The sequence below is a fragment of the Pan paniscus genome, chromosome 5 (assembly GCF_029289425.2).
Source record: "Pan paniscus chromosome 5, NHGRI_mPanPan1-v2.0_pri, whole genome shotgun sequence".
NCBI lineage: Eukaryota > Metazoa > Chordata > Mammalia > Primates > Hominidae > Pan > Pan paniscus.
In genome coordinates, this window is record NC_073254.2 from 75,105,251 (window position 1) to 75,681,966 (window position 576,716).

At 37.4% G+C, this 576,716-nt stretch overlaps 2 pseudogenes; one reads left to right on the forward strand and one right to left on the reverse strand.

Annotated features, from left to right (window-relative positions):
* Positions 1–38,846: 38,846 nt before the first annotated feature.
* LOC117978426 (DNA primase large subunit-like) lies at positions 38,847–320,139 on the forward strand (annotated as a pseudogene).
* A 172,526-nt stretch (positions 320,140–492,665) lies between these two features.
* On the reverse strand, positions 492,666–493,620 carry LOC117980816 (glyceraldehyde-3-phosphate dehydrogenase-like; annotated as a pseudogene).
* Positions 493,621–576,716: the final 83,096 nt, after the last annotated feature.

Genomic DNA, 576,716 nt, shown 5'->3' on the forward strand with positions numbered 1-576,716 from the left:
ACAGAGTTGAACCTTCCTTTCGATAGAGCAGTTTTGAAATAACTCTGTTTGTAGAATTTCCAAGTGGATATTTAGAGCGGTTAGAGACCTATGGTAGAAAAGGAAATATCTTCATAGAAAAACTAGACAGAAGAATTCTCAGAAACTACTTTGTGATGTGTGCATTCAGCTTACAGAGTTTAACCTTTCTTTAGATAGAGCAGTTTTGAAACCCTCTCTTTGTGGAATTTGTAAGAGTTTATTTAGAGCGCTTTGAGGCCTACGGTTTTAAAGGAAATATCTTCACATAAAAACTAGACTGAAGCATTGTCAGTAACTACTCTGTGATATTTGCATTTATCTCACAGATTTGAACATTCCTCTTTATAGAGCAGTTTTGAAACTATCTTTTTGTAGAATCTACAAGTGGATATTTGGACCTCGTTGGGGTCTTCTTTTGAAATGTGATTTCTTCATATAAAACTAGACAGAAGAATTCTCAGAAACTTCTTTGTGATGTGTGGTATCAACTCACAGAGTTGAACCTTCCTTTCAATAAAGCATTTTTGAAACTCTCTTTTTGTAGAATTTCCAAGTGTATATTTATCGCCGTTTGAGGCCTATGGTAGAAAAGGCAATATCTTCATAGGAAAACTAAACAGAATGGTTCTCAGAAACTACTTTGTGATGTGTGCGTTGAACTCACAGAGTTTAACCTTTCTTTTGATAGAGCAGTTTTGAAACACACTTTTTGTCGAATTTGCAAGTGTATATATAGAGCGCTTTGAGGCCTATGGTAGAAAAAGTAATATCTTCATAGAAAAACTAGACAGAATCATTCTCAGAAACCACTTTGTGATGTGTGCATTCAGCTTACAGAGTTTAACATTGTTTTGATGGAGCAGTTTTGAAACACTGTTTTTGTGGAATTTGCATGTGTATATTTAGAGCGCATTGAGTCCTATGGTAGAAAAGGAAATATCCTCACATAAAAACTAGACAGAAGAATTGTCAGAAACTGCTTTGTGATATTTGCATTCAAAACACAGAGCTGAACATTCCTCTTGATAGAGCAGTTTTGAGACACACTTTTTGTAGAATCTGCAAGAAGATATTTGGACCTCTTTGAGGCCTTCGTTGGAAACATGATTTCTTCATATAAAACTTGACTGAAGAATTCTCAGAAGCTTTTTTGTGATATGTGCATTCAACTCACAGAGTTGAACCTTCCTTTCCATAGAGCAGTTTTGAAACACTCTTTATGGTAGAAATTCCTAGGGCATATTTAGAGGTCTTAGAGGCCTATGGTAGAAAGGAAATATCTTCATTGAAAAACTAGATGGGATAATTCTCAGAAACTACTTTGTGATGTGTGCGCTCTACTCACAGAGTATAACCTTTCTTTTGAGAGAGCAGTTTTGAAACGCTCTTTTTGTAGAATTTGCAAGTATGCATTTAGAGGGCTTTGAGGCCTATGGTAGAAAAGGAAATATCTTCATATAAAAACCAGACAGAAGCGTTCTCAGAAACCACTTTGTGATGTTGGCATTCAACTCACAGAGTTCAACCTTCCCTTTGATAGAGTAGTTTTGAAACACTCTTTTTCTTGAATCTGCAAGTGGATATTTGGACATCTTTGAGGACTTCTTTTGCTATGGGAATTTCTTCACATAAAAACTAGACAGAAGGATTCTCAGAAATATTTGTGATGTGTGCGTTCATCTCTCAGGGTTCAACCTACCTTTTGATAGAGCAGTTCTGAAACAATCTTTTTGTAGGATTTCCAATTGCATATTTAGAGCGCTTTCAAACCCTATGATAGAAAAGGAAATATCTTCATATAAAAACTACACAGAATCATTCTCAGAAGCTTCATTGTTATGTGTGCGTTCAACTCACAGAGTTTAACCTTTCTTTTGATAGAGCAGTTTTGAAACACTCTTTTTGTAGAATTTGCAAGTGTATATTTAGAGCACTTTGAGGCCAATGGTAGAAAAGAAAATATCTTCGTATAAAAACTAGAGGGAAGCATTCTCAGAAACTACTTTGTGATATTTGCCTTGAATTCACAGAGTTTAACATTCCTCTAGATAGAGCTGTTTTGAAACACCCTTTTTGTAGAATCTGCAAGTGGATATTTGGACCTTTTGAGGCCTTCATTGGAAACGGGATTTATGCACATAAAGAAGACAGAATAATTATCAGAAACTACGTTGTGATGTGTGCATTCGACTCACAGAGTTTAAACTTTCCCTTGATAAAGCAGCTTTGAAACACACTTTTTCTGGAAATTGCAAGTGTACATTTAGAGTGCTATGAGGCCTATGGTAAAAAAGGAAATCTCTTTTCCTAAATACTAGAAAGAAGTATTTTCAGAATCTAATATGTGACGTTTGTATTCAACTCACAGAGATGAACATTCCTCTTGATAGAGCAGTTTTGAAACACCCTTTTTGTAGAATCTGCAAGTGGATATTTGGCCCTCTTTGAGGCCTTCGTTGTAAATGGGAATTCTTCATATAAACAAGACAGAAGAATTCTCGGAAACTACTTTGTGATGCGTCTGTTCAACTCACAGAGTTTAACCTTTCTTTTGATAGAGCAGTTTTGAAACACTCTTTTTGTAGAATTTGCAAGTATATATTTAGAGCACTTTGAGTCCTATGGTAGTAAAGGAAATATATTCACATAAAAACTAGAGAAAAGCATGCTCAGAAACTACTTCATGATGTATGCATTCACTCACAGAATTGAACATTACTCTTGATATTGTAGTTATGAAACACTCTTTTTGTAGAATCTGCAAGTGGATATTTGACCTCTTTGAGGTTTTTGTTGGAAAAGGGATTTCTTCATATAAAACGACAGAAGAATTCGCAGAAACTTCTTTGTGAAGTGTGCATTCGTCTCACAGAGTTGAACCTTCCTTTTGATAGAGCGGTTATGAGACACTCTTTTTGTAGAATTTCCTAGTGGATAATTAGAGCTTTTTGAGGCCTATTGTAGAAAAGGTAATATCTTCATAGAAAAACTAGAGAGAATCATTCTCAGAAACTACTTTTTGATGTGTGCGTTCAACTCACCGAGTTTAACCTTTCTTTTGATAGAGCAGTTTTGAAACAATCTTTTTGTAGAATTTGCTACTTTATATTTAGAGTACTTTGAGGCCAACGGTAGAAAAGGAAATATCTTCATATAAAAACTAGACGGAAGCACTCTCAGAAACTACTTTGTGATGTTTGCATTCAGCTCACAGAGTTTAACATTTCTTCTGATAGAACAGTTTAGAAACACTCCTTTTGTAGATTCTGTAAGTGGATATTTGGACCTCTTGCAGGCCTTCGTTGTAAACGGGATTTCTTCATATAAAACTAGAAAGAAGAATTCTCAGAAAATTCTTTGTAATATGTGCATTGAACTCACTGAGTTGAACATTCCTTTCGATACAGCAGTTTTGAAACACTCTTTCTGTAGTATTTCCCAGCGTACACTTAGAACGTTTGGAGGCCTATGGTAGAAAAGTAAATATCTTAATAGAAAAACTAGGCAGAATGATTCTCAGAAAGTAATTTGTGATGTGTGCGTTAAACTCGCAGAGTTTAACCTTTCTTTTGATAGAGCAGTTTTGAAACACTCTTTTTGCGGAATTTGCAAGTGTATATTTAGAGCGCTTGAGGTACGTTAGAAAAGGAAATATCTTCACATAAAAAATAGACAGAAGCATTGTCAGAAACTACTTTGTGATATTTGCATTCAACTCACAGAGTTGAGCATTCCTCTTGATAGAGCAGTTTTGAAACCCTCTTTTTGTAGAATCTGCAAGTGGATATTAGGACCTCTTTGTGGCCTTCATTTGAAACGTGACTTCTTCATATAAACAAGACAGAAGAATTCTCAGAAACTTACTTCTTTGTGATGTGTGCATTCAACTCACAGAGTTGAACCTTCTTTCCAATAGACCAGTTTTGAAACACTATTTTTGTAGAATTTGAAAGTGTGTATTTAGAGAGCTTTGAGGCCTATGGTAAAAGAGTAAATATCTTCACATAAAAACTAGATGGAAGGTTTCTCAGAAACTAATTTGTGATGTTTGCATTCAACTCACAGAGTTGAACATTCTTCTTGATAGAGCAGTTTTGATACCCTCTTTTTGTAGAATCTGCAAGTGGATATTCGGACCTCTTTGTGGCCTTCGTTTGAAACGTGATTTCTTCATATAAACAAGACAGAAGAATTCTCAGAAACTTCTTTGTGATGTGTGCATTCAGCTCACAGAGTTGAACCTTCTTCTTGATAGAGCAGTTTTGAAACACTCTTTTTGAAGAATTTGCAAGTGTATATTTAGAGCGCTTTGAGGCCTATGGTAGAAAGGGGAACATATTCACATAAAAACTAGACAGAAGCATTCTCAGAAACTAATTTTTGAAGTTTGCATTCAACTCACAGAGTTGAACATTCCTCTTGATAGAGTAGTTTTGAAACACTCTTTTTGTAGAATCTGCTAGTTGATATTTGGATCTCTTTGAGGCTTTCGTTGGAAGTGGGATTTCTTCATATAAAACTGTACAGAAGAATTCACAGGAACTCCTTTGTGAACTGTGCATTCATCTCACAGTGTTGCACCTTCCTTTTGATAGAGCAGTTTAGAAACACTCTTTTTGTAGAATTTCCAAGCGGATATTTAGAGCGCTTTTCAAAGCCTACAGTAGAAAAGGAAATATCTTCATATATAAAGTACACAGAATCATTCTCAGAAGCTACATTATGATGTGTGCATTCAACTCACAGAGTTTAACTTTTCTTTTGATAGAGCTGTTTTGAAACACTCTTTTTGTAGAATTTGCAAGTGTATATTTAGAGAGCTTTGAGGACAACAGTAGAAAAGAAAATATCTTCATATAAAAACTAGACGGAAGCATTTTCAGAAACTACTTTGTGATATTTGAACTCAACTCACAGAGTTGAACATTCCTCTTAATAGAGCAGTTTTGAAACACTCTTTTTGTAGGATTTCGTAGTGAATATTTAGAGCGCTTGGAGGCCTATGGTAGAAAAGGAAATATCTTCATAGAAAAACTAGAAAGAATCATTCGCAGAAACTACTTTTTGATGTGTGCGTTCAACTCTTAGAGTTTAACCTTTCTTTTGATAGAGCAGTTTTGAGATGCTCTTTTTGTAGAATTTGTAGGTGTGTATTTAGAGAGCTTTGAGGCCTATGGTAAAAAAGGAAATATCTTCACATAAAAACTAGGTGGAAGCATTCTCAGAAACTACTTTTTGATGTTTGCATTCAATCACAGAGTTGAACATTCCTCTTGATAGAGTACTTTTGAAACACTCTTTTAGTAGAATCTGCAAGTGGATACATTTACCTCTTTGAGGCCTTCGTTGGAAATGGGAATTCTTCATAGAAACAAGACAGAAGGATTCTCAGAAACTACTTTGTGATATGTGCATTCAACTCACAGAGTTTGAACTTTCTTTTGATAGAGCAGTTTTGAAACCCTGTTTTTGTAGAATTTGCAAGTGTATATTTACAGCTCTTTGACGCTTATGGTAGAAAAAGGAGTATATTCACCTAAAAACTAGACGGAAGCATTCTCAGAAACTACTTGTGATGTCATCATTCAACTCACAGAGTTTAATCTTTCTTATGATAGAGCAGTTTTGAGATGCTCTTTTTGTAGAATTTCCAAGTGGATAGTTAGAGCGCTTTTCAAAGCCTGTGGTAGCAAAGGAAATATCTTCATATAAAAAATACACATTATCATTCTCAGAAACTACTTTGTGATGTGTGCGTTCAACTCACAGAGTTTAACCTTCCTTTCAATTGAGTAGTTTTGAAACAGTCTTTGTGTAGAATTTGCAAGTGTATATTTAGAGCGCTTTGATGTCTATGGTAGAAAAGGAAATATATTCACATAAAAACTAGGCAGAAGCATTCTCAGAAACTACTCTGTGATGTTTGCACTCAACTCACAGAATTTAACCTTTTATTTGATAGAGCAGTTTTGAAACACTCTTTTTGTACAATTTGCATGTGTATATTGAGAGTGCTTTGAGGCCTATGTTTGAAAGGGAATATCTTCACATAAAAACTAGACAGTAGCATTTTCAGAAACTTCTTTGTGATGTCTGCACTCAACTCACAGAGTTGAACCTTCCTTTTGATAGAGCAGTTTTGAAACACTCTTTTTGTAGGAGTTGCAAGTGGATATTTAGATCGCTCTGAGTCCTATGGTAGAAAAGGAAATATCTTCATATAAAAACTAGACAGAATCATTCTCAGAAACTACTTTGTGATGTGTGCGTTCAACTCACAGAGTTTAACCTTTCTTTTGATAGAGCAGTTTTGAAACCCTCTATTTGTTAAGTCTGCAGTTAGATATTTGGAGCGCTTTTAGGCCTTCTTTGGAAATGGGAGTATCTTCACATAAAAAGTATACAGAAGTATTCTCAGAATCTTCTTTGTGATGTCTGCACTCAACTCAAAGAGTTGAAAGTTCCTTTTTGATAGAGCAGTTTTGAAACACTCTTTTTGTAGAATTTACAATTGGATATTTAGTACGCTTTGTGGCCTATCATGGAAAAGAAAATATGTTCATAGAAAACTACACAGAAGCATTCTCTGAAACAATTTTGTGATGTGTGTGTTCAACTCACAGGGTTTAACTTTTCTTTTGATACAGCAGCTTTGAAACACTCTTTTTGTGGAATTTGCAAGAGAATATTTAGAGCGCTTTGAGGCCTATGGTAGAAAAGGAAATATCTTCATAGAAAAACTAGACGGAAGCATTCTCAGAAACTACTTTGCGATGTTTGCATTCAACTCACAGAGTTCAACATTCCTCTTGATGGAGCAGTTTTGAAACACTCTTTTTGTAGAATCTGCAAGTGAATATTTGAACCTTTTTGAGGCATTCGTTGGAAACAGGATTTCTTCATATAAAATTAGACAGAAGAATTCTAAGAAACTTCTTTGTGATGTGTGCATTGAACTCACAGAGTTGAAACTTCTTTTCGATAGATCAGTTTTGAAACACTGTTTTTGTGGAATTTCCAAGTGTACTTTTAGAGCGCTTGGAGGCCTTTGGTAGAAAAGGAAATATATTCTCATAAAAACTAGACAGAAGCATTCTCAGAAACCACTTTGTGATGTTTGCATTCATCTCACAGAGTTGAACATTCCCTTCGATAGAGCAGTTTTGAAACACACTTTTTGTAGAATTTCCAAGTGGATATTTAGAGCTTTTTGAGGCCTATGGTAGAAAAGGGAATATCCTCATAGAAAAACTAGACACAATCATTCTCAGAAACTACTTTGTGATGTGTGCATTCAGCTTACAGAGTTTAACCTTTCTTTTGATAGAGCAGTTTTGAAACACTTTTTTTGTGGTATTTTCAAGTGTATATTAAGAGTGCTTTGAGGTCTACGGTAAAAAAGGATGTATCATCACAAAAAACTAGACAGAAGCATTGTCTGAAACTACTTTGTGATATTTGCATTCAACTCACCAAGTTGAACATTCCTCTTGATAGAGCAATTTTAAAACACTCTTTTTGTAGGATCTGCAGGTGGCTATTTAGACCTCTTTGTGGCCTTCGTTTGAAACGTGAATTCTTCATATAAAACTAGGCAGAAGAATTCTCAGAAACTTCTTTGTGATGTGTGCTTCCAACTCACAGAGTTGAAACTTCCTTTCGATAGAGCAGTTTTGAAACTCTCTTTTTGTAGCATTTCCAAGTGGATATTTAGCGCCATTTGAAACCTATGGTAGAAAAGGCAATATCTTAGTAGAAAAACAAGACAGAATGATTTTCAGAAACTCCTTTGTGATGTGTCCATTCAACTCACAGAGTTTAACCTTTCTTTTGATAGAGCAGTTTTGAAACACACTATTTGTAGTATCTGAAAGTGAATATTTGGACTTTTTTGATGCCTTCATTGAAAACGGGATTTCTTCATATGAAATTGACAGAAGAATTCTCAGAAACTTCTTTGTGATGTGTGCTTTCAACTCACAGAGTTGAACCTTCCTTTCGATAGAGCAGTTTTGAAAGACTCTTTTTGTAGAATTTCCAAGTGTATATTTAGAGCAGTTCGAGGCCTGTGGTAGAAAGGGAAATATCTTCATAGAAAATTAGACAGAATGATTCTGAGAAACTACTTTGTGATGTGGGCATTCAACTTACAGAGTTGAACCTTCCTTTCAATAGAGCAATGTTGAAATACTTTTTGTAGAATTTCCAAGTGGATATTTAAAGGAGTTCGAGGCCTATGGTAGAAAAGGAAATATCTTCATAGAAAATTAGACAGAATGATTCTGAGAAACTACTTTGTGATGTGGGCATTCAACTTACAGAGTTGAACCTTCCTTTCAATAGAGCAATGTTGAAATACTTTTTGTAGAATTTCCAAGTGGATATTTAAAGGAGTTCGAGGCCTATGGTAGAAAAGGAAATATCTTCATAGAAAAACTAGACAGAATCATTCTCAGAAACTGCTTTGTGATGTGTGCATTCAGCTAACGGAGTTTAACATTTCTTTTGATAGAGCAGTTTTGAAACACTCTTTTTGTGGAATTTGCAAGTGTATATTTAGAGCGCTTTGAGGCCTATGGTAGAAAACGGAATATCTTCACATAAAAACCAGACAGAAGCATTGTCAGAAACTACTTTGTGATATTTGCATTCAACTCGCAGAGTTGAACATTCCTCTTGATAGAGCAGTTTTGAAACGCTCTTTTTGTAGAATCTGCAAGTGGATACTTGAGCCTCTTTGTGGCCTTCGTTTGAAACGTGATTTCTTCACATAAAACTAGACAGAAGAATTCTCAGAAACTTCTTTGTGATATGTGCTTTCAACTAACAGAGTTGAACCTTCCTTTCGATAAAGAAGTTTTGAAACTCTGTTTTTGTAGAATTTCCAAGTGGATATTTAACGCCGTTTGAGGCCTGTTGTAGGAAAGATAATATCTTCATAGAAAAACTAGACAGAATTATTCTCAGAAACTACTTTGTGATGTGTGTGTTCAACTCACAGAGTTTAACCTTTCTTTTCATAGAGCAGTTTTGAAACACTCTTTTTGTAGAATCTGCAAGTTAATATTTGGACTTTTTTGAGGTCTTCATTAGAAACGGGATTTCTTCTTTGAAACTGGACAGAAGATTTCTCAGAAACTTCTTTGTGATGTGTGCATTCAGGTTACAGAGTTGAACCTTCCTTTCAATAGAGCAGTTTTGAATTACTGTTTTTGTAGAATTTCCAAGTGGATATTAAGAGCGATTCGAGGCCTATGGTAGAAAAGGAAGTATCTTCATAGAAAGACTAGACAGAATGATTCTCGGAAACTACTTTGTGATGTGTGCATTCAACTCGAAGAGTTTAACCTTTCTTTTGATAGAGCAGTTTTGAAACGCTCTTTTTGTAGAATTTGCAAATGTACATTTAGAGGGCTTTGAGGCCTGTGGTAGAAAAGGAAATATCTTCATATAAAAACTAGACAGACGCATTCTCAGAAACTACTTTGTGATGTTTGCATTAAACTCACAGAGTTGAACATTCCTCTTCATAGAGCAGTTTTGACAACACGTTTTTTGTAGAATCTGCAAGTGGTTATTTGGACCCCTTTTAGGCCTTCATTGGATACGGGATTTCTTCTTCGAAATCTAGACAGAAGAATTCTCAGAAACTTCTTTGTGATGTGTGCATTGAACTCACAGAGTTGAACCTTCCTTTCAATACATCAGTTTTGAAACAATCTTTTTGTAGAATTTGCAAGTGTAAATTCAGAGCGCTTGGAGGCCTATGGTAGAAAAGGAAATATATTCACATAAAAATTAGAATGAAGCATTCTCAGAAACTACTTTGTGATGTTTGCATTCTACTCACAGAGTTGAACAGTCCTCTTGATATCCTAGTTTTGAAAGGCTCTTTTTGTACAATCTGCAAGTGGATATTTGGACCTCTTAGAGGCTTTCGTTGGAAAGGCGATTTCTTCATATAAAACTAGACAGAAGAATTCGCAGAAACTTCTTTGAGAAGTGTGAATTCATCTCACAGAGTTGAACATTCCTTTCAAAAATGCTGTTTTGAAACATTCTTTTTGTAGAATTTCCAAGTGGATATTTAAAGCGTTTTGAGGACTATCATAGAAGAGGAAATATCTTCATAGAAAAACTAGACAGAATCATTCTCAGAATCTACTTTTTGATGTGTGCATTCAACTCAAAGATTTTAACGTTTCTGTTGATAGAGCAGTTTTGAAACACTCTTTTTGTACAATTTGAAAGTATATTTTAAGAGTGCTTTGAGGTCTATGGTAGGAAATGAAATATCTTCACATAAAAGCTAGACAGAATCATTTTCAGAAACTACTTTGTGATGTTTGCATTCAACTCACAGAGTTGAACATTCCTCTTGATAGAGCAGTATTGAAACACAATTTTTGAAGAATCAGCAAGTGAATACTTGGACCGCTTTGAGGCCTTCGTTGGAAATGGGATTTCTTCATCTAAACAAGACAGGAGAATTCTCAGATACTACTTTGTGATGTGTGCGTTCAACTGACACAGTTTAAACTTTCTGTTGATAAAGCAGCTTTGAAACACTCTTTTTGTGGAATTTGCAATTGTTTATTTAGTGCGCTTTGAGGCCTATGGTAAAAAAGGAAATATCTTCACATAAAAAGTAGATGGAGGCATTCTCAGAATCTAACTTGTGATGCTAGCATTCAACTCACAGAGTTGAACATTCCTCTTGATAGAGCAGTTTTGAAACTCTCTTTTTGTCAAATCTGCAAGTGGATAGTTGGACCTCTTTGAGGCCTTCGTTCGAAATGGGTGTTCTTCATATAAACATGAAAGAAGAATTGTCAGAAACTACTTTGTGATGTGTGCGTTCAACTCACAGAGTTTAGCATTCCTTTCGATAGAGCAGTTTTGAAACACTTTTTTTTGTAGAATTTGCAAGCGTATATTTAGAGCGCTTTGAGGCCTATGGTAGAAAAGGAAATATATTTACATAAAAACTAGACAGAAGCATTCTCAGAAACTACTTTGTGATGTTTGCATTCAACTCACAGAGTTTAGCCTTTCATTTGATAGAGCAGTTTTGAAACACTCTTTCTGTACAATTTGCATGTGTATATTTAGAATGCTTTGAGGCCTATGTTTGAAAGTAAATATCTTCACATAAAATCTAGACAGAAACATTCTCAGAAACTACTTTGTGATGTTTGCATTCAACTCACAGAGTTGAACATTCCTCTTGATAGAGCAGTTTTGAAACACTCTTTTTGTAGAATCTGCAAGTGGATATTTGGACCTCTTTGAGGCCTTCGTTGGCAATGGGATTTCTTCATATAAAACAAGACAGAAGAATTCTCAGAAACTTCTTTGTGATGTGTGCATTCAACTCACAGAGATGAAACTTCCTTTCAATAGAGCAGCTTTGAAACACTCTTTTTGTAGAATTTCCAAGTGGATATTTAGAGCACTTTGAGGCCTATGGTAGAAAATGAAATATCTTCATATAAAAACTAGACAGAGTCATTCTCAGAAACTACTTTGTGATGTGTGCATTCAACTCACAAAGTTTAACCTTTCTTTTGATAGAGCAGTTTTGAAACATGATTTTTGTAGAATTTGCAAGTGTGTATTTAGAGGGCTTTGATGCCAATGTAGAAAAGGAAATATCTTCCTATAAAACTAGACAGAAGCATTCTCAGAAACTGCTTTTTGATGTTTGCATTCAACTCACTAAGTTCAACATTCCTTTTGATAGAGCAGTTTTGAAACACTCTTTTTGTAGAATCTGCATGTGGATATTTGGACCTCTTTGAGGCCTTCGTTGGAAGCGGTAATTTCTTCACATAAAAACTAGACAGAAGAATTCTCAGAAACTTTTTGTGATATGTGCATTCAACTCACAGAGTTGAACCTTCCTTTTGATAGAGCAGTTTTGAAACACTCTTTTTGTAGAATTTCCAAGTGGATATTTAGAGCGCTCTGGAGCCTATGGTAGAAAAGGAAATATCTTCATATAAAAACTACACAGAATCATTCTCAGATACTACTTTGTGATGTGTCCGTTCAACTCACAGAGTTTAACCTTTCTTTTGATAGAGCAGTTTTCAAACGCTCTGTTTGTTAAGTCTGAAAGTGGATATTTGGAGCGCTACAAGGCCTTCTTTGGAAACCGGAATATCTTCACATAAAAAGTAGACAGAAGTATGCTCAAAAACTTCTTTGTGATGTCTGCACTCAACTCACAGAGTTGAACCTTCCTTTTGATACAGCAGTTTTGAAACACTCTTTTTGTAGAATTTGCAAGTGTATATTTAGAGCGCTTTGAGGCCTATGGTAGAAAAGGAAATATCTACACTTAAAAAGTAGACAGAAGCATTCTCGGAAACTACTTTGTGATGTTTGCATTCAACTCACAGAGTTGAACATTCCTCTTGATAGAGCAGTTTTGAAACACTCTTTTTGTAGAATCTGCAAGTGGATATTTGGACCTCTTTGTGGCCTTCGTTGGAAACGGGATTTCTTCATATAAAACTAGACAGAAGAATTCTCAGAAACTTCTTTGTGATGTGTGCATTCAACTCACATAGTTGAACCTTCCTTTCGATATAGCAGTTGTGGGAGAAAATTTTCACAACCTACTCATCTCAGAAAGGGCTAATATCCAGAATCTACAATTTACAAGAAAAAAACAAACAACCCCATCAAAAATGGGTGAAGGACATGAACAGACACTTCTCAAGACATTTATGCAGCCAAAAAACACATGAAAAAATGCTCACCATCACTGGCCATCAGAGAAATGCAAATCAAAACCACAATGAGATACCATCTCACACCAGTTAGAATGGCAATCATTAAAAAGTCAGGAAACAACAGGTGCTGCAGAAGATTTGGAGAAATAGGAACACTTTTACACTGTTGGTGGGACTGTAAACTAGTTCAACCATTGTGGAAGTCAGTGTGGCGATTCCTCAGGGATCTGGAACTAGAAATACCATTTGACCCAACTATCACATTACTGGGTATGTACCCAAAGGACTATAAATCATGCTGCTATAATGACACATGCACACGTATGTTTATTGTGGCATTATTCACAGTAGCAAAGACTTGGAAACAACCCAAATGTCCAACAATGATAGACTGGATTAAGTAAATGTGGCACATATACACCATGGAATACTATGCAGCCATAAAAAATGATGAGTTCACATCCTTTTTAGGGACATGGATGAAATTGGAAATCATCATTCTCAGTAAACTTTTGCAAAAACAAAAAACCAAACACTGCATATTCTTACTCATAGGTGGGAATTGAACAATGAGAACACTTGGACACAGGAAGGGGAACATCACACTCTGGGTACTTTTTTGGGGTGGGGGAAGGAGGGAGGGATAGCATTGGGAGATATACCTAATGCTAGATGACGAGTTTGTGAGTGCAGTGCACCAGCATGGCACATGTATACATATGTAACTAACCTGCACATTGTGCACATGTATCCTAAAACTTAAAGTATAATAATAAAAAAAAATGGTTTTGAGTCTTTTTGTTTTAAGAAACAGGAATTTATGGGAAATGTATGCAGTTTTAACAAGTGTGTTGGTGTTTAAAATTACTCTAGTTGCTTCTAGTCTGTTTGCCATATTTTATTTATTTATAAATTTATATCCTGTTTCACTTTGCTAATCATTTGAGGTGCATTATAATGAACCTGTACATTAAAGTAAGATGCATAAATTTGGATAAACTTGAAAGACTGGGTGAAGGGATGATTAATATCCATATTTATACATCCCAGTGTGGTGTTATACAGCTTCTAACGGGAGCAGTAACTTTGCCTTCTTGTGTGACTGTTTCAGTTTTTCTAGTTCAGTGATTCTCAGTGGGGGGATGGGATGGAGAGGTAGTCCTCCTAGGGTGTTTATCAGAACATGGGTGGAGTTTAGTATAGAGTATAGTAAACATTATGCCTTAGGTTTTTGAAATATAAACCATAGAATGTAAAGCTTGATCAAGTATTTGTGGTTGATGGGGATTCATGGAAGATAGAGTAACAAAGTATTGCAGAGGGCTTGACAGAGTAACCATTCCCATGATAGTCTTCAATCACTTTCCAGGCAGAGACCTTTTCCCATCTTTTTCATGGACTCTCCCATGGCATCTGATACCGGTAATTAAGGCACTTGAATTCAGGTGCTGTTGATTAGCTTGTCCCCATGTCTCTGTAAGCTCTTTCCATTTCATTGTAGGCTTTCCCAACTTTTACCATTTCATTAATAGGAACATGCACACTTTCATCACTTTGGTTAGAATATTTAGTTTGCATTTGAAAACTACTATACCTAGTCAGGTATCAATGATGCTTTTAGACTCATGACAAAGCAAGGTTTGGGGAAAAGTTACTAGCATTTGTTTCATGAGGTGGTGTCTGATGTGTGACCTGCTGCCTAAGTCAGGTGCTGCTGCATAAGTTGAGGTGGAAGGAAACAGAAGAGAGTGGGCAGCCACGGGGCCATCTTGTTTGTCACAGAAGCTGGATTGTTGGCACACATGTCTTTGAGTCAACCTGGACTTAAAGTGCTTGTGTGCTGTGTTTGTGAGCATTTCTCTGTCTTTTCAGTTTCCTCAATGCTGCAATTGCTTTTATGTTGATCTACTTCTGTAAAATAAATATATTTTTACCTTAGGAGGAGATGCAGTGTTATACCTGAGTTGTATTGTGTCCTTCGATGGAGAAATATGTACATAAAAAGGGATCATTAATTTCTGGTGTTCTATTACTGGCTTGGGCAGTGCATTGATACTTTTTTAGTCTATACTGGGTTTCTGGTGGATAGTAGATTCTGAATCCTTATCACGTAGAATGGGAAGCCTTAATATGAAGTGTTCAAAAAGGAAACACTGATATTTTTCATTCTTTGACCTATATGTAAATAAATTGGATTTTAAATCTGAAATTTCTAAGGCGTTTCAATGAGTAAATATTGCTGTCCATGGGGACTATTTTGCATCTCCCATTGCTGAGTTGATTGACTTAACCTTGGTCACATTAAAGGTGAATGGGTAAGGTTAAACAGATTCTATTAATGTTTCTTCAGTTGGCCAGTTAGGGAAAGGTCAGGCTTTGGCAGCTGTCAGCCTTACAGACAAAGGGTTTCTGTGCTTTTGCGGTCTAGAGTCTGACAGCAGCTTATAATTTACTTGGATGCTTTTTAAAACCTCCTTAAGACAGTCAAGAAATATTTCTTATTGGCTTTGCAATACCAGTGGGTCTAATGGTAGGATGCTTTTCAGTAGAGTACTACAGAATGGCAGGGACAGTGAAAATGAGCATTCTTAAAGATGTGGAAGAATATTCTGTGTGTCACAAATGGTGACTCTACCTCATATTAAAAAGACCTAGTGTTTAGTTGATATTTATGTTCAGGGAAGTGAGGGCTTTTAGGTGAAGGCAAGTGAAGTTGGTAACCTCATTGCCTCACTGAAAACAAGTACACGTAAAACTTTGAATTACTTCTGTTTATTTAAAAGTAGTTTTTCTCATCCTGAGCCTGACATTTAAAATTTGTTTCTCATCCCTTTTAGTTTAAAGCCTTAGTTTCTTTTATCTTAGAAATTATTTCATGTCATTCTTGGTTGGTAATTACTTTTCAGTGAGGATGAATTCAAGTTTAATTTGTCATTGGTTATTGAAAATGTCAGTTATGAATTTATTAGGAGCCTTTGGAGGCTTTTCTCCAGTTAACATTGGAACACTGAGTTTATGTTGATTTAATAGTTTTAGGTGTATTGAATTTTAAAATACTTTTGGTATTCTGTCTTTATTTCTGAGATACTGCAAGTTGGCCTTAAATAGTCATAGCTTTTTGATCATTTTGGCCCTTACTGTATTGTTTTTATTGTTTATTGGTATAGTTTGGGTTGTCATAGTTTGTTTCGAATGTGTATTCATTATCATGACCTACTCCATTTCTATTATGTAAAATATGAACATCCCATGCATTGATATACATGACTCTCTTTATACCTACCCTCTTGGGTCTCACGTTATTATAAGCCTATTAACAAGTTGCAAAGCAATTTTTGTGTGATGCCTGCAAAATAGAGAGCTGTGTGTACTTTTTTATATCTTTTGACACAGAATGAACTACAGCCAATAAGGAGTCTGGTGGAACAGCTGAGACAGGACACACAGATGTAACAGTAGAACGGGCTAGAGAACACATGTGTGTGATAAGCCTGGAAGATTTTCACAGGGCTTCTGGCAAGCCATTGACTATGACAGGAGTGAAAATGGAGCCCGAAGAAGAGTGAAGTGGGATGGTAAAACACACACTCTCAAACACTCTTAGTGGAAATTACCTAAAAAGAATTAGGAGGAATGGGATTAATAATCAGATGAAGAGTGTTAAAGAAAAAAATTATTCATGTCATTTGTTAAGGATAGTAAGGAAGACTTTATTCAAAGGGGCTACTATAATAGGTTTTTGTAGTAGGAGAGAGAGATAAGCTGAAGTTGGAATATGATAGGATAGGTGGGGATTTGGGGCAGGGGTCAGGGTGGATGGAAAATTATTAAGAGGTAGTAAAGTGACCTAAGGAATTTTGCTGAAGGCAGACCAGGATCATAAGATATTAAAGATGGTCAGACCAAGGGTGGGGGATTTTCCCTAAACTTACTTAGCAGGATTCTCACTGAAACTGAATTAGCAGGCCTTATCAAGAAGAGGTTTCAGGAGCTTGACAAGAGTTAGGTCAAGGAGAGAGCCTTGTCAAGTGTCAAACATAACTTCTGAATAGAGAAATAAATTGTTTTATGTTCCAAGGCTGTGAAGTAGGCAAGATTGACAGTCCCAGGCAGGGTACTCTCTGAGTGTTGAGTGAATGTTTAATGTCTAGAGAAAATACTAACTGAATTCAAAAGATTTATCTCAATTCTGTTTCATAAACACTAGACATCTTTAAGATGAGTATAGCAAAATTGAGTACTTATTTTTTTCAAGGTTAAATATTAGATAATAGGTATATGTTATACATCAAATGAGCTTTTCTATTGAGCCAGATTCGAGGGATTATGCTGCCTTGCAAACTTTTATTTGTTCTGTTTCTAGGGAAGTTTATGATTTAGAAAGAGCACTGTGTATTTCTGTTACAATTGAATACCTTTCAAAATGATTTAAATGAAGGCATTAACACAGGGCTTCCTTTTTAAAAGTAAACACTACAAGTATAATACTTTTGTTCTCATAGTGGTTTTTGGCATCAAATAATTATGGAAGCCAACCTGGTATTATTTTACGTATATTTATTGGGCAGTTACAGTAAAATATTGATACATTTTATATTTGGAGAATGGAGAAAAGTTTATTAAGTTTTCTAGTTAGTTGAGGCCTAACCATTTATGCATACAGTTGTAAAAATACACCATGGCAGATGGTCTTAGTGACAATATTTTAGAGTTCACAGAATTTGGGTTTTTCTAATCAACCTACAAAATTAGATTCTGCTCATGATAATATGGTTTAAGTCTAGAGACGCTATGGCTAAATGTGAAACTTCAAGCTGAATTACCCTTAAAGGCTAAAATTAACATATGCAGAAATTTTCAAAATGACTTGTGAAAGTCATTTCTCTTTTTTAAAGTTTTCATATAGCTTTCGAATATAGGACTCTTTGTATTCTTATTGTTGATGGCTTTCCATGCCTATAACTTTTGCCCTTGAAAAAAAAGTATGTCTTTAAATTAGCTGAAGTTTCCCCCACACAGAGCTATGTCCTATTTGTTTTATAATGATATATATCTATTTCAATTTTATTAATTTTTTTTTGAGACAGGGTTTCACTCCATTGCCCAGGCTTGAGTGCAGTGACGTGATCTTGGCTCACTGCAACCTTTGCCTCCTGAGTTCAAGAGTTTCTCTTGCCTCAGCCTCCCTAATAGCTGGAATTGCAGGCATGCGCCACCAGGCCCAGCTGATTTGCGTATTTTTTGTGTTTTTAGTAGAGACAGGGTTTTGTCATGTTGGCCAGGCTGGTCTCAAACTCCTGGCTTCAAGTGATTCATCCACCTCAGCCTCCCAAAGTTCTGGGTCTACAGGCGTGAGCCACCATGCCTGATATATATGTGTGTGTGTGTGTGTGTGTGTGTGTGTACATATGTACATATATATTTATATCCTCAAAGAATGAAATTAATTACACTAAATATAATTTCCAGTGTTAAATATTCTCTGTAGTTTAACATTTACATTATGGAATGTAGTTTCCAGAAAGGGGTTCTGATCCAGACACCAAGAGAGGGTTCTTGGATCTTGTGCAAGAAAGAATTTGGGGTGAGTCCATAGAGGAAAGTGAAAGCAAGTTTATTAAGAAAGTAAAGAAACAAAAGAATGGCTACTGCATAGGCAGAGTAGCCCCACGGGCTGCTGGTTGGCTATTTTTAAGGTTATTTCTTGATCATATGCTAAACAAGAGGTGGATTATTCTTGAGTTTTCTAGGGAAGGGATGGACAATTCCCAGAACTCTGGGTTTCTCCCCTTTTTAGACTATATAGGGTAATTTTTGGATGTTGCTATGGTATTTGTAAACTGTACTGGTGCTGGTGGGAGTATCTTTTAGCATGCTAATGGATTATAATTAGCATATAGTGAGCAGTAAGGATGACCAGAGGTCACTTTTGTGGCCATCTTGGTTTTGGTGGGTTTTGGCCGGCTTCTTTAATGCATCCTGTTTTATCAGCAGGGTCTTTAGGACCTGTTGTCTTGTCATAGCCAGTCTTGCCGACCCCTTATCTCATCCTGTGCCTGAGAATGCCTAACCTCCTGGGAATGCAGCCCATCAAGTGCAAGCCTCATTTGATCCAGCCTCTGTTCAAGATGGAGTTGCTCTCGCTCTACTAGAGTCTTTTGGCAGTGTTACTCATGTTTTCTGAAGGTGTTCTGAAAAAAGATACTGAGCTTTTAAATGTATACTTTTTTTTTTTGAGACAGAGTCTCACTCTGTCACCCAGGCTAGAGTCCAATGGCATGATCTCAGCTCACTGCAACCTCCTCCGCCTCCTGGGTTCAAATGATTCTCCTGCCTCAGCCTCCCGAGTAGCTGGGATTACAGGCGCCCACCACCATGCCTGGCTAATTTTTGTATTTTTGGTAGAGACGGGGTTTCACTATCTTGGCCAGGCTGGTCTTGAACTCCTGACCTTGTGATCCGCCTACCTCGGCCTCCCAAAGTGTTGGGATTACAGGCATGAGTCACCACGCCCAACCATGTATACATTTTTAAAAATTTCATAATCTTTATAATCTTTCCCTCTTTCCTCCAAGTTCCCTGAAAAGTTAATTCTTTTTGGCTGAAGTCTTGTGTCATGGTCTAGTTCAGAGTCTAGGTCAGATTGCCTTATCCTAGGTCTTTTGGATGAGAATAAGAACCAGGGATGTGGAGGGCAAATGGAGTTGTAAAGGTAATCATTTTGTGTTCTCAATCTTTGAGTGACTTAATCTGAGTTACAAAGGGAGGAGGAAGTAGTTGCTTAACAGATCCATTTGGCCCAGGCCCTGTGAATATATCCATTCTGCTACTCCCCACCCCTCTGAAGGCATACAAAGGACAACAGCACAGTTAATACCCCTATTCTGGACTTGTCTCCATTTATTCTCTACCTGCCTCTGTTTGTTTATCTCCATGACTTTCAAATACCTTGTGCTGTACTTCAGCTATTGATACCTGCCTCCTGTCTGGCTTTGTTTCCTGTTCATCTCTGGTCAAAGTGTGCTCTCCCCATTCCAGGAGAATCTTTCTGTTATCTTGGAGCTTAATAGCCAAATATATTCCAATTCCCTTTAGTTGGTCCAAGGAATAAGGCTTCTGTATGAATATTGGAAAACCCAGAGGACTGTTTCCAGACTTGCATGGGGTCCTTGTTTTCTAAAGGAGGAATATTTATTGATGACTGTATAAGTAGTGGACTTATTAAGGTTTAGATTTATCTGGTGATATAAGGAGACCGAGGAGAGATTATCACTAATAGCTAACATTTGTAATGTGTTTGTTAAGTGCCAGGCACTTTGGTAAATACTTCACTTGGGTAAAAAAATTTAACTTCTTCTTCTGTGGTAGAGACAGTTTTGCTCTGTCGCCTAGGCTGGAGTGCAGTGATGTGATCACAGCTCACTGCAGCCTTGAACTCTGGGGCTGAAGTGGTCCTTCCACCTCAGCCTCCCAAGTAGCTGGGAATACAGGCGCATGCCACCATGCCTGGCTAATTTTTTCTTTTTCTTTTTTTCTTTTATAGAAATAAGTTCTCACTGTGTTGCCTAGGCTGGTCTTGAACTACAGGCCTTAAGTGATCCTTGCAACTTGGCCTCCCATAGTGCTGGAATTACAGGTGTGAGTCACTGTGACCAGCCAGGTTTATGTAATTTAATCCTCACAACAGCTCCATGAGGAAACTGAAGCTCAGACAGGTTAAGTAAATTTCCTTAAAATTAGTCTTCTAAATATTTAGAGATGTATAAGTCACAAAGCATGTTACTAAATATATGAGTAGATTTCAAAGCTTAACTATTGAAATGAAGTGGAATAGATGCTGACATTTAAGGTGACAGGGCCCATCAAAAGTGCTATACAAACACAGGTGTGAGTTTAGAGATTTACATTAGTGTCAGAAATTAAAGCATTAACTATAATTTTACTGAGATGTTTCGTTTTAGCTGACAGTTGTTGGCAGGAATGGAAACCAAATATATTAAATATACCATTGGTAGCTTTCTCGGTATAATATTGCCATCTCTAGGGAAAACATTATATTCACCCAACTTAGTCGTTGAGGGGTTTGTTTCCTAGCCCGTAGTTTTTCTATGCCCTTTTTCTTTTTCTTCTCTGCTACCTTTTGTTTATCTTTTTAAAAACATTTTTCAGATCACATTGTATATTTTAGTTCATGTTGAACAATTGACTCATGTATAATATTCAAAGATCAGTGTAAATCAAAATCCAGGCAGTAGATACAAAATATATTTTTAAATTTTTAAATTAAATTTTATCAGGCAGTAGACTCTGTACTTGAAGTGGGAGTCATTATTTTAATAGGCCAGGAAAAGAAAAGTTATGGACTTGAGTTGGTTTTTTTTACTATCTCACAAGAGAGATGCCATAGAGGAAAGCCTACTGTTTCAAACTGGGCCTTTCACAAGGATGGCTTGTTGGTTCAGTCCAGTAGTTCTGGACTATAGGGGTTATAGTCACCCCTGCTAGATATATTGGCCATCTTTATGGTATTTTTGGTGTTTGTAAAAATGATTGGCAAGTACAACAGGTGTTTAGTAGACAGGAGATGGGGATGCTGGTGCATTTACAGTGCACTGAGTAGTTCTGTACAACCACAGATTTTCCTACATCCTTCCTGCCATTTTTTTTTTTTTTTTTTTTTTGAGACAGAGTCTCTCTCTGTTGCCAAGCTGAAGTGCAGTGGCGCGATCTCGGCTCACTGCAACCTCTGCCTCCCGGGTTCAAGATATTATCTCCCTCAGTCTCCCGAGTAGCTGGGACTATAGGCATGTGCCACCCCGCCCAGCTAATTTTTGTAGTTTTAGTAGAGACGGGGTTTCACCATTTTCGTCAGGATGGTCTTGATCTCTTGACCTGGTGATCCGCCTGCTTCGGCCTTCCAAAGTGCTGGGATTACAGACGTGAAACACCATACCTGGCCTCCTTCTTGACTTTTTATATTCATGTGAACAACAACAGAAACCTAGAAACCAAAAAACTAAACTGTTTCTAATTATCTGAATCTACAACTAAACACTGTTCTATAAATCAACACAAAATATTTTTCCCCCATGTTTTTGGTATACCCTCATTGTTCCTGGACTGCAACTAGCCTATGAGTTGAGGAAGATAATACTTTGTTTCGTTCTGAGTGTTTCTGAGTTCACTTTTTTGACAAAGAACATCACTGATGTGGTATTTGAAACACCAATGCACACACCGTGTCAGTTTGCATTGGTAGGTGGGTTATTCCTGATGTTTTTGCTGATGGGTATGGTATCTAACTACTTGATCATGTAGTCTAGGGCACTGTGTCTGATCAATTATGTATGCCACTATTTTTTGTTTTAAATTTTTAAATATTTTACATATATTTAGTTATGGAATTCTATTGATATTAAAAAATTGTGAATTTTATTTTTGGATAGTAATACAAGTATTGCAACATATTTTAAGTATTAAAATATTTAAAGAAGCATTGGGTCTGATCAGGTTGTTAACCACTAGTTCCACCCAAGGTGTGTTCCTTTGCTTTGCAGATTCTCAGGTATGATTCTGTTACATTCTTGCGTGTAGTATTATTAGCACTGACTGTAGCATATTTCTTATTTTTTTTTGTCTTTTTGGAAGATTTAAAGTAGTTTTGGCTTACAGTTCTACTTTTCTTTTTTAACACTTTTCTCTTTTTGAAAAAAAAGATATTGTTTGCCTCGCTAATACTAAAGTAGCTTTCACTGCAGTCACATTGTTTTCATAACTCAAGTTATATCTGGATATTTTCCTATTTTTTGTAAAAACAAAAAAAAATCTTCTTAAACCTTCAATATGACTTACTTTCGGTACCCTTAAGAACTTATTAGCAAAGTAGATGAAGGAAAGAGCCCAAAGCAAAAAAAATAATAATAACTTCTTCTTGGACCCCTTCATATACAGAGTTCAAAGCTCTTCATATCTTGTGAATGCAGAGCTTCCCAGAATCCCTGTGGAACAGGGCAAGCTAACCTCTCAGATAGGAAGGATTAAGACTGATTGTCTGTTTACAGATTTTTTGGTGGGGATATTCAGTTCTTTCTATTTCCCTTGGAGAGTTCTTCATAGAATATGTAGTGAAGGTGCCTTTTTTCTGAGCTTGTGCTGTTGATATAGTGAGGTTTCTGGTCTTTGGATCACTTTTGTATAGAATCCTAGAAATCATCCATTTATGACTATGATTTAAAATAGCCAGTCTTGAGGAATTCTAATCATAAAAAGAATTCTAATTTTCAAAATTAATTTTATTTGTTTATTTACATTTTGATGATGTTAGTGTAAAGAAAACCATAGAGAAATCTCACATATCATAAATCACTGAGAGAACTTTGCCTTTGGATTAAGGGACCACTGAAATTTAACTTGTCAATCTGCAAGCCTCGAAGATAAATAAACCTCAGGGGAGGCGTAGGAGGGGTGGTTTGGGATGAGATGAGTAGGTCGGGGTGATCTCTTTCCCTTGCTTCTTTGAGAAGGCTAAGTGCTGCTAGAGCTCTGTTCTGAGGACCAGCTGGTGATAAATGAGCTTCAGTTCCTTCTTTTTTCCAGCAACAGCAGCCTTAGTGCAATAGTTCCTCAGTGCCGCGTGGTTCTTTCTTCCCTTTCCAGCTTGAACACAGACATAGGCCCATCATCTCATTTTTTCTAACCATAGTATAACCTTTACTTTTGTGGACATTTCCTAGATGTCATATATTCTGTTTACTTAACATTATTTTAATGATACCATCTCCTTTTTTTATTTCAAGGTAATGTGCTCATGTATTTTCCACATTAATCTTGATTCTGGTTTTACATTTTTACTAAAAAGAAGTTTGTCATGGGAAAGAGTGGAAGATGAGACTAGCAAGATAGGAGGGCAGGAAGGAATTGTGGAAGGTTTTTGAGGATCAGGGTGACATGTTATAATCTAGTATGATGAAGAGAACTGCAACAGCTGAGTAAATAAAGGATTGGGGAATTGAGACCCAAGTTGAGACATAAGGTCACCAAGTAATTAATTATAGGCTGAGTATCCCTTATCTAAAATGCTTGGGATCAGATGTGTTTTGGATTTCTATTTTTTTTCAGATTTTGGAAAGTTTATCTTATACACTTACTGGTTGAGCATCTGAAAATCTGAAATGCTCCAGTGAGCATTTAATCTGAGTGTCATGTTGATGCTCAAAAAGTTGTAGATTTTGGAGCACTTTGGATTCTGTATTTTCAGGTTTGGGATGTTCAACCTGTCGAATGTTGAGACTTATGGTAGAGACCTCTTAGAAGGATATTGCCAGTGTTCAGGTTAATGATAAAGATAATTATTTGTTGAGCAAATAGTGAGTGACCAAATGAAAGACTGAATGAGGATGTGAACTATATTAGTAGCTGTGAGAATGAAAAGAAGTGGGCAGATGTGGTAGACATTATGGAAATAGCCTAAAGACTTGATGGCTAATGGAATGTGCAGTGAAGATGACTCCAAGCCATCTGGTATAGAGGACAAGAGTAGTGTAATGTTAGTAATGATAGTGAACATAAAAAAAAAGGAGTATGTTTTTGGGTTAGGATAGTATATTTGATGTGAAGATATTGCTTGTGAGTGCTATGGGCCAGTAGAGATAGACAGTGGGCAGTTCAAAATGTTAGGTTGAGTTCAGGAGATCGTTGTTGAAAGTATATAATCACAATATCACAGAAAATAGTATTTGCAATTGTGAAAACAAAGCTTGCTAAGGGAGAGAAGATGAATAAGATCTGGGAAAATTAATCTTATAGTAGATTTTTCATGACCCCATGCAAGTTACTGACCCTTTCAACGCCTCATTTTCTTCTACTATAAAATGAGGAAAATTATAGTATCTCCTTAATAGAATTGTTGTGAAATTGAATGGAATAACTATGTAAATTGCATAGAGCTTGGCAGGCATATAGTAAATACTCATTAAAAGTTAGCTATCTTATTGTTTATTGAAGGTTTAAAATTAAACAAGTGATCTTATTAGCAGTGATATTTTTATTTCTCAAGTTAAAACTGTTTGGTTTTTGTAGGTGTGGTTAGTTGTAATCTTGGAACTAATTTTTTGTGATAAATATGTAATTCACGTTTGAGTATTTTTATTTAAAGTGTTCACTTTTCTTTTCTTTTTTTGAGCCAGAGTCTCGCTCTGTTGCCCAGGCTGGAGTGCAATGGCATGATCTCGGCTCACGGCATCCTCCACCTCCCAGGTTTAAGCAATTCTCCTCCCTCAGCCTCTTAAGTAGCTGGGATTACAGGTGTTTGCCACCATGCCTGGCTAGCTTTTGTATTTTTAGTAGAGATGGGGTTTCACCATGTTGGCCAGGCTGGTCTCAAACTCCTGAGCTCGTGATCCATCTGCTTCGGCCTCCCAAAGTGCTGGGATCACAGGTGTGAGCCACCACGCCCGGCCTATTAAAGTGCCCACTTTTCTTGACATCCTCTAAGATGTAGACTTTACCCTTGGTTGAATATATAATGTTTTTCTTTGATTAGAGTGGGGTAAATGAAGGGTGATGATACTCACACTGAATCCTGAATTTGACACATTTCTTCCAATGAAAATGGGCTGCAAGGAACCCAGTTGTATGTGGCACCGTTTTTTAGTTTTTTTTTTCTCTGACACAGGATTACTGTGCTGTAGAAGTGTCATTTGGGGGAGCCAAAGCACTGTACTATAATATATATACCAGTCCATTCAGTGTAGAAGGGGAAAAAAAATAGTGTCATGAATTGAAGTTCATGCTATTCAGGTGTTTGTATGTTTCTTCCTTCTGCTTTAATAGTAAATGGTTAGAGGGATTTGTTAAATAGTAAATGAATAAAACTAAATGCAGAGCACATATATAGCTAGAATTTTAATTTTTTTACATTTGTATTTTAGTTCTATTGATATTTTAAAGGTAATGAGAAATTAGCATCTTCAGTTGGATATGTATCATATCCCTTCAAAGCTGTAATTGCTTTAAATTAGACTGTCAATTCCTTGTCTAATTGAGACCTGTGGTGAAATCCCCCCCCCCCAAAAAAAAAGCAGTCTTTGGATTTTTCCGGTCAGTGAACTGGCTAATATTTTCTGAGTTCCTGTAGATACAAAGCACTGTAAATTATATTTACAATATCACCACTTGAGTAAGTACTTAAAAAGACAATTTTGGAACTGTTTGGTTGATTAGTGTATATCAGAGCTATTGTTTGGTTTCTCTAGGTAGAGGTTGTTCAGGGATGTAATAGGATCTGCATACAAATAGATTGCAATTTGTGTTTAGAAAGGATAACTTACTTTTAAAATTCTGTCTCTCCTGATTTTCATTTAGTTTGCTGTATACCACTTAAAATGGATTAGAATTCATTTTCTTATTCCTGTTTAAAATAACCTTGGCCTGATTACTTTTCTTTTTATTTACCACTCCTCTTGAGACAGGTGTGTGCGCATGCACACATACATAAAAGAAGATCTACGGTTTTGGTGGTATTTATAGCAGGGAAAAGAGATGATTTATTTGAACTTTTTAGTAGATTACTATCGGTAGTCTTAGGAAAAGTCTATTTTGGAATTTCACTGCCTCTTTTTAATTTTTTTATTTTTTGGTGAGAGGTTGCTAGAGCAGAGGGGCTGTCTCCAAGACCATGTCTTCATCAGAAACTGGGGTTTAATAGATGTTAGAAATGGTATATATTTCTTCTACCATCTCTTAAGCTCTTCTGTTTATTACCTGACTTTTGTTTATCAAATTCCAGAGTTGCTTACTTTTGTTTTGTTAGCTAATAGGGGTGCTTCGGGTGGGTTAAGAGAAGAAATACTTTTTTCAAAAGTCACCATCATTCTGTGTGAGAGAGAATGTAATTCCTATAGAGAAAAGTAATTAGTTAGCTTGGTGTGTTGTAATGGCAGGTTTGCTATTTTTTTGTACTCTTTCTCTTTCTTCGTTTCACAAAGAAGGTTGACAAGCTACTTACCTTTCTATGAATGCTATTCTTTAAAACTATATAATTGAATGCCTAGAGAAATGAACCTTGGCTTCAGCAGTACTGAATGGCAAAAGTGGAAAGAAACTCATTTTTCCCTTCCTTCCTTCCCTACTTCTCTTTCTCCTTCCATGCTTTCCTTCCTTCTTTCCCTGTTTCTTAAAAAATGCGATTTGAATCTAGTTTGGGTAAAGTTGACCTGTGGGGAGTTGAAGGAGAAAACTGAAATTAAGTATTTTTCTTCTCTTATGAGTATTGTGTTAATTTGCTCCAAATGACGGAATTAGCCTAAATGTTAAGAAGTGCTAAGTTTCAGCAAATGAAGTTGAGCTTAATTTGTATTTCTTTATGTTTACTGTGTATGTGGTAAAATGAGATAATTAATAAAGGTTTAAAGGGATTCTAACTGATAAACTCACCGTTTCACCTTCTTAAACCTAAGAAGCATAATTTGCCTAAATTATGCAAAATGCTAATTAAAGGGTTTAATTTGCTAATCATATCCATTTGATTAGAGGCAGATGCTGATTATCTGCACAATTCTAAATGGACCTTTCAAAGATGGCTTTCATTATTTAAAATCAACTTGTCAAATTAAGGCATAAACTTAAGGAATAACAAATACCAGTAGTTAACTACATACTTCCAGTGTAACGCAGGGCAAGATGATTCACAAATGCTGTGCATCAAAGACTTGGTGTATTCAATGTCATTGTGAATTTCAGTAGTCCCAAAGTTTAAGAGTTGAACTTTGTTTGGCTTTTTTATTGAGCTTATTAGATTCTCTAGTCATACCTTTGTTGGTCCTTTGGGTCTTTGACTATTTTCCTGGCTCTTTTTTCTTCCTGCTGTGAGTCAGACAGCACAAAGAGCAGAGGCAGTCTTGTCCATGTGCATTCACACCATGCATAGAAATGGTCAGAACATATCGGGCCGGGCGCAGTGGCTCACGCGTGTAATCCCAGCACTTCGGGAGGCTGAGGTGGGCAGTTCACTTGAGGTCAGGAGTTTGAGACCAGCCTTAACAGCATGGTGAAATCCCGTCTCTACTAAAAATACAAAAATTAGCTAGATGTGGTGGCGGGCGCCTGCAATCCCAGCTACTTGGGAGGCTGAGGCAAGAGAATCACTTGAACTCGAGAGGCGGAGGTTGCAGTAAGCTGAGATTGCGCCACTGCACTCCAGCCTGGGTAACAGCGAGACTCTGTCTCAAAAAAATAAATAAATAAATAAATAAATAAATAAGAGGAAAAAAAAGAATATTTAACAGACAAGTATGCCACGCTCCCTTTATGGGTTACCAAATCTTCCTCTTACATATCTAAGAGATGTGGCAGGAAACAGACAACAGGTATGGGTCAGTGTTACTGCCGGGAAGGAGGGGGAACATCTCAGTTCAATAACTGAACAAGAATTTGGATCCAGGCACCCAGCCTTTGTATTCTCCCTGGCTTGTCTTTTTCTTAGAGTGAAGACAGAAAACTATTTATAGACTGGTCAAGTGTGTCTGTGGCTGATTTAGGGCAAAGACTAGGGAAACCAAGGCAGAAACTGCATTACTTTTTTCTTTTTTTTTGAGATGGGGTCTCATTCTATTGCCCAGGCTGGAGTGCAGTGGTGCGATCATGGCTTCACCTCCCCAGGCTCAGGTGATCCTTCCACCTCAGCCTCTTGAGTAGCTGGGACTACAGGTATGTGTCACCACGCGTGGCTAATTTTTGTACTTTTTTTTTCTGTAGAGATGGGTTTTGCCATGTTGCCTGGGCTGGTCTCAAACTCCTGGGTTCAAGTGATCTGCCTGCCTCGGCCTCCCAAAATGTTAGGATTGCAGGTATGAGCTACTGTGCCTGGCCAAAACTGCATTACTTCTAATCCAAGTTAGAAACAAATGGCCCAGTAACAGAAAATGTTTGGGGTTTTGCATTCGAGACCTAGGGTGTTAGGATAGGGCATCTGAGGTGTAGACATATGAATCCTGCTTTGACCTGCATCAAGATCAAGGGTAGTAGGATGAGAGCATGCTATCTAAGCGGGGATACACCAGAGAGGTCATATAGCTTGTGAGTGAAGAGCATAGGCTCTGGTGCTGTAACACCTGTAGTTGAATACTGGTGCTGCTATTTACTAGTTGTTTTTCTTCTCTGACTTGGTTTCCTCATCTGTAAAATAGAGTATATAATAGTATTACCTCATAACTTTGGGAGGCTTTAATAAGTTAGTACCTTTTATAAAGTACTTATTAACATTGCCTAGCATATAGTAAGTACACAACAAATATTAACTATTATTTATTATTATTTGTTACCATTCTAGCTTTTGTATGAGATTTGCAAATGATAATGTATAGGGAGAACACTGGATTTCATCCCCCAATACCCACTTGAGTTGTTTAACTGTGCTACAAATATATGTAGAGTAATAAGTTATAAGAACTTCAGTAGTATAAAGCTAATAGAACTTGAAATACTAGAGTCTTATTAAAATGAATAAACACAGATTTGAGTCCGAATCTTCTTTTCATGCAGTCTGAGGAGGTTAGGGATATGTGTAAATTGTTGCTAAACTGACAGCTATTGGAAGAACCTGAACATGAGCACTTTTTACATTTGAATTCAAAGGGTAAAAGGGGAGGTTCCTTTAAATTTAGTTATTTTTTAGGTTTTAGAGGATTAGATTTGTGATAGGATAAGGAATAATAGAGTGCTGTTGATTTTATCCTGGCTAAGATTAATAGTCTGTTTGCCACTTCTATGCCTAAATGTCTCTAGAATCTGTCCATCTCCTTTCAGTTTCATCGTCACGATTCTAGCTTGGGCTACCATGATTTCTTATCCAATCCATTCTTTTTTTTTTTTTTTTTTTGAGATGGAGTCTTGCTCTGTTGCCCAGGCTGGAGTGTAGTGGTGCAATCTCAGCTCACTGCAACCTTGGCCTCCTGGGTTCAAGTGATTCTCCTGCCTCAGCCTCCCAAGTAGCTGGGACTACAGGCGCACACCACCATGCCCAGCTCATTTTTGTAGCTTTAGTAGAGACAGGGTTTCACCATGATGGCCAAGCTGGTCTCGAACTCCTGACTTTGTGATCCCCCCACATTGGCCTCCCAAAGTGCTGGGATTACAGGAGTGAGCCACCGTGCCGGCCCATCCAATCCATTCTTTACCCTGAAGCAAGAGTGCAGATATTTACAGATGTCTATACTACAGCCCCTCCCCAACTCTTCAGCAATTTCCTATTAATATAATGTTAATCTTCAAAATTCGTAATAAGTTACCTCAAGCTCTGATCCCTGTTTACCTCCCTAGCCTGATCTCCTACCACTAATCTGTAAACTGTATGGACCAGCCATGTGAACTTCCTTTAGTTGTGAAAACACATTTTTTTCCCTTGACTTTGGATACTCTTCCCTACATTTCATCTAATTCTGACTCATCTGTCATGTATCAGCTTAAACAGTTTTCTTTCTGGGACATTTTCTTAAGTTTGGCATAGAAAACCATCCTCTGTGGCTTTTTTTTTTTTTTTTTTTTTTGAGACAGTTTCGCTCTTGTTGCCCAGGCTGGAGTGCACTGGTGCGATCTCGGCTCACTGAAACCTCTGCCTTCTGTGTGTTCAAGAGATTCTCCTCCCTCAGCCTCTTGAGTAGCTAGGATTACAGGTGCCTGCCACCACTCCTGGCTAATTTTTGTATTTTTAGTAGAGATGGGGTTTCACCATGTTGGTGAAGCTGGTATCGGATTCCTGACCTCGTGATCCACCCGCCTTGGCCTCCCAAAGTGCTGGGTTTGCAGGCATGAACCACCGCACCCGGCTTCCTCTGTCAGAGCACTTATACTTGAGGGTTATCACCCGCCTGTCTTGAAATGGGCTCTAAGTCTCCTGAAAGCAAAAAGGACCCTGAATATGGTGTTTATTACCTAACACAATGTCTAGCCTATAGGAGGCACTTAATATATGTTGGTTGAACAAAGGAGTAAATAAATGAAGTAGCTACCTACAGTTGTTCCCCAGAAGATACATTACTTAAGCACCGTAAAAACTGTTTGGCCTTTTGAATGTTTATTGTAAAGTTTAAATTCTCAGTCGTTTGTTCTTAGTTTGTGCTAACAGCTTCATAAAATGGGTGGATCAAGCAATAGTGTGCAGTTAGCGAACTGGGTCCACAAACTCAAGATTCAAATCACTTTTGGCTAATTGTGTACTTATGGACATCAGATTGCTCTTGCATTAAAATTTATTAGGCAGACTTTGAGTGGGAAAATAAAAATCTTGATTCGGTAGATGCTGGAGAACAGTAAAAAATAGAAAAATTTGCAGGTTGGTGAGATTTCCCAGATTCAGTGTGTGGTGTATCTCTAAAGTTCAAAATCCTTCAAGAAGGTTGCTGGTGTATGCTGGGTGTCAGAACAGGAGAGATGTTTTTAACACCTAGCACAGCTGCAAACTAGATGGTCTGGAATTTGCAAGTACATCTTTCAGTTTTATTTCATCTTGAAGCTTTCATGTGGGTTTAACAGTTATTCAATGTAATTGAAGTTAATGTAGCTAAAATTGCATATTATTTTTGAAGTGTTCAGAATGAAAATAATTTATGGTCTTTAAGAATGAGTATGCCGATATTTCATATTCTGTATTGGCAGTAAAGTAAAAATTAATTATTTTCACTATAAGTATTATATAAACAATAAAGATATTTAGGAGGGAGTATATATGCTTATAGGAAATAAATGTTTTGCCTCCCAGGAGATCATCTTAGGTGGTACAGTGGATTAAAAATGGCCTCAAATTATTTGATATTTTCTCATTGAGAAGTGGGATCTATGTCACCACCCCTTGAATCTCAGTGGGTTTAAAAAATTATGGTTAAATATACATAATCTTTACATTTTAAACTATTTTTAAGTGTACAGTTCTTTGTCATTAAGTGTATTCACATTGTTGTGCAACCATCCCCATTCATCTCCAGAACTTTTTCATCTTCTCCAGCTGAAACTCATTACCCTTTAAATACTAACTCCTCATTCTTCCCCTGCCCACCTCTTGATGTGAGTGGGTTTTGGCAAATAGAGTATGGATGGCAGCAGTGACAGAGTACCAGTGTCTGGGTACAGGCTTTAAGAAACTGGGGGCTTCCACTTTCTGTCTCTGGTACACAGTCTTCAGGAGCTCTGGGATGCCATTAAGAATTCTAAGTAGACTTGATGGAGAATCTGTTCTGAAACCTGGCAGTAACTAGTAATTGCCATGCTGGAGAGGCATGTTGACATTCCCACCTGAGCCCAGCCTTTTAAGCATCCCTGTCAAGGTGCCATACATGAGAGCAGAGCCATCTAAGAACCTCCAGATTAATCTGTTCACCAGCTCAGTACCTCTGGTGACTTCATTTGGTGCCACATGGAGTAGAGACATTGCCAGCAGCACCCTTTCTGAATACCTGACCATCAGAATTGAGAGCTGTAATACAATGGCTATTTTAAACTGTTAAGTTTTGGGATAGTTTGTTATGCAGTGATAGATAATTAGAACTGGTAGCTAGAGCTTCTGGCTTCTTGAGTTTGAGCTGAAAATAACAATCAGTGTATCCTAAATACCTCAAAACAATTGGAAAGACTATATAAAATGTAATGAAAGATGCTATTAACAATTAAATAATATGGATAATGAAATTCCAATAATTAGTTGAGTGGAGAAGACAACTCTGAGGAGCCCAGATTACTTAGAAGGGACAGAAATGGGAAAATTGTTGATAAATGCTTTTCACCTTTCAGAAATTTGATTGGTGAATCTGCTTAAAAGTTAGCTGAGAAGTTTGTGGCTTTTTCATTTTGAAGAAGAGATTTGCCAGGAGTCTGAGAATCCTTTAAATTCTTCCAAAGACAGCTTTATTATGTTTAGGACAGTGGAAAGTAATGTAATAAGGTATAAAGTATGAGATAATGAGGTTGATATTTTTATGTGGTGCTCTTAGCCCCTTAGAGTTTGCCAAAATTTAAAGCAGACCAAGTTTAATGAGTGTACTTCATAGTATAGATTGTGGACAGTCCTTTTTGCTTGCTAAATTCAGTTTAGCTCAGATGGTGAATACCAATATGTTCAGAGTACTGTGTAGGTGCTATGGGGGATTTAAAAACACCTTCTTAAGTAGAAAGAGGTATAAATAAATGAATGAAACAATCATAAGTTACTATAGACACCACATTATACAGGCTTCTTAATTTTTGTATGCCATTTCTAAATGGTTGCAGATTTTTCTCCTTTTATTTTCAGCATTTAATGCTTTATATTGGCTCTTGATATATGGAGTTTGGATTATGGAAGGTAAGGGGGAGATTTTAATTCATATGGAAATCTATGGAAATTATTTCTTACTGAAAAACTGAAAATAGATAAAATAAAAAAATACAATTTCGTAAGTGCAGGAAAGCCGGACAGTTGAGGCCTAATATACCCTTTTGTGTTGGCAGACAGATTTGCTGCTATTATGACACTTTGCTTAAGGAATGGGAGTATCGTGGATGAATATAAACCTATACACAGCTGTTTGTGTTTGCTGCACAGCTTTCTGGATACCTTAAGCTGTATCACTTTTGGATTGTAATGATTTTACTGGAGGCAAGAAACAAAGTGAACAAGATACAGCATCAAAATTCTCTTTTAAGTTTCCCAAGGCTGCTCTTATTTCTCTCTACAAAATAGAAATAATAATTTTGCCCTTTTTTTGATAACACTAGCAGTAGCAAGCAAAGTATAGATAAGAACAAGTGACATATTTTGAGTAAGTGATCAATGTCAGGATCTTTACAGAAAACAATAGGATGGATCTAAAATGAATGAACTGAGTGTTTTCTCTTTTTTTTTTTTGCAGTTTTGGGGGGCATCGAATGAAAATGGCCACATTTAGGTAGGGTAGGAGAACAGGCTTTGGAAGGAGCAGGTATTTTATTACAGTGTGAATAAAATAAATATTTAGAACATTACAAGAATGATGGCTGACACTGAGAGATTCATGTTAATGTTATAGGTTTCTCAAGGCTGATAGGAGCTCTTATCTTGTATTTCTAATGTAGAGGAATAGAAGGAAATCTATAGATGGATGGGGTGCAGAAGAATGGCCCTTTGGCAGTGTCGGTAGTGCTGCTTCCTGTCACACTCTAGTGTTACAGCACTTATAAACTGGATGTGCCTTCTGAGGATACTATCCTTTCTGAGTGCATCGTGGCCTCTTCCTATATTTGAATCCATGTTTTAAGTGCAGATGAAGTGCTTGGACACTGTGGCACTGTAAGTAGGATTAGAACTGTGACTTAGGATAGGGTATAACCAAGGGGAGGAAGCTTGGTGGACCTTGAAGTAAGATAAATGTGTGAGTAGCCTCTTTCTCCTTCTTGATTCAGGGCACATGGATGAGATGGTTGGGAAACACTTTTTAAGTCCCTGTCAATGTCAAGAAGTGGCTTGAAGGGGCTTTAATCTCTCAATCCCTTCCCCACCAAGGTACCCCAGATTAATGAACAATTGATAAAAAGTGTGCTTTCTATGCAAATGTATCTTTTAAGATAAGTTCCCTAGCAAAATCCCACTCCTAAGCACATCCTATGTAGAAATTCTGGAGCCACTGTTGTCCTTTATATTATTTTATAGCTAATATTTAATAAATGTTTTATGTGTGTCCAGCATTATGTTGTATGTTATGGAAGATTTGCATTAACATGTTTATAGTTGAAGAGAGCAGGAAAAGTCTGATTTCAGGAAACAGAACAAGGTAAAATAATCTGGTGTCAGAATATTTAATATGGTCTACCAGGGTTATAGGGGGAAAAAAAAAGTGGGCATTGCCATGGGCTGGATTAATATAGGAAGGCGTCATTGAGCTGACAGCTGTGAACAGCATCTTAAAAGATAAGGCAGAAAGGAGGTAGCAGAAATACTCCAATGGATGGAATATCATGTGCCAACTGCAACTTTAAATGTCTGAATAATTTTCTGAGGAACTAAAAATATTGAATTGGGTCAACAAATAGGACACCTTTGTCAAAGCCATAGAGCTGACTTCTAATATTTTCAGTTACAAATATATATATTTGAGCATCTTTTAGAATAAACACCTCCCTTCTCTTCACACCAGGTAAAAAAATAGCTGGTATTCTACCATCCATATGAATTTGAAATATATGATAGAAATATAAATTTAGTAACACCTGACTTATTAAAACTTAATTGCCAAAGATTTGATTTCCTATGGTCTATAAGAGAAAATTGCTACAAATCAATTTATTTTTTGGAATTTATTTTTCCTTACTCTTATTGCTTGAATAAACGTGGCTGCATCAGTGGTTCATGTTGACTCGAAGCAAGTTTCTCCCTTTCCTCTCCAGCTAAGGAAAGCCACATTTTTTTTTTGTACTATGCTACTGTTAGCTGCTTGACTTGGAAGACTTCGGTTATCATTATATCTTTCATGAATCAGAATCTGGCTGCCTCTCTTTCAATGATCTTGAAAATGTCCGAGATACTGCATGGTTTAGAAATGTAGAACCAAGTTAAGTTCAACAGTTTTCTACTGGGCTACATTGTAAAAATGGGAAAGGGAAATTACTTCCTTTTTTTTTTTTGGAAAACATTTGCCAGTTGGAGCCTCAAAGAAGATTGAGTTTGAGAGGCCTTTAATTGTGCACCAAAAGGTTATTGCAGAAGATAACATAAGGGAGATGTCATAAAGAAGAAAATTTGAAGCTCAGTAAGAGAAAGCTGTGTGAAAAAATAGGCATTCTGCCAATTAACTGGGTGCTTGAAATAAATAGTTTGGAATTAAAGAAATGGTTGCAAATTTCAAAGACTTGATCAGTTTAACTTAGCTCATAGGGAAACTGGGGTGGTGGTGGGTACAAATTTCACTTGTGAAAGCATACTTACTCTTATTCAAGTTTTGCTTATCATTCATTAAATATTTACTGTTTGTAAGGTTTAGTAATATAAGATCAGAAAGTTTGTTAATCTAATATTTAATGTTAAATTATTGAAATAAAATTTCAACTACATTTGGGTAAAAGTGAATTATGATCTTAGGAGTTCAGTCATGAACTATTGACCATCTCAGTAGTTAATATTTCCCAAACTGGGCAAAGTATGGGTGAGAGTGTGTAGAGGGGAGACCCAAGAAAACATAGAAATGGTCCATCACCCTTGGGTCTACTCATCTACTGAAGAACCATGACACAATTATATATGTAAGCAATTAGTAATAAAAAATCATATGTTTATAAGTATAAAGGAGACATACAAGAAAACATTAAATGTTCATGTTTCCATACATGTCTGTCTTCATCTTGCATTAGTTTCAAGTGAAATGTGTTTTTTATGTTTTATTACTATATACTATACCTTTTCATCCAAAGAAGAAATAAGAGATTGTCTCCTTTATTGGAAGACATTTTTGCTGGATGTAGAATTCTAGGTTGGCATGTACTTTCTTTTAGCACATTAAGATATATCACTCTGTTGTCTTCTGGCTTCTCCTCTTGCTGTGGGGAAATCAGCTGTTAGTCTAACTGTAGCTCATTTGAAGGTAAGATAGCCACCCTGCTCTTAGTCTCCTTTTAAGATATTCTATTTAATTTACTTTTGTTTGATTTAAATATTCTGTTTGTCTAGGAGTAGAATTCTTTTTATTTATCCTGCTTGAGTTTCACCAGCATTCTTGAATTTGTAGATTGGTGTCTTGTATTAATTCTGGAAAATTCTCAGCCATTATTGCTTTTAAACTTCCCTCTACCTGTTCTTTCTCCTCTCTGTCTGGTGTGTTAGTCAGCTGTATTTTAGGTCTTCTGAGTCATTCACTTTTCATCCTCAGGTTGTGTCTTCCTTCTTTTTGTTCTTTCTCTGCTGAGTTACAGATTATTTTTTCTGAACTATTTCCCAGTTTGTTATTTCTCTATTCTGTTTTGTCTGTTCTACTCCCATTGAATTTTAAATTTTGGCTACTGTAATTTATTTGTTTTTTTTTTCCACATCTGCTATGTTACTTTTTATGGATTCCTATTCCTTGCAGATATTTTAATATTTGCTTTTCTTTTTCAAATTTGTTGTAGGTTGCTTTTTAATCTGTCTGATAATTCTAAGAGTTAAAATCTGTGTGGTTTGTTCCTGCTATGGTTTGTGATTGTCTTTCTCCCATGTTGCCTTATTTCCTTGCGTGGTTGGTTATCTTTAACTGGTTATTACCCTCCCACAGCCTTTTTTCAGGACATTTTCAGGGTGAATGTGCTCTCCTCTGAGAGGTACTGTGTTTGCTTTTGCCAGGTTTCTGGGAGTATTACTTTAGGGGTATTATGTCAGGTATTAAGTCAAGGACACTTTTTAAACCGCATTTAGGATTGTGTCTCTGGCCCATCCACACCATATATACTTTGGGTGGCCACAGCTTCTCAAAAACTTCATTTTTCTACTTTTTTCTTTTCCTGCTTTGCTCAGTGACAAGTCAGCTTGCCCTTCATTCTTATGTGGTTAGGAGAGAGATGGTGGGTCAATTCTAGTTCACTCTTTCTCGGAAGATGTTATCGTTTGGGTCTCCAGTTTAATATAGGGAGGGCCTCTTGCAAGAGTCTTCTGCTTGGCAGGCCCTAATCCTTGTCTTTTGCTACCTTGCCCCTTGAGACTGAAGATCTGAAGTATGAGGAGATGGCATTTACTAATGTCCTCAGAGCAAAAATGGCGTTAGTTCTCCTGGGTTTGCCTCAAAATTTGGCCAGCAAGTTCCCTTTTAAACTAAATATTAGTTTAACAGCATTTTTAAAATGCTGCTAAGCTAATATTTTTAAGTGTTTTGTCCATCATTTTTGTTGTTTTCAGTGAGATGTAGATCTGAATAACTTAAGAAATCAGAAACTGATAATAGCACGGAGCCCATCTGCTGCTGTGCTGTTGGTGATGTTGCAAATTGTTCCCCTCTCCCCTTAACATATGCTGAGCATCAAGTCAAGACAGCTTACTGGGCTGGAGAGGTGATGGTCTAAAGAATTATAAAGATTTTTTAAAAATTTAAGTTAAAATAGCTTCTTAAATTATTATATCAAATTAATAGAGAAGTATTATTTCTTTAATTTGTTTAACTATTATTTCTTTAATTTGTTGTGCTCATCTGGAGAAACTGTCAGGAAAGATGATTTTTATTAAAGGCACTGCTGTTACATTCACTCAGGCATGATTCTGTCATAACTTCTTGGTATTTCCTTTCTATCTTTCTTAATTGCATGTTTTCCCTCTATCTCTGTCACAGTGCCAATTCTAGGACTGCCTTATTACTGCTTGTTGGTCTAGCAACTTCTTAACTGTTCTTTAATTATTAGCAGAATTGAACATTATTTTGTGTGTATGAATTTTTGTGCCTTTTCGTGAATTAATCTGTTTTTTATCTTTTGATGAATTTATTTTATTACATCCTATCATTAATAATTTTTAGTCTTTTGGGGTTTCACACAGAATATTTATTTTTCTCTTATTCTAAGCTTTTCTGTATTTCTTCAGTTTGAATATTGTCACTTTCCAGAGTTTGTATATTTCAGTCAGTAAACATTTCATCAGGTATTGTGGTAAGAACTGGGAATATAGGCTGTGTGTGGTAGCTCGCGCCTGTGATCCCAGCACTTTGGGAGGCCAAGGCAGGAGGATTGTTTGAGCTAAGGGGTTTGAGACCAGCCTGGGTAACATAATGAGACCCAGTCTCTACAGAAAATTAAAAATCAGCTGGGCATGGTGGCGCGTTAGCACGCCTGTAATCCCAGGCTATTTGGGAGGCTGAGGCCGTAGAATTGCTTGAGCTTGGGAGATCAAGGCTGTAGTGAGCTGTTCCAGCCTGAGCAACAGAGTGAGACCATATCTCAGAAAAAAAAAAAAAAAAAAAAAACTGAGAATGTAATCGTTATGACATATTTACCTGTGCCTAGGGAATATAATCGTTATGACATATTTACCCATGCTTAGGTTCATATGTTAGTGAGAGAGATATAAATGCTTCTAGTATTGTACATAAATAATATAAAAAAACTGTATCTTCAAGCAGACAGGTATGTACCAGCATGGATGTGGGAGTAACTATGCCTGAGGAAATCTGGTGCAACTTTGCAGAGGTAACGTGTTGGTTGCATAGAAATTTGCCAGTAGAAACACAGGGTATAGAAAGACATTTCAGATGTGGTAAATATGCGTTAAGTCATAGAAGTGAAAGAAAGACATGGTGCGCTATAGGAAGTGCAGATAGGTTGGTATAATTGGAGGGCAAAGTATTTTAGGGGAAGAAAATTGAAACTAGAAAGAGTTTAAAGGCCTGGGATAAAAAGGAACTTTGAGGGACACAAAGAGCCTGTGTAGTGGGGATAATGGAGTAAGTGAGCAGGAAAGACATGGAGATGTGGTTGGGGAAAATGTGTGAGGGTAGGGGTGATGCATTGCTTGTGAATTGTGCTGTGATCGTGGGAGTGGGCTGCAGAAGTGGAGTGTGAGTGGGTCAGAGGACGCCGGCAACTGTGTGAAACTAGTGTTGACTGGATAATCCATATGGGTGTAGCAGTCCATTTGGACAGTGGCAAGAAGGTGGATGTTATGATGTCGACAAGATTTGGATTTGGACCGTGCCTGTTCCAGTTTTAGTACTGAAAGTCCCACATCCTTAGAAACCTCTCATTCCTGGACAAACTGGGATGGTTGGTCACCATAATGAGGTGCCAGAAGGATATGATGAACTTGAGGCATTGAAACGTGGAGAGCAATAATCTGTAAGTGGGGAGCAGCTGGCTAGGGTGGAGGAAAAAGGAGGGAATAAGGTTATGTTAATTTACGCTAGCACGGTGTTCTCATGAGATAGCAAGGAGGTAGAGGTCTTGATTAAATTACCTATTTTTTTTCAAAAATATTTGTTTTCTTGTAGAAGAGAAGAAATATGCTTTAGTATAAGTAAATAATCTTTCCTTTTTAGTGTTAATTTTACTATATTCAAAATGTGCCTATGCTATTAAAAAAGAAACAGTAATGAAGTAACCAGAAAATTGATTTTTATATTGATTAGCTTGACAGTATTACTGAGACATCAACATACTAATTAGAATGTCAGGATATTAAATTATTCATTTTCTAACTTTCAATGTTTTGGATGATTATAAATGACAAAAAAATTTGTGAGTGAAGTACCATACTATCCTATCAATTTTTGTTAATTAATTCAACCACAGAGTGGTAATTATTTCCTTTTTTATTTTCTATTTTTGTCTCTTTGTTAAAGATTTTCCAATTGAAGTTTTTTCCTATTACATGGCTCTCCTTTATACATTTAAATGAAGAAAGTACGTTGTAAGAATTGGATTACAGATAGAAAAAAATGTTTAAAACTAACTTATTTTAGGTTGATAAATATTTGGGTTATTTATCACTGTGTCAGAAATACCTCCAAACCTAAAACAACAATTACAAAACCTAACATTAAAACTTAAAATCAAAACTTAATTCTAAAACTTAATACCCATCTTATTATATCTCACACTTTTGAGGGTTAGGGATTCAGATTGGGCTTACAGGGCAATTGTTCTGTTCCACATAATATTATATATGGGGTTTCTAGGTCTAGGATGTCTAAGACAGCTTTACTCACATGCTTGTGCATGTGTGAGGACTTCTAAAAGGCTGGACTCTGCTGGAAGCCTTTCCATGTGATCCCTCAAACGAGGTGGTTGGACTTCTTACTTCGTGATCTAGGACTCCAAGAGAACAAGGCAGAATCTGCCAGTCCTCTCAAAAAATAGGCCTGGGCCTGGCAGGGCATCACTCGTTCCTGTCAAAGTAGTCACAGGCCAGGCCAGATTCAAGGGGAGGGCAAATAGATCTTAGCTCTCAACAGAGAATGTGTCAAAGACTTTGCAGCCATCTTTAATCCCCATGTACTCCAGATTGATGATTACATCACAGTGCATTTGGGAAACAAATTGCCCTTTATAATCACAGTATTTGCTACCAATATAGAACCTATATTTATTTGAAATGATAATAACAGTATTAAAAAGTATGATATTTGCTTTCAGCATTTGATCTATTCACAAAGTTTTAATTTCTTTATAAATGAAATGATTCCTAATTGTTTTATTATATATATATATATATATATATATATATATATATATATATATATCTCATACGCTTATTTTAGAAAAGCGGATTCTTTTCCTGGGATATGCTGTTTAGACCAGTGATGTATGTCGAACCACTAATGGACCTTAAAAAAAAAATACACCTCAGGGCTTCAATCTGTAGGTCTGGGTGACACAAGGAATCTGTAATTTTAAAAAGCTTCACTGGCAAGTAATGTACATACTTACTTAATGAGCAGGGTCTAAGAGAGCTCTGTAGATTCAAATAGAAAACTATCCAAACTATTTATAAACGTGATTGAGTATTGTTGATTGGAAGCTTATAGAAGCTTAAATCTCTGAGAAGCCTTATTTATATCTTTACTTTTGAGGCCAGTGTACTAGACTAGTGGTTCCAACATGGCATCCCCGAGATGATCATTTGGGAATGTGGGAAAGAAATAAATAATACAACATATATTTTTAGTCTCATCCGTTCCACATTTTGGGGGTGGGTATGGCATGTTTTAAGTGCAGAATGTACAGTAATACATGCATATAATTTATAAATAAATATACATATATTGGAAGTATGTGCTGAAAAAACTTTATTGATGACAATGTGTGATGCAAAGATGAAGGTCACTATTCCAGTCAGTTTAGGTTATGCATTGGTAACGACCCCCAAACCTCAGTGACTTATAGAAAGGTTTGTTCCTTGTTCATATTCTATGTCTTCATGGGTCAGCTACAACCCTGCTGTGTGTCATTTTGTCCCTGGACTCAGGCGGATCGAGTAGGCTCTGTATACCGGAACTTCACCAGTTGCTGCGGCAAAAGGAGGAGATCCCTGGGTAAACTACATGCTCATAAAGCTTTTGCTTAGGAATAACACACATCACTTCCACTCACATTTCACTGGCCAAAGCAAGTCACTTGGCTACGCTTTAGTTCAGCAGGTAGGGGGTGTATAATTCTCCCTCAGTGAGGGACTCAGTACAGGGTGAATAGCGATACAGTCTACACAGACATCCATTACCCTTCTATTTACTGTGTAGAGTATTTGCCTCTCTAGAGCTGCTCCTTAATCTGCTTTCAGGATTTCAACAGAGTGAAATTGCCTCTCTCAGTTCCTGGTTTGATGAAGAATATAAAAAAGGAAAAGACACACAGCCAAAATCCTTAATTCTATTAGCAAGGCAGCATATAAAACAACATAATTTTGGAATATGGAAATGTAACTTTGCCAAAACAGTTAAAACCCAGTGTAATTTTTACTTGATAAAAAATTATACCATTATACCATGTGCTACCATTTGAAACATTCAGGTACTGACTGTTGAGTGGGTGGATATGAATAATAGGGATTGAGATGTGGGGAATTATGAGTAGTAGTGGCAAGAGCAGAACTTCAAAGCTAGAATGTTCAGAATCTCTATTGATTGAACATTAATCAGAGTGAAGGTTGAGCATCTCTAAAATAGTAATGTAAGTCACTCAAAAAATGTGTGTTTCATGTTGAGACATTTGTTTATACACCTCTTTTTAGGAGGATGTTTACTTTGTGAAGCATACTACACCTTGATTATAAGATGTTGCAGTGATAACCTAGCTGGCTTTTATCAGTTATTTTGAATTCCCCTATACACCAAGACCTGTGCTAGTTTAATGAAATGACAAGTTTATAGAAACTGCATTAGTTGCAGTAAACATTTCATTTTATTACTTGAGGAAAAAGCCTGAAATATAGAAACTAATCAAAATGTAAATTACAGGTAGTAACAAGTGTCTACCATGTACTAAGGGTGTGCTGTATGTTAGGCCTATTGTACACACTTCACGTACTTTATTTAATCCCAAGAAAAGCTACATGAGATAGGTATGATTTTCTTCATTTTATCCCTGAAGAAACTAAGGTGTAAAGAGGTTAACTAACCTGTTTAAGATTCAAAGACAGGTTTCTATGAATTTGAAAACTATTCTCTCTACTACTTTACTCTGCTTTTATAATTGTTCCACTCTATCTGTTTTTACTTGTATTCTTTGTTAGTAGAAGTAGGAAGCCATTTAATCTTGTCTTGCTCTTTCAGAGAATGAGTATTTTTTTTAGGTATGCAGCAGGTAATCTCATTTAGGAGAACCTAAATAAATGAAATATCCTTACATTTTGTCCAATAGTTTTTAAGGAGAAAGCAAGAGTAAAGAGAATATTCAGGATTATTTTAGGATTTCGAAATAATGAAGTTAATATCAGTTTATACTAATTATTTAATAGTAAAGTTTCAGACAGTCATCCTACATTTTTCAGTGAGAATTGTCTTGTATTTTCCATTTCCATTTTGGTTATAACTAAATAGATAAATGAAGATTTAGAATTTGTTTGACAAATGGATGTATTTTTTAATTCATCAAAGAAAACCAGAATATTTACTCATAGGCCATGAAACAGGAAGTGACATGAAATTTAGATCGAATGTGCATGATTTAGAGTGTGTTTGCTTACTTTGGGTGAAAAGTTTAGAAACACATTGAATTCCTTAGAATTCTATCTATAACTTTTTTTTTTTTTTTTTTTTGAGATGGAGTCTCACCCTGCCACACACGCTGGAGTGCAGTGGTGCGATCTCAGCTCACTGCAACCTTTGCCTGCCTCCTTGGTTCAAGCTATTTTTATGCCTCAGCCTCCTGAGTAGCTGGGATTACAGGCGTGGGCCACCATGCCCAGCTAATTTTTGTATTTTTAGTAAAGGTGGGGTTTCACTATGTCGGCCAGGCTGGGCTCAAACTCCTGACCTCAGGTGATCTGCCCACCTCAGCCTCCCAAAGTGCTGGGATTTCAGGCATGAGTCACTGCGCCCAGCCCAGAATTTTATCTATAACTTCTAATCTGAGCAAGACTAGATAGCTTTTATTCTTCTTTGGGTGGGGGTAGATTTCAATGAGAAGAAATATTGCATTAAACTCTAATTTTTATTTAAGTTCTTGAGGTTATTTTTTTTTTGTCAAAATTATATCTTGTATATTTCCAAGGCAGAAGACTATTTGGAGAAGTAAAGTCTCTTGTAGCTAAAGTATTCTGTTGTGTGGCAGTTGAACTGATGTGTGCTTCCCTGACATTTACTTGGTAAGTAGTTAATTGCTTACCAAGTTAGAAATAACTGTGGTATCAGTAATACAAATACTTGAATTTAGGGAAAGGTGAGATACTATATTATACTAGGTGAAGTATTAGTGGTACTTAGTTATTAATGTGGGATTTGTTTAGTTAGAACCTAAAACAATATTAGGACAAACGTGTATGTTCAAAGACTAGTTTCTTTATTGCTGGGTAAAAGGTGATTATAAAAGGATCATGACAGGTTAACACATTTGGCTTCAATTTCAGTTTTGCCAGATCTAGGCAGGATTTATTTGGGCAACAAACAATACATGTAATCAATTATAATTATTCTTATTAATGGTGGGGAACACATAGATGTATATTAAAATTTCATTTAATTTCAGATAAATGTTTACTGGGAAAATTTGAAATATATTTTTATATTTAGATTGGATGCTTACTTAAAAAGCAATGAAAGAGCATTGTGAAGACATGAAGATTTCTTCTCCTTTCACCCTATCTCCCCAATCAGTTTCTTCCTTCATTAATTGCTGTTTGAGAATTATAGCTTGGCTCTAAAACTTAAAATAGCTACTTCCTCTCAGATATTTTCTGCATTGTGTGTCTGGTTGCCTATTTGAGTTTCAGAGAATTTCCCTTATGGAATGCAAAGTGAAAGGTAAATAGTCAATTAAGTAGAGAAGTTACTGTCAACAGAGATATATGTAAACATAGCAAATACTAAAGCAAAATAATCTGGCTTTAGCTCTTAGGGAAATATTTGCTATTGCTAAACCTCTATTTACATACTCTACAATGAGTGTTGATTATCTGTAATTTGTGCTCTGGCCCTTTAAAATTTTTACCTATGAAACTTCTCAGGGCATCTAGTTGTATTACATTTTTAGTTTCTGTATCTTTATCTTGTCCATCACCAAAGAGGAATTGAGGTGAAAATTTCCAGTTGATGAATTTGTCTTCCATTGCTTTTAATGTTACATGTTTGTTTAGCTTTCCTGCAAAGTAGTATCTGTTTATTTGTTTGGAGACCACATGGCCTAGTGGACCTTAGCATTGGATAGACTTTGGTTGGAAATCCAGTTTGGTTTCTACTCATATTAATTAGCTATAAAACTAAGATAATATCCAGCTTATAGGGTTATTAGTAGGATTAAGTGAGATAGTATAAGTAAAATAGCATAGTAACTAGTAGATAGTACACATGGATTTCAGTCATCATCAACTTTTGAATAATCTACTAGATTGACACACCTAAACTTCATCCTCTGCTGTATTTCAACTTTCATATAATAAATGGTGAGTGAGGTATTAAGCCCAGCATCTGATGCGCTCCCTCCTCTCACCTCCCACCCTCCAAAAGGCCCAGTGTGTGTTTTTCTCCACCAAGTGTCCATGTGTTTTTATCATTCAGCTCCCACTTATAAATGAGAACATGTGGTATTTGGTTTTCTGTTGCTGTGTTAGTTTGTTAAGGATAATGGCCTCTAGCTCCATCCATGTCCCCGCAAAGGACATGAGCTCATTCCTTCTTAAGGCTGCATAGTATTCCGTGGTGTATATGTACCACATTTTCTTTATCCAGTCTATCATTAATGGGCATTTGGGTTGATTCCATGTCTTTGCTATTGTGAATAGTGCTGCAGTGAACATATGTGTGCATGTATCTTTATAATAAAATAATAAAATGATTTATATTCCTTTGGGTATATACCCGGTAATGGGATTGCTGGCTCCAATGGTATTTCTGCCTCTAGGTCTTTGAGGAATCCCCACACTGTCTTCCACAATGGTTGAACTAATTTACTCTTCCACCAGCAGTGTAAAAGCATTCCTTTTTCTCCACAACCTTGCCAGCATCTGTTGTTTTTTGATTTTTTAGTAGTAGCCATTCTGACTGGTGTGAGATGGTACCTCATTGTGGTTTTGATTTGCATTTGTCAAATGATCACTGACATTGAGTTTTTTTTTTTCATATGTTTGTTGGCTGCATGTATGTCTTCTTTTGAGAAGGGTCTGTTCGTGTCCTTTGCCCACTTTTTAATGTTTTTTTTTTCTTGTAAATTTGAGTTCCTTATAGATACTGGATATTAGACTTTTGTCAGATGTATAGATTGCAAAAATTTTCTCCCAATCTTTAGATTGTCTGTTTACTCTGTTGATAGTTTATTTTGCTGTGCAGAAGCTCTTTAATTTAATTGGATCCCATGTGTCAATTTTTGCTTTTGTTTCAATTGTTTTTGGTGTTTTCATCATGAAATCTTTGCCTGTGCTTATGTCCTGATTGGTAATGCCAATTCTGGGGTTTTCATAGTTTTAGGTTTTACATTTAAGTATTTAATCCATCTTGAGTTGATTTTTGTATATAGTATAAGGAAGGGGTCCAGTTTCAATTTTCTATGTATGGCTAGCCAGTTCTCACAGCACCATTTATTATATAGGGGAATCTTTCCCTGTTGCTTGTTTTTGTTAGGTTTGTTGATGATCAAGTGTTGTAGGCATGCAGTCTTACTTCTGGTTTCTCTAATCTGTTCCATTGGTCTATGTGCCCGTTTTTATACCAGTGCCATGCTCTTTTGGTTACTGTAGCCCTATAGTATAGTTCAAAATAGGGTAGTGTGATGCCACCAGCTTTGTTCTTTTTGCTTAGGGTTGTCTTGGTTATTTGGGCTCCTTTTTGGTTCCATATGAATTTTAAAATAGTTTTAAAAAAATTCTGTGAAGAATGTCAGTGGTAGTCTGATGGGATTAGCATTGAATCTATAAATTGCATCAGACAGTATGGACATTTTCGTGATACTGATTCTTTCTATCCATGAGCATGGAATATTTTTCCATTTGTTTGTGTTATCTCTGATTTCTTTGAACAGTGGTTTGTAGTTCTCCTTGAAGAGGTCCTTTACTTCCTTTGTTAGCTGTATTCCTAGGAATTTTATTCTTTTTGTGGCAATTGTAAATGGGATTGCCTTCTTGATTTGGCTGTTGGCTTGGCTATTGTTGGTGTATAGGAATGCTATTTATTTATTAATTAATTAATTTATTTATTTTTTGAGACAGAGTCTTGCTCTGTCGCCCAGGCTGGACTGCAGTGGCGCGATCTCAGCTCACTACAATATCCACCTCCCAGGTTCAAGGGATCTTCCTGCCTCAGCCCACTGAGTAGCTGGGATTACAGGTGTGGGCCACCATGTCCGGCTAATTTTTGTATTTTTAGCAGAGACGGGGTTTCACCGTGTTGGGCAGTCATGAACTCCTGACCTGAGGTGGTTCACCTGCCTCAGCCTCCCAAATTGCTGGTATTACAGGTATGAGCCACCTCACTCAGCTGGAATGCTAGTGATTTTTGCATGTTAGTTTACTATCTTGAGACTTTGCTGAAGTTGCTTATTAGCTTAAGAAGCTTTTGGGCTGAGACAATGGGGTTTTCTAGATATAGGATTATGTCATCTGTAAACAAAGATAGTTTGACTTTCTCTCCTCCTATTTGAATACTCTTTATTTTTTTCTCTTGCCTGATTGCCTTAGCAGGAACTTTCAAGACTATGTTGAATAGGGGTGGTGAGAAAGGGCAAACTTGTCTTGTGCGGGTTTTCAGGGGGAATGTTTCCAGCTTTTGCCCATTCAATATGATATTGGCTGTGGGTTTGTCATATATGGCTCTTATTATTTTGAGGTATGTTCCTTCAACACCCAGTTTATTGAGAGTTTTTAACATGAAGGGATGTTGAATTTTATTGAAGGCTTTTTCTGCATCTATTGAGATAATCATGTGGTTTTTATCTTTAGTTCTGTTTATGTGATGAATCACATTTATTGATTTGTGTATGTTGAACCAACCTTGCATCCTGGAGATGAAGCCAAGTTGATCGTGGTGGATAAGCTTTTTGATGTGCTGCTGGATTCGGTTTAGAAGTATTTTGTTGAGGATTTTTGCATCAGTGTTCATCAAGGATATTGGCCTGATGTTTTCTTTTTTTTGTTGTATCTCTGCCAGATTTTGGTATAAGGATGATGCTGACCCTTTCTCTGTTGCCCAGTCTAGAGGGTAGTGGTGTGATCATAGTTCACTGTAGCCTTAAACTCCTGGGCTCAAGAGATCTTCCCGCCTCAGCCTTTTTTTTTTTTTTTTTTTTGAATTAGCTGTGTGTAATGGTGTGTGTCTGTAGTCCTATCTCAGCTGGGACTACTAGGTACGCACCATCACACCCAGCTAATTAAAAAAAATTTTTTTTAGGTTGGGCATAATGGTTTATGCCTGTAATCTTAGCCTATTGGGAGGCCAAGGTGGGAGAATCACTTGATTCTAGGGATTTGAGACTAGCCTGGGTAACATAGTAAGACCGTGTCTCTATAAAAAATTTAAAAAATGGCCAGCCATGGTGGCTCACATCTGTAATTCTAACACTTTGAGAGGGCAAGGGAGTAGGATCCCTTGAGCCCAGGAGTTCGAGACCAGCCTGAGCAACATAGGGAGATCCCATCTCTATAAGAAAAAATATAATATTAAAAAAATTTAAGAATAATTAGCTGGGCATGGTGGTTTGTGCCTGTAGTCCCAATTACTCAGAAAGTTCAATTACTCAGTGAGCCGTGATCATACCATTGCATTCCAGCCTGGGTGAACAAACAAGACCCTGTTAGAGATGGGGGTTTCTCTTAGTCGCCCAGGCTAGTCTCAAACTCCTGGCCTCAAGCGATCCAACCACCTCAGCCTCCCAAGTAGCTGGGATTACAGATGCCAACTCCCATGCCTGACCATTTGTATATTTTAACCATTCTAATTGCCATGTAGTGGTATGTCATTGAGGTTTCCATTATGGTTTCAAACCCTGATGACTAAGGAGGTTGAGCATCTTTTAATACATTTTTTGGCTCTTTGAGTTTTCTCGCTTGTGCCTGTTAATGTCTTTTGCTAATGTTTCTATTGGATTGACTCTTTTTTTGTTGTTATTTCTGTTCTGGCTGTTCTTGGCCCTTTGCATGTTCATGTACATTTTAGAACCAGAACGTCCACACACAGAGGCATACACAAAAGCTATTATGATTTTGTTTGGGATTGTATTGAATCTATAGGTTAATTTGAAGAGATTTAAAACATTTACAATATTAAGTTTTCTGGTTGATGTTTAGGGTATCTCTGTTAATTAATTTTTCTCCAGTTTCTCTAAGATTTTATATTTTTGTTGGTGAAGGCCTTGCACATATTTTGTTAGATTTATTCCTAAATCCTTGATAGTTTTAATTCTGTTGTAAATTGTAGCTTAAAAAATTCCCTTACTGAATTTTGTTGCTGGCATATAGAAATACAATTAGTTTTTCTATATTTTTTTATTTCTATTTTTTATTTTTTGAGACCGAGTCTCACCTTGTCACCCAGGCTGGAGTGCAGTGGCACAATCTTGGCTCACCGCAACCTCCACCTTCCAGGTTCAAGCAATTCTTCTTCCCCACCCTCCTGAGTAGCTGGGATTACAGGCATGCACCACCATGCCCAGCTAATTTTTTTTTTTTTGGTATCTTTAGTAGAGATGGGGTTTCACCATGTTGGCCAGGGTGGTGTCAAACTCCTGACCTCATGATCCACCAGCCTCAGCCTCCTGAAGTGCTGGGATTACAGGTGTGAGTCACCGCACCCTGCCAGTTTTTCTATATTTGAATCCAGAAATCTGACTCAATTAGGCCAATAGTTTTAATAATTTATAGTGGATTCTTCTGGATTTTCTAAGTATACTAAATCATATAATCTGCAAATAGAGTTTCAGTTCTTCTTTTTCAATCTTGATACTTTTTTGTTCTTACCTATATTGTTTTTATTCATGGAGTCTCATTTCCTGGTGTGCTTTGTTACTGTTGTATGCTGGAGATTGTGTTTCGAAAGTTATTTGTGGACTATATTGAAGCTTAGGAGGATTATATCTTTCTAGAAGGGTTTTCATTTGTTGTTTTTTTTTTTTTTTTTTCATTGGCCTGGAGTCATTGCTGATCCAGGACAATTTTAATTTAAATCTGGGATCTGAGATCTCAGAACCACTAGATAAGTTGAAAATGGGTTGTAGATCCATATGAAGGCTGATAAGGTTCTGGTTCATGCTCAAGTAATTGTTCACAGCTACAGGAATTTCAGGGGTTTCTTCCTGACTCCATTGAGTTTTAAATTTCTGTGCCTAAATTTTTTTGTCTATTTCTAGAAATTTTTTTTCTTTTCCCTTTTTTTCCTTATATAGGCCTAATCATCTCTGAAATGTCATTTCTTACATTCATCTAAACGTGTGTTTGGAACCTGTTTAATAAAACACAGGTTTCATTTATTGATATAAAACAACACATCACAAAGGTTTTGTGCACGCTGCTTGATTTTAGGTCTTAGGGCTGGATGTTTGTATGTTCCTGTAAGGGCTCAATGGGCTCAGAAATGTCATTTCTTAGATTCTACAAACTGTGTGTTTGGAACCTTTTTAATGAAAACCCAGGTTCCATTCAGTGATGTAAAACAGCACATCAGAAAGCTTTTTCTTCTTCTTCTTCTTTTTTTTGTTTTTTTTGATAAGGGTTTGCTGTGTCACCCAGACTGGAGTGCAGTAATGTGATCATGGCTTACTGCAGCCTCTAACTCCTGGGCTCAAGCAATCCTCCCACCTTAGCCTCCCAAGTAGCTGAGATAACAAGTGTATACCACCATACCTGGCTAATGTTTTATTATTATTATTATTTTTTTTGTAGAGATGGGGTCTCACCGTGTTGCCCAGGCTGGGCTCAAACTCCTGGACTCAAGTGATACTGCCGCCTTGGCCTCCAAAAGTGCTGGGATTATAGACGTGAGCCACCGTGCCCAGCCTTTTGCTTTTAAAAAGAAAATCACTTTTTATAGTTTCCACTTCATACAGATTGTGCTTGTCTTTTATTTCTGTACACATGGTAGCATAGTTATTATCTGTAAACTTTGTGAATTCTTCTCTGTTGCTTTTGTTCGTGAAGTATAGTTTTATTCTGTACCTTGTTATAAAATACAACATGCTTGACATTGTATTTGGAAATTTATTTGTAGCAATACTTTGAGGTGTACTGTGAAGGTTCCTCCAGAGAGGATTTGAGTTTGCTTTTGCGAGGTGCCTGGGCATTTGAATCAGGTACCGCCTTAAAACAAGTTCAAGGCTTGGGATTCCCTGATATCCTACATCATTTGAGCAGGAAGGTCTCTCGTCAGATATCCCACTTTGTGTGGGCCTGACTTTGTGTATTAACTTTCTGTGCTGTAAAGATGTTTTTAAAATTTTATCAGTGTTTTGTTTTGTTTTCTCTAGGAGGTTGACCTAAATAATATAGCCTGTTTTACTGAAACAGCAAGTTCTACTGCAGTTTGTTTAACTAGATACATGTTGGACATTTAGTTTTTTTCTTTATTATTATAAATAACACTGTAATAAAGAAACGTTTTTATTGGTGTGCTTGTCCTGTTATTTACTTGTGATTAATCTGAAAATAAAATAGTTACAATCTGCGTTTTTAAAGGCTATTTGATATGTATTATCAAAGTATGGTACACAAAGATTGTCCTAACACTGTGTATTCTAAATCTTTTTAACTTTTACCATTTTGATAGATGGAAAATAGTACACATTATTATTTTAATTTAGCATTTATTATTTTTACTTATATAACTATTGGCTGTTCATGTTTTACTACTTTTGGGTTATGAAAGCTTACATACTGCCAACTAGGGGCTTACTGAGGCTAACTCACATATCAGATGATGTAAATATTTCCCTCAGTTTGTCACTTATATTTTATCTTCATTTACAAAAATATATATATGTTTTGGTATAGAAGTTTAACGCTTGTGCTAATCAGATCTATCAATATTTTATAAAGCCATAATCAGTCTGAGATAATAAATTTATAGTTGTTCCTAGAAAAACTAGTGTTTTAAATTTGGAATTGTCTTATGTGGCTAGAAAATTGAGAAATAGTCAAACCACTCTAACCTCAATTAGGATATTTTAATATATTAACATAACTCAAATTAGGATAATGCTAATTTTTAGTCTATGTTAACCTGAGTTTTTATGATAAGTTTTTTCCTTTTTCTCATTAAAATATTTTCTCTTTGTCTGCTACTGTTCTTTTGATGTATACCTTCAGAAATTGGCAGGGTTGAAATTTGGAAGAATATTCAATGTAGGTTTTTTTCTGTATTTTGCCTTCACTAATGATAGTGATTTAGATATCATGTTAGAAATGATTTGAGATATCAAGGTTTTAAAATTTTTAATAAAAGTAAACAGTATTCATTAAAACAGGAAATCATTTTATTGAAACTGAATGAGGACTTCAAATTTTTATAACAGCTTAAAATATGTTTCTTTAGATAAGTGATGAAGAGAAGACTCTTTGAGAACAGGAGATTGTTGCCTCATCACCAAGTTTAAGTGGACTTAAGTTGGGGTTCGAGTCCATTTATAAGGTATGTAAACATGTAAAATACTTCCTAGGTTTTGTAAAATATGTCGCATTGAGCGTTATATACATATTTAATTAATCCATTTTTATAGCCTCTCATCACCACAGCTACTCTGTCTACTGCACAGATACTGTCCTCTGCACAGATACTGTCCTCATTGCACTAATGGTGTGCCAATGTTCTCTCCTGGGCTGTCTCCTTCCACAGATGCATTCCCAACTCTGCTTGGGCTCTGACCTCCCATTACAGGCTGTTTTCCTAATGGAATACCTCCTTGCATTGTTTGGGTTCTTACACCCTGCACTGGGCCAGGAAACCCTCATCACCCATTTGGCCCAACACTCTGTTTGGATTGCTGCCTTGCGTGGAAGCCCCCCTTCGTTTCTCTTGGCCTCTGACATCGTGGTGTCTCGCCTCATGGTCTCTCTGTCATTCCACTGGGCTCTGACATTGTAAGCCTAAGTTTTTTCCTATGGGAATGCCCTCCTTAACCTACTCAGATTCCATCATCCTGTGCTTGGCCACCTCAGTTTCCCCTCCCCACTCAGTTCAGATAACTACTTCATATGAACCCTTCCAGAAGGGGAAGAGGGAAGAGTTTAAATTCATTTTACAATTTGATAACTGAAACCCCACAATTTCCTTTGAAAAGAATGTGCTAATTATTATGAGTGAGTGCCAGTAGTTTAAAATCCTGCCCCATTCTAGCTTCTTCATTTTGATTGTTGGGCCATCATTCAGTCAGCCTTTCAAGCTTAGAGTGTGGCGATCAATATTTATTTCTCTTACACCACACATTTCCAGTTACTCTGCCTTCACATCATCTTTTGCTTCTACTTGGGCATTTTTGTTTCCACTGTGACCACCTTAATAAGCTGGAATCATGAAATATTATGGCTAAAGAATCCCTAAGGGTCAGTTAGCCTATCTCTTCCTCCCCTCTCTCAGTTTTACAGATCTGGCTGCTGAGATTTAGAGGCATTCATTAAATTCACCAAATAAGTCTAGTCAGTATCAGAGCTTGGACTAGAACTCATGTTTCTTCCCTATATTATTGCAGTAAACCCTCTTACCTGCTCATCTAATATGTCCTATGTAAGCTACCTATTTGGTGCAGTATCACACAATTCTACCCTGTAGGGCTGTTTGACTTTCCGTGTGTGCCCATGAGGGCAGGGACTGTGTTGTAGTTGTAGAAATCGGTAAATTAATTGAAAGTTGTTAAAAAGCACATGATCTGTTTATAGTGTGAGATGTCGTTGGATATACAGAAAATTGTATGCATTTATATTTAATTCTTCCTTAAAACTTGAATGAATAGGCAATTTGGGAATCATTTTTCACCTAATTTTTTAACCTCATTTTTTTAAAAAAGAAAAATTCTATTGGAGAGTAAGAATGATTTTTACAGTTTACTAATATCATACTTTGCTCATCTCTTAGAATTTTAAGATTGTTCATAGGGTTTAAAAATCTAAGATTTTTAAAAATAAATTCTTGGGGCAAATACTTATTTTAATAGCAAAACTGAATGCTTATTATTTCCATTTCTTAGCACTGAGATTAGCTTTCTCAGTATATTTCTCTGGAGTGAGAATGGAAACATACATGAAGAAATTAGAATTTACTTACAAGTAATTTTCAGCTCTGAATATGTTGTTTACAAATTAGGATTCTCTCTGATGCAGAATACAATGTGGGATATGTGAGGTGAATGCAACATGTGTAGAAGTCTTGAGTTAAGAGTTTGAAATCCTGGGGATTATGTTTTGTAAATTCAGAGGTTAAGGAATAAAAGAAAGCATTCCAACTTGGCCTTTTAGTGTTACTATTTTTCAAAACATCAACTCTGAAACGAACATATTTTTGTACTGCCACTGTTTGCTAATGCTGTTGAGTTTTAAGGAGGATAAATTAATCATTTTGATATTCTTTTGGCTCTGCTAGGACTAATGAATTTCTTTGTTTATACTTTATACATATGAAGACTTAGGAGGATTTCTTAATGACAGGTGCTGACTTATTTTGCCTGTTTCACTCTTAATTCAGATCCCTTTTGCTGATGCTCTGGATTTGTTTCGAGGAAGGAAAGTCTATTTGGAAGGTGGCTTTGCTTACGTACCACTTAAGGACATTGTGGCAATCATCCTGAATGAATTTAGAGCCAAACTGTCCAAGGCTTTGGCAGTAAGTATTTTACTTCATTTCTGTATCTGACATATTCACACTTTCAGTTATATACTCCTGGTAGTTTTATTCTGTGTTTCTCTAGGAAATAAGTTAATTCAGTTTTCATAATGATATTCAGATTACTTATGATGTTGTACTATTAATCCCAAAACTCCTAGGTTTTTATTTGTTACTATCCATAGTTGGTTTTTAAGTTTTTTTTCTTGATCCTACTAATACCAATGCTGAGTGATTAATTTTGTGAGTAACCTCTGTGGGTTTCTTCATGGTCATGTCTTTTTTCCTTAGAAATAGACTTCGTATATGGCTCTTAACAATTAGTGTGGCCTGTGGTAGATATAACTCCTAGATTTCTGTTCTGAATTAGTATTTGGTATCAGTAGAAGACAATATAGAAGAAAATCTTAAGTACTAACACTGTGATATGCTAGTGCTGCAATAAGTAGCTCCGTACTGGGTGAATTTGGAGGTAGCTGTGTTGAACAAATGACATGATCAGTGATTTTTAAGTAGTTTGTTGGAAGTGTGACTCTTAAGTGGTGATATTTTAAAACTATACACATTTTTATATGTAAAACACGTATGTTACAGTTGTTGTCTCTTAATCTGAGTCAGTTTTTAATATTTTTTTTGTACCTAATGCAGAAGAAGACTTCAAAGGTTTGTGACATGGCTGTTTTAAACTGTACTGATTATAGTGTAAGCATATGCCAAGCTTTCCTTCTGAGTTAAAAATTGTAGTATTTTCTGATATAAATAAATTTTTATTGACTCTCTGGGGTTACCTAAATATGTATAATTTAGCTATGTCAGCACTTGGGAAGACTAAAATACTAACTCTGTGTTTATTAAATGAAGGAATTTATGAGAACACCTAGCATAACAGGTATTTAGTAACTGTTAATATTCTTTCTCCATTCCTAATCCCGTTATTTCTTTATCCTCATGAAAGGTGATGCTTTTAAATTTTTTCTTTACTTGTCTGTCACTACCCTAGATTATATTCTAGTTATAGCTAAGAATAGTGTCTTTCACCACTGTGGAAGACACTGATACTTGTCTACTGTTTGGCCATTGCTCTTTTATTATTCTTAGTTTTATTCACCCATATTCTCTCTGTTGACATTTCAGACCACATTTCTTTGTGTGAAATAGACAAATATTTTCCAGCATATTGGATAGTTTTAGCTGTCATCTATTAAATGCTGGTGGTAGACCCCAGTCTCCATGACAACCAAAAATATCACCATGCATTTCAGAAAACTTCTGGCATGTTAATGCTACTATTAATCTGATCACAGTCATTTCCTTCTTAACAAATTTTTAATTTATGCCTGTGACAATGTAATTGTGGCTAAAAAGTATGAGTTCTTTGGGGGCTTCTGAAAAAAGTTTTTCTTGCTAAAAAAAAGGCATGTGGGATGAAGTAGTCTTTTTTCCCCCCTCTGGATATTGTTGTAACTGAATGTGATGCCTGGAACAGCTACAGCCATCTAGAGATGAGGCAGGTAACTTCGGGACAACCCAATTTGCTGCATAGACATGTAGAAAGATGGAAAGAATCTGAGTCCTTGTTGTTGTCGTTGAGTTGCTGAATTAACCTATTCTGGAACCACCAAACTTTTTATTACATGGGATAATGAAGTTTTAATTTTTAAAGGCACTAACTTAGGTACTCATATTTGAGTGGAATTCTCTTTCTCTAGTAGCAGAAAGCATCCTGTTACCTAGATCAGTGTCTCCGTTAGTATTTTCTTTTCTAGTTGCAGGTAACAGCCTATGCTACATTAACCAATAAATAGAATCTGCTAGCTCATAAAGGTGAGAAGTCTAGATATAATATGGACTTCAGACATAGCTTGCCGAATGTTTCATCCCTTTCTCTGAATATGTCTTCACCCTTATGTGTATGCCTTATCCTCAGTCTGGCTTTCTGATGGTTGCAAAAATAGTTACCATGGGATCCGGCTTTATTTCTGTATAGCATACTATCTGAAAGAATTTCTTTGTCCCTGGGCAGAAGTTTGAAATCAAGGTGTCGGCATGGCCATGCTTCCTCTGAAGGTGCTGGGGAAAGATCTATTCCACATCTGTCTTCTGGCTTCTGGTAGTTCTTTGACTTGTGGCAACATAACTCCAGTCTTCACATGGCATTCACCCTGCATGTCCCAAATTCTACTTTTTCTAAGGATATCAGTCATATTGGGATATCATTTTTCTAAGGATATCAGTCACCTCTCAACTCCAATGTGACCTCATTTTAACTAAGTACATCTGCAACAATCCTATTTCTAAATAAGGTCACATTCTGAGGTACTGGGGGTTAGTACCTCAACATATGATTTTCTTGGGACAGAGTTTAACCCATGTCACATGTCTATCACTAAAGCAGCTATTGTGGTTTAAGGGATGGCCTAGCCTAAGATCATGTGTCTGCCCCTTTACATGGGGGATCATGGGAGCTGAGAGTCAGTGTGTTCCTGAAACCACAATATCCCAAACAAAAATGGATGATTGTTAGGAATGGGGAGAGGGGAGAATGAAGATGGGGAGGCAGACAACAATTGTCTACTACCTAGAAAAGACACTGAATATGAATTAAATGTACAAAGTTTTTCACTTTGTAATTTCTTTCAAGCCAAGCTGCCCAGTGCCCAAAAACCTAACTATGAAAATGAATCTGAAATTCTTTTACTTTTGGGTTTAAAGCTACTTCTGATTTTGTGTATTGCAAAGTTTAAATAAATTTTTAATAAGTTTTGACTGTTTGTTTTATAAATTTGCCTTGAAAGTAACTTTAAAAATGTAAAAAAGAAATTTACATTTGCCACACATTTTTATTTTAGATAAGTCAAGATATTCTATGTATATTTGTGATGTATCATCCCAATATTCCAGTGTAGAAAGAAGGATATGTGGCAGATTTTTGCAAAATTTTACAATTTTTTTCTACTTTCTGGGTAGAAACGAGGGGTCTATACTGAGAGAAAAGACAAAACTTGGGTTCCTAAGTTTGTAATAAATTCATTTCAGCCAACTGCACCTAAGCTTTCTACCTTGTTGATAAGAAATGAGTATTTATGAACTTTGAATTCCATTCTTCTTCACTTCTTTCTACTCATTCTTCCCCTTCCAAACATACTTTTTAAAAAATTAATACTTTAAAAAAATTTGAAATATCACAGACTTACAGAAAATTAAGTAGAAAATAGCAACTTTTTCTTTAAATCATTTGAGAATAAGTTCCCAGCCTGATGTCTTGGCACCCCCAATACTTGTTAGTGTTTATTTCCTTCAAACAGAACATTTTCCTGCATGACCACAATTCAACATCAAAATAAGAAAATTAATGTTGATAAGTTACTACCATCTAACCTCCAGACCCCATTCAAGTTTCACCAGTTGTCTCAATCACATCCCACAGGCAATTTTAATTCACATGTATTATTTAGTTGTCACGTCTCTTTAGTCTCCTTCAGTCTGCAATAGATTCTTAGTTTCTCTTAGATTTTCATGGACTTTGTTACTTTTGAAGATTATCAGCAGTTATTTTGTATCTCTCAGTTTGGGTTTATCTGATGTTTCTGCCTAGATTCAAGTTAGACATTTTAAGCAGTACTGTAACAGAAGTTATGCTATGTTCTTTTCATTGCATTCTATCAGATTACATGATTTTGATTCAGCCCAATTCTGATTGACTTTATCAAAATTTATCCATTCTATTGTTGATAGGCATTTCACTTTTGTTTTCTTTTTTTTTTTTTTTGGTTATCACAAATACTGCTGCTCTGAACATTGTAGCACATATTTTGGAAAACATATTTCTGTTGGTTATGTGTTTAGGAATGGAATTGTAGGGTATTGAGTATATCTGTGTACAGCTTTAATGGATTTAGATTTACTTTAAATGGATTTATTCTGGCTGAGTGGGGTGGCTCACACCTGTAACCCTAGTCCTTTGGGAGGATGAGGTGGGAGGATTGCTTGAGCTCAGGAGTTTGAGACCAGCCTGGGCAACATAGTGAGAATCCGTCTCTACTAAAAACAACAACAACAACAACAACAAACTAGCCAGTCGTGGTGGCATGCGCCCGTAGTCCCAGCTACTTGGGAGGCTGAGGTGGGGGGATCACTTGAGCCTGGGAGATCAAGGCTGCAATGAGCTATAATCATACCATTGCACCCCAGCTTGGGCGACAGAGTGATACCCTGCCTAAAAAAAAAAAAAAAAGAAAGAAAGAAAGAAAGAAAGAAAGAAAGAAAGAAAGAAAGAAAAGGATTTGTCCTGATTACAGGTGGGTTGTGGAGAGTCCTGGCCTTGGTGTCTTGGATTTAATAGAAGACAGACAGTGACTTGCTTTCTCCTGGGTGGTTCAGGGCCAAGCCTGGTTGAGAGGAGGTCCAGAGAACACTTTTTCTTATGTAGGAGAGTGGTGGGAGTTGTTGCCTGGGAGCCTGTCCTGACAGCTGTGGAAAGGAGCAGGAGGGAAGCGAAGGAGTTCATTTAGGGCTGTGGCGAAGTAGAAATCTAAACCTATTGCTATGGTCTCTTTATTACTGTCCTTTCCGTTGAGGAAGGTTTTGACCTTGGAGTATGTAATTGAAAACTTTCAGCTTTATAAATGGAAATATTCTTGTAGGATAAGAAAAAGTACCCTAAAGTATATTTTTTGAAAGGTATTTTGATGAGTGGTAGAGGATGAAATAAATGGTTCTGGGGGAAGTTGTAAATTGATGAGAGTTTTACCCCAGGTGACAACTGAAAGCTTATTCTTAACCTACGACCATATGACTTTTATAATATAACTATCTAGCTTTTGAACATGGTTTAGGACTGATAAAAAATTGACATTACTTTTTCCTTTGATAGGAACTCTGTGGCCCTACTTCCTCTCAGAACCTTCCCTTAAGTCCCAAGATTGTGCTAAGTATATCTCCTTTGTGTTCCCACAGAATTCTGCACACGACCAAATTACGGTGAAATTATTTTCATTATGTGTTTTCCTCCTCAATTAAAATGTAAGTTCTTTAAGAGTGAGGGATTTCTCTTAATTCAAATTTTTATCTGGTATAGCATGTGGCACATAGGGTTAGTGGTCAGTAAAATTTTATTGAACTGACAGATACCAAATAATGATATAAATTTGCTTTTGTTCACAGTTTACTGTTTATACATACTGTTAATCCCACTATAAGTCACTGAGAGAGAAAGGGGTTATAATGTGCATTATATGGATGAGGAAAATGCAGCACAGAGAGACCAAAGTAATTTGTCTAAGATTATGTTGGCTAATAATTGCTGGAGCCCTGACTTGATCTCAGGTTTTCTGATTGTAATTCTTAGGTTCTTTTGATGGTAACTGTGCCTTTGTCAGGAGTTGTATAACCAGGTGATTTAGGTCTTCAAACTCTGATAAAATATTCATAGGTAAGTATATTAAGGTCCAGTCACAGAGCAGGCACAAGGGGTGAATTTGGAGCTATGGTAGAATAGATTGATAACCAGTTAGGGAAAAGAATGAGGGAAAGATAGATTTTTTTTGCTTCATATGGCAATTTTAGAAGCCATAGCCTGTTCTTTTATTTAATGGTTTATTTTTAAATAACTTTTTATTTGTTCATCCATGCATAGGTTTGGGTACTAGAGATACTACTTAACAAATTAGATGAGATTTCTTCTCTTACAAAGCTTATATTCTAGTGGGAGACAGACAATTACTGAAGAAATAAACAGTAACAATATTGTAAATGACATGAAGGAGCCAGCTGAACAAATATAGAGGAAACTGCATTCCAGGCAGGAAAAGTCACTAATGCAAAGGCCCCCAAAGGGAGGAATCTTGGCCTGTTTTTTTAGAATCAAAAAGGCCAGTGTAGCTAGAGCATAGTGAGCTACGGTAGAGTGCCACCATGTGAGGCTGCAATGGCTAGGTGTAGACTCTGTGAGACTTTGAGGTAGAGTCCCAGGGTAAAGAGTTTGATTTTTTTTTTAGCCTAATGTAGTGGAAAGACATTGGATGATTTTGAATAAGTGAGTGATATGATCTGATTTATGTTTTAAATAGATGACTGTGGCTGCTGCTTGAAAGCCACTTTGGAGGATAAAAAAGGAATGGAAGCAGGAGGACTAGCCTGGAAGTTTTCACATTAATCTAGATAGCGGCTTGAAATGGATTGGTTGTGGTGATATGACTGAGAGAAGTCAGTGGATTTCAGTTAGTTTTTAAAGTATTATTGACATGGTGGATTGGTTGTGAGAGAAAGAGAAGAATCAGCATAATGATGATGATGATGAGAGCTTAAGCATAGTGAAAATTTAATATTTGCCAAGTGCTATTCTAAATTCTTTATATGAATTAATGCATTTAGTCTTTATGGTAACCCTATAAGGCAGGTACCATTATCACTCTCTGAGGCTTGTAGTATCTTTATACAGGTAGTGAGGAGCAGAAGCAGGATTTGAATCCATACGGTCTGGCATCAAGGTCTATGTTCTTGACCATTATATTACACTGCCTAGAATTTTGGCTTGAATAATTTATTAGGGGGTGATGCCTTTGCCAAGATGTAGAAGACTCTGAGAGAAATATGTAAAATAAAATAAAGAGTTATATTCTGACCTCGTTAAGTAGAAGGTGCTTATTGGTTACACAAATGGAGATGGCAAGTTTGAAGTTGGATTTGAGTGTCTAAATTTTTGGGGAGGAGAATGTGAAGCCATGAGACTCCAGGAAGAGTGTGGGATGTCAGTGGAGAAGAGAGGGGGCCCACAGCTGAGCTTGGTTTCCATACACTTCCACTTGATGTCATTAAGCAGAGAACATACTTCATTTGTTGTTAGAAAATGGGGCAGATCCTTAAATTGGAGCTGGATTTCTTTAAGGCAAAAATCTCTTTCTCCTCACACAGTGTGACTATTTATTTTTATTTTTATTTTTTATTTTTAGACAGGGTCTCTACTCTGTCACCCAGGCTGGAGTGCAGTGGTGCAATTACAACTCACCATGGCCTTGACCTCCCAGGCTCAAGCAGTCCTCCTGCCTTAGCTTCCTAAGTAGCTGGAGCCACAGGCCTGTGCCAACAGTGCCTGGCTAAGTTTTTATTAATAAAAGTTTATGTAGAGTTGGGGGTATCCCTATGTTGCCTGGGTTGGTCTAGAACTCCTGTGCTCAAGTGATCCTTCTACCTGAGCCTCCTAAAGTTCTGGAATTACAGGCATGAGTCCCCATGCCTGGCCTTAATTTCACTTTCTATTTGTGAGACTCATCTTTAGAAGGTACTGGTAAAACGTTAAAGAAACCAGACTTCCAAAAAATGTATTTATACACATCTCATTTAGATACAGAAAAAAGGACTGAGAAGTTCCCAGGAAGATAATTGACAGGCAGGTAAGTGGCTCTTACTTGGAGTCACAGAGAAAAGCAAGGATTTTCTTTTTTGAAAAGGATTTCCTTTTTCACATTTAGAAAGTACCAGTTGGGTCTGTGGCTCATTAAGTATTTGTTGGTTTGGAAAAATATGTTTTGTAGGTACTTGATCAGGTAATTTTTATTTCTAAAGAGTTTGGAATCCTCTTAAATCTTGTATCCTCTTTTTAAAAGTAGTGTTCAATTTTCTTCCTTAAACTGTGATTAAATATAATTAATTTTCTTGAATGGTTACTTAGTTGGGAATCATATAGGAGTTTTCTTACTATTTGTGTACAACTAGCTGATTTCTTGGGTTCTGGTTAACATGTCTTTTTAAATATACTGATCATTTAATGCCATTTTAAAGTGGGTCACTGTGAACTTGTCAGTGCTGCAGCAAATCCGTCAATATGCAAGTAGCATACCGCAATATGCAAGCAGCATATCGCGATATGCAAGCATAACATGCTTTCACCTCCACCATTATGTCAGGCACCAGTTCATTTGGTCTCCCTTGCTGCTGATCTGTGGGAAACAAAATGTTGCAGTTGAAAGCCATGAGACTATTAGGATGGTGCAAAAGTAATTGTGGTTTTTTTCTTTACTTTTAATGGCAAAGACTGCAATTACTTTTGCGCCAACCTAATAACAGAAAAAAAAATCATTTTTGGGGGGAAAATAAGCATATGCTCTTTCTAGTTTGACAGGTTTGTTGACTGAGGATGCTCAGCTGAACTTGATTGTTGTTCTATTTGTGAGATACTGGTTTGTTAACCTTTTTCTAAGATGCAGTTTACAATCTGTTGTCTATTCAACACATATTTCTCTTTTTTTAACTTTTAGGTTTGGGGGTACATGCGAAGGTTTGTTACATAGGTAAACTCATGTCATGGGGACTTGTTGTACAGATTATTTCATCACCCAGGTATTAAACTCAGTACCCAATAGTTACCTTTTCTGCTCCTCTCCTTCCTCCCAACCTCCACCCTCAGGTAGACCCCAGTGTCTGTTGTTCTTTTCTGTGTGTGCAAGAGTTCTCATCATTTAGCTCTCACGAAGTGAGAACATGTGGTATTAGGTTTTCTATTCTTGCGTTAGTTTGCTAGTTAGTAGCCTCCGGCTCCATCCATGTTCCCACAAAAGACATGATCTCATTCTTTTTTATGGCTACATAGTATTCCATAATGTATGTGTACCACACTTTCTTTATCTAGTCTGTCACTGAAGGACATTTAGGTTGATTCCATGTCTTTGCTATTGTGAATAGTGCTGCAATGAACATTGGTGTACATATGTCTTGATGGTAGAATGATTTATATTCCTCTGGGTATATACCCAGTAATGGGATTGCAGGGTTGAATGATAGTTCTGCTTTTAGCTCTTTGAGGAATCAGTATACTGCTTTCCACATTGGTTGAACTAATTTACACTCCCTCCAACAGTGTATAAGTGTTCCCTCCTCTTTGCAACTTCATCAGCATCTGTTATTTTTTGACTTCTTAGTAATAGCCATTCTGACTGGTATGAGATGGTATCTCATTGTGGTTTGGATTTGCATTTCTCTAATGATCATTGATATTGAACTTTTGTTCATATGCTTCTTGGCCACATGTATGTCCTCTTTAGAGAAGTGTCTGTTCATGTCCTTTGCCCACTTTTTAATGGGGTTGTTTATCTCTTGTATATTTACATTCCTTATAGATGTTGAATATTAGACCTTTGTCAGATGCATAGTTTGCAAGTATTTTCTTCCATTCTGTGGGTTGTCTGTGTACTCTGTTGATAATTTCTTTTGCTGTGCAGAAGCTGTTAAGTTTAATTAGATCCCATTTGCCAATTTTTGCTTTTGGTGTCTTTGTCATCAAAGTTTTGCCCATTCCTATGTCCAGATGGTATTGCCTAAGTTGTCTTCCATGGTTTTCATTGCTTTGGATTTTACATTTAAGCCTTTAATCCATTTTGAGTTGATTTTTATATATGGTATAAGGAAAAGTCCAGCTTCAATCTTCTGCATATGGCTAGCCAGTTATCCAGCACCATTTATTGAATAGGGAGTCCTTTCCCCATTGCTTGTTTTTGTCAGCTTTGTTGAAGATCATATGGTTGTAGGTGTGTGGGCTTATTGCTGGGCTCTCTATTCTGTTCCATTGGTCTATGTGCTTGTTTTTGTACCTGTACCATGCTGTTTTGGTTACTGTATCCTGTGCTGTAGTTTGAAATTGGTAGTGTGATGCCTCAAGTTTTGTTCTTTCTGCTTAGGATTGCCTTGGCTATTCGGGCTCTTTTTTAGTTTCATATGAACTTTAAAATAGTTTTTATTTATTTATTTTTGTAGTTCTGTGAAGAATGTCATTGATAGTTTGATAGGAATAGGACTGAATTATATAAACTGCTTTGGGCAGTATGACCATTTTAATGATACTGACTTTTCCTGTCCATGAGCATGGGATGTTTTTTCCATTTATTTGTGTATCTCTGATTTCTTTGAGCAGTATTTTGTAATTCTTATTACAGCAATCTTTCACCTCCCTGGTTAGCTGTATTCCTAGGTATTTTATTCTTTTTGTGGCAATTGTGAATGGGATTGCCTTGTTGATTTGGCTCTCAGCTTGGCTTTTGTTGGTGTATAGGAATGCTAGTGATTTTCGTTCATTGATTTTGTATCCTGAAACTGCTGAAGGTGTTTATCAGCTGAAGGAGCTTTTGGACTGAGACTGTGGAATTTTCTAGATATAAAATTACGTCATCTGCAAACAGGGATAGTTTGATTTCCTGTCTTCCTATTTGGATGCCTGCCCTTCATTTCTTTTTTTAAAATTAATAATAGCTGAATAGTAACTTTATTCTCCTTTATTCTTAGCATTTACATTATATTTATAGTTTATTAATCCATCTGATTCTAAAAAGTTTTGCAATAGCCAAAAATTCATCAAATATCAAAATTCTTTCCTAAATCCAAAACTAGTGAAAAATTAGGTCTCAAATAAAAAGGAACATAGAACTGATAAAGACAGTCATAGTTTTCATGGAATAGAAGGGCCACTAATAGCCTAGAGAGGGAGAAGGAAAATATTCATTTTTTTTTAGTGGATATCCAAATTTTTATTTATTTTTATTATTTTTAATTTTTTCATAAGTTATTAGGGTACGTACAGGTGGTATTTGGTTACATGAGTAAGTTCTTTAGTGTTGATTTGTGAGATTTTTGGTGTACCCATCACCCGAGCAGTATATGCTACACCATTATTTGTAGTCTTATTTTTTGTCCATTGTATCATTCTTATGCCTTACATCCTCATAGCATAGCTCCCACATATCAGTGAAAACTTATGATGTTTGGTTTTCCATTCCTGAGTTACTTCACTTAGAATAATAGTGTCTCATTCAGGTCACTGCAAATGCTGTTAATTATTGCTTTTTATGGTTGCATAGTATTCCTTATTTTATATATATATATGTATGTATATATATATATATGTATATATATATATATACACACACACACACACACCACAGTTTCTTTACCCACTCATAGATTGATGGGCATTTGGATTGGTTCCATGATTTTGCAATTGTCAGTTGTGCTGCTATAAACATGCATGTGCAAATACCTTTTTCGAATAATGACTTCTTTTCCTCTGGTAGATACCCAGTAGTGGTGTTGCTGGATCAAGTGGCAGTTCTTGATTCTTTTAGTTCTTTAAGGAATCTCCACACTGTTTTCCATAGTGGCTGTACTAGTTTACACTCCCATCAGCAGTGTAGAAGTGTTCCCTGTTCATCACATCCATGCCAACATCTACTGTTTTTTGATTTTGATTATGGCCATTCTTGCAAGAGTAAGGTGATACTGCAAAGTGGTTTTAATTTGCATTTCCCTGATCATTAGTGATGTTGAGCATTTTTTCATATGTTTGCTGGCCATTTGTATATCTTCTTCTGAGAATTGTCTGTTCATATCCTTAGCCCACTTTTTGATGGAATTGTTTTTTTTTTTTTTTTTCCTTACTGATTTGTTTGAGTTTGTTGTAGATTCTGGATACTAGTCCCTTGTCAGATATATAGATTGTGAAGATTTTCTCCCACTCTGTGGGTTGTCTGTTTACTCTACTGACTGTTCCTTTTGCCATGTGAAAGCTCTTTAGTTTAAGTAGGTCCCAGCTATTTATCTTTGTTGTTATTGCATTTGCGTTTCAGTTCTTGGTCATGAAATCCTTGCCTAAGCCAGTGTCTAAAAGGGTTTTCCCAATGTTATCTTCTAGAATTTTTATAGTTTCAGGTCTTAGGTTTAAGTCCTTAATCCATCATCAGTTGATTTTTGCATAAGGCGAGAGATGAGGGTCCAGTTTCATTCTCTTACATGTGGCTAGCCAATTATCCCCACACCATTTGTTGAAAAGGGTGTCTTTTCCCCACTTTATGTTTTTGATTGCTTTGTTGAAGATCAGCTGGCTGTAAGCATTTGGGTTTATTTCTGGATTCTCTATTCTGTTCCATTGGTTTGTGTGCCTGTTTTTATACCAGTACCATGCTGTTTTGGTGACTATGGCCTATAGTATAGTTTGAAATCAGGTAATGTGACGCCTCCAGATTTGTTCTTTTTGCTTAGCCTTGCTTTGGCTATGCGGGCTCTTTTTTGGTTCCGTATGAATTTTAGAATTGTTTTTTTCTAGTTCTGTGAAGAATGATGGTGGTATTTTGATGGGATTGCATTGAATTTGTAGATTGCTTTTGGCAGTATGGTCATTTTCACAATATTGATTTTACTCCTGCATTAGCATGGGATGTGTTTCCATTTGTTTGTGTTATCTATGATTTCTTTCAACAGTGTTTTGCGGTTTTCCTTGTAGAGGTCTTTTGACTCCTTGGTTAGGTATATTCCTAAGTATTTTATTTTATTTTTTTGCAGGTATTGTAAAAGGGATTGAGTTCTTGATTTGAATCTCTGCTTGGTTGCTGTTGGTGTATAGCAGAGCTACTGATTTGTGTTCATTAATCTTGTATCCGGAAACGTTGCTCCAATTCTTTTATCAGTTCTAGGAGCTTTCTGGAGGAGTCCTTAGGGTTTCCAAGGTAAACGATCATAACGCCAGCAAACAGCGACAGTTTGACTTCCTCTTTACCGATCTGGATGCCCTTTCTTTCTCTTGTCTGATTGCTCTGGCTAGGACTTCCAATACTATGTTGAAGAGGAGTGATGAGAGTGGGCATCCTTGTCTTGTTCCCATTCTCAGAGGGAATGCTTTGAACTTTACCCCATTCAGTATTATGTTGGCTGTGGGTTTGTCATAGATGGCTTTTATAACATTAAGGTATGTCCCTTGTATGCTGATTTTGTGGAGAGTTTTAATCATAAAGAGATGCTGAATTTTGTGGAATGCCTTTTCTGCATCTATTGAGATGATCATGTGATTTTTTGTTTTTAATTCTGTGTATGTGGTGTATCACATTTATTGACTTGCATATGTTAAACCATCCCTGCATCTGTGGTGTGAAACCCACTTGATCATGGTGATTATCTTTTTGATATGTTGTTGTATTCGGTTAGCTAGTATTTTGTTAAGGATTTTAGCAGCTATGTTCATCAAGGATATCAGTCTGTAGTTTTCTTTTTTGGTTATGTTGTTTCCTGGTTTTGGTATTAGGGCGATGCTGGTTTCATATAATGAATTAGGGAGGGTTCCTTCTTTCTCTATCCTGTAGAATAGTTTTAAAAGGATTGATACCAATTCTTCTTTGAATGTCTGGTAGAATTCTGCTGTGAATCCATCTGGTCCTGGACTTTTTGTTGTTGGTAATTTTTAAATTACCATTTCAATCTTGCTCCTTGTTATTGGTCTGTTCAGGGTATCTAATTCTTCCTGATTTAAGCTAGGAGGGTTGTATTTTTCCAGGAATTTATCCATCTCTTCTAGGTTTTCTAGTTTATGTGCATAAAGGTGTTCATAGTAGCCTAGAATGATCTTTTGTATTTCAGTGGTGTCAGTTGTAGTATCTCCTGTTTTGTTTCTTAGTTATGTTATTTGGATTTTCTCCCTTCTTTTCTTGGTTAATCTTGCTAATGGTCTATTAATTGTATTTATCTTTTGAAAGGACCAGCTTTTTGTTTCATTTATCTTTTGTATTGTTTTTCTTGTTTCAGTTTCATTTAGTTCTGCTCTGATCTTGGTTATTTCCTTTCTTCTGCTGGGTTTGGGTTTGGTTTGTTTTTGTTTCTCTAGTCCTTGAGGTGTGACCTTAGAATGTCAATTTGTGCTCTTACAGTCTTTTTGATGTAGGCATTTAGGGCTATGAACTTTCCTCTTAGCACTGCCTTTGCTGTATACCAGAGGTTTTGATAGGTTGTGTCTTTATTGTTATTCAGTTCAAATAATTTCTATCTTGATTTTGTTTTTGACCCAATGCTCATTCAGGAGCAGGTTATTTAACTTCTATGTATTTGCATGATTTTGAAGGTTCCTTTTGGAGTTGATTTCCAGTTATATTCCATTGTGGTCTGAGAAAGTGCTTGATATGATTTCAATTTTCTAAAATTTATTGAGGCTCGTTTCATGGCCTGTCATATAGTCTATCTTGGAGAAGGTTCTATGTGCTATTGAATAGAATGTGTATTCTGACGTTGTTGGATGAAATGTTCTGTAAATATCTGTTAAGTCCAATTGTTCCAAGGTATAGTTTAAATCCATTGTTTCTTTGTTGACTTTCTGTCTTGATGACCTGTCTAGTGCTGTCAGTGGAGTATTGAAGTCTCCCACTGTTTTGTCTTGCTGTCTATCTCATTTCTTATGTCTATTAGTAATTGTTTTATAAATTTGGGAGCTTGAGTATTAGGTGAATATATGTTTAGGATTGTGATATTTTCCTGTTGGACAAGGCCTTTTACCATTATATAATGTCCCTCTTTCTGTCTTTTAACTGCTATTGCTTTAAAGTTTGATTTGTTTGATACAGAAATAGCTACCCCTGCTCACTTTTGTTGTCCATTTGCATGAAATGCCTTATTCCACCCCTTACTTTAAGTTTACATGAGTCCTTATGTGTTAGGTGAGTCTCTTGAAGGCAGCAGATAATTGGTTGGTGAATTTTTATCCATTCTGCAATTCTGTATCTTTTGAGCGGAGCATTTAGGCCATTTACATTCAATGTTAGTATTGAGATGTGAGGTACCATTCCATTCATTGTGCTATTTGTTGCTTGTATATCTTGGTTTTTTGTTTTTGTTTTTTAAATTGTATTTTGTTTTGTAGGTCTTGTGAGATTTATGCTTTAAAATGGTTCTGTTTTGATGTGTTTCCAGGATTTATTTCAAGATTTAGAGCTCCTTTTAGCAGTTCTTGTAGTGGTGGCTTGATAATGGCGAATTCTCTCAGCATTTGTTTGTCTGAAAAAGATTATATCTTTCCTACATGTATGATGCTTAGTTTTTCTGGATATAAAATTCTTGGCTGATAATGGTTTTGTTTGAGGAGGCAGAAGACAGGGTCCCAATCCCTTCTAGCCTGTATGGTTTCTGTTGAGAAATCTGCTGTTAATCTGTTAGGTTTTCTTTTATAGGTTACCTGGTGCTTCTGTCTCACAGCTCTTAGGATTCTTTCCTTCATCCTATCTTTGGATAATCTGATGAAAATGTCCCTAGGTGAAGATCTTTTTGTGATGAATTTCCTGGGTATTCTTTGTGCTTCTTGTATTTGGATGTCTAGGTCTCTAGCATTGCCGGGAAAGTTTTCCTTTATTATTTCCCCAAATATGTTTCCCAAGCTTTTAGAATTGTCTTCTTTCTCAGGAACACCGATTATTCTTAGGTTTGCTTGTTTAACATAATCCCAGACTTCTTGGAGGCTTTGTTCATATTTTCATATTCTTTTTGCTTTGTCTTTGCTGATTGGGTTAATTCGAAGACCTTGTCTTCAAGCTCTGGTTTTCTTTCTTCTACTTGTTCAGTTCTATTGCTGAGACTTTCCAGAGCATTTCACATTTCTAAAAGTGTGTCCACAGTTTCGTGAATTTTTGATTGTTTTTTCTTTAAGCTATCTATTTCCTTGACTATTTCCCCCTTCACTTCTTGTATCTTTTTTTGGATTTCCTTGCACTGGGCTTCACCTTTCTTGGCCCCTCCCTGATTAGCTTAATAACTAACCTGAATTCTTTTTCAGGTGAATCAGGGATTTCTTCTGGTTTTGGATCCATTGCTGGTGAACTAGTTTGCAAAAAAATCAACTCCTGGGTTTGTTGATCTTTTGAATGGTTTTTCATGTCTTGAATTCCTTCAGTTCAGCTCTGATTTTGGTGATTTCTTGTCTTTTGCTTGCTTAGAGGCTGATTTGTTTAGGCTTCTCTAATTCTTTCAGTTGTGATATTAAGTTGCTAATTTGAGATCTTTCTAACTTTTTTTGTTTTTTTTGAGACGGAGTCTTACTCTGTTGCCAGGCTGTGAGATCTTTCTTTCTTTCTTTCTTTTTTTGAGACGGAGTCTTGCTCTGTTTCCAGGCTGGAGTGCAGTGGCGTGATCTTGGCTCACTGCAGCCTCTGCCTCCTGGGTTCAAGCGATTCTCCTACCTCAGCCTTCTGAGTTGCTGGGACTACAGGTGCACACCACCACACCCAGGTAATTTTTGTATTTTTAGTAGAGGTGGGGTTTCACCATGTTGGCCAGGATGGTCTCGATCTCTTGACCTCGTGATCTGCTTGCCTTGGCCTCCCAGAATGGTGGGATTACAGACATGAGCCACCATGCCTGGCCAATCTTTCTAACTTTTTATGTGGCTATTTAGTGCTATGAATTTCCCTCTTAACACTGCCTTAGCTGTATCCCAGAAATTCTAATATGTTGTATCTTTGCCCTCATTAGTTTAAAAGAACTTCTTAATTTCTGCCTTAATTTCATTTTTTACCCAAAAGTCATTCAGAAGCATGTTAATTTTCATGTAATCACATGGTTTTGAGTGATTTTCTTAGTCTTGACTTCTATTATTATTGCATGGTGGTCCGTGAGTGTGTTTGTTATGATTTATGTTATTTTGCATTTGCTGAGGATATTTTATGTCCAACTATGTGGTCGCTTTTAGAGCATTTGCTGTGTGGTGATGAGAAGAATGTATATTTTATTGGTTTTGGATGAAGAGTTCTGTAGAGGTCCATCAGATCCATTTGGTCCAGTGTTGAGTTCAGGTCCTAAATATCTTTGTTAATTTTCTGCCTCAATGATTTGTCTAATACTGTTGGTGGAATGTTGAAGTTTCACAGTATTATTTTGTGGGAATCTATGTCTCTTTGTAGGTCTCTAAGAACTTGCTCTATGAATCTGGGTGCTCCTGTGTTGAGTGCATATATATTTAGGATGGTTAGGTATTTTATTCAATTGAAGTCTTTACTGTTATTAAATGCCCTTCTTTGTCTTTTTTTTTATCTTTTGTTTTGTTTGAATTCTGTTTTGTCTGAAATTGGGATTGCAACCCCTGTTTTTTTCTGATTTCCATTTGCTTGGTAGATATTCCTCTATCCCTTTATTTATTTAATTATTTTTTATTTATTTATTTTATTATACTTTAGGTTCTAGGGTACATGTGTACAACATGCAGGTTTGTTACATATGTATACATGTGTCATGTTAGTGTGCTGCACCCATTAACTCATCATTTACATTAGGTATATCTCCTAGTGCTATCCCTCCTCTGTCCCCTGACCCCATGACAGGCCCCGGTGTGTGATATTCCCCACCCCGTGTCCAAGTGTTCTCATTGTTCAGTTCCCACCTATGAGTGAGAACATGCAGTGTTTTGTTTTCTATCCTTGCAATAGGTTGCTCAGAATGATGGTTTCTAGCTTCATCCATGTCCCTACGAAGGACATGAACTCTTCCTTTTTTATGGCTGCATAGTATTCCATGGTGTACATGTGCCACATTTTCTTAATCCAGTTTATCATTGTTGGACATTTGGCTTGGTTGCAAGTCTTTGCTATTGTGAATAGTGCCGCAGTAAACACACGTGTGCATGTGTCTTTATAGCAGCATGATTTATAATCCTTTGGATATATACCCAGTATGGGATTGCTGGGTCAAATGGTATTTCTAGTTCTAGATCCTTGAGGAATTGCCACACTGTCTTTCACAATGGTTGAACTAGTTTACAGTCCCACCAACAGTGTAAAATTGTTCTTATTTCTCCACATCCTCTCCAGCACCTGTTGTTTCCTGACTTTTTAATGATCACCATTCTAACTGGTGTGAGATGGTATCTCATTGTGGTTTTGATTTGCATTTCTCTGATGGCCAGTGATGATGAGCATTTTTTCATGTGTCTGTTGGCTGCATAAATGTCTTCTTTTGAGAAGTGTCTGTTCATATCCTTTGCCCACTTTTTGATGGGGTTGTTGGATTTTTTTTCTTGTAAATTTGCTTGAGTTCATTGTAGATTCTGGATATTAGCCCTTTGTCAGATGTGTGTTCCTTTATTTTGAGCCTATGGTTGTCATTACAAGATCCATTAAGAAATGGGTCTCTTGAAGACAGCATACCATTGGGTCTTGCTTTTTTATCCAGATTGCCACCTGTGCCTTTGAAGTGGGACATGTAGTCCATTTACATTAAATGTTTGTATTGATATGTGTACATTTGATCCTGTCATTGTATTGTTAGCTGGTTATTCTGCTGGCTTGTTTGTGTGGTTGCTTTATAGTGTCACTGATCTGTGTATTTCAGTGTCTTTTTGTATTAGCTGGTAGCAGTCTTTCCTTTCTATATATAATGCTCCTTTCAAGATCTCTTGTAAGGCAGATCTGGTGGTAATTAACTGCCTCAACATTTTCTTATCTGAAAAGGATCATATTTCTCCTTCACTTAGGAAGCTTAGTTTGGCTGGATATGAAATTCTTGATTGAAGTTTTCTTTAATGAATATTGAATATAGGCCCCTAATCTTTTCTGGATTGTAAGGTTTCACCTGAGTGGTCTGCTGTTAGCCTGATGGGGTTCCCTTTGTAGGTGACATGTCCTTTCTCTCTAGCTGCCTTTAACATACTTTCTTCCATTTTGACCTTTGAAAATCTGATGAATATGTGTCTTGGGGATGATCTTCTTATGTAGAATCTTGCAAGAGTTCTCTGTATTTCCTGAATTTAACTGTTGGCCTCTCTCACAAGATTAGGAAAGTTTTCATGGATGATATTCTGAAATATGTTTTCCAAGTTGTTTGCTTTTTCCCCTTCGCTTTCAGGGATAAAAGTGAATAATCCCATACTTCTTGGGGGTTTTGTTCATTCCATTTTATTCTTTTTGCTTTATTTTTGTCTGACTGTCTTATTTCAGAGAGCCAGTCTTTAAGTTCTGAGTTTCTTTCTTCAGCTTGGTTTATTCTGCTGTTAATACTTGTGATTGGATAGTGAAATTCTTGTATTGTGTTATTCAGCCCTGTCAGATGCGTTACGTTCTTTTTTATACTGGCTATTTCCTCCTTCAGCTCCTTTATCATTTTGTTGTGATTCTTAGTTTTCTTGGACTGGGTTTGAGTCTTGACGATCTTTATTCCTGTCCATATTTTGAACTTTATTTCCGTCATTTCAGCCAGCTCAGCCTGGTTAAGAACTCTTGTTGGAGGGCTGGTGTGGTTGTTTGGAGAACATGCATCACTCTGGTCATTTGAGTTATTGGAGTTCTTGCTTTGGTTCTTTCTCATCTTTGTATATGGCTGTTACTTTAACCTCAGTGTAGATCAAGTAGTCAGTAGTCTATTGAGAAGAAAATAGACTTCTTTTCTTGTGTTTTCACAGGGCCAAGCCCTTGTGCAGGGTCTTGATGTGAAGCTGACTTCTTGTCTTTAGTTTAAGAGGAGGGTATATTAGCAAGCTATTTCTGGTGTTGAAGCTTTGGGGTGTGACGCGGTAGGTGGCATTTAGGCATATTAATCAGCTGGTAGACTCTTGCTTGGTTTTGTGGCTCCCTTATATTTCCTCACAGTTGGAGCCATGTTCCCTCTTAATGTGTGGGGTCCTCTCCTCTTTGAGTGCTGGCTGTAGATTGCAGCTTGGCACTCCTGGGCCTGCCCAGTGCAGTTCTGGATGTGCTCAGTGTTTATGTTCCTTCCCCATATTGGAGACAGCAGAGAAAGGGACCTTAGTAGTGTTTGTGCCAAGGGTCTTTTGCTTGTCTCATGGGGGCTCCACTCCAGAGAGGTGCAGGTCTGCAATCACCCAGTGCAATCAGCCCAGGATGGAAGGCCTGTGCTGTGGCCCCAGCCAGGGGTTCTCTGTCTGGTGATGAGCACTGGGGGTGGGTAGGTGGAACCCATGGGAGATGGACTGGTCTCCTCCCCTTGGCTCAACTGCAGCTTGTTGGAGGTATGGATAAGGCATTGAGGGTCTTTGCTCCTTCATTAGTCTGAGGGTAGCAAGGGCAGTTCTGCTGCAGAGGCAGTGGCAGGGAGGCTTTCAGTTGCCCCTGGTTGCTCAGTCAAGGGCGTTGCAGAGCTGCTACTGGTTTGATATATCTGGCAGGGGGTGGCTGGAGGCCCAGGCCTGGAGGACCCGCCCAGTGAGGAGATAATATGGGAATGGGCACCTACGTAACAGGCTGGCCACTTTTCCATAGGGCTGCTGTGGTATCCTGGGGGCCCACTCCAGTCCCTAGTCACCTTGGATTTTCCAGTACCTGGAGGTATCAACAGTGAAGACTATGAAACAGCAAAGATGGTAGTCTGCTCCTTCCTCTGGGAGCTCCATGCCAGCAAGGTATGGACCTGTTGCTTGCCCAAACGCACCTGTAGTTGGTGGCTGGAGACCCCACATTTCTCTAATATATGTCAAGTTTACTGCATGGTGCCTAGGTCTGGGAAATGGGAAGTTGATGAGACATAACCCTGGTCCTCAAGAACCCTCTTTGTAGTGGGGGGAGCTAAGATGTCCATAAAGGACTCAATGACAAGGTGAAAGAGAGGAGTAGCCTGAGAGCTGTATTACCTAAGTTCAGAGAAGTTTGAGAAAAGATAGAGTTGATACTGGCTTTAAATGATTTGGGTAAATGGAGATGTGCAGCTTACAGAGAGTAGTAGATGTAAATGGTTAGGTGCTGGAAAGCATAACTATGGGGAATGGTGTTAGTGGTATGATTGGTATGGTTTAATGTCTATGAATAAGAATAGCAGAAGATCAAATTGTCAAAGTAAGTATTACTAAGCTTATGACTTTGAATTTTAGTGTGTGTGCTGGTGGTTTACAAACTTTTGATTGTGTCCCCTCAGTTAAAATATTACCCCTGTGCACAGATGTAGGCAATATAAAATGGGGGTTTTAAAAAGGAGAAAAATAGAAATACATATTAGTAATTTCTTCCCCCACCTCAGTAGTTCCTCTTGCACATATCTAGTTTAGAATCATTGTAAACTACTGGTGTTATTGTTGGAGATGTGTTTTAGCAATAGGGATATGAAACATCTTCATGTTTTTCTCCATATGTATATGTATGTACAGAAAAATTACACATTATATATACACACATAATTTTATTTTAGAAAAACAAAGCTATTGGCAATATTTACGGAATAGTATTGGATAAAAGTTATTTTCTTGTTTTAGTGAAATATTCTAGGTTTTTGATAGAACTTGTTTAATTCCTTACAGAAGTCAGTATTGTATATGAAAGTTTTTTGAAAATTCCAAAGTGCTATGTATATTAGGTGTTTATTTGAAGGGATAGTTCAGGTGAAGAATTTTTTTTTTTTTTTTTTTTTTTTTTGGAGATCCAGTCTCGCTCTGTTGCCCAGGCTGGAGTGCAGTGGCGCGAACTCGGCTCACTGCAAGCTCCGCCTTCCGGGTTCACACCATTCTCCTGCCTCAGCCTCCCTAGTAGCTGGGACTACAGGCGCCTGCCATCACGCCCGGCTAATTTTTTTTTTTGTATTTTTTAGTAGAGACGGGGTTTCACCATGTTAGCCAGGATGGTCTCAATCTCCTGACCTCATGGTGCGTCCGCCTTGGCCTCCCAAAATGCTGGAATTAAAGGTGTAAGCCACCGCGCCTGGCCCATGTGAAGAATATTTTAAGAAGTTTTGGATTCTCCTTTTATTTCTCTCTATAGTGCTTTGCGCAATTCTGTGTTTCATAATTATGGAAATTATTGGCAAGAATTTTAATGATTCTCTCATTTCAAGTTTTCTTTGTTTTCTAGTTGCCAGTAAATTTTATCATGTAGAAATAATTTTTAGAGCAGGAAAGCATTTTAGAGTTTGTGTAGTAATTATTTGTGTGCTATCTTGCCCTCTTCCTTGGCAAGTAGACTATAAAAAACTGTAAGCTTATAGATATTCTCTTAGTTTGGGCTGCTGTAACAAATTATCATAGACTGGGCAACATCAACAGCAGACTTTTGTCATCATTTTGGAGGCTGGTGGGGGCCTGCTTCCTGGTTTGCAGATGGCTGTCTTCTCATTGTATCTTCAAATGGTTGAGAGCAGAGAAAGAAGCAGCAAACTCTCATGACCTTATTACCTCCCAAAGGCCAATGGATATATTTGCTTTTTCTGTTATTCATGGTAGTGTTTAGCAAAGTGTTTTCTAAGAGGCTGTCTATAAAACTTACCAAGCAGGCCTCTTCATTTTGCCCATGAACGTCTAGCCTCAGAAAGGTTGAGCGGCCTGCAAGAACTCACGTTGCTCATTAGTGAAAGACCTGGGTCTTTTGCTATATGTCTCTCGAAACTCAAGTTCATTGCCTGTTCTACTATAGTTTGTTGCCTCTCCTGCTTTCTCTGATTTACCCTCAAGCAGGTGTGTCCATTGCATATTTTAAATACTTCAGCAGCTCCAGGGTACAGATTGTGTTATATTCAACTTAGTGATCTCTGATACCCAGCACAATGCCTTATGGAGTAGATGCTCAGGATCTGATGAATTACCTTGTGAGAGCTGCATGTTTGCATTCTCTTGATTTGTTGAGAAAACTAAAGTAACTTGGGGTTGCACCTCAGTGTACTGTTTATAAAAGCAAAGATTAAACTGTGTACCTGATAATATGTGTGAAGTGCTGTAAGTGCAGAATATTTCTGAAATCCCAATTGCAAATGTTTATGAACTCGGAAAACTCCTGAAGAACTGTTGCAGTTGGCTGCAGTAGTTCAAGCTGTTATTCATTGGACAGTTTTCCTCTGCAGTATGTAAGATGTGAATTTTATATTTTGCTTCAAAATTTATGATGCAGCATAAACCAGGTTTAAAGTCTAGCTACCTTACAAGGAGCAGCTTCATTCTTCATGGTTGAACTCTCCAGAGTAATGCTTGGGTTGCTATTTTTGTGGTCACCTTTGTGGATTTTTTTCTCTTTCCTCATTCATGGAAAAGACCAGACCCCCTATACTTTTTATAATAAACTCTAATTTTCCAGATCATTTATCATACTTAAGAATTATAATTACCCATTTTAAAAGCTTCAGCCTAGATTGGCTAGAAAATACTTAATATTTTTACACATTATTTATCCTTTTTTTTTTCACTGAGCTGTGTTGCTTTCATTGACACCTGAATGCACTGAAACACAGATTTTATCCCTATGCCTACTTGTGATGAGAGTATCAGCAGATTCAGTTGCTAGGAAACAGCTGAATACTGAAATAGTTTTTTTTTTGGTGGGGGGAGGGGTACTTGTAAATTCGGTTCTTTGACACTTCTACTCTCATACAGCAAAAATTTCTACAGTCACTACAAAGACAGATGCATCACCTGTTAGTTTTCCAATTTAGAAATTTTGCACAGGGGAGCTGGGCATATGTAAATGTTACAGGGTTGATAAATTGCTGAGAGTGTAATTTTTAACAGTGACTGGACATTGTAAAGTAATGATTATGTATATGCCTTTGAGTTTTAGTTTTCTCAAAATTTTCTGATTCATCATTAATGAGAGAAAGAGCAAGAACAAGAGAGAAACATATGCAAACACATACACATGACACATAGGAATTTAAACCAAAGTTTAATACTGTATTAATTAAACTAACTTTCTCATAGTAATAGGATTGGCCACATCCTATATTAAATCACCCAGCTCTGGATTTTTACCTGTGATGCTTAATAATTATGTGCCAGAGCAAGAATAAATATTAAAAAGAAGTGTGTGGTTTAACTTTCTTTTATAACTGATTGCCATTTATTTTTGTCATAGTAGTATAACCTTTAAGTAACTTTTCCTGAGTACCCACTATGTGCCAGGCAAAAACATGGGAGACATAGGTATGTTTAAGCTCTCAGGGTGCCTAGTATGTGTGAGAGGGGGCAGCCAACAGATTAAATTGAGAACACATATGATAAATTTAATTGTGTCTGGTACACAGTATATGCTTATTAAAAAATTAGAAACCCGCCTTCATCACCAGTACCACCATCATCATCATCACCCAGCAAGCCAATTCTTCAACTAAAATCAGTTCAGAGTAAGCAGGGAGACATATAAACAGTCATCATATGTGTGGTCAATAAAAAGAGAAGTCTGTACCAGGTAAAGAGGCAGCACAGAAAAGAGAGTGATGGACTTGTCTGGGGATTGCAGAGAGAGCTTCAGAGATGTCAGATCTGAGCTGGATTTTGCAAGGCTCTCTCTTAGATGTAAGCATTCCCTTGACCTTGTCTTTTTTAGGGAGTAGGGAGTGGGGAGTAAGACCACTACTTTTTTTTTCCTTCTTAATTTTTTTAAGTTCTCTCATCTCTTCCTTGTCCATACCCTTGCTGATAATGAGGCTTGACATCTATCTTCCTGCCTGCTCCATTCAGACAGATGAGTACCGTCCATGGTTTCTAATTCTGTACCTTCAATTTTCACTGCTTGTCTGTTTAATTGCACATATACATTTAGAAATTTGTCAAGGAGTACAGAATCCATCTTCTGATTTACATACATTGAGAGTCTTGTGTCTCAGAAATGAAAATCTTAATAAGGCTTTTCCATCTTTATCCGAGTGACAGAGAGAACCCTGTGAACTTAAGTAGGCAGTATATATACTAAAATTGGAGTGGTGCAGAAAATGTTACCCAACAAGTTCTAGGAGAGTAATGTGTAAGTTCAAATAAAAAATAAAAACAAAAAATGAAAATCGTCTGAGACTAGTTGATTGGAAATAACCAAGGAATGAGAGAATTGAGAATGACAGGCTTGGTTTCCCTTAAAATTTTAAAGGAGTACTAAGAGCAGAAGGAAATGTTTTATGAGACTCTTGCTGTTTTGTATAAAATCTTATTTTTTATAATTTTATATTTTTCATGCCTACATTTTAAAAGAGAAACCTAACATACAGTTATGAGACTTCAGAAATATCATGGAAAGTACTTATGCTCTGGTTGCGGTTGTCCCTTGTGGCACTATGATTTTGTTCATGTATAAGATTATATTTGTTGAGTTGCAAAACAGCCAGGTGAACAGTGTCATTGAGTTTACTAAATTGAGGTGTGAATAAGGTAATGATCTAGAAAACAGATAACTGAACCTGGAAAAAGATATAGAAGACAGATTACTTGCTTATAAATTGGAAACAAAAGAATGGTAAACAAGATTGGTAACCCGAATGTTATCTTCTTTAACTGTGTCATCAAAAACTCCACAGTTATAACATTGACTATTAAAGGCTAAAATAATGGAAAGACAATGAAATAATGTGCAATCTTTGAGGAAAAAATGAATATACCTTTTTGGATTTTGGCGGGGCAACTATAATCTCAAAGAAAGAGAATAACAATTTGCATTTATAGTCTTTTCTTCTAAGTAGCTTAAAGTTTTTTAAGTATATTTTCATTAATCCTTTGGACTATGTTTGAATTTTGTTCAAAATATTAAGAAGGAAATAATCTGTACTTCTTGCAGATGGCTGAAAAAATGACATACTGAAAGTCACAGATTTTTTTTTTCACTAAAATGGCTTCATTGTTTTATGTTTGCAGTGTGGGTTTTTTTTTTCTGTTTTGTTTTTTTGTGAAAGCAAGTTTATTAGGAAAGTAAAGGAATAAAGAATGGCTACTTTATAGGCTGAGCAGCCTCCACTGTTATTTTTTAGCACTTTGCCTAAGGAATTTATTTATCCTTCAAATATGTATCATTTGCATATTGCAGGTTAGGCCTGAGGGGGTACACAGTGGCACACCCACATAGGGTGAAGAGCAGGGAGAAAAAGAGAATTTGAAACTGTGTATTTTCTCCTTCAATTTCATGTGGTATCAAATCATTCTTTTGAGGTCAAGAGCCTCTGAACTGATTAGTTAAAGAATTGGCTTGCTGGGTGATGATGGTGGTGGTAGTGGTGGTGAAGGCAGGTTTCTAATTTTTTAATAAGCACATACTGTGTACCAGACACAATTAAATGTATTATATATGTTCTCAATTTAACCCTGTTGGCAATGTTATGAGATGGTTATTTGCATGAATTTTGCAGACGGGGAAACTTGGGAAGGCTGGGTAACTTATCCAAGGTCACAGAATTCTAAGCCAGTGTACCTGTATCTGTAATTTTTATGCTCGTGATCTTTAATGATGTTACTCTCCCCCTTTGTGGGAAGCAGGCACAAATATTCCTTTTTTTTTTTCCACTTTGGATATGTGTTGGTGAGCATAAATGTGCCAATCATTGTGATATGGCTTCGATGAGTGGAAGAACACCAGGGCTCTTGTCTCATGCCCAATTAGATAAGATGACATGGGTGCATGTGGAGTGGTTTTAAGGAGCAGAGAGTTTAATAGGCAAGACAGAAGGGAGAAGAAAGAAGGAAGAAGCGCCCCTTTACAGAGCCAGAGGGAGTGGGAGCTCCAAAGCTGAGAGAAGAGACCCCCAGTGTGGTGGAAACCTGCCAGGTATATGAAGAGGCTGGAGGAGACGGTGTCTGATTTGCATACGGCTCAGGTGATTGGTTTGACCAGGCATGTCATTCACATAGCCACCCACATAATAAATGCATAATAAATGCTATGAGAAAGTAGATTTGCGGGGGGAGTAAATTGACAAATCAGAAGATTTTATTGTACATTTGTACAATAAATAGCCTTTAGCATTTAATTTCCTCCCTCCACCCCTGGCCCTGGGCAAACACTCATCTGTTTCTGTCATGATAATTTTGTTTGTTTTAGAATTCCGTGTAAATTGAATCATACACTATGTATTCTTCTGCATTTGGCTTTTGTTGATCTGCATTGTGCTTTCAACATTCATCTATGTTGTTGTTGTTTTTAGAGGTAGGGTCTCACTCTGTCACCCAAACTGGAATGCTGTGGTGAAATCCTAGCTCATTGCAACCTTGATCTCCTGGCTCATGGGACCCTCCTGCCTCAGCCTCCCAAGTAGCTAGGATTATAGGTGCATACCAGTACACCTGGCTAATTTGTAAAATTTTTTGTAGAGACAGGGTCTCGCTGTGTTTCCCAGACTTGTCTCAAACTCCTCCCATCTCAGCCTCATCTATGTTGTTTCATGTATTGGTAATTCATTCTTCTATTCTTTTATTTTTTAATTTAAAACATTTTTTCCATTCTTTTTAATTGTTAGGTAGTATTCCATTGTATGAATATACCACAATTTGTTTATCTAGTCCCCAATTCAAATGTCCACTTGATGGACATTTAGATCGTTTCCAGTTCTTGGCTATTATGAATAAAACTGCTGTGAATATTTGGATAAATACTTTTTTTAAATTTTTTTCCAAGATGGAGTCTCGCTCTGTCGCCCAGGCTGGAGTGCACTGGCACGATCTCGGCTCACTGCAAGCTCCGCCTCTCAGGTTCACGCCATTCTTCTGCCTCGGCCTCCCAAGTAGCTGGGACTACAGGTGCCCACCACCGCACCGGCTAAATGTTTTGTATTTTTAGTAGAGGCAGGGTTTCACCGTGTTAGCCAGGATGGTCTCAATCTCCTGACCTCGTGATCGCCCTCCTTGGCCTCCCAAAGTGCTGGGATTACAGGTGTGAGCCACTGCTCCTGGCCTGGATAAATACTTTTAAGGAGGATTGCTGGGCTGACCAATAAATATGTTTAAAGTATGTTTAACTTTATGAGAAATTGCCAAACTATTTCCAAAGTGGATAGATATGTTCATCTCCAGTAGTGTATGTATTCCAGTTATTCTACCTTGCCAAAAGTTGATATTGTCAGTTTTAAATTTTAATCATTCTAGTGGATGTATGATGATATCTCATTGTGCTTTTAATTTCCATATCTTGAATATGTGTGTGTTGCAAATATTTTGTCCTAGTCTGTGGTTTGCCTTTTGTTTTAACAATATCTTTTGAAGATCAAAAGTTTTACAATTTGATTCAGTCTATTTTATCAGTTTCTTTCTTTTATGGTTTACTTTTATTAAGAAGTATTCAACTGACCCAAGAGCATGAAGAATTTTTCCTGTATTATCTTTTTGAAATTTTATAATTTTAGCTCTTGCATTTAACTCTATGACCCATTTTTTGGTTAGGTTTTAGACATGTTGATTTTTTTTTTCCTTGTTGGTTTCCAGTTGTTTTGGCACTGTTAGTAGAAAAGACTGGGCCAGGCCAGTGGCTCACGCCTGTAATCCCAGCACTTTGGGAGCCCCAGGTGGGCGGATCACATGAGGTCAGGAGTTTGAGACCAGCCTGGTCAACATGGTGAAACCCTGTCTAAAATACTAAAAAATACAAAAAATTAACCGGCTGTGGTGGCGGGTACCTGTAATCCCAGCTACTCAGGAGGCTGAGGCAGGAGAATTGCTTGAATCTGGGAGGCAGAGGTTGCAGTGAGCTGAGATTGCACTACTGCACTTCAGCACTCCAGCCTGGATGACAGAGTGAAATTCCACCTCAAAAAAAAAAAAAAAGAAAAAAAAAAAGAAAAGACTTTTCTTTTTCATTGGATTCCCCATTTTTCACCTTTTAAAGAATAATTTGATCATGGGTATGTTTCTGTACTTTTTTCTGTTCCATTGATATAAATGTCTCTCCTTGTAACAGTACCACTCTGTCTTGATTATTGTAGCTTTATAATAAGTTTTGAAATTAGGTAGAGTCAGTGTTTCAATTTTGATCTTTTTCCAAAAATTGTTTTGGCTCTTCTAGGTCTTGTAACTGTGCTAAACTTATTAATTTTAGTAGCCTCTTGGTAGATTATTTGGTATTTTCTACATAGATGTCTATGTTGTCTGTGAATATAGTTTTATTTTTTTCTTTCCAACTGTATGCCTTTTATTTATTTTTCTTGCCAATTACCCTGGCTGGGACCTCTGCTACAATGTTTAATAGAAGTGATGAGAGTGTGCATTCTTGTCTTGTTCCTGAACTTAAGGATAGATACATTTGGTCTGTCACTATTAAGTGTGATATTACCTATTGGTTTTTCATAGATGGCCTTTTATCAGGTTAAGGAAGCTCCTTTCTGTTTCTCGTTTGCTTTTTTTTTTGGTTATCAATGTGATATAGCTTGGATATTTGTCCCTGTCCAAATCTCATGTTGAAATATAATCCCCAAAGCTGGAGATGAGGCCTGGTGGGAAGTGTTTGGATCATGTGGGCAGATCTCTCATGGTTGGTGATGTCTTTATGGTAATGAATTGTCCTGAGATCTGGTCATTTAAAAGTGTGTGGCACCTATCCCCCCAACTCTCTCTCTCTTGCTCCTACTCTCACCATGTGAAGTACCTGCTCCTGCTTGACCTTCCTCCATCAGTAAAAGCTCCCTGAGGCCTCCCCAGATGCAGATGTCGCTATGCTTCTTGTATAGCCTGCAGAACTGTGATCCAATTAAACCTCTTTTCTTATAAATTACCCAATCTTGCCTAGGCCTAGTAGCTTACACCTATAATCCTTGCACTTTGGGAGGCTGAGGTAGGTGAATTGCTTGAGCCCAGGAGTTTGAGACTAGTCTGGGCAACATGGTGAAACCTTGTCTCTACAAAAAATATGATTAATGAATGTGGTGGTGCAGGCCAGTAGGCACAGCTACTTGGGAGGATCACCTGAGCCTGGAGACGTCGAGGTTGCAGTGAGCTGTGATTGCACCACTGCACTGCAGCCTGGGCCACAGAGTGAGGCCTTGACCATTTATTCATCTATTGGGTTGACAATATGGTTTAAATTTTTTAAAATCTGTGAATGTGTACTTGATTACATTGATTAAAACAATATTAAGTCAATTTTGCATTCCTGGGATAAACCTACTATGTCAAGGTATATTATCTTTTTTTTATATTACTGAATTTTTGCTTTACTGCCCATGAGGGATATTGATCTAGACTTTTCCTTTCATGTAAGGGCTATCTAATTTTGGTATCAGGTAATGCTGACCTTGTTAATGAGTTGGGAAGTATATTCCTTCTTAAGTAAGTATGCAATTTATATAGCAGCATAGTATGAATAATACAATTTAATAATGTAATATATACAGTTGTATAAATTGCCAACATTTTTTTCTTTTTTAAAGTTTTGTCTAAAATAGATCTTAACTAGGTTTGTTTTATAAGCTGGTTTAATATTTTATAATTAAAATATTTTTAATATTAAGATTTTTTGAGAACATGGGGAAAAAGCTCTGTGGTTTTAACAAATATATAAGTATGCTAATTTTAAAACACTAAGCCTTTTTGTAGAAAATTTGGAAAGTACAAGACTGCATGAAGACAAAATCAATATGTAGATTTTATTGTTGAGATAATATGGAATTTAACATTTGGAACTCATTTTCTTAACATTCACAAGCATTTTCTCAATATTTTAATTTTTATTAACAGCATGCTTACGACTGTGTAATCTATCACATGGATTTAGAATATTTGTCTATAATATAAGTATATTTATTTATCTAATTATTGATATTAGACTTTTACCCTGTTAGTAATTTTCTACAATCACATATAATGTTGTGATGAGCACTTCCTATGTAAGCCTCTGTTTTTATTTATGATTTGTTTCTTTAGGTAGATTTATAAATTAAATTATTGGGTCAGAGAGTCTAAATGTCTTGAAGCTCTTGATACATTTATGGAATGGCTTTTATCTATACTACTTCAGTTTGTACTTCTCCAAATGATATATGAGAAGGGTTGGTTCAACTCTTCAATTATTCAGGATTTTACAGTTAAATATCTTAGCTAACATGATGGGTAAAACTAGTAACTTATTGCATTAATTTTCATTTCTTTACTTACTTGGGAAAGAATTTTTTAATTTTCTTGAAAAGTTTTAGACAAGTCACTCAGAAGAGTTATGCAACAGAAATATTAAGAGGAAATAAATATATGGGAAAACAAGTTCCTGTAATAAAAGAAACAGAAATGGAAAAACAAAGGCATAAGGCTATATAAAATCTGTATGCCATGAAGAAAGAGAAAGTAGTTTTAGTTTGTATTAAGTGATTTCATTACCTTACTGGGAAATGGATAGAGTGATACAGAGTATAAGAACCATAGTCTTATCTTCTCCTTTCTTCGAAATGTACTAACACTTCATAAGCTTAATAAAAGAACCTCAATACTTGTAAGTTTGTTTTTTGTGGCTTCTATCATTGATGAAAGTTTCTAGGGAGTAGCTACCTGTTAACTAAAAATAGATATCTGGAGCATGGCAAAAGAGACCACTTCAGCCTTGCAACTATGATATTGATCCACTCAAAAGCAGTAATTTGAAAGAAGTGAAAGAAAATAGCGGTGAAGCTCAAACTATGTGAAGGTAGAAAATTTGGTCTTTACAGTAAATTTGATAGTTGTCTAACAGAAACTTAGGGGAGAAGGAAAAAATGGAGGGGAATAAATTTGAATCGAAGTGTATTTTGATGGATAAAAGAAAATGTGAATTTTTAAATATAAACTTGGTATATAACTTTTCCATAGTAGGTAAGTTTATTTATAACCTATTTGTTTCCCTAAAACATCTAAGGCAGCTTATAATAAAATCCATTGACCGAAATATGTATTCCAATATCAAATGGCAAATTCCAACAATACAAAAGCTGCAATTATGTTTGCACCAACCTAATAGTAAAAGAAATAGAAAATTAGAACTAATGGACAACTCATAACTCTTGAATGTCAGCATGGATCCTGTGCTTGGGCTTCACATTTGGTCATAAACATCCAGGGAGTAAAGATGAAAAGGAAGCTACTCATTTACATAGAAAGGAGGGGCTGTAGCAAATTCTGAAATATGAGACTTAAGAACTTAGTAACTTGCTGTATTAGTTAAAATTTTTACTGGAGGATATATGAATTAACATTAAAAAATCATCAAAGTGTCAAATATTCCAATATATTAATAGTGTTGTAAAACATTATAGTAGACGTGATTTGACCTCTCAACTGTGTATCCTGGGATTTATGTATTTATCTCATCTATGCAGTATTCAGTGAGAAGCTACTATACACTTAGCATTCTTACCAGGGCTTTGAAGAGTACAGATGCTTTAAGTAGTCCCACATTAAAATTTAAGTGTTAGACAAGAAGGCAAATGAACAGCAGGAAATGCTTAAATGTAAAGTTAGGGGTACTTGCTATGACTACATTGCTGTGGACTAGGCACAATACTTCATTTAGTTAAGTAGGAAATAAGCATTTGGTTAAGTGGGGAATAAGTCATGGTATAGGAAGAAGTTCTGTTGAGATCTGCTGTGGGAAGGATTGAGGTGCACCTGAGCTTTTTCTTTTGAATTCAGTTCAGAGCCCAAATAATATCATAATATAGAATGTTAAGAGATCCCTTTTGATATCTTCTTCAAAGGATGCACAAATGATACTTATTTGAAGAACATGAATATTTCTATGACAGTTGAGAAACATAGATCCATCTTGGTATCCCTAATGCTTACCATACTGCTTTGCATATTTTACTGGTTCTATAACTGTTTATTGAATGAACTACTTAAAAGAGAAAATGGGAGAGAGGTGTTCTCAATTTGTAAGGATAAATATTAAGTATAAAATAGAAACCTTTAAACCTGTAAAGAAAGGATTTAGTGATGAGAGTTGTTTATTTTTCTAACGTAATTATGGTGACAACTTGTTAGTATTGTTTTCACTGGAATCTTATTAATCTTAGGAAGTTTTATGTACTTACAAAATAATTCCATATATGAATCTTTTATTACTAACCTGGTAAAGAAACACAGATTTTGAACAGCTAGATGGTAGTAGCTGATGAAGCATTGCTTCTTAATTATCAGAGTTCTCTGATTGCCTTGTTTATTGCCTATCGGCCTGCTGGACTGTTATGTATTGGATATTTCTGACACAGCTAAAATTACTTTGCCTTTCTTTATGATATATAAATTGTATAGCCTTTATGCCTTTGTTCTTTTATTTCTGTTTCTTTTACCTCAGGAACTTATTTTCCCTTATATTTATTTCCCCTTAATACTTGTGTTGCATAACTTGTCTAAAAGTCTTGAAGAGACTGAAGAAGTATTTTTCAAGTAATTAAAGAAATGGAAATTAAAAGCAACTTGTTATTTGTAGAATATGTAAACAAATGTTTCTGAAGTGCTTTCTACATATGAGGTATAGACTAGAAGTGGTTTAAGGTAGGATTTTTGATGTAAGTGACTTATATACTCTTCTACTTGACATGAACAAATAAACAGATAATTTGTATAGCATTAAAAAAACACTCACTATCCAAGAGCTATGTCAGTTCAGAGAAGGATGGACTAGCTATAATTTGTTAAACACTAAAAGCAACACTAATTAATCTTTAAAACAAAGATAGATGTTTTATTTACTTATTCAGTCACCTTTTACTTGTTAAAGTAAGAAAAGGAATTACAGGCCTACATTGAAGATATTGCAGGTTCTGTTTGAGACTAATAGAGTGAATATTGCAATAAGGCATGCCATATAAATTTTTGTTTCCCAGTGCATATAAAACTTATGTTTACAATATACTGTAGTCTATTAAGAATGCAATAGCATCTTTTAAAAAACAGTGTACATACCTTAATTTAAAAGTGCTTTATTGCTAAAAAATGCTAATGATCGTCTATCTGAGTCTTCAGTGAGTTGTAATCTTTTTGCTGGTGGAGGGTCTTGCCTCAATGTTGATGTCCGCTGACTAATCAGAGTGGTGATTGCTGAAGGTTGGAGTGTCTGTGGCAATATCTTAAAATAAGACAACCATTCAGTGTGCTGCATTATTTCAAAAGAATGAGAGTCTGTCCTCTCAAAGCATTCTACTACTTGATAAACTAAGTTTATATAATAATCTAACTTCTTTGTTGTCATTTCAACAATGTTCATAGCATCTTCACCAGGAGTAGAGTCTATCTCAAGAAACCACTTTCTTTGCTCATCCATGGGAAGCAACTCCACATCCTTTAAAGTTTCATCACCAGATTGCAGCTGTTTAGTCCCATCTTCAGGCTCCACTTCTAATTCTAGTTCTCTTGTGATTTCCACCACATTTGCAGTGAACTTCCTCCATTGAAGACTTGAACCCCTCAAAGTCAACCATGAGAGTTGGAATCAACTTCTATATCCCTGTTAATGTTGGTATTTCCTCTCCCGTGAATCACAAGTGTTCTTAATGGCATCTAGATTGGTGAATCGTTTCAGAAAGTTTTCCACTTACTTTGCTCAGATCCATCAGAGGAATCACTATCTATAGTAGCTCTAGTCTTACAAAATGTATTTCTTAAATAATAAGATGAGAAAGTTAAAATATTCCTGATCCATGGGCAGCAGAATGGATATTGTGTTAGCAGATATGAAGACATTAATCTCCTTGTACATCTCTATCAGAGCTCTTCAGTGACCAGGTGCATTGCCAACAAGCAGTAATATTTTGAAAGGAAACTTGTTCTGAGCAGTGGGTCTCAACAGCAGGCTTAAAATATTCAGGAAACTATGCTGTAAACGTATGTGCTATTATTTAGACATTATTGTTCCATTTCTAGAGCACAAGCAGAGTGCATTTGGCCTAATTCTTAAGGGCCCTAGGATTTTCAGAATGGTAAATGAGCTTTGGCTTCCACTTACAGTCACCAGTTGCATTAGCCCCTAACAAGGGAGTGAGCCTGTCCTTTGAAGCTTTGAAGCCAGGCTTTGACTTCTGTCTAGCTATGAAAGTCCTATATGGCATCTTCTTCCAGTATTAGGCGGTTTCATCTACATTAAAAAGCTGTTGTTTAGTGTAGCCACCTAAACAACAGCTTTTTCATGATCTTAGCTAGATATTCTGGATAACTTGCTGCAGCTTCTGAAGCTCTTGCTGCTTCACCTTGCACTTTTATGTTATAGAGATGGCTGCTCTCCTTAAACCTCATGGACCCACCTCTGCTAGCCTCCAACTTTTCTTCCGCAGCTTCCCCACCTTTCTCAGCCTTTATAGAATTGAAGAGAGTTAGGGGCTTGCTCTGGATTAGGCTTAAGTTTAACGGAATGTTGTGGTCCATCCAGACCATTAAAACTTTCTTTATATTGGTAATAAGGCTGCTTCACTTCACTTTCTTCTTTTTTTCTTTTTTTTTTTTTTTTTTGAGACAGAGTCTTGCTCTGTCACTCAGGCTGGAGTGCAATGGCGCATTTTCAGCTCATTGCAGTCTCCGCCTCCCGGGTTCAAGCAATTCTCCTGCTTCAGCCTCCCGAGTAGCTGGGATTACAGGCATGCACCACCATACCCGGCTAATTTTTGTATTTTTAGCAGAGATGGGGTTTCACCATGTTGGTCGGGCTAGCCTCGAACTCCTGACCTCAGGTGATCCACCTGCCTCAGCCTCCCAAAGTGCTGGGATTACAGGCGTGAGCCAGCATGCCTGGCCTTCACTTTCATATCATTTATGTGTTAACTGGATTAGCACTTTGAATTTCCTTCAGGAACTTTTCCTTTGCATTTACGACTTTGCTCACTGTATGGCACATGAGGCCTAGCTTTCAACCTATCTCCATTTTTGATATACCTTTCTCACTAAGCTTAGTCACTTCTAGCATTTGATTTAAAGTGAGAGAGGTGAGAATCTTCCTTTCACGTCAATACTTAAAGGCCATTGTGAGTTACTAATTTCGATATTATTGTGTCTCAGAGAATAGGGAAGCTCTAAGGAGAGGAGAGAGACAAGGGAATGGCTGGTTGGTGAAATAGCCACAAGACACACAATATTTCCTGATGAAGCTCATCTTATAGGGGCATAGTTGATGGTGCCCCAAAACAATTACATTAGTAACATCAGAGATCACTGATCATAGATCACCATAACAGATATGATAATAATGAAAAAGTTTGAGTTATTGCAAGAATTACCAAAATGTGACACAGAAACATGAAGTGAGCACATGCTATTGGAAAAATGCAGCCCATTGTCTATCTCAATGCAGGGTTGCCACAGACCTTCAAATTGTGTTCAGTTTTAACACAATTTGAAGTGCAGTAAAGTGAAACATGGTGAAATGAGGTATGCTTGCATGCATTTCTCTTCTTTTGGCAAGTATGTGTGCAGCCATCTAGATCCTTGCTAATCAATTAGAGCACAAAGATTATAAATCATTATTTTAACAGGAATATATCCTAATTGCAAATATGTGAATACTTATAGCCAGAAGGTTGCTTTAACGCAGCTCTGAGGAAAATTGTATTGTAAAATAAATGCTTTAAAAAATGCCTCAACAAACAAGGGAGAATAGGAGGTACTTATAAATAAGAAGGCTTAAAAATGGCCATGTAAAAATGCTATGATAATAAGAGTAAATGGAGAAAATAAGCAGAGGACCACAAAATGTAGCGGAGATTTTAGGGAGGAAACGCAAATAGAACAAAGTTTATTTTGGTCAAAAGGAGGTTTTAAAAAAAGAATCCTAGAGCCGAATTAAAAAGATATAGGATGAATAAAGATTAAGCTTAGAAGTAGTGATGGGATAAGGTAATGTTTCCTATGTGTGTGTGTGTGTGTGTGTGTGTGTGTGTGTGTGTGTGTGTTTTTAATGGATTCTCACTCTGTTGCCAGGCTGGAGTGCAGTGGCATAATCTCGGCTCACTCCAACCTCTGCCTCCCAGGCTCAAGCGATTCTCCTGCCTCAGCCTTCCGAGTAGCTGGGGCTATAGGCGCATGCCACCACGCTCAGCTAATTTTTTTAATATATTTTTAGTAGAGATGGGGTTTCACCATGTTGGCCAGGATGGTCTTGATCTCTTGACCTCTTGATCCACCCTCCTCGGCCTCCCAAAGTGCTGGGATTACAAGCATGAACCACTGTGCCCGGCCTGTTTCTTATATTTTTATATTCTTATTAATTCATTAAATATTTCATGATTGCCTCCTCAGTCCACAGTCTGTATAGAGGGACTTAGGAAATAGTTTTCATGTTTTACTTTTGTCATGCCAGTCAGAAACTAGATTAATTATTTGCTTGCCAAACCTGATTATCTTTTGTATTGCTACTCACATTTCATTGTGTAAAAGGGGTGAGGCTGATGGACAAATTGTAGGTCTCCTTTCTTCTAGGAATGTACTTTAGAATACTGAGATTTAATTATTTTGGGGTATATTTTCCATAGTGCTTTCTGTATTTACTTTTACTTTATTGAGTTGTTCAGAGAATTAAGTATTTGATGTGAATTTTATATGCATGTGTGATTGTAGTGGTGATGGTACAAGGGGAACTTTGGTGTAGAAGAATTTGTTAGGATGCTCTTGCAATATTCATGTAAGAAGTTATGAAGACCCAGACTGGAATGGTGACAGTGAGGATAGGAGGGAGGGACGAGTGTGAGAGATGTGCCCTAGGATCTTGGTGGCCATTGATGGGGAATGACTGGTTCTGCAGAATGCGGTGGTTAGACTATGGGGAGTTGCCATCCATATCCTAGAATTCAAAGGGTATGTTGAACTTAGGCTTATTCTAGGTTGGTTTTGGTGTCCAATAGGGTTCACTTTGGTGTATGGGATACAGTGACAAAAGTTTCTTGTTATTTCCAATTTATAAAGCCTGTAATGGCATTGAGGAGGTTTTTGGTGGTCTGTACTGTGTGGAGGAGGAACCAGCTATGACAAAGGGAGGGAGTATTTACTGGTCTTAGGAACAAGGTGCGGTTTCCTAGGGCATAGTGGCTGGCATCATGCAGGCAGGGAATTTGGACTCCAGCCAAATACTCTGAGCTAGAGACTGGGTCCAGTTCCAGCAATTCTGTTAATATATATTTACCAAACTCTGGTATGATTTTGTATGAATTTATTATAGGATTGGAGATGAAAGCAGGAGGGAGGGGTAGTATGTAGTAGTGGTTGCATTCATATTTAACCCTCGGTTTTTGAAAAAAGTCTTACATTTGGGAATTTTTTTTTAATAAATAAAATGTCTTGCTAATGTAAGTGTTACTCCCACCAATATAGAAGACAGCACTCAAATTCTCATTCTCTTTTGTAACCAGATCATAAGCATATGACTTATACTTCGTTGATTACACTCACCTCTCACAGGACTTTGATTTGGAACTGAGGAAACAGAATAGGACTTTGATTTGGAACTGAGGAAACAGAATCTTCATCGAGCTTTTGTGTTTGGTGGTGGCAGTGGTGGATGTGAGCAGAGACTTTCTGCCTTTGGCAGTGGTGGATGTGAGCAGAGACTTTCTGCCTTTGGTGGCAGTGGTGTCTTTTTGGTGGTTGCTAGATTGATTTCCCACAGTGGGAGTGGTTTTCTTTAGTACTCTGTGGGATGCTAAACAGCAGTGATGGCCATTTTCTATTAATAATTAGTCCTGTTTTAGAACTAATTAGTTCCTCTTTTGAGCCTGGAAGCTTGACTTTAAGAATAATTTTTTGGCCAGGCACAGTGGCTTGCGCCTGTAATCCCAGCACTTTGGGAGACCAAGGCGGGCAGATCACGAGGTCAGGAGTTCGAGACCAATGTGACCAACATGGTGAAACCCTGTTTCTACTGAAAATACAAAAATTAGCTGGGTGTGGTGGTGTGCGCCTGTAATCCTAGCTACTCAGGAGGCTGAGGCAGGAGAATCCCTTGAACCCAGAAGGCGGAGGTTGCAGTGAGCTGAGATTGCACCATTGCACTCCAGCCTGGGTGACAGAGGGAGACTCCATCTCAAAAAAAAAAAAAGAATAACTTTTCATCTTCCCAACAATTCTGTGAGCTTCCTAGTAGCCTTTTAATAAACTCATTTTCTGCTAGTCAGCTTCTTCCATGTTCAACTAACAATCTTAGCTGGTCCTGGGTTGATTAGAAGATAAGCCAGCAAAATGAAGACAGAGGCTTTTTGATATCTGCCAGGATGGCTAAGAATTGATCCAACATCCATGGGGACTTGGTATCAGATTGTATTTTGGGGTGAATTGGAGGAGGAAGGAAAATAACTATGTTGATAGTAGGTCTGTTTGGATGTTGGAGAGTATGGAACAATGATTTTAGTTTTGGACATGTTTACTGTGAGATGCCATAGAAATATTCACTTGTGGAGATATCTGGCATGTAATTGGAAATGCAATTCTAGCATTCAGAAAAGAGATTGGGGATAGTAGTGACAGTTATTCAAGGTTGCATTGAAATTGGATTAGAATACTAAAGGTAACAGCATGAAATGGGGAGAAAGGAGAGGCTTTTCACAATTACAGGGCAGATGGTGGAAGGAGACAGTGAAGAAATCTGAAAATGAATCTTCTAGAAGGATGGAAGAGCACTCAGAGAAGCTCAAAGATGGTAGAGTTCCAAGGAGCAGATAGTCATGAGTATGAAGACTGAGAAGAGGCCATTGTATTTAGTGATTTTCAAGAAAGTCATAGAAAATACAACAAAACCTTACAGTGGTGAATAAAGGACTAAAGTAATATCTGGAACAAAAGAGATTAAATAAAATTTGAGTCAAATTTTATTAGACATATTTAGAGCCCAAATCACAAAATAAAGTTTGAAACCAGAGACACAACCCCTATCTTTTTCCTTAACAGATTTTTATCAGGCTAGTTGTTAAGTTTGTCTATTTGAGTAATGGCACTTATATACCAAATTCTTTTGTTTTAATGAAGCAACAGCTGTCTAGTATGCAAAACTTGGGAAAATATTTTGCTTTACAATTTTAGTGTTCATTAAGCATTATTATGTAATCTGTAAGAAAATGTTAGAGAATTTTAAATGTTTGTGACATCTGTGTTTTTATTGTGAATGTGAGAAGTTTTCTTTGGTAAGTATTACAATGATCATTGTTAACAGTTTGACCTTGCTTTACATTTTTGCCAGACTATTCAGTGATAGCTATTTGCATGCTGTCTTTCCTTTTATTTCAGCTTTCCTTCCCACTTCCTCTTATGTTGCCAAATGAGAAGCTTGACTATTGGTTGTTAGAGTCTCTGTCACTCAAGATTTTCATTTTTCTGTATTTTGAAGTACTGTCTTTGTATGCTTTTATTTTCTCCATTCAAAGAGCAGTCTCTTTACATTTGATATTCTGATAGAATTTATCTGCTGAAAATCAAAGTCTGTGCTCCTTGAATTCTGGCTTCAAAATAATCATCTAGAATAGATGTAAGATACTAGAACCAGATGAAAGATCCAAAGATGCCAGTCTTAATTTATAAGTTTATTATCTACAAGACTGGATCTTGACTGTACCAGTCTTAAAAATATATCTTGCATTATAATTTGAGCTATGACATTTCATCAAACATACAGTTTAAATTTATAGAACTCTTTTTTTGCATTAATTTACGTAGTCAAATAGAAGACATTAAATTCAAAAGTATTTCTTTTCTTTTCTTTTTTTTTTTTTTTTTGGAGATGGAGTCTCTCTCAGTCGCCCAGCCTGGAATGCAATGGTGTGATCTCGGCTCACTGCAACCTCTGCCTCCTGGATCAAGTAATTCTCCCACCTCAGCCTCCCAAGTAGCTGGGATTACAGACACCCACTTTTTGATTTTTTGTAAAGACAGAGTTTCACCATGTTGGCCGGGCTGGTCTTGAACTCCTGACCTCAGGTGATCCTCCCGCCTTGGCCTCCCAAAGTGCTGGGATTACAGGTGTGAGCCATCATGCCCAGCTGAAAATATTTCTTAAAGATTTATATTTTCTGTCATTATTTTATGCAGTGCTTTAAAATTAATTGCTATTAACTTTTAATTAACGGAATATGATGACCTGAGTATTATTACATATCACAGAACTTTAATGTAAAGATACATCAGTGAAATTTAGCATTTTACTTAGATACCAAGTTAACATACCAAAAATACCTTTAGACTAATTTTATTAAAACAAATGTATCAGAATTTCAGTGGCAATAATACTGTTTACATTTTTTTGATGGAATTCTTTTTTTTTTACATGGTATGGCTAGTATACAAATGATAGGGTTTTATGCTAAACAGGTTTTTTTTCCCACATGCAGCAGAACTCTGCTTACATTGTGACCTTTCAGAATAAATTGGCAAGCAGGTCAGATACCAAGAGCTAAGAAAGGATGGAAAAAAATGTAGTATTTTGCAGGTGAATTTTTTTTTTCTTTTTTTTTTTTTTTAATTATACTTTAAGTTTTAGGGTACATGTGCACATTGTGCAGGTTAGTTACATATGTATACATGTGCCATGCTGGTGCGCTGCACCCACTAACTCGTCATCTAGCATTAGGTATATCTCCCAATGCTATCCCTCCCACCTCCCCCCTCCCCACCACAGTCCCCAGAGTATGATATTCCCCTTCCTGTGTCCATGTGATCTCATTGTTCAATTCCCACCTATGAGTGAGAATATGCGGTGTTTGGTTTTTTGTTCTTGCGATAGTTTACTGAGAATGATGGTTTCCAATTTCATCCATGTCCCTACAAAGGATATGAACTCATCATTTTTTATGGCTGCATAGTATTCCATGGTGTATATGTGCCACATTTTCTTAATCCAGTCTATCATTGTTGGACATTTGGGTTGGTGAATTTTTGAGATGCCCCATTTACTTGAAATTTTAAATAATGGAGGTAAAAGACTTTAGTTGAAGTTTGAATGTCTCAGAATGATGAATAAGGAGATTGTCAGGTATTATATTTTCAGTGTTAGTGCAGAGTAATTCCTTGTAACACAAATGGCTTATTTTTGTAATATGTACACACAAGCTTAGCATGGTATGATAATAACACAACAAAAACCTAGTAGCCTTTGCTTTTTTTCACTTTGGAGTTGACTTTGTAGCCTATCGGAAAGTCTGTTTTCATTTCTTCATTACTATTATACCTTGGTGTTTTTCTAATAATTTATGGTAGTTTTTTCTTTAATCAGAGAAGTTCCAGATGTAGGAACATGTTTTCATAGACTTTTGCATGCTTTCACGTAGTTCCTTTAATTTTCCATTATTTTTCAAAGAAGCATATATATAATTTTCATTTGGGGCCAGTGTACTGTGGTTGACAATATATAAAATTAATCAGAGTCAAGCAGTTGAAGGTTAACAAGAAAGAAATCTAGAAGAACCCAGTGCAAAATATAAGACAACACAAACTTTACATTAGACCCTATTGCTCTGAATGGATTGGAGGGATGGCGACCTTGCCAGTTGGAGTGACGTGAGGGCAGTGGATGAGCTGTGGCAGTCAGGAAGCTTGGGAGCAGCAGAATTAGTGAAATGTTAGTAGTTGCTAGGTAATAGGGTTTATGTTGAAGATCGGAGACTAAGACGTGGTCATTGTTAAATTCCCGTGAGGAATTTATGGTGAAGTAGCCGACTAAACTTGGTATGTGCAAAGCCAAGGGAAGCTTCATGTTGCCTTAGTAAACATCTCTAATTGAATACTAAAGGATCCGGTGTTGCCTGGTGGGTATATCCCCTAGAGTAGTACTCACTGTGATTAAGGGTACGTTGTTTCAATAACTGATCCCTTGAGGCAGTGAATTGCCCAGTCAGTGCAGGAGTTTTAAGGGTCCAGGTCTAAAGGTGGAATTGCATCTCTTGGCTCTGTTTGAAGCTCCTTCTTGTGTGCCTGCACAGGAGTGTAGTGGGTACATACCTGTGAGCACATGTACCCTATTTCTTGGAATGACATTCTTGCTTTTAATTTTGGGCTGACTAGAAATTTTTGTCTGTGATGCCAGTGGTGGGTAGATAGGTAAGGATGGGCACAGTTTAGCCAGCCTGGATTGTGCAAAAGTACATTTATTTCAGGAAATTGTAAGAAAAACAAAACAGGGACCTAATTTAAACATCAGGCACTCCGAGAAAGTAGAGATTCTTTTTCTGTTTTTCACTGTTAGCTGTCTGGAGCTTAACTGAGAGATCAAGATAAGTTCAGTTCTTCTTTGTCACATCCACATCTTACAGTACTTGAAGCAATGTACTTTATTAACATAAAGATAGTAAATTTCTAGCCAAAGTAGAGGATTTAGGGAAAAGTTCTTTTAAATTTTATCCAGGGAGAGATTAAACAACATTGAGAGCCTGGGCAAACAAAAGCAACTAGATTTTAAATATTTAGTTAATTATATAAGAACAGATGGAAAAGATATGAGCAAGTGCCTGACTCCACAAGATAACATGAGTAAGTGCTAAAATAAAGGTATTTAAACTTGTCTAGTAGTTGGTAAACAGCATATCAAGAATGGAGATCTTTGCAACAGCTTCATAAAAAGACTTTATCAAATTTGGGAAACTCTTATATTAAGGAGATTGCCATTAAATCAAAGCAATGCCTTAAAAACATAATACTGGTCTGTAATTTAAGGAGGATCGTATTTATATAAGAAGAATACATTAAAAAGACATTGAGTTGGATAATTTAAATGGAAGAGATTAGGATGTGCATTTTTGACATCAGTTATTCCACCTGAAGCTAGAAATATTTTTTGATCAGCAAAGTCATTACAAATAAGTTATATTAGTCTTAATGTAATTTGCATAATTTGAGACAACTAAAATATATTAATTATTAAATGAACTAATAACGGTCACTTTAGAGCTTTTATATATATGCAAATAAATACTGTTCAACTAAAATAACTCAAGAAAAACCTTGCTAGTGTTCCCTTAAGTGTAGGATAGAGGAATACCAAATGAATGAATAAATGAATAAATACACATGTGTACACATGTATTTTATCTTGGTTAAATAGATAACTGTGAAATATTATACTTAGGAATAGCTTTGAATTTTCAAGTTTTTCTCGCTTAAAATACGTTCTGTGTCTATCTAGTTTTTATTATGCAATGTGTATTTAAATTATATTTTCATTTCTTTTCCTTTTTGAACAAATAATTAGGATTTATTTGATTTAGATTCTAAACACATTTTTTAATGGAATTATTATTATTATTATTATTATTATTATTGAGACGGAGTCTCGCTCTGTCGCCCAGGCTGTAGTGCAGTGGCACAATCTTGGTTCACTGCAACCTCCACCTCCTGGGTTCAGCCTCCCAAGTAACTGGGACTACAGGCGCACATCATGCCCAGCTAATTTTTGTATTTTTAGTAGAGATGCGGTTTCACCATGTTGGCCAGGAAGGTCTCGATCTCTTGACCTTGTGATCTGCCCACCTTGGCCTCCTAAAGTGCTAGGATTACAGGTGTGAGCCACCACACCCTGCCAATGGAATTATTTTAAATTATTCATAGTATGGTCTAATTTATAACAACATTAGATATTTGAAATGTTACTCAAAGATTAGAAATCTCCACCAAGCATAGGAAACATTTGGTCAACATAATTTTAATGGCCTTTTTAGAGACTGTAGTAATAATCCTCAGAAGCCAGAAATTATTAATAGTCTGAGTAATGATGAGAGTCATTCTAGGAATAGAATTAGAAGGTACTTACAGGAGGCCAGAGATCTGAGGGACAGAGGGTGGTGGAGACAATGGTAATCACACCTCTCAGATATAGTGTACCTTTTTATTAATTCATTTTTTTCTTAGTGGTCAGTTGAAGTATGGTAAAAATAGATGGAAACTCAGAATTTCAGGGTCTTTTACTCTTCTGTGTATGCCCAGAAGAGACCCTGAATGTAGACTTCAGAAGCATTATCAATTTCTATTTTAAAAGTTGAGTATATGTGGACAGCTAAAAACTCAGCATTTCTTTTCACATAAAGAAATATTTTAATTCAAATATGATAATTTAAGATGGAAAGTAACTCATGTCGTGTCTACTCATATATACTTTACATATAATAATCTGCACAGATTTTAAATACACAGGTCTCTAATATTTGGCAAAAGTATACACTCATCATGTAAGTATTACGTCAAATGAGATAAGGAACATTCCCACCTTCCCAAATATAACCTTGTGCTTTTTGTAATCATTCATCTCAAACTCTCCGTCCCAAGCAACCACTGAGTGATTTTGAATATTATAGATTAGTTTTGCCTATTTTAGAATTTTATGTAAGTAGACTCACATAGTATGTACTTTTTTGTGTCTGGTTTCTTTTCCTCAGCCAGATTTCTGTATGTGTCATTATTTTTTCTGTTTTATTTCGGATCAGTATTCAAGTGTTCAAGAATCCCAAAGTGAGGAAAAGATTTGAACAGACATTTTACAAAGGCAGATATACTAATGCCCTTAAGTGTGTGAAAAAGGATGCTCAGTATTGCTAGTCATTGAGGAAATGCAAATTAAAGCCACAGTGAGATACAGCAGTACACCCACTCAAATGGCTAAAATTTAAAAACTGGTAAAACCAGGTGGTGGGGACCAAGTTGTATTCTCATGCATTGCCGTTGAGGGGTGTACATAAGACTTGTTCATGATTATTCATAGCAGCTTTATTCATAATAGCCACAAATTAGAATCAAATGAAATGTTTCTCAACAGGTGATTAGATAAATACATTTTGATATAGTTTTGATTTTGTTCTTCTACCTGAGGTTTATCCTTGGCTAAAGTCGAAATGTGTAAAATTTTCCAAAATTTTGATAGGGAAAGATTACTGAAATAAATAGCCAGGTCTTTATTAAGCCAAAGCTATGATAGAATCCTATTTCATATAATTAATACATTAAAAAGCAGGAAATTTCTGCGTTGTGTTTGTGATCTAGAGTAAGCTAGTAGAATGTGATTGAAAACGTCCAGCTATATTTTCGGCTTGTGTGAAAACGGCTGCCAACTGAAATTTCTCCTCTTCTTTTTTAGAACGGAATTATCTAGAAAATGGAATGAACTTCTTTATCACCCTGGCAGAAATTGGCAAAAACTATAAAGCAGTTTGTTTTAATTCATCCTGTATTTTTTCAGTCTTAGTTTTCGTGTTACAGGTTTTCTTATTTTCCAGATTTCATAAGTATTTAATGAGATTTTGGGAATGGATTTGTTAAAAACTATTAGCCAAATTGTAATTTAAACCAAAAAACTTCTTTGGAATTGTATTTTAACTGGGTTATTCAATTCTTTTTTCTTTGAGACTTGTTGTTGCTCTGTTGCTCAGGCTGGAGTGCAGTGGCCCGATCTCAGCTCACTTCAACATCCGTCTCCTGGGTTCAAGCTATTCTTTTGCCTCAGCCTCCCTAGTAGCTGGGATTCCAGGCGTCCGCCACCAAGCCCAGCAAATTTTTGTATTTTAGTGAGGCCGGAGTTTCACCATGTTGGCCAGGCTGGTCTCGAACTCCTGACCTCAAGCAATCCAGCTACCTCGGCCTCCCAAAGTGCTGGGATTACAGGTGTGAGCCACCATGCCCAGCCTGGTTATTCAATTATTAACAGCATCACACAGCAAATTTTTATCAATGTCATTTGTATTATAGTGATAATTTTTTTTGGGGGAGATTGTTGTTTATTTATAAATGAGATTAAACTCTATGAATATGTTAAGGATGATGAATTAAGGGACCTGTCAGGAATACTTTCTGAGATGGCAGAAAATTGGTGAGATGAGAAGTCAGAATTCTTGAATCCTTTATGTATAGTTTGTATATTGTAATGCTGCTTTTCCTTGAAATAAGAATACTATAAATTTGAAATTTATTCTTATAAATGCAACTTAGAGGATTAACTGCAAGTTTCAAGCTATTTCAAATTAATTTAAATTTGCATGGAAAACTCACATGGTGATTATTTCCTAAGGGGACTCTAGGAATCCTGTGGCTACATTTAGACAGGAGAGAAGCTAGGTTAAAAACTGACTTAAAAAAAAAATTGCAGTAGAATTATGGCAGGCTTAATTTTAAACATTTAGAATTGACATTTTTTAATTTAAATACCCAAGGTTTATTTTTACCCTGGAAAGTGTTTTTTTTTTGTTTGTTTTTTAAATTTATACATACAAGAAATGTGTTAAACCTGTCATTGTCTTATTGCTGAAGTGTAATCATTTTTGAGGCAACTCTGCAGTAAATTGATTATGAATCAATATCAAGTTGTAAAGTTGTTTGCTTTTCCCCTCACCATCTTACTTCCTTGTTTCCAAAAGTAAATCAAGGGAGATTAAAACTAACAAACAGACATTAGTGTGAAATTGCTGTTAAGATCCAAGACTATATATTCAAGGTAGATTATTCAAATCCTCATGTAAATATACTTGAAGAAAGAAGTAATAAAACTATTGATAATCTTTGCCTAAAACCCTGTTTCACAAATATTTTTCAGCAGGGCTCCCTATTCAAGTTTTCTCAAACCATTGACAGCATACCTACAAGTACTGTGGTGTGGGACATGAGTGTTTGGGTTAGGGGACAACCTGATAATATAATTGTTTCTTTTGATGGGGAGTTATGAAGGGAGGGCATTGTGCTTGTTGCATAACCTCTAAATATGGTTCTCTAGGCTTCCCTAGAGATTCTATGAGCTATAAAGAGATATTTAAATACTTTTTATTTGGAAATGATTTTAGACTCACATTTACAAAAATAGTAGAGAGTTTCAATTGTACCTCCCATTGAGCTTTCCTTAATAATATCTTATATAACCATAGTATTAGTGTTAACTAAACTACAGACCTTATTCATATTTCACCAGTTTTAACATGCATTATTTGTATGTGTGTATGTATTCTATGAACCTTTACCACATGTATTGATACTTGTAATCACCACCACAATCAGGGTATAGAACTTTCTCATCATCCAAGAGAAACTTTTTCATGCTACTCCTTTATACCATCTCTGCAAACTTGGCAACCATAATCTGTTCTTCATCACTATAATTTTGCCATATTGAGAATGTTGTATAAATGGAATCATACTGTTGTTAAAGAAAAAACTTATTTAAACTCTTGTTAAAGACAGTAAGACCAGACTTAATTCACTACTCCATTGAGGTTTTGCCCTATGGGAGGGAGATTGGGCTCAACTCAGAATATAACAAGGACAAGTGGATATTTATAGCCAAGGAGCAGGGTGGGAGTCAGTGGATGGAAAATTACTAAGAGAAAACATCAAGGCTGGAGGGACTCTTGCTAGACCAACTCAACAGGATTCTTGCTGAAGACAGGCCAGGGTGATAAATTATTGAGAATGGGGGATTTTCAGTAAACGGACTTATTAGCAGGATTCTTGCTGACATTGGACTAAGTGGACCAAGGACAGAACCCAAGGTCAAGGCCCAGTCAGAAAGAGGACCCAGAGGAGCCTGACTCAAGTTTGATAAAGGAGTCTTTATCAGTCTTATGGGATGAATTGTGACCCCCCAACATTTATATGTTGAAGCCCTAACTTCCTGTACTTCAGAATGTGACTGCATTTGGAGATAGGGCCTTTAAAGAGACAATTAAGTTAAAACGAGGCTTTTAGGGTGGGCCCTAATACAATCTGATTGGCCCTAATACAGTCTGATTGTTGTCCCATAAAGGAAATTGGGAGACAGAGACAGGAGGGCTGTGAGAACAGAGGAAAGACCCTGTGAGGTTGTAGTGAGAAGGCAGCTGTCTTATTCTGGTTGGGCTGCTATAACAAAAATTCCATAAACTTCAGTGGCTTAATCCTGGCCATTTTAATAGGCATATCTAATAATGTTGGTATCTCATCACGGCTTCAATTTGCAATTCCCCAATGGCTAGTGTTGTTGAACATCTTTTCATTTGCTCATTTTCCAATCCCTGTATTCTCACTAGTTGAGTAAATTGTCTCTTATTTTAGTTCAGATGTAGAACATTGCCAGCCTAGAGTCAAGGCTAGGAAGTTGAAATTGGGGATGGGGGATAAAGGGCATTTGGTATTAGCAGAGAGGTGGGATACTTTAGGGACCGTGAATTGTTAGTTCAGTCACAATCAAATAGCCCTTTGAATTTAGTTCTGAAATTGGGGTCTGTCCTTGGGGTTGTGCTTTTTGTGTCATGTTAAGAAAAATCAGTGCTTGAGTGAGATATGTATTTTGCTAGAGACTGTTAAAATATATGAATGTTATTCTGAAGGGAATAGGTGAACTAATTGCTACCCCTTTACATAGTTGCTCATAGCATTAAGTAGCTAGTAAAAAACCAGAATCCAGAAGACATTGGATTATAGGCTGTCTATAAATAAGATATGGAAAACGAAAGTAATTTTGTATGAAATGTTAGCTTTGTATAGGAGTTTCTTTCTTTGTTTTGGTTTTGTTTTTTTTTTTTTTGAGATGGAGTCTCACTCTGTTGCCCAGGCTGGAGTGCAGTGGTGCAATCTCAGCTCACTGCAAACTCTACCTCCCAGGTTCAAGTGATTCTCCTGCCTCAGCCTCCCGAGTAGCTGGGACTACAGGTGCCCACCACCACGCCCAGTTATTTTTATATTTTTAATAGAGATGAGGTTTCACTATGTTGGCCAGGCTGGTCTCGAACTACTGACCTCAGGCAATCTGCCCACCTTGGCCTCCCAAAGTGCTGGGATTACAGGTGTGAGTCACTGTGCCCGGGCAGGAGTTTCTTAAATCTTGAAAAGCTACTGTTGATAGAAGCAAATGAGGCTAAAAGACCAAGAAAATAAATCTCTTAATATAAGTTGTGTAGATTCTTTGGATAATTTTTAAGTGTATCCTCTGTTGACTTCAGGCATTTACTTCAAATAATCTTATCTTAGTTTTAATGGGACTGATTGTAGAACATCAAAACAGAAAAGCTTTTGCATGTTTTTGAAGGTCTATTATCCTTTCATATCAGATTGCTTTTTCATATAGCATTCATAACTGGATTTTAGGTTATATAATTTTAGGGAGAGTTTAAGAGTGAACATGTGTACACACACACACCCACACACACAATCTTTGTTGTGTCCCTTTTCATTTTTCTTTGGGTTTGACATTTCTTCTCACCTGTTTTATTGCCTCTTTTTTTAATGTGTCCAAATAGAGATTTGTACTATTCTTAGGTTTCTGTTATATGTAGCACAATGGAAAGCACACTCAGAGAAGCATTGCCATTTCTCAGGTGGTCACATAGCCTAACTATCTGTCCCCAATTTAGATAACAACTGTGAACTACCTCAGTTCTGATTTCAGTGTCCTGACATGCTTTTAAAGAAAATTTGGAGTCTGGGCACAGTGGCTCACACCTGTAATCCCAACACATCAGGAGGCAAAGGTGGGAGGATCACTTGATCCCAGGAGTTTGAGACCAGCCTGGGCAATAAAGTGAGACCTCCATCTCTCCTACAAAAAAATTAAACAATTAGCCAGGCCAGGAGGTGCACCCAGCTACTTGGGGGGCTGAGGTAAGAGGATTGCCTTAGCCCAGGATTCGAGGCTACAGTGAGCAATGATAGTGTCACTGCATGCCAGCCTGGTTGACAGAGAAAGACCCTGCCTTTAAAAAAAAATGTGATTTGTTTTGTTTGAGCAGTTTATTTTTGAGAGATAAACCTAGGGATTGTAAGTCATCATGCACCTAATGTTACTTTCATAGAAAAGCTGCTAAATGTATGCTGATATTGTGGCCTAGGTCTAGTTTTCATAACTTCACTGTGTTTACCTTATCTCTCTTCCTTCACTAATGAAGATAACATTGTTTCATTCTTATGAGATTCCTGTGTATGTGTGTGTATGTTTTATTTCTGTATATATTTTGGACTTAATAAAATTGCATGGGTAGTTGTGGCTGAAAGGGAGTGAGACTGAAGCAGTCTTCTTAGATCACTGCAGCATTTGGGTCTAACGTAGGTATTTTAGGATATTAAAAACATTAATTTTCTTCCTTAATATGAATGTTTTCTAAGCCAAGTAATATGTTATCACCAATTTAGCCTTTTTACAAATGAGATGAATGAAATACTGGCATTTGAGGTTTCTTTTTGTTTGTGACTGAGGAGGAAGTAAGATTATAAATTTGCCAACAATTGGACTAAATGAAGTTGGAAATAAAGTGAGAAAACCTTCAATTTTTTTGGGGGGGTGGTGGGTAAGTTATATGATTGCTTTCATGAAAGGAATTTGTTTAGATTCTACTGAAAATGGCAAAGGAGGAAATTTCAAAACTTAGGATATGTATGTGGAAATACTAAGAATTGTATTCATATTTTTCTGTGAAGTCAGAAGACTGAAGGGCATTGAATGAGAAATCTGGGAGGCAGGAGTTCAGTTCTACTTGTTCTGTGACGGGCACTACTAAACCTAAAAAGAGTGGACACTTAATAGCTTCCTAGAAAATGTACAAAAAGAAAATCTGTTTGCCTTGATTATAGCCAATTAGCAAGTGAAGTGTTTGCACTTTAAAAAAGTCCTTAGTGTTATTATGGCATTAAAATAAAATTTTTATATTTTCCATTTTAATGTTAAGAATATGACAGTTAAAAATAGTTTTGAGAAGAATTTCTATAATTCACAGGTTTACATGATCATATGTTCAGATTTTTTCTTTTTAAGACCTTATATACCTCACAGGATGTTAAGCTTTTAAAAAGATTCCTGTAGAACATTGAAGAACTGAGTAGTCCTTTGTCATCTACATAGCAGGCAGTCAAATATTTGTTTCTTTGATTTGACAACCAAATTTTGCTGTAGTTCAGCTGTATTAGCAGAATGCCCAAAGGCTAGTCTAAGTCCATATCATAATCTAAAAAGGAACATTTACTAGAAGAAGTTAGGACTTTTAGTTCACAATACAAGTAATACAGCTTTTTCTAAATTCTACCATTAGTACTTGCAGGTACCTGCTAAATCAGGAGTTGACACACTAAAGCCATTCAAGCCAAATATAGCCAGCTGCTTATTTTGTAAATAAAATTTTATTGGAACACAGTCATGCCTATTCGTTATGTATTGTGTATGGTTTCAGTGGCAGTGTTAAATAGTTGTGACAGAGATCCTGTGGCCTTCACAGCTAAAACATTTACTATCACATTGCCAACCCCAGTGCTAAATGATGGCATGAAAAAATGTATATAAACCTTTGTTCTATTTATTTTATTATTATTATACTTTAAGTTTTAGGGTATACATGTGCCATGCTGGTGTGCTGCACCCATTAACGCGTCATTTAGTATTAGGTATATCTCCTAATGCTATCCCTCCCCCCTCCCCCCACCCCACAACAGTCCCCAGAGTGTGATGTTCCCCTTCCTGTGTTCTATTTTAAATAGTGTTGAAAGACTAGAACACTTTTAAAAAAATCAAACTATTGCTCTTACTGAAAGGAAGCAGAGCACATATTTTGTCCACTTTTGGAATCCTGAGGGGAGCAATTTGTTCCCTTGAGTATGAAGCAGAAGTTACTAAACAAACTTGACTTTAACTGCAGTTACATTATAACCTTAAAGAGCTGGCCAGAAGTTTCAATGGTTGAATAAAGGCGAAAAACTAGTGTCTTTACAGAAGTTAGCGGTTAAATTATTCAAGACATTCAAAACAGACATTTAAAACCATTTCTCTACATATTTTATTTTGTTTGGTTTACAGTGTGTAGCAACTTATTTCATTTGTTTTATGATATAAAAGTCATTCAAATTTCCTAAAGCTTGAATGAGGCCATTATGTGGCATATCTAGAAAGACTTGTGTTTGAATCCTGCTTTCTCCATTTAATAGTTATGTGGGACAAGCAACTTCTCTGTTCCCTGTTTTTTTTTTTTTTTTTTTTTTTTTTTTTTTTTTTGAGACAGAGTTTCTCTCTTGTTGCCCAGGCTGGAGTGCAGTGGCGCGATCTCAGCTCACGGCAACCTCTGCCTTCCAGGTTCAAGCGCTTCTCCTGCCTCAGCCTCCCTGGTAGCTGGGATTACAAGCGTGCGCCACCATGCCCAACTAATTTTGTATTTTTAATAGAGACGGGGTTTCTCCACGTTGGTCAGGCTGGGTCTTGAACTCCTGACCTCAGGTGATCTACCCGCCTCGGCCTCCTAAAGTGTTGGGATTACAGGTGTGAGCCACCATGCCCAGACTTCCTGAGTTTTTAATATGTAAAATGTACAAGGTCTACTTCATAGGGTGGTTGGGTTAACACATGTAAAACACTTAGAACAGTACCTTGCATGGTTATACTGATAACCATGTTATCAGTATGGTTTGCTTTTATAATGCTTTATTGAAACTCCTCCAGTCACAAGGTGGCAGCTTTTGTTGAAAGCCATGTAATTGATTAAAGCCTTAAAAAAAAAAACACAAGAATTTGCCCTGAAAAGCCCCAGTTTTTTTTCTGTAACACCAATAATTGACAAGTGATGCCATTCATGAGGTATCAGAATTGAAAACCAATCAAGGAGGTTACTTTTTTGAAGTAACATGGAAGTTACCCATAAAGTAAAATCAATTTTAATTATTGAGTAAAAGTTAATTGAAGCACATGTTTCTTTTAATCTCTTGATTTATTTTTTTTCTTTCTCTTGACTGCCTTCTGCCATTTAACTATCTTCCTCCACCAGCTTGGGTTTCTGAAAGTGTAGTGTATTTTTTAATATATCAGATTCCTGGGTCTCTGCTCTCTCTCTCTCTCTCTCTTTTTTTTTTCTTTTCTTTTCTTTTTTTTCTTGAGACAGCCTTGCTCTGTTCTCCAGGCTGGATGGCACAATCTTGGCTCACTACAACCTCTGCCTCCTGGGCTCAAGTGATCCTCCCACCCCAGCCTCTGAGTAGCTGGGACTACAGGCACATGCCACCATACTCAACTGATTTTTTTTTTTTTTTTTGTAGATATGGGGTCTTGCCATGTTGCCCAGGCTGGTCTTGAACTCCTAGCCTCAAGTGATCCACCCACCTCAGCCTCCCAAAGTGCTGGGATTATAGGCACTAGGTGGCATGCCTGGGCCCTCTACTCTGTTCTGAATAAAAAGTCTCTGGGGATGGACCCTAGGTGATTCATAGGCACACTGAAATCTGAGAACCAGGTACAGGAAATAAAATTATTTGAAACGCAAACCATTGAATTTTCTGACTTTTTCATTGCTTTTGGTAAGAGGCTGGACTGTGGAGGAGATGAAAACTTGACCAAAAATGGATTTCTGTGAGCACCACAGAATTTGGTGAGGTTTAGTAGGGACTCCGGAGGAATAACATTCGGGAAGGACAGGATGTCTGAACTGTATGACCAGTCCTGTCCTTTTTGCTGTTCTGTCCCTGATACTCTTTTTTTCATCCGGATGATTCCTTCCCCTTTTAACTCCCAGCCAAAACTGTGCTTACAGTGATCAGGCAACAGCCTGATCATTCCAAAGGAACTTTTAAAACTGAGGAGAAACAAATACTTAAAAGAAGAAACATCATAAAAGTATGGACTTCTGAAATATGGGCTTCTGCTCGTAAGATCCTGTTGAAGGGACTGAAGAATTTATTGAGCCTCAGTTCTCTTTCTGCTAGTACCTGATGAGCTGCTGTAACCTGCCTGGCTGAACTTTGCCCCCAGTCTTCATCTCATGGGTACCTTCTTATTTATTGCCACATTGAGGCCATCTATTGTCAAAGATAAACATAACATAACCAGACATTTGTTAAAGTGGTACAAACAGATTTTATTCAGTAAGTACTGATAGTACGGGAAAGAGCTGAGCTCATTCCAATGTGCACAGGTGGTTTGGGCATTTTAAAGGGTGTTTATTCTTTTAATGCACCAATGGGGTATATTATGTTTTTTGAGTGTAGTCACTGATCATTTTTAAATTTGGAATCCTCTACAGCTGTTGCTTGATTTGCCTTGTCAGCATTTGCCAAATTACATTCAGAGTCTAGGAAAATTATGCCATCCCCTTTTCGTTGATAAAATTAGTTCTACATTCAGCTTGCAAGTTTTAAATAATTTATTCTCCCATCTCCTCTTTTTGTTCTGTTAACCATCTTCTCTTTTCCTGTTTATCTCTTCCTTGGATTCATTCCCTCCTCTTGTATTTTAGAGTGAGGAGGCTAATATTAGATTTTAGGGATTTTGCCTAGTTTGCCAACAGTGGTATTGACTGGGTTGTAATTTTTAAAAACCACTGGGACAGCTTGGTTTTAGATGAAGAGGATTTGAGTGAGTAAAGGTATGAATAAACCACACCATATCTTATAAATCCTCATAAAGTCGCTAAGTCTCTTTCAGAACATAATGTGATTTGTCAGTTGTCACACTTTGTGAACTGCAGATGCCATCAATCATGAGAGAGAGAAATTCCTATTTAAATGTTTGATCATTTGTCTTCAGAAAATGTGATTTTCAACTATTTTAGAGTCACAAACCTTATAAGCAATAATGAACTGGACTCCCATTGGTAGTCCTGAACACTGGGGAGTGTTCATGAGTGAAATACAGACTGATTTAACTTAGTTTGGATGCTGCTTACCTAGCTCTGAAGGCTTTAAAAGTTGTGCATTAGGCTGGAATGTTGATATGCGAAGGATTTGTAAAGAAATATATTTCTAGTTGGTGCGTTTCATGTAAAGATTTAACCCTTTTTTGTTGTTGTGATAAACAGATTTATTTTCCTGAAAATGGACATTTTCTCTATAGATTATTTTCTTTTATTTAATTTAATTGCATATGTCCCGGGAGTCTCATGGGTATGTACACACTTAATAAATATTATTTTGTGGTTTGTTTTTGAAATTGGAACAAAGTGCTTACTACTTAAGATTCTCTCTTTCTTGTCACTGTAGTGTTAATAGAACATAATTACATACCTTATATAAAAACTTGGTGTATTAGTCCATTCTTGCATTGCTATAAGGAAATACTCGAGACTGGGTAATTTATAAAGAAAAGAGGTTTAATTGGCTCATGGTTCCACAGGCTGTACAGGAAGCATGGCAACATCTGCTTCTGGGGAGGCATCAGGGAGCTTTTACTCATGGCAGAAGGCAAAACAGGAGTAGGTGTCTTACATGGCAGGAGCAGGAGCAAGGAGAGGGGCAGGCACTGGACACTTAAACAACTAGATCTCAAGAAAACTCAGTCACTGTTACAAGAGCAGCGCCAAGGACATTGTGGTAAACCATTCATAAGAAATCCACTTGCATGACCCAGTGACCTCTCACCAGGTCTCACCTCCAACAATGGGGACTACAGTTTGGCATGAGAGTTGATAGGGACGCAGATCCAAATCATATCCCTAGGTATTCTATTTTGCTTAGAGACTATCATTATTTCTCCCTACCTTTATTCACTCATTCTTTGTCATCTTCCATTACTCTGTTTTCACCTGGTGGGCTCTCTATGTGCTCCTGCTCAAACTTTCTCTCCTACTCTTTACTTAGCACAGAGCTGAGGTGACAGAGGTAAAATCATAGAGTGACACAGGAACAAAAAGTTTTTCTGAGGAGGGAGTAAGACTTAGATTTCATTTTCAGTATAGAATTTTATGAGATAAAGTGATTGAGAGATTATCTGTACATTAACAACTAACAAAGATCCTTGGGAAGGATTTTTTTTTTTTTTTTAGACAGGGTTTTACTCTGTCATTCAGGCTGGAGTGCAAGGTGCGATCTTGGCTCACTGCAGCCTTGAACTCCTGGGCTTAAGCGTTCCTCCTACCTAGCCTCTCGAGTAGCTAGGACGAAAGGCAGGTAGCACCATGCCTGGCTAATTTTTGTATATTTGGTGGGGATGGGGTTTCACCATGTTGCCCAGGCTGGTTTTGAACTCAAGTGATCTGCCTGCCTTAGCTTCCCCAAATGCTGGAATTACAGGCATGAGCCACTCTGCCCGGACAGGAAAGATTTTAAAGTACATTCTTTCCCTGAATCCTACTCCATAGTTACATGGTTATTGGTCACTGAAAGAGGAAGTTAAATTTTTCCCAACAACATTTTAAAATTATGATTTAAAAAATCAGTTTTCAACTTTGAAACATTTTCTGTGTAGTCTTTTGTTTAAAAGAATCAACTAAAAATCCATTAGATATTTTTCTCAAATATCTAATTTGTTCTTTTAGATTTTTTTTAAAACCTCATGAATGTAAAATTCACTTTTTAATATTGTATCTGTGATGAGTTTTCTCTGCAACAATGTTCAGCTTTACAAATTCTGCTACTTTAAAACAAAACGTACTTCAAGGAATTGTTACTGTTTGTGGCTGGGTTTACATACTCTTGAATCTGAGGGACTGTTATGAAAGGAAATGAAAAGATGGAAAATTGTTGCTAAAAATAATATATAGGAAGCCCTTTACTGGCTCTTACATCTTCGATAAAGAGCTGATGGCTTCTGAAATGACCAGCTTTGATGAATGTGATTATACTTTAAAATTAAGGTATTTTAGAAATCATCTCAAATCTGAATATTGGTACATAAGAAGTTATATTACCTAAGCATTAAGGGAAATGGAATACATTTAAATACTCTTGGAAAGACTTAGTTTAAAAAGATCAATTTCTGAAACTTGGAGAATTTTATGGAGTCTATTTAAAGACAATGTTCATTTACGTGGGCAGAAAACCATACTATCTCCAGGGGGAGGCTGTTCCCCGTTTCTCTAGGTTTATTCCCCAAGTTTATGAATTGTGCATCTAGTTTTTGGCTTTTATTTTATATTATTTTATTTTTGTTTGGGGAAACAGAGTATCTCTCTTGTGCCCAGGCTGGAGTGCAGTAGTGTGATCTCGGCTCACTGCAACCTCCGCCTCCGGGGTTCAAGCGATTCTCCTGCCTCAGCCTCCTGAGTAGCTGCCATGTTGGCCAGGCTGGTCTGGAACTCCTAACCTCAAGTGATCTGCCCACCTTGGCCTCCCAAAGTGTTGGGATTACAGAGTGGGCCACCATGCCTGTCCTAGTGTTTGAGCTTTTTAAGGAAATGTTGCATCTTAGGATAGAAATCACTTAGTCACTATTGGGTTTTTGAGGGGTTCAGCAGTCATAACTTGGATTTAATACACTGTTTAGATGAAACTCTTTATTATTTAAAAACATTTTTAGTCATGGTCACTTTGGCTTTGGGTTTGTGGTTGAAGACTTTAGATATTTTGTCTTTTTGGTGGAATTGGCAGTATTGTATAGGAAAACTTAAGTATGCATTTTACCTTTTTTATTTAATTGAATCTAACCTTGGAAAACCTTTCTGTTTCTGAGAGTTCTCTGTATTCTGGCCAGTAGTTTGAATTATTTTACTACCTTTGCTCTGTGTTGAGAGGGTTGGACTGTCATGAGCTTTGAGTAGAGGTACTGTGTTTTTTTTTTTTTTTTTTTGAGACAGAGTCTTGCTCTGTTACCCAGGCTGGAGTGTAGTGGCACCATCACAGCTCACTGCAACCTTTGCCTTCTGGGTTCTAGCAATTCTCCTGCCTCAGCCTCCCGAGTAGCTGAGATTACAGGCACCTGCCACCATGCCCAGCTACTTTTTGTATTTTAGTAGAGATGAGGTTTTGCCATGTTGGTCAGGCTGGTCTCAAACTCCTGACCTCAAGCAATCCACCCTTCTTGGCCTCCCGAAGTGCTGTTATTACAGGCCTGAGCCACCGTGCCTGGCCGAGGTGTTCTTTTTTAATGTTAAACTTAGGTAAAATATGTTATTTCAGGTTATGTAAAATATGTTTAAAGCACATGCCCAAATTTTAATTTTCATGCATCAAAAACACTGAAATTGACATCCAGAATTTTTTGAAGCATTTTAATAAGGCTAATAATTAGATTATTAATTCAAAATTCAGGCTTACTTCCTGAATTAATTTGAAGTGGAAGACTTTGAAGTGGTTACTGCTCATTTAAAAATATTTTAAATTACATGTATATGCATATAAATAAATATTTTTTGTGTTTTTCTGTTGACTAGAGCAATATATGTTCTTTTTGGAAATTTCCGAAGATACAGAAAAGTACCAATAAGAAAATTAAAACTATTGAGAATCCCATCATGTAGAAGTAACCACCATTTACATTCTGGCAAATAAGCTGTTCATTACCTTTTCTAGCTCAAATTGTATTACATTTTATTTTTAGGAGGACCTTTTATTTTTTTATTTTCCTTTTTTCCCCCAGACACCAGTGTTACTTGCCAACAGGAAGACATTTTAAATCCACATTTTCTTTTTGTTTATTTATTTTTATTTTTTATTTCTTTTCAAGACAGAGTCTTGCTCTGTCACTTAGGCTGCAGTGCTATAGTGTGATCATAGCTCACTGTAACCTTGAGTTCCTGGGCTCAAGCATACATCCACATTTTCAACCAAGAATCCTGTAAACAGTCTTGATTATTTGTTGAGAGCAAGAGAGAAATATATTAAAAAGAATTAGAAGTTAATACCTGGTTTAGGATCATATTCCTCTCTAATTTCCTCTCTTGAGAAAGTAATTGTAGTTGTTTGTAGATAGCTGATTAACTTTGAAGCATATACATATATTCCTCTGTGCCCATGACTCAAGAGTTTTCTTTGGGTTTCAAGCTCTGCAGTATTCTCACTAACCCAGTCTTCATGAAATCTTTTGACTTTGAGGGAATACCTTTGACTTTTGACTGGCAGCACTGTGAACCATTCCATCAGCTAACAAGGTTTTACAGTAACTGTCTGTTGACCAAATTAAATTGCTTCCCAGGAGTCTTGTTTGTTCTCTGTGAAGCTGTCTCTGTCTAAATCTTTTCCCTATAGAAATTCCTACAGACAAATCTTGAAGTAAGACCTTTACGTTTGCCATTTAAACAGCAAAATTCAAACAATGCCCTGGTGCAAAATAAGTATAGCAGAACAGAAATTATGCTGATTTGGCATAAACAGTATCAGATCCTCTCATTGAACCATCATGAATGTCTGCATCTCTGACTTAGCAACTGTGAAAGCTATTGAATTATAGGTTACTATTTATTGCTTGCTGAAGTCAAATGCATTGTTTGTCATTTAATAAGAGTCAGTGACGTTGTGCTGATTGTAGCTAGATAGGTCCCATTGCTCATCAATGTATGAATGTGTATAGGTTGTTCACAACTCTGCATTCTTTCATTGTCAAGCATAATTTAAAGAGAAGCCCAATCAAGAAGATAACCCCCTTGCTAGCTGCCAGAGCTGTAGCTGTCTTGTCTATGACTTGTTCATTCTGCCAGACTTAATGGTTCAGACCTTTTTTCCCCCTAGCTTTTTCAAGCTTACCAGGGAAAATGTAATAAATTCAGTGGGAGGAAATGAGCCAGTACATTAACATTTTTCTTTTTTTTCTTTTTATTTGCTTTTTCATACTGAAAATAATGTTTTTTTTTTCCTAAGGGAGGCAGTAGCATGTGATAGTATGTAAATGGTTTTGGTTTTCATCAACTTTTTTTTTTAACTAAGCAGTTAAGGAACAGTGGTCACATAAATACACCTACCATTCTGTACAGACATGGTTTCTGCTTTTACAAGTGTTATATGGTATTTTCAAAAAGGCAAAATCACTTAAATCGGGAAATTAATGAAGAAATCACTAAGATATTATGACTGCCTCAAAGAACATTTGAAAAGTTAGGCATACACAAGCAGTTTGTCAAATAAATGTTTCTGGATTAGAAGGAAAATTGGTTAATGCCCAACTCAGCCATCATTCTTTGTAGACATCTATTCTACCAGACAGAAATTATTTGCATCTCAATTAGTTGGAAATCTGCAAGTTAACAGGCAATTCAGTAAGTCTGAGTCTTTAATCAAAGGTAAACTGTGTGGTGCATTGAGTACTTTTGCTTGGAGTGCCTTTTGCCTCCCCATATAATATTAAAAAGATGTACCCAGTTGTTTTTTATATTTCCAAAGTTTTGGAAATATTTTCTGATATAAGCAGGAAAAGAAAAAATAATAGGACATAATGTTTTCCTTTACTAACAAGAAACAAGAAAATGAAGAGGAACATATTAGGAAAAAGAATGGATTCGGCAAGAAAGTTTTACTTTGGTAATGTTTCATGTAAAAAACTAAATACATTTTACATTATTTCTATAATAAACAACTTCTTCCTTTTTCTCCTGGTCTGTAATTAGGTGCTTCTCCACCTAAGTGGAAAAGGTTAACTTGATTGAATTCATGTCTTAGGGCCTCTGTTTGTCCCACAACTGAGTGGGATGAACTCTTAGTAGAACTGTGATCTAGTTAGTTAACATTGTAGCAGATGACTTACTGAGTCATTTTCTATTTTGGTTCATTTGTGAGACACAGCTCATGGCACAGGGAAGGATATACAAAGTATTCGATGAATAATTAATGGAAATATGTGCTATAGGAATTTACAAGAAGAAGGGGACTGAGATGAAGATGCTAAAAATGTAAATAATTATGCAAAACAGCAGATGGTTAAGGGCCCAAAGGACTAGAGAATCATGGTCAGGAAGCATTTTTTTTCTCCAGGGAGGCAAACTTGCTGCAGCACCAATCCTCCTTTTGTCAGCTAATTTAATCCTGGTGGTATTTTTTTGGTTCTGTCATTGTTGTAGTAATTTTACTTGGTGGTGCCATTAAAAGTTAATTTAAATGGAATTTTTATTGTAAATTGGCAGTTTATAATTATACAAAGTCATGGGTCACAAAGTTATGTTATAATTTATGAATACAATGTGGAATAATGAAATCAAGCTAGTTAATATGTCTGTCACCTCATTGGAATTTACTCTTAGCAAGTTTTGAAATGTGCAATACCCTATTATTAAATATATTCATCATGCTGTGCAAGAGGACTCAAAGAAAGAAAAAAAATTTCTCTTAACTGAGATTTTGTACCCTTTGACCATCATCTCCTTATAACTCCCACTCCCCCAGCCTCTGTAACTACCTTCTATTCTCTGCTTCTGAGATGGATTATTTTAGATTCCCCATGTGAGAACAGATGACTTTTTTCACTTATCATAATGTTCTCTAATTCCATCCATATTGTTGCAGATGACAGAACATCCTTCTTTTTATAAGGCTGAATAGTACTCTATTGTGTATACATGCCATATTTTCTTTATCCTTTCTTCTGTTGATAGATACTTAGGTTGATTCCATAATTTAGCTATTGTGAATAGTGTTTCAGTGGACATGGGAGTGCAGATACCTCCTCAGCCTACTGATTTCAAATCTTTTGGGTAAGTACCCAGAAGTAAGATTGCTGGATTTTGCGGTAATTCTATTTTCAGTTTTTTGAGGAATCCTCATAACGTTTTCCATATTTGCTGTATTAGTTTACATTCCTACCAGCAGTTTACAAGGGTTCCCTTTTACTCCATGTCCTTGCCACCACTTAATCTTTCATCTTTTTGATAAAAGCCATTCTGGCAGGTATGAGATGGTATCTCATTGTGGTTTTGATTTTTCATTTTCCTAATAATTAGTGAAGTTGAACATTTTTTTAAAAATGTGTCTTTTGGCCATTTGCGTGTCTGCTCTTGACAAATGTCTATTCTGGTCCCTTGCCCATTTTTAAACTGGATTTTTTTTTGGTTTGTTTTCTTGCTAGTGAGTTGTTTGAGCTTCTTATGCATTTTGGATGTTAAACCCTTATCAGGCGTAACACTTGGAAATATTTTCTCCCAATTCATAGGTTGTCTCTGCATATTGTTGTTTCCTTGGCTGTGTAGAAGCTTTTCAGTTTGATGTAATCCCAGTTGTCTGTTTTGCATTTGTTGCCTGTGCTTTTGGGGTCAAATTAAAAAAAAAAGTGATTGCCTAGATCAATGTCATGTAGTTTTTCCCATATGTTGTCTTCTAGTAGTTTTAGAGTTGCTGGTCTTATGTTTAAGTCTTTAATTCATTTTGAGTTGATTTTTATATATGGTGTGAGATAAGGGTCCAAGTTCATTCTTCTGCATGTGGAAATCCAGTTTTCCCAGCACCATTTGTTGAATAGACCGTCCTTTCCCCATTGTTTATTTTTGGCACCTTTGTCTTAAATCAGTTGGCTGCACTTGTGCAGGTTTATTTCTGGGCTCTGTATTTGGCCACTTTTTATTGGCCAAAATTATTTATATACTTAAAAATTTGGGTGATTCAGACACCTCTCAAAGTATATATGTTGGTGGCTAGACATAATCCTGTGTAGTCTTATGGTAGGCAGCTACTTAAATATGTATTTCCTAAAAGAATCATTTGAGTAGAATAAAAATTATGGTATTATAGGCTGGGCGCGGTAGCTCATGTCTGTAATCCCAGCACTTTGGAAGGCCGAGGCGGGCGGATCACTAGGTCAAGAGTTCGAGACCAGCCTGACCAACATGCTGAAACCCCGTCTCTACTAAAAATATAAAAATTAGCTGCGTGTAGTGGCACACGCCTGTAATCCCAGCTACTTGGGAGGCTGGGGCAGGAGAATCGCTTGAACCTGGGAGGCAGAGGTTTCAGTGAGCCGAAATCGTACCACTGCATTCCAGCCTGGGTGACAGAGCGAGACTCCATCTCAAAAAAAAAAAAAAAAAAAATTATGGTATTATAATGTCTATGTTAAATTTGTTTCGTTACTTGTAGGAATGGCAAAGTTGTGAAAAAGCAGAAGAGTTCATAGATACATGTTTATTTTACAAGGGCATTTTATGTGTTTTAGCAGAAAGGTAAACATTTTGACTGATATATTTACCAAGGTTATAAGAAGGAAAAGCTAAAATTAATATTTCACAATTCTAATTGCTTTTGCTTGGCTCCTCTCTGCATAGTATGTATTCTGGTTTTTAAATATTTAAAATTTCATCTCCTCTGGTGTAAAGTGGAAATGAAATAATTTGGGGTGGCAGATTTTTGTTAATGATAGTCTCCTTGCTCCTTTTTAAAGCAGAGTAATGCTCATGTTGTATCTTTCTAGCATTAAGAAAAATTATTTGCTGAAATGACAATTTCTTAAGCAGTAACAACGTCTAGAGAGTGAACATTTATAACATGCTACTTTGTATTGTGTGATAGATATAATTGATAATTCTGCTTTTTCCCGTTGACTAATTTCTAACTGTCATGATATATGTCTTTCTGAAGTATTATTTTTGGTAGGTTCAGGCGGATTGCAGAAAGGCAGGTATCTTTGTTTGCCAACATTCTCGTATAATCATGGATTGTTAGAAGTGGAAGGGATTCAGAATGATTCTAGGGTAGCTCTTCATTTTCATAGTTGAAGAAACTGAGACCCTATCAGGGGACAGAGTTAGGAGAGGGGTGTGTGTGTGTGTATATGAGTACGTAAGAAAATCATGGGTTCCTACTGATATCTTCAGTTCTAACTTTGCATCTTGGAGTTGTTTGTAAATACCTCCTTTGGCAGTAACATAGCACCCATTATCCTCAATATATTTTATTTGCACAATCAAAAATAATTTTCTGTATGTAGACCTCCCAGTTACACTGCTATCTTCATTGTTTATCACCTCTAGGCCATCTTTGTTCCTCTGCCACTGCACCTGTTGCCCTGGGCCTGTGCACACCCCCAACCCTTTCTCACTGCCCTCTGTCCTTAGCTACCTCAGCCACTACGCTGATTCCCGCATACTGGAGACAAAAGGGAAGGCAAGATGAAAAGGGAAAGTTATACTTCTTTATTAATTCACATAGATTACCCTTGGCTCTGCCTGCCACATTTTCATGAGAATTTCTTTTATTTTTCAGATTCCTCTCTTTATAGTAGCCTGAGAATCTCTAGGTAGTTACTCATTCTTAGAATTGGTCCTGGTTACTATTTTCACAGAAGAGAAACATGAAAATCTGATTACCAAAGGGGTTGTGCTTCCTGCAGTTCAATGTAGTCTTCGTCCACTAGAGGGAAGAACATTGTTCTCCCAGCAGCCTGACACACCACAGTAATGTATGTATATGCTGCCATTGCTGGTTCAGCATTTATTTCTGATGGTGGAGTGAGGCTCAGCCATGGTCTTTCTAGTTCTATAGTTACAGCTTCTTCAGAATACACAGACACAGAAAGCCATTTCTTGGTAATTCACTCTGAGGAGTAAATACTTCCTCAGAGCCAGGGGATTGGTTGGGAGGAGTTTGCAGTTCTAGACAGCTAGATAGCATTGTTTCTGAAAAGACCTCTTGTAAAACTTTAGCATTCTGGCCCTTGAGCATAGAACAGTCCTTTCTGTTCTCAAATCTATTGTCTTAAGCCTTTTCCTACCTCAGGATGATGAGTAACTGTTTTTTTTTGTTTTTTGTTTTTTTTAGAAGTAGTAGAAAACTTGCCTCAGAATAGCTTAAATAAGAAAGGAAATGAATGTGCTCAGATAACTGGCAGAATTCACTGATAGCATGGGCATAGGCCTGGCACACGCCACTTCTATTTTTTTTTTTTTTTTTTGAGACAGAGTCTTGCTCTGTCACCCAGGCTGGAGTGTAGTGGCACCATCACGGCTCACTGCAACCTCTGCCTTCTGGGTTCAAGCAGTTCTCTTGCCTCAGCCGCCCCAGTAGCTGAGATTGCAGGCACCCACCACCATGCCCGGGGCTGCTTTCCTAGATACACAGAAAACAAGGTGGATAGGTGAGAAGCACTAGAAATATCCATTCAGTTATTAGTGGGGATTAGGTTCAGGGCTGTTGTTTAAGGAGCCCTTAAACTTTAAATTTCAACACAGGAATGGAGGTCCCTGTGTAAGGATTGGGAATGGGACCTAATAACTCCTCCCTCAAGGTGAGTTGTGAGTCAGCTGGCCATCTCCATCTCCCATGCATTACCTTGATGTACCTTCCAGTCCATCATCCGCTTGTGCACCAGGCTGCACCTACTGTTCCATGATGGAAGGGAAGGTAGAAGTTGGGCTGGAAGGAGATATTGGTCCAGATCTGGGTACATTTACCCTTTTGGTACCTCTTGGGAGCAAGAAAGTCCAGGCCCTGGAGACTTCCACTGACAACTCTTGGAGGCCCACCTCAACTGAAGCCTCACTTATAGCACTTTCATGAGATGCTGGTCAGGGAAGAGCTTCTGACTTGGCCCAGGCTAGTGGCAGTGCCACCAGGCAATTGCTTAAAATCTTCTTTCTGCCAAATTCTGTAATGTATTAAAGTATGTGATACATGAAAATTGAGAGTGGCTTTGGTTTTGCTGTAGGTCTGGATCTATTTACCTTTATTAAGCTCTGGAGACTGACATATGATATTTTTAGATGTATGAGTGCAGATTTATGGAGATATTGGTTCTGGATTTAGTATGAAATGCTAAACCTTGTCCCCATTGTTCTCAAGGAGATGATTACAGAAGTGACACACATATGAAACAATTGAAGAACAAAGTAACACCTCTGTGGCAATTATTATTAAAGTTATTAGAGATTCAGAGATCAGATCCTTCTGGTGCAAAGCTAAGAGATGGGTATTAAGCTATTCCTGAAGATGAGCCAAATATGGGTAGTTGGAGAGGAAAAGGAAGGCAGGCATTCCTGAGAGAATGAGCATGGGTAGGAAGGTGTGATGAATGAAATAAACAGTGGGAGATAATGATCACATTGATTTAATTGAAGCAGAATCTATTAGGAGCATAGAAATAAACGTGACTAGGGTAAGATACTGCAAGAGAAGGCTGTAGAAGTGAGGCAGAGTAAATTTGTATACTGGGAATATGGTATTTGTGGAACTATTAAAATCAAGCTTGTCAGCAATAGTTTCTTTAAGTATAGAAAGAAGTTATCTTTCATATGATTCATTCCAAATTGAAGAAATGTTAGAGAATTAGAAAAGCCTTCTACTTTCTCATTAAAATGACCAAAACCACAAAAACATGTATATATGCTTTGATAATTAATTGAAGGAAAAATCTTTATTTGGGATGCATAACCTTTTGTTTTTGGTATTATCCCAATAGAGAGAAAAATATTCCCAGGCTTCCAAGAGTAAATTTGAAGGTAGTTCATTTTGGAGTGTTTATGAGTATTTGCTTTATTTACTTCTGGAAAATGAAATAACCAAATCATCACTCAGTTTTTGAAAGTAAATTTGAAAGAATATAAAAATATTGCCTTCAAATGTGTAGCATGCACTTTCTCCAGTGCTGATCTCTATTTATTAAGACAATGTTATATAGAACATTTTCCAGAGAAATGTTATTAAGGCATGTTCCTGACAAGTGATTTTAATCAAAATGGATTAATTTAAAATGCAACCATTTTTATAAGATATTTTAATTTTCAAATCAGCAAGGATTTCACAGTAATGTAATGAAAATGGAATATTCCTTCAAAGTTTGTAGGTTTTTTGAGGCATCAACATAGTTTTTGAGGGTGAGAGTAGGATTGGCAGGGGGAGGCAGTTCAAAGGAATGCATTGTTAATGGAATAACCAAACTCTGTCGTACATTTTAAAGAGCTTTGTCCGGAGCCAATATGAGTGACCATGGCCCAGGGAAGCACAGTCTCAAGAGGTCCTAAGAAAGTGCACGCAGGGCAGTCAGATTATAGTTTGAGTTTTTACATTTTAGAGAGACAGGAGTTAATAAGCAAATTCATAAATTGATACATGGAGGTTATACATTGGTTTGGCCCAAAAGGTGGGATATCTTGAAGCAGGGACTTACAGGTCATAGGTGGGTTCAGAGATTTTTAAATTTGCAATCAGTTAAAGAGTAAAGCTTTGTCTAAAAATTTGGAGTTGGCAGAAAGGAATGTTTAAGATAAAGAAGTTGTTAACCATTACACTCAGTCAGCATGACTTATGGGGTGCATAACTTAGCCCTTGTCTGGTGTGACATTAGGTCCTATTTATAATTTGGTATCTTATTGCCACAAAGAGTCTGTTTTGTCAGTCTTATGATCTCTGTTTTAACATTAATGCTGGTCAGTTGTGCCTAAACCTCAAAGGAAGGGGATGTAAGGAGGTGTGTCTGACCTCCCTTCTCATCATGGCCAAGAACTCAGTTTTTTAGGTTTCTCTGGAGTCCTCTTGGCCAAGGGGGAGTCTGTTCAGACAGACGGGGAGCTTAGGATTTTTAACTTACAGCACTTTGCCTAACAACATTTGTGAGAATATAAGCTTGGGATTGTATGAAATTTTTTTTTAAACAATCTTTAAATCAAATTGAGGTTTATGTTTCATTTTGATCAGGGATTTAATTTGGAAAGTAAAAATAAAGGGTTGCTATACATGTAAATTTCTATCTAATAGATGACTATTTAGCCCTAGGTGCAGAATTTGAATCAAAGAATTATGATCAAATAATTTCTCATTAAATTGGCAAACATTTGCTAGGAAAAGTCCTTAAACAGTTCTCTTGAACAATTAAAATTACTTTATTGTTGTTCTTAGGCCTGACTCTAAACATGAGAAACTAAATCTTCTTGTAAGGAGAATAAAATGGCAAAATGTGTCAGGATTATTCAATTATTTTATGTAAATACATCCCATTTACTTTGAGGAGACTCATCATACCTTTCAAAATGAGATCAATCAACACCTTTCTTAGAGTTGATTTCATTGAGCTAATGAATAGGTATTTTTATTCTTGAAATATTGCATTTTTATTCTTCTTATTAATGGCCTTCCCTGTGTATGAATCAATAAATCATTTCACCGCTAGTAGCTCTAAGTGCTTTCAAGCATTTAAGTGCTTGTAATCACTAAGCAAAGGAGTACTATAGATTAAATGTGTTGTAAACTACACATGAAAGCAATGTCTTTTTTATTATCTGTAACTTTAATGGAAAGAAAATGTTAATTTACGGTAATGAAATAGACCTCCAAGTATGATCTGTGAATAGACCATTAGGTTAATTAAAATGAGGATATGTATCACTGTTGTGGTGGAACTACCATTGTGGAGAAGACAGATTCATTTAGTGCTTGAATAGTAAAGTAGACTGACTACACAAAGGAACAAGATTAATGACAAAGGTAACTCGGTTTTGTTTCATTTACTTTTGCCTGTCACATTACTTGTTATTCTAGAGAGCCTGTCACTTAAAGGTGAAAATTTATACAATCTTTAAAAAAACCAACTAAATATAAATTTTGTTACTTTATTATCTGTCATCCCAGGTGAATTAAACACCAAAACAAGATTTAAGTAATAGTAAGTTAATAGTAATGTATACAGATTTTATAACATAACACTCATAAAGCTAGCAACTTTATAGATTTATAAAAAGGCAGTTGAAATGACCACTGCAGCTTAATAGTTAATAGTTCTTTTTGGTGTCTAATACTCAGAAACCTGTTGGAAACTAATTTTGTGTAGTTTGATATCCACTGGCCAAATTACCATTTGAATTTACTAAGGAATTCATTGCTTCACTACTGTACCATAGTTTATAAAGGACTTTTTGAGTGCTCTTTGATTCTTGTCTCTGAAGAATCTTAGCATAATGCCAACATAGTGCCAACCATAATAGTTTTCCAGTTAAGTACTTCCTATTTCTATCTAAAAGGCTTGGCATGTGTTTAAACAAATATTAAGTTCAGTATGCTCTTGAGCTTCTCAGTTTCCCCTGTCATATGGCTAATTTAACGTGTCAGTATCTATTTGGGTTTTAGATTTAGAATTACTACATCTGGCCCGTTAGCCAAGCTAGCCATCATTGGTAGCTTTTTGTTTGCGATATGAAGCATGAATGCATGCAGTAAGTGATTTATAAAGCACGTGCTATCCCTAATGATTTATATGATCAATCAGTCAAATATTTGTTGAATTCTAGTTCTGAGTCCAGTATTGTAGTAGGTACTTAAGGCTTGCTTATACTATACTTTAGTATACTGTACTTTATACTTCATTCAGTTCATTACAGAATCTGCATATGTTTATAAAAGAATTATTTCTTTCCTTAGCTTTAAAAGTAAGAAAACTTTTTAGGAAGGTAAGACTCTCTTCCTCTTTTGTTTTAGCCTCTTGATTCTGGGAAATGTTTTCTTATCCTTGCCTTATTTCTCTATGTTCCTGAAATTTACCTTGATGATATTTAGTAGGAGCTATTTAATGAGTTTATGTGTATTTAATGTTTTTGATGATGCATGAATGTTACATTATAACTAAGTTTGGTATAGTAAAATTTTGTTTATTATTTTTTTAATTATTATTTTTTTGAGACAAAGTCTCACTCTGTTGCCCAGGCTGGAATGCAGTGGTGTGACCACGGCTCAATGCAGCCTCCTCCTCCTGGGTTCAAGCAATTCTCCTGCCTCAGCCTCCTGAGTAGCTGGGATTACAGATGCCCACCACCATGCTTGGCTAATTTTTGTACTTTTAGTAGAGATGAGATTTCACTGTGTTGGCCAGTCTGGTCTCGAAACCCTGACCTCAAGTGATCTACCACCTCAGCCTCTCAAAGTGCTGGGATTACAGGTGTGAGCCACCACATCTAGCCTGATATAGTAACATTGTAGTACTTATGTTAGGAAGTGAATCTTTATTCGATAATTGGATTCACCATAAAATTTTTCTGAAGAATTGACTTAGAACATTTCACAGGTCTCATTTTATCCCACTTTTTTCATTTAAGGCTCATTCCAGCATTTAAAGAAAAGGAAAGAATTGTAAAGATTCTTAATAGGTCCAGAAAGCTGTAGCACTGAAGGCAATGCTAGAGTATGAAAACTCTCATGAATTTATCCATAGGCCACGTGATCTCTTTTGATGTATCTGTTTTGTGTGTATGTGTGTCTGCTTTTTTCTAACTACATACTGGCTTGTTCATTTCCTTTCTTTTTTTTTTATTATACTTTAAGTTTTAGGGTACATGTGCACTACGTGCAGGTTAATTACATATGTATAGATGAGCCATGTTGGTGTGCTGAACCCAGTAACTCGTCATTTAACATTAGGTATATCTCCAAATGCTATCCCTCCCCCCTCCCCTCACCCCACAACAGGCCCTGGTGTGTGATGTTCCCCTTCCTGTGTCCATGTGTTCTCATTGTTCAATTCCCACCTATGAGTGAGAACATGCGGTGTTTGGTTTTTTGTCCTTGCAATAGTTTGCTGAGAATGACGGTTTCCAGCTTCATCCATGTCCCTACAAAGGACATGAACTCATCATTTTTTATGGCTGCATAGTATTCCCTAGCATATATGTGCCACATTTTCTTTATCAAGTCTATCATTGATGGACATTTGGGTTGGTTCCAAGTCTTTGCTATTGTGAATAGTGCCACAATAAACATACGTGTGCATGTGTCTTTATAGCAGCATGATTTATAATCCTTTGGGTATATACCCAGTAATGGGATGGCTGGGTCAAGTGGTATTTCTAGTTCTGGATCCCTGAGGAATCACCACACTGACTTCCACAATGGTTGAACTACTTTATAGTCCCACCAACAGTGGAAAAGTGTTCCTATTTCTCCACATCCTTTCCAGCATCTGTTGTCTCCTGACTTTTTAATGATCGCCATTCTAACTGGTGTGAGATGGTATCTCATTGTGGTTTTGATTTGCATTTCTCTGATGGCCAGTGATGATGAGCATTTTTTCATGTTTTTTGGCTGCATAAATGTCTTCTTTTGAGAAGTGTCTGTTCATATCCTTTGCCCACTTGTTGATGGGGTTGTTTGTTTTTTTCTTGTAAATTTGTTTGAGTTCATTGTAGATTCTGGATATTAGCCCTTTGTCAGATGAATAGATTGCAAAAATTTTCTCCCATTCTGTAGGTTGCCTGTTCACTCTGATGGTAGTTTCTTTTGCTGTGCAGAAGCTCTTTAGTTTAATTAGATCCCATTTGTCAATTTTGGCTTTTGTTGCCATTGCTTTTGGTGTTTTAGACATGAAGTCCTTGCCCTTGCCTATGTCCTGAATGGTATTGCCAAGTTTTCTTCTAGGGTTTTTATGGATTTAGATCTAACGTTTAAGTCTTTAATCCATCTTGAATTAATTTTAGTATAAGGTGTAAGGAAGGGATCCCATTTCAGCTTTCTACATACGGGTAGCCAGCTTTCCCAGCACCATTTATTAAATAGGGAATCCTTTCCCCATTTCTTGTTTTTATCAGGTTTGTCAAAGATCAGATGGTTGTAGATATGCGGCATTATTTCTGAGGGCTCTGTTCTGTTCCATTGGTCTATATCTCTGTTTTGATACCAACACCATGCTGTTTTGGTTACTGTAGCCTTGTAGTATAGTTTGAAGTCAGGTGGCGTGATGCCTCCAGCTTTGTTCTTTTGGCTTAGGATTGACTTTGCAATGTGGGCTCTCTTTTGGTTCCATATGAACTTTAAGGTAGTTTTTCCAATTCTGTGAAGAAAGTCATTGGTATCTTGATGGGGATGGCATTGAATCTATAAATTACCTTGGGCAGTATGGCCATTTTCACAATATTGATTCTTCCTACCCATGAGCATGGAATGTTCTTCCATTTGTTTGTATCCTCTTTTATTTCATTGAGTAGTGGTTTGTAGTTCTCCTTGAAGAGTTCCTTCACATCCCTTGTAAGTTGGATTCCTAGGTATGTTATTCTCTTTGAAGCAATTGTGAATGGGAGTTCACTCATGATTTGGCTCTCTGTTTGTCTGTTATTGGTGTATAAGAATGCTTGTGATTTTTGCATGTTGATTTTGTATCCTGAGACTTTGCTGAATTTGCCTATCAGCTTAAGGAGATTTTGGGCTGAGACAATGGGGTTTTCTAAATATACAATCATGTCATCTGCAAACAGGGACAATTTGACTTCCTCTTTTCGTAATTGAATACCCTTTATTTCTTTCTCCTGCCTAATTGCCCTGGCCAGAACTTCCAACACTATGTTGAATAGGAGTGGTGAGAGAGGGCATCCCTGTCTTGTACCAGTTTTCAAAGGGAATCTTTCCAGTTTTTGCCCATTCAGTATGATATTGGCTGTGGGTTTGTCATAGATAGCTCTTATTATTTTGAGATACGTCCCATCAATACCTAATTTCTTGAGAGTTTTTAGCATGAAGGGTTGTTGAATTTTGTCAAAGGCCTTTTCTGCATCTATTGAAATAATCATGTGGTTTTTGTCATTGGTTCTGTTTATATGCTGGATTATGTTTATTGATTTCATATTTTGAACCAGCCTTGCATCCCACGGATGAAGCCCACTCGATCATGGTGGATAAGCTTTTTGATGTGCTGCTGGATTTGGTTTGCCAGTATTTTTTTGAGGATTTTTGCATTGATGTTCATCAGGGATATCGGTCTAAAATTCTCTTTTTTTGTTGTTTCTCTGCTAGGCTTTGGTATCAGGATGATGCTGGCCTCATAAAATGAGTTAGGGAGGATTCCCTCTTTTTCTACTGATTGGAATAGTTTCATAAGGAATGGTACCAGCTCCTCCTTGTACCTCTGGTAGAATTCGGCTGTGAATCCATCTGGTTCTGGACTTTTTTTGGTTGGTAAGCTATTAATTATTGCCTCAATTTCAGATCCTGTTACTGGTCTATTCAGAGATTCAACTTCTTCCTGGTTTAGTCTTGGGAGAGTGTATGTGTCCGGGAATTTATTCATTTCTTCTAGATTTTCTAGTTTATTTGCGTAGAGGTGTTTATAGTATTCTCTGATGGTAGTTTGTATTTCTGTGGGATCGGTGGTGATATCCCCTTTATCATTTTTTATTGCATCTATTTGATTCTTCTCTCTTTTCTTCTTTATTAGTCTTGCTAGTGATCTATCAATTTTGTTGATCTTTTCAAAAAACCAGCTCCTGGATTCATTAATTTTTTGAAGGGTTTTCTGTGTCTCTATTTCCTTCAGTTCTGCTCTGATCTTAGTTATTTCTTGCCTTCTGTTAGCTTTTGAATGTGTTTACTCTTGCTTTTCTAGTTCTTTTAATTGTGATGTTAGGGTGTCCATTTTAGATCTTTCCTGCTTTCTCTTGTGGGCATTTAGTGCTATAAATTTCCCTCTACACACTGCTTTGAATGTGTCCCAGAGATTCTGGTATGTTGTGTCTTTGTTCTCGTTGGTTTCAAAGAACATCTTTATTTCTGCCTTCATTTCGTTATGTACCCAGTAGTCATTCAGGAGCAGGTTGTTCAGTTTCCCTGTAATTGAGCAGTTCTGAGTGAGTTTCTTAATCCTGAGTTCTAGTTTGATTGCACTGTGGTCTGAGAGACAGTTTGTCATAATTTCTGTTCTTTTACATTTGCTGAGGAGAGCTTTACTTCCAAGTATGTGGTCAATTTTGGAATAGGTGTGGTGTGGTGCTGAAAAAAATCTATATTCTGTTGATTTGGGGTGGAGAGTTCTGTAGATGTCTATTAGGTCCGCTTGGTGCAGAGCTGAGTTCAATTCCTGGGTATCCTTGTTGACTTTCTGTCTCGTTGATCTGTCTAATGTTCACAGTGGGGTGTTAAAGTCTCCCATTATTATTGTGTGGTAGTCGAAGTCTCTTTGTAGGTCTCTAACGACTTGCTTTATGATTCTGGGTGCTCCTGTATTGGGTGCATATATATTTAGGAGAGTTAGCTCTTCTTGTTGAATTGATCCCTTTACCATTATGTAATGGCCTGCTTTGTCTCTTTTGATCTTTGTTGGTTTAAAATCTGTTTTATCAGACTAGGACTGCAACCACTGCCTTTTTTTGTTTTCCATTTGCTGGATAGATCTTCCTCCATCCCTTTATTTTGAGCCTATATGTGTCTCTGCATGTGAGATGAGTTTCCTGAATACAGCACATTGATCGGTCTTGACTCTTTATTCAATTTGCCAGTCTGTTTCTTTTAATTGGAGCATTTAGCCCATTTACATTTATGGTTAATATTGTTATGTATGAATTTGATCCTGCCATTATGATGTTAGCTGGTTATTTTGCTTGTTAGTTGATGCAGTTTCTTCCTAGCCTGGATGGTCTTTACAATTTGGCATGTTTTTGCAGTGCTGGTACCGTTTGTTCCTTTCCATGTTTAGTGCTCTCTTCAGGAGCTCTTTTAGGGCAGGCCTGGTGGTAACAAAATCTCTCAGCATTTGCTTGTCTGTAAAGGATTTTATTTCTCCTTCCCGTATGAAGCTCAGTTTGGCTGGATATGAAATTCTGGGTTGAAAATTCTTTTCTTTAAGAATGTTGAATATTGGCCCCCACTCTCTTCTGGCTTGTAGAGTTTCTGCCGAGAGATCAGCTGTTAGTCTGATGGGCTTCCCTTTGTGGGTAACCCGACCTTTCTCTCTGGCTGTCCTTAACATTGTTTCCTTCATTTCAACTTTGGTGAATCTGACCATTATGTGTCTTGGAGTTGCTCTTCTCGCGGAGTATCTTTTTGGCATTCTCTGTGTTTCCTGAATTTGAATGTTGGCCTTCCTTGCTAGATTGGGGAAGTTCTCCTGGATAATATCCTGCAGAGTGTTTTCCACCTTGGTTCCATTCTCTCCATCACTTTCAGGTACACCAATCAGACGTAGACGTGGTCTTTTCACATAGTCCCATATTTCTTGGAGGCTTTGTTTGTTTCTTTTTATTCTTTTTTCTCTAAACTTCTCTTCTTGCTTCATTTCATTCATTTGATTTTCCATCACTGATACCCTTTCTTCCAGTTGATCGAATCGGCTACTGAGGCTTGTGCATTCATCACGTAGTTCTCGTGCTTTGGTTTTCACCTCCATCAGGTCCTTTAAGGACTTCTCTGCATTGGTTATTCTAGTTAGCCATTCGTCTAGTTTTTTTTCAAGGTTTTTAACTTCTTTGCCATGGGTTCGAACTTCCTCCTTCAGCTCGGAGTAGTTTGATCATCTGAAGCCTTCTTCTCTCAACTCGTCAAAGTCATTCTACATCCAGCTTTGTTCCGTTGCTGGTGAGGAGCTGCGTTCCTTTCGAGGAGGAGAGGCCCTCTGATTTTTAGAGTTTCCAGTTTTTCTGCTCTGTTTTTTCCCCATCTTTGTGGTTTTATCTACCTTTGGCCTTTGATGATGGTGACGTACAGATGGGGTTTTGGTGTGGATGTTCTTTCGTTTGTTAGTTTTCCTTCTAAGAGTCAGGACCCTCAGCTGCAGGTCTGTTGGAGTTTGCTGGAGGTCCACTCCAGACCCTGTTTGCCCGGGTATCAGCAGCGGAAGCTGCAGAACAGCAGATATTGGTGAGCAGTAAATGTTCCTGCCTGATTGTTCCTCTGGAAGTTTTGTCTCAGAGGAGTAGCCGGCTGTGTGAGGTGTCAGTCTGCCCCTACTGGGAGGTGCCTCCCAGTTAGGCTACTTGGGGGTCAGGGACCCACTTGAGGAGGCAGTCTGTCTGTTCTCAGATCACCAGCTGCGTGCTGGGAGAGCCACTGCTCTCTTCAAAGCTGTCAGACAGGGACATTTAAGTCTGCGGAGGATTCTGCTGCCTTTTGTTTGACAATGCCCTGCCTCCAGAGGTGGAGTCTGCAGAGGCAGGCAGGCCTCCTTGAGCTGTGGTGGGCTCCACCCAGTTGGAGTTCCTGGCTTCTTTTTTTACCTACTCAAGCCTCGGCAATGGAGGGCACCCCTTCCCCAGGCTCGCTGCTCCTTTGCAGTTTGATCTCAGACTGCTGTGCTAGCAATGAGGGAGGCTCTGTGGGTGTAGGACCCCCGAGCCAGGCGCAGGATTTAGTCTCCTGGTGTGCCGTTTGCTATGACCATTGTAAATGTGCAGTATTGGGGTGAGAGTGAACTGATTTTCCAGGTGCTGTCTGTCACCCCTTTCTTTGACTAGGAAAGGGAATTCCCTGACCCCTTCCGCTTCCCGGGGGAGGCAATGCCTGGCCCTGCCTTGGCTCACACACGGTGTGCTGCACCCACTGTCCTGCACCCACTTTCCGACACTCACCAGTGAGATGAACCCAGTACCTCAGTTGGAAATTCAGAAATCACCTGTCTTCTGCGTTCCTCATGCTGGGAGCTGTAGACTGGAGCTGTTCCTATTCGGCCATCTTCCTTGTTCATTTTCTTACTTTGCCTCTGTCTTTTTCTGTCTCATAGCTTCTGCTTACTCATATTTAGGTTGTGGCATATCATAAAGTGTCTTAGATTCATTCAGCCTTGGCATTTATCTTCCTTTGCTCGTTACACAGTTCTTTCGTTTTCTTAGTTCACATTCCTGAGAGAATCTGTTTGACTTGTGTATCAGTCAAAATAAGCTAACTTATGTTGAAATAATAGAAATGATCCACATTATTATTTCTTATTCATGCTACATGTGCATCATGGGTTGATTGGGGGCTCTGTTCCATATTGTCTTCATTCAGGATTTAGATTGCAGTCATAATTTGAAGCATTGCAGGAAAGAAACATCATGCATGTGTACAGCTTTCAATCAAAAGTTACATATCACCTTGGCTTGTATTTCATTGATCAAAGCAAGTTATCTGGCTACAGAGGACAATGAGATAAGGAAGTATAATTCTTCCATATGCCCTGGAAAAGAACTGTGATTATAGAGTGGGTGTGGTGACTCACGCCTGTAATCCCAGCACTTTGGGAGGCCAAGGTGGGCAGATCACCTGAGGTCAGGAGTTCGAGACCAGCCTGGCTAACGTGGTGAAACCCTGTCTCTACTAAAAATACAAAAAATTAGTCAGCCATGGTGGTGGGCACCTGTAATCCCAGCTACTCTGGAGGCTGAGGAAGGCGAATTCCTTGAACCGGGGAGGCAGAAGTTGCAGTGAGCCAAGGTTGCGCCATTGCATTCCAGCCTGGGCAACAAGAGTGAAACTCTGTCTCAAAAAAGACAAAGAAAAAAACAGAAACAAAACTGCAATTATTTGATGAAAACACTAGTGACTCTTACAATTAGCCCCCCTAGCTACTAGGCATTCACTTCATTTTTGTTTCCTACCCAGAATACACACTTTGTCTTCATAAAAAAATTGTATGGGAGGAATTATGTATATATACTCTTAGCCAGGTGACATCTGGTAACTTCCTCCTTTAGCTTGCATCCCAGAATGAGAAGACCTGTGAAGAGGACTTGCAGCGTTGAGCAGAGCTTTACTCAGCCCTTAACTTTTGTTTAGTATGAACAAAAAAATAACTATTTGGTGTGGTAAGTCACTGAGATTTTGGGATTGTTATTATCAGCAAGAGCTGACTTAACACAATGGGTTTTGGAGTAAGACCACCTGGGCTGAGTGTTAAGTCTGCTTGTTTTGTGATTTTGCATAAGTTTAAGTTCTCTGAGGCTGGGTTTCTTTATCTGTAAAATGATGTTACTAATGCCTATCTCACAGTTATGATGTGAGGATTAAAGTGGATGACTTTTGTAAAATGCTTAGGGCAGCACTCAACACATGAGAAGAATTCAATAAATGTCATTTCCCTTTCCTTTAATTTCCACCTTGCTGTCCCTGTTGGTAGAGTTATTCAAGTGCATGATTACTTGTTAAAAATCTCATAGAAAGGAATCAGCTGTGAGATTAGGAATTGAATAAAACGATCTTCTTAGGTGGACATTTTTAGCCCAAATTTAAGAATTTCTTTTTGAAGAGAATCTAAGATGCTTTTATAACTGATCTTTTTCACAAATGGTAGGTTCCTGTACAGTGATAAACTGGGTTTTTAAACTGAGCTAACTAGACCACACTACAACATACCTGGCTTATGAAATGGGAGGGCTGAAGTCTGTAGGGCTGCCCGGAAACTCAGGTAAGAGTTGAAGTTGTAATCTTGAGTCTGAAATTCATAGGGAAGGCCTCCATGCAGGAAACTTGGGCAGGATTTCTATATTACAATATTGAGGCAGAATTCCTTCTTCTTCAAAAACATGTTTTTGCTTTTAAGGCCTTCAGCTGATGGGATGAGAGCCAGCCATGTTATCCAGGGTACTTTCCCTTTACTTAAAGTCAGCTGATTGTAAATTGTTAATCATCTCTACAAAACCTTCACAGTGCCACCTCAATTAGTATTTGACCAACTAACTAGGCACCATCATGTAGCCAAGCTGACACATAAAAATTAAGCACCCCTAGGTGAAAAGGTACTGCCTGCAGCAGAAGAGGGTATGAGGGGCACAGAGCCCCCTCCTGGTCATGAAACATTGAGGTCATGCTTCACCTAGTCATGAAACATTAAAGGTTGTGGCAGCCTTGTTCTCCATGCTTTTTCAGTACATTTGATGTTGTATGGTGGGGGCAGGAGCATATAAGCCAGTGTGAATGGTTTTTGTTGCGGTCTCCATACAGACCAGGGGTCTATTTTTTTTTTTTCAAACTTGAAAGAAAAGTAGAACATTTTACTTACACTTAGAGCTACAAGTGGCTTGTTAGATATCAGAGAGTGTACTGAATTAGAAAAAAATGTTCTACTGTTGGCCAGTTGCCACCAACAGAAAAGTTAGGAACATGTTTAACTTGATAGAGTGCTTAATTTAGTGATAGTTTTTGGTGAGCTTTTGGAAAGCTTTACTAGGATTTAGGAATATGCCTGAGTCTCAGTAAGCTTCTCCTTAGAGAATTGAAGAGTCTCTGCAATTCCACAGAAGGCAGTACTTCCGAAAACCATCAAAAGGATATTATTCTGTAATGCTCGTAATTTCCGTCTTTAACCAGTTAAATATGATATCTACTGGATTTTAAATGACTGCCATTTTAAAGAATGTCTTTTAAGAGTTTACTGATTTAAGTCTTTTGATAGGCCTGTCTTATGGCTGTCATCCTGATTTAAAAAAAAAAAAGCTTTTCAATTGAACTTTCAGGTTGACCACTAGTTATAACTTCTAAAATCTCTATGGATTTGATTTACTGCAAAAGTAATATCATTAATTTTATAAGACTACTTCTAAGCTGTGTTTTCCTTGCTTTTGGATTTTCCCTATGACAAATGGAGAAGGACTGTTAACCAAGTTTTATTGGGGTAAGATCAATTTTATGAAGCCTGATGACTTCTTATTCTAAATTTTACCTGAGCCATGTTTGAGCTTAACTGAATGGCTCATAATATTGAGTGACTCTCTTGTCAGCTCTTTATTGATTAATGACACAGATAAGAAAGATGTACCTTGTCACAGGAGGATTAGAATCAAGGAAACTAGAAGTCTCTCATCTCATCTCAAGACAGATAAAAGTCTATATTTAAGGATGATACGATCCATGAAAGAGAAGGAAAAGTCAGGATTTAGTTAAGCAATGTGAAGATGAGAGGAGGGATAAGGAAAGAGAAAGCTCATGCAGAGATACTGTTTTGAAGATAACTCGTGGGGAAGAAATGGGCAGTCGTCTGGGCAGCCAGCAAAACCTATTCCATGAACTCTTGGTAAGTAAGTGGCTTTGATGACATAGTGGAAAGATGAGCACTGTTACTGGCTGTCTTGTTGTTTAGCTGTCAGAAAAGATTGTGCTGCTTCCTACATCTGCTCTCACATGCTCCTTCACCTGCTCTGTCTTACTGAGATGGATAAACCTTGTAGTTCAGGACTGTCAAGGGCACTGCAATTAGTACTTAATCATCCTCGCTCTGACAAGTTCTGGCAACAGAAGTTTCTGGCAGATGTGTAAGTGCATTTTCAGTGTTTCCTGAGTGTCTGAAGGCATAGCAGAGCCCTCCATACACTGTGCAACTTAATTCGATAGTGAATTCAATGCAAGTTTAGAACAGGAGAAATATTAGAAATAAAGATGGGCTGTTGTTTTTTGCAAGTCATGATCAACTTTGTTTAATTTTCAATGTATGTATCTTTAATAAGGTAATAGGAAATCCATGTTTCATCTTGAAACTCCAGAAAGGGTTTTTATATGTAAATGTTGCTGTACCTCAGATGCTGGTGTACTTCCGATACTTCTTCCCAGAATCGAATTAGCTAGTTCTGGAAGAGCATATAAATAATAGTAATCAAAGAATATACCTAGTAGCTAGAAAATAAGAAATGATCACTGAGAAATTAAAACATTGTGGATTTAAAATGTTGGTCTAACTTGAAAGACAGCTCTAGAGCAGTGGTTAAAAGCCCTGGCTCTGGGACCAGACTATGTGGAGTTAGATCCCTTTGCCTTTATTATTTAAGCACTCCAAACATTTCTTTTTCTGCAACCCAAGGGTAGTAACATACAGGCAAAAGGATTAAATGAGATATTAGGTTAAAAGATGACTGACACAGTTATCTGTCCAATGCATGTTGGTTGTCTTTATGATGGTGATGAAGATGAGACTTCCATTTTCCATGCTCAAGTAAGTCAAAATGAGTGCAGAAAGCTGGATAACATAGATTGTTTGTAACCATTTTGGCAAAAAAATCACAGGAGAGTGTGGTAAAAGATTAAAATAAAACCTAAGGAGGTATAAAAAGATGAAGGTATTAGAAATCCTATCTACAAAAATCGAGGAAATGGAGAAAAGTTAATTTGTGGACTTTCAGAATAATTTGTTAGCATTTTCAGTTTTATGCATTTGAATATGGTTTTGGATTTGCAAAACTATTGTCCTGAAACTTTTGAATTAATGTTGTAATTGTGTACTAGTGTTTTATCCTATTTCACAGAAGTCCCATGGACATTAGATAAATAAGATTAATTAGCCTCTTTGTTACCAGTTGTCAGAACTATAAAGAATCCTTTCACGTGTCTGGCCTAATCGTGATATTGGATTTGGTCAGGGGTTATGTAGGTGTTTGTTTTCTTAGTTTGGTTCTTTGTGATCTGGCTGTAACCTTAGTCTTAGGCTGCCATAGTAGAAGAGCTCTGTTGTAGGGAGTATTTCCTTTGTTGCTTAAGAGAACCCCACTTACCTGGAGCTGCTGTCTTGACCGTGTCTTCTTTTTCTGATATGGCTAATGTGCGAGAGTCACCCGGTTGCTGTAGAAGTTTTTATTTCTTCTATTATTTTTAACAAAACTCTGATGTTAGTTCTTCAGTTTTTATCTGATTCCTCTTGAAAGTAGAGTCTTTAACAAATACAAAAAAGGAAGCTTCCAGTTAATCAAGATTTAACTGCTTCGTAGAGAAGCTGAGAGCTGTTAAACAAATATAGTTGGACATCCCCTGCTATGTGCTGCTGTTTAGTTTCTGGTTCATTATGTCACATATTAGTATTGTTTATATCAGAGTAGGCTTGTGTTGAACAGTGAGAAGTGAGCTAGCTGTTTCAGGGTGTTAAGACAGTTTTGGCTTTTGGGCAGATTAAATAAATGGGATCTTCTAAGTGGCAGAGGGCTGGTGGGAAAAGCACTGGCTCGGAAATCTAGAACTGAGTTCTAGTTCTGGTTTTGTTGGTGACTACCAGCATGTGATATCCACAACTAGAAAATGAGGAGAGGCTGGGCATGGTGGCTCATGCCTATAATCCTAGTGCTTTGGGAGGCCAAGACAGGAGGATCGCTTGAGGCGAGGAGTTTGATACCAGTTTGGGCAACATGGTGACACCCCGGTCTCTAAAAAACATAAAAAATTAGCCAGGTGTGGTGGCATGCAGCTGTTGTCCTAGCTACTCAGGCGGCTGAGCTGGGAGGATCACTTGAGCTTAGGAGATGAAGGCTGCAGTGAGCTGTGATTATACTACTGCAGCCCAGCCTGGGTGACAGAGCGAGCCCCCATCTCTAAAACAAAACAAAACCAAGAAAATAAAGGATATTGGCTAGATAATATCTCTGGTTGTTTCTATCTTTAATTATTTATCCTGATTTGGTTCTATGATTCAAAAAGCCTTTTTTTAGGAGATGGAGGGAAGGAGAAATGCCACCAAATGCCTTTTAAAGCATCTTCAGAGATTTCAAACCCATCTGACCTTCTTTACATTAGGGCACTGAAAAACATGGGAGTACCAGGCATTAACAGTATCTCAAACCCACACAAGCTATATTCCTCACACAGAGGTTCCCTTCTTCAGATGGTGGTGGTACCATCCCGGGGTGGGTTAGCTGGCTGGTGAAAGAAATGTGGCCTACTCACTGGTCTTGAATCAGCATTCCTTGTGTGGTTTGGAAGTCTTTTTATGATCGAGTCCCTGCCTCTTCCTCTCCAGTTGTGCTGGCCTTCTTTTAGTTCCTGGAATGCTGAGTGCTTCCTCCTGACATAAGATCTTCTTTATCCTTGCTACTGTCTTTGCCAGGAATGCTCTTTGCACCTCCCTCAGTCTAATGCTGTTTGTTGTGGCACCTCTCTCAGTTAGCTAACTCCTACTCACTCTCCGGGTCTTCCATCAAAAGGGCCATTCCCCTGATCTGCCTGACTTGGTCACTTGTCCTTATTATGCACACTCTCAGTGCCATGTAATAATGTCACGTTTGTTTGTGTGGTTGATTAGTCTGTTCCTTCCCCGATATTCTGTAAGCTCCGAGAATGCAGATCACATGCTTTGCTGTCTTCTGTATTTCTCTTTTTCCTTTTCTTTTCCTCCCGAGACGGAGTCTTGCTCTGTCGCCCAGGCTGGAGGGCAATGGCGTGATCTCAGCTCACTCCAACCTCCGTCTCCCAGGTTCAAGTGATTCTCCCTCAGCCTCCCAAGTAGCTGGAATTACAGGCACGTGCCACCACACGTGTCTAATTTTTATGTTTTCAGTAGAGATAGGGTTTCACCATGTTGGCTAGGCTGTCTTGAACTCCTGATCTCATGATCTGCCCACCTCGACCCCCAATTGTGTTGAGATTACAGGCATGAGCCATCACGCCCGGCCTGCCTTTTGTATTTCTGGTGCCTAACTCAGTGACTGGAACCTAATAGGTACTCAGTGTAGATGTGTTGAATGAATAAATAAGCCAGCTACCAAAGCCTCTTGACTTGGAATAAATTATGATAACAATGATAACAACCACCACAATAACAGAAGATATTTATTATGTACTTCCTGTGTGCCAGGCACTATTCTCCTCCTCTTCATCATGATCATTCTTTCCAAAATCACCATTACCACCACTTTTTGAGTAGTTACTGTGCAGAGTATTTCATGTGTTATTACATTTAATCTTAACAGTATACTTTAAGGTAGGTACTATTACTATCCCTCTTTTTCAGATAAGGAAGTTGAGACTCAGAAATTTAATAAATGGCTTATTAACTCAGGAATTCTAGGTCCCTAGTATTCACATCCAACTATGTCTTTATAGTTGGGATTATTATAGGAAAAAGTCAGGGGCTTGCTGTAACGTTTGCTACTCTGATCATTGTAACACAGTGTAACTTCATGTAGGTCCACCACTACAGTAAGAGTGTAGTGGATATCTTGTCACTTATTAGATGCTACCCAGCATCTAATTTCCTCGGAAATTCCTATGTGTGGAAATCCCTTCTCCCTTCCATGAAGACAGAGCCTCCCTTCTATTAAGCTGAAAATGTCAGACACTTGCTTTCTCAGCTTTTCTTGTAGCTAGGGTATGGGCGTATGATGCATTTGCCCCAGTTTCTGAATCAGAAGCTAGTGACACAAAGAAGTTACCAGGGAGAGAATCCATTCTGCTGAAGTTAGGCCGGAGCAGCAGCTATACTGGGTTTCCAGACAGGACTGTCAGCCAATCTAGAGGTAGCATTCAGGGCCCAGAGTTAGTGGTACAGACTCTAGGGTTGTGGTTTCTTCACGGAACCTGTTTTAAGGCATGATTTTGGACTTTGTCCCAGATCTGGATTTCCAAAAGGCAGTATAAAGCATGGACTCTCGTGCTAGACTGACTGGGTTCATATCCCAGCTTTTATCTCGGCTCTGCCACTTACCAGTCTTGTAAGCTTGCTTGAGGTGGTTAGTTAACCTCTGTGTGCCTCAGGTCCCTCAAATGTAAGAAGGGGAAATAATAGCATGTACCTCATAGGCTTCTTTTGAAGATTAGGTGACTTATTTAAAGTAAAACTCTTAGGACAGAGTCCGGCATATTTATTGTAATGTACATTAGTGCTTTCTATCATTTTTTTCTTGATAATGATTATTTTTTTTTATTATTATACTTTAAGTTCTGGGATACATGTGCAGAACGTGCAGGTTTGTTACATAGGTATACACATGTCATGGTGGTTTGCTGCACCCATCAACCTGTCATCTACATTAGGTATTTCTTCTAATGCTATCCCTCCCCCAGCTCCCCACCCCCTGACAGGCCCCGGTGTGTGATGTTCCCCTCCCTGTGTCCATGTGTTCTCATTGTTCAGTTACCAATTATGAGTGAGAACATGAGGTGTTTGGTTTTCTGTTCCTGTGTTAGTTTGTTGAGGATGATGGTTTCCAGCTTCATCCATCTCCCTGCAAAGCACATGAACTCATCCTTTTCTATGGCTGCATAGTATTCCATGGTGTATATGTGCCACATTTTCTTTATCAAGTCTATCATTGATGGACATTTGGGTTGGTTCCAAGTCTTTGCTATTGTGAACAGTTCTGCAATAAACATACATGTGCATGTGTCTTTATAGTAGAATGATTTATAATCCTTTGGGTATATACCCAGTAATGGGATTGCTGGGTCAAATGGTATTTCTGGTTCTAGATCCATAAGGAATTGCCACACTGTCTTCGACAATGGTTGAACTAATTTACACTCCCACAAACAGTGTAAAAGCGTTCCTATTTCTCCACATCCTCTCCAGCATCTGTTGTTTCCTGACTTTTTAAGGATTGTCATTCTAACTGGTGTGAGATGGTATCCCATTGTGGTTTTGATTTGCATTTCTCTAATGACCAGTGCTGATGAGCTTTTTTCATATGTATGTTGGCTGCATAAATGCCTTCTTTTGAGAAGTGTCTGTTCATATCCTTTGCCCACTTTTTGATGGGATTGTTTTTTTCTTGTAAATTTGTTTAAGTTCTTTGTAGATTCTGGATATTAGCTGTTTGTCAGATTGATAGATTGCAAACATTTTCTCCCATTCTGTAGGTTGCCTGTTCACTCTGATGATAGTTTCTTTTGCTGTGCAGAAGCTCTTTAGTTTAATTAGATCCCATTTGTTGGCTGGGCGCGGTGGCTCACACCTGTAATCCCAGCACTTTGGCAGGCCGAGGTGGGCTGATCACCTCAGGTCGGGAGTTAAGAGACCAGCCTGACCAAATGGAGAAACCCTGTCTCTACCTAAAATACAAAATTAGCCAGGCATGGTGGCACATGCGTATAATCCCAGCTACTAGGAGAATTGCTTGAACCTGGGAAGCGGAGGTTGCAGTGAGCCAAGATTGTGCCATTGCACTCCAGCCTGGGCAACAAGAGTGAAACTCCATCTCAAAAAAAAAAAAGAAGAAGAAAAGATCCCATTTGTTAGTTTTGGCTTTTGTTGCCATTGCTTTTGTTTCAGTCATGAAGTCTTTGCCCATCATGCCTATGTCCTGAATGGTATTGCCTAGGTTTTCTTCTAGGGTTTTATGGTTTTAGGTCTTATGTTTAAGTCTTTAATCCATCTTGAGTTAATTTTTGTGAAAGGTGTAAGGAAGGGGTCCAGTTTCAGTTTTCTGCATATGGCTGGCTAGTTTTTTCAACACTATTTTTTAAATAGGGAATCTTTTCCCCATTGCTTGTTTTTGTCAGGTTTGTCAAAGCTACGATGTTTATAGATGTGTGGTGTTATTTGTGAGGCCTCTGTTTTGTTCCATTGGTCTATATATCTGTTTTGGTACTAATACCATGCTGTTTTGGTTACTGTAGCCTTATAGTATAGTTTGAAATCAGGTAGCATGATGCCTCCAGCTTTGTTCTTTTTGCTTAGAATCGTCTTGGCTGTACAGGCTCTTTTTTGGTTCCATGTGAAATTTAAAGTAGTTTTTTTCTAATTCTGTGAAGAACGTAAACAGTAGCTTGATGAGGATAGCATTGAATATATAAATTACTTTGGGCAGCATGGCCATTTTCATGATATTGATTCTTCATATTCATGAGCATGGAATGTTTTTCCATTTGTTTGTGTCCTCCTTGAGTTCCTTGGGCAGTGGTTTGTAGTTCTCCTTCAAGAGGTCCTTCACATTCCCTTGGAAGTTGTATTCCTAGGTATTTAATTCTCTTTGTAGCAGTTGTGAATGGAAGTTCACTCATGATTTGGCTGTTTGTCTGTCATTGGTATATAGGAATGCTTGTGATTTTTGCACATTGATTTTGTATCCTGAGACTTTGCTGAAGTTGCTCATCAGTTTAAGGAGATTTTGGGCTGAGATGATGATGGGGTTTTCTAAATATACAATTATGTCATCTGCAAACAGAGACAATTTGACTACCTCTCTTCCTATTTGAATACCCTTTATTTCTTTCTCTTGCCTGATTTCCCTAGCCAAAACTTCCAATACTATGTTGAATAGGAATGGTGAGAGAAGGCATCCTTGTCTTGTGCCGATTTTCAAAAGGAATGCTTACAGTTTTTGCCCATTCCGTATGATATTGGCTGTGGGTTTGTCATAAATAGCTCTTATTATTTTGCGATACGTTCCATCAATACCTAGTTTATTGAGAGTTTTTAGTATGAAGAAGTGTTGAATGTTATCAAAAGCCTTTTCTGCACCTATTGAGATAACTGTGTGGTTTTTGTCTTTGGTTCTGTTTATGTGATGGATTACGTTTATTGATTTTCATGTGTTGAACCAGCCTTGCATCCCAGGGATGAAGCCAAGTTTATTGTGCTGTATAAGGTTTTTGATGTGCTGCTGGATTCGGTTTGCCAGTATTTTATTGAAAATTTTTACATCGATGTTCATCAGGGATATTAACCTGAAATTTTCTTTTTTTGTTGTGTCTCTGCCAGGTTTTGGTATCAGAATGATGTTGGCCTCATAATATGGCCCACGGGTTTGGGGCCCCTGTTCTAAGTACTTACTATTTTTAGCAAATATTTTGTCTGATTAAATTTATTAGTTGGTGTATGTCACTGACAACTTAGAACCCTGACTAATATATACAGCCCATACTTAGTGAATAACTATGTGTGGGATATAGTATAATCATGGGTTTCCTTTTAGGAGGGGATTTATAGAACCATTTCTTCATGTATGTTCAGGGCCAAGGCTAATGTTATTTTTATTAAATGCCCAAGTCATTTGCTCTCTAGTTTATTTCAGGTTGATTTATTTCATCGAAGACCTTAGGCCTTGACTCCAGGCTTGTTGCAATTTTTGTTTGTAAGCCCTGAAACAGAGATTCTATTCTCCCTGAGGGAGAAATGGTTATGAAGAGAGCTTCTCATGTTAGGATGTAGTGGCTGGTGTCAGGCAGTGATTTCCTTATCATCACCGTTGTGATTATCTTGGCATACATATATTGCTGATAATTGATATTCTGTATGAAGAGCCTGTTTAACTCACTTCTCATCCCAAGTGAAGGGCCTGAGTTTCCCTCTGGAACTCTCTTTATGTTGCTGAGAAGCACAGTGCCTCCTGGCACATTAGCTTTCAGTCTGTGAAAGCAGATACTTTCAAATGGGAAAATGTCATGCAAGGTGAACTGTTGGTATTTTCACAGCAGGCAAATTCTTAGCACCCTCAGTATAAAAACACTAGTGAATCACATTTATGGTTTTGTAACCATTACAATGAGAACAGACAGTGACATTCAAATCTCGGAAAATTGAACCCTTGATATTGATTGTTAATGTGGAAAACTTGAAGAAGCAGGTAGAACACTGTGACCTTACGATGTGAATTCTCTAATCAGACCATACAGATCACTCAAATATTTGACTTATTGATTTTTGGAGAAACAAGCTATTTTGTATGCAAGATATGAAAATACTAGAAGTTTTCGCCCTTGATTCAGAATAAGCAATGAGAGTCAAGGTCTTATGCAGTAAATTTGAAGTTATGTTAAGTAGTATATACTTTCAATATTTTAACAGAAGGGATCATCAGTTTTCTCATACATGTAGCTACATATTTAAAACAGTATTATTTGCATTTATATTTTAATTTATGTTTTATCTCATATTAATTTATTAATACAGATGTAATGTTATTAACAACCAAGCATACTATTCTAAATATTTAAAAGATCTCCACCACACAGAATTATAAACTTCTGCTGCCCACAATTGAACATACTTCTTTTCTGCAGTCTCATCTCTGTAAACTTTGCTCATTTAAAAAACTACTCATTTAGAGCTTTATCTCCAATTTCTAGTACTTTGGAGGCTAAAAATGCAGTTGGCTGAGTTACCCTGACCTGTTAAAGCAGTCTTTCCATTTTAACTTAAGTTCACCTTAAGAAACATAGATTATCTTTGGACAAATGGTGTTGGATGAATTCTGCTTCCTAAAAGAATAATGTAAGTAGTATTTGAGTAAGTAAGTATTTGAGCATTGTGGCATTTTATCAGAACAATTTAAATTTTCCCCTAATCTCTTCAATCACATCTTACAAATATTTGAAAACAATTATTTCCTCACTCTGGATAACCCTGTTGTACTTGCAGCCTCTCCTCCTTGCGACCTTCTTTTCTCCTTGGTGCTGTGTTCTGCAGCTGGCTCTTCATTTAAATTCCACCACAAATTAGTTGGCTTGGGTTTTTAGTGTTCTGCTTTAAGTAAGAGGGGCCTCTCCCCTTCTCCTTCTCACCCTCTCCCCCTCTCCTTCTCACTCTCTCCCCCTCTCACCCTCTCTCCCTCTTCCTCTCTTTTTTTGGCAAAGAGTAATCTTTAGGCAGTCTTAGCTTCTCCCAAAGCTTAAGACTAGAGCATTGCTGCTTAGGTAGAATAATGTGTAGAGAGAACTCTCATGTTTCAGAATGACTTTGAGAAACCCCAAATACCAAAATTGTTTTAATCTTTAAATGACGTTGAGATTTTTATATCAAAAGTATTAAATAATTGTATGTAGCCTCTTGTTGGTAGATATTCTAATTTGGTAGGATTAAAACACATTGTCCTTTAAAAGCTTACTAGTTATAGCTAGTTATAGTTACAGCTTAGATCTTGTGTTTTTATTTTTGTGGTTCAAATAGTGCCTGAATTCTAGATCTGCATGAAAACCATGCTTTCTTCTCAGCGTTTGGCACATTAGTTGTCCCTCCCTGCCAACTACCTTCTCTACATATACACTTCAGAGGTTAAGTAAGAGGAAGCTAGAATGAATCCGAATAGTAGATTCTAAGGCACAATTACAGTATTAAAATCTCATTCATCTCTGCTTCAGTTTTGAAAGAGCATTGGTGGGAAATTATAATTATAGCAATAGCTGAGTTGGCTCCTTGTGACACAGATTTATAATGTTAGATATTAGGGATACTTTTTTTTTTTTTTTTCCATCCAAAGCCTAATTTTCCAAGTCCCTTGGAATTTTAGATCTTGCCTTTCTCCAGGGACCATCTGGTTTGGAAAAGGTACAAAGATTGTGAGCTGTGGTATGGGCATGTGGAAGAGATACTAGCACAAGGCACTAAACAAATAGAGGAGAGAGATGGCTAAGGCAGAAAGAGCAGGAGAGCCAAGGGGAGGGAGTTAATAAGGCAAGAACAATAAAAAAGGGTGGTTGGTGAAGAAGGTGTTGTGGTGAAAAGGAAGAGGAGATTGAGGAGAGAGAATGTAGAGAAGAATAAATGGTGATAAAAGGATGGAGGGAGAATGGATTCAAAGGCAGAAAAATTAGTAATAAAAGAGCAGTTAAAGGAGAGTAGGAGGTAGAGAGTAGAGGAGGGTGAGGAAAGGAAGGTTAGAAAGATGGTGAGGAAGGAAGAAAGAAATGGATTGACTCCATATCCAGTGTTCTGCTAACATTGGTGGTAGTCACTGCTGTTAGCTACATGGTCTGTTTATATTGAAGGTGAAATCACAGCAGTATAGGGCCGATCAAGTGGCATTTAATGCTTCACAGTTCCTGGAGGTGAATGGATGAACAATGAATGATTTGCATCTTTTTACTTTTGTAAAGAGTCATGAAGTTAAACGGAATTAAGTGAATCGTCAAATCACCTTTTCCTCTGAAAAAAATTAAGTATATGCTTTGGAAAGAGAATTTATTTGTGTAGCAATAACAGTTTATTAAATACATGAAAAGTTGAATTTTACATATTTCATTCAAGATAGGAGAAAAAAGAAAACTTAAGCTAAACTTTTAAAAGATGCAAGGTATTATAAAGCAGCTTTTGGTGACATTTATTGTGGAGCCCTTGTTTTGAGATATGCGTGTTTTTTTTTTTGGAGAACTGTTGTTGCTGACCGGGGAATATTTTAAAACTAGAAACAGGGCTTTCATTAACTTGGAGTTATTCAGAAGTCAGCTGCTATTTAGATGATTTTTGATGTAGGGTAGAGGGAGAGACCTCAAGGATATACCTGAAACTATGCACTTTGGCTGGGCGCAGTGGCTCACATTTGTAATCCCAGCACTTTGGGAGGCCAAGGTGGGCGGATCACCTGAGGTCAGAAGCTCAAGATCAGCCTGGCCGACACAGTGAAACCCCGTCTCTACTAAAAATACAAAAATTAGCTGGGCGTGGTGGTAGGCTCTTGTAATCCCAGCTACTCGGGAGGCTGAGGCAGGAGAATCGCTTGAACCCGGTAGGCGGAAGTTGCAGTGAACTGAGATAGCGTGTGTCAAAAAAAAAAAAAAAGAAAAAGAAAAAAGAAACTATGCAGTTTGTCAAAATGGGCAAACTGAGTCTCCTAAAGAGGGCCTTTCTGTGTAAAGTGAAGTTCTGCCTAGGATTGGTCCTTCCTGTGTAAGTGAAGGTCTGGTGTGGAGCACTTCAGTTATCACTTGATGGATTCCTAGCTGGCTACACTTGATACTTGTATCTTTAAATTTTTCTTGATTTGTATTTTTGTGTGGGGCAATTTTACCTAATATATTATTCCATTCAGAGAATAGAGGAATTTAATCAGCATGAAATCTTGGAATGTTCATATCTCAGAATAACTAATTAAATATATATTAGGCCATTGTGAAAGTTGGCCTTACTGGTCTATTAGATTGAATATAAAAAGGGACAGCTGAAGAAAAATTATTTTGCTTAAAATAAAAACATTCTTTTAAAAGTTTGCTTTGGAGAGCAGGAAGCAATTGTATTGTAAGTATGTGTAATTATCTGCATTCCTTTCCAACCTCTTTGGGATCAAGTTGGTTTTCTCCAGGAAAGGCAATTATATGCAGGAGGCCACTTTTTGTTGAATTAGTGTGTGTTGCATGTGGTGCATCCCACAAACCTGAAATCAGAGGTGCACTGCTATGATTTATAATACCCATTAATTACAGCTTTGTATTAAAGGCTTTTAGTTTTCTGCTTCAGTAAACCTAAATTCTCCCTTTGAAGAAGAATTGCTTACATTAGGTCTTATACTAACTAGTGAATCCTGTCTCATCAAGGGTACTTGATGCAGCAAGAACTTCTCAGTTGGCTTTAAATGGGCTTTGCTGAAGCTGTTTAACATTGTAGGGTGATGAGATAACTGGAAGAGATTCTGGTCTTGTGATGGGGAGGCGGCACACAACATGATTCAAAGCATTAATCAAAAAGTATTTATGCACCAGATGTTTATCATCCTTATAGCTCCATGCCAGACTTTGTACTGTATCTGAGGTACACACTTTCCAGCTAGCTCAGTGGTTCTTAACCCCAGCTGTTCTTTAGATTAACCTGGAAAACTTTTTTTTAAAAAGTGCTCTGTTTTCACCCCAGAAGAATTAAATACTAGGCATGGATGTTTGTAAAGAGCCCCTTGTTGAATCTAATATGCAGTCAAGACTGAAAACACAAGTCTATTCAGTCCTTCATCGTGGCTTTTTACTTGAAAAGTTAGATTTCCCCTTCCCTTTGTTTTCAGCTTCTTATTCCTTCCAGAAGTAAATAATGTGACCAAGCAAAACAAACGAACAAAACCGGGTTGCATTATTTTTTCCTGAGCTTCTGTGATAGTTTCATTCTGTATTTGGGGGACAAATATTTCCCTGGCAACCCTCTTAAGTTTTGTAACTTTACCTTCCACCACCCCTGCACCCTATCTGAAGAATATCTAGTCTAAGTCTAAGGTCTCTTTGCTAAACTTGAATAACTTTGCCAGAGACCTGCTTTTCAGTGGGGCTCTACTGTTTTTTTTTTTCTCTGTGAATATTTAAAATCACATTTCGACTTAGAAAAGTTTTGAAATTAGGATGATAGTGTTTTTCATTACATCTTTTCTTGTGCAAATTACTCATTAAACTTCATTTTGTTTAGATTTCACATGCTTGAGGAATTTGTAGATAATATCCATCCATTTTTTAAGGAAAGGAAGCATGATTAAGTATAGACTAATCTTCCAAAGCATCAGTTTGTCCATTTGAAAAATGTCTGTGTTTGCTATCTACTTTTTCTGCAATTCTGCTATCTTTTTTTTTTCTTTTTGAGACAGAGTCTCGCTCTGTCACCCAGGCTGGAGTGCAGTGGCGCCATCTTGGCTCACTGCAAGCTCCGCCTCCCGGGGTTCATGCCATTCTCCTGCCTCAGCCTCTGAGTAGCTGAGACTACAGGCACCTGCCACCATGCCCGGCTAATTTTTTGTTTTTTTTTTTAGTAGAGACAGGGTTTCACCTTGTTAGCCAGGATGGTCTCTATCTCCTGACCTCGTGATCTGCCCGCCTCAGCCTCCCAACGTGCTGGGATTACAGGCGTGAGCCACCGTGCCCAGCTTACTCTGCTATCTTTAAAAACATTTAAAATTTTTTTCATTTTTATGTGTACATAGTAGGTGTATACCTGCCATTTTAAATTTGAATATATTTGGAAATAATACTCTACTTGTGGCGGGTATTCCTAAATGATGTTGCAAGAAGTTAAGCAGGGAGAATACTACTACTGCTGCTGCTGCTGTTTGAATGTGGCCTCTCCCAAATCCAGGTGTTGCCAGTGTGAGACTATTAAGAGGTGGGGGCCTTTAAGAGGTGATTAAAGAGGTGTACTCAGTTTATGATCCCTATTTAATAGGTGAGAAGAAAGTGGAGGCTAGTGTGTGAGAGAGCCCAGGTTTGCCAGACACCAGAGCCAAGCTTTTAACCCATGCTGTTCAGCCTTTTCTCCTACCTCTGTGCACTTCAGTGCTGACACTGGCATAGAACTCCTGGTAGCATACTCTTTTTTTCCAGGGGAGCATATTGACTTGATTTGCTTTAGATTCTTTGTTTCTTTCCTCCCAATATTGAGCATTAGGCAATCGGCTGCTCTGGGCATCGTTTATTTGTATGCAGTGGACTAGGCACTGAGGAATGCAGGCATGCTTTGAGGCTCCGTCATGAAGGGAGAGCCAGAAGGGCCTATGGAGAACAATTAATATGTTTCCCCTCACAGATATAAATACAGTTTGATTGGTGACTGTATTTTCTTTTAGCCTCCTCCCTTCCTCCTCCTACAACATTTTTGTAATCAGCTTCGAAGTATAACTCACATATCATACAATTACTCATTTAAAGTATATAATTCAATGGTTTTTATGTATTCACAGAGATATGCAACCATCACTTCAATTTCAAAACATTTTCATCACCCCCAAAAGAAACCCTGTAACTATTAGCTTTCATCCCCAATCTACCCATCCTCCCAGACCTAGACAAACACTAATCTACTTTCCCACTCCATAGATTTGCGTATTTTGGACATTTCATATAAATGGAATCATATGTGGTCTGTTGTGACTGGTTTCTTTCAGGTAGCATGTTTTTAAGGTTCATCCATTTTGTAGCATATGTCAGTACTCTATTCTTTTTTACTGCTGAATGATATTTCATCGTGTGCATATACCAGAATAATGACTGTTTTCTAGCTTGTGCATTTCACTTGTCAAACTCCCAGCATTGTTTTGACTGCCACAGCCAACGTCCTGCCCCTCGCTAATACAGGACATAATAGGCCCAGAGCATGTCAAAGATTTTCCAAAGTTGCATAGCTAGACTATGGGTAAAATGGAACCATTCATTCTTTTGCACATTTATCACATTTTTATTGAGTGCCTAACATGTGCAAAACACTATGTTAGGTTTGATGATATATACAAACATAAAAGACACGGCATGTTTCCTTAAAGAACTTAGGATCCTCTAGGGATGTTGAAATATGAAACAATCTGTGTCTGTGCCCTAAGTGTGTCATGGGCAAAGTCAGGTTCAGAGGAAGGAGAGAATTGTTTCTGTTTGTGATTTGTGGCTACCAGTTTTCCTGACTCCTAGGTCAGTGTTGTTGTTGTGGTGGTTTTATTTGTGTTTTTTTAAAAAAAATCATTACCTTACCTCTCTGATGTCACTTTGGGTGTCCTAGATACACTCTATATTCCACAGGTTTGTTCCCATCCCCCTACCCCCTCATGAACTTAAATATTAAACGTAGGTCATTATTGGAATTATTGTAGTTTTAACTAATAAATAGTAAAATTTTATTGGAATCTTGAAGGTCATGGGTCATAATGGACTTAAAAATTTTAGTATCAGTACCCAGTTGTCCAGAATTTAGAATTGGTAAAATACATTCAGCTACCAAAATTGCGCAGTGATATCATCCTGTTTAATTCAGCTGGAATTTAAGTTAATGGCAGATTTAATGGATGGGACACTTTGTAGCTTCTGCAGACCCTGATAAGCTTTACGTAAATACCAAGTTGCAGGTACTTGAGTGAACTACAGTTCCACAAGAGAAATTCACTTTAGGATATTTTGAAATACCATTCATCTGCTTCAGTTAGATATTTTAGGTACCATGTCATTCTTCCCTATTTATTAATGTTATATAATATTATACCACGTGAAAAGTATTAACAACGTAACCATCATTGTATTTGCATTGTAGCATAATCAGCTGTGAAAGATGAATTTTCAGATGTATACTTATAGTACTCTTTGCTAAAAATTCTGTAGGCCACCCTGACTCATTGGTTATAATATTGTGTAGTATAAGTAATTTCATGATGTAATTATTTTTATATTTATTTATTTATTTTTGAGATGGAGTTCACTCTTGTTTCCCAGGCTGGAGTGCAATGGTGCGATCTCGGCTCACTGCAACCTCCGCCTTCCGGGTTCAAGTGGTTATCCTGCCTCAGCCTCCCAAGTAGCTGGGATTACAGGCATGAGCCACCATGCCCAGCCTCATTATGTGATTTAAAACTTTATAATAAACTGTAAGAAACCAAAAACAGATTTTACTCATGAATTTTATGAATGAGTTGGATTTTAAGAGATTTATTTATTGGGCCTCACTCTGTCACCAAGGCTGGATTGCAGTAGCATGACCACAGCTCACTCCAGCTTCAACCTCTTGGGCTTCATCGATCCTCCCACTGCAGCCTCCTGAATAGCTGGGACCCCAGGTGCTTGCCACCATGCCCGGCTGATTTTTAATTTTTGTTTTATAGAAACAGAGTCTCCTATGTTGCCCAGGCTGGTCTTGAACTCCTGGGCTCAAGCAGTCCTCCCACCTCAGCCTCCTAGATTTCTGGGATTATAGGCATGAGCTACTACTGTGCCTGGCCTAGTTTTATGAAATTTAATTCCTAGTTTTTGAAAATGATAAGTTATATATTGCTTACAAATACTACTTAATAGTTATAGTTTGGGGCATATGTATTCATTTAAAAGTAGTATAAAGGTATTTTTAGAATTAATAACGTCAAATATCATACAATATTATTCAGCAAAATTAAAATCCATAGAAGATAGCCTTTCTACCACTTTTCACAAGAAACCAGAATGCTTTCCATTTCTATAACATTTGTTGCTTAAAATATTTAAGTGAGCATTTATTTTTATGCCTTGTCGACACATAATTTTTTCATATTCACATATGTCTTAGCTAAATACTACTACTGTTAACAACACTACTCGTAATAGATATTTTAGTTAAATTGATATTTTAGTTGAAGACTATAGATTCTTTATTTAAGGGTAGACTGGTAGACAGGAGGTTATAGTAGTGAGAGTATTGGAGACCCTGGTAAGGAAAGACATATTTGTTTAAAACCAGATGATAACCTCTGTGAAGGATAAAGCAAAGTTTGTCTTTGTGATTATAAGCAATATTTTTAAAAAGTATTATAACCCCTATTTGTGTTGTAAGCTGTTTGCATCTTTTATAGCATAGTATTCCCTGTTCATAACGGATCATCTATGTCAGTGATATTGCACAATCATGCACTGCACTAAAATATAAATAAAAATAAATGAAACAACAATAGTAATAGCTAATGTTGATTGTTTTCTGTAAGTCTGATAACGTGTATGTTTAATACCCGTAATACTACGAGGTGTAGAGATTTCTCACTTTACAAATGAAGAAACTAAGGCACAGAAAGGTAAAGCAGTTTGTTAATGATCACTTAAACTTGACTAATCCCCTTATCTGTGTTCTTGACCTGCTATACTGCCTTTTAAAAAAATTACTCTATATTCCTTTTCTCAAACATGAAATACTGTATATTTTTTGTAACAAGTTGAACAAGTAAGAAAGAGGTACGTTGCCACTTAGACTATACATTACATTTTATTAGTTGTTGTTGCTGTTGTTGTTGTGTTTTTTTTTTTTTTTTTGAGAGAGAGTCTTGTTCTGTCATCCAGACTGGGGTGCTGGGGCATGGTAGCATGATCATAGTTCATTGCAGCCTCGAACTCCTGTGCTCAAGTCTTCCTCCTGCCTCTGCCTCCTGGGTAGCTGGGACTGCAGGCAAGAGTCAGAGTGCCTGGCTGCGTGTACATTTTTTGATACATACAAAAACACATATGAGTTTTTTAGAAATTAACATACTCTACTAAAATTATTTAATCTTGACTTTGTATGAAAGTACCTTCTTCTTAGTTGGAAATTTGCAAGTGATTTTAGGTTGGCCCGTGCACTAGAATTTATATTGACTTTGAATTAGACAGACATGGGTTTGAGTCTTGACCTGCCAGCATACTGTGTTCCCTTAGACAAGCTCTTTAACATCTCTGAGCCTAAGTTTCCTCATCTGTAAAGTAGTTATCATTTTTTCCAGGGTTCTGTTCTTGTCTTAAAGATGAAAGATAATAGATTAAACGATACTCTGGTTAAAGATTTATTACATTCGGCCGGGCGCGGTGGCTCACACCTATAATCCCAGCACTTTAGGAGCTCAAGGTGGGCGGATCACCTGAGGTCGGGAGTTCGAGATCAGCCTGACCAACATGGAGAAACTCCGTCTCTATTAAAAACACAAAATTAGCCAGGTGTAGTGGCGCATGCCTGTAATCCCAGCTTCTTGGGAGGCTGAGGCAGGAGAATTGCTTGAACCTGGGAGATGGAGGTTGCTGTAAGGCGAGATCGTGCCATTGCACTCCAGCCTAGGCAACAAGAACAAAACTCCACCTAAAAAAGGAAAAAAGGATTTATTACAGTCATTCCATATAATTTTGAGTCACTAAAAACGGAAAGAAACCCCATAAATTAAGAACAGATAATCAGAACTGATTTGTGTGTTGGTTGATAATTCTGAGCATTAACTGACTTGCTTATATAGTAATCCATTTGAAATTGGTTGATTGGCCATAATTACTTGGTTAATGTGTTGTAGACTACTAAAAAAAAGCATCAAAATTTAAAACAATTCTTTCAAGAATAACAGGAATAGGAAAAGTTACAGGTACACTGCTTTTATTCATAGCCCTTTTATGATTCATGTTGTTTTTCAGGTCTTAACTGAGTAGAGAGAGAACTAATTATTTTTTCTGTCTGAGTAGGCGATAGTTTCCAGCTGTTCTTTGCAGATTTTTAAAAGCTACGTTTTTAAGTGCAATTTAATGTTCTTATTACTGTATTACAGAGGGAAAAGATTTGCTCTCTCTTTCACAGCTGTATATATTGTCCCATACACATGTGGCCTTTAAAGAACATTCAAGTGCGCCACTGTCCTCATTATGGAGCTCAGATGGCTGAGGATATAGTGGATGAAGACCTGGCAACATTTTTAAGAGTGTGTATGTGTTATGGTTTTTTGGTGGTTGTTTATCTGTAAACTACTTTGCCTTTTGCAAATCCAGCTAATATATATTGCAAGGTCACCAGCTGCGTGGTAGGCAAGATGAAGTCTGAAGGGAAGCTAAAGCAAGTAACTATAGTATCAGGCAGAATACGATAATTTACATTACAGAGTAAGTAGTGTTCAGAGGAAAGGAGAGAGAATGTCTGGATGAAGAAAGCAAAGAAGGCAATTTGAAATGCAGCTGAGAAATGAGGAAGATTTATCAAGAGATGGGGATGGAGTATAAAGAGGTAGTTAGGCAGATGCTATAGGTAGAGAGAATCTTGTGGGCTGAGAGTTGGAGTCATAAATGCATGACATGTGTTTAGAGTATGGCAAAGATTCACTTGGAAGTAAGGAGAGGTGAAGAGTATGGAACAGTGTGAGGAGCTTGAAGTCTGAGTACATTTGTATTTAATTTAGTAAGCAGTGGAAAACTGTGACTTTTTAAATTTAGTTTTTCTTCTTCCTTTTTATTATTTGTAAGCTTTTTATCTTGAAACAGTTTTACATACACAGGAAGTTGAAAAAGAAATGTATAGAGGAGTCCAGTGTATCCCTCACCCAGTTCCCCCCAATGAAAACATCTTGCGTAACTTTAGGTGTAATAAAAAAAACTAGGAAATTAATGTTAGTACACAGAGATATTTAGTCTTCATCAGTTTCATATGCACTTGTGTGTACTTGTGTATGTGAGTAAGGAATTTTATCATATTTATGGATTCATGTAACCATCACTACAAGACTTCCCTTTATCTATACTCACTTTCTCCACTCCCCACCTCCTATGCTTGTCAGACACTAACTTATTCTCCATTTCTCTGATTTTCTTTTCTTTTTCCTTTTTGAGATGGAGTCTCACTCTGTCACCAGGCTGGAGTGCAATGGCGCGATCTCCGCTCACTGCAACCTCCGCCACCCAGGTTCAAGCAATTCTCCTTTCTCAGCCTCCCGAGTAGCTGCTACTGCAGACACATGTCACCACGCCCAGCTAGTTTTTGTATTTTTAGTATAGACAGGGTTTCACCATGTTGCCAGGACGGTCTCGATTTCCTGACCTTGTGATCTGCCTGGCTCAGCCTCCTGAAGTGCTGAGATGACAGGCGTGAGCCACCACACCCGGCCCATTTCTTTTATTTTCTTATTTCAAGAATATTATATAAGTGGAATTATATAACTTTTAGCTCTTTAAAAAATTTTGAAATAATCATAAGTTCATAGAAAGTTGCAAATGTAGTACAGAGAGGTCCTTCTCATATATCCTTCACTCAGTTTGCCTGAGTGATTACATCTTACATTAACTATATTATAATATCAAAACCAAGAAGTTTACACTGGTACAATATGTGTTTGTATAGTTCTATGCTGTCTTATCATGTGAAAATTTGTGTAGCCATCCCTGCAAGAAAGATACAGAACTATTTAATCATTACAAAGATTTTCCTCATTCTACCCTCTTATAGTCATAACACCCCATCCTTAATCCCTGGCAACCACTGATCTGTTTTCCATAAATTTTGTCACTCCAGAAATGTTATATATATATAGACTCATACAGTATGTACATTTTAAGATTGGCTGCTTTGTTGTTGTTGTTCAGGATAATGCCCTGGAGATCCATCCAAGTTGTTGCATATATCAATAGTTTGCTTCTTTTTAAATCACTGCATAGTATTAGTTTGTTTAACCATTTATCTGTTGAAGGGCATTGAATTATTTCTCATTTTTGGCTATTATAAATAAAGCTGCTATCAACATTTGTGTACAGGTTTTTGTGCGAACATAGGTTTTTGGGTTTTGTTTTTTTTTTTTTTTTCATTTCCTTGTGACAAACACCCAAGAGTATAAATGTTGGGTCATATGTTAATTACATATTTCATTTTTAAAGAAACTGCCAGATGATCCAGAGTGATTATACTATTTCACATTCCCACCAGCAATGTAAGAGTGACTCTGGTTTTGTATTCTTACTGGCATTTGGTGTCATCACTGTTTTATTTTTGCTCTTCTGATAGGTGTCTAGTAGTATCTCATTATGGTCTTGATTTGCCTTTTCCTAATGGCTAATGTTGTTGAACTTTCTTTTTCTATTACAGACTTTTTGTGTTAGAAACAGACATGATTCGGGATGATTTTTTCCTGGCTTCCATGAGGAGAGAAATAAGCGATAAGGAGGTTAGGTTAGAAGCTGTTGAACTAGTCTAGTTGGGAACTTCAGAAGGCTTCGTGGGTGGCCAGTGTTAGAATAGAAAGAATGATGGGTAAGTCTGCATGGCTGGGATGGGAAGGATTATGGAAAGAAAAAGTAAGATGAAAATTTGGGTATTGATGCCTGGTGACCAAAGGGTCAAGATATTGCTGACCAAAATAATTTGGATTTTTTTTTGTTGTAATTTAGGGGAAAATGATGAGTTTGGTTTGCAGTATGGTCATTTTGAGTGCAGATAGGTTATTTAAATTGAGTTTTTCAGAAAGAAGTTATAAATCTGAGTCTGTAGCTTAGAAAGGTTATGGCTAGAATTATTTGAAAATCAAATATAGAGGGATGATAATTTATGTTTTTCTTGGGGAAGAGCACTAGTAAGCAAAAGAAATATATAAATCAGAGATTCAGAAGAAAACCTGGTGGGGGGGGGGACCAATTTAATAGACATTGGTGGTCAGCACAGCGACATTCTATAGAAGACTGAGGAATATAAGCACAGAAGAAAGGTGCTGAGGGCAGTTTCAGTTCATTGGTATATGCAAAGGCCAAATCTTAAGGTATTAAGGTGTGTATATGTGAACAATACATTTAGGGATTTTTTGTTTTTTTAAACACAGGAGAAACGTTTATATAAAGAGAAAAGAGGAACCAGTAGTACCGTGAAAGATTGAAGATTCATGTGAGAGCAAATTATCTCAAAGCTACAGAGCAAAGATGCTTGATAAGAGAAGCAAGATGTGAGTGGCACATTAGGGATAGCATCAAGAGACAGGAGAAAGTATCAGCTTTGTCAAGGAGATTAAATATATATTTTATAGACTCAAGAGGGAAGGAAAAAGTCTACCAAACACAAAGATTTTTTTGAGGCGAGAAGCTGAGGACCAGCATCAGATGGTCTCCTTGATCCTCTTAGGAAAGTAGATTTTTTTGTTGTTGTTAAGATGGAATCTTGCTTTGTCGCCCAGGCTGGAGTGCAGTGGTGCCATCTCTGCTCACAGCAGCCTCCGCCTCCCGGGTTCAATCTATTCTTTTGCCTCAGCCTCCAGAGTAGCTGGGATTACAGGTGCGACACCACGCCCGGCTAATTTTTGTATTTTTAGTAGAGATGGGGATTCATCATGTTGGCCAGGCTGGTCTCGAACTCCTGACCTCAGGTGATCTACCAGCCTCGGCCTCCCAAAGTGCTGGGATTACAGGCATGAGCCACTGCGCCTGGATGATTTTTTTTTATAAGACATTTTGGATGATTCTAGATTATTTATTTCCAAAACTATGGCTTTGATTAAAGCCTCAGGATATGAGCACAATACAATCTTTCATTAAAATGTTCAAACAGCAGCAGCAGCAAGAAAGGAATGCCAACAGCATAAACAATATGTCTTATAGTCCTACCAGTGGTTGTTACAAAAGGGACACACACATATCTACCAATATATCTTGCCAGAAGGAACTTATCTTTAAAAGTATTATGGTGAACATGGAAACATACTAGTCATATAAGAGACATAGTTTATAAAAAACCCCACCGAAACCAAACTTTATGAGTCTTGGATAACCCAGAAGCTAGTATTTTTCAGTAATGAGGAGTAGAGGAAACGGTCACTGGGCAAGGCAATTGCTAATAATGAGTGTTAATTCAGTGTAGATTATGAAGTTCTGCAGGCCCGGGGAGCAAAAGAAGGAAAAGACACATGCAGCAGGAAGAGAATGGGAATAGTGAATGAAGAGGCCATTTCTTGTATTGCATATAGGGTTTTTGATTAGGAGAGGGAGTGGTTGTTAGTGTTGATCATCAATCACTACGACCTGGTATTTCAAATAACAAAAGTACCTTTGTTGTAAAGTGAAATATTTATTTTCTTTGAAATGTAAAGCTACATAACTTGCAATGAAATGTAAGCCAGTATTGGTCTAAACTAAACAAAACCATGAGAAGACAATTTAATTGTGATGTAGAAGCAGTAAAAAGGGTAAATAAAGTGGCCTGAGTTTGGTCCTAAAATGATTACGATATTAAATAGTTCTCATGCCATTAAAATATTACTAGGCCTTACTTCCTTTTATTCATTGATTTAATAATACCACATGCTATTTCATGTATTTATTTCTATGGGATTTTGGTTACTATTTATAGCTAAAATTTATTTACTTTATTCTGCTTATTCACAAATAGTATTTCGACCTGGCTTAAGCTTTATAGACCTAAAAGCTTTAGCACATGGAACACTAAAACAATGCTTTTCACTTGGATGATTGCATAAAGCCTTTTTATAACAGATTCTAAAGCCTGATGCAGGACAGTATTCACACAGATGTTGAAAGAGTAAGTAACAGAGATAGGGATTGTTGTAGGGATTATGCTGTTGTTAGCTGTTGTCGTCACTTTCTTTTTTCTTCCAGAGTATAGAATAAGAAGGCATAGACCTAAGTTTCAACTGAACTCAGTTTGCTTGGACTGAGAAGAAACTCACATGGTTTCTTGTTACACTCAGAATTTAAAAAAATCCCAACTCCTAACTGTGATCCAAAAGCATGCTCTGGTCCCTGTGTGTCTGCCTAATTTCATTTTTTAAAACTAGGATTTCTTTGTTCTTTTTTAGCCATACCATTTTGTTGCTGTTTCAGGGCCTTAAACTTGGCTTTTCCTTCACTATGGACCATTCCTTTCTGGTTTTTCTGTGACTCTCCAAATACAGGTGCTTTAGGCCCTTTACATTTGCTTTTTCTTCATCCTTCAGTGTTTTCCCCCTAGTTCTTTGCCCTTTTTTCAGGTCTGTTTCCTCAAGTGTCTCCTTCTCAGATAAATTTTTCCTGTCTAAAATAGCCTTTTGGTCCCAACCTTCCCTTATTACTCCCCACTCCCTTGCCAGATTGTTTTCATTATAGCAGTAAATTATATCTGACAGTCAATTTTTGTATTTGTTTCCACCATTAGAAGACAGGGACTTTGCCTTGTTCATGTCTCTGTCCTTAGCATCTAGAATAGTGACTGTCAGGGAGTAATCTAGTCAAAGTACTCAAATAAGTACTGTTGAATGGATGCAGGCTTGCCTAATTAAGTTGTAAGGACAAGTTACGATGAAGCCATTATTTCGGAAATATTTGAATATGGGTTAGTTAGGTGGGATGATAAGTAGAGGGATGAATATCCATGGTAGAGATTGAGATTCCATGAACATGTGACAGACTGGGAAATCATACTTTCACATCCTTCTGGCCACCGTGGTTAGTCTAGGGCAGCTTGACTCAAATTGAACTTAACCCAAATTGAGCTAGGCAGAGTACCTAGCTTTATTCTATGAGGCCCTGCCCTTGCCCTGTTTACCTTAACTCTTCCTTAGATCCTGTGAGCTGCTGCAACCTGGAATCCTTTTGATACTGCTGTTTTCCCCTCTTTGGGTAGTTAGAATTTAGTTTCTATTCTTTGTGCGTGTAAGAATTCTGCCTAATATCAAGGGGTAGAGATAGGTCATGTGAATTAGGTCGGAGTTAGATGTATGTTTGTAACTATTAACATTAGACCTGAGCAAGTATTGGTTTATGCAAAGGGCTGATATATGCAGTACTGCATTTTCTTGTCCTTTTAATTTTAGGTCTCTAAGACAGAGTAGAAGTTACGGAAAAAAAAATGTGTGTCTATATGTTAGGAGTTCTTAGGTTATAGGAAATCTGAGCACCTGTAGTAGTCCACATATCATTATCAATGGCTAGAGAATCTATCCACTTATCTGGTTGGCATTTAACAAGTGTGTACCATGTGTAGGACATTTTCCTTACATACAAAGGTTAATTAATTCATTTTACAGAGACACTTATTGAATGAAAACTCCATGCTGTGTTTTGCAGGGTCACAGTTAAACAAGCCCTGGCTTCCCCCTTAAAGGAGCTTACAGTCCAAGAGAGTGAGCATAACAAGCAAACAGATTTGTGCAAAGCGGCATAGGAGTGTGTGTTGCAGGGATGCCAAGAAGGGAGTCATCAGTTCTAAGGTTAAGATAGGAGAAATTTCTTGGAAGGTTCTTAAGAGATGGAAAAGTTAAATAGGTGTTTGGCAGAGAGAGGTATTGGGTGTTTGTGGAAGGAGAATTGGAATTCCAAAGAGTAAAGGTGTGGAAGTGCTGGACCAGTGGAGGAGATGTTGTTCAGAGTGTCTGGAGAGTATAGCCTAAAGGGAAGAAGTGTCAGGTGAGGAATGGGACAGAAGAGGAGGCTGAAAGAGGGAGAACAGGCTAAAGAGTTGGGACTGTATATGGAGGGTAGTAAGGAGTCATTTAACCCATTTATGCCTAGTGTTCCATTATTGGAAGGCTAAGCTTGTGTAGTAAGGAGTCATTTAACCCATTTATGCCTAGTGTTCCATTATTGAAACGCTAAGCTTGTGGGGGTTATTTATATCCTGCTCATGGTCATCAACAAGGTCTGATTTTTCACAAAACAATTTGCAACCTACGGCATGAATGGGTTAAGAGACTTATTCAAGGAAATAGTGGAACATATTTGTATTTTGGCAAGTTCCCTGCCATGACAAAGTAAAGAATGGGCTGGAGGCAGGAAGACCACGGAAAGCAGATAATCTGAAGCCTTATGTTCTTAGTCACAGATCCATCCTTAGGGAAAGTGAGGCCTTGCCTGAGCAGAGGCTCTAGATGGGCGGATTGAACTTCATGAGGATGCTGAGAACAGTGAACACATTCCTGATGTGTCCAGTATATATGGCATGTTCAACTCCCCCAACAGTTGTATCATCTTTATAGCTCAGCCAGTCATATTTCACATTAAATGGCAAACCTAGGCATCAGAAATGAGACCTTGGAAAACAGCTAGATAACTAGCATTGACATAGGAATTATTGTGTAACAACTTGGCTTGGTGAGATGGATGTCTGGGGAAAATGGATGAAAATTGAGTAGACACTCAATAAATATTTCTGTGGTTGGTTATTTATATAAAAGCCTTAATCTTTTTTCCCCTTACATAGAGTGTACATTTGATTTCTTCTAGTGTGAAGCATAAGGATTTGTTTTTCATATTCAGAAAATAAAGCAGTTGAGAAAATTGTGTGATGAATGGCAAAAGCATTTAATGTTTATTTTTGGTGACTTTTATGTAGCCCTTGAAGTTTTATAGTCATTGTTACATCAGGAAAACAATTTAAAAGATTACTAGTCAAGTTCTAACAATTCCCCTAGAAAGTTACAACAAAAATGACTTCTAATAAGCTTGTTTAATATTAAATTTAATTGGAATAAGCACTCGATTTTGAATCAGTGTCTTCAAGTTTACCACCTTCTATGACATATTCATGTTGTTAAAGATGGACAAGAAGATGGAAACTTCCATGTTGCCCAGGCTGGAGTGCAGTGGTGTGATCTTGGCTCACTGCAACCTGTGCCTCCCAGGTTCAAGCTATTCTCCTGCCTCAGGCTCCTGAGTAGCTGGGACTACAGGTGCATGCCACCATGCCTGGCTAATTTTTGTATTTTTAGTAGAGATGAGGTTTTACCATGTTGCCCAGGCTGGTCTCAAGCTCCTTGCCTCAAGTGATCCTCCCACCTTGGCTTCCCAAAGTGCTGGGATTACAGGCATGAGCCGCTGCCCCTGGCCTGATCAATGAAATTTGGATCCCAAAATTATTTTTATGGTACTACAAGCACTACATTTAGAAATAATTAGAAGCAAACACATTTAACTTGCAGAAGAAACATTTTACTAAAAACCATATGGTGATAAATAATTTTATTTTTTTTTAAAGAAGCAAATTGAACACATTGGGGATTGAAATAATTTGAGAATTCTGTAAATGTACTCTTAAAATAATTGTCTCTAGGGTAAGCATGTTAATTCTGAGTGAAGCTCAGTCAATTAATTTGAAATAGGAGAGGTGATAGTAGTGGTGATGGTGGGAGTTTTAGTAGTGTTTGTTACTAGCAGCAGCCACTAGCTTTCAGCACATAGTCCATTGTTTTATATAGTGAATATTTGTTGAATATATAGTTGAAGGCCTGTTTATATGTTCCCTTCATTTATTAATTTTAGTTAATACAGTAAAGTTTAGTTTACAGTAGCTGTGTAAAATTGGGACTAGTACCCTCATTTACAGATGAGAAAATTGAGGCACTAAGGAATGAATTAAAGGTCATATAGCTAGTAAGGGCTAGGATTTGAACTCAGGCATGTCTGACCTTCAACTCAGGCTTACATCATTTGTTACTATGTTCTTTCCATCTGACTTCTGAATTCCCCTTTCAGTTTTATTTATATTAAAATCCCTAGTACGTAATCTCTGACTACAATCAGAGCATGCATATATTGATTTTATATTGAAAGAGGTTGGAAAAGGAGAACCCCACTAGAATAAATGGCCAATAAGTTTTCTGGTGGTATTGGTTGGAATCCCAGCCAACCACATTTACCAGGATTATTGCCTTAGCAACAGCCTGCCTGCCTAATCTTTAATCTGCAAAGTAGTCTGCTTCAGGAGCAGTGTTCTTGGGAAAACTTTAATCTATACACCAGGGTTTCAAAGCTGGGCCTCTTTGGCAGTAGAAACTGTAATTAGTTCAAAAGTAGAATGTAGATTAAGTAGTCACTTGGAATTTTACTGAGAAATGATTCTGAGAATGTTTTTGTACTTACTGAGCAAGTGACACCTGTTACCACCTTCAGGGGAGGAGTCCCACTGTGTGGAGGACAGCAAGGAGCATAACAACACCTACTGTCAGGAGCAGCAGTCCCAGGATGTCAGCCCACCACATGGTTGCAACTGTTGGATTCCTGAAGAGATACATGACTCACACAGGCTGTGGATGGAACAATACTTTACTCACATAGAGAAGAGGTGGCAAAGTCAGCTTCAGTAGTGAGTTGGTTGCCATGTCTAGCGGGTCTCACCCTGCAGCCAAGGCAGGGAGGTTGTGGGTGTGCCCTCATCCCCTCATGCTACAGATGAACAACCCTGTTCTCTCCTTGCCAGATATAGCAGTGAGGTTGGCCAGGTACTATATGATGTACATGCTTAAACAGAACAAAGAAAGAAACCTCCAGCCCAGAACAGGGAAAGATAGTCCCTAAGAGATACGCGCAGCACAGCTTGTGAGAACTCTATCTCTTTATAAGGAAATGTAGGCCCAGGCACATCCTTATGTGGCTGTGCAAGGGGCCACAGGCTGCACATGAGTGGGCTTCCCAAGGGTCCTTAAGCTGTAACTGAAACGTCTCATGCTTAGGAGTATAACAGAGTTCTCTGTTTTAAGAATTATTCTTAATTATCGGTTATTAGTCTGGCAACTGGATTTGAGATTTGTTTGCATTTTTAAGAGTATGTGTGGTGTTTTAAAAGTGTTAGATTATTTAGGCCGGGTGCAGTGGCTTACGCCTGTAATCCCAGCACTTTGGGAGGCCAAGGCAGGCAGATCATGAGGTCAGGAGATCGAGACCATCCTGGCTAACATGGTCTTTACTAAAAACACAAAAAACTAGCTGGGCGTGGTGGCGGGTACCTGTAGTCTCAGCTACTCAGGAGGCTGAGGCAGGAGAATGGCGTGAACCCGGGAGGCGGAGCTTGTAGTGAGCCAAGATCGTGCCACTGCACTCCAGCCTGGGCGACAGAGTGAGACCGTCTCCAAAAAAAAAAAAAAAAAAAAAAGGGTTAGATTATTTACACTCAGTGTCATGAACTAATCCTTACAGGTAATTCTATTTTCTAATACTTTACCAGTTTCCTACACTGTAGCACAGGGAGCTGTTCCTTTGTTAACTTATTTGGGTTTCTGTCAAGATGGAGAGTTAATATAGGCTGTTGGCTCCTCCCAAAACTAACCATGGAGAAACTACAGAAGTAAGAGGAAAGCAGAGATCTGAGGAAATACCTAAAATAACTATGAAAAATTATAGGGGTGACTGAGGCTGTTGCAAATTGGTATGCCTGTGTATGTGGTTTCGTGTAGGGCGCAGGGTGTCCTGAGGCATCAATCAGGAGAAGCAAAATTGTTTTAAGTGTTTTTTTTTTTTTTTGTCTTTGAAGTTTGAGGTTTGATGTGACTTTCTCCAATTGCTTTGAGACAATGATTGCCCGCCCCTTGCCACAGAAATTGGTGTTAGTTGGGTTATTTCAGGGCAGCACTAAAGGCTGATGGGGTGAGGAGCTGATGAAAACGGGTACAAGCCAACCAGCTGCCCCAGGGCACTGACTCCTCCTGGAGCGCGCAGATTATACCCTACTGAGATTGCCTTCTTCCAGTGCTGCTTCTTTCTGGGACTTTAAAGGCTAATCCCTTTAAAAGAGTTACCCTTTAAAGGATTTACATTTTAAAGGAGTTTCCTGGTGGTAGGCAGCAAACTGGAGTGATCAAGAGAGATTTTTGTTGCCAGTGGCTCATCCCTTCCATCCTTCTCAAATTCACCAAGAGGGACAGTACTAGGACTTGTGTTTTGGCCATTTTTTTCATGTATGTTTCTAGACCTAGTAGCTCATAGCTTGTGTTGAATATGATCCCAGAAGCCAAAATAAGTATATGGAGAGTACAGCCACTATTGGAATTATGAGGAGATAACAAAAGGAATAGTATAGACTTAATGAAGCAGAATTATCGAACTGAGGGATCAATAATTAAAAATAAACATAATAAATGTATTCAGCAATAAAGGACAATAGTAGCAGTATTAACAAACAAGAAGTCATAAAAAGAACAAAGTAGGAATGCTAGATTGACAAATATAGGACCTGAAGTAAAGAGCTTAATCAGATAAATAGGATGGATATAGATAAAAGTGGATTGTTGAACTTGAATATCACGTTGAGGACCTCTGAAGGCAGAAGGAAAAGCAGAGATAGAAAATATATATTTTTTATTTTTGAAGAGACATCTCACTATGTTGCCCAGATTGGTCTCAAACTCCTGGGCTCAAGCGATCCTTTCACCTCGGCCTCCCAAAGTATTGGGATTACAGGTGTGAGTCAATGCACCTGGCTCAGCAGAGACAGAAAATATTGGAGAAAGCTAAGAAACATGGAGGGAGAGAGATAATAGTGCTAGCATTCAAATAATAGAATTCCCAGAAGGGAGAAAAGAATTTGAAGGAGAGAAAAATATTCAAATAAATAATGATGGTAAATTGTTCAGAATTAGGAAGAACAAAGACTTCAAATTCAAAGGGCTAAAAGAGTATCATGAAAGAAAGACAAGAAAAACCCATATCCTGGTAAACTGTAGTGTAGTGAAATTTAGGAATATCAAAACCAAAGAAATCTAAAATATTTTAGAATGATAGCATAGATTATCCATATGGAACATGAGTCAGACCAGATTATCTTTTCAGCCCCTATGTTCTCAGTTACTCTGCATATTTGAGGCGAGGGAAATCACCTATATAATGTATAATTCAAAACTTGCAAAATAAATTTATGAATTCATATTGCATTTGATAAAGTATTTCTCAACATAATAAGGGATATATTTTCTATATAACCTTCCTGATTGAAAAAGATACAGGGTGGCAGGTCATGATACATAACCTTGTAATTTTGTATAACTATTTGGGAGAAGTTACTAGCATTTTCATTAAAGAGATACATCTCTTTTTACTTTTGGGAGTGTGTACATGCTGTTTTCTTTGATCTCATATTGCAGTATGTATTTTTTAGAAACGTGCTTTTGCAGCCATAGATACAATGAAGTAGATGATTTTCTAACAATAACATATAACATAAATGATTTTTAATCACATTGATGCAGGATTTTTGCTCCTTTAGCTCAGCTAGTTTTGGCTTCTTGTCTCACCACCAGGAACATTTAGGCTCACAGGCACCAGAGATTGAGTGGAGTAGAATTTATTAAGCAAAAGGAAAGCTCTCAGCAAAGAGAGGGGTCCTGAATGCAGGTTGCTGGATGCCCCCTCACAGTTAAATACCAGGGCTTTTATTTAAAAGCTGATGAGGCTGGGTTCCTTATTTGTATAAGATGCCAATTCCTGGCAGCTCCACCCAGTCCTTCCGGTGTGCATGTGGCCCCTTAGTTTGAGCCGCTCCATATGGATTTATTTCCCCTACTGCCCATGTGTTAAGGAATGGAATTTTCTACTGCGGGCATGTTTAGGCAAGCCCCCTGTGTAAGTTCCCTTACCTGCACAAAACATCTGGTGTAAACACTTGTGGGGCGTGTCGGAGGTTGTCTGGGGACCCTTCCCTTACTGTCTGCCTAAAGCAAGATGGCTAACTCCTTTCAACATGTCCTCATGCTCCTAGATTTTAATTCATTTAAATATCATGTTATTATTGCTTGTGTACCGGACAGAAGTCTGTCCAATAGAAATGTGAAGCACATATGTAATTTAAAATTTTCTGATCTCACACCTGTAATCCCAGCACTTTGGGAGGCCGAGGCGGGCAGATCACCTGAGGTCAGGAGTTTGAGACCAGCCTGGCCAACATGGTGAAACCTTATCTCTACTAAAAATACAAAAATTAGCAGGGCATGGTGGTGGGTACCTGTAATCCCAGCTACTCAGGAGGCTGGGACAGGAGAATTGCTTGAACCCAGGAGGCAGAGGCTGCAGTGAGCCCAGATTGTGCCACTGCACTCCAGCCTGGGCGACAGAGGGAGAACTCTCTCTAAAAAAAAAAAAAAAAAAAGAAAATAAAAAAAAAAAGGATGAAGTTAATTTTAATTTACTTGATTTAACCCAATATATTGCAAATATTGTCATTTTGATATATAATTAGTATACAAAGTTATTGAGATATTTTACATTCTTTTCTCTATGCTAAGTCTTTGAAATTTTGTGTATATTTTATGGCATATCTCAATATGGACTAGCCACATTTCAAGAACTCAGTAGCCACATGTGGCTAGTAGCTACTGTATTGTCAGCACATCTTTAAAGCAAATAATTGTTCAATATTCTGAGAATTGTTGAGCAACTTAAGAACTGCCTTTAAGACTTCCATTTTATTAAGAATTTGTAGAACTGGATAGTTCTGTAGCAAGTGAAACTTGTATCTATTATAGCTTGTAATAAAAAGCATTAATACAGCAATACGTTATATGTTTGCTCTAGTTTTAAGGATAGAAATTACATCAAAGCACATAAATCTACAAAAAGTTCTGAGATTGATCGATTGATTTCTACAGCTTTATTTTCTTAAGTCCAGATAGTTCTGCCTGGATGCTTAACAAGCAGTTCAGACTTAACATGGACAAAACTGAATCTTAGTTTTTCTTCCAGATTTATTCTTGCTCCTATTAGTGAGTAGCATCTTCATTCTTGCCTTGCATAGGGGCCAAAAAATCATGTCTTGACCTGCAGCTAGAATGTTGGTGAAAAGTCACAGCCTACTGTTGTAAATGTCCTGTTTCCTTAAGTCCTTTGTTGCCCATATGTTTACTATATGTCTTTAACCAAAAATATTTACTGTACTTTTAGGTAATGTTAATGTAATTAAAAAAATCAGTGGCAACTTATGGCAAATACATATGTTTTTTGGTAGTTGACTTTAAAATTATGTGAACTCTTTGATAGTTCACATGAGAGCACTGTTGAAGCATCTTAGTAGGACAGATTTTAATTCATGCTGGCATTAATTTGATTAAATAAAATTGATGATTAAAAGCTGATTAAAATAAACTGAGGGGGAAATAAATCAGGCACAAATAGCAGAACAGGAAAATCAAGCTTTACATTTGGTGCTCTGTGCTTTGTCCAGAGGATCTTGTGACCATTCATTCAAAACATTTTACTAAAGAAAACAAAATTTAACTAAGACATGCAAGATGAAAATCTCTCCCTCCTCCTAGTTGTATAACTGTTGGTGGTTCTTTAATTGCAACAAAGTGCATTTTTATTTAAAGATTGTGGCTGCTTCAAAATAATACTATTTGGTGCTTCCTGTGTGTATTGAGACCTCTTGGAACTAACATTGCCTATGGGTTTTTGTTCCCTTTCCCTTTTCCTAGGATGTGTAATGAAACATGAAGACGTCAAATATAAAGGATGGCAATTGCTCAGACTTGTCCTTTGCTTGTCTGGTTATCCATCAAACACTATCAGTGTGATTGTGCCAGAAAGTATGAAATAATGTTATTGGAAAGCAGTCAGTCAACTGTATGTCAAGGTCACTTAAAAGTCTCAGCCAGCTGTTCTGATATCAAAGAGCATTTTACAAATATGATATATTAAAATGATTACTCTTAGGAAGTGTATCCCCAAACATGCTTACTTTACCCTGACTCTTGATTTTATGCCTTGGTACTTTGAGTAGAATAGGGCAGGTACAGATAATAGTATGTCACAGTGGTCTAGAATCTACACCTTTCCTGCTTGCAGTATGGTATTAGCTAGGGTCCATTCCATCACGAAAGTGGCAGCTCATCATTTTGGGCAGTCAGAAAAATAGGCAGTTGTTATAATAGCTACATTGTTTTTTAAAAAACTTATGCAAGCAGGTAAGGGTTTTTTCACTTTTAGACCAGCATCTTTTCTTTACCGTAGAATCTAATTATTGTCTCTAATCTAAAAGGAGATAGAAAAATGTAGTAACCTAAAGGAAACAAAGAATAAGAAAAATATCTACTTTTCGTAAGAATGGAATTTTGCATGTAATTTGATTTACTAGGTGACCTAAGTTAACAGGGAACTGATTTATATTTTTACTGGTATTAATACATTAAATTCAGGGGTTTCTGTGTTGTTAAAGGAATTCTGTGTCATTTGAAACTTCTATGAATTTAGAAATGAGAAGACATCAGTGATCTAGGTGGCTACTTGTGATGATTCCTAATTTTGTAAGGAAAATAAAAAGGAGATGGAAAAAGGATTTGGAACAACCCTGATGTGTTTGTTACAACATTTCAAAATATGTCTATTTCATTTTCCTTCCAACATCCTCAATAATGAGTTTTGTCTCTAAATTTGTGATGAATTAAACATTTGTGAAATGCATCCTATGTAATGTTGGATCAGAGGCTGAGTGAAATTTCCAATTGACATAAATGTGCTTATCACAGTGAAGACATTATACTTTTCTATTTTCATTTCATAATCAATGGTTTCTATTGATTTTTGTCTGTTAGCAATGGAAATTATTTACTTTTCTTCTTCTGTTTTGTTTTAAATATAATTAGGAAAGTTTTATAATTAATCACAAGGCTCTAGTTTTAATAGGTGAAACATGTTTATGTGTAACTGAAGTTAGTCACACAGTTTAAGAAGCTCATTTTAGAAGAGCTTAAAAATAAAAATCCTTTAGTAGAGCAACAAAATTGTGTAATAGTCTCATTTATTTTTAAAGAAAAACTGTAGTATTAGTTTATGAATAAAGAAAATAGCTTAAATTTAAACTAAACCGAATGAGTCCAAAAATAGTGCAGTATCTGATTATTTCAGTTAGATAAATAAACTTTGAGTGAGATGTAGAGGCACACTGGGCTGTTCCATATTTTAAAACATTTTCAACATCTACAAAGGCAAGATGTCTATCAAGGAAGACATCATTGTGCTCTAAGAGAGCAGAGAAAATTAAGTCACAGAGGCAAGGAAAAGTAGCTGAAGTACTAAGCAAATGAATACTTTCTGCAGCATCTGTTAACATAAACATTAGAGGTATGTTGTTAGCCATCTGAGGCTACCGTCTTTGAATTATACATTTGGATCAGTGGTTTGAGGTTCAGCTGTTGGGGAAATGGAAATCTCTATGCATTCTTGTTGATTACTTGCTCTTCAGTTCTTCAAGTGCATTTCCAAGGACTATGTTTTGTTACACAACAGATTATTGTCACTGAGGCATTAGTAATAATCTTGTCCACCTCCTACACTCCACTCCCCATTGCCTTGTTGTTTCATTTTGTTTTTGTTTTTGAGACAGGATCTTGCTTTGTCACCTAGGTTGGAGTGTAGTGGTACAGTCATAGCTAACTGCAGCCTTGATCTCCTGAGCTTAAGGAATCCTTCTACCTCAGCCTCTCGAGTAGCTGGGATTACAGGCACGTGCCACCACACTTGGCTGATTTTTTTATTTTTATTTTTAGTGGAGATGAAGTCTTTCTATATTCCCAGGCTGGTCTCAAACTCCTGAGCTGAAGCAGTCCTCTTGCCTGGGCCTCCCTAAGTGCTGGGATTACAGACTTGAGTCACTGTGCCCAGCCCACTCTCAATTGTTTATAGCCATTCCCAAATGTTAATGAAAGTCCAAATTGGGGGAAAAAGAGTTCCTGCAGAAAATGATAGTGTATATTTACATATACATGTCTTTTCTGTGTCTCTTCACTTTGGTAATTAATATAATTGTGGATCTTTGACATTGATTTTAGATTACTTAATAAAGAATGTATTTAAGTGTAGTGCAGAATAGATTATCTGTAATGTTTGCAAAAAGTGGTACACTGTTTAGTAATATTTAGGTAAAATGGTAAGATTGCCAGTGTAATGGGCAGGCTATATGTCTGGAAATAGGCTCAGCAGGAAGTTAAAGGAATCATGGTCTATACTGCTGACAGAAGATAAACAACATGCACTATGAAACCCACTATTCAGTCTGGGCCCTCTTTTAAACATTTACTAGAAGCCTGTAGATACGGTCGGTAACTCCAGTGTACATAATAGAATTTATGTGCATATTTAGGAATTTCTATGAGAAACTTCCACATAATAAGATTTTGTGCAAGATTCATGCTTACAATAAACAGTAAAGGAACAGTTTTGGTTCTGGAAAACCTAGATAAGCATTTATTTCCTTACATTAAATAAGAAATTGACAAACGTATGTTTAGGTAAATATGGTATAGATGTTTAGAAGACAAAAATGATGAATGAAAATACAATAATAATAAGGAATTTTAGAACTTCAGTTATTGCCTCACAAATTTAAGTGAATGAAAAATCTAGGAATTTAAATGGTTTTTAGAGTCTTTGCATAAAACGATTTTTGGCTAAAAAAAATGTCATCTCTGTATCTCTGAACGGTGGTAGTCACATGCAATGACAGTGAAAAGATCCAGAATTGTCTCAGCCAACTCCCAGCCTCAATTGTACCACCAAAGACTTACCTCACATGGGCTGTACGGAGTAAAAATGTAGTAATATGTTTTCTAAAGTAATAAAATGGCCAAATGTATGGGGCTAAATATACTAAGGAATAGATAAAACCATAGGATAACAATGGCACTGTGTTACTCAGTGGTAAAATAATTAAACATATTTATAGTAAAAGCAAGAACATGTTCTAGAGTCAAATGTAAATTTTGTATACACTTTTAAGATAACTATATGACATTAAAGGAAGTTGATGGTTAGGGCATAAAGGTCACCTGTTGTTCACCCTCCTTTAATGTTCCAGGTACATTTGGCTGAACAGTTTGAGAGGCCTTGAGGAGCCTCAGAGATAATATCCAAGGGAGAAAAGTCCGTGATCCATGTACATTTATCACTGCATATCTCTTAATACCTTTTTTCCCCTTGCTCAAGCGATTGTTTTACATTTCTAAGTGATGTAGAGCATCAGTAAGGTGCTTAGGTTAGCCTTTGAATAACAAGCTTCTTTTCACACCATAGGTTTCATGATCAAAAATCAGCACTGGGATGTCTGCTTGCACTATTCCCAGGTTTGCTTCCTCGGTTCTTCATATCATCCAGACCCCTGAACTGGAAATATCTTGTTAACTCTGCACTGTTTAATATTCTTTGGTAATTAAACTACTTGGGCATGTTTAGAGCTCAAATGGAATCTATGCGTTTTGCTTGACAAGGTCGTTGGTTGCTTTTTAGAGCTTACATATTGAAAATCATGTTTGCAGCCAGCTGATAGAGAAATTTCCGTGTGTCAAAGCATTGTTGTGATGAAACCACCTCTGTTGTGAAGATCACCTGAAATAATGTGTGTGAGAGCCCTGTGGAAACCAAAAAGTGCTGTGGGCATTTGAACACTAGACTGTTATGATTAGTGATGAACAGCATCTCAGCCTGCCAAGGGAGAACATGAAACTGGAGAACAAATTTGGTTCCAGGAGCAAGGGGAAATGTAATGTGGAATCTCACAGTTTGGGGTTTGTAATTGGGATCCGTTGCTATTATAAGAAAATGTAGTTCAAAAGACACAGGATTTTCTGTTGTTAAAATCAATGAAGTTAAAAGAGCAGCTGCTTGTAAAAGTTAATTTTATTTGACATCTGCCTTGGTCCCAGTAATAAAAGTGATAGTTCTGTTGAACAACCTGTTCTCTCTAAAGCTATATCTTTTTGTTGCTGTGAGGTCTGTTTAAATAAATTGTTGCCTTTTGATTTTTTAAAAAAATTTTCCTGATCTATAAATTGTTTATCTCTTAGAATACATACATAAGCATAACCTATGCATCTTTAATTTACTAGACAAGTGTTGGCATTCTAGATTTTGAATTGGCACTCTTGGGAGTTATAAAATGCAGTAGGAGCCATCTCAAATCTTGTATGAAATGAGGAAAATGCAAAGACATTTTGAACAATATTCCTTATTTATTTTCCATTAAAATAAACCTAAATTTGGTTCTTTGTCATTTTACATAATAAATAATATTTATCTCTTTGTCATTTGTAAATAATAAATGCCACTGCCCTAATACCACTGTAAGAGAGTACTATTCTGGTTCTCTGAATAGGCAATATTAAATGAAAACAAGGGACCTAAATTGCACTGATTACCTGTCTTGGATTTCTTGATGACAATTCAAGAGGAATTGTCATTCCTCTTGAGTTTTTGTAAGGAAGCTGAAGTGAGTGGTAGAGGGTAAAAACACCAGAGAACAAAATTGAGCAATATTTTCCAAGTGAGCATTGTTTTCCTGTCATTTTTATGTGTTTTAATTTTGCCAGTGTTGGGTGAACAGTTCAGAGAAGGGATTTATTATTTTAAAATGAAGCCACCCTCTTCTTCTTAATTTTCAACAGATTGAGCCACCTTTGCTTTTAAAATGTCTGTTGACTCTTTAAGAACCATTTACCATATTTGCTTACGTATTTACCTCCTTGTGTATTCTTGTTCCCTCCCTTCGTGCTCATCATTTGAAAAAGAAAATCATGAAAAATATATTCTTCCTACAGGCCCTTTTCAATCCTTTCAAACAATTCTACTTCAAAATAGCAATTGGCTAACAGCAGAATATCCTTTAGGGGGTTTTAAGAGCAACAGTCAGCTTCATAGCTGGAGGCAGAGGAACATTTTTTCACAAAGTGAAATTCATTTATTCTAGATGTACAACAAGAGTTATAGGAGCTACTGGTTATGCTTTCTAACTGATCTATAATTGCTTAAAATCAATGTTACACAACTTCAAGTCTATCGGCAAAATTTCTTGTTCCAGCTAAGAATGGCACATGCCTGACAGATATTTCTAATCTCCCATTCCTTATCCAGAGCAGACATTTCAATCTGTACTGTTTCCTTGATGTGGCTTGTAACTGATGGCATTTAGGACATACTTCTTGGCATTTGAGGGAACAACAGAAACAAGGAAGTCATTTTCACCTTCTCCTGGCTCCTTCTCTTCTGAAGCAGGCCATAAACCCTAGCCGACCTCCTCCTGAGGTAAGTTATAAAACCTTCATTAGAGATATGCCCTTCCCAAACCTGTCTTATCTCTGAAGACACAGGGACAAAGAGAATATTCTGAACAAACAGGACTTGCTAAGTTCCCCCCAGTTAATTACCATTAGACTATACCCTTTGGTCCTTCAGTCATACTTCTGCACAACTGTCCATAAAAAACACACGTTTCCCTGTTTCTTTGGGTCTTCATTTCTGAAGGCTCCCACATCACATAAAACTTAAATTTGTATGCTTTACTCTTGTTAATCTGTCTTTTGTTATAGGACTCTCAGTCATGAACCTAGTGATGGGAAAGAAAGATAATACTTTTTCTTCTCTACAGAATGAACCCTCAACATACTGCTCTAATGAGCTGCTAGTTAATGACAGTTGGACATCCCTGTTTTATGCATATAATATGGGAAGGTTTAGCCAGTTCTTGGCTTTATCTGCTACTTATTTGCTGATAACACTTAAATCTAAATGTAAATCTCTCCTGGTCTCTACATCCATATATATTTAGTTACCTCTTAGTTAGTTGAAAGCACCTCAAATTCAGCATGCCTAAAATGAAACACAATTTTCCTTCATTTCCCACCTTCCTCTTCTGTAGCCACTATCTTGCAGCTGATAGAACTATCTACCTACCTGCACGTCCTCTCCATCTTCCCCTTCTCTGACAGTCAGTTCTGTGGAGCATACCTTTACATATTTCTTATGTACATGTCTTCCTTTCTGTCGCTACTGCCTCTGCCATAATTTGGCTCTTCGTCTTGGATCCCTAGATCACTGCATGTGCCACCTTTTGACCTCTTTGCCTCTACTTTAGTTTGCCCTCCTCCAAGCCATTCCTCACCCTGCTAGAAAATAAGTCAGTTTTCACTCTCTGCCTCTCTTGAACTATTGCAAACACAAATATATGCAAAATAGTAGAACATTCGTGTATTTACCTCTAGGAATTAACCAGTGTCAACATATTGTCAACCTAAAATAATCAAAAGGGTCAGAGTCTAGTTGAAAGAAGGTTTACTCAAGCAAAAAGTTTGAACTAGCCACATGGGAAACACAGACTCCAAAGAATGGAAGGCAGTGTTCCAAAGTGTAAAAGCATAGGATTGCTTATATAGACAAAACGTAGGGAAGTTTAACCCAATTTCAACATCTTTCTATGTTAGGCTTAATGCATACTTACAATGATTTGGTTAGTTAAGGTGGTTTTTTTCTTTCTGGAAAGATATTTAACATTCCACATTGAAGATGTAACTGTCATGGAGTCTTGGGTGCCATCTGGTCTGAGTTAGGTAAGGACAATAAAGAAGGCCAGTTAATCTGTAACAAAGGTCAGTGATTGGAAGCAGGGAGGTTTGGTCTGTCCTAGTTATTTACAGAACCAATACAATGAAAAGAGAGATAAGCTAAAATCTAAGAAACAGAATTGCAAACATGTTAAGTGATTCAGTCTCCAGAGTTTTACTTCTTCCTCGGCATAAATTTAGAGGGTTGTATTTGCTTCAGAACTTTCTTGCATTGAATCCAAGGAAAGGATGAGAATATCTCTGATAAAACCAAAGCTTTCACTGTCCCTAGTCTCCTTTCCTCTTGCTTTTCCTAGGTGCAACCAAAATTGCTTCCTACCCTACTTGTTAAAAAGTGTTATTGAATAGAGAATGTAATTCTAACAATTACCTTTTCCATCCTGATCAAGTTTATTTTTAGCTATATTAAACAGATCTAATTTAAGAGGGAAGTCCAAAAAGAAAAAATATTTTCTGTTTGCTTTACTCTTGAAAAGATATGACAAGCATGCTTTATATCCAGATTTTTCCATATTTGAGTAGATTTACCTTATAATTACTATTGGATTTCAGTTTTTTTTTTTTTTTTTTTTTTTTTTTGGAGACAGAGTTTTGCTCTTGTCAGCCAGGCTGGACTACAGTGGTGTGATCTCTGCTCACTACAACCTCTGCCTCCCAGGTTCAAGCGATTATCCTGCCTCAGCCTCCTGAGTAGCTGGGATTACAGGCGCCCGCCACCACGCCGAGCTAGTTTTTGTATTTTTAGTAGAGATGGGGTTTCACCATGTTGTCCAGGCTGGTCTCAAACTCCTGACCTCAGGCGATCCACTCGCCTTGGCCTCCCAAATTTCTGGGAATACAGGCATGAGCCACCGTGCCTGGCTGGATTTCAGTGTTTTTAAAACTTTATGTCCTTTTTAGGTGGGGTGTTTTGAGACAGATATTTTGGACTCTCTTTCAAAATAACTAACCTACCAGGAACTACAAGTTATTTATTTAGCAATAATATCTTGAAAGGTGTTTAAACACACACTTTTATTTTAGCATTGTGATTTAAATAACAAAGGCTATTTCTTTACATTGGTCTGAGTCTTATTTGAACACAGTCATATTTACACTGTCTGTTCCTTAGTTACTTTATATAAATTTTTGAAGCAGTCTCCGTCTTGGCTGGTTAGGCTTTTTTGTTCTTTTAAATGGCTGTTCACTGTAAACGACTTTGAACTTTGTGTGTTTGAAATTTTTAATAATGTTGGGAAAATATATATTCAGCCAATATTTCTGCTTTATTTCTAACAATCAATTGGTGACCCAACCCCCTCCACCAAAAACCAGAGAGACATAGATTAGAAGGAAGGAAGTATGTCATGGTCACTCTTTTGGTAGTGACTGTTATAGTATATTTTAAGAAATAAAAGTAAAATTTTAAACCCCCCAGCCAAGGGAACCCTAGAGAAACCTTGGAAGTTGAGTTCCCAGCCATGATGGAATGGGAGGTTGGACATGCCTCATTATGCCCCATCCCTTGCTAACTGCCATTAGGCTAAACAGAAATGAGCCCTCAGGAAAGACTCATTCCATCCCTGATATCAACCAACCACCTGATGCTCACCCTTCCCTTTGCAGTTTCCACACAACAGTTTACCAACATTCCCTCCTGACAAGAGACTACTAACTACAGAGTGGTTCAGGCCAGTCTATGGAGGATGCGCAGTGAGGGTTTTCATATTCTCTGCTTCACCATCCGATGCCGGAAAGCTCCACCTTTGGATCATGCTAATGCCGCCATTTTTTTACACGTGACTCATGAAGGGACGTGAACCTTAATTGCATGTGTGCATGCTTCTCCTCTCATAAATATTCATGACTTCTCCTATAGCTTATTAAATATGTGTATTTGGCTACCCTGTTCAGCATAAATTCCTGTTTCCTTTGCTCCTCCCTCGAAGTGTCTGTTTCTGGCTTCTGAGCAGAGGCTACACTTTCTAGTCTATCAGAATGGCCATCGGGCAGGCTGCAACCCTTTATGAGAAATAAAGCTTCTCTTTCCAGATTTATGAATCTCATCATTTTTCAGCTGACAATCCATAATTTGAGTTTTGGACTGCTAGTTTTGGGCTACTTGTTTCTTTTGAACCAGGAGGTCACAGTTTCAACTACATTGCAGGGTAGTGCACTTGCCCTCATTTTAACAGAAGGACTTGGATATTCCATTTAGCTGGAAATGAAAAGAGAAATGCGTATGACTCCTCTACCTGATAGGACATGTTTACTAATGAAAACAGTTAGAAATACAAGACCAAAAGGATCAGTGTCTAGGGCAGACTTTTCTAAATTTATGCCTCTGTTGGAAATATTTCAGAGGGGTAAACCTTACATTCACTCTACAAAACTTAGTGAGTATATACTGCATGCCATACCGTGGGCTGTTCTAAGCAGTCAGGGGGAAGTGATGACAAGATAGAAGAGGTTCCTGCCCTGACAGAGCTTATATTCTTGTGATGAGAGAAAGACACAGTAAGAAAATTAATCACACAATTTCAGATAGTGATGAATGTTGTGAGGTACCTGAGTAATAGCTAGAATACCCTGCTGCTTTACGAAGGGTTAGGGAATACCTACTGCTTTACCAAACCTTTGTTGGGAAAGTATAGATTTAGTCAATATTTCTGCTTTATTTCTAACAATCATTTAGTGACCCAGCCCCCTCCACCAAAAATCAGAGAGACATAGATTAGAAGGAAGGAACTATGGCTGGGTGCAGTGGCTCACGTGTACGATCCCAGCACTTCGGGAGGCCAATGCGGGTGGATCACTTGAAGTCGGGAGTTCGAGACCAGCCTGGACAACATGGTGAAACCCCATCTCTATTAAAAATACAGAAATTAGCTGGGCATGGTGGCACACACCTGTAATCCTAGCTACTCAGGAGGCTGAGGCAGGAGAATTGCTTGAATGCGGGAGGCGGAGGTTGGAGGTTGCAATGGGCCGAGATCACACCACTGCACTCCATCCTGGGTGACAAAGCAAGGCTCTGTCTTAAAAAAAAAAAAGAAGGAACTATGTTGTGGTCAGTCTTTTGGTGGTGCGTGTTATAGTATATCTTGAGAAATAAAATTCTAAACCCTTGGTAAAGCATCAGTTACCCTTTACCAAAGGTTAGGGAAGGCCTCTGTGAGGAGGTGATATTTGAGCCAAATCCCAAATGATGTGAAGAAATTTTCCATGAAAAAATTTGGGAATCTTGAAGACTGAAAATCTGTGAGGTAAAGTGAATCTTGAAGAGTGCTGTCCTGTTTTGAGGGGTGAGGGACTCAAAGGAGACAGAAGTGCTCTGAGATTAGGTGAAGGCTTCTGGCCATGCCAGCAACTAGTTGCTTATGGCCTGAGGAACCTGCTTTCCTCATGCATAAAATGACAAAGTTGGACCAGGCACCTCCAGACTCTCTTTTGTCTCTTGTACTTTGAATGTATTTGACATTTATTGGAATTTTTCTTTATTTTTATGATTTACAAGGGTACAAGTGTAGTTTTGTTACATGGATATATTGTGTAGTGATGAAGTCTAGAGTAACCACCTGATTTATTGGCATTTAATGGAGGATTATTAGTTGGTAAAATGCATTACTTTTGTAACCAGATAGATGTCAAAGGACAAAATTTACCCAGTAATACTAATTTTTAAAATGAGGTTTATATGAGTTAGTGATCTGTTATACTTGTCTAAAAACAGTGGAAACTGTATTAGTTAATTCAGTGGGCTAATATAGTTTTAATAATGAAAGGGCATCTTAACTCACCCCTAACCTTTCAACAATAATGAGAAATAAGCTATAAGTTATGCCAAATTGTATGATGGTTTTCATGAAATAGCCCAAACTTAGACAACTCGTTTAGGCTTTGCAGATGCAAACTGTGATAGATCTTCCTTCTCTTTCATTCTTGGTGATTTATGTGTCCGGTACATTGTTGTGTTTTCTATAAAAAGAAAAAAAAATTAAAACATAGTTGGAAGCCAAAGTCGATTTAACCTGGATAGATATAGCTTTCTAGTTGTAGAGGAAATGCTAAAAATCTCATTGTGACAGTGTATTGCTTTCTTGGAAGGCTTGATAATTGTTACTTAGTTTAGTTTTGATTTATATTTAGTTTTGCTCAAAGCAGGAATTTGAAAAGCTTTATGAAACATAGACATATACTTTCATTTTTATCAATTAATGAAATTACATACTTGCTAAACTAAACATCTGTTGTGTTGCAAGTGCTAGGGATGCAGTTACCACTCACAGTCCAGTGGATGTAAGTAGTAACTACGTTAGCTCAGAGAAAAATTTCAGAAGAAATGGAGCCAACAGTTCCTTAAATGAAGTTTGTATTCTGTCAGCAAAAGGTTAGCAGATGGGTTTGCCACTTTAAAGAGCTTTGGAATAGCTTTATTACTTCATATCCTTAACATGAAGAGATGCATGCTCTTTTTGTAAATGCTAATTGTTTTAAAAGTTGAAAAGAAAACCTTTGGAAAACTCAGAAATCTTCCTTGAAATAATTTTACTCAGAGCATTGGCCTCTCCCTGGTTTAGGAATCATTCTTGCCAGAGATTCAATCTCGAAAGTAAATTGGAGGTGGGAAGGGGAGGATGGGAGAACTCAAATCATCGAGCACATGTGTTCCAGAAAACTGGAGCTATGGAAAATTTCTACCTGATGTGCTGTCATTGTGTTTTGTGGAATTGGCAGAAGCTGTATAGTCAGTCAATCATTCTGTGCCTATTGTTTCAGTAATGCCGCCTAAAAGGAAAATTTTAAGAAAATGTCTGATGAAAGACTGATGTAGTAACTTTACCCTGGGAGCCAGAGGGAATTACTAGATGATTTTAATTAGGGGTGTGGTTAATTTTCATTTTGAAAATTTCACTCTGACCTTGGTATAAATTAGGGAAGGGGCAAGAATGGCAGCAGAAACAACAGTGGAGATGTATTAATAGTTTAGGGAAAAGGAAATGAAGACTGAAATTAAGATGAAGGGGTAGATGTGAAAATCTTTCCTATATGGACTTAACAGATATCTAGAATATTTTGCTGTTACTGAGGTGTTTTTTGTTTGCCTCTATTAGAAAGCATACTATATAGATTGACAGAAGTGACTGAAAAAGCCCACTCTGTCTGCTCTGTTTTCAGAGAACTGACTTTTGAAATGTCTAGATAAATTATTTAAATCATTTTAGAACACAGCTTTGGTTCTGAGACATGAAATCTCTTGAACAATGAAAATGGCATTTTGTAACAGGATTTGACATTAACAGATAAAGGATGTATTAAAGTATTAAAGTGTTTTGTTTATAGAATTTGATAACCTTGATAACATCTTATATGTTACATATATGTTGCTTAGTATTTTTTTAATACTTAGTACTTAGTATTTTAATACTTAGTATTTTTCAGGGATACTGAAAGTCTGTTGATTGTGCTAAAACTGCAGCAGATTAATTGTCTCACTTTATTGTATTTTAAATTAGTAACTGTCGACATGTTGACTCTTGTACAAAATTGGGAAAGCTTCTCCATTATTATTAGAATATGGCACTTTGGTCAACTTTTTTTCAAAAATGTAAAAGATATTTTTAGATGATAGTTTTATTTGCATAATATAAAAATTAGATTTGATTAATTAAATGTTTTCCATTTTTAGGAAATTGTAATTAATGTATGAAAAAAATTAAAAAGAGAGGATACACTATATAAACCCAAAAGACATCTTTCAGTTTGTTGCTCGTCTTAAGGTTCTTTTCTGTGAATTGTTAAATGATTGATTAGTAAAATATGAGAACCATTTTGATCATAATTGAATCTTGAAGAGAATTATCTTTTATTTTTGTTTTGATGTTTTACCTCAAGCTATCTGATTACTTTGAATGAATGTCTTTAATTTCCTTGTGTCAAATTCTTATAAAAAGACATTCTCTTAAGAACAGAGAAGAAAATAGAGATACATAGATATATAATTAATATTATTGTAATAAAATAGATCATAAATTCACATTTTGATGATATGCTGTCAAGATGGTACACAGTATTGGCTCTGACTTCTTATTTCCTAGCTCAATTTGAGGTCATATTTCAATATTAAATACTTTGAGTTGCTTCTGTATACTTAAAAGATATCCTTGGTTCCTTATAGTCATGTGGCTGACAGAATAAAGTACATACACTTCTGTATGTAACCGGTTTCACAGTGGCTTAGCTATAAATCAGAATTTATCTTCCCAATTTATTCATCATCTTAGGACTCGGTGCTACAAGATTGGTTGTTATACAATTTTACATTTAGAAGTTTTTCCTTTTTTATTTACAAAGATAATAGTCTCATAAGTGAATGCTTTTTCATGACTCAGGACATTCCCTTTTACTCTCTGTTTTGCTCACCTTTTTCTTTACTTTTAAACTTAGTGACATACCCTATGTCCTTAGAACCGTGTAGCTAGCTTTGATCACGTAATGTGTCAGGTTTTTATATAATTTCTTGATTTGAAAAAAGAGAAATAGAACCTTATATTTTTAAGTATTGCCTCCCTATCTGCCCTTCAGCTCGTTTTACATTTAGTATTCAAATATGTTCGGTGTTCGGCCTTTGCTGTTTTTACTAATTTTCTTCCCTGTTTTTAGTTAACAGCCAGGTCCTTGCCTGCTGTGCAGTCTGATGAAAGACTTCAGCCTCTGCTCAATCACCTCAGGTAATCTAAAGGCACAGCCTTGTTATGCTCATAAATCCAAGTGCAGTAAAGTGAATAAAGTATATTAAAGTGGTGAAACCCCTTCAATTACTAAAACTTATTTTGTTTTCTTGCTTTCATTCCATTATTCAAATTGAAGTTCTTAATACCATGTACTTGTTACCCTTGACTTTAGGGCACTGTAGAAAGCTCTTTTAATTCAACAACAGTGTGCTGAACTGCTTGATAAGTTTAAGTTAAATGAGTAGAGATAACTAACTTTACAGAAAGATCTCAGATGAATGAGCTATTTACGTAAATACAAGGTTAAGGCATACTTTTATTGAGGATAGATGAGTTAGATGGAGTTTGTTTCTAAATACAAAAATAATATAGTCTCATTATTTAAAAAATAAAGTTAGAAAATACAGGAAAGGAAAAGGAAAAACCTATCATTACTACTCAGAAATAATATTTATCTTTTCTATGTTTTTAATTTTAATTTTAATTTTTTATTTTTTGAGATGGAATCTTGCTCTGTCGCCCAGGCTAGAGTGCAGTGGTGCGCTCTCCGCTCACTGCAACCTCCGCCTCCCAGATTCAAGCAATTCTTGTGCCTCAGCTTCCCAAGTAGCTAGGATTACAGGTGTGGGGCACCTCGCCTGTTTAATTTTTGTATTTTTAGTAGAGACAGGGTTTCGCCATATTGGCCAGACTGGTCTCGAACTCCTGACCTCAGGTGATCCACCTGCCTCAGCCTCCCAAAGTGCTGGGATTACAGGCATAAGCCACCGCACCCTGCCCTTTCTATGTTTTTGTTGTTGTTGTTGTCGTTGTTGTTTTTTACTTAGTGTTGAAATTATAGTTTATGTGACTATTTTTTCCATTTTTATAAATATTGTAATATTTTTTCCCTTAGTATTAAAATCTTTCTAAAAACATTATTGTTAGTGACTACATTATATTTTCTTGTATATCTGTACTATAGCATATTTATCTCCCTTTGGGAAGCTTTAGACCATTTCCAGTTTTTTATTCCTACTATAAAATAATGCTATATGTTAACCTTTATTTGTATTTTAGATCATTTTCTTAGGGTAGGTTTTCAGAATTGGAATTACTTTGTCAAAGGGTGTGAACCATTTTAAAGATTTAAGTGTATATGTATATTTCTTTTTCAAAATCTTATTCTACCTATACACTCATATTTGTATAAGACTGCCATGTAACTATACTCTGAACAAGATAGGGCAGTCAAAACAGTTGCTAATAGGTTAGATATAGAGATACTGTTGTGATCCTGTGCATTTTGTTGGTAATAATAATTCATTTTCCTTATTTTTGAGGTGGGATTAACTACCTGTATTCTTTGCTCACTTATTGATAGCATCTCCTGATCTTATTTGCTTTTACATACTTTAAAGGATAGTGACTCTTTGTTGTATTTGTTACATACTTTTTTTCTAAAATTCTAAAATTGTATTAGTCAACATACCTACATTTTCAGGTTTTATGTAGTCAAGCACCAATAGTGTTTTCCTTTATGGTTTTGAAAAATTCTTTTTAAAGTTCTCTTTCAGAAGTGTGGATAGATTTTTACTTTCACCAGAAAGTTTTAGTTTTAGTTTTCTTTTTCTTTCTTAGTATTTCTTTATTTTTCCTTTCTTTCTTCCTCCCCTCTCCACTTTCCTTGCCTTTTCTTCCTGCTCTCCAGTAACTGTTCCTTCCCAGACAGCTTTTTAACCTTTGTATAATTGTTTTGTTGGGTTACGAAGAAGTCGTAACCTTTGTGTAATTGTTTTGTTGGGTTGATCAAGTCTAATATTTCAGCAGGGACTGAATAGCATACATTTTTATGTATAACAACATTTATACATGATTGTTAAATTTACTAGAGCTCTGTGTTAGTGAGTTAAGAACCTCAGAAATTATTTTTGAGTCTCTTGCTTAATGCCCACCTGCCGCATTCAACTCTGTTGGCAATTTTATCTCTTAAGTATATCTCTGGCTATCATAGCATCTTGTCTGCTTGCTTTGCCCTTTCTGATATATTTCACATCATTGCCATATGTGTTTATATTATTCATTGGCTTAAGACCCATCTCTGCCTCTCCAATTTCATTCTGGAGGAAGTCCAAGCCTGGCATAAGAGGTCCTTCTGGAAGAGGCCTGGGCTGTCTGTCTCTTTGGACTCCTGTTTTAACACTGAGATCCTAGTTTCACCAAATGCCATGAAGTTCCTTTAACACAACATGCTTTTTGCTCACTCACCTCTACGGCGTTACAAATATTTTTCCTTCTGCCACTTCTATTTATGTAAATTTGTAGATATATAATATATATAATTTTAAAACATTTTAAATGTATTTAATATAATTTTAAGGTATTTTAAATGTATTTAATATAATTTTAAAACATTTTAAATATATAATATAAATATATATTTTAGAAATATATATTTGAAATATATTGTAGATGTATATAAATATGCAAATCTATTTATATTCTCCTCATGCTCCACTTTTATAACAACTTTTGCTTGTCTTTTAAAACTCATCTCAAACATTACCTCTTCTGATAAGTTTTCCCTGACCATTAATTAGTTCACCTCCGTAGTCTGAATTGGAAGTCTTTTATAGATATTTTCATAATATCCCATGCCTTCCTCTGTATTACAGAATTTGTGATATTGTTATTGTTTGTTTACTATTTGATTTCTCCATTATAGTATGCTTGAAAGCTTGTAAAGTGATGTTCATATTTGTATTTTCAATAGCAGAGACAGTATCTGGTGTGAGATAGGTATTATATGTTTTGTTGAATGAATGAATACAAGTTATATTAGTGAAATTTTCTTGTTTTTTCTGCATAAAGTTTTTATAATTTATAAATCATACTGTCAAAATTTTTTTCCTAGAAAACCACTGGTTCAAAAGGTAAAAACCTAAAGGGTAGAATCTAGCTTCTAGTTAATCTCACAGTTGATTCTGAGAGATAATGTTGGATTCTCCTTCCTCCATCTGAGTATGGTAATTGCCAGCTAGAATTTAGATTAACTGCTGACACATCTCTTTGAGTTCTTGAAAGTTGCACAAACTGTACATTCATTTAAGGGCTTTTATTCTCTGTGGATTTCACTCATGACTGGTTGCTAGGCAACCAGGACTAGATGCTACATGTAATGTGCACCCACTGCTGTTGCTTTATTATTATTATTAAACAAAACGGTTTCTCATTTTATTACCATGTCAGAGACATGTATATGTCGGGTGGCAGCTGATGTGCATAGTTTGACACTTCCTTTTCTACAAAGTAACCTTGTGATAACGCCTTTCAAGAATATTGAATTGTTGCTTTTGCTTGTCTAAATGTAATGTTTTTATTTTATCTTCCTTATGCTTAGTTCTAAATAGGAAATAATATTATTTGGTTTGAGAGATTTTAATAATAATTTTGTTAGAAAAAATTGATTTGCATGAACTGTGTAATTTAAATGTTACCTAGAGGTGGATGGAAATTAGGAGGTTGATACCGAGATCATTATTAGGTCTAATTTTGTTTATTGCCTCTAATGAGGAAAGAGGAATGATGAGTAGCATTTTAATTAAATTTGTCAATAAAACTAATTTGGGAGATAATACAAATACCTGTAAAAATTGAAGTAGCAATACAGAGAAATTCTCAAATCATTTTACAGGATTTAGAGACTCAAAGAGAATTAAGGTAACACTGCCAATCAAATAATCTAGAATATCGCTTAACAATATATATTATTTTGAGACTGCAGAAGTGATGTGTCCAAACTGTTTTAGTTGAATCCAATTCTCAAGTACAGAAAAACATCGTGCTTCAATATCTTATGGCAGTACAACTGTGTTTTTAATTCATTAGTATCGTCCATTCACTCATTAATTACTTAGTGCCCGTTATGTGCTTAGAATTTAAAGAAAACACACAATCTCTGTTTTCAGGGAGTTGGGTTTGATTTCATTTGAGAGATAGGCACTTGAACAAGTTATAAAATTTGTATCATTTTCTATCAGAATTAAATACAATGTACATAATTTTGTTAATTGAACTGTCTCCCTCGTGGAATTATCTCCTCAAGTAATCGGGCCATAACTTAATTGTTTTGGTTTCGGTGCATTCTAGCACAGTGGCTCACAGCGGGAGCTCAGATTGGAATGAAATTTATTCTTTTTTTGTTGTTTTATTCTTAGTCAGCTTTCTCAGGCTGAATGGACTGAACTGTAATCTCACTTGAGGGATAATATTGTCATTAACTAAGAAGGAGAATAAAGAAAGGAAGACAAGGCAATTAGGGAATGAATATGATTGCTTAGATGGTAATTTCAGTAGTTTCAGACATTTTAAGCTTGAGATACCTGTGGGGTCCTATGTGGGGGATGTTTAGTAAGCAGTTGAATACAGACCCACAGTTGAAGAGTGAGGTTTACATCAGGGAGACATTTGCTAATCATCACTGTGCAGGTCTTGGTTAAAATAAAGGGAATGGTTGAGATCACTCAGGAAGAGAGTATAGAGAGACAAGAAAAGGGTGAAGGGTTCTGAATTGAACCCACAGAATATCAGTGTTTAAATGACTTGTGATGGGCAGTGCGGGAGTTGGGATATGAGAAACTGGTAAAAATACCAGGGAGGAGCCTTGAACAAAAAAGGATAGTAGTATGATGGGTGCTAATGGTATGGATACAAGTCCAAGTCTTATGAGGATTTGAGGAATAAATAAGAAATGAGGCTGTGGAGATATAGGGAGTAGGCTACTCTTGGTAGAGCTTAATTCTGAGGACATGTAAGGAAGAAGGACTGCATCTGTGAGCTTCATGGTTGAAGAAAGTGTTTTATTTTTTCCTTAAGATTGGTAAGATGAGCATATTTACAGGTTAAGGCAGAAATGAGTAGTATGGGAGTAAGAGGGAATAATTGAAGGGACAATGTTTTAGGAGGGGTAGAAGGGGATAGGCCAGGAAATCAAACTGACTGGAGTTTAAAAAGTACTTTCCAATCTAGCTTTTTGGTGCATACTCAGAACAATCCAGTGTGGATGGTAGATAGTTATTTATCATAATCCCTATTTTACAGGTTGGTGATGGAGCCTCATGATGTTCTCATTAAGAAAACCTAATTTTTCTTTCTTTCTTTTTTTTTTTTTTTTTGAGACAAAGTCTCACTCTGTCGCCCAGGCTGGAGTGCAACGGCATGGTCTCAGCTTACTGCAACCTCCTCCTCCTGGGTTCAAGCGATTCTTCTGCCTCAGCTTCCTGAGTAGCTGGGACTACAGGCATGTGCCACCACATCCAACTAATTTTTTATTTTTAGTAGGGATGGGGTTTCATCATGTTGGCCAGACTGGTCTCTAACTCCAGACCTCAGGTGTTCTGCCTGCCTCGGCCTCCCAAAGTGTTGGGATTACAGGTGTGAGCCACTGTGCTCACCGTGCACCAGCCAAGAAAACCTGGTTTTTCTAATGAAAAATACTGCCTTTCCCTCTCCTCAAAAGAGATGAATTAATTATTTCATAAGACTATACCATTTTTCAAAATTGATACCAGAAACTTTTCTATTGGAAGAAATAAACTTACTTAGACTTACAATAATATAAAGTTTAGAGAGAATTTGTATAAATCATTATTTCTGCTTTCACCAAATTGCATATGATTAGATATGTAATCTAAGGAGCCTGCATCTCATTGTGGCTTTACTGTCATTCTCATGGTTATATATCACTGCATTTTCTAGGGTGAATTATATCGTTCACTGATTTGGTAGTTTGGAGATACATAAAGGTCTTGGAATATGTTTCCATGAATGTAGAAGTTTATTGTAAATAAGTATCTTTGCTATCCTAATGATGGTACCATGGGATAATATTTATAAAAATGGCATTAGGCTAGCAAGTGTGCATGATAAAGATGCTTATTTTTATTTATTATCTCACTTATAAATATGAAGTATAAATAGGTACAACTAGAGAGGAAAACTTGCAGCCCATATTATATATGTGATAACTTTTAGTTGTATGATTGAGAATTTTTCCCCCTTAAAAATAACACCTACAGTGTATGTATCTTCCTCCTTTATCCCTTGACTTCAAGATATGAAGTGCATTGGGGGACAGCATATTATAAGTTACTGTAATAGTTGCTATTATTGGCTGGACGCGGCGGCTTATGCCTGTAATCCCAGCACTTTGGGAGGCTGAGGCAGGCAGATCACTTGAGGCCAGGAGTTCGAGACCAGCCTGTCTCTACTAAAAATACAAAAATTAGCCCACTGTGGTGGCACGCACCTGTAATCCCAGCTGCTCAGGAGGCTGAGGCAGGAGAATCACTTGAACCTAGGAGGCAGAGGTTGTAGTGAGCCAGGATCGCGCCACTGCACTCCAGGCTGGGCAACAGAGCAAGATTCTGTCTCAAAAAAAAAAAATTGTTATTATTTAATGTTTTGTCATTAAAGAATAACTCATTTTTTAAATGTGTATTTGTCACACCACAATTTTGTGAGCATATTTCAGCCCAAGAATGAATTAGAAATCAAACAAAGATAAAGCAAGCTAAGACAAGTATTACTTATAGTAAATACTTGGACTGCATCATATGGATTAACTTTTAGTGCATACTGATTTTGTAAGCAGATGTTTATACAAACTGTTATTTTAAAATCATTTAAAGTAATAAAAGCATCTTCCTTCAGTTGGTATTATTACTACTTTTGTAAAATTCCTTTTCCGAAGGCAGTACATTTTGTTAATATGCACACATTTCTACTTATTTTTCTAAAGAATATGCTTTCACAAATTTTTTATCAGACATGTAATCTCTGTAAGAAAGCTTTTCTTACTGTCCAAAGTGGTACAGCTATCATTGTTTTCTTTTTGAATTAGTTCTCATTTTGAAATCAGAAAATTGTGTGGGCATTCATGTGTCTGTTGTGGTAAATATGAAAATAAACGCCAGAAAATGGTTTAGTAGATAGGGGCTTCATCAGTTGAGGGCTGAAATGAAAGCCTCATTAGCCTGGTCCACATGCTTCATTTGTTTGTTAGTTCTTTCTCATCACCCGTTTCCAGTCTCTGGCAGTACCTTGAACATTTATTTCCTTTTCTACATGCAGCAGCACAAGCTTTTAGTTCACTGATTATAGTGAAGGTTTTCCAGGTGCTGTGTAAGATATTAATAAATTAGAATATATTGTTTTCCATTGTCACCTTTGAATTACAATTTTTTCACATCTGTATGGAAAATGTTAATGCCTTCTTAGAGGTATACTTGTGAATAGTCAGCATTTTGTTAGAATCAGCCCGTTGTGTTAAGGGCACTATAATTGGTACTGATTATGTACAAAAGAACTAATAGATGTGGTCCCTTAACTCAAGATGCTTATATTTTTAAGGGGAAAGAGGACCAAAATTTATAAATAGTCCCCCCCTCCCCACCCACACACATACCCAAAGCTGCACTGGAATAGTTGCTGCAAGTTAAGTAGATAGTAAAGAGAGTGATAGGAAGTCTTATGAGAAGCAGTATCTGCATGTGGATTATGTTACAAATTTAATGTCATTTAATGTTTTTGGTAAAATGTATAGTCACAATATATAAAATCACCTCCCTCCCTAATGCAACCAACATAAGCTTCTTTTGTGAACTTGATGCATACTTTAATTATAAAGTGGTTAACTTTTAAAATTTTCACTTAATATGTTATAACTAGGTAATAAAGTAAAAAAATTGATTTTCATGACTCCAATTTTAAGTATCTGCATAATAGTCAATCAAGAATAGATATATCTACTTTTACTTAGCCATTGTCATTTTATCAGATATGTATAGCTTTTGGGATTGAATAAACCTGTGGCAAAAAATTATAGAATGTGAACAGTTTCTGTGTATTCAGCCAAAGTAACTGAGAAGAAATACTGTAGTAACTTTATGTAGAAGGAATTGCATCATAGATGTTTTCCAGCAGATCAGATGGAGATAAGAACAAAGAACAGCAGCCGCCTAGGTGGTGTATAGCTTTGAAAATACAGGGAAGTTCATTAGTCTAAAAATGCCATCTTGCCCAAGTGAGAAAGTGGCAGATTTCTTAACAAGTGAACGAGTGACTTGAAAAAGGTGGAATTGAGGAAGCCAAATGTTAAAGCTTATTAGCGTGTGTAGATTAGAGCCTTTATACCCATTTTTTCAAACAATCCCTTAGAATATTTAAAAATCACTCATGTCATATGTCTGTGTGCATAAGTACATTGCATATATATTCCCTGATATTTAGCAATGACACTAGCATTTTTATATAAAGAAAATAAAAAGTGACAAGTGTATTTGTTTTCTATTCCAACCTTAACAAATGCCACATATTTAGTGGATTAAAACAATGCCCATTTATTATCTCACAGTCTGTAGGTTAGAAATCGGACATGGGTCTTGCCAGGCTAAAATCAAGGTGTCAGCAAGGCTTATATTCCTTACTGGAGGCTCTGGGGAAGAATTTACTTCCAAGGTTATTTAAGTTGTTGGAGATCCTGTTTTTATGCTGGCTGTCAGTTGAAGCCTGGTCTTTCCTCCTAGAGGCTGCCCACATTCCTTCTCATGCTTTCCATGATTTCCTAGAGGCCTCTGAAGTCCTTGCCTGTGGGTCCCATCTCAGAGCCTTCCCATGCTTCAGATCTCTCTAACTTATGCTGCTGTGTCACACTGCCTCCAACCTGAGAAAGTTTTCTGCTTTTAAAGGCCCATGCGATTAGATCAGACTACAGGGATATCCAGGATAATCTTTTCATCTAAGATCCTTAACCTTAATTACATCTGCAGAGCCCCTTTTACCATGTAACCTAACACATTCAGAGGATCCAGGAATTAGAGCATATGTGGAGGGTCACTGATTTGGCCTCTTATAGTGAAGGTTTTCTTTTGAGGTGGGAGTATGGAGTGAAAACAGCTTTTTGTATCACTTTTCATCAATTTTACACGTAAGTCACCATTCTTAATTTATGTAGAATACTAACGTTTCCTGGAGTTTTGTAGTTAATTTACTTTACTAGTTTAATATATCTTAAAGTTGAAAAAAGGTATAAGAAATGAGTTCTTAACAGAAATATAAAAAGTTACTGATTTTCTTTTTAATGCTATTGAAGGAAGATAGAAAAATCTTTCTTGTCTTATCAACCAGCTACCTAGAACAAGGCAAATAAACACTGCTGTAAATAGTAGACTTTGTAAAGAGGTTACATATAGTGGCTGAGATGTACTGAGGTACTTTGTGTGAGAGCTGTTCAGTAATACATGCTCACACACCTTTTAGCATTCTAAGAGTTTGTTTTATTTATTGTTTATTGAACACATATTAAAGGAACTCTTACTGGTTGCCTCACATGATGTTAGGTTCTAGGGATACATTTATTTCTGCCTTTGTAGGACTGAATAGTTATCAGTAAAAAGAGAAGTTTAACTAAAGTAATTATAATAAATCATGATGACTCTTGGCATAGTGGAGGTATGTGATTATATGAGAGCACGTAGCATCCTGGAAATAATGAAACTTCGCTTGTCACAGTGGTCTTGTAGCTTATCTCCAACCAGACATTGTAGATTTCCCTTAGTCCTCTGACTCCAAAGTTTCTCAGGAATTTCTGGATTGTGGATACAGGATACTGGGAGCCTTGTATGTATGCAGTAAGTCAAGAACCAAGATACCACTGGAAAGTAAAATTTATGATTTCTTATGCTTTTTTAATAGTTTTAATATCTGCAGTTGTTAAATTTCCTATTCTTCACTCATTGGGTTTCTTTAAAACATTGATCACTCTCTGGTTAAGTTACAAAGGAAAATTAGTGATTTTACACTGTGTTAGTCATGAAACACTAACAGTGCAAAATATTAATGATGTTATGGGAAATAATATTCTTAAAAGGCCTGAGAAAGCATTGTGGCAGTATTGGTGATGTATTAGCAACAAAAAGCAACTTGTTGAATGCTATGTAATAGAACTTTCTGTGATGATGGAAGTGTTCTATACCTGTACTGTTTAATCCAGTAGCCAATAGCCACTTACAGCTATTGAGCATTTGAAACATGGCTAGTGCTACTAAAGAACTGAGTTTTAAATTTTATTTAATTTTAATTAATTAAAATTTTAATTTCAGCAACCAATTTTAGTTAATGGTATCTGTATTTGATAGTGTAGTTCCATATTGTATTGGAAATTTATTTAAATAATTACATATTTTTTAAAAATCATAGTAGTGGGGCTTAGAGTTTCAAATCTGAGGTAGCCCTGGAAAAGCTATATGTATGGAGCTGTTATAAGCAACTGTGGCCACTGAAGGTCATGAGGCTCCTAAGTCAGGGCAGCTCTCACATCTACTGGTGGGGATTTTGCCTCTGTACCTGAATGAGCTGTCCACCTGTGCAGGACTGTGTAAGGACTCCATGGAAGAGGAATACTTGAAGCTGCCCAGCTAGCAAGCTGTGATTCCTGTCCTGGATCTTTCCAAGTAAACTGATGCCACAAGGGGTCTATGGCATAGTCATGTGAGTCTAAATGTTTAGTTAACCTAAGAGCACCCCCTGGCATTCCAGAACCAATTAACCTTTATTTACTCAGAGTAAACACAAAACAAAATTAATAAATTGAGCTGAGGAAAGGCAGACTACCAAGACTCACCAAAAGTTTAATGCACTCTCAATTGTTTCTAATTACTATTTGGAAAGTAGTGCTAGAAAGGATAATACAAGATGAATTTTAAATGCCCACTTTTAGTAGCGGTATCTTGGTTCTTGACTTACTGCATACATACAATCTACCAGGAACAGTCATCAAATGTGTACAGTGGTGGAAACAAACAAAAATGTGTATAGCGGTGCATCTTCTCAGGTCTTATTGAGGTGTGTCCTTAATCATCCAATGTAAAGTCACCCTCACAAGTGCTTTATCATATTTTCTCACTATGTTATGTTTTCTTCTCAGCAACATCACTAGTTGGAATGATCGTTTTAATTTGTTTGCTTGTTCAGTATTTTTTTGCCTAGGGTATGAGCTCCATTAGATGAAGGAATTTGGCCATCTTGTGTACCACTGTCTCCCCATTACTTATAAGAATGGCATAATAGGACCTCAGTAAACACTTGAATGAATGAATAAATGAATGAATGGATGAGTGAATTATAGAAACTGTCAGGTTAAAAAATTTTACCTTTAATTCCGTTTTCCAAGCTGCTAAATATTGAGACTGAATGAGATGGTAATTTGGACAAAAAGCTGATGGATTTTCTGTTATTTCCAAAGGGTAACTATGATAAGAAATGCTTTTTGTCTTTGTAGAAATGTACTGCTGTTTTTATCTTTTGTTTTGGGACATAGGACTCTTCTTTATGCAATCAGGAACTAATCATGGAGGACAGAGAGTACTTTCTATTCCTCTGTGTGATCTCAGAAGTGCTCCCTCTTTTTCTTACCAATGACATTATCGGGGAACCTGCCCTGATATTCACGTAGGTTCTTTTCTATTTTCCTTAAGCGTCGGCCAGCTTGAGAAATAAAGGGACAGAGTACAAAAGAGAGAAATTTTAAAGCAGGGTGTCCGGGGGAGACATCACATGTCGGTAGGTTCCGTGATGCCCCACAAGCCGCAAAAACCAGCAAGTTTTTATTAGGGATTTTCAAAAGGGGAGGGAGTGTGCAAATAGGTGTGGGTCACAGACATTAAGTACTTTACAAGGTAATAGAATATCACAAGGCAAGTGGAGGCTGGGCGAGATCACAGGACCACAGGACCGAGGTGAAATTAAAATTGCTAATGAAGTTTTGGGCACCATTGTTATTGATAGCATCTTATCAGGAGACAGGGCTTTTAAGATCAACCGGTCTGACCAAAATTTATTAGGCGGGAATTTCCTCTTCCTAATAAGCCTGGGAGTGCTATGGGAGACTGGGGTCTATTTCACCCCTGCAGTCTTGACCATAAGAGATGACTACGCCCGGGGGGCCATTCATAGGCATTTATATCACAGTAGTGGAGCTGGTGAATACCACTCTTGGAGCTGAGGTGTGATGATCCATCTTCTGCTAACAATCAGTGCCACAGCATGAAAAGATTATTATTATTTTTCTTAACCAGCTAATCTTGCCATGAGACCCATAAATCCACTTTCATGTAATTTCTGCTTTTTGTTTTCAACTCTGAGTTTCAACACTCAAAAACAATTCCCTGTTGAGTACCTAAGTGCTCATATTGATATTCGTGGTACATTGAACAGGACTTAAATTTCTGTTGTTTCTACAAAGTCCAGGAGTAGGTCTGCCTTTCACTACAATTCACAGATCAGATGTGTGCAGATGCATCTGTTTCAGATTTATCCTTTTATATATCCATGGTATTTTTGCGCTGTACATTAGATGTTTGTGAGACAGTATTTGGGGGAAACTCTAGTTTAGTGTGGATATGATTAATTATGCCTTGCTGTCTTGGTCATTCCCCAACCCCTGCATTCTCCAAAATTAGATTGTTTTCATTGGATTTAAAATGGGATCATTTAAATTTGGTTGTGTAAATATGTGTTTTGTATGTTTTGAAAGTCTTAACCTTTCTCTTTTCAGCCTATAAATTATTGAAATTCTGTTAGCTTTATAATTTTCTGTTTACTGTGATTTTAAGCTATATTGGAAAACTAGCCATGCTGGCCTCTTATGTTTAATGAGCGAGATAATATGAGAGGGAAAATTTCCTCAGGTGCGACTGTGTTTTAATTAAGTTTTATGTAAGTTTATTGAACAAATGCAACCATTAAAAGATGCTTTTGGCTGGGCACGGTGGCTCATGCCTGTAATCCCAGCACTTTGGGAGGCTGAGGCGGGCTGATCACCTGAGATCAGGAGTTCAAGACCAACCTAACCAACATGGAGAAATCCCGTCTCTACTAAAAATACAAAATTAGCCAGGCATGGTGGCACATGCATGTAATCCCAGCTACTCGGGAGGCTGAGGCAGGAGAATCACTTGAACCGGGGAGGCAGAGGTTGTGGTGAGCCGAGATCGTACCATTGCACTCCAGCCTGGGCAACAAGAGAAAAACTCCGTCTCAAATTAAAAAAAAAAAAAAAAAAAAGATGCTTTTATATATTTTGTGTATCATGAATTCTCTTATAGCAGAATATATAATTTAAGACCATCACCTCAAAACAAAACAAAAACACCAGATTACTTTTGTGTAGGCAGAGTTTGTTATACACAATTGCAAAATTCTGTTTTCTTAGAAGGCACTATTATATGTACACTTAGGTGTTTAGAAACCTGGAGAAAACCTCAAATTTTCATGAAAACAGAAACTTAGCACTATATTATTACAAAGGAAATAGGACTTAAAGGGGTTTTTAAAATTATATTTTAATGGTCTTTGATTAAAGACCTATCTCAGGACCTGCCTAATTTCCTACCGAATTTCTCCCCCACCCCCTGCCCACCTGCCTTTGCTTGTGTTTTTTCTCTAACCTAACCTCTTCATCTATAAACTACTTTTTAGAAATTTTCTTGGCTTTGCTTCTCTTTTCTGCCCCTCCATCTGTTATGTGATAAGCCTTCAGATCCCAAGAAAAAGACTTTATTATTCCAAAATGCTACGCCCTTATCACATTCTTACTTTAAAACCCCTTCAACAACCTTAGCAAACTTTAATCACATACTTTTATGAACCTGGTCAAAATGTCAGAATGTTTTAATATATTCAACATTGTTAAACTACAAATGATAAAAATATTCAAACAACCAGGCCTTTGACTTTTTTTGTGATTATCACATCCTACTTCTAAACCTCCAAGCTTAAATTATTTTCCAACTACAATCTCTAATTCTTCCACTTTACTCCCTAGTTGCTCATTCCTACTGATTGTCATCTTCCTTTCACCCCAGACTTCTATTTCAGTTCCCCAAGATCACCTCCCCCTGTGGCTCTGCAGGCTTCTCTATTCAACCTAGACCTGTTGTCCGGTATTTCAACAACATTCTAATAACATTCTAGAATCCTGTAGTCTGTGTTTCTAAAGCATAGCTCTCTCTATTCAGTGCCATTGTATTGCTCAAAAATCTGTAATGCTCCACATTGCCTACCTTCTCCTCTCACCCTTCATTTAGAAGAGACCTCCGCTCTGCGGGCTTGAGGAACAATTGTTTTGAGCATTGTTGTGGCACTCATCACATTATCCTCCCTGGACTATGTCTGGATCCTTCACTGCTTGGACCCTTCCTTGGTCACAAAGGTGCTTAATAAGTGTATGCTGAGAGATAGGGGGGTTGTACAGGGATTCCTGAAGGTGTGTGTGTGGTGTTTTTTTATTTGTTTGTTTGTTTTAGTAATTAGAATCTTTTACATCCAGATAAGGACAACAACTGGGATGTGGAAAAAAAGTGTCTTATAGAGAGAGAATCTGACAATCTAGTGATATTAGAAAAGTAGTTTGTCCTGGGTTTTATGCATTTATATGGTTCTGTTTCAGTAGTGAAGGTGTTTATTTTGCTGTTACAGTGCAGCAATTGTTACATTTTAGCAAAAATACACTGTATCCTTTTACAATCCAATGTCTTCAGATAGATTTCTAATGTAATTGAATATTCACTGAACCACATCTTTATTGTTTTCACTACTTTTCTATAACTTGAGAAAAGTGATATTTCACCCTTAATGCCTTTCACCTGATACTTTAGCAAATAAATTATGCATAGGGAGTGTAAGTAAATCACTGCAATTCCTTATCCATTACCACACATATTTATGGATGAAAAAAATTGATGCATAGCTTGCCTTGTCTTTTTCCTTTTAAACTTGTGGAAAATTAGTGGCTAAACTGAGAATTAAGGAAATCAAATTCAGATTTTTCAAGATTCTCTGATTAATCAAACATTGGCCTTTATATTTGGCAAAATAGTCGTTAATGACATAATTTGAATTTTGTGACCCATTAAAATGTTCTTCGGTCTTTTATATTGAAAAAATGGTATTTGTGTTACATCTCACTGTATTCTTTTATGAAACATTAGGAGTAGGAAAGCTTTTATGCTTACTGAATCCCTTATTTAAAAAACTATGTTGGTGACAGTGAATGTCTCTCAAAATAAAGCTGTGAGTATTTTAAATGGACAGAAAACTGTTTTCTGCTGGGTTTGCATGTGTTTATAGATGTTGAAGCAATTAGAAATGTTTTTTGCATTTAAAAATGACTTTCTGTGTTTTCCCAATATAATTACTAAGACATGTTCCCTCATAAAATCGATCATTTTCAAATCATGAAAATAAGAATATATTTTGACAATTCATTAATATAGCAGCTTCATTTATTTGGCAGCAGTATGATAGAAAGCTGGTGCTGAGCTCTGAATGGAGAAGGGCGCGTCTCTTTCCCTGGCTACCTGTTAGGATTCTCCTTTAGAACCATCTTTTGGCACCTCCAGGTAAAAGCCAGTTTCATGAGCCAATGTGAATTGCTTTTAAGGGTTTTTTTATGTTATGGCAGCATTATTTGTTTTTCTTCTACCTTGATTTTTGAGCTTCTGTCAATGTTTCATTATTATGAGGAAAAAACCATTCACCTGGAAACATTGTAAAGATGAGTGAAGAAAATTTATTATCAAAACTTGTATTTTCATAATTTCTTTGTAAGTTTATTCCTGAATTACAGTTTTATTGTTTAGGCTAAATAGTTTTTATCTTGTGGAAAGTGAAATCTTGGCTTGGAAGCACTCAGTCACTCAGGCTAGAAACTGATCTGTTATTCTTGACTTTTCTACCTCCTTCATCAAAGCATATCCATTCTTTTCCAGAAAATTTCCTGAACCCATCTATTGCCTTCCTTTCTCCATCGTTACTACTTTACTCAGGCTCTCACCTTTCCTCACCTGGATGTAACATTGCCTACAGTATTCTTCCAGTTAGTTGCCAGTCCCTCCCCTTTCTAATTATTTCCCCACACTGCTTTGTTTCTCAAGTGTAAACTGGATTATGTCAGTTCTTGCCTCACATCTTTTCATGATTTTTCACTGCCTGCAGAGCATGGGATACAGGCTTCTCACCATCTGCCTTTCTTGTGTTGTATCTAACAATCCCCCTGCCCCCCAGCTATCCTTAACTAGTTCAAATAGGTTTAAGTAGCTGTGATGTTTATTATCACTTCCTCTAATGCAGACATAAGTAAGCCTTTCTGATTATAGATGAGTAGAGGAGAAATGTCATGTCATTCCTAATTCTGATACTTAACATCTTCATTTCTATCATATTCATCCCCACCCCCATGGGTTCCATACTTGCCCACACTAGGCTGGTGGCCTTCTTTCTATTACGTATATGTCTTTTTTATAGAGTTTTTATTTTTTATTTTTGAGACAGGGTCTCAATCCCTCATCCAGGCTGGACTGCAGTGATGTGATCATAAATCACTGCAACCTCAAACTCCTAGGCTCAAGCAATCCTCCCACCTCAGCCTCCTGAGTAGCTGAGACTACAGGTGTGTGCCACCACACCCAGCTAATTTTTTTTTTTTTTTTTTGTAGCAATGATGTCTTGCTATATGTTGCCCAGGCTGATCTCTAACTCCTGGGCTCAAGCGGTCCTCCTGCCTTGGCTTCCCAAAGTGCTGGGAATAGAGGCATGAGCCACTAGGACTGGCCAAAAATATTTTTAGAAGTTTGATGTCTACACAGTTTAAGTCTACTTATATTCTCTCTGTAGGCATTTATACCAATAAAGTCTTTGCATTCATCGTTGCTAGCATTCTCTTGCTTTTTTTCTTTTTTTCCTTGAAATTTAGCCCTTTTGTATATTCTAGTGAGGTGTGGAAGAACAAGCATTTTATACTGTCATTTAGGCAAATGTATATGTCCTCTTTATATGTCTTCTCTTTGTACTTAGTATAGCATGCATTAATCTGGGCTGAGAACAACTTCCTTGCGGCATAGTAATCATTTGGCTTCATTTACTCAATAACTATAATTCTGTTTGTACATCATTTTACCATTTATAGAGGCCTTTCATATTTGTTTATTTGATCTGAACCAATCCTGTTACATCATTGTAATCACCACCTTCAGCTGATAGACTAAGAAGCTGAGACTTATAAGGGTCAATGGCATGGCCTAGTACTTCCCAGCTGGGTGATGGCTCCTCTACAGGATCATGCTGTTGTCTCTCTTACAATCCTGTTATTTCTGTACTTACTGGTCAAGACTGCAATTGCTCTTTGTGCTGGAGTATGCTTTACTGATTTTAATTAGCACTTTGGATACATTATTTCATTTGATTTCCCCAGTATTTCTGTTAATTAGGCAGGGCTGGCATTATTAGTGCCATTTTACAAATAAGGATGATGCAAATCAGAATGGTTAAGTGACTTGTCCCAGTTTGCAGAACTGGGATTTAAAGAACAAAAAACCAGCCGGACGCAGTGGCTCACGCCTGTAATCCCAGCACTTTGGGAGGCTGAGGTGGGTGGACTACGAGGTCAGGAGGTCGACACCATCCTGGCTAACACGGTGAAACCCCGTCACTACTCAAAAATACAAAAATTAGCCGGGCGTGGTGGTGGGCGCCTGTATTCCCAGCTACTCGGGAGGCTGAGGCAGGAGAATGGCGTGAACCCGGGAGGCGGAGCTTGCAGTGAGCCGAGATCGCCCCACTGCACTCCAGCCTGGGCGACAGACAGAGCGAGACTCCGTCTCAAAAACAAACAAACAAACAAACAAAAAAAACCAAGAACGTGTCTTCATACTCCTAGCCTACTGCCATTCCCAATGCCCCATGCTGCCTCTTTGCTCTACTGTAAGACATGTTGGAAAAAGAAATAACATTTTTATTCCTGAGATTTCACTGAAACAATTATCTGCTTATGCTGTGTACTAAAGTCTAAAACATTAAAGTTAAATGGCAGCTATCAATTTAACTTTGCATGAGTTTTATATGCCATGGTGCTACTGAAATTAATGGAATGCACAGAATCCAATAACACATTGTCAGAAAGGTGTTACTCAAGGGAAAGATAATTCAAGGCAAGGGAAAATAATACAAGAGGAGATGTGTTTTAGGATATGGTCTCATAGGGGAAGAAGAAGAATTTTTTCTTCAAGCCCTATAGATTGGAAAGGACCCATGTAACAAAAGACAGATTAATAGGAGAAAAACAAACAAGTTTATTAACATTTTGTATCAGTTTTCTGTGCTTAGAATATCTGAAATTGGGTAATTTATAAAGGAAACAAATTTATTTCTTACAGTTATGGAGAATGGGAAGTTCAAGGTCCAGAGGGTGTACCTGGTGAGAGCTTTCTTGCTGGTAGGGACTCTCTGAAGAGTCTTGAGGTGGTATAGGGCATCGCATGGCGAGGGGGCTGAGTGTGTTAACATGCCAGCTCAAGTCTCTCTTCCTCATTTTGTAAAGCCGCAAGTTTCCTTCCCATGGCAACTCATTAATCTATTAATCCTCTATCCACTAATCCCACATCTCAATACTGCCACATTAGGGATTAAATTTAAACATGAGTTTTGGAAGGGACAGATATTCAAACCACAGCACATGTGTGTGCTATGGAAGACATATGCATGGAAAACATCCAGAAAGTAAGTAGTTCTCAAAAAAGGTGCTTTCAATTCAAGTTTACGTAGCAAATTCAACTAAGAGCAATACATTTCTAGAGAAGTGACATGGCAAAGGAAAAGGACTTTGAGTCTCTGGTGGCAGCAACTTGTGAGAAGGCAAATAAATGGCAGATAAAGACCAGTTGGTAAAGCTTGTTCATATAGTTTCCTCTGGTATCATCTCCACATAATAAGAATCTGAAGTTATCTTCACTGATCAACCTTTGTTCTCACTGGTAAAAGGTGGGCAGGATGACTTTTGTCTTTGTAAATCTGTGTTTTGCTTTTAGGCAGATAGAGGGAGGGCAGAGAGCTTTCCTGAATCTGCTTCTTCTTAAATTGCCTTCGCTCAATAATCCCTCATATTTTGGGGGTGGCATCTTCTGGTTTCCCTCAGTATTAGTCTACCCATTCTGCTCTCAGAGTAATTCTCAGGTCCTTCTTAGCCTGTAGAAGGAGAACTTGCAGGGAGGGGAAATCTGTACCTTTTTTTTTTCCTTTTTTTTGATACAAGGTCTTACTCTGTCACCCAGGGTGGAGCATGATCTCAGCTCATTGCATCCTACACCTCCTGGGCTCAAGCCATCCTACTGCTTCAGCCTCCTGAGTAGCTGGGACTACAGGCACACACTACCATGCCTGGCCAATTTTTGTCTTTTTTGTAGAGACAAGGTTTTGTCATGTTGTTGCTTAGGCTAGTCTTGAACGTCTGGGCTCAAGCCATCTGCCTGCCTCAGCCTCCCAAATTGCTGGGATGACAGGTGTGAGCCAGCTATATTGTGGTTTTGCTTCATAATCCATACCCATTGTTTAATCAGTAAAATTGATTGATTATGGAAACAACAGCCTATCTACAGACCATCTTGAGCGTATATGTGGTTCAGCAGGAAGAATCTGTAACTGAGCAGATAGAAAGTAGTATCTGGATTTTTTGTTTGTTTGTTTGTTTGTTTGAGACAGAGTCTCGCTCTATCACCTAGGCTCGAATGCTCAGGCATGATCATGGCTCACTACAGCCTTGATCTCCCTGGCTCAAGCAATCCTCTTACCTCAGCCTCCAGATAGCTAGGACTACAGGCATGCCACCATGCCCAGGTTTCTGTTTTTGTTTTTGTTTTTTTTTAATTTTTATTATTTGTAGAGACAGAGTCTTACTCTGTTGCCCCGGTGGAATTCTTTATGATCATAATGACTCTTCACTCCAGGGTTTCCCTTTAGTTGTGGTATTTGTATAATCTTTGGTTTGATTGTGAATTTCTATGTAATCTAGCATCTGTTTTTTGCTATGTCACACCTGCATGCACCTGAGTCTGTGTTCATGGAGTTGGGCATGAGTAGTGTGTTGTGTGAAGGAGGTGAAACATTACTGAGGTGGGTGGCTTAAGGTAGTATATACCAAGTTATGTTTCCTAATTTGAAGATAATCATGCAGGAAAATTTATTATAGGGAAGAGGATGATATGGTGCAGTGAAAAAATGGGGAATTAGGAATCAAAAGCTTTGAGTTCCCACTGCACTGCTGACTTGCTTTCTGATCCTAACAAGTTTCTAACTCCTCCAAGCCTCCATTCATCAAATGATTTACAGAAACGCTCTTTCAGGGGGTTGCAAGGATCTAATTAGAGGCTATTGAAGACTCTTGGTACACTGTAAAATGTTATTCAGATATTATTTATTTTAATAAACAGTGATTGCTTTATGTCAGGCTCTTTAACAAAAATTCTTACAATTCAGACCTCCTATCAACACTGCAAAGCAGGCATTATTATCGCCATTAGTCAATAAGGCACCTGGCATACAGAGAGTAACTAAGTAACTTGCTCACATGCTACTTTTAAGTGATGATTCCCAATTTAAGTTCCAGCTGCTTTTTTGCTATGTTGTCGTGCTGTTAATAAAGGATAAATGGTAGAGGTTTGAACTTTAACAACAACTTGGATTATGCTTCTAAAAAAATGGAAGTGGTGCTCTAGACTAGGAGTCAGGAGGTTCAGACTGTTACTATGTTTTTCTATTATTTTGGAGTAAGTTACTTAAATTAATTTCATTAAATATGTTTAAAACACTTGGCTATGTTTCTGCTAAGGTTTACATATAAAATGCTTTCTTATTTTAATCATTTTCAGAATTTAAAAAATTTCCTTCGAAGGGATCAAAAGTATTTTATGAATCTGTTTTAATATTTTTTTTCTTTTTTTAAAGTCATTCCTACACTAGCCAAGATTACAGTACCCAGGGAAATGTTGGGAAGATTTCTTTAGATCAGATTGATTTGGTAAGTAGAACATTCTTTTAAACTTAGAACTGTATCAATGGAGGGAACATAGATTTTCTTAAATCAAAGACTTTTGGGTGAGGAGATAGAATATTATTTCACTGCTTGCTGATTAATTTGAAAGAAAATCCCATGTCCTACTTAGATGATTTTTTAAAAATCATAGGAAAATCATTTAATCAGAAAATTATCTGTACTTTTATGAAAACAGAATTTAATCAACGATTCCAAACAGGAATTCTTTTAAATAGCTAAATGGAGTTTGTGTTTACATTTAAATACTGTATACATTTAATAAAGGGGAAATGGAAAGCACTAAGTGTATTAGTTTGTTAGGGCTGTCATGACAACAGAAATTTATTTTCTCACAGTCTAGAGGCGCGAAATCCAAGATCAAAGGGATAGTAGGTTTGATTTCTTCCAGGGCCTTTCTTGTCTCACAGATGGCTGCCTTCTCCTTGTGTTCTCCTGTGGTTTTCCCACTGCTTGCATACATCCCTGGTGTCTCTTCTTTTTGTAAGGACACTGAGTGTGTGAGACCAGGACCCCACCCCCATGGCCTCCTTTAATCTTAATGAGTTCTTTAAAGGCCCCATCTCTAAATATAGTCACATTTGGAGCTACTAGAGGTCAGGACTTGATATATGAATTTCAGGGGGAGAGGACAATTCATCATCTAGTGTAGGCTACGAGATTAATAGATAGCTTATTTTAGCATCATTTGACTTTGTGGTTCCATAGGGTAGCGTACTTTGCCATACTTGTAGAATTTCTCTTTAATACATAACAGCATTTGCACTCCATACACAAAGGGAAAATAAGCCAGCCATAAATAATCTTGGGTTAGACGACTACCAAATTATTCACAAGAAATTAAAAATACACAGGGATTTTAATGCTTGGAAACAAGAACTGTAATAAGACTAGTAGAGAAAGACCGTGAGTTTGGATCAGAATGAATAGGTCATCTTCCATTTGAAAAATTATAAAAAAGTACTTGCAGTTAATATGTCTAGAAATAACAATAGGGTTGCCTACTTTACACAGTTGATTTGTTGATTTGAAATTTGTTCTCAAAGATGTCCCATCTTTTAATTTTTTTATTAAACACTTATCTCTAACAGTCCCCTTTCTCACTTCCACTCATATAATTTGTGCTTATATAATGTGAATGGTTGGAGGTTAATTCTGTTCTTTGTTCTACCTAGATGTTTCCCCATTCACAAGCAAATGTGAATTTGGTTGGATACTGTTGGAGTTCATAGAAATATTAATTCATTTAATGGATATGTATTGAGCCCATCAGTTATGTAGCAGCCATTGTGCTGTGGATACAGAAGTGAGGAAAACAGAAAATGTCCCTGCCTTCATAGACCTTACATGAGGGAGAGGGACAACATAATAAATAATAAATAATAAATGAGCAATATAATGTTAAGTGCTATGATGATGATCTTGTCATGGGTCTGTGCCTGAGACCTCGTGGTGAGTAATACAGATGTATGTTTTTTTGGACTGCCTCCTAACTCTGTATCTATATTGTTTGATCTTCACAACAGCATGTCATTTGCATATCCCTTGGTATTTGCAACTCTTCTCCAAATTTTTTCTTTAGTTTTTTCTTCTAACAAATCTGGCTTTCTCAATGCTGTTTCCCCTGTGGGCCTCTTCAAGTAGAGACAACTTTCCCCCCGAGTTCGTATATAGGTATGCGGTGAGTGTCTTTCTTGGTCCACATTTCTCTGCCTTCCATTGTTACAGCTCCAGCTCCTTTAAAGCCCTTGTGATCTTATGATATCATCTGATACCTCCTTTGTTGCTATTCCACCCCCTCCACCCACACCTGTATTCGTTGATGATTTGAACACCTAGCTAATGGTTTTGTGTACTGGCGCTATTCTTGTTATTGTTCTTGGCCTCTGCAAGATCCAAGTTGATAATTTATCCCCTATCCTGGACTTATGATTCTTTTGTTTGCTTGTTTTCCATGATCATTTTTCTATCTGTATATAGCCAGACACTATCTTTTTAATTTTTATTATTTGGACTACTGCCCACACCTCTTAAGTATCCCTCCTGCTTCCATTCTTACTCTCATATAGTCTTTTCACTACATAACAGCCAGAGTTCTCTTTGTTTATTGAATCACATCAGTCTTCTGGTCAGAACCCTCCAGTGGGTTTTCATCATATGTAGACTTAAATCCAAACTCATGTTGTGGCCTCTGAAGCCATATGTGCTCATCATTTCTATTTTATCTTCTGCTCCATTCCAGCTCACTCACTTGCTCTGGTCACATGGATCTTATTCTCTCTTTTAGCACACCACATTTATTCCTTCTCAGGATCCTTATTTCACTAGAATCCAACTTACTTTGTCTTACTTGAAATGCCATCTCCTCAAAAAGGCTTCCCTGGCCACCCAAATGGAAGTACCTCTCCCCTAATCACACTTGATTTCATTTCTCTTATTTCATTTCCAGTGTTTTGGCATCAGATGTTATCTTTTTAATGTCTGTATTCATTGTCCGTCTCCTCCTATTAAAAATAAGCTCTTCGAGGACAGGGTTTTTGACTTCTTTGTTCACTACTGGTTCCCCAGGGCTGTACACATAGTAAGTGTTAAATAGATACTTGTTGGTTGAATGAATAAGAAGTAATCAAGGAATGTGCCAAAAGAAATAGAAATTGAGTTGGGTCTTGAATGATGACTTGGCTTTGGCTACATGGCATGTGCATGAGAAGGGTGCACCAGGCAGGGCTAGCAGAGTGAGAAAAATGAGAAGCTACAGAGCATGACTGCGTGGTCATGGGATAGTGAATAATCCAGTGGACTGGAGCCGAGGACTTATTTTGGTGTAGTAATAATATACTGGGCTTTCCCGGGCTCCCTGTCACAGTGCTTCTGTGGTGCTCAAGTTTTGCCCTTGTTGGAGCCCTCATTTTATCATTTATTTCATGTATTGACTACTATGTGTCACTTACATAGTAGTGAATATAATAATTGTGGTGTCTTTTTCCTTAACTGAATTAAAGGGGACAATTAGGTCCTAGCTTATTTTCCAGAACACTTAATAAATAATTGTTCTGTTATGTATAATTGAAAAATAGTTATTGGCCAGGCGCAGTGGGTCATGCCATCTGTAATCCTAGCACTTTGAGAGGCCAAGGTAGGAGGATCACCTGAGGTCAGGAGTTCGAGACCAGCCTGGCCAACATGGTGAAACCCTGTCTCTACTACAAATACCAAAATCAGCTGGGCATGTTGGCAGGCACCTGTAATCCCTGCTACTCAGGAGGCTGAAGAAGGAGAATCGCATGAACCTGGGAGGCAGAGGTTATAGTGAGCCAAGATGGCACTGCTGCACTCCAGCCTGGGCAACAGAGTGAGATTCCGTTTCAAAAAAAATAAAAAAAAGAAGAAAAAAAAGAAAAGTAGTTACCAGATATTGAGGAAACCTTGCATGTTCATACTAAGGATGTTGAATATTGATTGTATGGATTAGAACAATGTTTAGAAAAAAATCAGATATTAATATGAAGCAACAAAAATGGTCTCATGAAAAGGAGCTGAAAGGCTTTCTAGTTAGTTCTACCAAGGGAGGATATAGGTCTGAATGAACTAGACTGGGGATGGAAAAATTCAGAAGTTGTTACTGTAAAAGAATGAAGAGAAACTAGATGGTCACTAGAGGGAACAGCAAAGTCAAGCAAAGTGAGACCTGCTCTTTCTTATAGATGAAGTGAAATTGCTAAGGCATATGTGAGGGAGTAAGAATTTAAGTCTTGGGAGGATATTTAAGGAAGTCATAGAGAATGCAATTGAAACCGTAAGTGAAAAATTAAAGTAGGAAATGATATTTCATTTTTAGCACTAAGGCACTAACTACACTTTGTTCCTTTTAACTTGGTTTCTTTAACATATTTATTTGAATTTTCCTTATGAGAAGTTTCTCTTATTTTTGTGTTCTGCTTTGTATTTGAGTTATCTTAAAAGTTCATCTGCTATTCAGCAATTGTACTTTTATCTCAGGGAAATGAAATCTTATGTTCACATAAAAACCTCTTCAAGAATGCTCATAATAGCTTCATTTGAAATAGCCCAAACTGGAAACAACCCAAGTGTTCTTCAATGAGTGAATAAATAAATTATGATACATTCATACCATGGAAAACTAGTTAGTAATAAAGAAATGAGCTTATATACAACTTAGATGAATCTTGAGGGAATTCTGCTGAGTAAAAAATGACAATGTCAAAACAATACATATTATATGATTCTATTATACTCTTGAAATGACAAAATTATAGAGATGGAGAACCAGATCAGTGGTTGCCAAAGATTAGGGAGCTGAGGGAGGGGAGCAGGGTGCAAAAGTTAGATGGGGGTGGTTATAAAATCATGAGAGATCTTTGTGGTGACAGAACTTTTCTGCATCTTGACTGTGGTGGTGGATGTATGAACCTACATGTGACAAAACTATAAAATTTAATACGGAAGTAAGTGCATGAGTACAACTGAGGAAACCTGAATAAGACTAGTGGATTGTATCAATGTCAGTATCCTGTTTGTGATAATCTACTGTACTTGTACATGATTTTATCTTTGGGGAAATTTGGATATATGCTATCTCTTTGTATTATTTCTTGTAACTGTATGGGAGTCTATAGTTAACTTCAAAGAAAAAGTTTAATTAAATTAAAAAAACAGGTAAAATAAATTTTAATAGTATGTTATTTAATCCAAAGTATCTAAAATATTAACTTGTAACCAATAAAAAATGTTAATAAGAAACATCTTATACAGATAAGAGTCATCTGTAACCACAGTAATAAAGTAGCACTTTCTTATGGTGTTTGTTTTTTTATTCCAGTTAAATTGAATTAGCAACCATAACAAATATTACAGGGTACCTGATAAGTCTTCCACTTAACTTAAAACTCTACTGTTTTTTCTTGTAGCTTTCTACCAAATCCTTCCCACGTTGCATGCATCAGTTACATAAAGCCTTGCGGGAAAATCACCATCTTCGTCATGGAGGCCGAATGCAGTATGTCCTATTTCTGAAGGGCATTGGTTTAACTTTGGAACAGGCATTGCAGTTCTGGAAGCAAGAATTTATCAAAGGAAAGATGGATCCAGACAAGGTAATTTTGAAAAAAAAAATCAGAGTGGTACCTGATATTTTAATTTGGTCTGAAAATGAAACGGTCTATTTTTTTTTTTAAATATGCTCCCTGCAATGTAGTTGAAAATTCTAAAAGGATAAATGTGTTGACAATTCAGTTTAGATAAAAAGAAACTTGCATATTAATCTAATACAAAAGATTGGGAAAGGAATGTTTTCCTTTATAGGTATATTGCCAGTAGTAATTATAGGACTGAAATTGCTTTCAGAGTTATATATCTGTAGGAATATATGCACATAATGTTTTGAGCACTGGGAGATATGAACAAATAAAATGAAACAATTTAAAATATTTTCTATTATGTTATGCAGAATCTTTTATAAACTTTTGGTTTTTTTTTTTTCGAGACAGGGTTGCCCAGGCTGGGCTGGAGTGCAATGGTGCAATCATGGCTCACTGCAGCCTCGACCTTTGGGCTCAAGTGAACCTCCCACTTCATCCTTCCCAGTAGCTAGGGCCACAGGTGGACACCATTATGCCTGGCTAATTTTTTTCTTTTTTAAATTTTTTGTAGAGATGGAGTCTCACTATGTTGCCCAGGTTGGTCTCAAACTCTTGGGCTCAAGCCGTTCTCCTGCCTTGGCATGCTGAAGGGTTGTGATTAAAGCTGTGAGCCTGAGTCATCATACCTAGCCTATAGAACATTTTTAGATGGACAATAATTACTATAAACCTGAACAACTTTTTAAAAATCCTATCTGTAGTGCTTATATTCCCAATCCTATGCCTTATTTCTCTTTAATAGTGCCAGCTAATAACATTTTACTTGGAAATATGATTTCTTGCCCCTTCTATGCCATGACACTGTGGTATGAAGAACATTTTTTACTGTTTATTTCTTGATTTGCTGCCTCCTAAAAGTAAATTATAGAAGAAAGAATATTTACCAGGTACATTTTATAGTACTTTATTATGTTTTATGTTAGTTTGCAAGCATTGCCAAAATAAAATACCACAGACTGGCTGGCTTAAAAAAGAGAAGTTTATTTCCTCACACTTCCGGAGGCTGGAAGTCCAAGATCCAAGTATTGGCAGATTTGGTTTCTCCTGAGGCCTGTCTCCTCGGCTTACAGGTGGCCTTCTTCTTGCTTTGTGCTCACATGGCCTTTTCTCTGTGCATGTGCATCCCTGGTGTTTCTTCCTTTTCTTATAAATACACTAGTCTTACAGGATTAGGGCCCCACACTCATCTGACCTCATTTAACCTTAATTATCCCTTTAGAGGTCCTATCTCCAATTACAGTTGGATTTGGAGTTAGGGGTTCAACAAATGACTTTTAGGAGATCACAATTCAGCTCGTATCTGTAGCTATATACTTTATTAAAAAGCTTAGATTTTTAAAAATAACATTATAAAAAGCTGTTACAGTTTTTTCAGATTTGTTTTAAAAACTGTCTTCATCGACAATTATCCATAGAATCTTAATGAAGTCATTTAATAGGATTTTCTTTGAGCAGTTTTGGATAATATTTTTTATATTTCTTTTAAAGGTAATTTATTCTAATTATAGAAAATATGAAAAATACAGAAAAATTCACCTGTTATCCTCCAATTTGAAATAATTACTGTCAACATTGTAGCCTTTTACTCTAGTCTACAGAACTAAACACTGCTGATTTTCACCATTCTAAAAATTGTCATTATATTATGATTATTTTTCCATATTTTTGACCAATCTTTGAAAGTATCTTAATGAGTTACATAATATATCCTTTGAAAGTGATATAATTTGTTTAATCATTCTCCTATTGTTGGACATTTGGTTGTGTCTAATTTGACTCTGTTATATATGTTACTAATATAAATAACAGAGTCAAATAGCTAATATCCTGTGGACATAGATAATTGATTATAGTTTTGATTATATTCTCTGTGTGTGTGTGTGTGTGTGTGTGTGTGTATGCATTCACCAGGAAATAAAATTATAAGAAACTACACACAGCTGGGAAGGTTGGCTCACGCCTATAATCCTAGCACTTTGGGAGACCGAGGCAGGTGGGTCACCTGAGGTCAGGAGTTCAAGACCAGCCTGGCCAACATGGTGAAATACCGTCTCTACTAAAACTACAAAAATTAACTGGGCGTGGTGGCAGGTGCCTGTAATCCCAGCTACTAGGGTGGCTGAGTCAGGAGAATCACTTGAACCTGGGAGGTGGAGGTTGCAGTGAGCTGAGATCGCACCACTGCACTCCAGCCTGAGTGACAGAGCGAGACTCCATCTCAAGAAAAAAAAAAAAAAGGAAACTACACACAATTTTAAAGTTTTAATGCATGCTGTGAAATGACTGTTCAGAAAGGTTTTAAATTAGACCCTCTTCAAGCGATGTGAGAATTTTGCTCTGCCATTGACATCATTATGTATTATTAATTTAAAACAGTTTTTGATCTTTTTATTAGGAATTCGATGTCTTAAGTAGGTAGATGTATTAGGGTTCTCCACAGAAATGGAACTGTGTGTGTGTCTGTCTTTCTGTCACTTACACACACATGCACACGGACATACACACACTCTCTCACACACACACACAGAGCGAGAGAGAGAGAGAGAGTTGGGGGTTATGGAAGTTGACAAGTCTGAAGATCCGCAGTTGGCAAGTTGAAGACCTGGGAGAGCCAATGTTGTAGTTGTAGTCTGAATCCAAAAGCCTGAAAACCAGAAGAATGATAGTGTACAAGTTGATGCTTGAAATACACAAGTGTGAACTGCATGGGTCCACTTACATGTGGATTTTTTTCAATAAGTATATTGGAAAATTTTCTGGGGATATGCAACAATTTGAAAAAATTTGCAGATGAACCACATAGCCTAGAAATATCAAAAAAAGGAAGAAAAAATTAAGTATATATGAATGTATAAAATATATACTAGTCTTATTTACTAACATGAGATATACAGAAATCTATTGCAAAAAGTTAAAATTTATCAAAACACATGCACACAAATGTACAGACCGTACATGGTGCTATTCCCAGTAGAGAGAAATGTAAACAAATATAAAGATGCAGTATTATAACCTACATAAAATTAACGGTAGCACATTCTGTACTACTATAGTAATTTAATAGCCCCACCCTGTTGCTACTGTGGTGAGCCTATAAGTGTTGCAAGTATCTGCTTAAAACGCTCTGTGATGCTAATCATCTCAGCGTAAGCAGTTTGCACAGTAAATTGTATATTACAGTAAAGTGATCTCTCACAGTTCTCGGGTATTTTTCATCGTGTTCAGTGCAATATCATAAACCTTGAATAACACCATCGGGCTCATAGGAAGTGTCACTAGTAATGCTGGAAATGCTTCCCCAAACCAGAGAAAAGTAATGATATTATAAGAAAAAGTTGAATTGCTTGATATGTAATATAGATTGAGGTCTCCAGCTAAGGTTGACTGCCATTTCAGACAGATGGTTCATCTTGTAAATAGATAATGTAAACTTACGGTATCGATCAATGTAGTACAGTACTGTAAATGTATTTTCTTATGACTTTCTTTCTCTTTTTGTATTTTTAGTTGAGATGGGGTTTCACCATTTTGGCTAGGCTGGTCTTGAACTCCTGACCTCAGGTGATCTGCCTGCCTCAGCCTCCCAAAGTGCTGGGATTACAGGTGTGAGCCACTGTACCTGGCCTATTATGACTTTGTTAATTTTTTTTTCTCCAATTTACTTTATTGTGAGGTTACAGTGAATATATATAATACAGTGAATATATGTAATATTCAAAATATGTGTTAATCAGCTGTTTATGTTATTGGTAAGGCTTATGGTCAACAGTAGGGTTTTAGTTGTTAAGTATTTGGGGAATAAAAAGTTATACATGGATTTTTAACTGTATGGGGTGAGGGGTGGAGGTTGTTGCCTATAATCTCTGCGTTGTTCAAGGGTCAGCTTTAGTTCCAGCTCAAATGCCAACAGCTTCGAGACCCAGGAAGAGTCAATGTTTCAGTTTAAAAAATGAGGTCCCAGTTTAAGGAAGTCAGACAGAAGGAAATTCCCTCTTACTCACAGGAGGTCAGGCTTTTTGTTCTGTTTAGCCTTTCAACTGATTGGTTGAGAATTATTCACATTAGGTAGGGCAATCTGCTTTACTTTAACTACCAATTCAAATGTTAATCATATCCAGAAACACCCCCTCAGACACACCCACTGTAATGTTTGACCAAATGTCTGGGCATCTCATGGCCCAGTCAAGAGCTGGGTTTTTTTGTTTGTTTGTTTGTTTGTTTGTTTTTTGAGACAGAGTCTCGCTCTGTCACCCAGGCTGGAGTGCAGTGGCGCAGTCTTAGCTCACTGCAACCTCTGCCTCCCAGGGTTCAAGCAATTCTCCTGCCTCAGCCTCCCAAGTAGCTGGGATTACAGGCATGCATCACCATGCTCAGCTAATTTTGTATTTCTAGTAGAGACGGGGTTTCGCCATGTTGCTCAGGCTAGTCTCGAACTCCTGACCTCAGGTGATCCACCCGCCTTGGCTTGCCAAAGTGCTGGGATTACAAGTGTGAGCTACTGCCACCATGCCCGGCTGGTGAGTTGTGTTGTTTTGAAGTGAAAAGAGAGAAGTTGAGCTAGCATTTTAGCTTGGTTTGTGCTGTAAACTGAGAGAAGAAAAAGGAAAGTAGAGAGGGAAAACCAGCTGCACCAGCCTATATGGACACTTACCCTGAGTACTAAGTCTTTGGCTTGGACACTTGTTCATTGACCTGCCTTCTTTTATATACATCTGGAATAGCCTGTGGAGCAATATCATCAGTAGTCTTTTTTTTAACTTGTATGTTTAAATTTTTTTATTATGGAATTTTTATTTTGCAATGCAAACTTTTTTCAAAAATTCTTATAAAAGAAAATAAATAATTTTTTAGTTTTCTAGATAACATAGTCTATATTTTTATTAGCTTATTAATTACAGCAAATGTTATTTTGACTAAAGGATTGTAAGACACATTTCTGACTTTCTATGACTATTTAGTGTTCTGTTGTTACATAGTCCATATTGTAAATGTTCACGTTTTTCTCAACTATATAGTTTAAATGTTTTTTCAATGACACGTAATAAACTAAGGCATACTAAATTACAATATTCTCTAATTGAACCATTGTATCTATTTGTTAAGTGATACATACAATTAAAAATATTCTTAAGAGGTATAAAAATTGTTGGCTTAAAATACTGCTTATAGGATATTTTTTAAGGATGATTATAGAAGATGTTAAACATTTTTTATAGTGCTAATTAAAGGACTTGGGTGTTGAACCCAGCTCGAATGATTTGAAATAACAGCTTCTGTTTGGACATCTTATGTCCTAACAGTGTAAGAAAAATGATGTGGTAACAGTCAATTTCAACTGGAATTTTTCTGTACTATTGTTTCCCAAATGATCATAATGTCTGATTTCTTTCTCTTAATATTTGTGTCCTCATTGTGACTTATTTGAGATACATTGCTATGTGAGTCTGAGCAAATATTTTGGGTACTTAGCCAGTACTTTTGAGTCAGCAGAGACTGGTATAATATCTCCAGCAATTTTGAGCTCTAACTCTGCAGCTACAACTACCATTCCTAGATATACTGCCTGGAACCAAATATTTCTTTACCCTAACTTCTAACGCAGCTCTGTTCTTGAATTGACTGCCTGATCAGTATCTGTCTCTTCCTCCCATCTTTACTTACTTGTGCTTGTTGCAGGCATTTTTTTTTTAACACTTTGCTTTTAAAACTAATGTTATACTTAATGTTGGAGGGGAATGTGTTGTCTGTATTCTGAAATAATTTACACCTGTATTAGTGTTTGTAACTGTCATCCAAAGTATAAATATTAAAGTATTGTGTCTCTAGATACCTTTTATTAAGGTTAAGCAGTTTTTGTGTTATAATGCACATAATTTCTGTTATAAACATTTTTGAGTAGTAATAATGGATTGTGGAAGCAGCTTAAGGTTCTGATGCTCACTGTTATTTTTTTATTAGGAATTTGATGTTGTAAGAGTTAAAGAAGGAGGAAAGAAACACGAAAAGCAGCTCAACAGTCAAAGACAGGTTTATTTTGGAGAATAAACCTGAGTGGGGCTTCTGGCCGAGTTTGGTCAGTAATGCTGTCTCTTACAGACTGAGAGTATTTATTGGTGAGAGAGCTTGGAATGTTTCTGTGTGGGGGAGAAGTTTATGGCAGGGTTGGAATGTCTCTGGTCGGAGAGGAGATTATGTTGGGGCTGACATCTCTCCAGCTGCAGGGGAGGATATCTCGGGGCTGGCATGTCTCTGGTCAGGGAGGGGTTTGGCGTGTTTCTGGTCACAGATGTTATTTGTGGTTTATGGTCATGCTGACTTTAGCCATTAAGCTGATGCCCTTTGGATTTAGGCAGTTTTTGATCAACGTAAATTTTAAGATGACGGTGCTTGTCCAAGATGGCAATGCTCCTGCTCTGTCAGATGTATTAAGTCAGTCCTATATATGTAAAAATTAGCCATCTGTCTATAAAATGCTTATTCAGAGTTACTAGTTTGGATTATTTTTCTTGCCTTTTGAAACTATTTTCCGGCTAGCATATATATTCCAATAAATTATATTGGTTATTTGCTACCAGATTATGTTCTTTTAATTTTGGGTGCTTATGACTACCTTATATTTATTGCTTATTTATTCATTTATTATCTGTATCCTACAATTAGAATATAAACTATATAAAAGCAGGTATCTTGTCTTTCTTGTTGACTGCTGCATGTTCAGGCACCTAGAACAGTGCCTGACTCGTAGCAGGCACTCAATAAATGTTTATTGAATAAACTAATACATGGAAATTTCCATATTATTTACATAGAAATAAATTTTCATACATGTTCATAGATATTATTTATTTATATTTTTCTGAATACAAGGTAAATTCTACCAAATCTTTAAAGTTTGGCTTTCGATATGAGAAAAAATAATCTTTATCTGTTTTGGTTCTTTTTAGATAGAGCTGTTTCTAACAAGTTATAGAATTTAAGTCATTTTAGTTGCTTTTTTATTTCTAAGAGCAGTAGATCTCAGCATCAGCATCATTTGGGAATTTGTTAGAAATATAGATTCCCAGAATCAAATTTGTTGTCGTCCATGTATTTTTCTAAATCAAAATATGGATTGGTAGAATATACAAATATACAAATATTTAACATAGTATCATATTACGATTTTTATAAAAAGTACAGAGAAATATATTTGTGTGTATATGTATATACATAGATACATACACATGTACATATTCCATCTACTTGGCATAGATCATTCAGCCGATTTTTATTGTGTGTTTATCATGAACATGTACCATTCCGAACATACTGAAATAAAAGAAACAGCCCTTATTTATGAAGACTTTCCAAGACCTTATTTTATTTATTATAATTATTTTTTAGATGGAGTTTCGCTCTTGTTGCCCAGGCTGGAGTGCAGTGGCGTGATCTCAGCTCACCACAACCTCCACCTCCTGGGTTCAAGCTATTCTCCTGCCTCAGCCTCCCAAGTAGCTGGGATTACAGGCATGTGCCACCAGGCCCAGCTAATTTTTTTTTGTATTTTTAGTAGAGGTGGGGTTTCTTCATGTTGATCAGACTGGTCTTGAACTCCCGACCTCAGGTGATCTGCCCACCTCAGCCTCCTAAAATGCTGGGATTACATGCGTGAGCCACCATGCCTGGCCCCTCCAAGACCTTATTTATGAGAGTCTTCCAAGAGATTTATTTGGAAAAACCAGATAAATACAAATGTACAGACAGAGAAAGAAGGGAATTTCATGTTAAAGGGACAACATTTTAAAGGACCTTAAAGTGCAGTCCATCCTGTAGGTGGTAGGAACCTGAACTGTACCAGTGTAATTGTGGCAAGAGGGGAGTCTGGAGACATAGATTTTTTAGCCTAATTACTAAAGATAGATTGAATTAGTAGGCCAGTAGGAACTGGTCTTGTTGGGTAGGTAGGTGCCAACCAGGATCCTGTCAGCCAGGATAGGGTCAACTGGTAACTGGAATTTAGTCAAATATGTGTAGTTTCACAACTTTGAATATTTACTAAAATAATATAATGAATGTTGGATGCTATGCATGTTTACTGAAAAGCGGAAAATAGTATGAGTAAAGTTTCCACTTGGTTCAAATTAATTTCGCCTAACTTCGGATTTCTGATTATATAGGCCAACATTGATTTTTAAGAAACTATTTTGCTTTAGAGCAAATTTAAAAATTTTAATCTACTTGGTTATAGTTTAATTGAGAATGAAGGAATTGGAAACCAGTTCCAAAACACGTTGGTAAAAAGGAAAGTATTATTAAGGTGATGTGGAGTAAGAAAGTTATTAGAGTGGATCGTGTTAGAGACCAATCTTGAATTAAGATTTGGAGAAAGTGAATGACATGGATTAGTTGAGAAAGAACTGAGAGCAAGAATACACAGTGAACAAGGAATGAGGGGAAAGGACACAAAACATCGTTAACTCTTCCATTATTTTCTTTATTTTTATAATTATTTTAATAAAATAATTTTACAGTAATAATTCTTCCATTTATTACTCATTCACTTAGGCTTTTTATTACCTGTTTTTGGGATTGTTGTGGTTTTGACTGTTGTGATTTAAAATTCTCCATTTCCAGACTTTTTGTAATTTACCTTCTCAGTATATTTGAATACTGTTTTATTTAGATGCATATTATACTTGAGGATAGAGATTTTAGTATTAAAACATCAACCATTTCCAAGAGAACATTCCATTGTTGTATGATCTTATAGCAAACCAATTGCTTTTCACAGTATACCTTACTCCAAAAAACACTGGTTTCATAATGTAGGGTTTTTATTCTTAAATTGTTGAATATGAATATTGATATATGTAAAATGTTAAAATAAAGCTCTTTGAGTTAACCCTTGTCAGTGAAGGATGGAGAAATTTGAAAATTGCACTTAGGTTGCTGAATCAGATTTTTTGAATTTGTGAATGATTCACAAGAAGTATTTAAAGTTTTGAACGTCTTATTCCTTAAATAATTTCCCGTATTTCTGAAATAAATGCACCTATGCTTTATACAAATAAAATTTAATTAGTCAGAGTAAAGTTTTTCATGTTTTTCTTAGTTGTAATTATAATTTACAAGCCTGTCTACCTGAAAAAAGCATCACCCTGGGTGCAAGAGATATAAAATCAAACCTTTATTTATTTATTTTTTATTTTAAAAATTTCAACTTTTATTTTAGATATGGGGGTACATGTGCAGGTTTGTTACCTGAGTATATTTTGTGCTGTGACGTCATCTCCCAGGTAGTGAGCATAGTACCCAATAGGTAGTTTTTCAGTCCATCCTCCCTTCCGCCTCTAATAGTCCTCCGTGTCTATTGGTCCTATCTCTATGTCTGTGGGTGCTCAATGTTTAGCTCCCACTTATACGTCAGAGCATGCACAAACCTCTATTTAAAGTATGAATACCATGAAAATATTCTTTTACTTGGCACTTGGATATTAAATCACTTTGGCGACTAGCTTTGTTAAGTATTACATTGAACTGGATAATTCTTCTAATAAATTCAAAGCATGTGTCCTGTCAGATTGCTCATAGTGTTGTTATTCTGAATTGCTTTAAGCTGGTTTTATTGGATATTAGGTACAACATTGATAATGCACATTTTCTGTAGCTGTGGTTTCTGTCCTTGATGACAGCATGCTTAAGGTCTATTATATGTTGTTATAATTGGGTCAAGGAACATTTAGCACTGTTTAAAAAGCTTATCTTTTCTTCCAGAATCTAGCTTGCGTCAAGACTTAGAACCAACTTGCGTTGTTAAAAATTGACTACTGAAGGATTAAATATTTGGCTGGTGGGATGTGAGTATATGAAACATTTATTGTTAGGATTTTTTATTTCAGGGACAGGTAGATCTCAGCATCAGCATCATTTGGGAATTTGTTAGAAATGTGGAGTCTCAGAATCAAGTTCTGGGGTCAGGGCCCACAATTTGTGGTTTAACAAATCATCCAGATGAAATTGATGCACACTAAAGATTCAGAACTACTGTTTTAACTACTACCCTGTCATAGTCCATTTTCTAGTGCTTATCACAGAATATCTGAAAGTGGGTAATTTATAAAGAAGAGAAATTTATTTCTTCTAGTTATGACTGAGAAGTCCCAGGTCATGGGGCTGCATCTGTTGAGAGCCTCCTTACTTGTGGGGACTCTCTGAGGAGTGCCAAAGTTAAAGCAGGAGTGCCAAAAGTTAGAGCAGGAACCAGATTTCCTGGTCTTAGCATACAAGAAAATGGAGGCGATGGGAATAGACTGTGTGTTTCTAAAGTTTAAGAAGTCAGGAAGGAAAGAAATAGAGCATACTAGGTATAGAGGGTGACTGTGCCAAGCAAGGTTTTCAAGTTGGGGTGGGCAGGAGCAGTAAAACTCATGGAAATGGAGGATGTGCTGAGAATACTTGAGGAAACAAGGCCTGAGGAGATGGAAAGAGAATTTTAAACATTTATTTATTATGTGATTATTATAATATGAACCTCTGTTTCCTATGTGATGTTCCCTGAGTGTAGAATTTGTTTCTTTCTTACCGTGATATACCCAGCACTTGAGATGGTACTGACAGACTGTATATGCTCAGTAAAATTTGTTGAATGACTGAAAGAATTGCATTGGGAGTTTAGTTTATCTCACACCTGATGGATATATGAAAAATTATGAATTGGTAAAGGAGTGTTTAAAAGTAGAAAGAAGAGCTGTGGGAGCTCACATCCACTGCTCATCTTTCCAATAAAGTAGGCAGGGGAATTGCTTACCAGAAGGATTTGGTGTATTTAGGACTTAAAGAAAGTTGAAGAGTCTAGAATAATACCTTCCATAAGTGTGCTAAGTCATTAACTAAAAAAAAAAAAAAAAAGATTGCTAAGCTACAGAATGGTTACAGTTTGAGTTCCTAGCATATGCTAGGCACTATAACTAATATTCTACATACACAATTTTATGGAATCCTTAAAACAATCTTAGGAGATAAGTATTATTTATGTTGAGTTTACTAATGAAAAAACAGTACTAGGCTATAAATTTGTAACTGGCTAAGTCAGCACTATTATGTTGCTTTCTCTAGCAGTGTCTTATGGCCTTAGAGCAAAAGCAGAGATGGCATAAGGTAAAATTTATTCAGGTTTAGGAGTTAGCAAAGCAGGCATGCTGCTTTAAATTCTTCCTATGTTTTCTGTTTAATTTAATCTCACAGCACCACCATGAGGTAAATATTATCTTCATTCGATGGAGAGTTTAATGTGTTTTCCTCAGGCAGCAAAGGTGGTACATGATCAAACCTGGGTTAGACCCAGGTCTATTTTATTCCAAACCCTGAACTTCCCCCAGTACTCTCAGAAGGAAGACTAGACTTAGTGTTTAGGTTGACACTGATAATGATAACTATGTAAACTTTAGAGAACACAATTAACAATAGAGATTTTTCAGTTCTTGAGGACAATAGTAATGTCTGCTAAAATATTGCAAAGAATTAAGTATATATGTGAAATACTATGTAATCTATAATGTACTAAAGAAATTGAATAATTTTAAAATGTTGATAAAGGGGTTATTCTATATCATTCACATTTTCTCAATATATTTGTAAACCTGTTAACTTCCAGACACAAATATTAGTTTTCTAATTGCCTATGTCTTGGTTTTTCTTTCAAAGAAAAGCTTGTTTTGTTTGAATGTTCGTGTTAGTGAGATCCTAGGAAAGTAATTTGAATGTAATGAAAAAAATAGTTTCTTATGGCTCACGCCTGTAATCCCAGCACTTTGGGAGGCTGAGGCGGGCAGATGACCTGAGGTCGGGAGTTTGAGACCAGCCTGACCAACATGGAGAAACCCTGTCTCTACTAAAAAGACAAAATTAGCTAGGTATGGTGGTACATACCTGTAATCCCAGCTACTCGGGAGGCTGAGGCAGGAGAATTGCTTGAACCTGGGAGGCGGAGGTTGTGGTGAGCTGAGATCTCGCCGTTGCACTCTAGCCTGGGCAACAAGAGCGAAACTCCATGTCCCCCCTAAACCCCCGTCAAAAGAAAGTTTCTTGCAAAAATAGTCTAATCTTTCTTATTATTATTTTTGGGCAGCAATTTTAAAGGTAACCTTAACAGCTACCAAGTCATCTAAAACATATTTTTGAAGCTTTATTGCAGTGAAATTTGTTATATTCTCTCTTATAAATATTTTGGTGTATAATAAAGATATGTGTATGTTAAGGGTTTAATTCTTCTCTTGATGCTTTCCATAGCATGTGGAATACCAATTCTAGATTATACAGTATAATAATTAATATTAAACATTGACTTGCACAGGTTGGGCTTGCTTTCATGAATTGTCAAGAGGCTAGCTAGTCAAAATTCAAATTAAATTATGTATTGGGTTAAGTCTATCATTAGAATAAAACAGGTGTTATTATCCTTCTCCTAATACTATTCTGGCAAAAATTACCTTTAGTAAATTTAATTGCTCTTGATGTTGTACTCCAAATACTTTTTAATTCTTAAATTATGGAAATAAGATAAAAAAAAGAAGACTTCAACTCTGTCATTCATTTATAAATGTCATTTTGCCAGTGATACCTTATGGATTATGCTGATATATTAAAATGAGATTAAAAAAATAAAATGACATTTTATTCAACATTTTAAAAGGTGGGTCAAATTTTTGTTGCTAATATATGTGGTACTTTTAGGGGAAAATGACAATAAAATATGTATCTTCTTAAAAAGATGCCAGTTTAAGATATCAAGAGTATGTTTTAATTGGCCATGTCTCTGGACAAATTGGGTACGTATAAGCTCCAAAATGGGTCAGACTTCTGATACGAAGGATTTTTCTTTGGGAGATTTATTAATATTAGGAATCTCAGGGGCTTGAAGTGTGGGGAAAGTATACTCTTGGCTTTCTTTAACAACCTGTTGTGTGTTTGTCACCCATCTTTTGCCTGTAAATCTTTGTTGAATTTATTATTTTGTTTTTACTTAAAAAAATTACTTTGAACCATCTTTCCAGTTTGTTTACTTCTATGTAAAGTAGGATTTTATTTTATTTAAAAAATAACCAAACAGTTATTTTGCACCTGCCTGTGTGCATTACTGTTTATAGTAAGAGAGTATATAAGTTTAAACTGTTGTGGGGACCCAGAGAATGGTTGTGCTTTAATAGTGCGATTGTTGTTGTTGTATGCAGCTCAGTCAGAAAAGCAGGAATCCTAATCAGGAAAGGGCTAGAGGGATGTTTACTCAAGGGGAAATCTAGATGGTTACTGTTCTGTATTGATAAGAATGTCACCTGTTAAGTGAAGTCAGCCTTTTAATTGAGAATAAGTTCAGAGAAGGAGACACAAAACCTCAGATTTAAAAAATTTGAATGGTAAGGATGATACTGATTAGGCACCCTAAGAAGTAGATTGCTTTTCGACTTTGATCCCAGAATAAGCTTGTCATTTTCTTTTGTACTATCTTGGACATAACCTGCCTTTTCCTAGGGGACTGTTTAAAGAGTGTATTTTGTTCATCCATTCAACAAACATTGAGTGTCTACTATGTCCCCGGCAGTCTTCTAGCTACTAGAGGTATAGCAGCAGTGAACAATATAGAAAAAAAAATTAAAACTCTGGAGCTTACATTCTGGTTAAGGAGAGACAGTAAACAAGTAAGTGAATTATTGATATATTACTTTGTGATTACTGCTATGAAGAAATTTTTTCATGAAGAAGATAAGGAATGCTGTTTAGTGCCTGGATGTGGTTTTAAATAGGGTGGTCATGGAAGGCTTAAACAAAAACATGATGTTTTGCCACAACGTAAGTTTTATGTAAGAACTCTAGGCTTGGCATTTTTCTTTTCATATCTTAGTGGGATATGAATAGCAGGTCTGAGTGTTCACCATTTTACAATGAAGAAACTCGAGGCAAAGAGAACTGTCCAAGTGTACTCAGAATTAACAGACACTGGATCTTAAAACCTTTCGATATGATTTCAGTCTGTGGAGGTTTGAGCTGTAATGCAGCCAGATTTAGCTAAAAGTCAGTGGGTTCGGGGAAGACCAGCAGGAGGCAGTGGAGCACCAGCACAAGCTGAGGCCAACTCCCATTGGTGAGGCTTGGGCAAATGTAGCTTAAGTCAGGTGAGAAGCACTGGCTTGGTGGCCTGGGCTTACATGAGGCCTACACTAAGCTCACTGCGTCTCTGCTCTCCGTGAGGAAGGTGGTTTCAGACCCTTCATTTTGGAGGGGCTGTCATTTAAAACAAGGTACCAGGCTCTGTCTGTGACTCTAGGACTGAAAAGGCAGATTTCCTTGCTCTCAAGTCTTTGATCCCTGTAGCCTACCTACTAGGATTGAGTAAAGCAACACTGTCTTAATCATGCCTAGGCTCAAGGATCTTGTGATTTAGTCAAGTTCTTAGAGAGGGGAAAAGGATTTTCTACTAAAATCTCAAAAGAATTCCTATATTTTTATCCCCCACTGGAAAGATACACCAGAGGGAAATGAATGATGTCTACAATAAGGTGTGTGAGTCTTGGGCACAATTAATCTTTTTACCTACTATATGCTTTAGTTTGTCTCCACATCTTTGGACCTCAAGGCCTTTTATTTCAACCTCTCATTTCCTTTTCCTTTGCATTGGTTGAGACATTTTTTAAGCTCTCCAGTTGCATTCCTGTATGCCATCCTTACCCTTTGAATTTTCATGTAAGCCTCAAAAAAACAAATATTTCTACGTAGTTTCTCTCCACCTATCTTTTCTGCCCCTTCCTTTGGCAGTTTTTAGACTTTTTTTTGTACGAAGAAACCCCTTGTTTTCCGTAGGCTTTCAAAACAACACTGTGATGAACATTCATCTCAGATTTTCTCCACTGTAATATTTAAAAATTGCAAATAAATTGTATTTTATTCTATTAGATTTAGACAGTGTACTCAAAAACAAAATGTTTGTCAGAATGAGTAAATATGAAACAATACCATTGTCACTAGCTTAAATAGTGGTTAAGTGATATTGTTCAGTAAATCCATATGTAAGAATAAAGTCAGAATGGTAAAAGTTTGACATTTCACAGGAAATGTGTGGATTAAAGGGATTTTTATTTGTTTAAATATAGTCGCTTTGTAATTTAGATAGAATAATACTGTTAAACCAATTTGAAGACAAGGTGTGCTTTCTATGTTGATGTTTTTAGGTTATATTATAATTTGATGTCTCTTTACCAACAAAGGAAAGATATACATATATAGATTAATTCTCTTTGATATGAGTTTTATCACAATAATGCTTTTATTTCTACCGTTAGTTTTAAAAATACTTAAAATTGCCTCTTGAAAAATCTATATTTTAAAAAACATGAATCCAGGATATAGTCATTTTAATTAGTATATTTGAATATAATGTTCACTAATGAGAATGATCTCAAGGTAATTCAAGAAGAGATCATGAAGTCTTTGTTTTTCTAGGAAATTTCCAATTTTTTCTGTCTTTAAAGGTGGACTTATTTTTAAAGGTGGACTCTTTTTTTTGCCAACATTGCATGCACTTTCGTTGCCCTTCTTGTTTCCTGTTATGCTTGCTGTAACTCACTGTGTAAACCTTGAGGCTCCATTACTTGCTTTGAGGTTTGGTATCCTATTCTTTAGTGATATGGCGACTGCAGAAACACTGCAGTGTGGTCTTTAGAGTTTCAAGGGTGTCATAGTACTTAAGGCTACTTTTTGTCCTCCTTTTTTGCTTCCTTATTCCTTGCAAAGCTTTGCCTTGGCCACATGTGAGATCAAGCAGTATGTTTCCACAGTTTCTAAATTCTTACTCTAAGGAATTAGGGACAAGATGATTTCCCCAAATCATCCCTATCCCATGTATGGGCCTTCTAGGAATAGTAACATAAAAATCTGTCTTTATTAATAGGTCCTTTCTGACAAATCAACACTTAAACATTATTTTAACACAATTTTATGATGATGATTATCTGCTACAGTTTTATGTATTTTAATCATTAACTTATTGATTGTGCCTTGAGGCCTCTTACATAAAGGATGCAATTTGAATGATGCCTTGGTAAAACCATTTAATCTCTGTTTACAACTATATTATGTTTCATCCCAAACAGTAATGATGACTCCTTTCTATGGATAACATGGCACATATTGTTTACATGTAAATGTTGTTTTAAAAGCTATATTTTGTTAGACTTAGATTTTCACATTCAAGATCATTCCTAAAGCTTTATGTGATTTTTTAAAAGATAATTTTAATCTACCTATAGTGTGTATAAATTTATTACCTAGAGAAAAGGAAGAAATTATACTGTCTGATAGGGGAGAGAATTCTGAATAATTAAGGGGCAACTAGTTGGAATTAATTTTAGTACACTGGGGATGAACTAGATTTAGTTTAAGCCTCTGTTGACAAGATCTCTAGAATCCTTTCTGTTTATCACAGAAGGCCCAGCCCTGTGTTAATCCTTTCCTGAGCACCTTAGCCAGCAGTGACTAACACCTCTTTCAATCTTCACTAAATTTTAAGTGTCTAAATAGCAGGGATTCTATCTTAAAGTTTTTATATTCTCCCCACCCATCTCTTGCATAGGAAAGAATGCTCTGCACCTAGTCTTTTCTTAATATGTATTCGTTGGCCGAAAATGGACCTAAGTGTGTTAAGCCATTAGTTTTCTCTTTGAAAAATTGAAGGATATGCTACTTCATGGTTTTTTCCTTCATATTTAAATCTTGCTGTTGTCGTAAAGACAGACTTTTCATTTAAAAAGTATAATTGCTAAGGAATGTGTTTTCGTTCTTTCAGGGAACCCTTCCAGCCAGATCATTTGCTTTTCTGACTGTTGAGTATAGATAGGCTTGTCCTTAGAGAAAGCAGACTGTGAGTGCCACAGTGAATGCCTTGTATTATTTTCTCTTTACAAAGATAAACCAAAGTTCTAAAAGAGCACATTGTCTGCTTTATTTGTAGGGAAAGAATGTGTATCAAAAGGGGATATAATATTTTGTTGATAGAGACAAATGGACTAAAAAATAATGTTATTTTTCTTAGAAACATTTAACATTTTAAGTGGCTTTTTGAGAAGATGGCTGATTTAAAGTAAACTTGCTATCCTTTGGCATGGTTGAGCCATTTAAAATAATTTGTTAGAGTGGGGAATGCTAACCTTTATTAAGTCCTGCAGTATGTCTGGCGCTTTGTGTAAATATTGTATCTATTTATTTATTTGAGACAGAGTCTTGCTCTGTCACCCAGGCTGGAGTGCAGTGACATGATCTTGGCTCACTGCAAGCTCCACCTCCCAGGTATGAGTGATTCTCCTGCTTCAGCCTCCCAAGTACCTGGGACTATAGTTGTGCACCACCACATCTGGCTAATTTTTGTATTTTTAGTAGAGACAGAGTTTTACTATGTTGGCCAGGCTTGTCTGGAACTCCTGACCTCAAGTGATCCACCCGCCTCGGCCTCCCAAAGTGCTGGGATTATAGGTGTGAGCCACCGTGCCTGGCCTACTTTGTATAAATATTCTTATTTAAGCTTAGAAATTCACCATATAAAAATAGGTATAATTACCTGGATTTTGCAAAGAAACACCCTGAAGATCAGTGAGTTTACTGCTAGGTAGAAGCTCCGGGATTCACATGATTTTTCTGTTCATTGGATGGGCCATACCACAAACACTAGATAAGCTTTATGACATTGTCTTCTTCCTTTAGAAAAATGAAAAATAAAAACAAAATATTGAAAGGAACAGAGAACTAGACATTGCTGAACACCTGGCTAAACTAATTATTCTACTTGAGCCCTAACTTTAGCTACGGGGGATAGAAAAAGTCCATGATTCTCATTTTTGGAAAGAAATATAATTTTTTTGGACAAGAAGAGCTTTTATTTTCATATTTATTAAACTCTGTCTGTATGCTAATATTTTAAGGACTGTCAGTAATCAGGAACACAATGCCATCATTCACAATTGCCATAATAAGAATAACATACTTAGGAATACAGCTAACAAGAGAGGGGAATGAGCTCTACAATGAGAATTAGAAAATACTGCTCAAAGAAATCAGAGATGACACAAACAAATGGAAAAACATCCGATACTCACAGATAGGAAAAATCAATATCATTAAAATGGCCATTCTGCCCAAAGTAATTTATAGATTCAATGCTATTCCTATCCAACTACCAATGACATTCTTCACAGAACTAGAAAAACTATTTAAAAATTCGTATGGAACCAAAAAGGCCTTAGTAGCCAAAGCAATCCTAAGCAAAAAGAACAAAGCTGGAGGCATCATGTTATCTGACTTCAAACTATACTACAGGGCTACAGTAACCAAAACAACATGGTACTGGTACAAAAACAGACATAGACCAATGGAACAGAATAGAAAGCCCAGAAATAAGGCCGCACACCTACGACCATCTGATCTTCAACAAAGCCGACAAAAGCAATGGGGAAAGGACTGCCTATTCAACAAGTAGTGCTGGGATAACTGACTAGCCATATGTAGAAGATTGAAACTGGACCCTTTCCTTACACCATATAAAAAAATCAACTCAAGATGGATTAAAGACTTAAATGTTAAACCCAAAACGCTACAAACCCTGGAAGACAACCTAGACAGTACCATGCTGGACATTAGAAATGGACAGAGATTTCATGACAAAGATACCAGAAGCAATGGCAACAAAAGCAAATATTGGCAAATGGGATCTAATTAAACTTAAGAGCTTCTTCACAGCAAAAGAAACTATCAACAGAGTAAACAGACAACCTACCAAATGGGAGAAAATATTTGCCAACTGTGCATCTGACAAAGGTCTAATATCCAGCATCTATAAGGAACTTAAATTTAAAAGAAAAACAAAAAAAAGTCCATTAAAAAGTAGGCTAAGGACATGAACAGATACTTTTCTAAAGAAGACATACATGTGGCCAACAAGCATAGGAGAAAAAGCTTAGTATCACTGATCATTAGAGAAATGCAAATCAAAACCACAGTGAGATACCATCTCATACCAGTCAGAATGGCTATTATTAAAAAGTCAAAAAATAATAGATGCTGGTGAGGTTGTGGAGAAAAGGGAACACATACACTGTTGGTGGGAGTGTAAATTAGTTCAACCATTGTGGAAAGCAGTATGGCAATTCCTCAAAGAGCTAAATACAGAACTACCATTCGACCCAGCAATGCTATTACCGAGTATAAGAGGAATATAAATCATTCTACCATAAAGACATATGCACGCGAATGTTCATTGCAGCACTATTCACAATAGCAAAGACATGGAATCACCCTAAGTGTCCATCGGTGACAGATTGGGTAAAGACAATGTGGTACACATATACCATGGAATACTCTTCAGCCATAAAAAAGAACAAGATCTTGTCTTTTGCAGGAACATAGATGGAGCTGGAGGCCATTATCCTTAGCAAACTAATGCAGGAACAGGAAATCAAATGCTGCATGTTCTCATTTATAAGTGGGAGTTAAATGATGAGAACTCATGAGCATAGAGAAGGGAACAACAGACACTGGAGCTTCCTTGAGGGTGGAGGGTGGGAGGAAGGAGAGGAGCAGAAAAAAATAACTATTGGGTACTAAGCTTAGTACGTGGGTGATGAACTATCTATACACCAAACTGCTATGATGTGAGTTTACCTATATAACAAACCTGCACATATCCCCCAAACTTAATAGTTAAAAAAAAAAAAGAAAAAGATATGACTCTTGACCTCAGGGAACATAGTCTATACTAGACTGTTATAACTTGTATTTTAATATAACTATTGAATTGCCTTGTAAATAATAATAACCTCTTTGGAGACAGATACCACATTTTGTTAGGTTTAAATTCGAGTAAGTATTGGATATTTAGAAATATTTCACAAAACTTAATAAATAAATAGACATTAGTCTCCTGAGAGGGCAGTTCTCTTGTTTTGGAAGGCACTGTGGTGTGGCGGGGAGAATGTAGACTTTGGAATCAAACCAGAGCCCAGACCTATTTGCCAGTTATTTGCCATGTGACTTTGGTTAAGTCAGCCTCTCTGGACTTAGTTTTCTCATCTTTCAAATAAGGATAATGATGGGATTGAGATGAAGATTACATATGATAATAACCCTTAGTATTGTGCTTATTAGCACAGTGTCTGATACATAGCAAATGATCAATAAAATGCCCTCCCCTAAGTTCTTATTTAATATGATGTTGAAAATAGTAAGCATAGTAGGAGGACAAGCTCAAGAGTAAGATATATCTACCTAGGAGACTCAGAGAGGGCTTCATGGACAAATTGATATTTGAATTGAACCCTGAAGGATGGTATTATTTGGACATACAGAATTGGGATGCATGAATATTTTATGATCCATGAAGTATTCATATAAAGGTTGTTGGTAACATAATAAAGGACCTTTTAAACCATGGTTTGGCTAAACACATAGAACCATTACTCAAGTGGAGAGTCTTACACTGAACCTTTGTAAAAGCTGAGAGCATGTTATTAAGTTTCAGTTAAAGTATTCCTGCTGGATGCTGAGAAATTACAGGTTGGTTTTATTGCTGTCTTCTGATCTTTATCTTTCTTAATATATATATAGAAGTTAGAAAATATATATGGCGGTTCCTTGATACACGTGTTTTTATTTCTTTTAAAATGTCAGATGTCCAAAGCAAGTTGGTTGAGGGTGCTGAGCTCTTTTCAGGGGTTCGATTTTCTAATCAATGCCAAGATGCTAACTTTTAGGTAGTCATTAATGAGATACATTTTGGGGCTGGGCACAGTGGCTCACACCTATAATCTCAGCGCTATGGGTGGCCAAGGTGGGAAGATCATTTGAGCCCAGGAGCTCAAGACCAGCCTAGGCAACACAGCAAGACTCTGTCTCTCCAAAAAAATAAAAAAATTAGCTGGGTATGGTGATACACACCTGTAGTCTCAGCTATTTGGGAGGCTGAGATGGGATTGAGCCCAGGAGTTCAAGGTTACAGTGAGCCATGAGCATGCCACTTCACTCTAGCCTGGGAGATAGAGTGACACCCTGCATCTTAAAGAAAAAAAAAAAAAAGTTTTGGGCTTTGAGGTGATACAAAGATATAAGATTAGTGCCTCTCAAACTTTTTATGTTTGTCATACATTTTTTGAATATTTGAATTTTTGGTAGCATGCTTAAAGTGTCTAAGTTGAATCCATGGAAGTTATTATGGCAGAAATCACTTGGGTCACCCTTCAGCACTGTGTCATCATCCAAGCAGAACTGTTGACTGCCCTGACTTCAGTGTTTACCTATTCTAGTGAATTTTTGCAGTCTTTTTTTGGCTTTACCTTGTACTTCTTATCTGCAGCTAGTTATGCCTTTCTCAAAATTGTATCTAAGGGCCTACTCAGGTCAAGGTTCCATCTGACTGATTTCACAATAACCATCTTTCCTCATTTTCAGCAAAGATAAATTTACTTGCTGATTTAAAATAATTGAAGAATTGGTTTAGAATAGTACGTAGGATACTTGACGGCATAGATCCTAGACAACATAGATGTAGGTATTTAACATCGCTAAGGTGGAAGGGCATACCTAGAAGATATTGCAGGTTTTGCTCCAGACCACCACAATAAAATTTAAATAAAGGAAGTCACACAATTTGCTTTCCCAGTGCATATAAAACTCATATGTATACTACACTGCAGTCTATTAAGTGTGCATTATATCTAGAAAAACAATGTAGACACCTTTATTTAAAAATACATTTTTTGTTACTAAAAATGGTAATGATCATTTGAGCCTTTGGTGAGTTGTAATCTTTTTGCTGGTGGAGGGTCTTGCCTTGATGTTGATGGCTGCTGACTGATCAAGGTGGTAGTTGCTGAAGATTGGAGTGGCTCTTACAATTTCTTAAAATAAGACAGCCATGAAGTTTGCTGCATTGATTGACTTTTCCTTTCATAAAAGATTTCTTTGTGGCATGCAGTGCTGTTTGATAGCATTTTACCTGTAACAGAACTTCTTTCAGTATTGCAGTCTATCCTATCAACCCTGATGCTGTTTATAAGTTAAGTGTATATAATAATCTAAATCTTTTGTTGTCATTTCAACAGTGTTCACAGCATCTTCACCAGGAATAGTTTCCATCAGGGATAGAAACCACCTTCTTTGCTCATCCATGAGAAGCAACTCTTTATCCACTAAAAAGTTTTATCATGATGTTGCAGCAGTCAGCTCATCTTTAGGCTCCACTTCTAATTCTAGTTCTCTTGATATTTCCACTGCATCTGCAGTGACTTCCTTTCCTGAAGTCTTGAACCCCTCAAAGTCATCCGTGAAGGTTGGAAATCAACTTATTCCAAACTCCTGTTAATGTTGATATTTTGATCTCTTCCCAAGAGTCACAAATATTCTTAGTGACATTTAGAATGGTGAATTCTTTCCAGGTTTTCCATTTACTTTACCTAGATCCATCAGAGGAATCACAATCTATGGCAATGATATCCTAATTAAATATATTTTTAAAATAATAAGACTTGAAAGTCAATATTATTCCTTGATCCATGGGCAGCAGAATGGATGTTGTGTTAACAAGCATGAAAACATTAATCTCATCATACATCTCCATCAAAGCACTTGGGTGACTAGGTGCATTGTCATGAAGCAGTAATATTTTGTAAGGAATCCTTTTATCTGAGCACCAAGTCTCAATAGTGGACTTAACTGTTCAGTAAACTCTGCTATAAACAGATATGCTGTTACCCCCATTTTGTTGTTCTATTTAGAGGTCACAGGCAGAGTAGATTTAGCATAATTCGTAAGGGCCCTAGGATTTTCAGAATGCTAAATTGTCTTTTACTTTAAGCTACAAGTTGCTATAGCCCCTAACAAGAAAGTTAGGGGCTAATTTGAAGCCAGGCATTGACTTCTCCTTTCTAGCTATGAAAGTCCTAGATGACATCTTCTTCCAATATAAGGCTGTTTTATTCACATTGAAAATGTGTTGTTTAGTATAGCCACCTTTGTCATCTTAGCTAGTTCTTCTGGATAACTTGCTGCAGCTTCTCCATCAGCACTTGCCGCTTCACCTTGTACTTTTATATCATGGAGATAGCTTCTTTCCTTAAACCTCATAAACCCACCTGTGCTAGCATCAAAGTTTTTTTTTTTTTTTTTTTTTTGGTGGAGATGGAGTCCCGCTCTGTTGCCCATGCTGGAGTGCAGTGGCGTGATCTGGTCTCACTGGAACCTCTGCCTCCTGGGTGCAAACGATTCTCCTGCCTCAGCCTCCTGAGTAGCTGCGACTACAGGTGCACGCCACCACGCCCGGCTGATTTTTTGTATTTTAGTAGAGACGGGGTTTCACCGTTGTTGCCCAGGCTGGTCTCGAACTCCTGAGCTCAGGCAATCCGCCCTCCTTGGCCTCCCAAAGTGCTAGGATTACAGGCGTGAGCCACTCTGCCCAGCCAATTGCTTCAAACTTTTCTTCTATAGTTCCCTCACCTCTCTCAGCCTTCCCAGAATTGAAGAGAGTTATAGCCTTCCTCTGGATTGGGCTTTCACTTAGGGGAATGTTGTGGCTGGTTTAATCTTCCATCTAGACTACTCAATCTTTCTCCACATCAGCACTAAGCCTGTATTGCTTTTTTATCATTCACATGTTCACTGGAGTATCACTTTTAATTTCCTTGAAAAACTTTTTTTTGCATTCACAGCTTGGCTGTTTGGCACGAGAAGCTTAGCTTTTGGCCTATCTCACTTAACTTTCTCAAAGAGGCTAGCTGTCAGCCCATCTTTGCTTTGTACATGGCTTCCTCACTAGCCTAATAATTTCTAACTTTTTACTTAAAGTGAGAGATGTGCGAGTCTTTTTTACACTTGGTCAGAGTCCTTATTAATTGGCCTGATTTCAATATTTTTGTGTTTCTGGGAATAGAGAGGCCTGAGGAGAGGGAGAGAGACAGGGTTATGGCCAGTTGGTGGAGCAGTCAGAAGACACACAACATTTATCAACTAAGTTTGCTGTGTTAGGTGGGTGTGTTTGTGACACCCCAAAACAATTCCATTAGTAACATCAAAGATCACTAATCACAGATCACCAAAACAGACATAATAATAAAATATATAGAATGAGATACAATAATGAAAAAGTTTGAAAAATTAAGAGAATTACCAAAATGTGACACACAGACACGAAGTGAGCATATCCTGTTGGAAAAATGGCATGGATAGACATGCTCAATGCAGGGTTCCACAAAACTTTAATATGTGAAAAATGCACTATCTATGAAGCACAATGAAATGGGCACAATAAGATGAGGAATGTGGGTATTATATTCTTCTTAGATAGTTTAGCACTCCAGGAAACACCTTAGTTCTTTATATTTACACTCAGGTGATCTCATCCTTTTTTATGGCTTCATATAGATATCTATGCCAATAACTCCTAAGGGCATATTTTCAGCCTAACCAACTCCCTGAGCTCTAGACCCAGATATCCAAGTGCCTACTTATGATCTGTAGATGATCTATGTTCTAGATTATACAAACATCATAATACTTAGGAGGTATCTCAGACTTAAAGTGCTTAAAACTAAGCTGTTGGTATACCATTCTGCCCCAAACCAACTCCTCCTATCATCTTTCCAATCTCAGATAATGGCAATCTCATTGTTTTAGTTGCTCAGGTTAAAAACCTTGATGTATATAGTCTTTTATTTATTTATTTATTTTTATTATTATACTTTAAGTTTTAGGGTACATGTGCACATTGTGCAGGTTAGTTACATATGTATACATGTGCCATGCTGTTGCGCTGCACCCACTCACTCGTCATCTAGCATTAGGTATATCTCCCAATGCTATCCCTCCCCCTTCCCCCCACCCCACAACAGTCCCCAGAGTGTGATGTTCCCCTTCCTGTGTCCATGTGATCTCATTGTTCAGTTCCCACCTATGAGTGAGAATATGCGGTGTTTGGTTTTTTGTTCTTGCGATAGTTTACTGAGAATGATGATTTCCAATTTCATCCATGTCCCTAAAAAGGGCATGAACTCATCATTTTTTATGGCTGTATAGTATTCCATGGTGTATATGTGCCACATTTTCTTAATCCAGTCTATCCTTGTTGGACATTTGGGTTGGTTCCAAGTCTTTGCTATTGTGAATAATGCCACAATAAACATACGTGTGCATGTGTCCTTATAGCAGCATGATTTATAAACCTTTGGATATATACCCAGTAATGGGATGGCTGGGTCAAATGGTATTTCCAGTTCTAGATCCCTGAGGAATTGCCACACTGACTTCCACAATGGTTAAAATAGTTTACAGTCCCACCAACAGTGTAAAAGTGTTCCTATTTCTCCACATCCTCTCCAGCACCTGTTGTTTCCTGACTTTTTAATGATTGCCATTCTAACTGGTGTGAGATGGTATCTCATTGCAGTTTTGATTTGCATTTCTCTGATGGCCAGTGATGATGAACATTTTTTCATGTGTTTTTTGGCTGCATAAATGTCTTCTTTTGAGAAGTGTCTGTTCATGTTCTTTGCCCACTTTTTGATGGGGTTGTTTGTTTTTTTCTTGTAAATTTGTTGGAGTTCACTGTAGATTCTGGATATTAGCCCTTTGTCAGATGAGTAGGTTGTGAAAATTTTCTCCCATTTTGTAGGTTGCCTGTTCACTCTGATGGTAGTTTCTTTTGCTGTGCAGAAGCTCTTTAGTTTAATGAGATCCCATTTGTCAATTATGGCTTTTGTTGCCATTGCTTTTGGTGTTTTAGACGTGAAGTCCTTGCCCATGCCTATGTCCTGAACGGTACTGCCTAGGTTTTCTTCTAGGATTTTTATGGTTTTGGGTCTAACATTTAAGTCTTTAATCCATCTTGAATTGATTTTTGTATAAGGTGTAAGGAAGGGATCCAGTTTCAGCTTTCTACATATGGCTAGCCAGTTTTCCCAGCATCATTTATTAAATAGGGAATCCTTTCCCCATTGCTTGTTTTTCTCAGGTTTGTCAAAGATCAGATAGTTGTAGATATGTGGCGTTATTTCTGAGGGCTCTGTTCTGTTCCATTGATCTATATCTCTGTTTTGGTACCAGTACCATGCTGTTTTGATTACTGTAGCCTTGTAGTATAGTTTGAAGTCAGGTAGTGTGATGCCTCCAGCTTTGTTCTTTTGGCTTAGGATTGACTTGGTGATGTGGGCTCTTTTTTGGTTCCATATTAACTTTAAAGCAGTTTTTTCCAATTCTGTGAAGAAAGTCATTGGTAGCTTGATGGGGATGGCATTGAATCTATAAATTACCTTGGGCAGTATGGCCATTTTCACGATATTGATTCTTCCTACCCATGAGCATGGAATGTTCTTCCGTTTGTTTGTAACCTCTTTTATTTCGTTGAGCAGTGGATTGTAGTTCTCCTTGAAGAGGTCCTTCACATCCCTTGTAAGTTGGATTCCTAGATATTTTATTCTCTTTGAAGCAATTGTGAATGGGAGTTCACTCATGATTTGGCTGTCAGTTTGTCTGTTGTTGGTGTATAAGAATGCTTGTGATTTTTGTACGTTGATTTTGTATCCTGAGACTTTGCTGAAGTTGCTTATCAGCTTAAGGAGATTTTGGGCTGAGACAATGGGGTTTTCTAGATATACAATCATGTTGTCTGCAAACAGGGACAATTTGACTTCCTCTTTTCCTAATTGAATACCTTTTATTTCCTTCTCCTGCCTAATTGCCCTGGCCAGAACTTCCAACACTACGTTGAATAGGAGTGTTGAGAGAGGGCATCCCTGTCTTGTGCCAGTTTTCAAAGGGAATGCTTCCAGTTTTTGCCCATTCAGTATGATATTGGCTGTGGGTTTGTCATAGATAGCTCTTATTATTTTGAAATACGTCCCATCGATTCCTAATTTATTGAGAGTTTTTAGCATGAAGGGTTGTTGAATTTTGTCAAAGGCCTTTTCTGCATCTATTGAGATAATCATGTGGTTTTTGTCTTTGGCTCTGTTTATATGCTGGATTACATTTATTGATTTGTGTATATTGAACGAGCCTTGCATCCCAGGGATGAAGCCTACTTGATCATGGTGGATAAGCTTTTTGATGTGCTGCTGGATTCGTTTTGCCAGTATTTTATTAAGGATTTTTGCATCAATGTTCATCAAGGATATGGGTCTAAAATTCTTTTTTTGTTGTGTCTCTGCCCGGCTTTGGTATCAGAATGATGCTGGCCTCATAAAATGAGTTAGGGAGGATTCCCTCTTTTTCTATTGATTGGAATAGTTTCAGAAGGAATGGTACGAGTTCCTCCTTGTACCTCTGGTAGAATTTGACTGTGAATCCATCTGGTCCTGGACTCTTTTTGGTTGGTAAGCTATTGATTATTGCCACAATTTCAGAGCCTGTTATTGGTCTATTCAGAGATTCAACTTCTTCCTGGTTTAGTCTTGGGAGAGTGTATGTGTCCAGGAATTTATCCATTTCTTCTAGATTTTCTAGTTTATTTGCATAGAGGTGTTTGTAGTATTCTCTGATGGTAGTTTGTATTTCTGTGGGATCGGTGGTGATATCCCCTTTATCATTTTTTATTGCATCTATTTGATTCTTCTCTCTTTTTTTCTTTGTTAGTCTTGCTAGCAGTCTATCTATTTTGTTGATCCTTTCAAAAAACCAGTCCTGGATTCATTAAGTTTTTGAAGGGTTTTTTGGTGTCTCTATTTCCTTTAGTTCTGCTCTGATTTTAGTTATTTCTTGCCTTCTGCTAGCTTTTGAATGTGTTTGCTCTTGCTTTTCTAGTTCTTTTAATTGTGATGTTAGGGTGTCAATTTTGGATCTTTCCTGCTTTCTCTTGTGGGCACTTAGTGCTATAAATTTCCCTTTACACACTGCTTTGAATGTGTCCCAGAGATTCTGGTATGTTGTGTCTTTGTTCTCGTTGGTTTCAAAGAACATCTTTATTTCTGCCTTCATTTCGTTATGTACCCAGTAGTCATTCAGGAGCAGGTTGTTCAGTTTCCATGTAGTTGAGTGGTTTTGAGTGAGATTCTTAATCCTGAGTTCTAGTTTGATTGCACTGTGGTCTGAGAGATAGTTTGTTATAATTTCTGTTCTTTTACATTTGCTGAGGAGAGCTTTACTTCCAAGTATGTGGTCAATTTTGGAATAGGTGTGGTGTGGTGCTGAAAAAAGTGTATATTCTGTTGATTTGGGGTGAAGAGTTCTGTAGATGTCTATTAAGTCCGCTTGGTGCAGAGCTGAGTTCAATTCCTTGGTATCCTTTTTGACTTTCTCTCTCGTTGATCTGTCTAATGTTCACAGTGGGGTGTTAAAGTCTCCCATTATTAATGTGTGGGAGTCTAAGTCTCTTTGTAGGTCACTCAGGACTTGCTTTATGATTCTGGGTGCTCCTGTATTGGGTGCATATATATTTAGGATAGTTAGCTCTTCTTGTTGAATTGATCCCTTTACCATTATGTAATGGCCTTCTTTGTCTCTTTTGATCTTTGTTGGTTTAAAGTCTGTTTTATCAGAGACTAGGATTGCAACCCCTGCCTTTTTTTGTTTTCCATTTGCTTGGTAGATCTTCCTCCATCCTTTTATTTTGAGCCTATGTGTGTCTCTGCACGTGAGATGGGTTTCCTGAATACAGCACACTGATGGGTCTTGACTCTTTATCCAATTTGCCAGTCTGTGTCTTTTAATTGGAGCATTTAGTCCATTTACATTTAAAGTTAATATTGTTATGTGTGAATTTGATCCTGTCATTATGATGTTAGCTGGTTATTTTGCTCGTTAGTTGATGCAGTGTCTTCCTAGTCTTGATGGTCTTTACACTTTGGCATGATTTTGCAGCGGCTGGTAACGGTTGTTTCTTTCCATGTTTAGCACTTCATTCAGGAGCTCTTTTAGGGCAGGCCTGGTGGTGACAAAATCTCTCAGCATTTGCTTGTGTGTAAAGCATTTTATTTCTCCTTCACTTATGAAGCTTAGTTTGGCTGGATATGAAATTCTGGGTTGAAAATTCTTTTCTTTAAGAATGTTGAATATTGGCCCCCACTCTCTTCTGGCTTGTAGGGTTTCTGCCAAGAGATCCGCTGTTAGTCTGATGGGCTTCCCTTTGAGGGTAACCCGACCTTTGTCTATGGCTGCCCTTAACATTTTTTCCTTCATTTCAACTTTGGTGAATCTGACAATTATGTGTCTTGGAGTTGCTCTTCTCGAGGAGTATCTTTGTGGTGTTCTCTGTATTTCCTGAATCTGAACGTTGGCCTGCCCTTTCTAGATCGGGGAAGTTCTCCTGGATAATATCCTGCAGAGTGTTTTCCAACTTGGTTCCATTCTCCCCATCACTTTCAGGTACACCAATCAGACGTAGATTTGGTCTTTTCACATAGTCCCATATTTCTTGGAGGCTTTGCTCTTTTCTTTTTATTCTTTTTTCTCTAAACTTCCCTTCTTGCTTCATTTCATTCATTTCATCTTCCATTGCTGATACCCTTTCTTCCAGTTGATCACATCGGCTCCTGAGGCTTCTACATTCTTCACGTAGTTCTCGAGCCTTGGTCTTCAGCTCCATCAGCTCCTTTAAGCACTTCTCTGTATTGGTTATTCTAGTTATACATTCTTCTAAATTTTTTTCAAAGTTTTCAACTTCTTTGCCTTTGGTTTGAATGTCCTCCCGTCGCTCAGAGTAATTTGATCGTCTGAAGCCTTCTTCTCTCAGCTCGTCAAAGTCATTCTCCCTCCAGCTTTGTTCCATTGCTGGTGAGGAGCTGCGTTCGTTTGGAAGAGGAGAGGCACTCTGCTTTTTAGAGTTTCCAGTTTTTCTGTTCTGTTTTTTCCCCATCTTTGTGGTTTTATCTACTTTTGGTCTTTGATGATGGTGATGTACAGATGTGTTTTTGGTGTGGATGTCCTTTCTGTTTGTTAGTTTTCCTTCTAATAGACAGGACCCTCAGCTGCAGGTCTGTTGGAGTACCCTGCCATGTGAGGTGTCAGTGTGCCCCTGCTGGGGGGTGCCTCCCAATTAGGCTGCTCGGGGGTCAGGGGTCAGGGACCCACTTGAGGAGGCAGTCTGCCTGTTCTCAGATCTCCAGCTGCGTGCTGGGAGAACCACTGCTCTCTTCAAAGCTGTCAGAGAGGGACATTTAAGTCTGCAGAGGTTACTGCTGTCTCTTGTTTTGTCTGTGGCCTGTCCCCAGAGGTGGAGCCTACAGAGGCAGGCAGGCCTCCTTGAGCTGTGGTGGGCTCCACCCAGTTTGAGCTTCCTGGCTGCTTTGTTTACCTAAGCACGCCTGGGCAATGGTGGGCGCCCCTCCCCCAGCCTCACGGCCGCCTTGCAGTTTGATCTCAGACTGCTGTGTTAGCAATCAGCGAGACTCCGTGGGCATAGGACCCTCCGAGCCAGGTGCGGGATATAATCTCGTGGTGCGCCGTATTTTAAGCCCGTCGGAAAAGCGCAGTATTCGGGTGGGAGCGACCCGATTTTCCAGGTGCAGTCCATCACCCCTTTCTTTGACTAGGAAAGGGAACTCCCTGACCCCTTGCGCTTCCGGAGTGAGGCAATGCCTTGCCCTGCTTTGACTCGCCCAGGGTACACGCACCCACTGAACTGCGCCCACTATCTAGCACTCCCTAGTGAGATGAACCCGGTACCTCAGATGGAAATGCAGAAATCACCCGTTTTCTGCGTGGCTCATGCTGGGAGCTATAGACTGGAGCTGTTCCTATTCGGCCATCTTGCCTCCTCCCCGATGTATATAGTCTTTTACTCCTTTCTCTCATACCGATGCTCTCAGCAAATTGTTCTGTCTCAACCTTGAAAGTATATCATTATCCAGTTTGTACTGCCACAGTATTGGTCCACACCATCACCATCTCTTATCTAATTATTGCAATAGCTTCCTAATTCCTCTTCCAGCTTCTGTCTCAGAAGATTTGATCAGTGTCATTATAAGCAGAGAGTACAAGGGCCACTGTTTGGACCAATTTTTTTCAAAAAGGGGATTTAAAATTTCTTCAAGTCCTAGGACAGAATCTCTTAATGCCCTATAGAATTTCATGTCCCACGTCTTGAGAGAGGTGATTTTCTCCTCTATGTATAGTAAATTGACCATAATATTAAGAGCTTTCCAGTATAGCCTCTGTGAATATCTGATTTTGGGAATAGCCTTTTGATGGACACTTGCCCTATATATCCTAAATATGTTACTAATCTTAAAATAATGAGAATATAATGAAGTGTACTCACCACTGAAAGTCTACTGAACATAATCTTCTTTTTAATCATTTAGAATGAACTTCAGGATTTGGAACATGCTTCAGGCTGATCATTAGGAACATCAATTATCATTGTATAGTAGAGGAAGCACTGGTTAGTAGAGATTTCCAGTTGAGTTAGTGTCAGAAAAAGCAGCATTCTGTCTTCTAAAATTAAAAATAGTTTAATTCTTTCTGGTTATTTTCCCCTCTGAAATTTGGGGCATAAGGTTACCTACTGATATTGTGGTAGCAGTGATGGTTGACTGGATTTATATATTACTTAATGGCAGATTTTACTTTAAAAAGGGAAGTTCAGTCATTGAATTTTGCAAACACTTTATCTGACTTGTATATGCCTTAGCTTTTTTATTTATTTGGAGACAGACTCTTGCTTTGTCGCCCAGGTTGGAGTGCAGTGGTGCAATCTTCGCTCACTGCAACCTCCGCCTCCTGGGTTCAAGCAATTCTCCTGTCTCCAAGCAATTCTCCTGTGTCAGCCTCCCGAGTATCTGGGATTACAGGCACACGCCACCATGCCTGGCTAATTTTTGTATTTTTAGTAGAGACAGGGTTTTGCCATATTGGTCAAGCTGTTCTCAAACTCCTGCTCAGGTGATCCACCTTCCTCAGCCTCCCAAAGTGCTGGGATTATAGGCGTGAGCTGATGGGTACAGCCGGCCTTAGCTTTTTAAATTTTAAATGAATTTCCCAACTATGTAGACATGAAGTCCTTTCTGGTTTAGTGGCAAAATAAAAGATACTAATGAGAATGTCTTTGGGACATAATTATGTAGATTTAAAGGAGTGATGTAGTTTTAATTATGCCCTTTAGCTAGTGTACTTACATATTAAGCTCATTCATGTCTCCTTTTCCCTCCGAAACATTGCTTTTCTCAAGCCCTAAATTAGTAATCAGCTCATGGGCGTACCTGAAGGTTATGTAAGTTAAGTTGAAGACTGCCAAAGAATGTGTTTAAACTACTAATCCAAAACATACAGTTTATAGTTAGAAAAAAATGGCCCATGGGTTTACAGTGTTCTTCGCTGGATTGACATGGTGGAAATTCCAGCCTTGTATGTGTATGTGTTCCTTTCTCTTTCCCTCCCCAAATAAAAAACATCCTTTGGTTGGAATGCATTGAAACATGTAATATATTGTCTCCCTTTGGCTATTTTTATTAAACTCAGGGAACTTGAAGTGAAATAATAATAGTAATATGAAATTATAAGTTTTCTTTCTTTTTTTTACCTTTTTACTTTTTTGGTTTGTTTGTTTACTTTTATTATGGGCTTCTAGATTTAATAGAAAAGTAGCTACCTTGAAGCTATGAAGTGATTTATTCACTTTAGGGCAAAACTTATAAGGCTACCAGCCCCTATTTTGTGGGTGGTTTTGTTTTTATTTGTGAGAAGCTAGATAGGGAAAATCATTGGTAAATTTTAAAAAGAAAGGCTCTGAAAATGTTTTGAGGCTAAATTTTCTCTTAAATAATAGTAAAAATGTAGAATTTATAATAGGAGTCAGTAAACTTTCTTTAAAGGGCCAGATAGTAAATAAATTTTGCTTTATGAACCATGTGGTTTCTGTTGCACTTACTCTGCTGCTGCAGTATGAAAGCAACCATCAACAATATTTAAACAAATGGATGTAGCTGTGTTACTATCACAAAAACAGGCAGCTGTCTGGATTTGGCCTGTGGACTGGCCATAGTTGGCCATCTCCTAATTTAGAATGTGGATTCCTTAAATTTTTTTCTTTATTCCTTTTTCCAACTGACATTAAAACACACTGACATTAAAACACACTGATACGTGTTTTCGCTTTTATATACTTTTTCTCAATGATCATCATAATAGTTTATGAAACAAGTGGAGAAAATACTTTAAAAAAATTTAACATTGTCAAAAATTCCAAATGTATACAAATACAAATTCTCACATATCTGTCATCATACTAAACAGTTATCAGTCTTTTCCATATTTTATTTATTTATTTATCCCTTTTTATTATTTGTGTTTTAGCTATTTTTGAAGCAAGTTTCAGACTAAGTCATATGCCGCTCTCTCTATATAAAGATATTTTTTATGAGGAACTGGCTCATGTGATTATGAAGCCTGAGAAGTTCTATGATCTGCTGTCAGCAAGCTGGAGACTCGGGAAAGCCAGTGGTGTAGTTCAATCTGAGTCCAAAGGCCTGAGAACTGGGGGAGCCAGTAAGTCCCAGTCCAAGGATAGGAGAAGACCAGTGTCTCAGCTCATGTGGTCAGGCAGACAGGAGAATTCTCCCTTCACCTTTTGTTCTATTCAGGCTCTCAACAAATTTGGTGCTGCCCTCCTACATTGGGGAGAGCAGTCTTCTTTACAGAGCATACTGATTCGAATACCAGTCTCATCTGGAGACACCAAGACACACTCCAAAATAATGTTTAGCTAAATATCTGGGCATGCTGTGATTTAGTCAACTTGGCATGTGAAATTAACCATCACAGATACCTATACACAGCAGTATGCACCTCTAAAAAAAAATAGACACTTCTTACATAATTGTAGTGTTACTGTCTTATGACTTGGCAAAATTAGCAATAATTTTTGGTGACATCAGATATCCAGATCATATTCAGATTTCTCCAATTGCTTAAAAAATGTTTTGTTTTTGTTTTTACATCTGGTTTGTTTGAACTAGGATTTACATCAGGTCACATGTTAGATTTGGCTGTTGTCCATAAATCTTTTAGTAATCCCTTACCTCTCCTTTTCTCTCTCCTTTTTTGTTTTTGTTTTTTTTCAGCCCATTAACTTGAAGAAATGAGCCAGTTCTATATGTTTCACATTTTGGGTTTATTTGTTTGCTTTTTTTGTGGTGTCATTTAATTTGTTACTGTATAACCCATTTTTTTTTTCTGTAAATGGAATTAGCTCTAAAGACTTATGTAGATTCAGGCACAACCTTTTTGGCAAGAATCCTTCATAAGTGGTACTTTATTTTTCATATTGTGTCACATAGGAAGCATATTGGGTAGCAGTAGTTTGAACCCTCTGTTTTGTTAAGTTCTTCACCAAGTCTATATCTAATGGTTTGTCTATCGAATGATCTTTCCAAAATCACTTATATTATTTTTATTTCTAAAGTTATTAGCTGGAATTCTTCTGTAAGAACATTTCCAAATCATCTTAAGTGTTTGGCTTCCTCGGAAATAAATAAGGGAGATCATATTTTTATTCCATTCTGTACCTTAGTATTGAGTCTCAAAAAGGTTAAATGAATTGTCCAAACATATAAACTTTGTATCCTATATAGCTCAGAATCAAACCTAAGTTTTTCATACCAATTCTAATTATTTCAGATGCACTGCCAATGGGAGTCAGTCACTTGACATCATAACAGGTTCTTCTTTGTTGTTGTACGTATAGCTTTAAAAGTTAAGGGATGAGAAACAGGATGATTTAGGATAAGCCCCTTTCCTGTTTTATTTTCTGCATAAATTCAGGAAAGAATAGATAATTTCATCTGACAAACTACAGATATAGTTTTCAGAGCAATTAAGTGCTTGGAAATACAATTACTTGGATTCAAATTCTTGCTCTGCAACTTAGCAGCTGTAACCTGACTTTTGGCAGTTTCCTTAACCTTTCTGTGCTCCAGTTTCTTCATTTGTGAAAAGAGGATCCTAATAGTATCTGTCCTAAAGGGTTGTTGTGAGGACTAAATAGAGCTAATACAAAGAAAGTGCCTAGAACCGTGCCTTGTACATAGTAAGTACTCAATATCATTTTGCTTTTCAGAAATAAAACTGTCCCATGGCCATACCTTTACTTCTACCAGTCATCCAAACCAAACATTAGAAATATTGTAATTTTGATCAGCATGGGGATTAGAAAAAAAAGAAAAATATTGTAATAATCGTAAACTTGTAGATAGTGGTTGAGAAGATGTATAAAATCTGAATGTTTGTGTTTTAGATTTTTTGTGTTTGAATTTCTTGATGGCTTGACTTAAAATTTTTTTATTTTATGATGTAAAACCATTCTGTTTTTCACTTTTACTACAGTGTTCAATACATTACATGAGATATTTAATGCTTTTATAAGGTAAGCTTTGTGTTGGATTAGTTTGCCCAACTGTAGGCAAATGTAAGTGTTCTGAGCATGTTTAAAGTAAGCTGTGATTTTTGGTAGGCTGGGTGTATTAAAATTCATTTTTGACATGATATTTTCAACTTATGATGGGTTTATCAGGACATATCCCCACCATAAGTCGGGGAAGGTCTCCACTTTTCTTTAGAGTCTTAAAGCTCTTCCCCAAGTGCAGTAGGAAAAGCGATCATAAGTATTGCCTTATATTCACTAGGACATAAAATACGTGATTGTGTAGTATGTGAGAAAGCAAAATGCCCTTTGCCTTTTCCCCCCGTTTTTCATTAGCTACTTGCTAGAGTTATAGATAGTATCACTTGATTGAAATTGTGTTTATAATCACATCTTAGTCATGTTGGGGGAGATTTTTTATAGACATGTTTTAAAAGATCCTTTTAGCAGGCTATTTCTCATCATTTAAAGAGCAAGGGAAATCATATTTTTCCAGAAGTACTGCAGTGAAATCTGCCTGTAACTGTAATTCTGCATTATGTTTTCATAGTTGACATCTTAAAATGTGAACGAAGGTATGTATATGCATTTGGTTTGATTTTAGACTGTTTGTTTGTTCATAGGCATTTCTTCTCTGATTTGTTATACAATATTATGAAAAGCTTTTTGCTATATATTTCCTGAGCTGTCAAAAAGTATCTGACTTTTTGAGTATGACTGAAAAAAATACTTCAAAAGGACAATTGTGTTCAATAAATATATAGTCCATATTATTTAAAAATTTGCCCAGTATTTGAAAATGCTTTGTATTTGACCACATAAATCAGAGTGGGTATGCCCAGTCCAATTTTCTAGGTGGATAGGTAGGAAAATATGTTTTTCCCTGACCAATAATGTCATCTATTATGTCACCCAAATGCAATGAATAACTTGGTTTTGTTTTACTGTAAAGATCCTAAACCTTCTTTTATTGGTCTTTTCCCCTTTGTTTATGTGAGATTACATCACCTAATCTGAGGTAGGAAGAGCTGCCATCTGAAGAACTGCAGGTTTGCAGGCTTCTGTGTCAATATTTTATGGGGAAAACCCCTACTATTTATTATTTATTCCTTGAATCAGCTTTTCAGTATTACTTGTTCACTACGCCCCAGCATTTCTGTATTTGAGAATGAAACACCATTGTAGAACATTATGATAGACTAGAATAAAATTGGAAGCAGTAATCATGGCTTTTCTATTTAACAGTTTTGATTGTCAAAGGAAAATGTATAGAAAATTCTATTCTTACAAAGATATTAAGGGAATAATAAAAATGGTAAGCAACCATGTGGTTAAATGTGAAGATTGGAGAGCTATCTAAGACTTAAAGGGGGTGTGCCTGTCCAGGTACTTTGCTACAAATACATGCGTTTTCAACTATGCTGGTTAAAGCCTGAGCATTAGAAAGAAAATTGGATCTAAAGGCTGAAGGCCACAGGCCAGGCCCTTGCAACCTCTTTGGGAGCTCTGAAAAGCTTTTTACCCTCTCTGGGCCTCTGTTTTCCCCCCAACTAAAGGAAAGAAAGAGTGCCTGCTTTTTGGTGACGATCAAGACTTAAGTACGTTTTCTATAAGTGTAAGTTCTTTCTGAACTTCAGATTGCTATTGCACCAAAGTTAGGATGAGCTATATTGGTTATGAGGGAGTACAGTGATGATTATTTGGGTCTGTTAAGATTTAACTTGGTTCATTTCATCATTCTGGTCAAGATACTTACTTTTCCTAAGGTCTGTCTTATGCTCTCATTTTTATATGGGAATAATAATCTCTATTTTTTGTGGGTTCTTGTGAGGAGCAGGGATAATGTCTGTCAAGTGCCTGACACACTGCTGAGCACATATAGGCACTCTACGTTGTAGCTGTTGTTAATTTACTTTAAAAAAATTATTGATAGTTAACAAATACTATTTTATGCATGTTAATTTGAAAGGAAGTAAATGAGCCCTTTTGATAGTAGGAAAAGTTGCAGATATTAACAGTAAGTGGCATTTGTGAAGAGCATAATTTTCTAATAATTTTTTAAGTAATTGGATTAGTTAAAAATTGTTGCAAAATTAAGTAAACAATATTGATTTTTCTTAAAACCAAAACACTGATAACTACAAAAAGTAAGGAAATTCTAAGTCTAGATTTGCTTATGGTCTTTCTTTTCTCCCTGAATGCCATCATCTATGTTCATTACTCAGACTTTTTTGAAAATAGAATTTGAACATAAACTTGTAGAAGTATAATTAAATGAGAAAAATATATATTGAGGTTTATAATCTGCCTGTGAATTCTAAGGTGAATTCATCAACCTTCAGTTTTTATTTCAGTTCTTACCCTTTTATTTTATTTTCTTTTCTTTTTGAGATAGAGTCTTGCTCTGTTGCCAGGCTGGAGTGTAGTGGCGCGATCTTGGCTCACTACAACCTCTGCTTCCCAAGTTCAGGCTATTCTGCCTTAGCCTCCTGAGTAGCTGGGACTACAGGCACGTGCCACCACGCCCAGCTAATTTTTGTATTTTTAGTAGAGACAGGGTTTCACTATGTTAGCCAGGATGGTCTCGATCTCTTGACCTCATGATCCGCCCGCCTTGGCCTCCCAAAGTGCTGGGATTACAGGCATGAGCCACCACGCCCTGCCGCTTTGTTTAACTTTATTAGTTATTCTTGCCCATTATTTTCTTGTGGATGTGAACATGAATTGTATGTGCATCAGAAGCCATATTTTTAGTTCATTAACTCATGGCAGCTGCTGAGCCATGGTGAGATCTTTAAGAAAGGTAATAGAAACACTTGTCTAAGAAAATGGTAGGAATCTAAGTTAACTGATGTGAAAGAGCTGTGTATACGTCTCTTTATTGTGCTGTTTTATATAGGTCTATAATGAAAGCCAAATTCCTTTGTTTCGTCTTTTTGGTTTGATGCCTTGCCAGTATCATAGAGCAGGAAATGAATTTTATCATTTCTTTTGTGATCACCTAATTAGCAAATGTCTTTAATTTCCTTTTAGAATTCATGAACTTGATTATATTTTCCTATTCACTGTCAGTAATAATCTTGACTATCCCATTTCTCTATATGCTGCTGGCTTTCTCTTCATATCTATGAACAGCACTGTTTTTCTAACATTAAGATAATTTTTCTAATTGTGTTGTCAAATACTCAGGAAATGAACATTGAAAGAATGGATTCTTTTCTGGGGATTCTAATAAAAAAGTATCAAGTGGCTTTCCAGGATGTAAAGCAGCAATAATATAGGTAAAACAGTGCCTAGAACAGAGTAAGCCCTCAATAAATAGCTATTATTATGGTTAGAAAATAACTTTTATTTGCCAAACAGTAAATCACAAATTTTGAACTATGCATTCAAGATTATTGAATTTTGCAGTCACTATTTTATGGCTGATGGGAAGAGAAATTTCCACTGGTCATCAGTTTTTAGTGAGAGACTTCAAGAAAGTGTGTAAACTTTCTTCATCTTCAGGTTGTAAAGCTGAGGAGCATTTTTTTTATTAAAGTTACCATGAAATTGGTGTCATTCCTATAATTTTTTTGCCAGCAAGATATGCACAGGGGCAATTTACAGATAGAGTTTTATTGGAAAAGAAAATCTATTTGATTTACATAATGATAAAACAGTAAAGAATGCTGTGTTCCTCTAGTTCCCTCATATTGAGGTATCTAAAACCCAAATAAAAAATACATGAAAAGCATTTTCTCATCTTTTTTACCTTTTAATCATTTCCCTTTAGAACACCTGTCATTTCTGTCAAAAGATTTTGCATAAACTTATAATTTTATTGCATTATTATTTTGAGCTTTAAGACGGCAAATTAGAAATGGCATATCTTCTTTAAATTATTATCAAAGCAAAAGTTCCTACATATCAGTAAGGTAATGAATAAGAATTATGTTTTTTCCTCATGATCTCCCTATTGTACCTATTATTATACAGAACAAAAACAACAATGAAGGCTGGGCATGGTGGCTCACGCTTATAATCCCAGCACTTTGGGAGGCCAAGGTAGGCAGATTGCTTGAGGTCAGGAGTTCAAGACCAGCCTGGCCAACATGGTGAGACCCAGTCTCTACTAAAAATACAAAAAATTAGCCGGGCATGGTGGCGTAGCCTGTAATCCCAGCTACTTGGGAGGCTGAGGTGGGAGAATTGCTTCCACCTGGGAGGCGTAGGTTGCAGTGAGCCAAGATAGCGCCACTGCACTCCAGCCTGGGCAATAGAGCAAGAGTCCGTCTCAAAAAGAAACCAAACCAAAACAAAACAAAAAACAAAAAAACACAACAACAGTGAATACATTCCCTTCTTACGTAAGAAACACAAGTCAGGCTCACAAAACCAAAATTTATTTCTGAGGGTTCCAGCAAATTTGGCAAATTAGTCATTATTAACTGGGTCCATAGCCTCCAAAGACTTAAATTCATAACCCCTTTTCTAGTGGATGACAGAAAATGTGCAAGGCACCTGAATTGTTTCAGTTATCAAGGTGGAGGTGTCTTGATTCATGTAAAATCCGTGAGAGGAACCTCTAATCACTCCTAGTTCTGCCTCCATGTCAACCCCTGTGTGTGTTAAATACTTACCATCTTACTTTGCATTTGTTGAAATGTTTCTCTATATTTGTTTTATCGTTCATGAATATTTTGTATCTCCAACTACAATTTTTAAATCCTAGATTTTTTCTAAGTTATGCCTCTTATTTCCTGCCTGCTTCCTCAGTGTCCAGTATAGCACCCTACAGTCTATTTCTTTAAGGGAAGAAAAAGTTTAATTAATGAACAAGATGCTGTCAATGTAGTATAGCAAAAAGGAGAAGAAAATGCACATTAAAGCTCCCTTTTATTTTGCTTTGTTCAATCCCCAGTTGAATGGAATAGTGTTGAGCGGCAGCCAAAACCATGGAATTTGAGATTACTTGTTTCAATATTGAATGAAGCCTCAGCTCAGAGAGATGGGTTTTAGTGCATTTTTTTTTCCCTTAGTGGAATTAAGGTGACTTTCCTTTGCACGTTGTGTCACCTCAATTTAAGAACTAAACAGCTTGCGCTTGTTGGTTGGGTAACTTAATTTTGCAGGTTTGTGGGATATGATGTTTTCATAACGGAAGGGAAGAGAGATAATAATCCTCTGAACCTTTAAGGAATTGAGATTTAACAGTACATTATACATTTATATGCAATTTTGTGTGCATACCTGTGGAATTTAATTTATAGTTTTTCAAGATCCTCACTGTCAAGCACAGTGGGCGTAAGGTAGAGAGATTTAAGGGAATAGAGAGATGTCCGTGCCATCACGGTTCACTGTCCAGATTGGATGAATATAGCTAAGAAAGAGAGACCAAATCACGTGATGGGGGATACATCCATTGTTTAAACAAGCCAGAGCAGCACATTTTGTGAAAGGTGAATTGTTTGGTATTATAAGGTAAAACAAATTCTAGCCTTTTTACAAATCACCTAATGTAGCTGCTTGGGAAAGGGCTCTCATCTGCCACTACTTAAGTTTGAAAAGTAATGTTATGCTTTTCTTTATTTAGTTACTTATTTATTTACTTTTGTTAGAGATAGGTTTTTGCTCTGTCTCCCAGGATAGAATGCAGTGGCACAGTCATAGAGTAACCTCACTGTATGTGAGGTTAACCTCAAACTCTTGGGCTCAAGCAATCCTTCTGCCTTGGCCTCTCAAATTGCTGGGATTACATGCTTGAGCCACCGCACCTGGCCTATACTTTCATTTATTTAGAAGCAAGTTAATTTGTCAACTTGTCTTGGGGATTATTATTATTCAACAAATTACTCTTTAAGCTGCACATCAAAATAGTATTATTCCCGTAATTTTACATGTATTGTATTTCTCATTATTGTTCTGCTCATTTGTATGCTATATAGGACATCAGAGGCAGCTTTTGAGTTTTAAAGAAAGTTCATCTACATGTGAAGTGGCTAGTGGAGTTGTGATCCTAGAAGTTGTCCTATCAGAACACCATGCTCAGATTTGCATAGTCATCCTCAGCTTTTTTTATTACAGTCTATTTAAATGATTAAATTTGAATTAATATATATTAAAGTTCTTCAGGAATAGCATTTCTTTATAAAACAGAATAGAAAATAATTCTTATTTTATGCTCAGTTTATGACATGATAAACCAAAAAGAGAACTATGGAAATTGTATATAGCAGTATGGTAATTTAAAGATCACTCATATAAGCTTTTAAAGATTATATATATGTGTGTGTGTGTTTCAGGAGAAAAGTTGTTTCATGTGATAATCTATTCAGGTAAAGTATCCAGGTAAAATGATAAGCAATTGGATTTGTCTTTGGAAGTTTCTAAATGTGATATAGCATAGGAAAACAAATACGGGCAGAAAAATCCCTTAATGTAATTAAATAGCATAATAACATCCTTACACACATATATAGAGTTTCCGCGTAGTTGGTGGTAGAGACAAGTTGTAATGAATTAAGCCCAAAATTGAACTTCAGGACTTTTGAGTTTACCTATCTACTCTTCTGCTATGGCTTTGGAGAAATAATCTATTACTCAGAAACTTTAGCTATAAAATGATAACTGTAGTAGTGAGGCAAAAGAATAGGCTCTGAAGGCAGGGAACCTAAGGCCAATTCATGCAAACTTCCTGGAACTAAATTCTAGGACCTTCGTTTGCATAAGGTGCCTATTCACACCAGCCTCCGATTGGCCATGAGGCAAACCTGCACTGTGGCCTATGATTGGTCCATTTTAGGACCTTCATTTGCATAAATAAGGTGCCAATCCCACTTGTCTTTGATTGGCCATGGGCCAGTTCACTTTGGCCTCTAATTGGCATGAGCCAGCCCTTCATTTACATAGGGTGTAACCAATGGGAGACCTCTAGAGGGTACTTAAACCCCAGAAGACTTTGCTACCAAGGCTTTTGAGCCACTTTCTCGGGCCTCTGCCATTCTGTGGAGTGTACTTTCACTACTATTGCCTCCCACTTCAATAAGTCTACACTTTCCTTGCTTGTTTGTGTATGCTGTTCAGTTCTGTGTTCAGTGTGCCAAGGACCTGGACAACTCACGATCAGAACCTTCTACCCAGTAACAGTACTGAGAAAAATACTGTAAATTTATTTAAAAATCAACTAGTTATATAATTTGCAAGTGGCTACTTTTAATTTTCTAATAATTACCTATAGGAAATATTAGGAAAAGGTAATTTCTGTCATCATCACCACCAACAATATTTAGTGTGCCTGTAATGCACTAGCCAGGAAAGAGGGAGACTGAGACCGTTGGGGTCTGAAAAGGAGCAAGGACCAACTTCAGGATCTTCTACCCACTCTGCTGTACTCTTTTTCCAGTAAGGCAGGAATTCTTTTAGCTCAGATCCAGAGGAGAGACTGTGAAATGAAAAATTACAGGGTATCGTTTATTCAGTAAGTACTAGATAGAATCATATGAAGTTGCTGTTAATATAGATCAAAAATAGTACAATGTCATGGCAGTTTCATGTAGTCCCATCTAATATTTATAGAGCTCTCGGTATGTCCTGGGCATTGTTATGGGTGCTTAAAGGTATAGAACTTAACAAAATAGACAAAATCTCTGTTTTCCTGGAGTTTGCATTCTCAGAGAACCTCCAGCAAGACTGCTCTTCTTACCCTAGAGTCAGGTATACCCAACTACCTGCTCTGTGTCTCCCCTTGGATGCCAAATAGGCTCCTCAAACATAACATGGCCCAGACCAATCTCCTGGTGGATAAACAATACACTTAGATTTTCTTCCTGCCTTATAGATAGAAATCAGGGCTAGAAGGACCATGAACGACCTAGCCCAAGATCCATCTTTTTCTCTCTTTCTCACTGTCGAGTTAATAGAGCCAATAAATAAGATAGTAATTTCTATCACACTAAATGGTAATTTTTATCTGTTGAATTGTAAAATGTACCCAGACATGAAAAGGGAGGCTGGTAGACTGCTGAACACAACTATGATGTATTTGCTTTTTCTAATACATTGCGGCAAGCTATTCTGTATCCTTCACTACACATTGTAAATAGCTGAGAGGTGTTATGATTCAGTGAATGAGCTCTGGATAGGGAATCAGCAGACCTAGATTGGAGTTTTAGATTTGCTATTGAGGGACTCTGTTACTCAGCTAGCCATCAGCAAATATAAATAAGTTAACTATTCCTACATACTTAAATGATGTTGTGAAAATAAATGAGATAATTACCAAGTGGTTGGAAAATTTACTCTTGAGGGGTGATAATTGATATATAAAATATACGTAGTTTTAATATTCAGTTTAATTAATCTGTTTTTTTTCTTGATTAAGGTACTACAGACTTCAAAACTTTGATACGCTTTAAAGTGTATTAAATTGTCTGTTTTCGTTTGTTTGTTTGTTTTGAGACGGAGTTTTGCTTTTGTTGCCCAGGCTGTAGTGCAGTTGTGCGACCTAGACTCACTGCAACCTCCACCTCCTGGGTTCAAGCTATTCTCCTGCCTCAGCCTCCCAGATTGCTGGGATTACAAGCAAACGCCACCACCCCTAGCTAATTTTGTATTTTTAGTAGAGATGGGGTTTCACCATGTTGGCTAGGCTGGTCTCAAACTCCTGACCTCAGGTGATCCACCCACCTCAGCCTCCCAAAGTGCTGGGATTACAGGCGTGAGCCACCATGCCCAGACTAAATTGTCTGATTTAGTCTGTGCTCAGCTTGTTTTTCCCAACTGTTGTTTTAGGCATGTTCATGATAATATACCATTGATATTTTAATTTTTAAGTTAAATTCCTATAAATAAATATGATAAATTTGTTAGGATATTTAAAGCATCTTCTAACCTTTAAAAATATGTGCTTTTAAAAATTATTAGGTTGTAGAATTGGGAAAAAATGCAGTTTGTCTTATCTTTTTCTATTAGCATGTTTCCAGTGTACAGTTCATTCAAAGGGGGCATAGTGTGGCAAAACAAATTCAGTTTCTTAATGATAAATCACAGTGAAGTACAGAAGTAAACAGATAACCTGAAGCCAGACAATGAAGTTTACATAGCCCTTCCTTGGCAGAGCCATCTTTCCGCACTGCAGAGAACACAATCCATCAATAATTTAGTTCAGTTACATTTGGTTATGAGAAAGGAACCACTTTGTTTAGGGGCTTTAATTCTGATCCTTTATCGTCATTCACAAAATGAAGTAACCTATCATTACTGTGATGCCTGTAACGTATCACTAAAAGGGAAAAGGGGGAAGCATTTCTCTTCTGTCATGGACATTTTCTCAGATATTTCTATAGGGTTTGATATGCTGCTTCTTTGTATTAAATAATATTTATGTGGTGTTTATGTAGGTAAATGGTTTAATGTTGCAAATTGCAAGGAAAAAAAACACTAAGACATCTTAAAATTCCCCTCATCTGTTTTAGGTATCTTTGAACTATATAATAAAACATCTATGCCTATTGAAGTTAAATGACCTGTTACAAAATCATCTTTTTTATACTTCATATTGGGTAGCATAGCAGTATACTGTAATTTGTATAGTTTTATAAGACTTGCTGGATGTCATAGTAAATACAAATGACTTTATTTAAATATATAGTAATTTGCTTTTGACAGAAAACCATGTTTCCCCAAAAACTGCATATTTTAAGCAAATTAAAAATTGCCACTAGATTCTGAATATAGCCTCTGCTGCTTTTTTAGCATTGCTGCCACTTTAAAATTTTACTCTAGTTTTAGAAGAGATTACTTGTGTTTCTTGGGTGGGTACAGGCCTGTGCAGATCCTCATAAAATGGTAGAAAGAATGGAGACTTTGAACAAGTCATAACAAGGTTTCAGTCCTGACACATCTTACTGTGTGCATTTGAACATTTCACTTAATATTTCGAAGTCTCAATTTCCTAGGCTGTAAAATAGGGATATTCACACCACCTTTGCCTAGTTATTAGGAGAATCAAATGAGGTAATCTATGTTGTACTTTTCCATTGCCTGGTATATAATTTTTTTTTTTTTTTGAGACGGAGTGTCACTCTGTCGCCCAGGCTGGAGTGCAGTGGCACGATCTTGGCTCACTGCAACCTCCACCTCTGGGTTCAAGAGATTCTCCTGCCTCAGCCTCCCGAGTAGCTGGGATTACAGGCGCCCACCACCACGTCCAGCTAATTTTTGTGTTTTTAGTAGAGATGGGGTTTCACCATATTGGCCAGACTGGTCTCAAACTCCTGACCTCAGGTGATCCACCCGCCTCAGCCTCCCAAAGTGCTGGATTTACAGGCATGAGCCACTGCACCTGGCCATAAACTTTTTGTTTGTGAGAAAAGTTTAGATTAATGGAAAAGTTACAAAAACAGTACAAAGAGTTCCATATACTCTTCACTGAGCTTCTCCTAATATTAGCATCTTGCACAAATATTATTCAACTATCAGAATGAAGAAATTAACATTGGTACAATATTGTAACTAGAGACTTCATTCACATTTTATCAGTTTTCTCACTAATGTCCTTCTGCTGTTCCAAGATCCAGTTCAAGACTCCACATTGCATTTAGTTCTCATGTCTCCTTAATCTCTTCTAGTCTTTGACAATTTCTCAGTCTTTCTTTGTCTTTTCATGACCTTGATACTTTGGAAGGATACTGGTTACTTTGGGTTTGTCTGAAGTTTTCTCGTGATTAGATTGAGGTTATGCATTTTTGGCAGGACAGGCGTGATGTTCACTTCTCATCGTATCCCTCTAAGGGCATGTGATATCAACACTTATTACTTATTATTATTAATTATAACTTATTGCTGGTGATATTAACCTTGATCACTTGGTTAAAGTGGTATCTGCTGGGTTTCTCCACTGTAGAGTTACTATGTTCTCCTCAGAACATCTTGTGGGACATACTTTTAGACTATGTAAATATCCTGTTTCCCCACTGATTTTTGTCATCCCTCCATGGATCTTGCCTGCAAGTATCATCACTAAGGTGCTCTAAAGGTTATTTTCTATTTCCCCTATTCCATCTACATTTATTATTGGAATGTTTCTATAAGGAAAAACTGTCCTTTCTCCCTGTTTATTTATGTATTCCGTTATTTATGTTGGTGCACATTCATGGATATGTATTTCATTCTATGGGTTATAATCCAGTCTTTGTTGTTGATTTTGTTGTCCAAAATGTTCAGCTTTGGCCACTGGGAGCTCTTTCAGGTTGGTTCCTGTGCTTTCTTGACACCCCTCCTTCCTTCTTTTGAGCACATCCTCCCTAGCACCACAAGATGCTTCAGACTCATCTTGTATTTTCCCTGCCTCAGTCCTGAATCAACCACATCTCCAAAAAGTCTTGTAAATTCTCTTAAAAAAATAAATTAGCCATCTGTCAGCTAACATACGTTTTTTCTAATTCTTGATACAGTTTTTTTTTTTTTTGGGGGGGGGATACATTTCTCTCTTGATCTCCTTCAGAGGCAGCCCTTAGGGAATTTAGTCTCACCAAGTGTGAACTATTGGCTCCTGACCTTTAGAAAAGAAACAAACCCTCGCCTACAACAGGAGGCTTATAGATCCATGTTTTCTTTGTCCTTGAAATTGTACAGGAACAGTCTGGCTTGTCACAGTAAATTAAAACTTCATCTCATCACATTTGTCATTTCAAGGCACGGTATAGTCTTCTATTATTTATTGCTAGCTTTAAAAATTTTATGTAATTTTGTTCTTTTGGTTGTCTGTTATGTAGTAATGCTTAGATGACTAGAAGATAACATGTAATCTAATAAGTGAAACATCTCAGGATATTGTTGTGACTTTGTGAAAATAATTTAATCCTTCAGCAATTTAGTTTAAGAGCTATTCTGGAGCTAATTTGATAATTAACAGTGTAAGTAGAAGTGTGCTAAAGATCTTGGTTTTTTTTGTAAAGTTTGATTAATTTTGACATTGATAGAAAAAGGTATATTTTAATATGCTGTGAGTAACCACTAGAGGGTAGCCCTGGGTAACCAATTGCCCATTTGCTGCTTATTTAAGTTGTCCTGACACAGAAAGATTGAAAATAAAGGTGGGCATGGGGAGGGAGGGTGCAGATAAAAGCAAGGGGAATTTAAAAGAAACTTGGAGTGATAATGTTATACAAAATGCAGTACAAGGAGAAAAGTATTAAAATGGACAAAGTTATATTTTTATATGTGATAAAAGGTATAGTCTACTAATATAAGTCAATTCTAAACATTTATGCACCCAGAAACATATTGAAATATATCAATATATAAAAATATTTAAATGTTTATATAAAAATATTGTTTTTCTTAACATTTGTAGGATTAAGGAGTTATATTTTGCAGTCTTCTTGGTAGCTCTTCAAAACCCTAGACTTTGCCAGGTGCAGTGGCTCATGCCTGTAATCTCAGTGAGGCTCAAAGGCCTCATGCCTTTGAGAGGCCCAGGACAGAGGGTTGCTTGAGGCCAGGAATTTGAGACCTGCCCCGGCATCATAGCAAGATCTCCTGTTTACAAAAAATAAAATTAGTTAATTAATTGAAAGTTTAAAAACCTTAGACTTATTGCACATAATAGTTTTACTAGGTTATGAGTAGTGTAGGGGAGAAAAGATTTTTTCCTTACCCATCTTTAGGTTCATGGCTGAGGTCCTATAGCAAAAGACAGATTAATAAGAGAAATGCATACAAATTTATTTCATATGGGTTTTATATGACATGGGAACCTTCATAAGGATATGAAAACTCAAACAGGAAAAACGTTTTATGCTTAGTTTGATGACAAGTGGTCATAGGGAAGTATGATAAGATAAAAAGGATATAATCTAATAAACTGGGGAGAAGCTTGCAAGGCCTATTTTTCACATTCTTCTCTGTATCCCTGTGTCTTCAGCGATAAGGACATTTCTTTCCTCCAGGGCATCTCTGGAATGAAGTTCTTACTGAGAAGAGAGGTCAAAGAATTCTTTCTAGGTTTTATAACCTGCTTTAGGGGAGAAGGGTCGAGGGTATAATGAGAGTGATTTTTCTGGTTTTGCTATTTCCTGAAATGCCAAAGTGCCATATTTTGGGATAACATGTTTTGAACCCCATCTGTAGTATCTTTAGACATCTTTTTGATGATCAAGTTAGATTTTTAAAATTCTATCAAAATAGTCAATACTTGAAAATATTCACTGTTGAGTAAGGTGGCCAGATAATGAGTTCTAGAAAAACAACTATGAAAGAAAAAAAAAGAAAAGTGAGGTGAGGACAGAAAATAAATCTGGGAAAATAAGTAAATAGGGTGAAACTAATCTAGTAAAAGTGAAATAAATTTGCATTTAATTCCTCAAAACATTTTTAAAAATCATAATTCTTGTTTCTGTGAAGAAAAGGCAGCTTCTCTCTAGATTAGCTCTGATCAGCTAATTGTGCAGTCTCTGAATGCAGTATTGGATGATGTTTTCAGTTTTCTTGTTTCTGTGGAGTGAAAAGACCATTTATTCAAGCTGAGCCAACTATCTGGGACTAGCAAATTCAACATCACTCGGCGTACTCCTGTGGTTTTCTGGTGATACTTGTTTTATGTTGGCTCCTTTTCTGCTACTGAGGTAGAGACTAAATTGACCACCTTTTAAGGATTACTAAATCTAGTCTTTTAGGCTAGAAGTATGTGATTAGTAAATGTTTTACTTCCTAAGTGAAGGGTTGTCTGTGGTTTCTATCTCAAATTTTGGCAAATTATATTTGGAAGTTTAATAAATTTTCATTGCTGTTACATCAGTGGCATTCATATCAATGAATAAAGCAGATTTTTCTAAAACAAGGGTGAAAATTTTATCATTAATATATCGTTAATAGTAGGCACACCTGTCTGAACAGATAGCTGATGAAAATTATCTCCTGTAGAACTCCCCCTGACCATTTCCTCCAGGTTGAACTGTTGAAGGCCTCTATTTAAATAGTATGTTAAGTTATAGTATTTAGGGGCAGGAACTTACTTGCTAAATCTTTTTTTGGCACTGAAAGTTAACAGAGAAGTATGTCATAAGATTAGCTTTCAGTCCTCTGGTGGGGATGACCCTATGAACATACAGTCCAAAAAAGATTCCTAACAGTTCAGCCAAGTAAACATTCATTGAGCAGCTGCAATTTGCTAGGTTTTGTGCTACACACAGGGTTTAAAGAAGTGAACAAGAGGCGCATGAACTAGGCAACGCAGGGTCTAAGGCCTTCCAGACCAGCATCCCATGTAGCTGGGACTACAGGCATGGGTCAATATGCCTAGCTAATTTTTTAAATTTTTTGTCTCACTATGTTGCCCAGGCTGGTCTCAAACTCCTGGACTCAAGCAGTTCTCCTGCTCAGCCTCTCAAAGTGCTGGGATTAGAGGTGGGAGCCACCATGCCTGTTAGAAAGTTTTTTTTTCTAACTCACTTAGAAACTGCAACTTAGGGTTAGACCCTCTGTTCCTTGTTTTACTATCAAATAATGGCTGCACTAGGTAAGGTCTGAAGCCTGTTCCAGCTTTTAAATCCTAATTCTAACTGGTAAGAAAACTAAATTTGCTAAGGCTCCAGATCAAGTTGCTAGTTTAATAAGCAATGGCATGTTCTATATCCTTTCCTCTCCATTTGTATACTTTCTTTTCTCTGATTTTGTACTTCAGTTCCTTGTCGTGTCCTCAACTTGATAATTATAGGAAGTTGGAATGTGAAGAAAACTGGCCATTTGAAAGCATACTGAAACACTATTTAATATTTTTTAGTTCAGAATTTTAACTTCAAGTTTGCCATATTTTATTATTCTAAAGTTCTGTTAAATTAGAAACTGGATAAGTAATATGAGTGACTTGTTAGAGTTACTATTTCTTTAGAGAGTAGATAACTTTTCTCTGGTTTTCGTTGAAATCAGAAACATTTTGTTTAACCGTGGTTCAGTGCGACTTTCAGATGACCCTTGAAGCAACTGAGTGACAGTGGGGAAGCAGCCTGTAGTTGAATGGATAACTGATAGTTGGTTATATGTGTTTATTTCTTTTCTCCATTTATAATTTTATAATATTTTCTTCATTATTATTATTATTATACTTTAAGTTTTAGGGTACATGTGCACAATGTGCAGGTTAGTTACATATGTATACATGTGCCATGCTGGTGTGCTGCACCCATTAACTCATCATTTAGCATTAGGTATATCTCCTAATGCTATCCCTCCCCCCTCCCCCCACCCCACAACAGTCCCCAGAGTGTGATGTTCCCCTTCCTGTGTCCATGTGTTCTCATTGTTCAATTCCCACCTATGAGTGGTAACATGTGGTGTTTGGTTTTTTGTCCTTGTGATGGTTTACTGAGAATGATGATTTCCAATTTCATCCATGTCCCTACAAAGGACATGAACTCATCATTTTTTATGGCTGCATAGTATTCCATGGTGTATATGTGCCACATTTTCTTTTTATTATTATTATTATTATTATACTTTAAGTTTTAGGGTACATGTGCACAGTGTGCAGGTTTGTTACATATGTATACATGTGACATGCTGGTGCACTGTACCCACTAACTCGTCATCTAGCATTAGGTATATCTCCCAATGCTATCCCTCCCCCCTCCCCCCAGCCCACAACAGTCCCCAGAGTATGATGTTCCCCTTCCTGTGTCCATGTGTTCTCATTGTTCAATTCCCACCTATCAGTGAGAATATGCAGTTTCTTTTTTGTTCTTGTGATAGTTTACTGAGAATGATGGTTTCCAATTTCATCCATGTCCCCATAAAGGACATAAACTCATCATTTCTTAAGGCTGCATAGTATTCCATGGTGTATATGTGCCACATTTTCTTAATCCAGTCTATCATTGTTGGACATTTGGGTTGGTTCCAAGTCTTTGCTATTGTGAATAATGCCGCAATAAACATACGTGTGCATGTGTCTTTATAGCAGCAGGATTTATAGTGCTTTGGGTATATACCCAGTATTGGGATGGCTGGGTCAAATGGTATTTCTAGTTCTAGATCCCTGAGGAATTGCCACACTGACTTCTACAATGGTTGAACTAGTTTACAGTCCCACCAATATTATAATTTTATAATATTTTCTAGAATGTAGAAGACTAGGATTTTAATTTCAGGTTTCCCATTAAGTAACTGAAATAACTATCCACTTGACTTCTGGAAACCTTAGTTTCCTCATTTATAAAATACAAATATCTAATTTGCATACCTTACAGTTAGTGAAAAGTCCAGGAAGAATCATCTTGTTAAACACTAAAGATCTGTAGAAATGTAAGCTACTGTTGTTGAAACATCACTAAGTGTTACCCTGGTTTTTTTTGTTTTTGTTTTTGTTTTTGTTTTTGCTAATAACAGTAGTGCATTTGTACTCAATTCCCCATTATGAATTTAGAAATTTTATTTATTAAATATCTGACTGAATAGATATAGTTAGAATGATGCAAATCACAGAGCCCCAGGTGACAAATAGCCCTCAAGTGTTGTTTTCTGAGTCTATTTGGGTATAGTGAAAAAGATGAAACAAACCCACTAGCCAGCCTACCTCCAGTATTCCTGAACAGATAGCTCTCCATTTTCCTCTGATGATTATGGCAGAGCCTTTGATACACAGCTGACCTTTCTTTTGATCTATTGACATCACTGAAAGTGGTCTGCTTAATGAGTGGCCACATCCGTTTACATAAGGTTATTCTATTTAATACTTATTCTGTGGATTTTTGGCATTTCACTATTTCCTTTCCATTTTCTGAAAACAATGTGGTCAATGAAAATTTTAAAACTGTGTCTTGACCTTGCCCCACGGGAAATTTGAGAAAGAAATTCTGTATACTATGGAGTCCAGAACTGAAAATGTTCTCTATGACTTCAGGGGAAGAGATTAAGAAATGAAGATGAAGAACATATGTCCTGCTTTTTTGGATGGAACCTTCATAATAGGTGAAATTTTTACAATTTTTAACACCTTTTCAGGGGAACTCCCAGGAGTCTTCAGAGATATATTTGATTATAAAATGAACTATTTTATAAATTTCACCTTTCAAAAATGGCACAAACTAGTTTCTACAAATTTTATACACATAATTGTAGCATAAAATACATACTTACAGTTTAGTCTACAAAGAGACTGAGGTAACTTATAATTGCCTAACATAATTCAGCTAGTAGGTGGCAGAGTTAGAACCAAAATCTGTGTTATCTCTGTAACACTTTGCTGCTTCACAAGCCTGTGAAAAGTTCTCACCGATGAGAAATGAATTAACTCTTACAGAGCAGAAAAAGGAATATTTAATACACCATAGGAGGTAATTTGCTGAATTAGAGTAACAAAAGCAATGTTTTCCAGCTGTGTTACAGACTTCAAATTGCTTAACTGATTTTTTTAAGCTCCTATGAGGAGTTAGAGAGAGTAACTAGATGCAGGTTTTTCTAATGAAGAAGCTGGAGGCAAAACATAAGTAATTTAAGTAATATTAAACAACACACCGGGTCTCACCTACTCATGATAGCTTTTCCTAGTTAATAGTAAAACTGACAACCTTGGTAATGTTAGTAACTCTAAAGTATTGAGTGCTTACTATTTTTTAAAGAAAAGTGGAGCTGTACATTGCAGTAGTTAAAGTGGTAAAAACAGATTTTATTCAGGAACTACTGTAATAGGGGAAGAGAGACCTTAGTATAGAACAGGGTTCAATTCTGAATATAGCATAGACCAGTGGGGATTTATAGCCAAAGAGCAAGATGGCATTAATGGATGAAAAATTACAGAGATGAAAGAAACTTAAGGAGTGGGGAGATTGTGGTTAAGCCAACCTAAAATGATTCTTGCTCAAGACAGGCTGAGTGATGAGATACCAAGGCCGGTGTTGGAGAGTGCAGGGATGCGGAATTTGATTAGATACCGAGGGTGATCAAATATTGAAGGTGAACAGATAGTGAGGGTAGGGGGTTCTCTCTAAACTGATTGCAAGATTCTTACTACAACTGTGCTATGCAAAATTGAAACCAAAGGTCAAGGCCTGATTGAGAAGAGGATTCTGAGGATCCTGACTTAAGTTTGGCCAAGGAGGGCATCTTGTCAGTTGCTCCTTTTGTTCAAGGAAATAAAGCATTATTCTCTTCTCTCAGCAATCTAAGTCCATCTTGTGTTCAGTTCCTTTTCAGTAAAGATGTGCTGAACCATCTGTTGAGACTTCTTAATGTCTTGAGATCATGGGTAGAACTTATGCCCAGTTCTTGTAGCTGTTCTTTCTATCTAAGTCACCACCTGAGTAACCAAGATCACCTACAACAGAACCTATGATGTTCTGGATACCTCTTTTGCTCTCATAGTGAGAGTGAGGTCAACTGGAGGGAGTGGGTGATTGTTTTAGAGATAACTTTAAAAAATGAAAGAAATTGTGGGGAATCAAGTAGATGAAGGGATTAGTAAGATTAGAGAGGTAGTGAGATCCATTCCAGTTGGCTGGTAACAGCTAATAGGTTTGAGTTCCACAGACAGAATAAGAATCATTGAGTGCTAGCCTGGAGTCATAAGATAATTATCTGATGGCTGAAGGTGACCAAAGAATAAACATTTCGACGATTGAGAAAGGATTTTTTGGAGGTGGTCTGTGTGTGGTTGGGTTGGGTGAGAGAAATTAGGCTGAGAGGGGAATTGGGGACATTTCCATTCGTATGAGAGATGTCCAGGATCCTGTAGTGGCTTGGAGGCATTATGTTACATTTAATGACGGCTGGAGAAGTGTAATGACAAATGCTTGTTCCCAGAAAAGAATTGATGGTAAAATTATGATGGGAGTGGACATGACCCTTGCAAGGATAGACTGGAGTATATTCAGAGGTTTTTCTCACAATGGGTATTTGTCTGGTTTAAAATGGTGGAAGAAAAGAGAGGGAAGTTATAGCAAAATAGGAATTCTGATTTCTCACAGGAATCTTGGAAATGCCAGGTGTGCCCACAGGAAAGGAAGCACAGTACCCTCAGTCTGTGGCGTTATGGGAAGTGGTGACTAGTCCAGCCCAGGCTTGCCAAAGGCTCTGTGGATGAATAGTCTTGCTAACAGATAAGGAAAAGGCAGAGCTGGGGGAGAACAAGGAGCTCCTAAATTTAGGGACAGAAAAATGTAAGAGAAGACTAATCTCAGATGAGGAAAAGTCATAGTGAAGGCTGTGAACCTTAAAGGCAATCATCAGTCTATGAGAAATTAGGTATCCACATCCTACAATAGCCCACAAGATCCAAAAACCTCTGTTATTTTGTTTCAGGAAGAGGAAAATGATGAATAGTAGAAGCTCCGCCTGTGAAGATAATTTTACCTGCGGCTGAAATACCATGACCCAGATATTGAACACACAGAATAATTAAACTTTTCGTCTAGAAACTTTGTGGTCTTTTCTTGCCATTGCCTTAAAGTATTCAGTGTCCTAAAGGGAGTTGTCATAACTGAAAGTGCATAGAAAGAGGTGATTTACATATTGGATTACAGTGGAGTCTTCTGGGAATTTTAACTCCATCAAATAGGTTCATGAGAAATATGTAGGGCCTTAGTAAATCGTTGGGGCATAACAGTCCAGGTGTATTGTTTATTTTCCCAGGTGATGGCAAAGTAGTGAGATTCCTTATGAAGGGGAATATTATAAAAGGCAGAACACAGCGCAGAGCGGTGGCTCATGCCTGTAATTTCAGCACTTTGGGAGGCTGAGGCAGGCTGATCACAAGGTCAGGAGATTGAGACCATCTTGGCTAACATGGTGAAACCCCATCTCTACTAAAAATACAAAAAATCAGCTGGGTGTGGTGGCGGATGCCTGTAGTCACAGCTACTTGGGAGGCTGAGGTAGGAGAATGGCATGAACCCGGGAGGCAGAGCTTTCAGTGAGCTGAGATCAAGCCACTGTACTCCAGCCTGGGCAACAGAGTGAGACTCTGTCTCAAAAGAAAAAAAAAAAAAAGGCAGAACACAAATGAATCACCATGAAATATTGCATGTTGGAAGAGATAACAGACAGGATAGTGTTAGGATTAGGCACCAAGGGAAATCTTGATTTGACAGTGTAATTGATAGATCCTAGGAAGGAACTGATATCCTTTCCCACTTGACTTTTTAATAGCCAAATGGGAGTAATGCACGGATTAGAAGTGGGGACTCATGTCTAATAAGCCTCTCATTATCAGGGAGATCAACCGCTAGTCCTTGTGGTTTTAAACGATATTGGGGAATCCTGGGGAGAGGCTTGGAAGGATCTGTTTCTACCTTATATGGGTTCTGTATCGCATATACCTTAGATAATTTTAATAGTTTGCTTAAATCTGTATTTAAGTAGATAGGTTGAAGTGGGCAAAGGAACTCCCTGCTTGGGGGAAGTCAGACAAAACCATTAGGGGACATAGACATGAAGAGGAAGACTCAGGGGTGGGTAGAAGCAGTCCAGCAGGAATTTTTGTACCTCCATTCATGAGAAGATACTTTCCACACAAGTTTACTGGGGTAGTGGAGCTGAGTAGAAAATTATGTTGACCTTTACGAGGTCCCATAGAGATATGAGGATAAGCTGAGGGCAAAGCATCAAAACCCACCACTGGTAAAGTTTGGTGACTGTGGGGAAGGGGGCAGGAAGTGAGGTCATGTTGAGGGTAGAATGTGTTGTCCTGGTATCGATGAGAGACGTGGAGGCCCTTTAACTTGTAGCATTATTTCTTCATGCAAGTTTAGTAGTAGTTGAGGGCATTGGGACATTTGCTTCTCTGGAGGAAAATAGACAATTCTCTGGTGAGGAGGGGGACTTGGGTTTTTCCCTCCTCTTGAGCACTGGGCAATTCCAGGCCCAGTGTCTTTTTTCCTCACGATATCAGCACATTGTTGAGATCAATGGGAGCCTTCCATTGCGGAGCTTGCTGTGAGTTAAAAATTTCAGGTTTTTCCAGTTGTTTTAACTGCAGTGCCACAAGCTTACATTGTGTATTTTCCAATGTTTTTGAAATACTATTTTCATATTATTGGTCTAATGTCTGCAGCCTAGACATGTATACATTTTGTTAATTAATATTATTTTTCTGTAATGTGTCATAGAGGTCTGGCCTGAAACTATTTATAAAGATTGCATGGCCTGAGCAGAGGCTGTTTGGAAAGTCAGTTCCACCCCTGAATTCTCTTTCCATGTTGTCTTTAATTGATGGTGATAGCCACAGTTTCATCAGTTTGTTATTTACAATGTTAGATATGTGACCAATCAATTTTAATGGGAGAGATTTGATGGATGGCTTCTAGTAATTTCTTATTGTTATTTACAATGTTAGATATGTGACCAATCAATTTTAATGGGAGAGATTTGATGGATGGCTTCTAGTAATTTCTTACTTCCCTCGGGGTATCAGGGGTAGCCTGAGACCCTTGAGTGCACCCAAGGAAGGAACTGAGGTTCATCAGAAATAGTGGTCCATTTAGCTTTTTCAAAGCAAAGGGAGGCATTTCCAGGCCCAACCAACAGGCAGATAAGTTGATTTAAATCAGGGAATCCCAGAGAGTATGCACCTAGAATGATTCTAAATTGTTCAACAAACCTTTCCCTTTCTTTTCTGTGGTCAGGAAAGTATTTGGTGATAGGATGCAATTCAGGCCTAGACCAAGGTTTAAATGTTCTCTCTTCTATTAGCCTCACTTGGGAACAGGTACTGGCTGATCCTGGGCTTCATCTGAAGGAGATGGAGGCCAGTGAACCTTTTGGTTACAGGGAGGTGAGGGACTGGAGGAGGGGGCAGATGGTGGAAGAGAGTTTGGGAGAGGAGGCTATAAAGGAAAGCTGGGAGGGGAATATGGAGGTGCTGTTGAGAGCTCTAGGAACTTTACTGAGTCAGAAAAATTTTTCTACAGACAGTGTGAAAGAGCCTCAGTAGTTTGACTGAGATTTGAATTATTTAGCTGTTTTTTGGCTTCTTAATACCAAGTGAAATAAGCAGACCGCTGTGCATCCAAAAGCTTTGTTCCTTTTTGCCCTAGGGCTGTTTTTAGATGGACTAATTTAGGGATATACCAGGAGCCCCCACCATAGCTGAAGAGAGTTTTTGGTAAGGCTTTGCCAGTGAGAAAGCAAGCAGACAGTATTAGAACTATAGTGGCAAAGCAGGAGTTTGCTAAGGTGAGTTTTCAATTGAGAAGTTCCCATGGGAGAAACAGGATTAAACAGATAGAAGAGAGAGGCCTCATAAAGAGCAGGGAAAAAATTCCAGCCCAGGCATTGGGGAGTGGATCCCCACTGAAAACAAAGAGCCAGGAGAAGTCTTCATCCCAGGAGACAAAGATCCAGGAAGAATTTTCCAGCCAAGAGCCAGGCTCAGGAGTCAGGGAGTAAATGTCTTCTTGATGCAGTGAGCCCCAGAAAGAAAGACTTCTAGCTGAGTAGACGCCTTTCAAACAAAGAAGTCTGGGCCTCTAATCCAGCTTCAGACAATGTAATCAGAATCTTAATCAAAATCTGTCCTCACTGTGATTCGATGGACGTTTATCTGGAGCACTGGATATTGGAGTCACTCACCACCAGATACCCAAAAAGCAAGCAGACTGAAGACAAAGTCTTGGTGTGTGCTTAGAGATTGGTTATTGTGTCCAAGAGTCTAATGGTGGTTCAGATCCAGATCTGAATCATGGACCAAAAACTGTTAAAGAAAAATAAGAGATAATAGTTAAAATGGTAAAAACAGATTTTATTCAGGAAAAGCTGCAATAGAAGAAGGGATTCCAGTATAGAACTGGGCTTAATTCCATATAGAGAGCATGCGCAAGTGGGGATTCCTAATTCCAAATAGCATGGACAAGAGAGCAGGGATGGGGGTCGGTGGATGAAAAATTACTAAGAGGAAAGAAATGTCACGGGTAAAGGGATTCTGGTTAAACAGAACTAACAGGATCCTTGCTGCAGGTTGGCCAGGGTGATAAGATACCAAGGGTGGCAGTGAGGAATTTGATCAGATATTGAGGGTGATCTCAATATCTGGGGAGTTCTTTCACAACTGACTTGGTGAGATTCCTGTTACAACTGGGTGATGTAAAGAGGAACACAGAAATCCAAAGCTCTAGGCCTAGTTGAGATGAGGATTCAGAAGAGCCTGACTAAAGTTTGGTCAAGGAGAGCATTTTATCACGGTGTGCAGGACGCTATACCAAGTACTTTATGAAAATGAGCTAACTTAATCCCCAAGTCAACCCTATGTGATAGATATAACTCCTTTTTTACATAAAAGAGAATTGTTGCAAAGAAGTTAAGTAAACTGTTCAAGGTCACACAGCTAGCATGTAGTAGAGACAATACTTAAACTTGAGTATCTGACTTCAACCATTAGTATTTACTGCCTCCTGGACTCCTTGGGGCCTCCACATCTCCTTTGGTGTGTTGTTTGGTTAGAATATGTGTGATGTTCCAATGATCTCTAAGAGTTAAACTGTGTTTGAAGTTAAGAGTTAAAGGGAAGTATTTGGATCTATAGGTGACTGATTACAAATTTAGTTTAATAGATAGTAATTGAGTAATTTAGTCACATAAGAATTTAAAAGGGGGCACCATATATTAAATGCCTATAACATCACTCTGGTTATGAAAATTATACATTAGACTTTAAGGTAGTGACTCAAGACAACATAATCAATAGGTCAAAAAATTATCGCAAGAATGTGTGCTAAGAAAAGGCCATAAGATGGTTTCCTGCCCTTTTCCTCCTGGCAGGTTCACTTATATGTGTGACCCTGATGCTGAGCTTGAATTCTGTTAGTACTTATGATAACTAATCTTCATAGGACCTACTTCTAATGATTTTGGTATCCTAAATTCTGGGCACTGATGAGTAATAATGAGGTCACTTTGTAGTTTAGCAGACTCTCACTTTGTTTCTTTTAATATGTAAATTAGAGTTCCAAGTTCTTGAAGGTAAGAAACACCTGCCACTAAAAAGAAGGTTAAAATGTCCTCCTGAAGAAATGTTGTATCTGGCTGTTATTAAAAAGCAAAAAAATTAATGGATGATGGCGAGATCTTGGAGAAAAGGGAATCCTTACACACTACTGGCAAGAATGCAAATCAGTTCAGCCCCTGAGGAAATCCCCAGTTTGGAGATTTCTCAGACTAAAATAGAATTACCATTCCACCCAGGAATCCCATTACTATGTATATACCCAAAGGAAAATAAATTGTTCTACCAAAAAGACACCTGCACTTTTATGTTTATCACAGCACTCCTCACAATAGCAAAGATATGAAATCAACCCAGGTACCCATCAAAGGTGAATTAGATAAAGAAAATATGGCACATATACAACAAGGAATACTACACAGCCATAAAAAGAACAAAATCATGTCCTTTGCAGCAGCATGGATGCAGCTGGAGGTCATTAACCTAAGTGAATTAACACAGGAACAGAAAATCAAATACTGCATGTTCTCACTTATAAGTGGGAGCTAAACATTGGGTACGCATGGACATAAATATGGGAATAATAGACACTGAGGACCTAGAGCCAGGAGAGAGGGAAAAGAAGAAGGGTTGAAAAACTACCTATTGGGTACTTTGTTCACTACTTGGGTGATGGGATCATTAAAAGCCCTAACAGCTTCACACAATATAACGGTATAACAAACCTGCATGTGTAATAAATTTAAAAATTAAAAATTTTTAAATGCCATATCCTTATGCTGATTTCTGTGCACATATACATGGCTCTTTTGCCTCATTTAGGTCAAGAAGATGTTCCTTTTTGAATACAAATCTCTCTCTAAAGGATACTTTTTAACCATTCTCACTTTATTGTTCAAGCCGACCTTGCATAATGAAGTTTTTGTTGCTTTGAAAATAGGAGTAGTAGGCCAGGCGTGATGGCTCACGCCTGTAATCTCAGCACTTTGGGAGGCTGAGGTGGGTGGATCACCTGAGGTTAAGAGTTCGAGACCAGCCTGGCCAACATGCAACATGGTCTCTACTAAAAATACAAAAATTAGCTGGGCGTGGTGGAGGGCACTTGTAATCCCAGCTACTCAGGAGGCTGAGGCAGGAGAATGGCTTGAACCTGGGAGGCGGAGGTCTCAGTGAACCAAGATCACACCACTGCACTCCAGCTTGGGTGACAGAGTAAGACTCTGTCTCAAAAAAAAAAAGAAAAAAAGAAAAAAAAAAAAAGAAAATAGGAGTAATATTTAGTCTTGTGTTTTTTTCCTTGTAAGAAAGACTTTATTCTAAGGAAGACCATGCAATGCACCGTCCATGTCAGCAAAGAGATGTTTATACCATAGTGTTTGAATAGATTTGGGCATAAATACTTTAAAAAATATAATAAGGTCACTAGACCCTGGGTGGGCTCGGGATAGAAGACAAAGTTGTGAAAGAGGCTCTGAAAACAGGGTTGGAACTGGATAAAGGTGTGCCTGCTTTACAGTTTTTCTTGAGTTCATCATTTAACATAATGCCTCTGAAAGTAACTTACTGCAGTCTTTGATAGAAATGCATATTGGTGTATTGCCAGTGCCACATCTGGGATGTCTGGACTAACTTGGAAGGTTGCAAACTGCCACATACCCACCTTCAGATCTGTCTTGACTTTCTGGCCTTTCCCCACACTGAATGAATGGAGTGGGAGGGAAGAGCCTAGACAGAAACATATGTTTTCTATTTACTTCTTCCTACCTCTTTTTTTTGTTTTGTTTTTTGAGATGGAGTTTCGCTTTTGTCACCCAGGCTGGAGTGCAATGGTGCAATCTTGGCTCACTGCAACCTCTGCCTCCCGGGTTCAAGTGACTCTCCTGCCTTAGCCTCCTGAGTAGCTGGGATTACAGGCATGCACCACCACACCCAGCTAATTTTTGTATTATTAGTAGAGATGGGGTTTCACCATGTTGGCCAGGCTGGTCTCGAACTCCTGACCTCAAGTGATCCACCCGCCTCGGCCTCCCAAAGTACTGGCGTGAGCCACCGTGCCCGGCCTTCCTACCTCTTTTCATACCCAATGCTTAGAGGTTTTCCTTCGAGTCGTGGATATGAAGACCTAGAAAGTACTTGCTAAAAAATATCTCCAAGTAAATACAGTCTCTGTACAATATTTCTTGAATTTGTAAATTTGAAAACCATAGATGACAATTTGTTTGGTAAATACATGGATAGTTTGAAAGCTTAGTAAGATCCAAGTTTCATTTATTTTTATTTTTTTCTTGTTTCCAGTAGGCTTGGAAGGGTCCAAATTTTAGACATGTATACAAAGGCAGTAAATGAATTGGAAAGAAGAGGGAAGTTAATACTTTTAGCTTTTCTCTTTTAGAGAGATTAGCTTTCCATTATTTTAACAGAATAGCTTACCAAAATGTTCTTTCCCTATTTTGTGATGAACATAACTGAAATCTTGTATCTAATTAAATTCAATTCCTACCTAAAAGTTTTCACAAAAAAGATTATAGTTCATGTTTGTGACTAAAGAAACAAACAGAAGTTGTTTATAAAATGTTTGGTGGAAATTTTAATGTCCTTGTTTTCACCAGTGAAATTAATGATGACTTGAAAGTCTTTCTTCTTTCTTGAAAGTTTTCTTTTCTTTGAAATGCTATTTGTTTTTCTGGTTATTGGTTACTTGTGGACAGATAGCAGCTGTGAAGACATAAACTACTGATTGTTAAAAATTTCAGCATTCTCTTTTTAAAATAAATCGGCAAGCCAATTCTAAAATTTATATGGAAATGCAAGGACGTAGAATAGCCAAAATAATCTTGAAAATGAACAAAGTAGGACTCACCTTTGAAAGTTACTCTAAAGCTATTGTAATCAAGACTGTGTTATTGGCAAAAGGACAGACATATAGATCAGTGGGGTCCAGTTGGATCTGATCCAGTCAGATCCAGTTCCAAATACAGAACTACACATATGTGGTCAAATTTGATGAGGATGCTGAAGTGATTTATTGGGAAAAAGAAAGTGTCTTCAACATATGGTGTTCAGAAAGGTGGTTTTCCACATGCAGAATAAAAAAGAACTTTGATTCCTACCTTACACCACAGACAAAAATTAACTTGAGATGAATCAGGACCTAAACTTAAAAGCTAAAACATTACAATTTCTAAAGGACAACATAAAAATATCTTTGCAATTTATCTTAGGACACAGAGAGCACTACCATTAAAAAGTTGATAAATTGGACTTCATCAAAAATAAAAACACCTGCTCATCAGAAGATAACATCAAGTAGATAAGCCTTTGTTAAAATTACATTTGACAAAAGGCTTGTGTCCAGAATATATAAAGAATTATTCAATTATGGAATAATTAAAAGAAGGCAATCAACATTTTTAAATGGGCAAAAGATTTGAACAGACATTTCATAAAATAAGGAATATCACTGGTCAAAAAGCACATGAAAAAGTGCTCATGATCATTAGTCATCAGGGAAATGCAAAGTGAGATACCACTGGCTACCCACCAGAATGGCTAAAATTAGCAATATTGATCATAACAAATGTTGGGGGGAATGTGGAACTGTCAGTGATTGCTGGTGGGGTATAAAATAGTACAACTACTCTGGAAAATGGTTGGCAGCAATTCCACTTCTATGTATTTATCCCAGAGAAATGAAAATATATACCTACAAAAGTCATATGTAAGAATGTTCATGGCCACTTGATTGAGAATAGCCAAAAACTGTAAAAGCCCAGTGTGTATGGTAGGAAAAAACCAATTTTCTCCTACTGTACTCTCAACACAGAGAGTATAGCGACCAGATGTGTGGATTTTTCTCACACTGACCAATTCTCTGATGCTAGCCGGATAGCCTATATTCAATTCACTTCTGACACTAACTAGAGCTCGTGCAGATCTCTCATGGATTAAGAGCTCAGTCTCACAAGACTGTGCCCTACTTCATATACCAATTGCAAGCAGTAGGTTCCCAGGTCACCACAACTTCTGACCAGTTTGGCCACAAGTGGGAGGTTACCACAACCCCCTTCTCAGGTTCAGTAATGTGCTAGGCGCTCATAGAACTCAGGGAAACACTTATATTTATCAGTTTATTATAAAGGATGTTTTAAGGGATACAGGTGAACAGCCAAAGAAGTACTCTGGGTAAGATATGTAGGAAGCGGCATGGACCTTCCATGCCCTCTCTGGGTGTTCCACCCTCCTGTCATCTCCATGTCTTCAGCATCCCAGATGCTTTCTAAACTCTGTAGTTTAGGGATTTTTATGGAGGCTTCATCATATAGGCTGAGCATTTATTAACTCATTTTTCAGCCCCCTCCTTTTCCTGGAGGCTGGCATAGTGTGGCTGAAAGTTCCAGGCTTCTAATTATGGCTTGGTCTTTCTGGTGACCAGCCCCCATCTAGGAGCCCACCAAGAGTCACCTCATTAGAACAAAAGACATTCTTATCAATGCCCAGGAAGTTCCAAGGGATTAGCAACTCTGTTAGAAACTGGGGCCACAGACCAAATATTAGAACAAAAGATGCACCTAGCATCCCTCTTGCTCAGGAAATTACAAGAGTTTTGGGAACTCTCTGCGAGGAACCAGGGTCAGGGATCAAATACACATTTCTTATTGTATCACAATATCACATCCAGGTGTCCATCAGCAAGAGCCTAGACAAGCAATCTGGTATATCCATACAGTAAAACACTGCTCGGCAATAAAAAAGAACAAATTGCTGATACATGTAATGGCAAGGATAAATCTCAGAAGCATTAAAGGACATGAAAGAAGCCAGACACAAAATACTTTATACTGTATGATTCCATTGATATACAGTTATAGAATAGTTAAAACTAATCTGTGATAACAAAAATCGGATCAGTAGTTGCTTCTGGTTGTGGAGGGAGGGGAATGTTGACTGAGAAGAAGCAAGAGGGAATTCTACAGGTTGATAGAAATGTTCTATCTTCTGGCAGGGGTGTGGGTTATATAGGTATAGTCACTTACCCAAACTGATCAAACTATAGACTTAAGATATCTGCATTTCACTATATTTAAATTATAACCTCAAATTAAAAAATCTCACACAAAAAATAGCAAGGTATTTTCCTATCTCTTATTCCGACTCTCTTTCTTATTCTCTTAAAGTATTGGACAGCCCAGTCCCACTATACTGAGGCAACTTTTGAAAGAAAATAAAATTTATTACTTTTATTATCTTTTAATGTATCCACTATACTCTATATAGGGCATCATTTAAACTCTTTTTCAGTCTTTGTTGTTGTTGTTGCAGTGAAGAAGAAAAGCTATCCAGAAGAACAAAATAGCACAGCCGTGTAAACTTGCAATGACTTGGCAAGTTTTTGAAGTTATTTAATCCTGATAAGTTAAAATCCCTTGAACCATATTTATACATTCATCTTTCCAAACAGCTACCGCTTATTTGCTCTTTCATTCAAGTGAAGGTTATTGAGCACCTCCTATGAGTAGATGTTTTATCAGATACTGAGTAGGCATGCTACAATGAGTACGCAACCAAGTCCCTGCCCTTAACAGCATTCCTAGTTTAGAAGTGATAAATACAAAAATAAATTCCATTGCAACAAGAAAGGTACAGCACTGTACAAACTGCTGCTGGGCGTTCTTTTGAGGAAGCAACGTCTTCTGCCTTGGGTGCTTGGGAAGATTCCACAGAGGAAGTGACATTTGAGCCAGTTTGTATGAATAGTTAGAGTTGTGGATAGGAGTTGGAAGAAGGGGGACATTTTAAGAAGATGACTAGAAATGTAATTGAATAGTTTAGTGAGTCTTTTATCCTCCTTAAACCTTTAGGTAAAGGTTCTGTTAGTATCTACTGAAATAGAAGTCTTTTGCAGTAGCATAGTCAGTGTTTAAACTAGGATACCAAATATTTTTCATTTTTTCCCTCACCAATAGCAGCTAATATTTATTGAGAACAAAGGATGTGACAGGTACTCTGCTTAAAGTTTTAATTTAATTTAATATAATCTCCATAGCAATTTAATGCATTAATATTACTGTCCCTATAGATTAGGATAATTGAGGATTGAAGTAATATCCTTTATAAATGGACAAGCTGGGGATTCTTTCCCAGGTTTCTCTGCCTCCAAAGCCTGAGATCTTTAAAAAGCCTACTCTGTGTGTGTTGCTCTTAGTATGAGCCCAGAGAAAGCAAGCCAAGGGCAACTCTGAAGTGTCTTGCGGTCACTTAAAAGAGGGGGGATTTACCTGTTTTCCAAAATATAGCCTGCCCACCTTTTGTATTTAAGTTTCAGTTCATTGCCAATATGTATAATTATTTATAAACTCAAAATAATCTGTTTTATTTTTATTTCTATCTACATGATACTTTAATTTCATGTATGAAAAACTGCCAAGTAATCATTCTCTAAGCTTTCTACAGTATCCATTTTATAAGTTAAAGAATCATAGCAGTAAAAACTTTATAGCCATTTCACTCTAATTATTAGAGTGAGAAACTTGAAGATTTTGCCCTTTGAAAATGACTTGTTATTTGGGCAATCTGGCTTCTCACTATTTAACAAGTGTTGCTTAAAGTATCATGTAGGAACATTTGATGTGCTCCACAGCCACTCACAGCTTCTGATAATTCTGTTTGTGACAGCCTTGAGAGATCACCCAGTGGTAGTTTAAGATTGTGCTCCAGTATAAAAGTGGCAAGGTTTGTCTTTTAAACAAACATGTATTTTTTTCAGAGAAGAAGATAAATTTTTGATTAAATCAGTCATTTGCCATACTCTAAAATTTGTTTTAGAAACTTGGTTTTAGGTTTGTAGTTTTTGCCCAAATGACCACTTAACATGGGACACCCACCCTAACCCCTACCTCTTTCCCAGGAAAGTTAGATTTTTGTCCAAGATTCCACCAGTATTGACTATTTGCTCTTGCCAGATATCTTGTCAAAGGTACATTGTCTGCTTTTGGTTGACCAATGGGGTATGGGTTGTTATGCCAGATGAGTGTCACCTAGTAGTGGAATTAGAAAATCATCAACCAAGGGCCCGGCATAGTGGCTCACATCTGCAATCCCAGGGCTTTAGGAAGCCAAGGTGGAGGATTGCTTGAGCCCAGGAGTTTGAGACCAGCCTGGGCAACATAGCAAGACCTTGTCTGGTGACACACACCTGTAGTCCTAGTCACCCAGGAGGCTGAGGTGGGAAGATCACTTGAGCCCAGGAGTTCTATGAGCTGCTCTAGCACATTACTGAACCTGAGAAGGGGGTTGTGGTAACCTCCCACTTGTGGCCAAACTGGTCAGAAGTTGTGGTGACCTGGGAACCTACTGCTTGCAATTGGTATATGAAGTAGGGCACAGTCTTGTGTGACTGAACTCTTAATCCATGAGAGATCTGCACGAGCTCTAGTTAGTGTCAGAAGTGAATTGAATATAGCCCACATTCTTTCCATAATACCACACTTCCTTAGTAATAAGAAATAACAAGATATTTAAAAATAATAACTTCCATTTAAATCTTTTTAGGATATAACTTCTCTCTTTCAGACTCCGTTTTAAATGACACTTCATTTTGTGGTCCAAAATCAGAAGTAATCTCTTCTTCCTACATATTTCAATAGCATTTTACCTATACTTATACCTACACCTCTCTAGAAGATTTATCTTCATAACATATTTGATTTTTATAGCACTTTACTTCTTTTATGACACATTATCATGCTATTTTCTATTAATCACGCATTCACATAGGTGATTAGTTCCTCCAGGACCATAAACTCCTTGAGGTGAGACCTGTCTATTGGATCTTTGCACCCACCTCAGTACCAGCATGCATGAAAAAAAAAATGTGAAGTACTCCTTGGTCTACTATAGCATTAGGAAGGCTATCAACCCATTATTCTGCTCCATTAAATGTTTTCCAATGCCTGATGGTTAGTGACTTTTTAAATTTTATTTTTAATTTTTTTTAGAGTCAGAATATTGCTCTGTTGCCCTGACTGCAATGCCACGATCATAGCTCACTGCCTCAGGCTCCTGAGTAGGTGAGATGACAGGTGCATGCCACCACACAGCTAATATTTAATTTTTTTGTAGAGATGGGTTTTGGAATCAGACTTGTCTGTACATGTCTACCATTTAATAACTGTCATACATCACATTGCTTCATTCTTTGAACTTCAGTTTTCTCAAGTGTAGCATCATAGAGGAGTTGTGATTATCTAAATGATTAAATGGGATTACACTTTTAAAAGCTGCTACAAAATGCCTGAAACCTGGTCACTTTTCATAATATGCTGGTTCCTTTTGTTCTCCTGTCTGACCCAATTCAAAGTCCCTTCTGTCCCATTAGCTTGTTTTATGAACATGGAGGCAAGGATTCTGGGTAGGAGGCAGTTGTAGTACTTCATTCATTAAGCATTTGCTGACTACTTTGTATAGTGGAAATCCAGAGGAAGGGATTATTATTATTATTATTATTATTATTATTATTATTATTATATTTTGAGACTGGGTCTCACTATGTTGCCCAGGCTGAAGTACAGTGGCACAATCATGGCTCACTGCAGCCTCAACCCCCCAGCCCAAGTGATAATTTTGCCTCAGGCTCCTGAGTAGCTGAGACAACAGGTGCATGCCGCCACACCCAGCTAATATTTAATTTTTTTGTAGAGATGGGTCTCACTGTGTTGCCCAGGCTGGTCTTGAACTCCTGGGCTCAAGCGATCCTCTTGTCTAAGCCTCCTGAAGTGCTGGGATTACAGGCATGAGCCACTGCACCTGGCCTAGGATTAACTATTTTAATAGGCATTTAGGAAGTAGAATGGGTAGATATGGGAATTCAGGGAGAATTAGGGGAATGTGGATAGAAAAGAGGCTAAACTGATTTTCTTCTATAATCTTTGGAATCAAACGAAGAAGGGCAAATCGATTATTCTTCTCAGGAAAAGATTTTCTTTATCTTTAAACGTATAGGTAACATTAGCTGTCTTCTACCTGATAAATTTGTTTTCTGTAAGTTTTGTACCTTTTTTAAAAAAAGAAATTATTTGTATCATAAAGGACCTAAATAATATACATGGCATGAATGTACATCTGACCATGAATGCTGAATTTATTCTAGAAAATATCGCTTTGCACTCTTTGATTCTAGCTTGTGTTGCTGACCTCACTAGTATAATTATTGGCTGACTTTGTCTCTTTTTCCATTTCCTCCCAATCAGTTTGATAAAGGTTACTCTTAGAACATCCGTCACAGCTTTGGAAAGGAAGGCAAGAGGACAGACTATACACCTTTCAGTTGCCTGAAGATTATTCTATCCAATCCACCAAGCCAAGGGGATTATCATGGTAAGTGCCTCCACTGGATATGTTGGCCAAGTACAGAAATCCAAGAGCTCTGTTGGAAACACTGAAACAATGTTGTGGCTTTTTGCATTCCTGTCAGGACCTAGTTTGTAGCTTATGTCAGTCGTCACTGTCAAGCTAGAGCTCCATTACTCTTAGAACAATTTGTCTTATTACTGAACTAGGTCAGGCAAGAGAAATTCATTCAGCTGCACTTCAGTTTGTGCTGGATTAGGCTTTTCAGTTCTCACTTTCTTCCTTCCCGCTGTTCTCTGTCTCCCTCATCTTCTGCAGTGTTCTGCGAGTGTCTTAGAGGGCGATGTAAGTTTTACAAAGTTTTTGAAATTAGAATGTTCTAAGTTTGGAATAGTAGATTCATTAATTTTCCAAAGGCTAACTACTAAGGAAAAGTGTGAGGTTTTTTTCTTATCACCATCATCTGATTAACCAACAAAGATTAAGTGGGCAATTTAACATGTCGTGATATCTGCCATAACTATCAGTTTGCCTGAGTTATTTAAAAAGAAAAACAAAACATCTCATTTGTCTGGTACATCCAAGAATGAATTAATAGTTTATATCAGTAAATTTTCTGGATTATCAAAGCTTACTACAGTATGTGTCAAAACTTATTTTTGTTTTAGAATCTTCACCACTTTTTAAAAGACTGCACACTTTTGGACTGCTAAAGATCAAATAATCATAAACAATATTTTTAGAAAGACATTCTGTGTGACCAAATCACTAAAAAATGCCCATACATTCATTAGTTAATAGATGAGGAAGTGGCCAGCACTCGTTATATAGATAGACAGATAAGATAGATCTATATATAGACATAGATTTTTTTTTTTTTTGAGACAGAGTTTCATTCTTGTTGCCCAGTCTGGAGTGCAATGGCGCGATCTCGGCTCACTGCAGTCTTCACCTCCTAGGTTCAAGCAATTCTCCTGCCTCAGCCTCCTGTGTAGCTAGGATTACAGGCACCTGCCACCCTGCCTGGCTAATTTTTTGTATTTTTAGTAGAGACGAGGTTTCGCCTAGTTGGCCAGGCTGGCGGGCCTCAGGTGATCTGCTCGCCTTGGCCTCCCAAAGTGCTAGGATTACAGGCCTGAGCCACCACACCCAGCCTGGTAATAGATATTGAGTGGTTTTTATCACTTATTTCAGAGTCCCTTGAGGTGCTTTTTTAGAAATGCAGATTCTCAGGGTGCACCCTCAGTCATATAAAATCAGACTTTATTTGCAAGTACACTGGGTGAGTTTTATGTCTTCTAAAGTTTGAAAACCATGGGTCCAGGTACTTCTGTTGGGGAAGCCTGAAGCCTTTTTTAGCCTAGCAGCCATACCAGGCAGTCAACTTATGATTAAGCTTGTGGCCAAGTAAAACTCCCAGGGATTTGTCTGCAAATTTCCAGGTTCTAGCATTTGTCTCTTAATTAGTTGGTTTTCATTAGCTTAAATGCAAAACTTTATTTCTGTTAAGTTTATCTTGTTATCCCAGTGCTTTATGTTATTATTTTGTTTCTAAGTTCAACTTTGTCAGTCAAGAAATATTATACTTAGCACTCAATGAACTCATTATTTGTTGGAAACATTTACTTATTCCATTTTTAAAAAGTAATAAACTTAATTTTTTAGAGCTGTTTTAGCTTCACAGCAAAATCGTGTGGGAAGTTCATAGTTCCCATGTACCTCCACGCCCCAACACACGCACAACCTCCATTGCTGTCAGTATCCCACACCACACTGGTACATGTGTTACAACTGATGAAACTACATTGACAAATCCTTATCATCCAAAGCCCATAGTTTACAAGAGTTCATTGTGTATTTCGCATAACAGTACTTTATCAGATTTGTCTTTTGCAAATGTTTTCTCCCCATCTGTGCTTCTGTTCTTTTCTCTCTTTTTTCACCTTTTGGGATTTCATTTACACGTTATACCTTTTATAGTTGTCCCGTAGTTCTTAGATATTGTATTTAGTTTTGTTTTGTTTTTGTCTTTTTTCTCTTTGCTTTTTAGTTTCAGAAGTTTCTATTTGTCATATCCACAAGATCCAAGGATTTTCCCCAGTCATGTCCAGTCTACTGATGAACCCATTGAAGACATTCTTCATTTCTGTTACGGTGTTTTTGATCGCTAGCATTTCTTTTTTATTCTTAGAATTTTCATGTCTCTGCTAGCTGGTTATTCCAACACATTTATTGAATAGGGAGTCCTTTCTCCATTGCCTATTTTTATTGACTTTGTTGAAGGTCAGATAGTTTGTAGGTATGCTGTCTTATTTCTGATTCTCTATTCTGTTTCATTAGTCTATGTGTCGGTTTTTGTACCAGTACCATACTGTTTTGGTTACAATAGCCTTATAGTATAGTTTGGAGTTAGGTAGAGTGATGCCTCTGGCTTTGTTCCTTTTGCTTAGGATTGCTTTGGTCATTTAGGCTCTTTTTTAGTTCCCTATGAATTTTAGAATAGTTGTTTTCTTATTCTGTGAAAAATGACATTGGTAGTTTGATAGAAATAGCATTGAATCTGTACATTACTTAGGGTGGTATGGCCATTTACTTAGGGTGGTATGGCCATTTTAATGACATTGATTCTTCCAATCCATGAGCATGGAATGTTTTCCTGTTTGTGTTGTCTCTGATTTCTTTCAGCAGCGTTTTGTAGTTCTTCTTGTAGAGATCTTTCACTTCCTTGCTTAGATGTATTCCTAAATATTTTATTTATTTAATTTTTGGTGGCTACTCTAAAGAGAATTGTGTTTTTGATTTGGCTCTCAGCTTGAACATTGTTGGTATGTAGAAATGCTACTGATTTTTAAGGCTGGTTGTGGTGGATCATGCCTGTAATCCCAGCACTTTGGGAGGCCAACAGGGGTAGATCACTTAAGGTCAGGAGTTCAAGACCAGCCTGGCCAACATGGTGAAACCTCATTTCTACTAAAATTAAAAAGCAAAACAAAAATTAGCCAGGCATGGTGGCGTGCACCTGTAATCCCAGCTATTCAGGAGGCGGAGGTTGCAGTTGGCTGAGATGGCACCACTGCACCAGGTGACAGAGTGAGACTCTGTCTCAAAAAAAGAAATGCTACTGATTTTTGTATATCAATTTTGTATCCTGAAACTTTGCTGAAGTCATTGATTAATTCCGGGAGACTTTTTGGTGCATTCTTTAGGGTTTTCTAGGTATAGAATCATATCATCAGCAAAGAAAGATAGTTTGACTTCTTTTCCTATTTGGATGGCTTTTATTTCTTTCTTTTGCCTGATTGCTCTGGGTAAGACTCCCAGTAGTATTTTGAGTAAGAGTGGTGAGAATGGGCATCCTTGTCTTGTTCCCATTCTCAAGGGGAATGGTTTGAGCTTTGGCCCATTCAGTATGATGTTGGCTGTGGGTTTCTCTTAGATAGTTCTTATTATTTTGAGGTATATTCCTTTGGTATCTAGTTTTTTGAGGGTTTTTGTCATGAAGGAATATTGGATTTTTTTTTTTTTTTTTTGAGACGGAGTCTCTGTTTCCCAGGCTGGAATGCAGTGGTGCGATCTGGGCTCACTGCAAGCTCCGCCTCCTGGGTTCATGCCGTTCTCCTGCCTCAGCCTCCTGAGTAGCTGGGACTACAGGTGCCTGCCGCCATGCCCAGCTAATTTTTTGTATTTTTAGTAGAGACGGGGTTTCACCGTGTTAGCCAGGATGATCTTGATCTCCTTACCTCGTGATCCGCCTGCCTCGGCTTTCCAACGTGCTGGGATTACAGGCGTGAGCCACCGCGCTTGGCCAGGATATTGGATTTTATTGAAAGCTTTTTCTATTGAGATAATATGGTTTTTGTTTTTAATTCTGTTTATGTGGTGAATCACTTTTATTGATTTGCATATGTTGAGTCAGATTTGCATCCCAGAAATAAAGCCTATTTGATCATGGTGAATTAGCTTTTTGATGTGCTGCTGGATTCAGTTTGCTAGTATTTTGTTGAGGATTTTTGATTCTATGGTCATCAGAGATATTGGCCAGAAGTTTTCTTTTTTTCATTGTGTCTCGGCCAGATTTTGGTATCAGGGTGATGCTGGCTTCATAAATTGAGTTAATGGGGGGAGTCCCCCCTCCTCAGTTTTTTGGAATAGTTTTGGTAGGATTGGTACCAATTCTTTTTGTACATCTGGTAGAATTTGGCTGTGAGTCTACCTGGTCCAGGGCTTTTTCTGGTTGATAGGTTTTTTTATTCCAGATTCAATTTCAGACCTCATTATTGGTCTGTTCAGATTTTCACTTTCTTCCTGCTTCAGTCTCGGAAGGTTGTGTGTTTCCTGGAACTTAGTCATTTCCTCTAGATTTTCTAATTTGTGAAAAATGCACAATTATTAACTTACAAATCTATCATCTGTATGACTGAAAAAAAAAGACTTTTCTATATTAAATTTTTAATAAGCATTTTGACTTACCATTGCAGTTTATTAAAATATCTAAAATTTTCTAGATTTTGTCCTAAAACAGCTTTCGTATTTCAAATTCTTCTCTATTCTTATTTATGTGAATATTTCTAGTGGTCTTTCATTTTTTTCATGAAATAATATAGAGATGACACACATCCACCATAAGTTGTTTTTCTATGAAATAGTTTATTTTTTCATCTCATTTCCATCCATGATTCTTTTACTTTTTCATAGATTCTACGCTTTAGGAAATAGGCATATAATTTACATTTGAAAATTATGTTGAATTTTTTTCTTTCTCAGAGTTTGCATGTTTTTCATTTTGTTTATCTATCTTCCTTCTCTCATATGCCTTTTATATAATTTTTAGACTAGAATATAAGAAGATTGTATAAAGTTTTAAAATAAACTATTATGCAGCTATTTTGTGATTATTTGTGCTTGTTAGCAAGGAGTGTAATTAAAGCTGTTTTCCCTCTTCCTGTTGAATGGACATCTTAGCCTGAGAATGCTGCAATGTTTTATGTAACTCTTGAGCCTGGAGTGCCCTGATAACCATACAGCTAAGTAATCATTTAGATAAAAAGAGGAAAGCAGTTGCACCCATGGGCAATTACCTTTTTTTATTAATAAGCTGTTAGACAATTAAGGGGAGCTTAGATGGTCTCTCGAGTGTGGTATTGTACTAAGTTGTGGGTAAATAACCTTGTTTGTGTGCTGGCTTATTTTTTGTTGTCAGGGTGCCCATTCCGTCACAGTGATCCAGAGCTGCTGAAGCAAAAGTTGCAGTCATACAAGATCTCTCCTGGAGGGATAAGCCAGGTAGGTCATATTCTTCTCTCTGCATCTGCAGTAACGAGGCCTTAGACAGATCTCTCGGTTTTATTTAATGTTCTTGCAGTGATACTGTGTACTACTTGTCAGGCCTCACACCAGACATCTTATCTTCAAGATGAATTAAGTTAAAACCTTGACTTATCTGGTTTAGTCTCTTGGGAAATTCTAGTTCCTCTGTCTGCTAAGCTGCATTTTTATTTTTCCTAATCATAAAGGAAGCTGGAAACCTTCCCCCGCACCTCAGTTTGTTTTACTATCTCACTTGAGGACTACATCTTTAAAAATAAAATTTTTGAGCAATGCATGGAAGCTTATTAATGAAGCTGAAAATTAATGACAGCATATTTCATTTTGGGAAATTGTTTTCTGAGCAGATGATAATGTAGTACACACTGGCTGAATGTTCTGATAGGCATCAGTTATTGCTGTGTTTAATCTACACTTCTGATGGCAGATCAAAGAGTTTGTCAAAATACTTTGTCTTATGAACAATGGAAATGCTCAGATTGTAAAACCAAATGTTAAATAGTACATTTTTTAGTAAGTCTACCTTTAAAAAATTAATATTGTGACATAGCAAAGACTATTTTCTATAGTGTGCTTTCAAGTTGACTGGAATTTTGAAGGAATAGGGGAAGAGCTTCTGCTTCCTTAGCTTAAGAAGAACATTATATATTTTAGAGTTAGAACATCTAAATCATCATACATCTTTAAATTGTTATTTTTATTTAAAGAAAATTGTTACTCTAGACAACTTTATGGCTGCTTCTGTGTCCAAAGTTCAGATAACAAATCTTACATAGTTTTTTAGTACTTTGAGCAAAGCAGTGTTCAAGGTGCCATAGAGTATGCAAGGAAGAATCAGATATAAATCCTGCTCCCACAAAACCAGTGTCTGAAAAAAAAAACATAAACCAAGTGTCATGAGAGGTACACATAGACTGTCTTGGGTCTTCTGATGAGGGAAAGACTATAACCAGCTGAAGAGGTCAAGGAACCCTTTATGGAAGAGATGCCCTTTGAATTAGGCCTTGCATGAAGGTTGGGAATTAGGGAGAGAGAATGCACAAATGAAAGACTATAGGAGTATTAAGATTTCAAGCTTAGGATAATGGTGGCACCAATACATAAATACTAATAGGTAACTTAAAGGAAGTATAGTTGGTTTCGGTTTGAGTGACTTAATTTTAGTGGTTATAAACTGCTGCTAACATATTTGATAAGGAATCTAGAAATAAAGAATTACTGGCTTTTTTTTTAAGCAGTCATAAAGGATCACCTTTTTGAAAACAATACAAGTGTTAACATATTATGTCTGCATTTAAATGGTATTAATGTGGATTTAGGGCATTAGATAATTTAGGACTAGAAATCTGATGGTCTTTTCAGTTAGAATTGTAGCATAGGTAGAAAGCCATTCTCTTTTTTGGAGTCCTAGGATGTGACATGCCACGGTGCATAGGTAGGAAGTCAGTGGTAGAACCAAAAATTGAAGCCATGCTTTCTGACTCCTAAGATTTTTTTTTTCCCCTGAACTCCACTCTACTTTACAGCTTATTATAATGAGTTTTCTGGAGAGAGAGAAGAGGTAGGGAGTCAAAACCTGTTTTATGAAAATGTAATCTTGGCTAATCCTTCTCTTTGTCAAGCATTAAAAGGAGGTGGGATCAATGAAGACTGAACAGAAATGGGCAGAGAGGGAGAAAATACATTAAGGTAGTGAAGTATCACAAAAATCAAGGAGAAAATTTTGAGAAGAGAATAAGTTCCACAGAGTCCCTTGTAGCAGAGATTTCTTTTCATGGAGAGAACTAAGAAAAGGTGGTTGGATATGCTGAGAGGATTATTTGACTTTGACTTTGGTGAGGTGTCAGTAAAATGGTGGAAACCAAAAGCAAGATTATACTTGCTTAAAAAATTAATGAAAGACAGTAAATAACCTTTTCAAAAAATGTGTCAGGCCAGGTGCAGTGGCTTGTACCTGTAATGCTAGCACTTAGTAGGGAGGCTGAGGCAGGCAGACTGCTGAGCCCAGGCATTCAAGACCAGCCTGAGCAACATGGCAAAAACCTGTCTCTACAAAAAATTAGCAGGTGTGGTGGCATTCAACTGTAGCCTCAGCTACTCAGGAGGCAGAGGTGGAAGAATCACCTGAGCCCAAGAAGTTGAGCCTCCAGGGAGCCGTGATCATGCCACTGCACTCCAGCATTGGCAATGGATTGAGATCCTGTCTCAAGAAAAAAAAAAAAGTGCCAGTAAAGGGGATGCTAGAGTGATATTAGCTTAAGCATCATAGGATTGTTCATTTCTGGGTTTAAGACCTGAGCCTATCTGTAGAAAGAGGAGGAGAAGAAAGAACTGTCAGAGAGGGTGGGCTTGATGAAGATATAAAAGAAAGAAAATAACTCTCTAACCAAGCAGAATTAAGTTCTCTTTCCTTTATACCATGACTGGATTGCACATGCCTTTGCTCTTAACATTTGTTATACTTGATTGTAATTATTTGTTTACCTGTTCATCTTTCCCAATAGTTTGTGAGTTTCCTGAAAGGAGGACTGGATTTTTACTTAACTTTCTATCTCATGGTAATCCAATGAGTTACACTTGTTAGGTGCTTTAAAAATGTTGGAAGAGTGAATGGGCATATTTAGGTATGAGGTGGATCCTAGAGTATGCATGGTGGTATGCAGAGAGAGGCAAATAGGAACTCAAAGACACAAGTGAAAAAGTAACTTACTGGAGGAAGGACGATATGCACTTGAACCAAAGAATGGTGACGGAGAAAGGCATACCCCTCAGCAATGTGGGAACATAGAGGAAATAGCTAAGACACAGCAAAGGGAAGTTGATGGAGTGTATCAACTGGTCTTACTCTTCCTTGTAAATAAAGTAAGGTCATCAGCTGGAGAGTAAAGGGGTTATGAATGATATTCTGGTTATAGAAAAGGTTAGAAACTACCACCAACAAATGTGATAGGGAATCTAGAAGAAATTAGAGGCGTTTTTTAGCAGTCATAAAGAATCACCTTTAAAAAAATAATCTTAATATACTAACATTATCTCAAGAAAATTAATGTTTATAGTTAATAGTAATGACCATGTTTGTATACTCTTTGCTTTTGACTCCACTGTATTTCTCCATTTGCCCTTGATCCATAAGTATACTCCTTACTTAGCTGAAGCTGGTTAGTAATTTTCACATTACCCTTTAGACCTGCATTGTAACCTTTTATCTGAGATGAACACAGATGTATAGTGCATGCCAGCAAGCTGTAAATAATATCTTGCTTTTATTTGATGTCTTTATTGAGTGGATCTCACTAGAGTGAAGCAGCTGGTGGACTGTATTCTAAAGGGCAGAGAGTTAATGAATGAAAATTCCATGTAAAACATTTTGATAAGGTTGAATTTTGTAGGTTGGCCTAAGTGCAGATTAGATCTTGAAAACTCCAAGCGTACATTAAAATATTGAATGAGAGTTAAGAAAAACATCATTAAAATGTACGTAAGGTAGAACTCCATGTGGTTATTTTTATCTCAGAGAAAACTACTTGAAAAAGATACCTTCAACTATAGGAAATAGATTTTTTTTTTAATTTTTGGAGACAGAGTCTTGCTCTGTCTTCCAGGCTGGAGTGCAATGGTGCAATCTCGGCTCACTGCAACCTCCACCTCCCGGGTTCAAGCGATTCTCCCACCTCAGCATCCCAAGTAGCTGGGATTACAGGCACCCTCCATCATGTCCAGCTAATTTTTGTATTTTTGTAGAGATGGGGTTTCACCATGTTGGCCAGGCCAGTCTTAAACTCCTGACCTTGGGTGATCCGCCTGCCTCGGCCTCCCACTGTGCTGGGATTACAGGCGTGAGCCACCACGCCTGGCCAAGAAATAGATGTTTTAAGTAATCAAAATGTTGGTGATCAGAAAAGAGATCATTGTGACTCAGCTGGTGTTGCTGATTTTTTTTATAAAGCATACTTACAGGATCACATTTCATTTTCCTTTTTAATTAACCTTAATAGTGTTACAAAATCACTGAAAATTAATGAGCTTGGTATCCAGCCTAAGAAACAGCAATTAAACAACAGAATATGGCCAAAGAAAATGGGTACCCCTGCATTTATTCTCCTCTCCTCCCCGAAAAGAGAAATACACAGCAGTCAATTCACCAACACGATATAAAAATTATAAATATTTATGCCCCAAAAACATAGCTTCAAAATACATGAATTAATAATAGAGAACTGAAAAGACAACTAGACAAATCCACAGTTATATTTGGAGACTTCAGCACTCCTCTTAATAATTAACAGAAGAAGCAGGCAGAAAGTCAGGAAGGATATAGAAGCCTTGAACAATACTGTCAACCAACTTTACCTAATTAACATCTGTAGAACATGTTACCCAACAACAGGAGACATGAAATAGTAACCCAGGTAGATCATAGTCTAGGTCTTTGAAATCCATTACAAATGTAAATAATTTGAAATCCTATAAAGTAGGATTTAAAGCAGAGCAATAAAGCAAGAAAAACAAAAGATTAGAAAAGAAGAAAGAAAACCTTTTTCTATTCTCAAAGTGATTATCAATGTAAAAAATCTCAAAGAACCTAGCAAGATGCTACTGTAACTAGTAGGTGGAAGGATACTAACTCAATATACAAAAATCAATTCTATTTCTTACAGTGAACAATTGGAAATTAAACATTTCAAAAAGTATTAGTTTGCTGCAAACATAATTGTGGCTTTTACTGCAAATACTTTTGTAGCAACCTAATACCATATACAGCAGTACTAGAAATCCAAAATATACATAAGATCTTTATATGAAAGACTGATGAAAATGAAAAACAAACTGGAGACACATGTTTCCTGATTTCAAAACTTACTGAAAACTATTGTAATTAAGATGGTGTGGTATTAGGGAAATGATGAAGACAGATTAATTGGACAGAATAGAGTTCAGAAATAGACCCACATATATATGGGCAACTGATTTTTAAACAAAGGTGCCAGGGCAATTTAATAAGGAAATGGTAATGTAGAGTTCCAGACAACTCCAGAGTTCTAGAACAAGTAGATCTAGAACAATTGGATATCCAAATGCAAAAATCCTAGACATATACCTCCAAGCTTATATAAAAATTATTTAAAAATGGATTATAGAACTAAGTAACTGTAAAATGTGAAACTTACAAAAGAAAACAGAATATCTGCACGACCTTCGGTTTGGTGTGTTCCCTGAAAGAAAATAGTGATAAATTAGACTTTACCAAAATTAAAAATTTTGCTCTGCAAAAGACAGCTTTAAGAGAACAAGATAAGCCACAGACTGGAAGAAAATATTTGCAAATCATAAATTTCATAAAAGATGTGAATCCAAAAGATATAAAGAACTCTCAAAACTCAGTAATTAGAAAACAGTTTTTTAAACGGGCAAAACATTTGAGTAGACAGTTCACCAAAGAAAAAGTGTGAATGGCAAATATAAGCACATGAAAAAATATAGCTCATTAGTGAAATGAAATTTAAAACTACAATGAATACCATGATATGCCAAATAGAATTGGTCTAATTTAAAAAAATCTAGCAATACTAAGTGCTAGTGAGGATGCAGAGTGACTGAAGGTCTCATACAATAGTGGAGGAAATGCAAGTCATAGAGTCACTTTGAAAAGGAGTGTGGCAATTTCTTATAAAGTGAAGCTTACACATGCTATGTGACACAGTGATACCTGTAACTAGTATTTATAGAATTGAAATAAAAGCATAAGTCCACATAAAAATCTGTTCCTAAGTGTTTATAGTGTAGGCATTATTCATAATTGCCAAAAACTAGAAACAACCCAGATGTTCTTCAGTGTGTGATTGGATAAACAAATTGTGGTATAGTCATACAATGGAATATTACCTGGCAATAGAAAGGAATAAATTACTGGCATACCCATTAAGATGTAAGGTTCTCGAATACATTATACCAAGTGAAAGAAGTCAGACTCAAAAGCACTATAGTGTATAATTCTATTTGTATGATAAATCTGTAGGTACATAGTGATTGCTGGGAGCAGGAGAGGTGTTATAAAGGACAAGGGAAATATTTTTGGGTAATGGGAATGATCTGTGTTGATCGCAGGGTAATATCAAAACTGAATTTGTCAAATGTTGCAGAACTATGATAAAAGGAAATATATTTTATTTAAAAACTTTTACTTTTTTAGAAAAAACTTAGTCCCTGAGTAAAAAGGGGATATATTTTACTGTATGGAAATTATACCTTAATTTTTTTCTTTTTTTTTTTTTTTTTTTTTTAAATAAACAGGGCCTTGCTCTGTCACACAGGCTGGAGTGCAGTAGTGTGATCATATCTCATTGCAACCTCGAACTCCTGGGCCTAAGTGATCCTCTTGCCTCAGTCTCCTAAGTAGCTGGGGTTACAGGTGCACATCACCATGCCCAGCTAATTTTTTACTCTTTTGTAGAGATAGAGGTCTTGCTGTGTTGCCTAGGCTGGTCTTGAACTCATGGCTCAAGGAGTCCTGTCACCTTGGCCTCCCAAAGTGCTGAGATTATAGACATGAACCACTTAATTTCTTTTTTTTAATGGGGGGAGAAAGAAAGGGTAGATGGTAAGTAGCATAATGAGCCAAAATATTTACTTTTCATAGTAAAAATGCAGTGGATTAAGTTTATATCAGGAACTTAAAGTATAAACATATAACTTAGAGTGACATAGACAACATCCTATGTAATAAAAAATGGAAATGGTTAAAGTAATTGCCTCTTGGGAACTAACCAAGTAGTGGGAAGAAATGTGATATGAGAACTGTTAATTTTAATAATAAGCCATAATGTACTTCAGTTTTTTTCCTTACATACATTACTTTGATTAAAAGTTAGAAAGAAAGTATAATGTTATTAATGAAGTTTAAGTTAAATGGTCGTGTGCCTAATGGATAGATGGTAATAGCAGTAGTACTAGATGACTGCAAGGTCTTTGGGTATGAAATTCTAACCCTTATCCCTCTGAGCTCCCAGTACCTAGCATAGTATCTGATCCATGTTAGGAACTGTGAAGGATCTGAGATTTTACCCTACTTGCAAGCTAAGAACTTAGCTGCCACACTTTTATGGATTCTGGCAGAAGACATGACAATTCCAGCAATAGCAGTATGCCAGCCTTTTCTTGCATTCATTCCTTGAGCCCTACTTCCCACAGAGCAACATGAAGGCCAGGTACTACCTGCACATGCAGTGGCTTGTGTTGGAGGAGGGAAACCCTGAATTTAGGGAATCTGAACCTTTTATTATGGACAGTAAGTATGTATACTCTTTTTTTAATTTATTTTTAATTAATTAATTAATTTTTTGAGACAGAGTTTCACTCTTGTCACCCAGGCTAGAGTGCAATGGCGCGATCTCTGCTCACTGCAACCTCTGCCTCCTGGGTTCAAGCAATTCTCCTGCCATATGTCTGCTCTTTAATCCAGTGGAAGGAACCATTGTCTTCCAGGGCTGTTCATTATATCAGAGGTCCCCAACCCCTGGGCCACGGACTGGTACTTGTTCATGGCCTGTTAGTAACAGCAGGAGGTGGCCAGGGCAAGCAAGCATTACTGCCTGAGCTCCACCTCCTGTCAGATCAGTGGCCATGTTACATGGTACTGGTCCATGGCCTGTTAGGAACAGCAGGAGGTGAGCCAGGGCAAGCAAGCATTACTGCCTGAGCCCCACCTCCTGTCAGATCAGTGGCCATGTTAGATTCTCATAGGAGCTCGAACCCTATTGTGAACTGTGCATGTGAGGGATCTAGGTTGTGCCCTCCTTATGAGAATCGAACTAATAATGTCTGATGATCTGAGGTGGAACAGTTTCATCCTGAAACCACCTCTCCACCCTGGCCCATGGAAAAATTGTCTTCTACGAAACTGGTCCTTGGTTCCAAAAAGGTTGGAGACCATTGTGTTACATGAACATCTTTGAAAAAATGGTCTGAAGTAAAAGCCGTTGTTGCCTCTATTTGCAAAATGTTCAGAAATTTAAGACTATTGGAAAATTATTTCTCAGGAATACATAGCTGATGACCAGTGAATAATATATAGATATATAATCTATATTGGTCATTTCTTATTGGCACCTCAGCTTTTTCTCCTTAAAATATTGGTGTACGTTGGCTGGGTGTGGTGGCTCACACCTATAATCCCAGCACTTTGGGAGGCCGAGGCAGGCGGATCACAAGGTCAGGATATCGAGACCATCCTGGCTAACACGATGAAACCCCGTCTCTACTAATAATACAAAAAATTAGCCGGGCGTGCTAGCGGGCGCCTCTAGTCCCAGCTACTTGGGAGGCTGAGGCAGGAGAATGGTGTGAACCTGGGAGGTGGAGCTTGCAGTGAGCAGAGATCATGCCACTGCACTCCAGCCTGGGCAACAGAGCGAGACTCTGTCTCAAATATATATATATATATGTATGTGTGTGTGTGTGTGTGTGTGTGTGTACATTTTAATCTCAATACTTTCATTAATTTCTTTTCAAAATTGGCAGTGAGTTAAAAAATCCTTTCAATGTTTTGTTAGTTTGGGTATCGTATCTATCTATCAATAGTTTCTGCCTTAGTTAGATGTCTGAAGTTTCTAATTATTCTAAAAACACTTTTGTTTTTTAGCTTTTATTTTCCACTTCAGCTTTTCCTTTAAAAACCTGCAATTTTATGATAGAAATATTTATATTTTGAGATACAGAAATTTTAGAGCTGGGTGCGGTGGCTCATGCCTGAATCCCAGCATTTTGGGAAGCCAAGACCTATGGGTTGCTTGAGCCCAGGAGTTCGAGACCAGCCTGGGTAACTTGGCAAAACCCAGTCTCTACAAAAAAATACAAAAATTAGCCAGGCGTGGACGCATGCACCTGTAGTGTCAGCTATGCAGGAGGCTGAGGTGGGAGGATTGCTGGATTGCTTGAGCCCATGGGGACTGAGTGAGCCATGATCATGCCACTGCACTCCAGCCTGGGCCACAGAGTGAGACCCTGTCTCCAAAAAAAAAAAAAAAAAAAAAAATTGAGAATATGTGTTCAGAATATTGACAGTAAAATCTCTCATTGGCCTGAAATGGTTTGTTTCTCAGAAGAAGTTTTTTCTATTGTGGAAAGATGCACATGAAATTTTCAAATTGTACTTTGTTTCATGGGCTTATAATGGTGTGCTATGTCCTATTTTAATAGAAAAATTGGGGCTGGCCACAGTGGCTCACGCCTGTAATCCCAGCACTTTGGAAGGCCGAGGTGAGAGGATTGCTTGAAGCCAGGAGTTGGAGACCACCCTGGGCAACATAGGTAGACCCTGCCTTTAAAAAAGTAATAAAAATAACAGTTGTGGTGGTGCACACCTGTAGTTCTAGCTGTTTGGGAGGCTGAAGCAGGAAGCTCACTTGAGCCTAGTAATTGTTACAGTGAGCTATAATTGTGCCACTGTACTCCATCCTGGAAGACACAGCAAGACTCCATCTCTCCAAAAATTAACAAACAATAAATATATAAAGTTTATAGGAAAATTGTCTTTTTGTTATACTGAATCACTTGTGGCATATCTTTAATTCTCACAGAGCTTAATAAATAAACAATAATTGCTGCCTACAGACTAATCTAAAAGTGGTAGTTCATTGTAATATATGCCACAATGAAGGTAACATCTTTTATTGTAATCTCTGAATGCTATTACTCCTTAATAGTTTTTCTTTCTTATTATGTAGTAATGAGGGGTGTGCTTGATCTGTCTCTGGAAATAGAACAATTTGAAGCCACGGTAGTTTGTTTTATTTTTGGCCTGCTTATGCAAAGCATTGTGATGGAGGCTTTACACAAATAAACTGTATCTCATTTGATTCCCACCACTACATTATCCCTATTTTATAGAAGAGAAAGCTGAGGTTTGGAACAGGCAAGAAACTGCTCAGAACCATAGAACTAATATATGATAAGGCCAGAATTCACACCTATGCCTGACAGTGAAGCTGAAGTTTCTTACAATACATTGTTCTGATTCTCTGTAGTATTTTTCTATTTTAAATCCAGTTGAAATTCTTTTTGGTTTCTTCTTTCATGGAAAGCCATCACTGTGAAGTGAATGGTAATTCTTCTGTACATAAACTTAAGAAAATGTATAATGCATTGTTGAAACACTGACAAATGTGAAATAAAGATGAGAATAATTCAGAAAATGTAAATTATATATGGTAACAGATTTTCAAAAGATCTGATTGCTTTTTTTATTGAGGTGAAAGTCACATAACATACAAATAACTATTTTAAAATGTACAATTCAGTGCATTTAGTACATTCACAATATTTTACAACTATTTCTATCAAGTTCCAAACCTTTTCATCACCCCCAAAGAAAACCTTACACCTATTAAACAATCACCTCCTGCCGCCCCTAGAAACCAATAATCTGCTTTCTATCTCTATGGATTTACCTATTCTGGATATTTCATAAATGCTAGCATCATACACTGTCTGGCTTACTTCATATAGCATGTTTACAAGGTTCATTTGTGTTTTGTTCTTTTGAATGGCTGAATGATACTCCATTGTATGTCTGTACCACATTTTGTTTATCCATTCGTACTTTGATGGACACTGGGTTGTTTCCACCAACTGGGTGACTTTAAAAATTTATCTCACGGTTTTGGAAGCCAGCAGTTAAGGTGTTGGCAGGTTAGTTCCTTCTGAGAGCTGTGAGGGAGAATCTGTTCCCACATTTTTCCCAGATTCTGGTGGTTTGTTGGCAATCTTTGACTTGTAGATGCATCACTCCAAACTCTATCTTTATTTTCACATGGCTTCCTCCCTGTATGTCTTCTCACCATCTTTGCTCTGTGCATTCTTTGTCTAGTTTCCTCTTTTTAGGAGGACACCAGTAATATTGGATTAGGGCTTACCTTAATGACCTCATTTTGATTACCTCTGTAAATACCCTATTTCCAAATAAGATCACATTTTTCGGTAGTGGGAGTTAGGACTTCAACATATCTTTATTTGAGGGACACAATTCATTTCATAACACCATCCTTTTAAGTATGCAGTGATATCTCATTGTGGTTTTGATTTGCATTTTTCTAATGAATAATGATGTTGAGCATCTTTTTATATGCTTTTTGGCCATTTGTACATCTTCTTTGAAGAAATGTCTACCCAATTCCTTTGTCTATTTTTGAATTGGGTCGTCTTTTTGTTGAGTTTAAGAGTTCTTAATATAGTTTGGATACAAGACTCTTATCAGATAGATATATGATTTGCAAATATGTTCTCCTATTCTGTAGGTTTTCTTGTCAACAACTTCTTAATGTCTATTGGTGGACAAAAGATTTTAATTTTGATGAAGTTTGTTTTCTTTTGTTACTTGTGCTTTTAGTGTCATAATTATCTATAGTCAAATTCAAGGTTGTGAATATTGACATCTATGGCTTTGTATAAAAGTATTATAGCTCTAGCTTTTATATTTAGGTCATTGATCCCTTTTGAGTTAATTTTTGTAGATGGTATGATGTAGGGGTTTATCTTCATTCTTTTTCTTGTGAATATCCAGTTTTCTAACACTATTTCTTGAAGAGACAATTTCCCCATTGATGGTCTTGCACCCTTGTCAAAACTCAATTGGACATAGATGTATGGGATAATTTCTGGAATCTCAATTTCTACTGTATTGGTCTATATGTCTGTCCTTATGCCAGTCAGTACCACACTGTTTTGATTTCTGTACCTTGTATTGAGTTTTGAAATCAGGAAGCATGGAATCTTCCAATTTTGTTCTTTTTCAATATTATTTTGGCTATCTGGAGCTCCTTGCAATTCCATATGAATTTGAGGATCAACTTTTTTATTTCTGCAAAAACAGCCATTAGAACTTTGATACGGATTGCATTGAATCTGTAGATTGTGTATAAAGAGGGATCATGGCAGATGGGAGGCAGGACTAGATTGCAGCTCCTGACAGAGCAGCATGTGGAGGCTTAAATTGTGAATTTTAGCTCCAGATCGACTGCAAGAACAAACCAGCAATCCTGAGAGGACCCTCAGACTCTCTGAAGGAAGCAGACTGCTTCTGCAGGACCCGGGAGACACCCCAAATGGAGTGTCTCATGGAGTTCATTGCACCTTCTGCCGCCTCCAATGGAACAGGCACTGGTATCCGTGGTTGAGAGACCCATAGATGGTTCATATCACAGGACTGAGCAGAAACCCCCAGTACTAGCATGGTGCCAGGTAGACTCACTGGATGGTTAAACCCAGAAGAGAGACAACAATCATTGCAGTTCGCCTCACAGAAAGCCACAACCACAGGAAAAGGGGAGAGTACTACATCAAGGGAACACCCTGTGCGCTAGAATCTGAACAACAGCATTCAGCCCTAGACCTTCCCTCTGACAGAGCCTACCCAAATGTGATGGAACCAGAAAACCACCCCGGTAATATGACCAAACAAGGCTCATCAACACCCCCTAAAAATCATACTAGTTCACCAGCAATCGATCCAAACCAAGAAGAAATCCCTGATATAACTGAAAAGGAATTCAGTAGGTTAGTTATTAAGCTAATCAGGGAGAACCAGGGAAAGGCAAAGCCCAATGCAAGGAAATTCAAAAAGTGACACAGGAAGTGAAGAGAGAAAGATTCAATGAAATAGATAGCTAAAAGACAAAACAATACAAAATTCAGGAAACTTTGGATACACTTTTAGAAATGCAAAATGCTCTGGAAAATCTCAGCAATAGAATTGAACAAGTAGAAGAAAGAAATTCAGAGCTTGAAGACAAGGTGTTCGAATTAACCCAATCCAACAAAGACAAAGAAAAAAGAATAAGAAAATATGAACAAAGCCTCTAAGAAGTTTGGGATTATGTTAAACTACCAAACCTAAGAATAATCGGTATTCCTGTGGAAGAAGACAATTCTAAAAGCTTGGAAAACATATTTGGGGGAATAATTGAGGAAAACTTCCCCAGCCTTGCTAGAGACCTAGACATGCAAATATAAGAAGCACAGGGCCAGGTGCGGTGGCTCACACCTGTAATCCCAGCACTTTGGGAGCCTGAGGCAGGTGGATCATGAGGTCAGGAGATCGAGACCATTCTGGCTAACACAGTGAAACCCCATCTCTACTAAAAATGCAAAAAATTAGCTGGGCATGGTGGCACACAGCTGTAGTCCCAGCTACTTGGGAGGCTGAGGCAGGAGAATTGCTTGAACCTGGGAGGCTGAGGTTGCAGTGAGCCAAGATCATGCCACTGCACTCCAACTTGGGTGACAGAGTGAGACTCCATCTCAAAAAAAAGACAAAGAACACCCAAGAAATTCATTACAAAAGATCTTCGCCTAGGCACATTGTCATCAGGTTATCCAAAGTTAAGATGAAGGAACAAATCTTAAGAGCTGTGAGACAGAAGCACCAGGTAACCTATAAAGGAAAACCTAACAGATTAACAACAGATTTCTCAGCAGAAACCCTACAAGCTAGAAGGGATTAGGGCCCTATCTACAGCCTCCTCAAACAAAACAAACATCAGCCAAGAATTTTGTATCCAGTGAAACTAAGCACCACATATGAAGGAAAGATAACAGTCATTTTCAGACAAACAAATGCTGAGAGAATTCGCCATTACTAAGCCACCACTAGAAGAACTGCTAAAAGGAGCTCTAAATCTTCAAACAAATCCAGGAAACACATCAAAACAGAATATCTTTAAAGCATAAATCTCACAGGACCTGTAAAATAAAAATACAAGTTAAAAAACAAAAACAAAAAACCAAAGTATGCAGGCAACCAAGAGCATGACGAATGCAAAGGTACCTCACATTTCATTACTAACATTGAATGTAAATAGCCTAAATGCTCCACTTAAAAGGTATAGAACTGCAGAATGCATAAGAACTCATCAACCAACAATCTGCTGCCTTCAGGAGACTAACCTAACTCATAAGGACTCACATAAACTTAAAGTAAAGGTGTGGAAAAAGGCATTTCATGCAAATGGACACTGAAAGCAGGCAGGGGTAACTCTTCTTATATCAGATGAAACAAACTTTAAAGCAACAGCATTACAGGCAGGAGCTGCCATGCCAGGCATTTTGCTCATTGATTTCAATGATGTCATGTCTTTTTTGTCTCTCAGTTTCTCCATTAGTACCTTCTTTTGCATTAAATTTTTTTTTGGTAGTGTACTTAGTCAGCTTTGTGCTGCTATAACAGGATATCACAGACCAGCTAATTTATAAATGAAAGAAATTTATTTCTCACAGTTATAGAGGCTGAGAGGTCCAAGGTTGAGGAGCCTATCTCTGATCTGATGAAGACTTTCTTGTTCAGTCTTCACATTGCAGAAGGACAAGAGAACAAGCTAGCCAAATGCCACCTGAAGCTGCTGCTGCTTTTTTTCTTTATAAGGGCCTTAGTTCTATTAATGAGGAATGAGCCCTGATGGCCTCATCATGTCTTAAAGGTTCCACCTCTTAATACTAGCAGATTTGCAGCACCTGAACTTTGGAGGGGACACATTCAGACCACAGTACCATAGTACCATTTTTATTCCCATCACTTTTTTTTGATGTATTTTTTTCTCATTATTTGCTTAGTGGTTATCCTGGGGACTGTAACCTTTTATATGTATAACAATTTTTAATATCAACTTAGCATCTATTATATACAAAAACTCCACTTCTGTATAGCTCTGTCCCTCCCCCTTATATTGTTGTCACAAATTACATCTTCATACATTGTGTGCCCATTAACTTATAATTACTGTTTTATGCATCTGTCTTTTAAATCATTTGAGAAAAAAGAGTTACAAATCAAAAACACAATAATACTGGATTTTTAATACCTATATAGTTACCTTAGCTCATGTTCATTCTTTTTGAATGGCTTTGAGTTACTTTGTAGTGATCTTTTCTTTCTGCCTGAAGGATTTACTCTAGCATTTCTTGTTGGGCAGGTCTACTAACAACAGACTCCCTCAGCATTTGTTTATCTGGGAATGTCTTACTTTTTCCTTATGAATCTTGGTTGACAGTTTTTTTTCTTTCTTTCTTTTTTGAGATGGAGTCTCACTCTGTCGCCCAGGCTGGAGTGCAGTGGCACGATCTCGGCTCACTGAAACCTCTGCCTCCTGGGTTCAAGCAATTTTCCTGCCTAAGCCTCCCAAGTAGCTGGGATTACAGCCAGTTTGTGTTAGCTCCAGTATACCACTGGCTGTAGTAAAATGTACACCAAGTTTCACAGAGTTATAATAGTATCGAAAAAAAGCATTACAAAATATCTCAGTAATATTTTTATATTGATTACATTTTGAAATGACAATATTTTAGATATATTTCTTTGAATAAAATATATTACTGAAAGTAATTGCTTATTTTTACTGTTTTAATTGTGGTTATAGAAAATCTAAAATTACAGATATGTCATATTTCTGTTGAGAGCACGGCTTTAAGTATCGAGCACTTGAGAATGTTGAGTATTCGAGTGATTAGGTTCTGTTTCTACAGTGTATTTTAATGTTTGCTTTGCTGTACAGTTGTGTTAGACCTATTACAACCAGTACTTACTTTTACATGTTGGCCCATAAGTAAGTATACATAAGGCTATTCATTTTTCAAGATTTTGATTGAAATGATACATTATTTACAAATGTATTTCTGCACTAATGTTTTTAAAACTCTCTTTTTATTTCTCATTTTAGTTTTTTAAATAGAGGAAGGAAATGTGTTTTAGAATTTTCACTCAACTATTAATGATTTTTAAAACAAATCTAATTGGTGCTTCTAAGAAACTTAAGAGTGAATTAAAACCATGAAATATGAAAAAATGTATGCTCTTATTGCTTCTTGAGAGGTTGGTTAACCTCTGTTTTTCACAGTCAAAAATTCTCAAGAAGTTAGTGACTATATTAAATCTAAAACTGGCAAATGCCTTTTAATGAAGAAATCTTTCAAAAGGGACAGTTTAAAAGACTTAAAAGTAACTCTTTGTCAAGAAGATTTTATGACAAAGATAAATTTCAATGACTCTTTACTTAATGTTCCTAAAAATCTGAGCTACCTAAAAACTCCTATGATTTTCTTAGGTAAGGGGGACTTACCAGTGGATGATAGTATTCAGTCTGTCTATTACTTTATGGAAAGTAACTGCTTTTAAGGGCAGCTTTTGTATCTATTTCATCTTCAGGAGTATCTCTTCTGATTTTTGAGAACAGTAGTTTGATTGCTGCACTTAGCTTTGCTTTTCTTAGCGTTGTAGTTGAAAATGTGTAACGTTCTTGGTAAAAACTCAGAACTGCATTAAGGAAAAGATGGGAAGTTGAGCATTAGAATTGGTGTCACCAGGCCATGGTTGTACTTTTGGCTTTAATACTTGATTTCTGTGTATATCCTTCCTTTCTTATAGGCTGAAGATAAATGGTTGCTTGAAGATTTAATGTTCAAGGTGGTTCAAAGAAAAATCACTTTGAAAGTCAAGTAACATATGTCATTGTTAGCTAAGCCTATTAATTAAAACTTATATTCATTAAAATTGCATTCAAATGGAAAACATCCTTTCTTAAAATTTAATACTGTTTATATAGTTACACATCTTTCTATATTTATTATGTATTCATTACATGAAAAATTACTGATATCTATGGAAGAATTTTATTCAGTCACATATGATACTGTCACTTAGGATATTTTTGTAAAGTCAAACCTAACTACCTATAGTCATAAAACTGTTCTAACTTAGTTCTATTTCTTGATCAGTTTTATAGAGTATACTCCCAGAGGCATCCCGGCTTCTTTTGAAGACGTAAGCTTAAGGTACCCAGAAAGTTAAGTAAATTTATTTCATAAAGCAAGTAGTTTAGATTTTTAGACTGGGTAGCTTTAAGTCATTTCATTCTTCTTGGTGGTGTTTACCATCAATTTGCAATGTATTTCTTGTTAAAGTTTCTATCTCTGAATTTATATGATTATTTTTACTTCTTAATTCTTAAGTGACAGATTTTAACATTAGCTTCTGTTTTCAATAGCATATCCAGGAGATATGATACATCTTTTAATAAACAATCTAAGGTAATTATTAAATCAGTACATGATACATCTTTTAATAAGCATAATCTTCTAAAGTAATTATATAATCAGTATAAATATCTTTCATTATTTTCATAAAGATCATAGAGCATAGTGATTCTGAAGTGGCTTGCTTTTATATTAGGCCAAAAAATAGAATACTCAAAGCACAGTAATAATTAGTAACTGAACCACGGAACTGAGGTTTGACAATACGTTTCTCCGTATCTCTAAGCAGGCTTTACATGCGTCTTCTCGTTTGTCCTCCCTTCCCCCTCATTATCTTTCCTCTCTTCTTCTTTCTCTTTCCTTCCCTCCTTGCTTCCTAAGTTTACTTAGTTGTTAATGTTCCCTAAGAGCTTAAATCCTTTAATCCAAAATGTTGGTATTAATGTGCACTAAGAAAATCAGTATTTTGGGTAGCAGTTTAAATTGCTTCTCAACAATCCTTTTAGTGGTACCTAACTACAATAGAGTATGATAAGTGCTTTAATAATTAACTATTATAAAGTATGCTAAATGCTTTTATAAAAATATATTCAAAGTGCCGGAGGGGAAAGATCTTCTGTTGAAGAGGGAGCAGAAGAGAATGCTTCATATAAGAAGTGACATTTTAATTGGGTTTGAAATTTGAGTAGGAGTTTCCCCTGTGCCTGATGTAAGGCAGATTAGGCAAAAGGAGCAGCATTCATTCAACATCAACAAATAATAATTGCGTGAGGATTGTATTCCATTTACTGTTCAAGACATTGGGAATATAATGATGACTAAAACTAGTGAGACTTCTACCTTCATGGAGCTGATATTCCAGTGGGGAGACAGACTGTATTAGTCTGTTTTCATGCTGCTGATAAAGACATGCCCAAGACTTGGTACTTTATAAAGAAAAAAAGGTTTAATGGACTCACAGTTCCATGTGGCATAGGAGGCCTCACAATCATGGTGGAAGGTGAGAGGCATGTCTTATATAGCAGCAGACAAGAGAGACAATGAGATCCAAGTGAAAGGGGTTTCCCCTACAAAACCAATCAGATCTCGTGAGACTTACTCACTACCACGCGAACAGTATGGGGGAAACCGCCCACATGATTCAATTATCTCCCACCAGGTCCCTCCCATGACACGTGGGAATTATGGGAGCTACAGTTCAAGATGAGATTTGGGTCAGGATAGAGCCAAACCACATATCGCAGATAAACAAGTAAGTGTAGTGAAATAAAACTATGGCAGGATAAGAGAGAAGAATGAGACTTGTGGAGGTGACTCTATTAATTTAAATAAGGTTGTTTGGTGTGTTTTGAGAAACCCTAGTCCTGAGAGATCTATGAAAAATGGATTCTGGGGGCAAATTAGTTTGAGAAACGTTACCCTATTAAGTTCTGCTACAAAGAAACTTAGGTAATTGTGGATTAAAGCCAGTTAAACAAGTTATTAGACAAGAAAACCCCCGATCATCACTAGGATTTTGTGAGCTAAAGTTCCAAAGAGCACATTGCAGGAGAAGCTGGACCAGAGTATGAGGATCCAGTGGCCAGGTAGGACAGGGTAGGAGCCTTTGAATCATGATGAAAAGTTTGTGCCCCAGCCATGCCAGGATTAGATTTGGCTTTTAGAAAAGGTACTCTTGTGGCAATGTGGCAGCTATCTTGAGTGAAGAAAGTATAAATCAAGAAGCTTTCCAATAAAAAAGAGAATGATGAAGCCTTCAAAAATGGAGAGAAAAGGGTAGATTTTAATGACATTTGGAGGTAGAATTGACTCAGATAACTTTGTTTATAGATAATAAAGAGTCAGAAAAATTCTTGACATATAATGTTTTAAAGAAATGAAAGTACATCTTCAAGAGAGGGAAACTTGGCCCTGATCTGCCAGTCAGTGAAGGTCACAGCAAGGCAGCAGCAGGCTAAGCTGTGCTGAGTGTGTGAGAAATGGGAGCAAAGTCATATGTTCAAAAATGTGCAAGACTTGGCATCTCCACCACATTTTTCTTTCACCTTTGAAATATGGGAAGGTTAGAAATGGAGTGGAAAAATATCAGCCCAGTCTAGTTTTGAAAGATTGAGTTTTTTAGGAAGAAGCAAGCTTGTTATCACTTTTAAATAAGACAAAACATGACCTTGAATTAGATTAGCCACATATCTAATTGGTGAGTACAGCATATCTAGCTGTACAGCGCTCTGCTCACCAAAGCCAAAGATGGGCAGGTGGCTGCATTCTGCTGCCAGGTAATCATCTGAACCTCGCTGGCAGGCATTGAAGCAAAAGAGAGAGAGGAATTTGCAGCTGGCTGGAAATATTAAGAGTATTAGCAAGAGGGAGGAAGTGTGGCTCAAAGTTATAAAATGTTGTGTGTGTATAAAAAGAAGAGAGTTCTATTTTTGTATATGTATGTGTTATAAATAGACATACCTATAGCATTTCCCACCAGTGTTCTGTATCATCTATGTTCCATCACTGATTAAATCAGAAAAATATCACCTTATTTGCTTTTTGCTCCTCAACCGCAAAGAAGTCTTTGGTGAGGTGCTTTACTAGAATTGTCTTACAGAAAAAAAAATCAGTAATTCATCTTGAGGATGAAATAGTAGATGAAGTATAATTAATGCTTCTAGCAAACTTAGCAAATACAAATATGAACTTTTTGTGAAGATGAAAACTGCATTGCTTTTTTTTTTTTTTTTTTTAAGACAAGGTCTCATTCTGTCACCCAGGCTGGAGTGCAGTGGCATGGTCAGGACTCACTGCAGCCTCAACCTCCCTGACTCAAGCGAACCTCCCGCCTCAGCCCCCCAAGTAGCTGGGACTACAGGCATGTGCCACCATGCCTGGCTAATTTTTTGTATTTTTATTAGAGACAGGGTTTCTCCGTGTTGCCTAGGCTGGTCTTTAACTCCTGAACTTAAGCAATCCACCTGCCCTGGCCTCCCAAAGTGCTGGGATTACAGGTGTGAGCCACCACACCCAGCCTATTTTTAAAAACTGTAATATTCTCACTGGTGGACTTTATTCAACTGATAGAGAATAGTTAAAAATAAAGAGAGGCCAGGCATGGTGGCTCACACCTCTAATCCTAGCACTTTTGGAGACCAAGGCTGGTGGGTTGCTTGAGGCCAGGAGTTTAAGAACAGTCTGGCCAACATGGCAAAACCCCATCTCTATTAAAAATTCAAAAATTAGCTGGGTGTTATGGTGCGCATCTGTAATCCTGGCTACTTGAGAGCTGAGGCAGGAGAATCACTTGAACCCGGGAGGTGGAGGTTGTAGTGAGCCGAGATTGTGCCACTGCCCTCCAGCCTGGGTGACAGAGTGAGACTGTCTCAAAAAAAAAAAAAGTTTAAAAATATATAGAGTTTAAAAATACGAATTACCAAAATATTGTAGTTTGATGTCACTACTACTCACTTTTTCTTTCTTTCTTTTGTTTTTTTCTGAGATGGAGTCTTGCTCTGTCACCCAGGCTGGAGTGTAGGGTTGCAATCTTGGCTCACTGTAACCTCCACATCCCGGGTTCAAGCGATTCTCCTGCCTCAGCCTCCTGAGTAGCTGGGATTACAGACACGCACCACCACACCCAGCTAATTTTTGCATTTTTAGTAGACATGGGGTTTCCCCATGTTGGCCAGGCTGGTCTTGAACTCCTGACCTCATGATCCGCCTGCCTTGGACTCCCAAAGTGCTGGGATTATAGGCGTGAGCCACTGTGCCTGTCCACTACTCACTTTTTCTTAGCCTTTTGATTACTGATGAACTAGATTAGAACAGTAAGTGGATTGTTACACTTGACATTTTGTACTTTATCTGGAAATACTGGCATTAAAAACTAAGTCATACTGCCATTTGTATAATATTCTTAGACTTTATAAGAGTTTTTTCTTCAAATAAAAATTGTGTTTTTAAATGTCTTTGATATGACTGTTCAAAATGTTTGATATTTTTCTAAAACAGATTTAGGAAACTTCTGGCCCCAGCATCAGAATGGACCCTTGATTTGGTTTCCTCTGACCTTTGGAAAACTGTTCTTTGTTATTATTGCAATATGCAAGAGGACCTCATAAGGTGCTCTGGTTCTTTCAGAATGGAACATGAAAACTGGAGAGTTAGTGTCAGTGCTCGTTGAAACATCTTTTGTGAGCTGTGGGTTAGACTTTGATACTTACAAGCCATATAAATAGCAAGCCATGGACTCCATTTACTTATCCCATTTCTCTGGCTTTCCACATTTCTCTTCCTATTCCTGTTTTTTGTCTCTTCATTATATTTCTTCCTCTTGATGGGTTTCCACCTCTATGTAGTATGTGTTTTCCTGACCTATTCTATTTCTGACCCTCACTCTGGGCAGTCCTGGCCTGCCATCTTGGGAAGCTATCTTTTTAGGAGCCAAGACCAGCTTGTGAGGATGGAGGTCTGGGCTTTCAGAAGCTATGCTGCAGAAACAAACACAGGCAAAAAGTACTCTTGCCTAACAACATCTTCACTACTTTGTGGAGTATTTCAGTTTTTTCTTAATACGTTTTTTAAAATTTTTATTTTAGATTCAGGGGGGCACATGTGCTGGTTTATTATATGGGTATATTGCATGATGCTGAGGCTTGGGCTTCTAATGATCCCATTGCCCAAGTAGTGAACATAGTACCTGATAGGTAATTTTTCAAGTCTTGTCTCCTTCCCCCCAGTTTTAGAATCCCCAGTGTTTATTGTTGTCTTTTTTGTGACCATGTATAACCAATGTTTAGCTCCCATTTTAAGTGAGAACATGAGGTATTTGATTTTTTTTTCTGCATTAATTTGCTTAGGATAATGGCCTTCAGCTGCATCTGTGTTGCCATAAAGGACATGATTTTGTTCTTTTTTTTGTGGCTGCATAGTACTCCATGGTGTATAAGTATCTTGTGGAAATTTGACCCTAAATTATTCTGTTTCACGCAGTGTACCTTAGGCATCTGTTCTTGGATTTTGGTGTTCGCCAGGTTTGTAATTTTGATCCTATATCATAAGCTGAATTTTAGTGTCTTGGTCATACCTTAATGCTTCATTTCCTTCACCTGATTTTTAGTTTGTATTTCCTGCCTTGGAGTCATCCAACCCCCTCAGCAAGTTGTATTAGTATCAACATCAAAATAGAGTTACCTGCAGAATATCTTAATACAGTGCTTAGTGGTGATGTTCATATTGGAAAAATTTAACAAAACAAAGTGCAGAAGAAGTGTCAGGTTGCAGTCCATATACAAATTCTAGAACATCAGAATCACTTGGGAAGATTTTGATGTCAGCAAAGTGTGCATCTAAGAAGTCCTAACTCTAAGAGACATGAGGTATCATACTCCTGTTTCTACACAGAAAATATCTCTTTGTTAATCATATTGTTTAGTGGCTACTATGTGATATTTTGAGTATTTTACATTTATTTTATATGATAGGTTTGTTTTTCATATTGGCATTTTCCCGAGTTTTAGAACTAGTTATTTAGGAAATCAGTTGGCAGGGGAAGGGGTTGAGTGGTAGCTCATGCATTATTTTAAGACATTGGAGGACAGGTTCCTCTTGAGTATTTTCATGCAGAACATCTGATTTTAGAAATATTTTATAGCCATTAAGTGGGAAATGCTCCTGTCTCCAAATCTGACCACTTACCATCGCCACTGATATTGCCACCCTGGTCCATGGATCTACCATCTATTCCCTGAATTCCTGTAATGAGCTCCCTGTTTCTACCTCTCTCCTTTCCAATCTGTTCCCAGCACAGCAGGCAAAAATGAACCCTCTGTAAATGTCAGTTCACTTTAGTCCTGCACATAGAATATTGTATTAGCTCCCCATTTTACTCAGAGAAAAAGTCAAACTTCATTCCTTGGTCCATCTTTTCTTTTCCTATATCTCTGTATTATAGATCATAATCTGAAATGAAACTATATATTCATTAGTTGGATTTTTTGGAGTAATGTTTTATGTTTTCTACCTTAATTTTAAAAGCATGTAAGTTATCTTCCTTTAAAAGAAAGATTATTAATTTGTATGTGATTTTTAAAATTCTTTCTGCGGTTAATGGCCCTCACCCTCAGGAGACAGATACTCCAATTTTAATATATTTCCTCATTTCTGAAGTGAAGATAAAAGTATCTACCAATAATACTTGTTTACCTCAGAAACCTCTATTGCCTTTTTTTCTCATCATCTTTACTTATTTATAGAAACCTTCATCTATCTCAAATATGCTGGGACATGATTAAAGTTCTTTAAGCTATCCTGATCATAGTTTAATGACTTGTTTATAGAGTTGCAAGCAGATTTTAAATAAAAATTAATCCTAATAAAATAAAACAAAAATAAAAGTAAATTATTTTTGTTAAGGAAGAGCCCTCTCTGCGAGTGGGGTCAGGTCAGGGGAAGATTGTAGTGTGATTAATTTAAATTTAATTTTTTTATGGACCCTAAAAATTGAACCTAATATTTGCAATACATCTGTTTTTCTCACATTCTGTGGCTTTTATGTCAGTTTTCTTTAGTAAGTTTTTTACACGTGTGGATTACCCAACTAAAATTTTTATTAATATGATTTATTATTTCTTCATAGCATGTTTCCCAAACATATACATACTAGATTGTATGTATGTATGTATATCATGTTACATATTTACTTTTTATATGGTTGAGCTTTTTTATTTCTGTGAATCCATTTCTTCTTCAGGTAATTTATGGGATCATCTAAGGCTTAAATTTATGTTTGAAGTCTTCACTTCTCCAAAATTCTAATTCAGATATTAATATATTATTATAGATGTTTGTCAGTAATTATTTGCAAGTTTATCTCATCACAATTTGAAAATCTGTGTGAAAAGCATCAGACAACATGAACTCAGTGTTAGCGTTACTTGGAAAACTTGCAGAATAAATTTAAAAATGAAAAAAGTCTCATTTTAAGTTGATTTTTTATATTTTGCTCTAATAATTCAAGAACAGTAGACAGGCCAGATAGGCAGACTGGCAGAAACCTGGCCTCTGTGGTTGGGTGGCGTTTATACAGGTCTTTCATATATGATTTAATAAAAGGTGACACGAAATTCAGAAATGTAATCTATAAGACAGTCAGAAAAGCAATTTTTGAAGCACATTCTTGTCAGTATTGTATAATGCCTGTTCTGTAACTGTAATTTTTTTTTGTGTATCTCTCAAATGACATTAAGCTGTATTCAATAATGAGGATAGCAAGAATTTGAGACCCCATGTTCATTTCTTTTTGTGACAGGAAGATCAGCCTTTTAAAACATAAAAAAGGAATAGAAATTAACATTTCTCCAGAATTATGTTTCCATTCATTTGAGGTTATCTCTTAATTCCAGCATTTTACTGCATTTGATAAATAGGCCAAATATGTGTTTTATTTATTTGAGGGCTTGGGGGAGGCAATGAAACTTTACAAATTTCAACTGGCATTGCTGTCTGCTGATAAGGATGGGAGTTTGCACCGCTCTGAAGAGATTACATGAAGTAGAATTGGAAAGCAAATTGTATTTACAAAAGACAGGATGATGTTCCTAATAGGTGTTCAGAATAGGCTATTCACTCTCATATTCTGCTGAGCTTTGCTAGAAATAACTTCATTTCAAAAAGGACAAATCTGACTGAAGGTAAAAGCATTCCCTCTTCAGAGATACTTGTCCAAAAGGGTTTACATTAAATTTTCCTGATGGGCACACAGCAGTATTTTATGCTGTATCTGTATAAACCATTAATGTGGAAAATAAATATCTAAATAGTATACTTGATTGCTTCATGCACCAACCATTAGATTACTAGATTTCTATCTACAGTTTTCGGAGAGATGTTGCAATATGATGTTCTGACAATAACTGTCAAAGTCATCATACCAGGATCCATTTTCATCTTGCTGTTGAGGTAAAGTTACAAAAATGTACAGTTGGTAGGTCAGAAAGATCACTATCTCTTGTCATCTGTGGTTTAATGCTGACCTAAACCACTACTGTATAATGTCAGAATTATCACAGTGTCCAGGCTGCAGAAGTACAACATGCTACATGATTTATTGCATTTCCTGTCTGGAATGAAGATTATGAAAAGGCCAACAGCTGTGAGCTACAGTGGTTTAGAAGAAAACTTAATTTCTAATTTTTATTTGTCTTTTTCCTCATTCATTTTAGATTTTGGATTTAGTAAAGGGGACACATTACCAGGTAGCCTGTCAAAAATACTTTGAGATGATACACAATGTAAGTATTTTTTTTAACTTTATATCCTAATTATTTGTCTTTTGTTACTGTGTCACATTCAGGGATTTTAGTTGCAGCAATGGAAACCACTCTAGCTATTTTCAGCAGAAAAGGGGATTGCATGGTATTAAGTAACTTACAGCATTTATTGAACGACCAGACAACTAAGCTTGGATGCTGCAGAACCAGGAATATTTTGTAACTAGGAGAAGCTACATCATGAGAAAATCTTTACTACAGCTGTCACCCACCACTCCATATCTAGGGATGAGCCCAAGGGTCAATAAAGTTTTTCTGTAAAGAGCCAGAGTGTAAAAATTGTAGGCTTCATGGTCCATATGGTCTGCGTCACAGCTACTCAACTCTACTGTTGTAGTGCAAAAGCAGCTGTAGAAAATATGCAAATGAACAGGTATGACTGTTGATCCAATAGAACTCTATTGATAAAATTAGGTAGTAGACCCAGTTTGACCCATGGGCCTTGATTTGCCAACCTCTAGACTAGATCTGGAATCTTTGCCACAGCTGCCTAGAAGAACCAAGGCTTTTGCCATCTTCCATGCAGAAAATCTGATCCTTGTACTTGTGGCTGCCACCTGATGTTACTGTAATCCACTTCCCAAGTATCATACTTACCTGCATGGCAAAACCTAGATTGCATGTGGACCCCTAACTATACACGAGTCAGGGAAATGTGTTTGGTTTTTATCTTGCCAGCTTCCTTAGTACAAAAAAGCCTGCTTGATTATTAGAGTAAGAGTGAGATGACCCAATCTGGCACAGAATAGATTTTGAAGTGTGTAAAGCCAATGTCACAAACTCAGAGGCCTACAGAGATTGGGCATATAGCCCAAAAAAGTGAAGCTGCCTGAGATTAGTACCACAGAGTATAGCAGAATTATGGTGCACTAAACATGTTTGCCCTATTAGAGGCATTCACACTGACAAATTGTGAGGCCCTCTGCAGGCCAACAAAACACATCTCCAAGTCCAATTCAGTCCTCTGGCCCCTAGTTTGCATCCACTGATCCTGAGCCTGGATTTCTAACCTGGGAAAGACATCCAAGAACGGACTTTGGAGATCCTTGTACTTCTTGAAACATTTTGTCTCTAAGTACATATGTGTATTTTTCCATAGTCCATGTTATTTATTAAAGATCCATGACCCTCCCAAAAAGGAAGTTGCATTTGTTGAAATCATCATCAGCTACCATGCTAAAGTTTTACAATTATTTTTATGTTTTTTATTTGGTTGTTACAAAGTAGTTTTTCTATTATGGTTATATAATTGCAGAATTTCTTACTTGATAAAATATCTCATAGGAAAAAGATATTTTATAATATTACCAATAATAATTAAAATAATAATAGTAATACCAGCCAATATCTATGGAACCCTTAATGCAGCGGTCCCCAACCTTTTTGGCACCAGGGACCAGTTTCATGGAAGACAATTTTTCCATGGTTAAACCGGGGCTGGTGGGAGGGCACATTAGATAATCACGAGAAGCACGCAACCTAGATCCCTTGTATGCGGGGTTCACAATAGGGTTCACACCCCCATGAGAATCTAAGGCCACTGCTGATCTGACAGGAGGTGGAACTCAGGCAGTGATGCAAGTGATGGGGAGTGGCTGTAAATACAGATGAAGCTCCACTCACTCACCCACTGCTCACCTCCTGCTGTGAGGCCCAATTCCTAACGGGCCGCGGACTGGGTTGGGAACCCCTGCCTTAATGTATACCAGGCACAGCACTAAAATTTTTGAACGCATTAGCTCTTTTGATTGACATGACAGCAAGATACTATATGTATATTTCCCTGTCTATGAATAAAACTTAGAGAAGTTAAACAATCTGTGTGGGGTCACACTACTTATAGGGGATAGAACTTAGATTTAAATTCAAGCTGTCTAACTCATCTAAAGCTTGTTATCATAACTATGACTGTACTGTTCTATGATATTTGGTACTAAATTTGTGATAATGACAGCAGAGGTAATTGGCATTTTCCTGTTTATCTTCATAGCATGGTAAACAGGTAGGGACTCTAACTTGCCTTACATGCTGTAATTGATTAATGGAAGATCTGGAGCTAGAGCCCCAGTCTGTTGTGGGTCCTGTCCTCATTCTTCTATACCTAACTTTTGAAAGTATTATTCTTATTTAAAAGCTTTTTTTAAAACAAAACTCAAGGAGTAAACATCAAGAAAATAGCAACAACAAAATCTCATTAGTTTTATCACACTAGGAATCTCGCCAGATAAGCCATGTTTGGCAACACCAGGTTTATATGACTCACTCTCTCGGAGACTGCATTCTTTAATTTGGTTGCTCCGCTTGAGAGTTTTAATTTCCTATTGTTCTTTAATCATTTGTGGATGCTTTTAATTAAGAGGCCTCAGAATTTTCACAAGTGAGGTCTATTATCCAACCTCTTTTTATAAAAATAAGATATGAAAATTAGATTTAAACATTGAGTTTGTGGCATAATCACCAAAAAGTAAGGAGTGGTTTTTACTTCTCAAATCTGCTTTTGTAATATCTCTCCTATTGATTATTCCCTCAAGTATTGCCACTATTGCCAATTTTTAAAACTTGTTTTAGATTAATGAAGATTTTGGAAAGACATATATCTAAATCCCCTCACATATAAAAATAGTCTAACTTAAACCACACTTAAATCAACAAAATAAAAAGGCTGTTTGTATTCACTAGATCTCTCACTGTGGACTTTTAGATGTGAATATCCTCCTTCATTTATATTTTTTCTAATTTAATTTAAAAATAGAATCTATTTTTATTGTCAGGTTTCTGCCATCCTACCCCTCCCCCAAATAAAATCCTATGTTTATTTTCCCAAGGCCTCTGTGATCAAACTTACTTAAATGGAAGTTTTGAAAATAAACCAGTTAATTGATACCATTTGCAGCAGCACTATGATAGTTCCATATGGCTTTTTTGGTAATACCAGCTGCCTCATTATAAGCTGTCATTGCAAAACCTCTTGATTAAAACCCAAATATCCCATAGGTAAAACAATATTGCTTTCATTCCTTCAAAATCTACATTTGCAGTGGCAGAAATATGAGACCCATGTTTGTGTGAAGGTCATTGTGTGCAGAATGTGCTGATTCCAAGCAAATGTTTGAGAGAGATTTATTTAGTAGATGTTAAAAGCTGGCCTGCTTGAAACCTGTTTTCCTCTGTATTTTTAGGGTCAATGTTTAAAATAATTTTATACTGATAGTATATTCTTTACTTTCTGCATGTTCCATGTATAAATGAAAACACTAGGTCATGTGTAGATTAACCACAGAATTTTAATAGAAAATAATGTTTTCAGAGGTAGACCTCTTTGGACACTGAGTAACTGTGGGTACTTATTTTCCAAAGGGCTGAGCATAATTTTTCCCCACCATATAAATCTCTAGAGAAATCTTATTAAAACCTATCACATATTTTCCTGCAATCTTAAACAGGATATATGTGATACAATTAAACCCTTTTATAATAACTCAGGGTCATCATTATGAATATCAGTTAGAATGCTGGACTAGAAGCCACCATCATCTCACTTGGATCACTGCAATAGCTTCCTAACTCGTTTCCCAGCATCTACACATGCCCCATTCCAATTCTTTCTCCTCCACACAGCTGCTGGAGTGACCTTTAAAACAGAGAAATCTGGTCATTTCAGGAACCTGCTTTTTAAAACCTTCAATGGCTTCCTATTTCTCTTAAGATGAAATCTAAAATTTATAATGTATCCTCTAAAGGCCTCCACTCCACCCACCTTCCTCTAGACTCCTAAATTTGTTTCAGATCCTTTACAGGACTTTGGACCTGAAACACTAGGACCAAGCTAGTATGGTAGAATGCAAATGCTTCACAGAATTTTCCCATCTCAATACATAAAATAATGCACAAAACACAATTTTTTTAAATCATCAACCACAAAGAAAAACATCAGCAATAGTAACCAAAAAAGAAAACAGGCAAGGAAAGAAACAAAAGAGTCACAGTAGACAAAGTCATGAAAATGCTCACTTAATATTTCCAAACAGAGTAAAGGAAATAGCTGCTGACTTGAGAAGAAATAAGTGAAATGGAGGATTTAGATGTGGATACCTCTATTTCTCTATTCCTTTTCCTAATTTAATTTTAAAGTGAAGATTTCCATTCTGTTTAGTTTATACTCTTCCCCTTCCCCCCACATACAAAAAAAACCCCTAAGTTTATTTTCCTAAACAAGACAAAAGGAAACAGCCATATACACTTCCTTTAAAAATGAAAGTGAAAGAAACAGAACACAAAGAACTCATCCTAGAAGAAAATAGAATTCTATAAAAAGGAAACTTCATCATTTCATTTTGCTATCAAGCAACTTAGTAGATCACAAAGAGCTTCACAAAATGAGTTAAGGACAATTGCAGATCAAGAAAAAGGAGAAACAGCATCACAGAGCCATGGCACAAATCCTCACTTCAAGGCCCTTGGCACTGTTTTAGTGGTTAATAAAAAAAGATTAATTATCTCTGAAAAAAAGGCAGCAGCCCCAGTCAGGGGCTTATAGATAAAATCCCCATTTCCCTGGGATGGAGCACATGTGGGAAGGGGCAGCTGTGGGTGCAGCTTCAGCAGACTTAAACGTTCCTGCCTGCCAGCTCTAAAGAGAGCAGCAGATCTCCCAGCATAGCATTTGAGCTCTGTTAAGGGACTGCCTCCTCAAGTGGGTCCCTGACCACCATGTCTCCTGACTGGGAGACACCTCCCAGCAGGGGCCGACAGACACCTCATACAGGAGAGCTCCGGCTGGCATCTGGTGGGTGCCCCTCCGGGACGAAGCTTCCAGAGGAAGGAACAGGGCGCAATCTTTGCTGTTCTGCAGCCTCCACTGGTGATACATAGGCAAACAGGGTCTGGAGTGGACCTCCAACAAACTCCAGCAGACCTGCAGCAGAGGGGTCTAACTGTCAGAAGGAAAATTAACAAACAGAAAGGAATACCTTCAACATCAATAAAAAGGACATCTACTCAGAAACCCCATGCAAAGTTCACCAACATCAAAGACCAAAGGTAGATAAATCCACAAAGACTGGGAGAAACCAGCGCAAAAAGGCTGAAAATTCCAAAAACCAGAATATCTCTTCTCCTCCAAAGGATCACAACTCCTCACCAGCAAGGGAATAAAACTGGATGGAGAATGAGTTTGACAAATTGCCAGAAGTAGGCTTCAGAAGGTGGGTAATAACAAATTCCTCCGAGCTAAAGGAGCATGTTCTAACCCAATGCAAGGAAGCTAAGAACCATTGAAAAAAAGTTAGAGGAAATGCTAACTAGAATAACCAGTTTAGAGAACATAAATGACCTGATGGAACTGAATAACACTGCATGAGAACTTCATGAAGCATACACAAGTATCCATAGCCGAATTGATCAAGTGGAAGAACAGATATCAGAGATTGAAGATTAAGTTAATGAAATAAAGCAAGAAGACAAGATTAGAGAAAAAAGAATGAAAAGGAATGAACAAAGCCTCCAAGAAATATGGGACAATGTGAAAAGACCAAACCTAAGTTTGATTGGTGTACCTGAAAGTGACCGGGAGAATGGAACCAAGTTGGAAAACACTTCAGGATATAATCCAGGAGAACTTCCCCAACCTAGCAAGACAGGCCAACATTCAAATTCAGGAAATGCAGAGAACATCACAAAGATACTCCTCGAGAAGAACAACCCCGAGACACATAATTGTCAGATTCACCAAGGTTGAAATGAAGGAAAAAATGTTAAGGGCAGCCAGAGAGAAAGGTCAGGTTACCCACAAAGGGAAACCCATCAGACTAACAGCAGATCTCTTTGCAGAAACCCTACAAGCCAGAATAGAGTGGGAGCCAATATACAACATTCTTAAAGAAAAGAATTTTCAACCCAGAATTTCATGTGCAGCCAAACTAACCTTCATAAGCAAAGGAGAAATAAAATCCTTTACAGACAAGCAAATGCTGAGACATTTTGTCACCACTAGGCCTGCCTTACAAGAGCTCCTAATGGAGGCACTAAACATGGAAAGGAACAACTGGTACCAGCAACTGCAAAAACATATCAAATTCTAAAGACTATCGACACTATAAAGAAATTGCATCAACTAACGGGCAAAATAACTAGCTAGCATCATAAGGACAGGGTCAGATTGACACATAACAGTATTAACTTGAAATGTAAAGAGGCTAAATGCCCCAGTTAAAAGACACAGACTGGCAAATTGGATGAAGAGTCAAGACCCATCAGTGTGCTGTATTCAGGAGACCATCTCACAGGCAAAGACACACATAGGCTCAAAATAAAGGGATGGAGGAATATTTACCAAGCAAACAGGAAGCAAAAAAAAAAAAAAAAAAAAAAAAAGCAGGGATTGCAATCCTATTCTCTGATAAAACAGACTTAAAACCAACAAAGATCAAAAGAGAGAAGGGCATTACATAATGGTAAAGGGATCAATGCAAAAAGAAGAGCTAACTCTCCTAAATATATATACACCCAATACAGGAGTGCCCAGGTTCATAAAGCGAGTTCTTAGAGATGTACAAAGAGACGTACACTCAAGCACAATAATAGTGGGAGACTTTAACACCCCACTGTCAATATTAGATCAACGAGACAGAAGATTAACAAGGATATTCTGGACTTCAACTCAGCTCTGGGCCAAGTGGACCTAATAGACATCTACAGAACTCTCCACCCCAAATCAACAGAATATACATTCTTCTCAGCACCACATTGCACTTATTCTAAAATTGACCACATAATTAGAAGTAAAACACTCCTCAGCATATGCAAAAGAATGGAAATCTTAACAAACAGTCTCTCAGACCACAGTGCAATCAAATTAGAACTCAAGATTAAGAAACTCACTCAAAACCGCACAACTACATGGAAACTGAACAGTGTGCTCCTGAATTACTACAGGGTAAATAATAAAATTAAGGCAGAAATAAATAAGTTCTTGAAACCATTGAGAACAAAGACACAACGTACCAGAATCTCTGGGACATAGCTAAAGCAGTGTTTAGAGGGAAATATATAGCCCTAAATGCCCACAAGAGAAAGCAAGAAAGATCTAAAGTCGACACCCTAGCATCACAATTAAAAGAACTAGAGAAGCAAGAGCACACAAATTCAAAAGCTACCAGATGGCAAGAAATAACTAAGATCTGAGCAGAAATGAAGGAGATAGAGACACAGAAAAACCTTCAAAAAATCAATGAATCCAGAAGCTGGTTTTTTGAAAAGATCAAAAAAATAGACTGCTAGCCAGACTAACAAAGAAGAAAAGAGAGAAGAATCGAATAGATGCAATAAAAAATGATAAAGGCGATATCACCACTGATCCCACAGAAATACAAACTACATCAGAGAATACTCTAAACACCTCTACACAAATAAACTAGAAAGTTTAGAAGAAATGGATACATTTCTGGACACATACACCCTCCCAAGACTAAACCAGGAAGAAGTCAAATCCCTGAATAGACTAATAACAAGTTCTGAAATTGAGGCAGTAATAGCCTATCAACCAAAAAAAAGCCCAGAACCAGACAGATTCACAGACAAATTCCACCAGAGGTACAAAGCAGAGCTGGTACCATTCTTTCTGAAACGATTCTAAACAACAGAAAAAGAGGGAGTCCTCTCTAACTCATTTTATGAGGCCAGCATCATCCTGATTCTGAAACCTGGCAGAGACACAACAAAAAAAGAAAATTTCTGGCCAATATCCCTGGTGAACATCGATGCAAAAAATCCTCAATAAAATACTGGCAAACTGAATCCAGCAGCACATCAAAAAGCTTATCTACCATGATCAAGTCAGCTTCATCCCTGGGATGCAAGGCTGGTTCAACATACACAAATCAATAAACATAATCCAGTGCATAAACAGAACCAATGACAAAAACCACATGATTATCTCAATAGATACAGAAAAGGCCTTCAACAAAATTCAACATCCCTTCATGCTAAAAACTCTCAATAAACTAGGTATTGATGGCACATATCTCAAAATAGTAAGAGCTATTTTTTTTGACAAACCCACAGCCAATATCATACTGAATGGGCAAAAACTGGAAGCATTCCCTTTGAAAACCGGCACAAGACAAGGATGCCATCTCTCACCACTCCTATTCAACACAACATTGGAAGTTCTAGCCAGGGCAATCAGGCAAGAGAAAGAAACAAAAGGGTATTCAAATAGGAAGAGAGGGAGTCAAATTGTCTCTGTTTGCAGATGACATGATTCTACATTTAGAAAACCCCGTTATCTCAGCCCAAAAACTTCACAAGCTGATCAGCAACTTCAGCAAGTCTCAGGATACAAAATCTCTGTGCAAAATCACAAGCATTCCTATACACCACTTAATAGACAGAGACCCAAATCATGAGTGAACTTCCATTCACAACTGCTACAAAGAGAATAAAATACCTAGCAATACAACTTCCAAGGGATATGAAGGACCTCTTGAAGGAGAACTACAAACCACTGCTCAAGGAAATAAGAGAGGACACAAACAAATGGGAAAACATTCCATGCTCATGGATAGGAAGAATCAATATCGTGAAAATGGCTGTAATGCGCAAAGTAATTTACAGATTCAATGCTATGCCCATCAAGCTACCATTGACTTTCTACACAGAATTAGAAAAAAACTACTTTAAATTTCATATGGAACCAAAAAAGAGCCCACATAGCCAAGACAATCCTAAGCAAAAAAAAAAAAAAAAAAAAAAAAACAACGCTAGAGGCATCACGCTACCTAACTTCAAACTATGCTACAAGGCTACAGTAACCACAACAGCATGGTACTGGTACCAAAACAGATATATAGACCAATGGAACAGAACAGAGGCCCCAGAAATAATGCCACAGATCTATAACCTTCTGATTGTTGACAAACCTGACAAAAACAATCAATGGGGAAAAGATTCTCTATTTAATAAATAGTTTTGAGAAAACTGGCTAGCCATATGCAGAAAACTGAAACTGGACCCCTTCCTTACACCTTATACAAAAATTAACTCAAGTTGGATTAAAGACTTAAACGTAAGACCTAAAACCATAAAAACCCTAGAAGAAAACCTAGGCAAAACCAATCAGGACATAGGCATGGGCAAAGACTTCATGACTAAAACACCAAAAGCAACGGCAACAAAAGCCAAAATTGATAAATGAGATCTAATTAAACTAAAGAGCTTTTGCACAGCAAAAGAAACTATCATCAGAGTGAACAGGCAACCTACAGAATGGGAGAAAATTTTTGCAATCTATCCATCTGACAAAGGGCTAATATCCAGAATCTACAAAGAACTTAAACAAATTTAAAAGAAACAAACAATCCCATCAAAAAGTGGGCGAAGGATATGAACAGACACTTCGCAAAAGAAGACATTTATGTGGCCAACAAACATGAAAAAATGCTCATCATCACTGGTCATCAGAGAAATGCAAATCAAAACTGCAATGAGATACCATCTCATGCCAGTTAGAATGACAATCCTTAAAAAGTCAGGAAACAACAGATGCTGGAGAGGATGTGGAGAAATAGGAATGCTTTTCCACTGTTGGTGGGAGTGTAAATTAGTTCAACCATTGTGGAAGACAGTGTGGCAATTCCTCAAGGATCTAGAACCAGAAATATCATTTGACCCAGCAATCCCATTACTGGGTTGTACCCAAAGGATTATAAATCATGCTACTCTAAAGACACATGCACACGTATGTTTATTGTGGCACTATTCACAATAGCAAAGACTTGGAACCAACCCAAATGCCCACCAATGATAGACTGGGTAAAGAATATGTGGCACATATACACCATGGAATACTATGCAGCCATTAAAAAGGATGAGTTCATGTCCTTTGCAGGGACATGGAAGAAGCTGGAAACCATCATTCTCAGCAAACTAACACAAGAACAGAAACCAAACACTGCATGTTCTCACTCATAAGTGGGAGTTGAACAATGAGAACACATGGACACAGGGAGGGAAATATCACACACCAGGGCCTGTTTTGGGGGGGTGGGGTGCTAGGGGAGAGATGGCATTAGTAGAAGTCCCTAATGTAAATAACAGGTTGGTGGGTGCAGCAAACCACCATGGCATGTGTATACCTATGTAACCTGCATTTTCTGTACGTGGACTCCAGAACTTTAAGTATAATTTAAAAAATATTAATTAAAATGAGGATTCATTAATGATATGCACATACCTTAAATATTATATCTTAAAGTTAAGATATTTAAATGCCATTTATTAGTTAGGGCAGGGTCTTTTGAGTATCGTTTAGTGTTTGGAATTTGATTTTATCTTTCTTTTATAAACTATACCCATAATACAGCATCAGCAATTTCCAGTTTGTATTCCTTAAAGTAGAAAAGGAACTTGATATATGCAAAGCAATAGGATCTTTCTCCCTCTCCTTCTGTGACTCCCACCTTTTTTTTAAGTGACTTGCTTTTCTTGACTCTTTAAAAACATTTTATTTAGATTTCATAGAACAACTCTTTTTTTTACATTCATTTTTATTTACTTTTCCCATAGCAACCCTATGACCTAACACTGTTATCTCCATTTCATAGATGGAGAAACTCAGACTTTAAAAAGATTATCCTATTTTGTGCACATTGAAGTCTAATAAATGTATTGATAACTGACAACTTGAAGCGAGGTATAGAAAATGCCAAGATATTATTATAGCATAAGATACTAGGTTATTTTTGCATGAAATAATACAACTATGTTTTTATAATCTTTGTAGCCAAGTTTATCTCTAGAAATAAAATTTATAATGGAGATATCATTATCAGTATGATTTTGCATACAATCTCTTAAAACAGATTTCAGAGCAACTAATGATCTAGTCAGAAGGCCTGAATTTTAATTCAGACAAAACCAGTTACTAATTCTATGACCTTGAATAAACTGTCTATTCTCCTTAGGCCTCTGTACATGGAGGAGATTGAATTTAATGGATTCCCCAAGGTCTTTCTAATCTCTGATTTTCTGTTTACAAACTATTTTAGAAACTATAAAGCCTTCTGATTAAAATGTATTAGACAATAAACATACTTTTTGTGAAACACATTGCAAAATGCAAAATTATATTGGATTTCCCAGTTTTTAATGAGTTGGGTGAAAATTGAGTGTAATAAAAAAGTTCATAATAAAAAAATTCATAAATGATTCCATTGTTAATAAAAATTATAGATATAAAACATTTCAGAAACATTTTGAAATCAAGTAGCTAAGTTAAAAAAATAAAGCAAAGATAAAAATTTGTTCTTAATGATCTATAACTCTTAAAATCAGTCTGTATACTATCCATCTGTTACACACTGGAATTACTATAAAATTACCCTAACATATATTAACAACTAGCAAAAGAGAATCAGAGATTCCTAGGGTGCTTAAATAAGTATTACCAGAAAAGACTCATGTTTCTGTCTGTTGGTCTGTCCACCAGTAGGGTTCATTCTAGACCACAGCAGCAACCCCTTTTTCCCTGGCCAATTCATTTTAATCTACTATAAGATTATACATAGCTTTAATCACACCACGTCTCTTTTTAAGGGTTTTTGGTGACTCTGTTGCCTAGAGAATTAGGTCTTGACCACTTACCCTGATTTTCAAGGCTCTCTCAGGCTGGCCCCTGCCTGTCTTTCCAACCTCATTCCTTATTGTTTCCTTGTATGTGCCTTTCATAGTAGGCTATGTGAACTATTTAATATTTGCTTTCCCAGGACATTCCCTCTTTACCTTGCTCATGTGGTCCTGCTGCAAATATTGCCTTTCCCCTCATCATCCCAGCTTTTCACTCTCTCCATCTTTCCAGATGCAACTCAAATAGCACTCCTCTTACAAAGCCTTCCTTGATCTCCTTAGCCGAAATTTCTCTCTACTGTGGAGTGTAATAGGCCTTTATCTGTGACCCTCATCAGTTCTCCATTCTTGGTAGAGGTTCTTAAGTATATGACTTACTGGGTTGGAAATTTGAGTTAGTCAAATGTATTCCTGTATGCTGAATAGCGAATAGTTTATAACACAGTCTTTTATATAGTAAGGCTTTAATTAAATATGCAAAATTATCACTGGTATACACTATTTCTGGGTTCACTTCACCAAATATTTATTAGATACCTACAGTGTGCAAGTCACTTCAGTACGAAGGGTGAGACGTAAAACGATTAGTTAATACAAGACAGATGAACAAAAGAAATGGAATCACTTCTCAGTTTCCAAAAACTTGATAAATGAAAATACCACCCAAGAAACCAACAGTCACTCACTCAAGCAAAATGATATTTTTGTTGTCAACTCCAACTGCAGAAGGCGAGAAGGCAGGGATTTGAGACTGTGGAAAGTGAAACTGAATATAAGGAGAGATTACTAGAGTGCATAATTTGAAATGATACTCAATATTAAAGTTTAATGATAGTATTTGAGAAAAAATAACATAAGTTATGAACCAGGCATGTTTTTATTCGGTCATAGTGAAATTTACAAGAAGAGATTTTCTGTAAAAAGACCAAGGAAAGGCCAAGATTAGAATGAACAATTACATTGACTTAGGTTGCTTTTTCAGTTTATATCATACTAAATGAGTGCACATGCCAGACTTACAAGTCAGCTCTAAAACACAAGTGGTATCAGGGACCAGTATCAAAATGATCAAAAATGATTTTACGATCACTTAAAAACCCACAAATATTTATTGGCCTACAATGTGGTAGGCCTTTTGCTTGGAACCGGGGATACAATAATAAATCACACAGGTCCCTAACCTGTGCCTCACTAACATACAATGTCATTCACACACATACACACACACACACACACACACAGGTTTGTATTCCAAACGTATTTTTATAGTTTTCTAATTTTTTGTTTTGACGTAATTGTCAAGCAGAATTGGTAATGTTTTGGGTATTGCCAGAATTGAGGGCTTGGTGTAGATGGGAGGTGGCAGGTGGGAGTTGGGGGCTGGGGAGGTGAGAGAAAGGTATCTAGTATGCCCCAAGGATGAATGGTGGTACCAGTCACTGAGAGCAAAGGATGGGGAGAGGGGAAAGGATACGTTTCCTGTTGGGTTTGAGCTGCCTTTGAGCCATCTTAGATGTTGAGTAGGTGTTGGATATGGGACTGAAACTAGATAGGGAACTGGAGCCAAACACAGAGGCTCAGACTAGAAATATAAATGTGGGAGCCATTTAGGTTTGGGTAGTGGTTGAAGCTCTCTTTGAATGAAATGGTGTAAGTAGCTGATTAAGTGTTAGAATGCAAACAGCTAGAATCCATGTTTCAGGTATTAAGTTTTAAACAAGTACTAAAACAGCTTTTGAAACTCATATATTTATAGCTTTGCCATGTATTAATGCAATATAAATTTCATTCCTTTACAGGTGGATGATTGTGGCTTTTCTTTGAATCATCCTAATCAGTTCTTTTGTGAGAGCCAACGTATTCTAAATGGTGGTAAAGACATAAAGAAGGAACCTATCCAACCAGAAACTCCTCAACCCAAACCAAGTGTCCAGAAAACCAAGGATGCATCATCTGCTCTGGCCTCTTTAAATTCCTCTCTGGAAATGGATATGGAAGGACTAGAGGATTACTTTAGTGAAGATTCTTAGGCAGTTTTGTAACCCTTTTTCCTCAATAGCCTGTTTCCTGTTTTTAAGATTTTGCCTTTGTTGTTGAAAAGGGTTGCACTCTGTCACCAAGGCTTAGTGTAGTGACACAATTACAGCTGATTGCAGCCTTGACCTTCCCAGCTCAAGTGATCCTCCTACCTCAGCCTCCCAAGTAGTTGGGACCACAGGTGTGCACCCCATATCCAGCTATTTTTTTTCAATTTTTTTTGTAGAGGGGGGGTCTCCCTATGTTGCCTAGGCAGATCTCAGACTGCTGGGCTCAAGCGATCCTCACACCTCAGCCTCCCAGAGTGCTGGGATTACAGTTGTGAGCCACTGTGCCTGGCCTTTCTTTTTTTAACCTTTTTGTTTAACTTCTCTCTTCACTGCATCCCAATCCATCTACAGGCATGCACACTTATTAGGAAAGCAGGTTTGAGGTAACGAGACTTTCACTATATTTTGCTTTGACAGAAGGAAAGAGGAAGAGTTTCTATTAAAATCTGTCACTTGAGTGATGTCATTCAAGTCCTATTTTAGGCGATAAAAACACCTTTGGGGACTGGTTAAAGTCCCCCAGAAACTACAATAAAGAACAACTTTTGTTTTAACTCTTAATCACTTTGTAATTTTGACTCAATCCTTTTCTGGGCCATTTTTGTTAATAAATATCAAAGTGTACATGACAGTGTCTGCGTATAATTGGGAGAGTCTTATGTCGTAACAGATTGGATATTCAGTTTTAAAGTGGTAATTTGGATTATCCAACACACTGCTGATCACTAATGAAGATTTTAAACTTTTCTTTAACTTTTTTTAAGAGTTGACCTATTTGTGGTTATTCTACATCAGGCACCAGACTCTCCTGAGTGAACTGTGACTTGGGAATTAAAATAAAGTATAGCCAGTTATATTTATTAAGGAATAATAGGGATATTTTATTATGTAAAACAATGGCACGTCTTATCTGCTGCCATTACTCTGGGGACAGGTTCATGAAGATTAGACAATTACCAAGCAAGAAGACTGTACATATAAAATAAAGTGTTTATTTTACCCTCTAACTTCCATACCTTATTACTTCTGTAGTTGCTGTGAATTACCAAATAGATTTGGTAAATTAATTAACTTCAGCAATGAATAGTGATACTTATAGTAACCCCCTCATTTCAGTGCCAGCAATGGAATTTAATAAATGTTGTGGATGATTACAGACATACAAGATCAATGTCCTGTTCTCTCTGCCTGCGTTTGTCAAGGGAGTAAGGTGAAGTTGATGATCCCTGGCACGTATGCCTTGTGGAGCAGTGCCATTGTGGATACCCTCGTCTAAATAGTGATTTCCTCCCGGGGCTCTACTCACTCACCAATAGGATTTGGGGTGCTCAGGAAACCCTGTTTGAAACATAGTTCTTCCTCATCTATTACCTTGGAATATGTGAAAAGTATTAGTCTATTTCTGTCTTCTTTTCCTGGTAAAGAGGGATACTTTTATCCTTTTGAATCAGATACTAACTAAATTGAAAAGAGGACATTGTATTCAGAAAACTAGACTGTTAGCAGGACCGTATTTTTAATCGTGATAAACTGCATCACGATGAAAAGGATTAAACAGGATCAGATCATCAGAAACTAAAAATGTCAACTAATTGAGTTTTCATTTTAGGCTTCTGAGTCAAAGATTTCTTGGAATATTTAGCAACATATAATTAAAGGAGATACTATCTAAACTTTTACTTGTCTTGGTGAATTATTATTACCTAGTTCAGAAAATAGTATTATTCCACTACAAATTACCCCTATAAATCTCTGCCTTCTGAAACCATCTGCTACTCCCTTCATCATTTGCTGTTCTCAACAGGAATCTGATGATTGCCTACCACTTTATCCATGGACTGCAAAACCACAAGTCCTTTAAAAAAAATAAGAAGAAGAACAAGTGCTACCTGGAGCTGTTTTAACCACAGAATTAAGTTAGCTTTAGAAAGCCGAGCATAGAAATGTAGGTCTTCGTTGTGTTAAAAGGGAGATATTAGAAGCACTCTTGCCACTGTAGTTCAATGAGAAATTTTCTGATAGAATGTTTTGTATCTGGCAGCATTTTGCAAGGCTGTCTTTTTCTACTGCTTCATGTTCTCCTTCTTTTATGAAGCCTGTGCTCCCACCAGCTAAAAGGACAGAGTCATTAACGGCATGGTAGATGCAGCTTACTGGACTGTTTATTTTATACTGGCAGCCCCAGGAATTTGTGTCATCTTACTTGAATGTTTTATATGTGTCTAATTGAACTCCAAAATAACACTAGTTTAAATATTGGTTGTATTACAGGTTCAATTCAATTTATTCATAATAAGGTTTGATCTCCTGTCATGTATTATACAGAAGAATATATAAACATTCTGTGAAATCTATAGATTAGAGGATAGGGGATAGAGGTTTATAAAAGAAGATCAAAATTAATGCTTTTCTGGTGCTTTTTGGAGTTGGAAAAAGCAATTTATTTTTCACGCTTCACAGGTCTTGACAATTTTGATTTGTTTTCTTTGAGAGCAGACCTGTTTGAACTGGGTGATGTAAAGAACCCAAAAGAAAAAATCAAAAGCCAACAGCCTCTTTTCAAAACCGTAGCCAGTGAAAAAGATTATGAGTCTTCCAGATCTTTTAACTGTTAGTCTTTTATTATCTCTTCAAGGAAGAGAGGCTGTATGATTGTATCAAAGACAAAAGAAGAAACAGCAAAAGAAAGAAACTAGGTTGGAAATTTGTAGCTGGTTGAAGCAATGACATTGTTAGGAGAAATTCTGTCATATTTCTTTCAAGTTGTTTTTCCATAATGTTTTTCACTCTGTCCATACAGTAAAAATCTTAGTTGCCATGTGCATAAAAGAACACTAGGAAGGTTTTAAGTAAACTTTTTAGGACTGCTTATAATATTATAGAGTCATAAAAGTGAATAGTTATAGATTTCGAATGAGCTGGGAATGGAATAAAGCAATGGGAAAGATCTTTAATTCACATAGAATTTTAATAAGCTAAGGGATTTCTTCTCTCTCTAAAAGCATGCAGGGTGTTTTGCTTGTTACACTTTGCTGTCTTATTGATACTCAGGGTCTTTGCAAGCAAACTTCTGTAATTCTTTACAAAGGAGAGAAGAAAACTTCTGTGATTTAAGCTTGAAAGGCGAAATGAGACAACTCTAAAGTTCTGTTTCAGTTAGAGTCTACTCTTTGCAAATTTAATCAAGGTCTTCCATAGGCATCAGCTTGACATTAAATTTAAGTGCCCATTAAAGTGAGAGTTTGACAGCAGTTCTGAATGTGAAGCTCAGTCTGAGGACATCTTTACAGCTGGAAGGGGGAAAAAAAACATTGAGAAGCCTCAAACCACTGTGGTAATTAGATCCATTTGTTAACTTCTTTTTTAATGTTGGCAAAGGGAGGGAGAGAAAAGGTTGACAGAGGCTGGAATCAGGAAGGCAGTCCAGAGCTCCCTGTAGAAATCGGGTAAGTATGGGTCCCGTATTGCAGAGAATACTGGCAGATATTCCCTCTGACAAATGAGTGAGATGGGGAATTTATTTTATGAACTTCATTAGGTTTGTCTTCCTTTCAACACACAGAGCCATGGTGTGTGGAAGCTGCGTTTTGGATAGGTGTGCTGGTTTGGTCGTAAGGCCCTTTGGAAGACACAGAGCGTTATTTGGGAGTGGACCTCTGGTGGTACGTTGTTGGCCTGAAGAGTTAATGTTTCTCACAAGGGTATCTAACTTATATTCAGGTAATCACTTATTTACCCAAAGCATCTGGTATTTTCAGTATTGAATTCCTTTCTCACAGGTCGCGATTGCCCTAGTCTAAGGCTTCTCACCATAATTGGCATTGTAGGCAATTAGCTTCATGGAAATCATGTCACCGATAGGAAATTATCTTCCTACTTCACTGACCTGCCTGCCAAAAATGATACTAGTTCTTGTTATTGGTTTGCTTTCTATCCTGTAAGCTCTTTTTGTTCATTGCTTCATGACATTTTACTTTTTCCAGAATTATCACTGTAGAACCTTATCAGAGGCTAAAGAATATGTCTTTATATAAAGATCCTGCATTTCCCTTGAGCTTTCCATTGCAGTACTGTTTTTGAACATTGATGACAAGGTAGTGAAACACTGATAATAAATATATAATGGGTTTTTCAATTTAACCTTGCATTTCTAGGTATTCATTCACCACACTGAAACTATGAGGCTTTTTAAGGTTTTGTTTAGTTTTGCACTGAAAGCACAGGGAAAAATAAATTCAACAAATACTGCATTTAAGACTGACCATCTTGTGAACATTTCCCCGATTACTCCCACACATTTTTTTAAGAGATCTTACCTTCTATTTGAGTCATGGGATACCAAGGTCTTCATTACTAATTAAAAATGACATAGTGATACATACTTCTCTTTTCTCTTTCATTGGCAAGAATTAAACTGTGATTTAAACAATGCTCTATCACCCTTAACTCTTGGTTGTCCGTAGAGTTCCTGCCTGGTTCTCTTCTTACTTCTACTTCATGGGTCTCCCTGAGTGAACTCATTCACCCCTATGGTATTTTTTTCCATCCATATGCAAATAATCCCCAAATCTGTATCTCCAGCTGAGAATTCTCTGAGCACAGGTCCATCTATCCAGCTATCTCTTGGATCTCTTTTTAGGATATCCCACAAGTATCTCAAATTTAATTTGTTCAAAGATCCAACCTGTTCTCTCATCTATTTCTCACCTATTTTGTCAATACAGAAACCCTAAAGTTAACCTTGACTGTGATTTTCCACCTTCTCCATACATCCAAATCCAATTGATTCTATTTTAATACCAGTGTGTCTAAACCAGTAGATCTCAAATGGGGGTAATTTTGCCATGCAGGAGACATTTTTGGTGATCACGACTGGAGGAGGGTCTGCTCTTGGCATCTAGTGGATGGAGGCTGAGGATGCTACTAAACATCCTACAGTGCCCCTACAGTGCACAGGACAGCCCTTCACCACAAAGAAATATGTGGCCCGAAATGTGCAGAAACCCTGTTCTAAACAGTTTCCTCTCCTCCCTTCCTTCCTTGTACTACATTAGATTGCCCTCTCATCATTCTAAGCGAAGTGGTCTCAACTAACTATCCTAGTCTCCATTTGCCCACCCTGAACCCCATCCCATATCCTTCTTCAAAATCTAATCCAAATACTTTTCCCCTGGGTGTGTGTCTTGAACATGGCTCTCCATTACCTATATGAGGAAGTCCAACCACCTATTATTTTGTGCATGAGGCCCTCCATGACCTGGTTCTGTCTACCTCTCCAGTTCCATCTATTGCCATTCAGCTCCCTACTCTATAATCCAATCCAGTGATTTAGCCATTCTGCACAAACTTTCCCTGCACATTCAACTACACACTCCCTCTTTCCTCATATTACCCTCCCTGCCTGGAATGCCCTTCCATTCCCCACCATGCTAACTACTGTTTCTCCTCTAAGGCTCAGGTTAGGTACATTCCTTCAGCTTTCTCTGTTGACCCCAGTATAGATTCATTGTCCCTTTCAGTTCATCTAACATATGCCATGGATGTTATAGTTAATAGCTATATGACAGTACTTATACTTACAATCATCCATGTACTTATGTTTCCCTTATGTTTTATAGTACCCATTTACTTATGTTTCCCTTCATTACATTATAAAGTCCTTGAGGACAGAAACTGTATCACTTTCATATTTGAATCCCTAATAATTAGCATTGTCTCTAGTTCTTAGCATCGTGCATGACATTCTTGAGCACTCAGTAAACATGGGTAGAGTGCATGAATGGTTACTTGCTTATTAGGAATCTCAAATTCATTGTTTTTAAGACCTACAAACAAGAGGTGGAATGGATTCTGGGCCCCAGATTGGAGGCATCACTTACAATCAAAACTTGGGCAAGCTCTTTAATTTTCAATGCTTCATTTGCTTCATATGATGAGGGGATAATGATTACACCTACTTCAAGATGATTCTATTAGCTGCTATTACATCTACAACAGTCAGCATTCTGTCTGTCACATGGAAACACTTGTGTTGTTTGATAATCAACCCTTCCAACAAATGTTATACTACTACATGGATTCTCCCTATTTCAGGGGCATTCATTCTGAATATCCCTTACCTGGAATAATCCTCTTATATCCACTATAATGTGGTAGACTGTGGGAGCTAGGGGAACCCACCAAACAAAGTTTTAGCAAAAAGCACACACGTCAGTGGATCTATGACTGCCACAGCTTTGACACCTTTGTAGCCAGGCAGGGTAGATGGAGAATTGCCAACTATGAAACTGGAGGATTTCCTATGTATGGGATATACTGTGGTAAGAAAAGTTGCTTACAGGGTGTCACAGAGTACTGCTTGTTCTTAAAAAGGAAGAACTGAGGCAACTTGAGCTTTGGAATATAGAAATGTCAGTGGGTTTACATATGACTCCCAGTGAAAGTGATACCTGTGGGGTACCTAGTCTCCAAGCACTTAAAAAAGTACTTTTAGGTAGATCAAATCAGGTACCACCATGGCACTTCTGGAAGTGGATAAGAATAGTAATCATCTGCATTTTCCCTAAAAATGACTCTGAGAGGCCTGGCATGGTGGCTCATACCTGTTACCATCACTTCAGGAGGTCAAGGTGGGAAGATCACGTGAAGCCAAGAGCCTGAGACTAGCCCGGGCAACACAGTAAGACTGTCTCTACAAAAAATAAACTAGCCAGGTATGGTGGCACTCACCTATAGACCCAGCTGCTCAGGAGGCTGAGGCAGGAGGATCACTTGAACCTAGGAGTTTGAGGCTGCAGTGAGCTATATCTAGCCACTGTGCTCCAGACTAGGTGACAGAGTGAGACCCTGTCTCTAGGGGGGAAAAATAGACTAAATTCCCTGAGCTGGCTCACAGGTTCTCTGATCAAATCAGGCACGGTGACTTCTTGGCCTGTGCACTTCCTTCTTCATCATGGTTTTCTCACCAAGGGCCTTAGGACCAGCTCCCATGACTGAGCAGCCCAAACTGCAGGCCGCAACTAAACCAACTCATTTCTATTATGTGGCAAGTTAATTAATCCTCCTGCTTCAGTTTCTCTATCTGTAAAATTGGGATAATAGCATTACCTACATCACAGAATTTGTATGAGATGAAATGAGATAGCCAGTGTCAAATGCTTTGTGAACAGTCTGACACATGGTAAGCTCTAAATAATTGTTAGCTATTATTATACAAAAGTTCTACTAAATTTTGTTTGAAATACGGTTATCCAAATAAAGTTTGGAAACTATAATAAACTTTTGTGCATCAAAGGGTAAGAATTCTATGGAATACAAATTCTAAAACCCTTAGCCCTTCAGGTAAAAAAATAAACTACAGACTCTCAGAATTATAAAGAATTTCTACTACCAGGATTTCTCCTAACTGTGTTTTGCTTGGCATTATGGAATAATCTATGCAAAGTAGAGCCAGGATTCCTCAAGGATCTAGAACTAGAAATACCATTTGACCCAGCAATCCCATTACTGGGTATATACCCAAAGGATTATAAATCATGCTACTTTAAAGACACATGCACACATATGTTTATTGCAGCACTATTCACAATAGCAAAGACTTGGAACCAACGCAAATGCCCATCAATGATAGACTGGATTAAGATAATGTGGCACATATACACCATGGAATACTATGCAGCCATAAAAAAGGATGAGTTCATGTCCTTTGCAGGGACATGGATGAAGCTGGAAACCATCATTCTCAGCAAAATATTACAAGGACAGAAAATGAAACACCGCATGTTCTCACTCATAGGTGGAAATTGAATGATGAGAACACTTGGACACAGGGAAGGGAACATCAGACACTGGGGCCTTTTGGGGGGTAGGTGGCTGGGGGAGGGATAACATTAGGAGAAATACCTAATGTAAATGACGAGTTGATGGGTGCAGCAAACCAGCATGACACACGTATACCTATGTATCAAACCTACACGTTTTGCACATGTACCCTAGAACTTAAAGTATAATAAATATTTAAAAAAAAAAAAAAAAGAGTTTCCGGGACAAGTCCTCACCCTACAGTTGTTCACATTCAAAGCTTTTTAGAGAGGCTAAATATAATGCAGGGTGTGTCTCAAAAGAAAACACACAAGGGAATGGACTACCCTCAATTTCCTTCTCTAAACTGAGGACTTGTTTTTGAAGACTGAAAAAAAAAATTCCTCTTGCAATCTCAAATGGTAATATAATAATTTCAAAAGTTGCTCAGAAGCTGTTGGTTTTTGATAGTAAAATGAAAAGTTAAAATTATAAAATTGTAAGCATCAAAAATCAATCAGCATCTTTCTTATTTGAACCTTGATATGAAATTATATAGGTATTCATTTTACTTGTCCCTTCCTTCTTTTGCTTTAAATGCAAAAATGACAGAAAATTCTTACTCAGCTAAAGATTATTTTTATATTCCAGCTTCTCTTGTGTTGCTTCTTGCACCCATATTAGGAAACAAAGTCTTGAAGTTCTTTGTAATGTTATATGTTACTTCAATTAAGTATGTATAAATGTCATTTTTTAATTTTTAAACTACAAAACAAGATAAATTTTTTGAATTGCTAGTCACTTAGACTTATTTTTACAATTTGCCTCTTTATTCAGTCATATTGTCTGTCATTTCCTTTCTTTTATATTTGGTAAAAATTTTCATAGACAAAAATTTTCCCATTATGATCTAATGATTTTTAAATTTTCCACATTCCTAGAATTCTGATTAAACAATCTCAAGGCATTTTTCAATTCGAAGCTCAAATCAAGCATAATTCAGGTTCATGAACATATGGAGATAATGATGGCTTAGAAAATTTGCCATGACCAAACTGCTGCTTTTGCTGCCTTGAAGTTCTGTGGCTATTTGCTTTGTAAATTTCTCCCCACTGTGGTTTCAGATACCTTGGGGAAAATAGACTCCTGGGCATACGAGGAGGACAGGATGGTAGTGGGAATGTAGAAGGATAAAGGTTCTACTCTATTGCTCTGGTTCTACACCCTTCAATTATATTACAGGGGGTCAACACTGAGGTGGCACTTCTAACTCTCAGAACTTTGTTAAGAACATCTCTACCTCCTAATGGTCTTTTTGTTGATTCCTTTGTTTGTTTTACTAATAATGTATTGTATTTTAACTATTATAGCTTTTATACCATTTAAATTGTTTTTCTGATAATTTTACCCCAATTTACATCTGTCCTACTATGTAAGTGTCATACTTTGATGTGCTTCCTTTTTTCATATAATATACTTTTTAATTGAAGATAAAATATATACAGAAAAGTGCAGGAAACATTAATGTACAAACTTTTACAAATTGAACTCGCCCTATAACAATGCAGATTAAGAAACTGAATCTCAACAGCACTCCCCAAGGCCCCCCTCATACGAGCTTCTAGTCACTAGCCCCTTTCTCTTCAAAGGTAATCACCTATTCTAACCTTTAACACCACAGGTGCCCTGCTCTGTCCAGGTCTGAGAGTTACCAAAGGCTAAAGTCACCTTCAGGAGTATGGCCATCCTTGGTGAATTGACACCTATAGCTGTGCTCCATTGCAGCTGTTCCCATGCCAAATCTGGGCTCTGCACAGGCTGGAGTGCTGTCTGTTTCAACTCTCTGGGTAGTTCTCTCTGCCAGCTCAGATGTCCATGGGGGTGTGGGGTCTCCTGCAGCTTAGGATTCTGGAGGTTGATGGTGAGAGTGGGCCACTCCATGTCTACTTCACTCACTGCTTCCCTAGGGGCTGCTCAGGGCCAAGAACAAGTCCTGAGGCTCAGCAACCCCATGCAGGGTTCCCAACTTCCTTCCCTTTCTCTTTAAAATTTTTTTGTTTTGTTTTGTTTTATTTTTTTCTGAGACGGAGTTTCACTCTTGTTGCCCAGGCTGGAGTGCAATGGTATGATCTTGGCTCATTGCAACCTCCATCTCCTGGGTTCAAGCGATTCTCCTGCCTCGGCCTCCTGAATAGATGGATTACAGGCATGCCCCACTAATCCTCCCTCCCCTTTCACTCTGCGGTCTGTGTCCTCTTTCTGTTCACTCTCAATGCCCTCTTTCCAAAGAGTGTGCCAGTTTACTTGATGGTCTTGTTGGGAGACCAAAATGGGCTCTCTTGGTGGGAGAAGCTTTTCTTGGCTGTGTCTAGTCAGCTGTCTTGGCTCTTACCCCTTTCTTGTCTTCTTAAAGTCTACTTTGTCAGATATTTATACAGCTACATGTTTGTTTTGTATTGTATTTTAACTATTATATTAATATGTATTTTAATTATTTTATTATACGTATTTTAATTATTATAGCTTTTATACCATTTTGGTTGTTTCTGTGGGATATATTTTTCTGCAATTTTATTTTTAAACTTTCTATATCATTATACTTAAAGTCATCTCCTCTAAGCAGCATATAGTTTAGGCTTTGCTTTTGTATACAATCTGGTAATCTTTGTCTTTATTTGCACATTGGTTCCGTTTACATCTAATGTAATCACTGATATATTTGGTTTTAAATCTACCACTTACGTTTTGTTTTCTATTTGTTTCATCTGTTCTATGGTGTTCCTTTTCTCTCCTTTCTGGATTTCTTTAAAAAATTTTGTTTTGCTCTTACATTTGCTTGTTAATTATATAATATTTTACTATTCTTTTACTGTTTAACCTAGAATATATAACAGGAATCCTTAACTTATTAAAATCTAATATAAATTAGTACTTATGTTTACTATTTCAAGATAATGCAAGCACCTTTATTTCCATTTATCTTTCTCCTGCCTTATATGTTAACATTTAATTATATATTTTAAACCCTTAATTCTCTGTATTTTAAGCAATACATTATTATTGTTTTATACAGTTATTGTTTATTTAGCTCTATCTACATATTTATTTACCCTTTTCATTACTCTTTATTCTTTCCTGAATTTTCATCTGGAATTATTTTCCTTCTCACTGAATAACTCCTTTTAGTATTTTCTTTAGTATGGGTAAGCTGATGACAAATTCTCTTAGTTCTTGTTCGGTAATTTCTTTATTTAACATTCCCTTTTGAAGGATATTTTTACAATATATAAAATTCTAGGTTTGAATCCAAGTATACATTAATAGATAAATAGTTTAAAAATTTTATTTATGTATATACAATAGAATCTCGTTCAACCTTTAAACAGAAGAAAATTGACACACGTTGCAACACAGATGAATTTTGAGGACATTGTGCTAAGTGAAATATACCAGTCACAAAAAGACAAATAGTACATGATTACACTTATATGAGATATCTAAGGCAGTGAAATACATAGAAACAGAAAGTAGAATGGTGATTGCCAGGTCACTGGGGGGAGGAGAAAGAAGAAAAGGGGTTGTTTAATTATATGTACCGAATGTTATATTCACCCCAAATCCATGTTAACACCCTAATTCCCATTGTGCTGGTAGTTGGAAGTGGGACTTTTGGGAGGTAGTTAGGTCACAAAGGTAGAGCTCTCATGAGTAGTACCAGTGTGCCCTTTATAAGAGGAGACATAAGAAAGATGATCTCTCTCTCTCACCACCATGTGAGGATGCAGCAAGAAGGCAGCTATTTGCAAACCAAGAGGACTCACACCAGACACCAAATCTGCTGGCACTCTAATCTTGGTCTTCTTAACCTCCAGAACTGTGAGAAATACATGTTTGTAGTTTAAGCCACCCAGTCTATGATATCTTGCTATTGCAGCCTGAATTAAAACAAATAGGGGTAGAGTTTCTGTTTTGCAACACAAACAAGTTCTAGAGATTGGTTGCACAATAATGTAAATATATTTAATACTGCCTAACTTTACTCCTAAAGTGGTTAAAATGGTAAATTTTATGTTATGTGTATCTTCTCACAACTTTTTTTAAAGTCTAGGTTTGCAGTTGTTTTCTGTACCACTTTAAACAGTATTTTTTTTTGTCTTTTGGTTTCCATTGTTTCTGTTGAGAAGTTAGCTGTCAGTCCTAAAATTGCTCCTTTGTAGGTAATACATCTTTTGTTTCACACTGCTTTTATGTTGTTCTCTTTGTCTTTAGTTTTCAAGTTTATTATATATATAGGGTATTTTTTTCTAGTTCTGTAGGTGATGTGTGATACTTCTGAAATCTGGAATTTGATGTCTTCAGTTTTAGAAGATTTCCTGCCATTGTCTCTTCAAATATTGCTTCTTCTCTTTCATTTCTAGAGACTATCTTTTTACTTTCTGTTTTTTAGTTCATATATTTTTATTGAGGGATAATTCTCCATGACATTTCTATATATTTTGTAGATATTTTCAAGGATGTTTGTATAGCAAACCAAGATAGAAGTAGTGTTTCCTTGTAGGGTGGAGGGTACTTTGTTTCATCAGCATCATAAAGATAATGTCCTCCTCTGAGACAAAGATTGGTCAGGTTTGCTAGAAGTCCTGCATAAGATTGGGGATTTCCTAAGCGTGAGATTCCTCAGCAGTGACACAGATCTATTATGTCCACAGACTCTACTTAGACTCACCTCTGTATCACTCCCATGGGACTGGGGATGGGGAGTGGGTTACAGGGGAACTAAAGCGTTGAGTAGTATCTTTGTCTCTGAAACAGCAGTCTGATGCTTTCTTTCAGCATCTGTGAAATTGTGACAGCCTAACTTAGCTTGCAAGTAGGCTAAAATCTCAGAACTCTCAGAGTTCATGACAATTTTCTACTGAGCTATATTTTAGTTCACTAATGCTCTCTTTATTGTTGTGTCTAATCCACTGTTAAATATATTGAGATTTTAAATTCTCTTACTGTATTTTTTTAGTTCTAGAATATCCATTTGATTCTTTTTTGTAGCTTCTAGTTCTCTGTTAGAATTCTGAATCTAATTCTTGATTTTTTAAAAAACGTAACTTTCACAGGTATTTTTAAGCCCCAGTTTGTTAACTCCAGTGTCTGGATTGCCTGTGAATTTATTTATGTTGTTTGATTTTTTTTGATGGGCTTATCTCTACATTTGCCTTATAATTTTTGATTGAATGTTGGAATAGTGTTTGAAAAATTATAGAAATAATTTGAGGATGTGAATGATATTATCTTCTTTCAGAAATAATTTACTTCTGTTTCTGTAAGGCAGTTAGGCAGTAGCATACCACTCCAATCCAATCAGGAGTTGGAGTGACTTGAGGCATGGTTTTAGTCTTTATGAGAGCTGGTCTATTTTTCACTTTGCACATCTTCCTGATTGTAGTTTTTCAGGAGTCCCAGCCAGAAGCCTTGAGTTTTTATCAAGGCTAGTATTCCTTGGAAATCCCAGGACTCCAATTTTTATCTTCCCCAACTCCATGAATCTGCTGTAAGGTGTGCTCACTTTTCAGCCTTCCAGGCTGCAGTTTAGGCTAGAAGCAGACTACTGCAATTCGAATAGGGATGGATGTTATTTAAGACTAGGTTTCAGCCTTTGTGACGACAAAGACTATATATAGCTTTTGAGGGGTCCAAAATGAAAGCTCAGGGTATTAAGGAGGACTCATCTTGCTAGGCCTTGAAAGATTGACAAAATTCTTCCAGTTTATCTAAGACTTTCCCAATTGTAGTATTAAAAGCCCCAAATCCTGAGAAACCCCTCAGTCCCATGAAAACTGGACAGTCATCCTAGTTTTGAACTCCAACTTTTTAAATCTCAATCTTTATTTCAGAAGGCTAAAAACTGCAATTATCTTTTCAGTTTTTTGACTGGTCATTGTGAATCAGCAAATATCTAACAGGTTGAAAGGATGCCATGTCCCCATATAAACCAAGCTCATTTCCATTGTTCGGCCTTTAAACTTGCTTTTCCTTTGTCTGACATGGTCTTCTACTAAATTTTCTTGCAACTGTCATTATTCATGGCTCAGCTCAAGCATCATCTCTTAAGAACAACTTATGTAAAGCAGCCCCATTCTCAGTGTACTTTCTATCTCAATGCTCCATTATATGTTCTTCATAACTCATCACTATCTCAAATTACTCACTTATTAGATTACATTTTTATTACCTGTCTTACCCTCATCTAAGTATATATTCTGGGAAATAAACTCCATAAGAGCAAGTACCTTGTTTATCTAGTTTATTTCCATATACACAGCATCTAGAACAGTCCTAGAACTTAATAGGGGCTCAATAAATACTTACTGAATAAATAAATAAATGTCTTCTGCTGATTCGTATTTTCCAAAATTTCTCAAAACCTTAAGGCTGCCTAAATGCAAGTTGCACCACAGTTAATAATTCCTTACCTATTTGAGTCCTCTCTCAAGTAGATTGAAATTGAGTTGTTTTATAGGGCTCGTTTTCCCAATTGTTTTTGCAGTTAACCAACGCTATGGTTGAATGTCCCTTCCAAAACGCATGTTGAAATTTCATTGCCATATGATAGTATAAAAGGTAAAACCTTTAAGAGGGGATTAAAGGTAATCCATTATCACCCCTGTGATTAATGCTATTATTACAGGCATGGATTAGTTATCATAGGAAGTGAGTTCCTGATAAAAAGGAGTTCTGCTCAATTTCTCTCTTGTGCAAGTGCTTCTCATTATGTGATGCCTTCTGCCATGTTATGATGCAGAAAGAAGACCCTCACCAGATGCAGCCCCTCAGCCTTTGACTTCCCAGCCTCCAGACCTTTTCTGTATAAGTTACCCAGTGTGTGGTACTCTGTTATAGAGAGAAAATGTGCTAAGACAACCGAAGATCACACTGCAAGACCTAGAAGTTTAACTTAGAATAATTTAAATTCTCTGAGAAATGCACAGCTTAACAGCCCATGAACATCTTCATATGTCCTTCAGAAAGTCATGCAGGAGTGGCTTTATATTAATGATCAATCTGTCAAAGCAAAATGCAAATGATGATGAGTCACTTTGTCAAGTGGGTGTACTAGTGCTGTGGACTATTGATGAGCTCAAAGGAAGAGGTCGTGCACTAGGGAACTCACACTGTGACAAAGATTCTCATTAGTGTTATTACTCTAAGACCTCTTATCAGCCAATAAGGCTCAAAAGGAAAAATAAAAAAAACCAGAACTGGGGGCTGACATTGGGAAAATAATTATGCTGCTATTGTGATATAGCTTATGAAGTACACCCTCAAAAATAAATGACAAAATGCCTAAAATACAATTTCCTTGGGATACATTACTCAGTAAGATGAAGAGTATCTTACCCATGGAACAGTGGTATGAGGATCTGATGATGAGCAAAACATTTTTATTGCATACTTACAGAAGCCAGGTTAAGAAAGTAAGATGTATAAATATAATTAAACATCATACTCCTAGCTACCACTTGTTCAGAGAACCAGCATCCTTGGCACCATCTTCAACACCATTCTTCCTCTCCTGCAAACCTTGTTGCTTCTAAAATCAAACATATCCACAACATGACCATATCCCACCACCTCACTGTTGTATCCTGTTCAAAAGTGTTATCACTTCTTGCCCAAATTATTGTAGTTACCTTTAACTGATATAATCCGTTTCTAAATTGCTTGAACACCTAATGATGGCTCAGCAAAAACTAACATTTTAAAATGTATTCATGAATAGTAAGGTACACCAAACAGAAACAGCTGTTTTTCTAAGCCTTTGCAAAGAAGGGGGAAAGCTACTGGGTGTGGAGGTGGGACAGAGGAAAACTATAGCCAGTGGGCCAAATCTCACCTGTTTCCTATCTTTGTAAATAAAATTGTATTGGAGCACAACCATACCTATTTATTTATGTGTTGCCTATGGCTGTTTGTACTACAATGGCAGGGTTGAGTAGTCCAAACAGAGATGTATGACCATCAAACCTTATTATATTTACTATTTGACCTTTAAAGAAAAAACTTGTCAGTTCCTGAACTTAGGATGTAGCTTATGTTCTTGTAGAACCATTAGAATAGATCATACTATGTTTATTTTCCTTAAGTGTAGCTAGGAAGTATCTATATACATTATTCTTAAACTTCCAGAATATTTCTGTAAAGAAATTTTGTCAAAAGTCAAACCTAAACAAAGCTTCCTTCCTAACACAACTTTAGTGTTTCCAAGAAGTATATAGCTCAGTTCCAGTCATCTAAAAACTAATGTTCTGTCCATCGAAGTAATTAAAGTCTTCAGTCCACCACCATTTAAAATTAGTGCTCTGGCCAAACCGCCACAAATGCTCTATGTGACTCCATTTTCTGTTGTGTTTCCTTGTCAGATTTGATTCTTTATTTCACTGAAATGGACCAATTTTTAGAAGAACATTATTCCATTCTGAAAACTTCCTGTAAGGCATGCGTTCATTACATGGCATGAGGTGCTTGAATTAATGCACTACCTATATTCTCAAGGCTTTGAATACCATATGTCAAGTATATATTCTTATAGATTTGAACTTAAAGCATTCCTTCTGCTCACTTGACATTTCCCTGCATCTTCTATCTGTCCAAAACTAAACTCTCAATCTAACACTTACCCTGCCCAGACCTGCTAACTTCAGCCATCTCCATCTAGTTACAGCAGCTCCATCCTTCTCGTCACCTAGGCTAAACAACTTGAGTTCATCCTTAGTTTGGATATACAATGTGTGGGAGAGAAGTCTAACAGACAGTCTGTGATGGTTAAAACTGAGTGTCAACTTGACTGGATTGAAGGATGTATAGGTGTGTCTGTGAGGGTGTTGCCAAAGGATATTAACATTTGAGTCAGTGGGCTGGGGAAGGCAGACCCACCCTTAATCTGGTAGGCACAATCTAATCAGATGCCAGCAAAAATAAAGCAGGCAGAAAAATGTGAAAAGGCGAGACTGACTTAGCCTCCCAGCCTACATCTTTCTCCTGTGCTGCATGCTTCCTGCCCTGAAACATCAGACTCCAAGTTCTTCAGTTTTGAGACTTGGACTAGCTCTCCTTGCCCCTCAAGCTTGCAGACAGCCTATTGTGGGACCTTGTGATTTATGAACTCATATATACATATATATACAGAGACATATATACACATATATGTATATATACACATATATTTATATATGTATACACATGTATGTATATATACACATTTATATATACATAGATACATGTGTGTGTATACATGTATACACAAATATACATGTGTGTATATGTGTATACACATACATATGTGTAAACATGTACACATATATACACACACATGTATATACACATACATATATACACACATACATGTAGATGCACATACATATATATGCATACATGTATATACACATACATATACGCATACATGTATATACATACACACATACATGTATATGCATACATATACACGTATAAATGTATATGTATATGTGCACATGCATACACACATGTATACATGCATGCATATGAACACGTACATATATACATGCATATATACATGTATACATACATGTACACATGCATGCACACATGTATACATGCATGTGCGTATACACACATACGTGTGTACATGTATGTGTATGTACAAATATACACATGCATACATGTGACTGTATATACATGCACGCATATGCATACACACATGTATGAACGTATGCGTGTACACATGTATACATGTGTGCACACGTATACATGTATGCGTATATACATGTATACATGTGTGTATATACACATATACATGAATACATGTGTATATATACATGTATATATGTGTGTATATATACACACATATATGCATGTATACATGCATATATATACATATATGCATGTATATACGTATATATACATATATGCATGTATACATGTGTATTATACATACATATATACTGTATACGTGTATATACACATATATACACGTATACATACATATATGGGGAATTCCCTATGATCAGTTGACAGAGGAAGAGAAGACTAGGGCCTGGTTCACTGATGGTTCTGCACAATATGCAGGCACCACCCAAAAGTGGACAGCAGCAGCATGACAGCCCCTTTCTAGGACATCTCTGAAGGACAGCAGTGAAATCTTCCCAGTGGGCAGAACTTCAAACAGTGCATCTGGTTGTACACTTTGCATTGAAATAGAAATGGCCAGACGTGCGATTATATATTGATTCGAGGGCTGTAGCCAATGGTTTGGCTGGATGGTCATGGACTTGGAAGAAGCATGATTGGAAAATTGGTGACAAAGAAATTTGGGGAAGAGGTATGTTGATGGACCTCTCTGAGTAGTCAAAAACTGTGAAGATATTTGTATCCCATGTGCGTGCTCACCAACAGGTGACCTTGGCAGAGGAGGATTTTAATAATCAAGTGGATAGGATGACCTGTTCTATGGACACCACTCAGCCTCTTTCCCCAGCCACCCCTGTCATTGCCGAGCAGGCCCATGAACAAAGTGGTAATGGTGGCAGAGATAGAGGTTGTCCATGGGCTCAGCAACGTGGACTTCCACTCACCAAGGATGACCTGGCTATGGCCACTGCTGAGTGCCCAATTTGCTAGCAGCAGAGAGCTACACTGAACCCTCAATATGACACCATTCCTCGTGGTGATCAGCCAGTGTGCTGGGGGCAGGTTGATTATATTGGAACTCTTCCATCATGGAAAAGGCAGAGGTTTGTCCTCATTGGAATAGACACTTACTCTGAATATGGGTTTGCCTATCCTACCTGCAGTGCTTCTGGCAAGACTACCATCTGTGGACTCACAGAATGCCTTATCTACCATCATGGTATTCCACACAGCATTGCCTCTGACCAAGGTACTCACTTTATGGCTAAATAAGTGAAGCAGTGAGCTCATGCTCATGGAATTCACTGGTCCTGCCATGTTCCCTATCACTCTGAAGCAGCTGGATTAATAGAATGGTGGAATGGCCTTTTGAAGTCACAATTACAATGCCAACTAGGTGACAATACTTTGCAGGGCTGGGACAAAGTTCTCCAGAAGGCCGTGTATGCTCTGAATCAGAGTCCAATATATGATACTGTTTCTCCCATAGCCAGGATTTATGGGTCCAGGAATCACGGGGTGAAAGTGGAAGTGGCACCACTCACCATCACCCCTAGTGATCCACTAGCAAAATTTTTGCTTCCTGTTCCCACGACATTATGTTCTGTTGGCCTAGAGGTCTTAGTTCCAGAGGAAGGAACACTGCCACCAGGAGGCACAACAATTCCATTAAAATGGAAGTTAAGATAGCCACCTTGGGCTCCTCCTACCTTTAAGTCAACAGGCTAAGAGGAGAGTTACAGTGTTTGCTGAGGTGACTGACCCAGACTATCAAGATGAAATCAGTCTACTACTTCATAATGAAGGTAAGGAGCAGTATGTATGGAATACAGAAGATCCATTAGGCTGCCTCATAGTATTGCCATGCCCTGTGATTAAGGTCAATGGGAAACTACAACACCCCAAGCCAGGCAGGACTACAAATGGTCCAGACTCCTCAGAAATGAAGATTTGGTTCACTCCACCAGGAAAAAATCTGCTACCTGCTGAGGTGCTTTCTAAAGGCAAAGGGAATACAGAATGGGTAGTAGAAGAAGGTAGTCATCAATACCAGCAGCTACCACATGACCAGCTGAAGAAACAAGGACGGTAACTGTCATGAGTATTTTCTCCTTTAGTTAATAACATATTTGTGCATTATACACTTGTACTAATAAAATATCTTCATTTCCTTTTCCTTTATCATGTGACATGAGATTTATTGACTTCCTATCAGCATTTAAGTATTGTTAACTTTATGTAATGGTATTTGGGTTGGGTGTTGGTGCGTTTCCAGTTGTATGAAGGATGGTTGTATTATGTTAGTGTAGTTATGACCTCATTATTGTCTTTCTTTGAGATTGTGTATGATCTCAGGAGATGTGTATGGGTTCAAGTTGACAAGGGGTGGACTTGTGATGGTTAATACTTAGTGTCAACTTGATTGGATTGAAGGATGCAAAGTATTGATCCTAGGTGTGTCTGTGAAGATGTTGCAAAAGGAGATTAACACTTGAGTCAGTGGGCTGGAGAAGGCAGATCCACCCTTAATCTGGTGGGCACAATCTAATCAGCTACCAATGAATATAAAGCAGGCAGAAAAACGTGAAAAGGTGAGACTGGCCTAGCCCCCCCAGCCTACGTCTTTCTCCTGTGCTGGACGCTTCCTGCCCTCAAACATTGGACTCCAAGTTCTTCAGTTTTGGGACTAGGACTGGCTCTCCTGGCTCCTCAAGCTTGCAGATGGCCTACTGTGGGACCTTGTGATTTATTAAGACTTAATAAACTCATATATATATCTTTATATAAAAATATATATAAAATATATATTTTATATATATTTATGTATGTATAAAAATATATAAAATATATTTATAAAATATATATATTTATTTATATATAAAATATATATTTATTTATATATAAATATATATAAAAAATATTTATATATAAAATATATATATATGTATTTATATATAAAATATATATATTTATTTATATATAAAATATATATAAATATATTTATATAATATATATTTATATAAATTTTATGTATAAATTTTATATATAAAATAGATTTATAAATTATGTATTTATAAAATATATTAATTAATATATTTATTAATATATAAACATATTTATATATTATTTATATTTATATATTGTATATAAATACAAATATATATGTATTTATATACTATATATAAATACATATCTTTTATTTATATTTATATATGTATTTATCTATAAATACATATATAAATATATATATTATATATATATAAATATATGTAGGATCTCAAGAGATGTCTATGGGTTCAAGTTGACAAGCGGTGGACTTGTGATGGTTAATACTGAGTGTCAACTTGATTGGATTGAAGGATGCAAAGTATTGATGCAAAGTATTGATCCAAGATATATATATATATATATCTCCTATTAGTTCTGTCCCTCTAGGGAACCCTAATACACAGTCTTATCACCTTCTAAATAGATTCAGAACCTTCTTACTTCAAACTGTCTCCACAGCCACGCCCCTAGCTCAAGCCACTATTGTCTCCACCTGGATGATTGCAGAAGCCTCCCTGCTGGTTTCCCTGCTCCTGTCCCTTACAATCTGTTTTGAACAGAGCAGCCAGAGTGATCCCATCAAAACTTAAGTCTGATCATGTCCACTCCTCTGGTCAAAACCCTCTGATGGCATCCTGACTTGCTCAGGATAAAATTGGAAGTTTCTACAATGATCTACAGGGTCTAGGTACCTATGACCTCTCTGGCTTCATCTCCTTATTATCTACCTTGCTTATTCTGATGTAGTTACATAGGCCTCTTTATTATTCTTGGAACATGATAGGCAAACCCCTCCTTTGCACTTGCTCTTCCCTTTGTCTGGAACTGGCTTTCTCCCAGGTAATCCACACAGCTTCCTCCCTCACTTAAAGTCTTTGCTCAAATTCACTCTATCATAAAAGCCTATGTTGAACACCCTGTAAGTCAGCATCCCTACCTAGAATATCCTTATCCTTTATTCTAGCAGCTATCACCATCATTTCATTTTTAGGGTCTCAGAACAGAGACTTTGCTCTGTTCACTACTGTAAGCCCAGTACCTAGTACAGTGCTTAATCTAGGAGATTCTTTTTTTTTTGAGATGGAGTCTTGCCCTGTCGCCCAGGCTGGAGTGCAGTGGCGTGATCTCAGCTCACTGCAAACTCTGCCTCCCGGGTCCAAGCAATTCTCTGCCTCAGCCTCCTGAGTAGCTGGGATTACAGGCGCTTGCCACCAGGCATGGCTAATTTTTGTATTTTTAGTAGAGACAGGGTTTCACCATCTTGGCCAGGCTGGTCTTGAACTCCTGACCCTTGTGATCCACCCACCTTGGCCTCCCAAAGTGCTGGGATTACAGGTGTGAATGCCCGGCCAGTACCTAGGAGATTCTTAATACATATTTCCTGAATGAATGAATGGGCACTTAACTATGTTCCAGGCTCTGTGTTAAATTCCTTACATACATTTTCTCATTGAACCCTCAGAACAAAAAAATTGGCCTGTGTTGTTACATACTTTTAATGCTGAGGAGTAACTCTCTCCAAGTCACACAGACTGGAAGTACATCAAGATATGCTGGCTCTGAATCACTAAGCTTTATCACCATCTCTCCTACTTCTAATGAGAAGCTTATAAGGAACGTACAAAAAGATGACTAATGTTAGAGGGGCAGAAATAAGTTCCTGACCTTTAGCTGTTCTTTCACAGTGAGGGAGGAAAAGGGAGGTGCCTAAATTGGCCAAGGAGTTGAAGCTTAAACGAGGGGTTTCTTTAGAGAGATTTGGTGCCTGCCATAGTAGGGATAAAGAAATTTTCCCTCAAGGTTAATGTGAGAGTTTAATAAAAGGAATGTTTACAAAACTGTAGGAAGAGTGGAGGGAAACCACAAAGCATGCTTCTGTACCCTGGAACTCATATCAGCTGAGTGCTCCTAGGACTGGAAGAGTCACCGGGGTGGAGAATGGAGCTGGACAGGTGAGGGCAAGATATCCAGCAGAGCAAAGGAAGGAGGGACTTTGGGTTTCCCAAGTATCCAGACAGATTCAATTTGCCATGCCACATAAGACCTTGTGGTAGACACTCTTGCTGCAAGTACTTGGGGCTCTCCTAAGGGGTTTTTCTGGCCTCAGGAGGAAGTCTGGGCATTTGCACAGCAGGTTGAAAGTGCCACGTGAATGAATACCCCAGGAGGCATCCTCACAAATGACAAACGTAAGTTGGTAGACAGTTATCCAAACTTCCTCTCTTTTTGAGTAGGACCACACTGTAGCTGGTTCTTGACCATCTCCCAGAGCCTCCTGGCAGGATTGAGTTCCAGTTGCCTCCAGCAGTAATTTGCTTACCAACACACAACATGGCTTCTTTCCCTTTCCAGTTTCACTCCATCCCTCTCTCACTAGGTGTTTCTTGAGATCACCCCCCAAACAAATGGCTCTCAAATCCTAGTCTTAGGGCAAGGTGCATGGCTCATGCTTGTAATCCCAGCACTTTGGGATTACAAAGTGGGCTGATCACTTGAGGTCAGGAGTTTGAGACCAGCCTGGCCAACATAGTGAAACCCCATCTCTACTAAAAGTACACAAATTAGCCGGGTGTGGTGGCATGCACCTGTAATCCCAGCTATTTGGGAGGCTGAGGCAGGAGAATCCCTTGAACCTGGGAGGCGGAGGTTGCAGTGAGCCAAGATCATGCCACTGCACTCCAGCCTAGGAGACAGAGTGATACTCTGTCTCAAAAACAACAACAACAGCAAAAAATCAAAATAAACAACCTTAGTCTTAGGATCCACTTTTGGGGAACTCAACCTAACAGAGAACTTGACAAAAACCTATGACAAACTGGAGTTTAGGAATAGTAAACATTCAAACAGATTTTCAAGTTAGGCCACTGGTATAATTTTGGAGGCTGCAGGGCAAATTTTCCTATTGATCTGCAAAAAGCAATGGAAATCATAGGCTTTATGTCCTTGGATTCTTTGAGTGGTATTGGGAGGCAGAGGAAGGAGGGGAATAAATGGTTATTAATCCCAGGTTTACCAAATACATTGTCAGGCTGTGCAACTTGCAGATGGTCTTGCCTGTTGTCTGGGAGGAGTGACTGAACAGCGTTCTCCCAGGCTGTCTGTGTTCTCAGTCAACTGAGTGAGGCTAAGACATGAGAAATGAAGAGCTCCAACTTTGTTTGGGTGGAATTCATTCATTCATCCATTCAATGAATATGGACTAAACATGACAAAATGCCACGTAAGATGCTAATTATTATGCAAGTTACATTCACCAACACCACCTTAGAAAATAAACTCATGAGAATAATTAAGTTCGAATACAATAGACTAGAAAATAATCAAATTTAACCATTTATTTTCTAGGATGTTTTCTACAAGACATTATTTAGGCAAACTTTTGACTGCTAAGGCCATTCTACACATTGTAAATGAAAACAATTTTATTGTTATAGATGTTATAAATATACATACTTAAGAAGTTAAATTTTCTCTTTACTAAAATTCTATTAGTCTGTAAAACCATTTTGTAAGGACCAAAAATATATTTATATATAACAATTTTAGTTACACTTCATCAAATTCCTATTCGTCTGTATAAGTCACATATCTTTTTTCATCTTAATATTTTATCCTCTGGTTAAACAAACAAACCAAACTTTTCAGCTTAGCTCTTTAAATTATAAACCATCTTTCTTTTTTAACTATAGCATATATGGTTCAGTAAAATCATATTGTACCTCTCTTAGTAGGTAAATTTTATGTACAGACTGTTGTTTCTAAAATATATTTTACCATTTCTTAAGTTTCCATTTGTAAGTGTAAGGTGTTTGCCTAATTTGAAGAAATTAGCTTTTCTCTCCAAAATTTATTATCTGAGCTCCCTATAATTTTTCAACATACCATCTTTTATTTTAGACATACATTTAAAGCACAGATTTCATCATAATTACAGAATTAAAATAACCTTTAAATATATAGACATGCTTTTTTTCTCCTCATAGAAAGTCCACTTCTATGGTATTAACTTTTTTATATTTACTATCATGAGGTGAACTATTGAATTTCATGTTAGATTTTCACTGGGCTGACTGATACTTAAGCTATTGTAGTTTATATCTTGAATCTCATTGTTTTACATATACACTATATGTAAATATGTTTTTTATACACACATACACATATACAGACATGCAATGTTTTTAACTTCATTTTCAATTGTTTCTTTTTATCTCTCTGATGTTCATTCTTCAGAAGTCCTCTCCTTATCTTGTAGGTATGCTTTATTTACGAGTTTTTCTCAGGGGTAGGTATGCTTTATTTACGAGTTTGACTGTTTTGGTTAGCATTTGTAGTGCTGATGTGTAATGTGTTATGTTAATCTACTTAGGTAGCAATTGTGTCACGTCCTTCCTGGGAAAGTCAACTGGAGCTCAGTGGAGAAGATGCGGGAATGTGTGAGAGGTGGCAGCGGCCCACATGCTCATTCTCCTTCTGAAATGTAATTTACTCTGGTTTTGGGTAAGTTACATCAGCTTTTCTTGAAAATACAAAGCTGCTTGATCATAGTTGAGGGCAAATAACTGAGTTGAATTTGTAGTTTCGCCACTGGAATTAACCTTGGGCAGGCAACAGAAGCACATCTCTCCACTTTGTTTTGGCAGCATGAGGAATGAGAATAATAATGCTGCCTACTTTATGAGGTGAGCCTTAATGCATTGTATTTCTGTAGAACATTGCAAGATCCTGCTGCAAGGGGTGCTGGGAGGGCCTGGATGCTATAGAAATCTAAATGCCATTATTCTTGGTATTTCAAAGCTATTCTCTCAGGGTCGTAGCAGTCTCTCACCAGTGGGCTATTGAATTATTGTTATTGTTATGAATAAGAACTGGAATCTAGTCAGAAGAAACTGGAAATCTTAAGCTTTTATTGCTGCCCCAGACCTGAGCTTTTTGTATACATATGTGATTCTCTAAGATTAATTAGCTTAGTTGTTCCACATAAAAACAAAAACAGACTGGAAATGATTTCTGCTGCATCTCCAACAAAACAGGATATCAGCACCCAGACATCCAGAATGTGGACAAGGCCAGCAGGAGAGGGAAGAGGATGATGATGGCAAGATGGACATCCAGCCCCATTCTGGGAGATTTCATTATGGATGTGGGTTGTAACAGGAACAGTAGCATATGATGAATGTCAGTCATAAATCAGGCTGTTTGAAGATTGTCACTGTTGGCCTGGAGAGTCAGATTATTCTCACTGGGACTCCTGGAAAGTCTTTCTGTACTTCTGTATCTACTGCTGATCAAATTAGAAGGAAGTAGTACAATGGATGTATAAATATAATTCAGCCTCCCACCTCTACCTCCAAATGGTTTTCTGCTCTGCAGGAGCCTCTTCTCTGGTTTCCCTACTGCCAGCCTTTCTCAGCCTCTTCCATCCACCGTGCTACTACCAGAACATTTTTCTCCTGGGAACAAAATCAGAATTTCTCTCTCTCTCTTGCTTGAAAACCTCTCAATTCCCAGATGTTGCCCACAAGACTCATTCCAAATTCCTCTGGCAGGAATATAAGGCCAGTTACAATCTGGCCTCAAGCTGACTCATTCCTTTTATTCCTGGCCACTGTAATCCTATGCTTTAAATTCCAGCTTCAGTAAATTTTTTTAGCACTTCTTTAAACAGCAGGGCCCTTTGGTCTGCATTTACCCAAACTGTTCCCTTCACCTGAAAACGCTGTCTGCCCAAAGCCACCTTGTGGACACTCATCCTTCTGCATCCTGCTCAAAGGCTGTGCACCCTTCCTTGGAACCTTTCTCTCTCTGGTCTCCCCAGCCCTGAGTACATCCCCTCTCTACCAACCACAGAGTTAAAGTTACCTCTGCTTTTGTGAGGGTAAGAACTATACTTCTCACTTTTTTTTTTTTTTGAGACACATTCTCACTTTGCCATGCAGGCTGTAGTATAGTGGCATGATTACAGCTTACTGTAGCCTCAACCTCCCAGTCTCCAGCAATCCTTCCACCTCAACCTCCTGAGTAGTTGGGACTATAGGCACATGCCACCACGCTTGGTCAATTTTTGTATTTTTTATAGAGATGAGCTTTTGCCCAGGCTGGATTCAAACTCCTGGGCTCAAGTGATCCTCCTGCCTGGGCCTCCCAGTGTGCTGGGATTATAGGTGTGAACCACTGTGCCCAGCACTTTTCACTGTCTTACCCCCACCTCTTTAATCCTAGAGACTGGCATTTGTATTTCTGAATGAGTGGACTATATCTCAGGTTTTCCTTTTATAGGCATACTGTAAAGCAGCATTCTAAAGCCTTATGGGAGATGTAGCTTCTAAAACTGAGCTTGAGCATACTTTTGTCTTAGGTGATGAGATTAGTGGAGATGTTGGGCTCTCGTGTAGTCTTGCCACACACAGACAGGGTCCCAGTGGACTCATGTCTTGTCTCACTGAATCTCATGCAAGGCAGGCTACGTTAAGGCAAGGCTCTGATCAGGAGATGCTCAACCCGTGTTGTCACAGGGTGCTACAGGTGGAAGGGCCTCATAGAGGTCACCAGTCTCACCTTAGTTTACTAGAAAAAGAGACTGAAGCTAAAAAAATTTGAGCGATACTCAAGGAAACACAATAAGCTATTATCATAACTGAAATTTGCACCTGAGTGCCCCCACACTCCAGTGGCAGGCCATTGCTCTTTATGTCCAGCCCTGCCTCTGCTGTGGTACTTTGGCCACTCAGCAACCACAGGGGGGCAGGCAGAGGCCAACAAGCTAAGACTCTCTTACTCCAAATGGGAACAAGTGGATATGGAAACTTGACCATGGTATTTTTTTCTAAACTGTGGCTCTGTCACAGCAGGCTGACACCTCTTCCTCTTCTCCTTTTGGTTAGCTGCTCTGACCTACTTAGACCAAAGGAATCTGAGTCTTTCCTTTGTCCCTACTCTTCTGTCTACCCCTGGGTTCTTACATATGCTTTCTCTAGTTTGGTTTTACCTCTTCTCCATCTCACTACTCCTTGCTCCCTTAGCATCTGGGTATATCAGGAACAAGGATTTAATATGTGTGCGTGTGTGCACGTGTGTGTATATATGTGTATTTCCTAATGCTTATTCAGGAAAGGTCATTACATTAAAGGTTTAAGGAGGCAAAGTACAAAGGAAATCCAACAATCTATAATAAGCATCCTGTGTAACTTTCACATTGGATATTCATGTATGCATTTGTATATGTATAGAAATTTTGAATAGGGGTATTTATGCCAACAAATGGGTAAATGAGGTATGAAATAAGATTGGGAGTGGAGGGAGATGTTGAACTAGAAGATACCTAACAATGTTTTAAGGAAAAAATTTTGTGATTCTTTTAAGTGATGGAATCCAGTAGGAAAAAAACCTAGAAGTTTTCACTAGAGATGTTTGATGGTTTTTCTTTTGGTTAAAATGGAAATAAAAACTAGGCCAAACACTGTTTTTGTGGGAGTGGGGTGGTACATGAGCTTGGGGTGTTTATCAGTTTTATTCATGGCAGTGACAAGTTCCCTCTCCTCTCTTATAAACACTCCCTATACTCATTTATTAGCATAACATAAAGGACCTCCAGTGAAAGCTTGCCCTTTGGTCTCTGACATAGAGAGATCATCACAGCACTCCTCCACACTGAGGGAACACTTAATACACACTGAGATCCTTGATTGTCTTCCTTGGTCCTCATCAGGGTCCAGCATTAAAGGCAATTGAACACATTTCCAGAGTGTGCCTTCCAGTGTCCAAAATTAGTGTCACAATTAAGTTTACATTTGTGACAAGATAAAATGTTACAGGATTTATAATAATTCATTATAATTACGTACAGCTAATATCTTCAGACAAATTGGCTAAGATGTGTTTAAAGGGTTCAAAAGGAAAACAGAAAAAACTCAACTTTAAGAACCTAAAATAGTCCCATAATTTACACAAGATTACACAATTGATAAATGCTTAATAGAAATTAGAAATGTCCTTTGAATATTAAAATATTCTTTAAAAGTTTAATTATAGCCCTATAAGAGAACATATATGAGAATGGTTAAAAAATATCTCAAAATTTCAGAGATAGGCAAAAATGCAAACAGAGCTTAAGAACACTTCTAAAGACATTAAAAAAGGCACTAAGAGTTCAACAATCTGATTATTTGATTTGAGCATCAGGTGAATGGGTTTTAGGAAGAAAGGCAAGAATGAAAAACTCTCTCAAGTGTACAGATGAAAAGCTGTGAATGTAATGCTACTTACATTTGACATTTCTTTCTTTTCTTTTCTTTTCTTTTTTTTTTTTTTAGATGGTGTCTTGCTCTGTCACCCAGGCTAGAGTGCAGTGGTGCGATCTCAGCTCACTGCAGCCTCCTCCCGGGTTCAAGTGATTCTCGTGCTTCAGCCTCCCGAGTAGCTAGGATTACAGCATGTGCTACCATGCCTGGATAATTTTTGTATTTGTAGTGGAGATGGGGTTTTCATCATGTTGGCCAGGCTGGTCTTGAACTCCTGACCTCAGCTTATCTGTCTCCTTGGCCACCCAAAGAGCTGGGATTACAGGCATGAGCCACTGCGCCTGGGCATATTTGGCATTTCTTTTGATAATTCTTTTGCTTGTCTTCCATCTGTCCCCCCTTTCATTTCTCAACAGGTAATATCAAACCTTCAATATCCTCTATGCCTCTACCAACTTCCAGTGGTTGTAGTAGGAAAAAAAAAAAACGGCCCCCTAAAAATGTCCACATTATAATCCCTGATCATGTGAATGTGTTAGGTTATGTTATAGCAAAAGGGAATTAAAGTTGTAGATAGAATTAAGGCTGCTAATCACGTGACTTTGAAAAGGGGAGACTGATCCTTATAAGTGGAAGAGGGAGGCACATGAGACAAAACCACAGAGACGGCAATATGAGAAGGCCTTGGCCTCATGTTACTGGCTGTGAAGATGGAGAAATGGGGTCATGAGTCAAGAAATGTGAGTAGCTCTGAAGTTGGAAAGGCAAGAACACAGATTCTGTCCCAGATCCCCAATGAAGAGATTCAGACTTGCCAACACCTTGCTTTAAACCCAGTGAGATCCATGACAAATTTCTCACCTATAGACCTGTAAGATAATAAATGTATTGTTTCAAGTCACTATGTTTGTGGCAACTTGTTAGAGTAGCAAAAGGAAATAAATATAGTGGTCTTCAAATATTTTTGCTAAGATAATGCAAAAAAAATTTTATTTTTTGAGACAGAGTTTTGCTCTGTCACCCAGGATGGTACGCAGTGGTGCAATTTTGTCTTGCTGCAACCTCCACATCCTGCTCCAGCGACCCTCCTACCTTAGCCTCTTGAATAGCTGCAATTATAGGTGTGCACCACCATGTCTGGCTTTTATTTATTTATTTATTTTTTTTGTAGAGATGAGGCTTTACCGTGTTGCCCAGGCATCAAAGAAATTTTGAACAAACACATACCTCTTCAAGTTTTCATGCAAATATCTAAAAATTTTTCAACAGAAGTTTAAATAGTTGAAAAGGATGTGATTTTGGTGCATAGATATATTGTGTTTAAAACCTAAACCTAAAAGAAAAAGAATAAGAAGGAATAAAAAAGCCTTACAAGATTTATAAACCAGCATCAAAGGAACAAATATTTGAGCTACAGGAATTAAAGAAGAAGAGAGAAACAAAGCGTTAGAAAACTTATTTAAAGAAATAATAGCAGAACACATTTCAAACTTGGAGATATAAATATCTAGGAACAGGAAGGTCAAAAATGTCCAATCAGGCCGGGTGCAGTGGCTCACGCCTGTAATCCCAGCACTTTGGGAGGCCAATGTGGGTGGATCACGAGGTCAGGAGATCAAGACCATCCTGGCTAACATGGTGAAACCCCGTCTCTACTAAAAATACAAAAAATTAGCTGGGCGTGGTGGTGGGTGCCTGTAGTTCCAGCTACTCAGGAGGCTGAGGCAGGAGAATGGCATGAACCTGGGAGGTGGAGCTTGCAGTTGAGCTGAGATCACACCATTGCACTCCAGCCTGGGTGACAGAGAGAGACTCCATCTCAAAAAAAAAAAAAAAAAAAAAGTCCAATCAGATTTAATCCAATTCCAAGACCACACCAAGATATATTAAAATTGAATTGTAAAATATCAAAGACAAAAGAGAGGATCCTGAAAGCAGCAAGAGAAAACAAGCAAGTCACATATAAAGGAGGTCCAATAAAGCTAGCAACAAACAGACTTCTCAACAGAAGCCTTACAAGCCAGGATAGAGGAAGATGATATATTCTGAGTGCTTAAGAAAAAAAAAGAAAAAAAAAAAAACCTGTCAACCAAGAATACTGTACCCAGCAAAGCTATCCTTCAGAAATGAAGGATAAAAGCCTTTCTCAGACAGACAAAAGCTGAGGGAGTTCATCACCCCAGACCAGTCTTAAGAAATGTTAAAGTGACTAATTAGCATTCCTTTCTTCCAGTTTAAAGAACACGAGAATAGTAAGTCCTTACCTGCCAGTAATTACCTGGCATATCAAATCAAAAGAAACAGAGTGACTTAGTAGATTAAAAAAAGGACCCAACTATATGCTACTTACAAGAGACTCACTTCAACCTTAAATGCACACATAGACTGAAGCAAAGGGATAGAAAAAGATATTCTATGCAAATAGAAACCAAAAGAGAGCAGGAGTAGTTATACACATATCAGATAAAACAGAGAGTTAAAAGCTGTAAAAAGAAACAAAGGAGGTTATTATATAATGATAAAGGGGTCAATTCAGGAAGAGCGTATAACAATTATAAATATATATACAGCCAACATCAGAACACCTAAATATATAAAGCAAATATTAATAGATCTGAAGGGAGAGAGAGATTTTTATAAAATAGTAACAGACATCAACAACCCACTTTCAGCAATGAATAGATTATCCAGCCACAAGAATTTAATATAGAAACATTGAAAGTAAATGACCCTATAGACCAAATGGACCTAAAAGACATATATAGGACACTGCATCCAACAGCTGCAGAATACACATTCTTCTTAATTGGCATGGCACATTCTCCAGGATAGATCAGATAGATCATATGGTAGGCCACAAAATAAGTCTTAATAAATTTAAAGATTGAAATTGTATCAAGCATCTTTTCTGACCACACTGGTATAAAACTAGAAATAAGTAACAGAAGTTTTGGAAAATTCAAAAATTAATCAATATGCTCCTGAATAACCAATGGGTCAAAGAAGAAATTGAAAGGGAAATTAAAAAAACATCTTAAGATAAGTGAAAATAAATGAACAATATATAAAAGCTTCTGAAATACAGCAAAAGCAGTTCTGAAAGGGAAGTCTATCGCAATGAATGCCTACATCAAAAAAGAAGAAAAATCTCCAAAAAACTATACTACACCTCAAGGAACTAGAAAAAGGAGAACAAACTAAGCTCCAAAATTAGTCAAAGGAAGGAAATAATGATCAGAGGAGAAATAAATAAAATAGAGACTAGAAAAACAATAGAAAAGATCAATGAAGATAAAAGCTAATTTCTTAATCCTTTCCCCATCTGCCTCAAGAAAATTTGCCAGCAGCACTTGCAGCTGCAGAGTTTATCCAGAAATAACTGCCATGACATATCTTGCTTTGCTATTTTTGCATTACTCTAGTATATCAACTTTGGAAACAAAAGACATCATCCTATTTTAGCAGTGATTTTCCATTTACAAAATATGGTAATGCTCAATTGCTGAAAATGTCTAATCCTAGAAAACATAGCATTACTACACATGATGTTAGTGTCATTTTCAGTTTTTATTTGATGAATCAGATTTTTCTAAAATAGATGATTCTGATGATTCAGAAGATTCTGATGTTAGTTCTGTTTAGAAATAACTCCAAGAAAAGTTTTTGTATTTCATTTTCACATTGAAAATTAGTCAGATTTACTTCAGCCTCAAAGAGGGTACTTATGTAAAATTAAATGAGTGCTGGTAGCAAGTGGTACTTTTTTTTCCTAATTGAGCAAAGGGTTAAAAAGAGAAGCAAAGTTGACAAATCTTTAGCAAGATTAAGAAAAAAAACCTGAGGACTCAAAATGAGTAAGAGGGAGAGTTCACAACTGATATCACAGAAATAAAAAAAATTATAAAAGACTACTCTGTATAATTATATCTCAACAGATTAGATAGCCTAAAAGAAATGAATAAATTCTTACACACATTCAACCTACCATGAAATAGAAAATCTGAACAGATCAATAACAAGTAAGACTGAATCAGTAATAGAAATTGTTCCCTCAATGAAAAGCCCATACCTTGATGGATTCCTAACTGAATTCTGACAATCACTTGAAGAAAACCTATTTCCAATCCTTCTCAAACTCTTCCAAAATATTGAAGAAGAGGAAATATTTCCAAACTTTTTACAAGGCCAGCATCACACTGATACTAAGGCTGGACAAGGATACTACAAACAATAAAATTACAGGTCAATATCTCCGATGAACATGAATGTGAACATTCTTAACAAAGTACTAGCAAATCATATTCAACAGCACATTAAAAGGTTCATTCACCTTGAGCAAGTGAGATTTAAACTAGGAATATAAGGATGGTTCAACACATGCAAATAATAAATATGGTACATCAGGAGAGCTGGCAAGATGACCAAATAGGAACAGTTCTGGTCTGCAGCTCCCAGCGAGATTGATGCAGAAGGTGGGTGATTTCTGCATTTCCAACTGAGTTCATCTCACTGCGACTGGTGGGACAGTGGGTGCAGCCCACGGAGGGCAAGCTGAAGCAGGGTGGGGTGTGGCCTCACCCGGGAAGCTCAAGGGGTTGGGGGATTTCCCTTCCCTAGTCAAGGGAACTTGTGAGAGACTGTATCAGGAGGAATGGTACAATCTGGCCCAGATACTGTGCTTTTCCCATGGTCTTCGCAACTAGCAGACCAGGAGATTCCCTCTGGTGCCTGGCTTGGTGGGTACCACCCTCACAGAGCCTAGCAAGCTAAGATCCACTGGCTTGAAATTCTTGCTGCTAGCACAGCAGTCTGATGTGGAACTGGGATGCTCAAGCTTGGTGGGGGGAGGGGCACCTGCCAATGCTGAAGCTTGAGTAGGCTGTTTTACCCTCACAGTGTAAACAAAGCTGCTGGGAAGTTTGAACTGGGTAGAGACCACTGCAGCTCAGCAAGTCCAACTGCCTCTCTAGATTCCTCCTCTCTAGGCAGGGCATCTCTGAAAAAAAGGCAGCAGCCCCAGTCAGAGACTTATAGATAAAACCCCCATCTCCCTGGGACAGAGCACATGGGGGAAGGAGCAGCTGTGGGCACAGCTTCAGCAGACTTAAACATCCCTGCCTGATAGCTCTGAAGAGAGCAGTGGATCTCCCAGCACAGCGTTCAAGCTCTGATAAGGAACAGACTGCCTCCTCAAGTGAGTCCCTGACCCCTGTGTATCCTGACTGGGAGACACCTCCTAGTAGGGACCAAAAGACCCCATATACAGGAGACTTCTGGCTGGCATCTAGCAGGTGCCCCTCTGGGATGAAGCTTCCAGAGGAAGGAACAGGCAGCAATCTTTGCTGTTCTTCAGGCTCTGCTGGTGATACGTAGGCAAACAGGGTCTGAAATGGATGCCCAGCAAACTCCAGCAGACCTGCAGCAGAGGAGCCTGACTGTTAGAAGGAAAACTAACAGAAGGGAATAGTAACATCAACATCAACAAAAAGGATGTCCACTCAGAGACTCCATCCAAAGGTCACCAATATCAAAGACCAAAGATAGGTAAATCCATGAAGATGGGGAGAAACCAGTGCAAAAAAGCTGAAAATTCCAAAAACCAGAATGCCTTTTCTCCTCCAAAGGATCACAACTTGCCAGCAAGGGAACAAAACTGGATGGAGAATGAGTTTGACAAATTGCCAGAAGTAGGCTTCAGAAGGTGGGTAATAACAACCTCCTCTGAGCTAAAGGAGCATGTTCTAAACCGAAGCAAGGAAGCTAAGCACCTTGAAAAAAAGGTTAGAGGAATTGCTAACTAGAATAACCAGTTTAGAGAAGAACATAAATGACCTGATGGAGCTGAAAAACACAGCATGAGAACTTCGTGAAGCATACACAAGTATCAACAGGTGAATTGATCAAGTGGAAGAAAGGATATCAGAGAGTGAAGATCAACTCAATGAAATAAAATGAGAAGACAGGATTAGAGAAAAAAAGAGTGAAAAGAAATGAACAGAGCCTCCAAGAAATAAGGTCTATGTGAAAAGACCAAATCTATGTTTGATTGGTGTTCCTGAAAGTGATGGGGAGAATGGAACCAAGTTGGAAAACACACTTCAGGATATTATCCAGGAGAACTTCCCCAACCTAGTAAGTCAGGCCAACATTAAAATTCAGGAAATACAGAGAACACCACAAAGATACTCCTTGAGAAAAGCAACCCCAAGACTCATAATTGTCAGATTCACCAAGGTTGAAATGAAGGAAAAAATGGTAAGGGCAGCCAGAGAGAAAGGTCAGGTTACCCACAAAGGGAAGCCCATTAGACTAACAGTGGATCTCCTGGCAGCAACCCTACAATCAAGAAGAGAGTGGGGGCAATATTCAACATTCTTAAAGAAAAGAATTTTCAACCCAGATTTTCAACCCAGCCAAACTAATCTTCATAAGCCAAGAAGAAATAAAATCTTTAACAGACAAGCAAATGCTGAGAGATTTTGTCACCACCAGGACTGCCTTACAAGAGCTCCTGAAGGATGCACTAAACATGGAAAGGAACAGCTGGTACCAGCCACTGCAAAAACATACCAAATTGTAAAGACCATCAACACCATGAAGAAACTGTATCAACTAATGGGCAAAATAACCAGCTAGCATCATGATGACAGGATCATATTCACACATAACAGTATTAATCTGAAATGTAAAGGGGCTACATGCCCCAATTAAAAGACACAGACTGGTAAATTGGATAAACAGTCAAGACTCCTCGGTGTGCTGTATTCAGGAGACCCATCTCATATGCAAAGACACACATAGGCTCAAGATAAAGGGATGGAGGAATATTTACCAAGTAAATGGAAAGCAAAAAAAAAAAAAAAAAAAAAAGCAGGGGTTGCAATCCTAGTCTCTGATAAAACAGACTTTAAACCAACAAAGATTAAAAAAAAAAAAGCCCAAGAAGGGCATTACATAATGGTAGAGTGATCAATGAAACAAGAAGAGCTAACTATCCTAAATATATATGCACCCAATACAGGAGCACCCAGATTCATAAAGCAAGTTCTTAGAGATCTACAAAAAGACTTAGACTCCTACACAATAATAGTGGGAGACTTTAACATCCCACTGTCACTATTAGACAGATCAATGAGACAGAAAATTAATAAGGATATCCAGGACTTGAACTTAGCTCTGGACCAAGTGGACCTAACAGACATCTATAGAACTCTCCACCCCAACTCAACAGAATATACATTCTTCTCAGCATCACATTGCACTTATTCTAAAATTGACCACATAATTGGAAGTAAAACACTCCTCAGCAAATGCAAAAGAACGGAAATCATAACAAACAGTCTCTCAGTCCAATTAAATTAGAACTCAGGATTAAGAAACTCACTCAGAACCACAAAACTACATGGAAACAACAACCTGCTCCTGAATGACTATTGGATAAATAACAAAATTAAGGCAGAAATAAAGATGTTTTTCAAAACCAATGAGAACAAAGACACAACATACCAGAATCTCTGGGATACAGCAAAAGCAGTGTGCAAAGGGAAATTTATGGCACTGAATGCCCACAAAAGAAAGCAGCAAAGATCTAAAATTGACAGCCTAGCATTAAAATGGAAAGAACTAGAGAAGCAAGAGCAAACAAATTCATAAGCTAGCAGAAGACAAGAAATAGCTAACATCAGAGCAGAATTGAAGGAGACAGAGACACAAAAAACCCCTTCAAAAAAATCAATGAACTAGGAGCTGGTTTTTTGAAAAGATCAGCAAAATAGATAGACTGCTAGCCAGACTAAGAAGAAAAGAGAGAAGAATCAAATAGATGCAATAAAAAAAGATAAAGGGGATATCACCACTGATCCCACAAAAATACAAGGTACCATCAGAGAATACATAAAAACCTCTACACAAATAAACTAGAAAATGTAGAAAAAATGGGTAAATTCCTGGACACATACACCCTCCCAAGAATATACCAGGAAGAAGTCAAATCCCTGAATAAACAAATAACAAGTTCTGAAATTGAGGCAGCAATTAACAGCCTACCAACCAAAAAAGAGTCCAGGACCAGACGGATTCATAGCTGAATTCTACCGGAGATACAACGAGGAGCTGGTACCATTCCTTCTGAAACTATTCCAAACAATAGAAAAAGACGGAATCCTCCCTAACTCATTTTATGAGGCCAGCATCATCCGATAACAAAACCTGGCAGAGACACAACAAAACAAGAAAATTGTATGCCAATATCAGTGATGAACATCAATGTGAAAATCCTCAAGAAAATACTGGCAAACTGAATGCAGCAGCACATCAAAAAGCTTATCCACCACAATCAAGTCGGCTTCATCCCTGGGGTGCAAGTCTGGTTCAACATACACAAATCAATAAACATAATCCATCACATAAACAGAACCAACTACAAAAACCACACGATTATCTCAATAGATGCAGAAAAGGCCTTCAATAAAATTCAACACCAATTCATGCTAGAAACTCTCAATTAACTAGGTATCAATGGAACATACCTCAAAATAATAAGAGACATTTATGACCAACCCACAGCCGATATCATACTGAATGGGCAAAAACTGGAAGCATTCCCTTTGAAAACCGGCACAAGACAAGGATGCCCTCTCTCACCACTCCTATTCAACATAGTATTGGAAGTTCTGGCTGGGGCAATGAGGCAAGATAAAGAAATAAAGGGTATTCAATTTGGAAAAGAGGAAGTAAAATTGTCTCTGTTTGCAGATGACCTGATTGTATATTTAGAAAACCCCATCGTCTCAGCCCAGAATCTTAAGCTGATAAGCAACTTCAGCAAAGTCTCAGGATACAAAATCAATGTGCAAAAAATCACAAGCATTCCTATACGCCAATAATAGATAAACAGAAGGCCAAATCATGAGTGAACTCCCATTTACAATTGCTACAAAGAGAATAAAATACCTAGGAGTACAACTTACAAGGGATGTGAAGGACCTCATCCAGGAGAACTACCAACTACTGCTCAAGGAAATAAGAGGACACAAACAAATGGAAAAACATTACATGCTCATGGATAAGAAGAATCAATATCATGAAAATGGCCATGGTGTCCAAAGTAATTTATAGATTCAATGCTATCCCCATCAAGCTACCACTGACTTTCTAAACAGAACTAGAAAAAACTACTTTAAATTTCATATGGAACCAAAAAAGAGCCCACATATCCAAGACAATCCTAAGCAAAAAGAACAAAGCTGGAGACATCATGCTACCTGACTTCAAACTATACTACACTGCTACAGTAACCAAAACAGCATGGTACTTGAACAAAAAGATATATACAGACCTATGGAACAGAATAGAGGCCTCAGAAATAACACCACACATCTACAACCATCTGGTCTTTGACAAACCTGACAAAAACAAGCAATGGGGAAAGGATTCCCTATTTAATAAATGGTGTTGGGAAAACTGGCTACCTGTATGCAGAAAGCCAAAACTGAATCCCTTCTTTATGCCTTATGCAAAAATTAACTCAAGATGGATTAAAGACTTCAATGTAACACCTAAAACCATAAAAACCCTAGAAGAAAACCTAGGCAATACATTTTAGGACATAGGCATGGGCAAAGACTTCATGACTAAAACACCAAATGGCAACAATGGCAGCAATGACAACCAAAGCCAAAATAGACAAATGGGATCTAATTAAACTAAAGAGCTTCTGCACAGCAAAGAAACTATCATCAGAGTGAACAGGCAACCTACAGAAGGGAGAAAATTTTTGCAATCCATCCATCTGACAAAGGGCTAATATCCAGAATCTACAAAGAACTTAAAAAAATTTACAAGAAAAAAACAACCCCATCAAAAAATAGGTGAAGGATATGAACAGACACTTCAAGAGAGTTATGCAACCAACAAACATGAAAAAATGCTCATCATCACTGGTCATTAGAGAAATGCAAATCAAAACCACAATGAGATACCACCTCATGTCGGTTAGAATGGAGATCATTAAAAAGTCAGGAAACAACAGATGCTGGAGAGGATGTGGAGAAATAGGAATGCTTTTACATTGTTGCTGAGAGTGTAAATTAGTTCAACCATTGTGGAAGACAGTGTGGCAATTCCTCAATGATCTAGAACTAGAAATAACATTTGACCCAGCAATCACATTACTGGGTATATACCCAAAGGATTATAAATCATGCTACTATAAAGACACATGCACACTTATGTTTAATGTAGAAATATTCACAATAGCAAAGACGTGGAACCAACCCAAATGCCCATCAATGTTGTACTGGATAAAGAAAACGTGGCATATATACACCATGGAATACTAAGCAGCCATAAAAAAGAATAAGTTCATGTTTTTTACAGGAACATGGATGGAGCTGGAAACCATCATTCTCAGCAAGCTAACACAGGAATAGAAAATGAAACACCACTTGTTCTCACTCGTAAGTGGGAGTTGAACAATGAGAACACATGTGCACAAGGAGGGGAACATCTCACACTGGGGCCTGTCAGGGGATGGCGGGCAACGGGAGGGATAGCATTAGGAGAAATACCTAATGTAGATGATGGGTTGATGGTTGCAGCAAAGCACTGTGGCACATGTATACCTGTGTAACAAAACTGAACATTCTACACATGTACCCCAGAACTTAAAGTATATAAAAAAGAAAAAAGGTATAATAAAGAAATAATATACTTTATAATAAAGTATAATAAAAAAGAAAAAAAATATTGTACATCACATTAACAGAACAGAATGAAGGTCAAAAAATATAATCTATAAAATATAATAGATGCAGCAAAAACATTTGAAAAAATTCAACACCATTTCATGGTAACTTTTAACAAAAAACTTTTAACAAGTTTAGAAGGAATGCACCTCAACACAATAAAGACCACATTTGACAAGCCCATTGCAAACATTATACTCATTGGTGAAAAGTTGAAAGCTTTTCCTTTAAGATCAGGAACAAGACAAGGATCCCTCTCAACATCTCTTTTCAACATACTATTGAACTTCTAGCCAGAGAAATTAGACAAGAGAAAGAAATAAAAGCATTCAAATTGGAAAAAAAGAAGGTAAAATGGATCTGTTTGCCAGTGAGATGATCTTATATATAGAGAACCCTAAGAATTCCCTTAAAAACTAATTAATTAGAATAAATTCAGTAAAGTTGCAGAATAGAAAAATCAACATACAAAGAATCAGTAGCATTTCTATACATTAGGGATGATCAATCCAAAAAAAAGGAAAAAGAAAAAAATCCTATTTGTGGTAGCTACCAAGAATAAAATACATAGAAATAAATTTACCCAAGGAGGTGACAGACATGTATACTGAAAACTCTAAAATACTAGTGAAATAAATTGATGAATACATAAATAAATGAAAAGATAGCCAACATTCATGGAATTGAAGAATATTGTTAAAACATTCATACTATCCAAAGTGACCTACAGAGTCAATGCAATTGCTATCACAATTCCAATAACATTTTTCACAGAAATAGAAATAAATCCTAAAATTTATATGAAACCAGAAAAGACTCCTAATAATCAAAGTAATGTTGAGCAAAAAGAAAAAAGCTTGATGTATTGTACTGTACTATCTGACTTAAGACTATACCACAAAGCCACAGTAATCAAAACAACATGGCACTGGCATAAAAACAGATACATAGACCAATGGAACACAACAGCAAGCAGAGAAATATAACTACACATTTACAGTCAATGGATTTTTAATAAAGGTGCCAAGAAGAAACAATGGGGAAACATAATATTTTCAATGAATGGTCTTAGAAAAACTCTATTTCCACATGTAGAAATATTTACAGTCAATGGATTTTTAATAAAGGTGCCAAGAAGAAACAATGGGGAAACATAATATTTTCAATGAATGGTCTTAGAAAAACTGTATTTCCACATGCAGAATAATTAAATTAGAAAAAAATATTACAGGCCCTATCTCATAACATATATGTTTTCCTCCAAGATGAGAGATGAGGCTTTTAGTGAGCCTCAACCACTTGGAAATAACAAGGTAGTGCATAAAGAACAACTCTGTAAAAAATAACTGCATTTTTGGTAAGTAAAATGGGAATCCACTGGAATTGTGAAGAACACTACAGACCCAGGGGAGGAGAATGTGGGCAAACAGCTCCTGTGATGGTGTCCAGCTGATAAAAGTGAGTAAATTTCCATTAAGTGATAGAGAAAGAGTGCCTCTCTCTGTGACTCACCCTTCCACTGAGAATCCAAACAACCCAGAGGCTTGGAAGTGCTGAGAGGGAAAGACTTGGAAAAGCTGCAGGCATTTTCTTGTATCTGTGACTGAGAGCAAAATGCCATTTTTGTTTTGTTTTGTTTTGTTTTGTTTTGTTTTTTTAAGATTTAGTCTTGCTCTGTTGCTCAGGCTGGAGTGCAATGGTGTGATCTTGGCTCACTGCAACCTCTACCTCCCAGGTTCAAGTGATTCTCCTGCCTCAGCCTCCTGAGTAACTGGGACTACAGGTGCCCACCACCACGCCTGGCTAATTCTTGTATTTTTTCGTAGAGACAGGGTTTCACCATGTTAGCCAGGCTTGTCTCAAAGTTTAGACCACAACTGATCTGCCCCCGCTTGGCCTCCCAAAGTGCTGGGGTTACAGGCATAATCCATCACACCTGGCCCAAGATGACATTTTTAATCTGAGTACACACAAAGTTAACCATTCTTTGGCAACCTGGCAGCATGGCCATGCAGGCATTATAGTCTCAGGCCAAAGACTGAGTTCCTTGTTCTGGAGCCAGGTAGGTGCCTCCACAGCCAGAAATGTGGAAAGCATCTCAGCAGAGGGTGCTGGAATTGTGTTCTCCCTGGTCACAGTCCTGGGATGGGAGGACAGCTGCTATGGCTAGTTTCTCCCGGGTGATGAGACTTGCAGCTATAGCCAGCATGGAGATTGAAACTGTTCGTGTGTGTCATTGCTGGGTGCCCAGCCTGCTTCCCTGAGATCGTGGTGCAGTGGGACCCTGTATTAGTCTGTTCTTACACTGCTATAAAGAAATACTTTATAAAATACCCAGCCAACTTGGTAACTCATGAAGAAAAGAGGTTTAATTGGCTCACAGTTCTGCAAGCTGTACAGAAAACATGGCTGGGAAGGCCTCAGAAAACTTACAATCATAGCAGAAGGCAAAGAGGAAGCAGGTCTGTATTACATGACTGGAGCAGGAGGAAGGAAGGGAGGGGAGGAGCTACACAGTTTTAAGCAACCAGATCTCATGATAACTTACTATCATGAGTACAGCACCAAAGGGGAAATATGTTCTCATGATCCAATCACCTCCCATCAGGTGTCTACTCCAATGTTGGTATTATAATTTGACATCCGATTTGGGTGGAGACACAGAACCAAACCATATTATTCCATCCCTAGTCCCTCCAATATCCCATGTCCTTCTCACATTTCAAAATACAATAATGCCTTCCAAACACTACCCCAAAGCCTTAACTCATTCCAGCATTAACTCAAAAGTCCAAAGTCCAAAGCCTCATCTAACACAAGGCTAGTCCCTTCCACCTATGAGCCTGTAAAATCAAAAACAAATTAGTTACTTCATTGATACAATGGGGGTACAGGCATTGGGTAAATACTCCCTTTCCAGATAGGAGAAACTGGGGAGTAGAAAGGGCTACAGGCCCTATGCAAATCTGAAACCCAGCAGGGCAGTTATTAAATCTTAAAGCTCCAAAATAATCTGTTTTGACTCTATGTCTCACACTCAGGGCACACTGGTGTGAAGGGTAGGCTCCCAAGGCCTTGGGCAGCTCCACCCGAGGCTCTACAGGGTACAGTCCCTGAGGCTGCTTTCAGGGGTGGCATTTAGTGTCTGTGTCTTTTCCAGGTGCAGGGTACAAGCTGTCAGTGTATCTAGCCCTCTTCTCACAGGTCCAGTAGGCAGTGTCCCATTGGGGACTCTGTGTGGAGGCTTCTGCTTGGTGTTCCAGGCTTTTCCATACATCTTCTGAAATCTAGGCAGAGGGTCCCAAGCCTCAACTTTTACACTCTGTGCAGCTGCAGGCTTAACACCACATAGAAGCTGCTAAGGTTTGTGGCTTGAAACCTCAGAAGCAGCAGCCTGAGATATACCTAGGATCCTTTGAGCCACAGCTGGAACTGGAGCAGCCAGGATGCAGGGAGCAGTGTTTTGAGGCTGCATAGGAAAGCAGGGCCCTGTGTCTGGCTCATGAAACCATTCTTCCTGCTTAGGCTTTGGGGCCCGTGATTGGAGGGGCTGCTGTGAGGTCTCTGGTGTGTCTTCAAGGGCTTTTTTTCCCCATCGTCTTGGCTAGTAGTTCTTGCCTTCCTTTTAGTTATGCAAATTTCTTCAGCTGGCTTGAATTTCTTCCCAGAAAATGGGTTTTTCTTTTCTACTGCATGGCCAGGCTGCAAGGTTTTCAAACGTTTATGATCTGCTTCCCTTTTACATATAAGTTCCAGTTTCAGGTCATTTCTTTGCTCATGCATATGACCATAGGCTTTTAGAAGCAGCCAGGATTTAGCAGTTCAGGTTTACCTTGAACACTTTGCTGCTTAGAAATGTCTTCCACCAGGTACTCTAAATCATCTCTCTCAAGTTCAAAATTCTACAGATCCCTAGAGCTGGGGCACAATGCCACCAATCTCTGCTAAAGCATATCAAGAGTGATCTTTACTCCAGTTCCCAATAAGTTTCTCATTTCCATCTGAGACCTCCTCAACCTAGTCTTCACCATCCATATCACTATCTGCATTTTGGTCACAACTGTTCAGCAAGTCTCTAGGAATTCCAAACTTTCCATCATCTTCCTGTGTTCTTCTGAGCCCTTTGAACTCTTCAAACTTCTGCCCATTACCCAGTTCCAAAGCCATTTCTACCACATTTTCAGGTATCTTTACAGCAATGCCCCATTCCTGGTACCAATTTTCTATATTACTCTGTTCTTGCATTGCTATAAAGAAATACCTGAGACTGGGTAATTTACAAAGTAAAGAGGTTTAATTGATTCACCGTTCTGCAGGCTGTAGAGGAAACACTGCTGGGAAGGCCTCGGTAAACTTACAATCACAGTGGAAGGTGAAGGGGAGGCAGGCATGTTTTACATGGCTGAAACAGGAGGAAGAGAGAGAGAGGGGAGGTGTTGCACACTTTTAAACAACCAAATCTCGAGACAACTCACTCACTGTCATGAGAAGAGCACCAAATGGGAAATATACCTCCAAAATTTAATTACCTCCCACCGAGCTCCAACTCCAATATTGGGGATTACCGTTTGACTTGAGATTTGGGTGGGAACACAGACCCAAACCATATTGGAACCTGGTATGCTCCACCCCCAGGTAAATCTCCAGACATTTGAAGTACTCCTTCACCTGGATCAGCAGGTGGATCTTCTTGTGTGTAGATCATGGTGCAGTAGGGCCCTCTCTACTCCACACCTAGACATTTTGGACATTATCCAAATTGCCAGGCATTTGAAGCACTTGCTCAAATGAACTAGCAGCTTCAGCCATGCTGCCCTTCCTGTGCAAAGATCCTGGTGCAGGGGAGGCCTTTGTGCTTCATACTGAGGCAGATCTTCAGGCATTTGGAGAACGTGCTCAACTGGGTGGCAACCCAAGTCACGCCATCCACTCTGTGCAGATGTGAATAAAACTGGACTCCTATCTCTCACTATATACAAAAATTAACCCAAGAAGGATTAAATATTTAAATGTAAGGCCTCAAAGTATAAGGACCCTAGCAGAAAATCTAGGAATACCATTTTAGATATGAGCCTTGGGATAGAATTAGTGACTAAGTCCTCAAAAGCAATTCCAACAAAACCAAAAATTGATAAGTTGAACCTAATTAAACTAAAAGTCTTCTGAATAGCAAAAGAAAACACTTAACAGTAAATAGACAACCTACAGAATGAAAGAAAATATTTGCAAACTATGCATATGACAAAGTTCTAATATCCAGAATCCATAGAGAACTTAAACTATTGAAAAAGCAACAAGAGCAAAACCCCATCTCAAAAAAATATGTAGGCAAAAGACATGGACACTTCTCAAAAGAAGACATACAAGTGGCCAGCAGACATATGAAAAAATGCTCATCACTAAACATCAGAGAGAAATGCAAATTGAAACCATGATGAGATATTATTTCACACCAGTTAGAATGGCTATTATTAAAAAGTGAGAAAACAACAGATTCTGGGCAAGGCTATGGAGAAAATAAAATGTTTATACATTGTTGGTGGAAATATAAATTAATTCAGCCACTGTGGAAAGCAGTTTGGACATTTCTCAAAGAACTAAAAACAACTACCATTCCACCCAGGTTTATATCCAAAAGAAAATAAATCATTCTACCAAAAAGACACACATACTCTTATGTTCATGGAATCAACCTAGATGCCCATCCACAGTGGATTGGAGAAAAAAAAAAAAAATGTCGTACATATATACCATGGAATACCATGCAGCCATAAAAAATGAAATCATGTTCTTTGCAGCAATGTGGATGCAGCTGGAGGCCATTATCCTAAGTGAATTAACACAGGAACAGAAAACCAAATACCACATGTTCTCACTTATAAATGGGAGCTAAACACTTGGTAATTATGGATATAAAGATGGCAACAATAGACATGGGGGATTTCTAGTGGAGAGATGGAAGGAGTGGTCAAGGGCTGAAAAACTATCTATTGGGTACTATGCTCAGTACCTGGGTGAAAAGATCATTCATACCCCAAACCTCAGCATCACACAATTTACCCAGGTAACAAACCTGCACATATACCCCCTGAATCTAAAATAAAATATAAAATTATTTTTAAAAAATATAGCTCAGGAAAAAATCAACTCAAAATAGATTAAGGAATTGAATGTAAACCCAGAAATTATAAAACTACAAGAAGAAATCATAGACAAAATCTTCATGACATTGGTCTTGGTGATTTTTTTTTTACAGACTGCAAAGGCACAGGTAACAAAAGCACAGTGAGACAAATGGCATTTCATCAATCTAAAAAGCATCTGCACAGCCAAGGAAATATTCAACATGTGAAGAGACTACCTAGCAAATGAAAGAAAATGTTTGACACATGAGAAGGGGTTAATATCCAAAATATATAAGTAACTCCAACAATTCAATAGCAGGAAAACAATATGATTTTAAAATGGGCAAAGGACTTGAACAGACATTTCTCAAAAGACCACATACAGTCAATAGGTACATGAAAAAATGCTGAACATTACTAATCAATTATAAAATGCAAATTAAAACCACAATGATCACCTTACACATATTAGAGTAGGTATTATTAAAAAGAAAAAAGATAAATGTTGGCAAGAATGCAGATTAAGGGGAATTCTTGTACACCTGGTGGGAATGTAAATTAGTTAGAGTCATTATGAAAAACAGCATGGTGGTTCCTCAAAAACAATATACATATATAACTACCATATGATCCAGCTATCCCACTACTGGATACATATTCAGAGGACATGAAATCAGTATGCTGAAGAGATCAGCACTCTTATATTCATTGCACCATTATTCACAATAGCTAAGATATGGAATCAACCTAAGTGTTCATTAATGGATGAATGGATTAAAAAAATCATATATATACACAATGGAATACTATTCAGTCATAAAAAAGAAGGAAATTCTGTCATTTATGGAAACGTTAATGGAACTGGAGGTCATTATATTAAATTAAATAAGCCAGGCATAAAAAGACAAATACTGCATGACCTCACTTACATGTGGAATCTAAAAAAGTTGAACTCATAGAAACAGAGAGCAGAATGGTGGTTACCAGGGGCTGGGGTGGAGGAAGTTAAGGAGATGTTGGTCAGAGGATACAAAATATCAGTGAAGAGGAGTAAATTCAGGAGATCTACCTGGTGTACAACCTGGTGATTACAGTTAATATGAACACATTATATTCTCAAAAATCACTGAGATTTTAAATGTTCCCACCACAAAAAAGGATATGTGAGGTAATGCATATGTTATATTTATTTACCCTATGAGATATACACATTTCAGAACCTCAGATTGAACACACAATATATGCAATATTTTTGTCAATTAAAAAAGTAAATGGTTGTGGGGGGTGGGTGGGCAAAACAGTCCCCAAACTGTTACATTGCTCTTTAAATGTAAATAAGGAAATTAAATGTTATAAAAAATTTGACATTTACCATCATCTGTTAAAAATATCAATATATATTGGAGTTCTTTAAATAGCTGAAAAAATCTCCGTTGTTACCTTTTCTTCTTGAAATCATATTTTTATTTCATTTTCCCTCAGAATTTTATTCCAATGTATTATTTTATGTTTAAATATATTATATATCATTCTATAAAGTTCTCTGCAATAAAAATATGTATATGAATGAAAATAATATTTTCTCAAAGACTGCATGTTTTAGTGTAAGTTATATTAGGTTATTAATATAAATGTTATTGATAATTATCAAACCTAGAAATTGAAATTTTATGACAAGACATTGCCTTGTCAGATAGTTTTCTTTTTGTCTACTTAAATAATGTGTCCATGGATAAATAGGACTTACTGATAGAATGAGACAGGATTCAGCATTAACTATATTCTTTTTTATGTAGTAAATGAGAAATATTTATTTACATATTAAATAAAGAATATATTTTTTTATAACATCACTCAATTCTTAGAAATTATTCCAAGTCATACTTTCAAATTCATAGTGATGTTATCAAAAATTATATTTAAAAATCTAGCTATTGACCACTGTTATACCTCCCTTTAATTTTGTTGAAGACAAAAAACAGAAAAGTGCTGACTTAAAAGCATTCTTTAACCTGGCCCTTAGAATAACTTTCTCATTTCCTGGGAAATACATCAAGAAGGCTTTATCAAAACTTATCAATGCCTTTTTTTTTTTTTTTTTTTGAGATAGGGTTGCTCAGGCTGGAATGCGGTGGTGGGATCATGGCTCATGGCAAACTTGACCTCCCAGGTTCAAGCAATCCTCTCTCCTGAGATGAAAGGCCCCTTATACCAACTATGCTTTCATTTAGAGGAAACTTGTTTATGGAGCTAACACTAGATGGCCATTGAGTAAAACCACCGCCCGCCAAAAAAAAAAAAAAAAAAAAAAAAAACAAAGAAACCCTGGGAATTGTGCATTTTAGGACTTTTCCCATTGACTGTGAATTCAGACCTACATATTCATCTAAATTACAATTTTCCAGGTAATCTCAAAGTACCTTGGAAAGATGTGAGGTTAGAAAGAGTCACGTTCTTGAGTATTTTTATACATAGATAGATTGGTAGTTTCATTTTATAGTTTAAGACAACTGCTCACACATTTGAAAGAATTGAACAGCATATCTGCTTTGGAGAGGGAGAAAAAACACTAATAGAGTGAGTTTTCTAAACTTCAAGACATTATATCCTAGATTGCTCTGGAAACATTTTATCCTATTTCCATACACAAGGAAATGTTTTGCTTTAAAGGTACATTTTAACTGCTTTGTGGAAATTTACAGCAAGAAACAAATGAAAGACAAAAAAAAAAAAAAAAAAAAAAGAAGGTATTGGGCCACCAGTAAATTTAGAACTTACAAGAAGTGAATTGACAATTTTTAACTATGTATAATAAAATCAATAACATATTTCTATTAAGTTAACCTAAGTCTAATAAACACACAATAGAAATGAATGAGCAGTGAGTGACAAGAGGCAGCAAACAGGAGGTTTCAAATTGCTTAAATATTTTAGTAATGAGTTAATAAAATTGTTTCTTTTACATGTCTGAATAAATGTTTAATATAAAATGCTAACTTACCTTCAATATGTGTTCCTTTTATTTGAAGCTGTAACACTGGTTGACTGAGGAGATTTTTCACCTCATCCTTGAAATCATGAACACATACACCTGTGCCCTAGATGAAGCAGCAGCTGAATTGAGTTCTTCTCACGCTCTTTTCATTAAAAAAAAAAAAAAATGCAGAGGGTTGAACCTCATACTCGACTGGATTTCCTGAAATGCCTACCGCATATCTCAAATAGTCTATTCTCGGGCAGATAGAAGGGTACTCCACAAAGCCTTGCCTTGAGTTTGTGCTTGGGTAAAATAAGGCACTGAAGCTTCCACGTTTTTCCTGTATTCTCTCTCATTGCTTTGCTCTCATAGCATTCTCCTTAACGTGTTGTGTTCCTTGGTAGTAGTCCAGAGATGGAAGAGAGGAAGTTGGCAAATGAAATCACCCTCATTTCTTCTGCCCCATCCTACAGAATATCTGAATTCAGAACATCTTAACTCTCTTTTCCTGGGTTCTCCCATAGCAGAGCCTAAAACAAATGCTTGCATACAGGGAGGAGTGACACAGGTGAGTGAAGGAGGAAGCAGGAGAGCCAATAAAGGAAGCTTTATTCAGCTGGCTACTATTATAAGAGATTGGCTGCTGGATAACAGTGGATCATCAGAGAATCCTAACGAAATGTGTCTCAGAATTGTCTCTTGGTGAACAGAGGGGGAAGCCTTTATCTACCTACTGCCATGGTTCAAGGATTACTCTACAGAGTTACTTCCCACACAGCTGGGTTGCATTTGTGTGAGTTCCCACTGGTATCCATATCAGAGAAACTGAAACCAGAAGCTTCTAGGTTGTACCTGCATGAAGCTGGTCAAAGCCTTTGAAGAACTGGACATGGGAATAAGAGGTGAGATGAAAAGGAGTGAAAGCTGTCACAAAAGGAGATGGATACAGAACATAGGCTTCTAGAGCCAGGCTGTGCCCTTAACAGAAATGTGTAAGGGAAAAACGTAGGCTCATCATATGTTTTTGGTGCCTTAATCAATTCAAAAGGACTTTGCTCAAGGCCAAAATCTTGATGTGTTTCTTTGACCCATTGGAAGTTTTTATATTCTAAGGAAATTTATCTGATGACCATTAGGGATAGATGAGGAGAATGCCTTTCTTTTGTGAAGGGGAAAGATGGTGACTGCCAATGGAGAAGTGAGAAAGGAGAATTTTTTCAGTGCCTGAACCCAAAGTGTGTAGGTCAGTTTTAGGAGGGTTCATATGGAATTTTAGGATATGGAAATTGATCCCCTTAAGACTTTTCTTGACAGCAGATCAATATTCTACATGGGTTTACACATTCACTTTTGAAGTTATTTAAAGCTCAGGTGGAGAAATTAGCCTTCAGGATGGGGAGGCATTTCTCAATCATTTTTAGTACAAGAGAGGGCAGAGGGTTTGTGCTGTGATTCTAGCACTCAGGCTTAATGTCATGAAGCTGCCTTCCATGATCTCTGCACTCTTCTGCCACATTTCCACCAATTTATGCTCAGCCTTCTGTGTGGAATTCTCTTTGCTGTGTCCCATTCAATGTGGCAGCGATTCCAGATTCTGTCCTTGGTTCTCTTCTCTCCTTAATCTCCAGTCTCTATACTATTCCAGGAGATCTCCTTCGTTTTCATGGTTTTAACTGCCAGCTATACATGGATGAACACCAAATATTTATCTTTATGAATATTCTCCTAAAGCTGCAGATCTACTCATCCACCTGCCTCATGGATATCCTCCTCAGGAATGTCTCAATTGAGACTGGAATTCAACATGCATTAATTCTTTATCTTCCCTGCCATGCCCAAATCTGCACTTCCTTCCCCTTACTCCCCATTCCAGTGAGCACAATCATTATCCACTCATTCCAACAGGCTAGAAAACTGAAAGGCACCCTGGACTTCCTTCTGCACTTTGCACATCAGACTCCTGTTGAGTTTATTTCTCCTTCTTCCTTCCTTCTTCCTTCTTCTTCTTTTTTTTTTTTTTTTTTTTTTGAGATGGAGTCTCACTCTGTCACCCAGGCTGGAGTGCAGTGGCTCAATCCCAGCTCACTGCAACCTTCGCCTCCCAGGTTCAAGTGATTCTCCCACCTCAGCCTACCGAGTAGCTGGGATTACAGGTGCTTGCCACCATGCCTGTCTAATTTTTGTATTTTTACTAGAGACAAGGCCATGTTGGCCAGGCTGGTCTTGAACTCCTGACCTCAAGTGATCCACCCAACTTGGCCTCCCAAAGTGCTGGGATTACAGGCATGAACCACCATGCCTGGCCTGACTTTACTTCTTAAGCACTTTTACATTCACCTACTTTTCTCCAACATCAGTGCCACTTACTCCAGAACTCCCTTATATCTTGCATGGATCATTGTAAAAGCCTCCAAACTGGTCTTACTACTTCCATTCATTTTAACCCTCTATTTTATTGCCCAAATTGCTCCCCAAGAGTGATCTCAATAAAATTTAAATCAAATCATGTTACTCCCTTACTTAAAATGCAATGGCTTTCAAGTGCCAACAGGATAAAATGCCAACTGCTTATTATGACTTACAAGATCCTTCATGATTTCACTCTATCAGTGTTACCCAAAATAAGCAGTTACGCAAATACAGTTTTTCCACCTGGAATGCCCTTGTAAACATAATTGAATCTCATTAATGCCACTCTGTGTTGAGGAGACTGTTAATCTGGTTATCCTCAATTTTGGGGGGAATGGAGTCTTTTTTTTAATTATGAAATATTTCAAGCACATAGGAAAGCAAAGAGAAATACTGAGAAATACCACCAAGTTTTGTCAAATCTTAAAACCTTGACATATTCCTGCAGATATATGTTCTTTTCAAGAAATAAGTCACTGCAGATACAGTTGAAGCCCCTCATTACCTCTTTCCCTTCCTATTGTGTCTCCCACTGAAAACAGTGGGGTGAGGCAGTCACTCTACTGAAATTGGTGTTTATCATTTTATACTCTTACTATGTTTCTTATATATCCACAAGTTATATATGGTATTGTGTTACACATTTTAAGTTTATGTATATGGTATGGTATATATCCTGCAACTTGGTCAGATGTTCAATCAATGCTTTTGAGATTTATCCAGGCTCTAATTCTGAAGTACCAGTTAATATTCTACTGTATGAATCTACCATAAGGCATTTATCCATTTTCCCACTGATGGATATTTAGATTGTTCCCAATTTTCCCCTATTATGAATAATGCTGCAGTGAACATTTTGTGTGTATCTCTTCTGTGCATATATGAGAGGATTTTCTTAGGTTACATACCTAGGATGAAATTGCTAGTAGAAGGACATGCACAAATTAAACTTTAGTACTTATATTTCTCCAAAAGTTCTTACAGAAAAATTTTAGTATAAATTTTTCTCCAAAGGCAGTAGAATCTGGACCCTACTAGTCAGGTAAAGTTCGAGTATGACTCTAGTCCAAATATTTAACTCTACTTAAGAAGATTTTTTTTTTACACCTTCTTTTGTGCTACAGTGGCAGAGCTGAGTAGTTGAACAGAGATCATATGGAACACATATCAAAAAGCTTAAACTATTTACTATCTTGTGTTCACTATAGAAAATGTTTTCCAACTAAGAAGAGGTTCTTAAATTAGCAACTTTGTGAAGTTTATAAGAGGGCCTTATAGTGATTGAGTCTATATTTGGTTATGAGAATTTCAGTGCATACTATGTGTCTGTGCATGTATGAGTACATGTGCATGTGTTTTGTTTATATAAGCAAGAAAGGAATGATGCGTGTTTGACATCAGTCTCTAGCTTCTTTCTGAACTGGCTTTCTTCTGAGTGTGCTCGGAGCCTTTTCTTTTCTTTTTTTTTTTCTTTTCTTTTCTTTTCCTTCTTTCTTTCTTTTTTTTTTTTTTTTTTTTTTGAGACAGAGTCTCACTGTATTGCTCAGCCTGGAGTGCAGTGGCATGATCTCTGCTCACTGCAACCTCTGCCTCCTGGGTTCAACGATCCTCCTGCCTCAGCCTCCCGAGTAGCTGGGATTAGAGGCATGCACCACCACGCCTGGCTAATTTTGTATTTTTGTTAGAGATGGGGTTTCATCATGTTGGTCATGCTGGTCTTGAAGTCCTCACCTCAGGTGTTCCGCCCACCTCAGCCTCCCAAAGTGCTGGGATTACAGGTATGAGCCACCACAGCTGGCCTCCACTTCTTTTCATTCATGCAGTCAGTCAATAAATATTTATTGGGTGCCTATTGTATAACTGGCAATATTGTAGGTGCTGGATGTACACCAGTGAACACAGCAGATAATGTTCTGACCCTCAAGAACTTATATTTTGATGGGGGTAGACAGACAAATAAATATACACATATATCATGTGGCAATTGTGCAATTTAGAAAAAGCAGGGAAAGGGGAATAGAAAATGTTCGAGTCAGGGGGGAGAGTTGCTGTTTTATAAAAAGTGCTCCTTGAAGACATTATTACAAAGGTGTATTTTAAATATAAAGAAAGTCAGGAAGGGAACCATGTGATTCCATGAGGTAAGACCTTTTGAAGCAGAGGAAATAGTAAGTGCAAAGGTCCTGAAGTGGGGGAGTGCTTGGCACTTTCGAGGACTAGCAATGAGGTCAACATGGCTGAGGCAGAGCCAGCAGGGAGTAGGGAAATATGATAGCAGGTGAGGTCAGGATAGTGTTGGGAGGGAACTGTTGATTTTACTCTGACTCAGGTAGGAAGTCACCGGACAGATCTGAGCAGAGGAATGCCGTGATCTGATTTACATTTTTGAACAATCATTCTGATAACAGGAATAGATAGAAGCAGTGAGGTCCATTGTGGAGGCTATTAACAATATTCCCAATGAGAGATGATTGCCCCATGGACCAGGATTTTTGCAATAGAAATTCTGAGAAAGGGTCAGATTCTGGATGTATTTTGGAAGAAGAGTCAATAAGATTTGGTGCTAAGGTTGAATATGGGATGTGAGTGAAAAAGAAGACTCATGGGTGACCAAGATTTCTGACATGAATAATAAAAAATGGAGATGCTATTACTTAGGTGGGGAAGATCTAAGTAATGGCAACCTGTAGGAACAGGTTGAGGAGGGAGTAAAGAGTTTCTTTTGAGATATGTTAAGGCTGAGATTTCTATGAGACTTACAAGTAGAATTCTTTAGTAGGCAGTGAGATATATGGACTTAAAATTCATGCTTGAGATCCAGACCAGAGGTTTGAATTTTGGAGTCATCAACATGCAGACACTTTTCAAAAGTATGAGACTGGGTGAGATCTCTTAGGAAGTTAATTTGAATAGATTAAAGAAGAAAGAGGACTGAGGGCCTTGTCCTGAGGCCCTCCAACATTTAGAGTGCAAAGAAATGAGGGAGAAACTGCAAAGGAGACCTAAGGAGTGGTCTTAGAGATTGGAAGAGAAGCAAGAGACTGTGCTGTCCCAGAAGCCAAAGGAAGAAAGTATTTCCAAAAAGAGTATGTAGTATATTCTATTAAATGTTGCCAGTAGATGAAATTGTAAGGATTGAAAATCAATTTTGAATTCAGCAACAGAATGGTTATTGGTGACCTTGGCATAATGTATTTTAGTGAAGCAGTAGCATCATATGACTGTTTGGAGTAGGTTCAAGAGAAAATATGAGGGTGGAGCCAAGATGGCCAAGGAGGAACAGCTCCAGTCTACGGCTCCAAGCATGAGCAATGCAGAAGACGAATGATTTCTGCATTTCCAACTGAGGTACTGGGTGCATCTCACTGGGAATTGTCAGACAGGGGGTGCACTGCACCAAGCCTGAGCCAAAGCAGGGCAAGGCATCACCTCACCAGGGAAGTGCAAGGGGTCAGGGAATTCCCTTTCCTAGCCAAGGAAAGGGGTGACGGGCAGCACCTGGAAAATCGGGTCACTCCCACCCTAATACTGCACTTTTCCAACAGTCTTAGCAAACGGCACACCAGGAGATTATATTGTGTGCCTGGCTTAGAGGGTCCTATGCCCACTGAGCCTTGCTCATTGCCAGCACAGTAGTCTGAGATCAAACTGCTAGGCAGCAGCAAGGCTGGGGGAGGGGTGCCCGCCATTGCTCAGGCTTGAGTAGGTAAACAAAGCAGCTGGGAAGCTCGAACTGGGTGGAGCCCACTGCAGCTCAAGGAGGCCTGCCTGCCTCTATAGACTCCACCTATGGGGACAGGGCATAGCCAAACAAAAGACAGCAGAAACCTCTGCAGACTTCAATGTCCCTGTCTGACAGCTTTGAAGAGAGTAGTGGTTCTCCCAGCACACAGCTTGAGATCTGAGAATGGACAGACTGCCTCCTCAAGTGGGTCCCTGACCCCCAAGTAGCCTAACTGGGAGGCACCCCCCAGTAGGGGCAGACTGACACCTCACATGGCTGGGTACTCCTCTGAGACAAAATGTCCAGAGGAATGATCAGGCAGCAACATTTTCTGTTCAGCAATATCTGCTGTTCTGCAGCCTCCACTGCTGATACCCAGGCAAATGGTCTGTAGTGGACCTCCAGCAAACTCCAACAGACCTGCAGCTGAGGGTCCTGACTGTTAGAAGGAAAACTAACAAACAGGACATCCACACCAAAACCCCATCTGTAGCTCACCATCATCAAAGACCAAAGGTAGATAAAACCACAAAGATGGGGAAAAAAACAGAGCAGAAAAACTGAAAAATCTAAAAATCAGAGCACCTCTCCTCCTCCAAAGGAACACAGCTCCTCACCAACAATGGAACAAAGCTGGATGAAGAATGACTTTGATGAGTTGAGAGAAGAAGGCTACAGATGATCAAACTACTCCGAGCTAAAGGAGGAAGTTTGAACCCATGGCAAAGAAGTTAAAAACCTTGAAAAAAGATTATACAAATGGCTAACTAGAATAACCAATGCAGAGAAGTCCTTAAAGGGCCTGATGGAGCTGAAAACCATGGCATGAGAACTACGTGATGAATGCACAAGCCTCAGTAGCCTATTCGATCAACTGGAAGAAAGGGTATCAGTGATGGAAGATCAAATGAATGAAATGAAGCAAGAAGAGAGTTTAGAGAAAAAAGAATAAAAAGAAACGAACAAAGCCTCCAAGAAATATGGGACTATGTGAAAAGACCAAATTTACATCTGATTGGTGTACCTGAAAGTGACGTGGAGAATGGAACCAAGTTGGAAAACACTCTGCAGGATATTATCCAGGAGAACTTCCCCAATCTAGCAAGGAAGGCCAACATTCAAATTCAGGAAATACAGAGAACACCAGAAAGATACTCCTTGAGAAGAGCAACTCCAAGACACATAATTGTCAGATTCACCAAAGTTGAAATGAAGGAAAAAATGTTAAGGGCAGCCAGAGAGAAAGGTCAGGTTACCCACAAAGGGAAGCCCATGAGTCTAACAGCTGGTCTCTCGGCAGAAACTCTACAAGCCAGAAGAGAGTGGGGGCCAATATTCGACATTCTTGAAGAAAAGAATTTTCAACCCAGAATTTCATCTCCAGCCAAACTAAGCCTCATAAGTGAATGAGAAATAAAATCCTTTACCGACAAGCAAATGCTGAGAGATTTTGTCACCACCAGGCCTGCCCTAAAAGAGCTCCTGAAGGAAGCACTAAACATGGAAAGGAACAACAAGTACCAGCCACTGCAAAAACATGCCAAATTGTAAAGACCATCCAGGCAAGGAAGAAAGTGCATCAACTAATGAGAAAAATAACCAGCTAACATCATAATGACAGGATCAAATTCACACATAATGATATTAACTTTAAATGTAAATGGACTAAATGCTCCAATTAAAAGACACAGACTAGCAAATTGGATAAAGAGTCAAGACCCATCAGTGTGCTGTATTCAGGAAAACCATCTCATGTGCAAAGACACAGATAGGCTCAAAATAAAGGGATGGAGGAAGATCTACCAAGCAAATGGAAAACAAAAAAACGCAGGGGTTGCAGGCCTAGTCTCTGATAAAACAGACTTTAAGCCAACAAAGATCAAAAGAGCAAAGAAGGCCATTACATAATAGTAAAGGGATCAATTCAACAAGAAAAGCTAATTATCCTAAATATATATGCACCCAATACAAGAGCACCCAGATTCATAAAGCAAGTCCTTAGAGACCAATAAAGAGACTTAGACTCCCACACAATAATAATGAGAGACTTTAACACCCCACTGTCGACATTAGACAGATCAATGAGACAGAAAGTTAACAAGGATATCCAGGAATTGAACTCAGCTCTGCACCAAGTGGACCTAATAGACTTCTACAGAACTCTCCACCCCAAATCAATAGAATATACATTCTTTTCAGCACCACACCACACCTATTCCAAAATTGACCACACAGTTGGAAGTAAAGCACTCCTCAGCAAATGTAAAAGAACAGGAATTATAACAAACTGTCTCTCAGACCACAGTACAATCAAACTAGAACTCAGGATTAAGAAACTCACTCAAAACCGCTCAACGACATGGAAACTGAACAACCTCCTTCTGAATGACTATTAGGTACATAACAAAATAAAGGCAGATATAAAGATGATCTTTGAAACCAATGAGAAAAAAGACACAACATACCAGAATCTCTGGGACACATTCAAAGCAGTGTGTAGAGGAAAATTTATAGCACTAAATGCCCACAAGAGAAAGCAGGAAAGATCTAAAATGGACACCCTAACATTACAATGAAAAGAACTAGAGAAGCAAGAGCAAACACCTTCAAAAGCTAGCAGAAGGCAAGAAACAACTATAATCAGAGCAGAACTAAAGGAAATAGAGACACAAAAATCCCTTCAAAAGATCAATGAATCCAGAAGCTGGTTTTTTGAAAAGATCAACAAAATTGATAGACTGCTAGCAAGAATAATAAAGAAGATAAGAGAGAAGAATCAAATAGATGCAATAAAAAATGATAAAGGGGGTATCACCACTGATCCCACAGAAATACAAACTACCATCAGAGAATACTACAAACACCTCTATGCAAATAAAGTAGAAAATCTGGAAGAAATGGATAAATTACTCAACACATACACTCCCCCAAGACTAAACCAGGAAGAAGTTGAATCTCTGAATAGAACAATAACAGGATCCGAAATTGAGGCAATAATCAATAGCTTACCAACCAAAAAAAGTCCAGGACCAGATGGATTCACAGCCAAATTCTACCAGAGGTACAAGGAGGAGCTGGTACCATTCCTTCTGAAACTATTCCAATCAATAGAAAAAGAGGGAATCCTCCCTAACTCATTTTATGAGGCCAGTATCATCCTGATACCAAAGCCTGGCAGAGACACAACAAAAAAAGAGAATTTTAGACCGATATCCTTGATGAACATCGATGCAAAAATCCTCAATAAAATACTGGCAAACCAAATCCAGCAGCACATCAAAAAGCTTATCCACCATGATCAAGTGGGCTTCATCCCTGGGATGCAAGGCTGGTTCAACATACACAAATCAATAAATGTAATCCACCATATAAATAGAAATAATGACAAAAACCACATGATTATCTCAATAGATGCAGAAAAGGCCTTTGACAAATTTCAACAACTCTTCATGCTAAAAAATCTCAATAAATTAGGTATTGACGGGATGTATCTCAAAATAATAAGAGCTATCTATGACAAACCCATAGCCAATATCATACTGAATGGGCAAAAACTGGAAGCATTCCCTTTGAAAACTGGCACAAGACCGGGATGCCCTCTCTCACCACTCCTATTCAACATAGTGTTGGAAGTTCTGGCCAGGGCACTCAGGCAGGAGAAAGAAATAAAGGGTATTCAATTAGGAAAAGAGGAAGTCAAATTGTCCCTGTTTACAGACAACAGAATTGTATATCTAGAAAACCCCATTGTCTCACCCCAAAATCTCCTTAAGCTGATAAGCAACTTCAGCAAAGTCTCAGGGTATAAAATCAATGTGCAAAAATCACAAGCATTCTTATACACCAACAACAGACAAACAGAGAGCCAAATCATGAGTGAACTCCCATTCACAACTGCTTCAAAGACAATAAAATACCTAGGAATCCAACTTACAAGGGATGTGAGGGACCTCTTCAAAGAGAACTACAAACCACTGCTCAATGAAATAAAAGAGGATACAAACAAATGGAAGAACATTCCATGCTCATGGGTAGGAAGAATCAATATCATGAAAATGGCCCTACTGCCCAAGGTAATTTATAGATTCAATGCCATCCCCATCAAGCTACCAATGACTTTCTTCACAGAATTGGAAAACACTACTTTAAAGCTCATATGGAACGAAAAAGGAGCCTGCATTGCCATGTCAATCCTAAGCCAAAAGAACAAAGCTGGAGGCATCATGTTACCTGACTTCAAACTATACTACAAGGCTACAGTAACCAAAACAGCAGGGTACTGGTACCAAAACAGAGATATAGACCAATGGAACACAACAGAGCCCTCAGAAATAATGCCACATATCTACAACTATCTGATCTTTGACAAACCTGAGAAAAACAAGCAATGGGGAAAGGATTCCCTATTTAATAAATGGTGCTGGGAAAACTGGCTAGCCATATGTAGAAAGCTGAAAATGGATCCCTTTCTTACACTTTATACTAAAATTAATTCAAGATGGAGTAAAGATTTCAATGTTAGACCTAAAACCATAAAAACCCTAGAAGAAAACCTAGGCATTACCATCCAGGACATAGGCATGGGCAAGGACTTCATGCCTAAAACACCAAAAGCAATGGCAACAAAAATCAAAATTGAAAAATGGGATCTAATTAAATTAAAGAGCTTCTGCACAGCAAAAGAAACTACCCTCAGAGTGAACAGGCAACATAGAGAATGGGAGAAAATTTTTGCAATCTACTTATCTGACAAAGGGCTAATATCCAGAATCTACAATGAACTCCAACAAATTTACAAGAAAAAAACAAACAACCCCATCAAAAAGTGGGCAAAGGATATGAACAGACACTTCTCAAAAGAAGACATTTATGCAGCCAAAAGACACATGAAAAAATGCTGGCCATCAGAGAAATCCAAATCAAAACCACAATGAGATACCATCTCACACCAGTTAGAATGGCGATCATTAGAACGTCAGGAAACAGCAGGTGCTGGAGAGGATGTGGAGAGATAGGAAAACTTTTACACTGTTGGTGGGACTGTAAATTAGTTCAACCATTGTGGAAGTCAGTGTGGCAATTCCTCAGGGATCTAGAACGAGAAATACCATTTGACCCAGCCATCCCATTACTGGGTGTATATACGCAAAGGATTATAAATCATGATGCTATAAAGACACATGCACACGTATGTTTATTGTGGCACTATTCACAACAGCAAAGACTTGGAACCAACCCAAATGTCCAGCAATGATAGACTGGATTAAGAAAATATGGTCCATATACACCATGGAATACTATGCAGCCATAAAAAATGATGAGTTCATGTCCTTTGTAGGGACATGGATGAAGCTGGAAACCATTATTCTCAGCAAACTATCGCAAAGACAAAAAACCAAACACCACATGTTCTCACTCATAGGTGGGAATTGAACAATGAAAACACATGGACACAGGAAGGGGAACACCACACACCGGGGCGTGTTGTTTGATCGGGGGAGGGGGAGGGATAGCATTAGGAGATATACCTAATGTTAAATGACGTGTTAATGGGTGCAGCACACTAACATGGCACATGTATATATATGTAACAAACCTGCACATTGTGCACATGTACCCTAAAACTTAAAGTATAATTAAAAAAAAAACAAAAAACAAATTCTAGGGGTTACACACTTAAAAAAAAAAAGAAAATGTGAAGAGAGGAATTGGAGAAAAAGGAAATAGTTCCTTGGCAATAGTGGTTCTGGATATTCACTCCAATTATAATACTTCATTCTTAGGGCCAGGTCGGTATGCCCTTTCCTGACCTTTCTGCATAGTGAATTCATATTCACACTTCAAACCCATGCTTACCATATCTGCATGTGTGGATTCTTTTTGGTCTTTCAGATAGAACAAATCATTTTCTGCTTTATATGTGTTTTTAGCGTAAACAGATTGTAATACATAATTTCTTCTCCACCAGGCAGTAACTTCATGACAGCAAGCGTTGTGATTTTCTAGAATGCTCAGTGCTAAGTATAGTGTCTGCCTATCATTTAGTAATGTTCAGTTAATGTTTGTTGATCTAAACTGAATTATCTTAAAGAAATGTAGTTTTCCCTTCCATTTCCAAAGGCATAATTGTGTGCCCTGCACCATGCCTTCTCCCTCACCTCCCACTCTCCTGTCCACCCACCGGGAGCCTCAAACAGGATTCCTGTGGGAAGTTTGGCAAAGCCCTTGTTTTCATTTTTACTTTTATTATCATAAGTTCTTCCAGTTGAAGTCAGAGGGGCCCTCGCTGATGCATACAGCCAAGGAGTCTGCTTGGTGTCTTTGATGTGTTCCATCATGTTGATTTGTGGTGGCATGAAGTGGGTGACCCCATAATGTTCCTTTTTTCCATATATCATTAGGCCCAGCTAAGGGCTTTGTGAGTTTTCTACTCAGGCAACTGTGTTTTCCTAATATGCCTTCACCAAATGCTGACATCATTTCATCTCCAGAATCATATCAGTTATATTAGAAACAGTCTTTTATTGCACTTTGGAAGCATTTTGAGATGACATATTATTTATTTCTATATTCAATCGGCTGTTCTTTTCTTTCTCTGGCTCTTCAATTACAGCTGTTGAACCACAGCTGTAATTTGGAGTCTTAGCTCAAAGTGACTGCTCTGTGTTTTTCTCAAGGGTCAGAAAATCGAATCTGTATCTTTGCCTGGGTTGTTTGGAAGGCCCATAGGTTTTGGTAACTTGGTGGATTTTGATGCACAGACATAAGTTCCACAGGGCATTAATTCTGCTCCATTGCTTGTCCATTTGAACTAAATAGTGCCAGTGAATACATTATACTAGGGGACCTCCAAATCCCACTTTAGTTCTTGAGGTCACTGATGTTTGCTTTCTTTCGGTATCCAGAGCACATTTGAAGTGTGTTGCTATTGTGTCTTTTTCATTTATCTTTGACAAATGCATCAGCTCTTGCTCTTGAGGAAATTAACATTTCCTTTGGTTCACAAAGCAAGATTATTTGGAAAGGTCAATGTATGTGGCACAGCACTCTGTTATGTTTCTACAGAGACACGTGTCTGGTATATTTCAGTGATGCCTCAGCTTAAAGGCTAGCTTATTTATACTGAATAGTCACATAGAAATGATCACTATAAATTCATTTGTTATTTGAAAGAAACTGCTTTCATGTAGATTTTATGAGGGAATCCATTAAAAGAAATATTATCAAACCTGAGCTTAAGGAGCCATTTCTGTTCTCTTTAAATCAGATTCTAAGTAACAGATGTATTTCTCCCTTCTAACATGACAGTGATTCAGAATGTGTCATAGAGTGGAGCAAGAAAGAGAAACCCATAAAAGATTGACCATAGAGACTTCAGGAGTTTGTCAATCCTGCAGAGAAAAAGCCTATAGGAAAAAAAAGCAAAAGTTGAACACAGAAAGGAGCAGTCAGGATGGCAACACAGAGATAAAAGAAGCTACCTTTTCTCTCCTTTCAAGACATGGAACCATGCACAAGATTGACTTGCCTCTGGGCTATGGAAGATCTGAAATGCTGCCCTAAGGAGATGCCAGAGGATTTCCTCAGCCCAGTGGGTAAAGTAAAAATCTATGAATTGGATTTTGATGGCAGGGAGTGGGGATTTATTCACTTTATATTCTTTTTATGGCTTTCACTGTTCATTATATTTCTTTTAAATTAACTGGTAGAAAACATGCCTGACCTCTATGTCCGATACTTTCAGGAGGGCCAGTTGGAGATTGGAAATGGGGTAGGGATTTGAAGGGTGAGATTAGACAGCCAGTTTCAACCCTACCTGAATATTAGAATTTCCAGAGGAGCCCAGACTCCACTCATTGTGATGTTTTCATTAATTGCCTTGGAGTGGAAACTGAATAATCTATTTTTTTAAAGTTCCTCAGTTATAGTGTGTAGCCAGGCTGGGAACCCTTGAGTTACAGTATATGACAACACAGCAATAGTCCATGAAAGTAATTCCCAGCAGGAATCTAGTGTTAAGCCTACATAGCTTTACTTAAAGGTCTGTAGTTCATTACCTTGGTTATTTAGGTGCAGCTGTGCTGCCGATATTCTCTCAACTTTTGTTGATATGAACAAGATTTTAGTTTTCTTTTATTCTTAGAGGATAGTTTCTTTGGATATAATCTAGGTTGACAAGTTTTCTATTTCATCACCTTAAAAATATCATCCCATTGTCTTCTGGTCTTCTTGGTTTTGGTATAGGAATCAGCTGTTATTATCTTTGTTCTTTTATAATTAATATGGGTTCTTTTCCTTCTAGCCTCATTTAAGATTTTCCATTTATTACTTATTTTCAGCAATTTGATTTTGATGTACCTTGGCTTTATTTTGTTTGTGTGTTCCTGGAATTTGTTGAGCACCTCGGATCTGTTGTTTTATAATTTTCATCACATTTTTGGTCACTATTTCTTCAAATATTTTTATTTCCTGTCTGCTTCTTCTATAGGACTCTAATTATATGTTGTCTTAGTCCATTTTGTGTTGTTGTAACAGAATACTACAGACTGGGTAATTTACAAAGAACAGATTTTTTTTTCTCATGGATCCAGAGGCTGGGAAGTCCAAAATTGAAGGGCTGCATCTGGTAAGGACCTTCTTGCTGTATCATAATGTGGTGGAAAGCATCACATGACAAGAGAGTGCATGCATGTGAGAGAGGAAGGGGACCAAATATCATTTTATCAAGAATTCACTCTCATAATAACTAACCTACTCCTGAGATAATGGCTTTAATAAATTCACGAGGACAGAGCCCTCATGACCTAATCACATCTTAAAGTTTCCTCCTCTCAATACTGTTGCATTGGGGATTAGGTTTTCAACACACAAATGTTGAAGGACACATTCAAACCACAGCACAGGTATATTAAACTATTTGATATTACCCCGAAGCTCAATGAGGATATGTTTATTTTTTCTTTTTCTTTTTTTTTTTTTTGAGATAGAGTCTTGCCCTGTCTCCCAGGCTGGAGTGCAGTGGCATGATCTCAGCTCACTGCAACCTCTGCCTCCCGGGTTCAAGCAATTCTCCTGCCTCAGCCTCCCGAGTAGCTGGGACTACAGGCGCACGCTGCCACGCCTGGCTAATTTTTTTGTATTTTAGTAGAGACGGGTTTTCACTGTGTTGATCAGGCTGGTCTTGAACTCCTGAGCTCAGGCAGTCCACCCACCTTGGTCTCCCAAAGTGCTGGGATTACAGGCATGAACCACCATGCCTGGCCTTCTGCTGTGTCCTATATGCTATTAATCCTACCCAGTGCATTTTTCATTTAAGATTGTGTCTTTAACCTCTGTAAATTCCATTTGAGCTTTTAAAGATATCTTCCATTTTCTCTTCTCAGTCTGTTCTTGTATTTCTTTACCTCCTTAAGCGTATTCATACAATTTATCTTAGCAGTTTAAAAGTCCTTGTCTTCTTTTTAAATCATTTTTGCTATTTCTCAGTCTAGTTTTATTGACTACATTTTCTGCTGGTTATGGATCATGTTTTTCTGCTTTTCATGCCTGATAATTTTATTTTTTGTATTTTAAAAATTTATATCTGTTATTTTTTATGAGTTTTATTTAAATTCAGGGATACATGTGCAAGATGTGCAGGTTTGTTACATAGGTAAATGTATATCAAGGGGCTTTGTTTTATATTCATCAGCCAGGTATTAAGCCTAGTATCCATTAGTTATTTTTCCTGACACTCTTCCTCCTCCAAACTTCTGCCCTCTGGTAGGCCCCAATGAGCATTGTTCCTCTTTATGTGTCCATGTGTTCTCATCATTTATAAGTCAGAACATGTGGTATTTGGTTTTCTCTTCCTAGGTTAGTTTGCTAAGGATGATGGCCTCCAGCTCCACCCATGTCCCTGCAAAAGACATGATCTTTTTCCTTTTTAAGGCTGCATAGTATCCCATGGTATATATGTACCACATTTTCTTTAACCAGTCTATCATTGGTGGACATTTAGGTTGATTCCATGTCTTTGCTACTGTGAATAGTGCTACAGTGAACATATGTATGCATTTATCTTTATAATAGAAGAATTTATAGTCCTTTGGGTATATACCCAGTAAGACATTGATGGGTTGAATGGTATTTCTGTCTCTAGGTCTCTGAGGAATCACCACACTGTCTTCCACAATGGTTGAACTAATTTACACTCCCAAAAGCAGTGTAAAAGTGTTGCTTTTTCTCTACAACCTCACCAACATCTTTTATTTTTTGACTTTTTAATAACAGCCTTTCTGACTGGTGTGAGATGGTATCTCATTGTGGTTTTGATTTGTATTTCTCTAAAGATCAGTGATATTGAGATTTTGAAAATATGATTGCTGGCCATGTGTATATCTTCTTTAGAAACGTGTCTGTTCATGTACTTTGCCCACTTTTTAATGGAGTTGTCTCTTTCTTGTAAATTTGTTTAAATTCCTTATAGATCCTGGATATTAGGCCTTTGTCAGAGGCATAGTTTGCAAACATTTTCTCCCATTCTGTAGATTGTCTGTTTACTCTGTTGATAGTTTCTTTTGCTGTGCAGAAGCTCTTTAATTAGATCCCATTTGTCAATTTTTGCTTTTGTTGCAATTGCTTTTGGCATCTTTGTCATGAACTCTTTGCCCATTCTTATGTTCAGGATGATACTGCCTAGGTTGTCTTCCAGGGTTTTTATAGTGTTATTCTTTACATTTAAATCTTTACTCTATCTTGAGTTGATTTATGTATATGGTGTAGGGAAGGGGTCCAGTTTCAATACTCTGTATATAGCTAGCCAGTTCTCCCAGCATTTATTAAATAGGGAACCATTTCCCCATTGCTTGTTTTTGTTGGCTTTGTTGAAGATCAGATGGTTGTAGGTGTGTGGTCTTATTTCTGGGTTCTCTATTCTGTTCCATTGGTCTATGTGTCTATTCTTGTACCAGTACCATGCTGTTTTTGTTAGGTTACTGTAGCCCTGTAGTATAGTTTGAAGTCAGGTAACATGATGCCTCCAGATTTGTTCTTTTTGTTTAGGATTGCCTTGGCTTTTGGGCTCTTTTTTTTGGTTCCATATGAATTTTAAAATAGTTTTTTTCTAGTTCTGTGAAGAATGTCAATGGTAGTTTAGTGTCAATAGCATTAAATCTATAAATTGCTTGTGGCAGTATGGTCATTTTAACAATACTGATTCTTCCTATCCATGAGCATAGAATGTTTTTCTATTTGTTTGTGTCATCTCTGATTTATTTGAGCAGTGTTTTGTAATTTTCCTGTAGAGATCCTCCACTTCTCTTGTTAGTGATATTCCTAGGTATTTTATGCTTTTTGGGGCAATTGTGAATGGGGGTTCATTCATGATTTGCATGCCTAATAATTCTAAAATTATGTCTGACATTGTGAGTTTTATGTTTTGCTGAAATTATTTGTATTCCTTTAAAGAGTGTTGGGTTTTATTCTGGTGTGTAGTTTCATAACTTGCAGGTAAATTTGAAACTTTTAAGACTTAATTTTAAGCTTTGTTAGGTGTTCCCAGAGAAGCCTTTATCCTGGGATTAATTTAGCTCCACTATTAAGGCAGGACCCTTCTGTGGACTGTATGCAATGACCCATGTTAGGAGGTCTCTTCATTCTGGCTTGTGGAAACGTAAGCTATTTTCACTTCTGTGTGAGCCCTGAGAAGCTGTTTTATAGCTTTCCTAAGTCTTTGGCAGTTTCTTATCATTCTTGGGTAGGTCAGTATTCAGCCAAAGACTAAAGAAGATCCCTATGCAGAACTCCAGAGCTCTCTGTGAAGTTCTGTTATGCAATGAATTGTATACCATAAAATTTATGTATTGAAGCCCTAATCCCTAATGTAATGGTATTTGGAGATGGGGCCTTTGGGAGACAATTGGTCTAGATGAGGTCATGGGGTGGTGTTCTCAAGTGTGACTCCCTCACCCTCTCCTTCTCCTTCCCCCACTCCTCTCTCTGCCATGTTAGGGTACAGCAAGAAGGCAGTGATCTGCCAACCAGGAAGAGAGTCCTCATCAGAACCTGGCATCCTGATCTCAGACTTCCAGCCTCTAGAACTTTGAGAAAATAAACCCCTGCTTTCTAAGCCACCAGCCATGGTATTTTGTTATGACAGCCTGAGCTGAGTCAAGTTGTCTCCTCTTTGTTTTTAAATCTGCAAGTTATAGGAGTCTCCACCTTCCTAAACTTTAATCCCTATTCCTTAATTTGGAGCCCCCTCCTTGACTGTGATCGAAAACTGTTTGAAGGCATTAACTTAGAGTTCACTGATAATCTTGTTTCCCTTTTCTCAGGGATCACATTCTGTTGCCCAGAATCTGAAAAACTTTGTTTTATATACTTTATCTGGTTTTCTTGGCTATGGTGAAGTGGCAATTCCTATGGCAGCTAACCCTCATAGGCAGAAACCTGTGTCTTTTTAATACAATATAATTTTATTTTATTGCTTCTGGATGTTGAATGATAGTTTGAAACATTCCTCCCTCTCCCAGGTAATAGAGGAATTTACCCATGTCTTAGTCTAATAGTTCTGTATTTTCTTTTTAACAAATTTAGTATATTTAACAAATTAGTATATGATGAATATTTTTATCTCTAAAAATTATTTTTGTTTAAAGTGGAAGTTATTAATCCTCATTCTGTATCATAAGTACCCAGGGAACTTTTAGAAACATCCATGCCCAGGCCTCACTTTTAGAGGTTAATCGGTGGGGGTAAGACATTGGTAACTTAAAAACATTTTCCAAAATTATTGTAATGTGTAAACAGGTCAGAGAATGATTAAAGTCTTCTTTTTTCTTTCTGATATTAATCAGCACCTTTCACCAGCCATGAAACCTTTCCAATATTAATTATACTGGATTTCATTTGATTAGTTTTGTCTTAGTAGTTTTTCTATGCTTTAACTTTCTAACTTTTTCTGTTCTTTATATTTTAAACTTGCCTTTTGGTTTATTTGTCTTTTATAAGTAGCATAAACCTGGATTTTAAACAAATTCTCTAATTTGAAACATTTATCTCTTTGCTGGTATGTTTAGTCCATTTACTTTTATTGTTATTTCTAATATTTTGGATTTACTTATACTAGTTTACTTAGCATTTTCTCTGTGTACTGCTTTTCCTATATCCCCTTTTTCTTCCATTCTGATTTTCTATCTTCTGAATTTATTACAGTCAAAAACTTTCACACCCCGCCCCCGCTGCAAACATCTGGTTTGGAAGTAACACACTCTACTTCCATTCTTTTTGTGATTACATTTGAAATTACTATGGAATATACCTAAAGCCTAAAGTTAATAAATATCTTAACCTCCTTCTGAACTTTGGAAAGACCTTAGAACACTTGAATTCTAATTATATGTTTGTATCGTATATCTAATTTTTGCCCAATATTTTTAAGTCTATCATATTTTAAACACCACAAATTAGATATTATTATTTTATATGGATATATTTTAGATTTATTATCATGTTTACCAAGAAGACACGGAAAGACAGAAATAAGTACTGAGAGTTAATATGTAGAAAAGTGGCAAATGAATTTGAATACCAAAATAGAATTATAAAATAGATACACACCTCTGTATGAAAGCAAAAATTTGTGGTTACAAACTAAAGACAAATAATTGTTATAGAATGTTTTCTGATGACATCAGATCAACCTAAGGCTAAAATTTAAAATAGTTGGCATTTTTATCAAGGAAATGAAAATCCAAACAATATATTCTATAATGTTATTATAGTATTTTCATCTGAAATCTGGAAGAGTATAGTCAATTCTAATGCATCTCAAGAGAGATATGGTAGATCAATGACCAAAGATGTGTTTCTGGCTTTGGTAATAATAGCCATCATATAAAGGACAATTGGGAAACTTCAATCTAGGAGGTTAAGGCTAAAGAAAGACATGACTAAAATTTATAAATTAAGCAGTGTATAAGGTAATACATGATCTTCATCAAACTCTGAAGGAACAGTGTGTCATTCTTTAAAACTTGTTCCTGCATTTAAGCAAATGAAGGACATAATTTTGGAAGATGTGTGGAGCTTAATAAACGGGGGCAGTTGTAAATGAATTCATAGTCATTTGCGTGAATTTAGGAATGGCAAAGCTACAAGGAGATAGAAAAAAGAAGCTGGAATATAAATGTGAATATATTATGTGCACATGCATGTGTGTGCACACGCACATACACACGTGCCCACACACACAACCACATCATGTCACTTGGAACCATTTGGTACAGCAGAATACTAGATTCTATTTTCCAGTTTGACAATTTCCACATTTTGATGTTGCAGTGAGAGAATGAAAATGTATTTTGGAACAGATATCAAGAAAAGTCATACTGTATTGGTGGAACTTGAGCTAATAAATCATTGAGAGAAGGCTAGAGAGTGAAGAGGATAAGATGTTTCAAGATACCTGCCAGACAGTGGGGGTTGCGAGGGAAAAGCAGGGAGCCTGAATTTAGCCAGTTTGAATAATAGATCCTTGTTATCACATGAGCACTGAATTGAAAGCTTCCTGAGAGTTGGAATAGTGTAAGATAAGAGGATAGACTCTAGGCCAGTGGAGCCCAACAGAACTATTACTTGTGCCAGTTATTAAAAAGACAAAAAATAACAGATGCTGGCAAGGCTGTGGAGAAAAGAGTATGCTTATAAACATTGGGAATGTAAATTAGTTCAGCCACTGTGGAAAGCAGTTTGGAGATGTCTCAATGAACTTAAAACAGAACTACCATTTGACTTAGCAATCTCATCACTGGGTATATACCCTAAGGAAAAGAAATCATTTTACAAAAAAAAGAGACACATGCACTCGTATGTTCATCACAGCACCATTAACAATAGCAAAGTCACGGAATCAATCTAGGTGCCCATCAGCAGTGGATTGGGTAAAGAAACTCGTACATATACACCACAGAATACTATGGAGCCACAAAAATAATGAAATCATGTTCTTTGCAGCAACATGGATGCAGCTGGAGGCCATCATCTTAAGCAAATTAATGCAGGAACAGAAAACCAAATACTGCATGTTCTCACTTATAAGTGGAAGTTAAACTTTGGGTACATATGACATAAAGATAAGAACAATAGTCACTGGGGACTACTAGAGGGAGGATGAAGGGGGTGGGGAAAGGGCTGAAAAGCTGTTGGGTACTATGCTCAGTACCTGGGTGATGGGTTCAGTCATACCCCAAACCTCAGCATCATGCAATATACCCATGTAACAAACCTGCACATGTACTCCTTGAATCTAAAACAAAAGTTGAAATTATTAAAAATGGTAGTTTCTATGCAGTAAAAAAGAAATATAATGTGAGGCATATCTGTACTTTTAAATTTTCTTATGCAAAAGAAATAGATGATATTGTACTAATATGTTTTTATTGAACCCAATATATCTAAAATATTTCCATATGTAGTCAATATAAAAAATTACCAGTGAGATAATTTACAGTCTTGTTTTTAATACCAAGTCTTCAAAGTCTAATTTTACACTTATACCATATATTAGTTTGGAAGCTAAACTTTCATCAGAAATACTTTTTTTTAAATTTTATTTATTTTTTTATTTTTAACAAATATTTATTTCTTAGACTGTTGAATCACCTTCTATTCCATAGAACAGTTACATTTCAGGACCCATTAATGTCCTCCACTTGAAAATAATAATAGTGATCATGTTCAAATGAAGGTTTTCTCAAAGTGAAGTCTGCATACCCCCTGAGGACTTGATTCCAGATGTTCATTCCAAATGCAGATTCCAGGGCTCTCTGTCCAGAGTTTTATTTAACCTGCCTAGAGGAGATCCAGGTATCTTCATTCTATTGAGTTCCTATAGAGATTTCCGACACATGCTAATTAGATTAAGAAATATTTCATAATTTGTAAATTTATTTATATATGAAGCTTGAAAAACAGTAGAAAAATGAAATCTAAGTTGTATATAATGAAATGCTTCTGTGGAGTGAGGAGATGAGGAACACAGGGTAAATAAAGTCTAACAAGAAATAAAAGCATATCACGGAAAACCAAACCTCCCTATTATCCTATCTTCCAGTCTTCTTTTTATTTATTTATATATTTATTTATTTATTTATTTATTATTATTATACTTTAAGATTTAGGGTACATGTGCACATTGTGCAGGTTAGTTACATATGTATACATGTGCCATGCTGGTACGCTGCACCCACTAGCTCGTCATCTAGCATTAGGTATATCTCCCAATGCTATCCCTCCCCCCTCCCCCCACCCCACAACAGATCCCAGAGTGTGATGTTCCCCTTCCTGTGTGCATGTGATCTCATTGTTCAATTCCCACCTATGAGTGAGAATATGCGGTGTTTGGTTTTTTGTTCTTGCGATAGTTTACTGAGAATGATGATTTCCAATTTCATCCATGTCCCTACAAAGGACATGAACATATCATTTTTTATGGCTGTATACTATTCCATGGTGTGTATGTGCCACATTTTCTTAATCCAGTCTATCATTGTTGGACATTTGGGTTGGTTCCAAGTCTTTGCTATTGTGAATAATGCCGCAATAAACATACGTATGCATGTTTCTTTATAGCAGCATGATTTATAGTCCTTTGGGTATATACCCAGTAATGGGATGGCTGGGTCAAATGGTATTTCTAGTTCTAGATCCCTGAGGAATCGCCACACTGACTTCCACAATGGTTGAACTAGTTTACAGTCCCACCAACAGTGTAAAAGTGTTCCTATTTCTCCACAGCCTCTCCAGCACCTGTTGTTTCCTGACTTTTTAATGATTGCCATTCTAACTGGTGTGAGATGGTATGTCATTGTGGTTTTGATTTGGATTTCTCTGATGGCCAGTGATGATGAGCATTTTTTCATGTGTCTTTTGTCTGCATAAATGTCTTCTTTTGAGAAGTGTCTGTTCATGTCCTTCACCCACTTTTTGATGGGGTTGTTTGTTTTTTTCTTGTAAATTTGTTGGAGTTCATTGTAGATTCTGGATATTAGCCCTTTGTCAGATGAGTAGGTTGCAAAAATTTTCTCCCATTTTGTAGGTTGCCTGTTCACTCTGATGGTAGTTTCTTTTGCTGTGCAGAAACTCTTTAGTTTAATTAGATCCCATTTTTCAACTTTGTCTTTTGTTGCCATTGCTTTTGGTGTTTTAGACATGAAGACCTTGCCCATGCCTATGTCCTGAATGGTAATGCATAGGTTTTCTTCTAGGGTTTTTATGGTTTTAGGTCTAACGTTTAAGTCTTTAATCCATCTTGAATTGATTTTTGTATAAGGTGTAAGGAAGGGATCCAGATTCAGCTTTCTACATATGGCTAGCCAGTTTTCCCAGCACCATTTATTAAATAGGGAATCCTTTCCCCATTGCTTGTTTTTCTCAGGTTTGTCAAAGATCAGATAGTTGTAGATATGCAGCATTATTTCTGAGGGCTCTGTTCTGTTCCATTGATCTATATCTCTGTTTTGGTACCAGTACCCTGCTGTTTTGGTTACTGTAGCCTTGTAGTATAGTTTGAAGTCAGGTAGTGTGATGTCTCCAGCTTTGTTCTTTTGGCTTAGGATTGACTTTGCAATGCAGGCTCTTTTTTGGTTCCATATGAACTTTAAAGTAGTTTTTTCCAATTCTGTGAAGAAAGGCATTGGTAGCTTGATGGGCATGGCATTGAATCTATAAATTACCTTGGGCAGTATGGCCATTTTCATGATATTGATTCTTCCTACCCATGAGCATGGAATGTTCTTCCATTTCTTTGTATCCTCTTTTATTTCATTGAGCAGTGGATTGTAGTTCTCCTTGAAGAGGTCCTTCATGTCCCTTGTAAGTTGTATTCCTAGGTATTTTATTCTCTTTGAAGCAATTGTGAATGGGAGTTCACTCATGATTTGGCTCTCTGTTTGTCTGTTATTGGTGTATAAGAATGCTTGTGATTTTTGTACATTGATTTTGTATCCTGAGACTTTGCTGAAATTGCTTATCAGCTTAAGGAGATTTTGGGGTGAGACAATGGGGTTTTCTAGATATACAATCGTGTTGTCTGCAAACAGGGACAATTTGACTTCCTCTTTTCCTAATTGAATACCTTTTATTTCCTTCTCCTGCCTGATTGCCCTGGCCAGAACTTCCAACACTATGTTGAATAGGAGCGGTGAGAGAGGGCATCCCTGTCTTGTGCCAGTTTTCAAAGGGAATGCTTCCAGTTTTTGCCCATTCAGTATGATATTGGCTGTGGGTTTGTCATAGATAGCTCTTATTATTTTGAAATACGTCCCATCAATACCTAATTTATTGAGAGTTTTTAGCATGAAGAGTTGTTGAATTTTGTCAAAGGCCTTTTCTGCATCTATTGAGATAATCATGTGGTTTTTATCTTTGGCTCTTTTATATGCTGGATTACATTTATTGATTTGCATATATTGAACCAGCCTTGCATCCCAGGGGTGAAGCCCACTTGATCATGGTGGATAAGCTTTTTAATGCACTGCTGGATTCAGTTTGCCAGTATTTTATTGAGGATTTTTGCATCAATGTTCATCAAGGATTTTGGTCTAAAATTCTCTTTTTTTGTTGTGTCTCTGTCCAGCTTTGGTATCAGAATGATGCTGGCCTCATAAAATGAGTTAGGGAGGATTCCCTCTTTTTCTATTGATTGGAATAGTTGCAGAAGGAATGGTACCAGTTCCTCCTTGTACCTCTGGTAGAATTTGGCTGTGAATCCATCTGGTCCTGAACTCTTTTTGGTCGGTAAGCTATTGATTATTGCCACAATTTCAGATCTTGTTATTGGTCTATTCAGAGATTCAACTTCTTCCTGGTTTAGTCTTGGGAGAGTGTATGTGTCGAGGAATTTATCCATTTCTTCTAGATTTTCTAGTTTATTGGCGTAGAGGTGTTTGTAGTATTCTCTGATGATAGTTTGTATTTCTGTGGGATCGGTGGTGATATCCCCTTTATCATTTTTTATTGCATCTATTTGATTCTTCTCTCTTTTTTTCTTTATTAGTCTGGCTAGCGGTCTATCTATTTTGTTGATCCTTTCAAAAAACCAGCTCCTGGATTCATTAATTTTTTGAAGGGTTTTTGTGTCTCTATTTCCTTCAGTTCTGCTCTGATTTTAGTTATTTCTTGCCTTCTGCTAGCTTTTGAATGTGTTTGCTCTTGCTTTTCTAGTTCTTTTAATTGTGATGTTAGGGTGTCAATTTTGGATCTTTCTTGCTTTCTCTTGTGGGCATTTAGTGCTATAAATTTCCCTCTACACACTGCTTTGAATGCGTCCCAGAGATTCTGGTATGTTGTGTCTTCGTTCTCGTTGGTTTCAAAGAACATCTTTATTTCTGCCTTCATTTTGTTATGTACCCAGTAGTCATTCAGGAGCAGGTTGTTCAGTTTCCATGTAGTTGAGCGGTTTTGAATGAGATTCTTAATCCTGAGTTCTAGTTTGATTGCACGGTGGTCTGAGAGATAGTTTGTTATAATTTCTGTTCTTTTACATTTGCTGAGGAGAGCTTTACTTCCAAGTATGTGGTCAATTTTGGAACAGGTATGGTGTGGTCCTGAAAGAAACGTATATTCTGTTGATTTGGGGTGGAGAGTTCTGTAGATGTCTATTAGGCCCGCTTGGTGCAGAGCTGAGATCAATTCCTGGGTATCCTTGTTGACTTTCTGTCTCATTGATCTGTCTAATGTTGACAGTGTGGTGTTAAACTCTCCCATTATTAATGTGTGGGAGTCTAAGTCTCTTTGTAGGTCACTCAGGACTTGCTTTATGAATCTGGGTGCTCTTGTATTGGGTGCATATATATTTAGCATAGTTAGCTCTTGTTGTTGAATTGATCCCTTTACCATTATGTAATGGCCTTCTTTGTCTCTTATGATCTTTGTTGGTTTAAAGTCTGTTTTATCTGAGACTAGGATTGCAACCCCTGCCTTTTTTTGTTTTCCATTTGCTTGGTAGATCTTCCTCCATCCTTTTATTTTGAGCCTATGTGTGTCTCTGCACATGAGATGGGTTTCCTGAATACAGCACACTGATGGGTCTTGACTCTTTATCCAATTTGCCAGTCTGTGTCTTTTAATTGGAGCATTTAGTCCATTTACATTTAAAGTTAATATTGTTATGTGTGGATTTGATCCTGTCATTATGATGTTAGCTGGTTATTTTGCTCGTTAGTTAATGCAGTGTCTTCCTCATCTCGATGGTCTTTACATTTTGGCATGATTTTGCAGCAGCTGGTACCCGTTGTTCCTTTCCATGTTTAGTGCTTCCTTCAGGAGCTCTTTTAGGGCAGGCCTGGTGGTGTCAAAATCTCTCAGCATTTGCTTGTCTGTAAAGTATTTTATTTCTCCTTCACTTATGAAGCTTAGTTTGACTGGATATGAAATTCTGGGTTGAAAATTCTTTTCTTTAAGAATGTTGAATATTGGCCCCCACTCTCTTCTGGCTTGTAGGGTTTCTGCCAAGAGATCTGCTGTTAGTCTGATGGGCTTCCCTTTGAGGGTAACCCGACCTTTCTCTCTGGCTGCCCTTAACATTTTTTCCTTCATTTCAACTTTGGTGAATCTGACAATTATGTGTCTTGGAGTTGCCCTTTTCAAGGGGTGTCTTTGTGGCATTCTCTATATTTCCTGAATCTGAATGTTGGCCTGCCTTGCTAGATTGGGAAAGTTCTCCTGGATAATATCCTGTAGAGTGTTTTCCAACTTGGTTCCATTCTCCCCATCACTTTCAGGTAAACCAATGAGATGTGGATTTGGTCTTTTCACATAGTCCCATATTTCTTGGAAGCTTTTCTCATTTCTTTTTATTCTTTTTTCTCTAAACTTCCCTTCTCACTTCATTTCATCTTCCATTGCTGATACCCTTTCTTCCAGTTGATCACATCGGCTCCTGAGGCTTCTACATTCTTCACGTAGTTCTCGAGCCTTGGTTTTCAGCTCCATCAGCTCCTCTAAGCACTTCTCTGTATTGGTTATTCTAGTTATACATTCTTCTAAATTTTTTTCAAAGCTTTCCACTTCTTTGCCTTTGGTTTGAATGTCCTCCCATAGCTCAGAGTAATTTGATCATCTGAAGCCTTCTTCTCTCAGCTCATCAAAGTCATTCTCCATCCGGCTTTGTTCCGTTGCTGGTGAGGATCTCCGTTCCTTTGGAGGAGGAGAGGCGCTCTGCTTTTTAGAGTTCCCATTTTTTCTGTTCTGTTTTTTCCCCATCTTTTGTGGTTTTATCTACTTTTGGTCTCTGATGATGGTGATGTACAGATGGGTTTTTGGTGTGGATGTCCTTTCTGTTTGTTAGTTTTCCTTCTAACAGACAGGACCCTCAGCTGCAGGTCTGTTGGAGTACCCTGCCATGTGAGGTGTCAGTGTGCCCCTGCTGGGGGGTGCCTCCCAGTTAGGCTGCTCAGGGGCCAGGGGTCAGGGGTCAGGGACCCACTTGAGGAGGCAGTCTGCCCATTCTCAGATCTCCAGCTGCGTGCTGGGAGAACCACTGCTCTCTTCAAAGCTGTCAGACAGGGACATTTAAGTCTGCAGAGGTTACTGCTGTCTTTTTGTTTGTCTGTGCCGTGCCCCCAGAGGTGGAGCCTACAGAGGCAGGCAGGCCTCCTTGAGCTGTGGTGGGCTCCACCCAGTTCGAGCTTCCCGGCTGCTTTTTTTACCTAAGCAAGCCTGGGCAATGGTGGGCGCCGCACCCCCAGCCTCACTGCCACCTTGCAGTTTGATCTCAGACTGCTGCACTAGCAATCAGCGAGGCTCCGTGGGCGTAGGACCCTCCAAGCCATGTGCGGGATATAATCTCATGGTGCGCCGTTTTTTAAGCCCGTCGGAAAAGCGCAGTATTTGGGTGGGAGTGACCCAATTTTCCAGGTGCCGTCCGTCACCCCTTTCTTTGACTAGGAAAGGGAACTCCCTGACCCCTTGCACTTCTCGAGTGATGCAATGCCTCACCCTGCTTCGGCTCATGCATGGTGTGCGCACCCACTGACCTGTGCCCACTGTCTGGCACTCCCTAGTGAGATGAACCGGGTACCTCAGATGGAAATGCAGAAATCACCCGCCTTCTGTGTCACTCACGCTGGGAGCTGTAGACCGGAGCTGTTCCTATTCAGCCATCTTGGCTCCTCCCTCTTTCATCAGAAATACTTGATCTGTATTTAGATTTCATAAATTTCATAAATTTATGGTTGAAAAGTATATTCACATACTCAATAACCAACTTAACTATTGGTTTTTAATATTAAATTTAAATTAATTTAATGAAGTTAAAAAATTTTCCCAGTTGCATTAGCTATATTTTAAATGCTCATTAGCTGTATGTGGCTATTGGACAGTGAAGCTCTAGTGCCTGATTTTTCAAAACCTGTCTGCAAGTTAACTACTTCCTAGTTATTTGAAAATGTTTCTTAACCTTTCCAAATCTTGGTTTCCTTACTTGTCAAGTGAACTAATAATATTATCTGGTTCTTAGGAATATTTTGAAGGTTAAATCAGATAACCCATGTAATGCACATAATGCAATGCATTGCACATACCAAGTGCTGATTTTGGGTTATTATTTTGACAATTAGAAACCTAGGGATGAGAACCAGGCTGAACTTAGGAAGAATGAAAAATGTGTCTTGAGCATCCTGACTTTGAGGTGAAGATGGTGAATCTAACTGAAGAAGAAGATTAGAATTTAGGTGAAGGGGTTATGCCCAGAGAAAGCACAGGAGAATAGAACCTCATGGATGTTCTTATGACTGGCTATAGCAGGGATCATCCACTTTTCTTTCTTTCCCACTAGACTGTAAAGCATTTGATGTTTCCTAGATGTGATTAGTGCAACTTAGAAACTGATTAGATTTTGGCTGGGCACAGTGGCTCATGTCTGTAATCCCAGCACTTTGGGAGGCCAAGGCGGGGAGATCACCTGAAGTCAGGAGTTGGAGACCTGTCTGGCCAACATGGCGAAACCCCATCCTACTGAAAATACAAAAACTAATGGGGCCTGGTGGTGTACGCCTGTAATCCCAGCTTCTCGGGAGGCTAAGGCAGGAGAATTCCTTGAACTCAGGAGGCAGATGTTGCAGTGAGCCAAGATGGCACCGCTTCACTCCAGCCTGGGCAAGACTCTCCAAAAGAAAAAAAAAAGAAACTGATTCGATTTTAAGTGCTTGGAATTGATCCTGCACAGAGTAGTCATTTAAGAAATACCTATTAAATGAACAAGTTGGAACCACCAAGGGACTAAATATCACAAGGGAATAGAAAATTGAATACTAAAAGTAAATGTTTTATAGGGCGTTCGCTGACTACTACCTGATCATATGCTTCTAAAGTAATGACTGTTCAAATGAACATTTTAGGCATACTCTCAGATATACCTTTTGATATGGATGAAAAGCGTCAATTTTAGCTAAAAGTTTAGTGTGTAAGAGTGACTCTGAGATATTAAAAATAAAATTCTTCATTCTCAAAAGGACACTGTTATAATTCAAATTAATATAGTCTTTGTTGTTGTTGTTGTTTCTTCTCATTATTTGCATTTTAAGCCCATCTCTATGTTTTGAGATTTTGAAGACTGTGAAAGTCACATGAAAGGTATAAAAAAGATTACCCGGTATTCCTCCCTCCTAGCAAATCTTTCTCTCTCAACAGTTATGTGTCAGAGAATTCTATTAGTGGACAATGAAGAGGCAATCTAGTTCGTGTGACGTCGCTTCCCCGTTTGGTGACACTTTTCTATAGCATTCTTCAGGCTATTTCATTTGACACTTTGGAACAGCTGCCAAGTCCTTTCCTGCTCCCTGTAAACAAGGCTGTCATTCACAGAGCTTTCCCTTACCTTGCGTAAGGAATGGAGGTTAAAGACTTTGGAAATCGAAAACAGAACAGCCATCAAAAGGACTTTTAATACCAGGAGAATTATAGGAGAATAATTGAATCAAATAAAATAAGAATATAAATAGACCGTGTTACAAACTGCATTTGTTAAAAGGTTTCATATCAGTTGAAGTTTTGTGTTACCTGGGAAGAGTAATAAAAATAAATAAAATAGATTGAAAATGGTTACCCTTGAGAAGTTATTTCTGACTTTTTGGCAGGATTCTCCCGTGGCTGCGGATGCCCATATAGTGTGTCTCATCCCTACTTTCTTTCAACTTCAATTCTGCTTTACAAGTAAGATTTCTGATAGTTTTTTTTTTCCCCTTAGAGTGTCTTTGATTTATCATTTAGTTTAGTGGTTAAAGAAATGAGACAGGCGTTTGTATCTGGGGAAATACTGACACTTTTAGGCTTCTGATAGGTGGCCTTTTAAGGTCAACTACTCTAAGAGGAATCAAGAGCATTTTTTTTTTTTTTGGACAGATCCTGTTCAATCTGTATCTGAAGATACTAGAAACAGGAATGAGAAGAGTAGAGAAGGATATTGTTTGGATGTTTGTCTCCTCCAAATCCTATATTTAAATGCAATTCCCAATGTTGGAGGTGTTTGAATTATGGAGGGTGATCTCTTATGAATGGCTTAGGGCCATCACCTTGGTGATAAGTGAATTCTCACTCTGACTTCACGTGATATCTACTTGTTTCAAAGAGTGTAGCCCCTCCCTTTCTTTCTCTCTTTTGCTCCCGCTCTCATCGTGTGACATGCTGGCTCTCTGTCACCTTCCACCATTATTGAAAACTTCCTGAAGCCTCACCAGAAGCCAAACAGATGTCGGTGCCATGCTTTCTGTACAGCCTGCAGAACCCAGAGCCAATTAAACCTCTTTTCTTTGTAAGTTACCCAATTTCAGGTATTCCTTTACAGCAACACAAAAATGGTCTAATACAAGGACTTTTAAGAAAGAAATACAATCTCATACATACACATATACAAATACGCAGCGGATGGAGAAGGAAATGGAGAGATTTTGCATCACAGTGTTTAATAAGCTTCTTAAATGCAAGGCACATTGATAACATATGGACATTTTACAAAAGACTGGCTGGTTAACTTATAAAGGTGTTTTGATTTTGTAGGTCTCAAACTGAATATTCTTTGATTCCATGAGTCTCATATGGCATTATCATTATTATTAATTCAACAAATAGTAATAAGAGCTTACTATATTCAGAGTATTGTTCTAGACACTGGATTTAGAATAAAAAATGAAGAAGACATGGTAATTTGCTTACAGAGTTTGTATCTCTAGTAAGGGTAGAGATGCACTAGACAAATTTACAATTAAAAAGTGTAAAAAATGTATTTAAAAAAGGAGAGAAGAGGAAATCTGGTTAAGAAATTAGGTAATATTTAATCTCAAACAGGAGGGATAATAAGAAACTACTCTGGCAAAGAACCTGGTAGATGGAACTGGGGTGCCATCTTACTTTAGGCAGATTGAAATTGGGGAAATTTTTAATGCAGCAACAGATAACTAATATACTATTACATTCTTTCCACTCTACAAGCTGCCTATTTTCTGAGAGCTATTAAATATTTACAATTTACAATGGTAATTATGAAGGTCCAAGGTAGGAAATACCTTAATTTGCTCTAGTAAAGGAAAAGTCCATGTGATTATAGTTTATAAGTGGGGGAATGACACTGGGTGAAGTTGAGGATGTAGTCAGGGAGTTCTGAGCTTGTTATTGAGCTTAAGAGTCATTTTTTTAGATGATTTTTCTGGCTACTGTGTGAAGAATGGATTAGTGGGAGGCAAAACTGAAAAAGGGAGCTATTAAGTATTATAGATGAAAGATGGTAGGTTGGCAGCATTGAACATAGAGGTAAGTGCATGAATTCAAGACACATTTTGGAGGTAGACTATAGAGGACTTTTTATTGGGTTGAATATGGAGAGAGGTCATGGGAGTAGCAGAAATCAAGGATAACACCCCAGTTAGTTTCAGGCTTGAGTATCTATGTGGATGGTGATGCCAGGAACAGTAATGTTTTGGGAATGAAGAGTTCTGTTGTAGACATGTTAAGTTTAACATGCATGTGTGACAACTGGATACCTCAACTTAACTGTTGGATATATGAATCAAGAGGCATAAATGTGGGATTCTTTGACATTTATATAGATTTTCATGTGTTGGAAGTAGATGAGCAATTTGGACTAGAGGAAAAAGATGGCATTGGACTGAGTCCTGAGAAATAGTAACATTTATAAAACAGGCAGAAGAGGAAGAGTCAGAAAAGGAGACTGAGCAGAAGTCACCAGAGAGGTAGGAGGAAGACTGAGATGGTGTGGTGTCCTAGGAACCAAGGGAGGAGAGTAGGTTCATAGGATGGAATGACTACCTGATTGGATGTGGGATTAAGATAAAGATAAGGAAGCTTCCACTGTAAATGGTGAAAGATGATAATTAATACTGATAAATGTAATATCAGTATAATAATGGGACCAAAACCCAACTAGAATGAATAAAGGCAAAAATGAAAGATGGTAAAACAGAGAAATCAAAAATAAGCATCTGCCTTGGAGGTTTTGCCCAGGAAGATCAGATAAATGGGGTTAAGGAAAGGCGTTTTTAGAATAGTGGCATCAAGGCATATTGATATATTTCTGAAATTAATATAAAGAGAGGGATGAATTGGTGATGCAAGAAAGAGTAGAAACTATTGGAAGTAAAATTCTTTAGTAGTTGAGAGGGCATGGGGTATTAAGGTATTGGCCATAGAGAGAAGCATGGATGGGACTTTGTGGATACAGATGCAGATTGATTGGTGGGTTTGGTGGGAAGATAGTGAGAATGTCTTTGATTGCTTCAATTTTCATAGTGAGGTCACTGATAATAATGACATGAATAAAGGGAAGAAGGAGACTTAAAGCCAGTGGCTGGAGTCTTTAAAGCCAGAAGAACGTGAATGTCAGTAATAATAAACTTTTCCATGAATATATCTCTCCTTTTGGATGTTTTGTTTCCACAGTGTAAAGGATAAAATATGCTAATTTTTTCTTCTCTATGATTTCCCTCCTGTCTGGCTTCCTGTCTGGCTCTTTGTTTTTTAGTAACATTAAAAGACTCTTGGGAAGTTTGACCAGAGCATATGGAGAAACATGAGTAGGTTCATTTACAGTTAGCATAACCAGAGAGTTGAAAGTAGTGTCTACAGTATCCCTCTGCTTCAATGAACCTTTGGAGCCTCCACCAGAAGGAAAATGATATGACTGAATTTAATTGCCTTGTGGCAAAAGCAGTAAAAATTTACCTGAGAAGTTATCTTACGTTAAAATGCTATATCTTGCTCTTATGATGTTGCAAAACAAACAGAAACTCCTAGAGTTAGGAGAAAAAAATTGACAAAAATATATAATATTTAATTTTTTTCTTCTTAAATGGAGAAATGTAAATCAAAGTCATACCCACACAGAGTGATTAATGCTTGAATTTTAGCCAATGCATCCTAGAAAACAATTGTAAATATAACAGTAGTTATATAAGAGGCAGGTTTTAGAGTGTAAAGAGCAAAAATATGCACTAGTTATCCATAATGGCATAACAGATTTCCCCAAACCCATAGCTTAAAATAATTTATTATTTCATTATTGATGTGGGTCAGGAATTAAGGAGTGGCTTAGCTGGATGATTCTGGGTCTTGGTCTCTTACTAGGTTTAATCAGGCTGAGGTTGTTAGCTGGGGCTGCAGTCTCATCTGAAAACTCAAGCAAGGGAGGATATGCTTCCAAGCTTACTCATGGAGTTGATAGCAGACCTCAGTCCCTGGGCACATAGGCCTCTTCATAATCTTCATGAATGTCATATGGCTTTCAGCTAGTTTCCTTAGAGTGAGTGATGGGAGAGGGAGGGAAGGGAGGAGGGGCCTACATAAAGATGTGAATGCCAAGAGGTGAGAATCATTGCAGATGATTGTGGAGGCTGGCTATCACAGTGGTTTTCAAATATACAATATCCTCACCATTTGTCTGTGTAATTTTGGAGAATCAGTTAACATTTTTGAGATGCAATTTTCTCATTTGGTAGATCTCTAGCAACTTTTCTTGCTCTAAAAAAATTAGCCTATTCCCTAAACATTGTTTATACAGGTGGCTAAAAAGTGAAATTGCAGTTTTCATCTACCTTCTTAACTATATATTTTTCAGTGTTGATGGATAACTTTGGCAAGATTACAGAAAATTTATAAGGGAATGAATACTAGTCAATCAACCATAGAGAAGAGTTTCCAAATTCTGTGAAGATATTTTAAAGCAGAAGATTCAAAATGATATTTGAGAATAGTTAAACCACTGAATATCATTCATATTTAGGCTACCATTATCTTTTTTAAATAACAGATTTATTGAGATATATTTACATACTATATAATTTACCCACTTACAGTGTACAATTTAATGGTTTTTAATACATTCACAGGAGTGTGCAATCTTCCTCACAGTCAATTTTAAAACGTTTTCATCCTCCAAAAAGAAACTCTATACCCATTAGCAGTTGTTTCTCATCACAACTATCATCTGCCACCATTAATATACTTTCATCTCTGTAGATTTGCCTACTCTGGACTTTTCTTATAACTTGAATATTATAATAGGCACTCTTTTGTGTCTAGCTTCTTTAAGTTAGCAAGTTTTCAAGATTCACCCATGTTGTAGTACATATTGGTACTACATTATCTTTATTGCTGAATAATACTCCATTGCAGCATACACCACATTTTACTTGATCATTCAACAACGGATAAATGCATTGATGAATATGTGATTTGATTCCACTTTTTGGCTATTATGAATAATGTTGCTATGAACATTAGTATATAAGTTTTTGTGTGAACATGCATTTTCATTTCTCCAGCATATATATTTAGGAGTGGAATTGCTGGTTCATATGGTAATTCTGTGTTTAATATTTTGAGGAACTGTCAAACTGTTTTCCAAAGCAGTTGCACCATGTTACATTCCTCCCAGCAATGTATGAGACTCCAATTTCTGCACATCAATGCCAACTGTTTTTGTCTGTCATTTTTATTACAGTCATCCTAGTGGATGTGAAGTGGTATTTCCTTGCATTTCCCTAATGGCTAATAATGTTGAGCATCCTTTTATGTGCTTCTGGGCCATTTGTTATCTTCTTTGGATATATGTCTTTTGAAATCCTTTACCCATCTTCTTTTTATTTGGTTTAGTATATCTCTGTGTTTTCATTTTTGATTTTTTAAAATAAACTTTGTTGTATATATTTAGGGTATACAACATGATGTTATGGGATACACAGAGTAAAAAGGTTACTATAATGAAGGAAATTAACATATCCATTATTTCACATAGTTATCCATTTTTTGTGTGTGTGGTGAGAGCAGGTAAAATCTATTCATTTAGCATGAATCCCATATACAGCACAATTTTATTACCTATAGTCTTCACATGATACATTAAATCTCTAGACTTTTTCATCCTACATATCTTCTACTTCATATTTTCTTTTTTTTTATTATTATTATCCTTTAAGTTTTAGGGTACATGTGCACAACGTGCAGGTTTGTTACATATTTATACATGTGCTATGTTGGTGTGCTGCACCCATTAACTCGTCACTTAGCATTAGGTATATCACCTAATGCTATCCCTCCCCGCTCCCCTGACCCCACAACTGTCCCTGGTGTGTGATGTTCCCCTTCCTGTGTCCATGTGTTCTAATTGGTCAATTCCCACCTATGAGTGAGAACATGTGGTGTTTGGTTTTTTGTCCTTGCGATAGTTTGCTGAGAATGATGGTTTCCAGCTTCATCCATGTCCTACAAAGGACATGAACTCATCATATTTTATGGCTGCATAGTATTCCATGGTGTATATGGGCCACATTTTCTTAATCCAGTCTATCATTGTTGGACATTTGGGTTGGTTCCAAGTCTTTGCTATTGTGAATAGTGCCGCAATAAACATACATGTGCATGTGTCTTTATAACAGCATGATTTATAATCCTTTGGGTATATACACCCAGTAATGGGATGGCTGGGTCAAATGGTATTTCTAGTTCTAGATCCCTGAGGAATTGCCACACCAACTTCCACAATGGTTGAACTAGTTTACAGTCCCACCAACAGTGTAAAAGTGTTCCTATTTCTCCACATCCTCTCCAGCACCTGCTGTTTCCTGACTTTCCAATGATCGCCATTCTAACTGGTGTGAGATGGTATCTCATTGTGGTTTTGATTTGGATTCCTCTGATGGCCAGCATTTTTTCATGTGTCTTTTGGCTGCATAAATGTCTTCTTTTGAGAAGTGTCTGTTCATATCCTTCACCCACTTTTTGATGGGGTTGTTTGTTTTTTTCTTGTAAATTTGTTGGAGTTCACTGTAGATTCTGGATATTAGCCCTTTGTCAGATAAGTAGATTGCAAAAATTTTCTCCCATTCTCTATGTTGCCTGTTCACACTGATGGTAGTTTCTTTTGCTGTGCAGAAGCTCTTTAATTTAATTAGATCCCATTTCTCAATTTTGGCTTTGGTTGCCATTGCTTTTGGTGTTTTAGACATGAAGTCCTTTCCCATGCCTATGTCCTGAATGGCATTGCCTAGGTTTTCTTCTAGGGTTTTTATGGTTTTAAGTCTAACATGTAAGTCTTTAATCCATCTTGAATTAATTTTAGTGTAAGGTGTAAGGAAGGGATCCATTTTCAGCTTTCTACATATGGCTAGACAGTTTTCCTGGCACCATTTATTAAATAGGGAATCCTTTCCCTATTGCTTGTTTTTCTCAGGTTTGTCAAAGATCAGATAGTTGTAGATAAGTGGCATTATTTCTGAGGGCTCTGTTCTGTTCCATTGGTCTGTATCTCTGTTTTGGTACCAGTACCGTGCTGTTTTGGTTACTGTAACCTTGTAGTATAGTTTGAAGTCAGGTAGTGTGATGTCTCCAGCTTTGTTCTTTTGGCTTAGGATTGACTTGGCAATGCAGGCTCTTCTTTCATCCATATGAGCTTTAAAGTAGTTTTTTTCCAATTCTGTGAAGAAAGGCATTGGTAGCTTGATGGGGATGGCATTGAATCTCTAAATTACCTTGGGCAGTATGGCCATTTTCACAATATTGATTCTTCCTACCCATGAGCATGGAATGTTCTTCCATTTCTTTGTATCCTCTTTTATTTCATTGAGCAGTGGTTTGTAGTTCTCTTTGAAGAGGTCCTTCATATCCCTTGTAAGTTGGATTCCTAGATATTTTATTCTCTTTGAAGCAATTGTGAATGGGAGTTCACTCATGATTTGGCTCTCTGTTTGTCTGTTATTGGTGTATAAGAATGCTTGTGATTTTTGCACATTGATTTTGTATCCTGAGACTTTGCTGAAGTTGCTTATCAGCTTAAGGAGATTTTAGGCAGAGACCATGGGGTTTTCTAGATATACAATCATGTCATCTGTAAATGGGGACAATTTGACTTCCTATTTTCCTAATTGAATGCCTTTTATTTCCTTCTCCTGCCTGATTGCCCTGGCCAGAACTTCCAACACTATGTTGAATAGGAGTGGTGAGAGAGGGCATCCCTGTCTTGTGCCAGTTTTCAAAGGAAATACTTCCAGTTTTTGCCAATTCAGTATGATATTGGCTGTGGGTTTGTCATAGATAGCTCTTATTATTTTGAGATACGTCCCATCAATACCTAATTTATTGAGAGTTTTTAGCATGAAACATTGTTGAATTTTGTCAAAGGCCTTTTCTGCATCTACTGAGATAATCATGTGGTTTTTGTCTTTGGTTCTATTTATATGCTGGATTACATTTATTGATTTGTGTATATTGAACCAGCCTTGCATCCCAGGGATGAAGCGTACTTGATCATGGTGGATACGCTTTTTGATGTGTTGCTGCATTTGGTTTGCCAGTATTTTATTGAGGATTTTTGCATCAGTGTTCATCAAGGATATTGGTCTAAAATTCTCTTTTTTTGTTGTCTCTGCCAGGCTTTGGTATCAGGATGATGCTCGCCTCATAAAATGAGTTAGGGAGGATTCCCTCCTTTTTTATTGATTGGAATAGTTTCAGAAGGAATGGTACCAGTTCCTCCTTGTATCTCTGGTAGAATTCGGCTGTGAATCCGTCTGTTCCTGGACTTTTTTTGGTTGGTAAGCTATTGATTACTGCCTCAATTTCGGATCCTGTTATTGTTCTATTCCGAGATTCAACTTCTTCCTGGTTTAGTCTTGGGGGAGTGTATGTGTCGAGGAATTTATCCATTTCGTCTAGATTTTCTAGTTTATTTGTGTAGAGGTGTTTATAGTATTCTCTGATGGTAGTTTGCATTTCTGTGGGATTGGTGGTGATATCCCCTTTGTCATTTTTTATTGCGTCTATTTGATTCTTCTACCTTTTCTTCTTTACTAGTCTTGCTAACAGTCTATCAATTTTGTCAATCTTTTAAAAAAACCAGCTCCTGGATTCATTGATTTTTTGAAGTGTGTTTTTGTGTCTCTATTTCCTTCAGTTCTGCTCTGATTTTAGTTATTTCTTGCCTTCTAATAGCTTTTGAATGTGTTTGCTCTTGCTTCTCTCATTCTTTTAATTGTGATGTTAGAGTGTCCATTTTAGATCTTTCCTGCTTTCTCTTGTGGGCATTTAGTGCTATAAATTTCCCTCTACACACTGCTTTGAATGCGTCCCAAAGATTCTGGTATGTTGTGTCTTTGTTCTTGTTGGTTTCAAAGAGCATCTTTATTTCTGCCTTCATTTCGTTATGTACCCAGTAGTCATTCAGGAGCAGGTTGTTCAGTTTCCATATAGTTGAGTGGTTTTGAGTGAGTTTCTTAATCCTGAGGTCTAGTTTGATTGCACTGTGGTCTGAGAGACAGTTTGTTTTAATTTCTGTTCTTTTACATTTGCTGAGGAGTGCTTTACTTCCAACTATGTGGTCAATTTTGGAATAGGTGTCGTGTGGTGCTGAAAAGAATGTATATTCTATTGATTTGGGTTGGAGAGTTCTGTAGATGTCTATTAGGTCCGCTTGGTGCAGAGCTGAGTTCAATTCCTGGGTATCCTTGTTGACTTTCTGCCTCATTGATCTTTCTAATATTGACAGTGGGGTGTTAAAGTCTCCCATTATTATTGTGTGGCAGTCTAGGTTTCTTTGTAGGTCATTAAGGACTTGCTTTATGAATCTGGGTGCTCCTGTATTGGGTGCATATATATTTAGGATGGTTAGTTCTTCTTGTTGAATTGATTTCTTTACCATGTGTAATAGCCTTATTTGTCTATTTTGATCTTTGTTGGTTTAAAGTCTGTTTTATCCGAGACTAGGATTGTAACCCCTGCCTTTTTTTGTTTTCCATTTGCTTGGTAGATCTTCCTCCATCCCTTTATTTTGAGCCTATTTGTGTCTTTGCACATGAGATGGGTTTCCTGAATACAGCACACTGATGGGTCTTGACTCTTTATCCAATTTGCCAGTCTGTGTCTTTTAATTGAGGCATTTAGCCCATTTACATTTCAGGTTTGTATTGTTATGTGTGGATTTGATCTTGTCATTATGATGTTAGCTGGTTATTTTGTTCGTTAGTTGATGCACTTTCTTCCTAGCCTGGATGGTCTTTACAATTTGGCATGTTTTTGCAGTGGCTGGTACTGGTTGTTCCTTTCCATGTTTAGTGCTTCCTTCAGGAGCTCTTTTAGGGTAGGCCTGGTGGTGACAAAATCTCTCAGCATTTGCTTGTCTGTAAAGGATTTTATTTCTTCTTCACTTATGAATCTTAGTTTGGCTGGATATGAAATTCTGGGTTGAAAATTCTTGTTTTTAAGAATGTCGAATATTGGCCCCCAGTCTCTTCGGGCTTGGAGAGTTTCTGCCAAGAGATCCGCTGTTAGTCTGATGGGCTTCCCTTTGCGGGTAACCCGACCTTTCTCTCTGGCTGCCCTTAACATTTTTTCCTTCATTTCAACTTTGGTAAATCTGACAATTATGTGTCTTGGAGTTGCTCTTCTCGAGGAATATCTTTGTGTTTCCTGAATTTGAATGTTGGCCTTCCTTGCTAGATTGGGGAAGTTCTCCTGGATAATATCCTGCAGAGTGTTTTCCAACTTGGTTCCATTCTCCCCATCACTTTGAGGTACACCAGTTAGATGTAGATTTGGTCTTTTCACATAATCCCATATTTCTTGGGGGTTTTGTTCATTTCTTTTTGTTCTCTTTTCTTTAAACTTCTCTTCACACTTCACTTCATTCATTTTGTCTTCCATTGCTGATACCCTTTCTTCCAGTTGATTGCATCAGTTACTGAGGCTTGTGCATTCGTCACGTACTTCTCATGCCATGGTTTTCAGCTCCTTCAGGTCCTTTAAGGACTTCTCTGCATTGATTATTCTAGTTATCCATTCGTCTAATTATTTTTCAAAGTTTTTAACTTCTTGCCATTGGTTCAAACTTCCTCCTTTAGCTCGGAGTAGTTTCATCTTCTGAAGCCTTCCTGTCTCAACTTGTCAAAGTCGTTCTCCATCCAGCTTTGTTCTGTTGCTGGTGAGGAGCTGCAGTCCTTTGGAGGAGGAGAGGCACTCTGATTTTTAGTGTTTCCAGTTTTTCTGCTCTGTTTTTTCCCCATCTTTGTGGTTTTATCTACCTTTGGTCTTTCGTGATGGTGACTTACAGATGGGTGTTTGGTGTGGATGTCCTTTGTGTTTGTTAGTTTTCCTTCTAACAGTCAGGACCCTCAGCTGCATGTCTGTTGGAGTTTACTGGAGGTCCGCTGCAGACCCTGTTTGCCTTAGTATCAGCAGCGGTGGCTGCAGAACAGCAGATATTGGTGAACTGCAAATGCTGCTGCCTGATCATTCCTCTGGAAGTTTTGTCTCAGAGGAGTACCCGGACTTGTGAGGTGTCAGTCCACCCCTACTGGGGACTGCCTCCCTGTTAGGCTACTTGGGGATCAGGGACCCACTAGAGGAAGCAGTCTGTCCATTCTCAGATCTCAAGCTGCATGCTAGGAGAACTACTACTCTCTTCAAAGCTGTCAGACAGGGACATTGAAGTCTGCGGGGGTTATTGCTATCTTTTGTTTGTGCCCTGCCCCCAGAGGTGGAGCCTACAGAGGCAGGCAGGCCTCCTTGAGCCATGGTGGGCTCCACCCATTTTGAGCTTCCCTGCAGCTTTGTTTACCTACTCAAGCCTGAGCAATGGCAGGCGACCCTCCCCCAGTCTCACTGCCACCTTGCAGTTTGATCTCAGTCTGCTGTGCTAGCAATGAGCGAGCCTCCATGGGTGTAGGCCCCTCCAAGCCATGTGCAGGATATAATCTCCTGGTGTGCCATTTGATAAGCCCATTGGAAAAGTGCAGTATTAGGGTGGGAGTGACCCGATTTTCCAGGTGCCGTCTGTCACCCCTTTCTTTGACTAGGAAAGGGAGTTCCCTGACCCCTTGCACTTCCCAGGTGAGGCGATGCCTTGCCCTGCTTCGGCTCATGCACGGTGCGCTGCATCCACTGTCTGGTACTCCCCAGTGAGATGAACCCGGTACCTCAGTTGGAAATGCAGAAATCACCCATCTTCTGCGTCACTCACTCTGGCAGCTGTAGACTGGAGCTGTTCCTATTCGGCCATCTTGGCTCCACCCCCCTACTCTGTATTTTCTGACCTACATCTCCCATTTCCTTTCTCACAAGATGTCCTTGGCAACCACTGTTTCATTTTCTATTTCTGTATATTTGAATTTTTAAAAAATATTTCAGATCTACATGAGATCATGCAATTATTTTTCTTCCTGTGTTTGGTTTATTTCACTAAGCATAATTCTTCTAAGCTCATCCATGTTGTGATGAATGACAATATATCATTCTTTTTTTAGGGCTGAATAATATTCCATTCTATATATGTACTACAGTTTAAACATTTGTCCACTGATGGTCATTTAGATTGTTTCCATATCTTGGCTGTTATGAATAATGCTGCAGTAAATATGGGAGTGCAGACATCTTTATGAAGTGGTGATTTCATTTCCTTTGGGTATATTCCCATAAGGGGGATTGATGGTAGTTCTACTTTTAATTCCTTTAGTTGCCTCCATATTGTTTCTCATAATGGCTGTGCCAAGCTACATTCCTACTGACAGTGTGTAAGAATTCCCTTTTCTCTTTACCTCACCAACATTTGTTATCTTTTGACTTTTTGACAATAACCATCATAACAGGTGTAATGTGGTATAGTGTATAGTGATTTTGATTTGCATTCCCAATGATTAGTGATGTTAAGCACCTTTTCATATACCTCTTGGCCATTTTTATGTCTTCTCTGGGGAAATGTCTATTCAGATCCTTTGCCATTTTAAAATCAGCTTATTTGTTTTTTTCAGTATTGAATTTATGAGTTCTTTATAAATCTTGATTATTAATTCCTTATCAGATTTATCATTTGCAAATATATTTTCCAATCCTTAAGCTGCCATTTCATTTTGTTGGTTCTTTTATTATGTAGAAGCTCATACAAGTCTGGTGGAACATACACGTATCAGTCAATGTGATACATCACATTTACAGAATGAAAGTTAAAAACCACATGATCACCTCAACTGACACTGAAAAAGCTTTTGACAAAGTCCAACATTCTTTCTTGATAAAAACTCTCAACAGTGTTAAAAATAATAAATTCAGTAAAGATACAAAATGCAAGATGCAAAATGAATATAGCAAAATCAGTAGCATTTTTATATATGAATAATGATCTAACTGAAAAAGACATCAAGAAAGCAATTCCACTTATGATAGCATAAAAAAATCCTAGGAATAAATCTAAGCAAGGAATTAGGATATCTATACATAGAAAACTCTAAAGCACTGAAAGAAATTGATGAAGCCACAAATAAATAGAAATATGTCCTGTGATCATGGAGCAGAAGAATTAATATGATTAAAATGACCATATTACCCAAAGTAATCTACAGATTTAATGCAAGCCCTATCCAAACCTAATGGCATTCTTCACAGAAATAGAAAAAACAATCACAAATTTTATATGGAAACGTAAAAGACCCTGAATGGCCAAAACAATTTTGAGAAAGAAAACACTGGAGGCACCACACTTCCTGATTTAAAATATATTACAAAGCTAAAGCTCATCACAACAGTATGGTACTGACATAAAAACAGACCCATAGACCAGTGGAACAGAATAGAGAGCCCAGAAGTAAACCCAAATACATGTGGTCAACTAATTTTTGACAAAGGCACCAAAAAAGAACAATGGGGAAAAGGACAATCTCTTCCAATAAATCGTGCTGGGAACGTTGAATTTCCACATGCAAAATGATAAAATTGGGGGCAGGGCATGGTTACTCACACCTGTAATCCCAGACTTTGGGAGGTTGAGGTGGGAGAATTGCTTGAGCCTAGGGACTTAAGAACAGACTAGGTGACATAGTGAGACACTATCTATTAAAAAAAAATAGCTGGGCATTGTAGCACGTTCCTTAGTTCCAGCTACTTGGCAGGCTGAGACCAAAGAATCGCTTCAGCCCAGAAGTTCAAGGCTGTAGTGAGTTGTGATTGCACCACTGCACTGCATTCCAGCTTGGCTGACAGAGTGAGACCCTGTCAAAAAAAAAAAAAGAAAAAAAGGAAAAGAAAAGAAAAAAATGGAATCCTCATCTTATACCATATACAAAAATCAACTCAAAATGGATAAAAGACCTAAATATAAAAATTGATATTTGAGACTACTCAAACCACTGAACATAAGTCATATTTAGGCTATTTATTACATTTGAAACTATGAAACTCCTAGAAGAGACAGACTATAGGAGAAAAGCTCCTAGACATTGGCGTTGGCAGTGATGTTTTAGATTTTATACCAAACGCTCAGGCCATAAAAGTAAAAATAAATAAGTGGGACTACATCAAGCCTTTATCTGTTTTAAATTTGAATTATATGTATTTTTATTGTTGAATTGTAAGTCTTTTTTATAGATTCAGGATACATATGCCTAACAAGATTTGGTGGCATAATATGTAAAATTAAGGTTCAATATTATGTGCTGCCTTCACATTTGGAAAAATCGCAAGGGCCTCGAATGGCCTAACTGTAGGTTCTCCTCCCCATTCTGCTGCCATAGATAAGGTCGCCTAGAAATAGCCCCGCTTATGAAATGGACCAGATGTGGTTCCTGCTTATTCGTGAGTGGCAGGTTTCAATTTCCTGCCAGTCCATGGGATTTTTCCAATAAGCCAATCACATCCTCTCATTGGAACCAGGGGACGTTGCATCCTCTTGATACTACAAAGTCAGCTTCCCAAAGTCCTTGTCATTCACTCTGTTCCTGAGTAAACCTCTATGTGGTCCTATGTGGTGTGGTGTCCTCCTCCCCTGAGGTATGAGTGCATGTGACTAACAAACTGCTGTCGATCTCCTCTTTCTGGTGGCGGAAGTTGGGCCATCCCCATAACTCTAGGGTGGGAATCCCTCCTTTCACCAATGAGCTGAACAAGAGGCAATCAAAACAAATTTGCAAATATTTTTTTCCCATTTTGTGTGTGGTCTTTCACTTCCTTGATAGTCTCATTTGAAGCATAAAAGTCTTAAATTTTGATGAAGTCCTATTTATCTTTTTGTTTTGTTTTGTTGGTGGTTGCTTGTGCTTTTGGTCCCATATCTAAGAAGGCTTTACTTAACCCCAAATCACATAGATGCACTCCTATGTTTTCTTCTAAGAGTTTATAGTTTTAGCTCTTACATTTGGTTTATGATCCATTTGGAGTTAATTTTAGTGTGTGGTATAAGGAATGGCTTCAACCTTATTCTTTTACACGTGGATATCCGGTTATTCAATACCATTTGTTGAAGAGTATTTTCCCCCACTGAATTATTTTGGCACCTCTGCCAAAAGTTGTCCATTACCTTTTGAATAGTTTTTCTATATTTTGAGAAGTTTCCATTTTTGAGTCCCACATTTCTGCTGTAGAGTCAAAACTTAAGTTTATAGCTTTTCTTGCAGCTAAATGTGAGCATGTGTCTGAGGATTCTGCTATCAGATAAGCCCATGAAAGACTCTGATACATAGGAGAGCAATATGAGCAAACAGGCTCTAGGTGGAACCACCTACCTGCTGATGAAGTGGTGGCAATGGCTACAGGGGTCCCTAGTCTTTGATGGGGCCATGGAAGTGGTGTTTGTTTCTTTAACAAGTCAGCTGTATCTTGTTTTTTTTTTGCATTATATCCAAGCTCATGCTTGGGCCTTGTTCTCCAACACTTCTATGGATTATTATATGTTTTTTCTTTTTGATTAATCAGCCAATGTCAGCTTCTGTTGTTCACAACCAACAGCCTGGGTGACACGCACTTAATGGAAAAAGAAAATAGAATTTAAGGTAATAAATTGCACTTTAACTTTGCATAGAACATGGATTTGCCAATTTCTACTGGCCTTTGTGATGGGGGTTTAGGGTACTTAGAAAACAGTATCTCTTTCAAGCCAGTCAGATGCAATTGTCTGCTGCCAAATTAAAGACAAGCAGTGGACTCTGCAATTAAATTTGCATAGATGCTTTATATTTTCATCTCTGACCAGCTTTGCTTCAGTTCTTTTCCTGTTTTAGAACTTTAGCTCTATACCACAGTTAGGCCCGTATTGTACGGGCCTGGTTGTACAAGTAGGCTCCCTGCTTTGACTCATTTGACTTACGTCTCTTCCTTGAAGAATGGGATGTGACAGACCTCTCCGGTCCTTCACATCTAAATAATCAGCCTGTTCATCAATCCCTTAAGACCCAATCCTTGGCTCCATGTAGCTTAGCATGTTAAAGATTGGACCTGCCTAGCCAAATTCAATCCATTTTGCTCTAGTTCTCTGGATTCAAGGGCATGCCAATTGCTATGTGGGGTAGAGAAAAGTTGTATCTCATGAAAAATGTCCCATGGGGGAAATAAAACACTGACATTTGATGGGAGAGAACAGCTATAATGAGTCAATTGAAGAGGTGAGAGAGCAGTAAGCCACCTGGTACTTTCTGACCTCTCCTTGACAGAGACCACCAGTTCTAATCACTCTCCTTTCTCCTGCAAAAACTTTTTGATAACCTAGACAAATGGCTTTGCTTCTTCATGGAGATTCAAATCCTTAAGAAACAGAGCCCATCATTTGTTAATGAATTCAAAGATTTGGTCTTTTTTATGTTCTATCTGTAAAGGGATTAAACTAAATATGTTACCAGAATCCTCTCTTCTCTGGAAATTACATATTCTGTATTTCCTATTTCTCCTCATCACTAAATTCACACTTCAGGGCTTGGAGCTACTTATATTGGCAACCTCAGTAGCTACAAATAATGATCTTGGCATAAGTTGTGGGGTGGATGGAGGAGATTTCTTTAGAGATCCTGTGAAGATGTCAAGATTGTCTCCTTTAGATGTCGTAGTGGTTGCTGGGTAATGAAATACTGATGGTTCCTAGTATGAAGATGTATATTGCATGTTCTCCATCTTGGAGAATTGAAATCTACTGTCATTTTATTTTTGCCTCTTAGACAATCAGCTTAAATCTTTGCCTACATCATTAAAAACTAGAATTAGTCTGAACAGTGTCGTTGGGGAAAGTTAGATATTTTTGAGAGCATGAACCAAGAAAAATAGACAGGTAAAAGTAATGTGAAATGGTCTCTGTCAAAGTCATTATGTTTGATAGGTTTTTCTAAGGTATTAACCTCAGAGGTGTCTTCAAGAGATGCTTTCAAGATACAGCATTCTTATAAAAGAAGACATCAGTCAGTGGGCTAAAAAATAGGCTAGGACCTAGAGGGACTCTATTTGAAATTCCCTTTCAGTACTGAATTTCTGAGGCACAGTGGCAAAGTCATTTAGTTCAACATGGCTTCAGTTTTGCTACCTGTAGATGGGATAGCTTCTTATGTAGTTTAATAGTTTATACTTTCTTCAGATTACAGAAGCATTATACATGTATTCATGAAAAAATGCATTTAGACAAAAAGAATATCAAATACATCTTCAATCTTCCTCCAACCCAGAGGAAATAATTACGTTGGTGCGTATCCTTCAAGATTTGCAGATTATCTTTGCATCTTCAGTTTCAAGAACCATCATTAATTAAATGACTGATAAACAACGAAAATTTAGTCAAATTTTACATTTCACTCTATTACCTTTCTCTATCTGAGGTAAAATAAGTGCAATCGTAACAAAAGGTCAATAAAATTGGCATGAGCAATAGACTTTATGTTATATCACAAAATTGTAATTTTGTACCACCTGAAGCAGATACAATTTTAAGCATGGATATATATGCCTAAGGCAGCCATAGTGGCAAACTGCTCTTGCGGAATTTTGTAGAATATCTTGTAAATGGTTCTCAATCAACAGTGTATGGGAGAAAAATAGTTGCCAATTCGATGACACAGGGTGGGGTACGGCAATCCCCTTTGCTGATGGAAAAACACTCCTAAGGTAGGAGCCACAGTTCAAGAAATAGGAAAGCCCCTCACCTCTGTGTGATGCTATGTAAGCCAGCCAGTGATGACCAGGGTGACCGAGACTACACAGGGGCTGGTTAGTTCCTTTAAACCTTTGCTGTCTTCATGGAATGGTATGTTTTCCTAACATGCTGAGGGACTCAGGCTAGCTCTAGGGCTCCTCACCCAGAGGGCCTCTCTGGACTGCTCTGTTTGTAAGGGTTTTTGTGGCGAGGTAAGTGGAGTTCCTTCCAGTATTATTGTCTCAGCGGGGGGAGAAAGAGACTGAGGTCTAGATCTTTTGAGATGGCACCTCTCCAAAACATTGATTGCTCATGAACAGGAAACTAGCTGCCTGTGGAAGAGGGGTGGAGGGGAAATTTTACAGAGTATATAACTTCATGTACATTTGAGTTTTATACCATGTACAAATACTATCTATTCTAAAAACAAATATAAATTAACATTTAAAATATTTAAAAATAGAAACAACAAAAATCAGGTATTTTCAGTGGAGGTTAAATTGCTTTGTGGAATTTTAAAACTCTATATATGGTTTGATTCTCTTGGAGGCTTTAAGGGAATATGATGAAATATTTACATGCAGAAAATACTACTTCCTTTACCATCCTGGATTAATTTTAAAAAGGTATAAGTGATGTTGCATTTATAGCAGACTGTATTCCAATATGAGTGCTATGGCTACAGGATTCAAATTGCTCTAACTAAACCCACCAGGGAATATAAAAGGATATCCCCTAACTCACCTGTGAAGTAAGTATAGCATACTGGTGTCTTCGCCCACTGAGTAAACCTTGTCTTCTCCACAACAGTAGAGCTTTTCAAATCCTAACTGTGTTTTGCATTTTTAACTTTATAATGAGGTTTTGAGTTAATGAGCACTTTTTAGACTCTCCGAGAGACAGTTTTTGTCTTTTGGTTTATTAGGCTGTGCACAGTAGCATTGGGATGTCATTTACTGCACAAATAGGTAATTTATGTAATCCGTTCATATGATTTGAATACATGCAAATAGTGGTACTAGACTGGAATTTGTTATCCTTCCACATGGTAGATTACACAGTTACTGAATAAGCCATTAATGTGACTACACATTAAATAGTCTGCATTCATCCTATGACCTCGTATTTATTTTCCTAATATTTTATATTTTAAACTTAATTTGGGCAAGGAATGAGCTTGACTGCTAGGAAACATACTTAACATAGACTGTATTCTGTTAATCTTTGTTTAGAAATTTCTTTTAGAGTTTTAGGCAAGTAGACATTTTGAATTTTCTACTTATTCATTTTATTGTGCTATTAAGATTATTAAGAAGTTAATAACTAAAAACATATCAAGTGAAATTGTCTTCATGTTAATAACCCAAGCACAGATGTAAGCATACATTTTTTGTGTGCCCTCATTGTATCTAGCCACCTTTGCAATACTAAAAATAACTTGGTTTTGTGCATTTCTGATCTCTTTTTTTCAATCTCTTCCTTCTCATTATCATTGGGCCTTCTTGCTCAAGTTCTCCATCTCTTTCTCTGCCTACTTGCCTTTCCTTCTATTCCCCTCTGGGCCAACCAGATCAACTGGAGGCTTGTAAACTGATAACCCTGGTTATAACTCAGTACAATCAGAGGAAAAGGGTTCTTAACATTCTTGATTTCTGCCTTTCTCTCTAAACTGTGAGTCTGATTAAATTATGCACTTGATGTTGATGTTCTTAAAAGCACATTTAATGGGATGCACCAATCAAGTAAAATTTCCTTGTTTTATTTGTTCTGAGTTCTTTTTATAGTGAAAAATAGCAAACACATAGCAAAATTGGATAAAACATAAATGTACCACTTAATATATATTTTAAGGCCAAAGAGTATTTAACCATCACCCAGGTAAATAGGTTGCCAGCACCTAAGAATTTCCTTGCATTTCCTTCCCTTTATCCCCACCAATTAACCACTATCCAGACTTTTATGGTAATTATTTCCTTTTCTCTATAATTTCACCACCTATGTATGCATTCTCTCAAACAGTAGTTTAGTTTTGTGTATATTTTTAAACTTCATATAAGTTTAGCTTATAAGTGTTTGGGTCTGGTTTTGTATGGGTCAGGAAACAAGTAGCGTATTTAAAAGGAGGATTTAAAAGTTTCACAAAGAGACTATATACAAGTTGTGTGCAAGGTTAAAGGAAATCAATAAAGGATGATGTAATACTCCAGGGCTGGCAATGGCTGAGGAGTGGGGAATGTTTACTACCCCTGGACCCAAAGGGCTCAGGCAAAGTGCAAGCAGTTACAGGAACCCTGTGCTTGCCACTGCTGTAGGGGAGAGCAGCTCAACAGCCAGCATGGGCTTTGGTTAGAGGAATGCAGCCCAACAATCTATGCACTGGCAGGGAGAGTACTAAGGAACAAATATCCTGGCCTCTTGCCCTCTGCTCTGTCTCTTGTTGGTTGTATCTGACTAAAAGTCAGAGTGCAAGTGGCTTCTTTGAAGTCCATACTGGTGAGGCCCTCAGGCACAGAGAAGGATAGAGAGTGTACCTGGAGGGTCAAATAGACCATGTCCTGAACAGGCTTCTTTTGCTTGCCCTTATTTCACATTGTTGTAAATGGCTGTATTTTGTTATTTTCACCGCTGTATAGTGCTTTATTATGGAAACATCATTATTTATAGATTTTATTGTTGATGAACATTTGGGTTGTATCTTGTTTTTGGCTATTAATGCATGTCTGTTGAGACACATGGGGATGTTTTCTCTTGGGTGTATATCAAGGAGCAGAATTACTAGAAAATGTGGTGTGTGTATATGCAGCTTTGGTAAATAATGTCAAAGTATTTTCCAGAGTCCTTGTTTTACACTGCCACCTGCAGTCATTGAGATTTCTGTTTTTCCACAGCCTTTCAAATCTTGCGTTGTCAATCTTTTTACTTTTACCCATATTGGTGTGTGGTATAATATTATTCAGTTTACATTTTCTTTGTCAGTAACAGGTCCACACATTGTTCATTTTCATTAGCTATTTGGATAATTTGTATATTCAACCCTCTTGTTCATTTTCTATTGCATGTTCTCCCTTTTCCTTATTTATATGTAGGAAGATTTAAAAATATATTCCTAATTACTAGTTCTTTGTTGGATATAGAGGCACACACATACACACACACACACACACAACTTCCCACTTTATAGTCTTTGTTTCCTGTCTTAATCATGTATTTTGATGGATAGAAGCTTTTTAATTTATTATTACCTAATTTACCAATCATTTCTCTTATAGTTAGTGCTTTTGTGTTCTATATAAAAACTAACTCCCTCTCCATTAATTTAGATTCTTTCCAATTTCTCTTAATAATATTTTATAGTTTTATGTATAAAAGCTTTACATATCTTTTATTGCTTTTATTCCTATTTTATATTTTTTACAGTATTACAAATAGTACCTTTTAAAACTTAATTTTCTAATTATTTATGCTCTTGCAGAGAAATAAAATTTTATATAGCAATTTATTTTCCAAGTAGGAAACTAAAGACTATTCTAGGCATTTTATACAGAGGGAGTTTAATATAGGGGATTTATAACATAGGTGGTAGAGGAACTGAGAATCGAAAGAGGGTAAATAATGGGGCAACCAAGAAGTTATAAAAGGGGGGTAAGCTGTTTGCACTTCTAGACCAAAGGGACAAAGACATGAGGCAATACTACTGAAGCCCAGAGCCCAGCATCACTCAGCAGAAGTGGAACCGTGAGGATCCTGTGTAGCAGGAACTAGAATCAGTAGTTACCTGAGATGCTACAGAAGACAGAGGGAGAGAGGAAAATGCCTTTTTCCCTCTCTGCCTACTAATATTCATAAGTACCTTCCATTGGCTGAATATATGTAGAAGCCAGAGGCAAAGGAGGCTGAAATTCAGGGGAAAACATGGGAAAATGGAGTGTAGATCCGATATGAATAGGTAGCTGATTGACCTATTACTTATTCTGATAATTTATTGCTCCTACCCATCTATCTTTTTATTTGTATTTGAATACATGCAACGATATCTTCTACAAATAATGGCATTTTTATTATTTCCCTTTCAATCCTTATAACTTGTTCATTTTTGTACTGGCTAGATGTGAGCAGATTTATAGGCTCCAGAGGCTACCAGAGTATTCTGAGTTGCCCTGAAGTCTTCCTGGATCCATCTAAGGATCTTCTTGGATACTTCATGCCCACTTGACAGGTCTCACTGCATCTAGCTTATTATTAGAATTACAGCCTCATGGAATTTTTGAGCTGGAAGGGATCTAAGAGGTCACCTATCCAAGGGTTGATAAACTATGGATCTTGGGCCAAATCTGGCTGCTACCTGTTTTCATAAATAAAGTTTTCTTGGAACATAGCACATTTCTTTGTTTACATAATATCTGTGCGTGCTTGCTTTTAAGCTATAATGGCAGAGTTGTTTAGTTGAATAAAGACTATATGGCCCTCAAAGCCCAAAATATTTATTATCTGGCTCTTGACAGATAAGCTTGCTGACTCCTGATCTAGTTTATCCTCTTCATTTGAGAGATGAGGAGATTGGTCACCACCCATGGTCACACAGCTGTTACAGGCAGAATGTAGATTGAATCAGAATTCTAGATTTATAAACTAGTGTTTCATCACTGCACTATATGATTAAAATCCTCTCCCTGATCCGACATGAAAGTCTGCATCCTAGGATGAGGCTTATCCTGGTAGGATGGAGCTCCTAAAGTTGAGATGGTCAGGGACCCCACAGCCAGATGGGAAGCCAGCTCAGACTCACTGGGTGCAACCTGTCAAAGCCTTTATTCCTATCATAGATAAGACCCTGACAATAATAGTGTACTTTAGCCCTTGAGCAATAAAGAAAGGAAAAAATATCAGCAATAAGTTCCTTCTCTTTTTTGTCTATAGCTCTCTCCTCCACATGCAGTAACAACATGATGTTAGATAATGGTTAGTAAAAGTACTAGACAAATTTAAATTTGTTAATTTCAACTTGGAAATATTCTGTTACTGTTTGCTTGAAAGTTAAAAATCCCAAAGGACCTTGAATTATTATTTACTGTCCTTGTTGCCATTATTCACAGCTTCTTAGGCATACAAACATTCAATTAAATTTTCAAGCCATGCTATTTGCATGGATGCAGGGAGAATTTCTGTTGAAAAAGAGATGACCTCAAATCTTTGTTTTTCAATATTGAGGTCTAGGCTTTCTTCTATTTGAAAAGGCATAAGCAATTATTAAAAAACATGTTTATATTATTTTACATTTTTTCTTTCTCATACTCTTTATCTCCTACTTTCTCACTATCTCTAACACAACTCAGGAGTCTTCAGATGGAAAGAATGTGAGCTTTAAGCTTGTCCTTGTCCTCTTGTTTACCGCTGCATTGTTTCTGGGTGTGAAGTGCCAATTACCATAAAAAAGCTTTTACTTAACTAGATATTTCTACAAATGAGGACTTTTCAGTAAGAGCAATAAGGAAATTAATTTGGTTTTTTATTAACCCAAACTTGTCATTCTTCTTTTACTACATTGTAGGGTAATTTTCTTTTTAAAAAGTTCACTTCAAGTCCTCTCTGCTTTGACTTTCTTTGCAAAGCTATGACTTCAGCAGGACCACTTTAGAACAAAAATATCAGATTTAATTTTTTTGTTTTTATTTATTTAACTATTTAAGAGAATGGTTGTGCTTTCTCTCCATGAGTACTTTCTTTTGGCTCTGACCCAGCATCTCTCTGTCTTTTACCCTAGATAACCCATGGACAAGTGTCTTAGTAGTATGGAGGTAGTTGCAGAGGGGATACCTGCATCATTTCACAGAACTCCCAATACATGACTCTGCCATTCTCTGAACCATTTCCTTCTTCTCGAGGAAGAGACAATGTGAAAAGAGACAATCTGGGTTGCTTGCCTTGTTGTTATTTCCCGTACTGGGGAACTAGTAGCTCTATATTATGTAAGACTTTTCATTATGCCATAGTTCCAAAATCAGGCTAGATACTTGCATTAAAAGTAGAGAGCGGAGGAATGGGTAATATTAAGTTGAGCATGAAATCTAGTGTCTTATCTTTTCCTTTTTTTGACATGAGTACCCTAGAGCCAACAATCTGAACATTTAATTCCCTATTGACTATGTAATGGGAAAAGCTCAGGTTTTTCCCACCTATTCCTAAACGAGGCCACAGTCACAGTAATAACCAAATCTCAGTCCCTTAAGGTTCTACTTCCTTGACCAAAGACAATTTTGTTGCTTTTTTCACCCATAGTTTCCCCCTGTTGATTTCTGAGACTCCTCAGGGGGCTCATGTGTCTCCACAATTTTGTTCTGGTTACTGCCCACTGCTGCTACATGCAGAGGTAGGATGTCATGATATCTCTCCTGCAGAACACACAAGTGTTCTTAGCCCTATAGCTCTACCTCATTCAGAGATTTTTTTCTCCTAGCCCTGTTTCTGCTAGTGCCTCAAATAAGTGCTGAAGTCCAGTATCTAAAGAACTCAGTGCCACTTGGCCACTCAGCTGCAGAACCAGAGGTCTGTAAATGGACATATGCAAGTGGAAAAGGACAATGTTCCTTTCATGCCATGTACCCACACCAGTTGTACATGGGCACATGCAATGTTATAGCTCTCCTACCTGCCTTGATCTAGCAATTTGCTTCTGGGCAGGAAGCTCTAATTAAGATCTTACTGTCTTCAAGGAGGATCTCAGGCAATTTGTCCATATGATCATGATGATCATGATATTATAAGGTGAGAGAATATTTTTTTCTGAGTGATGTTTGGTCAGAGCCCATAAGTGTCAAAGTTAATAACTGTTAATAGTGCAGCTTTTCCAATTCATAAATTTTCCAATTCATAAATTCCCATTTCCTCACTCTGATCTTCCCATCCAGGGGAGATAACAATTTATCTGTCCAATTATTCTCATATATCCAGAATGGTTAGACAGAAACAAGTACAAGTATTAATGCTTTAGAGACATATCCAGTGAAGTCAGGATAGGCTGGGCATAAAGACAGGGCTAGGACCTTTGACTTTGAGAGAAGCAAATGCTTAAAGAGATTCTGTCTCTGCTTTCCTTCTCTCCATATCTCAAGATCCTGTATTCCTATTGATTACTTTTATGCCTTTTCATCACAAGTTTAGAAGGAGTTGCATCAACATGTTATCTTAAAAAATGTCATCACTTTTGGAGAATATGCTTAGAGGGCGACTGTTGCCCTTTCTTACCACAGACCACAGTTATATTTGGATGACTTTGCTGTATTTAGAACAAACTCCCCTCTATTTCTCAAGTTTGGTGCTGAGTCTGACTTTTAGAACAAATTCCTAACTCCTGTATGGCTAAAAGTTCTTACTTTTTTTAATAGCTATGAACCTCTTTGGAAGTCTGAAGTCTGGAGCCTGTGGACCTTTCTCAGGATATGTTTAAATAGTGTCAAATACACAGAATTATAAAGAAGGCTAATTAAAGGACAGTTAACAAATCTTTTTTTAAAAAAATTGCTTCCTTATTTACACATTTTATAACAAGATCCAGTGATAGGTCTAGTAACCAATTTTGAAGTAGTGATAAAATGATATTTTGAATTAATTGCAATAACTGTAACATTAGGTGAAAATATCTGTGTTTTCCATTGGTGATAAAGTTACAAATATTGCTAACACTGTTCTGGTTTGTAATAGAGGAAATATTATAGAGTAGTTAAAGATTAGTAAAAACAAACATGCATTTTTTTTTTCTATGAAAGTTCATGGACTCCCTGAATTTGGAGTTTGTAGATCCTTAGCTAATATGGTAAGCTCTGAGTAGGGTCCTCGTAGTTCTTCCTGTTATCTAGTCTTGGTCAAGATGGCTGTAATCCATTCTGCGATATCTTTGTCTCTTGAAGGGAATCAGAATTTCCTCTGGTTTGATAATAATTTTTGGCCCCTTAGGAAATTATGAGAAAAGAAATGCTGCTCAATTACACTGCTGAGAAGAATCCAATGCTCAAGGACAAATGGGGCTTCGGGCAGTAGGGAGGAGGGTTGCCATCTACTCTCTTCTGCAGCATTTCAACCCAGCTCCCTCTTAGGACTTTTAGGCATTTTAGTGCTTACCTCAGGTTTATGGAGTAGACAAAGATTGCTCCATTCTTCCATACACAAACCTTGTATCCCATATAAACTGGCTCTCTTAATGTTTTCTTACCTCTCCTTGTGCCTTCCCACCTCTGTGCTTGGTGTGTGCTGTCCTTTCTCCTGAGGTGCCCCACTTTCTATCACTCTGTCAAAAGACTTTGGATCTGGTGAGACCATGGATGATTTGTTTTATTTATTTTCCTCATTAAAATCCCCCCTTAATGCCTGTGGAATAGCTAAGATTTGTGTTGTATGCACTACTCTTTTTTTTTTTTTTTTTTTTGAGACGGAGTCTCGCTCTGTCGCCCAGGCTGGAGTGCAGTGGCGCGATCTCGGCTCACTGCAAGCTCCGCCTCCCGGGTTCACGCCATTCTCCTGCCTCAGCCTCCCGAGTAGCTGGGACTACAGGCGCCTGCTACCACGCCCGGCTAATTTTTTTGTATTTTTAGTAGAGACGGGGTTTCACCGTGTTAGCCAGGATGGTCTCGATCTCCTGACCTCGTGATCCGCCCGCCTCGGCCTCCCAAAGTGCTGGGATTACAGGCGTGAGCCACCGCGCCCGGCCGTATGCACTACTCTTATAGAAAAATATGCAGTGTTTATTTTGAAAATTGTGCCAACATTTTTGGTCCCATTCAAATCCAACTACCTCCTTGGGGCCTTCCCTGATATTCTCAGTTTCACAGGGACTCTCAACATGAATTCACATTACCTCCCCTGTGCTTCTCACATTCTGTCTACATTAGCGAATTAATTGCTTATTGAACAAATTCCTCATCTTGTCTTTCCTTCCAGATTAAGTCCTTTGAAAATAGTGCCCATGTGTTTATTAATGGCCATATTCTCCCAGCACCCAGCCCAATATCTTGCACATAATATCCTATTTTATCATATTCTAATTAGCCAATTATTTAAGATGCCACATGGTAAGCACTTAAGAAAAAAACACTTGTGGCCATATTTTGAATGTAAGCAATGGTAAGTAACATTTCATTTAAATTAATGTAAAGTTGTTTTGAAAAGGCTACTTACTATTCACTGCAATAAGAGCTGTTAAGAGGGCAGTATTTCTACTCATCTTTCTGCATCAGGCCCCAGCCCAGCCCTGGCCTGGCTCCATTTAGCCAAAGAAGGATTTATTTTTGGTTGTTAATCAGGTTGGTCAAGCCATTTATTGGGCTTCCTGAGGAAGGCATTTCCTTTAATTCCTAGTCTTCTATTATATTTTGCATATTATTTCCCCAGTTCTGATTTTCTCAGGGAGGACCTGATTGTTTCTGAGTCTCTATCTATAAGTGATATATGCCATCAGAATTTTGCCAAAATTGTACCTATCTTGTAAACATCACAGAGGAGAGCTACAATGGAAAGCTGACTTCATTCTTTTTATTACATAGGCAGCTGTGTTTTCTGTACTTATTTAGAATTTTAGAACATTATGATACATTATCCAATTTCATAGTATTGATGGTAGGAAGTACTGTTCGCTGGCTGCAGACCCTCATGGCAGGTTTGTGCCAGATTTTGAGACTTGTGTAGTGAAAGGAGATCCAAATGACATAAACTTCTTGCAATAGCATTTTTTTTTTTTTTTTTTTGCTGTGTTCAGGAGTGCAAGAAAGCAGATTGGGCTCAGCGGGGCGGGTTTGCTCTACTTTGAAGTGATGAGAAGAAACCCTGAGTGGAGCTGCAAGTTTTGCACCCAGCTCTGCCAGCTCTGCAGCTGGCAGCCATGGTATCAGTGTGGCCTTTCCAGCTACCTCTGGTCTTGATATGCACTTCCCTTGTATGCAATAAACTCTATGTTATTTCTCAGCTTATATTTCCTTCGGTTGGAGCTGTGATCTGGTTCTGCAACATATCCAATTGTGATATAAACAATGTGGATAAAAATCTATTAATGTCACAGAAAAATGCAAGTATAGAGTGCCTATGGCATGGTTTTGTAATATTTCCAATGTTTACAACTTAAACTTTTTATACTCTGCCTGCCTTAATTTGTTGTTGTCATGTTTTGTTTTGTTTTAGACTTTTCACAGCCTGAAGCCACAGTTTTTAGTTTTTATCTCTACTGATAAGTGGAAAAGAGGGATGAGGAAGGGGCTTTACTGGCCCAACCAGAAACAGAAACTAAGATCCCATGACTGTATTCTCTCCCTTGTACAGTCCTGCAGTCTAAACCATGTTTTAGGATACCTGCCTCTTTGTAACATTGTTCTTTCAACAGGAAGCAATAGTTATGGAAATTGGGGACTACATTAACCAACCAGCACTTTCTATTTTTTGTTGTTGTTATTACTCTATTTTATTCTTTTATTATTATTATTATACTTTAAGTTCTGGGATACATGTTCAGAATGTGCAGGTTTGTTACATAGGTATACATGTGCCATGGTGGTTGGCTACACCTATCAACCCATCACCTACATTAGGTATTTCTCCTAATGCTATCCCTCCCCTTGTCCCCCATTGGGCCCTGACAGGCCCCAGTGTGTAATGTTCCCCTCCCTGTGTCCATGTGTTCTCGTTGTTCAACTCCCATGTATGCGCAAGAACATGCAGTGTTTGGTTTTCTCTTCTTGTGTTAGTTTGCTGAGAATGCTGGTTTCCAGCTCCATCCATGTCCCTGCAAAGGACATGAACTCATTCCTTTTCATGGCTGCCTAGTATTCCATGGTGTATATATGCCACATTTTCTTTACCCAGTCTAACATTGATGGGCATTTGGGTTGGTTCCACATCTTTGCTATTGTGAATGGTGCCACAATAAACATACAGGTGCATGTGTATTTATCGTAGAATGATTTATAATCCATTGGGTATATACCCAGTAATGAGATTGCTGGGTCAAATGGGATTTCTAGTTCTAGATCCTTGAGGAATCACCACACTGTCTTCCACAATGGTTGAACTAATTTACACTCCCACCAACAGTGTAAAAGCATTTCTATTTCTCCACATCCTCCCCCAGCACCTGTTGTTTCCTGACTTTTCAATGATCATCATTCTAACTGGTGTGAGATGATATCTCATTGTGGTTTTGATTTGCATTTCTCTAATGACCAGTGATGATGAGCTTTTTTTCATATGCTTGTTGGCCACATAAATGTCTTCTTTTGAAAATGGTCTGTTCATATCCTTCACCCACTTTTTGATGGGATTATTTGTTTTTATCTTGTAAATTTGTTTAAGTTCCTTGTAGATTCTGGATATTAGCCCTTTGTCAGATGGATAGATTGCAAAAATTTTCTATGACTCTGTAGGTTGCCTGTTTACTCTGATGATAGTTTCTCTTGCTGCGCAGAAGCTCTTTAGTTTAAGTAGATCCCATTTGTCAATTTTGGCTTTTGTTGCCATTGCTTTTGGTGTTTTAGTCATGAAGTCTTTGCCCATGCCTATGTCCTGAATGGTATTGCCTAGGTTTTCTTCTAGGGTTTTTATGGTTTTAGGTCTTAAATTTAAATCTTTAATCCATCTTGAGTTGATTTTTTTATAAGGTGGAAGGAAGGGATCCAGTTTCACTTTTCTGCATATGGCTAGCCAGTTTTTTCAATACCATTTATTAAATAGGGAATCCTTTCCCCATTGCTTGTTTTTGTCATGTTTGTCAAAGATCAGATGGTTGTAGATGTGTGACATTATTTCTGAGGCCTCTGTTCTGTTCCGTTGGTCTATATATCTGTTTTGGTACCAGATACCGTGCTGTTTTGATTACTGTAGCATTGTAGTATATTTGAAGTCAGGTAGTGTGATGCCTTCAGCTTTGTTCTTTTTGCTTAGGATTCTCTTGGCTATACAGGCCCCTTTTGGTTCCATATGAAATTTAAAGTATTTTTTTCTAATCCACTGAAGAAAGTCAATGGTAACTTGATGGGAATAGCATTGAAGCTAAAAATTACTTTGGGCAGTATGACCATTTTCACAATATTGATTCTGAGCATGGAATGTTTTTTCCATTTGTTTGTGTCCTCTCTTATTTCTTGATCAGTGGTTTGTAGTTCTACTTGAAGAGGTCCTTTGCATCTCTTGTAAGTTGGATTCCTAGGTATTTTATTCTCTTTGTAGCAATTGTGAATGATTATGATTTGGCTGTTTGTCTATTATTGATGTATAGGAATGCTTGTGATTTTTGGACATTGATTTTGTATCCTGAGACTTTGCTGCAGTTGCTTATCAGCTTATGGGGTTTTTGGGCAGAGACAATGGGGTTTTCTAAATATACAGTCATGTCATCTGCAAATAGAGGTAATTTGACTTCCTCTCTTCCTATTTGAATATGCTTTATTTCTTTATCTTGCCTGATTGCCTTGGCCAAAACTTCCAATACTATATAGGAATGGTGTGAGAGGGTATCTTTGTCTTGTGCCAGTTTTCAAAGGAAATGCTTCCAGCTTTTGCCCATTCAGGATGAAATTGACTGTGGGTTTGTCATAAGTAGCTCTTATTATTTTGAGATATATTCCATCAATATCTAGTTTATTGAGTGTTTTTAGCAGGAAGGGGTGTTGAATTTTATTGAAGGCCTTTTCTGCATCTGTTGAGAAAATCATATAGTTTTCGTCATTGGTTCTGTTTAGGTGATGGATTACATTTATTGTTTTGCATATTTTGAACCAGCCTTGCATCCCAGGGATGAAGCCAACTTGATCATGGTGGATAAGCTTTTTAATGCACTGCTGGATTCAGTTTGCCAGTATTTTATTGAGGATTTTCACATCAATGTTCATTAAGGATATTGGCCTGAAATTTTCTTTTTTTGTTGTGCCTTTGCCAGGTTTTTGTATCAGGATGATGCTGGCTTCTTAAAATGAGTTAGGGAGGAGTCCCTATTTTTCTGTTGTTTGGAATAGTTTAAGAAGGAATTGTCCCAGCTCCTCTTTGTACATCTGGTAGAATTTGGCTGTGAATCCATCCAGTCCTGGGATTTTTTTGGTTGGTAGGCTATTAATTACTGCCTCAATTTCAGAACTTGTTATTCGTCTATTTAGGGATTTGATTTATTCCTGGTATAGTCTTAGGAAGGTGTATGTGTCCAGGAATTTAACCATTTTTTCTACATTTTCTAGTTTATTTGTGTAGAGGTGTTTATAGCATTCTCTTATGGTAGTTTGTATTACTGTGGGATCAGTGGTGATCTCCCCTTTATCATTTTTTTATTGTGTCTATTTGATTCTCTCTTTTCTTCTATATTTGTCTGGCTACTGGTATATTTTGTTAATCTTTTCAAAAAGCCAGCTCATAGATTCACTGATATTTTGAAAGATTTTTCATGTCTCTATCTCCTTCAGTTCTGCTCTGATCATAGTTACTTCTTGTTGTAGGGAAAAGAAAGAGAGATCAGACTGTTACTGTGTCTATGTAGAAAGGGAAGACATAAGAGACTCCATTTTGAAAAAGACCTGTACTTTAAACAATTGCTTTGCTGAGTTGTTAATTTGTAATTTTGCCCCAATCACTTTCCCCAGCCACTTTGACCCAACCTAAAGCTCACAAAAACATGTGTTGTATAAAATCAAGGTTTAAGGGATCTAGGGCTGTGCAGGATGTGCCTTGTTAACAAAATGTTTACAAGCAGTATACTTGGTAAAAATCATCACCATTCTCTAGTCTCAATAAACCTGGGGCACAATGCACTGCAGAAAGCCACAGGGGCCTCTGCCCTTGAAAGTGGGGTATTGTCCAAGGTTTTTCCCCATGTAATAGTCTGAAATATGGCCTCATGGGATGAGAAAGACCTGACTGTCCCCCAGCCTGACACCCGTAAAGGGTCTGTGCTGAGGTGGATTAGTAAAAGAGGAAAGCCTCTTGCAGTTGAGATACAGGAAGGCCACTGTCTCCTGCCTGCCCCTGGGAACTGAATGTCTCAGTATAAAACCCGACTGTACATTTGTTCAATTCTGAGATGAGAGAAAAATTGCCCTATTGTGGGAGGCAAGACATGTTTGCAGCAATGCTGCCTTGTTATTCTTTTCTCCACTGAGATGTTTGGGTGGAAAGAAACATAAATCTGGCTTATGTGCACGTCCAGTCATAGTGTCTTCCCTTGAACTTAATTATGACATAGATTCTATTGCTCACATGTTTGTTGCTGACCTTCTCCTTATTATCACCCTGCCCTCCTGCTACATTCCTTTTTACTAAAATAATGAAGATAATAATCAATAAAAACTGAAGGAACTGAGAGACCGGTGCCAGTGCAGGTCCTTGGTATGCTGAGCACTGGTCCCCTGGGACCACTGTTGTTTCTCTATACTTTGTCTCTGTGTCTTATTTCTTTTCTCAGTCTCTCATCCCACCCAACTAGAAATACCCACAGGTGTGGAGGGGCAGGCCACCCCTTCATCTGGCACCCAATATGGGGCCTTTCTCTAAGGTGAAGGTACGCTAAGAACATGAGCAATGAGGACAGCTGACGAGCGAACCCTGAGTATGTGCACGGTCAGCCTTGCGGTAAGCTTGTGCACTTGGAGGAATGCAGAGTAAAAGAGGGGCAAACTAAAAGTAAATATGCCTCTTATCTCAGCTTCATTAAAATTTTCTTAAGAAGATGGGGAGTTAAAGCTTCTACAGAAAATCTAATTATACTATTTCAAACAATAGAACAATTCTGCCCATGGTTTCCAGAACAGAGAACTTTAGATTTAAAAGATTGGGAAAAAAATGGCAAAGAATTAAAACAAGCAACTAGGGAAGGTAAAATCATCCCACTTACCTTCTATGGTATGGTATGGAATGATTGGGCCATTATTAAAGCAACTTTAGAACAATTTCAAATAGAAGAAGATAGTGTTTCAGTGTCTGATTCCCCTAAAAACTGTGTAATAGATTGTGAAGAAGAGGCAGGAACAAAAGTTCAAGAAAGGAATGAAAAGTTCACATTGTAAATATGTAGCAGAGCTGGTAATGGCTCGGTCAACACAAAATGTTGACTACAATCAATTACAGGAGGTAATATATCCTAAAACATTAAAACTAAAAGGAAAATGTCCAAAACCATCAGGGCCATTGGGGCTAAAACCACAATGGCCACCTCCTCCTCAGCCAAGTGAGTGCTGGGGGAGGGAGCCTGAAACTAGGCTTGCTGTGACTTGGCTCACAGCACTCATTATTGCACAACCTACAGCTCACTACAATGAAGGAGCAATTCAGACTCACCCTGCAGTGTCCTGTATGGGTCAAACAGTGGCCACTCTCTAAGGAAAAGTTGGGTGTGCTACATAAAATAGTTAAAAAACTATTTTAAAAAGGACATGTTTCACCCACTTTCTCTCTTTAAAATTCTGCAGTGTTTGTAATTCAGAAAAAATCAGGCAGATGGTACATGTTAACTGATTTGAGAGTCATTAATGCAATAATTCAACCCATGGGGCCTCTCCAATCTGGACTGCCCTCTCTGGTCATGATCCCCAAAGATTGGCCTTTAATTATAATTGATCTAAAGGATTGCTTTCTTACCATTCCTCTGACAAAACATAATTTAAAAAAATTTGTTTTTACTATACCAGCCATAAACAATAAAGAACAAGTCACCAGATTTCAGTGGAAAGTGTTGCCTCAGGGAATGCTTAATAGTCCAACTATTTGTCAGACTTTTGTAGCTCAAGTTCTTCAACCAGTTAGAGACAAGTTTTCAGACTGTTATATTATTATGCTGATAATATTTTGTGTGCTACAAAAACAAGAGACAAATTAAATGACTGTTACACATTTCTGCAAGCAGAGGTTGCCAACACAGGACTGACAATAACATCTAATAAAATTCAGACCTCCACTCCTTTTCATTATTTGGGAATACAGGTAGAGAAAAAAATTAAACCACAAAAAATAAAAATAAGAAAAGACACATTAAAAACATTAAATGACTTTCAAAAATTGCTAGAAAATATTAATTGGATTCGGCCAACTGTAGGCATTCCTACTTATGCCATGTCAAATTTGTTTTCTATCTTGAGAGGGGATCCAGACTTAAATAGTAAAAGAACATTAACTTCAAAAACAACTAAAGAAATTAAATTAGTTAAAAAAAATTCAGTCAACACAAGTTAATAAAATAAATCAGTTAGCCCTACTCCAACTCTTGATTTTTACTACTGCACATTCTCCAACAGGCATTATTGTTCAAAATACAGATCTTGTGAAGTGGTCATTCCTTCCTCACAGTACAGTTAAGACTTTTACGTTGTACTTAGATGAAATGGCTACATTAATTGGTCAGACAAGACTGCAAATAGTAAAATTGTGTGAAAGTAACCCAGATAAAATCATTGTTCCTTTAAATAAGGAACAGGTTAGACAAGCCTTTATCAATTCTGCTACATGGCAGATTGGTCTTGCTGATTTTGTAGAAATTATTGATAATCATTACCCAAAAACAAAAATCTTCCAGTTTTTAAAATTGACTACTTGGATTTTACCTAAAATTACCAGACAAAAACCTTTAAAAAATGCTCTGATGGTGTTTACTGATGGTTCCAGCAAGGGAAAAGCAGCTTACATGGGCCAAAAGAACAAGTCATTGAAACTCAATATCACTCAACTCAAAGAGCAAAATTGGTTGTTGTTATTTCAATGTTACAAGATTTTAATCAGCCTATTAACATTGTTTCAAATTCTGCATATGTGGTACAGGCTACAAAGGATGTTAAGACAGCCCTAATCAAATATAGTATGGATGATCAGTTAAATCAGCTGTTTAAATTGTTACAACAAACTGTAAAAAAAAGAAATTTCCCATTTTATATTACTCATATTCAAGCACATACTAATTTACCAGGGTCTTTAACTAAGGCAAATGAACAAACTGACTTGCTAGTATCATCTGCCTTCATGAAAACATAAGAACTTCATGCCCTAACTCATGTAAATACAATAGGATTAAAAAATAAATTTGATATAACATAAAAACAGGCAAAAAATATTGTACAACACTGTGCTCAGTGTCAAGTCTTACACCTGCCTACTCAGGAGGCAGGAGTTAATCCCAGAAGTTTATGTCCTAATACATTATGGCAAATGGATGTCACGCATGTACCTTCATTTAAAAAATTGTCATTTGTCCATGTGACAGTTGATACTTATTCACATTTCATATGGGCAACCTGCCAGACAGGAAAAAGTACTTCCCATGTTAAAAAACATTTATTATCTTGTTTAGCTGTCATGGGAGTTCCAAAAAAATTAAAACAGATAATGGGCCAAGATACTGTAGTAAAGCATTTCAAAAATTCTTAAGTCAGTGAAAAATTATACATATAACAGAAATCCCTTATAATTCCCAAGGACAGGCCATAATTAAAAAAATTAATAGAACGCTCAAAGCTCAATTGGTTAAACAAAAAAAGGAAAAAAACAGTAAAAAGTATAACACTCCCCAAATGCAACTTAATCTAGCACTCTATACTTTAAACTTTTCAAACATTTATAAAAATCAGACCACTACTTCTGCAAAACAACATTTTACTGGTAAAAAGAACAGCCCACATGAGGGAAAACTAATTTGGTAAAAAAACAACAAAAATAAAACATAGAAAATAGGTAAGGTAATAACATGGGAGAGAGGTTTTACTTGTGTTTCACCAGGAAAAAATCAACTTCCTGTTTAAATATCCACTAGACATTTAAAGTTCTACAATAAGCCCATCAGAAATGCAAATAATGGTGCCTCCACAAAGACGAAAAACCTGAATCAAGCATCATCAACTCACCAGGTAAACAAGATGATAATATCAAAAGAACAGATAAAGTTGCCATCCACAAAAAAAAAAGGCAGACGTGAAGAGCCAAAAAAAAAAAAAAAAAGACTAAGTGTGAAAGAAAAAGAGGACACAAAAAATAAGACAGAAAAAAAAGTAAAAAAAAAAAAAAACTAAAAAAGACAAAAATCAAAAAAGACACAAAAAGTAAAACTAAAAAAAAGTAAAAAAAAAATTTAAAAAAGACACAAAAAGTAAAACTGAAAATTAAAAAAGTGTAAAAAAACCAAAAAGACAAAAGGTACAAATAGTTAAAAAAAATTAAAAACTATAAAAAACAACAACTAAAAAACAAAGGAGGCAGAAGACTCCCTGGGTGCAAGCACCCACATCGTCCTCTTGCCCCCTGTCACTTGGGTTAAAACCATTGAAAATTCCACTATTACAAATTTTGTATTAATCCTTATATGTCTGTCCTCTCTATTGTTAGTCTACAGGTGTATCCAACAACTCTGGAGAGACAATAACTAGCAAGAATGGGCCATAATGACGGTGACAGTTTTGTCAAAAAAAAAAAAGGAGGATATGTAGGGAAAAGAAAGAGAGATCAGACGGTTACTGTGACTATGTAGAAAGGGAAGACATAAGAGACTCCATTTTGAAAAAGACCTGTACTTTAAACAATTGCTTTGCTGAGATATTGTTAATTTGTAATTTTGCCCCAATCACTTTCCCCAGCCACTTTGACCCAACCTAAAGCTCACAAAAACATGTGTTGTATAAAATCAAGGTTTAAGGGATCTAGGGCTGTGCAGGATGTGCCTTGTTAACAAAATGTTTACAAGCAGTATACTTGGTAAAAATCATCACCATTCTCTAGTCTCAATAAACCAGGGGCACAATGCACTGCAGAAAGCCACAGGGGCCTCTGCCCTTGAAAGTGGGGTATTGTCCAAGGTTTATCTCCATGTAATACTCTGAAATATGGCCTTGTGGGATGAGAAAGACCTGACCGTCCCCCAGCCCAACACCCGTAAAGGGTCTGTGCTGAGGTGGATTAGTAAGAGGAAAGCCTCTTGCAGTTGAGATAGAGGAAGGCCACTGTCTCCTGCCTGCCCCTGGGAACTGAATGTCTCAGTATAAAACCTGATTGTACATTTGTTCAATTCTGAGATGAGAGAAAAACCGCCCTATTGTAGGAGGCAAGACATGTTTGCAGCAATGCTGCCTTGTTATTCTTTACTCCACTGAGATGTTTGGGTGGAGAGAAACATAAATCTGGCTTACATGCACGTCCAGTCATAGTACCTTCCCTTGAACTTAATTATGACATAGATTCTATTGCTCACATGTTTGTTGCTGACCTTCTCCTTATTATCACCCTGCCCTCCTGCTACATTCCTTTTTACTAAAATAATGAAGATAATAATCAATAAAAACTGAAGGAACTGAGAGACCAGTGCCAGTGCAGGTCCTTGGTATGCTGAGCGCCGGTCCCCTGGGCCCACTGTTGTTTCTCTATACTTTGTCCCTGTGTCTTATTTCTTTTCTCAGTCTCTCATCCTACCTGACTAGAAATACCCACAGGTGTGGAGGGGCAGGCCACCCTTTCACTTGTCTTCTGCTAGCTTTTGAATTTGTTTGCTCTTGCTTCTCTAGTTCTTCTAATTGCAATGTTAGAGTGTTGATATTAGATCTTTCCTGCTTTCTCTTGTGGGCATTTAGTGCTATGAATTTCCCTCTAAACACTGCTTTAGCTGTGTCCCAGAGATCCTGGTACATTGTCTTTGTTCTCATTCATTTCAAAGAACTTATTTATTTCTGCCTTAATTTCATTATTTCCCCAGTAGTAATTCAGGAGCAGGTTGTTCAGCTTCCATGTAGTCATGTGGTTTTGAGTGATTTTCTTAACGCTGAGTTCTAATTTGATACTGTTTGTTATGATTTCTGTTCTTTTGCACTTGCTGAGGAGCATTTTACTTAAAATTATATGGTCAATTTTAGAATAAATGTGATGTGGTGCTGAGAAGAATGTATATTCCGTTGACTTGCGGTGGAGAGTTTGTAGATGTCTGTTTGGTCCACTTGGTCCAGAGCTTTGTTCAAGTCCTGAATATCCTTGTTAATTTTGTGTCTTGATGATCTGTCTAATATTGACAATGGGGTATTAAAGTCTCCCATGATAATTGTGTGGGAGTCCAAGTCTCTCTGTAGGTCTCTAGGAACTTGCTTTATGAATCTGGGTACTCCTGTATTGGGTGCATATATATTTAGGATATTTAGCTCTTCTTGTTGCATTGATCACTTTACCATTACGTAATGTCCTTCTTTGTCTTTTTTGATTTTTATTGGTTTTAAGTCTGTTTTATCAGAGACTAGGATTACAACCCCTGCTTTTTTTTCTTTTCCTTTTTTTTTTTTTTTTTTTTTTTTTGGCTTTCCATTTGCTTGGCAAATCCTCCTCCATTCCTTTATTTTGAGCCTATGTGTGTCTTTACATGTGAGATGGGTCTCCTGAATACAGCACACTTAGGGGTCTTGACTCTTTATCTATTTTGCCAATCTGTGCCTTTTAATTGGGGCATTTAGCCCATTTACATTTAAGGTTAATATTGTGATGTGTGAATTTGATCCTGTTAATATGATGCTAGCTAGTTACTTTGCCCATTAGTTGATGCAGTTTCTTCATAGTGTCGATGGTTTTTACGATTTGGATGTTTCTGCAGTGGCTGGTACTAGTTTTTCCTTTCCATGTTTAGTGCCTCCTTCAGGAGCTCTTGTAAGGCAGGCCTGATGGTGACAAAATCTCTCAGCATTAGCTTTTTTGTAAAGAATTTTATTTCTCCTTAACTTATGAAGCTTAGTTTGATTGGATATGAAATTCTGGGTTGAAAATTCTTTTCTTTGAGAATGTTGAATATTGGCCCCCACTCTCCTAGCTTGTTGGGTTTCTGCAGAGAGATCTGCTGTTAGTCTGATGGGCTTCCTTTCATGGGTAACCTGACCTTTCCCTCTGGCTGCCCTTAACATTTTTTCCTCTATTTCAACCTTGGTGAATCTGACCATTATATGTCTTGGGGTTGCTCTTCTTGAGTAGTATCTTTGTGATGTTCTCTGTATTTCCTGAATTTGAATGTTTGCCTGTCTTGCTAGGTTGGGGAAGTTCTCCTGGATAATATCATGAAGTGTTTTCCAAATTGGTTCCATTCTCCTGGTGACTTTCAGGTACATCAATCAATCATAGGTTTGGTCTTTTCACATAGTCCTGTATTTCTTAGAGGCTTTGTTCATTCCTTTTCATTTTCTCTCTAATCTTGTCTTCTTGCTTTATTTCATTAAGTTGATCTTCAATCTCGATATCCTTTCTTCTGCTTGATGGATTCTGCTATTGATGCTTGTGTATGCTTTACAAATTTCTCATGCTGAGTGTTTCAGCTCCATCAGGTCATTTATGTTCTTCTCTAAATGGTTATTCTAGTTAGCAATTTGTCTAACCTTTTTTCAAGGTTCTTAGCTTCCTTGCATTTGGTTAGAACATGCTCTTTTAGCTTGGAGGAGTTTGTTATTTACCCACTTTCTGAAGCCTACTTCTGTCAGTTTGTCAAACTCATTCTCCATCCAGTTTTGTTCTCTTGCTGGCAAGGTGTTGTGATCCTTTGGAGGAGGAGAGGCATTCTGGTTTTTGGAATTTTCAGACTTTTTGTGCTGGGTTTTTCCTCATCTTCATAGATTTATCTACTTTGGTCTTTGCTGTTGGTGACCTTCAAATGGAGTTTTTGCATGTTCATCTTTTTTGTTGATGTTGGTGCTATTGCTTTCTGTTTGCTAGTTTTCCTTCTAACAGTCAGGCCCTTCTTCTGCAGGTCTGCTGGAGTTTGCTGGGGGTCCACTCTAGACCCTGTTTTTCTGGGTATCACCAGCGGAGGCTGCAGAACAGCAAAGATTGCTGCCTGCTCCTTCCTCTGGAAGCTTTGTCCCAGAGGAGCCCCTACCAGCTGCCAGCTGGAACTCTCCTGTGTGAGGTGTCTGTCGACCCTTGCTGGGAGGTGGTTCCCTGTCAGGAGGCACGGGGGTCAGGGACCCTCTTGAGGAGGCAGTCTGCCCCTTATCAGTGCTCAAGAGCTGTGCTGGGAGATCTGCGGCTCTCTTCAGAGCTGGCAGGCAGGAACATTTAAGTCTGCTGAAGCTGTGCCCACAGCTGCGCCTTCCTCCAGGTGCTGTGTCCCAGGGAGATGGGAGTTTTACTTATAAGCCCCTGACTAGGGCTCCAGCTAGGACTTTCTACAGCTCAACTCAGCAGCTTTTTGACAGTTTCTTAGAATTTCTTAAATATTTTAAGTGCCAAGTTTTTTTTGTCCAACATGCTGAAAACAATGCAGTGTTCAGATTTAACAGAAAAGAGATTGTGGTCAGTTGAAAAGAAGACATTCATCTCCAAGGACATGATTTTCTTTATCTGTAATATTTTGTTTTAAAGTTGAAGGGGCTTTAAGTAAGTTTATGAACTTTAAGTATCAGAGGGGAAAATGTATTTCATTGAATTTCTGTTCCATGTCCTTTTTTTTCCAACATGAAATTGTAAGAGGTTTTCAGAATACTGGTGAAACTAGAGAACCAAATAGAGTGCTGGAAATAAATAGGCTTGGTCCTATGAGCTATTGCACTGTAAGAAAACTCATTATTTGTCCACAGTGGAAATGACTGTGGGAAAATAATGAGTGACATTTGCACTGAACTCTACAAAATGTTAGCCACAGAGCTCCAGACTTGTATATACAATTGGCTTTTTAATGTTTCCCCTTGGATATCTCAAAGGCATCACAACTCATCATACCAGAAACCATACTTGTGGTCTGTTGCCTCAAACGTATTAACCTGATGGTATTTCTTATCTCATTGAATGGTACCACCTTTTCTCCAGTGAAATGTGGCAGAATATTGTATTTAAATGTGAAATTGTGCTTTTTCTTCATATGCTTTTCCCTATTCACTTAAAAACAGTGTCACTCTGTGACACAGTTGGTGTCTGTCTATGTGACTCCAAGCCTTAGGGACCTTGGCTGAGCCTAGAATCTAGGGCTGGTATTTGCAAATATCTTAAGTCACTGACAGAGGGAGGAGTTGAGGGAGAAAGCCATTTGAGACCAGGAAAGAGGAAAAAGAATGCCCCAATTGGGAAGGGAGAGAGAAGTCTAAGAGGGTCCCTTCAGGACACCTGTGTAGTGCTTCCACGGCTGTGTCCTGGGAGGTGGCTAGCCCTCAGGGAAATGACTGTATCAACACTGCATGGTGTCCCTAGGGAGGCTGGATGCAGCCCCATCAAAATTTCCTGTAACCTGCAAGTAGTAATACTGTAGGAGCCAAGTGGATGAAGTGGAAAGGCCAGCTCAATGGTGATGTGGGCAGACAATCACTGAACCAGGAGCGGGGGTGGCTGAGACTTGACAGGACCTGGGGAAGAGGCAGAGGAAGGAAGTCTGAGTAGCCTGAAAGGCTGGGTTTTATAATTGAAATTCAATTTAAGAGAGTTATAAATGTGATGTTTCTCATGCTCCTACTGGTCAAATAATGCCTATACCCATTACATAGGCAAGCCAGAGTCCTTCTTACCACTTTTATCACCCTCATGCGTCATAGCAAATACATCACCTGAAAGTGTGTATTCTACCTCCTGAATCCATTGACTTCTTTTCATCTCTACTGATGCCACCTTAGTCAAATTTTCCATAAGTTCAAGCCTTACCAACTGTTAATTTTTTGTATCAAATTGTATTTCCCTTAATTTTTTATATAAAATTGTAATTCCTTTGTTATTTTGTGTTTGTCAAAACCCATAGAATGTACAACACCAAGAATGAACACTAACGTAAATGATGGGCTTTTGGTAATAATGATGTGCCAATGTAGCTTCACCAATTGAAACAAATGGACCACTCTGGGGGCCATGGGTGGTGCTGAAAATGGGAGAGGCTGTACATAATGGGGGAAGGAGGTATGTGGGAACTCTGTACTTTCTGTGCAATATATATATTTGAATATATATATATATATATGTATTTTAAACACACACATCTGATCATGCAAACTCTTGAATGGATTCCGAATATTATTAAAATAAAGGCCAGATTATTTAACTTGAGCCACAGGTTTTGTATGGACTGCCTCCTGCCTACTTTCCAATCTTCCTCTCTCATCCTGATCACCCATGTTTTTCTGCTCTAGCAACTGCCAGTCCCAGGACCATTCCAGAGCTTATTCCTTCTACCTTGTTCTGCCTTGGGATGCTTATTCCCAAGGATTCCTGCTACCTTGGGATGCTTGTTCTAGTCCCTGTTGATTGATTATCTTCCCATTTTTTCTTTCTCAGGAAAGTCTTCCCAACCTCTTTGGTTATGCCAAATTCTTTACTATCATATTATATGCCTCATGGCATCATGACCTTCTTCATAGCACCTATTGCAGTTATATATTTTTTTTTGTATGATCATCTGATTCATGTCTCTTTATCAATAGTCTTGTAAACTCCAGGAAGGCATGGATATTGCAAATCTAGAACTTAGCTCACGTCATATACCTGGCTCTATGTTCAGAATTTCCAAGGTCACTACCGGGTTCAGTGATCATTAGAAAGACAGACTCAGAATGGAAACATATTCATATCTGTGATTTATCATGGTGAAAGGATAAAAATCAGAATCAGCTAAGGCAAAAGGCACATGGAGCCAAGTTTGGGAAAAAAACAAGAGCAAGCTTCCAGGAATTCTCCCCCAATGGAATCCCACAGGATGTACTTAGTTCTTCTGGTGGTGAGATATGTGAGCTTCTACCAGGGAAGCTCATTAGAGACTTAGTGTCCACAGTCTCTAGTGAGCTGGTCACTTAGGCATTGTATTAAGCCATTTTCACACTGCTATAAAGATACTACCTGATACTGGGTAATTTATGAAGAAAAGAGGTTTAATTGGGCTGGGCACGGTGGCTCACGTCTGTAATCCCAGCACTTTGGGAGGCTGAGGCAGGCGGATCACGAGGTCAGGAGATGGAGACCACCCTGGCTAAAACGGTGAAACCCCATCTCTACTAAAAATACAAAAAATTAGCCGGGTGTGGTGGAGGCTGAGGCAGGAGAATGTGAACCCGGGAGGTGGAGCTTGCAGTGAGCCGAGATTGCGCCCCTGCACTCCAGCCTGGGTGACAGAGCAACACTCTGTCTCCAAAAAAAAAAAAAAAAAAAAAAAAAGAGGTTTAATTGATTCACAATTTCGTATGGCTGGAGAGACCTCAGGAAACTTAACAAACATGGCAGAAGGTGAAGGGGAAGCAAAGCACATTTTACATGGCATCAGTAGAGAGAGAGTGAGCAAAGGAGAAGTGCCACAGTTCAAAACTATCAGATCTCGTGAGAACTCACTCACCATCATAAGAACAGCAAGGAGGAAACCGCCCCCGTGATCCAATTACCTCCCACCAGGTCCCACCCTCAATACACGGGGATTATAATTTGAGATGAAATTTGGGTGAGGACACAGAGCCAAACCGTATCAGGCATGTACCTAAATTAGACTCCCAGAAGAGGTTGTTCAGCATAAACCACATCGTGTGTAACATTTAGGTAGAGTAAGCCACTTTTTCATTTAGAGAAAGTTTTGCATCAGTGTAGGGAAATGTTTATCAGTCAGCTTCTTAAGTGCCAGGCAAAGACCAACCTTATAAGCAGAATTTTCTAAGGATGGGCAGTCAGTCTCCAGACTGCTATGCTAACTCTTTTCTGCACATAAATATTTGCCCTTTTCTGCAAATATATATTTGTTGAATGAATAAGTACACTTAGCATCAGTGAGGATTTGCCATACATTAACAAAATACTGAATTAAATTAGCCCTATGAAGCCTTCCCTGATTAATTATAACTCGCTGTGCCTCTGCCTCCACCTTTTTTTCTTTTAGTCACTGTTTACTACTCATAAGAGGCTTTGCTAGGTTCAAAACAACAAATGAGACATTGTCCCTACCCTTGAGGTGTCACCACAACACTTACATTTGGACCATACAGAGTTTATATTTCACATTTTACTTTTTTGTTGATGTCATATCACTTGAAATGTAATTAATGTAAATCCTCTTCATGTAAAATGTGTTATGACTAAGTAAAACGAGAGTTTTGATCCCTGAAATGAATCTTACCTTTCTTGAAGTTTTCACCTATAATGTCAAAGAAGATAAAAAACATTATCCCACATTTACTAAGTTTTTAATTTCCACCACTGCATTATAAGGCTCTTATGTCAGGGCTCCCTTGACTTGGCTGTAGAACCACATCAGGGCTTTGTAGGAAGCTGCCTCTCCCTGCTAAGGAGCAGGATTTTTCTCCCTTTGACAGTCTCTTAATTGCGCTATCTCTTATGCCAGTGGCTGTATTAGTCCATTTTCATGTTGCTGATGAAGACATACCTGAGACTGGGCAATTTACAAAAGAGAAATGTTTATGGACTTACAATTCCACGTGGCTGGGGAGGCCTCACAATCATGTCAGAAGGTGAAAGGCACATATCTCACATGGCAGCAGACAAGAGAAGAGAGCTTGTCCAGGGAAACTCCCGTTTTCAAAACCATCAGATCTCATGAGATTTGTTTGCTATCATGAGAACAACATGGGAAAAACCCTCCCACATGATTCAATTATCTCCCACTGCATCCCTCTCACAACAAGTGGGAATTATGGGAGCTACAGGATGAGATTTGGGTGGGGACAGAGAGCCAAACCATATCAGTGGCCAAATACACAGCACTATCCTGTCTTGGGGTTGATTCCTCAGCACTGTGAGGAAACTTAAATGGTGAAGAGCTGTTAACATCAAACTAGTAAAATTACCTTTAGTGTTTTTTGTGCTCTACAACTATACGACTCACAAAGAGTCATGGGCTTGTGTGTAATTCTCTATGGCTTCTCTTCTAAATCAAATCTGCATTTGTCTCAGGATGTCTACTGGCTTTGTTAAATTTCTTCAGTTCTTTGAATCACTTAAAAGTGTATGATTACCTGATATGCAGGTAATTTTTAAAGTTGTTGTCTGTAAGATTTCCTTTTGTGAGGGAGAAAGCGCATCCATTTTCTCCTTGGCATCTTGTAAAGTCTCAGCCATGAAAGAACCCATCCAGGGCTCTATATTGCAGATCCCCATTATCTGCAGCTAGAGACTCTTGACTCTCCCATGTGCTCAGCTTGGTCCTGGGCCCTGGGCCAGTTAGATCCTTAAGGAGAACCGAAGGATTATGTACTTGGAAGCTTAGATGACTCAGGTCAGCTAGTTGCTCTTGTTTAGATTGGTACACCTTCTAATACCTGAACTCTGCCTCACTCCTTAGCCAGGCATTCTTGTAAACAAGACAATAATTTGTTCTCATCAAACTTACAGTCTAGCTAAGGAAACTGACAATGGCTGGTAATTAATGAATGGCTTACTATGTGCCAAACACTGTTTCGAGTAGTTTGGTCATTTAATTCTGATAACAACCTTATGTGATAAATGCGATTAATATCCCTTTCTAACAAATATGTGAAACTGGAGCACAGACAGGTTAAGTAACTCACCCCTGGTTACTACTGTAAAATTTCTTGTTGTATTAGATTCCTGTGGCTGCTGTAACAAATGACCATAAGCTTGGTGGATTAAAGCAACAGGAATTTATACTCCCACAGCTCTGGAGGCCAGTAGTTCAAGATCAGTATCACTGGGCTGAAATCAAGGTGTTAGTGGGTCCACTCTCCTTCTAGAGGCCCTCAGGAAGAATCTGTCCCTTGCTGCTTCCAGCTCCTGGTGGCTGTTGTCATTCCTTGATCTATGGCCACATCACCTCTATTTCTGTCTCTGTGTCATGCTGCCTTTTCCTCTTCTGTGTAAAATCTCCCTTTGTCTCCCTCTTATAGGGATATATGTGGTTATATTTAGGGTCCACTCAGCTAATCCTGGGTAATCTTCCCATCTCAAGATCCTTACTTTAATCACATCTGCAGAGACCCCACCACCTGCCCCGAGCAACTTTATTTTGCCATTCACAAATTTTTTTTTTCCATTGCAGATATCTTGGAAGAACATTTTCTACCCACTGCACTAGTGCTTGCCCATATTGCATTCTTCCCTTCTACCTAGGCATATGGAGGACTGCACTTCTCAGGCCTCTCATGATTAGGGGAAGTCATGTGGCTATTTCTAGGTAATGCAATGTGAATGGAAGTGAGGAGGATGCCCTTTGGCAGAGGCCATGTACAGACACTCCCTGTGTGCTCTGGCTTCTTTGGCAATCATGGTTGCCGATGCTGATATGGAGGAGCCACAGATGAAAGCATTCTGGATTGCCAGGCTACCACACTGAACATGGGCCTTGGAGAGTGGACTTTATGGGCAAGGAATAAACTTTTTTTAGGCTAAATCACTGGGATTTTCCAGTTAATATGGTGCTGCTGTATAGCATAACCTAGCCTCACTAACACGGCATCTAACAATTAGGTTTCAGAGATATAATTTAAATCCAAGCAGTCTGACCCTAGAAACAGGCTCTAAAATTACTCATAAAAGTAATTAACTGGAATTAAATATTGTAATTATTGAGAGAATATACCATAGGACCTGAACTTAGTTCTGGGAGATGTAGGTTGACTTTCTCTCAGGGTCTTAATCTGTGTCTTGAAGGATGCCAGGATTGACTAGGTTAAAGGTGGTGGAAGTGGTGAGGGCCAGGGCATCCCAAGCAAAGAGAACACTAGTTGCAAATGACTTCCTCTGGAATGTGTGAAAATAAACAAATGTGGCTGAAAAAGAAAAGCAAGCTGGAGAGCTGTACAAAATAAATCAGAGAAGCAGGAAGGGATCTCTTGGTACATAGGCCTGCCCAATGATCTGCTTAGCATACAGGCTTCTTAAAACAGGAGTGTCATCATCCTACCAGGGAAATGGTTCTCTGCCAGAAACTGAATGCCAAGGGGTCTTATCTACTCCTGTCCTCCGTTTCTCTTGCCCTGTGCTCCTCCCTTCTCTTCTTCTTTCCATTTAATTATGTCCCTAGCTGAAATTTACACACTGATTATAAAATTTACATAGAAGGGCAAATAAGCTAAAATTGCTAAAATGAATTTTTAAAATGTGTTCTTAATTTGGAGGACTCCAGTACAGGATTTCAGTGTTTCAAGATTTGTTATAAAAGTGTGGTATTAGTGAATAGATGGACATATAGGTAAATGGAACAGAATAGAATTCAGAAATATGCCACACATATATGGTCAATTGATTTTCAACCACAGTATAGAAAGAATAATCTTGTCAACAAATTGTGCTGAAACAACTGCACTACCATATACCAAGGCATGAACTCTAACACATACTTCACACTTTATGCAAAAATGAACTGAAAATAGGTGCCAGACCTAAATGTAGAACCTGACTTAACTTCCAGAAGAAAACACAAGGGAAAATATTTGTGACCTTGGATTAAGCAAAGACTTCCTTAGGTATGACACAAATGTCAAAAATAGAGAACAAATTGTTGAGTTGCACCTCAACAAAATTAAAAAACTTTTCTTATTCAAAGAAACTGTTGAAAGAATAAAAAGACAAGTCAAAGATTGGGATAAATATTTTCATATCACATTTTTAACAAAGGACTTGTATCCAGACTATATAAATAACTTTCAAAATTTGATAATGAGACAAAACAACCAAATAAAATTTTTGCAAAAGATCTGAACAGATACCTCACCAAAGAAACTCGGTATATAACAAATAAGCACATAAAGCAAGCAGGAAATGCAAATTATAGCCACAGTATGATACCATTAGTAGCCTACTGGGAGAGTTACATATATTTTAAAAAATGCGTAATACCAAGTTAGTTTGCAAGAATGTGGACCAAGCAGAATTCTCATACACTACTGGTGGGATTGCCAAATGGTATGCCCACCTTGAAAAACAGTTTAAAATTTTCTTATAAAGCTAAACATATCTCTGCCATACAAGTCAGCAATCCCACCCTTGGTATTTTTTTTTTTTAAAGAATTACATATGTTTTAGAAGCTATGAAACTTGTAACTTCTCCTGGTTCTATAGAAAGATCTTTTCTCATCTTGATGGGAGGAAGTGAAGCCATTGTTATTTTGATGTTTCCTTTAAAGTGAAATGTAAGGCTTATGTCAGCAATCTTATGCCCTTCCACTTGCAGCAGGCAGCTTTCATTTTAATGCTAATAATGCTTATATTTCATTGCTTCTTCAACTGAGTGTCTCCCTGTGAGGACAAAAACTAGTCTTTTAAAAAAATATGCAAGCAATTCATGAAAATGTTTTTATAGTTAAAATTACATAGTATAAAACCTAAATATCCTTTACATGCCTTGCCCTCATCCAATCCTACTTCCCAAAGAGAGCCACTGTTAACCATTTGTTTCTATCTTTCCAGATCTTTCTCTGTATTTGCATGTATGTATACTTGAACCATTTTAAATGGTTGTATTTTCTGTTCATAAATAATAATGCCATGTATATTGCTCTGTAAATTTTTTATTTAACAATGTATGTAGGATAACTTTCCAACCAATACATATAGATCTGCTTCATTCTTTTTAATTCTTAGGTAATTTTCATGCATCTATAATTTAATTAACCATGCACCAATTGATAAACATTCAGGTTATTTCTAATTTTTCCCACTACAAATAATACTATAACAAATATCTACATACAAAAATTTTTTTGTTACTTAGGTAAATATTTCTGTGAGATAGATTCTTAAGAGTAGAATTGCAAGAATTCACTTGATACTGACAAATTGTTCTCTTTGAGTCTGTACCAATTATATTCCCCATTAATAATAATTTCTGTTGAATTTATTACCAGGAGGAGGATCGTAGGGTCCTAGGTTATACATATATTTGTTTGAATTTATGGATGAGCTAAACCATATTCCCAAGTCGTTGCACCAGTTTACACTCCCACCATCAGTATGTGAGGGTTTCAGTTGTTCTACAATCTTGCCAATATTTGGTATTGTCACTTGCTAAAATTTTGGCCACTATTGTGGGAATGTTGTGGTATCTAACTTTTATTTTAATCTGCAGTTTCCTATTGACTTAAGTGGTTAACCACCTTTCCAAGTGTTCACTGGGCAGTTGGACACCTTTCCTTGTAAAGCTTCTGTTTAAATTTTTTGCCCATTTTAGAAACAAATCAGGCTCTTATTCTTATTGATTTGTAGGATACAAATCCTGCTGGGTGTTGCATAAATTCTCTATTCTATTTGTTGCTGTTTTTACTGTTTTAATGGTATTTATTAATGAACAGAAGTTTTAAATTTTAATGTAACCCAATTTATCTATCTTTTCCTTTGTGAATAGTGCTATTTTTGCCACATTTAAAAAATCTTTGCCTACCCTCAAGGTGAACAAAGACATTTTCTGTTATCTTTTATTAATAGAGATTTTCTTGTTTTATTTTTTACATTGAGATCCACAATCCACCTGGAGTTAATTTCAGAGTATGGTATAAGCTAGGAATCAAAATTTATTTTATTCTCCATGAATATCTGATTCAGCCAGCACCATTTGTTGAAAAGATCATTTTTCACCCACTGTTCTGTAGTGTAATTTTTAAAAATAAATCAAGTGACTGGATGTTTCTCAACTCTCTTATCCATGCTGTTGGTTTATTTCTCCAACCTTATGACATTATCACACTTTCTTAATTACTGAGCTGTATAGTAAGTCTTGATATCTTGTAGTGTATGTCCTCTAATTTTGTTCTTCAAAATTGTCTGATCTATAGTTGGCACTTTGCCTTTTTCATATAAATTTTGGAAAAAGCCTTTAATTTTCCACAAAAAAAAATCTTTTTGGAATTTTGTAGCAGCCCTAGTGAGATATAATCCACATATAATGAAGTGTACTTATTTAAAGGGTAATTTTATAAGTGCTGACATGTGTAATAATCTGTGAAGCAATCACCAGAATCAAGATAATGAATATATCCATCACCCAGCACTTTTCTTGTGCCCCTTGATAATTCCTCCATCCTATCCTTCCCAGTGCCCTATTGGCAGAAAACTGCTGCTATTATGGTTTATATAATTTGTTTGCATTTTATAGAATTTTATATAAATGGAATCATACAGTATTTACATTTTTCTTGGTCTGACTTCTTTCACTCAGCATACTTATTTAAGATTCATTCATTCTGTTTTTTATCAATAGTTCATTCTTTTTTTATTGTGGAATAGCATTTCATTGTATACTTTTGTTTATTTACCTGTTGATGAACATGTTGGTTGGCTTGTTTTTGGCTATTATAAATAAAACTGCTAAGTATGTTCATGTGCAAGTCTTTTATGGACTTATGCTTTTATTTCTCTTGAGTAAATTACTCAGAGTGGAAATGTTAGGCCATTACCAGATACATGTTTAACTATTTAGGAAGCTGCCCAACTGTTTTCCAAACTGGTTGGCCATTTTACATGTTAAGCAGAATGCTGGTATTAGTTATTAATCCCAGTGGAGGACTCTAAAAACATCTACTCATTGTATCTTGGTATCAGAGTTGGCAAGGAAAACAGAACACAGTCAAGCACTGAATAGAACAACACTTGACTTACATTGAGAAGAAACAGAGCAAGATCAGCTTTAATAGTATGTGTTAATTTCCCATGGCCAGTGGGTATCTCCCAGCAGCAGATGCAGGGCAATTTTCTCATATGCACCCCTCTTGTGCCACAGTAGAAGGACCCTGTCTCCTCCCACAAGGAAGACAGATATAGCAATGGGATTGGCCAGATGCCATGTGACACACATGCTTAAGCATAGCAAAGGATCACACACTGAGCTTGCAAAAGTGAAAGGCATTCCTACAGAAGGGAATAAGAGTGGCACAGGCCTTGTGAGCTCTTTACGTCTTGGTATCTCGTGTGGCCAAGTGCGAGTCAAAAGGCTATGTGCATGAGACTACCATTCCCAACATTACATCTCACCAATGGTGTGTGAGAATTCCAACTGCTCAGCATTTTCAACTGGAACATGGTATGGTCAGTATTTTTAATTTTAGACATTCTAATAGATGTGAAGTGATTTTAATTTGCATTTTCCTAGTGACTAATGATGTTAAGCATCTTTTCATGTGCTTACCTGCCATCTGTATATATTTCTGGGTAAAGTGTTTATCCAGTGTTTTTTCCAGAGTTTACTGGGTTGTTAATTTTCTTATTGTTGAGTTTCGAGAGTTCATTATATCTTGCGGATACAAGCATGTATTATCAGATGCATGCTTTGCAATTATTTCCTCCCTGTTTGTGACTTTGTTTTCTTAAGAAAATCTTTGTTTGTTTGTTTGAGAAAGTGTTTTACTCTGTCACTCAGGCTGGAATGCAATGGCAGGATCACAGCTCACTGCAGCCTCGACCTCCTGGGCTCAAGTGTTCCTCCAACCTCAGCTTCCCTAGTAGCTGGGATAAGAATGCCTTTTGAAGGACACAAGTTTTTAATTTTGGTGGAATCCAGTTTATCATTTTTTTCTATTATCGATTATGCTTTTGGTTTTGTATCTAAAAAAAGTTTGCCCAATCCAAAATCACCAAGTTTTTTTCTACATTTTCTTCTAGAAGTTTTATAGTTTTCAGTTTTACATTTAGGCCTATGATCCATTTGAAATAATATTTGTAGATAACGTGAGGTATGGAACAAGTTAACTTTTTTCTACAAATGGTTATCCAACTTGTCTATCTTGACACCAATGTGAGACTCTTTTAATTACCGTAGCTCTTAAGTAAGTCCTGAGATCATGTAATGTTAGTCCTCAACTTTGTTCTCTTATTTTCAATGTCATTTTGGCTATTTTAAGCCATTTGCATTCCTGTATTGATTTTAGAGTAAGCTTATTAATTTCTAGCACAAAAGCATGCTAGAATTTTGACTGTGATTACATTGATTTTATAGATCAATGTAGGGAGAATTGACATTTGAACAAAATTGAATCTTCTGATCCATAAACATGGTATATCTCTCCATTTATTTATATATCCTCTAAAGTATTTCAGCAGTATTTCATAATTTTTATTATGCAAGTCTTACACACTTTTGACAGATTTATCCCTAAATATTTTATATATTTGATGTTATTATAAATGGTATTGTTTTATTTATAATTTCAATGTGCTTATTGCTACTATATGAAAAGATTATTGATTTTTATATTGATCTTTTATCCTGCAACATTATTTAAGTACTTATTAATTGTAATAGGTTTTCTGAGGATGCCCTGGGATTTTCTGCATAGATAATCATATTGTCCATGAATATAAAGAGTTTTACTTCTTCCTTTACAATCTAGATGTCTTATATTTTTTTTTCTTGCCTTATTGCACTGCCTAGATTCTCTAGTGCAGTTTTGAATAGAAGTGATGAAAATGAGCATTGTTTCTTTGTTCATGGTGTTAGGAGGAAAGCATTAACTTTTCACTATTAAGTGTAATGTTACCTGTAAGTATTTTGTAGATGCCCTGAAAGCCTAGAGAAAAGTCTCTCCTATTCCTAATTTTCTGAGGGTTTTTGTAAAAATCAGCAATAGATACTGGGTTTTGTTAAATTCTTTTGCTCTATCTATCAAGATAATCATGTAGTTTTTTGTTTTCAGTTTGTTAATATGGTGAATTACATTGGTTTTCATTTGTTGGAATTTTGATCAGGATCTTATTAAATCTTTTAAAAAATAAAGATTAATATCTTTACAGAAATAAGTTCTTCAACCCATGAATCTTGATAATGTTTTATATTTTCTGTGTAGAGGTCTTGCACATCTTTCTTTTCCTTATTTATTTATTTAGAACCCTTTAAGAGTAGTTTGCCTACATACATGTTTGAAAACATGTATACATATTTTTGACACTCCTTCCACTAAGTGGTAGGGTTTATGTCTCCTTCCTTTGAATCTGGGTTGACCTTAGTAACTTGGTTTTAACCAATAGAATGCAGCAGAAGTGATGCTGTGTGATTTTGCAGGCTAGGTCAGAAAAGGTCAGATCTCATCATGAACATTTTCTTTTAAAATTTTGACATGAAATTATATTTTATTAATTCAGCCTCTACCATGGTGCCTAGCACTAGACTCTATAAATACTTTTAAACAGTAGCTTTTTTTTTTTTTTTTTTTTTTTTTTTTTTTGAGACAGAGTTTGGCTCTTTCACCCAGGCTGGAGTGAAGTGGCACGATCTTGGCCCACTGCAACGTCTGCCCCCCAGGTTCAAGCAATTCTCCTGCCTCAGCCTCCCGAGTAGCTGGGATTACAGGCACTGGCCATCACGCCTGGCTAATTTTTGTGTTTTTAGTAGAGACTGAGTTTTACCATGTTGGCCAGGCTGGTCTCGAACTCCTGACCTCAGGTGATCCACCCGCCTCAGCCTCTCAAAGTACTGGGATTACAGGTGTGAGCCACCGTGCCTGGCCAACAGTATCTTATTACACCTTTAGGGATGTGATAAGGCTGAAAGTAGTAGAATGGGGTGGGGGTGGGGAGGGTGGGAGAGGGAAGTGGAAGCAAACCCTGTGAGGGATATATTTCCCTTCCAACTCTACGTATGGGAAAACTAAGGCCTAGAGAGGTAAGTTACTTACCCATGTAAGAGGCAGAACCAAACCTCAAGCCTCCAAGCCATAACATGTTCTTCCTTCTTCACTATGTTTCTTAGAAGCAGGCACAGCATGTCACCAAGAAGTATAGGAATTACTATATTATATATTTCTAGAGGACAGAGAGTTAATTTAAATCTCAAAATATGCATGATACATTGTGGAATATGACAATCTGTCATTTTTTAAAAAGATAAAACAGAATTCAGAGAAATATCATTCTTACCGCTACATGTTTTAGACTATACCTCTTAAATTATCAAATTACATCCTCTGCTTTGGTAGGAATTTTCAAGATTCATTATGTTGTGCCTTATTACTTCTGATCCAGGGAAACAATGAAGTCTTTTTGTGCCATAATTTGCAGGCCATTGATGTATGCAATTCTAAAAATTACTAATTCTCCTTTGGTAGTTGCTATATGCCAAACACTTTGCTTAGCACTTTGCCTCACATATACTTACAGCATTCCAACAAAGTAGGCAACATTACATCCTATTCTAGGTCAGGCACCTGAGCCTTAGAAAGGATAAGCAATTTTCCTACATTTTCACAGGTAGAGCAGAGATTCAACAAAGGTCTGTTTATCTCCAAGGACTGTGCTCTTAACTCCTTTGTTTAAGCAAAAAATTTTTTGAAGTTGCCTGTATAATTCAGGGTGGGAATATTAGTTGTGGATATGGATAATACATGATCAGGCTTAAAACTCGTTTAATTCTGAATTCCAAAGTAGCTGAAAATGGGACCATTCCATACCAGTTGGATCTCTGATCTCCCTGGATAGAATTCATAATTGCTTCAGAGTGCAATTCTCAGCTCTTCTCTGATTGGCTGGGTTGTCTGCAGTGAGGTACCATACCTATGTGCACATCTGCTCAGCCATCTGTAGTGTAAAATGTTGTCAATCATTGTTACCTCAGGGAAACCATGAGATTTTAGTTTTGGAAAATTGCTGTCCTATAGAAGGATAAAACAGGATGCCAGTGGTAAAGATGTTTGAACATCACCTCTTACTTTAGATGAATTCCTAGATATATGGATTGTAGACTTATAATTTTAAAGCACGTAAATAATCTCCAAGCCTATAGAAGTAGTTCATTTTATGTCTACTGGATTACTAGGTCATAAGTTTTTCTCCTTGGTGCAAACTATATTATCAAGTCTAAGAGTCATGGTGTCTCAGACCAAATGAAACTGAAAAGATATAATAAATCATTCAAGAAAACAAAATACCACATATTCTCACTTACGTGTGGGAGCTAAACTTTGGGTACATGTGGACATAAAGATGGGAACAATAGAAACTGGGGACTACTAGAGGAAGGAAGGAGAAGAGTGGGCAAGGGCTGAAAAACTTGCCCTTGCTGAGTACCTGAGTGATAGGATCATTCATACCCCAAACCTCAGCATCATGCAATATACCCAGGTAAAAAACCCAGCACATATACTCCCTAAATCTGAATTAAAAGTTAAAAAAAACAAGGGCAAAGAAAAATGATCTGTTCCCTAGAGATGAATATAATGTACTATGGAAGTTACACAAGTAAGCCAATGTTGAAAAATGAAAGGTAAGGACTATACTGATACCCATTTCCTGGTTTTAATGGTGTTCTACAGTAATGAAAATTGATGTGTTTGGGGGAAACTGAATAAAAGGTACACAGAATCTCCTTGTACATTTTTTTTGGAAATTTCCTGTGAATCTACATTAGTTCAAAATAAAATGATTCATATTGTCTTTAAAAAATACAAAATAAATAAATTGTTCAACCCCATTGTTTGGGCACTCTGTCAGTTCTCTGATTTTGGTAGTTGTTGTGGGAGGAATGAGGGGTGGTGGAAAGGGGTATAATGAACCATAACCCTGCTGGTAATTCAGCAGTTTCTCAAAAAGGCCACCAGCTCACTCAGGTGATAAGTCTACTAGTTGGTGATTTATTTTTTTAAAAAGCCTGAGACTCTTTCATATACCTTCAGCCCTCATCACCTCTACTGTTACCAAGCCAAATTACTTTGAATAACTTTACTTCCCATATATATCCAATCAACACAGACTGACTTTTCAGATTTATTTGAGCCCTGTATCACCTTTGCACAAATGCTGAGAATAAGTGTCCACAGGGAGATTTTATTTTAACTTCCAGTCATGACTCTCAAAACCGAAGGAACTGAACAGGGTCGTCAGGAGACCTATGGCTACTTCTCATTCCAGATTTACACTTTGGGCTTGTTTGGATGTATTTTCATTATTTCCTACTACCTTTGTGGACAGAATTCACAGATTGTGCTTATATAAATGGAAACTACTTTTGGTGACATAATGTGACCTTCCTTCTCACACTTGGCTCTTTTCCCATTCTCAATGAATGGGGCTGTCATCTGCCCAGTGGCTTATGCCAGAAACCTAGGAGCTATCCAGGTATCATCTGCTCTCCCTGGCTATATTTAATCCATCACCAAGTCCTTCTAATTAGTTCTCTTAAATGGCCTCCCTTGTACCACCTTGCTCTCCTCTCGTATCGGTATTCTCCACACTATAGCCAAAATAATACTCATAAAGTTATCTGTTCATGTATTAATTAATCTCACAAATATGTTTAGTGCCTGTTATGAGCAAGGGATACAGTGGGGAATGAGACAAACTTCTTCCCTCATGAAAATGTAAAACAAATGGTATTGGGCTCCTCCCCTGCCCACCTTCCCGCCATTTTATGTTAAAACCATTTGATAGATTTCTAGCTGTTCTTAGGTTAACATCTTTCCAATGTCCTTCATAATCAGGTCTCTCTCTATCCCTATAGCCTCGCCTTTTGTTAGCATTCATGTCACTCTAACCACCCTGACCTTGTTTCTGTTCTTTAATTATGCCACTTGCTCTGCCACCTCAGGACCTTTGCGTGTGCTGTACATTTGGACTAGAATGCTTTTAGCCCTTGCCACTTCTCATCAACTCTGAGATACCAGTCAAATGTCTCTTCCTCAAGAAGCCATCCAGATTCAACAGACTGAGGTCACATTATTAAATTCTATGCATCCATGGTACAATAAAATTTTTTTGTGTGGTAGTTATCAGAATTATTATTGGAATTAGTTGATTAATGACTTAATGCTGATCAGTGCATTGTGCTCATGAGTCTCAGAGAAAAAAAACAAAACAGATGTCAGAATCATTACCTAACAGGAATTGGGAGGAAGGCAAGGAGGCTCATGTTCCTTTCATGTCTTAGTAAAAATCTGTATTGGCTAAGATTAGTTTGGGCTGTGACTAAAACTTCTCATGACAGTGGCTTGAATGAGCAGAAGTTTGTTTCTCTCTGATGTCAACATTGGGAGGGAAAGAGTCCAGAGTTGTGTGCTGACTCTGCCCCACAGAGCAGGTTTCTAACCTAAGAAGGCCTTGGGAATCGAGGCTCGACCTTGTAGCTCTGCCTTGCATAGCCTTCATTGTCATGGTCACTTCGTGGCCCAAAATGGCAGATTCAACAGATTGAGGTCACATTATTAAATTCTATGCATCCATGTTACAATAAAAATGTTTTTGTGGTAGTCATCAGAATTATTATTGGAATTAGTTGATTAATGACTTATACTCCATGGGTTCCCCACCAGTCTTTAAGCTCTGTGGGTTTTTTTCTCACCATTTGTATCCCCAGAGGCCAGCAAACTTCATGGGATAAAAGTGCTTAAAATGATATTTTTAAAACAAATGATTGCTCAGACTGAGTCTGAGTAGCTGTGATCATGGTGCTGCACCCATTTGTGTGAACGTGGTAGTATGATGGAGGACCCTTGAGGATAGAGAGATGTAGTGGCTGCTGGTGCCCAGAGTAGGGCATAGTCTAGCAGTGGCTCTGCTTTCAAGATGGCACTGTGCTGTAGCAGCTTGAGTCACGGAGACAGAGAGTACACAACATGTGCTCTTGTTCTGCAGCAATGTAGCCATGTGAATTCCAGACATCTTCCCAAACTGGGCTCAGGGCCTGTAAGGACTAGCGGGATTCTCTTGCAGCAAGAACTGCAGGTGTCTTCAGTGGAAATAGGGGCTGCTGGGGACCTCCTGCTTACCTTTTCTCTGCAAGGAAATGTCCTTCTTGGCTCTGAGCTGATCCCAGTGGAGGAGACAAGGTGGCAGAGGCAGGATGTTTTATTCTTTTATCTGTGCTGCCATACTGGGTTTCTGTGCTCCGTGGGGATTTCTTCACAGCCTTGCTGAACTCCAGTGCTCTCCTTCAGAAACTCTATTTGAATTTTAGTTGCTTATTCATTGTTTCTTTATTTTTCTGTGTTGGCATGGGTACCAGGCACCTGTAGTCAATTATCTTGCTCTTGGATGTATTCTTGTTTATAGATTTTTCAATAACTCTGAGAGATAAAATATTTTGGAAAAGAAATTTAAATCTATAGTGTTGGGAAAATACTATAGCTTTTGATCACTGAAAAGTCATTGTTACTTTCAGTAACAATCTTTGAAGTGATTTTTTTAAGATTTAAGAATTGGTATTGAGTTCACAGGAACTTGACATTTTCTCGAGAATATTTTATTTGCTACTATAAGGTTTTCCTGTCGTAAATAATTTCATGTGTTGTAACATCTGCTTTAGTTTATGTCCAAACATTGAAAAAGCTAATTTCTTATCCTTTTGCAAACAAGTCAGGAAATACCCTCTCCATGACCTCATCTTCCATGGACACCCTTTCCTCTGGTCTTGGGGAGTGTTAGGCAGAATTTAATGCCTGTGCTTGAGTAGTATAGTATAAACAGCAACAAATCCTTATGGATTGATTGATTATTCCTGAAACCTCTAATATAGTCAGAACAGTTAAATTATGTTCTGCACTTTGGTTCAATGCTTACTAAGTCTAGTTCATGGCTTTTAAACACTTGTTTCCTATTTAGATTCTTAGCCCAGTGCATTCGAGCAGAGAATCTCAAACTTTAAAGTGCACATAAACTGCCTGGAGGTTTTATTAACATTTAGTTTCTGATGTAGTAGCTCTGGGGTGGGGCTTGAGTGTCTTCATTTGTGGCAAGCTCCCAAGTCAAGGACTACACTTTGAGTAGCCAAGGCCCTAGATTCTGAGAGGAGAAATATACCAAAAGCTGTGTTGTAAGGAACTGGGACAGGTTATCAAGGGACTTGTTGATTCTTCTTCCTTGGAGAATTTATGCATTAGCTATATGACAGTCTGACAGAAATGCTTTAGATGCACCTTTCTCTGGAGGTTGGGTTAACTAAATGACCTCTGACATTTTATCACTCTCCCTGCAGTTCTGTGATTAGATTACAAACTACTGTGGGGAGTGTTCCATAAACATTTATGTGCCCACACAGTACACAGCATTCTACCAGGTTGTTGACTAATTTCAAATCAATAGATTTCCAATATTGTAACATTTTTTGTTAAGAGTTCACTGTGATATTAACTGGCTGAGTGAAAGGTAAAACCTCTATGAAATTTTGTGATTTTATTTGACAGTAACATTTATTTTACATTAAAAATTGACTTTATAGTATTGAGTAAAATGTGTTTTTAGATGTATAATAAAGTATCTGTGACATGTAAAAATATTGATGCATATCTATATGTTAGCATTGTAATTGACACAGAGGCAAAATGTCCAAAGAGCAAACTCTTAAAAGTATCAAACAGAAAACAGCATAATATATGCAAGTATACCATAGAATTAATAACAACTGATCACTCACTGTAAGTTACTTCTCTTACCCCTCCGCAATTTGTATCCTCCCTCAACCTAATTTATCCAGAATCAGGGTATTGCAGAGAGCTGATACAAGATAATTCCAGTTTTCATCATTGATGAATAATATTGATGACAGAAATGTATAGTGGCATAGGAAGAGAGATAACAAAGGATACATCCTTTTCCTCCTTAAGAATTTCAAATAATGTTGGAAAAAATATGTGCTTATATGAAACCACTTGTGAACAATTTAAAATAATACAGTACAGTGATTCTCAAAATTTGGTCAGTATCAGAAACACCTGGAGAACTGGTAAAAATACAAAAATCCAGGACTTCCCCTACTTCAGTGAGCCTGTGTTCTTGATTATCTCTCAGGGAGGATTCTGATAAGACTGTGAACCACTAGTATAATAAATACTTGTTTGCTAATTTACAAGGCAATTGAGATTCGAGAGACAGATGGGTTAGGACAATGGGAGGAGGCTTCATGGGGGAAGGCTTTTTTGAACAGTATGGGTAGACATGGAAGCAAGAAGAAGCCTAACTTGTTAGGAAAAGAAAGACCTACATGTCTGCAGTAAAGGGCACAGGTGAAAGTGGAAGAGATGAGGTGAGAGAGATGGGCCAGAGAGTGAAGGGCATGGTCTGACCTGCAGGTTAGAAAGATTGCTGTGCAATTTTGTGCCTAGAAATAGGGAGCCAGGTTAATATTCTGTGGATACTGGTTGGGCAAGAAAGAATAAAATCATGAACCAAGGCTGTGAGAAGAGAAAGGAAGAGAGTGGGAGATAAAAAGGAGTCAGTGCAGTATGGAGGGAAATTGCCCAGGCTCCCAAGTGGAACAGACCTCAGTTCAAATTCTTTCTTTGTTAAAAATTAACTGTGTGGCCTTGAGCGAGTGACTGAACCCCTCCAAAGCTGTTTCCTCATATTTAAAATGGGTACGATAATCACTCCAACATTCCTAGAATGTAGAAATTTATGAGATACTGTATTTAAAAGACCCGACACGGTGTCCAACATGTAGGATTTATTCAATAAATGGTTTCTATTATTATTAGAGAAAATACAAATTGGGGCTTATTGATGGCAATGGCGCATATACAAGGCTGAAGAAAAAAGGATGGTTTTAAGACAATGGTTCTTAGCTGATGATGATTCCTATCCCACAACCTCAGTGGATATTTGGCAATGAATGGAGACATCTTGGTTGTCACAACTAGAGGATGGGGTAGTGTTACTGGCAGCTAGTGGGCAGGAGACAAGTTCAATCCCTACAGTAAAAATTATCCAGCCCAAACTGTCAATGGTGCCAAGGTTGAGAAGCTCTTCATTAAGGTTTCTGCCATAGACTATGAAATTGATGGTAGAACATAGCACTGATAGAAAAACCAGGAAGAGAAGCAAGTTAAGGGAGAAAATAATGACTTTGATTTTATACATATTGACTTTGTGGTACCTATGGGACAGTGTTGGCTATTTAGATCCTTGTTCCTCATCACTACCTCTGTTCTCTATCACTTTGTCTAGTGCCAGTTTATAGATGAAATGAAGTGGTTAAGGATCTGGAAGAGGTGAATACAGTTGAAGAATAGTTATCTTGGGATGGGAAGAAAGAGACACAGAGAGAAGAGAAGAGAGAAGGAGGGAGGGAGGGAGAGATTGAGAGCTAGTGTAAGCATGACGGAGTGCACAAGCTGAGAGCAAGGGCAGGAGGTTCACAGAGAAAACGATTGGTGTTAGGAATTTCAAAGGTGGAATATTCCTGTTGATGACTTCTTAAACATGTGACACTGGCAAAAGGGTCGCTGATATGGAAGTAAGTTAAGATGATTGGAGTTGAAAGTTGAGAAGGTTAAGTAGTTGTGAGGCTATGGTTCTTCTTCTTGAACACTTAAATCATCCTAGATAATAGCTGGTTGACGGGACAAGTGTGAGACAGTAATCCTGATGTCATCTGTCCTTTTCCCCACACCAGGCTTGCCTCTTTCCACAGTCAATTTTCCAACTATTCTATAGGAAGGAATAATTGCTAATTTAATTGACTAGATAATCAGTGTGCCATGTTTTAATTGAGGAGTCACAAACCTATGCAATCTCTACTTCCTGCTTCAACAGGCTAAATGGACCTAAGCCAGTCTCTGTTTTTTTTTTTTTTTTTTCAATTTTATGTGGCTAGCCAGGAAAGTCAGATATCTTCCTGTATTTCAGCTCAAGATAATACATCTTCCCTGTAATTGGTTCCTCCTCTTAATCTTTGTTCCAAATTTTCCCACCAAAATTTACATGGTTCTTGGTATTCTTGGCTATCCCATTTGATTTTTAACATAGTAGACGTTTGAGGACTTCAAATTTCTGCATCCATTCTGAGTGGCTTTTGGTATTTTCCAATTAAAACTCCATTGCCGGCCCATCAGTCTCTCACCACATTGCATTTTAATTCCCAGAAATAAAATAAAAAAGTCTATCATTATCCCATCACATCCATTTTATTCAAGGGCATGAAAGGCAAGAATTATTTTTTTCTATTCTTCTATTTTCTTCACTGGCTTGACTTCTTGCTTTTTTTCTTTGATACAGTTTAAACTTGATTACTTCCCAGCCCTCTGATGTTAATCTCTCTAGACTCTCTGTTGAGAATTTAGGAGATGTTCAAATTTTTAAATTTCAGTCCCAAATTGAACTTTTTAGACATGATCTCTGATTTGCACTCCATTAAGCTATTTATTGAGCACTTAACTATATAACAAAGGTTGAATGTTTTACATGCAAGATTTATTTTAATCCTCATTATACATCGTGCCTCTCATTATTTGATTTCTTTCCTAAATTGTCTTATTTTTCTAGTTGTCTTGTTATGTGTGTCTGTCCACTGCCTCAACTTGTAGAGAATCTTTTATAGACCTAAGAAAATTTCCCTGCAGCCTAATTTCTTGGCCAAATGCTTGCTGATCTTCTTATAAATTAAGTCAATTCTAAATCAGAGGAAATAAAAGAGAGATAAAGGAATAGAGGTAGTAAGTATATTAAGTTCCTATGAGTGAACTTCAGGTAAATGCCTTATTTTAATTTGTTTAGAATATAGGTATTCAAGTAATTACAACTGCATTTCTTTCCTTTCTCTCTCCTCTCCTAATTTCTCTTAATACCAAAAATGAAGGATATGCTTTCAGTATTTCATTCAAGGTTAAGCACATTTTTAAAATGTGTTATTTGCTTTCTATTTACAGAAATCATAGCAGTGAACAGTTTTAGACAATGAAATGAAATGCAGGGATTTCAGTGGATTGCAAAACCAGAAAAAAACAAATTCATTAACATCTCCTTTATCGGGTAAAGTTATGTTTGTATTAGCTGGGGAATTTAAGTAAAAGAAAAACATTTTGGAGAAAGTGTATTGATTTTTGCATAATAATACAGAGCAATGAAGGTGGATTGCCAGGTATAAGTTCCTCTAGCAATTATGAAGGGTACAAAAAAACCACACCAGCACAATGTTGGAACATATCCAGTAGCTATTATTGATTTATAAATGTAAATCCAAATCAAAACTATTAGAAAATATAATTATTCTCTGACAAGTCTTTTCCATACATATTATACAGACAGCACTTCACTTAGCTTAGAAAGCTTTATTTTTAAAGCAGCTTCTGGCCTTGCTATAATAATTCTTGCTTTTCACCCAATTTACCAGTTGGATAATTACTTTTAAAAATCTAAAAACTGAATTGTATAATTTGTGGATTAGTCAGGTTTAGGTAGTAAACAGGTATAACAGATTTTTAAGGCCATATTTTTATTCAGCAAACGTCTAAGGGGCAAGTGCTGAAGGCTTTGTTGTTTTTTTTGTTTGTTTTTATGAAATTGAATTTTTATGAAAGGTGTTGGTATTTGATGGGTTGTGCAAGCCCTTTGGAAGTTATGTAGTACAAAAAGGGAGATTTTAATATGGGACACTCATCCAAAAATGCATATCCTGAGCTGATTTAGAAAGCTAGTAGAGAACATAAGCAAACATACGTCATACTGTGTCATACTATATCAGCCTGCTACAAAGAAAGGCAAATGTTTTGTTCACCTACAGTGCTGTCAATTTGTTCTATTCAGTGTTTAGTGTTTAAAAGAAAAAGGGAAAAGAAAACTTAAGCAATTCCACACAAACAATAAGTTAATTCAAGCATTTGGCCAACTTTTAATTTTTTGATAAGTTGTTTAATTAAAATAATCAATTTGGTTATACATACTGGGTAGACAAAATTTAAATAAATGCTTTAAGTTGATGTAATAAGAAACCCAGTTCAATGTATCTGTTTTATTTCTTTTCTTTACTCACATATCCCCCATTGATAATATTAACTGCTAAGCTGATTTTCTGTTAAATATAGAAATATGATGAAATTTTAAATACACATTTGTTTTTCTTGAGTAGGTCACTTATGGCTGATCAGGTTCAGATCTATTATTCGGTATTTTCCTAATCCAAATCTGTTGTTAGGAGTTTGGACCCTTTATTGCCTCATTTGACAAATAGTAAATTTTCCTTTTTTTGTAGTTAATAGTGATTCCTTTGTGCCAAACAGGTTAAATATTTAACTCAATGACTGTCACAATCTTAGAAAACTCTCAGTTTAGAAAGATTGGTTTCTAAGCTAAAACAGAATTAGCATCTAGGTGATGCTATGTGAAGACAGCAGTGAGCACCTGGGTGCTATTTTTTTTTTTAACCTTTTATTTCCTGTTAAAAAGGAAGCAAAGATTATCTTTAACAGCAGCTGGTGAAAAGATTGGAGTTTAGGAGGATACTTGGAGTAGAAGCCTTGTATAGGAATACTTAGCGTGATTGTGAAGATATGACTCATCATGCTTTAATTTCCTAAATGGATTCAGTGCTTTATTTAAGAAAACAAAGCAACAATGTGTTTTGTGTAACAACAAAGTAACACATTTTGCTTTGTTGTTAAGAAGCGAATTTAAGATCTGGCTGCTCTTGTCATGTTCTCACATCAATGAATGAAACACAGAAATCTGATACAAGAGGGGAAGATTGAGTGGTCAGGCAGAGAGAGGGTGCAGATTCCTGGGATCCAAAATAGGATTCAAATACACAAGCGTTAGTTTGACAGACAAGAGAATAAACTGTTTCCCTTTGAAATTTTGATAAAGCACTATATAATTGTCAGTGGAATAGCTACTGATGAGAAACACATTTTTTTAAGCCAAAGATGATTCTAGCTACTACTCAAAATATTTAAATTATAAGATATTTCAAACATAATGGAGACCTATAGAAAGTTACATAGCAATCCATGTATTCATTATGAAGATTACATACTTTTTTTTTGCCAAATTTGCTTAATATTTCTCTTTTTTTAGATAAAAAAATACATCATATGACTAAAGCCCAGCCATTCCATGCCTTCTTGACCTTGTCTTCTCAGGTTAGCCTCTCTCCTGAATTTGATGTATAGCATTCCTATGAATGTTATTTAGTATTTATTGTGTATATTTACGCATCTCAAAGCAATATTTGCTTTATTTTACAGGTTTAAAAAATTGACATAAACAGTGTAGATCTTTTTTGCAGTTTTCTTTTATTCACTCTTAACATTATTTTTAAAGATTTATCCATGTAGATACTGCATTAATTTAAATTACTGCATAATATTCATTATATAGACATGCCAGTTTATTCAAATGTTTTTCTGCTGAGGGACAGTTAGATTGTTTCCAAATTTTGCCAATAGTCTTCCAATGAACATCTGTGTTTTCCTCATCTTGTGGGTATGTGCAAGAGTGGAATTGTTGATTCATAGGATATGCCCGTATTCAACTTTTATAGGTATTGTCAAATTGCTTTATAAAGCAAATTGTATTAATTTTAGCACCTCAGCATTTGTGTATAAATGAAAACATTTCCTAACATCTCTGGTACTGATTTGGGTTATTGAATTAACAAATTTTCCCCAACCAAATGGGTTTAAAATAGTTTCTCCTTGGTTTGTATTTTACTGATTACTGATGAAGTTGTGTGTTTATTGAGATATTACTTAGCTACGAATGAATCTTATTTAATATGTTTATAAAAGACAACTTGAAACCAGATCTATGAGTATATTGGAAGTTATTACTGGGATGCTACACTGTTTAACTTACTGTATGTAGCATTATGGAACATTTTATTATGTTGTGGGTGATGGCCTTTTAATTACTTCTCTTCAAAATTGTCTTGCCTACTAGTCTTGACCTTTTCCTCGGATGAATTTTAGCCATAGGTAACCAAACTTTGGGAAAGAGTCTTTTGAATTTGTAGCTTTGAATCTATAGATTGGTTGGCAGAGACTGGCCATATTTAAGTGTCATTTTTGATATGGCATATTTTTCAATTAATTTAGGTCTTATTTACCTTCTTCAGTAATGAAGTTTTTATACTTTCCTCACATGTTCAGATTTATTTATAGTTACTTAATAATGTTTATATTGGATACATAAAAACTAATATTTTAGATATGTTTTATTGTAAATGGTAGCTTTTAAATACTTTTTAAAGCATTTGTTCATGATAGATAGAAATATATTTGCTTTTTGATTATGATCTTGAATCCATAAAATATGCCATACTCTATTATTAATTCTGCTAATTTGTCAATAGATTTTCAGAGATATTTCTATATAGGCAACCACACTGTTTTATTTGTTTCCCTTGGGCATATACTCAAAAGCAGAATTGCTGGAGGGAGAGAATACATAAACGTTTAGTTTTAGTTAAGAGATACTGCCAAACTGTTTTTCAAAGTACTTATACCAATTTACATTTCATCTCACAATCAAAGAATGTTACAGCTGTTTTTCATCCTTGCCAACACTGGGTGATGTCAGTCTTTTAAAGTTTAGACATTTTGATGGGTATGTGAAATCACCTTGTCATTTTCATTTGCATTTCTTTGATTACTAATGGCGTTTGAGTACCATTTCATATGTTTATTGGCTAAATAGTGTATTGATATTCTTTCCTGTAGAGTGTTTACTGAAATTTTTTCCCTGTTTTAAAATTGTATTTTCTGCATTTTAGATAATTGAAAATATCATTATGGGTAAAAATATAATTGATTTGTAGGATACAAATTCTTTGTTTGATGGAAGTATTCTCCCCAGTATGCAGTTAGTCTTTTTTACCTTCTTAATGATATCTTTTGGTGAACAGATGTTCTTTATTTAATGAAGTCAAAGGTATCAATTTTTTCTTTTATGATTAGTACATTTTATGTCTTAAGAAATTTTTATCTGTCTCCAAATCAAGAGTATATGCTCTTAGGTTTCTCTTAGAAATGTGATCGTTTTGGCTTTCACACTTAGGTGTATAACTATTTCCAATTTAATTTTTGTCTATGATTATAATATTTATAATTATAGCTTACTGCTTCAGCACCATTTATTGGAAATACCACCCTTTCTAACTGAGTTGAATTGGTACCTTTGTTATAAATCAGATGACTATGTGTTTGTTACCAGTGTTAATATATTTCACTCTTACCTGGCTCTAATTTTTTCTACCACTCATTATGATGTCTTTCTTTGAGCTATGTTTTAAAATTTCCAAATATTTCCTCTTTGTAATTCTTTTTAATTTTACCCTGAATATTTAATGACTTTGTTGTTACGTGCATATAAGCTCAAAAGAATTATATTTTCTCGGTGAACAAATTCCCTCATTCACTTAACAAATTCTATTGAGTATCACACATTTGTTTTTAAGGGACTAGGGATATAGCAATGAGCAAAAGAAAGAAAAAGCTGTTTACATGGGTCCTACATTCTACTGATGGAAGAAAGATAACAAACAACATAAAATATATGTATGTGTGTATATACATATGCATATATATACATATGCATATATATACATATGCATGTGCATATGTAAGTACATATATGTTTGTATACATACAAACACATACATGTACATATATGTTTACTTATATGTATGTTACTTATATATGTATTGTTTAGATGGGGTTAAGTGTACAATGTAGAAAAATTGCTGGGAATGGTGACAGGGTATGTTAGAAGGAGATACTTGCAATTTTAAATAGGGAGAACAGTGAAGACCTCACACTTGAAAGGAGACATTTCAGCAAAGGCTTGAAGCAGGTAAGAGTGCTAGTCCTGCAGATACCTGGAGGAAGAAGATTCTAGGTAGAAGGCACCACAAGCGCATATGCCCTGGATGACATGTTCTAAGAAAAGCAAGGAGCCAGTGTGGTTGAAAAGCAAGGAGCCAGTGTGGTTAGATTTGAATAAGTGAGACAGAAAGCAGTAAGAGACAAGTCATAGAGGTAATGGGACAAATATACTGAGTAGGACCTTGAGAGCTATCTGAATGCCTTTGGATTCTTATTTTGAGTGAAATGAGAATCCATTGGGAGGTTTTGAGCAGAGGAGTGATAGGATATAGCTTTTGTTTTAACAGGATCACTCTGGCTGCTGTGTTAGGAACAGCCTGAAGGAGAACAAGGTTGGTAGTAGGAGACCATTAGGGGGCTATTGTCATAACAGAGGGGAAAGATAATCACTTGGACCAAAATGATAGATAGAGATGGAGGTAGTGAAAAGTGCTCTGGCTCTGGGAATTTCTTTTGAAGGCAGAGCCTGAATAATTTGCTGATGGTGTGGATTTATAATGTCAAAGAACAAAACGTCAAGAATAATTTTAAGTTTTTGGTTCAAACAACTTTTTTGCTCACTGTGTTATGTCCTATTGTATCTCTAATAATTTGTTTTTGCCTTAAAATCTATTCTAAATTATATTAATGCTGCTAAGTATTTGCCTTTTTTTTTCAACCTTTCTACGGCCTCTCTGGCTTATAGCTGAATTTTCTTTTTAAAATCCATACTCAAATCTTATAAATTTTACTGGGTTAATCTATTTGCATTTATAATTATTAGTGTTATTTATCTCTATCATCTTGTTTTGTACTTTCTATGTATCTTTCTTTTGTTTTTTTTCTTTCTTTTTGTTTTTGTTTTTTTCTTCTACTGTAGTGATTACTCTTCTTTATTCTCTTTTTTCCCCTTTATTGTTTTGAAAATTATCTATTTTATATTTATTTACTTAGTAATTACCCTTAAATATGTAACATACCATTCTTGATTTAACAAAGTCTAAAGGAAATCAGTACTTCTCTACTCCTCCCAAAACATATCCAGACAGAAAATTCTTGAACTTGAATTCTCCTTTCTATTTTATATATTATTGCTTTCAGTATTTTACTTTAAACTTTTCCTAATGGAATTTCACATCTATTCACAAAAGCATAGAGAAACATACAATAAACATTATGTACCCTTCACTTGGCTTCAATAACTACTTGTAAAGTCCCATCCTGTTTCATCTATACCTCTTCATTCCCCCCGTACCTTCCACGTATTCTTTATTTTAAATAAAGTAATTTCTTCTTTATTTAAAAACAAATTCCAGACATTTTAGGTATAAATAATTGTATATGTTTTCTAAGAGAGAAATGAGCCACTGTTTTAATTCCCTCTTGTTTGTATGCCTTCAAATTATTTATTTTTATTATTGTTCTACACTAATATCTGTTTAGATTTAGTATCTGTTAGATTTAGATATCCGTGGTATCTGTTTAGATTTAGCTGCACATTTACCCATTTTGTTGCTCATCTTTGCATTTTGCATTCATTTTAGCTTAGTTCCCTTCTTCCTAAACTACATTTTTAGTAGTTCTTTAAGGAAAAGTAATTAATTGTGACTCCTTGTGAATTCTCTTTGTATCAATATTTAAAAATGTGTGCTCCCTGTTGAATAATATTTATCTGAGAATAAAATACTTGATTGACAGTTATTTTCCATAACATTTTGAAGTTATTTCCCCATTGACTTCCAATCTTCACCATGCTTTTGTGAAATCAGGTATCAATCTAGTTGTCTGTTTCATAGTTTTTCAATTCACTGCTGTATGTGAGGCTGTGGATTTTTAACCTATTTACCTTAGGTTTCTTAAGGCTGAGAATTCTTGGATGTAATCAATTCTGAGAATTTTTCACTATTATCTTTTTAAATTGTCTCTCCTTATTCTTTCAATTACCTTTTGGAAACTCTTATTTAAAAAATATTGGACTCTTAGTTGGTTTTCCATGATTTTTAACTTTTTTTTATGATTTCTGTCTCTGGGCTAGAGTAATTTTCTCAGATTTATTTTTCAGTTCTCTAATTTTCCTTTCAACTATAGTTTTCATTTCTCAAACTCCATTGATTTTCAGATAGTTACTGATTACCTATTTTCATAATGTCTTACCTTTTGGGGTAGTGCAATTAAGTCCTCTTATTGCTTTAAACATATTGCATTTATATTCTCTTTCAGTTATTTCACATTCCTGTTTGTGTCTATTGACTCTTTCTCAGGGTGGATTTATCCCCAAGTTATTGTGACTCATTTTTGAAGATACGTTGCCTTTTTTTTTTCCTTTGGTAGAAAATGCCCCTTCCTTAAAGCCTGGAATGTGGAAGAATTCCTCCAGAGCAGTTTGGCATTTTCTTTTGCTATATGATCCAGGGACACCACTGAGCCAGGATGAATATTTTCTTTCTAATTATAATAATAATTTCTCAGCTTAGAATTCCCCAGACCACAAAGGTAGAAGAAATTAAGATTAAAAATATGTGTGGCTCACAAACCTGGAGCTTAAATTTATGAGGGAATATTTTTATTTCTTTTTTTATTTATTTTTCATCTTCTAGAATTAGATGCTTTCCTATGCAGATTTTTAAAATAAATAAATTTCTAAAACTCCTAAACTGTCATAATATACTACAAAAGAAATTTATATTTATTGTAGTAAATGGAAAAAAACTAGAAAATACACCATGAAGAAAGAAAACTTACTGATGATCCCACCACTAGGCTGATGATCACTTTAACATTTGATATTCTTAAAGTTCTATTCTTTATAAATGTATATATTTTTTCAAAAAATGAAATTGGGCCAGATAGTACATTTTATAACTATGTTTTACTTAAAGTAATATTTATTTAAAATAATATTTTAATTTTATAATATTAAAATATTTAAAATTTATTTTACTTAAAATAATATTATAAAAAAACTTGCATAACTTTAAATATTTTTCTACAACACATTTTCAACTAGGATGATTTTGCTCTCCCATGGGACCATTGGCAATATCTGGGGGACAGTTTTGATAGTCATTAATGAGCAGTGCCACAGGAATTTAGTAGGTAGAGGCTAGGAATACTGCTAAGCCTACAATATACAGTACATCCCCTACAACAAAGAATTAATCAGCCCCAAATATCAATATTGTCAAGGTTAAGAAACTGTTCTACAACATCATTTGAATGGGTGCTAATAAGATTGTCTTTCTAATGTCCTTTATTCTGATCATGATAGTCCTCAAATCTCCAGTAAGCCTTGTTTGTATTACTTCTTAAGCAGTAATATATGTTGTCTTGAAGTATTAATCATCTCTTTATGCTGTTCAACTAGTCTATGTGTTTTTAAGGAGCTGCTTCTCTGTGCTCTGTTTTGTTGATGACCAGTAGGCCCTCAATTCTTGTCGGATGATAATAGTAAAGTTGATCAGTATTACGAAATAATTAGAATGTGAGCTCTCCTTTTGTAGAGAGGCAATGTAGTGTGTTGAAATACACTTGGATCTGTCATCAGATTCAGGCTCTGTTTCTTAGCAGTTCATGTGACCTGGACATATATTTTTCTAGCCTTAATTTAAACAGCTATAATATGGACATAATAATATCAGCATACAGGGTTTCTGTTAGAATTTGAGAGCATGTGGGTAAAATGCCTGGTGAGAGTAGGTAATTTTTTAATTTTTAATTTTTATTTTTTGAGACGGGGTCTTGCTTTGCCACCCAGGCTGGAGTGCAGTGGTGGCAATCATGGCTCAATGCACCCTTGACCTCCTGAGCTCAAGTGATCCTCTCTCAGCCTCCCAAGTAACTGGGACCACAGGCATGTGGGTCCTCAGTAAGGCCCCACCTTTGGGCCAGGGAGGCCCTGAAGGCTGGGGGACAGGCTGCCAGTCCTGTGGACCAGAATGGGGACTCATGGTGCCTGTTCTGGGCACACCCATGGCAGCCCATGGACCAATTAGCATGCACTTCCTCCCCTCTGAGGTCTGTAAAAGCCCTGGGCTCAGTCAGAGCAGGGCAAAGGACAGCCAGAGGACAAAGGGAGACATGGGACCTGATGACCAGCTGCAGAAAGGAGTACCCTCTCTGCTGAGAGTTGGAGACAATGCCATGACCAGCTGCAGAGAAGAGTACACTCTCTGCTAAGAGCTGCAAAGAGGACCTGCCGGGAAGGGAGGGGATACCCTCTCTGCTGATAGCTTCAGGGACCTGCTGAGATGTGGGAATGACTTGCCTGTGGAGAGAAGCCACTCTTTCCAGGGCCGCCTCTCTGCTAAAAGCCAAACACTCAACTGGACAACTTGCCTACAGACAGAAGCTACTCACTCCTCTGAGCTGTTCTAACACTAAATAAAACTCTTCTTCACCCTTCACTTGTCTGTGTACTTCATTCTTCCTGGACACAGGACAAGAACTTGGGCAAAGGCCCTGTGGCCACAGAGTTTTCTGGCCAGAAAAAGCGACACCTCAGAGATCCCATAACATTTCTACCACCTCCAAAATCATATTTTGATATACTGCTTCTTTCTTATAAGGCTGATTAAGCCTTTGAAATTTAGGCAAATTCTGAGAATCACTGAAGAATTGTAAAGTACTTGCGGGTACTGTATCTTTATTTTAATTTATTAAACATCTATCATGGACAAGATACTGGGCCTGTTACTCTTGCATACATTAGTACCTCAGTGAATGTTTATATCTATATTCTTACATAGATAATTTTATTTATAGATGAAGTGGAAAAAGGTTGTATGAATACATCACAGAAGTTGTGAATGAACTCATTTTCATACAATTCACATGAGAAGAGTTACCATGTATTTCTTTTACTGGCCCTGAAAAACACCAGTCATTTCTGTGGTAGTTTGTGGTAAACTAGGAGATTAGGATTTCTGTACCTCTGTGTTCAAGGTTTCAAGGGATTCTGCCAGGATAAATGCTATGGGCCCTAGGGTGGAGAAAGAAATTATGGTTTATTTTATGTATTTCCTGTCATCTCTATTGCTGGTTATTCCTAGTCTAGTTTTGAAAAGGATGGGCCATAAATATATTTGTGTATATGTGCCAATGTACAGACTGTGTATGGGTCTGTGTGGCTATGTATATGAGGCTTTGAATTGACTTGGGTTTTGTAGCATCCTGGCCCATTGACCACAATATCTCTCAACCAGACCCAAGTAGTTTTAGAAAAAGTTAGTGTTGCCTGAGTATACATAACATCTGGTCTATCCACTGCCTTCCCTTCCACTCGATGAGTTTCATTTGGGTTTGTAGGACTTTGGTGAATTTTGAAGAGACTTCTAGATAGATATTGTAGGATCCATTCACTGCTTGTCACATCTTCCCTATGGTTTTATACTGAGAGAAAGCAAGAGCTTTGGAATCATAGAATGAAGTTCTAATCCTACAACATACTTACAATGTAACCTTCCAGAATTCCATCTGTAAACTGGGGATCATAATATCTACCTCTATAATTTGGGGGAATTGAAAATAATATGTTTAAAGCATGTACAACGATGTGTGACACATTGTAGGCATTTGAATAAAGGCCTATATCTGTCATCTTATAAATGAACTATTATATATGGAAGTCACTGAGCGCTGTGTCTTTCATATAGTGTTCTGTAATTGTTTTTGTGGACAGATACACAAATTGCATTTTATTCATTTGTGGTGTATATCCACACGTGGCATACAATAGGGAACTGTGAATACTGGTCCTTAAATATGAGAAATTCACAGTGGTCCACCAAGAAAGGCTGCTGCTTCTAGAACTTGTCTACAGTGCAGTATAGATGACAAAATTCCCAATTAAAAAGTTTATTTTTGTGTGTGCAGTATTTGTGAGGTGAAAACATTTGTGTTGGCATTCACAAATTGATATGCTTTAATATTTTGAAAATTAGAACCGTAGTTCAGAGAACAAATTCTTAAATTTCATGAAAATTATATGCAATAATTTTCTTAATTTCTCTTAATATTTTAGGGAGCTTTTTAGGTAATGTTTCTAAAGTTGGAGTAAAAGATGACCCACAGAGGTGACATTCATTTTTCTTCTCTCCAGGCTCAGGATGGGCTGTTTCTACATATTAAGCGAAACGAGATCTTGACTGATGCAGTCTGTTTCAAAAAACAGGTCAAGGTTTTCTGACATTGCTCTGAGAGAAAAAGGAATCAGAATGTCTGGGAAAAAAATTGAGATGTCAGTCTTCTCTCTTTTACATGGAAAAAATCAGCAAGTTTCTGTTATTATCTCAGGATCTGAATACTCACAGACAATGCAGGAGAAAATTCTGTTTTGGATGCTTCTAATGTCCCCAAGTTTTTCAGGAGGAACAGAATTCTGAACTCAGTTCTTGACTGGTATGTGAATAGGATGACATGCATTTTTGATTTTCACAGGGTCACTTTTATAGCTCAGTACCTATAGGGCAGAATACAAAATAAGACTATAGAATACAGAATGCCCTAGAACAGCTATCCTTAAAATATCATGCTAAATATTCCAAGGAAAAACTCTGTTTACGATGGAAATAAAACCTTCAGCAATGCGTCCAAATAATAATTCAAACAGCACCAAATAAAATGTATCTCACTATGGTTTATGGTAAGCAGTGAGACCCTAGTGGAACAGTACTGGGTCATGAAGTGCTTTGGAAACACAAAATGGCAGCCTGGATCTCTTGCTACACTGTGAATTCCTTCAGGGCCAGAGGTATGTATCGTTTACCTTTGCACCACTGGCAGCAACGCTAAGACTGTCCTCTTCATGTGGTTGACACTCAATAACTATTTGTTGATGGGATGAATGAAAGACATAGTTGACCACACTGACAAGGGACAGGCTTCAGGCCACATTAATCAGGGCTGTAAAATATGTCATGCGGAGTTCTGGACAGATCCACTATCTCTGCCTTTGCACTTCCTGGGAGAGGCAGGGCAGACACATAGTATGTCTTGTGGCTGGAAGCTGTCACTGTACTGTTACATTGCTCTGGACAGAATGAGTTTCTAAAAGAAGCGTGCCTATATGTATGTCTGTATGTATATATATATATTTTTTTGGCAGAAAACTGAGCATATTATATAATATATAAGTTGATAGTGTATCTACATTCTTGTCTTGATGCTTCTTGAATGTAACTTCTTTGAAAATCACGTTTGTGTCTTGTTCTGTTACACTGAGACACAGTGTTGTTTAATGGATAAAAAATTGACTCTGGATCAGACTGCCTGCAGGAGAAGTCCTGGCTCTGGCAATTACTGTGAGACCTGGGCAGGTTATATAACCTACAGTTTCTTGGTATCCTCATCTGAAAAATGTGATTAGAGGGTTATTGTGAAGGTGAAATAAAGTTAATGTACAAAAATAGACATCTAAATGTTATTTGGCATACAGTACATTCTGAATAAAAGGTTGCCATTTGACAGTACTGTGTGCTTGTACTTTGCAACAGGAAGTAAGAACAAAGATGCCTATTTTATAAGCAGCTATTCTATGCCTGTTGCTTTACATAACTTATTTATTATGAAGTAAAGTGTTATATAAAGCATATCTGTCTTGCCTCCTATCCAAGGATATCTAGTAACTGTAGGCTAAAGTGCCTGTGTTAGTTTCCTAAGCCTCCTATAAAAAATTACCACAAATTTAGTGGCTTAAAAGAACAGATATTTATTCTCTTATAGAACTGGATGTCAGAAGTCTGCAATCAGTTTCGCAGGGCTGAAATCAAGGTGTCAACAGGGCCACACTCCATTTAGGTACTCTAGAGGAGAATTCATTTCTTGCCTCTTCTAGCTTCTGGTGACTGTCAACATTCCTTGGCTTGTGGAGGCATCAGTCCCAGCTCTGTCTCCATGGTCACATTGCCTGTTCCTCTGCCGTGTGTGTAAAATCTCCCTTTGCCTCCTCCTTATAAGGATACTTGTGATTACATGTAGGACCCACCCAGATAATTCAGGATAATCTCCTTATCTCAATATATTTAACTTAATCATATCTGCAAAGACCAATTTTGGTCATAAAGGTAACAGTCACAGCTTCCAGGGATTAGGACATGGATATCTTTTTGAGGGTCATTTCTCAGCCTACCACAGTATCCTATAAAGATATTTCAGAGAAGGAACTCTAAGACCCTATAGTGAGACTCAGTACACTTATTAAACTATCCCCAAAGCTGGGATTAAATAGTCAAAATAATGGGGTATCTCGGCATTGAGTATCACTAAATTTAAGTTAATCATTATTCCTTTTTATTTTTTACTGTTATTTTAAACTGATTTTAACAATTTCTGATACCATTTAAACGTCAATTACATTAATCCTGACATTCTATAATTTCATATTCCCAGCAATTCTCTGATTTTGTCATGACTGATGTTATCTTTTTATTATAAATGAGAAAACTAATGTTTAGAAAAGGTAAGTGCCTCACCCAAGATTAAAACTTTGAGTAGATCCATGATGCCAGCCAAGGTCTTTTGACTTCTAAACAAACACACACACACACACACACACATACACACACACACACACGTATATACATATACATATATGTGTATATATGTATATGTGTATATGTACATATACATATATACATGTGTATATATGTATATATGTATATACACATATACATATATACATACATATATACACACATATATAGATACATATATACACACATATATACATACATATATACACACATATATACACATACATATATACACACACATATATATACATACATATATACACACACATACATACATACATATACACACACATATACATATATACATATGTATGTGTATATATGTGTGTGTGTGTATATATTTATTTTTTAATAGCTCAATATAACAGAATAGATAAGCAAGTATTCTTAACATTTAATCCTTGTGCTTCTTAAAAGAGCTTTTTTTTTTCTTTTTTTCCCAGATGGGGTCTCACTCTGTCACTCACGTTGGAGTGCAGTGGTGCAATCATAGGTCACTGCAACTTCAAACCCCTGGGCTCAACGGACCTTCCTACCCCAGCCTCCCATGTAGCTGGGACTATAGGTACATGCCACCACACCCAGCTTATTTTTTCAATTTTTTGTAGACATGGTTTCTTCCTTTGTTGCCTAGGCTGGTCTTGAACTCCTTGGCTCAAGTGATCCTCCTGCCTTGGCCTCTCAAAGTGCTGGGATTATAGGCATGAGCTACTGTGCCTGGCCTGGGTTTTTGTTTTGTTTTGTTTTGTTTTGTTTTAAATACGTTTTAATTTTTTGAAGAATCTTATACAAATTTTATAATTTTTTAGGGTTTAGAAATTGTTTTGATGATGAGCCAGATATTGTAGTTTAGAAAGGATAAATACTGCTTGGTATGAATAAAAAGTAAAGAATAAGGAGGGAGCATTCTGGAAATTTTTATCTTTTTCTTCCCTATAGTTTAACACCCATAGTTTTTAAGAAAATATAGAGTTGCTATAGCATAACTCCTATGGAGTTCTATCTGTCTAAAAATCAGTCTGATATTGGTCTGTTGAACTGCCTGTGTACAATACAAGCATTAAAGCACTTACAATTGTTGCCTGGCAAGGTTGAAAGATTGGAGTGAAATATTGGCAATCATAGAAGGATTAATGGCAAGGAATAGCTGACAAAAGGAAATAGTGCACTGTTAGATGAGGAGAAATTGGTGGCTGGCTGCGAAGAGGGCCCACAACATTAACATCTTCATCAAATGTTTGTTTTCATGTTTTTCTTGTTCTTCTGCTGTCTTGTAATATTTGCTCATCAGATAATTATCAAAGATATAATTGGAAAAGATGGTTCCCAAGTGATTTTTTAAATCTTCATAGTTACAAGCATGAGCTCTAACCATGAAAGTCACATAAAGACTGCACTTAAGTAGTTCTCCATCCAAAAGAGGGAGGGGGAGGTGTCACTTAATGAATTATTCTATGTACATCGATTTAAAACATTATAATATAGACAAATCTAACAAAATTGTAGCAAAAATTAAAATAAGTACATTTCGTGGTTCAGCTTATTTACCATTTTGTGAGGAAAATGGAATTTTCTGTAGCTATTTTGGAGAAATAACATCAGATTGGAAAAGAACAATAAAATGAGGCAAAGCAGGAAAATAATTGTCCCAGATGTTTCCTGGATATCCCTACATCATGCATTGACTAGTAAGTGACTTTCTTTCTATTTTAAAATCCATCCAAGGACCAAGGGAAAACTAAATAGTGAGTTCTCTGGTAGAATTGGGTTTTATAAATGCAAGGAATGTAAGAGCTCCTTAAGACAAAGAAAGCTCTACATCAGTTGAATGTTTCCAACTCAGGAACATAATAAATAGGTTAGATATCAGCAAATGTGGTTCCTAAAATGGTAAAAGGGCATAATCACAAAAATGAGGCCGACACTATTTGTATAGATGCTGTAGTTTTTTTGTTAAAACTATGCATAAGCATATACACAAAACCCACCACTGACCTCACCTTCAGTTTGATTATTCCCTGTCTCTGTCTCTGTCTCTGTCTCTGTGTTTCTCTCTTTTATTTACTTTGAAACAACCTTTGTGGTGAGGTTAGTATCTGGGAAGAGTGTCCCAGAACCTAAGGTACCTTAAACCAGCACTCCCCAACCTTTTTGGCACCAGGGATGGATTTCGTGGAAGACTATTTTTCCACAGAACTCTGGCTCAAGCAGTCCTCCTGCCTTGGCCTCCCAAAGTGCTGGGGGTTGGGGGATGGTTTTAGGATGAAACTGTTCCATCTCAGATCATGAGGCGTTAGTTAGACTCTCCTAAGGAGTGCACCCTCGCATGCACAGTTCACAATAGGGTTCAGGCGCCTATGAGATTCTAACATGGCTGCTGATCTGACAGTGGAGCTCAGTGGTAATGCTCACTCACCCTCTGCTTACCTCCTGCTGTGCAGCCCACTGACTGGTACCGGTCCTGGGGACCCCTGCCTTAGACTATCAAATTATGATACAATGTCAAAGTTTCATAAAATGGCTGAAGTGAAAGAAGTTATTGAGAGGCAAATCTCAATGAGTTAGACTATTGGCCTAAATTAGGGAATCAATCAGTTTTTGTGGCTTAAAAACCACCCCAAATCTCAGTGGTTCAAAATAACATTGTTTACTTTTGATCTTGGCTACATGTTGATGTGGGAAGGGGGGCCGGTGACAGGTGTCTATGTATCTCTCTTCCCCTAACTGAATCATGTTCTTCTCATGGTGATGGTGGAAGCCAAAAAGAACAAGCCCAACCACAGGAACACATTTCAAATCTTGTGTCAAATCTGCTAACATCAACTCTGCAATGAGAATTGGCCAAAGTGAGTCACATGGCCAAGCCCAAGCTAAATGAAATGAAGATACTCTTCCTATGGAAGCTGGGGGAGGAGACCAAAAATTTCTGAACAATAATTTAAATTACCACAAATACAAAAAACTTACTTTTTCCTTGTGCATCGTAGCATGCAGAAGAAGAGTGACAGCTACAGTATTCCATGGCACCTAATGCCATTTCCCAGACTGCTGTGGCTTCTAGAGGAAGCTAAAGATGCTGTGCACTGCAGCTACCACTTGCCAGCATGCTTTGCAACCTCCACTTCTGTCTGCTATAACCAGGAAAGGAAACTGCCAGTTGGCATGTATGTGTTGTAAAGGGATGTGGGGCCTGCAATGCAAAGAGCTTGGGCTAGGCTGTAAGAGAATCATGGGCCAAATTCCAGTTCTGACACCACCTATACAACGTTAGATAGTATCATTACTTGTGAGTCTCATTTTCCTGAACATAAACTGAGAATAATATTTTCCTCTCAGTATCCTTGTGAAAGCAAAATTATCTCATAAGTGATATGTCTAGCATGGTGCCTGGCCCTAAGCAGGTGCTCTCTTCTTCTCTAAGGATCTAGGAGGAGTAAGTAGAATGAGTGAGATCAACCTCTGTGAGACAACCATTTATCTGTATATTATTGCCTTGTATGGCACTTACCACTGGTGGTGTTGTCTTACTTTTAATAGGCCTCTGTTTCTAAAATTACATTAAAAGATTTTTGGAAGAAAGATTCTTTTTTTTTTCTTGGTCTTTTTTTTTTAAGTTTTATTTTTCTTTTATTATTATACTTTAAGTTTTAGGGTACATGTGCACACTGTGCAGGTTAGTTACATATGTATACATGTGCCATGCTGGTGCGCTGCACCCACTAACTCGTCATCTAGCATTAGGTATATCTCCCAGTGCTATCCCTCCCCCCTCCCCCCACCCCACAACAGTCCCCAGAGTGTGATGTTCCCCTTCCTGTGTCCATGTGTTCTCATTGTTCAATTCCCACCTATGAGTGAGAATATGCAGTGTTTGGTTTTTTGTTCTTGCGATAGTTTACTGAGAATGATGATTTCCAATTTCATCCATGTCCCTACAAAGGACATGAACTCATCATTTTTTATGGCTGCATAGTATTCCATGGTGTATATGGGCCACATTTTCTTAATCCAGTCTATCATTGTTGGAAATTTGGGTTGGTTCCAAGTCTTTGCTATTGTGAATAGTGCCGCAATAAACATACGTGTGCATGTTTCTTTATAGCAGCATGATTTATAGTCATTTGGGTATATACCCAGTAATGGGATGGCTGGGTCAAATGGTATTTCTAGTTCTAGATCCCTGAGGAATCGCCACACTGACTTCCACAATGGTTGAACTAGTTTACAGTCCCACCAACAGTGTAAAAGTGTTCCTATTTCTCCACAGCCTCTCCAGCACCTGTTGTTTCCTGACTTTTTAATGATTGCCATTCTAACTGGTGGGAGATGCTATCTCATTGTGGTTTTGATTTGCATTTCTCTGATGGCCAGTGATGATGAGCATTTTTTCATGTGTTTTTTGGCTGCATAAATGTCTTCTTTTGAGAAGTGTCTGTTCATATCCTTCACCCACTTTTTGATGGGGTTGTTTGTTTTTTTCTTGTAAATTTGTTTGAGTTCATTGTAGATTCTGGATATTAGCCCTTTGTCAGATGAGTAGGTTGCGAAAATTTTCTCCCATTCTGTAGGTTGACTGTTCACTCTGATGGTAGTTTCTTTTGCTGTGCAGAAGCTCTTTAGTTTAATTAGATTCCATTTGTCAATTTTGTCTTTGTTGCCATTGCTTTTGGTGTTTTAGACATGAAGTCCTTGCCCATGCCTATGTCCTGAATGGTAATGCCTAGGTTTTCTTCTAGGGTTTTTATGGTTTTAGGTCTAACGTTTAAGTCTTTAATCCATCTTGAATTGATTTTTGTATAAGGTGTAAGGAAGGGATCCAGATTCAGCTTTCTACATATGGCTAGCCAGTTTTCCCAGCACCATTTATTAAATAGGAAATCCTTTCCCCATTGCTTGTTTTTCTCAGGTTTGTCAAAGATCAGATAGTTGTAGATATGCAGCATTATTTCTGAGGGCTCTGTTCTGTTCCATTGATCTATATCTTTGTTTTGGTACCAGTACCATGCTGTTTTGGTTACTGTAGCCTTGTAGTATAGTTTGAAGTCAGGTAGTGTGATGCCTCCAGCTTTGTTCTTTTGGCTTAGGATTGACTTGGCATGTGGGCTCTTTTTTGGTTCCATATGAACTTTAAAGTAGTTTTTTCCAATTCTGTGAAGAAAGGCATTGGTAGCTTGATGGGGATGGCATTGAATCTGTAAATTACCTTGGGCAGTATGGCCATTTTCACGATATTGATTCTTCCTACCCATGAGCATGGAATGTTCTTCCATTTGTTTGTATCCTCTTTTATTTCCTTGAGCAGCAGTTTGTAGTTCTCCTTGAAGAGGTCCTTCACATCCCTTGTAAGTTGTATTCCTAGGTATTTTATTCTCTTTGAAGCAATTGTGAATGGGAGTTCACTCATTATTTGGCTCTCTGTCTGTTGTTGGTGTATAAGAATGCTTGTGATTTTTGTACATTGATTTTGTATCCTGAGACTTTCTTATTGTATGCTCTATGTCTCACACAGCACCTAGTACAGTCTCACCCCTGTGAGGCAGTATCAGGAGAGGGAGAAAACTTGCCTTTAAAATTAAGCATCTCTGCTAGTTTTGGGTCTTACCTGTAGCTGGCAATTTCCTTCTCTGGCTCTCTTTTACGCATCTCTAAGATAAGTTTGGACTCCATTCCCTAGAACTGTTCCTGACACATAGTAAATGCTTAGTCAACATGTTCTGGGTGAATGAATAATATGTATATAAAATATCATGAGGCTCTAAAATTCTTTAATAAAGTTGAGTTCAGGCCGAGAAATAAGTAACTGAAAGCTTTTAAATAAAATGAATTCAATGTTATTTCTAACAATGCATTATCAGATTTCATATTTCTCCTTCCCAGAAAAATAATAAATGGAAGCAAATGAAATCCTGGGAAAAAAAACATTTGCCATGTGAAAAGACAGATGTGAGTAGCTTTCCTTTTGAAGTAAATTGTGATTTCTATTTAACCATGAAAACAATATCTATTCAGGCAGACATCTTCCTAAGTTCATCATGTTGACAAAAATCCCAAGTAGAGTATACAATTTGGCACATTTAGTTTGTCTTGATGAGTTACAGCTTTTATATGATAACTCAATGGATCTGTTGGACATTGAATAACTTTCGTGAGTTCCTTATTGACTCTCAATGACAAAAATTCCTGTATCAACCAAAAATACATTTACCATCAAAATGGAGGAATGTTCTTCATTGTTTTTTTTTTTTTCTGCAAACACATTGTTTGTAACCCTAGTTTTTCTATAAAAACTTGAAAGAAATACATCTAAACATCTTGGTCTATTAAAGTAGCAGGAGAGATGGTTGAAACCAGACTGTTATGTTTTGTTGTGGAATTCCCAGCAGTAATTTATGGAGCTTTGGGTAGTGTTGCTGTTTTTATCATTCCCCTGACACCAACCTACCCTGAGAAACATTTTTTTTTTCACTGCCCTTAAGAAACTGTGAAGACTTTTGAAGAGATAAGAAAGGACGGAGTATCTATTCTCTCTGTCTCTCTCTCTGGCCTCACTGTTCCAAGAAACAGTCCCTAGCAATTTCTTCCAGATCCATAGGATATTCTTAGTTGTCCTAAACTGGATGTTTTAGGCACTATTGTACTGTGGTTAGGACCTAGAATCTAGAGCCAGAGCTGCCTGTGTTTAAATCCTGGCTCCACACTTTGGGCAATTTGCTTAACCTTTTTGTGACTCAATTTCCTTACCTACAGAATGGAAATAAAAGTTACTCCTGTTGTGAAGATTAAATGGGTCACTATACACTACGGGTTTACAGTAGTGTCTGGCATGTAGTAAGCTATCATATAATTATTACTATCATTATATCATTATATAAATTATATAAATTATTACTATCATTATTAGATAAATAACGTCTTTCCAGGTTTATTGTTCTATTCCTTTGGTTGAGGCTGAATGCTATTGTGGTTACAGTTTGTCAGCTTCTTTCCTCTTGTCTTTTCACCATTTATTCCATTTTTAGAAACATCCATTCAAATTTGAGGAGAAACAGTAAACTCTTTAATAAAAGCAATTCATCAGGCAGGGAGAAATTTCTAAGCTATTTAGAGATGTTACCGTCTTTCTCTAGCTTTGGTGTGTTTTATGTTTTCCTTTGGGCAGCAAACTCATTTTGAAATTATAAAAAGAGTTGTGAAGCTCTGGTCTTGCATCAGAATGATTTTGGATGCATCCAATTTGCATGCTGAAAATCATCTTTCCAGAAACACAAAGCCATGAGTTGGGGAAAAATAATTATGTCTCCAATTCAGTGTCAGTAAAGAATTTCCTGCAGCAGGAATGAAAGACAAGCTTAGAAGATACATCTGACAAGAAACTAAAAATGATCAGATTTTATTTAAAATGAAATTCGCAATGCATTAGACACCTCTGGGGCATCATCGTGTTCTTTTCATTAGTTTCTTATGTGTTCTGCTGTCCTTCATTGAGATGTCTGCTCTCTCTCTTTCTGGAGAATTAAAGCAGAAATTTGAACTTCCAGGGCATATCAATAAGCCACCTGTTGTACAGATTCTTCATACTGTTGTTGTGCAAGTGCAGATGGAAAAAAAAAAGAGATGCAACATTTGAAAAAATTGGGGTGTTGCAAATTGGGTCAAATATTTGCCTTTAAAATTTAATCTCTTAGAATGCAAATTACTTATTTGACAAGTGCCCTAGATGGTTTATTAGAATACAGTAAGTGGGGTACAGATTGCCTGGACATTTTGCTGAAGAGAATAGCTTGCCTCTCTTGCCAAAAAAGTCACTTTGGATATGGTCAGTATATCCCTAGAATACGTATTAGGAGGCAGCCTGTGACCTTTGATAATGTACAGCAGAAATACTTAATGTCTGCTAAGAAATTCCAGTTTGGCATTTGTGTTTTGAAACAATGGTAAACTGGGGTCAGGAGGTGGGGCCTTCTGTAGATCAAGAGCAGGTGGCCTACTTTTCGGGACACTCCAATGTTTAAAGACTATTAAAATAAAGAAATCAATTTTGAAAAAAACAAAACCCAAATATTGTTTCTATGAGTCTGATGAGATGCAAAAATGTGCCTTGCTTATATTCACTTATTCCTTGCTCAGATTTAGGATGGAGACAGAAAAATGGAGATACAGTCTTGCTGCTATTGGGTATAATTCTTGTGACCTTTTCACATCTCTATGATGAAATGAAGAAGGTGAGAGGAGTAAGTTTCATCTACTCTTGGATAACATTAAAAAAAAAAAAACTACCTCTTTTCCTCCATTTTCACAGCCAGATCCTAATCAACTTTCCTCTGGGCTCTGATAAAGTTTCTTTGTCAGCCTCCTTGCCTGGCTCTTCTGCTGGAGCTGAAAAAATAATTGCTCTCTCTTAAGGGTCATTTTGACCATGTTATATCTCTTTATTTGAGTCCAGATTTCCTCTCAATTACTTTTTTCTTTGTTTTGGTCAGGAAGAAAACTTTCAAGCTTGTTTTTTTAAAAGTTGAAGAACATAGTAAGTCATGAAAAACAAAACAAGAGAAAACTCCAAACTTAAGTTCCCCACAATCCCTAAACTGTTCCTAATATTGGGGTGGATATATACGTATGTGTATACATGTGTTTGACTTATTTCTTGCAATAAAAAACTCCAAAACTTAGTGACTTAAAATACAACGGCTTTCACATCTCTTAAGACTTTGTGGCTTAGTAATTTGAACAGATCTTGGCTGGGTGATTCTTCTACTCCATGTTGTGTTGAATGAGGTCACTTGGTAGTTTTTAACTGGTAGCTTACCAGGATCTAGAGATTTCAAGGCAGCTTTACTCACCTGCCGGGTATCTTGACCACAATGACTCTGCTGGGCCCTTTTCCCTCGCCAGATGAGCTGAAGGTCTCTCCATAAGGTCTCTTCAGCTGGTAGTTGGAATCTTTACACTCAGGCCTCAGGGCTCCAAGAGTAAGTTTTGAGAGATAGGAAGAGGAAGCTGCCAGTGTCTTAGGGGTGAGGAAACTAACATGATGTCACTTCTGCTGTATTTAATTGGTCAAAGGAGTTCCAGAGTCTGTCCAGTTTCTCAGAGAGGAGTGTCAGATGATTTGTGGCCGTCTTTAATTTTCTATAATTTACGCTTTGGTCACGAATGATTTATACTTCTCTCATATGCAAAATATGCTTGTTCTAGATCACTAAAACCTCATCCCGTTACATCAGGGATTGGCAAACTATGGGCTTCCACTTATTTTCATAACGTTTTACAGGAACACAGACATGCCTTTTAATTTATATGTTGTCTAGTGCTGCTTTCATGCTGTAACAGTAGAGTCGAATAATTGTGACAGAGGCCTTATGGTCTGCAAGTGTAAAATATTTACTCTCTGGCCACCTCCTGCTATCAGCTCAAAGTCCAGGATCTCATCTTTTAAATTAAGGCAAGATACAGATAAGGATCCTTAAGCACAGTTCATCGAGTAGAGTTACTTTCTATCTGAAGAACTATGAACTCAAGAGACTAACCTCCACAATACACAATGGTAGCTCAGAGATAGGGGAACCCCAATGGACATTCCATTTCAGAACGAAATGGTAGGCACATAGCAGTCCCTAGTCCTTAGCAGTTCTAAAGTCTAATCAAGCACTTGCCAGTTCTTTGATTGTGGCCCTGCCCTACTCCTTGGGGAGACTTTTCCATGGCTCGTGGCTCAATCCTCCGGGCTTTTGGTTCTGCCAAAATTATCCTTCCTTTTCTATGTGACCTGTGTTTAGAGCTGAGTAGTTTTCTCAGCCTGCTTCTTGCCCATAGAAGGTTGGGATCCAGCAATGTGTTTTCATTCTAAACTGTTTCTGTCTCTTTTAGTTAAAGTGAAAAAAATTGTTTTATAAACTTTATGAGTTTGTTCGGCATCATTTTATAATAAATTTCTTTAGACAAAAGCCACACCAATATTTCTTTCTTAGATACCCCCTTCTCTACCTTTGGCAACTGTGAACCTGTTATGGGATAATACCCTGATGATTCTGAAAAGTCCAGCTGCTTAACTGAGAAGGTCTGTGAAGCATACCCCAGAGATTCTTTCCTACTAGGACTTAAATATTTCAGAATGGTCTTACAGCCATGCCTTGAAATCTTTAACTTGAAGTCATGCTTTACTGATGGCACTCTGGATTTCAGCTTTGCTTTGAAGCTATTTCACTGAGAATATTTTGCTGGGAGAGACTGGGAATAAGGAATAATTTTTACTTTCAAACTAAGCAAGTCCTAGATTCTTCATATTTTCTCTAAAATCTTCTGGAATACTTAATAGTTCCTTTTTAAGCCTGTCAGTCTTTTCTAGTCTGTGGTCATAGGCATCTAGAAGCAAGCTGGCACCTTCTACCTTCTGTGGGGCAATCTCCCCAGAACCGATTCCCAAATTCATTAGGCATCCTTTCTATTTTCCACATGACCACAGGTGTCAGTGTTGCCAAACTTCCCACGACCATTTTTTTTCACTCCCACCAACAGACTCCCTAGGCCCTTTGAGCTTCTTCTTTTTTTTTTTTTTTTTTTGAGATGGAGTCTTGCTCTGTTGCCCAGGCTGGAGTGCAGTGGCGTGATCTCGGCTCACTGCAATGTCCACCTCCTGGGTTCACGCCATTCTCCTGCCTCAGCCTCCCAAGTAGCTGGGACTACAGGCTCCCGCCACCAAGCCTGGCTAATTTTTTGTATTTTTAGTAAAGACAGGGTTTCAGTCCCAGAACCAATGGATCATAGTTTAGATTTTTTGTTTGGGCATTATTCCATTTCCAGGTACCAAATTCTTATATATGTATTGCATAATTACTGACATCATTCTCTTTTACCTATCCTCTCCTGTAACTTGATATATTCTGCCTATTGCTCACACACCAAATTAAATAACTGTTTCTTATTCTTTCTCTAGGTATTTTGCTACAATGACTATGTGTTCTGAATATTCTGACAGAGTTAAGATTTGTGTGTCAAGGAATCCCTAAGTCAAATATAATTGTTTACACCTCAATTATTTCCTAGAATTGCTTTCCTCAATCTCTTTTAATGCTGCAACTTGGCAGGAAAAATATTGGAAAGAGAAAAACAGAAGGAAATTAAATATAAGGACAGGAGAAAGGTCATAGGCAGCTACCTCTTTATCTTTGGAGTAGTTTAGTTTAGGAGTTTAGGACATAATTTAAGAAGTGCTTGGTAGTTAAGTGTATCATGATACATGGCCATAGCATGGACTCTGGCCCTTTTTTCCTGTTTTTGCTTCTCCATTTTTGAATTCTCTACACATCTTCAACCTAATAGATTGGCAAAGCTGAGAGGTTGGCAGGTGAGTGTGGGCTGTGCATACAAACAACTAGTTGTTTCTGGGTTGCAAATATTGTTTTGTGTCAACTGGTTTTTGGTTAATTGTCTTAATTCACTACCACTATTTTCTCAGACCTATTAGGGCAGTTATTCTTGGGGAGGTAGCAGAATGGGAATGGTAGAGATGAAGGAAATGGAAGGAGAGGGAAAGGAAGCATACATATCAGAAAAAAAATCACCTGGAAAGCTTATTCAAAATACACATATCTGGATTCCCAGTAGGAATCACTAGAGAAGTGGTGGTTGTTTTCCAGGGGCTCTTCACAGTCTGATGGTATCTTCTTCAATAATTGGGCTTTTAATTCTATTTTATCAAACAATTCTGCTTGCTTTACAATTTTTTCGCTCATGGTTGGGCACTGGATTCATGGTCAGAACTTTATAGTATAGACCTCTGAACAAGTAAGTTCTACTTCTTTGTGGGCCTCATTTAGTACTCATCCCTCCTACCTTACAGAGGAGTTTCAAATACTATAATGGATGTGAAGTACCTGAAAACTCTAAAGAGCCTTGAGCATCATTTTGAAGGGCTTTGAAAGGCTTTCCTGTGGAAAAGACTTCCCGTGGAAGAAGCATTATCCATGTTGTCTGTGCTCTCACAGGTAGCACAATTTAAAATAAAACTAAATCAGCTTAACTTTCCACTGCACACCCCAAGTGTGGGCAGCCAGCTGCTCTGCATTTGAGAGTGATGCATTAAAACATCATGAAAGACTTCCAAGGGGGTATTCAAAATCCAGTCAGGCAACCATTAGCAACTCTTCTTCCTTCAAGGAATAGATGGGTTCACCTGGAGTCCTGAAGATGATATTTGTGGAGAGGGCCCTTAGGGTGTTTTCAGTCTCCCCAGTCATGTGTGGTAGGAATAAAGAAGGTCCTTTTTTCTCTTTCTAAGTTCAGGGAAAGAGGTTTTAGTGGACTGAACCACTGTTGAGAGCTAGACATGCTTTTCTTAAAGTTGCTGTCTGGCTTATTCAAAAAATATATCTACGTGGCTGAAGACTATGGTTATCTGGCTGTGATGGTGGTGAGAAAATAGGTAGATACAGTGGCACTAACCTGCTCAGAAATTGGGATCTTAATGCCATTTGACCAGACCATTGCTACTTGCTCCTTTAGAGTTAGTCTAGCTAAGGATGCATGGTTATCTCCTCTGGGCTGGATAAGGTCACACAAGAGGAGTTGTCTTGGATCTTGCCCCAGAGTGTCACATAAGAAGGACACTGAAATGTCAAGGGAAGTACTAGCAAGAAATCCAACGATGATGGGATGTCAAGGGGCTTGAAAGAAAGCCCAACTTTAAATTTCTGCTAAGATCAAACAGCATCAAACTTATACTGCCATAAAGTACCAATGAAAATGAGATCTTTCTTGATCTTTGCCTCCTCTCTCTCTCCATCCTCAACCTGGAGGCGGCAGAGGTAGCCTAGTGAGTGACTGGGAGGAAACGTGCCAGGTGGGGAAAGAGATATATATATCATATGAATATAAAGAAAAAAGTCACGGGGACTTTCCAAGTGTTTATAAGGGCATGAAAACAAAAGAACCAGCTCCTCAGAGCAAGCTTTAATGGCAGTGGCAGTAAAAATAAATTTATTTTCTGTTGCACTTTTGGAGTCTTAACTTGTTCAATGCAATGATTGCACAGATGCTTGTATTAGAACCTAGGAGTGGAAGTTGCAGGCTTATTTCTAAGAAAACATTTGTAACCACAAGAGTTGTTCAAAAAAAGTTTTTCAATAGAAGAATGTTGTTTGACTTAATTATAAAAGTTCTGATAGCTACAAAATTAGGACTAAAAAATATGCTATGTAATTTTTTTTATTGTCAGTGCTTATTAGTTCTTTTCTTCCCCCCTCACCTTATTTTGCAAGTCACTTTTGGCTGAAGCTGATATCAATTGCCACATTATTCCACACAATTTCCTGGTCTCACCTCTACAGATAACATATGGATTTAGCTACTAACATGTTTTTCTAGCTTTCAGAAATGTAGGCAAAAGTTGGAAGCTATATATCATTTCAGAAAACCTACTAACTTATTGAGGGAGAGATATCATCCACAGATAATGAGGAAATAATCTTTTCTCATGCTATGGACCATATTTTAATTCCAAGAGCTTGTTTGATTAATTCTCAACTAAAATATGTAGACAGTAGATATAAAGATATGAAAGAATTCTAAATGGCACAACTTCCCAGAATCAGTGTCAAGGTAACAGTCCAACTGCTCATCAGAAGCAGAAACTGAGAACAAATTCACTGAGAAATACCTTTCAGAGACTGGAGAAGTCTCTTATTTTGAAAAGTTCTTCTCTGCTGCTATTTTCAGGCATTGAGTAATGCAAAAGATTTTCTAGGTGAACTCAGCTGACTACTTGTAAAAAAGTCAAATAATAGAAAAGGAGATGTAGAATTCTTTTTCTTTCTTTTTTTCTTTTTGGAATATTTGGAGCTTTCTGGGAATGGTTTGGGAGCTTTTCCTTTACACCCAGGCTTTCTTCATAAAAATGAACACAAGTTTGATCTATTCTCTAACTTTATAGTCTTTTACTTAAAAAAACTCCAGCCTAGTAGATGCATCTTTAGGGCATATGCCCAGCCACAACCCTCTTTCCCTTAGAGCTGCACTATCACTACCCACCCACATGGGCAGGCCTAACAACAGTGCACACAACTCTTCCTCTTGGGCCATAGCAGATCAGACTAGAGGTAAACTTCTAAATATGGTGGGTCAATTTAGTCTTGTTTCCAGGAATTTGGAGTTGAGATTCAGAAATTCTAGCTGATTTATTCAGTTGTCTTAGTTGAGTAACACAAATTTCTGAAGAGAGGAAGGAATTTTCTATTGTGTTGGTCATTTTGAGTCACATTGGTTTCAAAAAAAAGAGAAATAGGAAGCCAACATGCTGGGTATATACCCAAAAGAATAGAAATCATTCTACTATATATAAAAACACATGCTGATAGATAAAGTGAGGAGACCACATAGATGGACAGAATGAGAGCAAGAGTGAGAAAGGGAGACCAGAAGAGCTGTTGTCTTGGTTTTGGATGGATTTCCTCTGATGTTCCTAGACTTTGCTAATGCCATTGATAGGCCTTTGGTTCCATGGCATACCTCAAGGTCATCATAACATTTTGTCCCTTTTACTTGTCCTTTGTCCTTTTTGAATTAAGTGGGTTTTATTATTTGCAACCAAAAAACAAAAGTTAGTGGAATATTCACCCAATTGCAAAAGTAAATTTCGACAGCTCAACACACTCTTCGACTTCCACTGCTAGTGACTGATCACTTAGAAGGGTAGTTGTAATGCCAACTCAGTAATCTCAAAGAACATACTGTTTATATCCCCACATTTCCATGGTTGTTTGTACCTTTGTCTTGAAGTAGAGCACACTCACTTATTATGTATCATTGCAGGAAAACAGACTTTAAGAATACATCATCAGCCAATATTTATGTCCATCACTGGAGCTAGGGGTCCTCTATACTATGTCTTCTCCTGTTATCACCACAGGAGTCATAAAGACCAAGATTCAAATCCTCCAGGCTTTCTTCAAATCCTCCAGGTTTTCCTCAAATGATGAAGTTCTGCTGATGTTAACAATTAATGTAGACACCACACCTTCCTCTCTAGACTTCTTAGTTCCTTCTGTTGCAATTTATAATGTGGCTTTTTAATTTAATTTAATTTTAATTTTAATTTTTTGAAATATAATTTAATTTTAAACTCCAGGATACATGTGCAGGATATGGAGGATTGTTACATAGGTAAACATGTACCATGGTGGTTTGCAATTATTAAAAAGTCAAAAAAACAACAGATGCTGGCAAAGCTGTGGAGCAAGGGAATGCTTATACACTATTGGTGGGATGCAAATTAGTTCAATGACTGTGGAAAGTACTTTGGAGATTTCTCAAATAACTTAAAACAGAATTACCAATCAACCCAGTAATCCCATTACTGGGTATATATCTAAAGAAAAATAAATTGTTCTACCAAATGTCACATGCACTTGTATGTTAATCACAGCACTATTTGTGGTAGCAAAGACATGCAAACAACCTAAGTGCCCATAAACAGACTGGATAAAGAAAACAGGGTACATATATACAATGGAATACTATACAGCTATAAAAAAGAATGAAATCATGCCCTTTGCTGCAACATGGATGAAGCTGGAGGCCATTATCCTAAGTGAATTGATACAGGAAGGGAAAACCAAACACCGCATGTTCTCACTTATAAGTGGAAGCTAAACACTCATGGACATAAAGACAGCAACAATATACACTGGGACTCCTAGAAGGAGGAGGGAGGAAGGGATATACGTGTTGAAAAACTAACTATTGGGTACTATGCTCAGTACCTGGGTGATGGTATCAGTTGTATCCCAAACCTCAGCATCATGCAAAATACCCAGGTAATAAACCTGAACATGTACCCCATGCATGTAAAATAAGTTGAAGTTATTAAATAAATAAATACATGTATTTTTTTTTAAATTTAGTGTTTGTCTCTGAAAGCAATCTTATTAATCATATTGAGATTTTGCACTTATTTATCACCTACTGGTTTCCTCCAACATTGGGAGCTGTGTTTAAATTCATCCTATATAATTAGGAAATTTTTTCCTTCTTCCATTTTTTCCTTGAATTTCTATCAGCTTTCCTTCATTCGACCAATTATTATTGATCGCTCATCATGTTTTAGGCCATGTACTAGACCCTGGCTATATGTTGGTGAACAATAACAATGAAAAAGACTTGGTTTTACTTTTATTGGGGGAAATAGATATTAAGTATATAAACGAGCATAATAATTAGCATTGGTGGTAAAAGCTCTGAAAGAAACAAAGTGAAAATATGGAAGGCTACAGAGGAAACACAATTGCTAGAGGAGGCAGGGAAGGCTTCTCAGCAGAGGTGACATTTTGTCCATGATGGGACAGCTGAGGTAAAAAGCCAAAGAAGTCAGCCTACAGACAGGGAAGTGAGGGTTTTGAGATCTTTAGGATTTGAAGTAAGTGTGGAGGGCAGTGAAATTTACCTATATGGAAACCCTGGGCTGGGAAAAAGTTTGGCATTTTGGAATATTTTAAGGGAAGCCAATGTGAAATCCATTTATAACAAATATTTTACAGTACCCCTTTTACTATCCTGAAATGAAATTCACATGTACTTACATACATCATTTCAAAAAAAAAATCAATAAAATGCCTTAACTGGGATACAATGAAGAAACAAAAGTCAATAAATATATTGCAAGTTAATAAGAATTTTAGGTGTGAATTGTTGACCACAGATATTCTAGAAGGTATAATGAAGTTGTCAGATGTTTGTAATCCAAACATCAAATCACTATGAATGAAACACAGCATAGTTACGTTGGTTGGTAACTCACATTTCATGAGTTAGGTTGCTATTGATGACATGATATTCCTACATGAGGAACAATATTTGGTAAATTTCTGAATAAAATGAAATACCACTTCCCTTGATTAACACAGAAGTCATTTATATTAAAACCTTGCAAAAGTTATTTGTTAAATATAAAAAAAATCAGGTTTGGGTAATAAGTTTCAAAGAAATGTTTTAACTTACATGAATATTTAGTGGGATATTCTAAAGTTGTGTGGAATGAAGGAAGTTTCTTCACCATGCTAGCTCAACCCATCAAATGTTAATAGGGACCTCCAGTCACTCTGATAAGCAAAAATATACTTCCCAGGGAATGTGCTACATCCTTAAGAGTCATTGGAGTTAATTAAGCCTTGTGACTAATTGGAAGAGATACTCAAGGCAAGGCTGGAGAATGAGCAGGGCTGGGTCATCCAGAAAGTCTACAACCCAGCAGGCTGGTCAAAGAGTTGCAGGCCCCTCCTTCAAGGTCTCATGGGTCTTTGCCATAAACTTTTAACTTTTTAGTCTTTTGGCTTTGTTTGTTTTATGACTATTGCTTATAAACAACATATTTTTTTCTGAGTTGTTTTTAGACTCACTTTAAGAGACATTATCAACCCTTTGGGTCTCTAGGTTGCAAATCACTGCTGTATATACACAAACTGGAGCAGTGCCGATAAACAGAGGCTGCTCAAAATGTATTTGATAAACAAACACAAATCAACTACTTCCTTTAATTTTCTTAAATCTTTTAGAAGTTATACATCCTGATTTTATGTTATATGTGTTATTTGTAAACTTTCCTAAACCGTTCATTAATATTTTCTGTAATTACCAAAATTAAGAGTGAACTAGTTTATTTTGAAACCTCTTTATTCAAGAGTGCTTCTATTCTTCCCTTATTACTTGTCTTTGGTTAATCAAATCTTGGGATTTAGATCTATTTTATAACTAAGACTTTGTTTCATTAAGAAACCTTTCTTTTTGACATTTACCTCTAGTTTTATAACTAGATTTGCAATTATTTGGATATCTGATTTTAATTGATCTCCATGTTCACTGCCTATTCTTTTATGCTGACTTTTCTGTTCCTGAGTTGTTAATTATATCTCTTCTTCTTTTTGTCTTCAAATAATTTTTTTCAAGAGGGTTACAAAGGTGGCATCTTTCTAGAGACCTCATATTTGATCACCTTCAGTAAGAGGCCACTTGGATAAGTATTGAATTCTTGGGTTACAACCCTTGAATAATTAGCTCCTGAATAACTGAGAGTTGATTTGAATAACGTAGCATTTTAAAGAACACCATTTCCAAGAACACCGTTATTTACACTGTTTTGAAATGTAAATTTTTCAGAATCAATTTTTGTTTCAGCTTCTGTATGTGGAGCAACTTCTTTATTGCTAGATATGAGATGCCCTATCCCATCTCTCCCTTAGAAGATCAGATACGACAGAGACAGCAGAGGATTTGGCAGTCATTTATTCTTTCATTTGTTCAACCAAGAATACAAAGGTGTATGATTCACCTAACTTTTATTGAGCAGTTACATTTTTGCTCATAAACACCATTCAAAAGAAGAGAAGGTTATGATCCCTGACATTTGAGGAATTTACTATCTGTTTGGAGATAAGAAATCCATAAAAATAACTGGAGAGCCAATTTTAAGGCAGTGTACAAATAAAGCATGTCTGTAAAGCAATGAGATAGATGTTTCATGCTAGAAGTAAAAAACTAATAATGTCTCTACACACTTAATATACATAAAAGTCATAAAACTACTTATTTATTTAATTTTGCATTTGGTGTTTGCCCCTCTCTGTTTAGCATATTGAATACCTATCTAAAAGTGATTAAAATTGAGTAAGGAACTCAAAGAGTTTATAGAACAGTGAGAAAGAGAATCCAGTCATAAGAAAATGCATCTGGAGTAAAACTGGATGTACAGACTTCCTGGAATGGGCATATATTTATGCTACCTCAGTGTGTTATTTGAGTAGATATGTAGTTAAACAGAAAGGATGTAAAACATCAGGCTGAAGGTAAAATGCCATTATGTTTATGATTTTTTTCTTTTGTTGAGTACAGGGGACTTTATTGATGGTACATGACAAGGTGGGGCTCCCTAGGCTTCTCCCATTTTTCAGGGGGTCTGGTGTGGAAACTGTGTTGAAGGGAGAGTCTCAGCATGTCAGGGACAGAATGTGGCAGGGACTTGCTGCAGCTGAGGGCCTCTGTTTTCTTGTTGTGTTCTCACTGGGGCTGATGGTCTAGGGGGCTCTTACTCCTTGGAGGCCATGTGTACCATAAAGTCTACTACCCTGTTGCTGTAGCCAAATTCATTGTCATATCAGAATATGAGCTTGACAGAGTTATCGCTGAGGACAATGCCAGCCCCAACGTCGAAAGTGGAAGGTCGATGTCACTGTTATAGTTGGAGGAGACAACTTGGTGCTCAGTGTAGCACCACGATGCTCTTGAGGGGCCCTTCTGTGCCTCCTTCATTACCTTCTTGGTGTTACCATATTTGGCAGGTTTCTTTAGATGGCAGGTCAGGTCCACAACCAACATGTTGGCAGTGGGGACACAGAAGGCCATGCCAGTGAGGTTCTCATTCAGTGTGGGGATGACTTTGCCTTGGCAACACTAGTTAATTGCAGGGGTGATGTCTGTGGAGCTCCATAGCTGTCATCCCAGTTTCCGAGAGGGGCTGTCTTCGTCTTCTGGGTGGCAGTGATGGCATGGACTGTGGTCATGAATCCCTCCATGATGCCAAAGTTGTCATGGATGACCTTGGCTGGGGGTGCTAAGCAGTTGGTGGAACAGAAAGCATTGTTGATGATTGTGAAGTTGTTTTTGTTTTTCTCGTGATTCACACCCATCACAAACATGGGTGCATCAGCAGAAGGGGGAGAAATCATGTCCCCTTTAAGTGAGCCCTAGTCTTTTCCAAGGTAGTGATGATGCTGGTGGATTCCACAAGATAATCAGCACTGGCATCCCCTTGTTTGATTTGGATGGGATCTTGCTCCTGGAAGATGGTAATGGGATTGCCATTGATGACAAGCTTCCCGTTCTCAGCCTTGATGGTGCGTGGAACTTGCCATGGGTGGAATCATACTGGAACATGTGGACCATGTAATTGAGGTCAATGAAGAGGTCATTGATGGTGACAATAATCACTTTGCTAGAGTTAAAACTGTCCTAGTGATCAGGCACCCAGTAAGGCCAAATCCGTTTACTCTGGCCTTCACTTCAACCTTCGTGTCTCAGGGACATGGCTGGCACTGCACAAGATGTGACTGTCTATGGAATGGGAGGAGCAGAAAGCCTATATTTATGATTTTTATATAATCGCATCAGCACGGAAGAACTGTTGGTGCCTAGTATGCATCTTGCATATTTGGCATCCAAAACTATTGCTTGATTTGATTTCGTTTCAATCTAAAACTTTTTTTTTTGTAATATTAACATTTGGGGGAATTTATGCTCAGCTGCTCTTCAGAGAATAGAACACAGAGATGGTAGAATTGGTAAACTGTAAACTAGTGTGGATGAATCTTTTGTAATGGTTGATTTTGTGTCACAGTGTGCCCAGATATTTGGTTAAACATTTTTTCTGTGTGTGTTTGTGAGAGTATTTCTGGATAAGATTAACATTTGAATTAGTAAACTGAGTATAGCCGATTGCCCTGCACAATGTCCCCAGGCCTCATCCGATCAGTTGAAGATTGAATAAAAACAGAAGGCTGAGTAAGGAAGAATTCACTCTCTCTGCTTGACTCCCTTTGAGCTGGGACATCAGTCTCCTCCTGCCTTTGGACTTGGACTGAGACTGAAACTTACACCATCAGCTCTCTTGCTTCTTGGGCCTTCAGACTTGGACTGGAGCTATACCATCAGCTCTCAGCTCTCTTTGAGCCTGCTGACTTTCCTAGCTTGCAGATCTTAGGACTTGTCAGCCCTCATATTGCATGAGCCAATTCTTTATAATAAATCTCTCTCTCTCCTCACACACATGCGTGTGCATACACACACACACACAAACACACACACACACACTAGTGGTTCTGTTCTCTGGAGAACCCTAATACACATTTTGGTATGGAGTCTAGAGGAACAGAATCTTAAGAATGAGCTTTCTGAATTGGTTCTGGGGTTTTGGAATTGGCTCTGTAATGTAATTGGATTTAGAGATTTTCATAACTCTATTTCCAGTAGTAAAGAGAGCATTGATAGTACATGTTGTGCTCTGGTGATAGCGATATACAAAATAGCACCATTTGATACTCTGAACCACTTGTAGGAAGTAAAGATCTGAATGACTGTTTATATGAGACTTTCTAACATTTTTGGCAAACTAATGAGTATAATGAGATTGACTGGTTGCTCCTATTGTCACTAGACAAAGTGGGAAAATTAAAGGATGAGCTCAGGGATTTGAATATGATAAAGATCAGTGTCCCAGAGGCTGATGGGTGGATCATAGGAATCCCTTAGCCTATTTACCTGAAAGGGTGCTTGTACCAGGTGTTAACAGACTGGGTGAGTAATTTGAGGGACTTGCTCCAATATTGGGAAAAATGAAAACATGAGGCCATCTTGGAAAGTTTTTAAGAGTAGAGATAAGCTTTGCTCATCTTTGAAAAAATTGCACATCCATGGGCTTGGTACCTTTTTACTGTTGTGTGTTTAATAAAGGCTGGTTAAACTGGGCCACATTCTTGATGATGGAGCATTTCCCTTCCTGTTGAGGCTTTTCAATGGCAATAGAATTGCCTAGTAGCTGAAGAATGAGTGCTGAGGTGCAATGTTCTGGCAAACTAATAAGGAAAGTTTATTGATATAAATTTGCCTTACTCCAGAATAAGTATTTTTTGGCTGGCAGTGTTTTTTTATTTTATAGCTGTCTTGACTACTAGCAAGAAACTCAGGGTATATAAATTCTAACTTGGTTTTAACGGTAGGAGAGCACATGGCATCTCTTGGCCTCAGATCCCTCTCCTTCAATTTAAGTAGGATAATCATATTAACCAAATCATCAGGCTGTTATAAAATATATTTTAATAAAAATATCCCCATACCAAAGAATCCCTTTGGTGATTAATAAAAAGTTGGTATAATGAGGTTGTAATCTCCAGCTCAGTAGGAGGGAGAGAACTACAATGGGAAGTATTGAGATTCTTCAACCCCATCAGGGAACAATTACAATAATAACCATAATAACAATAATAATATCAAAAAAACCCAATAGTACTTGCCATTTATATTACGTTAGAGCCAGAAATTCTATACAGGAGGGTGGCACCCTAGTTGGAAGGACGGAGCGAGGCTAGGGGACACCTTGTGGTTGAATTGGTATAGCACTTTACCTTCGATTGAGAAGATGACAACTGTTAGGATCAAAGAATAGGGATGGGCTGGGTGCAGTGGCTCACACCTGTAATCCCAGCACTTTGGGAGGCCAAGATGGCGGATCACTTGAGGTCAGGAGTTTGAGACCAGCCTGGCCAACATGGTGAAACCCCGTCTCTACTAAACATATAAAGTTAGCTGGGCATGTTTGCGGGCACCTGTACAGCTACTTGGGAGGCTGAGGCAAGAGAATCACTTGAACCCGAGAGACGGAGGGTGCAGTGAGCCAAGACCATGCCATTGCACTTCAGCCTGGGCAACAAGAGTGAAACTCCATCTCAAAAAAAAAAAAAGAAAGAAGAGAAAAGAATGGGGATGGGGCAGGTGAGTGGAGGTGAGGAATAGGGATGGGGGTGGCACATATCCGGCTACCTCAATCTTGTGAGCTGAACTTTTCTAAGCCAAGCAGGCACCTCACTACCAAATGAAAGACCCAGTGATGATTTAAAATGCATATAATCCAAGCCTGTGCCTTTGACAGTCAGTTTTCTCTAAGAACTTATCCCTAATGTTGACAGGATACCCAACTAATTATCTTTGGTCACTTAATTAATTAATTCCTACAAGAAATTTAACACCTGAACCCTCTTCTCACTCCCCAGAAACTACTTCTTTATGGCTGATGCATGGTGCTTTGCCATTTCAGAACTTGAAATAGTTTATTCACATCAATATACCTACTGCAGATATAATTCCTGTATAGTCTTTGTTCAAAGAAAGTATTATTTGTTCTTTAATTTTTGTTATGTCATTCTCTCACAGGATGGTGCTAGCATATATAAGACTGAAACACCAAAGGCCTCCGTGGAAGTTAATGAACTTCTGTGAGTGCACTTTACATTACACAGGAAGTTGTTTGGTAGCAAGTAGCACATATTTGGGTGATACGGGATTAATATGCTTCCATCTACATAAAAGTTCAAAGTTTGATTATTATGCATTGCATATCAGGGTGGATGACTAGTTTTGATTTTGTCAGGATAAATGTGTTCTCCCTGCTGCAACCATTATGCCAAGGATGGCCTTATTCTAGAACCTCCTAATTCTGTTTTGAACATTCCTAGTCATCATTCCTAAAAATGAAATATTATATACTAGTACATGAGCTCATGAGTGCTTTCATAGCTGTAATTAAAGATGCATAAAAGGCATGTAACACTTTCAACTCAAGTCACATGCTGGTCTTTTTTATCAACTATTCGCAAAGGTTCTCCTGATTGGTGATTAAAAGTGGATTAACAATTCGACTTTCTTTCTTCAGGGTTATGAGTTGGATTCTTCAGCGGAGTATTTGAGCCATGCCTTGAGGCACATACTTCAAGTTGCTGCATCCAGTTTTAAACTCCAGATTGAGCTTTACATATTAAATGTGCGCATTTGTTTTCACATTTTTGAGCTTTGCCAGTGGCACCCTCTCTAATTAATCATCCCGCGGGCTTAGAAAACTTCTGCCCAATCCTTTCTGATTTGTTAAAAGAAAGAGAGAAGGTTTTAGTCTGAAAAAGGCCTTATGTGATAGACATCACATTATACGGATTTTTACATTTAAGTACATTTTCTTTTTAAATCCGGTGGCTTTCCCAAACTAGAAAGATGGAGTGTTTGCATACATCCACCAACCACCAACATCAGCAGAAAGAAAGCTTGATACAGTAAAGGAAAGAAATGGCAGTTTAACAGTTCTTTTATTTTCCATTCAGATCACATACACATTAACCAAATGAGGCCTCACAGCATGGAATCTGATATCATAGCAATGTTTTCAGGAAGCAATAATTGAATACTCCTCATTAAAAAGGTTCATAAAAGAATCCTATTAAAACCAATACGAATAATAAACCTTGAAAATGCTGCTTTAAATTCCAAGAGGATGGCGAAGATCTGCGTCAGTAACAGTCTTCCTGTTCATAGAGTGATTTTGAAAATCTCGTGGGCTGAATTTTTCCAAGCCAAGCAGGCATCTCACTATTCAGTGAAAGACCCAGGGACTATTTTGAATGCATTCAATCCAAGCCTGTGCCTTTCACAATCAGTTTTCTCCAAGAATTTATCCCTAATCCTGACAGGATACCCAACCGAAAGGCTAATTATTTTTAATCACTTAATTAATAGATAATTCTTACAAAGAGCCCAACACCTGAACCCACCAAGTCCTCTTTGCATGGGCAAATCCAGCTGGTTTGATGCACTAATTTCACTAAATGAAAATTTGGACAAATTGTATGTTACTGCCAATAATGGTAAATGTATCCAATTCAAAAATAGTAATAAAAAAGTTATTTTTTGTTCCCTTTTTAATCACAGAGGCAGCTGTGGTAGGCCCCAAATGCACAGGGCATATGGCTCACCTCACCACCCCAGATGGTGCTACTGGCCCAGCCTTCCCAGCGTCCACCCTGGCAGTCTTTCCTCATTCCCTTGGCCCTCACCCTGTCTCCTCAGCCTTCCAGCTGCACTGCTATTGTAGGCTGCTCTTTCTCGACAATCTCCTCTTATTTTCTGTGATGTCTCAGGATGTTTCTTCTTCTCAGGGGTTTTCCAAGCTTCTTCCATACTCAGGTGCTCAGACCTTTTTATGGTCTGGCTTCTGAAGGAGATCAAAATTCATATGGACAGGCATTTGTGTATTAGCCAAGAGTTGCTAATGCATTTCTTGATCATAAGTCTCAGAGAAATGGGATGAAAGATCTTAGATTTTTATACACTCTGCTTCAATGATTTCTCAGCTTTTCTGATCTGAAAAGAATAAAGGACACCTTTTAGCTAAGCACTTTCTGTTTTATTTCCTATAATGCCATGTAGTGGCTGTTATTGGCAACACAGCAGTCATTTAATAAACCCTGAATGTCTGTAGCATTCCTTCTCATTCATTTCAGTGAGTGCTGTTCTTTTCTGTGTTTATTTTTTATTTTTTTTCCATGCAGTATTTCTTGCACCCTCTTATTACTCCTCAACCTTTGGATTCTAGATCAGTGGTTCTCAAACTGCCTGCATCAGAACACCTGAAGGGCTTGTACAACACAGATTGCTGGATCTCATTCCCAGAGTTTATTAATTGTTAGGTCCAGGTGGGCCAGGGAATTTGCATTTCTAACATATTCTCAGGTGATTCTGCTGCTGCTGGTCCAGGCACAGCACTTTGGGAAACGCTGCTCTAGAGAGAAGAGAAACTAGAGGTTAAGTGTTTTAGCTTGAGAGTCAGTTGTAATCCCTGCTTCACTACCTTTCTAGCTGGGTAGTCTCTCAGCTGATAAAGCTCCCCCAAGTTCAGTTTCTTCACTTTTAAAATGAGTTTATTAAAACATCCCTAGCAGGGTTGTTTAAAGGAAGAAATTATGTAATGTTTATTAAGCCTTTGAAAGAAAAGCGATCATGGTGGGTGTTTTGCTGTTATTACTTTTTATTTCTTCCTGAGGACTCAGTTTTTAGAACTTCTAATTGAATCATAAAGGATCCTTCAAGCATCCAATTTGGTTAAGGAAATTGTGTGTCTGTTTAGAAAATAAGAAAATGAAATCCTTTTGAGAGGATCTTGACCAGATAGATTCTAAAATCTCTCTGGACCTGCTAAACAATAGTCAAGAGAATTTTGAAAGGAGGCACCTCTTTTGATGTGAGTCTTACCACAATCAAAACCGTCACAAGAAATCAAAATATGTTATAAAGTCACAAAAATCAAAACAGCATGGTATTGGCTTAGGAAAATGTAAATCAATTAAATGACCAGAGTAAAAAATTCTATATCACATTGAGAGACAGGACTAGCTGGATTTCCTAGGCTGACTAAGAATTCTTAAGCCTAGCTGGGGAAGGTGACCACACCACACCTACCTTTAAACACAGGGCTTGTAACTCAGCTCGCACTCCACCAATCAGGTAGGAAAGAGGGCTCACTAAAATACTAATTAGGCTAAAAGCAGGAGGTAAAGAAATAGTCAAATCATATATCGCCTGAGAGCACAGGGGGAGGGGCAATGATTAGGATATAAACCCAGGCATTCTAGCAGGGAGGGGCAACCCCCATTGTATGGGAGTTCTGTTTTCACTCTATTAAATCTTGCAACTGCAGACTCTTCTGGTCTGTGTTTGTTATGGCTCGAGCTGAGCTTTCACTCACTGTCCACCACTGCTGTTTGCCGCTGTCGCAGACCCGCCGCTGACTTCCACCCATCCGGATCCAGCAGGATGTCCGCTGAGCTCCTGATCCAGTGAGGTGCCCATTGCCACTCCAGATCAGGCTAAAGGCTCGCCATTGTTCCTGCACGGCTAAGTGCCCGGGTTTGTCCTAATTGAGCTGAACACTAGTTGCTGGGTTCCACTGTTCTCTTCCATGACCCATGGCTTCTAATAGGGCTATAACACTCACCGCATGGCCCAAGGTTCCATTCCTCGGAATCCGTGAAGCCAAGAACCCCAGGTCAGAGAACAAAAGGCTTGCCACTGTCTTGGGAGTGGCCCGCCACCATCTTGTGAGCTCTAAGGACAAAGAACCGCCAGTAACAACATGCAGGCACACACACATATGCACATACTCATATATATCGATATAGATATAGTTATATAGACATAGATATCTATATCTATGTCTATATAGATATATCGATATATATGAGTATATATAAATGTGTGTATATGTGTGTGTGTATGTGTGTGTATATATATATATATGAATATTATTTCAAGCTAGTGAGGGAAATACAGAGCGTTAAGTGATATTGGGGCAACTAATTATTGATTTGAAAACAACTTTGATATTTGTCTTATATCACACAAAATCAACTTCTGGATTGGTTTTTAAAGCTTAAAAAAATCAAAAGAAAATATAATGTAATATTTCTATTATATTGGGGAATAAAAGGAAATAAAGGTAAAAATGTTAGATTTGAAGTGACAGAAATTTGAAATTTCTGTATGAAAAAGGTGTTTATTATGGATAAAGTTGAAAGACAAAATAGACTGGAAGAAAATATTTCAATCAGATTATGGAAAAGGATTAATACCTGGATAATAAAACTACCTTATCAAAGCAACAAAATACATACAATACAATAAAAATACAAGTAAAGCATATCAATAGCCAATGCAGAAGAAAAGGAAGAGGAAGAGGAAGAAGAAGAAGAAATAATAATAATATTAATAGAAATGCCAGATAAAGATTGGTAAGATTTAGCACTGTTAAGGTTATGAAAACCCTGTCACTATCATTCAGTGTTCCTGGAAAAGTAAATTTATCCAGCTTTTTGATGAGAAAACTTAAAGTGCACATATGCTTTGAAACATCCAGTCCACTTCTAGAAATATATGCAATAGAAGGGTTTTTATGTAGGCACAATAATATATTCACAGGAATTCTTGAGGCATTTCTATTAATACTAAAAAATTAAAAACAATCTAAGTGTGCATTAACAGGAAAATAGTTAATTATATTATGGTACGTCTACACTATAGGATACACATGTAAAAGGCAGGACTTGAAATTACAGCAAAATGAAAATCAGATATCATGAGACCCTTTGCTAGATAAAATATAACTATCCACTGAAAGGCATAATTGAACTTGGAAGAAAGTAGGAAATTTTCACAGGGGCCAAAAAGATGAATTAGAAAACCAGAATGTTAAGCAAGCCCAGAATGTTCTGAAGACATTTGTTTAGAGTGGAATTTGGAGATAGTGAATAGGTGACAAATTCTTGGGCCTGTGTGGGATGGGGAGCTGGAACTGAGGCTTCAGGATAAAATGATTCATTGTGGTAGATCTTCTGTGAAAGAATGTGCTAAACATCTGCAACTGATAGTTAAGGAAGATGAAAAAGACACTTGTTTGTCTCAGACTGGCCCTGAGGGGGAAAATTAAATATATGTAAACTTCTTCACATTAATCAGAAAACCCTGATATAGTCCAACAGATAAATGGGAAAAAATACAAGCAATTTTCAGAAGAGGAAACATGAATAGCCAATAAGTATACAAAAGAGGCTTAAATCCCCTAGTGATTAGGAAATTGCAATGTAAAATCAAAATGAAATATCCATCAGATTGGCAAACCATTACAGGTCAGAGGATACCTCTTATTAGAGTATCAGAACTTATGGTGGGAGAATACAATGGAACAACTACCTTGCACAATAATATGGCAATAACTAGAAAATTAAAGATACAATATCCTATGAATCATCAATCTATTTCTACATTCATACCTTAGAGAAACTCCTATACAAGCACACAATGATGAATTTACAAGAATAATAATAGCATTTGTAATAGCAAAAAATTATAAACAACCAAAGTATTCAACAAGAAAATAATGTATAAATTATGATAAATCAAATAGTAGATGATATATTGCAGTGAAAATTAGGAAACTAGAGGACCCAGATTATCCTTACAAAATAATTTTGAGTGAAAAATTTAAGTTGTAGAGAAATACATACACTTTGGTACTGGATAGGGATAAAGTTTAAAAACATGCAAAATAATACTGAATTCAGCTCAGAAGTATATACATTTCTATTTGTAGGAAAAAGTAGAAATGGATGGGTTTGATAGATGCATTTAGAAAAATTATTGTCTTGGGTGGGGCCATGGGAAGGTCAGGTTGTTGTGGGATACACAACGTGGAACAAAATTTAGTGACTGGTGATAAGTAAGAATGTAATAAATGTTGACACATTTCAGAATATTTTCAATCTTTCCAAATGACAATTATGTAGATTACACATCAACCTGGAGAAAAATTTTGATGCAATTAATGAAAACAATACAAACTAGAGATATGTATATTATGCTACATTAAAAAATGCAGGCGCATGGAGATGAAGGTTGAAAGGTATCGAGCAAAAATGGAAATAATTCTGTTAGAGCAGTCTGATTAATAAAAATTATCTTTAATTTTGATATATCATATTTTCAACTCTTAATCTTTTTTTAGATTTCCTTAAGAATCAGATAAAAACTTCCAAACACTGTAACTATTAATCTGATAATTCAATCAAAATCAAAATAATCTGTCATTCAGAACTTTTACAGCTCAGAGCCACTAAAATATGCAAAAGGTCTGAAGGAGCTAACTGAAGCACCTGTAATTTTTGTTATGGATAAAGTATATATGGCAGATTGTATTATTTAAGCAACTTTTATATCAATTTGAAATTTAAAAATGAAATGCTAAAATACTCATGTGTAAAAAGTAAATACAGAGTAAAGATTCTAAAAAATAAGAACAGTGAGAATTATTGAAATGTATATTAAAACATATTTTAAAGTTTCTGTCATCAAAAGAATATGATACTGGAGGCAAATAAGTAGACTTGATGCTTGCTACTCAGTTGGGAACAATGGAATCAAGAACTATACCCAACCATTTGGTGAGACTACTGGTCTCAAGGTGGTTCAAGTTAGTTGCTTCAGACCTTTCACATATTTTAGTGGCTCTGAGCTGTAAAAGTTCTGAATGACAGTTTATTCAGATTTTGACTGAGTTATCAGATTAATACTTACAGTCTTTGGATTTTTTTTTTATTCTTACGTGAATCTAAAAATTGGCTAAAAATCACTTGGCATTAACAAGGCTACAGAAGCTCTGCCACAGCTCCCTAAGTCCTGGATATCCCCACCACTTGCTTTCCCAAGTGGTCAGTGCTTCAGGCTGCCCTTTCCACATGCAGTTCTCATTCGAATGCATCTAGTTGGCATAACCTGGGCCACATTGCCCACTTACTAGGGAGAAGAAAGTGTAAGAAATTTAGTATTTATAAATCTACTTTGCGAGGGTGGGACATACAATATACAAAACTACCAAGATATCGAGGAGATGTTTAAATTTGCTGGTCAATCAAGAATATAGATGGTCATCTAATTCCTGACTCAGGAAATGACTATTCTTATAAAGGGTGTCCAGAAAGGGACACCAAGGCTTGGACTGAAAGATGGCATAGAAATGAATGAAAAGAAAAGTCAAGAGAAACTAGACTAAGGGGTCTTAAACTTGAATGTGCATTGGAATCACGCAGAGGGTTTGTTGAAGCACAGATTGTTTGGCCCCAGTTCCTTGTAGTTTCTGATGCAGGAGTCCTGGGGTGTGACAGAAGATTCTACAGTTCTCACAGAGTCCCAGGTACGCTTGATAATGACAATCCTAGGCTCACATCCTGAGAATCACTGAACTACTTAGACCATACATATTTCCTTCTGTAATAGCTGGTTTTCACAAATTCACAAATTCGAGTTTTCACATGTTCAGTCTTAATGTCAGATTGAATGTTGGTAGCAAAAGTACAGTATAAATTATTAGTAATTTTATATATTTTTTGAGTAAGTTTACTTAAATTGAAAAACGAAACATACTGGCACATGAATAGATAGACCACTGTAAGTAATAGAAAGTTCAGGGCTGGGCATGGTGGCTCACACCTGTAATCCCAGAACTTTGGGAGGCCGAGGCGGCAGATCATGGGGTCAAGAGATTGAGACCATCCTGGCCAACATGGTGAAACCTCGTCTCTACTAAAAATACAAAAATTAGCTGGGCGTGGTGGTGTGTGCCTGTAATCCCAGCTACCAGGGAGGCTGAGGCAGGAGAATCGCTTCAACCAGGGAGCCGCTTGGAGTGCAGTGAGCTGAGATTGTGCCACTGCACTCCAGCCTGGCGACAGAGCAAGACTCTGTCTCAAAAAAACAGACAGAAACTTCAGAAACAGAGACAGTATATACAGAAAACAGTATATACATAAATTAAATATAGAAAGTAAATATAAATTTGTATATTAAATTACTGTGAACACGACAGATAAAACGGTTTTGGAAAAACTGGATAATTTTGGAAAAAATAGAGTCCATATTCATAGTATGCATTTAAATAAACTCCAAATGGATCATCAATTTTATTGAGCTCATGACTTTAATAGATTCTCTTTCCTATCTCTGTCCACTGAAAGGGCCAAGATGCAGTGACACGTTGCAAACAAGGTTATATTAGTTTCCAAATACTATTCCCACCAAAAGGGCAGGACTCCCTGGAGTATTACATGATTCCAGGTCTTGCATTAAATAAACATGAAACATCTTGTGCCAGAAAGCAAGGAATTGCTGAAAGAGTGATGGGAAGATGTCAAAAGAACATAGGAACGACCACCTGACGGGCTAAATTTGAGACAATGTGAAAATAAAAAAAAGACAATAATAGATTATAGAACATTGAATATCCAGAAAATAATGACAAGGACCCTCAGACTAATCCAGATTGTAGGACATTTCCTAAGACAATTGACCTGAACTCTTCAAAAAATGTCAATGTCATGAAACACTGAAATGAACAAAAAGGCAGGACACTGTTTAAGTTAAAGAGGAATAAAGAGACATAAAAACTAAACGGCATGTGTGAACCTTGATTGGATCTTAGATTACAAAACACAGTTATAAAGGATATCTTTGTAGATAATCAGGAAAATCTGAGTATGGACTGTGTATTAGAAAATATTGTATCAATGTTAAATTTCTTGGGTATGATAATGGTATTGTGTTTATTTAAAAGAATGTTCTTGAGATTTTCATGAGATGTAAGTAGTGATGAGGTGTTACAATATCTTTAACTTATTTTCAAGTGGTTTTTTCATGAAGTGTACATGTCTGTCAAAGAGAGGGATACCAAGAGACAAAGCAATGTGAGAAGATGTTAACAACTGGTGCATCTAAGTGAGGATATATGCTGTTCATTGACCTGTTCTTTCAATTTCCTATAGCTTTGCAATTCTTCAAAATAAAAAGTAGAGAATAAAAATAAATAATATTATTAAATAATTAAATTACCATTTATATGTAAATAATATTCATAGATCATGCTATTATGTCAAATTCTTTATAAATTAAGGCAAATGTAAGAAATAAATGTATGAGTATATAAAGGAATAAATGATGTAAGTAGAAACCATCTGTCTCCTTACTTGGTAGATGAAGACACAGATCCATGAATAAATGATCTCCCCTAAGGTCACCCTCTACTATGTGTAAGATTCCATTTCTGGGAGCTTTATATGGCAACTGAACATCAAATATGGTCCTTTGAATACTTGAAATTTTCTTTCCAATTTGTTGGTTTGAAGAAGCACATTGTGTTACACCTTATCAAAGAGAACAGACCTTTTGAGGATTTTGTTTTTCTTTTTGTAGCTGCTATTTTTATCTCACATTTCAGTAGGGATTGAAATATCAGTAGGGATGCTTTCTGTTTCTCAACCCAGTTCTTTATAGACTGGTTCTTAACCCATTTCTTCATAGGTGGTTGGAAGTCCATTAGATCTGTGGAATAAAGTAATAGAGATGCTGAAACGAACAATAAAGCCAGGATGTTAAAATAGATTCTAGTCAAAACTTAATATTTTGAAAATGTACATGGTCCTCTGTTCCTCTGAGTTAAGCAAGAATTCACTTTCCAACTATGGATCGTCACGGATCATGATGTCATACATCATTATCACTACCACCTGCCTGGACAAGGAAACTGTGTGACACCACTGATTGTTCCAGCAGTGCAGTTGGAGTGCTGGCTCCATTTCTTGCTCTGCTTCTTACTGGCAGCGTGACTTGGAGCAAGTTACTTAGCCTCTCTAGTTTCAGTTTCTTCCAGGGAAACTGAATGGAAATAACAGTATCTAATAGATAGATTTGTTGAGAAGATTAAATGAGAATGGTCATAGCACAGGGCCTTGTATATAGTAAACGTAGTTTTTTTTTTATTAAGCTCTATATTATTAATTAGATATTTCTCAAAAGACTAGAAAAAATTTAAATGGTTTCTGTTTTACAGATATCTCTGACCTTTCTATTTTCACATTTACATATTATGATGACTTAACTAGAAATTGTCGCCCATAAAAACTAGAAACTTTTAATTTAATTAATTTATTTATTTAGAGGTGGAGTCTCACTCTGTCACCCAGGCTGGAATGCAGTGGCATGATCTCGGCTAAAGCCCTGGTTCAAGCAATTTCCCTGCCTCAGCCTCCCAAGTAGCTGGGATTACAGAAGCCTGCCACTGCGCCCGGCTAATTTTTTTGTATTTTTAGTAGAGACGGGTCTTGTTGGCCAGACTGGTCTTGAACTCCTGACCTCAGGCAATCTGCCCACCTCGGCCTCCCAAAGTGCTGGGATTATAGGCATGAGCCACCGCGCCCTGCTGAAACTATATTTTTGACATGAAAATACATTTAACAAAATAATTTCTGTCTGCCATGCTTCCAGAATTTTTATTTTGGTCACGTGCAATTGTTTAATATGTGTTTCTTCTTATATATAGATAGAATCTATTAAAGTCATGAGTTCATTGAAATAGATGATCCATTTGGAGTTTATTATAATGCATGCTATGAATATGGACTCTTTCCAAAATTATCCGGTTGTTCCAAAGCCATTTTGTCTATTTTGTTCACAGTAATTTAATATACAAATTATTATATACTTTCTATATTTACTTGAATCTAATTTCTGTATAAAATATATAGGAAATATTACTGTGATATATAAGCCAAAGTTAGGGGTTTTTTTTCAGATTTTTATATGGAAACTGGTGCTAGTAATGCTTTTATTCTCACATTTTTTCTGTGGAGTAATTTCATATTTGATTGGCTTTTACAATATGTTTAAGGATTTGGAGTTAAACACGGACATTCAGCAATGAAGATTTAGGGTTCAACAAGAATCACTATTAATCTGACTTCTTCCCATTTCTTTACTTCATATAAAATCAAACTGCACGTTGGCTAATTTGCTCATTCTTCTCTAAGTATTTGTCAAGTGGCTGCTATGTTCAGTGTTAAGGGGAAAAATGTAAGGAACAGTACCTCTTCTCTAGGAACAACCAATATAATTAGAAATATAAATTATACATATAAACATGTATATAAGAATGGATGATAACATATAAATGGCCAAAATGAGTGGTGTAGGTGGGTGAAGGTCAAAAGAGCCAGAAATGGTCAGGAAGAGACCCCCTTGGGCTTGTGTTAAATGAATTACTTTTTAAAGAATGAGCAAGAATTATCTGGAAAAGAAGGGAGAAGTATTTCTATGTGAGGGTAACTGCATGATCAAAGACTTAAAATGGAGACTTAGGCCGGGCCGGTGGCTCACGCCTATAATCCCAGCACTTTGGGAGGCCGAGGTTGGCGGATCATGAGGTCAGGAGATCGAGACTATCCTGGCTAACATGGTGAAACCCTGTCTCTACTAAAAATACAACAAAAATTAGCTGGGCGTGGTGGCGGGTGCCTATAGTCCCAGCTACTGGGGAGGCTGAGGCAGGAGAATGGCGTGAACCTGGGAGGCGGAGCTTGTAGTGAGCCGAGATCGCGCCACTGCACTGCACTCCAGCCTGGGCGACAAAGCAAAAGCAAGACTACGTCTCAAAAAAAAAAAAAAAAAAATGGAGCGTTAGCTCAACACGTTGTCAAAATAATGAAATAATAAGCAATCTAGAGTGTAGGAAAGGTTTTTGGAGAAATCAGAGATATTACAGAGCATCTTAGCTAGAGAAATCATGTATTTTGCCCTGAAGGAAACAGAAAGCTTTAGAGGATATGCAGCAGTGGGATAACTTGATGAAATAATATTTTATGGAAATTTAAAATGTGTTGGTATAATTAAAAGGATGGAGCAAAAGAAGCTGGGAGCAGAGAAAAATGATAAAAATATGCTCTGCATTTAGTTTTCCCAAGGAAGATGATGCTGGACATGTTGCATTTACCAGAACACACACACGGGAATTCGGGGCTGCAGATAGAGCCTGAGTTATTATTCAGAGGTTAAGCTGTCTGATATAACTATTTCAGTGGGCCCAAATGCCAGACATAGTTTTGTGAAGGATCATAGCATCATCTGTTTTGCCTAATGACTCTGGATTGGAAAACATTTGATAAGGCATTAAATGTGCTGCCTAGGTAACTTAAAGGGGTTCATGTTCAATGTCCTTGCAACATGCTATTTTTAACCTTTGGAATGAATATTATGGGAACTTATGATCATAAAGAATATTCTAGATTCAAATAGAAAGACCACAGAAGCTCTTTATTTGTGACAGGTGGATTAATTAGGAAGTCAATGGGGGAAAATAGTGAAAGCAGAAGGTTTGGTGGAGAGTCATGCGAGCTTGACTTTTCAAAGGCCAACTATGCATTAGGTGTAATGTCCTGAAATCCAAGTTTAGGGCTGCACATTCTTGGATCCAGGTGAAGACTGAGCAAGGCTGGTTCACCAAGTTTATTGCAGCTGTGAACAGGCATGGATCAGTGGCTTAGTCAAAAGCAAATGATCACCCACAGGGGCACATGGAAATGGGGACATAAAGGGAAGGGCGACTCTTCTCAGTTGTCTGGGGAAAGAGGGATATGATTGCCACCTGATTTGGTAGCCAACCTGACCCAGTTAGTATACTTGTGACAGCCTGGACAGTGAATCTTAACACAGTCCTGGTCAGAATACTCACTGGACCTCTGGGGAAGTGCCAAAGAAGATACTCTTAGTCTTCAGCGGCTTCTTGATCCTTACACCATTTGAAGTCTGAGATGGAGATCTGAGCATAACAGCTTCTCCCTAGCCTTCATATTCCTACCTTCTTACCTGTGATCCTTTAAGGCATCCTTTTCTCTTGGGTGACATTACTACATTGCCCTGGGGAGAGGGCAGGGGAGGGCCTTATCTTTTAACAGTTCTGTTTGGGCATTGGTCCACAACGTTTTCTTGGCTTAACTTACATGTGTTACTGTGCTCGGTGCTTTATATACATTTCAAAACCGCTAGGGAATTACAATGTGAAACACCTGGTAATTTCAATTAGAATCTTGAAGCCCACTGGGGATTTGGCTGACAGTTGGGGAACAAACATTTACAGTGGGTCTAGGGAAAGAATAACATTTGAGGAATTTGGTGATAGCTAGGTCATTTTCTTTGCCTTAAACTTCTTAAAATAAAATGGTTTATGTGTGGACTTTTCTTGGAGGTGCCAAATATGAAGATAAGCTCCAAGGAGTGATTTTCTAATGAATAGGAAGTCTTTCCATAAACAACCTATCTCAATGGAAATATTGTCCTTGTTGAGAGAGAAACTGAGGAGAACTTATGTCTCAGTGTAAAAGTCATGGTGATTTTTCTTTTGGTAATTTGTTTCCTGGCCTGAGAAAATATGTGCATATAAATATATAAGGAAAATTATAGAAATGGAGCTAAAATGTATTTTCTCTGAGTACTTGTTAATATAATACTATTGAAATGCAAAGATCTGGTTGTCTGAATACAATACTAAAGTATTCCTAGACCCCCCACCTCAAAACTGGTCAATATTTATTAAAACATATATTTAGGCTGAAGGGCAAAGAGGAGAAACAAGTATCAATAGAATGGACTTCTCATTGTTTGCAAGTGTGTGCATATGTGTGTTTCTCTGGAGATACTCTTCCTCCTTAAGAAGAAATGTTATACTTATTTCTCAGAGGCTTATTCTAAGGGAATGATGAAAGCAAATGGGAGTATTTATGTGTGGTTTGAGTTGTTAATTTTGTTAAATATTTGCATCCCTGCCTATGGGTTCCAGAAGAAAACAGAATGAGCGTGTTTAAAGAAATGAATAAATTAGAATCGATGAATTTAGATGACTTAATCTTATTAAAAATTCAGGATATAGGATAAATTGTAAGCAGAACATGGATGATTTAATTTTTGTTGTCTACAATGGGAGAATATTTCATTCCCTGATCTTGCTGTCTTAGAAGGGTACTAAATGCAGTGTAGAGCTTTTGGGAAGCAGCTTCGAACCTGGATATCCCACTCACTTGCCAATATTTTATGACCAAGCAGATGTGTAAGCAAATCACACCTGTTCTAGTCCCAGAAGCTCTGCTTCAGTCAATCACTTTAAAATAACTTCTGTCTCTAAGATACAAAATGTACTAAAGAATCTTGAAGGCTGGACAATGAAGGTGTCAGCAGCTCCCCGACCAAGGGCACAGCTGAAACATATGGTCACATTTTCCATGCTTTCATGGGACTCCAGGGAGCACTCAATGACAAATCAATGAAAACTTCTCACGGACGAGAAAGTGAGAAGCCCAGAGAATGTGTTGGGAGAACAATAAGGCACATCTTGCTCTGTGGATGTTTTTCTTTTGCTGCTCTGTTCAGAAAAACCTTGAAGTAGTAATGGCTTTTGGCAATATAGTAACAGCAGGTAAATCTTATTTTGAAGTCAAAATTGTTCTCTGAGAAGGTGAAAGGTGAAATACTTGGCATTAACTGTTTTGATTGCTTTTAAAATATTTTTGTGTTTGTCTGGCACAAAACAGATATCATAACCTAGAAGAACAGACTGATACTTTTTCTGTAATGATTTACTAACAAAGTGAGAATTGCCTGGTTTTATAACTCACATCCCTAAGCACCATTGTTTGAGTTGGATCCTGAGTATTTAAACAATTCTGAAGAGATTTTTTCACAGAACAATAAACAGGTTTTGAATTTATGATGGGCATTGTGTAATCTGGGTTCTGACAGATCCTTGTACTTTTCTTCTCTGCTCATGGCCACATGTTATTTCTGCTTTGTAAAAGTAGGCTGTTTTGTATAAGGTCAGAATTTACTGTGTTCTGTTTGAACACAACACAATGATTTTTCATTGCATTCCTTGCAGACACTTAACAGTTAATTGTTGATGAGAGCCACTGTCTCTATTGTGTCTGGCTTTTTAATCCACAGTAGCCACATTTACGGCAGTGCCCATAGTTACCCAGCTGATGATCTCTCACCGGTAGCCACTGTTCTTTGTCATAAGTTTCACATCCTTTTTGTTGTCAATTGTCCTTTCCTGTATCACCATTGTAAAATTTTTGATACAAAGAGAGCAAGCTTAGATCTTTTTAAAAAATAATTTTTAAAATTTTATTGTTTACTATTTATTTACCTATGGCATGCATAAAGAAAAATGAATGTACTATAAGTGTGAATACTGTATGTAAATGTTCAAATGAACACACCCAGGTAACCCGGACCCAGATAGGAAAATGCAGTATTGCCAGCACCACCTTCAGATTCTATCCCCACCTACCATAGATAACCACAGTTTTGATTTCTAGGAGCCTAGCTTAGCTTTGCATGTTTCTGAACTTTATTTAAATGTTTGTATGTACAAACATTTTCCTTGTATGTAGTTTAGTATGTTTATTTTCATTGCTATATAATATCCCATTTTTTTCATCCATTCTAGGATTGGGCATTTACACAGTCTGTAATGTTTAGCTAATATGAAGAGAGTTGTTACTCACATTCTAGTAAATGCCACTTGATGAACATATGTATGCATACCTCTATGAGTGGAGTTGCTAGATTATGTGCATGCTTGATTGTAGAAGTTTTAAAAAGTAACCAATCAAATTAGGCTTTCAGAAAGACTTTCTTACAGCAGTGAAAAGAATGGATGAAAGAATGGTAAGAATAATTTAGATGAGGAATGATAAGAATTTGAACTGATGATTATCAGTGAGATAGAAATAAAAAGATGATTATGAGAACATTTGCATGGGAAAATAACTGAACTTGATGGCCTCATTAAACACGGGGTGAGGTCAGTATGACTTCCAGATGATGTCATTCATAGAGATAGAGAATCTCCTTAAATTAACATTAATATGCATCCAGGAAGTTGTTCTTGTTTATTTTGGAGATGAAGAAATAGGACTGATACAGATAATACCTAATAAATGGCTTATTTTCTCCAAGATGTAAAACTTATTCTTTAAATAGCCAAAATAGTGCCTGGATTCATTTACCAAATGCCATGCCTTCTAATAATTGTACCCAGCGACACCTACAGAGTGCTTAAAGAGAAGACCTTGTTTAAATCTACCTCTGTCATTTAGAAGTTACATGGATTTGGGCTAGTTAACATTTAAAAGGCATTTTTTTTCACATGTAACACAAGGTTAATAATATACATCTTGCATAATTCAATGAGATCAAGTATATAAAGTTTCTTTTAATGCCTAGCACATAGTAATTTTAAATGATAGCCATTATTATTGTTACATCTAGTCATTACATCTTAATGCTTTTTAAAAAACTATTCATATTCTCAAATAAAGAGATGAGGCCACCTTTCTCTTCTCCACATCCTCTCAACAAATTTACCCTAAAATCTGAGCATTTGGACATTAAGTAAAAACTGACATTGTATGTAGCAGGTTTAAACCAGGCTTGACCATTCTGCCCACCTCCAGGTAGTTTCTAATTGAAAATAAGGATGTAAGCATGCTTAGATCTTAATACGAATATATTCCAATTTTATCCAACCAGCTTATCCTGATCTTTTATTAATAAGTATCCTACAATTGCTTCGTAGGATCTCAAAGTTTGCACCCAAGACGAATCATCATCCATAAAAATTCCACTATATCTTCCTGACTTTTAAGGTATAAAACTCCACTTGTCTTGGAAACAAATTGTACAGAGTACAGTCTGGAAAAAGCTACAACTTTAGTTTTACAGCATGGGGATTATTACTATTCACCATGTGTACCTACATCTGCACAGAAAACAAAAAGACTCAGCACAGCCTCAGCTTCCAAATTCTGAAACATTTTGTGAGACTCCATAAAAGCAATGATGATCTTGGGATCCAGCTAGATCTGTTTTTCGTGCGGTCATTTCCAGGAGCAACAAGCAAGACCAGGTGTCTCCTTGTCCTTGCTGCATCATGTTCAGATCTGCTAACTGCAGTGCAAGCTGGGAAGGAATTTTGAGGATGAAAATTTTGAATATGATGTTGATTTCATCATTGAAACTGTCAGGATAACAGAGGAATACTTTCATAAAGCCTTTTAAATCTTCAGCTATTTGTTCCTAGGCAAAGCATCCCTTCATTCCTGTCAGTTTCTCTGTCCCCTCACTCCCTTCACATACAAATCCCATATAACTTTGTATTTATGTAATGATTCAATGAAATAAAAATATTATAGCAGTTTTGGCTAATACTATTATAAAGTAATGTTCATTATCTGTAAAAGTTGACCATGATATATGCCATTCACAATTCACTGACTTTTCTGATATCTGCAAAGGACTTGGGGTTAGAGCTGGACTAGAACATATTACTCATGTGACTATATTCTCTGGTTTCCAGGCTATAGAAAATTGTATCACATGACTATGCTTTGTTCTCTGAAAAACAGATGGAAGGGACACTACTTTTTAAATATCAGACTGATTTTGGTGGTTTATTTTCATGTGGCTTGCAGTAACTGAAGGAAGATGAACATGTTTTAAGATGTATATGTCTCATTATACTGATTTGAAGACTCTGTAGGCATGTTTTGTTTGCTAAAACACTAGGAAAGATGAACATACACATAACAGCAGCATAAAAGTGGTAAAGGCAGAAAATTCTGAGGCTGCCTCCAAATGCTTGTCTCATGAGTCTAAATTTAATATCACCCTTAAGCATTACAAGGAATAACTTTGGGGATAATGCTGCTCCAAATTGCAATAGCATACCTTGGCAAAATCATCCCTTTACCACCACCCCAGCCATGATATCCTTCATACATTTTACAGTTCTTTATATGAGACATGAAAATAATTAAGATGAATCGAATATCAGAAATTCTGTTTACTACGGATGTTCAGAGTAGAGGAGTCTCTTTAGGCTGGATTTATTGGCAGTGGAGGGAGACCTATGAGTCAGACACTGGTAAAATGTACTGGGGAGTGTAGTGGCATCCAAGTCCATTGGTTTGTAGCCACCGCTAGGGTGCATTTCTTGAGAATGCTGTCATTTTCCCCAACATGGGCCTCTGGTCATGTTGCCCTCTTGATCACAGCCATCAGGATGTGGTGTGCCCATTCATTAAGAAGTCAGCGGAGCAAGCTCTATCAGTTAAATATCGAAAATTTGTCCTATAACTAAAGCTATATTCTGTTATGTTGTTTATCTGTCTATAGCAAATCCATGATTTCCCTATAAATTCATATTTCTACAAAAGATCAAGAAAAAGGCAGAGAAATTTGTTAAAAGGAAAACCTTACACAAATTAAATTCAACAGAGTTTAATTGAACAAAGAATAAGATTGATTAATCAGACAACCCCCACAAACCAGAAGAGGCTCCGAATGACTCAGGTGTTGTCTCATGGCCTAAGAAAATTTATGAACAGAAAAAGGAAAATGACAAAAGTGAAGTATAGAAACAGCTGGATTGGTTACAACTTGGCATTTGTCATATTTGAACATGGTTTGAACAATTGGTTGCCTTTGGTTGTCGGAAACTTGGTGATTGGTACAGGAGTAGGTTACAGTCTGTTTATACATCCAATTAGGTTACAGTGCACTATATATGGAAAAACTTTAGGCCAAACATAAAATATGTAAGGAGGTAGCTTTAGGCTAAACTTAACAGGCTTAATGTTTTGAGTTTATTTTAGCATTGGTTTTCATGAGGACCCTGATTTCAGTGTTGGTGTCTTTGTTTTGTTTTGTTTTGTTTTGTTTTGTTTTGTTTTGTTGTGCTATTTTTTTGGCTTTCTGAAAGCATCCCTCTGTTATCCTGACAGTTTCAATGATGAAATCAACATTATATCCAAAATTTTCATCCTCAAAATTCCTTCCCAGCTTGCACCGCAGTTAGCAGATCTGAACATGAGGGAGCAAGGGCAAGGAGATCCCTGGTCTTGCTTGTTGCTCCTGGAAATGACAGCACGAAAAACAGATCTAGCTGGATTGTAAGAACATTGTTTCTATGGAGTCTCACAAAATGTTTCAGCATTTGGAAGCTGTTGCAGAGCTGGGTCTTTTTGTTTTCCGTGCAGATGTAGGTACACATGGTGAAACAAAACAAACTGAATTTGTTTTCAGTTTTAGGCCTTTGTTTTATAAGCATTTTACATTAAAATGTAGAAAAAGGAAATACATTAAATTTCTTTTCTTGTGAGAGAGTGGTAATATGAATTCATACAAACTTGACAAAATACAATGGATTTGTGAGATTCAGTCCCTTTTAGTGACATGGATGATGACGTGTTATTTGAATTGCTCTTTCCAAGTGTACCATTTTTTTTCTTGCTAAGTGTCTGTCTTTATCAGAGGGTCTGTCTTTATCAGAAAGTCCAGATACGTTTTTAGTGTAATACATGTGACATGTATTTGTATATAAATTTCCCCGGGCATTTTTTGGTTGTAGAATATTATCATTTGGTATTTCCACAACTCCTAGAAATATTTTAAGCAGGATAGATGTCTTTACCTCAATCATATTAGGCATTTATTTAACATGAACCATGCCAGATGGTGTTTTGTATATGAAACTGAGAGTGTGCATGACGTACAAAATTTGAAAGGTACAAAGAGGATCCAGTGAAAAGTAAACCTTTACTCAGGGCCCCCAGCTACCCAGTCAGTGCATCTCCATCACCATTTTATCATTTTATTCTCTATGTTTATACATAAATATACAAAATGCATATATTATATTATATATTATATCCCTATATGTACATGTGATGTATATAATATACAATTTATTTAATCAAGTATCTATTGATAATTTTAGATTATTTTCAATCTTTTACCAACAATGCTGTGATGATGGTGTATTTAGAATACCTCTTCTCATAGGTGTCTGTGGAGCTTCTTTCCTTATTTACTTCAGGTTTCAGTTTAAATGTCACCTCCTTGCTACCTTACATAAAGCAGAATCCCTTCCTCATTACTCCCTACTCCTCTTAGTCTATTTTTCTTCATAGCACTTGCTGTCAGTTGACATATTATGTATTTATTTGTTTAAAGGCTCTTTCCCCAACACACATAAGCTTCATGAGTCTCTCTACTGTGTTTCCTTCTCTATCCCCAGTGTGTAGAACAAGAGTGGGTGTGCTGTTGGTGTTCACTAAGTATTTATTAAATGAATAGTTCATTTTATACATTTGTCAGTAGATTTGTAGGAAAAATTACTAGAAGTGGAATTGCTGTGTTAAAGGATGTGGGCATTTTTAATTTTGACACATGTTGCCAAATAGCTTTCCCTAGAAGTTGTAGAAATTTATATTTTTATCAGCAGTGTATGCACACTTTCACCAGCATCAAACTTGTTATCAGTTGATATAACCTATGGTATCTCATTTTAGGTATAATTTGTATTTCTCTATTATGAGTGATGTGCATACACTACCAAAACTCTTTAGCTGTTTATGATGACTAAACATATATGAAGTATTTTCATTGAATCTTTTTCAAAGACCAAAAGATCTTCCTGACACTCATGCTCTTATACCAGAAGTTGCCTAATATCTGCCCTGCTTGACTCTGTAGGAGTCATAATTTATCTGTGTTGAACATTGACTGATAAAATCAGGGAATTTTTTTTTTTTTTTTTTTTTTTTTTTGAGATGGAGTCTCGCTCTTTCGTCCAGGCCGGACTGCAGTGGCGCTATCTTAGCTCACTGCAAGCTCTGCCTCCCGGATTCGCGCCATTCTCCTGCCTCAGCTTTCCGAATAGCTGGGACTACAGGCGCCAGCCACCACGACCGGCTAATTTTTTTTGTATTTTTAGTAGGGACGGGGTTTCATTGTGTTAGCCAGGATGGTCTCGAGCTCCTGACCTCGTGATCCGCCAGCCTCGGCCTCCCAAAGTGCGGGGATTACAGGCGTGAGCCACCGCGTCCGGCCAAATCAGGGATTTTTGTAGTTGCTTTTGACTTCTAGATCTCTTATGCAATGAAATCTATCTAATTTTCCTTTTACCTTATGAATTTAATATTCTCCTACTGCCAGGTTATATTTGGGACCTCAGTCTATGCCACCTGGAATATCAACATCAAGTAGTACATCTTACCATAATGAAGTTAAAAATACCAGGGCTTTGATATATAATGGGGTCTAATTTAAAAAGTGATATTGGCCAGGCACGGTGGCTCATGCCTATAATCCCAGCACTTTGGGAGACTGAGGTGGGCGGATCCCTTAAGATCAGGAGTTCGAGACCAGCCTGGCCAATATGGTGAAACCCCATCTCTAAAATTACAAAAATTAGCTGGGCGTGGTGGCGCATGCCCGTAGTCCCAGCTGCTCGGGAGACTGAGGGAGGAGAAGCTCTTGAACCCGGGAGGCGGAGGTTGCAGTGAGCTGAGATTGCACCACAGCACTCCAGCCTGGGTGACAGACTGAGTCTCTGCCATAAGAAAAAAAAATATCAATCCGTTGTGATGTTTCCTAGTTAATCGTATTTCAGGAGATCTTTTAACTCCCCCTTTAAAAATGTTTACATATATTAAACTCATGTGTTTGAACTATCATGGTTTTGCTGGAAAGTAAAATAGATATTTCCTGTTAGAATTAATTATTTGAATTGTTAGATGAAATCTAAATGCACAAAATTCAGAATCCTCATAGCAAGAATAAAATAATGTCACAAAGATGATCTTCAACACTAGAACCTCTTGCCACTGCAACTCTAATCATACCAATACTTTTATATACCCTCTCCTGCCACTGACAAAAAGACGTGGATCATTTACCTTTTACAAACTCTACCAAAACTTTAAAAAATGGAACTATTATAAGAACACTGAGGCAAAGACATCAATTTTCAGGACTCCTGAAAACTTGTGTTGTCTGATTTCTAACAAGAAATAAAAAGCATTATAGCATGTGATTTTCTACTTGTGAGTGTTTGTCTAGGATCCTCTGAATTTTAATGTGGCTTATCCTTATAATTTGTTATATGATGTTTGTTAAATAATACCTTCATTCCTTTTTTTAATTAGGTGAGGCATTATGAAGCGCCATTTTTTAACAAACATAAGTAATACTATTAAGATCTAATTTTTAAATGAGGTTAGTAATATATTGATTAATATACAACTGAAAGTTCAGAGAAATATTTTTTTGTAAAATTTCTCACTAAAGTTTTTAAATCAGTAAATGTTGTATTTGGAAATTTTATGAGATAGAAACAGATCATGTATAGATTTTCACTGGTCAAGGAAAGATAAGGTAACAGGATTGTTACAAGAAATATTTGCACTAATAATATTCATGTTGCATATAACCTTGATGAGAAAATTTTTATAAGCAGCAACCATAATGTTAGGGCTCAGTGATTATGAAAAACTACAGTGGCTAAGAGAAAATAACCTTGACACTATAATATAAAATCCCTGAAGTGTTATGGATGACTGTGTTGTATAAACGTAACTTAGAAACATCTTCATGCTGAGATTTAATATTTGGGGGTCAGTGCAGTGGTAAAGTTGGAAAAACATAAACATATCAACTAAACAAACTTCATTATTATGTCCACCAGGGAGTCTCAGTATGAAACCTTTTCATATCAAGAATAATTTTAACACGAGTCAAAAATCCTAAAGCATGCAGGAGATCAACTAAGCAACGACAAAATTCCTAAAAAGAAACACAAACTCCTGAGCTCTTGCATATAAAGTTTTATACATAATATATTTAAGCATATATTATTCAAAGATAGGTGTCTCAAGTATACATATATATATATATAATCATTTACTTATTTTCCAAAAGAGTTGAGTTAATCAAAAAGATTAAAATGTTATTTTAGAATCATCATCACATCAGATACACATAAAATTAAAGTATTAAAATAAGTTAAATAAAAAACTCATTCTTTCATTTATGTTTACTTTTATATTAAACAACAGCTTTTTTGAGGTACAACTGACACATAATAAGCTGCGCATATTTATAGTAAACATTTTGGTACATTTTCACGTATGTGTGCACTCATGGAAGTATCAGCACAATCAAAATAATGAACATTTTCATTATTTTCCAAAGCTTTTTTATATCCCTTTGAAATCCCTTCTCCTGTCCCATCCTATTTCATTCTCCAGACAACTGCTATTCTGTTGTTACTGTAGTTAAGTTGGCATTTTCTAGAGCTTATATAAATGGAATCATACAGTATGTAATCCTTTTGCCTTCTTTCACTTAGCAAAATTATTTTGAAAATCATCCATGTTGCATTCACAATAGTTTATTTCTCTTCTATTGCTGAGTAGTATTTCATTGTATAGATATACCACAGTTTGTTTACCCATTTACCTGTTGATAGACATTTGGGTTGTCTGGATTGTTATGGCTATTACAAATGAAGCTGCTATGAATATTTGTGTATAAATCTTTGTATGGACATATGCTCTCTTTTCTCTTGAAAAAATACCTGGAGTAAAATGGCTGGACTATATGGGTACATGTATTTTTAATAAAGTGCCAAGTTGTTTCCAAACTGGTGGTACCATTATACGTTACCACCAATAGGGTGGTAATAGAGAATTCCAGTTCCTCTAAATGTTTGCCAACACTTCGTATGAGAAGTCTTTTTAATTGTTAGACATTCTAATAAGTGGATTGTGGCCTCCAGTTGTGGTTAATTTGCATTTTCCTATGACTAATGATGTTGGGCATCTTTGCATTTGCTTATTTGCCATCCATATATCTTTTTTGGTGAAGTGTATGCAAAAATCTTCTGCCATGTTCAGGTTGAGTTTGCTTCCTTATTATTGAGTTTCAAGAGTTAAAAAAAATATTTTTTGGATTTGAATATTTTATATATATAGTGGATACAAGTTCTTTGTCAGAGAGCTGCTTTGCAAATAGCTTCTCCTGGTTTGTAGTTTGCATTTTCATGCTCTTGTGACTATGAGAAGAGAAATCTGCTGTTATCCTTATTTTTGTTCCCCTATAAGTAATGTGTATTTTTCTTCTAGCTGCTTTTAAGATTTCCTATTTATTCTTGGGTTTAAGCAATTTTATTATAATGTGGCTGTAGTCTTCTTTATGTTTCTTGTTCTTGAAGCTTGTTAAGATCCTGAATCTGTGGGTTTATGATTTTCATAAAATTGGGAAAAATTTCAAACATTATTTCTTCAAAGAAATTTCCTGTTTTCCCTTCACTATTATGTTCTTTCATGACTCTGATTACATATATATTAAGCTACTTGAAGTTGTCCCAAGTTCACTCATTTACTTTTTAAAAATATTTTTTCTATATATTTTATTTTCTGAAGTTTCTATTGCCATATCTTCATGTTCACTGATCCTTTGTTTTGCAATATTGAATTTTCTTTTAATCCCTTCTACTGTATTTTTCAACTTTAGCATTGTAGTTTTCATCTGTGGAAGAAGTTTGGTTTGGATTTGATTTTATAATATTTTCAATGTCTCTATTTAACTTTTGGAGCATAGAGGGTATAGTTACAATAATTATTTTAGTGTTCTTGTCTAATAATTCTAACATCTGTGTCAATTCTGGCCAATTGATTCTCATTGTTATGTAGTTCCTTGCTTCTTTGCATGGTAATCTTGAATTAGATGCCAGACATTGTAAATTTTATCTTTTTAGATGTGGGATATATATTTTTTGTTTTTATAACTCTTTTTGAACTTTGTTCTGAGATGCAGTTAATTTACTTAGAAACAATTTGATCTTTTCAAGTCTTATTTTTATGATTTGTTAAATGGATCTGGATTAATGTTCAACCTAGGGCTATTTCCCACCACTGAATCAAGGCCCTTCTGAATATTCTACCTAATGCTCCATGAATTGTGAGATTTTTGGGATCTGGCTATTGTGAACAGGCACTATTCCCAGTCCTATGTTAGCACCTGGCATATTCCTTCAAATCATTTCAAATGGTTCTTTCCCCAGCCTTGGGTAGTCTTCTCAAACACAAGTGCTGATCAATACTTAGTTGAATACTCCAGGACACCCTCTGTGGATGTCTGCATTTCTCTTTCCATTTAGTTCTCTCCTTTCTGATATTCTGTCCTATGAACTCTTGCCTCTTTGGTCTCCCTGGACTCTCAACTATGTCTCTTCAACTCAGAGTATATCACGTTCAAGCTAGGTTCCCCCTCCCTCTACTGAGGCCTGAAAACTCTTTCAGTCAGTAAACTGGAGGCAATTGCAGGGCTTCATTTATTTCCTGTCTCTGGGGGATCACTGTCCTTTTTTCCTTCCTGTCCAGTGTTTTTAAAATCTTGTTTCATTTATTTAATCTAGGATTTTTTGTGGGGGTTGTTTCAGGCAAGCATTACTTCATCTTGGCCAGAAATGGAGGTCTCCAAAGACTAATTTTCCAAACATTTATATTCTTTTTTTTAAGAGAGGAATAAGTAATATTTTAAAGATGTAAATGAGGAGAAAAGTGAATGCAACATTTCTGTTTATATAAAAAATTTATTCCGAGGTACAGTGTTAATAGTTTGGGCTTCCCTTTTTAATTTGTTCTGATATTGAAATTTTTATTATTTAATACGTGCTAAGCCTTCTAGATATGGACTCCATTGCTGTATGGTAATTAATCAAATTCCTACCTCGAGGAACTTGAAATCTAATGCCATTACATATATGTGTATAATATTTAATATTGGAACTCAAATATAGAATTAAAATATAAGTGAACAGGGATAGCTAATGTGGAAATGCACTAGGTTTAAACTTTAATCTTCCCTTTTCAACCTTTCTTTAAATGGGGAGTCAAGCTACAAAGTAATAATGAAAGGAATAATTACTGAGAGTTATGAGAGGAGATAAATTAGGTGAATTTCCACAATTGGAATACTATTGGATGATCATACAGAAATAGAAAAGATGACATGCACCATATAACAACTTCCTGAGGTAGTCAGGCAGGTATCATCTCAGTTTTAAAGATGAGAACACTGAAGTCTTGGGAGAAACATAATGGATTCTTCGAAGATATACCTCTGCCAGCCACTCAAGTGGAGCTGATCATACCTGCTCTGGTGCCCCTAATTGTTCCTTTCTCATAAGGCTATGGGATCACACTGAACCTGAACCAATAGTTCACATGATTATCTTCCTTACTGCAATGTATATAGATTTGTTAGATGGAAAATATATATGTTTGGAGGGATATAATTTGACATGAAGAGATCTTTGTGAGTTTATGTATGTTTAAACTTTTGAGCGGTATAACAATTGTATAGTTTTGACACTGCTGTGGAACTGTACTGTATCTTATCCATCTTTTCATTTCTATTATTCAGCATAGCATCATACATATAGTAAGTGGCCAGTAATTGTAGAATAAATGAATTAAGGGATACCCTGAATTTTAAGAGAATTGGAGCTAAGCATACTAACTTTGAATGTAAAACAGTATTTTTAAAATTATGACTTTATTACTTTAAGTGGGGTAGAGGCAAATATTTGTTTTAAAAAAGGCAAGTTTCAGAGTCTTCTAACCTCATATCTTCAATGTTTGAAAGAATAATGATGAATTTATTATTTTACACACTTTACTTTCTTTCATATCTACTGTTCCTTTTCTTCCCAGTGTAACTCAATCTAACACCCTCCACCACCTCCATCACTGCTCCCCTTCTTGAAGCCACCATGACTTCACCTGCACTGCAACAAATGATCTCCCTGCTGCCACTCTTGCCCCCACCCTCTATTCTCTACTCAGCAGCCAGAGTGATTTTTAAATGTGTCTTATCACTTCCCTAGTTAAACATTTTTTGTGGGTTCCCACTCTATTTCATAACCTCACAGGCCACACAGGTGTGCTAGTGCTGCTACTGTGCCTTCTTCTTTTACCAATTTCCCCCCACTCACCTGCTTGTATTGGCCTTGGCATTCTTTAAGCACTACTTATGTTGCACTTGCTCTCCCTTCCACTTGAAATGTCTCGCCCATTTTATCCCAAAGTTATTTGAATAATGGTGTCTCTAATACAGTAGACATATAAAGCTCCCAATGGACTCCTCTGAAAAGCAACACACATTTGGGTAGATAAGTTGTGGGTTTGTTAAAGAACCAGTCACAGTGACTTCTAGTTACAAAGCTTTTGGAAATAAAGATGGTTTACTCTCATTCTGCAAGGGGATGGCTTTCCAAGTCTCATGGCTGTCTTGGGAGGTTTACATTACTGTTTGAACCATGAATTACCTGGTATCTATATTGGTAGAACAAGCAGCTGTTATTCCTTCTGTCTCCCTCAGTGTGTTGTCACCTCTACCATCGACATTTTCCAGCTTGAATGATCATCCTTAGGGATGTAACACCTCCCCTTTTCCCTCCAAGGTCGATTGTAGTTCAGTTGACAGGGACAGAACTATTATAGCTATGTTATACAATTTGTTTTTTTACTCTGATCCATTTTGTACCATTAATATGGGTATGGCTGTTTTGTTAGAAAAAGGAGCTATGTTCAGGGAGAAGAACATGAAAAATTACCTGGGGAGAAATGGGATATTTCTAACAAAGAGATATATCAATGTAAGAACTTATTAAAAACATACCATTTATAATGCACAAATTGTAGTCATTGCAATGGCCATGATTGTTATTCTAAACCGCTCCTCTAGACTGTCAAAGGAGACCAGTGTCTTCAGACAGTCTCTTTTGTCAATGATGGATTTTTCTTTTTATGTTGCAGTACTGTAGGATTTGTTTCTCTGCTTAGTTCAAAGGGCTGCACTTCTGTTCATCCCTGTTTTCACCAATTTCCCTTCCATCTTGTCTCTTCTCGGCTCATTACAAGAGCTAAGAATATTTTTTCCTTTCCAAAAATAAGCCAAACATAAATTACCTTTCAGCTTTAGGAAATGTAAAACTTTCATGTAAATACTAATAAAAATATGATTCCTGTAGAATCTCTAACAATCCATTTTTGTTTTCCATAAGAATATTTTGACATGTTGCTTTTTAATGGCCAAGAATACTATGTATTTCTGTGATACTTAGGAAGATGGTGCATTCTACCACAGGTAGACTTTTTATATATCTACCTGTAGAGTGTTTGCAAATATTTGGCTTCTCTTTTTCAGGGTAGAAATAGCCACTGTTGTATCATTTGAACCAGTTCAACCAGCATGCTGATAATTGTGAATAAACAGAGTAGGTAGAGTATACTGGTATCTAGGAATCAGAAGTGGTATTGTTTAATTTGAAAGAAACTTCTGTGCTAGTAGTAGTGTGACAGGCCTAGCAAACAGTTCAAATGGAGTGTAGACTATATATGGTAGAAAAAGAACTATAGATAATTCTTTAATCTCTTATTATATACTCATAAATCAAGGAAGTAATGCAACTAATGGAAGTACTTTAAGGAAGAATGTGTGATCCACAGTGCTCAAGTCAGGTAAGATGGTAGATGCTATTTGCAGATTAAGGGCTATTATAGACTGTTTTTGTCCCCCTCACATCAATATGTTGAAATTCTAAACCCCAATGTGGTGACATTAGGAAAAGGAAACTTTGGGATGTAATTAAGGTTCGACAAGGTCATGAGAGTGGGGCCCTTGGGATAGGATTAGTGCCCTTGTAAGAAGAAACACCAGGGAGCTTGCTCTCTTTCTCTCCCTGCCACATGCACAACGAAGAGGTCATGTGAGCCCACAGTGAGATGGCAGCCACCTACAATCCATGAGAAGGGTCCTCAGAATGAAACTACCTTCATGACACCTTGATCTTGGACTTCCCAGTCTCCAAAACTGCCAGAAATAAATTTCTGTTGTTTAAGCAACCTAGTCTGGGTTTATGTTATAGCAGCCCAAGAAGACTAACACAGGAGCTCTGTGAGAGTGTGTGTGTTCCATTTGGCATGGCAAGGGGGGAATCTAGTGCAGTGGTTTTTATATTAACACCTTTACAGTCTCTCTTATGTTATAGCTGTTTGTATATTGAGGTTGACCCATCTTGATCTCGCATCATATAATGAGTTACAACTCAAAAAGGAGTAAATTGTAAACCCTGGTCTCTCTCAATCAATGCCTGCTATTTATCTTATCCTAGGTCTCCTTCTTTTTACTGAGACAGGTTTTTTATTTTTATTTTTTAATAAACAGAGGTTCAGAAGATGAAGAACAACTTGTCATTTCATACATCAGCAACTCTGACAAATGTTTAGAAGTAAACATTTGGAACTGAAGCGAAGTTTAGTAATAATTTGGGAGTCTTACTTCCCCAGTGATACTCAGAGATTAAATAGTACTTAATTATTGCTGGGAAGGTTGTGGGTAGGGAGGACAGGAGTAATTTGTTCCAGGAGCTTTTATTGTGTGGCGGGAGGTCTGAGTCCTCCCCAGGCCTTCTGCTTCCTTCCTCTGTGTTTGTCTGGCTCCAAGACTCACTCCTCTCCTCCTGACTCCCCATTCCCCCTGCCTGGCTGTGCCAGTGAGCTACCATCTTAATATTAAACCGCCTTGGGGAAGAGAGTGCCTAAAGAAATCAGAGGTAATCTACCCCCAGACATTTCAGAGAAGATGGTTGTTTTGTTCTAATGATAACTTTGAGTTATTCTCCTTCTCCTACCCCGTTACGCATGACAAATAAGTGTTAACAATATTCAGTACAGATATTTATTGACCTGCCTTTATATACTAAGCATTGTGCTAGGCCTCAAAGCACAAACAGGAGTAAGGTCTGCTCTGTACTTGAAGAGCTTCCATTCCAAGGTGTTGTAGGAGAGAGGTAGAGTGAGGTACTTGATAAATAATAATATATGATATTTTGTAGTGGCAAAAGGACAGATTCACTCAGGAGGGGTCAGAGGGAGGATTTAATAGGGCTTCACAGGGAAGATAAGCATTGAACTTGGACCTTGAATAATAAATGGAAGTCTCCCAAATGGGATTTGGCAAGAGGAGCCTTGCCAAAGGAGCCTTCCTCAAGCAGAGGAAACTGCCTGAACCAAGGCAAACAGGTAGGAAAATATTTGTAGCATTTAGAAAGCTGAGAATCTGCCTAAAAGGAAGGTTAAGCGGATTTATGGCAGGGAGAAGGCAGGAGATGAGCTTGGAAATTTAGTCCTCAAATGACAAGGCTAGAAGTTTCTCTTACCCCAATCTTGGCATGGGAGGGCCACCAAGAGTTTTAAGCAGGAAAGTATTATGAGAGTTAATTTTTTAGAAAACTCACTTAGGCTGTATGTAAAGAGTGGATTGATTGCAATTAGGGAGATCAAGTTGGAGCGTGCAAAAATCTTTGCAGGTGATGGGAGTGTTGCAATTTAAAAAGTAGAGATGGAAGGAAGGAGCCAGAGAGGCCAGAGATAGAATTGACAGTTGATCTAAAAAAGAACAACAGCTGATTGGGTTTGCCTATGTACAAAACTTTGGAACTGGTGAAAAAAATTAGGAAGCAGATGTCTTCAGCTGGACATGTTGAGAATAGAATCTGGTATGATCAGTTTTACCTAAAGACACTTAGATTCATATTATATAAATATTGAATTCTCAGTGCAGTGGTGATAAAGGATGCCTAGCTTTTTCCTGTGTCCATAGATTTTTAGTTGGTTTACCCACCTCCAAGAACCCAAGAACAATATAAGGGAATAACCAGTGTCATACTGAAACCACATAAAACAAATTAATATTCGATAATATTAATATTGATAAGGTAGTCAGAAATTTATTCCTATAAAAAGAACCTGGTCAAAAGTATTTAAGATAAGTTCTTCCTAAAATAGGAAAACAGGTAATTTATATTAATGAATTCTTTTAGGGCATAGAAAGAGATAGAAAGCTTTTAAATTCAGTAAGATTTGAATATCAATAATAACCGAACTGATTGAGAATAACTTAAAAAAAGAAAGACTCATTTTATTTCTGAACATAAGCACAAATAGCTTAAATAATATATAAGCAAACCAAGTCCATCAAATATACTTAAAGTTGAAATATCATGAGCATTGTTATTAAAATCAGAATTTATCACTATTAACATTATACAGGTGATCCTAACCAAAGACTAGAACAAGAAGTAATCAATAACTAGATCAAAGACACAAAGGAACAAAAAAGTATGAGTATTAGAAAGATAAAAATTTATGAGTAATTTTAGACCTAATTTTTAATAACAAAATTTCAACCAAAAATCATCTGGGCTTCTAAAAGAATTAAGGAAGGCGGCCTGTTGCTATACACTGAATATTTATGTCCTTCTAAAATTTATATATTAGGATTCTAACCCCAATGTGATAGTATTTGGAAGTGGGGCCTTGGGGAAGTGATTAGGTTATATTGGTGAAATGGGATTAGTGCACTTATTAATAGGATGAGTGCCCTTATCAAAGAGACCACAGAGAGCTCCCTTGCCCTTCTGCCTTGTGAGGATGTAATGAGAAGACAGCCATTTATGCATCAGGAAGTAGTCTCTCCCCAGATACAGAATCTCCTGGCACCTTGATCTTGTACTTCCCAGCCTCCAGAACTGTGAGAAATAAATTTCAGTTGTTTATAAGCTACATTGTCTATGGTATTCTGTTATAGCAGCCCAAGTGGACTATGACACTTGCCATTCAATCAACATACAAAACTCAAATTATTTCAAACATTATCATTTAGAGGTGGAATTTAGAAATGTAATTGATGAAAGGATGTTTTTTTTAAAAATAGCCAAAAAGCTTAGGACATCTAGCAATAAATCTAACAAAAAATGTGCAAGATCTATGTATTAGTTTCCTATTGCCACTGAAAGAAATTGGCACAAACTGATGTCTTAAAGCAACATAAATTTATTAGCTTACAGCTGTGGAGGTCAGAAGTCCAAAATAGGTTCACAAGTCTGCATTCTTTTTGGAGGCTCTAGGGAAAAATATGTCTCATTGCCTCTTCCAGCCTGTAGAGGGTGCCTGCATTCTTTGACTCATGGTCCTTTCCTCTACCTTCAAAGCCAGCAATCACATTACTTCAAACTCTGCTTCTTCTCAGATACTTCTACCTCCCTCATTTTTTCAGGATTATGATGACTTTGAGCTTACCCAGATAATCCAGGAGAATCCCCCTATCTCAAAGTCCTTAACTTAATCACACCTGTAAAATCCCTTTTGCTGTGTAAGGTGACATATTCACGGTTTCCAGGGATCAGGAAATAAAAACCTTTTGGAGCCCATTATTCAACCTGCTACAGGATATATGAAGAAAATGGAGGCATTATAATGTTATGGTTAAAGATGAAGTTGTTAGCTCTGAAGTCAGACTACCTAAGGGGGAATTCCAATTCTACCACTTCTGCTTTTTTGATCTTAAGAAATTAACATAATCTTGCTAAACTTATTTTTTATTTGTAAAATAATGCAAATTATCTTTCATTCCTCAGAGAGTGATTGCAGGAAATAATATGATAATCCTTATAAAGAGTTTGGCACAACTTGATAATTTAAGAAGATACTGAATCCATAAATATGAACCACATGCAATGAAAAACAATGCTTATAAACAATAAAGAATGGTTGAGAAAGTTATGTTATCAATATAAAATTTCAAGAAGAATTGAAAGGTAAAGTTCAAAAAATATCACAATGAGAAACAAACTAAAAAGACAATAATGGGAAAATATGAGCTATAATAAAGGCCAGACTTACAGACAATACTTTCTGGAACTCCTATGATAATAGGCTTTCAGAAAGAGAGAACAGAAAAACTCAACAGAGGACATTAGAAAAGGAGTAAAAGCAGCCAGGTGTGGTGGCTCATGCCTGTAATCTCAGCAGTTTGGGAGGCTGAGGTGGGCGGATCACCTGAGGTCAGGAATTCAAGACCAGCCTGGCCAACATAGTGAAACCCCATCTCTACTAAACGTACAAAATTAGCCTGGTGTGGTGACGGGCACCTGTAATCCCCGCTGCTCAGGAGGCTGAGGCAGGAGAATTGCTAAAACTGGGAGGTGGAGGTTTCAGTGAGCGGAGATCATGCCACTGCGCTCCAGCCTGGGTGACAGAGTGAGGCTCCATCACAAAAAAAAAAAAAAAAAAAAAAAAAAAAAGAGTAAAAGCATGTAGTTTCCCACAGCTAAAGAATGGCATTGCTCTTCTAATGGAAGATGACTATTAACTGCTAAATTAAATGAATGTTTCAGACTTTTCAATGGAAATATCAAATGCTGGAAAGCAGTGAAGTATAATGTTCAAAAATTTGACAAAAAATGAATTTCAACCTCGAGTTTTATACCTAGCCAAACTATCATTTGACACAAAGAAAAAAATACATTTTTAGACATACAAGGTCACAGAAGGCCTACCTTCCATGTACCCTTTTTTAATGAAGTAAAATGAGGGCATGAACTAAAGAAAAGAACTTGAGATCTAGGAATTAAAGGAATCAACTAAGGAGAGAAATGCAGGTGGTCTCAGAATGACAACTGAGGATTAGGTCTAAAAAGCAATCAAGTTGGAGTAGAATGGTAGAGATCTTGTTGATTTACTACCTGTAGTGTGTTATCCTAATCTGAATGATCCAAAATGGTTCACTACCATGTCCAGCAGAAAGGGAAAAAGGAAAGAGGTGGGCCTTCCTTTGAATACATGATCCAAATGTTCACATTATTTCTGCTCACATCCTATTAGCCAAAACCTAGTCACACTTCACTGGAAGGGTAGCTCGGGCTCCTGACTCTGTGCTCATTATTTCATTATTCTACTTTTATTCTGTGCTCTATTTCATTATTCTACTTGCTCTTGACTACTATTGATTGTTTACCATTTGCTGACACTGTGATAAATTCTTAAATAGTTTTATCTGCAAAACAGTCATATGAGGTATTATCTACATATTGCAAATAAAAATTTAGGGCCTCTGGAAGTTTAGATAATCTCTCCAACATCATGCAACTACTAAGTAGAAGAGTTAGGACTAGGACTCTCATCTTTCTGACTTTAGTGTTCATAATCTTAACTGCTAAGTCATACTGCCTTTATTATAATTGTCAACTGATGGAATGACAGTTCTTGACCACCAAAGCTGTACTCTTGGCATCATATCTGAGGTATGCTGCACACTGCCCTGTATTGTATTACTGAGGGTTGTGGTTTCCTGATTGGATATAAAAGCTCCTTTGGGCAAAGAGCTTCTTTGTAGAATAAAGTGGAGGTGGGGAGTGGCAGTGATTCTCAGGCTGTGTGGAATATAATTGCAGTTTCAACTATACAAATTAGCGATATCTAGAAGCATGTTCCCACCTCTCATCTCTAGATGTGAAAGTGCCGTAGATGTGACTTAGGTGCTAATCATTTCTCAGGTCTATTCATCTGCTTTATATTTAGATATAAACTCTTTCCAAAACTGGGAAATTCCTTCATTGATATCCTTTATTTAAATTCTGTCACGACTTCACATCTTTTTCTGTTTTCACATCTTTTTCTTTTTTTCTGTCTTTTGATTGGAAGGCAGATGAAGGTGGATCAGGCCCAGTCTGCTTTTTGCTGTCAAACTTCAAAATTGATTCAGGGCCAGTCTTTGTACTATTAAGGAAGCAGCTATTAAGAGGACAGTAGAGCAATGGCTGCTTTATATTCTCAGCAGGTCTGAGCAGACACAATTTGACATCAAGGGGAAATATTTTTTAAAAAGGAAAGAAAAAAATGACTCTACTGTTTAGCATGTACTTTCTCAGAGAGTGAATGATTGTTTTATAAAGAGGTCTGTGTACGTTTGTGATTGTGTATGTGTTTGTGTGTGTAGGTGAACAAGTGCTTAAATAGGTGGAAAAATAAAAAAGAGGTAGTTGAAACTCATTTGCTGGGGAAATTTTGAAGGGCACGAGACTTGCAGTGTCCTCTTTGTATCAAGTCCTTCATTCCTCAAACCTTTTCTTCAGATGTAGAATGCCAGATACCACCACCTACTATACAGCTGAGGCCGCCGAAGACTTTATTCTAGACCAAATTAATCTGATTTGAATTAATACACTGTTTGGGAGAAATAGATGCCTCTGGTTTGAAAACAATGGCTGTGGGCATGCAGTGAAGGACCTTCCCATCAGATAGGTCTCCAGCCACGTGTGGGTTTGGGAGTGGAATGGAAAGAAGGAGGTGGTAAGGTACAGATGTCAGGGCAGCAGAGAAAGGTCACAAGTGAGATGTGATTGTGTGAGGAGTCCTGGGAAGGTTTACTTCTTCAGATGTCTTTCCTTTGGATTATGGGGAAATGTTGTTTACTATACACTTTCAGTTTTCCTGTATGCATAATTCCTTTTCATTTCTCTGACCCTTGGGTAATGCTGAATTCTCCTGTACAGCCATGTGTGATAGTGTTGTTAAGAATAAAGTGAGAGTACGAGGTCAGGAGATCGAGACCATCTTGGCTAACACGGTGAAACCCCGTCTCTACTAAAAATACAAAAAATTAGCTGGGCATGGTGGCGGCGCCTGTAGTCCCAGCTACTCGGGAGGCTGAGGCAGGAGAATGGCGTGAACCCGGAAGGCAGAGCTTGCAGTGGGCCAAGGTAGCGCCACTGCACTCCAGCCTGGGCGAAAGAGCAAGACTCCGTCTCAAAAAAAAAAAAAGAAGAAGAAGAAGAATAAAGTGAGAGTAAAGAAGAATGTGACTTGGCCCTCATCCGCTCTCCAGAGACAACAAAGGAGCTACTTCAGTCTCAAGAGCCTGAGGGGTGTCAGTCCTCTGTGGTGTTCTGTCAGGGGGAGCCCCGCTGGTAAGCAGAGACCGTGGAGCAGGCAGTATAGGAAGAACTCACAGAAACCCCACCTCTTCTTTCCCTGTACAGCAGTGGGAAGTGATCTTTGCAAGGGGGAGGGCGATGATGGGGGCATACTTTGATCTAAAGTGCTAGTTTATTTGTGTGTTTTCTGCGTTGCCATGATTTTATGACCAGTCTCCTAGTAAAATTAAAAGATTGTAAATTATTTCTTACATGAATCACCACAAAACCATGTCAAGATGAAATATTACTTTTCTCTGTGTATGCTCTCTACAAAAATACATTTTAAAGAGATTTCCTATAAGGACACTTGTACATAGAAAAAAATTTCATATGTCCTTTAACAAGTACAATTCTAGTTAAAAACCAATATGCTTGCATTAGCATTTATACTGCAATTCAGAGATAACGATGTGTACATAACATATACCATGCCTGCTGAAAACCAGGCTTGGAGAGAGTTTGTAAATACTTTAACGGTATTCAATAGTACAGGCTGTGGAGCATCTGGAATTGCTTCCTTCTTTTTTGGATTGCACAATTTCAGGTTTGTTTTGCCATATTTCCCATTTTTCTGTCTTGTTTTGTTTGCCAAAACCACCCAGTAAGGGACAACTTAAAATCTAAAATGTGTTTATCCTCCTGACTGCTTTGGTTCACCTTCCAACTTCCTGGCACCAGTTTACAGAGGAAGTTTGTTCTCATCATCAAGACACACTTGTCCTATTGAGAACTCATTCTCAGGGATAACCTCTTACTGGGGCCCCACTGTCAGAAGAATTACTTGGCTCCATTGAAAGTGATCTTGTGCTTTTTTGTTGCTATAGTTGCTGCACAGAAATGAGGTAGTGAAAGTCTTAAAAGTCATTTTATGTGTTTTACCCTTCCATATTCCCCAAGTCAAGAAATCTCTGGCTCTTGATTAAAATGTTCTCTTCTCTACCCTTAGGATCCGCATTACAGTTTTAAAGTGTACAACAGCCAATGTGTCTAACAATCTTGGAATTCTTGCCTTGTAGAAGGGGAACAGGTGTTCTTCTGAATAGGGAAATCCATATGTACAGTGGCAAAGGTCCTGTCCTTACCTATCACATCTGAGCTTTATGCAGGCAGTAATGGGTTATGGCCTGGTTACAGCCATCAACATCTTTCCTCTGTGGCCTTTCCAGGTCAACAGTTGTCCTGGGAAATGTGGTGTCAAATGTTCCTGTTTGAAGCTATTCACTTCCACAGTCTTGTTCAATGTACAGAAACTATGAGTCCACACTGACAATTAGAGAGTTTGATAGTCATTTGCTCTCTTAGTCCTGTCTTAAGCCAGTAGAATTTTTGGCCTTTGCAGGGGCAGAGAATACAGATGTGACTGTATCTTTTTGAATCACTTGCTAGTTTGGGTCCTGTGTAGTTAAAGATTATGGGAGTATGTATACTTTCATGGGCATTGATAAGGAAGATGTTTTCAGAATGGTTCCATTATAAGGAGACATATTTCCAGTTTGTAGGCCAGTTAACAATCAGAACGATTAGTCAAGAGCACATTGGCATATTCATATAGCCTTGGAGTCTTCTGGGGAAAGTGATACTTGCGGCTGTAACAGAGAATTCTAAAATCTCTATGGCATTACATGACAAAATATCATTTTTTACTCACATAAAGTGAGGGTAGAAGTTTGTTCCACACTGTCATTTAAGAATTCAAGCTTCTTTCATATAGGACATCATCTTTAAATATGGCTTCAAAGGTTGTTGCAAATGGATATTGCTTATTGCTGTAATAAGGAAGGGTTGACAAAATTTTTCCATAAAGTGCTAGGTGGTAAATATTTCTTTAATTTTGTGAGCCATGTGGTTTTGTTGCAGTTACTCAAATCTGCCATTGTCATGGAAGAGCAGTTGTAGCTGTAGTTTTGTTCTATTAAAACTTTATTTACAAAAGCATACTGTAGGCTAGAGTTAGCTGTCAGCTATAGTTTTCTGATGCCTGGACTAATTTTGTCTGGGATATATTTATAATTCAGATATAGAAATAGCATATATTACTTCCACTCATTCTGTTGGCCAGAAATCAATGATTCAGTTTTAGCCTAACTGCAAGAGAGCCAGATATGTAGTTTAGTGGGGTGTCTAGAAGAAGAGTAAAGGTATCGTGGGCCCCAGGGATCTTTTCTATACTTTTCAACAGCTTAATGTGAATTGACTGTCCCTGGCAAACCAGAAGTTTCTAATACTGCAGCTTTGTGGTTAGGATGTTAGATCACTTCAAGTGATACTATTTCCTACTGTGGTTTTTGTCTAAAAAACCACCACTATGACAAAGCTCCAAAAAAGTTATTTTACAAGGTACATTGAAAATTTCACTGCTTTCCTGATTTTGGTACTGATGCTTCAGAGAACTGGAGGAAAGTTGCCTGTAGTTAAATAGAAGTAAATGGATGCTGCCTCAGTCCTCCCTGGCTGAAGGTGGAGTAGGAGACCTTCCATAGTTGTAGCTTTTAGCAGAGACTCAACCTAAGAAAGCCTACAGGAAGGTGGTTAGTCCTCAGCAGGCTTCTTTCCTGTAACTTTTTGGACAGGGTTGGAAGATCACTGCTTATATTATTTTTATTCCATGTAATAAATAAGCTGCTAAAGAATACATTTTATTTCTCTGAAAAGAATTTTCTCTTCTGATTTTTCTTTTAGCTACATCACTCTCCACCAACTGACTAGTAATAGATGCATTTTGAACTTAATAAGCTAATAATCAAGTAAGACAGATAGAATATAAGCCCAATGATTTTCAAATGCTATCTAAGTTTGTCTTGAGCCATTAATGGGATGTTTTGATAATGTGCTCTTTTACCTTTCTGAGGACTAGACCTTTCCCCAGGTTAGCCCAAAACCAAGTTGTCCGATACGGTTTGGCTGTGTCCCTACCCAAATCTCATCTTGAATTGTAGTTCCTATATTCCCCGTGTGTTGTGGGAGGAACCCAGTGGGAGGGAATTCAATTATGAGAACAGTTAACCTCATACTGTTCTCGTGATAGTGAGTGAGTTCTCACAAGATTTATGGTTTTATAAGGGGCTTTCCCCGCTTTTGCTCAGCACTGCTCTCTCCTACCATCATGTAAGGAAGGACATGTTTGCTTCCCCTTCCACTATGATCCTGAGGCCTCCCCAGCCATATGGAACTGTGAGTCAATTAAACCTCTTTCCTTTATAAATTACCCAGTCTCAGGTATTTCTTCATAGCAGTGTAAGGACAGACTAATACAGTCTGTATGAGAAATGCAGTGTTTGTTACAGACAGAATGAAAAGAGAAAGAATAAGGTAATGGTCAACTTTTAACATGCAAAATGGGATTTTTCAGTAGGTCTTGAGATCCAAGACGACACTATTTTAAAAGTTATAGAGGGGATAATCTGAACAGAGTCCACATGGGAGGTCCATTTTGGAACTTAAAGGTGTCTACACCACCAGTGCCGACTGACATGAGGCTGAATCACCCAGGGAATACTACCAGGCTCTGACCTAGATAAGAGAAAACAAACTACAACCTAAACCTGTCATTGACTTCGGGTGTGATGTGATGTGATACCAAGATAATGATGTGATACCTACACTCAGTGTGGATCCAAGGACCACATTTAGCTTCAAATTCATGTTCTCTTTCACCCTTCTTCCCCTTACTCTCAGACACCTAGAAACAAATTAAAGGATAGAAACAGAGGGAAACACGTTTATCTAAGAGAAATTGAGTAATACCTAAAGGTACTATTAAACCTCAAGTAAACATATTGGACATTTAGGTAATTTTCTTACTAACCATTTCAGGAGAAAGGCTGATTGGATAAATCAAGAAGTTACATTTTCTCACCACATCTGAACTGATTTGTGAGTTAAATATTTGCTATCCTGCTACACTGGTTAATGAATTAAAATTAAAAGAAAATTTAAAAAGAAAATCAGGTAAAATTTTTATTGCATTTCAAACTCTCAGCTAATTGGAAAATATTTGTATTATCTAAACACATATACTTACATCCACTTATCCTAAAAGAATCAAGTATGATAAGTAAAAGCACTTTCTCTTAACATTTGGCAGAGAGGAAAATTGGATATAGTCTAAGCTTTATAATAGTATACCTCAAAACATTTTTAAAACAATAATATACTTCATAGGCTGACTTTATGTAACTACAGTAGTTTCCTTTAAATATACAAATGTCTTTTAAAAATATACATTTTTACGGGAAAGTTACTTTTCTTCTTGTGCAATTGATAGCATCACAGAAAAAGGCAAATCACTACACATTTGCCTGTCATTAATATTGACTGAAATCGCAAGCCATTTTCTACCCTTAAGCTTCCTGCCTATTCTACATGTTATTACTTTGTGCCAAAGATGGAAATTTATCATAAATAAATTCAATGCATATTAAAGAGAGGAAGCATTCTCATGGCAGAGGTGGGGAGCACTTTTTGTTTCCACTTGTTTATAAGGGAATATTTTATTCATTTCTTACTCTCTCTCCAGGGTAGCATGCAAACAGAGTCATTCAACTGTTTCTTGCAGCCCCACTCTGTCCCTCTGTCTCCAGGCATATGTTTGACTTAGATGAGCCTCTCTGGGCATTTGGGAATGCATGAAGTGAGCTAAGCCTCCCTGATGAGGGTTGCCATTTCTGAGATGAAGCTCTTGCCTGGCTGCTTGTTGTAGCTGCAGCTAAAGTCTGGAGAGCTGCTGGGACCTTGTGCAAAGGCTCATGGCAGCTGCGCTATCAGGTGGCCAGCCTGGCGCTCCCTCCCTGGCCACCACTGCCTCTGACCACAGTACAGTGTAATTCAATAGAACTCAAATCTTTAGCTGCCTAGAGCAGCCAGGCAGCAAGCCCAGAGGCCCTTTCAAATCAGGGTTTTTACAGTTATTTTAATCCACGAGAGATGCCAGCATTTCTCTGCCTCCCAAAGACAAGCAAAACTGTACAAACAGACGCTAGTAAGATACAAAATCTTAAGGAGAAAGTTGAGCCAGATTCTCTCATGGGAAAAAAATGAGAACAAATGTATGTATATTGTTCATTGTGCTAATCTGCTGTATATTTTCATGTCTCAAGGACATATTCAGGTAGAAAATGATACAATAAATAAATGGTGAGTGAAAGTGTTGGATTAGGTTGGACACTAAATCACTGATAGTTAATAGTGATTTAACTCTGCTGGGTCATCCAGATTTGTCTTAGCACTAGTTATTACACAAATCTGGGAAGCAATACCAACCACATAACCTAGGAAAAGCAGTACAGTGTGGTAGTTAGACCAGCACAGCTTCTGGGATCAGGCTGCCTGGGCTCAAAGCCTGCTCTGCTATTTACGAGTGATGAAAATTTGACCACATTTGTAACCTCTCTGTGCCCTCTGAGATGAGAAAGATGATGATGATAACTATAGTGAGGATTAAGTGAGTAAATTTATGCAAAGAATATAAAGCAGTATCTGGCACACAGTAGGTGCTATTCAAAGTGTGATCTGTAGATCAGCAGCATCTGCATCATCCAGGAGCTTATTAAAAATGCAGATCTCCAGGCCCTGTCCCAGACTGACTGCACCAGAGTCTGTATTTCAGCAAAATTTCTATTGACATTAAACATCTGAGAAGCATTGCTATGTAAATGTTGGTGTTGCTATTTCAAATTGGCTTTAACTAGCTTATGTTGTCAGGGTGAGAGAGGCACCCCTGCTGATTTGCATTTTCTTTGCAGCCTCTGAGCTCAAAGGAGAGACTTTTTCCTCTCTGACACTGGTCTCATTATCCTTACATCATGGCAAAGAGTGGACCGTATGCTTGTGAACCTGCCTTCTGTATCATCCTCAACCTGCATCCCAATCTTTTTTTTTTTTTTTTTTGAGACAGAGTCTCACTCTGTCACCTAGGCTGGGATACACTCTGTCACCCAGGCTGGAGTACAATGGTACAACCTTGGCTCACTTCAACCTCCACCTCCCGAGTTCAAACGATTCTCCTGCCTCAGCCTCCCAAGTACCTGGGACTACAGGCACCTGCCACCACATCTGGCTAATTTTTGTATTTTTAGTAGAGATGGGGTTTCACCATGTTGGCCAGGCTGGTCTTGAACTCCTGACGTCAAATGATCCACCCACCTCGGCCTTCCAAAGTGCTGGGATTACAGGGGTGAGCCACCATGCCTGGACTGCATCCCAATGTTTAATGTTTACTTTGTATGCAGATCCCAGTGTGTCTGACTCCAGTCAGCTAATTTAACCCCAAGTCTCCATTATTGTCTTTGCTTGTCAGCTTTATTTGATGTCTTAAATTATACACTGCATCCTGATACCTTCGTGGCTCAGTTGGAAGGTTCTATGCCCAATTGCCCTTCTTGATCAAAGTAAGGAGAACATTAGGAATATATTAGGAGAAATAAAAGAGTTGGGATTATTTAACACTTCCCTCTTAGGCTCCACACTGCACAGAAACATTTGATTTTTATAGTTGTCTCCAAGAGGCAATTTTCTAACAGAGATTTTATAGCAGAGAAGAGAGCTTGGCTTTTAAACAATGCAAGGTCAACAAAGCAAAATTTGCTCTATTTATGGTATGGGTGTGACATTTGGACCTCTTAGCATCCAACATTCTATTGGCTTTAGGAAAGAGCTCATCACCACACCTGCTTGCTTTATTTCACATTAAACGGTCTTTAGTTAAGAGGTTTGGAAACAGAAATTTTCCATAGGTATTCATGCCAAGCTTATCACAGTTCCATGATGCTTGGTCAATAATGCAATGAGAATGGATGACACCAGGATGCCAGGGCCCTTGGTGTGTGGTGAATTGAAGGAATGTAATTGTATGTGAAATGGACAGAAGAAATGCTTCAAGGGCACACTGGCACCTAACTTAAAGTAGCAAAGCAGCTCTGTTGAGAGGCAGGAATTCACAGCAATAAGCCTTGTATCCTGCCATGGATCAAATTGGAAAAGGGGAAAGTCTAGTTATTTGTAGACTGTGAGATTAATGTGACTCACAAACGATTTCAATCGTGGATGTCCAAACTGCTTGGAAGAACTGCTCAGCCATCCACAATTATTGATTGCTTCCTCTGTGTACAGCACCGTGAAAGCAGCTGAGGGACAAAAAGAAGTATAAAACCTAGGTCCTTTCCACCAAAGAACTTACAATATACCCACATCTACATGAAAGAAAATAAAATTTAGCAGAGGTAAGTTGAAGGCTCTAAACAAATAAGAGGGGAAGATTCTTCTCTTTAGAGGGGTCAAGACAGCATGAGTGATGGATGGCTGCATGCATTTTTTGATACTTTACTGCTAACTTGGACAGAATTATCTATCTAATCACTGGAAGAGCTGGACAACCACAGGCCATTCCACAAAGACAGGGCCTTACTGCGTGGCAAAGAGCAGAACAAATGCACTCTGTCTGTAGGCAGGCATCTAGGAAAGTGAACATAGAAAGTCCGGTGGACATTAGATTACTTCATGCTGGCTTAGCACTTTCTTCAAAGCTCACCAATCAGAAAAGCTATTTCTCCTCCCTGGAAATACATCCTCTTCCCATCTGCCTACCTGCTATCATTGCCTGGAGTTTATGATATTGTTAATTGACTCTGTAAATTGAAATCTGTGCAAGAAACCAAATGAACAAATAAACACTGTCACCATTATTTATCTTTCTTTAAATCTGTGTTTTTGTGATGACAATGTGTATATATATTGAATGTCTATCTAGTGTTTTCTTCTCATTAAACTAGTTTTTCTGTGTTTGATATAGCATTGTAACTATAAAATAAAGCTTTAGAATAAAGATTGTATGATGTAAAAGTTGTGACCTCTTTCTCTAAGAAATATATTACATCCTTATATTTCATTGTGGTGATTGTCTTGAAGGTCTTAATATAGATGACTGTTGGAAAGCTCCTTTCTCATCAGCCTCATTGAGAACTGTTTAAGAAACACTTATAATAAGACAAGAGAAGGCTTGGGAGAAACAAGAAAACTACCGTGTTTGGACTGTTACGTGGAAGGCAGATAAGATTTACTCTGTGGCCTCATTTCATGTAACTAAGGGCAAAGACTAGAAGTTATGTGGAGATATTTTACTTACATAGGAGGAAAATTTTTCCAACAATGTGAACCAATTAAATATTGAAAAGGGTTGTCTTGGGAGATTGTAAATCTTCCATGCCTAGAAATGTATCAACCAAATCACTTTTTTTTTAAAGGTTATTTTAAGCATCAGATTGCTGGTGGCTAGATCAGAAGCTCCTAAAAGCCTCTTCTAAAACTAGTGGCCTCATTGACTGTTAGGTTAATCCAGGGAATGTATAAAATATAAAGATTACTGGATAGAGATTATGATCAAGTGAGATTTGGGAGAGCCCCATAATGTGGATCAGAGTTTCCCAACAGGTATAGTATGCCATGGATGGGCCTGTGTTGAGGGTGATGGAGTTCATGATACTCTACCCCAAAATGTGATGCCTTGGCATTTGAGAAAACAGTGAAAGCAGGAAAGTCTCTCTGACCTCCTGCCATTCCTCTCTGAAGCAGGCCATAAAACCCTGAAAGGTCATTCACTGGCCTTCTTCTTCCCTTCTCTCCTGAAGACCCTCATGAAAATGTACCCTGCCCTATACCTGGAGGAAAGGAACAAAGACACAGAGATGCCAAGAAGAATCTGAACAGATGGGCTTTGCTAAATTCCTCCCAGTTTATTACCATTAGATCATACCTCCTTTTGTCCAACCATACTTCTACACAAGTGTCTACTCGCCATCAAACCTAAGCATAAAAATACATACTTTTCTCTGTTTCATGGAACTACCTTTGGGTCTTCAATTCTGAAGGCTCTTGTGTCATGTAAAATTTATACTAAATAAATATATATGATTTTCTCTTGCTAATCTGACTTTTATTATATGTGCTTCCACTATGAACCTAATAATGAGTGAGGGAAAGAGCATTATTTTTTCTCCTCTACAGCTGTCCTCAAGAGCACCCTTGGGCTCTATGATTCACTAGAAGGACCCACAGGACTCAGGAAAGCTCTTAGACTTATGGTTGTGGTTTATTGTGAAAGGACACAAATTAATATCAACAAAGGAAAAAGGACATCAGGTGCAAGCTTCCAGGTGTCCCCTCTCAGTTGAAGTTGCATGGGAATGAATTTAATTCTTCCAGCAACAATGTGTGACAACACATGCAAAGTATTGCCAACCAGATAAACTCACTCAAGCCTTGGTGTCTAGGGTTTTCACTGGGGGTCAGTCACTTAGGCAATCAGCACCTGAGTGACTGATCTTAGTTATTCAATCTCTAGCACTCCAGAGATCATACCGAGTACATAGCATGGTCCACAGCTTTGGGCACACAAAACAACCACTCTTATCAGACAGGATATTTTGAGGGCTCAAAGGTTACCACCCAGGAGTCTGTCAAGGGCCAGTCCGTTTTTTTTTTTTTTTTTTTTTTTTTTTTTTGAAAATGCAGTGTTTGAGTAATCGTAGCCTGCTGAATTAACCCTTCAGTGTACACATAGATACAGTTGTGGCTGGAGATATTGATCCCGTCCATTCTCAGTAGGCCAGTGACCCCAGGCCTGGCATCTTAGCCATGAGCAGCCTCTTCTGGGCTTCTTTAGGGTCTGATGTAGGTGGAGTAGGAAAATGTTGGGAAGCACTGACAGATATTTAAATACCTCTCCAGGTGATTCTAATGAACACTGAATGTTGGGACCTTTGTGAGTAGATGATTTTTAAGAATTTTGAAACTGTTGTTTCTATGAATATTGAAGTTATAGTTCCTTGCAGATGTCTTTCACTTTATCTGGATTCTTATTTGCTTAAGTTTAGTTTCTGGCCAAAGATAGTACATTTTGGAGAAGTATTTCAAACAAATGCTACGGCCCCTGTTAAGTTGAAGAGAAAACATTCCAAGTGCATTCCCAGATGAGGAGGCATCAGGAAACCCTCAGGTTAGAGGGCACTTATACTAACAGGGAGATGGGTGGGGTAGGTCCTCTAATAGGCTTTTTAAAGACCTTAGGACAAAAGACTCTTGTCATTGAAAAATGATGTAATGAAAAGATGTGTAACAAATGATTGAACGATGGTGTTTTCAATTTTGTGGAATTTCTATTTTGTGGGAACTCTGGCATGTCACATGTCTCTCTAGGTCCCATTATCTTATTAGCTATTTAGAATTAAATAAAACTACATCTGCATGATTATAGTGCTAAATGTAAAGAGTATTTCTGAGAAATTTGCAAATGTAAATGTTAAATTAATTGTCAGCCTAAAATTTTGTAGTCTCTAAAGTTAGTTTATAGCACATGATATGCCCACTTAGGTTATATGTTCTAAAAATGAATTAATTTGCATTTTGGTATAAGCTTTCTTCTTTGTAATTTGCTTTGAGCACAAACACTAGGTCTCTTTTATTTTCTTGCCTACATATTACTGTGCTCTCTATGCTTCTAAGATGATTTTCATTCCTCAGTCTCTCCCTCTCCTTTGATGTTTTCTCATTCTCCTTTTTTTTTAGAATCTCATTCCTGTCCCTTAAATATAGTCGTGCCCAATTATATTTATAAGGTCCTATTCTCAGTGCTTTATTTATTTATTTATTTATTTTGGTAATTCCTACAGAGAAATAATTAAATAACAAATGTGTATTGAGTGCCTACTCTGTGCCAAACAGTGTACAAGGCACTAGGGGCAGGCAGGGACTTGAAGGTCAAAGAAAGACCCTGGCCTCAAAAGCTCAGACTTTGCCTCTCACAAGTATGATGAGATTAATAATTTGTATTCAGTTCCCCTCCTCTGCAGTTCCAACCTCAAATTGCAAACAAAACCCCTCTTTTTGGAAGTCCTGTTGGCAGTGCATCCCCAATGCAGAAAAATACCAAAGTCACTATTTTTCCCTGTAAACCTACTCCTTTTTTTGTGTGTGTTCCTTTTCTCAATTAAATAACATTATCCCAAGCTCCCATATTAGTAAGCTTGTCATCCTCTGTGTAGCTACTCAGCCACTAATTCTGGTTTATTTTGCCTGTGATATGCCTCTCAAGTACATATCCTTTTCTCCATTGCCGCTGTCTTAGCATAGGACCCTGTCAGCTCTTGCTGGCACAGGTACAGCAGCCTCCTAATTGTGTTTATGCTTCCAGGTTATCACATGGCCCCAGGATTGTCCTTCTACTCACACATCTTTCTGTATGTTGTTTTTTGCTTACTTTCAGTGTAGCACATAACCCTTCCCGACACGGTCCTAACTATTCTTTCATCCTCCATCACTTTCACTTGTGCCCTTGTGCCCAGGCAACACTGAACTACGCAGAATTCCCTGCACAATCCCATGTCTTTCCATGCCTCAGTGCCTCTGATGACCCATGGGCCTAGATGCCCTTTCTCCCCATCTTTGCTTGATAAACTTCAATGGTCAAGGGCTAGTTCAGGTCCTTCTTCGGTGAAGCTGTCTCCATATTTCCCAGGCAGCTGTTTCCACATCTTCCAGTTATTTGGTTATATTTCTGTTATAATACTTTTCACGCAGTAGTTTGTATTCTCCGGATCTTGTTTCATACCTGGAACAGATGATCAATTCTTTTTCTTTGTCTTTCTTTTTTTGATGGCCGTTGGATGAGCAAAATAAAATTTGTCATACTTTTATATCTAAGGTTCCGTATCTATGTAATCCTTCACAACTTATTTTAGCCTTAGTGAAAGACTGAGTTGTTGAACAGTAGATATATTTAATTTTTAATATTTAATTAATTAAGTGCCATTGTGAGATGTGAGTTTTGACTTGCTGGGTTTACATTTAGCTGAGAATTACATCTTAGTACAAAAATAGAATTCTTTTGTTTATATCTCTAACTTTCCTTTCTTAAAATATATTCCGATAGAGGAGTTGCACCTGAAAAATTAAGATAGTCCACTTTGCCTAACATATTTTCGGCAGGTAGTTTGAAGGAACCAAAAACATTCTGAGATTTTGCAAAGCATAATTGCTTTCGATTCTATGCCTATATTGTTCTTAATATTGTACTTTATACTTCGATGAAGTGTAAAGTATTGAATAATAATATGACTTCTTTTTCTTCCTTCATGGGTTAGTAGGGATATAAATGATAGGAAGGCATATAGTTAATTCTATTTATTCTATTTATTCATTCATAAATGGGTCATGTACCTATTATTAGCATTTTCCATGGTAGGATTATTGAGTCCAGTTATTATGTGAATCTTTGGGTTTTCCTTTCAATTCCAGGTATTGTAACTTGATATGTGAGTAAGTTTATTATTGTTGCAGTGTGTTCCAGGAATACATTCCTACTAATCTGATTGTCTCTACAGGGTAGATTTTGCAGATACACTTCAACTCATTTACAGTTCAGGACAGCATGAGAGCAGGGAGATAATAAAGATTTGGTAATGTTATTGTTGTATTTGGCTGCATATGGATATTTGTATTTTTCCAGATTCTTCTTGGATTTAGTGTTATTTATGAGGGATTTTTCTTTTCAGTGAGTTTCATCTAAGATTGTTAAGAAGCATAGAAAGAATAGACAAGATTCTCCTTGACTAAACATTTAAATATAAAAGCACTCAGGATACAGTATAGAATGGAAATAAAAATTGGGGAAAGTGTTAAACTGACCCCAAACATTAACTGTTTATAGTGAATTGAGTGGTTCCAAGCTGTAGAGGGACCTATCCAAAATGGTACAATTAAAACAAAAATGAATTTTAAATACTCATTCCCCCAATTAAGTGTGTGCTGTTATGACACTTCAGCTATTACTCATTAATTACTGCATAATTTGTGAGGCAAATTAAACAGATCTATAGCCATTGGATGAATGATCCACACTCCAGCAGCTTGCAACTGTCTGTGGTTCCTCCCACATACTAGGTCTTTTTATTCCTGTTTTGTCTTTACTGATTTAGTCCCATCTGCTGGAGTATACATAACTTCTGCTCAGTCCTTAAGGCTCATAGCAGGTGACACTGATTGCAGGATATTTTCTTGTTACTCTCAGGCTGGGATAGGTGCCTCTATTTTACATATGTCTATCACTGTATTTTTCCATCCCATTTTTACGATTACCTTTTCACATATTGGTTTCTACTATTAGACTATGAGGTCCTTGAAATTAGAGGTTGTTCTTTATTCACCAATACTTCACTCTATGTTTTCAGTCTAGTAGTAAATACTGTACAAGTGTCTGTAGAGTGAATACATGAAGCCAACTCTCAAAAACTAGAATTTTCATTGCTGTGAAGCACTATTGAAAACTCTTATTTTGAAAGCTGAATTAAACATATTATCACCTACATTTTATGGACACATGTGAATTAAATTACTGTGTTTAATTTAGTTCTAAAATAAAAGCAATATCTTTGTCCTCTAGTTTTTTAAGGGATATATTTTTAAAACAGAAAGGGAAAAGTCGTAAGTATAAATTGCTTCCCAATATAATCTCTTGAGTTCATATTTAATAAAGATAAGTTAATAAACAATTATTCCATGTGTGAGGGTATTTGTACATAAATCACTTAGTCTGGCTTGGATTTAACATTGATAGGACATAATTGATCTTTAAAAGTTTTATGAAGAATCACAGACTGTGAAATTAAAGGCGGTTGAATCGTTTAACTTTGCCTTTCCATCAAGCAGACACCTGTTTTCTTGGTAGTGGAAATCTTGTTTTATATGTATTATTGACCAGTCCATTAATTAACTGTCTCACAATAATTAACATCATGTTACCTTTAGTTTATATCAGGAAAACTTACCAGAGTTTTCTAATCTGATAAACTGCTGATAAACTGCCAGCTAGAGTTTTTCCCACTCCCCCAAAATGTTTAAAGGTGTCATGAATGAGGTATATTATGTTTTCTGGCTCATGATTTGGCAATCCAGTTTGTCATTACATATTACACAGAGTTGTCATGGATAAGAAGAGGTGGAAAATGTCCAGTAAGCCAGTTTTACTCTGCTTCTGTCAATTTATAACAAGCTGCCCCTTGAAATTTACTTTCTGATTATTCATAAGTATTGTCACTGTTCTTGGAAAAGGGAAAATGAAAAGTACACAATAGGCCAGGCATGGTGGCTCACACCTGTAATTCCAGCACTTTGGAAGGCCAAGGCGGGTGGATCACCTGAGGTCAGGAGTTCAAGACCAGCTTGACCAACATGGTGAAACCCTGTCTCTACTAAAAATATAAAAAATTAGTCAGGCATGGTGGTGGGTGCCTGTAATCCCAGCTACTTGGGAGGCCGAGGCAGGAGAATTGCTTGAACCCAGGAGGCGGCGGTTGCAGTGAGCTGAGATTGCACCACTGCAAGCCAGCCTGGGTGACAGAACAAAACTCCATCTCAAAAAAAAAAAAAAAGAAAGAAAAGAAAAATACACAATAGTCAAAGTTTGTCACTGAAATCTTTGGAAAGTGTTGCATGTTTATGTATTTGTCTCATCCCCAAAATTAATGGTTCATGAGGTCACCTATATTACTTTCCTATTGCTACTATAAGAAATTACCACAGTCCAGGAGCGGTGGCTCATGCCCATAGTCCCAGCACTTTGGGAGGCCAAGGCAGGAGGATCACTTGAGCCCAGGAGTTTGTGACCAGCTTGGGTTACATAGTGAGATCTCATCTCCACAAAAAATTAAAAAATTAGTGGAGTGTGGTGGCATGCACCTGTAATCCTAACTACTCAGGAGGTTCAGGTGGGAGGATCGCTTAAGCCCAGGAGTTGGAGGTTGCAGTGAACTATTATTGCACTGCTGCACTCCAGCCTGAGTGATAGAACGAATCCTGTTGCTAAGAAAAATAAAAAAGAAAGAAATTACCACAAACTTAGTGTCTTAAAATACCACAAATTTACTAGTTTACCTCAGTCCAAAATGGGTTTCACTAAGCTATAATCATAGTGTCAGCAGGATTCATTCTGGAGGCTTGAGCAAAGAATCTATCTTCTTAGCTTTTCCAGCTTCTAGAGGCCACCTGCAACTCTTGGCTCATGACATAGTCCTCCATCTTCAAAATCAGCAACCACATCAGTCTGACCTTTACTTTGATTACATTGGGCTGCCCACATAATCCAAGATAATCTCTCCATCTCAAGGCATTTAATCATGTCAGCAAAATCCCTTTTGTCTGTGTGTTAGGGATCCCCAAGAACACTCCCAAGTTTAATTCTTTTTTTCTTTTTTAATTATACTTTAAGTTCTAGGGTACATGTGCACAACGTGCAGGTTTGTTACATATGTATACATGTGCCATGTTGGTGTGCTGCACCAATTAACTCGTCATTTACATTAGGTATATCTCCTAATGCTATCCCTCCCCCCTCCCCCCACCCCATGGCAGGTGCCAGTGTGTGGTGTTCCCCACCCTGTGTCCAAGGGTTCTCATTGTTCAGTTCCCACTTAGGAGTGAGAACATGCAGTGTTTGGTTTTCTGTCCTTGTGATAGTTTGCTCAGAATGATTGTTTCCAGCTTCATCCATGTCCCTACAAAGGACATGAACTCATCCTTTTTTATGGCTGCATAGTATTCCATGGTGTATATGTGCCACATTTTCTTAATCCAGTCTATCATTGATGGACATTTGGGTTGGTTCCAAGTCTTTGCTATTGTGAATAGTGCCACAATAAACTCACATGTGCATGTGTCTTTATAGCAGCATGATTTATAATCCTTTGGGTATATACCCAGTAATGGGATGACTGGGTCAAATGGTATTTCTAGTTCTAGATCCTTAAGGAATCGCCACACTCTCTTCCACAATTGTTGAACAAGTTTACAGTCCCACCAACAGTGTAAAAGGAACACTCCCAAGTTTAATTCTTTGCTAGGAGGACTCACAGGTTTCAGCATATAGTCATACTCACAGCTATGATTTATTATGGCAGAAAACACCCAAAACAAATCAAAGCCAGTCAAGAGAAAGGCCCTTAGACAAAGTTGAAGAAATTATGCACAAAGTTTCCAGGGTCCTCTCTCGATGGAGTCACCAAGGATGTGCTTAATTCTCCCAGCAATGGGTTGTGACAACACATGTAAAGTGTTATTAACTGAAGCAAGTCGTTAGAGACTTAGTGTCTACAGTTTTTACTGGGGCTGGTCATATAGGCAACTTCTACCGATCACGTTCTAAAATTCCAGACTCCCAAAAGCAAAGGAGGCATTCAGCATAAACTATATTGTTTGCCAAAACATTTTAGGCACAGTGAGCAACGCTTATCAGTTAACAGTGGGAACCCTATAAAGTCTAAATTCCCAGATACTATCTAAGGGCCAATCCTAGAGGTAGGCCTTTTCAAGAATAGCAATTTAAAGCTGCTGTTTTAACTCATTTCTTCACACCATATAAGGTAATTTATTTGCACATTTCAGGGATTAGGGTGCAGACATTTTGTTTTTTTTATTATTATACTTTATGTTCTGGGTTACATGTGCAGAACGTGCAGTTTTGTTACACAGGTATGTACATGTCATTGTGGTTTGCTGCACCCATCAACCCGTCACCTACATTAGGTATTTCCCATAATGTTATCCCTCCCGTAGCCCCCAACCCCACACAGGCCCCGGTGTGTGATGATCCCCTCCCTGTGTCCATGTGTTCTCTTTGTTCAACTCCCACTTATAAGTGAGAACATGCGGTGTTTCATTTTCTGATCTTGTGATAGTTTGCTGAGAATGATGGTTTTCAGCTTCATCCATGTCGCTGCAAAGGACATGAACTCATCCTTTTTTATGGCTGCATAGTATTCCATGGTATATATGTGCCACATTTTCTTAATCCAGTCTATCATTGATGGACATCTGGGTTGGTTCCAAGACTTTGCTATTGTGAACAGTGCCGTGATAAACATATGTGTGCATGTGTCTTTATTGTAGAATGATTTATAATCCTGTGGGTATATGCCCAGTAATGGGATGGCTGGGTCAAATGGTATTTCTGGTTCTAGATCCTTGAGGAATCACCACACTGTCTTCCACAATTGTTGAACTAATTTACACTCCCACCAACAGTGTAAAAGCGTTCCTATTTTTCCACAACCTCTCCAGGATCTGTTGTTTCCTGACTTTTTAATGATCGCCATTCTAACTGGCATGAGATGGTATCTCATTGTGGTTTTGATTTGCATTTCTCTAATGAGCAGTGATGATGAGCATATTTTCATGTCTGTTGGTTGCATAAATGTCTTCTTTTGAGAAGTGTCTGTTCATATCCCTTGTCCATTTTTTGATGAGGTTGTTTGCTTTATTCTTGTAAATTTAAGTTCCTTGTAGATTCTGGATATTAGCCCTTTGTCAGATGGATAGGTTGCACAAATCTTCTCCCATTCTGTAGGTTGTCTGTTCACTCTGATGATAGTTCCTTTTGCTTTTCGGAAGCTCTTTAGTTTAATTAGATCCCATTTGTCAATTTTGGCTTTTGTTGCCATTGTTTTTGGTGTTTTAGACATGAAGTCTTTGCCCATGCCTATGTCCTGAATGGTATTGTCCAGGTTTTCTTTTAGGATTTTAATGGTCCTAGGTCTTACGTTTAAGTCTTTGATCATCTTGAATTGATTTTTGTATAAGGTGTAAGGAAGGGGTCCAGTTTCAGTTTTCTAGGGTGCAGACATGTTTTAAGGGGAGACATTATTCTGCCTACAATGTCCTTATTTTTTTGTATACTCACACCTCTTGCCCAGTGTCTTGCATTTAGTGAGTGCATGGGAAGTTTTCCTGTGGACCATGATTTGGCATATTCCCCTGTGGCCTGGGCTTAGCAAGTGTCATTAACACCCACCCAGTACCTGAATAGAAAAATCTACTTTGGTCCCTTCCTTTTTTCTGTCCTTCATATTCAATCAATCACAAAGTCCCACTGATTCTACTCTCTAAGCATTTTTTAAATTTCCTTTGGATTCACAACTATGCTACCACTGTAGTTCAGGCCACCATAACTTCTTGACTATCTTTGTCTATAAACTCTGGGCTGGTTTCAAGCTCTAGTTTTGCTTCCCTCCAATCCTTCCTCCAGGCAGAAACAAGTGTGTTCTTTTAGAACACAAATCAAATAGTGTTATTGCCCTATTAATAACCCTTCAGTGGTCTCTGTACTTCTCCAGGCTCAATTTTTACCCTCTTGCCTTGCACACTCTACAGTTTCCAGTCACATTGAATTTCTCTTGGTTTCTCAAACAGACAGGCTCCCTCAGGTCTTACGTGAGTTTGTTCCTTTGTACTAAACACTTTCCCCTTTCTTTGCCAAATTAATTCTGCTTATCCCTTTACTTGGGTCTCAGCATACACATTTCTTTCTCAGGGAGATCTCACCAGGCTTCTAAATAGATTAGGTCCCTTTACTACCTACTCCTTGGTACCTGAACTTTCCCTATCATTCCACTCATCCACAAAGTTATGATTTTGTCTGTATCTCTACTAGACGATACTCTCCACTATGGTAGAGTCTCTGCTTTGTTTTCTTTTATTTCACTAATAGCTAGCACATGAAATTGGGCATACTAGGTTTTCAATAAATATTTCCTAAATTAGTGAATGGATTACTACCTAAAGCTTTTAAGAGTGATTGTATGGCAGCTTTGGAAAACAGCCTGGTAGTTCCTCAAATGGTCAAACATAGAGTTACTCTATGACCTAGCAATTTCACCTCCATGTATGTATTCAAGAGAAATGAAAACATACATTAGTGATTTTCCAGAGCTGAGGAAGCTGGAAAGAAATGGGGAGTGACTGCTGAGTATGGGGGTTTCATTCTGAGGTAATGACAATGTTACAAAGCTGATTATTATAATGGTTGCACAATTCTGTGAATATATTAAAAACTATTAAATGGTGCACAATTTGTGTATTGTGCAGTATATGTGTTGTATGTCAATAAAGCTGTTATTAAAAAAGAATGATTGAAAACCAGCCAATGTATCATTCAACTTTGAAAGAGAGATGATGTCTAATATAGATTAAGAAGAACATTAAGTTCAAGAAATACTAATTGAATAAGTGAATAGCCTATTATCTTCCCAAGACTACTGCATTCTGTGTTGACTAAAATGTCCGGTCAGCTAGTTCACTTCACAACTCAAGCATTCACATACATGCTTTTCCTTGGGTTGACTGTTGTACTTTGATAAGAAGCAGAAGGGCTTTATGTACATTACATAAAATATTTTAAAAAGGAATGAATTCAAGGGTTGAGATTTAATAAAATTAATACTTTTAAGTGATTCATCAAGAACACCCTTAACTAACACTGGCTCCCCCTCATCCTTTGCCCCAGCCACTGCTAGTGTGTGGTACAGGGTAATGAATGCAATGACTGATTCAGGTTTAGGTGCCAGCAGGTGTCCTCATTATTGCTTTTGCAATAGTGTAATATCACCTTAGTGAAGAAGGCAAATAGCTTCTTAGCATGAAATTAGTTTTGACCAAATGATTGCCCTGAAAGGATCTCAAGGAATCCATGCAGTTCTGTAGACCACAGTGTGAGCACTGCTGTCCTAAGTGATATAAAATCACAGAAGCCTTATAACAAAGGTTCAGAATGTGTTTACAGATCTCCCTGGTATTCGATATTAGGTTGTGCCCAAGTGGTCCTTGCTTTTAGGATTGATAATCATTGCAATCAAGGTGGAAATTATTTGGTCAAATTTCTTTTCTTTTTTTTTAAGACAGGGTCTCACTCTGTTATCCAAGCTGGAGTGTAGTGGCACAGTCACAGCTCACTGCAGCCTCAACCTCTGGGCTCAAGCAATCCTCCCATCTTAGCTTCCCGAGTAGCTGGGGTAACAGAAGTGTGTCACCACGCCCAGCATATTTTAAAGTTTTTTTGTGGAAATAGGGTCTCACTATGTTGCCCGGGCTGGTCTCAACTCCTGGGCTCAAGCAATCCACCTGCCTTGGCCTCCCAGAGTTCTGGGATTGTAGACATGAGCCACTGTGCCAAGTTTCTCCTTAATGTGGTATACTTCTAATTAAGGAGACAGCATTGCTAATTGTTAAATAATTAGCATTTCTCTGCTTTTCACTGTCAGTGGATATATTAACAGCAATCACTTCAACCTTTGTTATCTCTGGTCTTAATGTTTTTTTTCCTCTTCTGTTCTCTTCTCTCTTATCTAGAATAGTGAAATAAGGTGGCCAAGGAGGTAGAGATGGAGTCAGGGACTCTGTGGTAAGTAACCTTTCATGGTCTAAGAAGCTCATACCACTGCTCTGGATATCTTTTCTTAGAAGCTTTCTGAATGACTTATGGTAATAGATTGGAGATGGATTGAAACATTCTGGCTGCTCCACATCTGGGTACTGAGAAGCCTGCCACCAAATTCTTGATTTGAGTTAAAGATGCCATTCAGGACACAGTTTCAGGCATAGTTAGGTTCAGCCCATGAATAATTCTCCAAGCAATGATGTAAGAGAAAAATTGCCAAAGTATTCTGTGATTTGCAATTAGATTTTAAGATATAGCTACCATAATTTGTGATAACACTGAAGGATAATGTACCAGTGGCAGTTTAGAGTTTTGCAATGTGTTAATGAAGGTTATCTTTGTTTAGCTTTTTCTACGCATTTCTTCAGGGAACACTAAAATACTTCTTCGTGTTGCAGAAGATTTCTCAGCATGGCCAGGTGGCATTTGAAGAGCCTAATGAGAAAGATGACTTGGCTCCAAGTGGCAATGTCAAAAGATACATTGCAGCTGCCCTGTCTCAGAGGGCCTGGAATGAAACCAACATTCTCAATTACTGCCCAGTGCTAGCACATCACTACAACTTCTCAGCATCCGTCTTCTTCCAGCAGTATTCATACCCTCTCTTCATCTGTTCAAGTGGGTGCTTTGGCATGAAGGAAGCTGTGCTTTATCTCCCAAATGCATCTTGCTGTCTTTGGCACATTTGTTGTTTGTTGGTGGTGGTGCCAGGACTCAGCTCTTTCATGACAGGCTTTGAGAGAGTGAATCAATTGTTATTGTTTTTCTTTTTGAAATACCCATCAGACTTTGTGATTCCCCTTTAAAAATGAAGACTGCTTCATGTCACTATCAGGAAAAAGAAAAATAAGTCACAGAAAATTTATATCATTTTCACATTTGATTATATTCGGTAACTGGTCAGAAGAAAACTAAGCCTTGATTTTTCACAATGTTCATCTAGGTGGGAACAAATTCTAGATTTCTCAGAAATCTCATTTTATAGAAATATAGCATTAGGAGTATACTGATTTGGCCTTGGCTTTTAAAATTCCTTAGAAAGATAGAGAGAGAGAGAGCGAGAAGAAAAAGAAAGAAAGGGAGAGACAGAGAAAGAAAGAAGGAAAGAAAGAAAGAGAAAGACAAAGACAAAGACAAAGAAAGAGTGAGACTTTATTATTTCCAGCTTTTCGCTGTCCCAGGAGGCAGGAACTCTCTAAGAAGTACTTTGTGAGAATCCAGGAGATTGCTTCTCACTTGAATGGTATTTGAAATTTCCTGTGGACTGTGGATCTGAAATCTTAGGGTCAGGATGAAGGATTTGTGATCTAAGGCTTCTTGATCCTACCTCCTAAAAAAACACAAATTAATATTGGTAGAACTCATCACCACAGCGTTACTATCCAGCTGCATCAAATCCAGATAAAACTGAGTAATAAATTCACAAAGCTGAATGTTCTTTGTTTTTGAAGAATCAAGTTAAACCTTTTATGTCTGACACTGTCATTCAAAACCTAAACCAGTTCTAAGTTTAAAAACCATTGTAAGAAAACTTCAACTTTTTAAGGCTTTTAGAATGATATTTAAAATTTGGCTGAACCTAATTTATGGCTTAAAAAAAGAGGAAAGCTGGAACATATTCATGCCCTAGCTTTGTATATGGTTCACATTCTGTGAAATAGTTTCCACAGCCTTGCGCTAACAAGGGATACTGAAAAAAGAAGTTTCTTGAGGTCAGTGTCTCCTCTTGTTTTTACTAGCAATCAGCTAGTTTTGCCAGTTATGTGACCTTGAACAAAATCACCTTTCCATGCCTTAGTTTTCTCAACTGTGATATGGGAACAATAATAGTGATATCTTATAGAGTTGCATAAGGGTTAAAATAATAAATACAATAAAGCACTAGAACAGTGCCAGATACAAAATAAACACTACATTAGGTGTTGTAGTTATAACTGAGATGATGCTAATTGTACAAGAAAAAAGATGAATAAAGAGAATGTAAGAGAGAGGAGAGAGAGAGAGAGACGATCTTCTTCCTGACAAGGAAGGGGAAAGGAGTTAGTGGTGACAGCTGGCTGTTTCTTTGCATTCTTGGCATTCTTTTTTGAAACTAACTTTCTAAATGGGTGGAGAGTTTTCTTGAAGAAGACGGCATGGTTCATGGAGGAAGGCTTCCCTTTGGGCACAGGGTCTTTTCAGCCTTGCCAAAGATTCCCACATCCCTGGGATCTGCAGAGTCCCGGACATGAGGACTAATCTCAGTCATGACTATGATAATCTCAACAGTGATTAGTGAAGACCCATGAGTCTGGATTGGGGGTAGGGTGGGATGAGTCTGTTCTCTACCTTTGGTGCTGTAACACACACAATCTCTGTGCATTCTTAAGGGAAGAAAAACTTAGTAGGCTGGGTACTTGGAGTTGAATTTAGGTTTGTTTAAAGGTTATAAAGAAATTCAATGTTTTTTGTGTACCTGGGTTGTAGACTAAGATTTATACCCACTGCGTTAATTGGCTTTTGTAGTTATTGTTTATAGATGTGTTTTGGATGTTTTACATATGTATGTCCCATTTTTCAAAATATATCTTTGATAGTAGGGACCATTTAAAAATATCTGTCATAATCCTCCACTGTGCCAGAATATCACGAATATCACTCTGTGCACACAGCGAGTGTTTAGTCAATATTGATATTCTGTACAGGGTCCCAGGATATGGTTCATAACCGGCTTACTGGGGTACAGAGGTATAACCATATCCCTTCACCAAGTCATATGATACAAAACTTTTATCAATATGCAACAGTTTTTTTCTTTGCACCAACTGAATACCGTCACTCAGAACTCTGTAAAATATGACATAGATTAAATGGATTGTGTGATGCAGTTTGGTTAATATAAAACTATCATTAAAGAAAGAGCATGTGAGAACATTTGTACCAGGAGAGTATAAGCAGCTAAGATCAGGGCAGGAGACAGCTCTATTGAAACAGCCACACAGTGCAGAAAGGCTGCAAGGGAATGCATGAAGCCATAACGAGGGAAGATTTTATGGAAATTGTGAGATGTCACATGATTTTCATGTTATTGTTAATGACTTTGATGATGATTTTGGTATTTAGTCTCTTTCAAGTACACTGCCAAAATTATAGAATTCAAAAAAGTGTGACAAATACTGAAAGGTTAAGAATTACTGTTTTGGAATAACTGTATCTTTTAAAAAATAGTTTGAGGCACTTGAATATTAGGAAGTTCATTCTTTCAACAGCATCTTTTTGGGCCAAAAAGAGTTATTTCAGGGAGATTTTAAGCAGCAAGGAAAATGAGATCTTCTGGTATGACTTCTAACGCTTCCATGCATGTCTTTGGAAAAGAAACAATTAGTCCAAATGTCTTTAGACAGTTTATGCAGGGGCTTAATGTTTGCATCAGTTTCCCTTGTTCTGTAAGTCACATAGGGTTGGTGCACACATGGGCCCAGGAAAATATTGTACACATAGGATATGTGTCACTGCTGAGAAACCCTGAGTTTAGAAAACCCTCAAGCTGGTAAGGGGCTACTGGTAAACCTGTCCAATCTTTGCTCTCTGGGAAAACATTATCTTTATTACCTTGGTATGTAAGCAAATCCCCCATGAAGAAGGCAGGGAGACTTTATTATCCTGAAGTGACTAAATAAATCTGCTCTCTGACCAGAAGAGTGACATTCTCTCTAGCTTCTATAGCTGTCTGTTATGCAAATATCCTTGAACAAAATTGTTATTGAGCAATCATTGATGTATAATGCACTGGGTTTAACACTGAGGAAGAAATGATAGAGACCATCAGATCTGAATTTGAATCTGAGTTTTGCTGCATACTAATTGGGTCATCTTGGGTGAGTTATTTAACTATTATTTCCTGTAAAGTGGAGAATAATATTTTCCTCTTCAAAGAGCTATTGAAATAAGTCACACAGTGTACTTCAAGCACCTGACACTAAACAGAAATAATCACATTGTAAAAGTTAGGATGGCATTAGGCTGAGAGTGCCGGAAAACTTGGCTATCAGTAGCTTAAAAGAAGACTTTTTTTTCCCCCTTGCATAAGTACAAGGCCAGAAGTAGATACACAAGAGCCGGTTTGGTTGCTTACTAATGCTGCCAGAGATAAGCTTGCTCTGCCTTCCTTAACATGTGGCTCTTGTCATTATAGTTGCAAATGGTTGCTGTTCCTCTAGGCCTAAATCTACTTTCCAGGAAGGAGGAGAGTGGAAGGACCCAAAAGCCTTCTACTTGCAACTTTGTATTTCTATTTTGGAGTGAAAGCCCTTCTCAGGGACTTCATTCACTTACTAACTGGCAAATTCTGGGTTATGTAGCTACTTTTAGCTGGGAGATTGGACGTTTTTAGTTAGGTACACAGTTTCCCCAAACAAAATAAAAATTCTGCTAAAAAGGAAGAAGGTGGAATAGCCCTGGCTAGTTGACTGGCAGTGTCTGCCACAGACATTATACGTGTTCAGGCTGTTCATGTTCTAATACGGTACTTCCGTAAGCAATAAAACTTTCTGTCCTGGCAGTAAGAGACTCTAGCTGGTGTTCACTTTTTATTAGACATTTATATTTAAACTTAAAAAGGTTAATTCTACTTGATCCAGTGGTCAAAGGACAGATACATTCTCAGCTTCCAGATTTCAGACAATGTGAATAGCATATTTAGTGAACACTAAAACAGAACACAATTAACATGTTGTAGTTAATAGGCCTACTGGAAAGCCTTATCAGCCCTAACATAGGTAGCCTAATTACCACATATTTTAATTTCTTCTTCTTCATTAACAGGTACTATGGGGGGCATTTTCAATGAGTTGGCTCTCAGTATTTTGGCTTTAAGCTTCTGTTTCCATCTTTATATTATAAGAATTGGTCAGTTGGGTATCAAGTCATTCTATGGAGCCTAGTTTCTTGGTTGTGAATTAACCTGTAAGTCTAGGAATATTTATTTCAGTCCCTTTCTGTGGCATAAATGCTACTAAAATGTATTTCTCATTCCTTAATAGGAGAAAACTGAAAACAATTTTTCCTAATTTTGGTGATTCAGAATCACCTGTTAAGCATCAGTTATTATGAAATTTTATAGCCATAGTTACTGATATAAAACTCCTAGAGTCAACTTATTCTTTGTTTATTTGCTTCTTTTTCATAAAATGAAGCTGATTTGTGAGACCCTTTGGGCCAGTGTAATTGGCCACCCTCAAGAGTCATCATCATTCTTAAAGAAGTTTTCAATGCATTCACTGTTGCTCTTGTCCTTGACTTCTCACCCCCATTTAAATAATTATTTTTGGTATCTGTAACATCCATAGTTGGATCACAAGTACCAACCTATGAACTTACACCCACTTTCCCTTCTCATCTGTACAAATTTCATTAACAAAGTAGAAGGGGATTCTCCCTCACCCTTTCAAAGAATTTTGAATGTATTTTGTGTGGGCTTATTCCAAAGCAGAACTCAGCAAACATTTTCTGTAAAGCGAAGACAGTAAATATTTTAGTCTTTGTGGACCACATACAGTCTCTGTTATACATACTTTTTTTTTCTTTCTTTTTTTTTTTATTTGCAGCTTGAAGGGCCATACATAGATAGGTCAGATTTGGCCTGTAGGCGAAGTTCACTGACTCTTGTTCCAAAGCATATGGTTCTTCATCACTACAGCAGTGGTCTCCAAAATTTTTAAAAGTGTATACCTCTTAAAAAAGCTTCAAGAATGTACTCACAGCCTAGATACCGAAATGTTTATTTTTATTTATAAAACATTACATGTTTTTATCAAACTAATAAATTATGTACATTATAAAACATGCTCAAAAATATAAATTTAAAAAGCATGAGATGAAATGTGAATGTAAATAGAAGTTCTAAAAGTTCTTTCTGTGCCCCAGGAGATCATCTTGCCTACTTTTTGAGCAATCTGCATTTCATCTTGGAGTTCTCCCTGTTGGAGGAAAAAGATGATGCTTGTCACATGACACTGGCCCACAATTTTCTAGAAGATCTTAATATCAGCCTTTATCTTGAGCCTACTTAAACCCAAGGGAACTTGATTCATTTGGACCTGCCAAAATAAAGGTTGAAAAACATTACAAGAATAGACTTAAAAAAACTAGTTCTCAAAGCTATTCAGAAAACAGACTATGATAGAAAATAAGCTCTTCAAGATTATAAAAGTCTCCTTCAGGATCATAATTTATTAACCATTTCATTTTTTCACTGGTGAATGTACAGTCTTTTAATGTGATATCTCACTTGAAATGCAAAGGCTACCTTTTGGGAAACAGCATGGAATCCAGGTAAATGCATTTACTTATGAAACTGGATTGTTAAGTGACCAGTACCTAGAACTCAGGGCACTCTCAAATTGTTTTCTAAGAACCATTACTGAAGTGCCCTGCATCAGACCCAGCATGGTAGGTACCATGCTAAGTGCTTTACACACATTTCCTCATTCCTCCTCAATCTTAAGGGACAAGTGCCACCACGCTTTTAGGTTAATTTTCTAAATGGTATAGAAAAACAGCACAAAACAGAGCTCCTTTTAGGTACCAATCATAGGCAAAACCAACTTGAACAAGCGTGAGGGGAAAAGAAAGTACGTTTGATTCATACCAGCAACCTGTGTTCACAAAGGGTGAAGGGGCAGCTGTTTCAGGGAAACTGGAAATAGGACTGGGAAGTTGGAGAACTCTGCTACTTCTCTCTGCTTTTCTCACTATGTGGGCTCCACTCCCTCTTCCTGCAGTGTCTTCCTCCTCATGGTGGGAAACAGGGCTGCCAGCAGCTGCCAGCTCACGTGTCCCAACTTCACCACCTGAGAGAGAGACCCTCTTCCTAAACCTGGTCCACTTCGCTGGCCAGGGTGTGCTGCCCTGACTGGCTCAACCCTGTAGGTGACTCTAACCTCTGCATCAATCATGGTCTGAAGGGCAAGAGATCAAACTAAGATTCTTAGTTTTGGATTTATGGAGTTTACAGTTGGCTATAGGTGAATTTTGGTGTACCAATGAATATATTACAATTTTTATGTGGAGAGTATGTATGAAATAGGTGCATATTTCTGGGTGTATGTCCATAACGTCTATTTAGGAGATAGAATTCTCTTTTTGCTTGTTCAGTTACCTTGTTAACAATTGACCTTAGTTAATAATTCTTTATAGTAAATTATTTCTGGAAAAATAGCTGGTGTGACTTCTAAGTGGTCACAGAGGTAGCATTTGCAGGAAGCTACTGCTACTCCTAGAGGTGAAGAAACAAAAAAAGGGGGTCTGGAATCATTACAATTTAAAAATGTGGGGAGGGGGCCCCGTAGACCTGAAACTCAGCTCTCTAAGGAACCCCTGCTCATGTGGTGCTGGGACCTCTAAGAAAGAACGCCAGGCAGCTGGTGCGAGGGTCTCTGAGGGGACGTGATGGTGCTTGTTCTGAGTGCCGGAATCTCTTCACACTGGACTCAACTGAAGCCTCCAAAACAGACTGGCATTTTGAGGATGGAAGTACAGGAGCCACAGCAGACAGTTCGCCTGCAGGAAGAAACAGGACCCTTCTTCCTCCTCCAGTCTTGCCATTACCCCAAAGCGCCACCTCTTGATGAACTCTAACAGGTGACAGCTAGTGAAGCAGAAGTGTGATTTGCAACATCACAAAGCTAGGGGTTTTAAAGTTCAGAGATAATAGTTCAATCACTGGCCCAGTGGCCCATTCAAATTCTTAAAGAGAACTGCGACCCCAAAGGTTAAAACCTCTACCTTATATTTCCTAATATTTGGGGAAAAGGATTGTTTTATGCATGGAGGCACTGCTTCACAAGTGAAGATAAATCAAAATCTGAACTGTTTTATTTTCTGGGTTCTGGTATCACATAGAACAGATTAATCTCTTATGGATGTTCTGGAACTAAACTTATGCATTTAGGCAGTGAGGTTCTATTTTTTTCCCTTGAATGTTCTGCTTCTTCCCTTTTGCTTTGCCTGGAAGGAGATTTCATTTCTTAGGATGGTGTATCGCACACCATTTGTGGTGGTCTAGAGCACCAAGATCACCCAGGGGGCCTGTGTGTGCTTCTTTCTTGCCCTTCAGGCCATTATGGATACAGAGGTTAGAGACATCTAAAGGGTCGAGCCAATCCGGGCAGCATACCCTGGCCAGTGAAGTGGTCCAGGTTTAGGAAGAGAGTATCTCTCTCAGGTGGTGAAGTTGGGACACGTGAGCTAAGCTCTGTTTCCCACCATGAGGAGAAAGCCGCTTTGAAGAAAGAGGGAGCGGAGCCCACATAGTGAGAAGAGCAGAGAGAAGTGGCAGAGTTCTCCAACTTCCCAGTCCTATTTCCAGTTGCCCTGAAACAGCTGCACCATCACCCTGTGTGAATACAGGTTCCTTGTATGAATCAAATGTACTTTCTTTTCCCTTCATGTTTGTTCAAGTTGGTTTTGCCTATGATTGGTACCTAAAAGTAGCTCTGTTGTGTGCTCTTTTTCTACACCATTTAGAAAATTAACCTAAAAGGGTGGTGGTACTTATCTCATAAGACTGAGGAGGAATGAGGAAATGCGTGTAAAGCACTTAGCTACCTATCGTAAAGTACCTACCATATACTACATATCACAAAAAATTGTCATGGGTCCAATATTGGATCGTTAATAGCCTAGCTTGTCACTAATCTGTGTTGTGTATAGCAACTTCTCTCTGAGCCTCTTTTACTACTTTACTATGCCCTTTGTTTTTCCCTTTTTCTGATACCCTGATACTATCAAAACCCAACAAGGCATAGGGAGGTAGCTATTAACCCACAATGGCAGTGCATCACTTCTTCAAAGACATTACCTTAGTGCAGGTGTCTGTGGGGGAAGCTGTCCATTTAGACTTAAAAGTGATTTTATTTTCTCTTCATCTTCTGTTAGGCACCCTTGCTGTTCTTCTCCACTATCACTATCTGTTGTTGAATCTGTGTTCTTATTTCTAATTGGTGATGTGGAAGCTACACATTTGAGTCTATCTTCTCTCAGTTTTTTATTTTCATTATGTTTCTTCCAAATCTTATTATATCTCTTTTGCATGTTGGCTTCTCATGTGAAAAGTCTGGTTATTTATTTATTTATTATATTTCAGAAGATCAGTGTAATAATTTTCAGTGATGATTATAACTCTCCTGCAGGCCAGTGTATTCTTTTGAGGCATGAGATAGGAAGCTAAATTACAATCAGAAGGTGTCCTGGGCCGGGCACAGTAGCTCATGCCTGTAGCCCCAGCACTTTGGGAGGCAGAGTTGGGCGGATCACGAGGTCAGGAGATTGAGACCATCCTGGCTAACAGGATGGTCTCAACTAAACCCCGTCTCTACTAAAAATACAAAAAAAATTAGCCGGGCATGGTGGCAGGCGCCTGTAATCCCAGCTACTCTGAAGGCTGAGCCAGGAGAATGGCGGAACCTGGGAGGCGGAGCTTGCAGTGAGTCGAGATAGCGCCGCTCCACTCCAGCTTGGGCAACAGAGCCAGACTCCATCTCAAAAAAAAAAACAAAAAACAAAAAAACACACAAAATATTAGCTGGGCGTGGTGGCGGGCGTGCCTGTAGTCCCAGCTGCTTGGGAGGCTGAGGCAGGAGAATCGCTGGAACCTGGGAGGCGGAGGTGCACCCCTGCACTCCAGCCTGGTGACCCTGGCGACAGAGTGAGACTCTGTCTCAAAAGAAAAAAAAAAAAAAAGAAAAAAAAAGGTGTCTTGGCGATCTACCAGTCAATGTAAGAGGACACCCTTTCTCCAGGTTGTTTGATTTTAGCCATCACTGCTGCAGACTTAAGAGGATATAAGTACTTAGTTCTTCAGAAATTATTTTCATTTATCAAACCAGACAGCTAATGCTTATGCAATTGCTATTTCAAATGAATAATTTAAAAATAAAAATAGAACATAATTGTTTTATGTGTCTAAACAACTATCTCAGCCTCATAAATACAAAGATATGGGGATGTACTCAATTATCAAAAACAAAAGAGAACAAAACAAAACTCAAAAAAACATGTGGGAGCAAGTAATGTCAAGAAAGATTTCCTACAATAATCAATGGAAAAATTGTTATTAGGGAGGCAAATGGATTCATATGAGTTTTGCCAAGCTTGGTCAAGTGTAGCATTATCAATTTGATACTTTCAGCCACACAGGCTACATTAGTTGAGTTGATTTAAACTGACCTTCTAAGTAACTGAAATAACTATGTTGATTGTTCAGCTATTTGGATCACACATGCACTGTTTGAGACAAATTTCAAGCTGCATCAGTGCAGTGAGACAGAGTGATATAATAATGATACGTCTACATTTCTATCTTGTGCCCCACCCCTCCTCTGCCTTCTTGGCTTATCCATCCAACTGGCCACTGGACAGTCCACATGAATAGCTACCTGATATGGTTTGGCTGTGTGTCCCCACGCAGATCGCATCTGGAATTGTACTTCCTTAATTCTCACGTGTTGAGGGAGAACCATGGTGGGAGATAACTGAATCATGGGAGGGGATTCACCTATACTGTTCTCGTGGTAGTAAATAAATCTCGCGAGATCTGATGGTTTTATCAGTGGTTTCCGCTTTTCCGTCTTCCTCATTCTCTCTTTGCCAGCTGCCATCCACGTAAGTTGGGATTTGCTTTTCCTTACCCTCCTCCATGATTGTGAGGCTTCCCCAGCCACGTAGAACTGTAAGTCCAAGTAAACGTTTTTTTTTTTGTAAATTGCCCAGTCTCGGGTATGTCTTTATCGGCAGCGTGAAAATAGACTAATACACCACCTTAACACATTCAAAACAATTCTCAACTTCTTTCTGAAAAATCTGCTACTCTCTCTTTTCTGTTGGGCCAAATGATACCCATTGTCCAACCTTTTCTCAGGTCAAAATCCTAAATTATTCTTGGCTTCTTTCTTTTGCTCATATTCCATAGATGCTTCATCAGCTGTACCTTCAAACAATGCTCCAGTTCTAGATATGTCATATTTTAGCACCCATAGTGCTCCTATCTGGTCCAAGCCTCCCTCCTGTCTCTCCTGGATCTGCAGTAGCCCCCTAACTGGTTCTCTCTGCCTCTCAGGCTCTTCACCATTCCCCACAGAGCAGCCACCCGGGTGGTTTAAAAAGATAAATCACCTCACATCTTTTGCATATTCAAAATGCTCAATAAGTATCCAATACACTCAAGATAACATCTAGGTGATTTTTGTTTTCTTATTTATATTTCCTGTAATTACCATGTATAATTTTTATAACCTAAAAAACAATTTTTTTACATTTTTACTTTTATAAAGGATGTACCATTTTAAATACAAATGAAAGAAAGTATTTCTTGGTACAGGTTTGCTTTCTTTAATCACTTTTTTTTTTTTTTTTTGAAACAGTCTCATTCTGATTCCCAGGCTAAATGCAGTGACACAATCATAGCTTACTGCGACCTTGACCTTCCAGGCTCAAGCTATCCTCCCACTTCTGTCTTTGGAATAGCTGGGATCACAGGTGTGCACCACCACACCCAGCTATTTTCTTCATTTTTATGTTTTATAGAGACAGGGTCTCACTGTGTTGCCCAGGTTGATCTCAAACTCCTGGTCTCAAGCAATCCTCCCACCTTGGCTTCCCAAAGTGCTGGGATTACAGCTGTGAGCTGCCACACCTGGCTGAATCATTTGGTTTGATACACTTACCCTGATGCTGACTTCAGAGGCTTCCTTTTGTTGTGACTATTTTTATTGCCAATTAGATAAAAGATAGTACTCAGTGAACTGGAAGACAGCATATTACAGTGGAAAAGTTACAGGTTTTAAGCCAAAAGACGTAGGATTTAATTTATTTGTCAGTGGAATTGCCACATGGCATTAGCCAGTTGACTTAAACTTTCTGTCACTCATCTAAAAAAAGTGAGACTAATAATATCTGGCTTACCTACCACATAGGATTTTTGTGAAGATCAAATCAATATTAGAAAGTGTTTGGTAAAGTATAAAACACTCAATGAATGCTAGTTAAAAACAACAGAATTACTCAATAGTCAAATAGTGTGTTGTAAAATCTGCAGATGGTGTAATGAATTACCTTAAACACTTATTAAAGTAAGCATTCAAATGAGTATTGCATTTCTTACATGTAATAATAACCCAATATCCATATGCATAAAGGACGATTAGATTAGTAGATGTCAGATGCTAACTGAATAAAAATCAGAATGACAGATGTAGAGTTGGAGTAGCTCTGCTCATTAGAGGAGAACTGTTCATAACTCAGAGAAAAACTTTGCCTTGTTAAGTGAATAGGCTTTCTTAAATACTGTGAGGGAGCAGTTAAGAGCATAGACTGGACTGTGAGTGGAAATAGTGCTCTGTTCTGGGTAGGGAGAGAGGTAACTGGTAGTTTTTCCCCGGAAGTCATAGGCTGATCTTGAAAAAAGTGGTCGTCTTGTCAGGCGGTTCTAGGAGAAACTTTGTTTTGCTAGTCTTGGAAGCACCACAGATACTAGAAATGAGGCCTCAGGAATAAAGCTCTTTGCCCACTGGGAAAATTTAGAGTTGGAGCCTTAGAAGAATGAATAAGAAAGGTTTTGAGATGCTTATTCAGTTTAAAGCAACCCAACATTTACTGAATACCAGACATTGCTAGATCCACTTGTATATTATCATATTTGATTGTTACCATGCATTTTTAGGTAGATGCAATTATCACTTTACAGATGGGAAAACTCTAGAATCAGAGGAGTTACAGAAGTTGTTCAAGATCGCCCAACTAGTAAATGAGCAATTTGGGATAGAAATCCAGTTCTGTTGCCTCTTTACACTATATCCTCTTAAATATCAATGAACTTCTGTGTAGTAGAAGCCTTGTATTTGTTCATATTAAAGATTTTCAGTGAGATCGATATGAGGATTTTTTTAGGGATATTAGCAGTCTTTGATACTAGGGTGTGATGCTATTGGAAGAAACAAACCCCAGTAATGTGTGAAGCTGCTTTCTTTAACAAAGGAGGAAAATTAGAATTATGGCTCAGCCTCTGAAAGATGATCATGATTTTTTTCCAGTCAGATATTTTCTTGGCAAAAAACTATTTTGCTGTCTTGAATATAGCCTTTACAATATCCAAAAGAATCTTATCAAATCAGTGTGTATTATGTAAGGAACCAAGGATTTTTCTGCACTAAAAGCTCTGGATGGTTTCATTCAGGTGTAGGCAAACGGCATAGCTGCCTATAATTCATGACCTGCTTCATGGAGTCAGGGACATTATTTGACAAGGACACTGTTTCATTTACATTTTTCTGCTCCACATAACAAAACAGAATACATGATTTCAAAGAGAGCTTTTCAGTCATGTGGGCTTCTTTTCAAATACTTCAAGACAAGATTTTTGCATTGGGGCAAATCCAAGATTTAGTAAAATCCAGCCTTCTTTTCACAAAGATTCACATTTTTTAATGTATTACGGACATACATTAGGTGCTCCTTTGAATTTTGTTGGCCCCATATTTTTATTAGAAAAAAAGGCTCTTAACACCAAAACAACTGAGACTTTTTTTCAATTTATGTTGAACTAGGTAAGTAAAATCTAAGAGTATGGAAATTTTATACTTTATTTTTCTGGCAATTTACAGCTAGGGTCTGTAACATAAATTTGTAAAAATCATCTGTCCATAAATACAATGATAGTTTAGGTTCTATTTATTTATTTATTTATTTATTTGTTTATTTGAGACGGAATCTTGCTTTGTCGCCCAGGCTGGAGTGCAGTGACGCATCTCGGCTCACTGCAAGCTCCACCTCCCGGGTTCGCGCCATTCTCCTGCCTCAGCCTCCTGAGAAGCTGGGACTACAGGCACCTGCCACCACGCCTAATTTTTTGTATTTTTTTAGTAGAGACGGGGTTTCACCGTGTTAGCCACGATGGTCTCGATCTTCTGACCTCGTGATCTGCCCACCTTGGCATCCCAAAGTGCTGGGATTACAGGCGTGAGCCACCGTGCCCGGCCCTCTTTAGTTATTTTAAAATAAAAATTAGTCTAGCTATCTTAGCATGGAAACAGTGATGGATTGTGTATGAGCTGACCATGTTTAGTACAAATAGTGTACTGATATTCTAAGTTATCTAGAGTTAACAATACTTTAACTTAATGTCTTGTAAATGAAATACTTATTACAAAGTTATGTTTTAAACTATTCAGAAAAAGTTAAAGACAAAATAGTTAGGCGTCTTTTTCATGTGGCCCCTGAAATCAATCAATGGACCTCAAACTACAGTTTAAGAAATGATGTTTTAGAGGAAGTCCAAGCATTAGTTAGCCATGGTATAAGAATGATAATTTCCATAATCTGTAAAATTCAGTCTTTCTATTGTAAGAATCATTAATTGTATGATTCAATTAGATGTCAATGGCTTTATCTGATTGAAATCAAGGATATCAGATACCCTATTGTCTGACAGAATCAAAATGCCCTTTATTTTAGAAACACTTTACAGTTTTTCAAGTTTCCAGGTAAAGTATTTTGTATGTGATAGGGTTGCATTTCAGTTATCTATTTTGTGTCCGGCTACCTCCAAATTTAGCGTCTTCAAACAACATTGATTCTTTCTTGTGGTTCTGCAGTGATTCTTTTATCACACATAGGGTTGACTGGGATCACTCATGCAGCCGTATTCATCTAAGAGCTTGGTTGGGACACCTTGGTTTGTCACATGGCCTCTTTCTTTAGCAGGATAGCTAGTACCTCCTTACAGATGGCAGTAAGCCTCTTAAGAGGGAGTGAAATGATGTATAAGCCTCTGCTTGTATCATGTTTGCAAATATTCCATTGATCAAGGCAAATATATGGCCAAGCCCACATGGGAGGGAATTTTAATTGGGTGTGAATATTGGGAGGTGTGGTTAGTTGGGGGCTATCAGTGTATCTCCCACAGGCTGCTACTTCTCTCTTAATATCTCTTGTCCTCTTCCTGTTTTCCTTGGTAATTAAAGTCCTCATTTTTAACAGGATGCATGGCCACCTAGAATAAAGACTACTTTTCCTATTCTATTAATAATATTTATCAAATTGTGGCTGGGATGCTATATCTTTGAGCAGTAGGATTCAAGCAGAAGTGTTGTATGGGACTTCTGAATAGTGTCTTTATTATGCATGTATTGCTGTTGGACAAACTTTCACCAAATGTGGCAGCTTAAAACAAAAAATATCTTTATTTTCTTACACAGTTTTCAAGAGTCAGGTTTTGGGAGTATCTAAGCTGGGTGACTTTGGTTTAGCGTCTTGTGTGATTGCAGTCAAGGTATCCAGAAGGGCTGTAGTTATTGAGATGTTGACTGGGCTAGAGGATCAATTGCATGGTGGCTCGCTTGCATGGCTGTTGGCTGGAGGTCTTAGTGCCTCACTGGCTGTTGGGAGGAAGCCTCAGTCCCTTAAATGTTGCTCTCTCCGTAGGGCTGCTTGAGAGGCAGCTAGCCTCATGCCATGGCAGCTAGCTTCTCCCAGAGTGAGTCAGTTAAGAGAAGGAAAAAGAGAAAGGAACCAAAATGTGTTTTATGACCTAGCCTTTGAAGTTGCATATTATAACTTCTGTATTCCTTTGGTCACACAGATCAACCCTGAGGATTGGGAAAGAACTATACATACCAGGAGGCAAGGAGCACTGGGGGCCCTCCTGGGACTGCCTGTCACAGCGTCCTTAAAGGTAAAGTGTAGATGTTTCTTCTTAGTTTGAGTTTTGAATAATTTTCAATATTCTAAGCAGTTATGTGAGACAAAACTGAGCAAACCAAATTCTATATAAAAGGTTCTCCACAGTGTAGCTAAGTTCCAATTTTTTGTATGCTTCCTTCTTATGATAGGGAAACAGAAAAAAAATCATTTCTTAAAAGTGAAAAACTGTTATGACAATATTAACTGACAATTCTGTTCTCTAACCTAGTAGAAATGTTTTTGGATTGTTTGAAAACACTTAAGAAAACATGGCCTACAATAGAAACATTGCTGTCTTATTCATATTCACTGCAGAAATATTACAGATTATTGTTGGCAAACTCATCTTTTTTAAAAAAAACTATAAATGGGGCAGTATAAACTGTGTGTGGTATGAAAATGAATTTTAATGTTGACCACTTTGGCTATTGCTTCCTGCTGTATTCATAGCAGAGCTCTTGGTTAAATCCTATCTTTAACACATCCAAGAAAATACTGAAACTGTTTACATAATTATTAAAGAGAAGGTCACATCTTATCTGTTTGGTACAATGGAAATTTTGATAATTTAATTCTATCAGTGGATCAAGGCATTGACTTTGTGTCAGGGATTCATGGTTTTAGATTTCAGTTTGTCCTTTCCTTAGCTATGTGTCGTTCATATGCTCTAAGAGGCAGTTCCCTCATCTGTAAAATGGGAGTAGTATCAAATTCACAGGGTGCTGTTATGTATAAGATCAGATACATAAGGCTCATTGTAAGCACTTGATAAATGGAATTGTTGTTAGCTAAATATTCTTTAAATATTTATTAGGATTAGTGTCTTTGGTGAATGCTAAGCATATTGTCTAACAAGACCTTCCCTTTAAGACAACTTACTCTGTGTGTGTGTGTGTGTGCGTGTGTGTGTGTATTTAAAAAGAAGAGATTAAGCCACTGAGGCGCTAGAACTAAGAAAGTATATTTCCATTTTGAAAGCCTCTTCTATTGTAAAATTTCTTTTAGCAACTTGAGTTGTGTTAATACAGACAAATAACTAGAAACCATCCATTCATCCATATATCTAGCCAATGATTTATCCAACATTTATAAAGTCTTCATTATGTGGTGAGCAATAAAAATGCAAAGAATAAGATCTTACCCTACCTTTAAGGGTTTCACAATCTAATAAAGATTTATATCAAAGAGACATATAAATATAATTAAAGCAGTGTTTCAGTTGCTATATTTGTAATGTATCAGTTATTAGCTGCTTATGACACTAGATGCTTGCACAAGAAGAAGCACTTAACTGATCAGGAGAGGATCCCTAAAGGGTTGATGCTTCATCTAGGCCTTGAAAAGTGAATCGTTTCTTAGATGGCCAAGGAAAGAACTGGGGGTATCATAAGGAAAGAGGACTTTCTGGGCAGAGGCTGTGTCTGTGAGAAGATAAAAAGGATCAGAAGAACATGGTGTATTCTGAGGAACCTCTATAGTTTCAAATGTCATGACTGTGGAGTGCTTAAGGGTGGCAGTCAGGGCAAGGCTAGAAAGGTAGGAAGGGCCAGATTATGAATGAGCTTGTGTGGCATGATAAAGAATACAGACTTTACCCTGTAGATATTGGTGAACCATTACAGGATTTTTAAGAGAGAAACAAGCAAATTAACACTTCCACTCCAGTGGCAGTGTGGAATATAGACTAGAGGGCTTGGGAAGGGAGGCTAAGAGACCTGGGGGGAGGCTACTGCAAGCATACAGAGAGGCATGGTGAGAGACTGAGCTAAGGCAGTGGTGGTGGATATGGAGGAAAGAAAATGTGTCTGACTGGCCTGTGTGTGGGGTGAGGGGTGGGGAGGGGATAAGTGGTGAGAAAAACTCTTCCACTGATAGGAAGAACTAGTAGTGGAGTTCTAGGAAGAACTCTAGAAAGACCCTTTTGGGTTTTGATTTGGGTGACGGAGGAGGTAATGTATATCATTTTGGACATGACGAGTCTGTTGTGCCAGGGATAATCCTAGTGGAGGCATCCTGTACCTGTTGGATGAATGTAGTTCAGGGATGGAGGGTGCAGGAGAGGCTCTAAGTCCAATCCCTTTTCATCAAGCAGCTGCATGTACACAGCAATGAATTTGGCTCTTAGAGTGGAGCCTGCTGTAGATGTACTCTGAGGTAGATGCCTTCTACCACCTCCTCACCTTTTAGAATACATTATTGGCTGCTACTTTTATCTGACCTGTGTCTACCTTTTTAGCCCTACTTTCTACTATTTTTTTGTATTTATCTTTTATCCTGGTTACTCCAGACAACATGCAGTTTTATGGATAGTTTTATACTATTTTATGAATCCATCATGCTATTCCAAGTTCAGTGTGTTCACAACTGTCTTCTGCTTTAAATTCTCTTCCCACTTTTTACATTTCATTGAAATTTCACTTAATAACTGCTTTCTCTAAGAAGCCTGCCTGGATTCCCTGTCTTTTTAAGATAACTTTTTGTGCGCAGTTCTTAAATGCACAGCCTGTTGGACTTTATATCATTCCAGGACAGTATTTATAAATATTACATGTTATAAGTTTAATATTTTATATAAATGAAATTATCTATTGATTACTTGCAATATCCCATGTCAATGATTTATCTGATTGACCTGTACATATGAATGGGAGTATACTATACTTACTTTTTAGACCACTTTCTGCAACAAACAATATATCATAAACAATTTTCATGTTAGTAAATATATGGCTTCACTATCTTATAGTTATATGGTATTTTAAGATTGTATGCATTTATTATATTAATGATTTTTAAAATAGCACTATTTCCCTATCTCTCAGTTTTAAAATTTACTTGTCTATCTTTTCCTGCAGATTGTAAGGTCCTTGCTAGTAGGAGCTAAGTTTTGTTGGAAGGCAATTCCCTGGATTGCTTGTTTCCTGCACATATTGAGAACAGAGACTGATAGTCTTTGTTCTGGACTATTTTTTCTAGGGATGTTTATATAGTAAATAGCCCTAGAAGATATAGTGTCTTCCTCTGAAGCAGAGAGCATGCATGATTACTAACTAGTATAATAAGGATAATGTTCACCTTCAGAACAAATATTGGGCAAGTTTGCTTGCAGCCCATTATATAAGATTTGAGTGTCCTAGGCTCAGAGTGCCTTAACTGTGACCCAACCCTTGTGGGACTTTGGGGGATGAATGGAACTGTGTTCATGCTACTGGCTCTTCTCTAACAAAGCCCATTGTCTGACTTAATAGTCTAGTGACTTTTCCCAGCATCCCTGAAACTGTGACAGGCTCCCTTGTCAGCTTGCAAGTAGGGTTGAATCTCACACTTTTCAGTGTATATCTCAGTACTTATTGTTACTATTTATTATTATTGTTTTAAAAAGCTAGCATTTACTAAGTGCTTACTATGGGCTAAATTTTACAGGCATTTTTTTTTTAGTTGTCACATAACCATGAGTAGAATGTTATTTCCTCATTTTATAGATAAGCAAATTTTATGGAGATGTTAATAACTTGTCAAGATCATGTCATTAGGAAGTGATGGAGTTGAGAATCAAATCCAGGCCTTGAAGTCCCAAACTATTATTTTGCATATCACTACAGAATAGCTAAGTGGAAAAATCATCCCAGGGATTGTTAGTACTATAATTGGGCTAATTTCTTAATCTAAATGAGTGAATTCTTTGGTTTAAAGAAAATAAACACAGGGTAGAGGGACCTTTGTGCACCAGGAGGCCTTTCCCACCCTCCTCAGATAAGATGACAGGAAATAAATTTTATATATACATATATACTCAGCCTAGCTGAGGGGAACAGGATATACATGTTGGACATAATCCTTGCTCTCAGGGATCTTGTAGTCTTGTTTGGGAGGTTAAATTTACACATATTAAGCAATTAGAAGAAAGTAAGATAGTATTCAATTAAGTTCCACATTGAATGGTTCAAGCAATAAGTAAGTTACTAGTAGAGAGAGAGCTATGAACAATTAGGGCTGTATCCATTGGAAAAGATTTGTGGAGGAGGCAGGGCTTGAGCAGAGCCTGGAGGAAGGGAAAGTCAGTTCCATGGGGAGTCAAAAAGCCTAAAAATTCTAGGAGAAAATAACACACTTGTTTTCTGTTCCAGGAAAAAATACTTCTCATGCCTGATTTACTCCTTATATGGAAAGAACAGTTTTGCAGTTTTGTGTCCTTTAAAAAATCACAACATACAGCCACACACATGCGCGCAGGCGCACGCACATACACACACACACACACACACACACACACAACATACGCAAAGATACGAAACCCACCATGCTATTTTCTCATTTGCACTTAACTCGAGAGGTTATGAGTCTTTTTTCCTGGTGTGGATGTTGCCACAGGCTCCTGACATTCTTAACTTGATTGGATCCCTGCAGTGCAGTCTACTTCAGACTACCTTTTTTAGACCACTTGAAAGTTTTTCGATTTATTCAGCAGAATATATCAGCCTGTCAGCTTTGGAGAGCTAGTGCCTGCAGAAGATATATCTTTCCTCTGCAGGTGGCACTGCCTGCCAATTTTTCTTTGGGGTGAGCTCTTGTTTGGAAGCAGCCTTCTGTGGTTTGAGTACCAGTCACATTGCAGTTGATCTCCTTTTCTGTCTACTGCTCTATCTGGATAATGGGTATACCTGCTGTGTGTGAGTGGAGAGAGGAGCCTACTGTATTATTTCTTTGCTTTGTGATTAGCAAATTACTTTTTGCTTAAACTGGGTCATCCCATCTCTTTTTTCTTGCCTGAGCTATTTATCTGCCTCTATCATTTCCTAGATGTTGATATCAATGTCACTTTGCCTTAGATGTTGTCCCCTGTGTCCTTAGAGTTCCTGCTGTCTTCTCTTTGATTATTTGACATCCACTCTGCAGAATGGCTTCACTCTCCTCCTGCTGTCCATCCTCATCATATAAGCAATATGGTTCAGCTGAACTTCCATGAGCCTTTCCCATTGGGCTTCAGAGAGGAAGCAGAAAAATTTCCTATGGGATTGTCCTACCTTTGGAAGGTACCTCCATTTACTCCTGATAGAACAAGACAGAGCCTCAAGGCAAAACATACTTATTTCTGTCAGTTTTACTAAGTGGATTTTATGAGATGACATTGACTTCAAAAGTAATCATGAAGGAGGGAAAAGACTTCCTTTTTTCTGGAGTTTTCTTCGGCTTTCTCTGTTCTTTGTGAATGTGAATTTCCTTCTTCTGCACAGCAAATTACCAGGGGATTAATTTTAAAAATTTAACCAAATTAATTATAATTCCAGGCTGTGTCTTAAGGCATACTAAGCTCTAGTAATGGAAAAGTCCAGAAGAGGCCATTGAGCTCCTTTTTTTTCGTTGTGGGAGGGAGGACCCTTGAGCATCCCAGACAGAACAGATGGGTTTTAAGGGTATTTATGGGTATCTTGTAAAACAGGGAGTGGGAGAAGTTGTGGCTTATGGTAGATGGGTCTGTTTTTAACAAGTAACAGTTAGTAGTAATGAACATTGTACATTATTAATAAAACAGCTAAGAAAAGGACTGGAGAATTATGGTAGCTAATGGTCTGAAGAACATTTACTATAAACCTGATTTTATGATACATTTTAGAAGAGGAGTTTGATCATCAATATTCACTCTCTCGTGACATGTTGCACATAAAGTCTGATCCCAGGAACATCTTTAAAATACCTTCTAAAATTATAGAAGACAAGAAAAGATAGTTTTCACATGCTAGGGAAGTTCTCTGAAGCTTTTTGCCACTCTTGAAGTAGGACTCTTCCATCAGATTATTTCCACTAAAGATTTACCCTTAGGGAAAACTCATAAGAAAGTGAAAAGGTCAGCTCACAGAATATTTAAACTTCTGTAAAAGAATGAGATATTCAATCAGGTGGTCGGTGGCTCACAGGTGTCTTGGTTTTGAATTTCATGATAATCTCAAGGAGTTTTTGTTAACAGTAGAGTTACAGTGTTTGGTCTTTTAGTTACATCTTTAACTTATGAGGAAAGTTCGCTCTTTTCTGCTCACAGGTGATGGCAACTATCAGTTGAATCTTCCTTTGAGGTGCTAATGTTAGTGAAAACTCTTTCACCCCACCCCAGGCACTGTGGGCAGAGCTGTGATTTCAAGCATGGCTAGTAAAATTAGTGCAGAGATATTTTCCTTCCGTTATGTCCCTGATTTCTCAGGGCATATTTTAATTTGGAATAAATAGCCCGGGCTTCCCTTAAACCAGAAACAGATAGAAGAACTTCATTGTATTACAACTCAAATTGCTGTTTTTTTCTAGCTCTCAGGAGCAATTCCTAATTCAGTCTGAACTGAACAATGAAGAAATGTGTTAAAGAAGGAAAGATAAAAAGGGTATTTAAGAACTTTTAAGTTTTCTCTAAATCAAATCTTCAATATGGGATTTTGTTATTAATTTTTGCTTTGTGTATACTCCCAAAGCATAAACCACCCTTGTATTCAGAATAATTATGAAAACAAGAAAACACATCCCAATGGTATATATACTTTATTTGTGGGTTACTTGATGTTTTCTACCATATCTCTTCTTTCTGCCACTTGTTAGGTTAATGATATGTAAACTATTGTATTAACTCATGTGTTGGTAAAATACTTTGAGCATGCACTCCCCAAATATCTTTATATATATATATAATATATATATGTATTTATACATTAAATATACTTACCATTATGCTAATATATGTACATTAAAATATGTACAATAATTTAAAAATAAGCTTAAAATGTATTTTAAATATCTTGCCCATGTATATGTGTGTGTGTGTATTTTTTTTTAAGGGATGGAGTCTACCTCTGTTACTCAAGCTAGAGTGCAGTGGCACAATCATAGCTCACTGCAGCCTTGAACTCCAGGCCTCAAGTGATCCTCCTGCTTTGGCCTCTCAAAGCACTGGGATTACAGGCATGAGCCAGTGCACCTGGCCTTGTTTCAAATATCTTGATAGTATCATTTGTTAATAGCTTATGGCATGACAAACACTTAAGACAAAGGTAATTGGTAACCATAGTAAATGTAAATTCATATTTTATTTTTTCCTTTAAAATGGTTTGTAATTGACACATAATAATTATACATATTTATAGGGTACATAGTGATGTTTCAATACATACAATGTATAGTAATCATATCAGAATAATTAGCATATCCATCCTCTTGAACATTTGCCACTTCTTTGTGTTGGAAATATTCAGTATCTTTCTTCTAGCTGTTTGAAAGTATATATTATTAACTATAATCATCCTACAGTGCTATAGAACACTAGAACTTATTCCTCCTTTCTAGCTGTACTTTTGTATCTTTAAAAAGTCTCTCCCTATTCCCCACACCCTTCTCAGCCTCTAGTATACTCTATTCTACTTTTACTTCTATGACTTCAACTTTTTTAATGTTTTATATGTTTTTTATTGATATATAATAGATGTACATATTTTCTGAGTACATGTGATAATTTTATACATTCATATAATGTGTAAAGATCAAATCATGGAGACTGGGATATCCAATTTTTTGATATTTAAATGAAATATTTATCTTTGCTTTATGCTAGGAACATTCAAATTATTCTCTTCTATTTTGAAATATTCCATAGATTATTCTTAACTATATTCACTCTACTGTTCCACTGAACACTAGGCATTATTTCTTCTATCTAACTATATATTTGTGCTCCTTAATCAGCCTTTTTAAATAGTTTCCTCTCTCTACCCCTCCTGGCCTTTGATAACCACCAATCTTTCACTATCTTCATGAGATTCACTTTTTAAATTTCCACATGTGAGTTAGAACAATGCAATATTTGTCTTTCTTTGCTTGACTTATTTTACTTAATATAATGTTTTCTAGTTCCATCCGTGTTACTGCCAATGACAGAGTTTTATTCTTTTTGATGGCTGCATAATATTCCATTGGGTATATATGCCACATTTTCTTTTCTTTTCTTTTTTTTTTTTTTTTTGAGACAAAGTCTCACTCTATCACCCAGCCTGGAGTGCAGTGGTGCAATCTTGGCTCACTGCAACCTCTGCCTCCCAGGTTGCAATTCTCCCACCTCAGCCTCTCCTGAGTAGCAAGGACTACAGGCACGCACCACTATGTCCCGCTAATTTTTGTATTTTTTGGTAGAGACAGGGTTTTACCATGTTAGTCAGGCTGGTCTCAAACTCCTGACCTCAAGTGATCTGCCCACCTTGGCTTCCAGAAGTGCTGAGATTACAAGTGTGAGCCAATGTGCCTGGCCTCACATATTCTTTACCTGTTCATCTGTTGTTGGACACTTGGGTTGATTCCTATCTTGGCTATTGTGAATAGTGCTGCAATAAACATGGAGATGTAGATGTCTCTTTGAAATACTAGTTTCCTTTCCTTTGGATAAGTACCCAGTAATGGGATTGTAGTTTTCTGAGGAACCTCCATACTGTTCTCTGTATTTGTTTACATTCCCACCA